Source organism: Aedes aegypti, chromosome 3, assembly GCF_002204515.2.
Source record: "Aedes aegypti strain LVP_AGWG chromosome 3, AaegL5.0 Primary Assembly, whole genome shotgun sequence".
Lineage (NCBI taxonomy): Eukaryota > Metazoa > Arthropoda > Insecta > Diptera > Culicidae > Aedes > Aedes aegypti.
Window position 1 is genome coordinate 106,811,686 of NC_035109.1, and position 556,256 is coordinate 107,367,941.

General features: G+C 38.8%; 9 protein-coding genes and 1 long non-coding RNA gene across 17 annotated transcripts; 6 read left to right on the forward strand and 4 right to left on the reverse strand.

Moving 5' to 3' along the window:
- Positions 1-2,783: 2,783 nt before the first annotated feature.
- On the reverse strand, positions 2,784-8,843 carry LOC5575009 (probable splicing factor, arginine/serine-rich 7). The gene is made up of 3 exons (XM_001661702.2): positions 8,705-8,843; positions 8,161-8,639; positions 2,784-4,201 (listed from the first exon to the last, which is right to left on the reverse strand). Exons 2-3 carry the CDS (start codon positions 8,563-8,565, stop codon positions 3,038-3,040), a joined length of 1,569 nt encoding a protein of 522 aa, XP_001661752.1. The 5' UTR covers positions 8,566-8,639; positions 8,705-8,843; the 3' UTR covers positions 2,784-3,037.
- Positions 8,844-18,053: 9,210 nt separating this feature from the next.
- Positions 18,054-64,108, forward strand: LOC5575012 (probable protein phosphatase 2C T23F11.1). 4 transcript variants are annotated; one of them, XM_021855257.1, is made up of 3 exons: positions 18,054-18,249; positions 18,505-18,889; positions 61,408-64,108. In XM_021855257.1, exon 3 carries the CDS (start codon positions 61,439-61,441, stop codon positions 62,579-62,581), a length of 1,143 nt encoding a protein of 380 aa, XP_021710949.1. In that variant the 5' UTR covers positions 18,054-18,249; positions 18,505-18,889; positions 61,408-61,438; the 3' UTR covers positions 62,582-64,108. The 4 variants fall into 4 exon arrangements, with proteins under 4 accessions (XP_021710949.1, XP_021710950.1, XP_001661751.1 ...); XM_021855258.1 differs by having other exon boundaries at positions 18,508-18,889; XM_001661701.2 differs by having other exon boundaries at positions 18,511-18,889.
- A 23,315-nt stretch (positions 64,109-87,423) lies between these two features.
- On the reverse strand, positions 87,424-96,657 carry LOC5575017 (hemicentin-1). Its single transcript, XM_021849733.1, has 10 exons — positions 94,140-96,657; positions 93,410-94,074; positions 92,398-93,353; positions 92,173-92,347; positions 91,161-92,115; positions 90,973-91,103; positions 89,674-90,873; positions 88,176-89,615; positions 87,987-88,113; positions 87,424-87,927 (listed from the first exon to the last, which is right to left on the reverse strand). Exons 1-10 carry the CDS (start codon positions 96,263-96,265, stop codon positions 87,549-87,551), a joined length of 8,154 nt encoding a protein of 2,717 aa, XP_021705425.1. The 5' UTR covers positions 96,266-96,657; the 3' UTR covers positions 87,424-87,548.
- A 1,421-nt stretch (positions 96,658-98,078) lies between these two features.
- LOC5575015 (acidic fibroblast growth factor intracellular-binding protein) lies at positions 98,079-112,156 on the forward strand. Its single transcript, XM_001661699.2, has 4 exons — positions 98,079-98,235; positions 98,300-98,823; positions 98,886-99,019; positions 111,683-112,156. The coding sequence occupies exons 1-4, from the start codon at positions 98,151-98,153 to the stop codon at positions 112,017-112,019; spliced, it is 1,080 nt and encodes a 359-aa protein (XP_001661749.2). The 5' UTR covers positions 98,079-98,150; the 3' UTR covers positions 112,020-112,156.
- A 41,082-nt stretch (positions 112,157-153,238) lies between these two features.
- Positions 153,239-414,497, forward strand: LOC5575014 (ankyrin-3). Of its 2 annotated transcripts, XM_021853993.1 has the most exons (14): positions 153,239-153,282; positions 166,629-166,958; positions 227,563-228,278; positions 361,605-361,706; positions 362,452-362,904; positions 362,968-363,732; positions 380,703-380,906; positions 381,743-382,486; positions 382,546-382,994; positions 383,107-383,124; positions 383,199-383,584; positions 396,141-396,352; positions 413,481-413,685; positions 413,752-414,497. In XM_021853993.1, exons 3-14 carry the CDS (start codon positions 227,805-227,807, stop codon positions 413,757-413,759), a joined length of 4,020 nt encoding a protein of 1,339 aa, XP_021709685.1. In that variant the 5' UTR covers positions 153,239-153,282; positions 166,629-166,958; positions 227,563-227,804; the 3' UTR covers positions 413,760-414,497. The 2 variants fall into 2 exon arrangements, with proteins under 2 accessions (XP_021709685.1, XP_021709686.1); XM_021853994.1 differs by lacking the exons at positions 413,481-413,685; positions 413,752-414,497 and having other exon boundaries at positions 396,141-397,235.
- Positions 376,871-377,771, forward strand: LOC110679433. Its single transcript, XR_002502485.1, has 2 exons — positions 376,871-377,395; positions 377,452-377,771. It is a non-coding gene; the product is annotated as an uncharacterized LOC110679433 (long non-coding RNA).
- A 16,115-nt stretch (positions 414,498-430,612) lies between the features above and the next one.
- On the forward strand, positions 430,613-461,543 carry LOC5575020 (ankyrin-2). Its single transcript, XM_021850705.1, has 7 exons — positions 430,613-430,664; positions 431,414-431,573; positions 431,643-432,523; positions 432,581-435,178; positions 435,241-435,339; positions 459,072-461,309; positions 461,407-461,543. The coding sequence occupies exons 1-7, from the start codon at positions 430,613-430,615 to the stop codon at positions 461,541-461,543; spliced, it is 6,165 nt and encodes a 2,054-aa protein (XP_021706397.1).
- A 12,049-nt stretch (positions 461,544-473,592) lies between these two features.
- On the forward strand, positions 473,593-491,261 carry LOC5575021 (serine-rich adhesin for platelets). Of its 4 annotated transcripts, none has more exons than XM_021853988.1 (6): positions 473,594-476,735; positions 480,269-480,313; positions 480,992-481,627; positions 482,273-487,240; positions 487,632-487,684; positions 491,050-491,261. In XM_021853988.1, the coding sequence occupies exons 1-6, from the start codon at positions 473,948-473,950 to the stop codon at positions 491,071-491,073; spliced, it is 8,514 nt and encodes a 2,837-aa protein (XP_021709680.1). In that variant the 5' UTR covers positions 473,594-473,947; the 3' UTR covers positions 491,074-491,261. The 4 variants fall into 4 exon arrangements, with proteins under 4 accessions (XP_021709682.1, XP_021709680.1, XP_021709683.1 ...); XM_021853991.1 differs by lacking the exon at positions 473,594-476,735 and adding an exon at positions 479,835-479,862; XM_021853990.1 differs by lacking the exon at positions 480,992-481,627 and having other exon boundaries at positions 473,593-476,735.
- An 8,019-nt stretch (positions 491,262-499,280) lies between these two features.
- On the reverse strand, positions 499,281-522,175 carry LOC5575007 (gustatory receptor for bitter taste 66a). The gene is made up of 3 exons (XM_001661691.3): positions 521,846-522,175; positions 505,427-506,556; positions 499,281-499,773 (listed from the first exon to the last, which is right to left on the reverse strand). Exons 1-3 carry the CDS (start codon positions 522,069-522,071, stop codon positions 499,606-499,608), a joined length of 1,524 nt encoding a protein of 507 aa, XP_001661741.3. The 5' UTR covers positions 522,072-522,175; the 3' UTR covers positions 499,281-499,605.
- Positions 522,176-528,923: 6,748 nt separating this feature from the next.
- LOC5575013 (selenocysteine insertion sequence-binding protein 2) lies at positions 528,924-541,181 on the reverse strand. The gene is made up of 2 exons (XM_021851326.1): positions 540,142-541,181; positions 528,924-529,778 (listed from the first exon to the last, which is right to left on the reverse strand). The coding sequence occupies exons 1-2, from the start codon at positions 540,963-540,965 to the stop codon at positions 529,337-529,339; spliced, it is 1,266 nt and encodes a 421-aa protein (XP_021707018.1). The 5' UTR covers positions 540,966-541,181; the 3' UTR covers positions 528,924-529,336.
- Between the last annotated feature and the right edge of the window lie 15,075 nt (positions 541,182-556,256).

Consider the following 556,256-nt stretch of genomic DNA (forward strand, 5'->3'; position numbering starts at 1 on the left):
TTCATCCGAATCCCTATTGAAACGTCGAATATTTATATTGGACACGAGGAACATTTAGTATTATTTCATTCAGGGAGCATGTTGTATTCTTGTATTCAATTGATCTCCTGTGAGCTTAATGACAGTGATTCAATCCTGAGATTTAATCCTGGCACAAATCCCGCACGCTGAGATTGAAAAAATCAGGATTCAAAACGATCCCGCTTATTGAGATGGATTCAAAGCATGCTTGTTTAAATCTTGGAGCAGAAGGATGATCTTAGAAGACTGCCCTATACGGGTTAATAAAAAATACACGGACACCGTCTTCAGCCATTTAGCTGCACAGACTGTAACTTAACACTAAACAACGGACAAGCATGCTCCAGTGGCGCAACCGAGAAACCCCCATGAAGTTTCAATGGCTGAAGCGGGAATCGAACCCACACCCCATGACACGGTGTGCTTAAATGCCTGACGACACTAACCGCACGGCCACGAGGCCCACAAGGTACCTGCTACCAGCCCTGTCCTTGAGAAATGACTCGAGAAGTGTTTGAAAGAACTGCGAAAGAAATCCCTGGAAGAAGTGTTGGAGAAACACATAGAGAAATTACTGAAAAAAAAACTTCATGATGAATTCCTGGTTGAGTTCGTTGAGGAATTCCTGGAAGAATTCTCGTTAGAATTCCTACAACAACTCCTGTAGGAATTTTTGGAACAATTCCTATGAGAAACTGTGTAATGGTACTTAGTTTTAAATTCATGTAAAAATCCATATAAAATGGCTGGAAAAATAGTTGAAAAACCCCGGCGTAGGGACTTATAGAGAAAATTTTGTAGGTTTTTCTGGAAAAAATCCTAAACAAATTTCCTTAAAACTCTGGAATAAACCTTTAGTGGATTTTCTTGTAAAAATTCGTGTAGGAATCTTCGGAAGATCTCCTGGAGAAATCGATGAAAAAATTAAAGGAAAAATCTGAGGAACAATTTTTTAAATGGTACCTTGGGAAATTTTCAAAATAATTCTTATGGGAATTGCTCGAAATAGCAGCGTTGGAGTGCTCAAGTATTTCCATAAGAAAATTCTGTTTGATGTCATTATCGAAGATGACGCAAAAAAAGATAGCTATTAGTAAGAAAAGTGCAAATATAAGGACGGGCCTTAAATTGAACCCACAACTTACTGCTTGGGAAGCTGAAGCGATAGCCATCTCTTACAAATTCCTTAACCCTATCTTTCCCATTGTACCTCCAAAACTCCATTGATTTTCGACGAACTTGAGACAAACAGAATCAAATTAATACTAAATGTTTCAACAGTAAAACTTATGCTAAAAACATTTTTTTTACTCTAGTAAAACAACTAAAAAACAATTTCAACGTTGTTTGTTTAAGCGCTTTTTATTGAAACGCCTTTTTCGTAAATAAATTCTCAAGTAATTTTTCAAAAGGACCTATCTAACATAGAGATGCTCTCTCTGTTAACTTTCTCTTTTATTTTTATCAATAACTGAGTCACATTAACCTCTTCTGTTGTGTTTTTTTTTATGAACGTTAGCCAAGGACATCACCATTCAATCTATAGTGAAAAACTTCCCAAAAGCTTTAGTATTGCACTGTTATAATCGAAAGAGAGCGAGAGAGGAAAGATTCTCTCATTGTTTCATATGTCCTTCAGTGAAGTATTGTGAGAATTGTCAATCAAAATTGTGAGAAATGAAGAGTTGAGGTAATAAACCGAAGCCATGCTTTGAATTTTCAAGTACACAAGTCTGGAGAATCTGACACCCGTTTGCGATGAAAATTAGATTGATTGTTTGCTGGTGGTGACCAATCGATCAAATTTTCAACGAAGAGCGCAGTTTGGTTCAGTAGATTTGTGCTCTTGAAATTTCAAGCTGTGGCTTCGTTCTATAATCACTCACAATGAAGAGATGGTGGTAGAAGATTAAAAAAAACTACGTCGACATACATGCACTACAACTATTCAAAGGTTATTTTAGTAATGATGAAGAACGAAAGGTATGTGTAAATTTAAATCATATGAAACAGGAATAAGGGTCGACACTTTTAGTGACAAGCTATCCATATTTTGTTTGAAAATTACATAATCGTAACGTTGGCATGATAAAAATGTTTTACCATTAGCATGAAACGAGCTCACCAGTGGGCAATCCACCCTTGACTGAACAAAAATATTTTTTTGCAGTCGCACGACGCCAACCGGGCATGATTAATCCTGATTCCGTCGCTTGGTACACAGGAGCATGCAACAGAATTAAAAGACCATCATACTATTCTGCCCAGCAAACTCGAGCAAGAGAAAGAAAAATCCACCCCGGCGACGCAACGATCGAACTCACTTGTTGAGCTTTGCAAAAAGTCATTATTGAAGAATAGACAAAAGGGAAAAAGACCACACACTTAACTTATTTTACAGGAATCCGTGAATTTCACCGTAATCTCAACAGCTGAAAAGTTCGGTTAAATAAATTAACGGAGTAGACACGGTAATTTTTTACAGAACTGTTCAGCTGTTGAGATTACGGCGAAATTCACGGATTACGGTAAAATAACTTAAGTGTGCAGAGATCACTTTGGTTGAATAAGAGATTTTAGAAACCTTAATTAAAAATAGAGTTTTTTTTCTGTGACAAGCATCAATATGAATTGTATATCTGTCTCGAACTAAATTTACATTCAAAACAAAAATCGTCCGAAACAGAAAAGCCATATTGTGTAGGTAGGTACTTTGTTTGGCCAAATGGCTTTCTTTCCGTTCTACAAACTGAGAACATCCCTTTTGGTAGATTTATCAAACCTAGATTCATTCCATACACTTATACAGAGATATTAGCATGTAATCGAAAGATTTAATCAGAAGTAGCGATGATCTCGCACTTTCTCAAGTTCGAAATTCGCGTTTTTGTATCACTATCAATCTTAATAAAAAGGGAAAAAGCATAAATTTCAAGTCCGGTGTGTCAGACCCAGAGCAAATACCTGCTATTATGAACGTCAGGTGCGTCACTGGTGGCTTGCAGCAGAGAAGGACCTACGGCGAGTTGGAAATGTCCATATTGTCCGACTTTTCCGTGGTTGGGCTTGCCGTCTTCTCGCGTGGAGGAATTGGAGCCGCTGGTGCTGCTGCTGTTGGAGGAGGTGAACTCTTCGCACTTGTTGGTTCTTCTTCTCCTCCTATGCGTTCTTCGGCATCGTAATCCCGGCAGACACTCTCCTCCAAAATCTTCTTCAATCGCTTATCCGGGGAACGACTACGCTTCTTCGAAGGGCGACTGGTCGTGTCCTTCGGTTTACTACCGTGGCTACGGGAACTCGAGCGCTTTCTGCTGCGAGAGCGCGAACGCGAACGACGTCTTCTTTCGTCCTTGCTGCGATGAGACTTCTTGCGATCGCGACTACGATCACGACGATCCCGCGAACGAGAACGCTTACGATCACGGGATCGCGAACGACGGCGATCACGCGAGCGGGAACGGCTTCGACGCCGAGAACGAGAACGCTTGCGACGATCACGGGACCGCGAACGTTTCGAACGAGATCGCGATCGTTTGCTGCGCGATGGGGATCGTTTCGAATGGGAACGTTTCGAGCGCGATCGGGAACGTTTCGAACGGCTTCGGGAACGTTTACGCGAACGCGATCGTTTCGAGCGGGACTTCGAACGCTTGCGAGATCGAGATCTTGAATGACGATCCTTGGAGCGAGAATGCGAACGCGATCGACGGCGGCTTGAGCTCTTATCCTTGGCCAACATTCCAATGACGGGATCGATGGCAGCCGAAATCATATGATGTGCCTCCTTCACAATCGACATGGCTTCCTCGATCTCCTTCTGGGCTGCCTCATTGCTCTTCGCTTCCGGCTTCACGATCGGTTGCGTCGAATGGTGCACGTTCAACCGATAGCCACGGAATTCGGAACCGTGCATTTTCAGGCCCGCTATAATACTCTTCTGCTCGCAAAATTCCAACAGAGCAAAGCGAGACCTCTCATTCTCGGCATAGCGAGCGTACTTAATCTCTCCACACAACTTGAAATGGTCCATCAGCTCCTCCAGACGCCAATCGGACTTGATGTCCAACACCAGGAGGGTGCGACGAGTCTCTTCGATTTTCTTCGCATCGAAATTGACCGGCAAGGGCGGGTACTCCGGAAGGTTGTTCTCATCCAACTTCGGATCGATGGTTTTCATTACCTGCAAAACAAACAAATGCTTTCGATTAGTAACGATTTCTAAATGAAGGGTAATTCGAATTCATTCTCGACTAGAGCACTGATTTCACATCGAGTTGAAAAAAAAAACTATAAAACGATCAAATGATAAATCGAATTCAAAATACCTTATCAAAAATGAAGGTCATAGGTTTAATCTATTGTGATTAATTCTTTCAATTTTGGAATAAATTTAAAAAAATAATATCGAAATAAATTAACAAAGACAGAAATTGACTCAATTTCATATTCTTCCACCTAATCTAATCTAATCTAATCTACGCGCTTGCACAGCCAATATTGAAAAGCATTCTGGAAATACCGAAATTTCTTCCAGTATTTTCTTGTCAGCATTAACCCCTCTACCGGTAGCTTCATTTTTTACCGCAAAATTCAAATTCAAATCGTTATAACTTTTTTGTTTTTCAATATTTTTGCACCATTTTTTCACAAGCTCTCAAAAAACTTTTGGGATCTGTGTCGATATTGATCATTGGTCATCTGGTTTTGTAGATATTCCAAAATTCCTTGGGGGACCGACCCGTAACTAGAACAACTTGAACGTTAATTTCTCAGGCTACAGAATTTTAATCGTATTCGGATATTCACTCTTCGGAACAATACATCAATGAGAGTATGTTGTGAAAAAATGAAGCAATTTGGTGCAGCCGTCTTGAAGTAATGGCCATTTAGGTTTCTGGAACCACGCTGGCCAAATAAAGATCTTAAAAACTTCAAAAAACATCATATCGTAATTTTCAGATATCTCCAAGAATACTGAACCGATTTATATGATTTTTTCAGAGAAGCTCCTTATTACCTGGCATTATATAGTCCACATTTTATTTTTTTGATAAATTGATCAAAAACAAAATGGCCGCCAGAGACATTTTGTATGGAAAATGTCGGTCCCCCAAGGAACATCGGAATATCTTTAAAACCAGAATACCAATAATTAATATCGACACGGATTTCGAAACTAGAAGAGTTTTTTGAGAACTTGTGAAAAAAATGGTGCAAAAATATTGAAAAACAAAAAAGTTATAACGATTTGAATTTGAATTTTGCGGTAAAAAATGAAGCTGCCGGTAGAGGAGTTAATTTTAAACGGTCACTCAGACTTGGCGGACTTAATAACGAATTTATCAATTGCTCAATATTTCGTTCCATGTTCATAAGCATAGATTTTTTTTGCTGTGTTTACCCTCACACCTAGAAGTTTTTCTCAGGGCAATTATTTCTGATAAAATATAACAGTTATAATTCTGAAGTGGATTGATTTTTATATATTATTTGTGACATTCCCAAACAAGAAGCAAATAGCACATCTATAATAAAGATCATAGGTTTAAAATTTATAAAATATTTGAAATATATTCATATGTCGATTTTTTACTATATATGTTTTTTAAAAGTTAGTTAAACTTTCCCATAAGTTGTTTCCGATAAATGATTGAAATAATATTTTCTAAGCACTTCTAACTAAGATTCATAGAAAATTGTGAATGCAATCAATTTGGCCTTAGCGGATTCCAAGCTTGCTTGCGAAATGTAATTGATATTATTCAAACATTGTAGTTTGTAACATGAAATGCTTCATAAAACTAAATGAAAAAAAAAACAATATTCGGAAGATGTTCTTAAAAAAAAAAGTTGACTAACTCGCAATTCAAGTACAGAAGCTTCAATAAAAACAACAAAAAATATATAGGGTAGATTGTCAACTATTGCACACTACCCAACTATTGAACTTGCCAATATTCGGGAAATATTACACTGATGGCAATGAATTGAACCCAAATATCTATGCTAAACACTAATCAAGATGGCTAGAAGGAAAAAAATAACCAATTCTCGTCAAAAGTCAAAAGCAAACTAATACAGACCGTACTCCTAGTGTACACCAGATGACTAAGTGCTCATTTATGAAATTCACGCTAAAAAAATGTACACAGCTAACACGGGGTTGTTCGATATTGTCAATCAGCTCTGAATGCCATAACATGTAAGGAAAAGAAGAAGATATCAGCACTGAAGCAATTTTTAGCATGTGTAAAATTAACACATAAGAGCCTGATTATGTGTAAGTTGTTCTCAATTCTGTGTGACTTTCTCTTAAGCGTGTTTGTTTTGATTTCTTCCTTGTTTTTTTTTTTATTGCACGATGATTTGTATGTAAATCGCCGAAAATAATGTTTACGCGCTTTTCTCCAACAGATGGCAGTAGTGTTACTTGAATAGTGTGTCGCCGGTAAAATATACCTATGGCAAAATAAAGAGTCGTTCATCCTTTTCCTTTTAACCATCTTTGCACTAATGAATACTTCAATCCAGCTGCCAGCAATTTGTTTCTCATTCAATGGTTTAAAATCATGCATTTAAGGCGAAATTAGACTATCGTGTGCAGCGCCATTCAATTAGCACCCATATGAAATAGCTTCTACCGAAGTCAAATATATTTTTCTAACGAAGATTTATGTTGTGGTTTCATAATGCGAGGAGAACTTATTGCAAAACATGTTTTTTTCTTTGTAAATATTAAAGTGTTGGATAATTGGCGCACCGCCAGCAACTGTAGACTAATTTATTGGCTATGGAGTAAATGCCGCGAGGTATGCCATGCCGGGTCTACCCCGTTTGGCATATTCGCCATTTGGCATAATAGCCGTTTGGCATAATTGTAAAAAACATTGAATTTGGGCAAATACATGGATAAACTGCTGGCGATCGTACATTCTGTTGCCAGTTATTGATAGAGCATGCTTCTAATTTTCATTTAAAAAAAACAATATACAATAAAGCTCTTTTGGAATTGCATCATACATAATTTTCAGAGTATAATTATGACCGGGATATTTCAGCGCATTGTTAAGGAAAATGTGTTAAACGCGCATCTTATGGTCTCGGATATAACTTTATGCCAAACGACTGTATGCCAAACGGACAATATAAACAAAACTGACAGGACAGAATGCAGTTTTGCACTCCTACTGGCTTTTTCTTTGATAAAATCATTGTTTCATCGAGTTATCTTGCAAGCTCATCATAATTCATTAAATTTCTAGTTTAGGATGTTGTATCACGCCATCTTCAATTACACTAGCGAATCAACTCCACGCAAAAAGCAAAATTCAAATTAAAGATGTGTGCAATAATTGGGCTCAAAGTGAGCAATAATAGGATGCGAATGTTTTCGAAGTGTGCAACAATTGGGTTCTGGCAAGGGTTTATGAATGTGGAGTCAATTAAAAGGGACTTGCTACCATCCCTGCAATTCATGCATGTCTTGAGAGGTTCTTGAAGTAGTACTTGAAAACGTTTTGACTGGTTTCGGTTGGATTCCTGAAAAAATGATTAGAGAATTTCAGTAGGATAACATTTACTATTCGTTGCAAGATTCTTGACAGGTTTTTAGTAAAATTATGAACATTTTTTAGATCTTTCGTTAGACAAATTTTCAATAATTCTATAAATATGTTACACAAGGAGTTTTACGTAGTTTTACTCATGGTCCTATACATGATGTAATTTATCAGATTTATACTGAAATTATTTGTTTAAATATAGTTTTGGGAGAATAGTTTCTTGATTTAAAATCCTGCCTTTCCCTGATTTAACAGGCCCGAAATAGCATTCCCTGCCGTTACATGATTATGCAGGTAGTCAACACCACGTACGGCTCTCATTATTGATATAGAAACAATATTGAGATCCGGTTACAATTGTAGGTACTTTTGATTCACTTCGGCAGTGGGATTTTCCAAAGGAATCGGACTCATATCATAAAATTTTTAAATCATCCATACTAACCAAAGTAAATCATGGAAGTGCCCAAGTAGTTCTTTACCCTATCGTTTGATATTTTTTTATCAACATGATCTGAAAACAGTGCCCAGTACGAATATGAATTGAAGTCTCTGTATTCCGTCCCCCATCACTCACCTGATTGGGTACCATCCCGTCGATACGATTGACCACTTCCGGCGGCAACTTGCTCGGGCCTTCGATGCTATGCAATCCGGGAACCAGCGTCCCATTGGCCGCCATCTCCAGCGCCTTGTACTCATCGGGAATCATTCCTCCCTGCACCGGGATCACAATCAACGCCCGGTCGATGAAAACCGTATTGGTCAAATGCTGGGCCACGGCCACGCAGCTGCTCTCAAAGTACTTGACGTAGCAAATCCGGGACACCACCGGACAGGAAACGTCCCGAATCGTCGGATAGAGACGAATTTCGTCGATCTTACCAATGTGCCCGAACAGGTTCTGCATCTGGTCCTTCGTTGCCTGCGGGGCAATATTGGTGATTTGGACCACCTTCGTTCCGGATCCTCCGCCAGCCATTTCGAAGCCGGGGGTGAAAACCTGAAGCCCACACTTCGGCTGCCACAAAACGCAAACAATCCTCTCCTGCAAAGCTGCAAATCGAAACCAATCACACGTTAGCCACTGCGGACAACAGATTTTTACAAATTAAACTCACTTTTATAGAATTTTTCGGGCTCCACTTCAAATGGAATGGAGCTGAAAACGTTTTCTGCGGTGCACAAAAATGAAGCCCGGAGAAAAATGTCAGCTTCTGTGCTGCTGTGGGTAGAAAATATGACACGCACACACTCACACGGAGGTGGCGGTAAGCAAAACATATATTCTGCCCATTTATACCCACCCGATATATACCGTCTACCCGTTATACGGATACATGGCACAAAATACACCCTTGAATGTTTATTTATCTGAAAAAATCATGACGTAGGGTGAATTATGTATTTTGGACAGGCTAAGGATAAGTCTGGAAACGGCGTTCAATTAACTGCATTAGATGTTAATATTTTTAAACGTATTACCGGGTACCCCCGTTGGTTTGACCACATTTAGTCTGAACACTTTTTAATTTGTACCCCGCTAATTTGCACATCATTCAGATTAAAAATGGTTCAAACGTCATTTAGCTCTTGGAACGGATTGAAGTGAAATGGAACGCTGCGAAACGGAACGCAGAATCAAAACAAAACAGCAAAAAGGGTAACCAGATACACGTTTCTAGGGTGACTAGATGTTCAAATTAAAAATGAACCCCGATGGTTTGCATGAGGTACCGTTCAAATTAACGGGGGTGTACGCCATGGGTGTATTACCCATAGGGGAAGCGGTGGTAAAATGAACAGGGGTGGTAAAATGAACATCTTGCTTTTTATCGAGAAAATACAAATTTTGATAAATTTTTATCACGCACGGACGATTTATAGCATAAATCAGAGTGTTTGAGTTCATACGTATGTCAATTGATGTTAAAATATGAACGAAAACTGAGATTTAAGAAAACCACGTTTGAAAATTAGAACTGACGTAACTTTTAGCTCGGAAGACTTGAAGTTTTTCAGAGAGGTGAATATCGTTATGATATGAGGTCAAATCTGATACCTTTAGAATTCTCTTTGAATGGTTTACAATCCTTAATGGATATATTTTCGGTAAGGCAATACAAATTTTCTGAAATATTTGTTTTGCTCACGTTTTTTGCATGATGTTCATTTTACCACCAACAGCTGTACATTTTACCAACATAGTGCAGATAAAATGAACATATACATCGTTTTTTGCAAGCGACAAAAATATGTGAAAATTCCAAGGGGTGGATCACTTGTTTGATGCACATCAAATGTGCATTGAATGGCATTAAATGCATTTTTTCGTGATTCACATCAACTTAGCCCTGAGGTTGAAAACTTCATTTTGTTATCATAGTAACGCGTTGTTATTTGTTATGAAAGTATATCAGTACGAAAAGCTGGCAGCTTGGGAAAAAAAGATATTCTTGATGATCTGCAAAGCATTTAGGAACGGGAACAATCGGTATTTCCTTCCCTGAAAGCATTTAAGCTGTTAAGTGACGCGATTGAGTTGATAGATATTAGCCTTTCAAATTGATCGGAGTTTCACGGTTCAATTTCAGAATTAGTGTAGACAAATTATATTTGCAGTCTGGGATGACTAATATTTTATGCTAGAAGATTGTGAAACTACAACATGGCGATGAATGTGACCTGGTACACTTCAACGGCATATGGAGGGCATATTACGTTCAAGCTGCTATGAAACCTTCCGCGGAGAGATTCTCCACTGCTCCAATGTGGACCAACCATTTTAAAGACTTCATTTGTAATATAAATCGATTGTTTAATAAAGTAGAAATCGTCTAGAAAAGCTGGAAATAAATCAACCTCCTCCCTCTCCCATAAGCTTTACTTCATAAATACAAGATTGGCAATCAAAATAAAGATTATAAATTAAGTTTGTTCCTTATCCACGGAGAGAATTCCCCAACAGTTCCTCAAAGCATTTTTCATAATTATTTTCATCTATAACAGCACCCTTCGCCAATGATGATGCCGGTGAACACGTTCTGGTTCACAATTTGAAATCTTATCATGCCCTCATAACCTTGGACATCTTCCTTACTGAATCCGCCAACCATTTCCAGCTTTGGTTAAGTGAATCAGATTTATCAGCTTTGCATTTCAAAAGAGGACAATTTAGCCATTCCGAGACAAGGCAATTTTGGTCGATGGAACATCCTGTAACAAATAAATCAATAAATATTCAAATCAATACACAGTCATTTTTTTCTGATATGCCTTCAGTCTTACTAGCCACATATAGATTCTGAAAGGATAAATTTAGATTGAGAATTCTGGATGGCCAATGCTTTCGATGATTCATATACAAATTAGCTGCCACGATAGTAAATTAAGTATGGACGAAATTGACACTTACACAACAACAATCAAACCCAGAGCCAAAAATCACAGCATACCATGAGTTTAGAAATTTTTAAAGAGAACGATCGCATTGAAATGCATTTTAATTTTCTCGATGCATCAGGAGTGATCCACCCCTTGGAAAATTCAGTTATTTTAGTCTGAATTCGTGTTGCTGCTATCCAGCTTTTTACGAGCGCTAATGGCTGCCGCGAACAACCTCGCTTTCTAATGGGGATCAGTCGATATGACGTTTGGCTTGGGTCCGTTCAATGTAAAACGACCCAAGCCAAACTTCAAATCGACTTATCCCTACCAGAAAGCGAGGCCATTCACGGAAGCCATTAGCGCTTTTAAAAAGCTGGATAGATAACATCCCTGTTTTTGTTGTTGTGGGATAGAACTATACAAATTCCTCGTTTTTCTATCAGAAACAAGATGATTTCCTTAAGGTGTTCATTTTACCACCCCTTCACCTATGCTTAATTTCTCATTAGGGAGATTTACTTAATAGCGTAGACTTCTGCGTAAATTGATTATTTAAAATATTTCATAGCGTTGTGTAAACTGACAATGAAACGTTTCGGAGCGTTGGAAATCCGCGGCTCTGGTACCCATGGCAAATGACAATCAGCTTATTATAAACAAGCGTTTTGTAATTTTGTTTCCTAAGAATATTTACGTTGAGAGCTTGAGAAAACAGCAATTATAAAACAGAAAAATAAAAATACTTGATGCTGTACAAGTGTTATCAGCAAAATTCAACTGGTCAACGACTATAATTTCAATGAATACCTATAAGCTTACAGGGGAAGTTGGCATGTGATGATTGTTATTGGTCTTAATTGGCTTGAATTCCATCAACGTGATAATGTGTAGCGTCTTCTATTGGGAATTACTCTTGGTATGGAAATTAGAGTTTCATTGACAGGAATTATAAATTTAAAACTAGGAGGAACCAATACTTGGTCGGTGAAAAATATAAGATTCATTTCAGTATTGAATAAAAATGCACTGACTTCCAAGACCCCAGACTTGCTTGTTGAAAAATAGAAAAAAAAGTCCACATAATTCATGTGCTTTCTTTTCTCAACAGATTACAAAATTTTGTCCAAAACCAGCAGCAACAGCTTACGGAACGACCGCAAACGATCGTGTAAGATACTGTTGTTTATAACTTAGCCAGAGCTCGTAATATTGTCGCTCCATTTGCATCATTTTGAATAATTGTTCCGTTGGTAATTCAAAATGTGTGTGACGTTACATGATTTGGCATTGCTAAATAAAATTCGAATAAATCCCACAACGAGCAATTTTCAGAACAAATAACAACTTTCACAATGAACGACTGACGTTTATAACCGATCACTAGATTATTATTCTCTCATATGACATTGGAAGAGAAATTTTTCATTTGAAATAATTCATTGCTGAAGATACGCAGAATTTAGCTTTACGCGAGTTTAAGTGAATACTCCTATTGTATTTTAAGTTTCTAGGGAGAAAAAGCTTACAAACTGTAGTATTAGCTTCCAAAATAGCGTTTTCTGACGGCCTGTCTGTTATACATTTCGGACACCAAATATACCCAAGTAACCATAGAGCATTATATCATTGCATATATAATGCAGCTGCATTGCCGTAAGCCTACCATTAAAGTAGTTTAAAAGTGGAAAAGGGCACTTTTACAGTTAAATTAATGCAAGAAGGACGATGAAGTAATGAAGCAACTTATAAAGTAATATTAATGCACCAGTACAATTTATTAAGTGATGTTAGTGCATTGATACATTTATAATGTAGGGTTAATGCTTTATTGCTTGACAGCTCTTGAAATTTGTTGAATAAAAGCAATGTTGCATCAATGTTGTTGATATGCAGTAGAATACGTGCAATGTTATAATGCTTGTGGTTACTTGGGTACATTTTGGACACCCTCATGTGAATATAATTTGGACAGTGCCGTTATCTCAATATCCATACAATGGTTTCTTAAAAAGACGATCATATCATAGGATTTTAAGTGTTTACATCCCACATAAATGCGAACCATACCAGAAACGGTATATGTTCCTTTCATAAGCATAATAAATATGGTTTGGTCAACCATAATTGAACAGTAGTGGAATAAAGTTTCGACCACAGTGATTATTGTTTTTCGAAATGGTACCATATCAGTAACGAATTGTTAAGAATGTTTACCGTTCCAAAATGCGATATTTATCATATATTTTCGATTGGTCTACATTAGTCAAAACATAATTCCTATGGTTCAAAATTTTCAACTGAAGTATATCACGTATGATTTGAGTGTTGTTTAATTGCCACTGAGAACAGTTTGTGGTATGCTCACTATATATTTGGATTGTACTATTTTTTATCTACATAATAATGATTCCAAATTTTATTGAATTAAATTTTATTTTATTTAGAATACATCACAATGTATATTTTACAGTTTATGTTCACAATTTACTACATTATGATAATATGATGATGAACATTGGCATGGGTCAGGAATATAGGTACTGAGGAACAAACTTTGTAATGAGTACCTGCTGCTCCCTGTTGGTTCACTGCTCCAAGTCATGCTTTCTTAAACAAACAAAAAACATTGTTAAAAATGGATTCTCCAGCCAAAGCTGGCACACAAACTTACCTTGATTTATTGCTGCGCGTCGGAAGTTCTGTACCAGATGCCGATAGATTTTTCCTTGTTGCATCATCCATTTTTTCGCGACATTTTCCGTCATCACTGCCCCTTGTTCCTGCCGAGAAACAAAATAATCATCTATCAATAAAAGGTCTGAAAAACTTCGCATTACTTACGTTTATGAGATTTTGGATCACCGTTGAAATAAATTTTAATTCCAAAGCCGTTTTTAATCGATAACACTTGAGTAATAAAATAAAGTTTATCCCGAAAAAAAAAACAAAACACATGAATGACAGTCGCTCTGGTATTCGACATGGCAACTGTAACTATTATGGTTATGGTATTTTCACGAATGGTTCGCAAATGTATTAACCGTAAAAAAAATATGTGAATAATATCCAGAATGTTAACGTTTTTTTGTAAGATTTCGTTATTGTTTTACCATAGTCGACTGACCATTTAAGTACCGTAATGATTACGGTAACTGTACCCTGAATGACCACGATGGTGTTTGAACTGTTTTGATAATGGTAAATTTCTATGCGGGATGTGAATTGTGCATTTTTTCGCTTATTGGATGTGTATATTAGTGATAATCAATCATTTTATTTAATGCAAGCAAATATAATCATATCTACGAAAAAACGCCTGCAAGTATGCATGCTTGCTACATTTATGTGTGTTTCATCAGATTGCCAAATTATATCAACTGAACAAAAACCATTACAGGTATGTTCCGTTTTTATCAACACGATCGGCAATTTTCAGTTGATAAAAACGGAACCGTGACAAAAACGGAATAATTTTCTTAGACAAAATATTTTACAAATTTCAAAACAAAATTGCAGTTAATACACAATTTCATCACATAAATGCACAGTATTGATGTTTCGGAGCTGTGATTGGTATTAAGATAGTTTATTCGTATGATATCGTAAATAAAGTTGATTGCAGACTCCAATCAATCAATATGATTATTTAATGAAATAAATCTTTAATAGTTTAAGTTTTGTTGGTTAGATATTCATTGTATTTAATATGGGATATTCAACCGCTAATCACATAAATGTGTTTTACATAATGAGATGCGTTATATTTGTAAAAATAGCTACAAGGAACTGTTAAGCTGATAATTCTCGATTACTTTTTCAAATCGACGTAAGTAACTTCCATACGGTTTTGAGAAAATTAATTGAGAAGAATCACAACCTGTCTTCTAAAACTGTTTTAAAATTAATCACCTTTTAAACATTTTTTCGACGTGTACATTGCTTAAATTTTGCATACAATGAGCTCGCGTTCAAAAACTATGGAGTTCCTATTATTTCACACAAGAATTTTATGACAAAATTATAAGCCGTTTTATTCAGTTACTTGCGACGTATTTCTATCAGTGTAAAATCGACTCAAGTAGTGTTTTGTTTTGATTCGTGGTTAAGTCACTTTGTCTCTCCATACAGCGGGGCGGCGAAAGTAGTGGTTAGGTTGCGAAAGTTGAAAATCTTACTTTCGTCGTTTTGTAAAACCGGAAATTAAACGTTCCAAAAGTAAAAAATCGAGTTGGTTCAGAGCAAAACGTGTAGAATTTCGTCTGCGAAACACGTAGGATCGATAAAGTAAGTTTGTATACTTTTTTGACTTGATTCTGTATGAATAAGTTTTCGAGAATTGTCTTTTTTTTCAAGAAAGATTTGACACGAAACATTTTTTTCTTCTGTCTATGCTCATCCTTTTGCCTTTTTGCTACAGTAATCCGAGAAAAAGGCTTTCCCTCAGTTGGGATGTAATGCCTTTTTCTCAGCTTACTGTTCTTATAAACACTTCCGCAATTATCAACTGAGAGTTTTTTTATTTTGCTAAGGTACATTTTGCACACATTTCACATCCGATTGGGGATTAAATGAGGGGATACGTTGCGATAGCTTTGCAAGCTTAAATGAATATTTACGGTTTCCTGTGCTTTTAATTGTCAAAATCAATTCTGTAGAATGGTTGGGTGATTTTTCTTCACTATCACTTCCAACTTCGACTGGAATGCACTAATCGCCATTCTAGAACAGCGTCACCTGTACCGTTTAGCTCTGCGTTAAATCACGTATTAGCTAGCACTAACCTAAAGTAAAATCCTACTATTTTGTTTGGTAAAACGATGTTGAATAGGTTTATCAAGAACTCAAAAGTGTACAAACTCCAGAACAAGCATAATCAAAATAGAACTTTTTGGTTAGAATCTCTTTTGCTAAGATTTATGGATAAGCGTAAGGTAGTTGATATAAGCTCTTTATCAAACTTTTGGTCTCCACGAAGAGGTGCGTGTCCGCTCAAAAATCAAGATCCAAACAAATTTGAAATGTGAACGTGCGTGACGTGAGTATTCGTGAGTAGACGATTCAGTATCAACAGTTTCTCAAACTGTTAGCCATCAGCCCTTTTCTATCTCCCCTGGTGCAAACTTATTGTATGAAGATTCCAAACATTTCAATAGATTGTTAAGTTTTGCTGGACCTCTTCCCCTACCCTTGAAACAGGACCTAATCAATGGCTAATGCTATAATCTGTGTAATTTATCGAGTTTGAGAGATGGAAGATAATGTATAAAATATGACGGGATCGACAGTCTTATCAAAAATAAAATGAACTCGATAATGTTCCTTGCCATTGCTTAAATATTGTTGGGTTCATTCTCAGGTACATTATTTATAACAAAGAACTGATCATTCTCATTGATATATGCCTATCACATTCACATAGAAAATTATATGTTGCCATGTCATATAAGAATAAGGAGAGGTCTCTGCAACACGAATTCCAGAAGATGCTAGCAGCACAGACAAACAGACGTAACACTTAGAACAAATCTCGATCAAAATCATGGTCACGAGGACATGTACGCCCAATGCTAAAATCAGCGTGTTTGGCTGACGGGCCAACAGATGGTGGTAGTGTGTAAACATCAAACACGAACAAAAACGAAGCAAGCGCTGCGGGTGGCGGATTGGCCACCTAACATATTTTTGAATCGACCGTTAAAAAGGTGGTCGATGGACAATGATGAGAGTGTGACGTCTGTTTGTCTGTGCTAGCAGGGTTGATTCTACTCCTGTACATCATTTGAGTTCAATAATATACTCTAGAGCAGCGAGCTGCCGTTACTTCTTTGCGTGAGACTAAAAAAATACTAAGCAGAGAGGCATCGAAAAATCAGCGAGGAAGATGCAGAACAGAGCAAAGTTCAATAACAAAAGTGCCATAATAACTCCGCGAGTGCTGTTTTGTTCGGGCGGGACACTCAAAGTGTGGGTAAATGTAACCTTAGCAACAAGAGAGAAAGAGTACCAGAAAAAAAATCCTCGTACTTTTTTGCACTCTCAATCGAATCTTTTGAGGATCTGTGTTGAAAACGTTGAGTGCAATTTTTACTCCTCAATAAAACATCAAAATCGCCTCATTTTTGGATCGCAGAGGAGTTCTGTCAAGCCTGGTTGCTAGGACGTGGCCAGATCAACTCTCGAATGTTGAAAGATGCATCATCTTGTCCATTAGCCCATGCAAAATTTGAAAACTGAAGAGTGAAGAGTATCTTCGTACCTGCCACACGATATACACATGCAAAAATGGTCATTGGCAAAGTAAGCTCTCAGTTAATAACTGTGGAAGTGCTCATAAGAACACGAAGCTGAGAAGCAGGCTCTGTCCCAGTGAGGACGTAACGCCAGAAAGAAGAAGAAGCTATTGAAAAACATTTAAACAGCTTCAAATAAGTTTTGAGTTTGTATTCCAATAATTTAAAAAAATAAAAAACAAACATTTTTGTTGTGTTGATAGAAACGGAATAATTTGTTGAAGAAATCGAAACGTGACAAAATCGGAGCGTGACTAAATCGGAACGTGATAAAAACGGAACATACCTGTATCTATTTTTGACATCATCTAATTTATGCCTCATATACTCATGTTAAGATTTTAGATGAACTTAGCTTAAATTTTAGATATATTTTATCACATTCCCACTTTTAAACTTTTTATGAATTCTGAGCGTTATTATTGCATTTGATATATGTTCTTGAAATGTACATCCTCTTGCATTCGTAGGTTTCACAGATGTTCTGTTGATAAAATTTACAATTTTGATATTTTTGAAGCCAATTTGTAATTGTTATGAAAATGGTCATCATTAATAAGTAGCATAATGTATTATTTATGCAATACACGATGTTTCGTACATATATTCCTCACCATCTCATTGAAACTGAGCATAGAACGACTAGCCTGTCCAAATTAACTACATGTCCAAGTTATATACGTTACCCTATTTTTATTTCTGAGTGTTCTTGAGCGAAACAGCATACGTAACTTAAGCGGTGTAATCAAATCTACGGCGTAACGCCAAGGTAGGCACAATCGGCTGGATCCCCCGCTGAACAAGCTGTCAAAACAAATCCGTCAAACGGTTTTCAACTTCATTCTTGTCGCCCGTTCGTTTCGTGAGATTATTCGTCGTCTTGTTACGGTACCGTTTTCGCTCATCCCCATTATATTGGCTCTGCTGATAAGCTGATGCTAATCCGAGTGTAATTTAAAACGAGTTTTCCTGTAAATCGCCCAAATCAGGTGAGTTTTAGTGGTGTTTTGCTAGTGGTTTCATGTAAAAACGCAATGAGCACTTTCCGGAAGTTTTTCCTTCGATTTGCGACTAATCAAATTGAACAATGTTTTTCTTTTCCTACCCCATCAACATCGTCATTCCGAAAAAATAAAATCCGGATTGCTCACCCGCCAAATCATGAATCCTCGGAACTTCTTGTGGCTTGAATTGCACCCATTATCGACCGCTTCGTTGGATGGTTTGCTCATTTGCGTTATCAGCAGCAGAAGCAACAAAAGAAGTTCATACAAAAACGATCGATTCCCCCCATAAAGGTTTCTTCTGCAGCGCAATCGAAATCGGGGCCTTTGGCAAGCAGGCAGAGAGATAAGGGATCGACAGTTGGAAGCTGCTTATCTACGAGAATATTGCCCGTCGTCCTTGGATTAGTCATCGCCCGGAATCCACCTGACTGACGAAATGCTATTGAAAGTCATCATCGGCTGAGAACAAAGATAAAGTTCTGCAGGGTATCTTTTTGTGCGATTTGACGACTTGAGGGCAAAGGTGAAGAAGCCGCGATTAGCTGCTAAGCAGTACCTACCTACCTAATTATTCAACGGCAAGTTGCGCAAGTGTGTCATTCGGAGAGTGTTCCCTTTTTCGGTGAGTACCAATTAAACCAAACCGAACCAATTGCCTCTATACTTACTAGTAATCGACCTAACAATGCGAAAAACTGGACGACGTTTATACGTAAATAATTGATCACGTCCTGTTTTCGCGGTTGCGTTCGTTGCGAGGGATGATAGATTAAGCGATTAGTCAGGGGGAAGTTCCCATATTTCATTAGTCAAGAGGGGATGAAACGATGATGCTCTGGAGCAGGTCAAACAGAATCGAATGCTTTGTGATGGTATTTAACTGACGTTATACGCAAAATTGTCCCATGTTGCTCTTTGTCGATTTTGACTGATTGCCACCAATTTGGGCAAAAGCTCTCTTAGTAGAGGTTGTGTGTTTTGACATGTTCCGCTCTAAAACATGACTTTTGTGATAGTTTTCTATGCTGTAGGACAGCTTAACTTGAACATTTTTCTTATTTATAAATTTACGATATTTTGTATTGTTGTGAATTTCATTGTTTTAAGTACGGAATATTTTCACAAGGATAACATCCCAATAACGTGGAGGCAGGAAGTATCACTAAAAACTTAATTTCTATATAATGGCTACCTTGCTCTCAGGCAGATTTGAAAGATTTAGAGTTGTCTTTGAACAAATTAAACAAATTAAATTTTCAATGTCGAGTTTGTTTAGAATTTTGTCTCACAAATAAAGGATGAAATGCAAAAAAAAATATATATAATCGTGAAGCTTCTGTGCTAATAAGTGAATATTCCACTTTTTAGGTGTAGATGCATCGAGGCCACACATCAAATTTTCAAGAGCACAAATTCGAAGAATTAGACATAGAGTTACGATAAAACTTGATCATTGGTCACCACCATCGAGTGAGCAATCGATCATGTTTTCTGCTTCAACGGATATCTGGTTTGTGTGGTACTGAATGAACATTGTCATAGATCTTGTCTTCCAACCCTGTTATGATGGTTGACAATCAAAAGCCTGTTGAAAGAACTTCGAGAATGTAGCATCGGATCGGACATCAAACGATCTAGTAGGCATGGCACAACTTCGACGCATCACTCCTATAGTAATGTCAGAATGGAATGCAAGGTTCTTCGTGGTGCTCCCGCTTGCCAACAACGATTCTGAGCTTCACATTTAACGAACTTGCCAGAATTTTAAATAAATTTTCGTTTTTCCTGGAGAGCCTGGATTCGTTAGCAAGCGGGAGTGTCCACTAGAAAATGTGTTTGTGTCGAGTGCTTCTTAAACCGCGTGTGAAAATATGTATTCAAAGTGATTGTGGAGTGAAGTTTGAATCTGATAAAAAAAAGGCATATAACTGTAAGTAAACTGCAATGTGCTATTTTCTATGAAAAAGAGAAAACTGATTAAAGAGGAAATATAACATGTATATGTATTAGCCGCTTCACTACTCGTTGAAGCAGCAATGTTTCTCTCTGTTCTTGTTGTTGCTCTTATTGAACACCAGCATCACCTCAACTATTTGAGTTGCGCGATGCAGGCTTTGAAGTGAATAGTTTGTTTTGCATTTGAATTCAAACAGATTGTTTCGATTGAAATATTTGAATGTTAAAGAAAGTGTTTCATCTGTTTTATCCGATTTAAAGACTATGATCATTTCGAGCTAATTAATCTAAGTTATGAAGTGCGCATTCTGCTTTTACCAGGGATCTATTTTCTAGGTTGAACGGAAAAAGAATAACGTTAGGAACTGAACTATTTTTTGCAGAAGTCAATTGAACATATCCGTACGAAACGTGTATAAAAAATATCGTATAATTAAGTATAATTTGTATAATTATGTGATTTTGCAAAAGAGAAGTGAAGTGTTGAAGTTATTACCTAGTGGTTTCCATGAATATACATCAATTTGAATAACTTATCAATTAGTAATTTCAATCGAAAAACAAACTCCCGTGACATTTATCAACTGTGCAAATTTCTATATAAATAATAATAAAACTTCGCTTTGGTTGTATGTGATCATTTCATCGTTTCTTCTGTGATGATACACACATTTCTATATCTTATCTCTCCTGCTTTCAAATAAAAACAAAATAATTTCAATGAAATAAAATAGAGTGAAAAATGAATGTTAGTGTGTGCAAATATTCCTAGCCATGGGCGATTTTGAATCGGTGTTCCAAAAGTAGATTTTTCGTTCCAATCAATCGATTTTTTTATGTTGAAACAACATAAAATCCTAATGCAAGGGATTTGTTCTTATTTTGAGTCGTTGTTCTTGTAAATTTGCTTACGAGTGAAAAAAAAAATCGAATCGATTTAAAAAAAAAAATCGATACAAAGGATTCGATTAAATAAACGAATCGATTCGACGAATCGAATTTTAATCGATTCAGTATTATCGATGTTTTGGTCAAATTTGACCAATAATGCACATGATTTTTTTCTTTCCTATTTGCTTCAGTACATTGTGTATCCCGTAATGTTTACCGAACAAGTTAAGTGTGAAGCATACTGAATCGGTGAAATTTGTGAATTTTGTGTCGATAACCGGTGAAATCCAAACTATTCAAATCTACTTAAATCATTATTATTTCTAAATAAACGCCATGTTAAAAACAAATAATAACATGTTTAAAAAAAATGTCCTTAACGCGACTGGTGGTTGTTATGGAAAAAATGTCCTTAACACAACTGGTGTATGCAATGCAAAAAAAAATGTCTTTAACGTGACTGGTGATTGCAATAAAAAAAATATTATTACCGCGATTGGTGGTTGTATTTGGTTTGGTATTTGGTTGTCTTTAACGTGACAGATAGTTGCAATGAATATGTCCTTAACGCGGCTGGTGATCGCAAACTTGTTCCTATCAATCAACTTGATATTGCTAGCGCGATTGGTGGTCACATATTTGTTCTAAGCAATGGTGGTATACACTTGCCATCGCGACTGGTGGTCGTATGCTTGTTCCTATGAAGTGCTATTGACGTTGTTAACTCGACTGGTGGTCGCATACTTGTTCCTAGCAATCAATGTTATTAATATTGCTAGCGCAACTGGTGGTCGCATACTCGTTCATAGTAACTGCTATTGATGTTGTTAACTCGACTGGTGGTCGCATACTTGTTCTTAGTAACTGGTATTGATGTTGTTAAGGTGAAGATGAATCGAAGCCAAAATTCAAATTTTCAAGAGCACGGATCTGGAGAACCAAACATCCGTTTAAGCTGAAAACCTAATCAATGTTTAGTTCTCCAGATCCGTGCTCTTGAAAATTTGAACTTTGGCTTCGATTCATCTTCACCTTAACTCGACTGGTGGTCGTATACTTGTTCCTAGCAAAGGTGGTGTGCACTTGCTACCGCGACTGGTGGTCGCATATTTGTTCATAGTAACTGCTATTGATGTTGTTAACTCGACTGGTGGTCGTATATTTGCTCTAAGTAATAGTGGTGTACACTTGCTATCGCTACTAGTGGTCACAAATTGGTTCCTAATAAAAGTGATGTTCACATGCATGCGCGACTGGCGGTCGAAAATGTATCTATAGAATAAGATATGTAAGCCCAATGATGGCTAGTAACTTAGTAGATCAAGATATGTTATATCAAAACAAGTAACAACAGTCAAACAAGTCTTTGAGTGAGTATTTCCGTGAAAGTACGGTGGATAGCATGTACAACAAGATGAAAGTCAAACACTGATGCTACTCTGTTGAACACATATATGTCAGTTTATTAATAGCAATATTTTGTCCAAAATTCGTCTTAGATATGTCATTTTATATAATTAGCTTGCCGTTTCTAATGAATAGAACGACATTCAACCGATCAATAATTTCTACGCCGTTCTGATTGTGTGGGTATCCTACAGCAGAAAAATGTTTCAAAGTCGCATGTACAAGTGAACAGGTGTGATATGAGACAGTATACATCGGTGAAGTTTTTAGCGAAGTGAAATATATACCCTGAATTCCTGAAAGCTTTCGTGATGACGGAAACGATGCGAAAACTCATCATTTCAAACTTTTTTTTTCCTGAGAAGAGGGAGGATGTGTGGTCAGGGTTGGGAAAAAATCTGAAATTCACTCTACAGTAGTCAAACAAAGCCAATCACAGTCAGCGAAGCCAGTGAAACTCACGCCCATGCTGTAGGCAAAAAGCCTTGAAAATTGCAAAACACCCGTTGCTAAGGGCAACCCAAAATTACTGTAGAAAAATGTTCTATTTCCCGCTGCATTTACCGCATTTAGAGCCTTCAATGACACTACTGATTTAGAGAAATTCATGTACCCAGGGTTGGGAAAAAATCTGAAACTCATTCTACAGTAGCCAAACAAAGCCAATCACAGTCAGCGAAGCCAGTGAAACTCACGCCCTTCGCTGCTGTAGGCAAATGCCTTGAAAATTGCAAAACACCCGTTGCTAAGGGCAACCCGAAATTACTGTAGAAAAATGTTCTATTTCCCGCTGCATTTCCCGCATTTAGAGCCTTCAATGACACTCATGATTTAGAAAATTCGTGCACCCAACAGAGGCTACTTGATGAGATTCACGTTTTTGAACTACTGTACTGGGAGAGCCACGTGATTTTCGCGAAAAGTCAAGCCTACTACTATTACCATTCCCAGCACTGCATGTACCCAATATAGGCTACTTGATGAGATTCACGATTTTGAACCACTGTAGTGAGAGAGCCACGTGATTTTCACGAAATTCAAGCCTACTACTATTACCATTCCCAGCACTGTGTGTGGTACTGAATGAACATTGTCATAGATCTTGTCTTCCAACCCTGTTATGATGGTTGACAATCAAAAGCCTGTTGAAAGAACTTCGAGAATGTAGCATCGGATCGGACATCAAACGATCTAGTAGGCATGGCACAAATTCGACGCCTCACTCCTACACTGATAGGCAAAATAAAGTGCCCACCACACCAGTTTTCGAATTTCTCTCGTTGATTTGGTTCAAATTAAAGTTAACACACTTAAATCTTTTTTGATATTCTTTTAAAGTTGCACTTACGAAATTTTGATAAAAAAAATAATTTTACTCAAAGAAAAAGAAAATCAATTTGTATTGAAAAAAATAGTGACAAAATAAAGTGCCCACTTCCTTCTTGGCCCCAGAAAAGATGATTTAAGAAAAATAAAAAGCAAATTTATAGTTAATGTGTCCTCCTTTGGCTTTAAGGACTTGCTGGAGGCGCTTCGGCTTGCTTTTCACCAGGTTTTGTAGGTGTTGTGGTTCTAGTTCTTCCCAAGCGCGCTTCAAGGCTTCAAAATAATTTTTTTTGTTTGTAACACCAGTTTTGTTAACCCTGGCATCGAGAATCGCCCACAAATTCTTGATAGGGTTGAGGTCTGGGCTTTGTGGAGGCCATTCCAGCAGTTTAATCCGACAAGACTGGAAGAAGGACTTGGTCTTCTTGGCAGTATGCTTCGGGTCGTTGTTCTAGAGAAATATGAATTTCTCTTCAAGGCCCGTCTGGATCAGCGAAACCTCTAGATTTTCCCGCAAGATGTTGATGTAGGAATCTGCCGTCATTATTCCGTCGGTTTTCACGAAGCTTCCTACTCCATTCCATTGAAAACACCCCCAGACCATCACATTTCATCACATCACACCTCCATGCGTCACTGTTCCTTGGATGTAGCGCTCCTGAAGCTCGAGCTGTTTAACCAAAAGCGGCGGGCTCGTGTGTGGTGCAGAGTGCCACATCCAAGGAACGGTGAAGCATGGAGGAGGAAATGTGATGGTCTGGGGGTGTTTTTCATGGAGTGGAGTAGGAAGCCTCGTGAAAATCGACGGAATAATGAAGGCAGATTCCTACATCAACATCTTGCGGGAAAATCTGGACGTTTCGCTGATCCAGACGGGCCTTGAAGAGAAATTCATATTTCTCTAGAACAACGACCCGAAGCATACTGCCAAGAAGACCAAGTCTTTCTTCCGGTCTTGTCGCATTAAACGGCTGGAATGGCCTCCACAAAGCCCAGACCTCAACCCCATCAAGAATTTGTGGGCGATTCTCGATGCCAGGGTTAACAAAACTGGTGTTACCAACAAAAATAATTATTTTGAAGCCTTGAAGCGCGCCTGGGAAGAACTAGAACCACAACACCTACAAAACCTGGTGAAAAGCAAGCCGAAGCGCCTCCAGCAAGTCCTTAAAGCCAAAGGAGGACACATTAACTATAAATTTGCTTTTTATTTTTCTTAAATCATCTTTTCTGGGGCCAAGAAGGAAGTGGGCACTTTATTTTGTCACTATTATTTTTTCAATACTAATTGATTTTCTTTTTCTTTGAGTAAAATTATTTTTTTTTATCAAAATTTCGTAAGTGCAACTTTAAAATAATATCAAAAATAAAATATCAAAAAAAATTTAAGTGTGTTAACTTTAATTTGAACCGAATCAATGAGAGAAATTCGAAAACTCGTGCGGTGGGCACTTTATTTTGCCTATCAGTGTATACTAATGTCAGAATGGAATGCAAGGTTCTTCGTGGTGCTCCCGCTTGCCAACAACGATTCTGAGCTTCACATGGTTCTACAGATTTGTGCTCTTTGATGTGTGGCTTCGAATAATCTTAATCAACTTTTAATTATTGCATCACAATCAATAAATAAAATTCACGTCAGTTTTATCTCCATATTTTATGTTTTTTTTTTTTTGTTTAAGAGACAATCATGTTTGCTGATTTCGGAGGCACACTGGTGCTTGAAAGCCTGAAACGAGCTTTGAAAATCATAATTTCTTATAAGCAAAAGTTAAATAAGATTCAATGAGTACGGCTTTTGAGGGGTCAGTACAGATGTCATCACATAATTTGAATGTTGTTAAGTAAACTTTCACCTGATTTATAACCTTTGAAATTGTTCAACAATTTAGAGAAATCTAAAATATTGAGTATGTATCGGTGAATCTGTTAATGAGCCTATTTTCAAGTTTCTTAGGAACATTGGTGCGGGAAGTGGGTAATACAGGTAGGACATGTACTTTTTAGCCCGCCCACGCAAACTAACACCACTATCAGAAAGATTGGTGTTAGCTCTTTCTGATAGTGGTATTGGTGAGCGTGATCGAGTTGAATTGGGCTCAACAGCGGCTTGCAAAGCCAATGTTTACCAATGTCGATGTGCCCTTTTGTAATGTTTGTCCAGGGATTGTCCTACCCACGATTGAACAAAAAAAAAACAAATTCAGCAGAAAGCTTGAGAGACAAATTAAACTATTAATCATCTTTGAATATACCTACAAACTCGAACAACGTCGGGGTATTTTCATGCCTAGTAAAGCGTGACATGGTTTGGGCATGACCTCAAAAGTGCTGGCTCACGAGAAGAAATATTGAGAATATCTACAGTAAAAATACTGGGGAACTAACTGTAATAATTACCACAAGAAACTTTAACCGTTGGAAAAACGAATGGAGCAATCCTCTATGGGATTTCTCAATGAATCAATGAATGGTTTCTTAAAAATAACTAGGGCCAACCTTGTATATATTCTGGGACAAATTGTCGTAAGCATTCCTGTAAGTGCCCCTTGACAAGTTTTTGGAACATCCATAGATAATTATCAGAAGATCATTGGAGAACGGTCGAATGAATTAATTTATACCACTCGCATCGTGTTACAGCATGAGCGTGTTAGCAGTTTTTTTTTTTACTTGGTTTCTATTTGACTCTATTATATTTTAACCGCCGTGGGCTTGGAATTATATTTTCCAGGGAGCGATGATTTTAGATATTTGATCGCTGTATTTTGCAGTATTGATTAGAGGCTGCATGAATTTAAAAACAATGGCAAAGTTTTTATAGCAATCAGATTTTTTTTGTATTCTGATTTAGTGATCCTATTCAAACTACTGCATAATATGGTTATCATTCATCGAAAACATTTATACTCCAAGAAAATATAATTTAATGCTGGTGAGAAGATTACAAACTGAGGGTGGGTTAGGAGCACAATCAGACCCTTGAATGTGCAATGTGGGTTAGTGTATGGGAAATGCCATTGACGGTTTGTAATCTTCTACGCGCTTTTCGAGATCCAACAGGGCGCGTGCACCGGGTTGTGGATAGGAGCAAAGGCATATCCACTTAAATAATAAGACAAAATGCCTTTCTTTGACTAGGTGATGTTAAGTGATCTCCTATGGTGTTGTAATACTATAAAGTATTTCACTTTCTGGGAATTCTGGCCTTGATATTAATTTTTCACTTAATAAACAGAATAAAATAATCATGCTTAATAAACACAAGACTGCAGTAATAAATCTGATACCATCAATTTTCTATATTTGACAAGGTTTTGAAGAAAATCAATGAGTGAAAGAAGTTGAAGAAGTGAAGAAAGCCACAACAGTAAGTATATACAAATGTTACGTCATAGGGTCATAGCGAGCGTTTGGTATGTATGGTAATAGTTGATTCTTATCTAATTGGAGTATTACAAGACCACGCGGACAATTTCGAAACAAATTATTTCTATACATCGGTTTTATGACCCGAAAGGCTCAGCTATGCTGTAAAACCATTCCTTAGCAAATACTCATTAGTATTATCATGTACCAAATGTAACGTAAGAGTGGGTGTGGTTTGGCTCTGCGTTACACTAATTCTTTGCTTTTGACAATGGGGGTATTAAGAAGAAGATGAAGTGATGCAGGGCTTCAGTTCCATGGTAGCACAGGTCTGGAGAGCTGAACATCCGTTCAGGCTGAGGGCTTGATCGATTTGTCAGTGTTGACTAATCCGTCAAGGTTTCGGCGTGACTGATTGGTTGGTTTTTGGATTTGTGCTCATGAAGGGTTGAGATTCGGCTTCGGTACATCTTCACCTTCAATTGACTGCAAAGACCTTGGGAGACAAAAAATCATTTCTGAGGTTCAACAATTAGTTACACAGGTAGTTTACTTGATTTTTTTTGCAGCCATTTGGACGACAGGGTGGATTTTGATTTCTGTAGCGACAATCAACAATTAGGATATAATCTGACAAGTAAACTTTTGTTTTAGGAATATCACACAAATGACATGATAGAGTTTGACAACGACATTCAACAACTGCTTTACTACTTGTTTCTCTACATGAGTAGATATTTTTAATTTAACATCTCGCATGTTGCCATTCTAAGTTTATTTCTCAAATTTCTTAGATTTTATCAGCGGATTTCATTTTTTTTTCTAAATAATGGTTTTTTCTTAAATATTTTTCATTTGTTAAAATACTTATTTATGCAACAAGGTGCAAAATGATGATTTCTTCAGCACGAGTTGTACATTTATCCAACGAGGCTTGCCGAGTACGATACGACGAGTGCTGAAAAAATCGAGTTTTGCAACGAGTTGCATACAACATTTTTTGCAATTACGAAAAATGCCGTCACAGTTGGATTAATTTTTGGAGTATAAACATATTTTGCGAAAACCTACATGAGCATCAATGCGTAGTAACAACTCAATATTCTTCAATCAGGTAGGCTGTGAAATGACTGTCACAAATTTTCACATTTCCGTTGCTGACACTATTTTCAGGATGATCAGGTTAGACGCCGCATATAATTTTCTAATAATATGAAAGGTATTCTTCATGTGTTGGATTGCCTACAAGAATCGCCGCATAAATCTCCCGACTTTCTTAAGAATAAACCAACAAGCTCTACTGCCTCCTCTATGTTTGCAAGACGATCGTGCTCCAACAAAGAATACCACACAGTCAACTGGCTTCCGATTCTATATCCGTTGCAATATCCAACCCCGGATCGTCGGTGAATCAGAACATAGTTATTGATCATTCCAGAGCAATTCGATAAGACATATAGAGGCAATCGGATGATAATTTGACTACTACAAAAACAGTGCTGAAAAGTAATACTTTTCGATACCGTTATCAGTGCTGAAAAGTAGCACTTTTCAGCACTATTTTTTCTTGGTATGAAAAGTAGGCCGTTATGTTGTCCATTCCCTTTATAAAAAGTAGCTTGATATGCAACGGAATTGCAAAAATATTATTTCAATATTAAAGTACTTTGACTGTAGGTTTTAAAATAGTCAATAGAATTGTTTGACCTACGGGTTCATTGCATTTTGCAGCATTTTTAGCATTATTGTGTCAAGTCTATCCCATTTACCTAACACCTAAGCCAATCCAATTTTCCTTCTCCCATGGCGTTTGTGTGGTCAGCATAGACTATTCAGCCATTACCCCTCTTATCATCGGCTTTGGATTGACTTGCGCTCTTATTGCCCCACCAAACGCTGCAAAATGAAAATAAAAATGAAAGTCTCTATTATATTTTAAACGTAATGGTATCTAAAGTCTATTTTTTCCTTATATTTTGCTTGCATTGAATCCTAATGCAAATTTGTACAAGCTCCAAAGAAATCTGCAGTGACTATAGCGGGTTCAATAGGCAAATTTCGTCCAGGATTTCGTCTCATATTCCCGGAGGAAAAGCTTTAGAAATTATCATAGAGATTTTTTTTTTGAATACTTTACTGCCCATAAACGCATAATTGTCCCATGTGAATAGGAAATCCCGAAAAAATGGGACTGACATGCGTTTATGGGCAGTTTAAGGGTCTACTACAAGGATCTCTCCAGAAATTCTTCTAGAGATTGCTCTTTCATTTCTCCCAGAAATTTTGACAGCGACTTTTCAAACGATGCTTAGAGGAATTTCTCTAGAATTTGCTCCAGAAAATCATTGAACACTCCAAACCTACTACTTCAAGTAATGTCCTCAGATATTGCTTTGATTTTTTTTTTACAAAACTATTCTAGAATTTCCTCCAGATATATTTTTACTGATACTTCAACCAAATTCTTCAGATGTTACTGTACGAAATCTTCCAAAGATTACTACAAAATTTCTGTTGAGGAAATCCACTTATGTTTATTCTAGAGTTTTTGAGAAAAAAGTAGGTTGAGGGTTCTGTCAATTGCTCCGCCTGTTCAGGTGGATTCTTTTAAGGTTCCTTCCTCGTTTTTTTTCTCAGAAATCCAAAATTCATTGAGGGGTTCTCCGCACAAATCTATTTTTTTTGCTAGGAATTTCTCCAGCCTTTCATGCAAGTTTTCCAGCAGTTTTTCTAAACATTTCTTAAAAATGTTTCTCAGAAATCCCATGTAATCTTCAAAAGTTTAATCAGGTTTCCACACCAGTGAATACTACAGTAATTTTTACAATAAATTCTCCGATCACTCCTATAAAAATTTCTATAGAGATTCTGTCCAATGTTGTTCGAGAAATTTCTTAAGAAAATCCTGTGGGTTATTATCCCAAGATGCGATTTTTTTCGATTATCTTAGTAAATTATTTAGGGAATCTCCAGAACTTTCTCAAGAGTCCAGAAGTTATTTCAGAGATCCTTGTTCATTAGGGGTTTCAAAACTGACACAAGGTTTATCGGTTATATCATGATTTTATTTAAAATAACTCATGGATTTAAGTGTAAAAAAAATCCTTGGCATTTCCCTGGAGACATGTCTGAAAAAATTCCTCAAAAAAAAACTTCCATTACTGACTTTAAAAAATCTGAAAGAGTAACTAAAGTTATTTCTGTAGAAATCGTAGAAACCTTTGGAGCATTTGAAGGTGGCTTCAGGAATAAACCTAGTTAAAATCTTATATAAATTCTGAATAAGATTTTTTTTGGGAAATCCCTAGAAATTTCTGGAGAATTTTTTTTTATTGTATTTTAGAAGACGTTTTGACCGCGAATCTAGGAGGAATTTAGATTATTTCTGTAATGTTCTTTGGGGAAATTTTACTTATGTGATTCTTCTTGGAAAAATCCACGTTGAATTTTTTAGGTGTCTTCAACAAAATTAGCGGAGAAATTTCCTAGAAAATTCGTGGATAAATCAATTGGGAAATAATCATTAAATGAATTCCTTTATACATTTTCGGAGTTATATCTGAACATTTTAGCAAATACCTGAATGAGTTTTTGATGAAATTCCTACACTGAAACAAGCGTTGAGGTAATAAGAACCATAACCATGTTTTTAAATTTACTATTCCAAACAAGATTGAGCTGCGACGAACGCTTTTTATTTGCGTTTCATCCCCTCTCTATCCAACCGCATCGATAGCCATGCGGTAAGCGTTCGCGCTTGACAATCGAGAGATCCTCGGTTCGATTCTAGCTTGCTGCAAGTTTTTAACCATGATATAGTAATTTTTACTGTCGAAATGGTGCCATGGTAAAATTGAAAACACAAACTGTTTGAAATAAATGCGAATTTAGTCTGCACAAATCAAGTGGCGTTGTGTATTTAATTTAACCATCTGATATAGTATTTTCAACCGCAACGCTGTTCTCAGTGTATAGAAAATCATGAAAAAACACATACAGTAATTGTTGTACTTGTTGTAATGTCACGAGGAATTCTCAAAAAAGTCTTAGTTTTTAGATAAATGTCTGATGCTATGGAGAATCAAGCTCTTATTTCCTGGCTCCTACCCAACAAATATTTTTTTCCGAATAAGAGCTGAAAAAATCACTCTTAAGTTTATTTCAGCTTAATCAACTATTGTTTAGCTACTAATGTTACTTGGGCATTAGGTTTCATTTAGTTTTCTTGTATCCTGGTAGGTCTCTTTTTGGCCTTTTTTTGACTACTTTTTGGGTCTGTGTTTGGTCTCTTATTTTTAGACAAGTAGTCTTTAGCTTCCTATTGTATGGCATTAAGTCGCAACCAGCCATGCCCATACGAAAAACTTTTTTTGTCTTGTGGTAACGACTGCATGATAATGAGAGGATTAGAAACATAGGAATGTCAGTGACGAAAACCCTTGTTTTGGGAAAATCTACGTTAAAGTTCTTCCAGCCATTTTTCATTCTATACATACAAAACATGCCCAAAAGCAAGCCAGTTTTTTAAAATTTATGTTATTTTTTTTCTGTTGAGCGGAAAAATTTTACCTGAAAATATCATTAGAACGCTTGGGGAGAGTATAATTTCCTCAAAACAATTCAACTCAAAACCGTCCAAAATGTCACTTCCACCACTTTGCGTTTGAGCCCCTCAAATATAGTAACTTTCAATTTCTAGTTTAGGATTCAATCGAGTTAGTTTTTTTCTTAGCTTCACAGTGTACAAAATATATGCCAACACTGAGAACAGCGTTGCGGTTGAAAATACTATATCAGAGGGTTAAATTAAATACACAACGCCACTTGATTTGTGCAGACTAAATTCGCATTTATTTAGAATATTTTGTGCATTCAATTTTACCATGCCACCATTTGTATAGTAAAAATTACTATATCATGGTTAAAAACTTGCAGCAAACCAGAATCGTACCAAGGATCTGGCAATTGCCAAGCGCGAACGCTAGCCGCTCGGCTATCGACGCGGTTAGAATGAGGGGGAACAAAACACAAATAAAAAGCGTTCATGATAGCTCAATCGTGGTTGGAATAGTAAATTTAAAAACACGTTCATGGTTCTTATTACTGCAACGCTTGTTTCAGTGAACGTTTGTCCTACCCATGTTTTCGAACTTGGACGCGCCTCTGGTTAGGAATCAACCCGCAGTGCCCCCGGAAAAGTTCTACGGCGCACAGTTTGGAAATTATTGATGTAGGGGGATTGAGGGTATAATGGACACATAAAGCGATTGCCTATTAAGACCATAAAATAAAAATACGACATGCTACATTCATTCATGGTCATGGTATCGAAAACTTATGTCCATTTTCAGCAGCTAGACGGATGGATTTTTTTAAATAAAATGATAAGGGAACTAGATTAGATTTTAGATAAGAAATAATATTTTCAAATTCAGATAACATTCTGTGGGTGTGAAACATAAATACACTAAGGCATGTTTTTACATAGGGGGTACGTGCCATGTAAAAAACATCCGCGCAAAAAACGTGCTCATTTCGGAATCCGTGTAAAAAAAAACGTGTTAATTTTGAAATCCGTGTAAATTAAAAAAAAATAACGTATAAATTCCGAAAGCCATTTAAAAAAAACTTTTGTGTAGTGAAAGAGAATGACATAAAACATTTGCACTTTATTACAAATGTGTTATATCTTCTGACATTGTTTCCCAAAGTTGTCGACTACCGATCTTAATGTTTGTAATCTTCGCACTTTACTATAGGCAATGACAGTTCGATGTCTGTTATACTAGATATTAGATTGGCCCAGTTCAGTATGGGAGAAAAACAAAGTTGTATAACTCCACGGGGCCTTCCCCCGAGTTATTCGTTAGGGCTAGAGGAAGACTTCCTGGAAATGTCAGCTCATTTAGTCGTTCCATGAGCTTGAAGTTAATATGGGATTTCCAGCTCAACCATATGGGAAGCCATCTAACGAAGTCGTCACTGAAAAAAAATCAGTGACTATCTCGGGCATGGGATTCGATCCCAGGTCCTCGGCGTGAGAGGCGTTTGTTCTAACCACTACACCAGGTCCGTCCCCTATCTAAAGTAGATCTGTAATATTTCTCTGTGTTTATTCAACATAGAATGCAATTTGTCTCTATTGGTGACTCCGTTAGCTCCCTCAGACCAATTACGGTAGGTGTGCCTCAAGGGAGCAACATCGGCCCATTGTTGTTCCTCTTGTACATCAATGATCTTTGTAGACTCCCATTGAAAGGTGTTCCACGCCTATTTGCTGATGATACAGCTCTCTTCTACCCACGATTTGATGTGCATATGGTTGTAAACGATATCAATGATGACTTGAAAATTTTATCAAAATACTTAGCTTTAAATCTTCTGTCCCTAAATACATCAAAAACTAAATATATGATTTTTCACTCACCCAGGAAGTGGATTCAAGATCATAACATAGTTATGCTAAACTCATGCTGCATTCAGTGCGCATCGTACCTTCGTGCTGTGCGTACACGAATTCTCTCTGCTCTTGGAAGTTTTCTTAAAAACTACCTAAAGCAATAAAACAGTACTTTTCAGTGCTACAAAAACAGTACTTTTCAGTGCTAAAATTAAAAACGGTACTTTTCAGTGCTACTAAAACAGTACTTTTCAGTACTATTTTTTCTACTATTGATCCCTTTACGATCCTTGTTTGGACCCGTGCCTTCGATTTTTCGTTGGACCCGTTGGCGAAAGCTAGCGGTGGTAATCCTACTTGGACACCGTCTTGGGAAAAAACCTTTCGAAGGTCACGTCTTCTTTCGTTTATTAATTAAACATGGTATCAACAACAAACAAAAGGAAGGGTGAATCTCTGAATTCACTACTTCCTTCCAAAAAAGTGGGTTTTAAAACTGTCACTACACGTGGCAAGAATGGAAGAAAGGACGCTTCCCCGGAATGCGAAGTTTCTTCCAAGGGTGAAATGAATAATTGTATCGAAATGAGCAATCAGTTCGATGCTCTAGACAAATTTTCCGAACACCAAATCGAAGCAGCCTCTAGCCCAGGCTCTTTGATTCAAGTGAGGAAGCAAAGAGTGCCGCCTATCGTGGTCAGTTGTTCCGAATTTGGGGGATTTAGGCAGGAGATCTTGAACTCCATTAGGGGAATCAAGGTTTCCTTCCAAATCGCAAAGAAAGGAGACTGTCGCGTTTTGCCGGAAACTCTTAAAGATCGTGAGCTTCTTCTCAAACATCTTGAAGAGAAGAAGCACAAATTTTTTACTTATGACGACAAAACTGAACGTTTGTTCAAAGTTGTCTTGAAAGGTCTCTCAAGTGACTATAAATCACCTGAAGAGATCAAAAATGGAATAAATGATTTACTTGGATTTTCCCCAGTCCAAGTAATCATTATGAAAAAGAGAACCCAATCTGGCATTGTTCGGAAAGGGCTTTCTCAAGAATTTTATTTAGTTCACTTTAACAAAAAAGAACTAAATAATATTAAAGCTTTAGAAAAAGCTAAACTTATGTTCGATGTTCGTGTGACGTGGGAACATTTCCAGAAACCTGGAGGAAATTACCAGAACCCCACTCAGTGCCGTCGGTGCCAAAAGTGGGGTCATGGTACAAAAAATTGTCGCATGGATGCTAAATGCATGATTTGCGGAGGTTCTTCTCACGCCAAAGACGTCTGTCCAGTGAAGGAAGATACCACCAAATTCATATGTTGTAATTGCGGGGCTAACCATAAGTCCAATTTTTGGAATTGTCCTTCACGCAAAAAGGTCATTGAGGCTCGTGCCAGGCAGATGAAAGATAATATCCGTTACGATAACGGTCGTTTCCGCAATTTGCCTGGTAGAGTATCGAACAATGCTCATTTTTCAGTTAACGATCGCTTGATCATGAATCATACCCATCAGGAAGATCATAATCATGCTCATTCACAAACTAATTTTAATCCGTCGGGTAGCCGTTCGAATCTTTCAATTTCGAATGTATCTACCCACGGTAAATCCTTTGCCGATATCGTAGCAGGAAATTCGAACTCCTCCCCTGTTCGATCCATGGGTACCGATTCTACTTGTTTCAAATCAAATGGAAAAAACCCTACCGCCACAGGTAACTCCGCTTCTTCGTCTACCGGAAATTCCAATGGGAAATCACATGACATGTCTGCCTCTGATTTTAATTTTCTAACTGAACAATTGAATCTAATGATTGATGCAATGTTCAAAGCCACCACTATGACTGAAGCAGTCCAAGTAGGTGTAAAATTTACAAATCAAATTGTTATTGGATTACGTTTTTCTAATGGATCCAAATAATAATTTAAATATTTTAAATTGGAATGCTCGTTCTCTGAATGGTAAAGAGGACGAGCTGTTTAATTTTCTTACGGTTAATAACGTGCATATAGCAGTTATTACCGAAACGTATTTAAAACCTGGATCTAAACTCAAAAGAGATCCTAACTTTTTTGTTTATCGTAATGATCGACTTGATGGGGCATGTGGGGGAGTTGCAATCATCATTCATAGGCGTATAAAACATCAACTGTTTTCATCATTTGAAACTAAAGTTTTTGAAACTTTAGGTGTTTCTGTTGAAACACAGTTTGGTAAATATACTTTCATAGCTGCCTATTTGCCTTTTCAATGCTCTGGGCAGCAAGTTAATTTGCTCCAAACTGACTTGCGTAAATTGACTCGCAATAAGTCAAAATTTTTTGTCATTGGTGACTTTAATGCCAAACATCGGTCATGGAATAATTCTCAAAGTAATTCCAACGGCAGAATTTTATTTGATGAGTGCTCTTCAGGATATTTCTCAATTCAATACCCTGATAGCCCCACATGTTTTTCCTCTTCAAGAAATCCATCTACGATTGATCTGGTCTTAACCGACTCTAGTCATCTTTGTAGCCAACTGATTACTCATGCTGATTTTGATTCTGATCATGTCCCTGTTACATTTCAAATATCCCAAGAAGCGATTCTCAATCCTATCAGCTCCACTTTCAATTATTTACGAGCCGACTGGAATATATATAAAACGTATGTTGACTCCAATCTTGATGTTAACTTTTCTTTAGAAACTAAACTTGATATTGACAATGCTCTTGAAACATTAACAAATTCCATTGTTGAAGCCCGGAGCATAGCAATTCCAAAATGTGAAGTAAAATTTGAATCCGTGATTATAGACGATGATCTTAAACTCTTGATCCGTCTTAAAAACGTGAGGAGAAGGCAATTTCAACGCACTCGTGATCCTGCTATGAAAATTATATGGCAGGATTTGCAGAAAGAAATCAAGAAACGTTTTGCTCAATTAAGAAACAAAAATTTTGAAAATAATATTTCTCAATTGGACCCTGGCTCTAAGCCCTTTTGGAAATTATCTAAAATCTTGAAAAAACCTCAGAAGCCAATACCGGCATTGAAAGAGGAAAACAAATTATTACTAACTAATTGCGAAAAAGCTCAAAAACTTGCTATGCAGTTTGAAAGTGCGCACAATTTTAATTTAGGGCTTACTAGTCCAATTGAAAATGAAGTTACTCAGGAGTTCGAAAATATTCTCAATCAAGAGAACGTTTTCGAAAATGCCTGGGAGACTGATTTGGAAGAAGTGAGAGCTATTATTAAAAAATTCAAAAACATGAAAGCTCCTGGCGATGATGGAATTTTCTACATCCTCATCAAGAAACTTCCAGAAAGTAGCTTATCATTTTTAGTTGATATATTTAACAAATGTTTTCAATTAGCATATTTTCCTGACAAATGGAAAAATGCTAAGGTTGTTCCAATTTTAAAACCAGACAAAAATCCTGCAGAAGCTTCTAGCTATCGTCCAATCAGTTTGCTTTCCTCCATCAGTAAACTTTTTGAAAAGGTTATTTTGAACAGAATGATGGCCCACATCAACGAAAATTCAATTTTTGCCAATGAACAGTTCGGATTCCGCCATGGACATTCGACCACTCATCAACTTTTACGTGTAACAAATTTGATCCGTTCCAACAAATCTGAAGGCTATTCTACTGGTCTTGCTCTTCTAGACATAGAAAAAGCATTCGACAGTGTTTGGCATGAAGGTTTGATTGTAAAATTAAAAAACTTTAATTTTCCAACATACATTGTTAGAATAATTCAAAGTTATCTGTCAAATCGTACACTTCAGGTTAATTATCAGAACTCCAGATCTGAAAGACTTCCTGTAAGAGCTGGTGTTCCTCAAGGCAGCATTTTGGGACCAATATTATACAATATTTTCACATCTGACTTACCTGAGCTACCTCAGGGATGTCAAAAATCTTTATTTGCGGATGACACAGGCCTCTCCGCCAAAGGACGAAGCCTGCGTGTCATCTGTAGTCGATTGCAAAAAAGTTTGGATATTTTTTCTTCATACCTGCAAAAATGGAAGATTTCACCTAATGCTTCCAAAACTCAACTAATAATATTCCCACATAAACCAAAAGCTCTTTATTTGAAACCTTCAAGTAGACATGTTGTCACGATGAGAGGGGTTCCAATAAATTGGTCAGATGAAGTTAAGTATCTAGGGCTCATGCTAGATAAGAATTTAACTTTCAAAAATCACATTGAGGGCATTCAAGCCAAATGTAATAAATATGTAAAATGTCTCTATCCCCTTATTAATAGAAAATCAAAACTTTGTCTTAAGAACAAGCTGTTGATATTCAAACAAATTTTCAGGCCAGCATACCAATATGGACTAGCTGTTGTAATACCAGGAAGAAAGCTCTGCAGAGAATTCAAAATAAAATTTTGAAAATGATTCTGAGGCTTCCTCCCTGGTATAGTACCAATGAGTTACATAGAATATCCAATGTTGAAACATTGGAACAAATGTCAAATAAAATAATTAATAATTTCAGGCAAAAATCGTTACAATCTTCTATTGCCACGATTAATGCGTTATATGTTTAGGTTAAGTTAGGTTAAGTATATTAAAAACATTTTTTTTCTCTTATAAGCAGGTGAAATCAACTCACCTGTAAAAAAACTGAACTGCTACGGCAAATGAAATGTAATATGTTGTTAACAAAATGTTGATTAAATCTTAAATTTGTTTTACCAAATTAGGATGATAGTGTTGTCAAATAACACAGAACACCTAGATATAAGAAATGAATGTAATGTTTGGAATGATACTAAAAAAAAAAAAAAAAAAAAAAAAAAAAAAAAAAAAAAAAAAAAAAAAAAAAAAAAAAAAAAAAAAAAAAAAAACTCATGCTGCATTGAAGAGGTCAAATCATTCAAGTATTTGGGAATAACTTTGGATGCCACTTTGAATTGGTCTGAGCATATAGAATATATCGAAAAGAAAACATCTTCACTGTGTGATGTTTTACGGAAAGTAAGCTGTTTTGTACCTCGCAGTATTTTACAAAAATTCTACTTTGCGCATATCCATTCAGCCTTTAACTTTTTAATAGTTGCTTTGGGCCATGCTTGTAAATCCCGTTTAAAAAAAAGCTTCAAACCATACAAAATAGGTGTCTTAAAACTATACTTAAAAAGATTGTTCTACTTTTCTCCGAATGTCGTTTCCCCGAATGTCGATTCCTCGAACGTCAGTTCCCCGAATGACTCGTTTCCCCGAATGCCATTTCCCCGAATGGCCCGTTTCCCCGAAAACAGGAGCAGTTCAAATAGACGCAATAATAGTTTTCAGTGGCAGGATGGTGAATCAGAAAGAACGATAAGCAATCAAAAGAAAGAGTTATTTGGACATTCTTGGCTATACACATGTTTCCAAAAATGCTGGGGACGGTAAAACTCGTAAGAACCGCCAATCAAATAAAGAAGGGTGCATATTAGATGACCAGTTCGTTCACCACCCTGAAATGTATGAGGATATAAAAGGTATGAGTTCAAAAAACTTTTCGGGGAAGTGGGTTATTCGGGGAACTGGCGTTCGCGGAAACGACATTCGGGGAAAATTAGCACAACCACTTATAAAAAAATAATTCTTATTTCCTTCAATCCAGCTCTATTCTGATAGCTCTCACAATATCTTACCCATCAATGGTCTTTGTGATTTACGAACTGTAATATTTTTACACGACATCTTCATAGGGTTTTTTTTTTTTTACTTATCTCGTTTATTTGGCAGGCTCGGGCGCCGTATGGCATAACAGAGCCGAAATCTTTTCTTTTTGTTTACATTATATACATTTTGAAATTTGTATTTATTTTAAAAACTATGTTAGTTTGGGAAAGTTTTAAGGTTAGGGAATACATTTGTACATCAGGAAAGGAAAGGATTTTTCGGGATATCTTAAGCTACTTAGACTACTATGCTGATGAAGCTTGAAGGGACAGGATGTCCAGATCTGTAACGAGTCTAAACAAAAACGGTTTATGGGAGACACGACGAGAAGAGGACAATTTGAAGGGGAAAAAGAAAGACAGGGAACGAACGACAATCAAACTCGGACATTGATACGCTTCAAAAACAGATAGATAAAATTCATATATTCTAAATCAAGGCCCGCCAACACTTCCCTGACAGACTTCTGCTGTTTTCCTCGGATCCGGAGAGTTTCAGTCAGTTCAGATCTGATGCCACGATGTTCACTGCATCCCCACACAACATGCTCGATATCCTGGTAAGCCACGCCGCAAACACAGAGATTGCTTTCTGAGAGCCCAATACGGTGGGTATGCGCGCTTAACGAATAGTGATTGGACATAAGCCGACACATGACACGAATGAAATCACGGCTCATGCCCAACCCCTTAAACCATGGTTTTTTCGACACCTGTGGAAATATGGAATGCAGCCATCTACCCATTTCTCCGTCTCTCCATTTCTGTTGCCAGCTGATCAAGGTCTCCCGACGGGCCAATGCAAAAAATTCATCGAAGGCGATTTGACGCTCGTAAACATCGCCTTCTTTAGCGCCTACCTTAGCCAGAGAGTCCGCTTTCTCATTGCCCGGAATGGAGCAATGGGAAGGGACCCAAGCTAGGGTAATAGTGTAAGAGCGATTTGACAAAGCACTCAATGCTTGGCGTATTTTATTCGGGAAGTACGCTGAGTGCTTCACCGGCTTCATTGACCGCAGAGCCTCCAGAGAGCTTAGACTGTCGGAAAAAATGAAGAAGTGCTCGGGTGGGAGAGAACTGATATACTCTAAGGCGTAATGTATAGCTGCTAGCTCAGCAACATATACAGAACATGGCTTTTGAAGCATGAAGGAGGCGCTATGAAAAACGTTGTAAACACCGAAACCAGTGATATCATCCATTTTTGACCCATCAGTGAAGAACTGCCGGTTCTCGCTGACATGCCCGAATTTACTTGCAAACATGGGAGGGATAAACTTTGAACGAAAGTGATCTGGTATACCATGGATATCTTGCTTCATGGACAAATCAAATACTACAGAGGAACAGTCGAAGTCTAGGAAGTTATCACGATTGGTGTTAACCGAAGATGGGCTAACCTCCAGCGTCATGTACCAGTAGTACACACTCATGAAACGAGTTTGCGGGTTATGTTCAAGCAGCTTTTCGTAGTTGTCAATAACCAATGGATTGAGAACCTCACAACGGATGAGGAACCTGAGTGTTAACTCCGCGAAACGATCTGTCAGAGGCTGTACTCCTGCAAGTACCTCTAAACTCATTGTGTGAGTCGAGTTCATGCAACCTAGCGCGATGCGAAGACAACGGTACTGAATCCGCTGTATCTTCAGCATATGTGTTTTCGCCGCGGATTGAAAACAAAAGCTACCGTACTCCAAGACCGACAAGATGGTTGTTTGGTACAGCTTGATCAGATCTTCCGGATGGGCTCCCCACCATGTTCCGGTTATAGTTCGCATGAAGTTGATTCGTTTTTGGCATTTCTGTGTCAGATACGCAATGTGTTTTCCCCAGGTGCATTTGGCGTCGAACCAGACCCCAAGATATTTAGAAGATAAGCTATGAGTGATTGTTTTACCCATGAGTGTAAGCGGAAACTTGGCAGGTTTGTGTTTCTTTGAAAAGACAACCATCTCAGTTTTCTCCGCAGAGAATTCGATACCCAGCTTTAAGGCCCAAGTAGACAAATTGTCCAGAGTATCTTGTAAGGGTCCTTGTAGTTCGGCTGCTGTTGGTCCTGTGACAGAAACAACACAGTCGTCTGCAAGCTGTCTTAACGAGCAATTTTCCATGAGACAGTCATCAATGTCTCTCACATAAAAATTATAAAGAAGGGGACTCAGACATGAGCCCTGTGGTAGACCCATGTAGCTAATTCGTGAAACTGACAAGTTGCCATGAGTAAAACTCATATGCTTCTCGGACAACAAATTGTACAAAAAATTGTTCAAAATTGATGAAAGGCCACTTGCGTGGAGTTTGTCTGAAAGAACATCAACACAAACTGAGTCAAAAGCACCCTTAATATCCAAAAACACTGAACCCATCTGTTCCTTTTGGGCAAAGGCAAGTTGAATTTCTGAAGAAAGCAGCGCAAGACAGTCGTTCGTTCCTTTGGCTCTGCGAAAACCAAACTGCGTATCTGACAGCATGCCATTCGATTCAACCCATTGATCCAGTCGAAAGAGAATCATCTTCTCTAACAACTTGCGAATACACGACAACATCGCAATTGGCCGGTACGAATTATAGTTCGACGCGGGTTTCCCGGGTTTTTGGATGGCTATTACTCTCACCTGCCTCCAGTCATCCGGAACAATGTTACACTCCAGAAAGTGATTAAACAAGTTCAATAGGCGCCTCTTTGCGACGTCAGGTAGGCTCTTAAGCAAATTGAACTTGATTCGATCCATTCCTGGAGCGGAATTGTTACATGAAAGGAGAGCAAGTGAAAATTCAATCATCGAAAAAGGTCTATCCATGGCGTCCCTATCCACCGGAATATCTCGTCGCACGCGATCAACAGGAACGGAATCCGGACAAACTTTCTTAGCGAAATCGATAATCCACCGAGGAGAGCTCTCTCGATCTTCATTAACCGACGATATATTACGCATTCTTCTTCCGACGGTCCAAAGCGTTCTTAACGAGGTCTCACGCGATAATCCTTCCACAAAATGACGCCAATAACCGCTTTTCTTCGCTTTAACCAAGCTTTTAAACTTGCGTTCAAGGGAAGAATAGCGCTCATAGTTGTCAATTGAACCACGTTTCCGAAAGTCTTTAAACGCGGCGGATTTCTCGCGATAGAGTGCCTTACACTCTTCATCCCACCACGGATTGGGAGGCTTCTTGCGAACCGACGGACCAGGCACAGGACGGCGTTGGGCTTGAAGAGCGCTGTTGAGAATCAACTCGGATAAAAAGCGATACTCTTCCAACGGAGGAAGTACTTCTACCGCTTGCTCTCCATCAATGATCGTTTCCGCGTACTTTCCCCAGTCAATGTGTTTCGTGAGGTCGTAGGCGAGATCGATGGATGGAGACTGTTGTGTTCCATTGGAAATTGAAACTACGATCGGCAAGTGATCGCTACCATGGGGATCCTGGATTACCCTCCATGAACAATCCAGCGATAACGAGCTTGAACATATTGAGAGGTCTAAACGGCTATCCCTAGGACTTCCATCTTGAGCTGGAGGTGCCACTCGTGTAACTTCCCCAGTGTTGAGAATTGTCATATTGAAGTCGTCGCAGAGGTCATAAATCAACGTTGATCGGTGGTCGTCATACAGTTCTCCCCAGCCTGTTCCGTGGGAGTTGAAATCCCCAATGAACAACCGTGGTTCAGGCATAACTGAGCAGATGTGAGAGAGATCTCTGCGAGATATCGCCGATCTCGGAGGAAGATATATGGAGGCGACACTGAGGCTTTTGCCTCGGATAGTCACCTGACATGCAACGACTTCAATGCCTGACATCGGCGGCAGATCGACTCTGTAGAACGAGTGATGCTTTTTGATCCCCAAAAGTACTCCTCCATATGAGTCGGATCGATCCAGGCGAATAATATTAAAATCATGGAAAGGAAGGGTCACATCAGGTGTTAGCCATGTTTCTGATAACGCAAAAACATCGCACTGTAAATTACTAACTAAAAATTTAAAACTATCTAATTTAGGCATAATACTACGACAGTTCCAGTGCAGAACAGAAATCATATCTTCGACCTCTGTGGATAATTTATCCATCAAAAGATATGATCGTTGCAAGGAGGGGCATTCTAGAAGCCAGTTGCTTCAAAAGAGGAGTCACACATGGAAGCAATCCTTTGACAATGTTCTTCACTGGGTCAGAAGCATTGAAGAAATTAAGGATGATATCCACAATGCCAGAAAGCGTAAACATTGGAACGCCCTGAGGTTGCCCTAGGGGCTCCGAATGCGAACTTTCTTTTGGCTGAGCAGTCTGAAATTTTGGGTTATTTGGGATTTTAGATCTTCCCGGTAGTGGCGGAAAGTCTCTTTCCTCTTGGAGTTTGAATCCAGGAGGTGAAAGCTTTGAGACTTTCGCGACAGGCTTAGTATTTTTCATGGCTGGTGGGTCATCACTGCTAGGCAGATTCCGAGGCTTTTTGGTGGGTCTCTGGAGTCTCACACGCTTCCTCGATGAACCCTTGAAAACGAAGGAAATTCCTTCACCAACCTCAGAGTCGGAGCCCTGATCATCAAGAGACAGAGAAGAGTAGATATTTTGTGATTCAGCAGACGGAGCAGCCTTTTTCAACATCTCGGCAAAACTACGCCGAGAGCGCTGCTCTAATGATCGTCGCTGATGTTGCTGCCGGCGTACGTACGTCGGGCAGTTTTCGAGGGCATGTGGTGGACTTTCGTTGCAATAAACGCATTTTGGCGGTATACTACATGCACCATCCACATGTCTCTCCCCGCAAGAAGCACAGCGAGGTTTATTGCAGCAATACTGGGCAGTATGGCCCAGCTGCTTGCAATTTGTGCAATTCATTACCTTCGGTACGTACAGCCGCACAGGTAAACGAAGTTTGCCGATTACAAGAAAATTCGGCAAAGCAGATCCGGAAAAGGTCACACAGAAGGATTCAGAATGTGAATAGATCTTCTTTTCTCCCACCAGGGATACGGAATGCAATTGCTTGCAATCCAGTATGGGGACAGATGGGAGAGAAGGGTTTTTGAAGCGACCACAACCCTGCATCAATTCTTCGCAGGTCATACTGCCTTCGGTGACCACTCCCGCAATCTCAACCCGATGGCTTGGTAGATAAGTTTGGTACTCACGAGTAAAGAGCTCACAGGCCACAATCTCATTGGCCTGTTTACGGTCACTGACGGTGACGCGCAGCTTACCAGAACCCACTGTGTCAATTGCGACAACGGAAGAGAATCGCTTAGTCAGATCCTTACTGATCTGAATAGTATTCAACCGTTTGCCTTTGGATCGAAAGAAAACAACAAAAGGCCCACCAGAGTCGGGCGGGTAGGCCTTGAGGCGGGGGGACGTAGGAGATGATAGAATATTGGTGTCCATTTGAGACACATCAGATTGAGGGGACACACATGGATTGGGCATAGAGGTGTTTGTGTTTTGTTGGTTCAACACATTCGAAGACTCAGTGAGGGGATACGACGTTCCCCCGCCATCATCATCTACACCCATTGCGGTAGCTTAACACCGCAAAGGGCGCACGAATAACTCAAACTAACACTATTCACAGAAATGGAAATTGAATCAAACTGAAAAAAAAACACACACACACATACAAAGGGGAAAGGGAAGAGGGAAAACTTTCACACGCAGTAAAAACTAATCAAAAAAGACGTGAAGAGGAGAAGAACAACGAGAGGTACTTATCTTTTACTCTATCCACGCTGGCGTCGTCGATGCTGTAACCGATGGGCGTCTACGCTTGGGGAGAGGTAGCAAATGGCGGAAGACCGTTCGCTGGCGCGTCTCCGCTGTCGCACACTACAGAGGATGATCACTGCGTTGCACTCAGGTAGCACACGGGACGAGGTACTGGCTGCCATCGACGGTACACGTGATCCGAAAAGAACAGGCCGCTCGCTGGTACTTGTGGATGTGTGGTCTCTCGCTCTCTCTGCTCTTACGCTATACACACACTATAGCCGATGATCACACTGCACTGCACACAGGTAGCACACGGGACGGGGTGCGGGCTGCTTTCGATGATGCACGTGATCGGAAAAATCCACGCGTTGGCGAAAACGTTCAACAGTTTTGCGCAAAACTCAATTTAACGGCAACACAATGGCTTCGCCGAAAGTGTTCCGCTTCCAAGCCGAACTAAGGCTCTTCACTCCAATAAACACACTTGGCACTAAGCCTCGAACAACCAAATATTCGGGAAAAACGGGTGTGAACCCGGACACACGAGAACTATCGACTGTCTCGCACGGTAGCTCAACAAGGAATGATCTTCATAGGGTTGTAAAAAAAGAAAAGATTTCGGCTCTGTTATGCCCTACGGCGCCTGAGCCTGCGAAATAAACGAGATAAGTAAAAAAAATATCTTCATAGGGTTGATTTTCATCACAATGTTCAATTGCCAGTAGTTCCTCACACTTACCCAACTAGGCGCCAGAATAATTTGCTTCAAAGTCGAGCTACAACATTTGGACGAAAAAGAATATCGATCATCGGACCTACCAAGTACAATCAACTACCGGATGAAATTAAGCAGATTTCCAATCGTCATATTTTCAAAATAAAATTGCATCTTTCTGATATCCTTCGTTAATCATACATATATATATTTATTTTGCTACTTTATTTTGCACCTACTACCAGTAACACGTTATATTTAAATTCATTTGTATAATTTAGTTTTTAGATTGCTCCCTTAAAAGGAACATTTTGTTCCACTGGGATGTCATGCCCTTCACATTCGAATTTATTATTAATTTTATTCAATATATTTTTCCTAGTTTTTTTTTTATTTGCTGCATCTCAGCTCCGTATTAAGTTTGTGTTTTTGTATTGCTGTTCAGATAGAGCTGAGATAGTTGCGTCCACTACCAGGAAGCTCTCTCTTCATGTGAGCTTTTTGGTGTGAGGGATAGTGGCGGGTAAAAAAAAATAAAAATTATATCAGATTAAATTCCTGAATTCCGTACAATAGGGCCTAGCTATGTACAAATTGTAAATATATTCTTGTACATATATATAGGAAGAGGTCCTCTATGCCCGGACACTTTTTGTTTTTTGGTGATATTTCTAAATCTACATTAGTTTCACCGTTTATTTTCGTACAGTCTTAAGAATTAACCATATTTTAAGTAAAAAATAACATGAGACACAAAATAAGCCTTTACAATTCATTTTTATGGTGGGTTACATTATGTACCAAAAATCTTATGCACTGGAATGTGTCCTCTATGGCCGGACACTATGATTTACGCCATCAAAGTTTACACCAACCTTACAGAAAGGCCGAGAGGTGCTTCGTATGTTAGCACATGCCTTGTGGGTTTAATCTTTGCATGATGTACACTAGTGTCAGTTCCATAAACTCCTTCTTGATCAGCACCATAGATCGATATCAGTCGTATGGTGCACTAGCGGTTACTCGTAATCAGGTAAAAATGTTTTCGGGAATCCAACGCTTTTGTAGTTGTTGACAATTTCTATGCCAGCTCGAAAGTTTTTTAAGCGGTCTTGAAGTGTACTCTTAGGTACAGTCAACTCTCCCGTAATCGACCTCTGTATCTCAATATCTAGTTGGAGAACCATAGTAAAATTTGGTGTTCATGGCTACCTCGATGGTCCCTTGTTCTGTAACTCGATATCTCCCTAACTCGATGGTCCTTTCATTATTGAGTTATGGAGAGATGACTGTACATCATATCTTGTAGCTGCTTCTCGTGCGCTCATTTGCCTTAAAAGCATTTACAGCACTTTCTAAGGCCTCCAAGAACCGAAACTTTTGTTAAAAAAGCAAATTATGAATTAGATCTCTCACACATTTTCACTGTACGGCCAGAGAGGACTTACAATGGTTTCACTAAAAGGTTGCTGTTCTTTGAAATTCTACATTTTCTAATAAATTTTGCATTGTGATTGATGCAAAATACAGTTTGCAATTTTCCCGGGATTCGACTTCCCGGGAAACGGGAAATGAAATTGCCATTTCCCGGGAAATCCCGGGATCCCGGGAAATTTTCAAAAACAAGAAAATAAAGCAAATTTGATGGAATTTTCTTTTGAGTTATTCATATTTCATGTATATATATTTTATACCAGTAAATTTGTATGTTTGTGAGTTGTGAGTTTGTACTTCTAAAAAAATTCTGTTGGTTTTTTTACTCATAATTCTTGGTTTGTGCTAACGTAAGAACTATCGTACATTTACAATACACGACGCGAGACTGGACACAACACCTATTGTTCTTACAAACATAAAAAGGAATTAAAATTTACCTTTTCCGTCGACCGGTTTCGGACTCGATGTTGCCCATCTACAGGACGATGTCCAACTGATTACACGAAGAAAACAACACAGCTTCGTACTTTCTCCAGTACTCGTCAGAAGGAGAAAGCATCAACGAATATTTCGTCTCGTCAAGAGGAAAAGTGGCGAAGTTATTGGAGCATCGTGGTTGTTCTGCAGTGGCGATGAACATAGATTCCCAAGCATTCAGGTGGGAAACTTTTCTGATGCTCTTTTTAAGCTTCGCGTGTTCCCAGTCTATGGTGCGGTTAAGCTCTGTAGAGTGTGCTGCCACACTTGATTCGTGGACTTTTTCGTTGTCCACGGCGTTTTTATGCTCCCTCAAACGAACTTTAAATTTCCGACGAGTTTGTCCAATGTATACCGATGGACAACTTTTGCAGGGAATCTCGTAGATTCCAGACAATTCGTCTGCTGGAATTTTATCCTTGAGGGCACATAAATATTCCTTCAACGTGTGACCGCTCTTATAAACTGCATGCCGTCCGTGTTGTTTGAGAACAGTTTGCATGGAGTTTGTGATTTTCGGATAGAACGGTAAGCTTACACAGCATAACAAAAATGACATGTTTGCGTGTCTCAAGAACCAAATTATGTGTCTCTAGTAGATTTGGGGCTGCTGAATCTGATGCCGTTCTCAGAAATGTTCCAGCACGTCACAATTTTTAGCTACAGGTCGCCAAAGTTGTACAAAACAATGCTTTTATTAATGTTTACATGAAATTTAAAGTACAATTTATCATACTTTTTTGTAATCTAATCCACCAAACATGCAAAATAGAACTTGAACTTTCATTTCAGACATAATTTGATTGAAATTGCGCGATTAAATTTCGATTAAACCGATTTTTCCAACATGCTTGCAGTCTCCATACAAAATTCTTCGTTTCTTCTATATGGCAAAATACAACAATTCTCTAAACCATCAAAAAAAAAAACTTTTCCGTATCGAAAATAATACAAACTTTGATGATAAGTATTGTTATACACATAAAGTTTGAATTCAGTGGCAAATTAAGCCAATATATTACCTTACAAGCTGGGAAACTTGCATGCAAGTTGGCTGAAATAGTCATTTTTTGCATTTTCAACAGTCAATATCTCAAAAACTGGACGTGCTATGATATTTCTGAAAACGGTAATGGATTCAGCAGCCCTTAATTAAGTGAATAGCGGTATTTTGGTGCTGGAGACAAAAACGTGTTCCGCAGTGTTATCCGAACAGCTTTTTCTTTTTGTGGTTGGAGTGTGGTTGCGTTTTGGCGATGTTTTTTCCGTTCATGTTTCCTGAGGATTCTTTTTATAAATTCTGCACTGTAACCATTCAAGGTCGCGGCTTCGTGAATTTTCTTCTTCTCCGCCACGAATTCTTGGTTCTCCATAGGAATGTTGAAAAGTCGGTGAGCCATTGAATGGAAAGCAGCTTGCTGTTGTGCGCCGAAGTGGTTGGAGTCAGACGTTATATAACGGTCGGTTGACGTGGGTTTACGATAGATACCAAATTTCAGAGTGTTGTCCTCCTTCCTTGCAATCATCAAATCCAGGAAGGGGAGTTTTCCGTCCGACTCTTTCTCTACTGTAAATTTGATGGTGCTGAATTCTGTTGGCTTCGTTTTAGTCGTCAGGCTTCAAATGAAATTCAAATCATTTTTACTAACCTCGAAGCAATCCTTTCAAGCACTAGAATAAAAACCAACTAGAGTCTTATGTTGAAAATTGTGACTGTTACATCCATGAACACTTTATAAGCCCACTCAATTCATGAAAAAAAAATCCTTTGTTTACTATAGCTTATAATCATTTAAAAAAAAACACTTCGTCAAAAACATACACATCTTATCAACAACTATTTGATTTCGGAAAACAACAAACCAACATCGAATTAGAACTAGTTATCTAGTGAACTTATTGCTTACAATGATCTTCTTCTTCTTGGCATCACATCCTGATTGGGACAGAACCTGCTTTTCGGCTTAGTGTTCAATGAGCATTTCCACTGTTATTAAATGAGAGCTTTCTTTGCCAAAGTTGCAATTTTCGCATTCGTATATCGTGTGGTAGGTACGATGAGTACGATGATATCTTCAATTACAAAAAGATCCTGGACTGACCGGAAATCGAACCCAGACACCTTTAGTATAGTTTTGCTTTGTAACCGCGGACTCTAACCACTCGGCTAACGAAGGTCCCTGGTTAGAATGATATGACAAGTAAATTGAGCGAAGGTTTTTGTTTGAAAATAGATGGTCAATCCTTTTTTTAATAGAACTACCCGGGAAATACGGAAATCCCGGGAAATACGGGAATCCCGGGAAACAGAAAATCATTTCCCAGGAAACGGGAATCCCGGGAAATGTTCCCGGGATTGCAAACTCTAATGCAAAACTTACTGAAGTCAATGTACGGAGGAGACAATTTAGCTTGAATTATAAGAAACATTTAACATTGAATTGAATTAATAAGAAACATTAAATATTAAGAAACAAGAATGTTATAGTGAAATGAATATGCTTGTATTCAAATCAACTTCTGGTTTTGAGGTTTTGATGAACTCTCTTTTCCCCATATTATTATAAAGAAATCATTGAATTTTGTTGAAACATTTGCCAACAAAGAGCTTGTTTGAAAAATATGTTACAATTTATGATTCCGTTTTTCTTGTTTGCCTGTTTCTAAGACATGCGACAGTTATGCGTAGAACGTTAGAGAACTCCCCATACGATTGCCGAATGATGGTGATGTATTCGTAGCTTGGCGCCGCGTGTGTTAATATTTTGAATATACAAACAAGATAGACTTGCTCGAACGAATCCCACGGAGTCAAATTGAAGGCTCTAATCGAATTCGCGATTTATTATCAGTTTGGTTGCACTGCGTAGATAATGGTTTGACGGAGAGAAGAGACATAATCAGCGATTTGTTTTTTTTTTCATTTCTATTGCCGAGCGAATTACAGTCAAAAAATGTAACTGCAGTGCTTATTGATAATCTGCTTTCTCAGTATACAATGAAGATAATAAGTTCAAGGAAAGTTATCGAAAACAAAAGAATTATAATGTCTTGCATCAAATAAGACACACACACACACACAATTTTTGTCGTTGTTTTCCATAGATAACAAATGAGCTTGTGGTAAATTAACGAATCAACAGCATCAACTGGCGCTTAACTATAACGCGAATGAGCAACTAATCCTCTAAACATGTTATGATAAAAAATCTCTCTTCAGAACTTATTATTATTATTAACTTTATTTGTGTGACTTTCAGCCCGTGACTGGTTCGTCTCTATTTGGAAATGTTACTCTTCAATCAGGTCGTTCAGAGGTACCTTGCGTTTTACATAATCTGAATTTATATAAATTTTTGGTCTCAGGGTTTCAAAATTGTTGGTGCTCTGGAACTAGTTTTAAAACGCGTTTGGAGTTAATATGGAAATCACTTTTGAATTACCGTAAAACGGGGTAACTTTGATAATGCGGGTAACTTTGATAGTGCGTAACCCACCGCATACTAAACGAAATATCATAATTTCTGTTAATCAGTTAAGCAAAACGAATGCAAAACTAAAGAATATTAGTATGACACTTCATGTAAGAGCGGTTTTCATTTGAATCAAGAACATTTTAGGCTTTTTATACGAATTTAAAAAATTTACACAATTTTAACATTTTCGAAACGCTTACAAACAATCTGTTCTACGATCACTATTTGATGTAGTTTTAAATAGTTGGCCACTTATCTTTGATAGCCTAGTTATCATAGAACTTGAATACGGTCTCAAATCTCTTAGCGAAAAGCATTTTCACAAACTGGGACCATTTTTGTAATCTAATTCAGAAATTTCCATATAGCGTTAAACGCCTAGAGGTATGCAATGCCCTACAAATGTTCGCTATTCATTCAATTTTGTTCGAATCATACTCCATTATCAAAGTTACCCCAAAACAGAAAACCAACTTTCGATTATATGAAAAATTATATATCCAATCAAAATAAATCTTTTGCCAATTTATCGACTGTAATCGATAGCTAGGATGCCAGTACTTGTTTTAAAAATATAAATTGTAAATCTTTGAAACAGCATGCAAAAATATTCAAGTTTTCTTCGAAAAAACTATCAAAGTTACCCCGTTTTACGGTACCCCTCGGCAAACTTTACACCGAAACGAGCTGTTTTTTTATCTAGTTCGTTTATATGAGGCTCAAATGCGTTTAACGCTTTACGGAGCCGAAATTCATTTTTTGTTTTTTCATTACATACAATTAATTGGCTTTTTCAACATTAATAGAGTGATTCCAAGCAACAGCACCAAAATTTGGTAAATTTTTTAATTCATTTTTTTCTATTGAGCTGAAACTTTGCACAGTTTTCCAGTTCCATCTAAATCGTCATTTTCCGATATCAAATCTTCAAGTTGAGTCACGACTAACTTTTCAAAAGGGTGTATGTGAAAATGGTTCAAAAATATTCAAAAAGCTTCACAGCAAAAACGATTCGTTCGATTTTTAGACAACTAAAGAAACAAAGTTAGACAACTAAATAAAAATTCCAAAAAAAAAAAATACACACAGTAAAAAAAAAATTTTTTTGCATTAAAAAACATAATTTTTGACACAAAAACTCAAATATCTCAAAACCCTATTGGAATACCAACGTAATTTTTTGAGGGAAAACGGTCCCTTATATTAGCTATCTACCATAAAAATTTGGTGATGGTAAACCAATAAACAAAAAAGTTATGACATTTCGAACATGTCACAATTTTCACATTTAGTAGAAAAAAAAATTTTTTTTCGGTGTAAATTATTACGGGAACCGCAGTTTGTTGCTGATTTTATTGTTAAGGGCCTTGCGTGAATTAAACAAGTCGTTTTCATGTATTCGTTAGTATTATGTATATCATATGTATAAATATTATGTATATGTATAAATATTATATGTATATGTATATATGTATAAATTAAAATGAATTAACAGATTACACGAAAATAAAAAAAATTTTACCAGGATATTTTTTTTTAGAGTATGATCGATGAGTTTCTAAATGTTATATATAAACTTTAAAAGTTTTGGATTTGGGTATGCGTTATGAGATCATGAAAACATTTTATTAATACTTATTTATTTATTTATTGTTATTCAATTTTTTTTACAATATCGAACACTTTTGCATCATTATCAGTACAGTTCGAGTATAGTTTTGCTTTAATTTTATTTTCTGACAATGGAATGAAACAGTGAAATTTTTGAATTCCTTGGATCGTTTTCGCGTTATTATATTGCTCGCTGAGCTCTGATGCCGTTAATTCGTACTCTTCAGTAGTAGTAAAACAAAATGATAATTTTGTTAAATCTTCTTCTTTTCTGCGATTCGCCCAATCAAATAGTTCTTTTGCAGTTTTAATTGGATGCTCACGTTCTTTGGCTAAACTTGCTCTTGTGGCCATGCGCTTTATGGTTCCTCCAATAGCATCACAAGGACCTTTGCCATGTGACGTAGCAAAGAAATGCCATTCTGCATCAATTCCGTACTTTGATTTAAATTGACATAGGCTCGAAAAATTCTTACGGTTTTTGTACTGCGATGCTGCTCCATCAGACATGAAATATATCTTTCTGATTTCTTTATCCTTATCAACGCGTAAAAAGTTAATCATTTTGGCAATGAACAAATTTACAGATACTGAGTCGTGTCTCAAATCTTCGGAAATTACAATAAAACTAAAATGTTCAATTTGCGTACTTCCATTGAAATAAATAACGAATGGATGAATTGTAGCTTGTTGTACGTTCCAGTGATGGGACTGCACTTCATCTTGCAATAAAAAGCTATAGTTTTCAGAAAAATCACAAATGACTAAAAATTCACCATCTTGTAATGTATTTTTCGTATTTTTTAAAAAGCGGGATTTCTCTGTTTTAATAAAGTCGTGAGGAATTAAACTTTCTAATTTCAAGCAAAAAAATGACACAAACTCATCTACAGGTTTTACAATAGTTTCTAGGTCACACCTATCCGTGGTCACCCATTGCTCAAATGATAACTGATCAATATAATTTTCTTCAAACTCAGCGAATAAAGTATTTTCCAATGATGAAGAATCTGGACAATCCGAACAAGATCGTAGATAGCAATTTGATGTTGTATTTTCACACAAAAGACTACCAGTTAACATTTTAATATCCTTTGATAAATTGATTCTTTTCAAACTATGTAAGATTAGGTTAATATTTTCGTGTGTTGTGCACACACAAACATTATGTGTTCCTGAATTGGATAGAAGCTTGCATTGCCTTGGACGAAGGCTTGCAAATGAGGAAAAACCTACCTTAATATTTTCGTTAATTTCCTTGAAGCGTGTATACGCTTCTTTCAAAGTAGTCATCATTAATCGTTTTTGGATTGCTTGACGCTTTCCATCTTTTTTTACAGATACATAATCTTTTTGGCCAGGCATAGCTCTACTTACTTCATCGTCTTCAAAATATTGAATTATTTTTTCTTTTGTCTCATCTGTTAATGAAGTACTCGACCTAGCATTTTTGGTTGCAAGACAGTTATTTTTGAATTGTTTAAATTTAAATTGTTTAAATTTTTATGGTAGATAGCTAATATAATGGACCGTTTTCCCTCAAAAAATTACGTTGGTATTCCGATAGGGTTTCGAGATATTTGAGTTTTTGTGACAAAAATGATGTTTTTTAATGCAAAAACAAAAATTTTTTTTTACTGTGTGTATTTTTTTGGAATCTTTATTTAGTTGTCTAACTTTGTTTCTTTAGTTGTCTAACAATCGAACGAACCGTTTTTGCTGTGCAGCTTTTTGAATATTTTTGAACCATTTTCACATACACCCTTTTGAAAAGTTAGTCGTGACTCAACTTGAAGATTTGATATCGGAAAATGACGATTTAGATGGAACTGAAAAACTGTGCAAAGTTTCAGATATTTTTGAAATGGTCGATCAGAATCGACTTGCATGCCTCCGTGGAATCCCTCAATATGGGATGGAGACACTCGTGGCAGCTCGAGGTTAGTGGTCACAATTTTTTAAGGATGAACGTGGTAGGGATTGGGATCAGAATTCTCAGCAGCTCATCCGGGAGGTATAACGCGGCATCTTGATTTTCGTTTCATGGCGTTGGTAGCGATTTCTTGCTGGTATTTGACTGCCGGATGGCCAGGATCCTCAATTCAACGCAAAGGGAACAAAACACAAAAAAACTGGGGAAGAGAAAACAAGAGAATTAAACTTTTATACAAAACGAACGAAAAAAAATCGTAAGTTGCGACCATATAATTAAGATCGCGGGTGCCAAACACATCTCTAACTGGAACATAGGGTTGTCTACCTTGGGCCGCAAGGGTATCCAAAAGTTGCGCTCTGAAGGCTTGTTATTATTTGAATTGAACTGTAACTTATTCATCACTAAACAACTCGATGTCAAGTTAATAAGCTCTAAATAACTTTGTATTCAAGTAGGTAATTCAGGTAAATATTCAAGTGATTTAGGTTTGATTCACTTCATGATTATATCAGGTCTGATTTATTTTGTTTTTCAGTTATTCAAATTTGACTCACTACATATTCAAATGATTTAGGACTGATTAACTTTATAAGTAATTCACTTTCTATTCAAGTGACTCAGGTTGAGTTCATCGCATATTGAAGCAATTTATGTCTAATTCACTTCATAATCAAAAAATTAAGGTCTAATTCACTTCATTTTCAAGTGATTTAGGGATGATTCACTTCATATATTCGGAACAGATTGACATAATATACAAGTGCTGATTCACTTTTAAGTGATACAAATCTGATTCACTTACTGATCAAGTTAATTAGATTTGATCCACTTCATATCCAAGTGAGTCAGGTCTTATTCATTTCATGTTCGAGTAATTCAGGACTTTTTTTACTTATCTCGTTTATTTGACAGGCTCCGGAGCCGTAGGGCATAACAGAGCCGAAATCTTTTTTTTTACATTTTAAAATTTTTATTTATTTTAAAAACTATGCTAGTTTGGGGAAGTTTTAAGGTTAGGGAATACATTTGTACAACAGGAAAGGATTTTCGGGATTTCTTAAGCTACTTAGACTACTAAGCTGATGAAGCTTGAAGGGACAGGGTATGTAACGAATCTAAACAAAAACGGTTTGTGGGAGACACGACGAGAAGAGGACAATTTGAAGGGAAAAAAGAAAAACGGGGAACGAACGACAAACAAACTCGGATATTGATACGTTTCAAAACAGATAGATAAAATTCATATATTCTAAATCAAGGCCCGCCAACACTTCCCTGACAGGCTTCTGCTGTTTTCCTCGGATCCGGAGAGTTTCAGTCAGCTCAGATCTGATGCCCCGATGCTCACCGCATCCCCACACAACATGCTAGATATTGTCCGCAGAGATACGTAGGATATGGCAATTTATGATTACGAAATACAATACCGACCTTCTGCACAAATGGGTAACGAGGATTTCTGCTCTAGGTTTCCTTTGGAAGTTGAAGTTCCAAGGTGTGTAGATAGTGGCAGCGTGAAAAAGTATATTTTTTTAATGATTTTCCTATTGATTATTCTTTTATTGCTAAAGAAACCAGAGTAGATGATTTTCTTTCTAAAATTGTGCTCTACGTTACCAATGGTTGGCCTCAAAGAATTGAGAACGATTGGAAGAAGGCTTATTCCTTAAGGTTCGATCTTGAGGTGGTAGAAGGTTGCCTTTTATATCAAGACCGAGTGTTTGTACCCTTTCAAACTCCATGAACCTATACTAAAGTTATTACATTCAAATCACATAGGAATGGTTAAAATGAAACATATGGCTAGACGGTGTTTATTTTGGCTGGGAATCAATGAGGTTATTGAATGGCATAGTAAATGGCTGGAAATTCGATTTCATGAAAGCAGGAACGGATGCTACCAAAGTAGTTCGTAAATTTGTGGCGTTATTTGCTAGATTTGGACTGCCAGATGTATTGGTTACCGACGGAAGTCCTCCGTTTAACGCTTTTCAATTTACGTCTTTAATGGAAAGACAAGGCATTAAAGTTTTAAAAAGTCTACCACATAATCCAAGCAGCAATGGTCAGGCAGAAAGAATGGTGAGAGTAGCTAAAGACATTTTCAAAAAATTGTTTTTAGATCCTTTCACTAAAACCCTTGATATTGAAGATCGTATTTTGTATTTTTTATCCAACTACCGTAATACTTGCTCTGGTGGGGATGAGAGGTTTCCAACCGAAAAATTTTTTTGGTTTAAACCAAAGACTTTGACTAACCTTTTACATCCAAAAAGGACGTATAAGGAGCATTTGATAATCCCTGACACCAAAGAAAAACTTGACGAAGAAGTTGACAATTCATGCAGTACGCCCTCCCAAGATCCTTTTCTCAAGCTGAAGTTGGGAGATCAAATACTTTATAAAAATTATAATAAGACGGTGCTTGAGAAGTGGATTGCTGCTCAGTATGTGGCTAGAGGTTCGACTAATGTTTTTCGAATTTATATTGGCAGAAACACCCTGAACGCACACCGATCGCAGCTAAAGATAATGGAAAAAAGACCAACTGGTTCGCAAATGAGAGTGACTATGCAGCGAGTCAAGAGGCCGAGGACGGCCAGTGATTCTGAGGAGGAGTTCCTTGGTTTTCCGGATGTGCCAATGGCACCGGGACAAATAGACGATGATCGAAGGCGATTCAAGCAGTTAAAGCGTAGTCCGATCGTCACGAGAAGTAAATCACACGCAAAACCGAATTTGAATTAATCGTGTCCGAACAGATCGAGCAATACATTGATTGTTCTACTGATTATTCAAAGGCAATTGTTTTTGCGGTCTGAATTGAAATTAGCAATCAAAATAGTGTTTTGTCGAAGTTTGAGATCTGAATTAAAATAAGCAATCAAAATTAATTTGTACTCGAAATAGTTTTAAAATCAATATTATTTATTAGAGCATGCTAAGTGTTGAATTATGGTATCATATTATAGTTTTGTTACAGGCAATTTACTGGATTCTACCCCATTACCCCGAATGCCATTTCCCCGATTGCCATCACCCCGAATTCCATTACCCCGAATGTACCATTACCCCGAATTCCATCACCCCGAATGCAATTTCCCCGAATTTACAATTATCATGACATGATGATATTGATGACATTTCCCCGCGATATTGGAATTCGGGGTAATGTCATTCGGGGTGATGGGACGTTCGGGGTTTTGGAATTCGGGGTAATGGCGTTCAGGTTAATGGCATTCGGGGTAATGGGGTAGAATCATTTACTGCCCCTCTTTGCACAACAGTCCCATGTTGGAAAACGACAAACTGAGAAAAAGACGATTGAAATGTGGAAACAATTTCGCTCCATTTTGAGTCTTTATTTGGCCTAAAATGTGTTAAACTGCTACATATCACTGTTTGTTGAGTGCACGAACAAACCTAATAAATTTCTTTTGAATTCAAGTTGAAAATTTGCCTTAAAATGCACAAAAATCGTAGCGAGACTGTTATGCGATTATATACAATATAATATACCAATGTAATTGCATACCAGTCCCATCATGTTCATCGGCTCGTTCGACAGCTACTAAAACACTCATTGTTATTAATGCACTGGTTGTTTCATTTGCCATTTTTGTTCTTTGGTCGTAAAAATTTAGTTATTATAGTACAGTCAACTCTCCGTAACTCGATATTAAGGCGACTATCGTGTTAAAGAACAAAAATCAGGATAACTTTGGTTAAAGGGACCATCGAGGTATCCATGAAAACCCACATTTACTACACATTCTATAACTCGATATCGAGATACGGAATAGCGAGTTACGGATAGTATGTCCATGGATGAATCACCAGATAAAAAACATCGTATTGAATGATTTCTCAAAACACACGTTATTATGTGGAATGCGCTTACAGTCATGAGTCCCAGCCATGAGAGACCCATATGATCATCTTTCGGATAATGCGGACATGGAATCCGATGGAAATGATTCGAGATGTTCCAAAACAACCTAGCTAATCTGTTATATGGGATATCCAGAATTAAGAAACAAATTTTTCAGGCAACTTCTGTAAGCCTTGACCGCAGATCTAAAATACAGCGGCTCGTGGGATGTTCCGAGCCAAAGTTTTTCTGTATTTTCCCAATAAGCAGATGAAGAAGACGATGTGGTTGCTGATTGTTTTTATATGGAAATCTTGCTTTCGCATTGAAAAGTTTTTATTTTGCACTCTTACAAGCAAGTACTCCTTAATTCAATTTTACCAGTTATCTAAAAACGCAAAAATAAGTTTTAGTTTGATATTCCTGAGCACCAGCAAAGAATCATTACAAAATTTAAATAAAAAATGTAGAATTAACTTTATTTTATTTTATTTTTTGTTGTTCATTTGTTTTTTCCCCCCTTACCACCAAAATGGTTACCTACGGACATAAAAGAAGATTAATATTTGTATAAGCGAAAAATTGTAATGCATCGTAATTGAAAATACATAATTATGTATGATATCCACTAATTTAAACATATTTTCGAAACAACGTGAATACATGACATTTCTAATGTCGTAAGCAAGTGTGTATTAAATACAGTCAAACCTCCATGAGTCGATATCTGAAGGAATCATAGACTCATGGAAACATCGAGTCATGGAACAGAAATGCTTTGGAAAGCTGTTTGAGCGAATCATCATAGTTACCATGAAATTTTGTTTAAGTATGGTTCCATGAGTCGATATTAAGAAATAGAACATCGACTCATGGAGGTTTCACTGTATAATTGATTTCCCTTTACTTCGCTACACATCAGTGAATAACTAGTAGTATCGAGAGTCCGAATGTAGTACTAGAAGTGGTACCCATTCTGAGCCCGATCACTATACGGACTTTGATGTGACTGTTATGCGAATATTTTCAAGATGGGACAACACAAATGGGGTTTGTTTTTGTACAAGTTAGGAACAAAGGCTACTTTTTTAGCAGTTTTTATCGATCTTCTGACGATGTTGAGTTGATTTATGCAAAAACCGCAAATCGGTCAAAAGTTGACATGGGACTGTTATGCGATTATGGGCAGTTTAGGTTTATTAAAGCATGTTCACTGATTTGAATTAGGATTAACAATCTGGTCGAATATTGTATTGAAAGATGAATTTGTAAATAGAATCAAGATTGCTTTAAGATAGAGAATAGTTTCTAAGCTAAAGGGAAAAGAATTGTAGTGTATACCTATTGGGTCGAACCCGTTCTCATGTCATTGTAGCAAATCAAATGCTAACTGTGGTAAAACACGTTCTGTATGGGATTATAGCAAAAGGGGTCGTTATAAGCAATAAAGATGAGATCACTCTCTTTTGGTTTAAACCTTCAAGCGGATAACAAATATTTTTATTACATATCAAGTAGGGGCTTGGCTTGGGTTACAAAAATCGTAATCATAATTCCAAAGTCCATGTTTAGTAACGACTCAACGCAATTTTTGTCTTTTACCGAGATTCGGCTGATGGTGCTATGCCACCTGAACATTTTTTGTGTTCCCGTTGGTCGCGATTCCGCCGATATTGGCTGGTGCAATGTTCCGGGTTGTAGTGCTTTGTGCAACGCTAAATAGCTGCAATAGAATTGGCTGATTGTGCTGTAATCAAAGTGTATGTTTTGATGGAAGATTTTGAAGATGGCTTGTGGCGTGCTAGATGTTGACATGATCCCATTGGTGCCACGCCACCCGGATAGTTTTTGTTTCGTTTGAGAAAAGTGTGATTCTGACAAATTAAGAAGAAAAATCTTATAGTTCCATGCCGTTAAGTTCTATTTACAACGAAACCATTCAGAGGATGTCAATTCAAATTCCCTATAGAATCGTTGAAGTGTTTTGAGTAAACGGTTTTCTACTCGGCGTTTAGACATATGAGTGTATTTGGTGAGTTTGTTCCGATTAGACTACATATATTAATGCAATCTGGGCATTTTCTGTATCATGGGGACAGGCCAATTTATTTTATCGTTTCAGAGAGCGACTAATGGCGCTCAAACCAAAGCTTTTTAGCTAGGGCACTAGGAGGAAATACCTGTGTCCCATCCCTGGAAGACGAACGCGCATGGAGTGACATTAACTTTCTTAATTGCGTCACTCCCAACAATGATGAAACCATTACATTCACACTTACACCCAATTACAAAAAGTATACTTAATTACATCTACACTAAATTTCAACCCAGTCGCATCACTCGCTTATGGTGAATCCTTGACCATCACCCTTTCCTTCATCCAACTCCTTGACATCTATGAGGGCGTCGGTGAGTCGCTGGCCTCTCTTCAAGTAGATGTCATATCATCATTTTCCTTTCCCTTCCTCGTAACGCAGAAGATGGGCGTGGCCGGCAATGGACATTGTCATGTCTTTTCATTTCTGACTTCCGATTGGATAGCTATTCCATCCAAAATAGTTCTTCATGAGCAATTGGAATAAGAGTGGTAAAGCAACAAACATGACAGTTTTCAGTATGCAATCTACGAAATACTCCGTTACCACGCAACGCAACGCAACGCAACGCAATTTTTGTCTTTTACCTTTCAGTTCAACTGAAAGCATTTGAAGTATGTTTCTTGGAAGGGACGAATGACCTTCGAATTAAAGTCCATTAAAACAAACAACAACAATTTGAAGTCTGTTCTTGATGTACACAAATTGCTTGCGTATAAGCGTGATCTACTATCCCTCCAGTCTCTATTTAGTAACAACTCAACACAATTTTTCGTATTTCTCTTTTCAGTTCAACTGTTACCAAAGAATCATAACCAACCATGGGCCAGACGCTTTCGGAGCCGGAAACCTCGAAGGAGTCGGCCTTCTGCCAGAACGACTACTACAAGGTGGGCTCCAGCTGTATGCAGGGCTGGCGCATCCACATGGAGGACTCGCACACGCACATCCTCTCGCTGCCGGATGATCCCGGGACGGCTTTCTTCGCCGTGTACGATGGTCACGGTGGAGCGAACATCGCCCAGTACGCCGGTAAGCACCTGCACAAGTTCGTGACGAAACGGCCGGAATACGGCGAGGACGTGAAGCAGGCCTTACAGCGTGGATTCCTAGACATTGACGAAGCGATGCTGAACGACGAATCGTTGAAGGAGCAGATGGCTGGATCTACGGCCGTTGCGGTGATGGTGAAGAACGATAGATTGTACTGTGCAAATGCCGGAGATTCAAGGGCAATTGCGTGCATCAATGGTAAGCTGGACGTTCTGTCGTTTGACCACAAACCAAATAACGCTAGCGAATTGGAGAGGATAAAGAGAGCAGGGGGTTATGTAGAGTATAACAGGGTTAATGGGTATTTGGCACTGTCTAGGGCATTGGGAGATTTTAGTTTGAAGCGGAACAGTGACAAATTGGCCGAGGAGCAGGTTGTGACGGCCTATCCAGACGTTGAGGAACGAGAGGTCACGGAAGACTTTGAGTTCATGGTTATAGCTTGCGACGGAATTTGGGACGTTCTTCCAAGTCAATCGGTGTTGGAATTTGTTATGAACGAGATTGCCCAAGGTATCTACCCGCAGAACATTTGTGAGAATCTGATGACGAGATGCCTCGCACCGGATTGTCAGATGGGTGGCATCGGAGGGGACAACATGACGGTGATCATTGTTTGCTTTCTGCACGGGCGACCCTACGAAGATTTGGTGAACCGCTGCAAGGAACACGTGGTCGAAATGAACAAAAAGGTCTCGGAGATGTTCATCGACCATGAATCGAGTTTTGTCCCACAGCAATCGAGTTCGAAGAGTTCACTGGAGGAAGGTGGGGGTAATGATTTGTCTCCACTTTCGTCACCGGAACAGTCTCCGAAGGCTTCCCCCAGCGAAAAGACCAAATCTGCCGCTACTGATGGGCAGTCCTCGCCGGATGAGGACGACACCAGCGAGGAACTGGATTTGAAGTAGGTAATTCCGGAAAATCGCTTGTGATCGTAGTAGATAGAGGTTTTTCCGTTTCTTTAATGCTCTGTTTTCTTTTCTGTGGTTCCTTCCGATTGTGAAATTCCCTTAGATTGTTATCCTGACGACTGTTTTTTTTTATCCTACGTTCAATTCTAGAAGAAGGCACTAAGTTTTAAATTTATTTGTGTAAGGCTTTTCCCCGGATGTTGTTATCCCAGTGGTAGGATCCTTTTTGGACAAGAACACTGTTACAGAACGAGTGCAAAAGAGATCAAATTATGATCGTGTTTGCTCATTTTGAACGGGCTTAGGGTCCGATTTTAAATTATTAGTATAAGCGAAATAGACAGTGGGGTGAATAGGAATAACAGGTGTGTATATCCATTTAGGTTGCCGCTTATTGTTCAGATGTTTGAACTTTTTTTGAGCGACCAACATTTGGACAATAAGTGGCATCCAATTACCAAAAGAATTGGTGTAATAATATAGGGTGACGTACGGCTTTGACACATTAGATTTTGGTTGTGACGATCTTGTTCATCAAACTCGACCATACAATTTGCTTTAAATGGGAGGATACTGCTGTCTTCACCAATAGATGTTGGAGTGTAGAATAAGAAGGCGTTCAAGACGTACATCACCCCAAATAAACCATATAAAATATTCTTCCACTTCGATAAGTGGTACCTATAGGTAATAGAGTAGTAATTTAAACCCTCTATGTGGACAGATGAGTAAAAGCACTGTGTTCACTCATTAACCCATAGATATTTGTCGCTCTGGTGTACTGCTAGAAGTACAAACCGGGAAAAACACAAAACTGCGAGCCAAAAAAAAACGAAAGCCCGAAGAGATCAAAATACAAAGGACAAGATGCAATTATTATGAGAATGATGATAATGATGAATACGCTTCTATATACCTAATAGTGAAAGGATAACCCCCTAGTAGGAAATACATTTTTACTATTCCTCACGATAAGCTACCCCTTACGTCTGAATCCTGTACGCCACTTCGGTAGACAAAACGTACGATGCAAGCAAAGCTATCTAGAAATAGGGCTGTTTAAGTTCTTTCCTTTCCTTTACACTGCTGTTAGTTGATAAGAGGTCTTCTGAAAATGTCGAACAGTTCTGCGTGGATGGAAGTGAATGCCGATGAGTGTTCGTGATGCGCAAGTTTATACCGAAAACAAGTTTAAATAAACATAATATACCTAAATAACAATAAATAACGTAGCGATAGAAAGTTTAGCGAAGTCTGTAAATTGACCGTTTCTTGGGTACCCCCTCAACACGACTATGACATTTGAAGTATGTACTTGATACTATGGCACCAAACCCGAGTCCTGCTGTATTTGGCTTCTGATTTGGATATTGTGTACATACCATACGCAGGGTTCTTCGTTTTCTCCAGAAAAAAAAAAACAGGGGTTATGTAGGTATCCTTTTCAAGCACGTGAAGCTCGTCTACAGTGCACTGTCTGAGCAACAAAATAAGCATATTTTTAAAATAAATATTTTCACAATAGGTTGTCTGTTTCGTGCCGTTCGATGTATCACAGCTGAAAAAAAAAATAACTCTGGAACATGGTTTGGGTCTACGAAATGTTAATACATATATCATCACTTAACTTGTTGAGGTTGCTATCAAAAATTCGGGTTAAAACCCTCACAGCCCCGGGACAAACCTGTTGTTTTCAACCGACTGGTGCTCAGAAACAAATAAGTTTAACGAAATGCGGTTTTCACTGTGATCAATGGGATGAGTTAGACTTCCTGCGAATGGGGGTTTCAAACCGGAAGTTCAGGTTTTTCAACCGGAAAGAGACCCTAGACACATATTTTACAACTTTAACATCGAAACCAATGTTTAACGATAAGTTTTAGCCATTTTTAGACATTATGTAACGGACCAAGGCAAGGGTACACTATTTGGTTTATCTTCTTGCATGGGACGAAAGCCGGAACCGGGTTCCGGAACTACTTTCCGGGAAAGAGCCGAGGCCAAGGAACACATGTAAATTTGACCCGAAGCAACATATGCGGCTACTTGAACGTCATGAAGTGAACTCAGAAAGCCAATACAATACATCAACTCCCAATAAAGCCTGTCCACGATAAATTTCGGACACGGATGGCGGGTGTACCACAGAAAGTTCGAGAATTTTACAGAAAGAAGGATTAACATCCTTGTCAACTGTTTATTTTGTAGATATAACTCTTTTATTCTGAAATAAACAATTGTTTTTGTTGAATTATGAGTAACTTTTTTTTGCTGCCATTATTTGGGTGTCCGAAATTTAACGTGGACAGGCTTTATTGTCAATTTTACTTTATGGCCAAGGCTGGGTTGTAGGGTCACTCCCGGTGAACCAGGAGACAAACATAAATAACAGGTAAAACTAGACATTTGACCACTCAAACTTCATGAAATAACCTCGGCATTGCTGCAAGACCATGCTTTTTGCCTGTAATGACACTTCGTCCAGATGACCAGACAATGACCGGATTTTGAGGTCACTTCCGGTGATTCAGGGAACAAACATGAATAGAATAAAGAATAAAACTAGAAATGCGACTACTCAATCTTCATAAAATAACCTCAGCGTTGCTTTATGAGCATGCATTTTACATGAATTGATACTTCGGCCATATAACCAGACAATAACCAGATTTTGAGATCACTTCCAGTGAACCAAGAGACAAACATCCCGGATCTACTTCAAGTTGTCGCGTGTCATCCAACAAAGTAATCCTGGAGATGTACTACCAAAATGTCGGCGGGATGAACACAACTTTGGCTGATTACTCTTTAGCCTGCGGCGATACTAGCTACGATATGATCGCATTGGTTGAAACATGGCTCAATGACAAAACACTCTCTCAACAAATTTTTGGTCCTAGCTATTCCGTATATCGATGTGACCGTTCATCCTCCAATAGTGTCAAACGTTCAGGAGGTGGAGTTATTCTAGCAGTTAGCTCCATGTTTAAGTCTCACATCATTTTCCCTCCTTCTGGCATCGGAGTTGAGCAACTTTGGGTTGCTATTACATTCGCAGGATGGACCTTGTACGTATGCGTAGTTTACTTTCCGCCCGACCGTATCCATGACTCCGAACTTATCGATGCTCATCTAGATTCGCTCACCTGGGTATTCAATGAAATGGGCATCAATGACAGTATCATGATGATAGGTGACTTTAATATTCCGTCAATACAGTGGAAGTTAAACAGTTCAGGCTTTTTGCATCCCGATTCTAATCGATCTGTTGTTCACAAACTTTCCTGTAAATTACTTGACGGTTACAGCACTGCCGGTTTGGCGCAAATCAACGGAGTGACAAATAGTAACGGCCGAGTGTTGGACCTCGTCTTTGTCAGTAACGAACTTTTGCATATCTCTGACGTCTAGCAGGCATCATCCTCATCTACAACTCGCTCTAAAGGCATCTATGCAGAGCTCAATTGCAACGGTGGAAGAAATCTATTACGACTATAACAGAGCCGACTATCGATCCATGAATGAATTTCTGGCCAGTATCAACTGGAACGAACTACTGTTTGATTGCGACGCAAATGCTGCGACTGTTCGTTTCTCAAATGTCGTTCTATATTCGATTGATCAATTCGTCCCTATTAAGATCGTGAAGCGATCTAATCATCCAGCTTGGTTCAATTCTGCTTTGAGGAGATTAAAAACTAAGAAACGGCATGCCCTAACGGTTTACACAAAACACCGAAATGCCCGTAACAAACGTCGCTATGTTACAATAGAGACGAACCAGCCAAGGGCTGAAAGTCTCTCAAATAAAGAAAATTCATTCATTCATTATGTTACAATCAATGGCATTTATAAACGTCTCAACAAAAGGCTTTATCTCGCTTATAAAACAGGAATCGAGGAAAAACTTAAATTTAACCCCAAAAGTTTCTGGCAGCATGTGAACAAACAACGCAAAGAAGATGGTCTTCCGTCTACCATGGTGTGTAACAACGTGGAAGCGTCCTCTGTCGGAGACATTGCAAAATTGTTTCGCCTACACTTTAAAAGCGTATTCGTCGCTGAACACCTTCCCGATCTCAATATCCTAAATGCGGCTTCCAATGTTCCTCAAGGTCCTGCATTCGAACAAATATCTCCTATTTCCACACACTAAACACACTACGGTGAATTTCACCGTAATATCAACAGCTGAACAGTTCGGTGAAATAAAACACCGTATTTCGTCGAAATTTAATGGATTACGGTGATTTTTTACCGAATACTGTAAAAATTTACCGCACTCCGTTAAATTATTTCACCGAACTTTTCAGCTGTTGAGATTTCACAGGAATCCGTAAAATAATTTAAGTGTGCACTGAAATGGTTGAGTCTACTGGAAATCATTTAAAGATATCAACGAGTCCTGGCCCAGATGGGATTCCTTCAATTGTAATCCGTAAATGCATATCATCGATATCATTACCTTTAGCAACGATTTTCAACCAATCGTTGTTAAGCGGTGTATTCCCCAAGAATTGGAAAACATCTTATGTATTTCCTGTTTTTAAAAAAGGAGACAAAAGAGTTGTATCGAACTATCGTGGAATCGCCTCCTTAAGCGCCGCCTCTAAACTGTTTGAAAAGCTGATTTTAGAATACATGATGCATCATTGCTCCAATTTGATTGCCGAAGAACAACACGGTTTTACACCGAAACGATCAACGATGAGTAACTTAGTTCTCTACACCAACTCGATTCTCCGTGAAAGCGGAAACCAAACTGATGCCATTTATACAGACTTTTCAGCCGCTTTCGATAAAGTAAACCATCAAATTGCAGTAGCTAAGCTTAATCGTCTCGGCTTCAACGGTTTCTTCCTTATATGGATCAAATCGTACACGAACGATCCATGTCTGTTAAAATAGGAACGCACCTCGCATCTTCGTTTACCGTGACATCAGGAGTCCCACAAGGAAGTCATCTTGGGCCGTTGATTTTCTTATTGTACCTCAACGACGTGAAACTTCTTCTGAGCTGTTACAAACTGTCATTCGCTGATGATTTCAAACTCTATTTAACTATTAAGACTGAAGCTGATGCAGACTTTCTTCAAGATCAACTCAACATTTTTTCGGATTGGTGTTGAAGTGCATAGAATGATTTTAAATTCATCAAAATGCTCAGTAATAACATTTACGCGCAAACAGAATCCCATTATCAGAGACTATATCTTACATGGTACCGTTTTGAACAGAGAATCTGTCGTAAAAGATCTGGGAGTTCTATTAGACTCGAAACTTTCTTTCAAAGATCATATTTCTTATGTGACCACAAAAGCTTCAGCTCAATTAGGTTTTATTTTCCGTATCACGAAACAGTTTAAAGATGTGTATTGTCTGAAAACTTTATACTATTCCTTAGTTCGCTCAATCCTTGAATATGGGTCGGTTGTTTGGTCTCCTTTTTATAAAAATGGTGTCGACAGGATTGAATCAGTTCAAAGAAAATTTTTAAGATTCGCTTAAAGATTATTGCCTTGGAATGACCCGCTGAACCTCCCGAACTACGAAGATCGCTGTAAACTAATAAACCTAGATCTCCTTGAAGTACGACGAAATGTATCGAAAGCGACATTTATCGCTGACCTGCTGACTTCTCGTATAAACTGTGCCAATTTGCTGTGCCAATTGAACATCAACATCCGTAGTCGAATTTCGCGCACCAACGACTTTCTTCGCGTACCGGGATCGAGAACTAATTACTGTTATAATTCTCCTTTAGCTAGTATGTGTCGTGTATTCAACAAGTGATATAATGTGTTTGATTTTAATTTGTCTAGATCTACTATTAAGAAAAGAATTAAGCAATTATTGTGTTATTCGTAAGATTTGAATGTTATTTAACAGATTCACCTGAATGGCGCAGAGAACACAGGCACAGAAGGTCAGGACAGCGAAGGCGATGGCTACGTCAGCACAGCGGACAGCGGAAATCAACCAGCTCCCACGATGGGGGAAGTTAAGGATGCCATTTAACAGCTCAAGAACAACAAAGCCGCTGGCAAGGATGTTATCGGAGCCGAACTCATCAAGATGGGCCGGGACAGGTTGGCCGCTTGTCTGCATCGGCTGATAGTCAGAATCTGGGAAACGGAACAGCTACCGGAGGAGTGGAAGCAAGGCGTTATATGCCCTATCTACAAAAAGGGCGACAAACTGGAGTGTGCAAATTATCGTACAATCACCATCCTAAACGCCGCCTATAAAGTGCTATCCCAGATTCTCTTGCGTCGTCTATCACCTATAGCAAACGAGTTCGTGGGAAATTATCAAGCAGGTTTCATCGACGGCCGCTCGACAACGGCCCAGATCTTTTCCGTGCGGCAAATCCTCCAGAAATGCCGTGAGTACCAGGTCCCTACGCACCATTTCTTCATCGATTTCAAGGCGGCATACGATAGTATCGACCGCATAGAGCTATGGAAAATCATGGACGAGAACAGCTTTCCCGGGAAGCTCACAAGATTGATCAGAGCAACGATGGACGGTGTGCAAAACTGCGTGACGATCTCGGGCGAACACTCCAGTTCGTTCGAGTCTCGGCGGGGACTACGACAGGGCGACGGACTTTCGTGCCTGTTGTTCAATATTGCGCTTGAAGGTGTCATGCGGAGAGCCGGACTTAACAGTCGAGGCACGATTTTCACGAGATCCGGACAATTTGTTTGCTTCGCGGACGACATGGATATTATTGGGAGAAAATTTGAAACGGTGGCAGATTTGTTCACCCGCCTGAAACGCGAAGCAACAAGAGTCGGGCTAATGGTGAATGCGTCGAAAACAAAGTACATACTGGTTGGCGGAACTGAGCGCGACAGGGCCCGCCTAGGAAGCAGTGTTACGATAGACGGGAATACCTTCGAGGTGGTGGACGAGTTCGTCTACCTCGGATCCTTGTTGACGGCTGACAACAATGTTAGTCGGGAAATACGAAGGCGCATCATCAGCGGAAGTCGTGCCTACTATGGGCTCCAGAAGAAACTGCGGTCAAGAAAGATTCACCCCCGCACCAAATGCACGATGTACAAAACGCTCATAAGACCGGTAGTCCTCTATGGGCATGAGGCGTGGACTATGCTCGAGGAGGACTTGCAAGCTCTTGGGGTTTTCGAACGCCGAGTGCTAAGGACGATCTTCGGCGGCGTGCAGGAGAACGGCGTGTGGCGGCGAAGGATGAACCACGAGCTCGCTCAACTCTACGGCGAACCCAGTATCGTGAAGGTAGCTAAAACTGGAAGGATACGCTGGGCATGGCATGTTGCAAGAATGCCGGACAACAACCCTGTAAAGATAGTGTTCGCCACGAATCCGGTCGGAACAAGAAGGCGTGGGGCGCAGCGAGCTAGGTGGATTGACCAGGTACACCAGGACCTGGAGAGCGTGGGTCACAGTCGAGGATGGAGAGAAGCGGCCATGAACCGAGGGAATTGCGAAATATTGTTGGCGAGGCTTTATCAAGATAATTGATGTAAAGCCAAATAAGTAAGTAAGTAAGTTAACAGATATTTGTTTATTAGTTTTAAGTCAATTGTATCATTTGGATTTGTTAATCTGTTGATGCGAAAAGATGAGAAGGTTTTATGCCTATTTGAGAGAGAGTTCATTTTTAAGCTCAACTCAAACGGGCTTTTCCCTACTCCTAAAATAAAATAAAATAAAATAAACACAAATAAAGTAAAACTGGACATGTGACTACTCAAACTTCATGAATTATACTCATCGTTTCTGTAAGAACATGTTCTTGCATGTAGCCAAATGTCCGGATTTTGAGATCTGTTGCTCTGTTGAATCAGGAAACAAATATGAAAAAAGAATTCGATTCTCATTTGTCAAAATAAAGAAGTACAAAATTCTTATAACTTGTGTATTTAACAATTGTAAACAGCAAAGCAGAGCTTAAACGATTTCATGAAGTTTGAATATCCGTGCACCTCTTTTTATATTTTATTCATGTGTGTCTTCTGGTTCACCAATAGTGACCTCAGAATCTGGTCATTGAGTGGTCTTTTGGTCGAAGTGTTCCTACAGGCAAGGATCATGTTCTTACAGCAATGCTGTGGTTATTTCATAAAGTTTGAGCAGTCGCAAGTCTAGTTTTGATCTTCATCCATATTTGTTTCCTAATTCACCGGGAGTGGCCTCAGAATCCGGTCTTTACCTGTCCAACTTGACGAAAAGTCAATAAAGACATGAAGCATGTTTCAGCAGTTACTCTGAGATTATTTCATGAAGTTCGAGCAGTCGCACGCCTGGTCTTAAGTATTATATATGTTTATCTCATGGTTCACCGGTAGTGAACTCAGACTCTGTTCATTGTCTGGTTCAATGGCAGAATTATTGCTGAGATTGTTTTATGAAGTTTAAGTAGCCGCATTTCTAGTTTTACCTTTTTATTCTATTCATGTTTGTTCCCTGAATCACCGGAAGTGACCTTAGAAACCAGACATTGTCTGTTCATCAGGCCGAAGTATCACTACAAACCAAACCACGTTATTATAGCAACGCTGAGGTTATTTCATGAAATTTGAGCGGTCACATGCCTACTTTTGCCTATTTTATATGTTTGCTTCTGATTCACCGGAAGTTACCTCAAAATTTGGTCATTGTCTGATTATCGGGCCGAAGTGTCCATACAGGCAAGAAGCATGTTCTTACAGTCACGCTGGGGTTATTTCAGGAAGTCTGAGGGGTTGCATGTCTAGTTTTACCTGTTGTTTATGTTTATCTCCATATTCACCGGAAGTGACCCCAGAATCCCGACAACGTTTGACAATCTGGTCGAAGTGTCTATATAGGAAAGAAGCATGGTCTTACAGCAACGCTGAGGCTATTTCATGAAGTTTGAGCAGTCGCATGCCTAGTTTTGAGCTTCATCCATATTTGTCTCATGGTTCACCGGAAGTGACCCTACAACCCAGCCTTGACCATAAAGTAAAATTAACGATATTGAGAGTTGATGTCTTCTATTGGCTCGTCTTTAGTTGATTTCATGACGTTCAAGTAACAGCATATGTTGCTTCGGGTCAAATTTACTTGTGTTCCTTGGCCTCGGCTCTTATCCGGAAAGTACTTCCGGAACCAAGTTCCGGCTTTCACCCTATGCAAACAGATAAACCAAATAGTGCACTCTTGCCTTGTTCCGTTACATAATGTCTAAAAATGGCTAAAACTTATCGTTAAACATTGGTTTCGTTGTTAAAGTTGTAAAATATGTGACTAGGGAACACTTATTTCCGATTGAAAAACATGTCCAAACCTGAACTTCCGGTTTGAAAACCCCACTCGCAGGAAGTCTTACTTATCCCATCGATCATAGTGAAACCCGCATTTCGTTAAACTTATTTGTTTCTGAGCACCAGTCGATTGAAAATAACAGGTCTGTCTCGGGGCTTTGAGGGTTAATAGGTTAATGTGTCACATGATAACATTTTTTTACGAAAGGGGCTCCAATATCAAATAACACAATGAAAAAATAACGACAAAAAGTAAGTTGTGGAGCCCTTACTCCCTTACTCGATATTCCCTATCTCGATATCGAGTTAGAGAACCATAGTAAAAGTAGGTTTTCATGGCTACCTCGATAGTCCCTTGGATCTCATTTGCACTGGTTTTGTGTTCTGTAACTCGATACCTCCCTAACTCGATGGTCCCTTCAATATCGAGTTATGAAGAGTTGACTGTAGTTTTTTTTCAAACTATCATTTGACGTAATACCGTTTGGCATAATGTCATTAGGCATAACGGTCATTTAACATGAGCATAAGCATTGATGACCTTACAATTCGTAGTTGCTACTCCGTGATTGACCAGAATAATCAAAATTGCACAGTTAACCAATAGATGCAGATTGGGAGTAGCATACCTCTTCAATGTACAATTTTGAGAACTCCAAACTTGGTCATGTCAATAACGGCGCCGGCCTCGTCCTTACGGTCATCGGGGAAGGGATGGAATGTTAGTATGACGTCCATTGCTACTAGAGACCGAGATCATCTCTGCATCTCCATGGTTTTTACAGGAAGGAGTTCCCGCATAGCAAAATACAGTTTGTCTTACTTTAAGAACAATAAACATCTTGTAACGGTTACTGCTAATGACACATTCCAGCGTAACGCGACACCACGAGGAACCGACTTTCATTATCAAATGAGGCCTGTTCTCGGAAATATGCCTTGTGACCATGTTATTAAACAGCCTTTATATTTTGCATATTAAATGTACTTGATGTTGTGACATTCATTTTGAAACATTACACTGTATATATGGTAACTAAAAGCAGTTGCATTTCGTAACGCGACACCATCGCTGAAATGCACTTTTTTAAACATCACTCTATAATCGCCTCTATCTGCTCTGCTATAATTTTTACAATCCGGGTTTGTTCTAGGCAATCCTTCTATGTATTGATAAGAATCAGAGTGTGACTTCGAACTGGAAGGAAATATTGAATAATTGCAGAAATCATTGATTTCATTTTATGAGCGCCGCGTTACGTTTATCTTCCAACAGGGTTCTGCAAATGGTGTCGCGTTACGCAAAAAGCATTTTTTGTTTTTATTGATAAAATCGGTAATATTGTTTTTAGGTTTCAGAAAAAATGTATATCTAGTATTGTTATTTGTTTAATACTTTCGACATTCTGCCTCACAGTGGGGTAATTTGATTCGACACTGGTTAAAATTAATTTTATGTTTCTGTGAAACCCTTTGAAAATGTCGTGCTTTGTAGAAGCGTAGATGTGGTCACCATATAAATTTGACTAAATTCTTTGCAATAATATTTAGATATTTCTGTAATTTTTTAAGAATGTTTCCGGTACAGTGCTTTCCGATGGCGGCGCGAATAATCTTGAGCTTTGATACATGTTAGAATGATTGAATTTGATTGTAAAATAAAATTATGTAAACCTTTCAACGATGTACTTTTAAAAGTATGCTGCTTTCGGCAAAGTCGACAAGCAGACGTTTATGGTTGTCGTTACTACCCAAAATTCAATAACACAGTGAAATTAATGGATCTGATAAATGGGTAAAATTATGAAAAAGCTTCAATAAATAATTTAAAGAAAATTGTTTCAGAAATTTGTAGACGACCATAAAAGCTTCCTAATGATCGGACGAAAAATATGTACAGCTGCTGTACAGTGGGATAATTGCACTTTTTTTGGGTTAAATTTTTTAACCGTTCCTTTGATCCTTTTTGAAGATGATGAAAATATCCGATGTACATTCGATTTTTATAATCTGCTGGTTCAGACATAGCGTGTGCAGGTGTTTATGATTTACTAATGGTGGTCTGAAGGATACAGAATATTGTGGCACAGGGGTGTAATTGAACCAGATATTGTGCCAATAAAATTTCAACGTAGCCATGTGGTATTTTGAGGATCATCTTTTAGCAAAATTGTTAAGGTCGTTTATGGTCTCAAAATAGTGATCAGAATATCATGGAATTCTGCCGCACAGAAGAGTTATTAAATCAGATTATTAGGCAAAACTGTGAGTACACTTTAAAACTCAGTTCTTAAATTATTCAACCGATTGTTTGAGCATTCATTGAAAGGAAATAGTTGTACCAGATTTAAGCGTTGGCGCAATTCTTCTGAAACCTTTCACGTTTTTGTGAGAGGTATATACCTATGTTTCTTGTTTTATTTTTTACACAAAGCTAATCAAATAGCTTTGGCTTTAGGTCTGGTTTTAAGAAGCGACTCAAATCTTATCAGAAAGGTGCCGGTCAGTGAAAAGATAGCCTCACACATGTTGGGGACTGCTTGGTTTTAATGGTAAACAACATGGATCACTGGAAAATCCGCAATATTCATAAAAATTATCAATTTATAAAATCATCCAATCAGGACTGCCCATGGACCACTACAACTCAACCAACCAACCTTGGAAAAATCCGCAAAACTGGGCGTAAAAATCATCCTAGACCATCATTTTAACACGTAAATAATCATAATTATAGAACTTATAAAATTTGTAATACACGTATAATTGGAGGCCTTTCTTAGCCGAATGGTTAGAGTCCGCGGCTACAAAGCAAAGCCATGCTGAAAATGTCTGGGTTCGATTCCCGGTCGGTCCACGATCTTTTCGTAAAGGAAATTTCCCTGACACACGATATACGAATGCGAAAATGGCAACTTTTTAAAAGAAAGCTCTCAGTTAATAACTGTGGAAGTGCTCATCAGAACACTAAGCTGAGAAGGCCCAGTGAGGACGTAACGCCAGGAAAAAGAAGTATAATTTGTATTGAAATTAAAGACCACCTTGATCACCGAAGTTTATTGCAAAATGAATCAAATTCAATATTATACAACGTAAAGGACATAGATAAATGTCATGACAAGACACCCAGAAGATTTGAAAAAAAAAACTGCGTGTCTAAGTTGATTTTTACGAGATGACCATTATTTACGATTGCTCCAGATCCTCCTAAGGGCTTTATAGTGACCACCTATATCCAAGAACAATCCTCAATCATCCGTTTTGTTTAGTAATTGATTTCTGATATGTTTTGAAAAATAGCGCAGTGATCTAGGATGATTTTCACGAAATGACCATTTTTACGGATGTTCCGGATATTCCAGAGGCCATTATTGTGACCAGCTAGGTCCATGAACAATTCAAATTACCTTTGCGTTTTATAATAAGGAGTTCTGATGAGTTTGCAAAAAAAAAACTGCCTTGGATTATTTTTATGAATTGACCATTTTTACGGATATTCCGGATTATCCGCTGGAGAACCACGTTGTTTATTCAAGTATTCAAGTATTCCACAACATGTGAGAGACTATTACTGCACTAAACGGCACCTGTCTGATAAGATTTGGGTCACTAGCCAACGAGTTCATTAAAAACCAGAGCTACTTGATCAGATTTGAGTAAGAAACAAGAGAAAACAGACATACCCACATTTTACAAAAACGGGGAGGGTTTAAGTGGGGTGGCTCCAACGCTGAAAGCTAGTATAACTATTTCCATCTACTAAAAATCAAAAATTTGGAAAATCGGTTGTAGCATTGCTGAGAACGAGCATTTTGAAATTTGTAGTTTCATCCTGAAAATTTACGGTTAAAATTAACGTAACGCGACACCAAAACTTTGCACCTAGTGTAACTTTTCGAAGAATAGTCCGATTGTAAATCTTTTTTTATGGAAACACGTATCTTGACGAGTAGGAAGAGAATCCAAAATATAAGAGTTTTATAAGAAGTATTTATTTTACAATATCAAAAATAAGGTAATTTTCGTAACGCGACACCATAATAATGTGACTATTTGAAAAAATACGTTTTCAAAGAACCAATAATTCGTTTGAAAAAAATGAACCCGCACATAACAATGTTATCTAATACCCTTCTAGTTAACGGATAAGACATTCATATTACACTTGATAAACTATGATACAGGACTTTTATAAAAAAAGTTGTTTAATGTCTCAATTTCTCACCCATAAATTATATAAACTTTATATAACTTTTCAGGTATGTTTTTCACTGTATTTTTAATCAAATTTATGTTTTTTATACAATTCGACATATTGTCTTTTATGTTCTGCACAGCTTTGGAAATATTTCAGAGTTTGAATTTTTGATATCTTGGCGTAGATGTGCGTGGAATGTGTCTAATGTAACAGAAATAGTTTCTTTTATGTATAATTATTTGGACTTCAAAGCTGTTCACCATTTCAAACAGTAAGATTAACCCATACCTATCAGTAACAATATATGATACTGCTCTGATATTGTTAAATTATATGGGAATGGATTCAAGCAAGATATGGTGGAAATATATCGCCACCATTCGGCAAATTGTTTTTGTTTAAATTTGTGCAACACACTCACACATTTTCATTTGACAATATTGAACTACATTTTAACAGTTCTACAAATAGTTACATTTTGTTTGCATTTGTAGGCGACATTTAATCTAGCGTTGATTGTAGAAAAAAAAATCGCCGTTGAAGGAAAATTGTCAGGCTATATTGTTTACTTCTTATTCTACTATTAAAACTGTTCAAAGCTGGCAATTAATTTATAAAAGTCGAGTTAGGCTAAAATTAAGTTTACAAAACTGCAATTCACATCAAAAAATGACAACTGCGATCGACCCAGTAAGTACATATCTTTCGTCAATTTGTTGGATGTTTGGTTCAAACCTAATCCCCTCCCCGTAGAAACTGCGCACCAAAATTGACAACGGTTTGCTGGTGTGGAACGGAAATGGTGCCAACGGGAAGGACAATATTCAGAAGTACTTCCAGGAACTGGAACACAGCCCAGGGCGACAAGTGGAAGATTGCGAGTAATTGCAGCGCTGCTTCCGGTTGCTGGATGCCATCTTTTAAAGGAATCGATCAATACATGGATGCTTTGGAAGGCGATATTCCGTGAGTTTCAGAAAGAATGAAAGATATTTAAGGTGATATTTAACCTTAATTGAACCATCACAGGGCTGGTAGCGGGTCTAGTTTTCTGTTTTAATTCGATTCTTTAAAAAGTGCAAAATTAAGAGGTTAATTACGTGACTATTCATTTGATTCTTCAAGAATTTCTTCTTAAATTCATTGATTCTTAAGTGCTATACTATATAACAGTATAGGATAGGAAAAAAATACAATAAAGCACCATAATTCAATAATTATGCATACGTTATTTATTTCCCTTAGAAACATATGGTTCAAATATATCAACACTATTTGACTTACATTAATTTTGCCGGAAAATGGACAGTATATCTACCTTTTGGAAAACTGTTGATGAGAAATTTTGTTCGAGAAAATCGACGTTTTCAAATGGTTACATAACTTAACCGCCTATTCCCCACATTGTGATTTTCCTATTTACTGTTTGTCGAATTGTTAAAAATGTTTCGGGTATGGTGGATATATTGTTATTTTTCATTGTAACCAAAATTATTCAGATATTGTTGCAAATTGTTGTAGACCTTTCGGGAAACTGTACTGATATAGTTCTTGTTTATGCGGGTTGTTAGTGGGAGGGTTCAAAAGCTATATGATCAGAATTCACCGTGATTAGTGATGCGATTCATGTAGCCTCAGTTTAAAAAGTTATATCTATGCGTCTACATTGTTATTTTTAGTAATTGCGATAAAATTAATACAAACACAGGTACGTGTATCTTATTTTGTTTTATAAATCACGAATAGGGTGTCGGTATCAATGGTTGTAATGTACCAGTAGATTGGACTAAGGAGTAAAACGAACATTTTTCGATTAAAACGACATGTGCTATTTTTGGTGGATAGATCGTCTCTAGTTTAGTCGATTTGCCAAATTTCAGCTTTTCATTTTATCAAAAAGTCATATAAAAATTAAGTTTATGCAAAAAATTTGCTCCCTTGCACCAGTAGTTGCCGTTGTGTTCCAGTAGTGGATCAACGGATGGAAGCAGTTTTTAAAATGGATGTAAAAAAATGAAGAAAAGCCCTAGAGATGATCTTTATGCTTCATTCGAAAGATATTAATTGCTGTTCCGAGTGAAAAATATTAAACCTATGTAAAAATTTATCATTTTGTTTAAAAATCCTTGTATCATTCCCGAACGTCTACTACTGGAGCACTAGCGCAACTACTGGAACACGTGTACCAATAGTGGCTCAAGCGATTTTATGTTAAAAAAAAAAGTTTTATCACTCTTTTTATATTTTTCCCATATAGTAGAGGTTGAAATCTTTCTGTTGACGCCAAAAGATCTATGTTAAGGCTTTTCGTTATTTTGTCATGATGTTTTATAGCTTACACTGTGGATACACTGCCTGGTTCGGGCTATCCCGTGGCGTTTTCTTGGCTTTCTTGGCCTTAGGCTTGGTGTTGGCTTCTCCTTTGTTGCCATGTACTCTTGATCGCGGAGCTTGGTTCGTGCCAGCTGTCGTATTCTTTCAAACAGTTGAAACACTTTTTTTTCGATAGCAAACGATCTCAACCGTATATTTTTCTTTCAACCGTCCGCGTCAAAATTCGTTAATAGACTGAGTATCGGCACGAGTCCAATTGCGAACGCTATGTCGAAAACATTCTCTCTCTCTCTCTTTTCTTTCTTTGCTATCATCTACTGTCATCAACACCGCCATCAACCTTTCTCCTTCCTGCTCCCATTCAGCTCAGTTGTTCGTCATCCGTTCTTGTTGGCATCATCTCCTTCATGTTCGTCTTCCATCAATTGTGCTTCGGGCCAACGCAAAACTGTCTTGTGATGTTCATTATGACACTGATAGAAATGCACTAGCAAATAATTGTTAATATATAACGATGAATTGAACTGGATTATTTTCATATATATTTGTATATATGCAAAACAGTAATTATTATTTTATTTTTTTATTCACTCTACAATACTACATTCGCTTCCTTCTGTACTCTTTCAATCTGTTATGGTATTCCATGCCACAAAAGATTTTTTTTTTATGCTTACTGTTATAATCATAAATAATGTTAAAAAATATTATCATTTTTTTTACACTCTTGATGAATATTCAACTATTAACAAAAAATACAAAATTATTATTTTTCAATGCTTATAACTCATTTCATTAAATATTTTACAAAATAAATATTATTCCAAATAATGATTTAAACAAAAACCACAAAAAATAGTCATATGAAATCAATCAAGTTGTTGAATTTCTTTATTTTATTTAACTTTCTGTCATATGTTTTAATGGATATTTACTTATTTTTTTATTGCGAATTGCTAATTGAAATGATAAAAGTTCAATATGAGTTTAAAATATATTTTCAGTTTGTAAATTAATAGATACATTCATATTTATAAACATGTTTTACGACGGTTACGACTGTAATAGACATAGCATGACATGAATGAAACATGTTTTTGATGACTCTTCTTAACCACAGAATGTACAAAGCACGGATGTAATACAGTTCATCAGTATATAATTATAAAAATTATATTAATTATAAAACATTATTTTGACATCTAATAAGGATAAATTATTTTATATTGATCAATTTATAAAATCGTACGAAACAACAACAACAAAACATCATTGACCTACAACAGAAGTTCGATAATTTAAGCGTTTTTATCATTATTAAGCTTTTAGCTAAAGTTTTAGCAAAAGATTTGGCTAAAGTTTTAGATAAATATCCAAATAATAACAGTTACTGTTATTGTATTTATAAAAAATCTGCGCTCAATTAAACTACAATTTGATCATTGTACAATGGTATATAGTATTAAAATCTATGTTTGAATTGAACTGTTTTCTAATAAATTGTACCTATTACACTTAATAGTTATTATTTTTCAAAATAACGAATGGGCATTAATAATAGTTCAGTTTGTTAGGTACGAACATAGTAATCGTATAAGCATACTTATAACAACGACGATTCATATGCCAAATTACAATAATTTAATAATATATCTTCGATTCTGTAATATCCTACTTAAGATTATTTTTCACCTTAAGTTCATTTATTTTTTCTTAAAAATGCGTTTCATACGATATTCTCAACCTCATATTCTCCAATTTCTGAAGTAACTAACTCCGTTGAGCATCAAAGTGAGAAGTGAGACCTATCTCAAATGACGAAAAAAAAACACCTTCTGTATAAACCAAATTAACCACTCAATAAGTTAAACAACAACTGCTAATTTTGATCCCAGACTTTATAAAAACTAAACATGTTTTACAAATTCCAATCGCAGATTTTGATCGACGCGCTAGATTGGAGCTACCCTGACTCCAGAAGAATCCATCGAGTAACATAAGCAGAAAACTTCTAATCAACTTCTAACAAAATGTAATTTACATGTTCCACAATTTAATATTTAAAACCTTATTCCGAGGATTTTTTTTTTTTTTGCTGACCAAACTACGTAAGTATCCGTCAAACACCAAAACCAGAAAACTTTCGACAAACTTCTAACAATGATGAAATTAACAAGCTCTACATTTAAATAATTCCAAATGCCGATTTTGACTACTTCTTTTGGATGGAGCTTACCAGGCTCCAGAAGAATTTGTCGAGCAACAACACCAGAAAATTTCTGCTACGCTTCTAACAATAACGAATCTTACATGTTTTACAGTTCAACAATTTCAAATGCTAATTTTGACTATTTTTCTTGGATGGAGCTTACCAGGCCACAGAAGTATCCGTCAAACAGTAATAATAAAAATTTCAGATCAATTTTAAATAATAACGAAATTTACATGTTTTACAGTTTAACAACTCCAATTGCTGATTTTGACTACTTATCTTGGATGGAGCTTAACAGGCTCCAGATGAATCCGTCGAGCAACAAAACCAGAAAACTTTAGACTAACTTCTTAAATAACAAAATTTACATCTTCTACAATTCAACAATTCCAACCGCTGATTTTAAGTACTTCTCTTGGATGGAGCTTACAAGACTCCAGAAGAATCCATCAAGCAGCAAAATCAAAATTCTAGATCAACTTTCAATAATAACGAAAATTACATGTTCTAAAGTTCAACAATTTTAAGTGCTGATTTTGACTACTTTTCTTGGATGGAACTTACCCCAGCTCTAGAAGAATTTATCGAGTTTCAACGCCTCTAAAACTTCCAACAATAATAAAACATCCTCTTCAACAATTCAACAAACCCTAAATGCTAGTTTTGACTATTTCTCTTAGATGAAGCTTAACAGGCTCCAGAAGAATTCGTCGAGCAACAAAACCAGAAAACATTAGTCAAGCTTCTAAAAAAAAAACAAAATTGACATCTTCTACAATTCAACAATTATAACCGCTGATTTTGACTACTTCTCTTGGATGACAGACTCCAGAAAAACTGTGAAGCAGCAAACAAACTTACAGATAAACTTTCAATAATAACGAAATTTACATGTTATACAGTTCTACGATTTCAAATATTGATTTTGACTACTTTTCTTGGATGGAGCTTACCAGGCTCCAGAAGAATCTGTCAAGCAGCAAAATCAAAATTTCAGATCAACTTTCAAAAATAACGAAATTTACATGTTCTACAGTTCAACAATTCCAAATGCTGATATTGACTATTTCACAAGGATGGAGCTTATCAGGCTCCAGAAGAATTAGTTGAGCAACAACACCAGAAAATTTCTGCTACAATACGAAACTTACATGTTCTACAATTCAACAATCCCCAAATGCTAATTCTGACTATTTCTTATGGATGGAGCTTACCAGGCTCCACAAGAATCCGTCGAGCAACAAAACCTGAAAACTTTAGACAAACTTCTAAACAAACTAAATTTACATCTTTAGCAATTCAACAAATCTATCTGCTAATTTTGATTACTTCTCTTGGATTGAGCTTACCAGGCTCAAGAAGAATCCATCAAGCAGCAAAACCAAAACTTCAGATCAGCTTTCAATAATAACGAAATTTACATGTTCTACAGATCAACAATTCCGAATGCTGATTTTGACTACTTCTCTTGAATGGAGCATACCAGGCTCCAGAAGAATCTGTCGAGCAATAAAACCAGAAAACTTTAGACAAACTTCTAAAATAACAAAAATTAACATCTTCTACAAAAAATTCTAACCGCTGATTTTGACTACTTCTTTTGGATAGAGCTTACCAGGTTCCAGAAAACCTGTCGAGCTTAAAACGTACTTTCTACAAATTTCTACCAATAACTTCTCTTGGATGAAGTTTTCAAGTCTTCATAAAATCCATCAAGCAGCAAAACCAAAAAATATTCTAACCAACTTCTAACAATAACGAAATTTAATAATTCCAAATGCAGATTTCTACAAATCAACGATTACAAATGCTTATATGACTTCTTATCTTGGATTGAACAAGGCTCTAGAACAGTCAGGCAATAAAAATCAGCAATAAAACTAAAATTTTCAATCAACCTTCAATAAGATCGAAATTTACATTTTGTACAATTCAACCAAACCGATTGCTGATTTCGATTTTTTTTTTGTATGAAGCTTAACAGGCTCCAGAAGAATCTGTCGATAATAACTTCCGTCAAACTTCTAACAATAAAAAAATTAACATGTTCTACAATTTAACAGTTGCAATTGCTGATTTTGGCTACTTCTGTTGAATGGAGCTTATAAGGCTAAAAAAACCCAGTCAAACCAGAAAACTATCGACAAACTTCTAAAATACCAAATGCGGTTTTCTATTTACTACTTCTCTTGGATAAAGCTTACTAGACTCCGGCTTAACAAGAATCAGCATCTAATCTACATCTTTAAGCAACAAAATTTTCATCTAATAGTTTCAAATGCTGTATTTGAATTTGATGGTTGCAGAAAAATCAATCAAGTACTAAAACTTGAAATCTTCTGAACGACTCACTAACGAAAATTGTATTTCGTGTTTACCCCTTGATTTATGATAAACATAAAATTTTACATGATCTGTCTCTAAATATAAGCTATTTTTGATATCCTTTATCGACGAACTTACCAAAAAACAATACAATAAAATATTACTCTCTACTCTTTTCTTATTTTGTGTTATGCAGAAATCCACTAATCTGCATAACTAATAGCCCACTAGTTCTGGTTTTGGTTTTTGTTTTAAACATAAACCTTTTCGTTACCATCATGCAGGCATAAAGTGACCAGACGTCCCGCGTTTCGCGGGACAGCGCAATTTTCAAATTAATATTACAACGTCAAATCTATTTGTTTGACTGAAAAAAGCATTTAGATCATGTTTTAGGCCTAAAATGATTGTAGAATACATACTCAATATGGAAAATGTTTGATCGGGAACGAGATCTGCCAGGGCGTCCCGCGTTTCGCGGGACATATATGGTCGCTTTACTGTTGCAGGCATCCACTCATCTGCACTGCCAGCAGTAGCCCACTCGCTCTGCTTTATTTTTTTTGCCTTCGTTAGCATCACGCAGACATCCGCTCATCTGCATTGCTAGCAGTAGCCCACTCGCTCTGCTCTTTTTATTATTTTTTTTTTCGGTAGCATCATGCAGGCATCCGCTCATCTGCAATACCAGCAGTAGCCCAGTCGCTCTGCTCTTATTTTTATCATTACGTAAGCATTATGCAGGCATCCGCTCATCTGCATTACTAGCAGTAGCCCACTCGCTCTGCTCTTATTTTTTTTTCATTTCGTTAGCAACATGCAGGCATCCGCTCATCTGCATTACCAGCAGTAGCCCACTCGCTCTGCTCTTATTTTTCTAATTTCGTAAGCATTATGCAGGCATCCGCTTAACTGCATTACTAGCAGTAGCCCACTCGCTCTGCTCTTATTTTTTTTTTTCATTTCGTTAGCATCATGCAGGCATCCGCTCATCTGCACTACCAGCAGTAGCCCACTCGCTCTGCTCTTATTTTTCTCATTTCGTTAGCATTATGCAGGCATCCGGTCATCTGCATTACTAGCAGTAGCCCAATCGCTCTGCTCTTATTATTTTTGTTTTCATTTCGTTAGCATCATGCAGGCATCCGCTCATCTGCATTACTAGCAGTAGCCCACTCGCTCTGCTTTTACTATTTTTGTTTTCATTTAGTTAGCATCATGCAGGCATCCGCTCATCTGCACTACCAGCAGTAGCCCACTCGCTCTGCTCTTATTTTTTTTTTTTTCATTTCGTAAGCATCATGCAGGCATCCGCTCATCTGCCCTACCAGCAGTAGCCCACTCGCTCTGCTCTTATTTATTTTATCATTTCGTAAGCATTATGCAGGTATCCGCTCATCTGCATAGGCCTTTTCATGTGACAGATCCATCTATGCATTTGTTTACATCGGTGGAGGACCGGTGCTAACACGGGCCTGTCATTTTCATAGAAGAAATGTCAAAGTGCTTCCAGATCAGCTGATTTGAGGCGTCATTGAATAGGCCTATAGCTACCCGGATAAAAAATACAATACAAAAACAATATAGCGTACTTTAACAGTACTATTCAATATATTGGAAATACAATACAGTATATTGTACAATGACAATACAATTACAGTACAATATATTGTTTTGAATTGTATATTCAAACAAGAATACTGTTGCTTCGACATTCAATTACAATACGCTGTATTGTATCCAATACGTTACATTGTACATTAATTGTTTATTCCATTCACTGAATGATACGTTTTTATCCGGGTAGCAGTAGCCCACTCGCTCTGCTTTGTATTTGATTCGTTTTTTCTTAGAGAAAATAGATTTTCAGTTTTATTTCATTAAAACATTTTTTTTTTCATCAGCTACATTGGTGTAAACTCCAATCTATGCAATACTCTTCCAACCATTAAATGCAGTTATTACTTTTTTTATATATATTTTTCCGACAACTACATCTACAACATCGAGCGTCATCTGTAAATTTCAACACCACATAATGAAAAGAAATAAACTGTAAAAACTCGATTGCAGCGACGAAAAATAAAACATTCAAATATAAACATCGTCAATGGTTCGTTAAGACGAAACTAATATTAATCATTCAATTTGAACAAATTCATTCTCAAATGCACAGCACACGTATCTTCGTATTTAATTTATATTATATATTAAAACAACTGGATAAATAATACCTCATGTAAAACTTGATGTTATGCTCAAAAATGTTTACTTGTCCCTTGTCAAAACTTAATGCAGGGAGTTCCATTGGAATTTCCATCTCTCTTCTCAACTGCGCACCACTGTCGAAGAAAACGATTCTCTTCCGATATGCACCTCCAACGCACCGAAATAGACAACTACACTTTTTCTCAAGGGCATACTCCCCAGCACTACCGTGTTTAATGCATTTCGCCATGCAAGCCCAAAGTTGTGCGCGATTTCTTTCATGCCCCAGTAAATGTGACTGTGAAGCTCACCTGTTTTGACTATTGTCGCCATTTTCCAATTTTTCGTGTCATGTACCACACAAAACCTTCCAATAGGAATCTTCAAAACACTCTTCACTCGCACTTAATTAATCACTTCCACATCGAATACAATATCCGTCTACCGACTGCGCCATGTCGTATTCTTTCAAACAGTTGAAACACTTTTTTTTTCGATAGCAAACGATCTCAACCGTATATTTTTCTTTCAACCGTCCGCGTCAAAATTCGTTAATAGACTGAGTATCGGCACGAGTCCAATTGCGAACGCTATGTCGAAAACATTCTCTCTCTCTCTTTTCTTTCTTTGCTATCATCTACTGTCATCAACACCGCCATCAACCTTTCTCCTTCCTGCTCCCATTCAGCTCAGTTGTTCGTCATCCGTTCTTGTTGGCATCATCTCCTTCATGTTCGTCTTCCATCAATTGTGCTTCGGGCCAACGCAAAACTGTCTTGTGATGTTCATTATGACACTGATAGAAATGCACTAGCAAATAATTGTTAATATATAACGATGAATTGAACTGGATTATTTTCATATATATTTGTATATATGCAAAACAGTAATTATTATTTTATTTTTTTATTCACTCTACAATACTACACCAGCTTTTCCCCTCTGGAGGACGGCCGCGTAGGTCACTTTTTCCTTAGCAACCGTACGTCTTTTAGCCACGTAGTCATCCTCGGAAGGTCCCATCTTTCGCATCTGATTGTCTGGGATCGGACAGATGTCAAATCTTCAACTCGTGACTAATCTGTTCGAGCAGAGCGTTATATCTAACACTTCTTCTCTTGCAGTAAAGGTTGGGCGTTTGCCAATATCAAGTAATATAAGATCTGTAAAAATTATATATTCATTCAGACTGGAGTCTCTCAAGAGGTCTTGAGCTTTTTTTTTACAAAACGTTGCTGTTGAGCCTTTTTCAGCCTGCCAACGCAAACCAACACTATACTATCAGGAAGATTAGTGTTAGCTCTTCCTGATAGTGGTATTGGTGAGCGTGATCGAGTTGAATTGGTCTCAACAGCATCTTGCAGAGCCATTGTTTACCATTATTGTCGATGTGCCCTTTTCTAATGCTTATCCAAAATTGTGCTGATATGATGATACGGTAAGCATTAGCATCACTGCCTACAGTTAGCGGATGACTTTATTGGCTTATCCACCGGTGAATTGAAGCTCAAGTGTCAAAATTCTTCGACCAAGTGAATTAAGTTCACCGGTGGATAATGTACCAGTGCACGAGTTCACTAATTTGACTTTTGAGCGGTGCCGAATTCAATCGTTGGCATGGTGACGTAAATAACACGGCACCGCTCAAGCGTCAAATAATGAACTCTTGTATCGGTCCATACCATAACGCCTTTGAAATCATCCCTAGCGGATTGTTCATCATGTAATAACTAAACCGAAAAATAGAAGTATTATTTGTTTAGGTTACTGACAGAACATACATTTCTGCTACAGTTAGTTCAGAAATGAGTGCAGCAACGATTGTGTTATTAATGAGAAAGTTTGCTTGCAAGTTTTTCCATTTCAGGTTTGCTCAAGGTAGCAAAAACTGGGTCCAAAAGGTTACCTAGATAGAAGGATTCATTACGAAAGAAAGGTTCATGAACTAGCGCCACTCGGGCAGTAGTAGTACCAGAAACGTTTGTCAACTATTTCGCTAGTTTAGTGCTTTTGAAAACGTGAGTAGGGTTCTGCCGGCCATCCTTGGATTCCAAGATTTTCCCCCTTAACTGCACCATTCCGGTCCGAAAGCGCATCGATACTTCACAGCTATCCATGCTTATCGAAAAAAAGTTTTAATATAACTTCATTCGTCACGAACAGCCATATTCACAGTGAAACTGTAAGGTTTCATTGCCAACTTATTATTTTTGTCTATGGATATCATGCGGCAAGCACCTTTGAGTTTCAAAGATGATCATACATATTAAAATAAAAACATCTAAAATAGATTTACAGTAAACGGACTATATTTATACTTTATGGCATCAGTGAAAGTACATTCCTACGCTCGTTTTTAACTCCTTACAACTACCAAAACTATAGAACGTAACCCCAAAAATCCCATTAGTTTCAATCTAAGCAGTACACATACACCACGAACCGGTGGGCGTAGTCCATGACTCCCGATTCCAGCCCGAAGGCATGAGCGATTACCTTCAGCTTGTAGATCTTACCGCGCTGGAATTTCTTATTTCCATACAGATACACCGCCCCTGGCGATTGCGGAGTCTTGTCCAAACGGAAAATGTGCGCATATGTCCGCTCTAGAAAACTAAACGAAGCCTCCGTCGAGTCGTGCTGGTAGGCGGGAATCGAAAGCACGGCAATCGGCTGTTTCGTCGAGTATTTCTTTAGTGAAATGACCTTAAATGTAAGCGTTTGTTCAATTTGGGCTCCATCCGTGCATAAACCTGGTGCCGATCCATAGCCACAGGTTTGGTAGCATTGACTGTAACGAAAGTGATGTAAGGATGAAGGGTAGGATAAATGCATGTTACGATAACTTACCCAAGTTGTTCGTCTTCATCGTATTCCTCTGGACAACTTGTCGGTAAACACAAATAAGAACCTTTCGTATTCAGACAAGATTGCTCTTCGTTACATTCATCTTCCTTCAACTGGCATTCGTCCATGTCTATAAGAATGTGAAACATATCAAGAGGTGGATAACAATGGTGGATGTCCCAAAAACCTTACCAACACATTTGCCTCCCTCCAGCTGATATCCTTCCGGGCAGATCATTTCGTAGTTCATTACACTGAACGCCGGTTCCTCTCTGGTCATTCTCCTTGTACATGTGTGCTCATCTCCTGACAGCACATAACCCGTTGGGCAGAAGCAACTATATCCACCATGGGTGTTCTCGCAAAAATGAGAACACTGATGTTCACCTTCACGACATTCGTTGATGTCAACACATCCCCCAAAGTACATTCGGTAGCCTGTGGCACACACGCATTCATAGCCACCGTTAGTGTTGACGCAGATCTGTCCGGCCAGATTACAACTGTGTTCACCCGTTCTACATTCATCCACGTCTACGCACTGACGTAAGGTTGTGTTATAAGCCAATCCTGGCACGCAGTTGAACTGTATGGAGTTGCTGATACCGCCAAAGTTCAAGCTGTACGCAGCTGTATCCTGAGTAAGATTAACTGTATTCTTCAGACTTACAGTGATCTTGTGATGGCCATCAAGATCGTCGTCAAATTCGGCCTCAACGGGACCATCAACGTACTCAACAGGGGCCGTTTCGGCAAACTCAAAATTCCGAACAATTTTGAATTTCTGCGGTTCTTCTGAACCGTTTCCTTCATCATACTCTTCGTCTTTCTCCTTGGGGTACTTCGATTCGTACGTTAACAGAGGGGAATAATTCTTCTGATATGCGGGCTTCTTCTCATAGTTCTTCAGCAGAGCATCGTTCCGGCAAGATTTGAGAGAACATTTGTCCACCTCGATATTTTCTCCTCTACACTTTTTACCTCCGTTCTTCGGTTCAGGATTGGTACAGGTTCTTATCCTATTGCGTAATCCAACTCCACATGACTTACTACATTTCGACCACGGACCCCACTCGCTCCAACCGCCATCGACAATGCACTCCGCTTCTTTGCATATTTTGATTTCACTCTCCGATCCTTGACATGGTAAACCACCGTTTCGTGGAGCTGGATTGGCGCAACTTCTCCATCGGAGCGTTCGTCCGAAACCGCAGGTCTCGCTGCAAGGAGTCCAATTTGTCCACGGAGTCCATCCGCCGTTGATGGAACAGAATTTCACGCTGCAAACCTCTTCTTCGTACTCCTCGCCAACACAAGGTTTGCCTCCAAGTGATGGTGGCGGGGAGTCACATTTTCTATTGCGGTATCGAATAGACTTCAATCCGGTGTACTCGGTAACGCAATCCAAAGAGCAGTTGCTCCACTTGCTCCAGGTGCCCCAACCGCCGTTGATTGGACAAGGCAGCATTTCACAATTTTTGACCTGTACGTTCTCTCCAACGCAGTTGTACTGTTTACCGTGAGCAGGAGATCCACTGAGAAGTAAGCATATACGGGACCGGAATTGAGTGCCTTTCCCACAGGTCGCACTGCAAGCGCTCCATTCAGCCCACGGTGACCAGCTAACGGGAACTAAAATGTAAAACAATGTTCATCACTCGATCAGAACATACGACAGCAGAAGTCTTACCATCAATCGTCACGTAGAACTCCCGGCTGACCTGCCCGTGCAAGTTTTTCCCGGTGCACTTGTACTCTCCTGCGTCCGTAGACTGCGCTCCTGAAATCCTAAGAATTTGCCCATTCGACGCGAGGAAAATTCCCTTCTGCTCGCTAGTCACGACAGAGTCATCTTTCGTCCAAACGACTTCCGCTTCTGGAGTTCCCACCACTTCACAGTTCAGGTCCAGACTATGATGGAGCGATACGGAAGGTTTGGAATCGTAGTCGATGTTCAGGAATCGCGGAGCAGATTCCACCACAATGTGGAACAGCTTTTCCTTCAGTCCAGCTGTGTTGTTCACGAAGCAAGAATACGTGGATGTTGCCTCAACGCCATACAGCTCAAGAACCGGCTCCTTATTTGGCAATTGTTCGTTGAGCTTCTCGTCCAAATATACGACTTTGGTCCAGAAAATCTCCGGCTTAGGGTAACCTATACTAGCGCAATCCAGCGTTACGTTGTCACCTTTGAGAATGCTGATCGGTTGATCAGCTGCTTCGTCTTCTTCATCAAGCAATACGCTGTTTATCATGGTTGGTGGTACGAGGATGATTACCGAGAAAGAGATTTCTTGTTTTCCAACGGAGTTTTCACCTAGACAGGAATAGTTGCCTTGATCTTTGGGGCTCGTTGATCCGATGAACAACGTTGGACCGTTGAACTTGATGGGCTTGGAGTTACGATACCAACTGAGAGTTGGTTTCGGATAGCCCGTAATTGGACAGTACAGATACAAAGGTAAACCTTCCAAAATGGAGAAGTTCGGTCCAATCTTCAGTCTATTCATCTGGATGTACGGAGGAACGAGAACATCCACCTTGGAAATTCGCTCATCATGGCCTACGGCATTTTGTGCTAGGCATAGATATTTTCCAGCATTATTTGCGGCTGCGTTGGGTTGAACGAGCGTGAACTGTATCTCGTACGGCGACAACTTAGTAGCTACAAATTGCTGTGATTGAACCGCATACGATTTTGGCTTAACTCTGTAGGAGTGCTCAAAGGTTAGGGCATTGTAGTCAAGATCGGACGTTGTGGCTAAAATATCTCCTTTGTAGATGATGCTTATGATCGGCAAAGGGCTACCGATGGCTTCACAGTTCAGATCAATCGAATTCCCCGCAGTCGCCGTTAGATTTTCCGGGAAGAAAGTAATCTCCGAGGGCTCTGAAAAAGTAACGAATATTTGGAAACATCGATGAAGTAGGCAAATGTCATGTCTCATACGCTAAAAAACCTCGCAAATAACACATGTTAACAACTTACGATACACGGTGACGCGGAATTTCTTCTCATCTGCGCCAAAAATGTTCTCTGCTTCGCAAGTGTAGACCCCCGAATCTTGCGGCTGGATCTCAACGAATTCCAACTCATCTTCGAATTCATCTAGGATAATACTGAAATAGAGCTACTCAGTATGACTTCCCCAAACTCTTTATCGTCAATACACGTACTCATCCTTTGTCCATCGAAAACTGGCAGGAGGGTTGGCTTCCATCGCGCATTCCAGCGTCAGATCTTCGTCTTTGAACACCTCGATGTGGTTGTTAGTCTCTCCCCAATGTCTCGGTGAAGTCATCACGTCCAGACGATAGACCTTACGGGCACTTCCAAGATCGTTCTCTGCGACGCAAGTGTAAAGACCGTTGTGATGCGTGTCGACGCTCTTGATGGTTAATTCGCTTCCTTTGGTAATCACGGTATCGTCCTTGGTCCAAGAAATGGTCGGTTGAGGTGATCCACTTGCATGACAAACCAGCCGAAGTTGCTCCCCGCTAAGGAGACTGACTTCGGCGTCAATCTCTGAGTCTTCCTCACTATCATCCAAATCGTCACCATCTTCGTCGGCGTAGTTATCTACGGATTGAATCACAGGAGGGGAGAGGATTCCTACTACGAAGGAATGGTTATTACGACCAGCTGGATTCTCCACGAAGCAGGTGTATGTTCCCTCGTGATCTTGACGGAGTTTATCGATTTGAAGAATATTCTGCAGCAAACGAACATCCGTCAGATCTAGGTAAGTGTCCAGATTGCGGTGGTTCAACTGCCACAGTAGACTCTCATAGTTATCGAACGGGCAGACAAGAGTCAGTGGAGCATTAAGTTTGCCTTCTACGGACGGATCGGTAGATGAAGCGTTATCTGACCTTTTCGGAGGATTGAGAACAGTGATTTGAGTTGAACGAGAATCCGAACCTTCTTCATTTCGTAGAGTGCATGTGTAGATTCCTGCTGAATCATCACCGTGGACGATCGTCAAGCTGGGCGATTCTTGTAGAGTAATGTTATTTTTTGTCCAAACTAGTTGAGGAGTGGGATTTCCAGAACCTTTGCAAACAAGATGAATCTCTTGCTCAGGTAGAATTTGCATTTGCTTGGGAATATCCGACGTAATTTTTGGTGAGTCTGAAAACAGTATACATTGCTTTATTTTGAAGATGATGCAGAAGTGAAACTACAAACCTTTTACCGATACGTAATAGACTTTCTGAAGGTTTCCTTGGGAATTCTCAGCGTTACAGACATAGGAACCTTGATTGGCAGATGACACATTTAAGATCTGGAGACCCGTATCCAACGATATGAGATTTGTTAGCTCATCAAGTGTGTCAACCTCAAATGTCCAACTGATTATGGGCTAAAATTTTATGTTATTCAAACCGCCAATCCATTTTAATTGAAACTTACCTCAGGGAAACCAGTGGCGGTGCAGTCCAGAACAACGTCCTCTTCCTTAGAAACGGTAATCACTTCATCGTCAGCAGAATGGAATAGAAATTCAGGTTTACCGTACACAATAACTGTTGAACTTGCTGACACAAGTCCAAACTCATTACTGGCCCTACATTCGTATATACCCGAGTCCGCCAGGGTCACGTTGTATGGCGGATCTTTATCCAGCAATTTTTCATTAAAATACCAAGACATTTTTGGTTCAGGGATGCCTTCGGCTAGACAGTCGATCCAAAGCTGCTGACCAGCTTCAACCAAGACACTTTCCATTGGAACATTTAAGAAAACTGGAACGCTGCCGTACCGTAATGAAACTTCTCCGGTAGACATTCCTAAAGGATTGGTAGCGATACATTTGTAATGACCTGCGTAGATCTCACCAAAATTCTCAACCAAGTGAACGGTTTTGTTCTCGTTCAATAGCTTGAAGCGACTTTCTCCATCCAAAGGTTGCTCATTGAATGTCCACTGGATCGATGGTTCGGGTAATCCCACCACTTCGCATGAAAGCTGCTGTACAGAGTCCTTTAGTCCTAGAAACTCAGAATCATGTACCTGTTCATCGATCAGTATGCCGTCGACGTGCGGAGCTGCCATTAGCCTAGCTTGAATGATAAAGCTATCTGCTCCGTGTGCATTGGTCAGAATACAGCTGTAGCTTCCTTGATCCGCCGGACCAAAGTTGTCGATCGTTAACTGGTACTGAACTGCATTACGAGTTTGGTCGACGTTCAAATTCACCCGAGCATTACCTTGAACTTCGTACGGGCTGCTTTCAAAAGTTAATTTACCACTTGTCCATATGTATTCCTTCAGTGGTTGACAAAGATCACAGGAGCAGTTCAACGATACACGTGATCCAGGTTGGACGTAGATAACTTTCTCATTCGGTTTGGAGATCTTTGGTGGTTCTGCAAAAGAACTCTCGTGAAACCCAACTGCAAATCATGCCGCCATTTGAACTTACCATTCGCTTCACCTTGCACCAGTATTGTTCGTCTAGCCGTTCCGTGGCGGTTTCTACCTTCACAAATGTAGAATCCTTCGACTTCGGGAAGCACTTCCGTTATCAGTAGGCTAGCACTAGCCTCTGTGAGACGACGTTCATTAGATTCATCGAGCGGTCGATAGCTCCACGAAATCGAAGGTTCCGGATTTCCTTTTAGACCGCATCCAAGACTCAAAGGTTGCCCGTACGCTGCCGATATAGTATCTTTCAGAGTTTTGGGCGCTTTCGGAGCGTATTCAACACTGAGATGTGTAGAATCGCGTAAAACTCTTCCGTCAATTTCTACTCTACATTCGTATGTGCCGTCGTCAGCAGTTGAGATGTTTTGTAGTTCCAAGTATTTCTGCCTTAGAGCTCGATCAATCTGTTGACCATTATGACTCCAAACTATTTGCGCCTGAGGATTGACGTGCTTCGTAATACAACGAAGAGCTATCAGCTTTTCGGATTCGTAAGCTACAATGTCCTTTGGGTAGACCCCGATTTCTGGTTGTGGACGTACTTTGACCCTAACTGCGGCCAGTATTTCCTGCTCACCAACACTGTTCATAGCACGACAAGCATACCGGCCTGAATGCTTGGTCGTCACGTTTGTCATCTGTAGTCGTAGAGTATCTGTATTGCTAATTTCAAAGAGTTCGTACATTCAATTGAAGATCGTTGAATTAACGCATTCGTGAATACTTACTCAAAATTCTGCTCAATTAAAACTCGATTGAACTTCTTCCACTGCATCAGCATAGGCACTAACGATTCACCACGGCAGTTTATTTCGAAATCGTCGCCTTCCAGCAGATCAACATCGGTGAAATCCAGCGAAAGCTCTGGAGCGCTCAGCCCCACGGCTTGGATCGCAGTAGAGATCAACCTCTCCAAAGGATTCCCTTCGGCATCTTTCCCCGAGACGGAAAGCTTGAACTTTTGTCTAGGCGCTTGAAAGGTCGACGTGACGTAGACTGTTGTCCTATCGTTCAGAGTTGTTCTGCTAAGAGGCAGTTTGAAATTGAATGAAGTTCCGTCGGAGTTGTCTGGATCGTGGGAAGTAACGGTAACATGGGTAAGGTTGGCTACCAAATCTGGCTGGGATGGTTGAATGGTGAGAATGGTTTCGGAATTCAGAACCGGCTGTCGAGAGAGGGCGTCTACGGTGTTGGGCTTCGCTTTCGTGAAGCCGAAATTGAATTTGACATCGCTGTTTCCAGAAAGACGGACGGAATGAGATGAGTTTGAACCGGCTTTAATGTTCCATTTGCCGGGAGACGGGTCGGCTACGTTGACCACTTTAATGTTTTCGAGATCTAACACGGATTTGGTGTTGTTATAAGGGATGTGATGAGGATCCGAGATTTCGATAGTTGGACGATGGCCAGCTACACTTACGCTAAACTCCTTCAAAGTGCTATCTACGTTCAGATCAATGTTGTGTGATTCGGGTGTCTTTGAATCCACGGATTTGAGAGGAACGTGATCGATGTTCATCATCCCTTTGATGCCGAGCAGGACATGTTCGATTTGATCCTTTTTCAGATCGTAAATTTGACCATTGCTTGCGGCTGCAATGTCGTTCATAACTCTGTGACCAGGAGTGTCTTTGCCTTCGCAGAACCCAGTTAGCAGAAATGTGATTGGTGTCTGCTTCTGTTGGACCAAGCGTAGAACTCGTTGATCGAGCTTGTAATCCTTGGCTGTAGCATCAGTGAAGACGTAAACAAAGGAATTCGGCAAGGCAGCCTCGATGGCGTCCGATATGGCGGCAAGTGCGGCTTCTGGGCAATCGCCACCTCCATAAATCTGAAGTTTTTCAAGAGATTGTAGCAACTCATCCTTGCTGCGGGTCACTAGACGAGGCCCTACTTGCGGGTCACGGAATGGTACAAATATGTAATTGTAGATGGGGTTGCTGTCCAGCTGAGTAATTTCATCGATGATGAGCTTTGCACCATCTCTGAGTTGCTTAAGATCGTCTAACATGGACCCTGTAGCGTCGAAAACTATGACTAAGCTACGCTGACCTTCAGCTGGAGCTTCGTAACCACGACGAATGGCAGGGAGAGATTTCCCAAGATTTGGTATAAGGATACTGTTGACAGGTGGATTGTGAATACCATCCGACACCAATGATTCCGCTTCAATTGGGTCAACGGAAACGGCTTCCTCGGTTGGAGTAGTAATTGTCGTCGTTTCCTCCAATATGTTAGGCAATCCCGATGATAAGCGTTCAGAAATCGGCCGAAGCATTTGCTTCAGCTTCGTTTTCATTTCCTCCGTTTCGTTCTTCTCCTTCAATAGCCCGAGCAACCCCAACATCTCACGTGACGCCGGCTTCCTTCGCAAAACATCAATTATTTCATCGTCTAGCTCTGAAGCATCCGCCTGCATTCCTTCGTTATCATCAAACATTTCACCGCTACCGGTTACAGCAGTGTCGTTATCGTTTTCCCGAACTGTCTCAATGGAGCTTTCCCAATCACCACCAAACAAGTCGGCCATCGTAGCATTATCGTCGTCAGTCAGCGTGATCGTCCCCTCGTTTAGCGTCTCGATCGAGTCTCCCGCGTCGAACAGCTGTTCGCCGTCTTCCGCATCATTATCACTGCTGGCGTAATTGATATTGCCGTTAATGGCCACTTCTGAATGAGTAACTGCTGCCTCTGTCGGCGTGACCTCCGGTGACTCTTTTGTTTTGATCTGGTTGAGTTTCCCATTGATCAGAAGCGTCCAGAGTTCACCGTTATCAGCGGCGTTACTGCTCGCAATGCTAATTATTGCAAAATGCGCGACTGAAAGCACTGGAATAAGCCAATCTACTCGCATGATTGAATTTAAAACGTTCTTATTTATATGCAGAATTTGAAGATTTTCACGGTTTAAACGGCCTAAGCTGGATAGAATACGGGTACACGTTGTCTACGAAGTTCACAATTCAAGATGGCGACATGATGGACCAAAAATGGCGGATGAAATCGAACTAGTTCACAGTTGAACAGGGTAATCTTCACTTAAACTTGCACATAAGTATGTAAGAAAACAACCACTAGATCAAGCTTGTTTCCTCGAACACTTCCAATCACTAATTCATGAGAAATCCCTAGATATCACTGTATCACGCACGGATCTTGTGTTAACACGACGGCGCACCGCGGAGCGAGTCTTCCAAACGTCCAACGTTATCAGCCGCGAGTAATAGAATGACGAGAAGGCTGATCTTCACTTCTGGTGGATGAACTGGTCGGTTTAAAATGGGCATGCGATCGCGGCAGATGGCACTGGGATCGTTTGGGAGTGAAGAAAGCGTAAGCGTAAAGTGAGAGCTCGAGCTCTCAACCACGTGCTTTCGGTTCGCTCATTCTCTTCTACTGCGTGCAGTCACGTGGTCGACTCTCTGTTTACATCGTCTGGGAGGTGTGCGGTTCTTGAAATTAGCTAATTTATTAGGAACAGAGTCACGAACGCATATTTTTGAGTAATTTCTCAATCCACGAGTTCACAAGTAATGATGGTAAGTGGTCGAGTCAAGTGTGACAAGCCTTACTAAATTTTCGGAGGACTCATACACTGAGCCAGAAATTGCGTACGAATTTCATAAGAGAACGCTTGTGGATTGATTTCTTGACTGGTTTTCTCTCTTTCATAAGACTCTTATGAAACACAAAATGTCCGATATTCACAAGAATTTCTTGTCGTTATCATTAGAGATCTTATGAATATCTTTATTTTCCTAAATTCAAAGAGCGATTCTCTAAATACATAATGGTCCTAAAGAATTCCATAATTGATATCTATGATCCTTCATAAGAGTATCTTATGATATTATACCTATTTGTATTATGAAAGCAATGATCGAAGGAAGTTCACAAGTTTTTCTTATGAGTCCCATTAGATGCTTCTTATGTCTTTATTCCAAAAGAATTTCGTATGAAATTCTTACGAGGTTTTTGATAGGAAGTCGACTGTTTTTCACAAGTGTTACTAATCATTGTCATACACGCGCTTATGAATCTCAATCGTGAATATTTTGTTATTAGCATCTCTCCACGTAATCCATAAGATTTTCGTATGAAATTGTTAAGAAAATCGTACTCCATTAGATTGTCTTATGAATGTCAATGCGTTTGATATTCAAAAAGAGTTTCTTATGGAATTATATCTGTCTATGTAATGAGTGTTTTTTCATAAGTCTGTTGTGGAATGTTATAAGATTCTCGAATGAAGAACAAAATACTTCTTATGTCGTTATTCCATAAGAAATTCTTATGTACCTCATACGTTCCGTTTCCTCAGTGTACAAAAAGTGTGACAAAGGGGGGGGGGGGAGGTGGTCGAAAAAATTGAAATTTAGCGTGACATAATTTGTGTACCATCCCTGTTGATAGTTGAACAAAAGTAAACTGAATTTGATTTGCCGATAAGTATAGTAAGTTAAATCGGTATTCCCAAAATTCCCAAATAGTATAAGATTGGAAAATTATACAAAACCACTTTTTTTGTATTCATGCTTAGCAACAGTAATAAAACCCAGATTCCCAAAGATATTTTAAGGGTCATGCACATTTAAGGTGCAACCGGTTGTTCTATCTGCGCATACGCAAACATTTTCGCTCTTTCTCCGCTCTCTCCTGCTTTGTTTGTAAATACTATCGCCCTTTTGACGTTCCACCAAACTGTCACGTCGAAGAAAGAAAGCCCTTCGTAGGTGAAAATGTTCGCAGAAGTAGATGTTTTCATCAGTAATTACACTTTGGTCGATCCGGAAATCTACCAACTATGGATCGAAGGCTACTCCTGTAGGTATTCCGTCGGATTCGATTGAAGTGCGGTCAAATCTCATCTGTTTCTACTAATCCGTAGCTACCGAAGCGGTGACCTTATTGAAACAAAAGGGCAACCTGATGGCAGGCATTCCACTGGACCTGATCACTTCAGATGTCCTTGATCACTATCGTACCTACTCGCTGTTGGAACGTCTACTGCACACTCCATCGAAGCTCTCGGAGCAACCAACATTCCAGCTGGAGCCGCAGATTCGTTCCTTGCTGATAGAGAAATACTACTCGCTGGATGACTCCGTGGCGCGGGAACTGTTCGGCAAGAAACTCAACGCCCGTAACCGCAAGGACCTTGACGAGGTTGCGGAGAAGACGGGCGTACGGTTGAAGTCCTGTCGCCGACAGTTCGACAATGTGAAGCGTATCTTTAAAGCCGTCGAAGAGATGCCGGGAAATACGGCCATCAACATCAAACAGCAGTTCATACTGTCGGACGAGTTGGCCCAGAAGTATGCCGCGGTGGTGTTCATTGCGTGTTTGCGCTTCGAGACGACGAAGCGCAAGCTGCAGTATCTTAATTTTAAGGATTTTTACGAGTGTTCACAAGTAAGGGCTTGGGTGAGATTTGAAGTGAGTGTTGAACTTACAGGGTTGTATTTATTTCTCAGGCAATCATGACAAATTGGACCTACACCTATCAACATGCCGGACCGGAGTATTATGATACCGAAATGGATAAAGAGTTTCTTTTAGACTTGAGAGAAATACGATACCTTCTGGACAAGGAGAAGGAAATAAAATGGTAAGTTCTGAACGAATATTGTTGAACATGTTAGAATCTATGTCGTACCTATTACTTTAAACATGTCAATTTTAACAATGCATGTTTTTGTGAGGAAGTAATAAATTGTAATTGAATTGATTAACAGGCTTAGAGAAATAAGGAATAATCAGGCTTAGAAAAATAAGAAACAAACATACTGTCAGTTATTGGTCTAATCTTGGTTCGAAAAGAAGCTTTGAGGTAAACGTGAGGTAAAACTACAATGATGCAGCCGGTAGAGATAAGATTAACGAATCCCTGGTAATGTTTCTGTAAGATAGAAATATAGGTGAATAACAAAAAAGTAGTCTCCGATGGACATGGGCGAAGATGAAAGACAAATGTTTTCTGATGGCAGAAACCCGAGAAAAAATATAGTCTCTGATGAACAAAAGCAGAACAACTGGAAAAAGGATTTTGACTAAAATGAGCAGAATTCTAGAGCTGGTTACAGATGAACATTGAGTACATTAATGAGTGTGAAATAAAAACTATGGTTTTTGTTTTAGAAACTACTATAATATTTATTGTATACTATAAAACAACAGCATGAAGATCCAAAAAGCACGACAGAAAGAGCTCCAAGATAGAGCAAGAGGAATAGAGGGCGGAATATTCAACAATTAGAGTTCATTTGAAACTGCACATAATCTTGTTGCATCTTTGGTGTTGAAATTCGATGAGCATTCTCCGAAGGCACTCAAGTAACCGTACAGCCAGTGGTGGAAAGCATCATGCTGTTTACGCAAAATGAACCAATGTTAAGCAGGATCCACGCTCACGCGCGCATGAACCAACAGCGACCGATTTGCTCACATACTCTTGCATCGGAGAACCAAAATAAAACAAATGTAAAAACAGCGTGATTGCTGGATCTGGATTAGCAAAGTATGCCGTTCATTGCTGGTTTTTTTAATAACTGGTTTGATTATGATTATATAATAGACAGATTACAAACTAATGTACTACCGGCAACTACCGGAAATTTGTCATGCAGAGTGGGGAGATCCTGTCAAAGTCGAGAGCAGAACAATGGCGTTGGACATCTACAAAAAAGAACATTGCAGATGAGGCGACCAAGTGGGGAAAGGGTCCCTGTCTGTCTAACAATAGTCGATGGTTTCGTGGAGAGGAAGACTTGTATCTGCCGGCAGAACAGTGGATAACTAAAGAGCTTCCTGCCAACCAAACGACGGATGAAGAGCTGAGATCGTGTATGGTACACCGCGGAGCATTTGCGCCACAACTTGTTAAATGGGATACATACTCAAAGCGGACGCGATTGCAGCGATCAGTAGCGTACATTATTCGTTATGTGCAGAATTTGCGGCATGCTGCGAACAAAATGCAACGTATGAAAGGATTGCTTACGCAGGAAGAACTAAGTAACGCTGAAGCCACAATATTCCGCTGGACTCAAAGCGAAATGTACTCGGATGAAGTGACGGCTCTTTTAAGTGCAAGAAACGAGCGTACAAATCAACAGGTGCGGCTTGAAAATACCAGCTTAATCCGTAAGCTGTCGCCGTTCATGGATGAATCGGGAGTAATTCGTTTAGATAGTAGAATAGCTACCACCACGTATATTTCGTATGACACGAGGTTTCCCATCATTCTCCTCAAGTTACACCGAGTTACACATTTACTGGTTGAATGGTTCCACCAGAATAATCTGCACGCCAAAGGAGAAACAGTGGTGAACGAGATAAGGCAGTGCTTCCACATCTCCCAGCTCAGATCATTAGTCCGCATTGCAGCTAGGAAGTGTACTATGTGCAAAGTGAAGAAGCCTATTCCAGCGATTCCACGAATGGCCCCACTAGCCTACGTGCGTCCATTTTCTTTCGTCGGTGTAGATTACTTTGGATCAATAAACATCAGAGTAAATCGCGCCATCGCCAAACGGTGGGTCGGATTGTTCACTTGTATGACCACTCGAGCAGTTCATCTGGAGGTTGTCCATATGCTATCAGCAGAGTCCTGTAAGATAGCTTTATCGGACGCCGAGGAGCACCAGTTGAGATTCGCAGTGATAGGGGCACGAATTTCGTTGGATCGAGTAACGAATTAAAGCAAGAAATGGGCAAAATCAACCACCAGCTGGCCGAAACATTCACTAATGCAAATACAAAGTGTGTATTCAACCCACCAGGCGCACCGCATATGGGTGGGACGTGGGAGAACGTACTTCACGAACACCAAATGAGGAGACATTGGCAACAATACTGATAGAGGCTGACAGTGTAGTGAATTCCAGGCCGCTTACATATATCCCTCTGGAGACGGCGCAACAAGAAGCTCTCACACCGAACCATTTTATGCTTCTTAGGTCGAATGGAGTGGCGCAGACTCCACGGAATTTGACAGACCCGAAACAAGCTTGCAGGAATGACTGGAACCTGTGCAGAACGATGGTTGATCAACTCTTCCGACCATCGCACGTCAGTCGAAGTGGTTTGAGGAGGTTAAGCCAATCGAAGTCGGGGACTTGGTGTTTATAGTTGATCTCCGTAAGGCGTGATGGACGAGTACGTGAAGCTAGACTGCGGACGGCATGGTTCATCGACCGGTAGCGAAGCTAGCGAAGTTGGATGTAGCAGAGAGTAAAGTCGAACCGGAGACACCGGACTAGCCTTACGGGTCGGGGAACTGTTACGGATTATCGCACCGTTCGAGTATTATTACCCATAGATAGGGTACCCCTTGGGAGAAGTCGACAGATGACTGCTCAGGTTGTCCTCGAGCGCCTAATACGAGAGATGTCAAGGAGAAGAAGAAAATAGGATAAAGTCAAATTGGTGGAAGGCTCTGAAATGCTAAACATTTTTTGTCTTGAAATTGAATTGAAGCTAAATAAGTGATTCATTTTGTTTATTTCGTACAATATGATATTTGCTATAGGACAACCCTTCTGAAGTTGTTGTTTGAGCTTAGAGTGCTAGGTTGAGGTTAGACAACCCCAATTTGGCTCATCGTTTAATCGTTGGGACACTAGAAAATTGATTGTTGGGACATTAGGAGCTTAGGAAGAGAGACCGATCTTTTAGCTCACGCAAGTCAAACGCAAAACTGTGTTTGCTTAAAGGACCTTTGGAAACTCCACCGCCCAACAACAGCATTGAGCATGGTGTTATCGTAGAAATATCACGGAGAATCTGATGCGGGATTGCATGTCAAAATAAAATGATGCGATGCTCTCTACAGTTTTCGTGTTCGGGAGATCTTGAGCAAAAAAAAATCAAGAACACAATCGCACAAAAGAAACTACCGTTGCCGTAACATTTTTCTGAAGTGCATGAACAGACTCTGTTCACCATTTTACACCTCTGCGGACAGCTGTATATAGTTGAATTATTGCTACTATACAATATGGCATAAAAAGTCATACTGCATTACATGTCTCATTAATGCAGTATTTAAGTGGAATTACAGTTACGCTATTACAGTTTAAATACGACTACATTTTCTAGCTCTATGTTGGCAATTGCTGAAGTATAGTTACTGCCTGTACCGTATAAAAGCATTTGCCAAAGTGTGTTTAATGCATGAAGGAAACCATTATTTTAGGGGTCTATTTTGTAAATCGAGCATATGCACGTGACTCGTCTGTAATCATTGTTGATCGAAGTAAGCATGAATATTTCAGGTGTCACCCGTCGACTCCCATAGTAATCCAGTCACATAGAGTGACAACTGTCGAGAAATTCGAATGACAGAACCGTGTCGAGTGAAATTTTTGGTCGACAGTGACTCCAGTCGAATAATTTTGATCGACTTGACTTATAAAGTAGGCCCCTTAATTACCGTTGGATTTCGAATCATCTTAGGGGCAGTCCAATGATTACGTAATGAATGGAGGGAGGTGGGGTTTGAGTTTTCTTCTTCCTATCATAGGCCAGGAAAACTGGATGAATTTGTCATTCATTTTCCTGTCAATTTTCATCTCTGCTATAAATTCATTCTGGGTGAACCACTTCCCCTGGCCTATGGGGAAGGGGGGTTCAAAACCGCACGCTCAAAAAAGAGTTCTGGAAAACGTGAACTGTCAAAAATACACCGGGAACTACCATCATGTTTACATGAACGTTCTCGGAACTAGGTAAAACATGAGACGAGACTCGCGAAGACGGTCTTCTTTTTCTGTGATTGCTTAGTTTTTTCTTATTCCACTCTGTGTTTATATCAATCATGCGCAAGCCGTTCAAACCCTCACATGGACATCTCAGCAGAAAAATATTGCGTTTGCATCACACCGAAGCATAAATCTCGCATAACTTCTGATCTCGCCCTAAAAGCCATTGGTAACCATGTGTGTAGCTCGTTGTTTCTGAGCATTTGAAAGGATTTTCATGTTATTTAACAACGCTGTGGGAAAGAAAGGATCATTAACTACCTGCCCGTAATGTTGGTTTGGATGCTTATTCTTTCTTTTGCTCAGAAACAACGATTACACATGTGGCTACCAATGGCTTTTAGGGCGTTATCTCAGAGTATGCGAGAAATAGCATTTTGAGTGCAATTCCATGCCAGCAAACTTATCAGACACTAGAAATAACTAATCTTGTGTTTAGAATGATCAACATCTTTGAAGAAACGACTCCGCTGACGTTTTCAATAATATTTTATATTGAATACAATACTTTTCACTTTTTCAGCCATAAACGACCGGCTGCATTTGAAGTTTCGTGACAGCGAAATCTGGGCTGCATATGAAGTTGGGGAATCGCGAAGAGGGAAATCGCGAGTCTCTCTCAGGGCAAAACGCGTCCATATAAACATGATCTAGATCACAGTGTATTTTTTCTTGTTGACGAGTTCACGACAGGCTTGGGAACTGTGACCACAATTTATCACAGTCCATCGATTCTGCCACTCAATTTAATCGCTAATATTTCGCTTGTGTTTTCAACTAATTGAAATCTATTAGCGTTAACAGCAAGAGCATAATCATTCCGTTGTGCATATAAAAAGTTCAATTTTATGCTGCCTTTATCGAGCAAAAATGCAAACCCCCGAAAACCGAAAAAATCGTGTCACCACTGTGCTCGAGTCATTTCGCATTCGGGTTTGAATAAAAGTTGGGAAGAAGATAATTACAGTTTTGAAGAGCCGTAACATTTTTTTCTTTTGAACGGTCATGGTTTGCTTTGGATTTTGATGGTCGTGTAGAAACATGTGAATGTAGAGGTGCTAAGGTCTGCGCCGCAGCCATCTTTTCGATTCCAACATGTTCTTAGCAACCGTTGGATACTCAAATGCATTTCAATGTGGATACTCAATTGATCCTGGCTGCTGTCAAATGGGGTTGTGGGGTTGGGGTGATTAAATGTTTGCTACAGTACTTTTTCCCATCCCTGGTTCATGACTGCTGTTTACGGATTCGGGCACGGATTTTTTTCTGTGCGACAAAATTGTCTTACTTAATTAATGGACGACCCCTTAAAAACCTAACTCCGCACAGTAGGCCTGGTCGTTTTAATATTCATGCTGATATGCTGCAAATATTAATGTTGACAAGAAATTTTGATTGTCGATTCTACCGTTTTACGGGATTCTAGATTTGAGTATTGCACCTATTAATTCCTTCCTAATTGCTCATATTTGGACAGATACGCGTAATTCGACTACTACTTGCACTCTGCTTCGGTGTCAGTTACTCGTTATTCTGGGAACATTATATTAACACCTGTATTCCCAACCCCCCTCAGAGAGTCGGAAGTGCAACTTTGACCATGCATATCTTTCTAGTTTTCGAAGCGATTTTCAAACAACTTCCAGCAATGGAACCGGATACTATTCAAAATTGATGCTGTAAAAACTTGAATTATTATTATTGCCAAAAATCAGTAACTAGAAGAGGTTTCTAGAAAAAAATGAAAAAGGATAGGGATGTTCAAAAATAAAAATTATAAAAATCTAAAACCAAAATTCTTAGATTTGCGAATAAAAATATATCATTGCACAAAATGTGTGTAGAACAATTTTAGCATAGCATAGCATAGCATAGCATAGACTGACTATACATGTCAATGGTTGCTACTCCGTGATTGATCGGAACTGGTAAGAATTGCACTACGATCCAAATGAATAAGGGATGGGAGTTTCCGCTTACTCTCGAAGTGCAATTTTAGCAGATCTAATATTATTGATCAATAACGGCGCCGGCCAAGCCCTTGCAGTCAGTTGGGATGGGGAAGGAATGTTAGGGTGTAATGATTGTTGCTTCTAGAGACCGAGAATACCTCTGCATCTCCACAATCACCACGGGAAGGGTGTTTATTAGTGAGGGAGGAAAAGATCTGGGAGTCATCTCTGGTCGATGATGCGATCCATGGACAAGGGGGAAATATGCGACTTATATTTAAAGCTAGTTTTGTATTTTTGTCTCGAGAAGTTTTTGGTAGAAGCTTTAAATACGTCAACATCTATAATGCCGAACAATTCAAAAGATGTTTTTATTGATGACGAAAACTGAATATTACATGTATATATTTTAAATTATATGAAACAGGGATAATGCAGACACTTGTAGTGACGAACTATACATAGTTTGTTTGAAAATTACATATGAGTAATACTGTGCATTTTGTCTCGATATGGTAGAAGTTTTAAAAAATACGCCAACATTCACAATGTCGAACAATTCAAAAGATAATTTTTATTAATGTCAAAATGAGAAAAATATAGGTATATTGAAATTGTATAAGAAAAAAGCATAATACCGGCACTTATAGTGACGAATCATACAATGTCTGTTTTAATATTACTTAAAAGTTAAGCTTTCAAGAAAAAATGTGTTATCACAAGCATGAAACGAACTCACCAGTTGGTAATCCATCCTCGACTGAACACAAAACTGACACTGACAGCAAAACTTCTTGGCGTCCCGAAAACAAACCGTCTTGCTTGTGCCTTCCCAAATACCTACCCAGAAAGACGCTCCAAATCAGAAAAAAAAATCTTGAGCGGCGAAAACACGCGCGAAACCGTGAGCAAAACCTATCTGACGACGCAAAATTGAACCGTCCTGCATGGGCTTCACGAAGAACTACCTAGCAAGACGCTCCAAAACAGGAAAAAAAATCTCCGGCAACGAAAACACGCGCGAAACCGTTAGCAAAATCTATCCGACGACGCAAAACCGAACCGTCCTGCTTGGGCTTCACGAAGCACTACCCAGCAAGACGCTCCGAAACAGAAAAAAAATCTCCGGCGACGAAAACACGCGCGAAACCGTGAGCAAAATCTTTCGGATAAGCTCATTGTTGAATATAATAAACACTTTTTACACCGATCCATCACTTTATCCCACCCTCTCACTTCTCACTTCTCTTCATTCTCATATCATCACAACCACATCTGAGACGATCTGAGGATGAACAGCTTCGAAGTAGTGCGATGGAGAGGCAGCATGAGCAGGGTTGCCAGTAGACTTTGGAAAATGTCTGGCGAGTTCAAATTAAAATTCTTGCAAAATCTGGCAGACACTGGTGTGCACGGGGTATACGTACCGTGCAAAAAAGTTTAAAATTTAAAAAACCGTGCAAAAAGAGTAACACCATTTCTCGACGTTTTATGCAGAAATAAGGTTTTGGCGAAAAAAATGTATGGAAACTAGTTTTGCACGACCGCGTAAAAAAATTCGTGCAAAAACAGAGTCGGGTGTATAAAACTCCATTTGCTGTCATTTGTTCTTACTCAATTCATGAAAAAATATATGGGCTAAGCAATATCAGACATTGAGGAGTTCCTCTCTAATAATCATAAAGATCCGTTGAATTATCTTGAAGAAAACTGAAAATTACGGTCAACTCGTATTACCATAACTAGATATTGAAGGAACCATTGAGTTAGCGAGGTATCGAGTTACAGAACACAAAACCAGTGCAATTGCGATGCAAGGGACCATCGAGTTAGCCATGAAAACCAACATTTATTATGGTTCTCTAACTCAATATCGAGATATGGAATATCGAGTAAGGGAGTATCAAGACGAAGTAGGCCGTCATTGAAATTTGTACGGATCGTTGATGATTGTTGCTAATTCATCTCACGATTTCGGCTCAAAGAAAATCAGTTGGTTTTGCACTGACACAGATGAAAAAGTATCAGCTTACTTTATGCTTGTTAGCGCGTACACTGATACTTTTTTAAGTCAATATAAACTATCAAGACTGAGTTTTATCACTTTGAAATGCAAGCTGAAAAGTCATCATTTTTGCCAAAACGAATGACGGGCTACTTAGCCTTAAATAAGTAAGGGAACCAAATACAGTGGGGTTTCGCTCGTTCGGCCTCCACTACATGGAATGACTCGATGGTTGGGTGTTCTCTGGTTGGAACAAATCCAACTTAAAAGCAATCCAATGTCAAAAGAAGAGGTAAAATTGTCTGAGAACCGTCGCATTGTAGTCTCCATTAATAGAAAAAATAAGTAGATGAAAAAACCGAATTTAGTACTATACCATTTAATTCCACTAGAGTTTGTATCCTTCGACAGATACGCGTATTTCGACCTCAACTGTAAGGCCGTCTTCAGTGTCGTGTACTAGACTCGACGAGTACACGACACTGAAGCCGGCCTTACAGTTGAGGTCGTAATACGCGTATCTGTCAAAGTATACAAACTCTAGTGGAATTAAATGGTATAGTACTAAATTCGGTTTTTTCATCTACTTATAGGTATTCTACTAAATAGCTCGAAGATTTATTACCATCAAGAAAAAATAAGTTTCAACACGATTTGCACTCCATATACGTGGATCTGGAGCATTTTCATCTTCTGTTAAGCTTCCAACTGGTTGTAGGACATTTCCCAGAAAGTCAAACCCCAGAACGACATTGCCCAGAATGACGTTCCCCAGAATGGGACATTTCCCAGAAATCCATTCCCCAGAATAGGACATTCCCCAGAATGGGTTTTATACGTTTGTAAAGAGTGGGAAAAAATTGGTAGTTTAGTTTTTTTTGTCGGTAAGAAATGTACCTACTGAATTGATTCGAAATCCCAGAAGCTTCGAATTCCGGACACAGACGTCAATTCACCCAAAATATTATTTTGTCAAATTCATTATTATGGATCTCAAGCGAATAAAATCGGGATTGAGTTAAAAAATCTTTTGAACGGCGAGTGTTTGCTTCCTTTTTCTCAGGCAAACCATCTAAGCTGCCGTCCATAAATCACTTGGTCTTCTATGGAAGGGGGGGGGGGGTTTGTACAGTCAAAAAAACACTAAGGGGGAAACAGCTGGTTTTGTGGCTAAGTGGTTCATCGGCAGACCCAACCATAACGTTAGGAGGAAAATGCTGTTTATAAATTTTCTTAATTGTGTCTTAATTAATTTCATAATTGTGCTACTGTCGTTTCCCTGAATATCATTTCCCTGAATGCCACCTCTCCGAATGAACCGTTTCCCGAATAGTGATGCAGTTCAAACAGGTGCAAGAATAGTCTTTAAGGACTGGGTGCTGAACTAGAATGAATGATTAGCAATCAAAAGAAGAAGATAATATAGATTTGAACCCCAGTGAACCACGTATCGTATAAGGATGAGTGCCAAAAATCTTATATTCATACATCAAAAATCAGAATCGCACAATATGCCAAATCAAAACGAATAAACGTTAACACAAATTGTATATAATTCTCCACTACGGTTCATTGTCGACAAACTTTGTTGGCAATAATTCATACCGTAATTAGTATAATCTAGAATCGCGTCAAGTTGTATAAACTAACAGATTATATATCAATGCAGACTAGCATCACATGAAATCGCAATAACTTAGCAAAATTTGCCACCCGAGGTTGGTATCTTCTGGTGGTGGGCTTCAAAGAACAACAAAGCGTGTGTGTTGTAGAGCAAACTTCCTTTCATATTGGCAAATAATCACTCCTCATTCATGAAGCAGTCTGTGGTGTAGTGGTATGGTACTGAGTGAGGGATCCAAAGGTCTGGTGTTCGAGTCTAGCTGGAAACTTTTTTTTTTATTTTTATCGGAATTTTGTGGCATCGTATTGCTGACCATAGAAAGTCTGAAAAAGTCGTGGGAAGTGCGTATATGGCCTCCACTTTGGTGTGTATATAGCGTTTTCATGCATTTTATACGAGTGATTTGATTCATATATAATGATGTATAACAAAAAATATACCAGCCAAAATGTTGACTGGGACGTCATCCTCGACTAAATATATCTTGCCAAAAATGCCAATGATGGTGAAACTCGAAAGAACCGCCAATCAAGTGAAGAAGGGTGCATATTAGATGACCGGTTCGTTATCACCTCAAAACACAAAAGTTATGATAATTATAAGAGCTAAAAACTTTTCGGAAACTAGGCTATTCGGGGAAACGGGTTGTTCAGGGCACTGGCATTCTGGGAACTGGCGTTCGGGGAAATGACATTTGGGAAACCGACATTCGAGGAAAAGTAGCTCAACCGTTTAACATAAGCTATTCCTACATATGCCATACTGTGTTTTATGATCAAACTTGATCCAAGCTATTGTTTTTTTGTTTTCATAGTTATTCTTCCTTCTTTTGAAATTGGCTGTTCTTTCTAATTGTACCTTCAAAGGGAGATTGGTGTAGTGTAATATGTCACAAAGTAAATTAATGGAATTTGTTTGTCGGCTTCCATGGCATATTCTCCCTTCTTTTGAACATATGCTGTTCTTCCTAGGTACATTTTTTAAATAATTAGGGATGGTACACATATTATGTCACGCTAAATTTTAACTTTTTCGACGAGAAAATCGTCAAAAAATATAAAAATCGTCCAAATGGTTCGAATTACTTTTCCGACCATAGGTGGTTAATTTTAAAGAATTTTTGATTTAAAGATTCTCCATTCAATAACTGAAAGACTGCAACAAACCGAAAGTCCTACCGTTAAAAAAAAAAAAAAAAAACAATACGAAAATGTTTTACCTATGAAAATTATGGTTTTCCTCGAATTTTCCAGTTAGATGCATTTACTATTTACCATTTTCCTGGATTTGAACACCTCAAAGATCTTTTGTTTATTTTTTTTTTTTCTGGGGAGTGTCCCATTCTGAGGAATGGTTTTCTGGGGAATGTCCAATTCTGGGGAATGGCGTTCTGGGGAATGTCGTTCTGGGGAACGTCATTCTGGGAAATGTCGTACAATCCTTCCAACTAACAGGAAGGATTCGCTAGTTAGAAGACAGTTGTGGTTGCACCAGCGAAACCCCGTTGTACATAAAAACTTGTTACTCAAAAACGGTTGCATCAATTTGCTTCATTTTTTCATCAAATTATTGTTTAGAAAAGCGCGTAAATGAACATGACAACAACGGCTACACGTCGGTCTGTAAAGTCTGGCTGAATTTTAAAATGTCTTGCAAAATGAGTAGTTTGTCTTTTCCTTGATAAAAAAGTCTTGCAGTGCCAGATTTATCTGGCATAGTGGCAACCCTGAGCATGAGTAATGAAATGTTTCACCCGGCATCCATCTTCTCTTGCCGTGATGCCACACGATACCACCACCACCACCACTAACACATGCTTGGGTATGTCACGTATAGGGACCACCAAATAGACACTCGCGGTGTATATAAAATAAAATCACTTTATTCCCTAAAAAACGCGTTTTTCCGCCGAACCCGATATTATGCGTCACCACCGGTCAATACTTTCACGGTCCAGATATCGAACACTATTTATTGTACTGAATACTAACTAAAACGGGTAGAATTATTCGCACGCGAACAGAGGCTTTTTGTTTCCCGGCAGTGCTGCCAAAACTCCCCAACAAATGTCTGCTCAAAAATGTATGTAGAACGGTTTTAACTAAAAACTTTATTTGGATCATAAATAAAAATTTGGGTATTAGAGGGATAATCTGAAAACGGAATGTACGTTCGCGAAGCAGTTTATCAACTCCCCTTTGCTTAATTGAAGGAATTTGATCAAACTCAATGTTTTTATGATAAACGGCAATTATGCCAAATGGCAATTATGCTAAACGAGCGTTATCCCAAATGAAATTATGCCAAACAGCTATTATACAAAACGAGTGTTTGAAAAACGGCATGCCTAACCGGGTAGATCCATTATGTAAATGTGGTGATGATGATTTTATTCGTGAATAGAGTATAATCCACTATGGCTCAAACGAAGGCTACAACTAGCGAAATAGCCAAAACTGATACTTATTTCATAGTGATTCTGAAGTATTTTTTATGGTTTCGGAGAAAACAGATTTTGAGGCAATCCCTTCTCTGTATTATAAGCACAATTTCTGGTAATTTTTAAAGATATCCCAGCCTTAAATGTCGGAAAATTGTTGGTGTAACTCCTGGAGGAATTGGAGACATAATACTTGGAGAAATATCTGAAAAGGAACTTCTAAACCAAATCCATTTTAGTTTTCCAGAACTTTTGGGCAAATTCTTTGAAACTTTTGAAACAGTTTGACCGGAATATGAAGCAAAAATGAGGAGGCTCCGGAATAAGAATCATGGCAAGGCTACAAACTTCTATTTATTTAAAACTATTTAAGTAGCGTAAGCAAAATCTTTACCTACTTTCGATACATTATTTTTAATACATTTTTTCAGACCTAATCAAACAAAGTGAAAAAAATCGCCTTCCATTGGCTTTCTCAATGTCTTTCAGTCTTGTAACGATCCGCTTGAAACCGACCATGCTGGACCGGACCTACCAGGAAATGGACACCAGTTTCCGATCCTATTGGCGCTCAATCATCACCATCGCAACCAGCCTGCATCGGACGCGTGAAATGCGGCAGCTGTTTCTGGAGCTTACCGAACGCCTCATCGAACCGTGGAAGATGAATAACTGGCCCAAGGATCAAGTCGCACAGTTTATGCAGTGTCTCACGCAGAGTGTCCTGGATCTGGAGGTGCCCCGCGACAATCAGGACATTCGCTGCCTGTGGGATCGCTACATGCAGGTCGTAACCATTTGCTTGATGAAGATGTATCACAACTGAGGGTGGACCGGCAACAGAGACTTAACATAAAACACATTCTTCCGATTGCATACATATATTGGCCACGAAATTGATTTAATGAATCCAGAGTTGAGAAGAAAAAAAAACGACGTCGATATCGTCCTATGAGTACACAATTCCTCTGTTTGTGAGATCAGTATCACTTCCCTTGGCGTCAGCATTCTTCCATTAGTTTGGTCCATATCTAGCGAAGGAAAGAAAATCGACTACGAAATGCTCCTTGATGTGCGTTTCCTCATTTAAAACGGTCGTCTACCTCCGTTCACATTCAGCCCTGTCGCCACCCACTTGAGTGCGATAAAATGGGGGAAAACGGGAGGGGTGGGTGGCTTGGAAAGGAACGAGCACAATATTCATTTCATTCAACTTTGGAGTTAGGGAGGAAGTCACAATATGTAACATTGGCGCTTTTGTGGAAATTGTTTAGCTCTCTAACCTATATTATTGTGGATAACCAATGGCGCACCCAGAGCATTTTTTTGGAAATTGGGGTGGGTCTAGAAATCCCGAAAAACGATGGACGTCCCTTTCAGCTTGCTGAACAATTCTACTTCAGGGATCTAACCTGCTAATTCATTTTGCAACATTCTCCCCTATAGAGCACTGCGAGTATTTTAGCTCACCGTCGAGCATCCGCATCGGAGGAAGCCGGTGGCGAATGTCGAGAAACTGAAATCAGTCCAAGTTTTGCAACAAAGAAAAACGACCTTTTTGCAGAGAGCTTCAATTTGTGCCATCTTGCAGCTTCCAGAAGCTAGTATTGGATGTTGGAATTGAATTGCATGTATGGAAACCGGATAGATGGTTTTACAAAATGGCAGAATAAACGATGGCACTTCTTTCTACTTGTTTTATCGGAGGTGAATGGAACGGTGGAGTAGAGTGCTTCTAGGGCCACGCAAACAAAATGCAATTTTAAGATAAATCGAAGCCACAGCTTACATTTTTAAGGGTACAAATGTAGAGAAGTTGGCAGCCGATCAAACTAAAAACTTGATCGATTGGTCACTCGCTAGTGGGTGACCAATAGATCAAAATCTCAGCTTGAAGCGCTATGCTTTCAAAGATTTGAGGTATGGTTTCGAATCATCTTCACCTGAAATGTGGGATAAAATGGATATATGTGTCAAATAAGGCTTTTCAAAAAGATATGCCCACTTCGAGAAAAGACATATTACTTATATCTATCTATCTTCTATATAAATAAAAATGGAATGGTGTTTGTATGTCACGAAATGGCTCACGAACGGGTCAACGGATTTAAATGATTCATTCTCCGTTTTGTTCGTCAAGGGTTCCGACGTGTTTGTGTGTATAACAATCCCAGAATATTTACCGGGAAAGTTGAAAAAAAACGAGCGTGAACGAAACTGTAATTTTGTATGGGACGATCAATAGCGTTTTTCAACAGCCTACTTGATGGCAACACGAAGTTTGCCGGGACCACTAGTAATATATAATAAAAGATGCTCTATCAATGTAGTTTCATTGATAACATAGTTGAGCATAACACAAACTTCAATGGCCCATTGTTTTTTTTTATAACAGTGCAGTGTTGCCAGAAAAATTGAAGACTCCGAATGGGAATTGTTGGTTAATCAATGGAATTGTAGTAATTTATATAAACATACCTGTGGGAATTCCTAAATCACTCTCTGTAAGAATTTATTGAAAAATGTTTGAAGGAATCTCTGGAAAAAAAAATGAAAAAAAAATGGATGGTTTGAATATGTAAAGGTGATACCGGAGGTAATCCTGAACAATGTTTTGTTAAAACTGCCTGAGGAAGAATCTAAGACTATTGTTTTTCGAAATTGTTGGAGAACCTTTACATAAATTGTTGTGAAAATTCCTGCAAATGTTATAAAGATTTTCCATATAACTTATTGCAATAGATATTAGTGTTAGGTAAAATTGCAGCGAAAGCTCTCAGTCAATAACTGTTGGAGTGCTTATAAGAACACTAAGCTGAGAAGCAGGAATAAGAAGAAATTGTTGTTTTATCAGAGATGGATGGAATTCATATCACCAATTCCAAGGCAAACTTTACCAAGCCTCGCAAGCACATAGGACGAAGAAACGCAGTTTGCTTTTATTGTTTTTTACTCCACTGCTTTGTTTAAATAAGGCTGGAGCATAAGAAAATCCGCTGAAAATTCCGTTCCAACAGCAATATCGTTCTGTGTCGCTTCCGCTGTCCTGCCTTTGCATCAACACCTTCGTATCGGTTTGATGTCTTCAATATTTAATGGTCCTGCCGTTTTCACTGCGCAGACAAGGGACAGTGGTGTAGAATGGACAGTTCAGTCATTTGCGGTATATTCTACATTAAGGATGTGCAAGGTTGTTAAAGATAAATTCAGATAGATTTTTTCTTAGGTTCACCTCACCCATAATAGTTTGTTTTCCCCTACATAAAGAAAACTAAATACAAAAACGGGCCCGTGATTTGATTGCTGCACAGAGAAAGGCATATGAAGTAAAAACGAATAATGGTTTTTATTTTACGCTGAATTAGAACGGATAACTGAGTCCTTGCGCATCCCAGTTAAGAGAAAACTCAAGCGTTGTGCCGTGCATTGCCGGAAACTCTTTAAGATCGCGAACTTCTTCTCAAACATCTTTAAGAGAAGAAGCCCATTTTTTCACTTACGACAACAAAACTGAACGTTTGTTCAAGGTCGACTTGAAAGGTCTCTCAAGTGACTATAAGTCACCTGAAGCGATCAAAAATGGAATACATGTGGTAATAAAAATTGAACATGCCTAATAAAGTGTGCAATAAAAATTGGGGAATAAAAATTGAATAAAAATAAAAATTGAACATGCCTAATGAAGTGTGCATCGATTGGTTCTGTGTAGTAAATAGAATTTGAACTAGTGCAGTAGTTGTTGAATAGTCTAGCTGCGAGTCAGCTGCTGGCTGTGAGAATAAAGTGGATTCGTTTCGATCGCGTAATCCAGTTTTATTGGTTGAAAGTTCCGAAGACCTATATACATGATTTACTTGGATTTTCCCTAGTCCAAGTAATCATTATGAAAAAGAAAACCCAATCTGGCATTCTTCGGAAAGGGCTTCTCAAGAATATTATTTAGTTCAATTTAACAAAAGAGATCTTAATAATATTGAAATTTTAGAAAAAGTAAGACTTATGTTCGATGTCCGTGTGACATGGAAACAATTCCAGACTCCTTGAGGATATTTTCAGAATCCCAATCAGTGCCGTCGGTGCCAAAAGTGGGGTCACGGTACAAAGCATTGCCGAATGCATGCTAAATGCATGATATACAGAGGATATTCTCACGATAAGACGTCTGTCCTGTGAAGGAAGGTATCAAAAAGTTCGTATGCGCAAATTGCGGGGGCAACCATAAGTCTAACGCGTAAACGAATCATCGAGGCTCGTACCAGGTAGATGAACGGTAACGTTCCCGATGTTACCCTAGCAGAATCTCCAACAATGCTCATTTTTCAGTTAACGATCGCTTGCTTAATAATCATACCCATCTGGTAAATTATAATCATGCTCTTTCACAAACTAAATTTCTTCCGTTGAGTGGCCGTTAGATTTTTTTCAATTTGAAGGGAAATACCAGCAATAGCTCCTATGCGTAACGTAACTTCAGTACCGTAATTTCAGGTGAAATTGAACATTTTTCACGGTTTTTCTAGTCTGTTTTCTAAAATGTTATCAATACCATACAACTAAATGCAGGAAAATAAGTACGACGGTGAACCTCATTGACTCATGTATCGAAATTTTCTAACAAATATGATATTAGTACTAAAAATCATCTCTAAAATAGAAAAATCGGAGGATCCAATTTCGGGTGAAATTGATCACTTGTCAGTGCGATTATTGTTAGTTTTGAAATAAACTCTATATACTTAATTTGGGCCTTCTGAATCCGAATATGCTTCCCAAATCCTTAACAAGACAATATTTATGGAAATAATCAATAATTAAATTTCAAGAATACCGCGGAAAACGCCTTAATGTAGGCAATTTCCAAAGGATTTTCGTAACATTCAATAGAAATTCAATTATTTCAACAAAACTAGCAAATTGGTACAAATTTTGATGGTAAAATCGGTTTTGGGGATACATTTTATACATTCTCACAAACTTTCAGGCTGACACCATGTCCAAATCCTTCTCTAGAACTAGAAGTTTTTAGATGTCTATCAATACCGCACCAAACATGATTCTGAAATATTACATTATTTTCATAGAAATAAACATTCTTTGACACAAAAAACTTCATTACACATGACTCGTCAATATTTAAGACAAACAACGTCCATTTACTACAGATTGCATTGATGGTGGTGTACTATTAGAAAGAAATAAAATCGCATGACACTGTGATCAATTTTATCCTACTGATCAATTTCACCCGAATTTACGGTACCTCCCCTTTTCTTCCAATGGTCAACCGCTCGAATCGTTTCAAATCTAATAGATATACTTATATCCTGCTTATGCCGCCGCAGCTAACTCCTCATCAGCCAAAAATTCCAACGGAAAATCTTCAGGAAATGTACTCACTTTTAGTGATATGTCTCCCTCTGATTTTCATTTTGAATCAAATGATTGATGCAATGTTCAAAACCACCACTATGGCTGAAGCAGTCCAAGTTGGTGTCAAGTTTACTAATCAAATTGTTATTCATTACGTTTCTCTAATAATTCCAAATAATTTTATAAATAATTTAAATTGGAATGCTCGTTCTTTGAATGGTGAAGAGGACGAGCTGTTTTAATTCCTTACACCTAATAGCATACATATATAGCAGTTTTTATATCTGAAAAATCTGGATCCAAACTCAAAAAAGCCAAACTTCTTTGTTTATCGTAATGATCGACTGAATGGAGCAAATTCAATTATTTTCGAGCCGATTGGATGAAACATACATTGACCTTGATGTTTGCATTTCTTTGCAAACAAAACTTGATATTGACAATGCTCTCGAAACTTTAACTAATTCTATTGTTAAAGAAAGAGGCATTGCAATACCAAAAAGTGAAATAAACTTCGAATCAGTGATTGTAGACGATGATCTTTAACTCTTGATCCGTCTTAAGAACGTGGGAAGAAGGCAATTTCAACGCACTCGCGATCCTGCTATGAAAATTATATGACAGGATCTGCATAAAGAAATTAAAAATCGATTTTCTCAATTAGGAAACAAAAATTTTGAAAATAAAATTTCTCAATTGGACCCCTTTAAAAAAAATTGCGTCAAGTAAATTATTTGATAATGTCTTGCAAAAAAAAAAAACAGTTCTTACGCGATTAAATACATCATAAACTATATCATCAACAATGAACATACAAACCACAAGGCCAGACACGGGCATTCGATAGCAGTTTCATCGTCTTGCTCTAAATTTCATTAAGCATTTAAACTAAATAAGCTGCCAGCTCCTCACCTTCAACGGATTTGCGTTTGCTCATCCACAGCGAAACGGATGCTGTTTGATGCTAATACGCGATTCACTTTAAGAGTCCCAGCAAGAAGCGAGAGCTGGCTGCTTAAGGTTTTGGGATGAATCATCCAACGGCAACCGGGCGCCAGCTGGTCCAGGGCTCGGAAAATTTTGCACTAAAAGATGGGGAGGAAAGGAGAGGGGCAAGAAGCTACCAGTCAGCAAACCAAAACAAACGCACCAGAGCGCACTTTTCCACATTTTTTTCCATTCCAAGGAATCAAGTGTTGGTTCATTCGTTACTGCCGTTCGTTCGCTGTTGCTTGCTGCTCATATCGACGTCCGTATCGTGTTTTGAGGACGAAATAGGCGTAGCAAGGATTGCTGTGAGGGGGGGTTGGTGAATGATCGTTACACTTCTTCTTCTTCTTTTTCTTGACATTACGTCCTCACTGGGCCAGGAGCCTGCTTCTCACCTTAGTGTTCTTATGAGCACTTTCACAGTTATTAACTGAGAGCTTCCTTTGCCAAAGTTGCCATTTTCGCATTCGTATATCGTGTGGCTGGTACGATGATACTCTATGCTCAGGGAAGTCAAGGAAATTTCCATTACGAAAAGATTCTGGACCATCCGGGGATCGAACCCAGACACGTTCAGCATGGCTTGAAGAAATACAATGGAGTAACAGAAAATTTTGAAGAATTGAATAAGTCAAAAAATGAAGTGAAAAATATTGAAAAGAAAAGAATAAAACAGAAAAAAGAAATCAGTTCGAGAAGAAAATAGAACAATGTGAGATAAAATGCTAAAATGATTATCTTTAATATCAGCAAACAGGAAAAAAAAAATGCTGAGTGAAAGTAAATAAAAAGCAGTGCGATCGACTGGGAATGGCTGCGACGCAGAATATCAGAAGCAGAATGCAGATAAGTTATTTAAATAATAAGTTAAAAAACGCAAATAAAAAAAACTACGCGAAAACAATCATTATACACAACCTCATCACGCTTTTTTCAAGAAACGTTCAACTATGAAGGACGTTTATCCCCTTTTTTCAATCACTCTGGGCAAAGGTAAGTCCAAAAACACATCATGGCACAATTTGTTTCTGAGTTACAGGTCCATAACGAGATGGAAAATTCCAGACTGAAAAAAGTTCAAGAATTTGATTGATGAAGATTCTAATGATTAGTTATTTTACCCTGGCAAGTTCATACAGTTCCTTCAAGGATTTCTTAGATACATTCCTCCAACATTTCTCACTCAAATTACTCCCAAATTTCTTCAAAGGTCCCTGATACAGTTTTTCTAAGGAATCCGTCAGAAATTCTCACAGAAAATGTCGCTGTATTCCTGTTTAGATTTCTCTTTTAAGTACTTCTTCCGGATAGTGTATTCTATCAAATGTAAAACTTCAATAAACACAAGTTCATGAGTTGAGCTTGAGCTTGAGCTTGATTGGTCACCCGTGGTTGCTACTCCAGTATCGCCAGATCAGCTGCACTTACACAAGGAACCAACCAGATGACTGCTTGGGACTAACAGACACCTTCAGTGTATAAGTGCTGGTGATCTTTCATTTTTAGGCGATAATGGTGCCTGCCACGTCAGAATGCTGACCAGTGAGGGGAAGGGGGAGGAATTGATGATGCATTAAACTGACTCCCACGGTAGACCGTATATACCACTTCGTCTACGCCAGTTCATGCGGGAATGGTGAAGGGGTGGGGTATTTTTTATGGCAGAGAGGCTTTGCTGGTTTGGTTAGCAAACTGCCTATATATCAGGCGTACGGAAAGGCGTGCTATAATGAAAGTATGGAAGTTTAGGGAAACGGTTTATTTCTGTCCGTCTCGGGTTCTAGCAATTTCTATGTGATATATTAAAAGTGGTAGATAGAAACTACAAAGTACGAGAAAAGGGACGGGCCTGGGATTGCTTTTGAAGCAGAAGCGGTAGCCATTAGACCACCAACCCCGTCACATTGAACAAACACAAGTTCATGAATTTCATACCAACATTTGTTGCAAAGGTTCCACCGTAAACTACACCAACGATTTCTAAACTATGTTTTCCCTGGATTCCTTCAAATATTTTTCTAAGAGGTTCACCAATGATGCATTATATTTCTCAGCGGATTCCTTCGAATATTGTCTCTCGATTTCCTTCAGGAATTACACTCAAAATTACTCTAGGGATTGTTTAATAAATGTTCTAGAGATCCATCAAGCATTCTTCCATCGATCTCTTTGAAGAAATGCCTTAAAACATTCCTAGTGAAATACATCCAAGGGTTTCTCCAAAAGGGCTTTCAGGGATATCCTTGAGATAAAATGAAAAATTCTTTTATATTTTTTTCAGAAATTGTTTGTTGCATACTTTCTAAAATTCTTTTAGAACCAATTACAATAACTAGTCCAAAAATCAAGAAGTATTATTAGATCATCAAGAATCCTGCATAGTTTCATTTAAGAGCATCTCTGCGCATATCTTTAGAAACTCTTAACTGTTATTTTCTCAGGGCTATTCTTAGTATTCGTTTGAGCATATTTTGAAAGATTTTATCCAGAGATTTCTTCATAAATTTCCCCAAGGATTTATGGAAAATTCATATAGTAGTCTCTAAAGGATTTGTTTCTAAAATTACTTTAGAAATTCCTACAAGAGATCCTCGAAGAATGGATTTTTCTAAAAATATTCGTTGCAGAAATCGTTCATCCAAGAAGTATTAGCTTGAAAAATTTTCTTTTAATACTGCAGATTAATTTTTGGTAGTTTTTTTTTAGAGATATCCATGGATAAATTATAACTAATCCGAAGGAAAAAGGGATGAAGTCCTGAAAATTTTTTTGAACAATTTGTCCTTCCTAATGCATTTAGAAAAAGATATATGAAAGTTGACTGGGATAATAATTCCGATAATTTCTTCCAGTATTCCTCCAGGATCTGTTTTAGGAACTCTTCCAGGAATATTCCGAAATTTCTCCAAAGATTTCTCCAGGGGGTTTTCAAGCGTTTTCTTCTGGTATTCATACAGAGATTCCGCTAGAAAATCTCCCAGTAACTTCTCTGTATAAATGCGTTCGTTCAAGGCTTTTTCCAGGATTTACGCCAAGATAATCTCTGCAAGAATTACTCAAGTTGGGAAGGTTAAGCCACTGCGTCCATTGGATTGAGCTTTTGTGGCATGTCCCCTTTTACTATTCGCATCATTGAAGGAACTAAAACTGTCCACCATGAATCAAGTGAACAGCTTAAGTACTTTGACACGTCTTTTCCCAGTCACGCAAAATAGAGTTAATAAAAAATCAAGATATATCTTTTGTATTTTTTTCAGAATTTCCTTCGATGATATCACCACGGATACATACAAAGATATCCCCAAGTTGTTCTCCCGAGATTCGTCCAGGAATTATTTCGGAGATTTCTTCCGGGATTCCTCCACGGAACGCTTAAGAGATTCACCAGAAATTCCTCTAGAGTTTCCATCACGAATTCCTCCATGTTTTAGGCTACTCACGAATTCCTCAAGGGATTTCTTAAGAATTTCTTGCAGGAATTCTCACGGTGTTACCACCAGGAAAATCGCTAACTGACTTACTACAAGGATTTCTCCAGATAATCCTCCAGGGATTCGTTCTTGGCCTCCAAAAAATCCTTCGGAGATTCCTACAAGTTCTTCTTCTTTCTGGCGTTACGTCCCCACTGGAACAGAGCCTGCTTCTCAGCTTAGTGTTCTTATGAGCACTTCCACAGTTATTAACTGAGAGCTTACTATGCCAATGACCATTTTTGCATGTGTATATCGTGTGGCAGGTACGAAGATACTCTATGCCCTGGGAAATCAAGAAAATTTCCAACCCGAAAATATCCTTGACCGGTGGGATTCGAACCCACGACCCTCAGCTTGGTCTTGTTGAATAGCTGCCCGTTTACCGCTACGGCTATCTGGTCCTACAAGTGTTCCTCTTGAAATTCGTCCTGAGATTTTCCTATGAATTCCTGAAAAAATTTTATTAGAAATTATCCTAAAAATTTCTCCACAGATTACAGGAAAATTTCCACAAAAATTCCTACAGTAAAATCTCTACATATATGTTTTTGGAAAATGTTTTCAGTGATTCCTCCAAAGATTTCTGCTAAAATTTCTCTATGGATTACTCCAAGAATTATTCCAGGAATTTTGCCAGAAAAATGTACAGGGTTTTCCAAACATTTCTCTAGGGATTCCACCAGTAAAATCTCTACAGTGATTCTTTCTGAGTATACAGGAGTCTCTTCAGAGATTTTACTAGGAAAATCTCTATATGATTGCTCTAGAAAAATCTTTATATGGTTCCTAGAAATTGTACCAGGGCTGTATATTTTAATGAAATATGCATTTCGTCTATGCAGTCTTTATTATAAAAAAAACGTTAAAAAAATCCATAGCCGAAAAGCATATTTGATGTTGCAGGGATTTCTTCAGTTTCTTCAGAGATTTCCTCAGGAATCCCTCCATAGGCTCCTGTAAGAGTTTATCCCGGAATTCTAACAGGAACTTACCCGGGAACTCCTCTAGAGATTGCTTTAGGAATCCTCCCAGGAACTTACCTAGCGATTTCTCAAAACACGTCTTCAGGAAAGGAGCTCCTATAAAAATATCTAAAAAAAACATCGTGGAGAAAACCCTACAGCAATTCTTATTCCTCTTGCTGAAATCTCTGGAGGAATCTATGGGCTAATCTCTGTAGGAATTGCTAGAGGAGTTCTTGAAGGAATCCCCGGAGGATGTTTTGGAGGCCCAGAACGAATCACTGGAGAAATCCATGAGTCCATGGAGGATTACCTGGAAAAATCTTTCGAATAATTCATGTAGCGCATTTCTTGAACGTATCCCTGGGAGAATTCCCAAGAAACTATTGAGAAATCTCCATAGGAATTCGTGAAGCTATTTCTCGTAGAATCCCTAGATGAATTCCTGGTGGAATCTTCGGAACAATTCCTGGAGTGATTCCCAGAGAAAATCTGAGGAATAATTCCTAGAGGAATCTCGTGAGGGTTACCTGAGGAATTTCTGGAGAAATATCAGAAATAATCCTTTAAGAAATGGTCGTAGTGTAACCGGGACAAAGTCTTGAAGCCATCTCTGTAAAAATCCCTGTGGAGATTTGAAAATTGAGTAAACATGTGTTTCTGGCCTAAACTTAAGCGTTTGGTACTAAAATCGGGACAAGGCTTTGTAGTGTTCGGAAGGGGGAACCGGCATGTACAAAGTTAGTGGCTTAATCAGCCGAATTGCCACAGGAGCAATTCTAGCGCAACTTCATCGCTCGAAACACTTTACAAGACTGACGTGTCATTCGTCTCTTCCCGTTTGCTTACGTTTTCCTTGTTACTCAAACTATATGCCCTTCTGCTTAGTTTTTATCTTCTCTAGTACCTCTCTCAATCCCTACAGGCTTTAGGACTCTATTCCTGAAAAAGTTACCTGAAGAATCCATGAAGAAAATGCTGGAGCAATCCCAAGAATCTATTGAGAAATCACTGAAGGTATTCTGACAGAAACTCCTTCAAAAACTTCTTATGAAATCCCGATAAATACATACCTTGCAATAAACCTGTAATACCCTTGGAGAAATTCCTAGAGAAAGTCCTGGCAAAATTCCTGAACGGATTGCTGAATGTGTTTCTGGAGCTCTATAGGAGCCGATCTAGAACCAAAATGCTACCATCTCGAAGACTTATTACCATCATGGCTACCAAGCGGACGGAGCATGGTATTTTCATCGATATGAAGAGATCCATCGTAAACACACAGCAGGACGTGGAATTTCTGAAGACGTGTCCTAAAGCAAAGCTGGACCCCCACATTTTACAACGTATTGCGAGGAGAAAGCAGGGAAGGAAATTATGACTATACAGTCACCCCACAGTTATGGATCAACTAAGGGTAATTTTTCAGAACAACATATGATTAAAAATCATGGTGACGCTGTACAATACAAAATTACCTCCCTGGCACTGCAGAATATAGTTGTTTTTGAGAATACACATAAAAACTCCCGGTTATTTACGAAAAAGTATCGATTTTGATAGACATTTCGAACGATGTCCACCCCACAGATGTGGATCAGTGGGAGAGGAGGGTCCATATTATGGATCAAATTGACTCATGTTATGGATCAGAACACTATAAAAGCAATTTATCTGCGAGGTAAACGAATGGTGTGTTAGTGAAAGCATACGTTTTGGCGTTTGTTTCGGAATCGTCTTATCATTGATTCATAACCGTGGTATGGTTTTCAATGCCCCACAGTTATGAATCAACGCTTCTGGGAACACGGTTGACATTTTATTTCCTACGGATGGATAAAATATGTTTAAGAATATTATAATTGATTGCGAAGCTGTACAGATATATGGTTCACATAGGTAAAATGTGCTCTACATAATTGCAACTCTGTTAAATGAGATATTCCTGTTTTAATCCAACTCTGATCCATATCTGTGTGATATCCATAACTGTGGGGTGATTGTACCTAGTTTAAATATATAATGTGTCCATACGATAGATTTCTTCTAGGTCGAAATACGCGTATCTGTGAAAGGGTGCAAGCTCTAGTGGAATTAAGTGGTATGCACAGATAAAAATATTCAAATTTCAATAGCGTAAACAGGAATGAATAGTAAAAGTAAATCAAAATCATCTATTGTTACAGCATCACGTTTAATTTTCAGCTGAAGATGCTTGAATGTTACATAATCGTGTAAATTTAAAGTGCATTCAACTGAAAAATAAGCGATTCCTCGTTGACATTTCAGTTTATTTTGGTGCTTCAAATATGTGCATGGAAATAAACTGAAATTTACAACATAAATGTTTAGCTGTGTAGTACTAAGTTTGGGTTTTCATTTATTTATAGGTATTCTTATAACACTGAACAGCTCGAAGATTTATTAGCATTTGAACAATTTCCTAATATATCGTTGAAAGAAGTTCTGTTACAATATTTGTAGGAAATCTGTGGACAAATATTCACAGTCACAGGATTGATTCCTGCAGAAATCAATGCGAGATGTTTTTGATAAACTTTGTTATAATATCTGGAGGAAATCAAAGTATAATACTTTAGGTAATTCTGGTCACATTTTTAGAATTCTTGGAAATATCAAAAATTAAAAAAAAAACTATGCATTCTAAGAACTGCTGAAGAAATCTTCAAATAACTCCAGGGAGAATTTATAGATAAAACACTAGGACTCCAAGAGAAATAGACAAGACACTATAGGAATCTCAGAGAAATTCTTATATTATTGTGTGATACTTGTAGTGTTTCCTAGAATAATTCAAGAAGGAATACTTGGAAAAATATACAGGGAACATTCCGAAACTGATTCCAATTATCTGAAGAATTCTGTAAACTTACTTGAAGGATAATATCATAAGGCGAATTTCTGGAAAAATACTTAGAGTAATTGATTGGCTCTACCTAAGGCATTGCTTGAAGAAGTGCTCTGTGAAATTGTAGGTGTAAGTTAATGTAAATGCTATATCAATTCCAGGAAGAAAATTTAATTTCTGGAAGAATTTCTAAACGAATTTTTGGAGTTTTTATTGTCAGTTAGAAGAAAATAGAATTTAGAAGGGATCTTTTAGGGACTCTTTAGAGCTACAGTCGCCTGTCCAAATCTTGATATAGAAGGGACCATCGAAATAGGGAGAGATCGAGACAAAGAACAAATTTTTAATGAATACTAGATTGAAAAACACTTCGTTACCAAGAAATCAATTAACAATCAGACGTCATTGCGCGTTCCTAATTAGTTTTGAATCCCAAAAATTTGGTCTAGTAACCTTTGATATTACCCATATTGACTTACAGAGAGAAAATTGGGAACGAAAAATTAACAGGAAACCATCGATACATGGAGATATCGAGATAAGGAGGATATCGAGACGTGGAGAGAGAAATTGTATGCAGAATGAAGGGACCTAAGAAATCATCGACATAGGGAGAGATATCAAGATATAAAACATCGATATGTGGAGAGTCGAGGATTAATTTTCAAAAGAAAATAAGAGGACAAATTGTACAGGGAACAATAAAAAATTCTTCTTGAAGTGAGTCAAAAACTATATAATTCCTAAAGCGAAATAATGTATGGAATCTCCTATTCAATTCTAGGGGGAACGCACAAAGAAATATTTTCTAAAATATGTAGAAGAATTTCCAAAGGTGCTATCTTAGCCTAATACTTGGAGCAATCCTTACAAATATTCGCAGTATGCTCTTAGAATTGCTGAAGCAATTCTTACTGCAATTCCTTTTATATTGAAAAATGCAGAGACTGTCGAGATTCCATAGATGAATTTGCCGAGGTGTCTTGAGATAAAATCTTAGTGATTTTTTTTGTGGAGATTTATCAGCAATTCTCGGATAAAGCCAAGATTAAACGTATGGACTTAATTTGAGAAACGGAAAAATATCTTGAGATATTGCTGAAGAAGTGATGAAGAAATTCTACTATTACTGACAGGAATGATTTCTGGAATAAGTTATTGGAATGTTTATTGAAGAATTTCCTTGAAGAGTGTAAAGAGAAATATATAGTGTAGCCCTGGGAGGGAGGCACAGATACTACACACGAAATATGGAACAAAACTTTTCCAAACTGCAAGATAACTTCAGTTCACCAACGACAATCAATGCAGGCTTGAAGAAAATCGTTAGTTTTCTTTTGCAATTTATATTCATTTTTATTTGAAAAAAGTAAAAAAGCGTGTTTCAATACTTATATTCAATCGAAATAAAAGGTGCTATGATGATATTGCTTTTTGGACGTGCAGGAATTGATTTTAAACCGATTGTTTTCAACTTGGATGAAATGCAAAAATATGTTTTGATCAATTACGCGCTTTTTTCATGTTTGTCCACTCTTAAGATCCGGGCTCACAGTGACAGTTCGTGACAGCAGAAATCTCGGCTCACCTTGACGTACTGGAATTTTGTATCGGTTTCTCCCTCCCAGGTGAAGCCTGATTCGCTGCTGACAACTAATTTTTCGGCCTATCTTGATACATGGAAAATTTCTGCAAGGAATCGATCAAGAATGCGCTTTTTTCTGATCGCAGTACGCAGTTGAAAAGAAATGTCAGTTCAAATGGGAGTCGCTGTAGAAAATTTCTGCAAGGAATCGGCAATTCCTTTTCAGTAGCAAATCAGGCTTGAAGAATAAATAGAATTCCCAAAAGGAATTCCTGTCGAATATGTGGAGGTATTTCTTGTTGGATTTCTTTGCCAATTCCTCGAAGAATTCATGGGTTTATTTATTTCTATTTGGAATTTACTTCAAGATTATGAATCGAAATTCGAATGATTGCTATAATATTTTCAGCAGAAGCCTTATTGAAGTTTGACTCTGGAGTCCATCGCAAGCTTTTATAAGCATGAATACTGAAGACCATCTTTTGAAAATACAAACAAAGTATATGCCTTTTTAGAAAACCAGTTGATTTAAAATATGAATGGAGGGGTGATCAACGATCCTCTCTGCCCTCCTCTGGCTTCGCCCAAGGTTTCTATAGTGACAGGTTTACTGATCTAAGCAGTCAGTGGGTGCGCGGTGTGGTTAGCTGCGGGGAAGGTGGAAGTGACAGCTGACGAGTTGGCTAGCTGGCGGGTTTGTGTACACTGTTGTCACGTTGCCGTTTCTATGGGGTTGTTAAGGAATGTTTACTCCAACAAACATAAATACAGTGAAGTGAAAATTTTCTCTAGATTTAATAAGCTGTTTTGTCGCGAATCAAATTTTCGTCGTTCATGTAGTATTCCGCGGAATTCCGGTGTTTTGAGTCGCTGAAAAATTGATTATAAACTTGAATAGTTGGTTAACAACTGCATACAATGCATGCAAATGTGGAAATTTCGAGTTCTGCGGGTGAGAGCCACCCACCACCGACGGTCCACCGATGAACAAGAGGATGTGCCACGGTGTTGCCGTCTGACGGTGACGGTTGTATTCTTGTAACTATAACTCGTAAGTCATAAACATTTTACTATCAGTGCAGAAATTCAGATACTTTGCCGCGTATACCACACAAATATGGGTGTAGAAGAAACATTCAATACCTACTTTGTCACGCCATGCACCTGATATCCAAACAACAGAAACAAATTCGCCAGCTGTCACTTGGCATTTCAAAATGGCGGAATGGGAAATCTGACACATTGGACTACCTCCCTTCTAGATACCTTGGCTTCGCCCATGGCGGTCGAGGATGAGAAACAGCAAAAAGAGGTTGATAGCTTGGCCGCATAACCTCCAAGCGACCTTCAAGTGTACGCGGTGCGTTAGCATTACTGGCTGCTGTTACTCTTCGGTGTACTCCAATGTGGTTGACTGGCAAAACGTGGTCTTATCTACTTAGCACCAAGACTGACTGGTGCTATCAGGAACCATAATTTAGGACACACTTTGGTGCGTTTCACCCATCTCCCGAGGCGGTAGTTTGGCAGACAGTTTACAGTCGCTTCGTTAATGATTCCGATTCCCCAAGGACAATTTTTGCTGTGAGCTGAAGATGTCATAAATATTTCATCCGCGGCAGCACATCTCGATTGGTTCGGATGAAGGGAAAAGTATAAGTGGTTTATGAATATAAGATTAAGACAATCGTTTCTTCGGAACGTCAATGGATTAGATTTGAATTGTATTGGGATAAGATTTGCATTAGGATTTAATTTAGATCGGATTTGGCTTGTATTTGGATTTTGATTCAATATCGTTTTAAAATGAAGCATAATTATCATTTTTTTAAATTCTTATACTAGCTATGGATTATACTTAAATCTATCGGTACATTATTGACTTATAAGCTACCGCCTTCCTATTAGCAAACGTGATTCGTTAGCAAAATTCGGCAGAAGTCACGCAACGATTCCCAGCGCTATCAACTAGGTAGGTACCTTTTCACATTGTTCAGTCTTTTGCTTGTGTTTGTCCACGTATAAAGCACGAAACAACCTGTCCCATGGGTTTAAAGCGGAAAATTGGATTTACAACGGCTATTGCCGTGTAGTTTACCACCGTCATCGTTGTACTCGACAGTGGGATATGATTTAGCACTACCATTAAGGGTACCTTTGAAATATTTGATTCCGTCAAGAAGTGTTCGAAACGAAATCCTGTGAAATTCCACGGAATCCAATGAAACGAATTCCTTATCAAAATTAAATTTAAAACTTTGTTTTAATTTTCGGTATATATCCAAAACATTTATTATCGAAATATTTAAAAAAATACTTAATTTTTGTACATTTCTAAAAAGTTGTATAGAAAAATGACCTTTTATAGATTACGGGGTGATTACTATATCATGTCAGTAAAATAAGTAATCATACAAAATAGATGGATTTTAATTACCAGTGCCTATCCAGTTTTGGACATCTATAACATTTGTCTTCGCTATACATAGATAACATATACATTTTTTTACCTCAATTTCCAGCCACAAGCGTTGTTTCAGAAGCATTACAGTTAACAGGCACGTTATTTAGAAGCATATATTTTAACCAAAAAAGACATATTTTTTACGCTAAAATTTTCCATAATCAGTCTTATGCTATTCCCTAGTAAATATAGAAGATTGTGATAACATGCTGTTTCAATCAGGCATTTTTTTCAGCGGAGTTTAGTCTAAAATACATATCTGTGGAAAACGTGCGTGCCAGGTGCAATGCCTTTAAAACAACACAAATGAGTAAATGAAAAAAAGATTTAATCTTTCCTTTGTCAAAACAAACTTTATAGATGTGCAAAACAGGATGTACACCGGAAATTAAAATTCATACATACATCTTTTATCTACGATCATTTACTTTACTGGCAGGAATTAGTAATCACCCTGTATATTTGTTTTAGCATCTAGGAGAGTCTAAGTTTTCATTTACTAGTTTTTCTGATGAAACTTATATTTGGGATAATGTTCTTCTACCATATACACGTTTTAGTATAAGAGCAGTGGTTCTCAACCTTTTAGAAGCTGCAACCCTCCTTTGTACTTCTACAAACCTCTCGTACACCCCTACCCGAGCAAAAGAAAATAATTACTGAATACCAAATTGAGGTACCGTCAAGCTACCATTCACCGTGCATTTAAGAAAAATTTGCACTTCAAAAAATTATAGAACTTTTACAAATAATTTAAAGCGTGCTAGAATATCACTACGTAGCGTGCAATTATATTATAATTCAGAGAAAAATCAAAAACTAGTGATGCATAACAAAAAAATACTCAAAAATTATGTTTGAAAATGACATGTCGCCTCGTACCGTTCTATGTCACCATTTACCGTGCACACTAGTGCACCATACACCGTGCGTATAGTTTTCGTCATGATTTAATTTTGTATCTTGAAGAATCGTTGTTGATGGAGCAACTATGTTGCTGGTAATGTGCGCACTCATTTTTAAGAGTATCAAATCTTCATTTACAATAAAAACCATAAAAAATAAAAATGTGTAAAAAAATATTTTTTCATTAAAATCGTTATAGGAGGTTTGACTGTATTGTCCGAACCATTCCATATTCACTCAAAAACTAAATATGAAGTAGTTTAATGACAACATAACAATAAATCTAATATTACCGAATAGTTCCATGCCTTTTACACTAATGCACGGCAATAGGAACCATGTACCGTAAATTCGGGTGAAATTGATCAGTAGGGTGAAATTGATCACTGTGTCACTCGATTTTATTTCTTCCTAATGCAGCACAAGTATCAATGTAACCTGCAGTGAATGAACGTTGTTTGTCGTAAGTATGTCCAAATTGTGCGTTGTGAAGTTTTTTGCGTTCAAATATGTTCATTTCTATGAAAATAATGCAAAATTTCAAAACCATGTACGGTGCAGTATTGACAAACGTCAATAAACTTCTAATTCTAGACAAGGATTTGGACATGGTTTAATTATGAAAGTTTGTGAGTATACCTAAGAAATATCCCCAAACTAGATTGCATAACCAAAACTCGTACCAATTCGCTGATTTGGTTGAAATAAATGAATTTCTATTAGATATCAGGAAATTCCTTAGGAAATTGCATACTTTTAGGCGCTTTCTGCGTTATTCTTGAAACTTAAATATTCATTATTTCTATAAATATTGTATTGTTAAGAATTTAGCAAGCGGATTCAGCTAACATTTGTTATGTAGAGGTGTTTTGAAAACTAATAACAATCGCATTGATAAGTGATCAATTTCACCCCGAAATGAGATCTCTTGATTTTTTATTTTAGAGATATTTCTTAGCGCTAAAATTATATGTGTTAGGAAATTTCGGTACTTGAGTCAATGAGGCTCACCTTCATACTTGTTTTCCTGCATTCAGTTGTTTGACATTGTCAACATTATAGAAATCAGAAACGAAAAACCGTGAAAAGTGATCAACTTCACCCGAAATTACGGTATATTGAAAAGGGTCCATTCACCGTGCATTTGTGTTTCGACTGAAACAAAATAAAAAATTCTAATTTGCATGAAATCTCATTGCTTATACGATGAAATACATCTTACTTATAGTATCCACAGTGAAAACCTGTTGAAATTTTGAAAAATTTCATACTCAATCTTAAAATTAAAAATGTGATTTTTTGGCGTTTCTACTAAGAGCGTTGAAAAATCTCATTATAAAACAGAATTCACATGATTTTGACTGCATAAACTAGGATTTTCAAAATGCTTTGTGACAAAAACTACTTCATTACATCAGTTTTATCTTATTTTGCTGACAAAAGAATAATTTGTGAAAATTGTATGAATATTCTGTAGGAATTTGTACATGTGCACGGTGAATGGAGGCCGCACGGTGACTGGTGACTTAACGGTATTCCATACCAGATAATTTCTAATACTTACAAACTGAATGAGGTATGAATGAGCCTTGCATAAGAGGTAAAATACCTCAAATAATACCTAATGCATATTCTACAATTACCAAGCTGATAACTAGATCAGATATTGCAATACCTAAATAATACTTGATGGATTTTCATATAAAAGTGAAATTTTTCAATACCTCCAGCAGTCCTCAATAGCTATCGAATACCAAAATGAAGTATTTTTAATTGTTTAAAACATTTTTTTTTTTCAAATACCATTATAATACCAAAATGAAGTATTGACAACTGAACAATACCTAATTATGGTATGATACCAAAATATGGTATGCATAAGTTATTGCGAGTTATTCTTTCCTCCTCGGGTACAAACAGTGTTGATAGACTCACACTCAAATCTCAATCAATACGCACTCCCGTGAGAGCAAATCCATTAGAGATCTGCTCCACAAATCTCACGCTTGAAATTTTGATGCAAAATCACTCAATTAACTCAAAACATAAAAAAAAAATTCAGGCGCAAAACCCGTCAAAAACTCGTGAAACCCGAATGTTGTTGTTTGCGTTAGAAAGGATTACTATAATTTTAACAGACTAACAATAATTTCTTGCCGTGTGTGAGAAACCTGTGGGAATACGATACAATAGTCAAAAAAGTGAGCCAACTCATCCATGCTCTTTTGACTGCTGAGTTACATGATTGACAACTCACGCATGAAAAATCTCAAGCGTGAGTTATGAGAATATGAGTTTTTCACAACACTGCCTACAAATGAATGTTCTTGGAATAAAAATTTTTGGAAGATTTTGAAAGATGTAATTATGAATCATCAAGTATCCTTGGCATCCAGAAGACACGTCAATTATTCGCTACAGATAATGCAAGTTTATTTGAAGTCCTCTGAGAAAGTTGTCAGTAATCTACCAAACATCTTTCCAAGCATATGATGAGGAATATCTAAAAAAGATCTTTCCAAAATCCACCATAAACCAGTTAGTTGAAAAGATTGCAACAAAAGCTATCGCTAGCAATTTGTCAAAGCTATTCTTTACAGTTCGATGAAGATTTCTCCAAGAATCATCCCAAATAGTTTACACAAGACTTGAAAAGTTTATTTGGATATACCTTTTTTAGTGAGTAAAATGCCAACGTGAGCGCGGCCTACCACAAAGCCAATGGCCGTGTATCGGTATCTACTAAATTACTTCCGACATTCGTACAACGTGACCAACCCAGCACAGCCTGCAGTGTTTTATGAGTTCGACAATTTCCACATCTTTATATACCTTGTACAACTCATGATTCATGCAACGCCGCCATATGTCATTTTCTTGTTTACCGCTGAGTATTGTTCTCGTCCCAGATCTTAGAAATGAGCTTCTTAAATTAGTCCATAGTGCTCACTTGATTTTCGTTCTGCTTGGCCAACATGCACGACCATACATAAAAGTCCAGGGCATTAAGGTCCGTGGAGCTAGGAGGCTGTTGCAAGACAAAGAATTTCTCATCAGAGAACACGAACTCCTGACCAATTTGGCTCTGTCACGCCTCTTTTTCGTTGTAGCCTCTGTTACTCCTGAACCTTGCGTTTCTTGTATGGCTTGTATCCCAGATCCTTTGCTATGGTGGTTCGAGCAGTCCCGAACGACAAATCCAGGTCAGCAGCGGGCTTCCGGATCGAGCGGATAATTTTTCGGCGAACCCGCTCCCTCACCACCTTGAGGCCTGCTGGCATTCTCGTCGAACGCGGCCGCCCGGATCTTACACGGTCCTTGGCCGAGCCCATCTCCCGGTACCGACGGATGGTGGTATAAATGAAATTCCGCTTCACTCCCTGGGATTTCAACCGCTGGAATATGTTATTGGAGCACTCAGCTCTCGCAAACAACTTCACTACGATGTCGCGGTTTCATCGTGCGCAGTACCGTGGTGAATCAAAACCCGGACGGTACCAATATCCGGACACTCGAATATTATTCATTAAATAAAAGTCAATTAAAAAAGTATAAAAAAGTATAATTCGTGGGCTTCGTAGCCGTGCGGTTAGTGTCACCGAGGCATTTAGCCGCATCGTGCTATGAAGTGTGGGTTCGATTCCCGCCTCAGGCCGAAAAACTTTTCGAGAGGAATGTTTTCCGACTGTGCCACTGGGCGTTGCATGCTAGTCCGTTGTCTAGTGTGGTGCTTCCTTCAAAGGGCAAATAGCCAACTGGAAGCATTAACGTGTAGTGTCTTTTTTTAAAAAAATAATTGAGTATTAAACTGTTTAGAATTGTGCACAATTTCAACTTATAACAATGCTGATTATTTTACAATAATTTATAATCTAGTTACCATTGCTAAATAAATAAGAAAAATAAATACAAAAATGTTCCTCCAGTTGAACGTCATCCTTCTACAGTGCAAGTTTAAGTGCTTATCACTAACGCAAAAGTACCATAACATGTAATTGATAATAACTAGTTTAAACTATATTTTTTGGCAACTTTTCCATCATAAAAATGAACGAAGTGATAGTTTAACAGTCACAACACAACTGCCGTGAAATATTGAGTGAACATACATTAATTGGCGTTAAAAACTGCTGTTCGGAATTATGTGCAATTGACATCAAATCCGGACATCGTACTAAAACCTTGTGTTCTGCCTGCGTGTGTGAATATTTGTGAAATGGCTTTATGTGGATACGTGAAAAATAGTTATTTAAAGTGTTATGAATTATCAGAATGCTGAACAAGCCACCCATAATAGGATGCCAGCATTTTAATGAGAAGTAATTACGACATTTAACTCGCTTACAAATAGCTCTGTAAAATATTCTGGAGCCCATTAATAGTAGAAAATCGTACGACTGTTATATTCAATTTAGTTGGGACATGTTTTATGAATCGATTAACGAGTTTTCAATGTTAAAATGCTGCGGTCCGGATTTTGAATCAGTAGTGTCCAGATTTAAAGCCAAAGCTTGCATCAGATGACCGGATTTAAGGACAAAGCATACTACATTGTTAAACTGAATTTCATTACATTATAGTAGTTTTTACTATGAAATTCATCACTACTCTCAAGATCTGATGTAAGACTGTTAGTAGCATCATTGAACTTCAACTAAATCTGAAGAAAACTTAGTGAAAATAGTGTTTGAACATTTGGTCTCGCTTAAGTTTCCGGGTATTGATGCATCACGGTAAACAAACAACAAATGACAGCAAGTCGACATTATGCGCGCCGGTTACAAGGATGGAGGCGACTGCCAAATGGGAGTAAAATTGAAAATCCGCCAACCTACGTCCAGAATCAATTTTAAGGCTTAAAGCTGAATAGTAAAAATATTATTCGCCAGATTACAGGTAATCAATGCGCTTGAAAGATATTGTTTGCAAGCAATTATTTGCTACGTGTTACTGCTGTGCGCTGTTAGCAATTTAATCAGCAAATTCTGCTGAATTCCCAAAAGGAATGTTTTCGCGAAAATTGATTACGCCTTCACCATTGTTTGGTCGTAATTTTGTATGGTTGTTTACATTTTAGAACCAGTGGCACGTTGGGGTAGCAGTAAAGAGCCTTCAGTACCTCCCTTTGTCGGTTAGCGCATATACGAGGCTAAAGCTGACACCAATGCCAATACACAGAATGCACATGGTGCGCATTTACACAACGATGAAAAGTTGTATTCGAACTTATTGAACATCCTGTATTCTTCATACTGCTTTTTCTTTCTGAGGTGAATTCTTTTCTCAACTGCTCTCGCTATTATGCCGGGTACCAGACACATCCACCAACAGCCGGCTTCTGGAAACATTCTACTCATCCGTCTCATTCTGACACTCCTCTTCAAACTCACCATTTCTTGGTCGTCTCTGAGCAATACACTCGCAGTGCTGTGCTCATCGCACCGTGAATACACTCCCACAGATTGTTGAGGTGATCGTCTTCATGTTCGATATACATCCAGAATGTTTGCAGAAATCTTTCAAAGATTAGTCGAAAGTCTCATCAGAATTCCTGATGATACATTCAAGAAGAATTTTGATCGTTTGGAATCCCGTTAATAGTCTGCAAAGAATTAATACGAAAACATTGAAGTAGTATTTCATATACACGATGTTTCATTTACAACCTCGCACGCAAAGCCTGTGAGGAAAAATTAGGCTTGTTATATCTTATTGACAGAATGGCATTAAAAGTATTTTATCAGTTATTGTGTAGATAGAAAAAAAAAAACAAAAACAGTTCAAATCAAAAAATTATTTGAAATATCAAAAATTTGGACTTTGCTAATAGTGATCTCTTGCAAAACGAGTGAGGTAAGATATTTTTCAAATTAATTTATTTATTATTTTTTTTACAAATACGCTTATACAGCCATTGCATTTCACGGAGCCCTTGAGAAGTCGTCATGGACCCCTAGGGTCCCGTGGACTACCGGTTGGGAAGCCCTGTATTAGAGGATTTTGTATAAAAAGTGTAGGAACTCAAATCGTTCCTCCAGAAACATTCACGTAGTTAATAAGCAGATTAGGTTAAGACAATTCAAATAGTGAATTGAGAAGTAATGACACGGTTTGATAAAGACGAATTTTTGACAAAAAATTGCAGTTGGCTTAACCTACAATGTGAAAAAAAAAAATCTAGGGAAAATTGTAATTTTTCAGGAGAGTTCACTAAAAAAAACTTTTTGTGTAGATCTTTCAAATTCCAAGACTAATCATTTATAATTTTCCAAACATTCACTTTCAAATCCGTGGAAGAAAAAAAGTAAGTAAAATATTAAATTATGTTTGAAACGCCGAGAAAAAATAATTTCAATCGACACATATAGAACTGAGATCTAGCCTTTCAAAGTCATTTTTTTACGAAAAATCAAATGAGTCGAAAACGTATGTTTCACCGAGTCTTTTTCCAATAGTAATCGAATAACGCGAATGTCGTTTCGTTTCGGAAAATTCCGTGCCATATCGCATATCATATCGAGAATCACGAAACATTCTCATATTTCGTTTAGTTTCATCATTATCAGTACCGTAATCCGGGGGCCAATTGATCACTGGAGCAAGTTTGACCAGTTCGGAATCTATTTACAGTTCCTCTCAAGGTAACAAATATTTCGTTCGCATCACACATTTCCAGTTTTGAGATGTCGTATGATGATTTTTTGCAATTTCTCATTGTAATAGACAGTTTTTCATCACGCCAATCTGTCATGAAACGGCCTACTTTTCTGCACTGAAGTATGCAGAGCGGAAACCAGTGCTGTAATGATTAATTACCCAACAACTGTTTTGAGTTGCGTAATGAATTATATAACAATTTTTCAGAATTTAAAAAAAAAAAACAATTTTTCCCTACCTCGAAAATTCTACATTTTCGAAAAAGACAATGGATTCAACTACCCAACAAGCTACTAGCAATATTGTGGTGCCCGAGGAAAAAATGTTCCGCAGTGTTACTGATCTATGCCCCGGTTCACGGTACTAAGAATTTCGTGTATCGTTTCATTCTGAATCGACATGAAAAAATTACATATCACATACCCTTGACTACCATTGCGTACCCGAAAACGTCTCTACTGTTGGTAGAGTCCATTGCTGAGTCCATATGATCGTAGCGTGTCGCCACCTCGTGCTTGTCCAGGCGAGCGAATCGCTTGGTTTGCAAAATTATAAATGTTTCAATCTTTCTTCGTATTACCACCACCAACACTCCACTTGCTTACCTTTGTACTGCATTAGGGCGATGCAAAACACACGATAGCTTAGAAACCTTATCTTCAACATTTTCCTTACAATTTTTATTGTGAAAATAGAAGCATTCGGTGAGGATTTGAAAAGCGCCCAAGACGTTAATGGTTTATACGAAAATTAATATGTAAAAACTAAAATGATAGTTTCACGTTGATGCTAAAATACACCACAAAAGATTATCATCACTATAAATAGATTAGTACTTATAAATAGATAAGTATACTCTGACTTTTTTTCATATTGATCTTAAGATTGGCACAGACATTTATGAATGACTCTTCTCCTATCTATTGTATTGTTTTACAATTATAAGTAACTTTCTTCTCCAGGGTTCTATGACACATGATAAGATTGTACTTATTTATATAAAATACTACCGTCTTCATAACACTTTTCAAAGTTTCTCTATATAGTGGTTTCCTTATAAACTTCACCACCAAAATGCCTGAAAATTCGACAGAAATCTATTTTCACCATAAAATTTGTAAAGAAGATAAGAAAGATTGAATTTTAAACCTTTTTTGTAATTTGAAACCGCCCTAGTACTGCAAGGAGGTAGCTACACCATTCAGCACAGTCATGTGGTTAGACAAGACGATTTGATTCGATGAATGCTTCGCTCAACCGCAGGATGGTGGCGGAAAACGACGGTTGCAAAAGCGATAGCCTTATTTCACGCACTAGGTTTGTTGTCGTGGGGGTTTGTTGCTGCCTTCTGTTGTTGTTGGAGTTACCCTTTTGGGGGTAGGTAAGAGCAACTGGAGAGTGAATGCCGATTGAGAGCATTGGAGAGCTCCCACATAGTGGGTGAGAGAGAATCTAAAGGAGAATGACCTATGGGGGTTGGGCTTGTGTCGTTGACTTTTGTTGCGTTACATCCCTAGGATGTCGCATTATTTTGCAAAAACATACCGTGCGTCTCCATTTATCGTGCCTTATAATTGTTTAGAACGATATTTTCAAAGTCTCATTATTTTCCTACTAGGAATTTAATTTCCAGGGCTAGTTAGTGTTCTACAGCACTTCTATAATTGTTCATGGGAAGGTTTCCTTAGAAAAGATTGCATGTTTGCATTCGAGACGAGATTTGAGGTGATTGTGCTAATAGGGGACGGTGTAATGTTATTGATCGTGGGGAGTTGCTAATCGTCAAGCCAAGGTAAAGTTCTATGAAGCTTAATAGCCATGAAAATAGTAAGACGCTTAATGACGGATTTGCATGATGAATGACAGCCTAGGGTTAGCGCATTATTTTACGATCCATCATCACTAGTTTTTGCGAAATTCTTTCAACGAAACGAAAAAAGACCATCAATTCAGCATGCATCACATGCAAGATACGATATCCTAGAATACTCATCGTGAATTCTCTTATGACCGGTTATACGAGATCGGTAAACTGCGGTGTTCCACTCATTTGAGCAATCTCTGAAAAATTGAAAATATTTTATTTGAAGAAAATAAACCCACCGTGATTTGATGTTTTGGACCCATGGAGTTGAAATCAAATTCAACTTAACTTCTGCGTCCATGGATCCTCTCGTGGTGTAGGGGTTACGCGCCCTATCTAGTCCCGAGTTCGATTTTTACCGAGAAGACGTGTAACTTTTTCGCAAATTTCACACCAATTTGTTCATTTAATCAAATTGCGAAGTATATGCGATGTTTAGTTTTACAGTAATTGTTCAAACTTCCACTCGGCTGGTTAGCCGTTAACGATAAATCATAATTAAAATGTGCACATGATCGTTTAGTTATTTGTCATTAGGATAAAACTTTAGTTAAAACAGATAACTAGGTCGAGGGCAAAGCTCAGCATATATGATACTACCGCTAGTAAGCGCTAAAGGGCATCAAATATTTCAAACTCATATACCTACCTCAAGATTGAGTGAAGTTAGAAGTGTCTCCGGCAAAGTTGTGTTTTACTACGTAAAAGTCTCCGGGCGAAGAAAAATGAATCACTCTCTGCTGTTCGTTATCTTTTGCAAGAAACAGTTGTGGAATACATTGACACAAGGTCGCAAAACCACATATACTACAATTCGAAAATCGTGATAATTATCATCGAGACAGGCAAAGTTTCATTGTAAACTGACAATATTAGTAACCGTCGTAACATTGATGCTTGATAAAGCTTTTAGCACGGTGCTCCCCTGACCGTTATTATCAGAAAATCTCCATCAAATCTGTGCCCACCAGTCGTTTTCTATAGCTAAGCTGCATGTCTGCGCGAAATTTTAAAAAAATCGTGGGGCCCTTATGATTGTATAAATCCACAAATTCGAAGGAAATCTGAGATATTTAAACGGATTTTTATTGACCGTGGTAATTGGAAAAAAATAAAACATCAAAATTTGATTAAAAGTATGTGTTTTTAGTTATTTGTAACCTCTGGGCGGAGTTTTGAATGAGAAGATCGTCGAAATTTTGAGATAAGCACTTTTTGAAGCTTAAGTTATCATTTTTGAAGCTTAACTTACCATTCATTTTAAATAGATTAATTAGGTATTCTAATACCGGTAAGCATGTTCAGATGTTAACAATTGACTGATTTTTCATAGGCTCAAGCGATATAAGGCATTACGGAGCCAATTTTGTTTTGTAATTCTAAGTCATAATATATTGTTATAACCCAACTAGCTGCCCCTGGCTGTTCTGGCTAACTTTGTAGAACCCTAGAACTTAAATCTCAATTGATTAGTAACGCATTATTGGCCAAACTATGACACTCTAGACCACTATCAATACTTTTGTGGTCATTTGCAGCATGCATTACAACATTCAGATTTTTCACAAATCTATAATTTTACCTTAGAGGGGCCCAAATAGCCGTAGCGGTAAACGCGCAGCTATTCAGCAAGACCAAGCTGAGGGTCGTGGGTTCGAATCCCACCGGTAGAGGATCTTTTCGGGTTGGAAATTTTCTCGACCTCCCAGGGCATAGAGAGTATCTTCGTACCTGCCACACGATATACGCATGCAAAAATGGTCATTGGCATAGTAAGCTCTCAGTTAATAACTGTGGAAGTGCTCAAAGAACACTAAGCTGAGAAGTAGGCTCTGTCCCAGTGGGGACGTAACGCCAGAAAAGAAGAAGAAGAATAATTTTACCTGAGGCTTTTCCGGTCTTTTCGATCTCAAAAACATGTAAGAGTCCTGGATAAATACAATAGTGACAACTCGTGAAGAGGAAACCTAAATACTTGAGATACGTTAATTCAAAAAGGGCGTAACTCAAAATTTCGACGATTTTTTCATTCAAAACTCTGCCCTGAGGTTACAAATAACTAAAAACACCTACTTTGAATCAAATTTTGATGTTTTTTTCTTCTAATTAGGGCATTTTTTTAAATTATCGGACAGGTTTGGGCCGGAGGTTCTCCGATTTGCATGAAATTTTCACCAGAGGTAGAGCTCGTGGATACATGACCAAAAGTGAAATTCAAAAAAAATTATAGTGGCCTATTTTCCCGGAAAACTCTAGATGAATTTTCACGATTTCTCTATATACCTCAAACTTTGAAAATTCATATCTCCTAAACTATGCATCGTAGAACAAAAGTTTTTTAGTGAAATCGAAAGGAAATTTTCTCAGCAATCTATTAAAAATATAAAAAGAAAAACATTTCTCGGAAAAAATTTTACCATGGAGAAAATTGTCGGAAAAATAGCGAAAAAACTATCGTCTGTATCATGAAAAATTTTCAAAAAAATATTTTTTGTTTCATCAATCCATACTCTAACTTTTGTCCATAGACGCCAAAGTGGTATCTTTTACCGTTTAGGCGACAGAACTGAATAACCGATGACCACCCGCACGCTTCCCATAGGAAAATGTGTTCTATTGTGGGCATCATAACCGTGCGCTAACGGCGGCAGTAATTTACACGCATTGTAAGTGTAACACAGTAAACCATGCTTTCCTTTCCAGTCAGAAGAAGCTTTTCGTCAATCGGACCACTCTCCATTGGTCAGTTGGGTGTTTTGTGTGCCCTTCATTAGCAACGTTATTTAGGGTAGATGTACCAATAGTGGAGGTACTAAGCACGATTGAACTTCATCTAACCGCCTAAATTCAAAAAGCGCAATTAATGTACATGTCAATGTCGTAACGGGAAGTAACAACCAATGGCTTTATGAGAAAAATGATTTCATCGCAGTAATCTACGGCATGTCATTGAAAAATAATACCTCCAATATTGGTACACTGTTCCTTTAGTTGCGGTAAATTTTTAATTTGTGCTCCTATAGTTGCGGTATCCGTTGTTTTCTTATGGGACCCTCCACTATAGGAACACTTTACCGCAACTATTGGTACAAGAAAGGAAAGTTTTAGCAATTTTAGTGATATTTCATCAGTTTTGAAGCAATTTGAACGCTCTTTTCAACTATTCCGTGAATCAACAAGCCAATACGGCGATTGCCAGTGTCAGTTCGGTGGCTAATACAATAAAATCAGTGAAAACGGCCCTACCGCAACTATAGGAACACCCACAACTAAGGGAACATTTACCCTAGTATTAAAGCTAACAGCCTCTATGAAAGCCGCACGGGAAGTTCTTGTAACAATCAATCATTATGGTAACGTTTGAAGGATCAAATCTCAAGATCCACTTTCTTTGAAAACTTATGAATAGTTAATATGTTATTTCGGTCAGGACGTCTTTCCTACGTTGTGTCTTTTACGATACAACGGACGGCAAATCAAGCGAACGGCTTCACTTTAACAGATTGATTACCACTGAGAGGCAGCATGCCTACTCGGTGGAGAAACGAAAGAAACTACATTCTTACAAATTCAATGGGTGCGCCTTATATAGGCGCACGATACGGCCAGACAAAACATACAATAATTGTTCATTACGCGCGTATGCTTCTCAATACAGTTTGGCGCGCTGTTGGGTTGGCGCTAACTGTAGAGTCTGCACGCTGACTGGCAGTGGAATATTCCACAGCAGCCATCAATGGAATTCAAATATATCACTTTGTATAGAAAACAAAACTGAAAATTTATTCGCGCGCTTTTAGTTAATTATCTAATCAGTTGATAAATTGAACAAAATTTGAAAAAAGCAAGAAAATTATAAATAGCACTTTATGTATGCATAAATATCCATAGTTGCGGTATCCGTTGTTTTCTTATGGGACCCTCCACTATAGGAACACTTTACCGCAACTATTGGTACAAGAAAGGAAAGTTTTAGCAATTTTAATGATATTTCATCAGTTTTGAAGCAATTTGAACGCTGTTTTCAACTATTCCGTGAATCAACAAGCCAATACGGCGATTGCCAGTGTCAGTTCGGTGGCTAATACAATAAAATCAGTGAAAACGGCCCTACCGCAACTATAGGAACACCCACAACTAAGGGAACATTTACCCTAGTATTAAAGCTAACAGCCTCTATGAAAGCCGCACGGGAAGTTCTTGTAACAATCAATCATTATGGTAACGTTTGAAGGATCAAATCTCAAGATCCACTTTCTTTGAAAACTTATGAATAGTTAATATGTTATTTCGGTCAGGACGTCTTTCCTACGTTGTGTCTTTTACGATACAACGGACGGCAAATCAAGCGAACGGCTTCACTTTAACAGATTGATTACCACTGAGAGGCAGCATGCCTACTCGGTGGAGAAACGAAAGAAACTACATTCTTACAAATTCAATGGGTGCGCCTTATATAGGCGCACGATACGGCCAGACAAAACATACAATAATTGTTCATTACGCGCGTATGCTTCTCAATACAGTTTGGCGCGCTGTTGGGTTGGCGCTAACTGTAGAGTCTGCACGCTGACTGGCAGTGGAATATTCCACAGCAGCCATCAATGGAATTCAAATATATCACTTTGTATAGAAAACAAAACTGAAAATTTATTCGCGCGCTTTTAGTTAATTATCTAATCAGTTGATAAATTGAACAAAATTTGAAAAAAGCAAGAAAATTATAAATAGCACTTTATGTATGCATAAATATCCATTTTGCCTGGCAATTATATGATACTGAGGGTCAAGTATGGGAAACACTCACTCAGTTATTGTGTTTCCCTCACTCGCTTCCACGCACAGTCGGGAGCGAGAAAGCCGTTTTTTAACCAAGCCGAACGTTTCAATTTCCAGTGTCCATTCTGCTTCTTCGGCGAGCACTAAGCGAAACAAAAAACGGCATCTGATCAGTCGAATGCAATACCAAAATTCGGACAAAGGACAAACATTTGACAATGGCCCAAGAGGTTTTGAGCCTTTTTTCAGAAACGTTGCTGTTGAGCCCTTTTTAGCCCGCCCATCCTGATAGTGGTATTGGTGAGCGTGATCGAGTTGAATTGGGTTCAACAGCGGCTTGCCAAGCCAATGTTTACCAATGCCGATGTGCCCTTTTGAAATGTTTGTCCAGGAATGATTGTTTACATTCTGATTCCGTTCGAATAGCATTCGGGTTTGAGTGCTAATGAGCGTTTACTGACTGGCATCCACACCACGGAATGATTCAGTGAGTAGGAATCCTCTCAGTCAGTTCAATGCATTCGGCGAATGGATGCTAAGTGCATTAACTCGTGCCTCGCAGATACAAGTGTATTGGTATTCACTTCTCTTCGCGTTCCTTCCGATTGTCGCTTTTACACAATCGGTTTCGACGCTTTCATGCTACACTCCGCCTAGGACGGTTCAGCTATCACTGAATGTTCGATAGCAGCAGATGGTTTACTGCGTTACACTTACAATGCGTGTAAATTACTGCCGCCGATAGCGCACGGTTATGAGGCCCACAATAGAACACATTTTTCTATGGGAAGCGTGCGGGTGGTCATCGGTTTTTCAGTTCTGTCGCCTAAACGGTAAAATATACCACTTTGGCGTCTATGGACGAAAGTTAGAGTATGGATTGATGAATCAAAAAATATTTTTTTGAAAATTTTTCATGATACAGACGATAGTTTTTTCGCTATTTTTCCGACAATATTCTCCATGGTGAAAAATTTTCCGAGAAATGTTTTTCTTTTTATATTTTTAATAGATTGCTGAGAAAATTTCCTTTCGATTTCACTAAAAAACTTTTGTTCTACGATGCATAGTTTAGGAGATATGAATTTTCAAAGTTTGAGGTATATAGAAAAATTGTGAAAATTCGTCTAGAGTTTTCCGGGAAAATAGGCCACTATAATTTTTTTGAATTTCACTTTTGGTCATGTATCCACGAGCTCTACCTCTGGTGAAAATTTCATGCAAATCGGAGAACATCCAGCCCAAATTGTCCGATAATAAAAAAAATCCCCATTAGGCTGATACAAATATTAAATTTCTTTTATGTCCGAGACCACTTGGAAGGTACGAGGGGGGGGATAAAAATATATAAGGAACAAAAAAATAAAAATGAAAAAAAAAGTTATTTTTTCGAATTTTTATTTTTGATGATAGTTGTGAAACTGTTTTTAATCGTCCTCTGTATCAGCCTTATCACGGTCAATAAAAATCCGTTTAAATATCTCAGATTTTCTTCGAATTTGTGGACTTCTACAATCAAAAGGGCGTAACTTCAAAACGGGTTCTACGATTTTTTTAATTTTTTTCCCGGTGTGCAGCTTACCTACAGAAAACGACTTGTGAGCACAGTTTTGATGAAGATTTTTTTCTGATAATAATGGTCAACAATGGTTTAATGTTTTTATGCTCACTAGCGCCTCCTGGTGGCAGAATATCGAAATAATAGAGCATACCGCACATATTTCGCATTTATACCTTAATCCTAAAGATACGCGTTCGAAATATTTAGTGCTCACTAGCGCCACCTTGCGGAAGAATGTTGAACATATCAGACATGCAGCGCATAGCTATCCCTTGGTCTAACGAACAACTTCACCGTAAAAATCAGCCTTCCATCTGATCTGCATGGTCCTATATTAATGTTTGAAATTTCAAAGCTCACTAACGCCTCACCAAGTCCTCGATTTTTCATGTTGGACACATATTTGATGTAATTAAATGTGTCAATCATAAAATACGTGACGTTTTTAGAAGAAAATCTTTGTTGGATGGATTACATCATGCTTAAGATTTCATAGAATTTCTTCATGAAAAGCGGTAATTCGACTATGAGATAGCTAAACTGTTTCCTTATAATAGCTACATATTATGAATTACATTTAAACAGTTTTAATTACAGCCGCAATTAAAAAAATGCCCTGAGGGGTAATTTAGATCAATTAAATTTTCATATGAACTGAAATCAATGTGTGTTTTAAGCAGCTTCCAATGATATCCAAATTTTCCGCTTCCTTGCAATAATCCGATTTTTATCACAATTATTTCATTTCGAGATAACGCAAGATATTAATTGTACCGCAATTTTTATTTATTTATTTTATTTATTTTTTTTATTTCTTCTTTTTTTGGAGCAGGGAAAAGCCCATTGGAGGTGAGCTTCTTTTAAGCATCTTCCTCCAATAGGCATAAAACCTCCTCATCTTTTCGTTTATATAGTTCACATTTTCATTTTTCATACAATATGATACACTTTCCAGTGAGCATAGTCGCTCTTTTAAGGAAGTGAAATTTGATGGTTAATGTTAACCTAGGTTTACAAATTTCTGATTTTCTTGGCAAGACATTAAATGTTGGCGATGGTGGAGTTGGGCTGATGTGGGCGGTTGCTGATGGAGGGCAATGGCGGTTGGTGGCGAGGCTGGCGGTGGCTGGCGGTGGCTGGCGGAGATATAAGAAAAATTATGGCAGGTGAATACTTATATATAAACACATATAAGGGAAGGAGGGTGGAGGCGCATTAACGGAGGTAAGAATTAACGTTTTCTTTCAAATGATTTCTCAATGAAAATTTGAACTTATTGAGAGTTGCTGAAGTTTTACAAACAGTTGGTAGTTCGTTGAACAGTTTGCTTCCTGCATATTCAAATCTTGTACGGCCGAATTCTGTATACGGTCTTCCCAATGATAGGTTTCCTTCGTATCTTGACTCTCTGTTACGAGCAATTCTCCTGAGATGCGTGTTATGATGCGTTGAGGGGTCGCTGAGTATTTTCCGTACATGCAACAACATTTGGAACGATTGAAGAGCTTTCACTGGAAGAATCGAGTCCGTGTTCCGTGTGTAGAGTGCGATAGTCGGGTACAGTACTGGAAATCCGTGTATTATTTTCAAGCATCGATTTTGAAGTACTTGAACCTCTTTCAAAGTAGATTTGCTGGCCGACCCCCAGCAGGTCACCAGATATTGCAGTCTGGAGTGGAACAATGCGTGATACAACTTCATCAACCATTTTTTTGGGATACACTCGGCGATTCTTCGGAATATTCCACAAATAGAGCTTAGTTTGTTTTTCAGCATGTTTACATGGGCATTCCATTTCATTGTACTATCCAACAAAAGACCAAGAAACGAATATTCTGCTACTTCTTCTATCACACATCCCCGAACTTCCAAGATATTGCGAGCTGGAAGCCGTTTACGAGGAGAGTGAAAGATCATATACTTGGTTTTGCTGAGGTTCAGAGACAGCAGATTTGCGCTGAAAAAATCTTGCAGTAGAATGATGTCTTCCTTGATCTGCCTTTGCAGATTCTCGATGGAGTTGGCTTCATACAGCAAAGACGTATCATCGGCAAAAAGCCTCAGTTTACCATTCAGTGGAAGTTTAGAAAGATCATTGATAAATAGCAAGAAAAGAATGGGGCCTAAATTGCTACCCTGTGGCACACCCGTTTTCATTAATCCAGGAGGACTTTTATATCCTGCTATAGCGACAAACTGACGACGATTTGTTAGGTAGCTGCTCAATAATGATTTTGTAACTCCTCTGAATCCCATAATTTCTAATTTTTCAATTAGTAAGTGATGATCGATTGTATCAAATGCTTTTTTAAGATCAATAAAAAGCGCGGCAGAGAGTCGTCTGCGATCTAGTGAATCGTAAATGTTATCAACGAGATCACTACAGGCTGTAAGTGTGCTGGATCCACTCCGGAAACCATATTGATGATCGAAGATTAGATTGAAGCGTTGTGCAAAGCTGATGATCCTTGTAGCCAGCAGTTTCTCCAATATTTTATCCATTATGGATAAACAAGATACTGGGTGATAGTTGTTAAGATCTTTGTTATTGCCTGATTTGAATATGGGCACCACCCGAGCAATTTTAAGACAATCAGGATACTGACCAGTAGATATTATTTCGTTAAACACATCCGTTAGCAAACGAGCGAAGAACGAATGGTGGGTTTTGATAAAGTTGGCTGGTATATTGTCAGGGCCAGCTGATTTTTTTGAGTCCAAGTTATGAATCATGATTGTAATTTCACTGATCGTCGTGGGATTTATGTATAGAGAATTTCTTTGGGGAACGAGCGTACCAAACTTGCTGATGTTTCGATCACTATTGATTTTGGCTGCCAAGGAGGATCCTACGCTACAGAAAAAATCGTTGAAAGCACTGCAGATGTGGCTGTTATCGGAAACTAATCGATCGTTCACAGATATCGCAGATATTTTGTTGATATTTGGCTGCTTTCCTAAATTTGAGTTGACGAATCTCCACGCAGTCCTGGCGTCAGCACGTTCCAGTTGCTTGTAGTAGTAGTCACTTTTACATTGAGCTTTCTTCCGCTGAACTAGTTTCGATGCATGCTGAAGCATTTCTTTTATTGCAACATCATCAGGGTTACGGTGATATCTGCCTAACGCATTTTCTTTTATACGAATCAGTCTTATCAGATCGTAAGTCATCCAAGGACAGTGGCCTTTTAGTTTTGTCTTCAAAGTCACTTTCTTAGTGCATTGAGTTAACAGAGAATTATATGTTCTAATCACGTGCTCTAGTTTACCGTTTGCATCACAGTCGGGCGGAATTTGTGTACTGTTTTGAGCAAACAACTCATTCAAACGTGCGTGGTCTATAACATTTTTCGTGAAAATTTGTTTACTGACTTCATGCCGGAGTTCTACGTTTGTTACAATGAAGCAATGATCGCTCAAATCATTGTAAACTGTCTCGTTTATTATGTTATCTACAATCTGGCCTGAACATACAACATGGTCCAGAATGTTGCCACTTGCCTTTCTGGTAACCATGGTGTTCGTCAAAAATGCATGGTATGATTCCAAAAGCCGGATGTATTCTAACGCAATGTTATTTGTGACAATGTTTACAGGAACGTTCATATCACCAAGTATCAAACGGTCATGATTACTACTACCTGACGATAACATAGTTTCTATTTCCGAGAAGAAGCGCCTTGCATCAAAACTTGGTGGTCTGTATACTGCGTGTATTTGAAGATGTCTTCCCTTGGTTTGAAGTTGCAGATGGATGTGATGAAAGCCATCCACATTTCTGTTCGAACAAAGATCATAGTGCATATCTTGTCGAACAAATAACGCCAATCCCCCATGCGAACTATCTCTGCATGAAAAATAGCCTTTATAACCCTTTATTGAGTATAATACAGCCTTGTCATCTTTCAACCATGTTTCGCCAAGAACGATTATATCCACCCGTTCCCCATAACGATCTAACAATTCTCTTACATTGTCAAACTTGGACAATTCATTCATCCCTCTGATGTTTAACTGAATGATTTTCAAAGACGTATTTGATACTGCACAGTATTTATTTTTCAACCACGATTCAGAACAATCATAAAAATAATTTGAAAACATTGAAATAAATCTTCATAGTGTGTCCGCAGTGGGCCTGCTTAACGTCGCTTCGCCGCCGGTTCCGACACAGGCGATGACTGTGTAGATGAGTTGGTCGTGGATGTATCCAAATTGCGTTTCGCACCAGTCCGCTGTAATCCCGCAACGTCTGAGCGAGAGCGAATGAACTCTGTTTTTGAGTTTTCGGATTTTTTTGCCAATATTACACCGTTTCTGCCGGGCCACACAAACTTGTAGTTTAAACAGTCTTGTATCTCACGTACTTGTTTGTAGAGTTCCATTCCACGTGGTGTGAGTTCGTCGCGTAAAACGATTTTACGTGAACCATCAGGCAACGGTAGAATTTGACATGTAAGTAGGAAATTTCGCTGAAATTACAACTCATACACATATGATTGAAAACCACTATTTTTTGTGTTTAATACATCCTGACCAGTGGATTACAACAAAATCGTATCACAATTATATCCAGTTTTGTTACGAATAACAAATTTTGTTTAATTTGTGTTAGCAGCACTTTGAGTTGATGGAGGAAATTGTTACACAATTGAAATAAAATTAGTTATAATAACAAAGTCTGTTACAAATTTGTTTCAATTAACACCATAATTGTAACACAATTTGTTATGAAAAACCTGAGAGCAATTGCTTATACATGTACGCTTATGGTCATGTAAAGAAAATAATAAACTGTGTTAAAATTCAGTAATGGAAAAGAACAAAATAAGAATTATTTTCGTTAAATTTTGAACATAATGAGTATCAATTTTGTTTATTTTATAACATATTTTATTTTACTTTTGTTTAGTGTAGAGGAAATTGTGTTATAATTTTTGTTATTTTAAGCACTAATCAGCCAAAATTATAACACATTTTGCTAGAAAAAAACACGTTAACTACATAACACAATCTGCTATAACTCTGTAGGTCGGGATCCTTTGCCTTTATGGCTCCAACTTGCAAGAAGAATAGTTCTTTGAAAATCTTACCACAAATGAGCTACTCAGTAAAAAGTAAGCACGATCATATCAATATTTCTGCTATTGGATTTGTACTACTATAAAGACACAGTTTTTTATTTCAATGTTGCATGTTTTGATTTGTAATAAAAAAGAGGTAAAAAGAGCTGGCAATGACTGCTTTTCATGCAAGAGCAATAATGTTCAAAATCAACGTTAATTTACTTCAACTATATGGAAGAGATAGTAGAGCTAATCCATAGTCAGAACTTTATAAATCATGATGATTGATGTTTTGAACTGAGTCAAGAGAACAATCCATTCAATCGAACGTGCTCATTACACGACTAATGGAAACTCTCTATGGCTCATTCGAAAGGCAATGAGTTATTCTTACTTCGTAGGTGTTTTGTATTTTGGTCAGTGAATCAAATTGTTATCGAAACAGGCGCAAATCAAACAACAGAACAAGCGTCCCAGCTTTTGCGGATTGAGATTCAATCTCAAGAAAATTTGTCATGACAAAAACAAGTGGCAACATTGTCAACTCGCGATCAATCGGTTATTTGAAAAACAAGATCAAATTTGTTAGATAGTTGTTAGATAGTTGATAGATTTTTATTTAATAATACTGCAATGTTTACCAACACGGAGAAATTTCTCGAAAATTGCAATGAAAAGCCTAGAAAATCGTTAGGAGCGCGGTGAGCGATTATTGTTACATTCTGTTCAAGTTGTGATGATAAACTGTTGTTGTTGAATGACATTGTTGCAACAATAATATAAGAAGACATTGTCTTTGTTACTGCGTGTTAATTGACAATAGATTCACTGTGGTTACTATTTTTTTCATTTTTCAATAACTAGGGTGCCGGTGACATTAGTGGACTACCTAAGCTATAAAAAATCATAACATAATAACGAAAAGCCTTAACAGGCATCTTTTGGCGTCAACAGAAAGATTTCATCCTCTACTATATGGGAAAAATATAAAAAGAGTGATAAAATTATTTTTTGGGCATAAAATCGCTTGAGCCACTATTGGTACACGTGTTCCAGTAGTTGCGCTAGTGCTCCAATAGTAGACGTTTGGGAATGCTCCAGGGAATTTAAACAAAATAGTTATTTTTTACATAGGTTTAACATTTTTCCTTCAGAACAGCAACAAATATCTTTCAAATGAACCATTAAGATCATCTCTGTGACTTTTATTTTTATACATCCATTTTAAAAACTGCTCCCATCCGTTGCTCCACTACTGGAACACGACGGTGAATACTGGTGCAAGGGAGCAATTTTTTTGCATTAAGGCTAAGTAGCCCGTCATTCGTTTTGGCAACAATGATGACTTTTCAGCTTGCTTTTCAAAGTGATAAAACTCAGTCTTGATAGTTTATATTGACTTGAAAAAGTATCACTGTACGCGCTAACATGCAAAATATGCTGATACTTTTTCAGCTGTGTCAGTGCAAAACCAACTGATTTTCTTCAATTCGAAATCGTGAGATGAACTAGCAACAATCATCAACGACGCGTACAAATTTCAATGACGGCCTACTTCGCCTTAACTTAATTATTTATATGACTTTTTGATAAGCCTTAAAGCTGAGATTTGGCAAAACGACTAAACTAGAGGCGATCTATTCACCAAAAATAGCGCATGTCATGTTTAACCAAAATGTACGTATTATTCCATAGTGCAATCTACTGGTTCATTACAACCATTGGTACCGGCACCCTACACTGAAAAACATAGCTAAGGGCTTGTTCATATATTTCATAACGCTAAAATTGGCCATTTTGGACACCCACCCACCCCCTCGTGACGCTTTTTGTATTGATACTTTACAATTTTTGTACGAGCCGTAACAACGTTAGGACACCCACCCTCCCCCTAAAGCGTTATGAAATTTGTGAATGGGCCCTAATTGTCCCAGCATTGGATCGATCAAAATTTTTAACCGATATGTTATTAGAACCGTAAGAGCACTTGCACTTGGCCAAAGAGGGAACCACTATAGTCATAACTGGTACACTTTCCCTAGTTGTAAAATTTTGAACATGCAATGTATAGCAAAGTTTTGAAGACATCAATTTTCCAAATTATCAGAATATACAACCATTATAAGATCCAGTTAAGAACGTCATAAAACATTATTTTCTGAGCTAGCGTCGCCATGAGATGGAATTTCCAACTAACCAATGCGCTATGGGCCAGGGACGCAATCTGGCGGGACAAAATTGATAATTCGGCAAAGTTTTTTGTAACAACGTGGAGCATCCACTGACATAAATGCAACTGACAGAACTCTCTCGAAGACGTGAAAGTCCCACAACCATATCAAATAATATTTTTTGCTGATTAAAATATAACAAACACATATTCTAGTAGAGACATTTTTTTGAATACGACGCCTAGAAATTGAGTTTTTCCGTTATAAACTTGCAAAATAGTGCAATTTTGTAGCTTTAACATCTCCAAAAGTGCAAAAAACGCAAGCTCAGTTTTTCCGGTAACATAAAACAATACTAGATGAAAATAATTTTGAAATTTCAGAGCGGTTGAGTAATTCGGGGGCAAATTGATCACTATTTTACAACTTTATGTTATGGTACCCTTTGGAATTTAATCAATTGATTTTGGTAAGATCAGTACTTGATTGATCTTTATCAGTTTATGTAATCGTTTTTAACGGAATAACATATAACATTCTATAAAATTAATTTTAATATCAAAAATTGACAATGGCGCAATGGGGCGTAATTGATCATCATATGAAAAACAGGTTACACACTTAAATCATTTTACGGATTCCTGTAAAATCTCAACAGCTGAACAGTTCGGTGAAATAAATTAACGGAGTACGCTAAATTTTAACAGTATTCGGTGAAAAATCACCGGAATCTGTTGACAATAGACCATTTTTTAGAGAATTGCATGAAAATTGTGACCAAATCTCTAAAATGAGACCCTTTACCAGCCCTGCTTTAAATAAAACAACCCATCCAGCGATAGACTGCATGTCTGTAGGTATCTAACAAATATTGTGATGATTCCGGATTTTGGAAATCAGTAACCGCTCTGAATTTGTAAACTCATTTCGTCTTCAAAATGTTGATGGAAACAAAGCAGATAGAATTCAAAGGAAATAATAGTAACGGATGCAACAACCTTCCCAACTAGTGACATCGCGCGGCCCACTCCCACCCACTTTTTCGCATGTGACAAAACAAAGAAAACATGTATCTACCGTTGCAATATTTGCAGCCACTGGCCACCCACCGACCGGGCGGAGGTCCTTCCAAAACCACTCTCGTGTGTAGTATTTCTCTCGCTCACCAACCAGGCAAGCTATAAGCAGGAGCCCGCCAATAATCTGCCTTCCGGGGGAGACAACAACGACATTGAATCCCACACGAACCGAGGTGGGTGCCAGGCCAAGAACCAGAGACCAGATCGCCAAACCAGCCAGGGAGCTCTCTTCATTCCTTCGTCAAACGTTCGCCAAGTTGGACGCGTTATCCGGTTTCGCGTGACGCTCGTAGGTGTGATCAGCAGAAGTTTTTTTTCTAGCTATTCTCCCCTCCCCCAATTAGTGTGTCCTTTTCGTGTGGTACTTTTTGGAGCTGCTCCCTTGTGCGTTAAAGAGGGGGAGGCATTAAAGTCTATCGGGACTCAACCCAGTCCCGATACTGGGTTACACAGAAATCCTCCAGAGGTAGTGAATGTTAAGTGGATGACACTCGGCAAAGTGGTCATCAATCCTGGATATTAACCTTCGCGCTCCCGTTCCATTCCACGAGTGCTTTTCCAACCCAGCGCAGACACGAGCTAGATGGTATCGCCATCGTCTAGTCATCTGACCCTCGAAAAATTTTCCCGTTCATCATCAAGTGATACTTTAGAGGAAAATCGTTACCAACAGTAAACGGCTGCTTAGCTTATCGTGGGGACAGTTTTTCCTTCACGCTCTGTCGCGATTGGTCTCCTGAAAGTTAAACCTTTCACGTTTATGTCGGCCGTATATCTTAATTAGGAATGATACGGTTTCTCGAGCGTTTTTTATTATTTAGTGTGAATTTTTGAAACGTAATATTCAAGCGCTATGTTCTAGCAGTTGATTCATTATTAAGTAGAGAAGGGGTGACTGGTTGAGGCGGTTAACGTATTTGGTGCGATTTTTCTGGATACAACACGAATATCGGAACGAAAAGAAAAAAAAAATAGCTGCTTATGGAAGTCAGTGTGGCGAAGATGTTGAACTGAGCAAAATCAAAGCGCACCCTTGGAGTGATTTACGGTCAAATTGTAGAAGGCCGCGTGCCGTTTTTTTGTTACAGTTATGATGGGTGAACTACCGAAACAGAAAGTGTGAAGTGACAGAGGTAGTTGACGAAATGTGGCGTGCCATGGAGGATAAAAATATACCTTTCTTTGGATGATTGGGGAGACTTAAGTCGACTTGAGGAAGAACGAGTAATGTGCTGCGTATTTGAAAATGTGTTTTGAAACAACAACGAAAACTTGAAAATGAAGTTTGAAGCACTCGTAAAACATGAAATTTGCAAATATATCTACCATAGGGTGTCCCAAATAGTATGGATACGACTATGGCTATACTGCCATTTTAAAACCAATGCAAATAGATGTTTTTTTTTAGTTTTATGTGATATATGAAAAAATAAAATTAAAAGATTTAATTAAAAATTGTTCATAATATGAGAAGCAGAGTTTGATTTTTAGAGCAAAACTAAATTTAAATTTTTAGTGATAGTTATATTTGGAAGTTTGACGATTTCAAGGGCCCAGATAGCCGTAGCTTTAAACGCGCAGCTATTCAGCAAGACCATGCTGAGGGTCGTGGGTTCGAATCCCGCTGGTCGAGGATCTTTCCGTAAAGGAAATCTTCTCGATTCCCAGGGCATAGAGTATCTTCGTACCTGCCACACGATATACACATGCAAAAATGGTCAATCGGCAAAGAAAGCTCTCAGTTAATAACTGTGGAAGTGCTCATGAGAACACTAATTTGAGAAGCAGGCTTTGTCCCAGTTGGGACGTACCGCCAGAAAGAAGAAGAGGATTTCATATTTTATTTGCAACATCTCATATTTTTGTGGGACTGGATTCGAGGAATATCCCAATATTTTTTAAAACTCGACATTAAAAAAGAAATTCGCTTTGAGATTTTGAAGATAACTTCGATTCTATCAAAATGAGCTGAGAAAAGCTTGCCAATCATCACACAAAATTTTTGTTTGCAGGGATACTTCTTGGCTATTGGCATCTTGTACCTGTAATCAAATTTTCAAATTTAACTTTTACGAATCTAAAAAAACAATATTTTTAAAAATATGTGAGTCAAGTAGCAAATAAGTAGGAGGTTTCAATTTCTGTCAGTGCGAAAAAAAAACATTGTCTGTGTTTTGGGGTCATATTACCCCAAAATTTGAATCACGAAATTTGAACGAATTTCCGATTTTTCTGCAGTTTTAGAAAGTAAATTTTATTGAATTTTAGTAAAAATAGAAGAAAATTCAAAAGGAGGATGGTTTATTGCAGGAAGGGGTATAATGTAAAACATTTAAAAAATAGTTAATTTTTGAAACTTTGGACGCTTATTACTCAGAAACAGTTGTAAATAAAATTATAGTTTCTTGGGTAAAGATTTGCAGCAGGAAAAGGTCTACTATATTACGCATGAATTAGTTGAGAATTTTAGGATGGTTCTGAATTCTGATGATTTGAAATATTGATTTCTTCGGGAAAGTTGCTTATTGATCAAAACGCTATGCACGACATATATGCTTAGTTCAACATTTTACAACTAGGAGGCGCTAATATATCAACATTTTATATCTGGAAGGCGCAAATATTTCAAACTCATCATATATCTCACAATGCAGGACAGCTAGAAAATCGGTGTTTTCGGCAAAGTTGTTCATTAGATTTAGAACTATGTGTTGTATGCTTGATTAGTTCAATTTTCTACCACTATGAGGCGCTAGTGAGCATTGAACATTTAAAACTTTTATATCTGCTAATGATGTTTAGTGAGAAGGTTGGTGTTTTCGGTAAATTTGTTTGATAGGCTGCCTTCGCGGTACATATATGACTATATCGATATTTAGCAACTAAATTTTGTGGCTACCAACTACTTCAGCACAGATAATGTTATATCAATCATTGAAAATAAACAAAATGTATGCAGGTTGCGAATCATGCAAGCTTGAGTCGTGACTATTCAGTTGGGAATCATTAAATTTTATGTTTCCGGTTTTAGAAACCTGTTTTACCATATTTTCGCATTGCCTGATTCTGGAGAAACCATTTTGGAACTCGATTTAAAGCGATAGGGACGAACGAAAGTACAACTTTTCCAAAAGCACCAGTTTTTTATATCTATTTTTATACTCATATTTCAATCAATTATTTTCACAAATCTCATTCTTGTGATTTCGATGCAAAATCACTCAATCACACTCAAGCCGTCATGAATCATTCAGTCATAAAACCCATCAAAAACTTGTGAAAACTGAATGTTGTTGTTTACGTTAGAAAGGATTACTATTTTTCTACCAGACAAATAATCAATCATTTCTTCGTGCCAGAAAATTGTGGAAATACGAGGCAATGAGTCACTTAGATGAGCCAAATCATCCATGATTTTTGGACTGCTGAGTTGCAAGATTGACAACCCGTGCATGAAAAATCTCAAGCGTGAGTTATGAGAATTCGAGTTTCTCACAACACTGTTCAAGATTGAGTTTAAAATCTGGAGGCATATGGGATTGAAATATTTGATGCTCATCAGTGCCTCCAAGTGGCTCTATTCCGTACTAATCAAGTATGTTAATCATTGCTCGTGGCCTAACCAGCAGCTTTACTGAAAACAACAGCCTGATATTGAATCTGCATCCCGAAATATTATGTTTTATTTTTAATGCTTTCTAGTGCTTCATACTGACAAAATATGGAAACAACTTAAAATGCAATTTATAGCCTTCGAACAAATGAACAACTAAGTCTAAAACATTACACAGTTCGAACGAAACGTGTAAATTTCTGAGACATATAATGCACATAATTGGAGCGTGGAATATCATTGATATTTACATGATATGTCATGTAAACTTCAATTATATGTTATGTAATCCAGCTCGAATCTGTGCGGTTACATGACATATAACACATTTTTTTTTATATCAGACTTAAATTTACTTGAAGTCATGTATACATCGCATAAATGAAGTTTACATGACGTTTAATCTTCATTATTTTTAACAGTGTAGTCTTCTATAACTCAAACTTGAGACTATGTTTAAAATATGTGATGGCCACCCGCGGCTACTAGTGACAATTTGTTGAATTAAGTAGACATGTAGCGTAGAACACTTGATTCAATGAGCAACTTTGCTGAAGTAAATCATTATTCCAAATCTTCAGTATTCTGAGATATAGAACTTCATAACTAATATATGAGCTCTATATAGTAACATTACTGAGCTGATGGTGCATTAGGGTGATTCTAATTTTAAAAATGTTTGAAAATCAAATCTGCCATATGCTCCGTACCATCCTTGCCATAAAAATAGTGTTCTGTGCAATTTTCAGCTCTCTAAGTGGTGATTTAAAGGTGGCCCGAAGACGATGTAGGTTTATATGGAAATTACTATGGAGAAATTTTGAGAAATGCTCCCAACACGCTAGTACTGTTATGTAAGTAGGAACTTATCATCCCATAGTGGAAATTCATTTTTCAAACCTTCATGAAGGATGTTGCTGAAGAAACAACTCCCTTTTGAGCTAATTTTGTTTGGGATTTTTGTACATGCTTGCAGGGCTATAATGCCATATGAAGCTAAATAAAATCAAACTAACTCATGGATAACTCTTTTGCTATCCGTCGGATTGAATATCTCTCTTCAGCTAATTTCTTTATTATGGTTCGAAGAATGAATTTTTACTATGGGATTATAAGTTTGTACAGTCATCTCTCCCTTACTCGGCATTGAAGGGACCATCGAGTTAGGGAGGTATCGAGTTACAGAACACAAAACCAATGCAACTGCGATGCAAGGGACCATCGAGTTAGCCATGAAAACCAACTTCTACTATGGTTCTCTAACTCGATATCGAGATACGGAGTATCGAGTAAGGGAGAGTTAACTGTACTTACATTACAGCACAAGCGTGTTTGGATCATTTCTCAAATTTTCTCCATGGTAATTTCCATATAAACCTACATCGTCTTTGAACCACCTTTAAATCACCACATAGAAAGCTGAAAATTGCACAGAACATTTTTTTATGGTAAGGATGGTAGGGAGCATATGGGCGATTGGATTCTGAAACATTTTTTTTAAATTTGAAACCGCCCTAGAGCCCATCACAGTATCAAACATCATGGTACCCATTGATGTATTGATTCAAAATATCGATTTGATCATTGATATATTGAATAGGAAATATCGATGCAAAATATCGAATATTGAAAGAAAAATAATGATATTCCGATATATCAGAAATATCAGAACGTCCCTAGTCATGGGAGTATCCAGAGGGGCAGAAAAGGTTCGTTGTCCCCCTTAACCTGCGAAAAAAAAATGCTACGAAGGATAATATATTGTTTCAACTTTCCGAAGATTGTTTTCATCATTCATATCTCAAAATAAGACTGTCAAAGATCTTTCCAGAAATCATTTAGTGAATTTGGCTCTGCCTTGCCCCTCCATGGCCGATGGAAGAAAATTTTGCCAAAGAAATTGAGCTTATGTTTGAATTTCTTAGAAGCTGCCTTAAGCATTCATGTTTCAAAAATAATTGCGTTCTGATTGACTTATTTAAGATTCCTTCAACTTCACCAAATAATGAAAATTCTGCTCAAGATCTCACCATATATCATTTGACGATTTTATTCACAGACTTGAGTGTAATCTGTTAACAGTATTTTACGGAATTCAAAAAGGTCTGCCAAGTTCCATTAAAACAATATTTTTTTTCTAGGAATTCATCAAAGAATGTTTCAAAAATTGGATAAGAGATAGCTCCACATACTTCTAAGGAATTCCTCCTCAAATTTTTCTAGATGTTTTTCTTCAAAGATTTCATAAATAATCACACCATAATTTATTCCAGAAACCGTTTGTTAGAATACCTCGAATTTCTCCAATGAGTCTCCTGCAATAACTCAAGGTTTTTGTTTGGAATTGTATCTTTGCAAAATATCAGAACTTTCTTCAAGGATTCCTGAATTGTTTCAGCAGTTCTAACAAAGAACTTACAAGGAAGTTAATAGGGATTTTTCAATAATTCGCTCAAGGGTTTTTTTCTGATCTGACAGTTTTTTCTCGTTTCAGGAGAGAAATTTTTCGAGGGTATCAAGAATCGAGTTTGGATCATTTAATGTTTGTTGAAAAGTGGCTGTGCAAGTTTAAGGCGCTTGATGTTTTCGTTAATTGCGTTGTGTGAAGATTTGTTCAAGATTCCTAAAAACTACGTTTCTGAGACGATTTTCTGCAGATTTCAATTTGGTGGATTTGCTGTCAGCGTCGATTACAAACTTGAATAACGAGGTGAATTCGTTTCATGCTTGTGAAAACACTAATTTGAATCGTGGCAATGTTTCATTAATTTGTTAATCAAACTATGGATGGTTCGTCATTGCACTGTAAGTGTCGGCATAAGCCCTTATTCCTGTTTTATAAAAAAGTTCATATTTTTATTTTTTTGGCGCAATCACTCAACCATAGCCTTTGAATAGTTCGACAATGAAAGTGTCGACGCTATGATAGATACTTTATTCTAATTTGAGGCTACATGTATCGCATCACTTATCAAGGTGAGTCCTGATCATGTAGCTTTTGATCCTTCCCCACTAACAAAACTCCTTCCTGTGAAAACCATGGAAATGCAGAGGTGATCTCGGTCTCTAGTATCAATGGTTGTCACACTAACACTCCTTCCCTTCCCCGATGACCGTAAGGACGTGGCCGGCGCCGCTATTGACATTACTGAGTTTGAAGTCCTCGAAATTGTACATTGAAGATGGTATGCTACTCCCAAGCTACATCTCTTGGTTCCCTGTACAATTTTGATTATTCCGGTCAATCATGGAGTAGCAACTACGAATTGTATGGTCATCAATGCTTATGCTTATGCTTATTTTTCAATAATTCGCTTAAAATGGCAGCTTCGGAAATTATTGTGTATATTTTTTAAGACATTTTTCATGCGTTTCCTCTCGAACTCCGTCTGAAGATAAATCCGAAGCTTCGCTTTAGGAATTGAAATTCCTTTTGAAATTGCTTGATTATCTTCATGAACCCGTTCAAGGATTTCTCAAAAAGTTTCATTTCTTAAAACTTTTATATATTATTGATGAAAATCAATCTTAGACCCAAACATTTGTCCAGGAATACCTCTTAGAACATCTCCAAGAATTATTTCTAAGATTCTTTCAGAAAGTTTACTAAGTTTCTTCTGGATTTATTGCAGAACTCATACCAAACTGAGCAATTCAACCAGAAACTGCAATGATTTCAAAAGGATTCCTACAGGAATTATTCCTGAAACTTTTCAAAGAGTCGATCAGGAATTTTACTAGGAACATTTCCAAATATTGCATTACTCTAGTAAGGAATTTCCCGAGAAATTGATAATGGGATTCTTCATAGCAGCTTATTTTAAATAGTTTGGATACAACCATTGAAATTTCTCCAGGAATACCCTTTAAGTTTGAAGAGTACCTCCTACATTTGGAAGTTGTGTAGGAATTTCTGCTGTATATATTTTCGAGCATTCTTAAACAAGGATTGCTGCACAAAGTTCTGTAGGCATTTTTTTTGTAATTTTCTCAGATATTTATATAATCCTTCCTGCAGCTCTCTTACAAGTTCTTCGATGATTCCAAATAAGATTTCAGAATCTCTCAAGATTCACTTCGGAAAAATAATTTCGGAATTGATTCGACCAAGTATTAAACCTGTTGTTTCCCTAAAAAAAATCTAATGATTTTTCCAAGGATTTCTCAAAATATTCATGCATTAGAAATTGTTTCAGAGATTTTTCAGGACTTCATCTTATGCTTACTTAAGGGTTTATAACTCTGAAGAATTCGTAGAATTCTTTCTCAGAATTTTGCTTCTTGGCTTCAACAAGTTTCTGCAAGGAATATTCTTAGAAAAAAATTTGGACAGGTTCTTGGAGGAGTTCCAGAAACAATCTTTCGAATATATATAGAAGCAGTGCCATATGAAATACCTAGATTAATTTTTGGAACATTCTTGGAAATATTTATTTAGAAATCTGTATATGGAATTCTGGGAGGAATTTTTAGAGAAAACTCGAGTGTAATTCCCGAATGAGTTTGAGAGGAATTATTTGAAGCGTTTTGGAAAATTAGGTGCATTGTATGTTGATCTCTCATAAACTATTAGGGACCGTCCATAAATGACGTAACATTAATTTGGCCAATTTTTGACAACCCCCTCCCCCATCGTAGTCCATTTTCCCATACCTAATACATGGTTCGTAGCTAAGCCGTAGACTCCCCCTACCCCCTAAAATGCGTCATTTATGGACGGTCCCTTAGGTGGAATTAAGAAAAAATCATTGGAATAGTTTTGGAGGAATTTCTTAATAAATGTTGGTATGGAACTTATTAACTCATGCCTTCTATTTTTAAAGCAATCAATTCTATAAAATACCTTGAGGAGTTTCTAAAAAAAAATTCTTGGAGACTACAATTTGCCTAAGGAGAAAATCAAAACCAAATCCTGGAAAAATCTCTACGTGAATCCGTAGACAATATCTGTGGGAATTAATCATTGGGGGAAGAATCCTGTACTGAATTCTCGCAAAACTCAGGACCACAAGACAGGATTATCAAACAATACAAGATGAGGTTTTGACAAAATCCCTTGAAATCTCCTAGTAGATATCTGAGAATGATTTTTATAAATTTCTGGAAAACATTCTCACAGTGTTTACAGCAGATTTTTTCAAAAATCCCTGGAAGTTACTGTGGATGTGATTCACAGTACGACTGAATGGCACATGGCGTTAATGATAAAACGACACAAAAACGTGTTCTTGGAGTTGTATTGAACAAAATATGCAATTTTACATGTTAAAGGAAACGAAAAAATACCACTATAAACCAGACGCTATGGTATTTGATCAAAGTTACACAAATTTACGTCATTTGACTCGCTTCTTTTAGAGACGTAAAATCACATAATTTTTAATTTCTCAAAAATAAACACTTTTATTTGTTTTTATCAAAAATTATTGAATTACTGCGTAAACAATAATTACCCCTGTCGCACAATTTTGGTCCGCAACTCAAGAAGGTTAGGCAGACCTGGTTTACATTTTTCACAATAACCCTATTGCGAACCATTCTATTCCACTATAGCAAATAGTGGTTTTTAATTGGTTTTATATGTGGTTTTACATGCTAACCTAAGCAGATGCAGAAAGCTGGACAAGAAGATAATGTGTTATTCTAAAGCAACTACTGTCGATCCTAATCAGCATTGGTTTATTGGAGATAAGAGATAAAAGGTCAAACACAAAATCAAAAATTAGTATGGAGAAGTATTGAACCATATCTTGTTAAGATAAAATAAGATCAAAACAATATCTGGCAATTTTATTGATTGACCAACAAAACAATATCTGAATATAATCTGACGAATGGCAAAGAATAAATTTGTCTGTTTCATGTTCTTCGCTGTCGGAGACTACTTGTTGCTCGTAAATGTTGTACTGACGACACGCTGTTCAGTCCGGCTATTTTGATGCTGTGTACCTTTGTTTCCATATGCTGAGCTTCAATTTTTTGAATATTTTATCAATAGCAGATTGAGATATGAGAGCAACATTTTTTCGTTTCGAGATATGATTTCAAAATTCTTGTCTGCCCGGGAACTTCTCTTATCTTTAAAAATAGGAAATCATTAATAGTTTTAAGAAGAAATAGGATAAACAGATGACCATGAATTAAAATTTATCAAAATTTATAAAACTTAAAAAAAATAATAAAATATAAAAAACTGTGAACTCTCTCTAACTTGATATTCAAGGGACCATCGAGTTAGGGAGGTATCGAGTTACAGAACACAAAACCAGTTCAAATGCGATCCAAGGGACCATCGAGGTAGCCATGAAAACCAACTTTTACTATGGTTCTGTAACTCGATATCGAGATACCGAATATCGAGTAAGGGAGAATTGACTGTAGATATACTTTGATTAAAAACAAAAAACGGCTATTAAAGGATTAAAATGTATCATGCATCTTACTGAAATTCATACACGGTAAAAAATCAGAACGTTAGTATCAATTGTTCTGCTCTTGAATTTGCACTACTGAATTCAACATTGCATGTAATGGTTTGAAAAAAGCAAAATAAACGTTTCCACCCGACCCAAATTTAAACCTACATCTTCGATCACTTTTTCACATGTTCAGGCACATTTCACCAAATTTGAAAATAATATGTGAATGTGAATAATGTGAACTCTATAGTGAGGTAAAAGTTCGATCGATATATTATCTCGTGGAAAAGCTTTGCAAAAACTTTCATGAAAATTTAGTGTTAGTGTATTTTTCTTTAAACATAAGTTCATGGCTGGTATAAAGTAAGCCTGCCACAAAAGTATCGATATTTTGTGTTTCCGCCAGCGAACTTTTGCCCCACACTAAATTCGAACTCTTGTTCAAATTCGTTTATGACAATCAATTTCAAAACTGTTGTAACTGAAAACTGGTAAATATATTGATCCAAGTTTGTTCAGCAAAATTGTAGCCAATATGTTTAAGGTTCACTGTGTGGTATCTGCTTCTTATCAACTGTTTTATTTCTTTCTGAAAATAGAGTAAGATGGGCCAAAGGTTCGACCTTAGAGGAATAATCGAAATTTCCAGAAAAACTAGAACAGTTGAAAATACACAATTACCCAAGCAAAAACCGCACAGTTAACCTTCAACATATTGGCTACAATTTTGCTGTACAAATTTGTATCGGAATATTTACCCATTTCTAGTTATAACAGTTTATTGTTTCTAACGAACTTTTGCCCCACCGAAGAGGCAAAGGTTCGAATCCAGTGTGGGGCAAACGTTCGCTGGCTGAAACACAAAATATCGATACTGTTATGACAGGCACACTTTAGACCTTACGGCTGGTGGACTTATAGTTGCAGAAAAATAGGCACTAAATTTTCATCCAAAAAATCCCCAAACTTTATTAGTTGTAAAATACCCAAAAGTAGCAGTTTAAAAACGTGAATTTTGGGTGACTTTTTTTTCGCACGTTCAGTCATATTTTGCTTAAATTAGAGGTGATATAAGGATTTCAGACAAATCCGAAATATTTTCACGAGATAATACTGGAGCTTTTGTCCCGCGGATTCGAACTTTTGCTCCACTATGGGCTTCCTTATGGTCAAAAAATGCCCTTAAAAATAACGAACAAATTTTATTTTTATTTTGTTTATGCAATGAAGCTCGATCGAAAATTATAATTTTCGCATCTAAAAACCACAAATAGGCATAGCTTTTCCAAATCTCAATCGATTTCTTAGTACTTGGAGTGAAAATCTATTACTTAAATAGCATTCGAAACACCATGCCATTGAAAATATTTGTTTTTAAGTGAGCTCAAAATCTTGAAAAGAAACTCTTACCCCACTCAGACTTTTGTCCCACCTTACACTGTCACTGTTTAACTCATATCAGTCATTACTGATCGAGAATGCTACAAACGTTTTTTCCTGCCAGTTACATTGGTCAGACACATTTCACTTCTCCGCAGTTTTTTTTTTGCCGCATCACGCATCCCACTTCCTGCGGTTATGTTTACTCTTGTCCGTGAAAAGTTGTTTATGCTAGGGCGAAGAAATAGGCAAACATTCGTCTTCTCTATTTTGATTGCAACTCTACGCGCGCGCCACTGGGGGTAGCTCGCTTGAACATGGATGGCCATCCGTCAGGAGACGTTGAACAATTGCACTGAATACAATATTTCCACGTAGTGACCATTGGAAGCGTAGGAGGGGAGGTGTTTATCGCCACCGTGCCCAGAATGGAAAATGTATTCCACTCATAAGAAGTGATATTAATTAGTGAGCGGGCTGTGAAATGAATGCCAAGACGAATTCCACCCAGAATGAGTCGCAATTATCAGAAATCGTGCCAGACAATCTTGGATTTGGATTTAATTTTACTCATACTTTCGGCGTGAAGTGATCATTTTGATTAAAGGTCAACTTCTTGACAGGGCCTATGAATTTTTCATGTGATTTATTTAAGTAATTCTGGTTTTAAAAATATTGGTTTTAGAAAAAAAGTTGTAGGTAATCATTTGGAATGCTTAAAACAATTTAAAATTATGTTTTGAAAAGGAAAAAAAAACAATGTTTCATAAAAATGGCCTATTTAATTTTTTAAACATTTTTTTTGCGTTTAATTCAACATAAATCTATCACAGTCACTTCTCGAGAGGTTGTCATTTAAATCATTATAATTTAGAATAATATCAATCATCATTAAACCATTTTTTTTTGACAAAAACTAATATAAAGCACTAATTTTTGACCTACAAGAATTCTGTGAAAATTTTTGGATTTCCATACAACGTAAGCCTAAATCGTATGAATGGGTCGAAAATTAGTGCTAGGTCGAAAATTGGTGCTTTTCCCCTATGAAAATCTTTTGACAAGTGGGTCTTGGTCTTCTTCTTCTTGGCATTAACGTCCCCACTGGGACAGAACCGGCTACTCAGTGTAGTGTTCTAAGAGCACTTCTACAGTTATTAACTAAGAACTTTCTTTGCCAAACCTGCCATTTTCGCATTCGTATACCCAGGCAACCAGAAGTCGCATGAAAGTACACGTAATAACTCGTTAATTTATACAAAATACATCAAAGCCGCAAAACGCGATGGATAAAATCGTCAGATTGATGAGTTTCTTCGCATAAAACGCTTTTTTCTGAGTTCATTTGTACATTTTGTTTCGTCCCGTACACTCGTACAAAGTAAGTCGAATCAATTCGTAGCAGCTGCCAAATCAACATTTGTTATCATAAGTTGCGTCGCATAAGAACACAGGTCAATTCGGTAGAAATTTATACTGTCGCATTAAATGCTATTATTCATCACTTAATATATGCACGTATATTGCCTCCACTTTTATACGTAGAAGGCCTTTTCGCGACATCTTATTAGTGACATTTTACACATACAAAGCCATGATTTCGTTACACGTACATTTTGGTTGTCTGGGTTCGTGTGACAGGTACGATGATACTCTATGGACAGGGAAGTCAAGAAAATTTCCCTTACGAAATGATTTCTAGGGTGAAAATAAACAAAAAAAAATATTTCAAACAGGCTTTTAGTGTAGTTTAATACTTAAGGTTTATTTTTAATTTATATTCATAAGAAAATATTTCAGTGTAGCCCAAATGGTAACCTACAACTCCTTCATAGAACGTTTTTCTCTAAAAAATATTTTCGAAGCTAGAATTTGTCAAAAAAATCGCATGCGAAAACTCATAGGTCCTTTTAAGAAGTTACTCTTGAGTCAAAATGGTTCCATTATCCATGGAAAACATTTATTCTACCATACCGAAAACATGTGTTAATTTTATTCCAAATTAAAGATGGTCGAGTTCGGTGACTGGCCGATTTGACATGGAATTCGTCCGTTGCGTACCGAAAATGCCAGGCGTGTATTTCCGCCATCGTGTCGGGTGGGATGGGTGGAAAGGACGTGAATCGAATCGCCGCCCGCCTTGGAAGCAACTTGTTTGACCGAACGCGTCCAAATATTTTCCATTTTCCGGCGTGGATTGGTGGTAATCCGAAAATTTAATTTCTAGCTCGACTGATGTTTCAATCTATCGCAGAAGAAGAACCATAATGTGTTAATGTGTCGATGCGATTGGAACGCTTTTCGTGAGGGAAATATCTACTAGACGCCGCCAAGAAGAAGACGGGAGGAAGTGATTTCGATGGAGCTCCTGTTGCCAGTGCATTTGAAGGCGTGTGTGAAGAAGTGAAGGTCGATTTAGAATTAGGTTATGTGTATTTAAATTGTTTAGTGTAGTAGAACTCAATGTGGTAGAATATAAAGTGTTGTTTGTTGAAGCATTTAGGATAGTGCGTATGCCGAGAAGCTAGTAGCCGTTATAGTGCGAGGCGCAGTTTTGGTGAGTTTTTGTTTGTTGCGTATTTTCTATGTATAGCGTATTTCGGCTAATGAAGTCTGAGAAACTTAAAGTAAATCCTAATGCCAACTCCTTCTCTCGTTTAGTATCCTAATGGCGTAACTGCATGGATTGATTTCTCTTTACCGATTTAACTAAAAATGGGTGAACCATCGTGCGAAGTTCGATTTTTTACCAACTTCACCGTGTCGCGAGTCACTTCGCAATAGTGCGCATCTTTGCCCTCCGCCGTGTGCATTACGCGCACTATTGAGAATCGAGTTGCGACGCGACGAAGTTGGTCAAAAATAAAACTGCACGATGGTTGACCCACTTTCTAACGCGAAGCAGTATAACTTGTGCAAGCGAATCTTTTCGACTAATCTTCTTCTTCTTCTTCTTTCTGGCGTTACGTCCCCACTGGGACAGAGCCTGCTTCTCAGCTTAGTGTTCTTATGAGCACTTCCACAGTTATTAACTGAGAGCTTACTATGCCAATGACCATTTTTGCATGCGTATATCGTGTGGCAGGTACGAAGATACTCTATGCCCTGGGAGGTCGAGAAAATTTCCAACCCGAAAAGATCCTCGACCGGTGGGATTCGAACCCATGACCCTCAGCTTGGTCTTGCTGAATAGCTGCGCGTTTACCGCTACGGCTATCTGGGCCCGACTAATATGGTTGATGTTCAGACAGACCGGTAATAACTGGTGTTCAATAAAAAATGAGAACATATATTTATTCCTCTAAACATGTCAAAGGATATTGGAGAACGGACTTTAATCAGCCGTACGACGCAACTTAGTCACGATGCTCTCACAAGAGCACTGGACGGCACTGACGTCCATTTTTCGGAAACAATTCTAGATCCTCGTGGTCAACTCATTCGTAGCCTTGGCCCGCCAATTATTTTTGTATACTAGTACACTGAGGGACAGCGTTGTCAACCTTTCAGATTTGTCTGGAATATTCCAGATTTTTGAGGCCCCATATTACAAAAATCTGGAAGATCCAGATAAAATTTGAAATGAATTTGTAAGGTTTTGTAAATAGTTTGTAAGGTTCTCCAAGGACGACATAAGCGATCCAGACTTTTCCAGACAAATTTTCAAAATCTTTCAGAATTTTTCAAAAATTGACTTGGCATCCCTGCTGAGGGAGCCAAATCCTCAATGGGATGGCACTGGAGCAAGTTGGTCGGGTTCCTTTCTTTAAGCACGTATGGTTTTTCGTAAAATTGCCAGCATCGATTGAACTGACAGCACCCGAGCAAAAAGAAACATGCCACCCATTTTAGGTAGCCCAGAGAGCAGTTATCCTGGAAAGAAAAAAATACGCTCTTAAGTGAATTACAGAAAGGTATTAAAACCATTTTCATTTTTTGCTGAACACCCGTTAAGAAAGATTCATCTTCATTTATCCGCCAAAAATTAAAAAAGCGCAATAAATGTACATAGTGTTGTTGTAACGAAAAGTAACGACCATTTGCTTAACGAGAAAAAAATATTTCATCTTAGTAATTTGGTACACTGTTCCTTTAGTTGCGGGTTATTCGTAATTTGTGTTCCTATAGTTGTGGTATCCGTTATTTTATTATGGGATCCTACAATATAGGAACGCCTTGTTTTACCTGTTTTGGTGGTATTTCATCAATATTTAAGCAAATTTAAGGATGTTTTCAACTATTTCGTCTATCAACAAGCCAATACGTTGACTGGCAGTGTCGGTTATGTGACTAATTCAATGAAATCAGTATAAATGGCACAAGCACAACTATAGGAACACCCTCAGCTAATGCTAGATGATTTTACGGTTCTGTGAAGATAAGCGAAGAACTCTACCAATTCTGGTCTTGCAGGTGTTTTAGATAATGATAATATATCAGACAGATAGGCAAATAATGTAAATATGTTTTTAGAGTGGACATAGAGTAATTTGGGGCCAAAGTTCACTCCGGGCAAAACTTCGCAGTGGGTCTTTTTCAGCACACGAGACATAAACACTGGTAACACTGTGTGGGTTTAACATCTTATCAAGTCAACTGTTCACATATATAAACACAAACAATTTCATCAAAGTACTACGTGCTAAGTTACAAATAAAATACAAATAATATTAAAGAAGTGTCTGATAAGGGTTTTTTGAAGGTAAAAATTTGAAAAACTAGTAACTTTTTGAGTTTTATATTATAATTTATTAGGGGATGCATTTGAATTTTAAAAACTAATTAAGTAGGATACGTTTTTCGGTGTAGGGGCCCTCCTTAGCCGAATGGTAGAGTCCGCAGCTACAACGCAAAGCCATGCTGAAGGTGTCTGGGTTTGATTCCCGGTCGGTATAGGATCTTTTCGTAATGGAAATTTCCTTGACTTCCCTGGACATATTTGGAGTATCTCGTACCTGCCACACGATATACGAATGCGAAAAATGGCAACTTTGGCAAAGAAAGCTCTCAGTTAATAACTGTGGAAGTGCTCATAAGAATACTAAGCTGAGAAGCTGGCTCTGTCTCAGTGAGGACGTTAATGCCAAGAAGAAGACGTTTCAGTTGATAACTCGGCTTTGTGGCAAAAGTTCGCAGACGCCGTAGAACAAATGTTCGCACTAGATTTTCAAAGCATAACAATCAGAATACCTTCAACTACGTCAATTTGACACATTAAATAGACTTAAATAGAAATAGAAATTAAATAGATTACTGGAAATAGACTGAATGTACAAAACTGAGAGAAAAAACATTAACATAAACAGGGTTTTTATGACAGGGAAGTGAAGGGGCCGAAAAACAGCTCGTGTCTTTTTAGGGAAGTAATGTCACGATTTTTGTTCTTGACGTTCTTTGATTCATTTCATTTATTTAGTTAACATCTTGACAGATAACACTGAATCAACAATTTCACGCTACAATACTCGGTTCGTGGCCGCATCTCTCCATCCTCGGTTGTGCCCCACGCTCGCCAAATCGCACTTGATCCCACCTAGCTCGCTGCGCCCCACCCCTTCTTGTACCAACCGGTTCCGAAACGAGCACCATCATTGCAGGGTTGCTGTCCGGCATTCTTGTAACATGCCCTGCCCATCGTATCCTTCCAGCTTTGACCACCTTCCGTAGAGTTGGGCGATCTCGTGGTTCATCCTTTGCCGCCACACACCGTTTTCCTGCACACCGCCAAAGATCGTCCTAAGCACCCAACGTTCGAAAACTCCAAGTGCTTGCAAGTCCTCCTAGAGCATCGTCCACATTTCATGCCCGTAGAGGACTACCGGCCTTATGAGCGTTTTGTACATGATTCCTTTTGTTGCGGGTGTTTTTGAGGCTGCTTGGGCACGTCAGGAGTTAATCATCAATATTAACCTCCTTTTCCCGAGCAGCCTAGATAGCCGCGTAGTGTCGGTAGCGGTTGTTTCAACTGGCTAAGAATTAACACTACGGACTGCCTGTTCCGGTGGTAAAAGTCCACCTCACAGGTGACCCCTAATTTATGGTGTGATGCGTACCGTGCCTAGGAATGAATGGTTAGGGGGGTCTAAATAAAACCTAACCGCATACGGAGCCTGTGGGGTACCAGGGCGCCCTCCACAGTATTGAGTCCTTCCTGTGCTACCCGGAGCAATGGTGCAGGTGACCTTGTGTTTCTCCGAGATAATCGGCTGCCCTTCTTCAGTCTCTATCCTGAGGCTTAATAAGGGTGGGATTATGAATATGTTGACATTTAATTTAAATTATCACCTATATGGATTCGCATTATGCGTTTTACACAGTGTATTCTGTGCTCTTTCGCCTTTGGCGACTTTATATAGATACCGATCTGGTTTTTTCGTTGCTGGTCTTTTTCGTGCTGAGATTGCAAAAAGCTTAATCCTGCCTAGTTTGGGTAGTGGCTACGGTTAGGTTAGCTCAGATTAATCTTCAGCATAAAAGAACAACAACGATCAATCTTTGCAGACTCATGCAAAATGGTGCAGCCCAAGTGGCGCTAGTTCAAGAACCTTACTTTCGTAGAGGGAACTTCTATCTAGGTAACCTTGTGGACCCAGTTTTTGCTACTTTCAGCAAACTTGAAAAGGCAAACTCGCGCTCCATGCCCCGCGCATGCGTGCTCGTAAATAAAGCAATCGTTGCTACACTCATTTCTGAGTTGACGACCAGAGATGTATGTGCTGTCACAATTGATGTTTCTGTTGGTGACCTCAACAGGAAATACGTCTATTGTTCGGTATATTTATCACATGATGAACCATCCCCAACGGATGACTTCAAACGAGTTGTCGTACACTGCGTAACAAAAGGCCTTCCGCTGATTGTGGGCAGTGATGCCAATGCTCATCACATCATCTGGGGCAGCTCAGATATCAATTTGAGAGGCTCCAGTCTGATGGAATACTTAAGTAGTACAGACCTTGGATTACTTAACATAGGCAATCGCCCAACCTTCATGGTTTCTAATAGAGAAGAAGTGTTAGACATAACGCTCTGCTCGAATAGAATCAGTCACGAGTTGACGAATTGGCATGTATCAGATGAGGAATCATTATCTGATCATCGCTACATCTTCTTTGAACATTCAAATGTAACTGCGCAGACTTTGCGTTTTAGGAATCCCCGATCAACAAACTGGGAACTCTATATTGAATTGGTTGCGACCAAATTTCATGGATATTCTCCGTCCATTGAAAATCCAAGTGATCTGGATGATGCCGTTGATACTACAACATCCTACATTATGGAAGCTTTTGAAGAAGCATGTCCTCTGCGGTCTGTAAAGACTACAAGAGGGACCCCATGGTGGAATTCCGATCTGTCTAGACTCAGGAAACAATGTAGAAGGAGTTGGAACAGACGCCGTTCAGCTGGATCAGAGTCGTTCAAGTCGGCTCGCAAGGCTTACAAGAAGGCTCTTCGTTCTGCTGAACGATCCGGCTGGAAAAACCTTTGTACAAATGTTTCCAGTTTGAGTAAAGTCAGTCGGCTGAACAAAATCCTTGCAAAATCTAAGGATTTCCAAGTGAACGAAATTCGCTTACCTAATGGTGACTTTACTTCTTCCGATGAAGAAGTTTTAGAATGTTTATTCAATACACACTTCCCCGGATGTGTGGACATAGCATCTACGGATGAACCAAATGTCTTTTCATGTAGTTACGAGTCTCTGGCCTCGGCTCGCAGTATCGTAACTACTGAATCGATTCAATGGGCACTTAATAGTTTTGCTCCTTTCAAATCTCCAGGAGCGGATGGGATTTATCCTGTTCTGCTCCAAAAGGGGTTTGAGTTTATCAAACATGTTTTGAAAAAGCTACTTGTAAGCAGTTTTGCTACCGGGTACATTCCCAGATCCTGGCATGATATTACTGTAAAGTTTATCCCGAAAGGAGGACGTGCGTCTTACGAAGAAGCGAAGAGTTTTAGACCAATCAGTCTGACCTCTTTTCTTCTGAAATGTCTGGAACGCATAATCGATCATCACATCCGTGATGTTTATTTGGCAAACATGCCTCTTCATGTGAATCAACATGCTTACCAATCTGGAAAGTCCACTGTGACTCTTTTACACAAAGTTGTATACGATATCGAGAAAGCATTCGCTCAGAAGCAATCCTGCTTGGGTGTTTTCTTGGATATTGAGGGTGCCTTTGATAACGTGTCTTTCGATGCCATATTGGAAGCAGCACGAAACCATGGGCTACCTACAATGATCACCAATTGGATTCATCAAATGCTCAAAAACCGACATCTCTTCTCGACATTGCGTCAAGCAGTGATTCGAAAATTGAGTGTTTGCGGATGCCCCCAAGGGGGAGTCTTATCACCACTTTTGTGGAATCTCGTAGCAGATACGCTATTGAGGCAACTCAATAATAGCGGTTTTCCAACATATGGATTTGCCGACGACTATCTAGCTCTGATAGTTGGTATGTGCATAAGCACCCTATTCGACCTGATGCAAAGTGCACTTCAGGTAGTCGAGAGTTGGTGTCGCCAATATGGCCTTTCGGTTAACCCGAATAAAACATCTATTGTTCTGTTTACAGAAAGACGAAACCGCGATGGAATTCGACCTTTACGTCTTTTTGGCACTGAGATTAATGTGACTGATCAAGTAAAGTATGTCGGAGTCATTCTAGATTCCAAACTTTCACATTGATTTCAGAGTCAAAAAAGCTTGCATGGCCTTCGGTCAATGCCGGCGAACCTTTGGTAAAACTTGGGGCCTCAAACCCAAATATATCAAATGGATTTACACAACAGTTGTTCGACCAATATTGGCATATGGATGTCTTGTGTGGTGGCAAAAGGGCGAAGTGAGAACAATCCAATCAAAATTGGGCCATCTCCAAAGGATGTGCTTGATGGCGATGTCTGGTGCGTTCTCTACAACTCCCACAGCAGCGCTCGAGGCCCTTTTCGACGTTGCGCCACTACACATATATCTTAAACAAGAAGCACTTTCTTGCTCTTACCGTTTATGGGTATCCAGTGAATCGTAGATCTACACACACTTCGTTGTTTCCACTTTTAGTTAATTGGGACAAAATTGTCCTTGCTCCAAGTGATCTCACAATTGCTTGTCACTTTCCTTACAGGACATTTATCACACAATTCCCTTCACGGGAAGAGTGGACGTCTGGCTATTTGGAAAGAAGTATATCAAACAATATAGTATGTTACACTGATGGCTCCCTTCTTGAAGGTAGAGCTGGTGCAGGAGTATATTCTCGTGAGCTAAGGCTGAATCAGTTTTACTCACTTGGTAGAAACTGCACCGTTTTTCAGGCGGAAATATTTGCTCTTATGTGTGGAGTGCAATCAGCACTTCAACAGCGCGTAATGGGTAAAGTCATATACTTCTGTTCAGATAGTCAGGCTGCTATAAAAGCTCTTGCTTCGGCCAACTCAAGGTCGAAGCTTGTTATCGCATGTCGAACTCAAATTGAGGAACTGAATTCAGTCAACTCTGTAAACCTTGTATGGGTACCTGGCCATTCTTCCATCGTTGGAAATGAATTGGCTGATGAGCTAGCTCGCGATGGAGCATCGCATGACTTCATTGGCCCTGAGACGGCTATTCCAATTTCGAAGTGCTGGGTGAAGCTTCAGATAAACTCTTGGGCGGCAACTCAGCACAAGCAATATTGGAATAGTTTTGAGTCATGTCGTCAAACAAAATTGTACATTACTGAGCCATCTCCAAGGGTGGCGAAGTATTTAACAAATCTGTCAAAGCAGAATTTCAGTCTCTTGGTCAGAGCGTTGACAGGACACAGCCGACTCAACTATCACATGGCAAATATTCAGCGTGCTGACTCATTTGTGTGTGATAGTTGTGACTCCGATTATGGAACTTCGTATCACCTGATATGTAACTGTCCAGTTTTTGCGCAAATGCGATTCCAATTACTTGGTAAACACTTATTAAGTGAAACTGAATTCAGAAGCTTGAATCTTCAGGACATTCTGTTATTCTTAACCCGCTGTGGTAATGAGCTATAGGCTCTCTACGCTCATGCGTTTTGCAGTGCCCTTTTTAGGGCGCTGTTCGAACCCATTGTGGTATGGAGCTACATGCTCTCATTTCGCTTATGCGATCTTCCCTCTTCAAGGGACCCCACTCCTATTTCCTCCCATCTTTCCCTTCCCTTTCCTCTCCCATCGGGTAGATGATGAAATAGGCTCAAATATGGCGATGGCACAAATCTCCCAACTGGTGGGGAACGTGCCTTTGGAGCCGGCCTTCTGATACCTGATACCTTCCGTAGAGTTGGGCGATCTCGTGGTTCATCCTTCGCCGCCACACACCGTTTTCCTGCACACCGCCAAAGATCGTCCTAAGCACCCAACGTTCGATGACTCCAAGTGCTTGCAAGTCCTCCTAGAGCATCGTCCATATTTCATGCCCGTAGAGGACTACCGGCCTTATGAGCGTTTTGTACATGATTCCTTTTGTTGCGGGTGTGAATCTTTTTTGACTACAGCTTCTTGTAGAGGCTATAGTAGGTCCGACTTCCACTGATGCGCCTCCGTGTTTCACGGCTAACGTTATTGTCAGCCATCAGCAAGGATCCAAGGTAGACGAACTCGTCGACCACCTCGAACGTATCCCGTCGTAACACTGCTACCTAGGCGAGCCCTGTCGCGCTCGGCCCCACCAGCTAGCATGTACTTTGTCTTGGCCGCATTCACCACCAGTCCAACTTTTGCTGCCTCGCCTGTGCCTGTCCATATCATCCGCGAAGCAAACAAATTGACTGGATCTTGTAAAAATCGTACCCCGGCTGTTAAGCCCGGCTTTCCGCATAACACCTTCTAGCGCAATATTGAACAACAGCCACGAAAGTCCATCACCTTGTCGTAGTCCCCGGCGGGATCCAAACGAACTGGAGTGTTCGCCTGAAACCTCCACATAATTTTGCACACCTTTCATCGTCGCTCTTATCAGACTCGTGAGCTTCCCGAGAAAGCTGTTCTCGTCCATGATTTTCCATAGCTCTACGCGGTCGATACTATCGTATGCCGCCTTGAAATCTATTAAAAGGTGATGCGTTGGGACCTGGTATTCACGACATTTTTGGAGGATTTGCCGTGCAGTAAAGATCTGGTCTGTTGTTAAACGTCCGTTAACGCAGCCGGCTTGATAACTTTCCACGAACACGCTTACTATACACACTCAATCTGTTCGATAAAAATAACTGGGTTTTGGAACTACCGAAAAAGTCAGTAAACTAAAAAAAAATGTCAGAAATCGAAAAACAGAACTTTTTTTACTGAAATTTTGCAGAGAGCTTTCTTTTTATATCATATATCGATAAAAAATATAACATGGTGAAATTTGCTTTTCAATTACGCGTGGCGACAGTTTTCATTTTACTGACTTTTTCGGTAGTTCCAAAACCCAGTAAAATTTTACCGACCTCAGTAATATAATCTAAGTGTGTAGGTGAGAGACGACGGAAGATGATCTGGGATAATACTTTGTAGCCCGCATTCAGAATGGTGATCGCTCGAAAGTTCTCACAATCTAACTTGTCACCTTTCTTGTAGAAGGGGCATATCACCCCTTCCTTCCACTCCTCCGGTAGCTGTTCTGTTTCCCAGATTGTGCCTATCAGCTGGTGCAAACAAATGGCCAGCCTCTCCGGGCTCATCTTTATGAGTTCAGCTCCGATACCATCCTTACCAGCAGATTTATTGTTCTTGAGCTGGTGAATTGCATCTTTAACCTCCCTCAAAATGAGGGCTGGTTGGTTTCCATCCTCCGCAGTACCGACGAAGGCATTTCCTCCGTTGTCCTGACCTTCATTGCCTGTGCTCTCAGCGCCATTCAGGTGTTCGTTGAAGCTGCTCAATCAAGGATGGATGATCAATTTGGTGAGCCCGTTTCATGCTTTTATTTTAAATGTACAACACATTATTAAATGAATTTTTAATGACAACGGTGGGAATGTTACTTGAATGAATTGATTTAAAAAAATATGAACAGTTCATCACTGTAAGTATCGACATAGACTCTTGTACATTAACATTAAAATCCTAATACCTTTCCTTCTCCCTGATTTTTATCATTATAAAATAACCTTTGAATGGTTCGGCGCTAAAAGTGTCCACTTACCGTATGTTCACGTTGTCTTTAGAGTACTTACCAAGGTGGATCCTGATCAAGCAGTTATGATCCCTCCCCACTAACAAAACTCCTTCCCGTGACAACCATGGAGATGCAGAGGTGATCCCGGTCTCTAGTTGCAATGGGCGTCACACTTACATTCCGTAACTCTGACAAGTTTTACCGATGACCGTTAGGACGTGGCCGGCGTCATTATTGGCTTTTTAATGTTTGGATTTCTCGAGAGTGTACATTGAAGATGGAAAGTTTCTCACAACACTGGATATGAGAATATGAGATTTCCATAGACCAATCTCAGTGGTTTTGCCATTGGGCGTACATCGTCCCCTTAATGCTACAACTAGATAACTCGAAAATCAAAATTTTGAGATGTGCAACTTTGTAAATATGACCGTTTTACAAGGTGATGGTTATTTGCAGAGAATATGATTGGAAAATAAACTTCAAGTTATGTATATTGAATCACTCGCTTATGAGCTGTAGATATTTTTCAGATCTAATTGAGAATAATATTTTGACATAATGAAGTCAAAAATTTCAAATTTCGAGTTATCTAGTTGTAGCATCAAGGGGACGACATGTGCTCGCATCGTGATGATCTCAATTATGATTTGTTCTGAGTATTACGGCTGTTTGTGTGAATAGAATGGCCATCACATGGAAGTTGATGAATAAGGTTCAACAAATTTCAAAGTTATATGTTCCTATATCATGGCAATATATAGGTTGAAAATAGTAGTATTTTCTGTTGATGAATTGATGACTGATAAACTTCATGATCCACTTTAGGTTTGTTTTTCCTATATCAACATTTTTAGAATTCTCAGGTATTTATCAGATACCATAAAGTCGGAAGAATGTTCCTCGTTAATTGGGAAATTTAGTTATCGTCATATTTGAGCCTATTCCATCATTTAGCCCATGCCTGCCCAACTTTTCTCAACCACGGGCCGAATCCTAGAAACAGTATGGTGATGCGGGTCAGGAATTTTTGAGGCACGGGTAATTCAAACACATACGTAAAATTAACAAAAAACTAGTTAGGCGAAGAGGTCACTCTTGAAAAAAAAAGAATTGCTGCTGAGCATCTTTATAAGGATTCTATAAAATCTTGTTCTATCGCCTGGAAACGCTCGTTGGCCTCTGTGATAGTACCCATAGTGCTGGTCAAATTGTACCCAGAATTCTTTGAAAAAGGGAAGAACAAAGTTCGCATAAAATTCTATGTGAATACTACCTCATATCATTTGAAAATCCAAAATTTTATGAACATTTTATTCCAGATTTTGTGAGAATCCTGTCTTGGATTATGCGAGAGCCTTAGACAGGACTCTGTTAGATTTGTGCCTAGGACTCCGTCTGAATGTGTGATAATGCTGTCCGGGATTTAATGAGAAACTTACAAGGAATTTTAGTAGAATTCCACCAATCTTACCTAAAATACGATTGTGAGAACTTATCCAACATTCCATGAGAGTTTTGCTGAAGGTTTCTGTAATTATTATTGTATTTTTTATTTTATTTATTTTTTAATTTCTTTATTAGTATCATTCCAAACATTACATTCATTTCTTATATCTAGGTGTTCTGTGTTATTAGACAACACTATCATCCTAATTTGGTAAAACAAATTTAAGATTTTATTTACATTTTGTTAACAACATATTACATTTCATTTGCCGTAGCAGTTCAGATTTTTTACAGGTGAGTTGATTTCACCTTTGAATATACTTAACCTAACTTAACCTAAACGTATAACGCATTAATCGTGGCAATAGAAGATTGTAACGATTTTTGCCTGAAATTATTGATTATTTTATTTGACATTTGTTCCAATGTTTCAACATTGGATATTCTTTGTAACTCATTGGTACTATACCAGGGAGGAAGCTTAAGAATCATTTTCAAGATTTTATTTTGAATTCTCTGCAGAGCTTTCTTCCTGGTATTACAACAGCTAGTCCATATTGGTACAGCATACAACATGGCTGGCCTGAAAATTTGTTTGAATATCAAAAGCTTGTTCTTAAGACAAAGTTTTGATTTTCTATTAATAAGTGGATAGAGACATTTTACATATTTGTTACATTTGGCTTGAATGCCCTCAATGTGATTTTTGAAAGTTAAATTCTTATCTAGCATGAGCCCTAGATACTTAATTTGATCTGGCCAATTTATTGGAACCCCTCTCATCGTGGCAACATGTCTACTTGAAGGTTTCAAATAAAGAGCTTTTGGTTTATGTGAGAATATTATTAGTTGAGTTTTGGAAGCATTAGGAGAAATCTTCCATTGATTATTATGTTAATAATTTCTTGGGAACTCTGACTATGATTTTGTGAGAAATTTGTCCAGGCTTCTGTGCGAATCCTACTCATGATTCAATGTTATTGTGCGAATTCTGCTTATAGCCAATATTACTCATCAAATTTGTCTTTGTAGAACAACTTTTTAGTACAGCTATAGTTTCTTACCACAACGGATTAAGAATAACAGAATGTGCTCGGTTTCACTAAATAAGTGTTTACTATTAATTGGAATCGCTGCTGTGCAAAAATTGGTCACATATCAGATGATACCAAATTCCACAATTTCACGACAATCACGCACGAATGAATAAGAGCGCTGAAATTTTGCCATGTGATAGTTGAGTCGACACCGTATAGTCAAAGTTCTGAACAGAAAACCGTAACTCGGCTTTGACAGGTTTGTTAAAACGTATCCGCCCAGCAAATGGAAAAAGTTGCAATTGTTACCATTTCGACAATTCTTGACGGATTGCCTTCGTTTTGGATCGAATGGAAATGCCCAGCGTTTCGGAATCATTTCTATGGGTTACTGGCTCAAGTCATGCAAAAATGACGCCAACTTCCTGTTCAATCAGCTTTTACCCAATTAATTAGTAGGTATAAATCTGACTCGAACTAAACTTGTTTTTATAGCTTCGACTACAGACGTTATGTTAGAACTGACCAGGATTGACCATGAGTATGGGACCTCCTTAGAACCGACCGAAGATAGCTCAATTTTATTTTTCTTCTGAACTGTTGAATATTGGATGTTTAACCCATTAACACCCAGAGATATATTTTGAAATCAGAAACCTCCAACGGCCAGTGAACTATTTTGAGATCAGTTACTGTTATGAATACAGTGAATTTTTTAAACAAAAAGCATCTTTGGCAAAAGTTGTGAAAGTGGATCCTGGAAGCCAGTGCACAGTGGGACGGATTGGGGTTTTAGGAGGAAAGATGGAACTCACGCCTTCAATTGCGAATTTACGTAAAAATGATCCTCTACAAAGTTGGTTGGTTTGACTTTATTAACGAGATTTTTAGCCCTGGGCTAGTTCATCTCGGGACCAACGGCTTTACTTCCCTTCCGAAGGAAGTCGTCACTATAACTTTTTACGTCATAAGTGACTATGTCGGGGATGGGATTCGATCCCAGGTCCTCGGCGTGAGAGGCGAGTGTTCTAACCACTACACCAGGTCCGTCCCCTATCTTCTACAAAGTTGTTCTTATTATAGAAATTTTTTTTTTGGTCGGAACGAAAATTAGGGTGGCCATACGCAAAAAAAATAATCATCAAAATTTGTTGTTTCTAGAAATATTGGTATGGTATGTTCTTCAAAGTTGAAGATCAGAAAATTTTAAGCTGATTTGTCAAAAAAAGTTTTTTTCTAGCTCAAAAAATAACCGTTTTAGAGCTCTTTTCGCTAATTGATGTAGGGTGGCGCACAAAAAAAGGTTTTTATATTTTTTTTTATTTCAAGTTTCTCAGCAAGTTCTTATTAGATCTAATTTAAATGTAAACATACAAGAAAAAGCTAACTGCAACGGATAGATACAAGAATATTTTCCTAATAATTTCATTTACTTTTACTTTAAGTTTCTTTTTGAAGGATGTGAATCATGTTCCGTAGATGCTCGAATCTTGTGAATTACGGTCCTCTATGTATACGGTTTAACCTACATCAGACCAACGTAGTTAGAAACCACACTTTACATGAGGAATTGTGTTCAATTTATCAGACCGATTCCCAATAGCCCCTCCACGTAATTTTCATCTACCCGGTATCAACTAGCGTCTCACATGTAGGCGTATTTAAGATTCGAACAGTTTTAATCGAAGACAGACAAAAATGAGAGATAAACATTCGACTCAGCAACATTAAGCAAATTCAGCTGTAGGGCTTAATGGTGCATTTTTCTGTAAATAACTTTTGTAGAATCTCTCAAAGAATGTTGTTGAAACATATTGGTCTAACAACATTCTAACCTTCACATACCGTTTTGACTCATATTCCGAACACTTAAGGCCAACTGTGACTTCAAATGCATCTGATTGGCATAAATTGACTGATATTTGTGTAAATTTTAATTTCTTCGCAAAGTCTAACTGTTAGCTGTTGGGTGTACCAATAATAATGTTGATTTAATTAGTTTTAGTATTGTTTTTACGTAAAAGTATGGAGCAACATTTTGATTCAAATGCCGAACACTGTGCTTATTCTGTCTCATATTCCGAACACCTTGATTCAAATTCCGAACAGCACGAATAAATCGTATTCAAATGAATAATTTCGCAAATAAATTTATCTGAGCTTGTTCTACTGGTCTCAAACTCGAGAGTCATCACTAGTCCCGCGATAAAAATAATATTGGAAAGGTAAAAATTGAATTGCAATTGACTGCCATTTCCTTGTTATTTGGTGACATATTTCAGCGAAACATTTCAACCAAATCGCCATACAAAAACCGAGTGTTCGGAATATGAGTCTGTTCGGAATTTGAGACAAAACGGTACAGTTTGGTGCAAATTGTCAATGAGTTGAATTGTGCTTCAAACCGCAATGCTTACTTTGGTTCATTTCCTCTATGCGGGGATTGCTCACTGCGCGTTATTTCCGCGAAGCAATCCAAATTTTTAAATTTTCCCACAAAAACATTTTTTTCAAAGCATCTTGCAAATTCACCACAAGTTTCAATTTTCTGGCTATTTCATGACTATCTCTAAACTATAACCTCAATTAATCAAAACATTGATACGTGAATAAATAATACATTTAGTTATTTTACTTAATATAGACTGGACAACCAGCATCATAATCAGAAGACATACCCTAATGATCGACCGTTTCAGATATGCTATATCTCCTACGGTGCAAAAATTACTTGCGGTATTATGATATGCTATATCTCCTACGGTGCAAACGGATTTGCGGTAATTAAGCATTCGTTTCTTCTAACCAGACTGTTTTGAAGAGGCTGGCGAATCCTAAAACAAAAGTGCTCAGAAGTTCAGGAAGAGCCATGCCAGGAAATTCAAACGTGAGGTAAATTTAGAAGATGATTTAAAAAGACTTTTCCTTATTTTTATTGCTGAACTCCTTTGACTCTAATCAGAAGTATTTATATAAGAATATAAATCAAATTTTTTTTTAATTCACATTCAAAGCCGAAAGAAATTTATTGTCATGCAAAAAAAAAAAAATTGTTTGCTCCAACTACATCTACCTGTGAAAAAATGTTTGTTTTTAATAAAAAAACGTTCATAACTATTAACCAGAACAATTTACAGGCCTCAAAATATGCCTTTAAATCGGCTCTAAAGGTGATGGGTAGACAACTTTGCTGAGAAAATTGAAATAAAAAAAAAATAAACACAAAAACCTATTTTTGATGGCCCACCCCACATAAATAACAAAATATTAGAGCATATTTTCAATTATTGAGCTAGAAAAAAAACTTTTTTTACATATCAACTTCAAATTTTCTGATCTTTAACTTTGCAAAACATACTACCGTTTTGATTCATATTACGGACAGCTTTTAATTCCGGTAACTCTACTTTGTATGGGAAACATTTCACACGAAATGTTTCAACTTTTGCCGTTCGAAAGTTCACAATTTCGAGGCTCGTTTTAATAAGCTATTTTGATAAATATCTATGCAAATTTATAATGCACAACTGCCTTAGACGTTTCTTTAATGGTTTAATAATTTCATTTGATGATTTGACTTTTCTATTAATGATTTTCATTAGATGTCCGGAATTCGAATCAAAGTGTCCGGAATATGAGGCAAAAGTGAGGACTCGTCCGGAATAAGAATCATCAAAAGGCTATACATTTCGATTTATTTCAAATTATTTAAGTTGCGGAAGCGTATTCTTTACCCACGATTTGAAAGTTAAGGGCTTCCGGCGCTCGATAACGCTGAGGAATCATACAGAATGATTTATTTTGAATGTTCTATGCTGTGCCTTAAGTGTCCGTAATATGAATCAAAACGGTATACCATTATTCCTAGAAATAAAACAGTTTTGATGATTATCTTTTTCTACAAAGGGCCACCCTAATTTTCGTTCCGACCAAAAAAAAATGTTTTTATTGTAGGAACAATTTTGTACAACATCATTTTTACCTAAAATCGCAATTAAAGTAGCTTCCTTGTCTCTTAATTAAATACAGGAGCAGTGGAGGATAGATATATACCGTTTTGATTCATAAGCTTCAAATTCCGGACACTCTCGTTTGTATGGGAAACATTTCACACGAAATGTTTCAATGTTCGCCGTCCAAAAGTTCTCATTTTCGAGGCTCGTTTTATTAGGTTTTTTTCATAAATATCATTGCAAATTTGTAATGCCCAACTACCTTAGACGTCTCTTAAGTGGTTGGACGATTTCAATTGATGATTTGACCGTTCCATTAATGATTATCATGAGCTGTCCGTAATTCGAATCAAAGCGTCCGGAATATGAGGCAAAAGTGAGGGAGCGTCCGAAATAAGAATCATGAAAAGGCCACACATTTTGATTTATTTAAAATTATTTAAGTTGCGGACGCGTATTCTTTACCCACCATCCGAAAGTTGAAGGCTTCCGACGCTCGATAACGCTAAAAAATCATACAGAATGATTTATTTTGTATGTTCCAAGCTGGGTTATTCTTCACTGAGGCCTTAAGTGTCCGTAATATGAATCAAAACGGTATTACTGAGCAGTTGAAAAAGCTGTTAAATATTGCGTTTCCTAAAGAATCGATGACTTTGCGTTATCAAAATGATGTTATCTTAATGAACATCGAATATCCTGCAAAACATTAAAGAATAGTGCTCTGCACGCAAGAATTTCTTTACAAAACATTCTAGCTCAACAAAAGCGTTCCAAAGAAGACTATTCAACGAGAGCAGAAAAATGTCTGCCATCCCCATATCATCGCTAAAACCTTCATTTTCTGGCTGGCTGAATTATGCTGCTCAGCTATATTGGTTGGATTTAGCTTCCACACCAACGATCGGGAACCGGATGGGATGTAAGTACACACAAGAGTTTTTTTTTACAGGACGTAAATCCGTCCCGCGTGATGATGTAAAAGAGCACAGGTATCCCTTCGTATATGAACCGAGTCCCTAGACGAGTCAGCACAAAAAAAAATGAACAGGCACCGGCGGGAAGCTTTGTTGTGCAGTCAACCGCCATCAAGGTAGAGATTTATTTTCCGCTTTGCATGCTTTCTCGTCATATCATCCAAACCGTCAGTGTCTGTCGTCCCTGTCCTTGCAAAGTTGTTGTCACCAGAAGAGCCTACACCGTAAACAGAGCGGATGTTTGAATAGCACAACAATATCGGAATCCTAAGTAATATAATTATACGGAATTTCCGGCGTCGTCGTCGCAAATACCACGGTTTGTCACAAAATGTGCTGCCCGAAAGCCGTTTTGATAAAGGATCTGCACAAACGCTGATAGCAACAAGAATGCCAGCGTAAATTGGGTTAATCCACCCGCAAAAATAGCTTCCGTTGCTCAGAAAGCTTACAGAGCAGAGTTTCAATCTGCGAAACATCAACCCTTAATGGCCCATCTTCGTCCATTTCCCACGGAACGAGTATCCCATAAATTAAACATCTGTTGTTTATAAGATTTTGAAAGCCTTCACCGAGATCTCCACAACCACATCCAGTCATCACATCACAACCACTCAGAGACAATAGGAAACGAACGTAGCACACTAAAACAGTGGGATTCCCCACTTGCACCTCCAACGAGGCCCCGAAATGGGACTGTTGTGATGGCGCTCCACATTTCTCACACACTCTGGAGGAGCAAAATAGAATTGCTCCCCTCTCGGGTGTCTCCACTGTGCCCCATCTACTGCTACAGCGCGGTTTCCATTTTACCCTCTGAACGACCTCTACGCTCTACGCGATGTGTAGATCTTGCGCTGCCGTTCTGCCTCTGGTAAACGTTGAGGAACGTGATGCCAAGTGCACGCAGGTTGAACTTTCGCGCCTGTTTTCCTAATTGAAATGAGAATTTTTTAATGCTAGACTATGCACTATTGTAAGGGTTATCACTTTCTTTAGTAATGTGTGCAACCATGTGCTTTTGTATCATGATGGAGATGCAGGGTTGATTACAAAATTGCATGATAAACCGTGACACTTACAACTGGTGCACAGAGGCGCGCCTTCATTCAATGATTGGACAAAACTAAAATGTGACCTAAAGTCAACCGATAATTGTACTTATAGACAAGGGAAGTTCGCGGCAATTTTTTTGACGTTTCGTGCGTGACCATGGCGATAAAACCAAAAAAAAAAATCACTTCCGTCGTTGGGGGTGAGAATGGGTCAAAAAGGAATATGTACGATTTGTTTATTGAACAGGGTCGATGCACCAATAGCCGCATAGCTAAGAACAAAAATTCGTATAAAATCGAAAAATAATGCTAGCGTCATTATTTTTACATCATCTGATAACTTTTTATCTTGGTTTTGTGGGAAAAATATAAAACCTACGAAAACTCAAATGTTTGTATTTATTATCGCGTGTGCCACTATAGGAATACATGTGCCTATAATAGCACTATTTCTAATTTCTGTTCCTATAGTAGCACTAGCATCACGGCGTCGGCAAAATACTTATCAAAACCGTATTTTTACAAAACTTTTATATTTTTCCTACAAAGTGTGGATCTTAAGCTTTCGTTTGATGTAAAAAAAGTTATTAATTCATCAATTATTACGTATAATAAAAAATAGTTTCTCTCAGTAGTGCTACTATAGGAACAATAGGTTTACTATAGGCGCAAGGGAGCTCAAATTTTAAGCAAAAATATTTTTTTCGATCATTTTTTGAGCAAAATCAAGATGTAAATCAATAGTACTTAGATAAATAGGTCCTGACCTTCATGCCAAAAAATGTTTTGAAAAGATTTATAGCAAAAGGGCCGTGAAAAGTCACTAGTGCGACTATAGGGGACTGTCCACTAAGGGAACACCGACCCTAACTATCGCAATTTAATTCCTAACTTCAAATTTGGTGTGTATGTACTTTGATGGTACATTAAAAACTGTTCAAAATATTAAAGAAAAATATTCATTCACAGCGGCACCACAAGTGAATGAAAAATGACCCAATCTCACTTCATAGAGGGGGTGACATTGGGTCACTGTAATTGAAATAACTTGTTTTTGAGAATGTGATTGCAAAACCATTCATAGCTGAAAAATATTGATAAAATAAGATGCAAACAAGACGAAAAGATATCTAAGATGTTTCACAAGTATGATAAACCCACTTAAAAGAACGATTATATCAAAAAATTGAAGAGCTATGAGAAAAAATATGTAAACCCAACATGTATCGTCAAGTTTACATAAATTTTCTTGTTTTTTTTTTCCAACAAATTGTCTTCAAAGTCTCATCCCCATTGCCTTAAAGCTTATTCAGTTTACCCAAAGGAGTACTGAAACAGTGATTATTTTAAACCTTCGCAAATTTCGGTGCGACATTCCACGATCAATACATTTCAGGCAGATCTTGACGTCATAAACCCGGTATTTCAACGATACAACTCATTCGAACTTCCGTGAGATGTTTCTATAATATAAAAACACTGATTAATAATTAAATTTAAAAAAATCCATTTGATAAAATTTAACGATGTTGCTGCGCACGAAAAACAGTTACTGGTTTGAGAAGTTGTCAAAATGCGTTGCATTGTTATTCAATGCACGGAATCCACTTGTTTGATGTTTCAGCGATGCTGTATTTAGAAAGAATAAACACATCTTAACCCGTATAGGCCTGAGTGGAAGCAAAAATTCTAAATCCCTCACCGCTCAGCGAATTCTTGATGGATTCAAATGATTTTTTGTCAGTTTACTGGCACACATATCTAGTTTCTAGAAGTGGACAGAGGAACACGAAAATATGCTTGAGGCCGGAGTTATTCCGGTGGATCACTGGGTCAGGTCGGGTGAGAAGGGTACTGTGCGTTCGTGCCCCTCAAGGTAGTCATATTTCAAGTCACACATAATTTCCGGAATCGGCTATAATGTGGCCACTACATGACGGAATTTTAAGAAAATTGCATCAGTGTAAACCTTTTGAGAATCGATTGAATTGGATAATTATGTGTTTTGCATTTAATTAATCCTACAAATCATCATTTTCGAGTCCCGGGACGGCTCAAACTTATGATAAAGTGGCTAATTTGTATCTGAACATCTGTGCCAAGCTTGTGGGAACGCATTTTAGGGCAAAATTATGTTTGATTTCTATTTTTCGAGAATTGAAACGGTTTAGTATCCAACAAATCTATAGCCGGTGCTTCCGGGCATTATGTCCGAATGGCCACATCCGGTATATTTTAAACGGTGCAAAACACTTCATCTATAATGTTGAATATCAGATCTTAATGATTTATGCAAATTAAAATTATTGCCATTGCAAATAAATAAAGGTAACTTGGCATGTCCCAAAAAATAGCCCTTTTTTACCCGACTTGACCCAGTAACCCGCCGGAATAACTCCGGCCACAAGAATATTTTCGAGTTCCTCTGGCCACTTCTAGAAACTAGATATGTGGGCCAATGAACTGACAAAAAATCATTTGAATCCGTTAAGTAATCGCTGAGCGGTGAGGGTTTCAGTATTTTTGCTTCCACTCAGGCCTATACGGGTTAATGAAAAAAAGAGAATACCCGGCACCGTAAAATGTCAAAAAAGTGGACTTGCAATTTCATTTACTATCGTTCTTGCTTGATCCAATCTCACTCCCATTTTTTATGTTTTAGACACTGTATAGAAAAAATGTATTTTTTGTAGAAAAATCAAATAGATTCTGGAAAATACGTAAGTATAAACTGTAATGAAAAGAATTTCAACCTTCTGCTAATATAACGATAGAGGTTAAAGTACATGCGTGTTACTTTGGACAGGAGAAATTTAATGTTGTAAATTTTATCTAGGTTTAACATACAAGTTTATTGATATAGTAAACAAAAACTAATATTTCTAAAAATGTATATTGTGATGAATTACGTGTAATAATATGTTCCCTAACATATGAAAAATTAATTATAGTAATATCAGCGTTATTAGCTGAACTATTTCATAAAACATATTTTTCCGTTTTGACCCAATCTCACCCCCTAGACTCATTGTCACCCCCATCGACGGTTCCACAGTTATTAACTGAGAGCTTTTTTTTTGACAAAGTTGCCATTTTCGCATTTGTATATCGTGTGGTACGATGATACTCTTTGCCCAGGGAAGTCAAGAAAATTTCCATTACGAAAAGATCCTGGACCGACTGGGAATCGAACCCCTTCAGCATGACATTGCTTTGTAGCCGAATGAAAATGTATGTTTACAGTGAAATATCCTTTATAAGATGATGTAATAGCTTTCATCGTATTAAGATTTGATCAGTGTGAACTTGCAATTTTCCCAGTTTTGCAGTGAATGATGTTGATACAAACCGATGTCAAACAATTCTTTCCTAAGACGGCTTTCACATTGTGCAATAAGATTTCGATAATTATTGAACGTTTATTTGATATAATACAATGAATTAACTATTTACCGTTGCCTTTATCCGTCAAATTCATTTTTATTTCGGTCACAATCAGAGCTAACGGTTCACTGTTATATAGTGAGTAGTCAAAATACAACACTTTACCGTTATGATATAATGTTTCACTAGATTATTTAGGTCTAAGGGCATTTCCCTCCATTCGTGAAGCATGATGATATGAGCAATTCTCGCTGAAACCAGGCCGCCATCGGCCCCCATCGATTAAATTACAATTTTATCTCACTGATCGTTAGTTTTCGATAAAACTTAAGGGTGGTCCTTTCGGTTTTCTCAAAATGGTGGACCCCTCGTACGCCAACTGGCTAAACAGTTTGCGAAAAAGCCCATTTTTTGATAAATCTTGGGTATTTCTTCACGTGATATGTCTCATATTAACCTTGGAACATATAGCAAACTTAGTGGCATCGTATAGAGAAAGGATATAGCTTTCATTTAAAGTTAAAAAAATTTCACCATTAGTGCACCGCTCGTTTTGAATTCTGAGATCACCACCAGGAAGCTGAGGAAAAATTGCGTAAGATAGGCTACAAAAACTAGGTGAGCAATGGTATTTACGCTATGAAATGAACGATTTTCTAAATCATGTTCCACGATTTTGACGTATATGGCGAGTGCAATCAATGCAAACATTAATTTTTGTACAACAAAGAAACAAGTTTTCAATCTTTGGTGTTTTATTCGATTTAGATGAAGAATAGTAGTACTATTTTGAGTGAAAAAATCTGGCGGCCATCTTGGATTTTGACGCTATCTTGGTTTTAAGTAGTACAATGAGTTTTCACCTTGTTAGCACTCAACATGTTGAATTTTAATGCTACCGTTACACTCACTCGTCTTCTTGTTTTCTGTTTCCTGACGTTACGTCCCTACTGGAACAGAGCCAGCCCCTTAGCTAAATTAGCTTTAGCAACAAATTTTCAAATAGGATTTATTAACGCTTATTTGTTACCTGAATGATCCTTCTGCATATCTTCGAGTTGAAAAATAGCATTAATTCTTTCATTTATTTTATTTAAAACTATTGATAAAAACGAACAATCAGTTGAACAGCTGAGATAAGATAAGAAAGAAAGAATCTGATTGTTTTTTTTACCGGAGGCCTAATAATTCAACATGATGAGCGCTGCGATGGATAAAAATCATTCAACTGCTAAAAAGCAAGATGGCGTCGAAATCCAAGATGGCCGCTGGATTTTCCAACCTCAAAATTATACACCTGCGTTTCGGCATGACCTCCACATCCGAACGAAGCCAGTTTCTCATCTTAATTTCGCTACTTTTCACGTGTATGTGGAACGGTAGTAAAAACGATACTATATGGCTCAGAATATCAAACTACAAATATTACCACAAGACTTACTAATGCCCCAACGTGCAATCTATAAACTTCATTCAATGAACAACAATGCAAATGGTTAAAAAAAGTTTGTTTATTTCAACCAATGTTTTCATTTATTGAATTTGTGCAATCATTATTCCTGAATTAAAAGATATGTCGAAGAATTATTCTATTATCAAAAATTGCATTATAAAAGAAAATTCCTATTCAATAACCTGTATTTATAACTATTTACAACTATTATAATAAAGCTGAGTATCAGGCTCGGTTCCGGTAGGGAAGTAACGTCAGGAAAATGAAGAATAATAATAAGAAGAGTATACGTAACCTAGTTTTTTTTATAGTCTCTAAATTCGAAATGTTGAGTGCTATCAAGGTGAAAAATTAATTCTACTACTTAAAACCAAGATGGCGACAAAAAGATTTTTCACTCAAAATAATTCTCTTATTCTTCATTCGACTCGACGACTCGAACATCAACGATTGAAAACTTGTTTTTTGTTGTATAAATAATAATGCTTGCATTGATTGCACTCGCCATATACTTCAAAATCGTATTTAGCTTCATGAGAATTTTTAGCATTTCGATCACTTCCTCTTTACTTCGAATGTTACGCGCCATGGTCTGGTATTAGTTGGGCACTTTGCGAATCTTTTCTTAAAACCGCAGACCACCAAATAAGTTGCGCGCCGATCGATTATGCGCCGAGTTGTGGGTCGGTCAAAACGATTTCAATCGCTAGCAACTTGAACACAAGAAGGTATGAACAATTTTATTCCATATGTTTCGAATCGATAAAACAATTATGATCGCTCTCCAGTTTAGGACTCGAACCCTAAAAGTGATTCACTTCCTCAGCGAGATATTTTGACATTTCTTTATTTACTTTTTGGCTGGCGCACAACTCGGCGCATGGGCCACCGGCGCGCAACTTGTTGGACAGTTTAAGTTAAGATTCGCAATAGAACATGATTCAGAAAATCGTTCATTTCATAGGGTAGATACCATTTCTCACCTAGTTTCTGTAACCTATTCTGATGGTGATCTCAGATTTCAAAACAAGTGGTGCGTTAATGGTGAAAAATCGATTTTTTTAACAAAATTCAAGATGGTGGCCAAATTCAAAATGACCGCCAATTTTTTTTAACTTCAAATGAAAGCTATATCTTTTCTCTATATGATGTCACTAAGTTTGCTATGTGTTAAAAGGCAAATATGAGACAAATCACGTGAAGAAATACCCAAGATTTATCAAAAAATGGGCTTTTTTGCAAACTATTTAGCTAGCTGGAGTACGAGGGGTCTACCAATTTGAGAAAACCGAAAGGACCACCCTTAAGTTTTATCGAAAACTAGCGATCAATGACATATAATTGGAATTTCAACGATGGGTGCCGATGGCGGCCTGGTTAATTGGCGCCATCAGAATACAGCCCAAAAATAAAAGCATATTTCCTTTTGACCGAACATATCTTGACAGTTGCCCACAGTACATCGAAAACAATCTTTCACAGGACAATAAAAGAAAGCGTTTCCTACGCCAAAAATCACGTACACATTGATGCATCAAAGTTTTTTTTTAAGTCCGGACGATGGAAAATTTTGTTTACGTTTTTAATTATTTTCGGTCATTAAGGTGAAGATGAATCGAAGCCAAAGTTCAAATTTTCAAAAGCACGGATCTGGAGAACAAAAAATCCGTTTGAGCTGAAAATCTAATCGATTGGTCACCATCAGCTAGTAACCAACCAATTAAGTTTTCAGCTTATAAATCGTAATAACTCGTTTATTCATACAAATTATATCAAACTTGCAGAACATGGTGGATAAAATCGTCAGATTGATGAGTTTCCTCGCATAAAACTCTTTTTTCTGAGTTCATTTGTACATTTTGTTTCGTCCCGTACACTCGTACAAAGTAAATCGAATCAATCCGTAGCAGCTGTCAAATCAACATTTGTTATCATACATTAAGTTGCATAAGATAACAGGTTAGTTCGGTAGAATATCGTAACACTCGCATTGTATGGTATTATTCATCACATAATATATGCACATATATCGCCTTCACTTATGTACGTAGAAGGCCTTATCGCGACATCTGATAAGTGAAAATTTGCACATGCAAAGCCTCCAGGTGATGTTGATATTCATACATTTTGGTTGTCTGGGCGGCGGCCTCGTCCGGTTTCTTTGTTGAATATTATCTTTGCTTGTCGTTCTTCCGGCACACTGGCAACGTGACCAGCCCAACGCAGCCTGCCGTGTTTTATGCGCTTGACAATATTCATTTCTTTATACACTTGGTACAACTCGTGATTCATGCAACGCCGCCAGATGCCGTTTTCTAGTTTACCGCCGAGTATTGTTCGCAGCACTTTACGTTCAAACACTCCGAAAGCTCTCCGGTCGACTTCCTTCAATGTTCATGAGTCAGGGCCATATAGGACAACCGGAAACATCAGTGTCTTGTATAACGCGAGTTTTGTTTTTGTTTTCGCTACGGCTTCAGCTGGTTACGGAGCCCGTAAAAAGCCCGACTCGCAGCTACAATTCGTCTTTTCACCTCGCTGGTAACATCATTAACGCATATTACTTGTGTTCCAAGATACATATATTTTTCCACCACTTCAAACTTTTTACCGCCTAGCACCATTTCGCCACCACTAACACGTCCGGACCCACGTTGACCACCAGCTATCATGTACTTCGTTTGTGTGGTGTTGATCGTGAGTTCGATCCTCGCTGTCTCCCTCTTGTAAGACATAAACGCCTCTTCCACTGCCCGACAGTCAATCTCGATGATGTCGATATCGTCCGCAAAGCCAAGGAGCATATGAGAACGTGTGATAATAGTACCGCTTCTCTGCACACCGGCTCTCCTGATAGCGCCTTCGAGCACTATGTTAAACAGCAAGTTAGAAAGAGCATCACCCTGTTTCAATCCATCTAAGGTTACGAACAATGACGAAGTCTCGTCCACCACCCGCACACTTGATTTCGATCCATCAAGCGTTGCACGAATCAGTCTAATCAGCTTCGCCGGAAAGTCATATTTGGACATAATTTGCCACAACTCGTGTCTCTTCACTGAATCGTACGCTGCTTTGAAATCTACAAAAAGATGATGAGTCTGCAAGTTGTGCAACCCGGAATTTATTCAGGATTCGACGCAGGGTAAACATTTGATCTGTCGTCGATCGGAAATGATACGGTGAAAGAGTTCGTGCAGCTGCTCACTTCCGTGTTTGAGAAGTTCGGCCGGGAGCTCGTCCTTCCCAGCAGCCTTGTTGTTCTTCAGCCCATTGATAAATTTCTTTATCTCATCTAGCGTTGGAGGTTCCACAGCCTGTCCAACGTCATCGATTTGGATTCTGCTACCAGATCCACTTCCGTTCAACAATGACTCAAAGTACTCTTTCCACCTGGAGGCCACCATTGATTTATCCGTCAGCAAGTTTTCTTCACGGTCGTTGCACATGGCGGGAGACGGCGCTGTTTTTCTCCGCATACCTTTGACGGATTCGTAGAACCATCGCATATCGTTCTGTTCCATAGCTTCTTGCGCCTGAGCAATTACTACCGCTTCATGCTTCTTTTTCTTTCTGCGATGGATCCGTTTTTCGACTGCCCTTGCTTCCTTGTACCGCTCTCTGCTCTGACGGGTACCAGACACCAGTATCCGGCTTCTAGCCAAGTTCTTCTCGTTCGTCATTTTCTGGCACTCCTCGTCGAATCAACCGTTCCTTGGTCTTCATTGACCAGTACCTACCCCTTCTCGCGCTACTGTGCTCACCGCTCCCACAGATCGCTGAGGTTGATGCTTTCGTTGATTTCGTCGAGCTTTGATGGTAGTCCGCTGCTACACCATCTGCTGGCAGGCGTTGGATATTGAAACGCAACGATTGTCGATTCCTAAAACTCGAAACGGTTGACAATCGCACTCGAATTTTGCTTACAACGAGATAGTGGTCTGAGTCGATATTAGGACCCCTGAAAGTTCTAACATCGATGACATCGGAAAAATGTCGGCCGTCTACCAGAACATGATCGATTTGGTTACAAAGTTCGCCATTTGGGTGTTGCCAGGTGTGCTTGTGGATATCCTTGCGTACAAAGTAGGTGATACTGATTGCCATCCACCTGGTGGCAGCAAAGTTCACTAAACGTAGGCCGTTGTCGTTGGTAACAGAGTGAATGCTCTCTTTAGCAATGATAGGGTGGAAGAAGTCCTCTTTTCCGACCTGCGCATTAGCGTCACCGATGACAATTTTCAGGTCGTGTTTTGGGCATTCTCCATAGGTCTTGTCGAGACATTCGTAAAACGCGTCCTTCACGTCATCGTGTTTGTCTTTGGTCGGTGCATAGACGTTGATCAGGCTGTAGTTGAAGAACTTGCCCCGAATCCTCAATACACAGATTCGCTCTTTGATCGGCCTCCACCTAATAACGCACTTTATCTGCTTCCCGATCACAATGAAACTGACTCCGTGTTCAGCTTTATCGCCACCGCTGTGGTAGATGTTGTATTTGAATGCGGTGTTAGCGACGAGGTCTACCGCTCTGAATTCACGTTCTCCAGATCTTCTTATTATTATTATCATCTTTAGTATTGAGACTTGCTCTTCTAGACATAGAAAAAGCATTCGACAGTGTTTGGCATGAAGGCTTGATTTTGAAATTAAAAAACCTCAAATCACCATTCTAACAATGAATAGAATAATCCAAAGCTATCTGACAAATCGTACACTTCAGGTCAATTATCAGATTTCGAGGCCGAAAGACTTTCTGTAAAAGCTGGTGTTGCTCCAGGCAGCATTTTGGGACCAATATTATAAAGTATTTTCACATCTGACTTACCTGAGTTACCTTAAGGATGCCAAATTTCTTGGTTTGCGAGTGACACAGGCATCTCCGCCAAAGGAAAAAGCCTGCATGTCATCTGCAGTAAATTGCCAAACAGTTTGGATATTTTTCTTCATACTTGCAAAAATGGACGATTTCTCCTAGTGCTTCCAAAACTCAACTTATAATATTCCCACATAAACCAAAAGTTTTTCATTTGAAACCTTCACGTAGACATGTTGTCACGATGAGAGGAGTTTCAATAAATTGGTCTGAAGTTAAATATTTAGGGCTCATGCTAGATAAAAACTTATTTTCCAAAAATCTCATTGAGGAAATTCAAGTCAAATGTTAACAAATGATTTCGATACCAAACCAAAAAGTATACGCCACTGTGCGGTGCAAACTGCAATTTTAAGGCAAAATTCATTTAAAATCATTTGCAAGTCAAAGTTATTTCAGAATAAATTTGGCCCATCCTCGGAACATTTTGATCCGCACTCCCCCGATATCTATCGTGGTGTGGTGAGACGCCAAGGCTGAAGAATCGCCAAAGATGGTTCCGTAAGTCGACTGGCGAAGGAGCACTAGCGAAGAGATGTAATCCTATTAGCTGGATATATGGTGTCCGGGAGAGGAAAGAAAAAAAAATCGTCAGCTTAGCCAGAACGCAACTGTCGTGGGGTGGGTTGGAAAATACTTAAACTAGGGCTGAGGAATGGATGAGCGATGTGCGACTAGACAAATGTTTGCCCAAAGGTTTGTGATAATACGTAGCAAACGGGAATGTTTTAGTTGGGATTTGGGTGGAGGTAGGTACCGTAGATAGACATTTGTGAAAATGAAAAGACAATCGTATTTTCAACTGTCTTTGCTATTGTGGCGTGAGATATAAATGTTCATATGATGGAAAACTATTGCGAATGTAAAAAGGTATATGAAAGCAGAGATTGATGATTGAAAAACATTTCCCCATTGCAATAAATTTAAGTAGATAAGAAGATATTTGAAAAACATTACAGAATTTGTAGAAACATTTGGAAAAAAATCGACTGCCTTTTATCAAATAAAATATGCACATATAACGTACCCCTTTTTGTATGTATATCTTGTTGTCTGTTAAAGAGGACTATCTGTTTAGTGAAAGACCGTCTTCAGTGTCGAGTCTAGTACACGACAATGAAGATGGCCTTACAGTTGAGGTCGAAATACACGCATTTGTCAAATGATACAAACTCTAGTGGATTTAAATAGTACAGTACCAAATTCGGTTTTTCATTTACTTACAAATAATCTGAAATTTTATCTGCAGTGAATTTATTACATTGCAGTCATTTTTAAGGAGTTTCAGAGAGCTGTCTGAATACCGTTAAGTCACCAGTCACCGTGGGGCCTCCATTCTCCGTGCACATATTCAAATTCCTACAGAATATTTATACAATTTTCAAAAATTATTCTTTTGTCAGCAAAATAAGATAAAACTGATGAAATGAAGTAGTTTTTGTCACAAAGCATTTTGAACAACCTAGTTTATGTAGTCGAAATCATATGATTTCTGTTTGATAATTAGATTTTTCAACACTCTTAGTAAAAACACCAAAATTTCCCATTTTTCATTTTAATGATAGAGTATGAAATTTTTCAAAATTTCAACTAGTTTCCGCTGTGGATACTATTAGTAAGATGTATTTCGTCGTATGAGTAATGCGATTTTTTGCAAATTAGAATTTTTTATTGTGTTCCAGTCGAAACCCCAATTGCACAAGTTTTACGCATAAACGATCATTATACGCAATCACTGCACCCATTTTGCATGACACGTTGAACTATGGAGGACATCCAAGCTCCATTTCCATTAACAGATAGCACAGTGGAGTACAAAACACTTCCTGGTTCATATTGATTTCTGAGTAAAAAAATCATTAACGATTTAGCAACTTCCAGATTAGAAAAAGTTTGAAAATTCGATGGGTAAAAATCGTAACGATCAGCAATATTACGCTGGTCAGTTAATTTTGCGAGTTATAACAAGGATACCCAAGATAGAATCCACCAGAATTTCTTCCAAAAATAACTCCCGGGTTTCTGCAGGTATCGCTGCATTCCTTCTGTATTTTACCAAGGCATCCGTCAGAAATTCCCCCTGAAAATGATTCGAGAGTCCCGTAGAGATTTATTCAGGTTTTAATTTTTCCTGTATTCTAGTATTCTATCAAATGTCAAACTTTGAGAACACAAGGCCAATGTTCATGATTGTTTTTCATACTAACATTTATTGCAAAGATTCCTCCGTAAACAACTCCAAAGTTTTCGGAACAAATTTTTACTGGATTCCTCTAATTATACATTAAATATCTCAACAGATTCAATTTCTCTAGGAATTACACTTGGGACTTCTCTAGCGATTGTCTTATGGCAAACTATTAATGCACATTTCAACAACGATTTAAAATAATCTCAAGAATTTTTCCAATTCTTTGTTTCTTGGGATATTGTCAAGATATGTCTCTGGACATAACTTCTACTAATTTACTTTGCCATTTTTCAATGTTCTGTTATGAATTCCATTAAAGCGGAGGAAATTCTATAGAGATTTTAAATGAAATACATCGGAGGATTTCTTACAAAAGAACTAAAAAAAAAAACTTTTGGAATTCCTTGAAAATTGTTCAGATTTTCTCTTTGGTATACTTTTTAGGTTCTTAGAGAATTAGCTGATCAAAAATTACTTATAGATCACCAAAATTCTAGGATTTCTTTAGAAACTTATAACAGTTATTTTCTCAGGAGTTCGTCTTAGCATTTCTGTAAGCATAGTTTCTCGAGATTTTTCAGAGATATCTACATAAATATTTCCACTAATTCCTAAAAAACCCATTTCGGAGACTTTTTCAGGAATGACTTCTAATGAGGGACCTGGTGTAGTGGTTAGAACACTCGCCTCTCACTCCGATGACCTGGGATCGAATCCCATCCCCGACATAGTCACTAAAAATTTTAGTGACGACTTCCATCGGAAGGGAATTAAAGCCGTTGGTCCCGAGATGAACTAGCTCAGGGCTAAAAATCTCGTTAATAAAGATAGAAAAAGTTCTAAAAATACCAGGATTTTTTCTCAAAATTTCTTTAGCATATATTTATGGAACCTATAAAGTTATATCTTGAGAAATTTCCTTTGAATTCTGCAGAACAAATTTTGGTACGGTTCTTAAAGACATTCACAGATAAATTATAGTAAAAACCAAAAAAAAAAAAATAAAAAAAAGGAATTAAAGGAAGTCATGAAAAGTCGCTAAAGTATTGTTATAGTATCAATGGAAGACTTTTTTTTCTGTTCGGAACATAAACCACTGCGACCAATAGTTGATCTATTGTAGTATATCCAGTGTCCTTTGTGTAGTGCATGTCGTTTTACTTTGTCACTATCGAGAAGTGATAAAGCATTCGGTTTTATTACAGTTGTAATTCCTAACTTGATCACAGGAAAGGATTCTAACTGAAAGGTTCCTACCCTTCGAAGAGTGTGGAGCATGCACTCTCCACAGGCGCGCCCCTTTATCAGGCAAAATCGGATCCCTCGATAAAGCCAAGAAATTACACCGATATTGTCCATGCATCAGAATCCTAGTCCTTACTTCTTCAAACTAGAGAACGAAATAAATAAAAGATTAGAAAACATATTGTTGAATTCGACTCATTTTTTTCCTTGTCTCAAGATCATTCTCGGCAACTGGGAAATCCGAGACTTGTCATTTTCAACAAGGTTTAAAATGTAACAAGGACTGAAAGTGTTCCTTTGATTACTATAACATTCTGTTCTCTTCGTTTGAAGCAGTCAGGACTAGGGTTCACTAGTAGATCTTTACCCCATAACGCACCACGAAAAGGTGATCTACCCGCGTTATGGGTCATGGAAGACTTCCTGGAGGCATTCTGAGAAAAAAATATTCTAGGGAAGTCACAGGATTAATTTCTGGAAAATTTAATGAGAAATATTTAGGATACAATTTATTACGATACCTGAAAGCCTGTGTATTATTAGGAATTTGGAAAAATTTAGATATGAATTTTTCAGAAACTTTCCCAAAAATCCCTTAAAGAATTGCAGGGAAAATTTATAGTTCAAATTATTCGGAAAATCTCATGAGTCTTGCCTGGAGAAATTATTGTAGGAATAATTCTGATATCTTTTTTGGGAACTGCTCTCAGATTAATCATTGCATCAAGAATTTGCATAGATTATTTGAAGAAAATTGATTTTTGATAGAACTTTTAAAGGAATTAAAAATTAAATTAATTGAAGTCTGAGAAAGTTATCAGGATCTTGAGGGATTATTAAAGATACTTGAAGAAAAAACTAACAAGGGAAGGTCACGATGGTGTTACACGGGGTTTTCAACCGGACTATTTTTGTTAAATTCTACATGTCGAAATATGAAAAACCCCAAAGCCTTACGGGTGATGGATCAGTGGTGTAGCCAGGAGGGGCTCTGAAAGGGGCAATTTTGTACGTATATCATATTATTAAGCTAATTGGAAATTTGACAAAAATATTTTTTTAGTATCTATTGTGATGGTAGAGAACAGAATTGACATTAATGTATGTTTTAAATGTATTTTCCATGCCATTGGGGTAACTAACAAGGAATGTGGACACCAAAACAAATTTGGTTTTATTAGAATAGTATACCAATACTAAACCCATCCCGATTGCGCCTATGGCATGGAAAATACATTTTAAAATACATTAATGTAAATTCTGTTCTCTACCATCACAATAGATACTAAAAAAATATTTTTGTTAAATTTCCAATTAGCTTAATAATATAATATACGTACAAAATTGCCCCTTTCAGAGCCCCTCCTGGCTACACCACTGGTCCATCACCCGAAAGGCTTTGGGGTTTTTCATATTTCGACATGTAGAATCTAACAAAAATAATCCGGTTGAAAACCCCGTGTAACACCATCGTGACCTTCCCTTGTAAGCAAATTGTACAAGGTACACAAACTACATAATTATGGGTGTATTTTTTTTTTAACAATTCATGTTGCAGTTCTATGCGTTTGAGCAAAAGCAAAAATGCGTAGTATTGGAGTGATTCTGGTTGCGAACTTTCAGACAATTGTACCGAAAAACATCCCTCAATTTTTTAAATTAATATTTGTGAAATGCCTTGAAGAATATGTAGGACCTATGTGAAGAGGAATGCAAAAAACAAAATTCTTAGCATACATTTGGAGTTATTCCTTATCAGATCTCAGCAAAAAATCTTTGAAATCCTGGATGAATTATTTTCAAGATAACTTAACAGATGCTTGTCATAAACCTTTTGGGTATCAAAACAGATTCCTTACAAAATCCATTGCGAACTGTTGGTAAAACCTTTGAATGACCTTTGGCAACAGTCTGATTTTTTGTACGGCTCCAGAAAAAAATCCGGCGGGATTTTAATAAACATGAATGCTGAAGACCATCTTTTAAAAATTAGAATAAAATATTCCCCTTTGTAGCAATCCAGTCGATTGCTTTTAATTATTTTTTTCATCGGCACGGGTTGAGGGGGGCAACGGCTTGCTTAAAGCAAGTAACACGTCAACATTTTCTTCCCATCCTAAAATTAACCTGCATTCTGACGCAGCCACCGTTCTCAGACCGTTCTTCTCCTTTCTGGCCTTACCACTCAACTGAGTCAGAACGTGCTTCTCAGTGTAATACGAGCACTTCGACAGCTATTAACTGAGAGCTTTTCTTTGCCAATTGACCATTTTTGCATGTGTATAGCGTGTGGCAGGTACGGAAAGACTCTATGTCCTGGGAAGTTGAGAACGTTTCCTCTGCGAAAAGATCCTCGACCGGTGGGATTCGAACTCATGACCCTCAAGTTGGTCTTGCTGAATAGCTGCATGTTTACCGCTACGGCAATCTACCCCTCCACCCTATTACAGTGGGCAAAATCGACTCCAAAATGCGACTAAATTCAATTTCTTGACTGATTTGCGGGATCAGTAATCTCCTTAGGACAGTTTCGAAAAATGTCTGAAGATGTTTATTGGTGGTAAAAGATGCCCGTTTCATCCACTATATAATAATTCCATTATTACTGTAGGTATCCTTCAGAGTTATTAGAAACTTTTCATCAAAAAATTCGTCCGGACAAGTTCAAATATTTTTTTTTTAAATTGCTGCTGATGAGAAATCCCAAATGGGATTTCTTGAGAAATCAATCAGATATTTCTTTGGGAATCTGAGACTTTATATGGAACTTTCCAGGAAAATTGGCAAAGATCCCTACCTACTGAGTACTTTCAGGGTTTATTCTGGAATTTTTCAAGGATTTCACTAGGATCGTCTTAAAATTTCACTAATGATTCCAGTAGCTTTCTCATAAGCTCGTTTTACGATTATTTTTAGCATATTTTCAAAAACGGATAAGTTTTGTTATCAATCCTAGAGGAAATCGATACGTGGAAAAAATATCTGAAATAGAACTTCTCCACGTATTACTGGATCGTTAGCCCCAGAAAGTCTCAAAAGACATGACATAAATAAACCAAATTAATATTCGCTGCTTGTATTAGGCTGATACAAATATTAATTTTCTTTTATGTCCGAGACCACTTGGAAGTTACGGGGGGCTGGTAAAAATAAATAAGGAACAAAAACTATAAATAAAAATTAAACTTTTTCCAATCGTCATCTGGATCATTATTTTACCTGGTTTTTACTCTAAAACTTAAAAAAAAAAACTAAAAAAATCTAAATCTAGAGACATTTTTTGGGGGTATTCTTGGCAAAAGTCCAGATCGAGACCTTATGAAATTCCTGTATGATTTCATCAAAAACTTTCAAAAGAACTGCTGATATTATTTTCTAACATGTTTTTGGAATTTTTATAGATTTTTTACATTACATTTTGTGCTTTTTACCCTATGCCGTTGGTTACTACCATGAAATCATTTTATCTCATTAAATAAATGGTCGTTACATCCCGTTGCAATAATAAAATGTACATTTATTGAGCTTTTTGAATTTTTAGCGATTTAATGAAGTTGAATCGTGCTAAGTGCTTTTTTTGCTTTGCTAAGATTTTTTTTTAATTTGTCGAGAATGGAATCATATGGATCATTTAGGAAGTATTCATGGAGCTATTTAAGGAAGAACCCAAAAAGAATTATAAAGCCATTTTTTGAATCGCCTGGGGAAACAATTCAAGATGTCGATGGGAAAAATTGATGTATTTTTCGAGAAATTATTGAAAATATGATCTATCTATTTAGTGTTCCTGTTGTAATTCCAGGTCGAGTTCAGTAAGGAACGCTTGAAGAAAATACCTTAAAATATGAATGGCATGGGGGTGCCAATATTGAAAATCTAAAAGAAGTTCATAGACACCGTACTAAATTGGTCAATTTAAGAGTTATATAATAACTTTTTCTTGACAAAATAACATATATGTCTATGTAATGTAAACCAAAAAGTTAAAAGGTCTAACTAACACCAAGGGCTTTATAGAAAACTGTGTTTGCTGCAGTGCTGTAAACATTCGGCATTTCTCTCGACGTTCGTTTTGCTTCTATGGTCAACAGTCAATTGATTTTTCTACACTAATCTGCTACCGTCACCTCTCACACACAGCATGAACATCGAGAAAATCAAAACTGTTAAATTAATATCATTTGACATGATGGCATTCTCATAATTCATAAATTATGCATATAATTCAGAAATGTTTGATAATAATCACCAAGAGTAGTTTAGTCGTGCTTGTTATGCAGTATGTAATACACATATAGTGAAAGCAGTTCTCATTAAGAAAAACGACAGAAATAAACGAAACGGTACCGTTTTCTGGCGACGCCATCCTGGTCAGCTGTACTCAATTGACATTTTCTTTCTTATATTCGTTTGACCGGTCGCTCAAACATGTCGCGCGTCGTTCGCGTAGTGAAATGAAGAATCACCGCGGATCGTTAGTAGTGTTTGATCTAATGATCGCGTCGCTTGCCCTTGCGTGGGCAAATGATGAACACTTGTTCGGTGTACAATGCGACTACTGAATTATATCGCAAATCCGGTCAGGCGTGATTATATGCCACCCAGATCTCTATCTTATCTCACTAACCCAATATCCTTTCCATGACAACTGTGGAGATGCAGAGCTATATTCGGTCTCTAGTAACAACAGTTGTCTAACTAACATTCCTTCCCTTCCCCGATGACCGTAAGGACGTGGCCGGCGTCGTAATTGACTTTCAAATTTTGAGCTCTCGATTTGTGCTTTGAGAATGGTATGCTAATCCCAAGCCCCATTCATTAAATCTCTGTGCAACTTCGATTGTTCTGGTCAATCACGGAGTAGCAACTATGAATTGTACGGTCATCTATGCTCATGCTCATGATCGTATGCTCGTTTGACTGGTCATGTTGTGAATGCTGAAGGTGAATTCTGTTGAATGTCAACGAAAACGTTTCAACTAGCCTTCATTGACAACACCGGTATGGCTTCAAATAATTTTCAATTCGAGTCTAGCACATCACACTGAAGACGGCCTTACAGTTGAGGTCGAAATACGCCTATCTGTCAAAGGATACAGACTCTAGTGGAAATAAATGGTATAGTACTAAATTCGGGTTTTCGTCTACTTAGAGCTTCATTTAAAGCTCCAAATGCATCCTTCCTCACATATCTGCTATCGAGCTCAAACTATCGCTGCTTCTTTTTTTGGAACGAATTCAGTATTCTACTGTTCTCGTAACCTCACACTACTACATGTTTATTCAGGGACCATCTTAATAATATTATCAACATCTCTCTGACACTCTTCATCGACTCAATAATTTTATCTTAGTAGTCACAGCTTCATGGATAGGATCCAAGAAGCTGTTGATCCAAAAAAAATGTAGAATCTTCCCAACTATCTTTCTCTAATTTTCATGTGATCTAAGATTTTTCATATAATTGATTGAAAACAATTTGATTGCATATCATTTGAAACACTAGGATGTAAACTTTCCTTGAAAAACAAATAATCGCTGCCAATATCATTATACATTGCGAATCGTCCGATATGCTCAACAACTCTATAAGAATCTACATCCATGGCTAATAATCCTAACGAAATACGGGTACGATTGAGCGACCTGTGCACATTTTTCGAACAGTATCATACCTAGAATGTCCAGGAAAGCCCACGTAATATCTATTACGAAAAGATCCTGGAACGACTGGGAATCGAGCCCAGACACCTTAAGAATGGCTTTGCTTTGTACCCGCGGACATTACCACTGAGCTAAGGAAGGCCTCTGTTGACATATAAGCTTCCAAATATTCTGGGACTCAATGCCCGAAATTTAAACTACTCTCTGAGCAAGAGCCTTCCTCTCATGAATCAATTAGTACGATGGGTTAGTTATTTCATTGTTTTATCGGACAGATTCTGAATGTTAATTATCATCGGCTATCATCGTATCAAACAGAACAATCTAATGTTGCAACAGAGCCCATTTCTCTGTCCGGAGATGTTGTATCACATTTTAGTCTCTGCTGAGAGAACGTTGCGTGACATATTCAGCTCTCTGAGACAGCAAGAGATATTGTAGCTGAAGCAACACACTCATGCCAAGGATAAGCCCTAGCCAATCGTTATCACCAGTCCCAAAATTAGTGTTGCTTTAGTCGGACGTGGGTGCACTCAGCTTTTCCTCCCGCATCGTAGGTACATGATTTTCCGCTTTCAAAATCCGTTTCACGCTGAACATCATCATCCATGTTTCCCATCATCACGGGACCACAAAAAAAAATTGAAGCAAATGTTCTCCGTTGGCACCATGCCATGAGATAATAAATTTGGCTGCTTTTGTTAAAAAGCGTCGAGCTGACAGGGCAGCCTTCCGTTACCAGGGAAGAAATACATCCAAAACTAGCTACACGCAAACGGCAACGCGGCACTTTGGGTGATCAGGTGGCCTAAAATCGAAAAAAAAAACTTTTTCTGATAATATTTATTTCAATTTCTTTACAGAAAACACTTTTTTTAAAGATATTCTTGGAATATCAGAACAAGATCTGTTATATTTTTATTGATACAGCATGCCAAAGTTATACATTGTAAGAACAATTCAGAATTCGATGCATTTCACCCAATGAAGATTTCATTGGGTGGAAATGCAATCAATCTTCAATTTTTATGTATACCTTTGAGGTTTGCTCACCTTCAATTGTCTTCTGAATTCTAAGAAGCTATTTCAAGAAAAAAATTAAAAAAAAAAACAATAAAATAATTTTAATACTATAGTGTTCAAGTTATTTTACACGAGAATCTTCATCACAAAGTAAAATGAAGGAAAATGAAACTTTATGAAAACACAATTTAAAAACAATAAATTCAATTGTTTTGCGTGAAAAATGTCTCGAAAACCCTCTAATAGAAAAATCATAAATTCTATTACTTTGCTCTGAACTTCATATATTTTTTTTGTTTCTTGTAAGGGAATCAAAAAATGAAATTTGTATCATAAATCTCATTAGTATCGCCTAAGACGGTAAGAATATTTTTGGCCATCAATCTATGTATAATCTGCCCATAGTGCGCAGAATGGAAAGCTGCGCTCGGAAAATGCCTTTTGACAGTTTAGCTCGGCAGGATTGGAAAAGTCCTCCCCCTCTCGGGGGGTGTGGTTTCAGGTTTCTTTTTACTCCTCCAATTCATTGTTGCCATAGATGGGTGGCTTCTCGTCAGCCAACTTTGGGAGCACTTGAGCTTGTTGTGTCTAAAGTGGGAATAAAAGAGTTGCCTCAGGCGGCTGGAAAAGCTCTTGTGGCTGGGGCCCCCCAATACCAAAAGAGGCGCATTTACTTTGGTGGAATGTTCTTGTTTGAACAACGATGCTTGATATGGTGAAGATGGCTGAGAAGAGTAAGCGTTGTTGTATGGAACTGTTGATGTTTAGCCCTCTCCAAAGCTCGGCAATATTTATGATGTTTGCTCTGGTGGAGTGAGTTGGCAAAAAAAGGAGAGATTTATGTAGAAGGGAGCTTATTTGACAATTGTGTGAGTTCTTTGGAATTTGTCGCAAATATGTTCTTCAATAGTGAAGATGTGTGTATGTGAATTGCATGACATTTATATCATTTTGGATTTGTCAAACTGCAAGGAAGATAGGAAGATAGGAAGATAGGAAGATAGGAAGATAGGAAGATAGAAAGATAGGAAGATAGGAAGACATGCAAAGAATAGAAGATAGAAGCTTGTTTGGAGATTTTATAATTTTCATATGCTTCTGCCGATTAAAATAACATGTTGAACATAAACTAAATCCATGATTAATGAAAAGCTCTGTTTTTATTTAATAGTGTGGTAGATAACTGAAAAATTATAGTGATCTAGAAATATGGACTTTATAGTTCTGCAGAACAAACCAATTTAGTTGATGAGCCTGGTGCCTCACCGATCAAACAGTTTGTAGATCATTACTAGAAAATATACCAAGCCTCAACCAATAAATCATCCTTATCAATGACTGGCCAACAAGACGCTGCAGAGCGACTTCTAACAAAACTATCCAGGAAACTATTGAAACCATTCCGACTGTACACTGTTGCAAATATTGCGTACAATATTATTCCAGACTCTCACAAACAGGCCATAAAACCGGCAAGGATTATTCCAATCAAGCACTAATGGGCCCATAAATCGTGCAATTTATTCCTTCGCCTATCAGCTGGCGCGGAAAAGGATATCAATTTTCATGGTGCGATCGAACCGTATTATGTATCTGTCTCGGCTTGACGCCGCCGCCTAGAAACGGCAACTCCGGGGGAGTGATTTTATGGTGGCGGTAGAATAACCGGTGCCAGCTACCCGACTAGAACTACATAACACGAATATAAAATATTTCGATCAAAAGCAGTTAAAAGCAACATCAGTTGTTATAATCCTGTTATCAATAGGGATTAGTTAAGTTAAGAACACTTGTTTGAGTTTATAGCAAACAATTTAAAAAAAATTGTCATTGCCTTTAGATTCTTCTTTCTTTCTGGCGTTACGTCCCAACTGGGACAAAGCCTGCTTCTCAGATAAGTGTGCTTATGAGCACTTCCACAGTTATTAACTGAGAGCATTTTTTGCCGATTGACCATTTTTGCATGTGTATATCGTGTGGCAGGTACGAAGATACTCTATGCCCTGGGAATCGAGAAAATTTCCTTTACGAAAAGACCCTCGACCAGCGGGATTCGAACCCACGACCCTCAGCATGGTCATGCTCAGTGAATCAATTGTCACCCAACACGCAGCAACAAAGATATTATTCCGCAACATGAGTTTATCATCATTTGAACATAATATGACAAAGATCGATCACCACGTGTGCAGCGGTAAACATTGACATATTATCAAACAGCATCCGTAAAATAAATTTGTTTTTGTGTTTAAAATAACTGATTAATCGCGAGTTGAAAAGGTTGCAACAATATTACACTCGTGATTGTCATGACAATTTTGCTTTTGATTGTGTCCTTATCCGCAACGGTTGCAACAAACGGTTGTGAGCGAGCTTGCTTTGTTGTTTGTTTTTCATCTATTTTGATGATAATTTGTTTCACTGGTCATGCTGCATAGCTGCGCGTTTACCGCTACGGCTATCTGCCTTTAGATGCTCGTTGCAAAAAACTTCCGAAGTAATATGCCGAAACTAAGTTTAAAATAATTGTATTATTTTCGAAAATACATATAGAATTTGTAATATTTTCGAAGAAATTTTGATATATTTTTTGTTAGATAGTACATATTTCATAACAATTGGCAATATAATAAATTCTTGTCAGAGAAATATATTCTGTCATAATATTGTATCTTCCGTCTAGTCGGGTAACCTATCGATGACGACAAACTACGGCGACTCAATCAAATCCGAAACACTACTGCACTGACACCGGATGAATCCTCTGGCGACTTGCCGACCGATTCCGGCTGCCAGGTTGATCACATTACATCATCGTTGATGGCTGACAGTGCAGTCTGGAAATAATGCAGATGATTTTGTTTGTAGTTTGGAATTTTGCCAGAAACCGTCGGAAGCTTACATTGTTTAGTTTTGAGAGATACGTGCTTTATTTTGATGATCAGGGGCCAATTAGGCTATATAAATTGTTGAGCAATTATGGAGAAATTTGGGAAAAATTAAAATAATATTATGTGATCTGTCTTCTGAACATTTGATTTAAGTGCGTCGAGTAGTATTTAAAAGAGTCACAATTTCAGTAGAAACCTTTTGTTTAACCCCTGTATATTACCAAAATATTAAATCAATGCGGCATTAGAATAGCAATCACGACATGACGATGACACACAGGCTTCGTCCTTTGGTGGAGTAGCATATGTCATCCACAAACTAAGATTTTTGACATCCCTGAGGTAACTCAGGTAAGTCAGATATTAAAATATTGTAAAATATTGGTCCCAAAATGCTGCCTTGTAAAAAAGCTCTTACAAGGATTCTTTCAGACTTGGAATTATGATAATGAACCTGAAATGTACGATTTGACAGATAACTTTGGATTATTCTAACAATGTATGTTGTACAATTAAAGTTTTTATACAATCAAGCCTTCATGCCAAACACTGTCAAATGCTTTTTCTATGTCTAGAAGACAAACCTGTAGAACCAAATGTTTTACACGTAAAAATTGATGAGTGGTCGAATGTCCATAGCGGAATCCGAACCATTTGCCAGGAAAATATGCTAACTGAAATCATTTGTTAAATATATCAACTAAGAATGATAAGCTTCTTTCTAGATGTTTCTTGATGAAGATGTAGAAAATTCCATCATTATTTAAAAACGTTTTCTTAATTGAGAATATTTTCGAAATCCTGCGTAACTTGATTTTCTATTGGACTAGTAAGTCATAAATTAAAATTGTGCGCGCTTCAAAACTGCATGGCACGTTTTTGAGCTTTTTCGCAATTAGTTAGTAATAATTTGTTTTCCTCCTTCAATGCCGGAATTGGCTTCTGAGGTTTTTTCAAAATGTTAGATAATTTACAAAAGGTGGCTCTAAGCCCTCAAAAGTCAAATTGAGAAATTTTATTTTAAAAATTTTTATTTCTCAATTGTGAAAATAATGTCTTTCTGCAGATCCTGCTACATAATTTTCATAGCTGGATCACGAGTGCGCTGAAATTGCCTGAAATCACGGATTCAAATTTTACTTCACATTTTGGTACTGCAATGCCCCTGGCTTCAACAATGGATATTTTGGAAGTTTCAAGGGCATCGTCAATATCCAGTTTTGTTTTAGAGAAATGTTATCATCAAGATTCCAACCGATATTCCAATCTGCTCGAAAATAATTTGAAATGGAGCTGATAGGATTGAGAATCGCTTCATCTTCTTCTTCTTCTTCTTGGCATTACGTCCCCACTGAGATAGAGCCAGCCTCTCAGCTTAGTGTTCCTATGAGCACTTCCATCAGTATTAACTGAGAACTTTTTTTTGCCAAAGTTGTCATTTTCGCATTCGTATATCGTGTGGCCACGGTGCCCCGACAGACTGTTATTATGAAAAAAAAAGAATGTCCATCAAAGCTGAGCACAGTGCTCGATTCCTGAGGTCATTCTGCACCTCTGGATCAATTTAAAAAAATCCCTAGGAGGAATCTTGAGAAATCCTGATTTGAAGTTTTTGACTAAAAATTCAAATATATTATTATTATTATGCTTTATTAGAGACACTTTACCACATATCTGAGTGGCATTCGTGTCTGTTTAATACTAATTTCGTACAAATTTTATCAGATTAACCTTTGTTAAATTTTATCAAACAATTCACAATCTTTGAGAAATTGTATCACTGCTTTTTCATTTTCAGCGTTATACGCGAGTATTTCAGCCATCGATCCATTTATACCACATTTTTTCCTACTTCCTTCGAGTCCTCTGCATTCCGTTATTATGTGCTGCACTGTAACTCGATCTCCACAATACGTGCATACAGGAGGATTGCTGTTGTTCATCAGGTGTGCATGGGTGAGGCGAGTGTGCCCTATTCGTATGCGAGTTAGCACGCGTTGTTCGGATGGGCATTTACGATCCAAGTATTTTCCAGCTGTGGGTTTGATGGCTCTTAGGTGACATCGGCTCTGGTTCCATTCTGCTTCCCAATATGACCAAATTTTTTCTTTTACCGCTCGTACAGCATCCTGGGCAGGTGTTGGTATATCCACCGATGGTTGATTACAACCTTGTTTCGCCAGCTCATCAGCTTTCTCATTCCCGACTATGCCAGAATGCCCAGGTATCCAGCAGAATGTCACATTTCGTCCCTCTATATTCTTTTCGATGGATTGTATCCAGGGGTGTTTAGATCGTCCTTCGCGTAGCGCGTCAAGACAGCTGGCAGAATCTGTTAGGATGATAACATTTGTGTGTCCTTGTGACATTGAAAGGCGAAAGCTTCGGCGGAGAATACGCTGCATATGCCGGGTAAACGAAAACTATAGTTTCTATCACCAATTGTTAGTCCAGCTCCAATTTGGTCGCGATCTTTTGAGCCATCCGTGTATATTTGATCGTGGATTTTGTAGCGACTTGTGATAAGTTCCTTAAACCTTGGTACCACGATGGCCCGGTTTGTACCTGCTTTGATGTTGTTCCTCAGTGCATTTTCAAATATTGGGACTGGCGCATACCACTCTCTGTTTGACAACCTTAACACATTACACACATTTGGCAACGTCCATCCCGTCGTTTCCAACATAAGTGTTTTAGCTCTCTGGACAACTGGATAGGCAACTGCATCCTCATTTTTCTCAATGAGGCCAACAACCAGTATACACAGACGCTGAATCAAAGCTAAGCGAAAGTTCAGCCAACCACTTTCCGCCATTATAGAAATTGTTGGGCTAGTTTTGAATGCTCCTGATGCTTGACGAACGACATCGTTGTAGATAGGTTCCAGAGTTTGTTGCAATGCTTCAAAATTTATGCTGGTGAGTCCGATTCCAAAATAGACTTTCGAAAGAATAAGAGCTGATCCTATCCTTAACAAACTAGTTCTGCTACTTCTTTTCAGACGATATCCTAGTATACGTAGAATATGCATTCTTTGACGACAGTCTTGCTTGACGGACGCTAGGTGTTTTGAAAGTTTGAGTTTAGAATCGATTATGATTCCGAGAACTTTTAAATGCCTTATTTGAGGGATTGGAATGCTGTCAATCTTGATCGCTCTACCTCTTTTACGGTGTGTTAGGTTACAGACATGCAGTAGCTTAGATTTCGTAGGGGCTATAGTGAACCCAACACTAGCGGCCCAATCGACTGCAGCTTTAACCGCTCTTCTAAGCTTTCTACGTATTGTGACGTGGTTCTTACCCTTCACTATTAGAATGACGTCATCTGCATATATTAGGATTTCTGCATCACTAGGTATAATATCGAACATGGGTTGAATTGCTACAAGGAACAATGTGACAGATAGGATTGATCCTTGTGGAACTCCATTATCTGCTCTTCTAAGGGTTGAGAGGGCTCCATTAACTGCCACTTGAAAGAATCTGTCACACAGAAAACTAGATAGCATGTTCATCATCCTCCCTGTTATTCTCCAATTCATCAGAGTACGAAGGATACCAGGTCTGTATGTAGTATCGTAGGCTCTTGATATGTCAAGAGATACGATTTCTGCATGTTCGTCCTCATGGAGGGTGATAAGCGATTCTAATTTGGCAAGGTGAGAGTCAACTCCCTTTCCTGACCGGAAAGCGTACTGTCGTGGGTCTAATTTTCTCGTGGACTCTAATTCTGTTACAAGCCGACGGTTGATTATTCTTTCGAACAACTTTCCTAAGCAACTCAATAAAGTTATTGGCCGGTATCCTTCTGGTTGGCTGCGATCAGCTTCAGGCTTAGGAATTGGAATTACTATTCCTATTTTCCATTCTTCAGGAAAAGTGCCACTGTGCCATATTTGATTGAATAACTCCAAAAGAGCAACCTTCCCAGAAAATGGTAACCTTTGAAGCAATTGATAGTTTACGTTATCCGCTCCCGTTGAAGAACCCGTCCGTCTATCAAGAGCCCACATCAGTTCGCTCATGGTAAGGTCTAGGTTGTATCGCTTATGTAGGTTGGGACGTTGGTTTTTTCGTATTGACCGTTGCTCGGTTTTGTGTTTCCGACGGAATTTTTCGGGATAGTTTGCGTCCGAAGATTTCAATTGGTACTCATCAGCTAGGGCGTTTGCTACTTCTTCCCCATTGTTCGTATGCCCTGTTGGAAGGTTTAGGGTTATTACATTCCGTTGTCGCTTTCCCTGGAGCCTATTGATGTTGTTCCAAACTTGACTAGCAGGTGAATCAGGGTTTATGCCCTCAACAAATGTATCCCAGCTTTTTTGTTTAGCATCGGCTATAGTTTTGCGGCAGTGTGATCGTGCTTCTTGAAATAATTTAAGAGCTTCGACTTTTCTAGAGTCACCTTCTTTCAAGCGACGAAGAGCTCGTAGTCGTTTTCGTCTGGCCTTTACTGCTAATTCTACATCTTGATTCCACCATACAACAGATTTTGGTCCTACCCTCCCTGAAGTTTTGGGGATGCTTGCCTCTGCAGCAGCGATTATTCTGTTTGTAAATTCGTCTACCGTAAACTGAAAACCTGGTTTGATCGAATTGTTTGTTAGCTGCTCGTAGAGTGGCCAATCTGCATTTTCAAAAATCCATCGGGTTCGGCGTGTGGGTTGGTTCTGCTTGCAAAGTGTGTCAACCAATATCGGTAGATGGTCGCTACCTGAAAAATCGAGTAACGTTTTCCAGGAAAATTTTGCTGCATGTGAGGTGCTGCACATCGTTACGTCTAAGGCTTGAGAGGTCCCTGTTGCTGGGTCGATGCGGGTGTGAGATCCATTATTAAGAACAATCATATAATTTTGCACAACTAGTTCTAATATTGCTTCACCTCTCTGTTTGGCTCCAGATGATGATTGAACTGTTCTACTACCCCATGCGTCGTGATGCGCATTCAAGTCACCTAACACGATGATAGGTTTTGGAAGTTCTTCCAAAAGCTCACCCAAATGTTTCGCGGCTTCCTTGTCTTTAGGTGGAAGATAAACCGAAACTGCTGTTATTGCGATTGGAGCGCCTAATTGAACTGCAACGGCCTGTATTTTGGTTTGAAACCATATTCTTTGGAAGGGGGTGCCGTTTTTAATTGCAATTCCAGTACCTTGCCTTCCATGAGCAGAGCACTGGCCAAGTAGAAGCTGGTAATCCTTCCCCAGACAGCTAGGGCTTAGCTTTCGGTAGTCTCCATTGGTTTCCTGTAAGCACACTATTACAGGCTGGTATTTTGCTAAAAGGATCTGTAGTTCGCTTAGATGGGAGCGGAGCCCACATATGTTCCACTGAATTGCGAACGTTGGGCTGTTTTCGTTCGTTTCGGTAACACAGGAATCCGAATCGGTTGATGTTTGTAACGGTGACTGCAAGTCGGCGATGTAGTTGTTGAATTCGGTCCCGATTGGATTCCAGTACGATGAGTAGTCCAATTCCGCTGGAGAATCTTCAACCGATGTTTGCAGGGGAACGGTTGTGGCTGTAGTGACCTCCCTTGAATTTACTTCTATGTTGAGGTCTGTGTTGGTAGGAAGAGAAGTGGCAGTTGCCTGATCTTTGGGCGAAAAAGAAGCTATACTTGCCGAGAGTTGCAGGCAGGGGCTCTTCGGATGGATCCGGCACCTCCCTGGTCAGGGTCGACGTGGAAGGCCTCGCGCTTGGCGAATCAAAGATGGCTGCAGGTTGATGAACATTGCCGTGGCTATGTTGAAGTACGCTGGTAGGTGATGTACTGTTGCTCTCCATTGATCTCGATCTAGCATCAAAGCCTGGGATAATTGGAACAGATGCAGTATTGGGTTCTTCGAATATAAAATTTGAAGTAATACTTGCCCATGGGTGTGGGCAGACCACGCTGACTGCCGCCGGAGGCTCTTCGGATTGCTCCGGAACATCCCCGGTCAGGGTCAGCGTGGTAGGCCTCGCGCTTGGCGAATCGATTGTTGCTGTGAGTCTTGTGCATCTAGCTGGTAGGTCTGTCTTGTGTTGATGAATGGAGCCATGGTGGAAATTTGAGTTCGAAGAGGATCGGAATATGCCGCTATTTCGTTTAGTTCCATACGATATCTTTCGAGAGTCCACTTTCGCTGATGACTCGGAGCTTTTTGCGTGTAATGGCGTAGGCCATACACTGTACGTTGTCGAATTGAGTGTAGTATCGAAGCCTGTGTTGATTGGGATAAAAGTGGGATTGGGCTGTTTCACAGATATAGGATGATTGGGATAAAAGTGGGATTGGGCTGTTTCACAGATATAGGATGTATAGGAATACTTGCCCTGAGATGTGGGCAAACCACGCCAACTGCCGCCGAGGGCTCTTCGGAATACTCCGGGACTTCCTCGGTCAGGGTTGGCGTGGTGAGCCTCGCACTTGGCGAATCAATTGTTGTAATATAGCTGCTCGTTCTGCTCGTTGATGGTACGACGATGAGATTATGCATTCTGTCGTATTCTTCAGACGTGATGGTTTGAAATTTCAACTTGGTAACGACGGTATTAGAAGATGTGTTCGTAGTAGTTGTGGGTCGTTTATCGGAGTCCATGGAATTGCGGGAGTCATCAAACGTGTTTGGTCGGTTTCGTTCTTCCTTCTTCATGTCCATAATCGTAGCGGAGTCGTAATCATAAGGGACGGTGCGTATTTTGTTATGAAGGCCCTGGTCCATTGTTCATCTCGATATCAACAAATGTAGTATTGGTATCGAGTTGCGAAGGCATTCGTTTACCCCGGCTGTGGGCGGCTTCAGTAGGCGAAACTTCCATATGCCTTTTACCACTTCTGCTACGTGTTTGAATTCCACCACTAGATTTGTTGGTCTTGCGATCTTCTTGTCGAGGCGCTTTCGGTGATGTGGTGGGCTGATCTTTTCGGGACGGGCGGTCAGTGGAGTGTTGGGTAGAGTTTTGTGTAGGTGGTGCCATTAGCGAAGACGATTTTTGGTTGGATAATGACGGTCGCCGATCGCGTGGAGCTGGTGATTGACTTTGTGTGGCAGGTCTTAGCATTTTCTTCAAGTTAATACCGCAACTTGTTTTTGTAGAGTAGCGATTAGTTGATCCTTAGCTGCCAGCTCTTGTTGAATTTGCTCTTGAACAATACCAGAGAACGTTTGACTTTTTGCCTCTTGGGCACACAGGCGCCTTGCTTCGGAGAAAGAGATCCCTTTATCGGTTTTGAGGCGAACAATTTTTTCTTCCTCTCTGTACTTGGGGCACTCCCGTGACGTGACCTGGTGTTCTGTTCTGCAGTGAAGACAATTAGGTGGGTTAGTGCACTGCTCTCCCTCGGATACGTGGTGCGGTGCCGAGCATCGCAGACAGATAGCAGATTGTTGGCAGAACTTTCTCGAATGCCCATAGCAGCCACAGTTGAAACAGAGCATGGGTGTGGGGTAATAAATTCGCACTTGAATTCGCAGCAACCCGAAATATACGTGCTCTGGGAGAATTGTGCCACGGAATGATAGGACCAGTAGAGGGGTATTTTTTAATGTGCCATTAATACGTTTTTGGATCCTCCGCACAGCATGTACGCCTTGGGAATCCAAGTACTCCAAAATGGACTTCTCGTCTTTGTTAATGATGTCAGGGTCGTACACGATCCCTTGGACCGTATTAAGTGTGGGGTGGGGCACTATTTCAATTTTTGTACCATCAGTTAGCTCGGTCATCTTTGTCAGCTTTTCAATGATTTCAGTAGAGCTGGTACGAAGCAGATAGCGCGTCCCACGACCCTCACGGGTTGCTTTGAGTGCCCTTGCTGCCTTCTTACCGATGATGATCTCAATCGATGTTCCTACTATGATCGAATCAGGTAGGGATTCATCTTGTACTCGTTGCCCGTCAGCTGCGTCCGTTTTTCGACGGAGGATTAACACCATCACTTGTCCGAGGTCGTTTGGATCCATCATCCAATCTGGTTTGTTCCTTCTCAGTCCTGCTGCACCCCCGAAGGGGCCAGCGGAACTATCCGTCATTGGTCCTAGACTACTGTTCACCACTTAGAATTCAGATCCAGGATTCCAAAAAAATATCCACTACCGATTTTGTTTTTGCTTTAACACAACCTACCGATCGGGACAAGTCTTTCGGTACCTACTATCGCGACGATCTATGTGTGGGTATAGCCACAAGCGGTGGCTGCACCGCGTGATATTTACGCTATCGGTAAGTTGTCTAATTTATCACTTTTATGGTAAATTTCCCAACGAATTCACTTTACCGACGGACAATCCGCGTGAAACCACCATGTAACGGCCAAAACGAAGGATTTCGCACAGTATGTATTCGGAAATTGGTAGATTTGGAGAGAGCAAATGCGCGCTTGATAATGTAATACAGTATCCCGAGCACGATCTCAAATATATGTAATCCTTATTTGCAATAGCAGCTACTGAAAAAAAAAAAAAAAAAAAAAAAAAAAAAAAAAAAAAAAAAAAAAAAAAAAAAAAAAAAAAAAAACTAGAAAATTTGCCAAAACGTTGGCCAAACTGTTCTCAACTAGTATAAAATTGTTACCTTCGTTATAATTAGTAATATTTACAATTGACTTAGCGGAGTGGCTTAAGTATGTTTTTTTCTTGATTGACTGGTTTAAATTTAATTGATATTTGTTTTTTATATTAGATTAGAGCTAATATCAACTGTTTGTCTGGAATGATTTGGTTGCTCTGGTACGCTCACGTCAATATTAGAATGAACATACGCGAATGTCTTCCACGGGGCCGCTGAATAAGCGTTTTATACAAGACAAATTGACAATGATGTTTCATTTGCATTCACCGTTGCTCTTTTTGTATTATTATTGAAAATTGATTTAGTTTTCGTAACACTTTTAAGTGTTGTACGATAAAGGATCGTGTGGTGTTTCGGCAAAGTTGTTAACGAAAAAATGGACCTATGAAGTCAGATAAGCCTTTAGAAAGCAACAGTGTAGAAATGTCGTTTCTCTCTGCAAGTTGCGGGTCCTGAGCTGGTTACGTAATCCGTAAATGGAGATATTCGCAGCCAGAACACGTGTTTTTTTACTACCGCCGTGCGGGGTGACATTGATCCTAGGGGGTGACTTTGACCGCCCTTTTCGATGCATCTCTTGACTAGCACGGGAGGCAAAAAACTAATCCATGACCATCCAGTGGCTATTTATAACGTATTCTTGAAGCTTGCCACATTGTTTTCATTACTCTGGTTTTAGTTTGCTGTAAAAATCTTGGCCCAAAGTCACCCTTATGGACCAATGTCACCCCGCACGACGGTACTCGGGAAACATTATTATCATACGTCACAAGTTCAAATTAATCTACCTCTCCATCAAGCACTGTTACAACACCAACACGTCTGAACCTGCTTCTTTCTCTACATGCAACCATATACGTTTGGGTAGAGTAAATGGTGTTACAAGCTTATATTAGTTGTATACACTTAGAGTTTTTTCACGAGCTCGGCTGTGCGAATCTCGGTTTTCCAGCTAATAAATTGTCCGGTTGCTTAGCAAGGAAGCACGATTTCCTGAGATCCCAGAAAAATTGTTTGCCGATTAAAATTAACCGAGACTCGGCATTTAAACAGTTATATACTAGTTAAGAACAGTCTGGCCAACTTTTTAAGCGTTTTTGTAGTTTTTTTCAGCGCTATTGCAAAATTGTAATATGGATTATTGAATTTTTATCTCAAAAACTTCAAATCATGATTTCTCGAGATTCCTCCTAGGGATTTTTTTAAAATTGGCCCAGAGATGCAGAATGGCCTCAGGAATCGAGCACTATGTTCAGATTTGATGGACATTTTTTTATCATAACGGTCTGTCGGGGCACCGTGATGGCAGGTACGATGATACTCTATGCCCAGGGAAGTCAAGGAAATTTCCTTTACGAAAAGATCCTGGACCGACCGGGATTCGAACCCAGACACCTTCAGCATGACTTACTTTATAGCCGCGGACTCTAACCACTCGGCTAAGGAAGACTCCATCGCTTCATGGAATATTTGAAATGTAACAGGGACATGATTAGAATCGAAATCAGCGTGAGTAACCAGTTGGCTACAAAGGTGACTAGAGTTGGTTAAGACCAAATCTATTGTAGAAGGATTTCTAGAAGAGGAAAAACAAGTGGGGCTATCCGGGTATTGAATTGAGCAATATCCTGAAGAGCCACCGATCATCAGTCGACCCGGCTCTGTGTCTGGGACTGGAGGAAGGCTCTTCCGAGCCGTTAGCAAAGTTCATTCTTGATCCGTTCACCAGTTTCAGCATGCCATGCTTCACAACGGTCTTCAGCTTCAATCGGCCGTATACTGGGACGCACAACATCCAGTAACATGGAAGCCCCAGAACCCCCCACAGCAGTCCAACTATTCCAGCCAACGACCGACAGTCGTCCCAGTCCTGTACGGGGGTATGGTGAAGGGGTCTTCCAACTCACAGTTAATGGCAAATACGCTCCCTCATCGATCAATTCACTCGCTTATGTTGTTGCCACTTCTAGCTTTTCGTCATCCGAACAGCGTCGGCCCTTAACATGCCGTGGTCGGTTTCAAGCAACCTCACGCGAAACGATCGCGCCTGGGCCAGTCCTAGTAACGAATCCATCCCAGATAGTGAAGCTTCCTACGTCAGGCAACTATCAAAACATCAGGGGTCTACGCACCAAGACTGCTAAGCTACGTTTGGCACTATAAAGCTGTAACTACGATATCCTCGCCTTTACCGTGACATGGCTTAGACCGGATATCGGTAACGCTAGGTTTTCATCTGGTCACACCATATTCCGTTGCGACCACAGTGCATTATCCAGTAATTTTCTTCGAGGTGGAGGAGTTCTTATCGCCGTCAAGAAATCCTTTCAGTGTGAGCTAGTAATATGCACTGGATGCGAGCATATCGAGCAGGTTACTGTTCGCATAAAGCTGCAAGGTTGTTGGCTGATCATCTGCACAACATACCGTCCGCCAAATTCTGGACCTGATCTGTACTTTGCTTGCTCATCAGTCATACAGCAAATTAAGGAGTCCATGTCGGAGTAAGACATTTTTCTATTGCTAGGCGATTTCAATCTTCCAAATCTCCGCTAGCAATTGGACGAAGATTTCAACGGCTACCTTCCGCTGAGCAAGAGCTGGCACTCGTCGAGGCCACTATTGCAAACGGTCTCCAGCAGACGAACAAGTCGAGCCAACAGTGGACACACATTATGTGCCATTCGTTCTGCTCCTCAGCACAAGCTTTCCCGATGTACTTTGACGACCAATCTAAAGAAATTAGCTTTAACTTCCAGCTCTGCAACTTCGACGTTTTGTATTCTGCTCTATCCTCTATCAGCTGGGAGGTCCATCCATACAGTTCGGTGGATTACGCTCTCACGATATTATACAATAAATTAAGGCAATTAATCCTAGAATATGTTCCTCGTAAGCATCGCGCATCTAACTCCGTCTACAACAAGCCGTGGTGGACCACAGAGCTACGAAACCTTCGCAATGTCCTCCGAACGAGCAGGATCAGATACTCCTCGTCTAGAACTGCTGCCAACAAAAGTCATCTTTGTGATGTAGAGATTCGTTAAAACACGCTGCTTCTTTTTACCTACAATGACTATATCGCCCGAATCCAATCCTACGCAAAACATAGCCCCTCGTCCTTCTGGAACTTCATCAAACGCCAGCGGTCTAACAACTGCTTTCCTGCAAACGTAGAGTCTTCAGGACATTCAGCCAGTACAAAATTATGAAGCAGCTTACTCGAGTCTCTCCGGTGCCCCGCCATGACAGATTCCAGAATATACTCTCGTTCGACATTAGCATCCCATTACCATAATTTTCAATAGAAGAAGTTTCGCAGGCCTTGAACGACCTCGACATCAAGAAAGGTCCTGGAAACGACAATCTTCCCCCGTTGATGTTTAAACCATGCGCGTCCACACTCGCGCAGGTCCAATCACGGATGTCTTCAATTGATCTCGAGAAGTAATTTCCTTGCGCGTGGAAAATGCTATTAGCGTACCAATCCATAAATCTGCCAGTCGTAACCGTGTTGAAAACTACCGAGGCATCACGCTGTTATGCTGCTTGAGTAAGGTGCTCGAGAAGCTCACGTACAACATCCTGTACAACGCCACATTGCACAGTGGTACCGCCCATAGGTCATAAATCGAAAAACAAAATGTCTTGTTTGTCACTGCTTTACCTTTCCATGGATCAATTATGATCTCAAGAATGTAAAAACATAAACATTATAGACGTTCCTGTATGTTATGCATAGTAGGGCTATGAATGATTGAGTGCATTTTTCATGTTTTAAAAATACGTTAAAAACTAAGCGATTTCAGCACTTTGTTTATTGTCTTCGGAAACCAGAATCAATTGATTTTCCAAACAGTTTAGAATCCATAATCCTAGTACAGGTGTATATCTATCACTTCCGATATATTTTAGAGTATTATTTGACATCTAGGAGTCAGTATTGAGGTGAGTAATGAGGATAGAAATATACTCACTTTGTAACTACATCACTTTATTTGAAATACGTTTTTGAACATGTTCTTAATCACATTTAATCAAACTTCTGCCACCAAATGATCATGTTTGAGTAGAAAAAAGAACCTGTGAAGTTTTTAGCTGCAAATATTTGCAAATAAGTTAGCAGCGTGCCTTCAAAGTTGTTAGTTTTTACCGATATAGGCAATGATAGAAATATTCATAGTATTGATTGCATGCCAGTATATTTGTAGCTAGCTGGAATTAATATGCAAAATAATGAGATTTTAACTACTAATACTTCAACTCGATATGAATACACTTGCAGCATTGTATATTGATTTTAAAAGTCGTTTTAGTGAGGGTGCTAAGAAAATGAAATCCTATAAAATTAGTAATGGTACAACAGCCGTTATAATATGTATGACATGGCTTCTAAAAGTCTGGGAGGTACGACATGAAAATGTTTTTGCTCTTATTTTGAGCATCAAAACAATATATTCAACAACATTCCAGTATCTAAAGATCCCACGCTTTAAAAAATAAAATTGTGGGAATAACAAAAAAAAAAGAAAATATTGACAAATAATTCATTACTTATTTCTTAGTATTTTAAACATAACTTAAGTTACATTAAGTGACATGTTCGTTATTTGGTTTTGGTAGAGATTTGATGTGAAATTGGCATTATCAATTAATAAGTATTTCTAGTATTTATTTGATACTAGTGGCCCCAGCAAACTTCGTCTTGCCATCAAGTAGGCTGTTGAGAAATATTATGGAACTTTCCATACAAAATGACATATTAGTACTCTCCCATTTTACCAAATTTTCCGAGAACTTCCCTGAACTTTTTCGTCACACGAACACGTCGGAACCCTTCAAGAATACAACAGTGAAAGAATTATGCAAATCGGATGTCCCGTTCTCAAGCCATTTCGTGACATACAAACACCACTCCATTTTTATTCATATAGATGTACAGTGAGAGGCAAAATAAAGTGCCCACCTTACCAGTTTTCGAATTTCTCTCATTGATTTGGTTCAAATTAAAGTTAACACACCTAAATCTTTTGTGATATTTTATTTTTGATGTTCTTTTAAAGTTGCACTTACGAAATTTTGATTAAAAAAAGAATTTTACTTAAAGAAAAAGAAAATCAATTTGTATTGAAAAAAAAGTAGTGACAAAAATAAGTGCCCACTTCCTTCTTGGCCCCAGAAAAGATGATTTAAGAAAAATAAAAAGCAATTTAATAGTTAATGTGTCCTCCTTTGGCCTTAAGGACTTGCTGGAGGCTCTTCGGCATGCTTTTCACCAGGTTTTGTAGGTGTTGTGGATCTAGTTCTTCCCAGGCGCGCTCCAAGGCTTCAAAATAATTATTTTTGTTGGTAACACCAGTTTTTTCAACCCTAGCATCGAGAATCGCCCACAAATTCTCGATGGGGTTGAGGTCTGGGCTTTGTGGAGGCCATTCCAGCGGTTTAATCCGACAAGACCGGAAGAAAGACTTGGTCTTCTTTCCAGTATGCTTCGGGTCGTTGTTCTAGAGAAATATGAATTTCTCTTCAAGGCCCGTCTGGATCAGCGAAACCTCCAGATTTTCCAGCAAGATGTTAATGTAGGAATCTGCCGTCATTATTCCGTCGATTTTCACGACGCTTCCTACTCCACTCCATGAAAAACACCCCCAGACCATCACATTTCATCACATCACACTTCCATGCGTCACCGTTCCTTGGATGTGGCGCTCCTGAAGCTCGAGCTGTCTAACCGAGAGCGGCGGGCTCGTGTGTGATGCAGAGCACCACATCCAAGGAACGGTGAAGCATGGAGGAGGAAATGTGATGGTCTGGGGGTGTTTTTCATGGAGTGGAGTAGAAAACCTCGTGAAAATCGACGGAATAATGATGGCAGATTCCTACATTAACATCTTGCTGGAAAATCTGGAGGTTTCGCTGATCCAGACGGGCCTTGAAGAGAAATTCATATTTCTCTAGAACAACGACCCGAAGCATACTGGAAAGAAGACCAAGTCTTTTTTCCGGTCTTGTCGGATTAAACCGCTGGAATGGCCTCCACAAAGCCCAGACCTCAACCCCATCGAGAATTTGTGGGCGATTCTCGATGCCAGGGTTGAAAAAACTGGTGTTACCAACAAAAATAATTATTTTGAAGCCTTGGAGCGCGCCTGGGAAGAACTAGATCCACAACACCTACAAAACCTGGTGAAAAGCATGCCGAAGAGCCTCCAGCAAGTCCTTAAGGCCAAAGGAGGACACATTAACTATTAAATTGCTTTTTATTTTTCTTAAATCATCTTTTCTGGGGCCAAGAAGGAAGTGGGCACTTATTTTTGTCACTACTTTTTTTTCAATACAAATTGATTTTCTTTTTCTTTAAGTAAAATTCTTTTTTTTATCAAAATTTCGTAAGTGCAACTTTAAAAGAACATCAAAAATAAAATATCACAAAAGATTTAGGTGTGTTAACTTTAATTTGAACCAAATCAATGAGAGAAATTCGAAAACTGGTAAGGTGGGCACTTTATTTTGCCTCTCACTGTACATCTTCAGCACTTAGAAAAGTGTTCAACATTTTTTTTAGATCCACATGCCATAAGTAGGCTTATGAGCATGTGAAGCAACTCTGAGCGAGGAATCTTCTCAAGTTGTAGAATGATAATCATGATATATTGCTTTAAATGTATAGATTTCATGGTCCTTTCAATAAAATATTAAATACTTTAGTCAATCTTGGACACGGAAAGAGAGATAATCGCAAAGTCGGTTTAATACACATATAATGAATCATATAACAGAGCCTTAACAATATGATCTCCACATCCTAATTCGAATTTTTGAAGTGGTATCAATAACGATATCAACCCCGACTGAGTTTTAACAGTCAAAAATAATGAATTTGTCAATTTCTGATGGTATTTGTCATCGGCAATTGAGTAAAATGATTTATGACCGCTTCGTAGAACAAATGGAACCACTGTGCATTGCCAATCACATCGAATAGTCAGCGCGGGTTCATGAGGAATAGATCGACTACAACGAATCTCATGTGTTATGCCATCGCATAATTTCGCAAGGTGGAATCGAAACAGCAGGTAGATATTGCGAAGGCTTTTGACACTGTACCGCATCTCTTGACCGTCGAAAAGGTGTCGCACCTCGGATTTCCAGGACAACGCAATGGCTGTTTTCGTATCTCTCCAATCGAACGGAATACGTGACCATCAACTCCGCAAGCTCCAGCGCATTCGAAATAACTTCGGGAGTACCTCATGGAAGCGTCCTCGGCCCGCTGATCTTCATAATTTTCGTAAATGATCTGTATCAGCTGCTCTCGTCTTGCAATTTATCCTTCGCAGGCGATCCTAATCGCAGGATTCCTAAGCTATATTGGGTAATTCGCTCTACTTTTGACTGTATAGCCATGCAAGCAGACGTCGTTGCCATTACTGTGTGGTGCAGTGACAACGGAATGCGAATCAATAGCAACAAATGCAAGGTGATATCTTTTACTCGCCGTAATAATCAATGCGTACATGAATATACTGCAGGGTCTGCCGTAATTTAACGCGTTCAATCAATCTGCGCACCGGTAGAAATCAGAATCCAAAAACAAGATTATGACTCATGACATCATGATTCCAGTGTGTTTTCATCTTATGAAAATACACCATGATTAGGACTCATGATATCATGAGTCAGATTGTCGTAACGCAACACACGCGTTAGGTTTTTGTTGTTGATTGCTCGGTATCATGATTCAAATGCCAAAAATGCTGAGTCCGTTTATGATCGACAAAATAAAAAAAAAAATAATAAAAAAAGCATACACTGAGATTTGAGCCAAGGACCTTTCGATTGAAAGCCACGTACTCTACCACTCAACTATTTCGTTATCTTAAATTAAGAGTGATCCAAAGGAATGAGTTGAAGCAAAATGCACCGCTTAGTGTTTGCACACTGGATGTTACGCTTATCATCGCTTAGAATCATGATTATGACTCCAGGAACCATGATTTGTGATCCTGATATTATGACCTAACCAATTTATGAATTTCATGATTTGTAAATTATGATTTGGGGGTCAGATTTTTATCCGTGCGATCTCGGAGTTACAATCGATTCAAAAATCAGATTCAACAAACACGTCGCAATTTTCACTGCTAAGGCTTGGTCAGCGTTGGCGTTGGGATTTGTTCGACGACACGCCTCCGACTTCACCGCCATCTACGCGCTGAAATCCCTATTTTGTGTACTAGTCCGCAGCATACTAGAGTACGAAACTCCCGTGTTGTCACCATACCATGTGACGCAAACGTTGAGGATTGAACAAGTTCAGAGGAAATTTGTGCGTTTTGCATTTCGCCACCTACCGTGGATTGATCCTACCAATCTTCCTCATTACCCAGATTGCTGCCGGCTCATCAATTTAGAAACTCTGTCTAGCCTTCCTCCATCTATAGTACACTTCCCCAATACAGTTGTTGTGGAAGCGATGTGGGTATGATAGGCAAACACAAAATAAATCGCACTCGCTCTGCGCGGGTTTGTAGTATACATGAGATTGATGGATATGGGTTATGAAAAGGCTCCACGTGATCTGTGGCGATTTGAATTCGAAACTTGTAACCAGCTATGTTATTGGGTCACCAAGTGGCTTGGTAGCTTAGTTGGTAAAGCGCTCGTCTAGCATTCAAGAGTCCTGGGTTCAAATCCCAGCCAAGCGCGTAGATTTTTTTCATAATTTCACCCATAATTTATCCATATTTACCACGCGTTATGAGTTAATTAATTTAACAACCATGCGGACTGGATTACCGAACATCTCAATATATGTGTCAATACATTTTTTTTATAATTAGCAGTTTTCTAGGCAAATCCTTGGCAAAAACCAGAGGAAATTCATGACAAATTTTCTACAAGATTTGTGGTGAGCTTTATGTGAGATCTTTGACAGAGATTTTGTGGACTCCAAAGATTTTTCTACACGCAAATTTTATAGGCTAAAGGCTGCGATTTAAATGTCTAAAGCTATGAGGCATCAAATTAAATGCTAATTTAGTTACAGTAACTTGATATATATCCTCCCCATTGATAAGTGTAGGAATTTGACGTCAAGATTGTCATTGAAACTGTTTCCAAATATTTTTCTTCTGCTTTTCGGCATCATGTGTCAACTGGGACTGCCTGTTTATCAGCTTATAAGCAGTTTCTTCACCATCTCTTAGGGCTTAAGCTTAGTTTAACTGTATGGGTAAACGTGGATTATGGCCTAAGCGAAGGTGAAGAAATCGGCCCTGGGTGTTATTAACTAGGAGCTTTTTTTTGACAAAGTTCTCATTTTAGCACTCGTGTATTCGATTCCACTTTATTGGTATTTTTCGGTTACGGGTAATGATTTCCGATATAGAAATTTTACGTTTCAACCTACTTTATTAAGGTCATCTTCAGAAAACTGTTGCACAAACATAGAATAAAACAAAATAATAAAAATTTACAAAGAAAGCACTTACAATTCTGCCGATCGTTCATCCGTCTCGGCGGTATACTTAATTCTAATTTTCTACGTCGTTTCTCTATGTTCTCGTCCCTGTCGTCGTTGTTCTGTTCGTCGTTGTTCGTCTTTAAGTTTGTTCATCAAGTTGTTGTATGTGTTAGAGAACCCGTCTACGTCACGTTGTAAGTTTACTGTTGTCTCTCTGTTTATCTTAATGTGAACTATTTCTGCTGTTCATCGGCTTGTGTCATGGTCAGGGTGGACGGATAAAATCGCAAGGTAGCTGATCGCTGAAAATTGCTGTGAGGGATAAATCCATTATCGTGAGAGTGAGTGAGAATTCGGAAGCCTGAGTCATGGTTGATCCTCTCTAAGATTCGTGTTCGAGAAAAGTCAAATTGATGTCCGTTTTCTATCGCGTGTTGCGTGAGTCCCGTGGCTGAAGCGTTAGTGCGTATGGAGTTTCTGTGTTGCGCGATGCGCTTGTCCAGTGTTTGTGATGTTTGTCCTATGTATTCTTTTCTTTCGCAAGCTCCACAAGGGATGCTGTATACCACGTTAGTTTGTTTCATTGGTGGTATAGCATCCTTAAGTTTGGTGAAAACGGTAGTTTTCACCTTATCGCACGGTTTGAAGGAAGCAGTGGTGTTGTGTTTTTTCAAAACTTTGCTCACCTTCTCGCTTGAACTAGGGATGTATGGGATAGACACGTATTTTTCATTTCTTCGTTTTCCCTCTCATTCTCCAGTGTGTTGTACAGCAGATGAACCCGCTCTCTTATAGTTCGCTGTACCACATTATTCGAATAGTTGTTGTTCCGGAAAATGTTTTTGACAATTCTAAGGCCTTCCTCCCTTCTTTCGGCGTCCGTTAGCTTGAGTGCTCGGTCGATCAGCGCGATCATGGTGTTCACTTTGTGAGTGTGAGGGCTTTGCGACGTATAATCCAAATATCGACCGTCTCGTTGTTTCGGGAACCATATTTCAAGCGTGTGCTAGAATAAGGGCGTAAGTCGCAAGATCGATTTCTCTTCATCGATCCTCTCTTCTGTGAATAAAGGTGACAAGATGCGGGTTTGTCACAATTTTTGCACTTTAGGACGCAAGATTGCATCACAGCCTAGCGCCTTGAAGTGAAAAAATGTTAACAAATCCGCTTCTTGTCATCTTTATTCACAGAAGAGAGGATTGACGAAGAGAAATCGATCATGCGACTTACGCCCTTATTCTAGCACACGCTTGATTTTTTGTATTTTCTCTCCAACTCTCGTGAGAGTGAGATCCAGAAATCGAAGTGACTCTTCGGTTTCCTCTTCGACGGTAAATTTCAGCTTCTCATCAATGGCGTTGAATTGTTCCACCACTTTCTCCATGTCCTCTCTCCTACCAGCTACGAAGCAGTCATCGACGTACCTTCTGTATGTGCATAGCGAGATGTTGTTCTCCTCTAACTGCGTTATGGCCTCCTGTTCCACTTTCTCCATTATCAAGTTTGCTACTACTGGTGAAAGGGAGGAGCCCATTGGGACCCCCGCTGTTTGGCTGTAGAATTTCACCGAAAAATACCAATAAAGTGGAAACGATTATGAGAACGGTGATCAAAACCACAGCAAGATCACTCGTGTGTGGCAGGTTCGACGATACTTTATGCACTGAGTAATCAGCGAATATTTCACCGTTATTTCACCGGATGTTACCACTAGGCTAAAGAAGGCCCCACAATAATTTCTGTAACCTGCAAATATGCTGGATGCGTTCTAATATCTGTTACATTTCTCTTTTCTATTTTCAGTTACTCGACGCTTGGAAAGTTGTTATTCGTCGCTTTTGGCAAAGCCTTGGAATATAGTATTTACTCCTACCTTACCCTACCCGTAATCTTCGTTAGTGAATATTCAATTTCTCCCATGTTTACATAAGTGTGAAGTTATTGTTGAAAAAGCAGTTCCTTACTGAGAAAATAAGTGCTAGTGAAAAAAATCTTAAGTAACGTGTCACCTCTGGTGATCAACGGTCCCTAACAGAGCTCTCATAATGGCTCAATTTGTAACTCACATCCAGCCAACGCTGCTGGAGGCAGCCCAGGGCCACCTTCCCCATCATCATGGCCACCAGGTGGGCATGCAGCACTCGTCCCATCTGCCCCACAGTGGCCACAATATGCCGTCACCTCCGACGGTTCACCATGGCCATGGTCACGGACATCATGGTCATCACCATTCGCCGTCGCATGCAAATCTTGCCCATAGTGCCAGTCGGGAAATCAGCAATGGTAAATCTTCTAAGCACCACTCGTCGTCGTCACATCACCAGCCGATGTCTCCCAAATCGGCGACGGATCACCATCATCAGCATCATCACACAGGAAGTGCAGAATTGCAACATCAGTACCACCAGCAGTACCACCAACAGATGGCACAGATCCAACAGCAGCATACGCATCACACGTCATCGGCCGGGGCGACGAGCGGAAGCCATCATGGCCACAGCCATCACCATTCGGTCTCGGTAAGTTTTGAACCTCAGATTTTATTAGATATGGGAGGGGAGAAAGGTGGACCATTTTTATATAGAAAAACACTCAGAAACTTTAAGGACTTCAATGCCATCCATGACTTCTAGTGGAAAAAATCTTTTATTTTCGAGCAGAGAACTACAATTTTATTTGCCAAATAATCAGTTTGATAATGGGATTGAAAATGACTAATTATGAGTTTTATCGAAACTTGTTCTAGTTGAAAAAGTCTTTCTTCATAAGACGGTTTCTTTTTGTCTACCGATTATTCCTTACATGTTTTTGGCTAAATTAAGATAGATTTGAAATAGTGAATACATTTGTACACAAAATTCATCTTAAGGGTCTGAAACCATATTTTATTATGAAATGAAGTAATCATATGTAAATGAAAACCGAATATACAATCAACTCTTCCTAACTCGATATTGAAGGGACCATCGAGTTAGGGAGGTGTCGATTTATAGAATATGTTGGTCCCTAGGCCTGATGATTCCTTCGGTAGTGAACGTTTTCCAGGGTCCAACACGAATTAAAATGGGATGCCAAACGGACTGGTAGATATCCATCCATCATTGCCTTGTTCGGTAATTTCGATTATCTTCCATATTATAATCCACACACAGTTTGGTTAATCCATATATTATCCACAGTTTTACACTAACAGTCAATCCACTTTACTGTACAATAATACTACACATTTATTTACAATATTAAATACTATATACAAACAATTACAACACGTAAAAAACATAGTCGTGCTAGTCCATCTGGACTCCGTCTTTCTACGCACTGAGAAGTGTTCGCATGCTAAGAATGTTGCAGCCTAAAATCCTTTACCTCGGCTATCTTCGGGGAGGAGAAATTTACTACCCCTTTTGGGGGATCTTGGGGTGCTATAGGATCGGATTAATTTTTATAATGTTTGTATGGTTTTTTGCCTGCCGTACTCCTAAACAGAATACAAAACCAGTGCAAATGCCAAAATCAACTTCTAGTATGGTTTTCTAACTCGATATCGAGATACGAAATATCGAGTTAGGAAGAGGTCACTGTAATACTAAACAATTTAATTTTTCTACGGTTCGTATCCTTTGACAGATACGTATAATTCGACCTCAACTGAAAGGCCGTCTTCAGTGTCGTTGAGTAGACGTGTACTAGAAGTCAAGTCTAGTACATAACACTGAAGACAGCCTTACATTTGAGGTCGAAATACGTGTATCTGTTGAAGGTTACAAACCATAGTGGAATTAAATAATAGAGTGCTAAATTTAATTTTCATTTACTTGTAGGTATTACACTAAACAGGCTCGAAGGCTGAAAGGCTCGGTAGTAAAGATAATAATAATAGTAACTTCTACATAGAAGAACTGACTTGAAATTATATTTAAGTGGAGATCAAAACCAAATTTCAGTTAATCTAGATATTCCCTTTTTTATTTCTTAACAAAAAGACTTCCGGTTTCTTGTAGTTTCCTCTATTCATAGATTTATTAATACAGATTGATTGAAGAATCTTTTAATCAGCAATGGAAGAAAATCATCAATTACAGTCCTACCTATTTGGTAAGTTTTCTCCATACAAACTTCAAGCTCGCTTAGCCCTCCTTAGAGTTAAAATATTCCGCTCAAATATTGACAGTAGCTTCTAGGGGTCCAAATGAATAAATTTGGGGCGCGTTACGTACTTCGATCATCATGGGCCACCCTATTGGAGAGCCAACCGATTTCATCCAACGAAGGCTCAAAACTGTAATCAAACATTCAAGGTAATAGACTTTTAAATTCAAATTACTACACCGTAACCATGGGAATCGTAAATTATTCAGGATATATCTAGGTGAAAACAACTGGAAGTAAAACTAAAGTTCGCACACACCGAGCAACGGAGGGTTGACCCACTTTCTACGGTTATTAACTACCATCAAACGGCTCCCAATGGGAATCGTTAGTAGAAAACTTCCCAAAATGTGTAGGAACATGCACCTATCACGTATACGCAATCCGTTTTGTGCTCAGTTGATTGCTGGTGTAGCTTTGAAACATTGTTAGGGCTGGGACTGTATTTTCCCTGTTGTTTAGCAATACAAATGACGGTCCTTCCTGGCTGTGGGATACTCTAGCTTGGTATCGTTGGCGCGATGGTCGTGATCTATACGGTCATAAATCTAGAAAAGTTTTAATAGTATTTTCATCGCACAATTCCACAGGGTTGGGTATGAAGAACTGAATCGATAATAAACTGAAACATTCAAACAGCGATGGTTCTCCCAAACAGGAATTTTTAGGCGAATAAGGTTAAAAACACATATTTATGGAACATTTGGACTAGCTCACCACGATCAATGTATTACAGCAGAATTCATTTCTCCCAGACCTGCAAATTACAACAGAATTGTAGCAAATTATTGTCCAGATTTATGTTATAATTTTGGCTGATTTAGTAGTTGAGCAATTCTCGCTGAAACCAGGCCGCCATCGGCACCCATCGTTAGAATTCCAATTTTATGTCACTGTTCGCTAGTTTTCGATAAAACTTAAGGGTGGTCCTTTCGGTTTTCTCAAATTGGTGGACCCGATTGTACTCCGTTTGGCATAAGGTCGTTTGGCATAATATTCTAATATTCTAGAGCACAATATTTTTCGTTTAAAATGTTTAAGGCTCTAACACAACAAAATTTTTTTCACAGCATAGCTCAAATGAACAACACATCTTTAAAAGAAAATATTTGTGGCAAAACTTTTGAACGGTTCAATATAAATTCTAATTTTGGAAGTGTATATCAAAAACATCGTCTACTATCGAGAGAAGGAGAAAATTTGTGATTGAAATAATATTTTTTTCAGCATATCTCGGAAGGAGATCACGCGTTTCTTTCAAAAAAAGTTGATCGAGCGAGTGGTAGGAATTAAGGCTCGAAAACTCCGTACAGTGTAAATACTCGAACTACATTTTATTGATAAAATAACGATCACAATAGATGTACATCTAGCTTATCCTACGTTGTGTCTAATACTAAAGTGATGATGATTGAGATGGTGATGATGATGTATAGGATAGGGTAGGGCACTCCGCCGGTAGCACAATAGTGTTTGTCCAAACAAAAGTATATGTTAAATATTGTCAGGTTCTAAAGTAATTATCGTTCTAACAACACATCTGACAAGAATTGATAAAACAGCAAAATATAAAATTTATTAAATGTTATCCTTTAGCTTTACTAAATAATAAAATTTAAAACAGTATATATTTTTAAAAGAAGGCTAAATTAATAATTAAACCAATAGAAGAATGGACGCCAAAAATTATTGCGGCATAATAAAACGAAAAGACGTAAATAAGTGCGTTCAAAATCATCGAAGTGATTGTGCTACTTTTCCCCGAATGCCTTTTTCCCGAATGACTGGTTTCCCCGAAAACTGGTGACGATGAAGAACGATAAACAGTCAAAAGAAGGAAGTATTCTGTCATTCTCGGCTATACACATGTTGGCAAAAATGCTGAGGACGGTAAAACTCGAAAGAACCGCCAATTAAATAAAGAAGGGTGCATAAAAGATGGTCAGTTCGTTCACCACCCTGAAATGTATGAAGTTACGACAATTATGAGTGCTTAAAACTTTTCGGGGAAGTGGGCTAGACGGGGCAACGAGATATTCGGGGAACTAGCATTCGGGGAACTGGCGTTCGGGGAAACGACATTTGGAGAAAAGTAGCACAACCCATCGAAGTAACTGCAGTAATCGATTTTTCTTTTCGCTGATAATTTGAGCAGATCAATGTTAACGATTGCCGCCCCTTTGTCAGTTGAAAACAAAAAAATACTTAAAAACTGTAGCTCCAAAGAACAGTCTATGCATGAAAGAAGGAGAAATTTAATGAAATTTTAAATCAACAGTTTTCATACCTATAATTATGGTTACATAATATATAGAAAACAAAATAACAACTAAAAGAAGGGTAAATTTGTGGTATATATTTAAACATCTTCAGTGCAAAAATTTGTTCCAATAGCGAAACTGAAAAGAAAAATTAATATTTGAAAGAAGGGTAATTTCTGGATAAATAATAAAATACTATTGGCAATAGCTTTCCTAATATGCTTAAATTTATTCAAGAGCGAATGATTGTCGAATAAAGTGTCATTTTGTATCAATTGACTCCAAAACAAGCCTGATGTCGTCAGAAAGATTTAATAGAAACGTAAAAACGAAAAATTGAGAAATTCTTGGTTTCAGACTCATTATGCCAAAAGACCATTACGCTAAACGACCATTATGCCAAACGACTTTATGCCAAATGACCTACCACCGGTGGACCCCTCGTATACCAGCTAGCTAAACAGTTTGCGAAAAAGACTATTTTTTATAAATCTTGGGTACCGTAAATTCGGGTGTAATTGATCAGTAGGGTGAAATTGATCACCGTGTCACGCGATTTTATTTCTTACTAATAGTGCACCAAGCTCATCGCAACCTATAGTAAATGAACGTTGTTTGTCTTAAATTATATCTAATTGTGTATAGTGAAGTTTTTTGTGCCACAGAATGTTTATTTCTATGAAAATAATGTAAAATTCTAGAATCAATTTTAGTGTGAAATTGATCATCATCTTTAAACTTCTAGTTCTAAACAAGGATTTGGACATGGTGTAAACCTGAAAGTTTGTGAGGATGCTAACAATATATCTCCAAAACAAATTTTACTATCAAAACTCTTACCAATTTGCTCGTTTTGTCGAAAAATTCAATTTTCTGCAACAAAGTTGGGAAATCCTTTGGAAATTGCCTACATTTAGGCGTTTTTCGCGGTATTCTTGAAAATTAATTGTTGATTATTTCCATAAATATTGTCTCGTTAAGAATTTGGCAAGCATAATTGGATTCAGGAGGCCCAAATTAAGGATGTAAAGTTGATTTTGAAACTAACAATAATAACAATGATAAGTGATCAATTTCACCCCGAAATGGGATTCCCCGATTTTTAATTTTAGACCAGATTTTTGGCACTAACATCACATTTGTTAAAAAATTTCGATGCATGAGCCAATGAGGTTCACCGTCGTACTTGTTTTACTGCATTTAGTTGTATGATATTGATAACATTTTAGAAAGCATACCAAGAAAACAGTGAAAAATGATCAATTTCACCCGAAATTACGGTATTTCTTCACATGATATGTCTCATATTTCCCTTGGAACACATAGCAAACTTAGTGGAATCGTATAGAGGAAGGATAATGTTTTCATTTGAAGTTAATAAAATTTGGCGGCCACTTAAATTTGGCCGCCATCTTGAATTTTAGCAGTTGAAATATTTTTTACCATCTCAGCGCTCATCATGTTGAATTATGAGGCCTCTGTTAAAAACAAAACAATCAGATTCTTTCTTTCTTATCTTATCTCAGCTGTTCAACTGATTGTTTATTTTTATTCTTCTCGAAGCTAGAAGCTTTTCCAAGCTTCTCCGGGATGGTTTTGCAAGCATCTTATGAAATCTTCTTCAAATTTCTTCTAAAGGCTTTTCCAAGCTCCTTATGGGAGCTTTTAAAACTATTTGCGGGAGCACTTTTTAGCTTCTTCTGGACGCTTTTTCAGCTTCTTCTGAAAAATTTTCCAAGATTCTTCTGGAAGCATTGCTAAGCTTCTGCTTGGATGCTTCTTCCGGAAGCTTCTACATGCTTCGTCTGATAACTTTTTCATGCTTTTCTTCAAAAGCTTTACCAACCCTTTTATGGAAGCTTTCTAAGCTTCTTCTGGAAGCTTTTCCAAACTTCTTCAGGAAGCATTTTAAAGCTTCTCCAAGCTTCTGATGGAAGATTCATCAAGCTTTTGCGGAACGTTATTTTGATTCTGCTGATTTTTGCTTGAAGGTTTCTGAAGCTTCTGTAAGATGTATTCCCAAACTTATTCTGGAACCATATCAAGCGTTTGCTGGAAGCTTTTCCATGTTACCAGTGAAATATCAGAAAAGCTTTACTTAAGTGCACTAGCTTATAAGCTTTTGTAGGAAGCTTTTTCAAGCTTCTGTTTGTATGGAGTATTTTGAAGCTTTACCATGCTCTTTCTAGAAGCTCTTCCTAGCTTTTAAAAGTATTTTCGGAAGCATTTTAGCTTTTTCTGGAAGCTTTACAAAGCTTCTTCTGCAAGCTTTTCCAAGCTACTTCTGGAAGCTTGTTTGAACTTTAGGAATCTTTTTCAAGCTTCTTCTGGAAGCTCTGGAGAGTGCTAGAATCAAGACGAAAGAAAAGTTCGATACATTTTTTAAATTTTGAAGGAAGGCAAATATGTGGTAATAAAATCGGACAGGATTTTGCAATGGTAGAAAGTTGAATTCAACCTTTTTTATAACATTATTAGTAAGTTTGAACAAAAACTTTTCGAAAGAAAATTTATTCTAAATTCATATACCTTTTTTAAACAGTTTCAAGAACAAAACATTGCCTACAGATCTAACACCCACATTTCTTGCAAGTCAATCGTTTTGAAAGATACACCCAAGTAACACCGAAAACATAAATCCAAATTTAAAAATACACAGTTTGTCCTACAATGATTGCTAGAAAGTTTTTGAAACATGTCATGTCTCACATAAGTCGCTATTTTGTTTTGTTAAACCTTTCAATATTGAACTTGAATGGAGATGTTCTACTAAGGCATATAATTTGTTTTGCAATACAAATCTACCATTTTGCTGAAAATGTTCTAATTATGTCTACTATGTTTCAACCATATTATGTTTTATATTTGTCTTCTTATGTTTATCAAAACATGTGTTTGGTTATATGTCTTATTTCGGTTGTTTTAGACATGTACGACAACTAAACAGTCTCAATATGTCATATTCATGTTACATATATGTCATAATATATACTCTTTTCAGACATGTTTTGAATAAACAAATAATGTTTATTTTCAGTCAAATATAAGTTTTTCTAGTTGTCTATAAAACAAATGCAACAAAAGTGACATTTAATACTTTTGATAGCATGGATGATACACTGCCGACTAAGAAATTCGCCATATGGTGTTCACTGAATACTTTTAAGCAAATGTTTTGAGTAAATTATTATTTTCAAGGTATGCTCTAAATGCCGATTTATCAATTTATATGAATGAATAGAGTGTGGTGGTTGTTTGCAACTGTTTAGTACGAAAAAGGTTCAATGGTACAATGGAATTGTAGGAAAAAATATAAATACTTAGAAAACACTTCAAAGTCATTTGGTATAGAAGTTTTCCGTCAACAAAATTGTAACATAAAGTTTGCCGGAATTGTTTTTGGTAATAACCTGATTAGACTATTTTATTTCGGGTACAAATCAACAACGGTTTGTGAGATTTGAGAAGCAACTTCCATGCTACAACTTCCATTTATGCTGTCATAGTCAAGTGATTTGTCAAACTTATATCACACTGTAAATTTATGATCATACTAATTGTCCCTGAAAACTTTTCACTGCCTTGAATGAAACAATGGAAAATCATTGGCAATGAAATTTTTGCCTTTTCCCAAGCACTCGTCATGCAGTGTGCCTAAGGGGACCATCTTAAATTTTTGAATTTAATTTTGAATATTTACCATAACGATGAGATTTTTGTTCTGAAGCTTTGAAAAAAGTAATAATAGTTCAGTAAAAGTTCAGTGTATTAGTAGAAAACATGATAATGAACTAATTTGCAAAATGTGATGATTCCTTTTTGGAAATATTTACTTGGCTTGATGTCGAAAAATGTAAATTGAACGATTTATAAGGGCGAATTGATTTTTTCGAGGCAAAAGTGCATATTTCACGGTAATTTTTGATTCGCATATTAATTTAGTGTTAAATAACAGTTGTGCAATCAAAAATAAAGGCTTGTCAATGTTTTCACTTTTACATTTTTCATTGTCGACCATCCACTACCAAATGTTCTCAGTATTTTGTTGCGTTAATGGTTCGTTGGACAAAGTATAATATATAATTATGTATACCTAAACCCATATGATACATAATTTTGACAACAACAATATGTTGCACAAGCTCCACCTTCTGCGCTTTTCCAGTCGTATATAAGTATGAATTCCAGTTTTTTCGCTATGAAACAGAACATTCTCATTAGTCATATTGAAGTCATTGTGATTTATATGAGACATGTTGTGTTACTTGGGCACTTCCACGCTTCTACACATTTTTCACATTCAATCCTAAAATTAAATTTGTGTATGTTTGAGTATACAGTAGAAGCTCGTTATAACGACAACTTTAATAGCGACAAAAGCTCTCTATAGCGACATTTTCCAGTCTCTTGAAATCTATTTTAATATTAAAACCATTCTCTATAACGATTATTCCTTATTACGACGGTCCCATGCGATGTCGTTATAACAAGCTTCGACTGTATTTATTTTGAATTTCTGATTGATTTCAAGCAATCTAAAGATGCATGCATTAGAATTAGAGTAAGGTGGGGCAAAAGTTCGACCTTAGTGGTATAATCAAAGTTTCCAGGAAAACAATAGCAGTTAAAACAAAACAAATACTATACAGTGAATCTTCAACATATTGGCTATAATTTTGCTGAACAAACTTGTGTCAAAATATTTACCCATTTTTAGTTATAACAGTTTCAAAATTGATTGTCTTATTCGAACTTTTGCCCCACCGGTGGGGCAAGAGTTTGAATCTAGTGTGGGGCAAAAGTTCGCTGGCTAAAACATAAAATATCGATCCTTTTATGACAGGCATACTTTACACCAGCCGTAAACTTAAGTTTGACGAAAAATACACACTAAATTTTCATCAAAAAATTGCCCAAAATCGGGTTAATTGCAATATACTAAAAAATAGCAGTTTTTCGCAAAACTAAGTGGAAATGTAAAATTTTGGTGACAGTTTTAACACGATCAGACAAATTTAACTAAATTTGAAGATAATATGTGGATTTTAGGCAATTTGCAAATTTTTTCCGTGATTTTATACATGGGTCGAACTTTTGCCCCGCTGATTCGAACTTTTGCCCCACTATGGGCCAAAAATTGTTTTCAAGCATTTATGCAAAAACTAATACACCTCAAAGCAACCTTATGATAGGTCTAGAAACGCCCTTACATAAAATATTGAAAAAGATTTTATCTTCAATTGGTTCCATGCTACGAAAGTTTGACCAAAAATTACAATATTCACGTCGAAAAACAACAAATAGCCATAACTTTTCCAAATCTCAATCATTTTTTATGATATTTGGATTGAAAGTCCCTTACTTCAATAGCATTCAAACCACCATGACATTTATAAGATTTGTTTAGAATTGAGCTAGAAATCTTAAAAAGAAACTCTTACCCCACTCGAACTTTTGCCCCACTTTACTCTATGTAACGTTATTCATGCATTAAAGTTATGGATTTTCAAAAGTATGTACCTTTAACCATATGAAAATAGAAGTTGATCAATAATGCGAAACAATTTATTGATTTTGCATTAATTTGTGTGCGTAGTACGTCGGTAGTGCCCAGATAATACAGAAGTAACGTGAATTGTTGTATTTTCATCATCACATTTAGCATGAAGGCGCATCATACTATCGAATTTCAGAAGATTTGGCCGAAAAATACCACCCATGACAAACAGAACAAAACGGCCGAAAAATACATAAATTACCCTATATACAGACTCACAAAAACAAGTTTAACGTTTAATTTAATTTTCATGCACGAAATTTTGTCGATAGTTAAATAATCTACAGACAATGCGAAGAAAATGCTGTCAGCAATATATCAATTCCAAACAATAGCCAAACTAGCTAATTATGTAATTACTAGTGCCTCTCAGGCTAGTGTTCAAACGAAGCGAAGAACACCCAGCTGATGTTGCCAAAAAACTTCGAAAGTAGCACGGGGCTGCACTAAAATTTGCCAATAAAAATTCAGACCTGAGTAAAGCACATCAGAATCCCTTTTGACCCAACACATCTTGCACAGTGTATGAAACTTGCAACGAAATGGTTAAAGCGCATTTAGTATGCTGACGATTGACACTCAGCGAAATCAAAATAGTACCTCCCTGTTTACCTTTTTTATAATTTCTTCATCAGTATCATTCCAAACATTACATTAATTTCTTATATCTAGGTGTTGGGTGTTATAACACAACACTATTATCCTAATATGGTATAACAAATTTAAGATTTTATTAACATTTTGTTAACAACATATTGCATTTCATTTGCCGTAGCAGTTCAGATTTTTTACAGGTGAGTTGATTTCACCTGCTCATAAAAGAAAAACAAACACGTTTTTAATCTACTTTACCTAACTTAACCTAAACATATAACGCATTAATCGTTTCAATAGATTTTTTTTTCTATCTTTATTAACGAGATTTTTAGCCCTGGGCTAGTTCATCTCGGGACCAACGGCTTTACTTCCCTTCCGAAGGAAGTCGTCACTGAAATTTTTAGTGACTATCTCGGGGATGGGATTCGATCCCAGGTCCTCGGCGTGAGAGGCGTGTGTTCGTTTCAATAGAAGATTGTAACGATTTTTTTGACTGAAATTATCAATGATTTCATTTGACATTTGTTCCAATGTTTCAACATTGGATATTTTATGTAACTCATTGGTACTATACCAGAGAGAAAGCTTCAGAATCATTTTCAAAATTTTATTTTAAATTCTCTGCAGAGCTTTCTTTCTGGTATTACAACAGCTAGTCCATATTGGTACAGCATACAACATGGCTGGCCTGAAAATTTGTTTGAATATCAAAAGCTTGTTCTTAAGACAAAGTTTTGATTTTCTATTAATAAGTGGATAGAGACATTTTACATATTTGTTACATTTGGCTTGAATGTCCTCAATGTGATCTTTTAAAGTTAAATTCTTATCTAGCATGAGCCCTAGATACTTAACTTCATCTGACCAATTTATTGGAATCCCTCTCATCATGACAACATGTCTACTTGATGGTTTCAAATAAAGAGCTTTTGGTTTATGTGGGAATATTACTAGTTGAGTTTTGGAAGCATTAGGAGCAATCTTACATTTTTGCAAGTATGAAGAAAAAATATCCAAACTTTTTTGCAATCGACTACAGATGACACGTAGACTTCGTCCATTGGCCGTGAGGCCTGTGTCATCCACAAACAAGGATTTTCGACATCCCAGAGGTGTGAAAATATTGTATAATATTGGTCCCAAAATGCTGCCTTGAGGAACACCAGCTCTTACAGGAAGTCTTTCAGACCTGAATTAACCTGAAGTGTACGATTTGGCAGATAACTTTGAATTATTCAAACACTGTCGAATGCTTTTTCTATGTCTAGAAAAGCAAGACCAGTAGAATAGCCTTCAAATTTGTAAGAACGGATCAAATTTGTTACACGTAAAAGTTGATGAGTGGTCGAATGTCCATGGCGGAATCCGAGCTGTTCATTGGCAAAAATTGAATTTTTGTTGATGTGGGCCATCATTCTGTTCAAAATGACCTTTTCCAGAAGTTTACTGATGGAGGAAAGCAAAATAATTCGACGATAGCTAGAAGCTTCTGCGGGATTTTTTTCTGGTTTTTAAATTGGAACAATCTTAGCATTTTTCCATTTGTCAGGAAAATATGCCAATTGAAAACATTTGTTGAATATATCAACTGAGAATGATAAGCTACTTTCTGTAAGTTTCTTTATGAGGATGTAGAAAATTCCATCATCGCCAGGAGCTCTCATATTTTTGATTTTTTTAACAATAGATCTCACTTCTTCCAAATCAGTCTCCCATGAATTTTAGAAAACGTTCTCTTGATTGAGAATATTTTCGAACTCCTGAGTAACTTGATTTTCAATTGGACTAGTAAGTCCTAAATTAATATTATGCGCGCTTTCAAACTGCATAGCAAGTTTTTGAGCCTTTTCGCAATTTGTTAGTTATAATTTGTTTTCCTCTTTCAAAACCGGTATTGGCTTCTAAGGGTTTTTCAAAACTTTAGATAATTTCCAAAAGGGCATAGAACCAGGGTCCAATTGAGAAATTTACCTCTTTACCATTCAAAGAACGAGCATTCCAATCTAAAATATTTAAATTATTTTTTATTGGATCCATTAGAAAAAACGTAATCCAATAACAATTTGATTAGTAAATTTTGCACCGACTTAGACTGCTTTAGTCATAGTGGTGGCTTTGAACATTGCATCAATTAATAGATTCAATTGTTCAGTTAGAAAATTAAAATCAGAGGCAGACAAATCACTTGAAGTGGGTACACCTGATGATTTCCCATTAGGATGTTCGGTAGTTGAAGAGGCGGAGTAGATGTTACCTGTGGCGGCAGGGTTTTTCCATTTGATTTGAAACAATTAGAATGGGTACTCATAGTACGAATAGGGGAGGAGTTCAAATTACTTGCTACGATATCGGCAAAGAATTTTCCTTGGGTAGATACATTCGAATTTTAAAGATTCGAACGTCTACCCGAAGGATTGAAATTAGTTTGTGAATGAGCATGATTATGATATACCTGATGGGTATGATTCCTAATTAACTGAATTAACTGAAAAATGAGCATTGTTCGATACTCTACCAGGGAAATTCCGGAAACGACTGTTATCGTAACGGATAATATCTTTCATCTGCCTGGCACGAGCCTCGACGACTCGCCTACGCGAAGGGCAAGCCCAAAAATTTGACTTATGATTGCAATTCGCAATTAGAGCATATGAACTTGGTGGTATCTTTCTTCACTGGACAGACGTCCTTAGCGTGAGAAGAACCTCCGCAAATCACGCATTTAGCATCCATGCGGCAATTTTTTGTACCATGACCCCATTTTTGGCACCGACGGTACTGTGTGGGGTTCTGGTAATTTCCAACATTTCTGAAAATGTTCTCATGTCACACGGACATCGAACATAAGGCCAGGTTTTTCTAAAGCTTTATTATTATTTAGATTTTTTTGTTAAAATGAACTAAATAATATTCTTGAGAAAGCCCTTTCCGAACAATGCCAGATTGGGTTCTCTTTTTCATAATGATTACTTGGACTGGGGAAACGCGATAGTCTCCTTTCTTTGCGATTTGGAAGGAAACCTTGATTCCCCTAATGGAGTTCAAGATCTTCTGCCTAAATCCCACTAATTCGGAACAACTGACCACGATGGGCGGCACTCTTTGCTTTCTCACTTGAATAAAAGAGCCTGGGCTAGAGACTGCTTCGATTTGGTGTTCGGAAAATTTGTCTAGAGCATTGAACTGATTGCTCATTTCGATGCAATTATCAACATTATCCATTTCTCTCTTAGAAGAAAGCGTGCATTCCGAAGAAACGTCCTTTCTACCATTCTTGCCACGTTTAGTGACAGTTTTAAATCTCACTTTTTTAGAAGAAAGTTGTGAATTCAGAGATTCCTCTTCCTTTTGTTTGTAGTTGCATCCATGTTTAGTGAACAAACGAAATAAAACGAGACCTCCTAAGAGGTTATCCAAGACGGTGTCCAAGTAGGATTGCCACGGCTAGCTTTCGCCAACGGCTCTAACGAAAAATCGAAGGCACGAGTTCAAACAAGGATCGCAAAGGGATCAACAGTAGAAAAAATAGTACTGAAAAGTACTGTTTTAGTAGCATTGAAAAGTACCGTTTTTAATTTTAGCACTGAAAAGTACTGTTTTATTGCTTTAGGTAGTTTTTAAAGAAAAACTTCCAAGAGCAGAGAGAATTCGTGTACGTACAGCACGAAGGTACGATGCGCACTGCACTCTAACTAGTAATTAACATCAACAAGTCATGCTTACGTTTTTGAAACTAAAATAGAAGTCCAACATTTGATATTTATCTATACTGTTGATATATTGCTTCCATAATTGGTACACCTGCCCTAGAATCGATTGACTGAATTTTACTTTGTGTCATTTTATTTCATATCATATCATAGCTCAACTGGAAAACGCGCAACAACAAAAAAATACGAGTTCGAACACCGATTAGATAGATGATCTTATGCATTGGGTATGATTTTTTTATGTCTAGGTCTAGAGTATTATGGTGTCTGACATAAGATATATGAATGCAAATATGACCCATTTTATGAAATTTTCATAAAAACAGATAATTTCTTGAAATATGGGAAATTGAAGCCTAACCCACTGTGCAGCAGTCTTCGTCATCGCCTAGGGGAGCCACGTATTAGGTTCTCTATAATTTTTGGACCACTAGCAACGTAGCCAGGCTAAAGTATGGAAAGGTGCGATAAGCTTTTAGTGGATCATCAGCAAATGCTCTTAGTCGCTGTTTGTTGGCAAGAAATGACGTCGTTGGGGGGGCGGGAAGACAAGCAAGACACGGTACAAGATCCCACACAGCAAAGAGTTTTATGGCACCAGTTCCGCCCGAATGGGGTGAAAAATTCTACTGGCATGTCCGCGGAGATCTTCGTCTTCGTCGGTGTTCTTGCTCGACGGACGTTTTATAGTCTGCTTCATCCCGTGTCTTGGATGATTATTTTCTGGCAAGCATAACCGGAGCCATTAGGAAATTGGCACCGAACAGGCCAACGAAAAACTGTTGGAAAAACTGCCCGAAAAAAGTGATTGTCGCATGCTACGTCGGTAGTTCCTTATTTGACTTCACTTCCCAATTTTCCCAATATCCTGACGATAATGTTTACTCTATAAAATCGCTGCTTTGCTGGCATCGTAATATGTGTTGAAAACATGCCAGAACGTAATCCAAGGTCCCTAAATCAGCTCGTTCATTTAAAATTCGTCTCACAACCTCTCGTACAATGCAGAACATGGTTGGTTACGTCAATCATGGCCTATCTCAGCCCGTAAATATTGTGCAATGGCATTCAGTTTTCAACAACGAACACATTGTAGGCGGGAGTAGGAAATGAACTAATTTGCATATTCACTGGAACAACTAATGTTACAATAGTTTTCTGGGTTTCTTCTGACTGCTTCCACGTGGATATGATAGTCCAACTTTTATGATAGTGGCGAGTATAACATGCTTCGGATGTGGCTGATTGATAGACTCAGTAAATCACAGCTGTTTGATACCCATTAGAAATGGATATGCAAATGAATATCCGATAGAACGGATTCGATTAGATGAGAGTGTCTATCTCGAGACATCTCGGGACAAAAAATCTCGGGATTTGAGAAAAATCGGGATCCCGTATCTTGGGATATAATTTCTGAAATTTTTCAGTATTTCAGTATTCTGTATTACCGGGATTTTCATGATGAGTGGAAAGTTCATTGAAATGCAAAGCATTTGAATGCTAAAACCATGTTTTGCCAGAATCAAACTTTATTCAATAAGTTGAAACAGCTAGGGTAAGAAGAAATAGCAAATTAACATAGTATTTTTAAATGATGAGAAACTTAACTACAGAAACATAAAATTAACAGATGAAACCAACTTTTAGTGAAAACGAAATAGATTCATTGGCATAATATTTAAAGCATTGTCGAATGTCCACGGCTTTAATTGAAAGCAATGCTGAAGTTATCTGAACTGCGTAGAACGGTCAAGGATCAATATCAATATATCAGGGATCAATATAACATATGGGAATTTTCACAATCATGTAACAAGTATTCTCGTATTGATATTTCTCAGACTGTAAATAGTAAAAATAAACATTTTGAATCAAATTATTATGTGTTTTAATAAATGTCCACCATTCTTTCATTTTATTATATATTAAAAAAAATCATGCATATGTGCAACTTATCGGGATAATCGATTATTTTTGTTCAATAAATTTATATACGCATAATGTAAACAACATAAAACAAATATTTTTCATAATATTTTGATAAAATGAGGATTTTTTAATTCAAAACTATCAAAACAGTAACATTGCACTAATAACAAGAATGAGAATAATATCATACATACTATATAGTATGTATGATATTATTCTCGTATATACGTAATTACGTTTTAAGAGTAGATTATTTAGTTTTGGCAGGAAAAATAAAAAAAACGATTTGAAGTACAGTTGTGTTCAGAATAATAGTAGTGAAAGCCGATTTTCATAAAATGCTCAACTTTGGCATGCTGCAACTTGGTTTCCTTATGAGCAATCGGCATGAAGTTTTGGCAGTGAACTACAAATATACTCAATTTCATTATCACAAAATTTGAAAAAAAAAATCACACTACCGGCTAAAAAATTAAGCACCAGGTGAAATCACTCAAAATAATAGTAGTTTTAATAATTTAAATATCTGCTGTATTTTGAGTTTTTGAATTTTTCTTTATTCATCGTTTCAACCATTTCCACCCAAGGTATAAATGTATAAACAAGCCAATTTTTTATAAAATTGTTGCTGAACAAAAACTACAATTATTTTGAACAAAAACTACTATTATTTTGAGCGATTTCACCTGGTGCTTAACTTTTCAGCCGGTAGTGTGAAATTCAAATTTTGTGATAATGAAATTGAGTATATTAGTAGTTCACTGCCAAAATTTCATGTCGATTGCTCATTTCCAAAGTTACAGCATGCCAAAGTTGAGCATTTTGTATGAAAATCGGCCTTCCCTACTATTATTCTGAATACAACTGTACATTAGTCTCTCATTTTTTATCCACAGAAAAAAGATAGGATTACATCAGAGGGATTCCACGGAGGCATGCAAGTCGATTCTGATCGACCATTTCAAAAATATCTGAAACTTTGCACAGTTTTTCAGTTCCATCTAAATCGTCATTTTCCGATATCAAATCTTCAAGTTGAGTCACGACTAACTTTTCAAAAGGGTGTATGTGAAAATGGTTCAAAAATATTCAAAAAGCTGCACAGCAAAAACGGTTCGTTCGATTGTTAGACAACTAAAGAAACAAAGTTAGACAACTAAATAAAGATTCCAAAAAAAATACACACAGTAAAAAAAATTTTTTTTTGCATTAAAAAACATCATTTTTGTCACAAAAACTCAAATATCTCAAAACCCTATCGGAATACCAACGTAATTTTTTGAGGGAAAACGGTCCATTATATTAGTTATCTACCATAAAAATTTGGTGATGGTAAGCCAATAAACAAAAAAGTTATGACATTTCAAATATTTCACAAATTTGACGCTTAGTGAAAAAAATTTTTTTTTTTCATTGTTAATTTTTTTTACGACCGCAGTTTGTTGCTGAATTTTTTGTTAAGGGTACCACATAAGGCCCAAACGCAATGATAGCGGAACGGCAACGGAATGCGGTACTGGTTCGCCAGGATGAACCACACCATCTCGACTGAGCTGACAACGAATGAAATTGAACTAACACTGAGTCGACAAGATTGTTGTAGTCCATGCTGGTGAACCGGTTCCGCTTTCCGTTGCCGTTCCGCTATCATTGCGTTTGGGCCTATAAGGTTAACAAGTTGTTTTCATGATATTTTATTTAATTATTCATAACTATTATAGCATCTATTAGAAAGTTAGACGCGATCCAGTGTTGTGATCTAAAGTCTTGATAGTGTTGTATTTTTTATTGTACGTAACTGAAGAAAAATTCTCTCAATAGTGTTGAAACCTTTTGATAAAAGAAACCTATAAGAAATCTAATATTGAAGACAAAAGATACAAAAAAAGTTTTCTATACAGGTATACGACTAGTTTACCTGTAAAAAATTTACCTCGTAGAGAACAAGGCGGGTCTATACCCAGGTGATCTAGTATTCGTAAAGCAGGTCGGTTTTCTCGGCGCTGGTTTTCTCCACAAAGTTAAAATCTGATTACACCTGGGTATAGACCCGCCTTGGTAGAGAATAGACTTTGTTAATCATATTTGGGAGAAAGCGAGTAACTTCAACAACATCAAAAACATGATAGGTACATACCTTGAACATACTCACGTTCTTCAGTCAAGCAAACGACACCAAACTAGTCAGTAAAAACTTAAAAGTGATTTTGTTTATTAAAATCTAACGAGCAACATGAGTAGTCGCTTTCTCAACTGTTGCAGGCCGTTTGCAGAAAAAAGTGTTCGAAAGAGCTACGAAATCTCACCGAAAGCACCATAGATAAACTGAAAGCGGCTGGTTATGCTCCAATGTCTACATTGAATACAAATTTACGCATTTGTACGTCCTGCCGTTTAAACGTTGACAAACGGGCAATCTGTACATCATCGGTGGATCAGGTTGCAGGAAGTTCGAAAACAACAACAACTGAGGAATTACCAGATGCACCGACAACAACTGAGGAGTTACCAGAAGTACCAAGTGCAGATAGTCTTGCCACGGTACCATCAGCGACATCTGTTTCAACAAATCAATCAGAAGATGAGTGCATCCAGAAGGTCAACATCGAACGCTTCAACGAAGGGATAGCTGGAATAAAAGTGACTCCGATTAAATGGACGAAGATGGGTTACGTCAATTATCCCGAGAAAAAATACCGTGAAATCAACGAAGCTGTACGAAGAAACCTCTTCAAATTAGGACCTGAGGATGTGGAAAATACAGACTACGATGAGGTAATTATGAATATGAAGGAAAGGTTCTCGAATCCACGACAAGGAAAGAAAAATTATTGATTTTGTCGATGCTGCCAAGCTCGTGGTCTATTCAAGACGCCATTGATGAGTTCAAAACCAATAGAAATACAGCAAAAGAGGCAAAACAATTCAAAAATAACTGTCTTGCAACCAAAAATTCTAGGTCGAGTACTTCATTAACAGATGAGACAAAAGAAAAAATAATTCAATATTTTGAAGACGATGAAGTAAGTAGAGCTATGCCTGGCCAAAAAGATTATGTATCTGTAAAAAAAGATGGAAAGCGTAAAGCAATCCAAAAACGATTAATGATGAAATTAACGAAAATATTAAGGTAGGTTTTTCCTCATTTGCAAGCCTTCGTCCAAGGCAATGCAAGCTTCTATCCAATTCAGGAACACATAATGTTTGTGTGTGCACAACACACGAAAATATTAACCTAATCTTACATAGTTTGAAAAGAATCAATTTATCAAAGGATATTAAAATGTTAACTGGTAGTCTTTTGTGTGAAAATACAACATCAAATTGCTATCTACGATCTTGTTCGGATTGTTCAGATTCTTCATCATTGGAAAATACTTTATTCGCTGAGTTTGAAGAAAATTGTATTGATCAGTTATCATTTGAGCAATGGGTGACCACGGATAGGTGTGACCTAGAAACTATTGTAAAACCTGTAGATGAGTTTGTGTCATTTTTTTGCTTGAAATTAGAAGGTTTAATTCCTCACGACTTTATTAAAACAGAGCAATCCCGCTTTTTAAAAAATACGAAAAATACATTACAAGATGGTGAATTTTTAGTCATTTGTGATTTTTCTGAAAACTATAGCTTTGTATTGCAAGATGAAGTGCAGTCCCATCACTGGAACGTACAACAAGCTACAATTCATCCATTCGTTATTTATTTCAATGGAAGTATGCAAATTGAACATTTTAGTTTTATTGTAATTTCCGAAGATTTAAGACACGACTCAGTATCTGTAAATTTGTTCATTGCCAAAATGATTAACTTTTTACGCGTTGATAAGGATAAAGAAATCAGAAAGATATATTTCATGTCTGGTGGAGCAGCATCGCAGTACAAAAACCGTAAGAATTTTTCGAGCCTATGTCAATTTAAATCAAAGTACGGAATTGATGCAGAATGGCATTTGTTTGCTACGTCACATGGCAAAGGTCCTTGTGATGCTATTGGAGGAACCATAAAGCGCATGGCCACAAGAGCAAGGTTAGCCAAAGAACGTGAGCATCCAATTAAAACTGCAAAAGAACTATTTGATTGGGCGAATCGCAGAAAAGAAGAAGATTTAACTAAATTATCATTTTGTTTTACTACTACTGAAGAGTACGAATTAACGCGAAAACGATCCAAGGAACCCAAAAATTTCACTGTTTCATTCCATTGTCAGAAAATAAAATTAAAGCAAAACTATACTCGAACTGTACTGATAATGATGCAAAAGTGTTCGATATTGTAAAAAAAATTGAATAACAATAAATAAATAAATAAGTATTAATAAAATGTTTTCATGATCTCATAACGCATACCCAAATCCAAAACTTTTAAAGTTTATATATAACATTTAGAAACTCATCGATCATACTCTAAAAAAAATATCCTGGTAAAAAAAAAAATATTTTCGTGTAATCTGTTAATTCATTTTAATTTATACATATATACATATACATATAATATTTATACATATACATAATATTTATACATATAATATACATAATACTAATGAATACATGAAAACGACTTGTTTAATTCACGCAAGGCCCCAATTTACACCGAAAAAATTTTTTTTTTTCTACTAAATGTGAAAATTGTGACATGTTTGAAATGTCATAACTTGTTTGTTTATTGGTTTACCATCACCAAATTTTTATGGTAGATAGCTAATATAATGGACCGTTTTCCCTCAAAAAAATACGTTGGTATTCCGATAGGGTTTTGAGATATTTGAGTTTTTGTGTCAAAAATTATGTTTTTTAATGCAAAAAAAAATTTTTTTTTACTGTGTGTATTTTTTTGGAATCTTTATTTAGTTATCTAACTTTGTTTCTTTAGTTGTCTAACAATCGAACGAACCGTTTTTGCTGTGCAGCTTTTTGAATATTTTTGAACCATTTTCACATACACCCTTTTGAAAAGTTAGTCGTGACTCAACTTGAAGATTTGATATCGGAAAATGACGATTTAGATGGAACTGGAAAACTGTGCAAAGTTTCAGCTCAATAGAAAAAAAATGAATTAAAAAATTTACCAAATTTTGGTGCTGTTGCTTGGAATCACTCATCATTCACGCTAGCTGAACATATAAATAAAGTTAACAATTGATTTTCCTCTACCCACTTACCCCACCGTACCCTACTTTTTTTTTTAAATTCGTCCTGGCATTACGACAAGTGTTACTGTATGTTTTATGCATGATTTTCTGCAGGAATTGTAACAGAAAACAATTCAGGTCTTTCCCAAAGTTTCCTTAAGATATTACACCGAAAATTTAATCAGATCCATACGATGATTCAATATTTCAACCTGGAATTTTACACAGGACAAGTATGGAAATTACCTCAGAGAATTCACTATGAAGATTTCCAAATATTAGAGCCTTTCTTAGTCTAGTGGTTAGAGTCCTCGGCTTCAAAGCAAAGTCATACTGAAAGTATCAATATATTTTCAACTCAAGAAGATTTGAAAAATTAATTCACGACAAGTTGTGGCAAATTTCCCAGATATGGATAAACTTGCTGCATGTCCTGACCCTTTTATTTCTCAGCATTAGATGTCGCAATTACTCAATTTTACCATCCATATCGATGATGCCCGTGAAGATTTGCACATTCATATGCTAGCCCAAAACCCTTCACCCTGAATGTCTTTGAAAGATGAGACTGCCGGAGATTCCGAATGTCGAAGCATAATGCATTTGCAATAGTAGCAATGTTTCAGAGGTAAGCTATTTTGCTTTTTTTTTTAGAGGATCGCTAGGCCACATTCCTATATGTGGCTCTACAACATATCGCACCAGAAGGTATTCTGAAAAAATCTTCATCTCAAGTAAGAATATTTGCATAATCTTCATCTTAAGTAAGAAAATTGATATGATTCCATTTTCTAATATGATGAAGAATGCGATACAAAATTACAGAAATCATAAGAGGAGTAGATTTGCTCGAATTTCGACGAAATCTATTGATGGGACTGTTATGCGGGTACTTTTAATATGGGTCGCACATGGTTTGGTATGTTTTTCGCATTTCGTTTAGGCGGCATCCACAAATTACGTAACGCTCTAGGGGGAGGGGGGGGAGTAGGCTTAAGCGTTACGGCTCATACAAAAATTTGAAATTTTTCATACAAAAAGCGTTACGGAGGGGGGGGGGGGAGGGGGTCAAAAATTTCCAATTTTAGCGTTACGTAATAAATGGATGCCGCCTTATACAAAAGTAAGTTTTATGAATGATTTCGAAAAAATACACTAATAATTGAAGCTATTCATGAAGTTAACTAGAAAGTATAACTGTTATGCGGGGGGTAGGTATGGGCAGTATACGATGCCACAAAATTTGGATGAAAATAAAAAAGAAAGTTTCTAGTAAGTCTCGAACACGGTACCTCTGGATCAGGAATCGGACACCTTACCACTGTACCACCAAGGGTTGCATATGAGATCTTTTGCCAATATTAATACATGTTTCAGGTACAGTGACACATGCTTTGTTGTGCTTTGAGGCCCATCGTCAGCAGAGAGTGCTTTGTGAAGCCCAAGCAGGACAGTTCGGTTTTGCGTCGTCTGATTGATTTTGCTGACGGATTCGCACGTGTTTTCGTTGCCGGAGATTTTTTTCCCCCTGTTTTGGAGCGTCTTGCTGGGTAGTGCTTCATGAAGCCCAAGCAGGACAGTTCAGTTTTGCGTCGTCCGATAGATTTTGCTGACGGTTTCGCGCGTGTTTTCGTCGCCGGAGAATTTTTTTTCTCCCTGTTTTGGAGCGTCTTGCTGGGTACGTATTTGGGAAGGCCCAAGCAAGACGGTTTGTTTTCGGGACGCCAAGAAGTTTTGCTGTCAGTGTGTTCAGTCGAGAATGGATTACCAACTGGTGAGTTCGTTTCATGCTTGTGATAACACATTTTTTCTTGAAAGCGTAACTTTTATGTAATATTAAAACAAACTTTGTATGGTTTGTCACTATAAGTGTCGGCATTATGCTTTTTTCTTATACAATTTCAATATACATATATTTTTCTCTTTTTGACATTATTAAAAATTATCTTTTGAATTGTTCGACATTGTGAATGTTGTATTTTCTAAAACTTCTACCATATCGAGACAAAATGCACAGTAATACTCATATGTAATTTTCAAACAAACTATGTATGGTTCGTCACTACAAGTGTCGGCATTATTCGTGTTTCATATAAGTTAAAATATATATATACATGCAATTTTCAGTTTTCGTCATTATTAAAAACATCTTTTGAATTGTTCGACATTATAGATGTTGACGTATTTTTTCCAAAAACTTCACGAGACAAAAATACAAAACTAGCTTTAAATACAAGTCGTATATTTCCCCCTTGTCCATGGATCGCATCACCGACCAGAGGTGATTCCCAGATCTCTTCCTCCCTCACTAATAAACACCCTTCCCGTGGTGATTGTGGAGATGCAGAGGTATTCTCGGTCTCTAGAAGCAACAATCATTACACTCTAACATTCCTTCCCCATCCCAACTGACTGTAAGGACTTGGCCGGCGCCGTTATTGATCATTAATATTAGATCTGCTAAAATTGCACTTCGAGAGTAAGCGGAAACTCCCATCGCTTATTCATTTGGATCGTAGTGCAATTCTTACCAGTTCCGATCAATCACGGAGTAGCAACCATTGCCATGTACAGTCAGTCTATGCTATGCTATGCTTTGAGGCCCATCGTCAGCAGATACCAAGATTGGGTAGCAATTTTTGCTAAGTTATTGCGATTTCATACGATGCTTTCTGGATTGATATATGATCTGTCAGTATACAACTTAACGCGATTTTATGTTGCACTATTCACGACATGTTTTGTTGTCAACACAGATTGTCGTTTATGAATCGTATTGGGGATTTATGTACAACTTGACATTGATAACGCTTAATTTGGCATCTTGTGCGATTCTGATTTTGGACGTATGAATATGTGATTTGGGATGCACATTCCAATACGATACGTGGTTCACTGGGCATTCGGCCAAACGGCTTTCGGACAAATGGCCGGGCACCCTGAGTTCGATATACGAATACGAAAATGACAACTTTTGCAATGAAAGCACTGTGGATGTGCTCATTGAACACTTAGCTGAGAAGCAGGCTCTGTCCCAGTAGGAATGTAAATGTCAAGAAGAAGAAGAAGAACTTCCAAAGATTAGTACGAGAGCACTTCAAGAAAGTCTTAATCCTCCTGAAATAAATCCAGTGTTTTTAAATGGATTTCCCTAGGACTTTCTCCAAGATTCTCGCTTATGACATCTTCAAGAATTCAATCAGTTATTTATCCAGAGATGCCTACAGGGATTTCTTAGGATTTTCTCCAAAATTTTCATTCAGGACTTATCTAAGATTTCAATCATGAATTACGTACTCTACACACTTAATCCAGAATGCCGAATCTCGGCTAATTTTAACCGAGATCCGCACAGCCGAGTAGTCAGCAAACACATTTCCTGGGATCTCAGCAAATAAGAGCCGAGTATCAGTAAATCGTGCTTCGTTGCTAAGCAACAAGAAAATTTGTTAGCTGAGTCTCGGTTAAAATCGGAAAACCGAGATTCGCACAGCCGAGCTCGTGAAAAAAATCTAAGTGTGTACAGATTCCTAACAAGATTCATTCGAAAATTCCTCAAGAAATTCTTTGGGAAATTTCTCAGAGCTGTCTTCTTACATTCTTTTCAGACATTTTTCTAAGAATGTGTCCGGAGAAATGTAAAGGAAAGTTTTCAGAAATTTTTGAACAAATCTTGATGCTATTTTTGAAGGAAATCCTTAATCTGATCAAATTTCTGCAAATTCTAAAGTAAACATTGATGCCAACGTGCAAAGATTTCCAAAGAACTTTTAGACTCTTGTGGAAGTCTTGTAGGCATTCATAGATAAAAAGCTAAGATAAATATTGAAAAAAAAAAATAGATAAACATCATGCATGAGTTTCAGATGAAATTTCTTGATTGTTGTCAAAAAGAAGCCCGGAAGAAATTTGTGTATTGATTGGTCGGTGTTCAGACAGACCGGACTACATGCTATGTTGGCCTTTTAAGGATTAGTCAAGCGATAGGTTAAATATATCGACAAATAATTCAAATATTTTGTTATTTCGAAAGCTTGGAGTACAATTTACTTGAATCATCAAAAAGCACTTGGTCCAGTCTGACTAAGCACCGACCAATAATCGAAGAAATTACCAAAATAATTTCTGTGATGATTTCTGGTGTAAAACCTAAAATTAACTGTTGAATAACACAGAACATTTTTTTTTGTCTCAAGCACCAAAATACCGCTATTTACTCAATTTAGAGTTATTGAATCCATTGCCTTTATCAAAAATATCATAGCACGTCTAGTTTATGAGATATTGGCTATTGAAAATGCAGAATTTGACTATTTCAGCCAACTTTCATGCAAGTTTACCAGCTTGTATGGCAATTTATGTGCTTAATTTGCCACGGAATTCAAACTTCATACGTTAATCAGTACCTATCAACAAAGTTTATAAAATTATCGATGCTCAAAACTTGTTTGTGATTATTTCGAAAAGTATTGTATTTTATCATATAAGAGAAATTAATTTTGTACAAAGCGTATTGAAAAAACTGATTTTTTTTTTAATTTAATCGTAAAACTTAAACCAAAATACATCTTAAATGAAATTTTAAGTGCATGCCTAGTGGATAAGATCATTTGAAAGTTTGAGAAATCATACTTCAAATTTGATTTAAACATTATTGAAACCAGTAATTTATACCAATTTGGCGTCATGTGGCCCACAATTGTGACATGCTTGAACATTTCTGAGAGCGGCATCGGATGCAGCAACCCATAATTTACTACTAGACACATAGTTTGATCTATCTTTTTCTTCTTTCTGGCGTTACGTCCCAACTGGGACAAAGCCTGCTTCTCAGATTAGTGTTCTTATGAGCACTTCAACAGTTATTAACTGAGAGCTTTCTTTGCCGATTGACTATTTTTGAAGAATATACTATATGCCCTGGGAATCGAGAAAATTTTTTTACGAAAAGTCCCTCGACCAGCGGGATTCGAACCCACGACCCTCAGCATGGTCATACTGAATAGCTGCGCGTTTACCGCTACGGCTATCTGGGCCCCATGATCCATGAGACATATAAAAATGTCATTTTTGTAACACTGTGTAATCTATGAAGATTTTTTCTTGAGGTATTACTCAAGAAATGTTTGAAGAGTTACAGAAGTCATATTTGGATGAAATGCTTGTGGAATTCCAAGAGAAATTTGTGGTGGAATTTCATGATGATTTCCAGGTCTAATTAATTAAGAAATTTCTGCAAAACCTCTTCATAGATTACCTCCTCCATTGAGGAATTTTTAAAGCTATCTCTGGGAAAAAACCGTGGACGGATCCTTGACAATTCCTGGATGAATAAATGGAAAAATCGGAATGAGAACTTTTATAAGGTTTCCTAGAAAAAAATCTAAACGATTTTCTTTAATAACTCTGGAATCAGCCTTTGTGAGTTTTCTTGGAAGATCTGCTATTTGAATTTTTGAAAGATCTCCCAGAGTAACAACTGGAAAAATCGAACAACAAAAAATATCTGTAGAAAATACTGGGATAGGGGCCTCCTATTGAAAAACCCAGGATTATTTTTTATAAGAATTGGTGACAGAATCTCTAAAAAATTTCAGGAGGAATTCCAGAAAGAGCCCCTGAAAGGGTTTCAGAAAGAATCTGCTATAATTATTTACGTAAAGTGGTCACACAATTATGAGTACTATGGGTAACATTCTTTTGAATTGCATGTGGAAAAGAGAGACTAATAATTGTTGCTCGGTGACCCAAATTTAGCTTGTATAGCCATCTTGCTCAGAATGCAGCCAATTAGATCCTTTTTTTCCTTTATTAGTATCATTAAAAACATTACATTCATTCATTATATCTAGGTGTTCTGTGTTATCAGACAACACTATCATCCTAATTTGGTAAAACAAATTTAAGATTCTATTAACATTTTGTTAATAACATATTACATTTCATTTGCTGTAGCAGTTCAGATATTTTACAGGTGAGTTGATTTCACCTGCTTATAAGAGAGAGCAATTAAAATGTGTTTGATCAATGTAGGTTCATATAAGTTCTACTGATATAGTTCTTTTTAAATACACTGCTATTAGTTTCTCGAATTGAAAGTAAAGGGGGAGATCCCCCAGTGCCGGACAGCACCTAATACCGGACAAAGTCGAAACATTGAGAAATCATGGTCCAATCAAGATGGTGTATTAGTAGAAAAGAAAGCTTTTATGTAGACTAATGTTTGCGTAGAATAACACATCCTTAAAATATGCAAGCCTTTTTTAAAAAGTAGAAAAGTTTGAAAATCTTTAAAAAATTGACGTACCGTCGGACGGGGCTACTTTTGATTCCAGGGGCTACTTTGGACACTCACCTTTTGTATTTATTAGCAGCGTAAATACTAATCTGAACAATTTTGTGTCCAGTCCTTTTATTAACCAATGTATGCTCTACCACTAGGCAAGATTTTTTGTTGGAACAACATCAACAACAACAGGATAAACAAGAAAACATTTAAAAAAAGTCCAAATAAATATTCACAAGGTATAAAACATTGGCTATGCAAACATTGTTTGAATTTTATCCATGTCGTGGAAACTTGTTGGCAGCATCACAAAACTATCGAATCGTCATGTTTCATAAAAATCTTGTGTTTGTTTTGCTTAAAATTGTTATTTTATTAAAATAATTGATCAAAGGTCTTATTTTTACGACTTTCATTGTATTATAATGTTTTGGTTTGTAAAATATTACAACATAAAAAATTAAATAAATGTTTGTAAAAGTGAATAGACATAAATTACACATATTTCAATACGTACCAAAAACAAGTTCACAACATAATCCCTAAAAAAAATTTTACATGAATTTGCAGTAGAAAACAATTGCATCCTAAAAAAAACTTACAATAAACTACTTTTAAGCCAGCTCTAAACTACTAAGAAGCTAAAATCATTTTACAAAAGCAAACTTACTTCTTCATGATCTTGCAAAGCTTTACTTCATAGATTGCGTTTTTAATGAAAATTACTTACTGGTATTAAATTTGTTACTGGTAATAATGTGATCCTTCTACATATCGTTTATATAACAGTAAGAATAGAAAAAAGACAGTTTTTTCACATAACTCATTAATTATCGCAGTACCTACTAATTACATCGTTCGTTTATGTCAATTTAAAAATCAAGCATTCGTAACTGATAGTTTCATTTAAGATGAAGTTGAAAGTTCAAGTTTCATACTGCATACTGAGAATAGTAAATAGCATGTTTCGTTGAAATTTGTTATGTATGTGTAATTGTTTTTAGCTTTTCCATTTTATTAATTATGTTTATCAATGAAAAATGTTCAATAACATCACAACGCACGATAATCTTTATGATCAGTTTGAAAGTTATAAGGAAATATCATTTCATTATTAAATTGTGAAAATGTCCAAAGTAGCCCCTTTTTTGTCTTGAAGAACACACTTTTTCGCTATTCAAGCATTTTTGATATTTCTTGATGGATTTGCCTCATATTTTGCACATTTGTTACGTACATATACAACTTAAATATAGGCAAGAATTATCAATATCTATCCATAATTCTAAGAGTTACAAATCCTCAAAGCTAAAGAAAGTGAAAATAATGTCAAAAGAAGCCCCGTTTGACGGTATCCACTTAATTTTGAGCCTATTTTGTAAATATTTTGAATATGAAAAAATACTTTTGATCCCGTAAGCATGATCGAACAAAATCCTAATTTGATAATATGAATGTATTTTGTACCATAATTGAACTAAATATGGACAGATTACAATTTTGATTAAGCACCTCCTGTCCCTCAGTTTCGGACAGCATGGTTTGTTATATGATATCTTTGTAATTATTGCATCAGTGTCTCAGAATACCTTCATTTTTCATGGGTTCCGTCGATCATGGTATCAAACATGCAATAAAACTAAGAAGAATGAACATTCAGAACATCATCGTAAAATGTGCTATTTTTCATCATATATGAAAGAGGTTTTTGATGGGCATCTTGCAAACAAAGAAAAAACTCAAATTATTCTTGTAAATGTTGCAAATGCATTGAATTGGTAATTATAAACTATTCCTATTGTGTACACATTCAATGATGTTCAAATTTACAGAATTCGAGGCATTTCCAGATCGTGTCCGGTATTGGGTGCCACCTTTCGAGATCGATCAATTTGGTACTAAAATTCATCATCAAAATGCAGTGTCAAAATTCATATTTATATTTTCAAATTTATTTTTGTACACTATAAAAATGATAATATTTATCATAAATGGGTAACACGAGCCCATAAAATCAATATTTTTCGAATTATGAATTTAGTGGCTTAAGTGTCCGGTACTGGGGGATCTCCCCCTAAGTTAAGTGTTCTTTGGTCGATAGTCGAAGTTCATAGAGAACTAGCCCAGCTCGCTGTGTATATTTTATCCTTTGCTTAGTGATAGCTATGACATTTATCACAGCTTCTTGCAACAACTTTTGTTCAAGTTCAATATAAATTCTGTTTTTATACCAAACAGTGAAGATCCATAGAGCAGAAATTCTTCTTGTGATTCGAATAAATTTAAACTTTTTTTTTTAAATCCTGTTGTTTCTCATGAATTAACTTTCAGACTCACCTTCTGTGTATTGATTTCAAGGCGGCGTACGACTCAGTGAGCTGTGGCAGATAATGTCTGAACATGGTCTTCCGGCGAAACCAATTAGGCTGATACGTGCTACGCTGGATGGTTCGAAATCAAGTGTTCGGATCGCATACGAAGTGTCAATCTCATTCGTGACGTTAGACGGGTTGAAGCAGGGAGACGTACTTTCGAATTTACTGTTCAACATTTCCCTCGAGGATGCTATTAGGAGATCTGGATTGCAGAGAAATGGCACTATTATTACAAAGCCGCACATGCTCCTTGGCTTTGCGGACGATATAGACCTAATTGGAATCGATCGCAGGTCAGTGCAAAAGGCCCTCGTGCCTCTGAAGAGGGAGACAGCGAAGATAGGCCTGACCATTAATTCTACCAAAACGAAGTACATCATTGCAGGTAGAGATAGAGTCAGGCATGGTGGTGTAGGTGCTGAGCTAGTGTTTGATGGGGATGTGTTTGAAATTGTTGAAGAATTTGTAAACCTTGGAACACTTGTGACATGTGACAACGATGTTTCCCGCGAAGTGAAAAGACGTGTTGCGGCTGCAAATAGGGCCTTTTACGAACTACGTAACCAGCTTAGGTCACGCAGCTTGCAAACGGAAACAAAATTCGCCCTGTATAAAACATTGATTTTTCCGGTGACGGGTACGAAACGTGGATGTTGAAAGAGGCAGACCGGAAAGCTCTCGGTGTTTTCGAGCGTAAAGTGCTGCGGATAATTCTCGGTGGGAGACTCGAAAATGGTATGTGGCGCAGACACATGGATCACGAGTTGTATCAAGTGTACAAAGATGCGAATATTATCAAGCGTATAAAATACGGCGGACTTCAGTGGACTGGTCACTAAGTGCGTATGTCGGAAGAAATAATTGCGAAAATAATATTCAGCAAGGAACCAGGTAGAGGTCGGCGGCTTCGGGGAAAACCACGAATACGCTGGCTCTGCGCAGTGCAAGAGGACCTGGAGACCCTAAACGTTCGGGGCAACTGGAGAAGTTTCGCCCAAGACTGACGAAGATGGAGCTCAACAATACGCCCGGCAATGGCGTGACGCTACGCTGTAGCTATCAAGGTATCGAGGTTGGTGTTTCTCATGAACCTTAAGTTCATTACTACCGAATTTCTTCGTCTTCAGAGTAATATGTGGTAGCTCTGTTATAGAATTTCCGGGAACGTTGACGTTATATTTGGTAACACAATTTTATAATACATTACAAACAGAATGTCCAGAACCATATGCTAAAGTTTATAGGGATAGTTTTGTAATAACACTTATGCGAAAACCTGGCGTAAAAACTTTCTTGCAACATTCCTACAAATCCCATTCCTTCGAGTAAAAGGATTCTTGCAACATTCCTTACAAATTCAAGAATATTCTCGGTTTCGTTTTACTCTAAGGCATCTGAATCTTATACTATATAGACTATATGGCGTTCGAGATTAGAAGAAAGAAGTGTATCTAACTTTACTTGATAGTAATTATTCTATCATCAATTCAAGCTCGTAGTTATGCAGTATTTGTTAGGTAATAGGAACCGTTCCCACCCATGGCTCCTCTGCAAGCACTAAAACTTACCGTGCACTTCCACCTTTCTTATCGAAAGGCATAAGCGTAAATCTGACTCGAAATTTGTGGCTTCTCGTTGCAAGATATATAGTTTCCAGTACATTTCTATCCGTCTGCCATAACACTACTGATGCAGTGGTGCCCTTTCTTGGCTATTTTCATAAAGTCGGAAGTGGATCACCATTTACTACCGCACACATATCCTCCCACTGGCATGGCCCTTCCATGGCCATCATTAGTGATGATATGTGAGATGGAGTAGTCAAGGCTTGGACTGGATATGAGGCAGCTAGAAACGTACCAGCAAACGACGACGACGCCGACTATAAAACGCTTCCTTTCCGCACCTTCGCTTAGCCGCGTTTTATATTACGGTTGCAAATGTCGACCGGGAACAGAGAGGTCATGTGGGAAAATTTATCTGAACATGCATCAAAGCCAGGGCCGGATTTGTACGGTGGATAGCATTCAAAAAGCAGTGAGTTAATTTTACTTCGTATATATTTCGACGAAAACATTTTTAAATTTTTAATTCAAGTTGTAACTGAAAAACATGGCTATTTTTTTAATCGACCAAATCTTCGAATCAGTATGGCTTAGATTCGTAATCTCTTAATCATCGAAGAGCACTTGCAAAGTTTTGGCAGAAAAATCTTAAAACAATTTAAAATCATTATAACAGATCAGAACTTTACAAAATCAATTCTTATGTGTGTTATTTGATTTAATTTATGATTGATCCACAACGCAAAAAAAATTGTCGGGATTCGAACCCACAACCCTCAGCATGGTAATGCTGAATAGCTGCGCGTTTACCGCTACGGCATCTGGGCCCCTCACAGTTCAGCTGTTTAGTCTTAATTTTCTCTAATTTGTTCAACTTTGGATTGAAATAATTGGGTAAGTAACGACTGATGACAAAATTTTGACTTTCAATCACGTTTCATGTTCGGTTGCCCAAGTTTGACCCTGACCAAACCGCAATGCACTGGCGAAGCAATCCGATGGGTGGCCACGGCGGAGAGGTTTGTTGGTTCTTGGTTTGATGGCGAGAGACTAGCTAGCACAGAGCCGGTGTTGCAATTTAATTGATTTTACAGCCCGGTGGTTCTGCGCCATCATTTTTCATGCCCCGTGCTTTATGTGCCATCGTGAGTCATGGGGCGATGTGTATATGCTTAGTGCAGTATTAGGTCAGTTTGTCGATGGAAACGTCTTAAGATGGCTTGTGGTGCCGGGGTCCTGCTGGCGCCACAAAGCGATAAAACTTAAACCTTTTTGCTCATATCCTTGAAGAGTGGAAGAGAGTGGATCGAATCGAATGCGGCTAAATTAAAATTAGCTGTATTCTAAATCATCATGCGGTGCGGTTGATAAGAACATAATTCGAAAAAGTTTTACGACAAATATTAGGCAGAACAAAAAAATAATGAATATAGTATTTGAAATGTTACTGTAATCCAGGTCAAATTGATCACTATTTTACAGCTTTTTGTTATGATATCTTTGGAATTAGGTTTTGGTGTAAGCTTCGATGAAAATTTGTTATAAAATTCACGTGTAATAAATAACTGAAATAAAGTCATGACATAAATCCAGAATAAAAATGCCCATACCTCCTAAGAGCATACATTTCAAAGTTGATTTAAATAAAATTGAAAAGTTCCGTCCGTTCCCATTTCGGAAACGGGTTAGCCGAAACTCACAGCATCACTCATCGTCGTAATTCAATGCACACAGGCCGGCTGAGGGATATAATTCACCTGCTTCTTCGGCTCTGATGTAAGCGTAAATCAATCAACTATAACACAGCTTCAGTGCCGTCCCACCGGCTCTCCGGAACCAGTAGAGGGTATCGGATACACCGAGAAAAGATACCGATAAATCGATAGCACACCGGTGTGCCCGAATAAAAATTTAATTCAACAGATGATCCTATCAAAAAACCCTACAACCTATAGTGTATAATATATATTTCTAGAATGCTAGAAATCCCGACAAACAATGGACGTCATATTTGAATTTTCTTTCTATGGTAAACCTGTTGGAAAACAATATTCTTTATCTGGGTAGTGCTCGGTATCGGGGCACACGTGCTTCAATGATCGGTTTACTTAACAAGCATCAATACCTGCGACGATGCCCATCATTGTCAACTCAGGGAAGTTAAAATTAACTTGGTGCTTGGTCTGTAGCGTACAGTGTTCATTACGACGGTCTGTTAGGTGTTGGGATACTAATATTAGAACATTGTTGCGAATTTCCTCGGGGATGCAGGGTGGTGTAGGGAGCATTAAAAAAACAGTTCAGTGGTTCTCAACATTTCAAGTTCGGAACAGGCCATAATTCAGAGCTGGGATTTTTCAATATCGAATAGGTTGGGCCGAATATTCTTCAATTTGTATGAAATAAGTTTTATTTTACTGATAACTCTACTGGAAGGAAACCCGTTTTAGCAATATTTTAATGTAACATTGTTCAATAACATTCCATGGAGAAATTAACAGAAACAATTCGGTAGGAATTCCTGAAGGGGTACCCTAATAAATCCATGAAATTTCTTCTGCGATTGCATATTGAAGAAAAAATTGTTTAACAATTAAAAAAAATCCAGGCAACAAGGTAGTAGAATCTAATGATCACGAAACAAATGGATGTAAATAAATGAAAACCATTCTAGAGGAACTAAATGGTATATTATTATTATGGCAATTCATTTATTTGTAGGTATTCCACTAACAGGTCGGTGATTTATTATCAAAATGAAATTATGTGAAAAGATCGACAAAAAAGTATAAGATTCTACAGATACTTCTTAAAAAATTCTTCGATGAATTTTAGGTATATTGTATAAAGAAACCTTTGCAACAATTCCTGCTAAAAAAGGCAAATTGGCTTGCCATTATAATATCAAAATGTAACCTTGATTTCCTGCACCACCAATGCCAATAGCAGACCATGTGAGAAAAGTCAGCTGTTTTCGCTCGTTTTTCGGGGCGAAATTTTTATGCTTTATCGTACACTATTTGACTGTTTGCTTTCACGTACGCAGTCAAACAGTTGATAGTACAGTTCTTGGTATCCTATTCAACTTTTTTGGCTTTTTCGTCTTTATTACGACAGTTGCAACATTTTGATACATGTCATACGGTGATGAAAATTCCTCATAGGCGTCTCGAACTTGCAATACTTGAGCTCTTGAAAATTGAAATCTTACTCCTCTGCTCCTTCGGCCACAGAAATGAATATTATTGTAAAGAAAAACGACCAATATAAAGCACCAATGTGGCAGTAAGAAATTGAAATATATTAATTGACGCTTATATTGAGCTGATCGGTAATCCAATCCGCATGGTTATTAAATTAATTAACTCATTACGCGTGGTAAAGATGGACAAATTATGGGTGAAATTATGAAAAAATCCACGTGCTCGGCTGGGATTTGAACAAAGGACGCTAGACGAGCGCTTTACCAACTAAGCTACCGAGCCACTTGGTGACTCATTAACTGAGTTGGTTACAAGTTCAGAATTCATTGTAACCAACTCAGTTATTGGGTCACCAAGTAGCTCGTTAGCTTAGTTGGTAAAGCGCTCGTCTAGGATTCTTTCGATTTTGTTCGAAATGTACCTGTTTATACAAACGATTGATTTAAGGTAAATTAATTGTCAACACTGAGCGGTTCCACGCCAAATCGGTAAACGATGAAACTCGACTACCTTGGATTCAAATGGAATTTTACACATAGTTTCGATATAATAGAATAAGTTTTTTCCACTGGTGGAGAGACCATTTAAAATCAAGAGTAACTTCTGATAAGGGCGTAAGTATTTTTAGCATCACCATTTAAAAAAAATTGTACCTCGGAAACCGTTTGTTATAGAGAAAAAGTGTCTGAGGAGGGATGGTAAACAATCAAATAGGCTTTGTAAAAAAATATACACTGAAAAAAAACTTTTATTTTCATGAAAAAAATCGAAATTAAACCTTAAAACACAAATTGCAAAAAATAGGTATCTTCGATTTTTGTCAATTTTTTTCTGTAAAATTTCAATGTAAAACCAGATGTTTTAAGCACAGTTTCACCATGTTGAAACTGTACTTAAAACATCTGGTTTTACATTGAAATTTTACAGAAAAAAATATTTTTATTTTCATGAAAAAATCAAAATTAAACCTTAAAACACAAATTGCAAAAAATAGGTATCTTCGTTTTTTTTTCAAATTTTTTCTGTAAAATTTCAATGTAAAACCAGATGTTTTAAGCACAGTTTCAACATTCTTCTTCTTCTTCTTTCTGTTTCAGTTTCAACATAATGCAATCTAAAATAAAAAAGTTTTTCTAAGAGCAACTTTTGGTGCATTTCTGAAAATTCAATTTTTGGCCGTAGAAAAGACGATTTGATGCTGTAATATGATTCTTCACCCAACACAATTCAAAATGCTAATAACAATGATCTTCCTAAAACTAGCCGTTTTCAAGGTATTTAGGATTCAATTATATTAATATCATAAAACTTAAGAAAATACGCCCGTTTCATAAGTTACTCTAGATGCTCCACCAACAATGTTACGTTTATCTCTTTCCACATTAATATCCCATGTTTTAAGGGCAGTTTCAACATGGTGCAATTTAAAATAAAAAAGTTTTTCTAAGGGCAACTTTTGGTGTATTTCTGAAAATTCAATTTCTGGTTATAGAAAAGGCGTTTTGATGCTGCAATATGATTCTTTATCCAAAAACAATTCAAATTTCTTATATTAATGATCTTCCTATAAGTAACCGCTTCAAGATATTTGGGATTGAATTATATTAATATCATAAAACTTAAGAAAATACGCCCGTTTTTTGCATGATGCTCCATCAACAATGTTACGTTAATCTCTTCCCACATTATTGGGTATTTCGTTCACCGCTGAACTGCGCAGTCAGTTTTCATAAGTGCGAAATATAAGTGTAAATAAGTAGTAAATAAAAGTGCGATCCTGCATCAAATCTTGTTGGTGTCTTCAGCGCACTTATTCTACGATTTATGAGTGCGCTGAAGACATCAACAAGATTGGATGCAGAATCGCACTTTTATTTTCATTCTTTCACTTATAAAAACTAACTGCGGAGTCCAGTGGTGAATGAAATGCGCAATAATATCCCATCAACTTTATCTTTGACACTTACTAAAATAAACGAATTGTTGAGAAGTAACAATAACAATATGTAACAATATTATTAGCCGCCTCCAATCCCTCCAAAATGATCCGTCAAACAAACCAAGACAAATACGGAGGCAATGAAAACTCGCTCGGGGCACATTCGCTCGAAACACGGGTACATAGCGATACATACATACTTCAACGAATTCTTTGTTCTCTTAGTGCTTGAACTAGATTTTTATATGCGTTTCCTATCTAGGTGTCCGTACGTCACATCTCGACCACAATCTACACAAGAATGCCCAGAGCCTGATCGTTCCCTGCCTTTTATAGCGGATTCTATCGAACTTTTCTATCTACCCACTCTCAATTTTCTCTTACTCGAAGTACCTCCCATTTTGCTTACCCGTACAAGCGTATACCTGGCCATGCTGGCAAATCATGACCGTACAAATTTACAAATATTCCCTACACTAGGTACCTAGTTATAGCATATAGAAGCGATTAACAGTTAAACAGATAAACAGTTAACGTTCAATATTAGAGCAAAATGACTCTCACAAAAGTGTACAAGTGCTGTAGACCGTTCCCGAAGAGTAACAAAAAATGTTCATCATCGAAACGTTTTTTAACCGAAGAAATGATTCAAAAACTAGTTGCCATGCAATGTGAAGTTCCTCTTAATACGTCGTTGAAGATTTGCGGCTCATGCCGTGTGTCTGTGTATCGTTTTAATCCGCAAATCAACAATCGTGAGGACCAACCTGCAACGTCGAGTGCGAATCAACCGTTACCATCACATGATGGTTCAGAGGAGATACCATCAGCAAGCTCGATAGTGTCAGCATCATCTAAAAACACAATCAAATAAGTTGACATTTAAAATCTGTTCTATGCCAATATATATTAAAACAAATAAGAATATTAAAATTATGTACAATAATCGTGAGAATAAATAAATAAGGTTAAGAAGTTTAAAGGCGTTTTTCCTTCTTCCCCTCCTTAACATCATTCATATTATCATCTTCCATCGTGATACCACAGACAAACAGAAGTAACACCTAGAACATTTTTCACAAAATTCTCTCGACCACAAATACTACCACCATCTAGTGAGCTTATTGAACGAAATAACTTTTTGTGCCACATGTCCAACAGGTGGCGGTAGTGTGAAATGTCAAACACGAAGGACCGCGCGCCTCTGGTTGTGAACTTGACAACTGTTGTATTTTAAACTGATCGTTAAATTCGTTTGCGATGGAAATTTATCCAGTGTTACGTCTGTTTGTCTGTGGTAATACTTATATTAATTCTCAACAATATTCCAACAATCATCCTGTATCTTTGAAACAGTTCATCCAACCGTCTAAATGTCAAAGAAAAAGTAGATGGGATATTAATGTGGGAAGAGATTAACGTAACATTGTTGATGGAGCATCTGGAATAATGTAAGAAACGGGCGTATTTTCTTAAGTTTTATGATATTAATATAATTCAATCCCAAATATCTTGAAGCGGTAACTTATAGGAAGATCATTGATATTAGAATTTTGAATTGTTTTTGGATAAAAATCATATTGCACCATCAAAACGCCTTTTCTATAACCAGAAATTGAATTTTCAGAAATTCAGAAAAAAAAATATTTTAAATTGCACTATGTTGAAACTGCCCTTAAAACATGGGATATTAATGTGGAAAGAGATAAACGTAACATTGTTGGTGGAGCATCTAGAGTAACTTATGAAACGGGCGTATTTTCTTAAGTTTTATGATATTAATATAATTGAATCCTAAATATCTTGAAAACGGCTAGTTTAAGGAAAATCATTGTTATTAGCATTTTGAATTGTTTTTGGATGAAGAATCATATTACAGCATCAAAACGTCTTTTCTACGGCCAGAAATTGAATTTTCAGAAATGCACCAAAAGTTGCTCTTAGAAAAACTTTTTTATTTTAGATTGCATTATGTTGAAACTGTGCTTAAAACATCTGGTTTTACATTGAAATTTTACAGAAAAAATTTGAAAAAAATCGAAGATACCTATTTTTTGCAATTTGTGTTTTAAGGTTTAATTTTGATTTTTTCATAAAAATAAAAATATTTTTTTTTCAGTGTATTTTTTTTACAAAGCCTATTTGATTGTCTACCATCCCTCCTCAGACACTATTTCTCTATAACAAACGGTTTCCGAGGTACATTTTTTTTAAATGGTGGTGCCAAAAATACATACGCCCTTATCAGAAGTTACTCTCGATTCAAAACGATCCCCAATTATATGAGATAATTTTCGTCTCATATACTTAATAATTCTGCGCAGTTTCATCCAAATCGGAATGGTACATGTCAGATTTCAGCATTTTATGGACGATTTAGCGTGGAACCGCTCACACTTGATTTTCAGTCGATATCAATTTGAAGATATAATTTTATACATATTATTATGTTAGTCCTGTTTGTTTTGACTGAAAATAACGTTTTAATGTGATTTTTTTTTCATATATTATGTAGTTCTATAATTAAACTCTAAGTCACGTACTCTATTAAGATGCCCCAAACCGGTTTTAACTGTAATTATGTCAAACAATACATTATACATTCTTTCAACTGCAGTCGATTACTAAGATATCGGTACTCAGATTTTCTGCCAAAAAACTTTCAAAGCTACCCAGTACTTCAATGGTGATCCAAAATAAATATCTTACATCAGATTCGAGATTTTAAATTTTCTTTAGTTTTACATGAGAGGTGTTGCCATCTTTTGGCTCATATAAAACACTAGATACAGGGGATAGGCAAAATTTTGCCCAAATTCAAATGCTTATAACTTTATGAAAAATGGATGAAATTGGATGCATCTGGAAGCAGTCGACGGCAAATTTGGTCCAGTTTTAGGAACTTACTTGGCCATGCATATTGGCCACTGGACACCGGAGATGTTCCGGATTTTCTGAGGTCATGTCCAAATGTCATTTTTTCTGTCGCTTGTATTTTTGTGTGGTGTAAAGTTAGATAGATGTTTGCAATTTTCCTAGAAACTAGAACTAATAGGAAGTTGAATGCCACCGGACGCATTAAGATTGGTTGGAAATCTTCAGAAATATGACCATTTCCGTAAAACTGGTTCCGGAAAGCATGGTCAGTCATGTTTGTATTCCAATCATGTAAATATTATCCGGAGCCATAGCCAAGCGGACAGCAACCTTATAAATGATGTTTCCTGCAGCGTATTCAGAACCATTAGATGCACAGACCACTCTATAGAAGGTTCCAGGTGCCCTGGGGGAAGTGGTCAATTAGGAACATATCCGGAACCATATCAATATGGGCATCAAACTTCATTATTTTCAAAGGTTATGCTTTCCGAAGCATTTCCAGCATCACCGGCTGCCATAACCACTTTATAGTAGGTTCCAGGTGCCCCGGGGGATGTGGCCAATTCGGAACATGTCCGTTCATCTGTTTAGAACCACATTCTACCATAAACAGTAAGATCCATGTGACTTGGAAAATGGCGAGCATTTTCAGAACCACAAGATATAATAATCACTCTACAGTATATTCCAGGGGCTCCTAGAGATGTGACCAACTCGAAACATGACCTCATCCCCCAGGGCCCATGGAACCTAATATACAGTGGTCATATAAATAAGTTGCGCTGTAAATACTTCTATTAGCATCACCTTCAAAAATCTTGATGTTTTTACCCATATTGATGTGTTTTCGGGCATGTTTTGAATTGGCCACATCCCCGGGGCACCTGGAATCTACTATAAAGTGGTCATGGCAGCCGGTGGTGCTGGAAATGCTTCGGAAAGCATAACCTTTGAAAATCATGAAGTTTGATGCCCATATTGATATGGCCAGATATGTTCCTAATTGACCACTTCCCCCAGGGCACCTGGAACCTTCTATAGAGTGGTCTGTGCATCGAATGGTTCTGAATACGCTGCAGGAAACATAATTTTTAAGGTTGGTGTCCGCTTGGATATAGCTCCGGATAATATTTACATGATTGGAATACAAACATGACTGACCATGCTTTCCGGAACCAGTTTTACGGAAATGGTCATATTTCTGAAGATTTCCAACCAATCTTTATTCGTCCGGTGGCATTCAACTTCCTATTAGTTCTAGTTTCTAGGAAAATTGCAAACATCTATCTAACTTTACACCGCACAAAAATACAAGCGACAGAAAAAATGACATTTGGACATGACCTCAGAAAATCCGGAACATCTCCGGTGTCCAGTGGCCAATATGCATGGCCAAGGAAGTTCCTAAAACTGGACCAAATTTGCCGTCGACTGCTTCCAGATGCATCCAATTTCATCCATTTTTCATAAAGTTATAAGCATTTGAATTTGGGCAAAATTTTGCCTATCCCCTGTAATTACTGGGGTCTACTCTACTTTTGTTGGAAAAAAGCTATTTTGCTATGGTGTCATGAATTAGAGCGATTCATAATTCGTTCCGTTAGACCAATTTTGCTAGCATATAAACCGATTGTGTTTCATTTCCCCGAAGACACTTGATAACACAAAACGCAAACTTTTACTTTACACAAGATTTGTCTTCAATAACTCGCAGCAAATTTTAAATTTTATTGCTACTTCGGTAAACGTGGAGATTCAATTTTGCTAAATTACTATGAATGTAGGATTTTGCACTTTCTTGCATTCATTTTAAGCAGTGTTACCAGCTACATAAACATTAATACATCGGTATACTGTATAGTAGACTGTATAGTATTGAACACTGACATCAACTTTGGTAAACGTTCGATATAGTTGTCTTCAAAATTCAATGGTACGTTATCGCGACACCTCATATTATTGGCTCCAGGCTGAGGAAAATCCAACGATCATTGCTACCCTAGCCATAACTGTATCTCATTTATCCGCCTGAATTCACACAACACACATGACATTTGTCGTTCGAGCCAGGAAAGAAAACAAGAGAGACGCACAGCACCCACCGTTTGGTGCCGATCACTGCGTGTCAACACTTGTAAAACTCTCATTGTGATCAAGAAATCTCGCGAAACATTACTAAAGGACCTATGTACAAATGAGAGATTCTCTCCTCTCTCGCTCTCTTTCGATTATAATTATAACAGTGGAATACTAAAGATTTTGGGAAGTTTTTCACTACAGATCGAAAGACAGTTTCCATGACTAGCGTTTCATACAAAAAACGCAACAGAAGAGGTTAATGTGACTCAGTTATTGATCAAAGAGAAAGTAAACAAAGAGAGCCTCTCATTTGTACATAGGACCTTTAGTAATGTTTCGCGAGAAATACAGGCGAATGTTTTCCATTTTCTGTGCCTACAATCAAAGGGGTGTTTGATGATTCAATAGATCATAATCAAGTTCTTTATAGCTGCATTACCAGAAAATATGAAAACTATTACCAATTTTATGCAAAACATAAATCGCCCAAATGGATCTATACTGTTGTAATCTGTGAGAAATGCTGCTCTTGAACGCTATTTTGTCACGTACCAAACGAGAGAGTGAATATTAAAATTCATAGGACTCTCCGATTGCGATGTTCCTCGAACTGTTATGGTTCTCGAACTGTTACAATCTTTGAATATGGTTCGATCGGCTTATTAGGATCAAAATCCAAACACTGATTGGCTCATATGACGACAATCGAACATTTTTGCCATCAAATGCCAAAATTTGAAACCATGATTTGATACGTGAAATGACTATTCATTTTGTGGAATGCTGAATGAACTACTTGACTACCCGAGGAGGAACAAATAACTCCCCAATAACTTATGCATACCATATGTTGGTATCATACCAAAATTTGATATTGTTCAGTTGTCAATACCTCAATTTGGTATTATAATGGTATTGAAAAAAATCTTTAAAACAATTAAAAATACTTCATTGAAGTATTTAACAGCTATTTAGGTCTGCTGGAGGTATTGAACTAGTATTGAAAAATATCACTTTTATATGAAAAACTATGAAGTATTATTGAGGTATTACAATACCTGATCTAGTTATTAGTTTGGTGTTCATAGAATATGCTTGAGATATTATTTGAGGTATTATTCCTCTTATGCAGGGCTCATTCATACCTCATTCAGGTTGTAAGTATTGGAAATTATCTGGTATGGAATACCTTAGTTTGGTATTTAGAAGTTATTTTCTTCTGCTCGGTTATGGGTACATAAAATAAATATAGATCAGCGTATGTTATACAGCCATTCCATGAAACACCGATCTAGTGGGTCACCGAATTCCGTGAAAATTTGCTATTTTGTTTCTTATCCGAAATAAGGATACACGTGTTTTTGGATCTTTTGATTAGGGTGATCATTTCCTAAATAGGGTGACCAGAAAAATCGCGATTTTGCAAAATATTTATTTTTAAAAATATTATAAATTTTGAACCGTTTGACCGATTTTCATTTTTTTTGGACGAAATGAGAGCTAAAGATTTAGACTTTTCAGGAAAAATGTAAAATTCAACAAAAATTGTTTTTTAACATGAAAAAATATCAATGGTTTCCGTTTTTTCGTGTTTTGAAGGCCTCGGAACCAAAAGGGGCTGTTGCTGTTCTCATTTTTTCTTGAAAGTTCAAAAATTTTTAGTTTACTGTCAAATTTTCAACGATGTATGTTTTTTAGTTTTTTAGATATATTTTTTTGAAAATAAAAAATAGTCATTTTTCATCGGCAAACACTGTAGGTCTCAGCGCATTAGATTTTTCATTAAAAAAAAAATCATAACTTTCATGGAATTGCTGTATAATGATATAAAAATTTTATCGAACATAGGTTGTAATAAACTTGACGCAGGATGATGTTAAAATAACTAAAACATAACAAAAAGTTGTATGAATTGTAACATAAATATAACAAAATATATTGTTGTCTATCAAAAATATATTAAACCTTGTTATAATGTTTGATACAAAGTATCAAAAAGATAGTACTGTCTGATATACGGGATAATGCATTCAGTTACGAGTTTTTCATCAATTATATGAAAATTCTAACAAAACTTTATATTTGGAGCAACAGACAGAAAATATATGTTTTTTATATAGAACAAGTAATTTGAAATTGGGATTATGTATCAACAAGTCAATTTTCAATCGCCTGTTATTAGGCAATAATTAATTTAAGATAATAACATTTTGTTTGCGCTTGGATGGTTTAACAAACCCAAGATACTTTTCTTTTATACCTCTCAAATAATATATAGTTCGCTTTTAAAGTCAAAAACTCAAATTGATTGAAATGATCTGGATCTGATAGTCAGCACATAAAAAACCAATAATCGTAAGGCTAGAAAAAAGAATATTTCCAAATATTATAAATTATTTCAATGCACAGATATGTAGGTAATTTAATTTTATTATAAAATTGTTAAAAATAAACACATATAAATATATTCAATAAATATAACACATTATGTTATATTTTTGTTATAATATTTTTTTTTGATAACGGTGCCTAACAAAATTATATCATAATAAGATATACATATCATATTCTGATAAAAGTTTATTATATTTTTGTTATACGTGCCTCTAGTCGGGTTTGCTTACACTTCTCTGAATATCTTAGATCGGTTTTTTGACATCTAGTCGTTAAATTTAAAATAAACATAATTCAACTTCAATTTCTTGTTATGATCGAGTTTTTTTACAACCCTCCAATATCGGTCTTGAATAGTGTTCGAAATCTTGCGTAATATAGTATAACCTCTCTACAAGCAGCATCATATTATTACCACAAAAAATCGCAATAACTTTTTTTGGTTTTCGATGTTTTTGTACCATTTTTTCATGAATTCTCTTCTATTTTAGAAGATGTGACGATCTCAAACATTTGTCACATAGATCCAGAGATATTCCGAAACTCCTTCGAGGACTGACACGTAGCTATAACCAGGTAGTGAAATTATCGGTCACGACGATAATCATAAGCCTACCACTCAAGCCGATTTTTCAGAGGAAAGAGACAAGCGATAATATCAAACCCGTCCAACACTGCAAGAGTGTGTCATTCTCACGAGATCTACATGTTGCTTCTATATACCGAATTACTCTCTCATTACGTTCAGCTAGCATGGTCGAGTGGTTATGGTGCAAGCACTTTGAAATCGTTTTTGGCCATGGACATGGGTTCGAATCCCGTCGGTGGTTACAATTATTGTTATTTACTTTGTGATAATTATCGCTATATGTTTAGACTGGATAAAATCGAGTTTTTTGTTTCTTTTCAAATGAGTAAAATATAATAACACATGCTTTCGTCCTGACAGCTGTAGGAATGTTACATTTAGGTAATTGTTCAACAAACTTTGAATGGTTCGTCACCTCAAGTGTCGGCATAATTTTCCTCTACAAAGAAATTGTTCATATCAAATGAAAATATTACATTTACGTATAAGCATGTATATATCTCACAAATCATTGTTTATCATGGTCTAATCGCTTATCAAAGTGAATCCTATGACCCAACGATCCTCCCCATTAACAAACATCCCTCCCAGTAACCTTTGTGGAGATGCAGAGGCAAACACGGTCTCCAAAAAGCAAAGGTTACACACTAACATTCCTTCCCCCAATCCCACCTGACTGCAAGGACGTGGCCGGCGCCGTTATTGACCCTGTATAAATAGAGGCACTGAATTATGCACACTGAAGAAGATTATGGCCAATCCCAGCCGAACTTCTAGTTGATTCTTTGTGCATTTTCACTGACTTCGGTCAATCACGGAATAGCAACCATTGATATGTGTAGTCAGTCTAAGCTAAGCTAAGCTAATTATCGCTATATGTTTAGAGTCGATAAAGTTGGATCAGATGAATGATCGGAACGATCAGAAAATGATCGGATCGATCTTGACTTATCTTATCGACTATGAATGAAGAGTTGCACGAAGAGTGAACACTTATTGAACTGTCAAACCTATCCAGCAAACCAGCAAAACAGATAGGGGCTGTTTTTGAAGACGAAGAAGAACAATCATTCAAAGAAGTCTCTTCGGGCAACTCTCTGTATATGTATTAGCGTTGGGCGATTTTGAATCGATTTTCCGAAAATCGATGTTTTTATTTCAATTAATCGATTTTTTGAATCGATGTTTGGGGTATCTGAAATCGGGTGAATCGATTTTCTCCATTCGATTTTTTGATTCGATTTATTTTGTTGAACTTGATGAATGTTTCTCAATGAACTGATGGAAATGAATCCATATTTTGATCTATCTTGAAGTAGTAAAACTGTTCAATTGAAATTCAAGACTGATTTAATTTATGGGTGTTCGAATCAAATAAAAATGCATTTAATATCATTTCAAACTAAAAAAATCAATTCGAGTTCGATTCGAATCGATTCAAAAACATCGATTCAAAGGATTCGATTAAATCGGTGAATCGATTCGACAGTTCAAATGTGAATCGATTCAGTAACATCGATGTTGTAGACGAATTCGCCCAACGCTAATCCGGACAGTTATGTAATTATTTGAAATATTCGTAAAAATGATTGAGGCATGTCTTTATTGGAAAGATAATTAAATTTATAAGATTTTAATACTCACATGCGATGTATTCTGCTAGACAGAATGAAAAATATGCTCATGAACGCATAGTTTACCTCAACTGCAGCCCAGACATATCCAACCAATTACTCGTTGTTCAAACTGAAGCAATAACGTGCAGCTTTTCTTGCATTTAAGGCATTCTGAACACTTTAAACACTTCTTTTGATAATATTATCAAGTTTCTCCAGTATTACAATCCAAATATTCACTTACATAAATCAAGAATGAGGCTTTAGTATGATGTCCGGGTTTAGAGACACTTGCACGGTTTTCCGGACAGCCTTTGTTTGCGTTGTAAAATGCATTTTTGCACCATATTCCACTACTGCCGTTGTTTCGTGTTGTTAAACTGAAATTCTGTTCACATTTTCGTTGAAAACGCTTCTCTAATATTGTATTTTTCACGCATTTTTGCAAACTAAAACTTGTGCTAGACTCGGTGGTACTATCACGAAAATAACTTGCACTGTAAGAAAATGACGTCCAACTGAAGCAGCTTTTTGTTTTTACTTCCAGGCAATGGTTACTAGATTACAAATGTTGATAACATGTTCGGAGCTATTGGAAGTAGAAGTTATGAACAATTTTAAAAATAATTTTATAATATTTTTCTTTAATTCCAAGAATTTCATCAGATTGTCTGGATATTGGTACTGTCCGGATTTTGAATCACCACGGTACACTATTTATATGCATAATTGTAGCTTGAACATCATGATTCCTTAAGAAGTTGGAAGTGTAATAAAATATGTTTGGCTTCCTCTGTACCCAATTAACAAAAATGTAAGTAAAAAGGCCAAGAACCGCTCTGGCCGCGATTTGGAACATCGAGAGAATTTCGAAAACTCGTTTAATGGTCGTCCAAGGTCCATTTGTTTTAACATCAAATTATCTGTATAATTCATAACTCATTAAGGGGCTGTCCATTAATTACGTAAGACAATTTTAGCGGTTTTTCAACCCCCCTTCCTCCCATGGTAAGATTTTTTGTATAAAAACCAAAAATAATTTGTATGGCGCGTAAGAAATCTTCAATCCCCCCTTCCCCCATAATCCCTTACGTAATTAATGGACCCCTAACGTGGTTCAGATCTTTAAATGACTCATTATCGAGAATTAAGACTAAGTAACCCGTCACTCGTTTTGGCAACAATGATGACTTTTTCAGCTGCGTCAGTGCAAAACCAAATGATTTTCTTTGATTCGCAATCGTGAGATGAATTAGCAACAATCATCAACGACGTGTACAAATTTCAACGGCATACTTCGCCTTAACAGGAACCAGTGATGACCAGGTATTGAAAATGCTCAGCTCATGAGCAAAGATCACTTTATTTTAGGCACACTTGATGATCAGCTAAGAGGTAGGCCGTGATTTTCCAAGCTCGCTGAGCGTTGACGATCATTGATCAAACCCTTTGTGATCTGCGCAGATCAGCAACAGAAATCAACTGAACATGGCAGTTATTTGACCAAATTGGAGTGTATTGAGGAAACATGTTTTTCTAGAATAACAGTGCTATAAAATTGTACAAGCAGAAAAAATGTTTTCGATTAAGAGTATGTTTTTTTTGAGGGCTCATTATATCAGTTTATTGTCCTGAACGCGGCGGATAAATTTGGTTAGTTCGGTTAAACAATGTTGCTGGATGGTTTACCAGTGCCTGAAATTCATTTCAGTTTTTTTTCTTGATCTAATGTTGCAATAGAGGACATGTGTTAAATTAGCGAATACTGCAGTCCATTTGAGTAAAGAAGTACTTGGGCCCCTTCTTGGCCCTTCCTTTCCGAAAAACCTCCCAGCCGAAGTAAATCAACAGTGTCATTAGTCCGACTCGCTATGTTGTGCGTGTAAATTTGCATCGCGCAGTAGGAGATGGGGTGCAACTGCAATGAAGGCACTGAGTAATATCGATTAATAACCCCTGCTTATTCTAATATTGGTAAGATTGTTCGCATTATGTACTGTACAAGGAGTCTGGGGAAAAACATGCTTGCCGCAGCACCTGGTTCTGCTGATGGCGGCAGAGGACACGACTGCTCAATAGTTGAGATTAACAAGCCACTTTCGTTTCCTTACTGATATGGTTTACAAGTCTTTATCATCAAACAGATGGAAATGGATAGGCCAAATATTGGGTTTTTCCAAACGTTGAAGATTGAAGATTTTAAAATTGATTCTTACTGCGACATTTGCTTTGTTTACACCGTACAGTAGTAGTGATACTGATACGCTTTGGTGTTGGATTACTGTTGCTACGTTGCCAAGCTCATTGTTTATTTCAACATGGATCTCTCATGATCATTAACTAGATTCTGATTGAGTGGCACAGTTCGCTCACAGAAAATGGTGTCTTCGATTGCTTGAAGTTCATGCTCATCAAGCTCGCTCACGTCTCCAATGCCTGCGCAAGAATATCCGCAAATACTCCTGGCGACACCCGAGTGGCGATGCCTGCTCCCAGATAGATCACGTGCTGGTTGATAAGTGACATTTTTCAGATGTCATGGATGTAAGAACCAGCCTATGGAACCCAATCCATGAACTGACCACAACGGCGCGGGAAGTGATTGGCACTGATCAACGAAGAAGACGAAGCGACAGGTTCGATAAAGAGAGAGACAGACGTGAAGAATGTCGCCAGAGACCGTATGCTTGTGGCCGGTACCTGACAAAACAGAAAGCGGTACAGGGCAGCGAGAGCCGAAGAAAAGCTAATCCTCTTGCAGCGATGGGTTTGCTTTCCTTCGGTTCTCGCTGGCAGCACGGAAAAAAAGTGTCTTAGCTGAAGCTCGAGGTAGCATGAACCGGAACGATATGCGAAGATCAAGCACGGAAAAATTCACTCACTCACCCGAACGCTACCGATAAAATATCTGTAAAGTATCTGCTGTTCAGTGACTGGCGAACTCTACTAGGATGAGCGCAATCCCGACGTATCGCAAATAATTAAGATAAACCGAAAATCAGAAGATTGACGGAGCAGAGAGAGCCCCAATCCGCTCTTAAATGGGAGACACGAAAGAACGCGTTCGCCATTCAATCACTGAATGCTGTCTGCGGAATGTACGAATTTCGCGCTCACTGAATCATTTCGCCGAGTGGATTTCCAGTCAGTGAGCGCTCATCAGCCCTCAAACACGAATGCCACTCGTGCCCAAGTAACACAATTTGTCATAAATAAAGTCAAAATACATCTTTCATACATCGGCGCTGTTCTAGGTCGAATGTACAATACTAAATTTCATACACCTTTAGAACCGAAAAAGCGCAGAAACAGAAGGTTTTATAACATCTCTCATAGTTCAATTGGATGTTTTTCAATACCTATTCCGTACTTCTCATAGCAGTATGATTTGTTATATCTAAGTTATACCATACATCATTATGACCAATAAGTTATAATCATGTTATCGAGACGTAATTTGTTGTTTAGAATACAAGCCCACAATGTGTATTGTATGGAATGATTTGACAGCTCAAAAAAGTAAAAACAAATAAGATTAATCATTGATTGCAAGTAGTACAAGTAGATAGCGTTATGGAAAACTAATATCTTGCTGCATGGAATTGTGCCGGGATTTTTTTTTATCAAGTTACGAGTTGCGATATATTAAGAAACCTTTGTGAATGTATGGTATATGTTTTTTATGTGCCGTGTTAGATTTTTGGTGAAACTGAAGGCTGTGCTTCTTGTTTTTTCATGCGCCTTTTATAAGATGCGTAATTTCAATTTGTGCTCCGTGAAATTTACCGATCGTGTATAATTTTCGACTGAATGAACCAGCGAGAAAAATGGTGGATTCTACCAGATGCGTACAGGGAAGGTAAAAACTCTTTGTAATGGTTGTCGGTTTAAGTTCCTACGATAATTTAACTGGTTTGCATTTTTTTTATTCAAGAGTGCGCAATTTATGATTAATATTAAATAAATCAAACTTTTTGCCTGGTTGGAATACATTCCAGACCTGCCGTGCTGATAATCGTTATTTAGCAATGTGTTAATTGCTTGCAACAGAAGTTCTACATATATAAATACTTCTGATCGGTGATGTAGCATGGCAGGGACAGAAGGTACAGGTTTTGTGTTTGAATGAAGTTAATACGTATTAAGCACGCTGTTTTTAGATGAAAAGCTCGTTGTCATTGAAAAAATCACATTAACAATTTTTTATTTGCGCATTATTTTCGTGAATATGTCAATCATTTTTCTCCCCCGCTTGCATTAATCACCATTTCGCTTAATTATTCGCTACATATTTTGTTTTGCTACACATCTCTGCATCCATCTTCGAATAGAAACTGAGAGTCAAAAAAAAAACAAAAACAAATGCAAAATATGTATTCCATTTGACAGGAGAAAGCATTATTATAACATCCTCATCAAAACAATCATACAGATATGTACGAAATATGTTTTCAGAAGCAACTTTATAACTTAATTTACATCGACTAAAGTTTAGTCATGAGGAGTGCTTTAATTTAGTAATATATACATTTATCGATCAGGAATATGACACAAATGCAGTTACTGCGTTTGCCGGATTGATATGTTTTTCTAAAACATCGCCTATACGTTTTTAAAACAGAAGATGTATTGGATTTTATCTTTAACGCCTAAATATAACATCATTTTCAGATAGTTGACCAAGAAGATGTTTTCTGTGTTACTTGGGTGCGGAATCGGAAAGGATTCTTTACTTCGGATCGGATGCCTTCGGCACACGGAGTCGGTAGTGAATCATTCTGTTATCATATTTGTCTAACTTGTCGTTAGACGAACAAGTAGAAAGCGCATTGGAAAATAAAACACTCGGCTTAGTTGGAGTAACGGCAACATCGCTCTTGAATGCGTGTGGAAGTGAGCGAGAGGAACGCAATAATCGAGTGAATGTTTCCCATGCTTGGCGGAGATTTTAAGCATGGTTGCACGTAGCGATGGGCGATTTTGAATCGATGTTCCGAAAATCGATGTTTTCATTCCGATTAATCGATTTTTTGCAATCGATGTTTGGGGCATCTGAAATCGAGTGAATCGATTCTCTTTATTCAATTTTTTGATTCGATTCATTTTGTTGAAAATTATGAATATTTCTTAATGGCATGATGAAAAATAAATCAAGTTTTTAATAAGCATTTTGCAATAGTAAATCTGTTCTATTGAGTTTCAGAACTGATTTGATTGAGGTATATTAAAATTGAATGTAATTGAATTTGGTCTCATTTCAAACTATATTTTAAATTTGAATTCTATTCGAATCGATTCAAAAACATCGATTCAAGAGATTCGATTAAATCGGTGAATCGATTCAGCAGTTCAAATGTGAATCGATTCAGTAACATCGATGTTATAGACAATTTTGCCCAACGCTAATATGTATAGACTCTTATAGACACAGGGTGTCCATTCAAAATCAGTTTTCCAATTCCCGGATTTTTCCCGGGTGCCCATGGAATTGAAAAAAATTATCTTGCGAGTTGTTGATTTTTTTTCACACAATATGAACAAATTTGAAGGACCTGATAAAACTTATTTATGAATTACATTTAATAAGGGAGATTAGGAGCAAAATGAACACACGGGGCTAAATCGAGACCCCCTTATTCTCTGAGCATATGCATATTTCATCAATTTTTCATGCACTGTGTGAAATCTGTATTGTATTTGAACTGTTTAACGGTACAAAAGTGTATGTTTTGCTTCAATTGTTCTCTGATATTTGATTTCAATTTTGTCTCAGCTTCAAATTGGCTTATAAGCAAGGCGGTGAAAGAATTCAATATTTGAGAAAAGTAACTAACCTAGAACAGTTTTTTCTTGCTAATGGCTCCTCTTCTGCATACCATACTGTTTGACATCCATGAGTAATATAATTTTCTCTAAATTCCACGAAAGTGTTTATTTTGGCTGGATAACTTTTTAACAGCCTTGTTTTTGATCCAATCTTCAATTCCGTTTCTGACATTTGAAATGTTTTTTTACCATGAATGAATGCAGGACATTGTACTAACTACGAACTTGCTAAACGTGTACATTATGTCCCTAATCCCACTGAATTTATAAGAAACTTTGAGCTAAAATCGGTTTGGTTTTGGAGAGAGTTTTGGCTAAAAATATATAAAATTTTTGTTGAAATATCTAAAAGATCGTTCACACCCTAGAATTTATAAGAAATTCAGAGAGATTTTGCAATTATATAAACTAATTTCGGCTCTGGGTATCTAAACTTCCACAAAAGCGCAAAGTTCAATAGCCAAAAAGAATGCCTTCGGAATTATGCGTTAGCCATGGCCCATGGCTGGTTCCTGGAGAAATCCTTGATCTGGTCAACCTTATGTTTGACTCAAGAAAAGATCTCCATCGATATCTCCAAATACATTTTACCTCCTATGTAGCTGGCTAAAACTTTTGACATATATCTATGATTGTATCTCCCAAGCAATCTTCAAAAGATTTGATCAAGAATCTCGTCGGAAACTTAACAATAATGTGGCCAAGAATACCTAAAGGACCACGCTATTTATTATTTCATCAAAGATCTTGAAATGGAAGTTTTTGGGGATGATTGGAAGAATTCCCTGTGAATCTGCAGAAATCCGTATAAAATCCAGGGCTTTCATAAGAATTTTGTCAAAGATCAAGGACTATTCAAACTATAGTAATGCAGGCAGAGCTTCATCATGAACCAGAATCATCAACAACCCCAGAAACCCGCCGGACGGAACATTCAATTAGTAGATCTCCCAAGAAATATACCAAACATTTTATTGGCTTAGCTTTTCCTCAACCTCTATAAATATACTAACAATTTCAAGCAAAATCAGCCAAGATTCTTTACCAGTAAAAATCTTATTAGCAATCTACTAATAATCATTTCAGTAATCGCCCAGAAAGAACTTCCAAGAAACTGGTCAATTATCGGTTCGATTCCCTATAGGATTCTAGCAAATATCTTATTGAAACTTTGTCATGAATTTAAATGGAGATCTAACACACATCTAGCCAAGAACCTTACCAGGAATCCCTAAGGACCCTTCTAGAAATGTTTCAAAGATTTTAATTATTAACTATCTTATCTTTGTCTTATGTTTGAAATATAGATATTTTCCCGGGTTGTTCTCCAAATTCCCGGGTATTTCCCGTATTTTCCCGGTCATTCATTATTCCCGGGTTTTTTCCCGCTTGTACCAGATTTCCCGGATGGTTGGACACCCTGTAGACAGTACCATGATCACCAATTATAGCAGTTCACGAAATCTGTTTCTCGCAAACATCGTCGGGTTGCTTGAAAAATGCCCATTTTTGTTTCCACGATAATTTCATTCACGTAAATATCTCATGTTCCTGTTCCAAAATGAAGCAATTTGGCGCAACCGTTTTTGAGTTATGAACATTCATGTATCTGATACCACCCTGGCCGTATAAAGATCTTGAAATCTCAAAAAAACATCATTTTGTAATTTTTACATTTCTCGGACGAAACTCAACCGATCTGTATGTTTTTTTTTAGAAAAGCCTGCTTTTACCTGGCAATGTAGCAATGTAGAGCCCTTATTTGATTTTGTTCATATATTGACTAAAACCAACTACCAACGTCTTCCTGAAGTCACAAGCGATTCTTTCAAGATATACATGTGTTAAGTACAAACATTATTAGTTTGATATTTGGCTCCTTCTGAGCATCCCTAGACGGTAGCATAATTTCTCCCAACCAAATTCACTCTCTCGAAAAGCTTAACGCTATCAGTTGTGGTGCGTATATACGCCTAGGTAATAATAAATTTTTGGTTTTGTTGCTATCGCTCTGTTCGCCATATGATCAGTACGCAATAAAGATCGATCACGAACGGCCGCCGGTTTTTCTCTAGCTCGTCGAATTAATTACGTATTTCTATACGCCGGTCCTAGAAGAATAAAGTGCACAGTAGTAACTGTTGAATAAATATTTACCTGTTTTCCCTTTACATCGATTGTGTTCTGTGTGACCTGAAAAGAAGATAGATACCTCGTGAACTTACCTGATCCTTGGTGAACCTAGAAGAGAAGAATACTTACCAGAATGCTACAAACGTACGAAGAAATAAGTGCATAACTCTTTGAAAACCAACCGTCAAGTGTATAGCGTCAAGAAATTAAACGGAATAGAAAAGAAAGGAATTTATTTGGCGCATAAAGTGAGCTAAGTGTCCAAAAGCAGTTAAGGGTCCGAACATGGTGCCGTGACCAGGATATGTGCCGCGGGAAGTGATTTTGGACCCCATCTTGCCGCCATCGTTTGTGCGCCAAGTCTCGGTAGCGTAGGACTATTGTAGTTCCGTGAGTGACCTCGCTTTGTTGGACGGCTTCTATCTACGGTCATCGACTCTACGAAGAGGTCAGGAACCTTAACGATATTCGTTATTCGGCTGTGTTATTACGTAAGCGCTGTGATAATTAGAAAACCATCGGGGTGCGATATTGCCGTAGAGTGAGCGAAGTCTGTGCTATACGTTTCATGTGGGAATAGACTCACGCGGTGTGTTTTTTTTCTCGTTTCGTTGTTGCCTGCGGTTGATGAGGGTGCGGATTGGTCGTGCCTAAATCTGTACGCCTTGATATTTCAAACCAATTGAAGATACGACGACCGGACAGAACCAAAGCGGTGGTTCTGGTGGATCAGTATAAGTGGATGCTAGTAACCGGGGGCGCGTATTCTATATACGGTTGCAATACAAGGCCTGTACTGCCAGGCTCACACGGTGAGTACTTGGCTGAAGCGCTTTTTCAACGGATCAAATTGCAACCAATTTTTTGATTCTCGGTCCTGCGCTGCTACTGATGTACGAGTTTTGACAATTAATTGCTGCATACTGGTGACCTGTTCGCTGTGGATAGTAGACTTGGCTGACATTCTACGAACCTTTAGAAGGTTCCTATTGGTTCCTGTTGGCAGAAAGATAAATACAAGGCCTAATTCATTAGGCTCTCAGGTGAGCCTCATTCCAAATTTATCACTTTCTGTCTCGTGGTGCTGTGCTTCGTACTATTTCACAGTCGACGAAAAGGAATCCTACGGCTTTGGAGAATCGTTGGATAGCTCGCTGGTGACGTCATCGCTGCGCGTCGCATTGGTGATAGGTTGAGAGGAACATTTCGGACGATTGCTGTTAGTTTCCAGTTGGCTGATAAATAAATACAAGGCCTATTTTAATAGGCTCTCAGGTGAGCCTCATTCCAATCCATTTATTGTTTTCTTTGTGGTGCTGTGCTTCGTAATTCTTCACAGTTGATTGCCGACGTCGACTGCTATACCATGGTGAAGAAACTGAAGCCGAAACTACACGTTCGGGAGAATATCATAGACTTTCTTCAACGGACAGCCCGGTTTCTGAAGAACTACGACCCAGCCACCCACGATCTCCAAGTACAAGCGCGCATTGAAAAGCTGGACGAGAAATGGGACGAATTCGAGGATATCCAGACGCAGATAGAGGAGATGGAGGAACACGAGGAGAAAGCGGACGATCACAAGAAAATCAGGGCCGACTTCGAGGAGTTGTACTTCCAGGTAAGGGCAGGGTTGAAATCGAAGTTGCCACCTACCACCCCATCCTTCTCCTCCACCTCCGCTACTCCACCTGTGGGGGCAGGTGCAAGCGTACAATTGCCAAAGATAAATTTGCCAGAATTTAAAGGGGATTTTGACGAATGGTTGCCGTTTTACGACACCTTCAAATCGCTGATCCACAGCAATGCTGATCTCAGTGCGATACAACGTTTTCACTACTTGCGAGCGTCATTAAAGGGAGACGCGCTCAAGGTTGTCGATGCTTTTCCCATGTGCGAGGCTAGCTACGGGCCTGCCTGGGCTGCTTTAACCAAACGTTATTCGAACGTGTATCTGCAGAAGAAACGCCACGTAAATGCACTTCTGCAATATCCAAAATTAAAGAAGATGTCAGCAAGTGGGATTCATGACGTCATCGACTGTTTCGACCGGCATACAAAGATTTTGGATCAATTGGGGGAAGTATCTGCGGGCTGGGGGGCGATGCTGACGCAGCTGTTGGTGTCGAAACTCGATGATTCTACTCAGAAGGATTGGGAAGAATACGCGCTGAAGAAACTGGATCCTACTTTCCGGCACGTAATGGAGTTCCTGGAAGGTCAAACCCGGATTCTGGATGCTGTGGCGGTCGATCAACGTCCTGATATTCAACGTTTTCAACCTACAGCTCCTGGTACGTCCTTCAAGAAGTTCAACCCAAAGTTAACGGTGAATACAGCGTCGGATAATTCGTCGATGAAGTGCGTATCCTGCAACGGGCCACACTATATCACCAACTGCCCGGCTTTTGCAAAGCTGGCTCTGGATAAGCGGTTCCAGATCGTCAATTCCAAGAAGCTGTGCAGTAACTGTCTCCGTCGTGATCACTACAGTCGGGATTGCAAGTCATCGTACCGTTGCCGTACGTGCAACAAGAAGCACCACAGTCTACTCCATCCTGGCGTGTCAGCAATGGGCTCTGGTTCATCGGCAGGCGCTCAGGACTCAGCACAATCGCAAGCGGGCGGTTCTGGTGTTTCATCGGCAACGGAAGTTCCTCGGCAGGCAGTACAGAGCTCTGTCGCTACCATCTACGCGGCGAACGTAGCTGTTGGGTCTCGAGAGGTGCATATTTTCCTATCAACGGTTCTCGTATCGGTGAAGGATCGCAATGGGCGATTACATACGGCGAGGGCGCTTCTGGACAGCGGGTCACAGGCGAATATCATCTCGGAAAGGTTGTGTCAGATTTTAAGACTGCCGCGGAAAGGAGCTAGCGTACCTATTTCCGGAATCGGCAGCGCGCAGATTCAAACAAGCAGTTCTGTGTCTGCAACTATAGTTTCGCGTATCACGGATTATTCTGTTCCAATGGAGTTCTTGGTCCTCAAGAAGGTGACAGAAGATCAACCGGCAACGACAATTCCTATCGATGCATGGAACCTACCCTCGGATATGGTTCTGGCGGATCCAGGCTTCAACGAGCGTGCTCCTATCGATCTTCTGCTGGGGTTGGAGTATTTTTACGAGTTCTTGTTGTTAAATGACGGTCGAGTTCAAATACAACGCGTGGGTGATGGACTTCCACTCTTCGTCAATACCGTTTTCGGATGGATCGCTGCTGGTAAAGCAGATCTGGGCAAACTCAATCCAGTTCCTTGCTGCCACGTGACGGTTGACACCTCGCTGGATGAGAAAATCGAGCGTTTTTGGAAGATCGAGGAATTGCAAGATGTACCCCGTCAAACCCAGGAAGAGCAGGACTGCGAGCAATATTTTCGAAATACATTTTCCCGTGACTCAACGGGGAGATACGTAGTGCGCCTGCCGAAGCGAATGGGTTTCGAGCGGATGATCGGCGAATCGAAGGATATGGCAGTGCGGAGACTTGTACAGTTGGAACGGCGGCTGGACAAGGACGAAAAGTTACGGAAGGGCTACAATGAAGCGATGAGGGCGTATTTGGACCAAAATCACATGGAGATTGTTCCAGAAGATGCCTTGAAGGACGATAAGCGGCTCGTTTGCTATTTGCCTCACCATCCGGTCATAAAAGAGGCGAGTTCGACGACGAAGGTTCGGCCGGTATTCGATGGATCGGCCAAGACGACATCTAACCATTCCTTGAACGAGGCGCTGATGGTAGGACCAGTCCTTCAAGATCCACTTTTCGATCTGGTTCTACGCTTTCGGAAACATTCCGTCGCCCTTGTTGGTGACATCGAAAAAATGTACCTGCAGGTGAAGGTGCACCCTGATGACACTCCTCTACAGCGGATTCTATGGAGATTCTCGCCGTCAGAGCCGATTACAACATACGAGATGAACCGGGTCACGTTCGGCTTGGCTCCATCCTCGTTTCTGGCAACTCGGTGTTTGCATCAATTAGCGGAAGACGAAGGTGATCAGCATCCCCGAGCGAAAGCGGCGCTCACAAACGACTTCTACGTCGACGATTACATCGGTGGCGAAAATTCCGAGGAAGAAGCTCTTGCATTACGGCAGGAATTGGAGCAGTTGATGCCTAAAGGAGGTTTCCGACTGCGCAAATGGGTTTCCAATGCAAAACGTGTGTTGGAAGGACTGGCTGTGGAAGATTTGGGAACGCAGTCAACGCTGAACTTCGACCAAGAACAGGTAAAGACGCTTGGGATTCATTGGCAACCAGGGCCGGATTTGTTGGGCATCGACGTTTCGAATCTCACTGTAAACGGGCAGTGGACTAGGCGAAAGGTGTACTCTGTCATCGCTCAACTATGGGATCCCAGCGGCATTACGGCTCCAGTAATCTCTTGGGCCAAAATACGCATGCAGGTGTTATGGATAGCTGTACAAGGCTGGGATGATCCATTGTCCAAGGAAATATCAGATCAGTGGACAAAGTTCTACGAACAACTACCAGCTCTTGTAAACATCAAGGTGGAACGACGTGCTTTCACCAACCATCCCATGTTGGTCCAGTTCCACGTCTTTTCAGATGCTTCCGAGGCTGCTTACGGGGCGTGTATCTACGCCAGATCTATCGATCAATCTGGGCAAATCAAAGTCGAACTCTTGGCAGCCAAATCTCGACCTGCCGCATTGAAGAAGACGACTCTTGCGAAGTTGGAACTATGCGGTGCCCACATTGCTGCAAAACTCTACCGTGCAACTGTCAAAGCCTTAAAAATGGAGGATACCGAGACCTGGTTTTGGTCAGATTCAACGGTTGTGCTGTCCTGGTTGAAGCTGCCTCCATATGTCTGGCCTACATTTGTCGCTAATCGAGTTGCGCACATTCAGGAGCTCACAAAGGGACATCGATGGAATCATGTGAAGGGGACCGAAAATCCCGCCGATCTTCCGTCAAGAGGAGTAATGCCGAAGGACCTCGTCGATATGCAGAGTTGGTTTCACGGTCCACACTGGTTATCACTGCTTGACCAACACTGGAACAATGAGCAGCACTTAGCGTACGAGGCACCAGCGGCGGAACTCTTGGAGAAGAAGAAAGACGTTCTAGTAGCAACAGAATCAATTCAACTCCATCCACTTCTAGACCGTTACTCTTGCTACTGGAAACTCCTGCGGATTACAGCGTATTGCCTCAAGTTCATCCGGAATTGTCAGCATCGCGGATTGCCCCCAGCATCCCCGAATCTGACTGCCGCAGATTTACAAGAAGCCAAATACGCACTAATACGATGTGTTCAACGGGAACCCTTCGCCGCAGAAATAAAAGCGCTCGCCAGCCATCGACTCGTACCTGCCCACTCATCGCTAAAGCTGCTCCATCCCTTTCTCGATCATCACGGCATACTTCGCGTTGGTGGCCGGCTACGCCTGGCCGGTGAATCATACACTGTTCGGCACCCCATGATCCTTCCAAGCAACCATTCTTTCACACGGCAAATGGCAATCGCCTACCACAATATGTCACTCCATTCTGGCCCCCGTATGACGCTGGCCCAAATCCGTCAAGAATTCTGGCCCCTTCGTGGTAAGGCACTGGCAACCTTTACTTTTCGGAACTGCATCCGATGCTTTCGAAGCAACCCTGTCCCTATAACTCAACCCCCTGGTCAACTCCCAAAACCTCGTACAACCCCTGCCCGAGCATTCACCGTCACGGGCGTAGACTACTGTGGCCCTGTCTACCTCAAACCTGTCCACCGAAGAGCAGCAGCGCAGAAGGCTTACATAGCCGTTTTCGTGTGCTTCGCTACGAAGGCGGTCCATCTTGAGCTGGTAGGGGACCTCACCACTGCCGCTTTCCTTGCTGCACTGCGCCGATTCGTGGCCCGTCGGGGCCTGCCATCTGAAATCCACTCGGACAACGGTCTGAACTTCAAGGGTGCCAGCAACTATCTTCGAGAGCTTTACGACCTGTTGCACGACCCAGATGCGAAGACTGCGATTTCCAACGAAACTTCACGGCAAGGAATCGTCTGGAAATTCATACCACCCAGAGCACCTAACTTCGGCGGTCTATGGGAGGCTGCCGTGAAGTCCGCTAAGACATCTCTAGTTCGAGTACTGGGCCAGCAGAAGTTATCGTTCGAGGACATGACGACCATACTCACCCAAATCGAGGCGGTGATGAATTCTCGACCGCTTACACCCTTATCGGAGGATCCAGATGAGTTCAACGTCCTTACACCTGGACATTTTTTGACCGGGTCGTCGCTGCTGGCCATCCCCGATCCAGACTACACGGACATCCCTGTGAATCGGCTCCAACACTACCAAGGGTTGCAACAAATGGTACAGCAACATTGGAAGCGGTGGAGACAGGAGTACATCTCGCAGCTCCACAATCAAAATCAACGTTTTCCACAAGCAACTAAACTGAAAGTGGGTCAAATGGTGGTCCTGAAGGAGGAAGGAGATGCGGCTATCGAGTGGCCGCTTGCACGCATCGTCGAAGTCTACCCTGGCCCGGACGGAGTGGTTAGGGTAGTGAAGGTACGAACCCCGAATGGTGCAGACTATAAGCGACAGTCATCGAGGATCTGCTTGCTACCGTTCGAGAAGATTTCAACGGATCAACCATCACGATTCGCTTCTAGTTCAATCAACACAACGTAGTTCGTATGATCAAATAATTGTAAAATGTGCTAATCAATATGTGTTAGAATAAGTAGATCAAGTCAGTATAATTTTTAAATTGCTCTAGAGAATTTAGGTGGCCGGCATGTTAAGTACAAACATTATTAGTTTGATATTTGGCTCCTTCTGAGCATCCCTAGACGGTAGCATAATTTCTCCCAACCAAATTCACTCTCTCGAAAAGCTTAACGCTATCAGTTGTGGTGCGTATATACGCCTAGGTAATAATAAATTTTTGGTTTTGTTGCTATCGCTCTGTTCGCCATATGATCAGTACGCAATAAAGATCGATCACGAACGGTCGCCGGTTTTTCTCTAGCTCGTCGAATTAATTACGTATTTCTATACGCCGGTCCTAGAAGAATAAAGTGCACAGTAGTAACTGTTGAATAAATATTTACCTGTTTTCCCTTTACATCGATTGTGTTCTGTGTGACCTGAAAAGAAGATAGATACCTCGTGAACTTACCTGATCCTTGGTGAACCTAGAAGAGAAGAATACTTACCAGAATGCTACAAACGTACGAAGAAATAAGTGCATAACTCTTTGAAAACCAACCGTCAAGTGTATAGCGTCAAGAAATTAAACGGAATAGAAAAGAAAGGAATTTATTTGGCGCATAAAGTGAGCTAAGTGTCCAAAAGCAGTTAAGGGTCCGAACAACATGTATAGTGAATATTGTTACGCAATTAGCTATCTTTTTTCACGAGTAAAGCTGTGACCGTGATTGTTGATGTCATAAATTCTAATCTTTCCATGACAGATTTTATCTTCTTCAATAAAAAAAAACGTGGTACACACGTGGTTATCAATGGATTTTAGGACGATAACATAAGTTAAGCGAGAAGTGTACATCATTCCAAAAGTTCCGTTCACAAATTATGTAACGCTTCGCTCAAGCGTTACGAATCGTAACTTACGATTCCTACACTGAGGAAAATGGACTATCGAAATACATAGGATGTATTTGATGGGGTTTAAATTTAAATAATACAAATTGTTGGAAACCTTTGTTAAAATTAATTGTATCAAAATAGTACAGATAAGGGGGGTCTGTAGCCTTGAGGTTACGCTTTCGCTTCATAAGCGGAAGGTCATGGGTTCGATTCCCAGCCCCTCCACAAAAAAACCGTCCAGCCACCAGAATACGCCTCACGGAGGACCGTGCTTTGGGGAGCACATCCATCCTCCGTCAGTTTCAGATCGTGACTGAGACAAACTGACCCTCTTCGCAGGCAGCTAGCCTCACTAATAGCTGAGCTCTCTCCTACCTGCTCGGTGTGAGAGTAAAAGAGTAGGAGAGAGTGAAGAAGTAAATATATAGATAAGTTAAAAATAGATCTGTATCGGTTAAGAAGCTACAGATCAACTGATTCCGGCACAGTAGTGGCCACGAGCACAGAGTGCCTTAAAAAAAAAATAGTGCAGCTTATAGAATAAAGTAGTTTACGTTGGGCATTGCGGCAGATGATAAGTGAATTCTGCTCCGCATAATTCAAGTCGAGATGTGTTTTCGCGTGCTATAGTCCGAAAAGATGTTTAGCTGGTGCAATACAAATGGGATCCCAACATTCATGCACTCCTAAGGGCCAATAAGCTGATCTCGCTAATTGGAAATTCAAGCTTGGAATATTTTGGAGTACATGATTGAGAACCTCTGGCACATTTGAAACCTTCATATTCCAACGTGCTTAACTCAGCTGATCTAGGTTTACCAGCTGTAGTTCAGGATGTAACACTAGACGACTATTGACCACTGGTGCGTGCGTTCCCAGTTCGGTATTGTACTGCTCGTTCACTATAGCTCGTCTAATCGACTCGGTCAACTAATGAACTGTTGCGTATGGCGTCAGATGATCCGTTGGTCAACAAACAGCACACTCACTGACTTGTAGTAGTCGGTGGTAGTCGGTTTCCACCGTCTAGACGTGATTCGTGTGCTCGGATCTAAGAATAGCACGAATCACGCTCGACCGGCGAGCTCACAGCCGAAATTCAGTACGACCTGTACCGCGAACGATTTGTGACACGAAAATCCCCCTCGGAACGGTAATACGCGTGATTTTTTTTTTTTTGCTGGTTGCTTTTCATCGTTGTATGGGAATCGATCGAATTGGTGACGGTTGGTGAAATGTGTGAAAGTGAATTAAAAATGCCATTAGAAGGGAAATTGCTGGCATACGGAATGTGACCCAAGGGCCGTGACCAACTACGCGAAGTATTTTTGCGATCATCTTGAACGGATAATGTGGCCATACAAGCGCTGCAAGAATTTGACTAGATGAAACATCTAGCTGTGAAATGTAGAAGTCTTGAACGCTTTTTAACCCTGCTGTTGATAAATTTGATCAATTGTGCAGGATGTCAGTATATTATCCGAAAAACATAATATGGAAAATAATAATTCTCGTCGAAAACAATAATAATCAATGCATATATTACAGGAAATACAGTTTAAAAAAACTGCTTCGAAGCAGATAAAATTTTTCAAGGACTTTATACCCGAATACCGCTAGCCGGATTAAGACTTTTAACTTTCCATACACCGGAAGAGATGAATCCAAACGTCCTTTTAATATTTGAAGTGATCTCCATGTTTTCCTCATAATATAAGCTGCAATTGAAATTCCAGCGACACATATCTTTCGCCATAAAGCTCACAAAACGGTGTTCGGCATGGTTTTACAAATAGTTGAGATCAAATCTTTCTAACTTACCGCTTAAGAATATAATAAGTCAAGATGAAAATCTAAATAGGAATGCTGTATTTAAAGTTTTATGGATATTTTGCGGACATCCTGTATTGAACATCATGTCAGAATCTCAATTTCACTCCTATCAACTATTTACGAGTCGACTGGAATTCATTTAAAACATATATCGATAGTAATCTTGATTTAAACATTTTTGCAAACAAAACTTGATATTGTTAATGTTCTCGAAACTTAAACAAATTCCATTGCAACACCAAAATGTGGAGTAAAATTCGAATCCATGGTTATAGACGATAAAAACGTGAAAAGAAGACACACTCGCGATTCTCGATTTAGAAACTTAAATAAAATTTCTCAATTGGACTCTAAGCGCATCTAGAAGTTATCTGGCATTGTGAAAATACATCAAAAGTCAGAAAGAGGAAATCAAATTATTACTAAAAAATACTAAAAAGTTACTATGTAGTTGAAAGCGGACTTAAAAACCATTCTCCAAGACTGATATGGAAGAAGTGAAAACTATCATTTAAAAATTCAAAAATATGAAAGCTCCTGGCGATGATGGGATTGTTTGCACCCTCATCATGAAACTTCCAGAGAGTTGCTTATTATTCTTAATTTATATATTTAACAAATGTGGTCAGTTGGTATAGTTTCCTGACAAATGGAAGAATATAAAGGTTGTACCAAATTTAAAACCAGACAAATATCCTACAAAAGCTTCTAGCTATCGCCCAATAAGCTAACGCAGAACATAAAAAATAAAACAAACCCTTAGCAAGTCTCGTCTTAACAGGCTAACTCTATGAAAAATAATATGAACAACAACCGTTTAGCATTACATTGAAATGAAAAATGTATGTTTTGTTATAACTTGGAACTTTTATATCATCTTCTTCTTCTTCTTTCTGACGTTACGTCCAGTCTGCTTCTCAGCTTAGTGTTCTTATGAGCACTTCCACAGTTATTAACTGAGAGCTTACTATGCCAATGACCATTTTTGCATGCGTATATCGAAGATACTCTATGCCCTGGGATGTCGAGTAAATTTCCAATCCGTAAAGATCCTCGACCGGTGGGATTCAAACCCACGACCTTTTTATATCAGTACTAGATATGTATTTGCATTACGAACGCATTCGGGTAGAAACAACATGTGGGTAGTAAATGTCAATACTATTCAAAGGTAGGAATATACTTTCCGGGTATAATCTACCTACGTCCTGACGACCCCTTTCGTTGTAAAATGATCAAAGAATTGTACTTTTATATTGATCGAAAACATAAATTTGGGTATTCAATAAAAAATCCTACTACTAGCAAACTGGAAAACTCTTTTTTTTTTTAATATTTTCAAAAATCGTTAACCAGAAGAGGCTTTTATGGGGTGTCCCAGAAAGTATGGGCACTACTTTGCCATTCTGTCATTCCAAGACTAGTGCAGATAAAAATCTGATTTTCAAACATTTAATTCTTACACTTAACAAGAGCAGATTCTGAATTTTGAGTAATATTTTTCGCTACCTGTGTGTTGATGGTGTTCAATTTCTAGAAGCTTCTCTTATCAGTTCTGCACAAATTGCGTTATATCTGAGCGACTTTTTGCACGAAATTTAAAGTCACAGTTACGAAAGTCATAAAGTACGTACAATAAAAATTAGAAAAAATATGTTCATCATTGTCAATACGATAAGTGATCAGACTATCACTTATTTTAATGGAAATTTTAAACTTAAGTCTTTTAAATTTGAATAGAAACTGAAATTTTGATTTCAGCTGTGATCGATTTAGGAAAAGGTCAAACCTAAGTCCTTATATTTACGTTAAAATATGTATAAGTTTGAAATTTATGCTGCCTATCCAAAAGTATAGATATAAGACGAAAGTAAATCTGAAATGATTTATTTTCATTTACATTGAAAACACCCGAAAAGCTAAGGCTTCGTAAAGTTATCTTACGTGGAGAGAAAAACTAATGATTTTTTAGAATTTTACTATTTTGTGAAATGTTTTCTAGCAAAGTTAAATAAAAATTTTAAACAATATTTAATATATAAAATATTTTAATAACAATATTTCATATTTTAACAAAATATTCATTGGCACATGAATGACGACTTGAAGAAAATTATCATCACGAGTAATCTTCTTCTTCTTTCTGGCGTTGTGGACTGGGACAGAGCCTGCTTCTCAGCTTAGTGTTCTTATGAGCACTTCCACAGTTATTAACTGAGAGCTTACTATGCTCTAAGAAAATTATTCCGTTTTTGTCAACTGAAAGTTGTCGATCCCCAAGTAACACAGCTAGTTATATAAGAGTTAAAAATTCCAGTTTTTAACAAATTCTGTTGTATTTTTCTAGTGATATTTACTTTATATCTAACACTTGTATAGCTAAAACAGCGCAAAAAATGGCGGCTTATATAACATCTCATAGGTCTGACAACCACTTATAATCACATACCATTGACGATTTATAAACATACTCTCAACATAATAAAGATGAGAATATAAGCTATAATGAACAGTTGTTATAATTGGGTTATTTTTCAGCATTAAATACTCACAATTCAAGTGTATATAACGACATACTTCATGTGCTGTAATTGAGCTATTTTAAAGTACAAACCACATATATATGGCAAAAGATGACTAGATTATAATACAGGCAAATGTTCTGGTTATTGTGACGTTATTTGAAAGCTATATAACTTGCAAAACACAATCATATTACATACTATCTGCTTGAAATGTCCAATCTCCAAAACGAAGAAACTTACAGAAAAAAAAACACAAAATTGCCTCCAAAAATACATGGCAACCATAACCTGACAAATGTTTCCAAACTAAAAAATCTAAGATTGTTTTTCATCACGGAGATGAATAAAATTAAAAAAAGGATGGTGTTCAACGAAATTTGAGAAGTTTATTATGCGGATCAAAATTAATGGTGAAATTTTCAATTTCACTTTTCAATAATTCATGGGCCATTATAATAATTCCTAAATGTATAACGAAGCCACCCAAAATTGTGCTGTTTTGTATAATTTTCTTCAATTCTCACGAAAAAATAAGATGGCAGATTTTTAATATGGCTTACTGCGCCGTCCAAAATTATTGGAACGGTTCAATTATTTTATTAAATTTTTCATACTCAATTGTCAATGACGCAACTTATCAAATTGATTCTGATTTCTAATCAATTTATTTAATTTAATGTAATCGATATGCAAATTAAATAGATTCGAAGTAAGGTGATTCAAGCTTTCAACCGGTACTGTAAGCTTGATTATTTATTTAGCAAAATGTGAAATGTTTGTGTATGTTGATTCAGATATGAGTTGAAATTACGTTGTAATAACGTCTCCAGAGCATCTTAACTAGAGGATTTAGATTGACTTATAATAACGTTCATAATACATCATAAGAACATATTTTCAACATATTATCTAAAAAATCATTTAATTGTTTTCTTAATAATGTTTATAACACCCACATAACTTAAATATAGCTTCTTGCTTAGTGGATAGATTTTAATCTGTCAAACGTCAAACATTACTCTACAAATGTCAACAATGTGAAAATTGCAGTAATGTTGACAGACCTCACGCAGTAGCTATTTGTTATTTTCGACGATATTCATCAATTTGAGAGCCTATTCGACTACAATAATTTTGGCCCGCACAGAAGAAACCTGCTTTATTTTAACACTAGTGAAATATACATCATTTGGATTATGTGTCTGGTAGCAGAACAAATTTGAAATTATGGTGCCGATATACACAAAACACTCTGGACTACGTGATGTGCCAACCACGGTGTTAAAACCGTGCGTTTATTTTCCAATGTGAATATATCAAAATTCGTTATGTGCATGTGTAAAACACCGAATTCTAGTTGAAGAAGCAAAAGTAGTTGGCAGAAGTTTTGATCACCTAAAACAATATTTATTTTGTCAATTCGCAGTACACTCTGAAACCACTCTTTCAGAAGTTTATAGTATCAAACCGATTGTTTTTTTTGTGATAATGAAAAGCAACCGAACATAGAAAACCACCCGCTAACGATTTCATTACGTTTAATTTTTCTCCACAAGGTTTAATTATGGAATTTTTGTCCCAACTTCAATAGTCGATGTTAGAATGACACACAACATGTATCGACGATGATGATGGGTTTATTGATGTTTGAATCTTGTAAAAAAATCGTTTAAAATGCATTATTACAACATACGTTTTATTATGTACGTTTCTAATCAACCAAGTCAGGTTGTCATTTTTGCATTTAATATTTTGGGATGACTTGTTTTCTGATAGCTATTTTATAACATTTATATAACACAAGATGTTATGGTATTCATCATTATAACTTGTATATGACAAGATCTGCTATCTGCTATCTGAAAAGATGTTTTCGGTGTTACTTGGGTCGTGCTGATAAAAACGGAACATACCTGTATTTAACTTATTTAGTTTTTTTTGTGCCATAAAATATGTTTTTTTTTTCCTAAAACATGAATTTAATTTTCCGGACCCAAATGCCGGAGCTACTGAACAAAACTCAAAATGGATCCTATACGTTCAGAATAATCTAGCTTTACAAGTTCAAATTTGCTGAAACATTGTTATTTGATGTTTCGCATAAAGGCTGTTTTCTAATGATGTTACCTGTATTCAAAATGACCAGAAAGGCTTCCTATTGTTTCATTTTGTCGAATAAATATGATTATATATGACACAGTATGGAAATCAACATTTGATTTGGATTGCTTACCATCACATACCAAGACATCCGGCCTCCTGTATCTGGACATGTCTAATGGCCAATTGATTATAGAGATTATTCAAAAATGATCCACATGAGCTCATAAAATGTGATAAATACTATTTTCATATACATTCACATAAATACATTCGCAATTAAAATTTTACCAAGAATCATTGCTGGAATAGGAGATGTACACTACATTTCCGGTCGTGTATACGGATTGGCCACCGGTATCCAAATTTTTGTGGATGTATTTCGAGGTGTAACAAATCTCCTACACGAAACTGTTACTATTTTGAGAATTGATCAATTGAGTCGAAAGATATGAGAAAAAAGAGTCCGTAAAAGTCGTCCACATCTTTCCATGGTTAGGGCCTCTTAACTATATAGTTAGCTCACAATGTTTGAAAGCAATCAGATTGCCTTCTAAAGTATGTAAAGAGATTTTAATTCGGTTGAGTATTCAAGTAGTTATGATCAAACAAAATTCATATTTTATTAATATGAGGAAAAATTTCGAGAAAAAAATTATTTAGTTTTAGAAAATTTATCAATAATTCAATTTTGAAGAGAATGGTGCTTGAAGATTCTAATTGGTTGAAAAATAACAACGTTATGTAAATTTCACTGAAATTCATATTTTGTAACTTGAAAATTCATCTTTTACCCGCTTGCGCCACCTCTTAATCCTAATATTTTTGGTTCAAACTTTAAGGTTCCTCCTTTATGTGATTGAAATTTAATAAAGCTTACAAATAGAGTTTCCAATCCCGAGAACATTTCCCGGGAAATGAGATTTCCCGGGATTCCCGTTTCCCGGGAAATGATTTTCTGTTTCCCGGGATTTCTGTAGTTCCCGGGAATCTCTATTTAAATACAGAATTGACCATTTATTTTTAAATAAAAACATCACACAATTTACTTTTCATATAATATCAAACAATGTCCTCACTATCCGAGCAGAAGAAAATAACTACTGAATACCAAATTGAGGTATTCAATACCAGATAATTTTCAATACCTACAACCTGAATGAGGTATGAATGAGCCCTATATAAGAGATAAAATACCTCAAATAATACCTTCTGCATATTCTACAAATACCAAGCTGATAATAAGATCAGATATTGTAATACCTAAATAATACATGATGGATTTTCATATAAAAGTTAAATTTTTCAATAGTAGTTCAATACGTCCAGCAGTCCTGAATAGCTACTGAATACCAAAATGAAGTATTTCTAATTGTTTTAAACATTTTTTTTCAAATACCATTATAATACTGAAATGAGGTATTGACAACTGAACAATACCTAATTATGGTATGATACCAAAATATCGTATGCATTAGTAATTGCGAGTTATTCTTTCCTCCTCGGGTAGAGATGCGACGTGTTTGTGAATTAAAATTTTGGGTAAAATCAACCGAAAAAAGGGAACAAATCGGGATGCATTTCACTGACATTTTGTAGGTGATTTTTGCATGGCTTATTTCACAGCCTACTGCTTGGCAGTACAAGTTTGCAATACAATATAAAGAAACTTTTGAGGAATCTATTTCATGATTTGAGTGGGGTTATAAAGCTTTCAAGGTTTCTATTTGTTTGTTTTTTATTCTAGTGTTGAAAAGATGTATTAAATGTTTGCAAATATTATAACTTCATACGTTTGGGTTAAAATGACCTCCACATATAATTTTACTTAATTTTATTATTTTTCAAGCCAACATTCTTTAGGAGAAACATACAGTATTGGACAAAACATTTGCAACTTTTTCGATTTTCCATACAAAATGGCCAACTTTGGTAAGCTATATCTCAGTTATTCATGGACCGATTTAAATCAAATTTTCACAAGACATTAGGCAAATTTCGAAATATATATATTTCAATGATTTTTTCAATAACGAGTTTAATAGTAATAACAATTTTGCTAAAGAGTAATTTTCGTCGAAAAATTCGAAACTGTTTATCTAAAAATCCAATGGCCCTACAAAAAACTGTTTTCAGAAAATTTTAGGTCTCGTCAAAATCTACAACTTTACTGTAGATAAAGGTATTTCTTCAATTTGCTTAGTTATGTCAATTATAAAAAATCGTCATTAAAATCACTTCAGATAAACCATTATTGCTTTTAAACCCGTGGTTGGCAAAATCACTCAAAAATGTATGTTAAATTCAAGTTATTTCTGAAGCAGTGTAAAAATTTCATTCAAATCGGTCCATAAATGACTCAGATCCAATACTCTGAAATTGACCATTTTGTATGGAAAATCGAAAAAACAAATGTTTTGTTCAATTCTGGTAATAAATTACTCACAAAAAAGAGAAAAACAATTGTACAAATACAATGGGCTAAAATATAATATACATAAAATATAAATTATTTGAAAAAAATCAATCAAATAAGCAGTTTATACGTTTTAAGAATTTCCCGGGATGCCGGGAATTCCCAGGAAAATTGGAAACTCTAACAAACTTTTGGTTCTGAGAACTTTCGAAAAATAAGCCTCACTCTTTCTAAAAAATGCAAACCGATCTTGCCAACATACTTTTCAGGATATTTTGGACGTTATTTATTTATCCTCAAGGATGTTCTGGAAAAATATTATGTCGCGATTAAAACTATTCAAGATGCATTAACAAAATTTACCCGAAGACCGGAAACCTTAAATCGTTCAAACACCAACAATCAAATAGGTTATGCAAACGAACTGTTTACAATTTCCGTTTAAAAATTAAACAATCGTTCGAAAGCAGACGCACCAAATGTCAACATTTACTCTGGGGAATCACATGATTCCCAACAGCACATTTGATCATTATGATAGAGTTTCCGACCGAGAGCATATGGATGATGCAGTCCTCGTTGGCAGACGCCGAAAATAGTACAAACTGCGCGCGCCCGATCGAACTTAGTGGGACTAGAATGCGCAGAGAGTTGTAGGGCAGATGTGCCAATCATGGCATGATTTTCGTCCTATAAAACTACTTCAACCAATGAATGTGTGTTGTCCAGAGAGAGCAAATGATCAATGTGCCCGCTAAATCGCATTTTGGGTCTTATTGGGTCAATATAGGGCATGTCAGCTAGTTAATAGCGCTATATAGGCACGCAGGGCGAATTAAAGTACTATTTGGTTACTTGGGTAGTCCATACTTGGTACACTTTTGTGGTGAATGCCAGGCACAATATTGCCATAATTGGTACAAAGGCAACAATTTTGACATCCAATTTCGTATATTTCGTCTGTTTCACATGGCTTCAAATAGTAATTAACATCAAAAAGTCATGTTTACGATTCAGAAACGCGGTTACAATCTATTTTTAATTCATACTGTTGATATATTGATAATTGGAACACCTACCCTATCACTGGGGAAAACACTGGGAAACTGTTTGGGGTTTGCTGATGATGGCAGAAGCGTTGATGGCTGTCGTCACTTGTACTACACTTACTCACCACCACTAGCCAGAAAGTGAGGCGTGGCGAGCATCGAATGAAATGTTGATCGTGAAAACCTCGGGAAAAGCGTTTAGACGTTGGACCATTCGGTTTCGGTGTGGACGCCAAAAGTGACACGACTTGCCATCAACTTGGGTTCTACAGGTGCTAGAGATGAGTTTGTGAAATGTGAAAGGCATATGTTTGCAAAATTTCTTCGAGCATGTGTTTGTGACAAAATTAGAAGAGAGAAGAATTCAACAAGATCATTTTCCTTATAATCTTACCTTGTGCGTCAAGAAATAATCAGCGGTGGAAAATGTGTCCCCAGGGAAGATAATTGATATTGCACGGAAAAATCGCCTGAAAAGAAGAGAAGAAAGAGTGCGAAAGTGATTTATTCACTGTACAACGAAAGAAGAATAGAGCATTTAGTGTTGATTAGATACGAAAAGGGTCACCAAGAGCAAAAGAAAAGAGTGACGAAGATAAAGTGGAAAAGTGTTTTCTTTTAACGTCTGAAAAGGAAGAAAAGTCCACCGTCTGACCGAGGGTGAGACGGGAGGAAGCAACGAAAGCAGAAGAAGCAGTCAAGACGACATCGCATACGAGTAGTGTCGAAAAATGCTAACCTTGAAGAAGAGATTTCCATCACTGCAGAGTCTTGGCGTAAGTTACACTTTGATGGGAGGGATTTTCATTTGGGCGAAATACTGGTGTTGACGATAGCCATGTGGTATGACGTAATTAGGATGTTGCCGAAATTCTAATTAGTCGCAGTATTACTAATACTTTCAAAACTATAACCCTTTTTCTCAATTTTCGATCAGAAGGTGTCGATCTCTACAATTTTCAAGTAGAAATATAAAACAGGTACCTCGAATGCCTGATTCGCCGTACATATTCCAAGAATAATACAAAAACACCATATGCTGCACGCAATCCATGAGTTCAAAATTCCACAGCAAATGGAATATGTGAGTTACGATACTCTTGCCACGAAAGCGTCATAAATATTAAGACGTTTCTGACTGAGAAGATTCAACCTTCTTTTCAACGCACACCTGTAGGTGTGATTTCATTCTTTTGCTGCCTTTTAGTCAGTCTTAAGCAGTTACTGCTCAAAGTGACTGGATTCTGGGAAAGCGGTTCAAAATGTACTCATAGGGTGAAAACGCTTAGTTTAAATTTTAATAAAATTATTTGTATTTACAGTACTTACTTGGAGTCAAGTCAAACAAAATTGACAGAAATAATAATAATGGGTAAGAGATCTCAGAATATTTTGAACTTTTTTAAAGTTTGGCCATTGTCGATATTCAAGGAACGTGCGAGAATCCATATTACTAAAAGAACTTCCTCCTTTGTTTTTATTTAATAACAAACCTTTGGTTTTTCGTAGTCTTTATTTTCATCATTTATTTAGTTAACATCTAAACAGAAAAACTGAATCAACAATTTTACTCCAACTCCACAACACTAAATCACTGCGCACTTGAGTCGCCCACCTAGCTCGCTGCGCTCCATGCCTTTTTGTACCAACCGGACTGAAAGCGAACACCATTTTTGAAGGGTTTGCCGTCGGGCATTCTAGCTACATGTCCTGCCCATCATATCCTTTTAGTTTTGGCCACCTTCTGGATACTGGGTTCGCCGCAGAGTTGGGCGAGCTCGTGGTTCATCCTACGCCGCCACACAACGTTTTCCCGCACGTCACCGAAGATCGTCCTAAGCACCCGGCCTTTGAAGACTCCAAGTGCTTGCAGGTCCTCCTCGATTATAGTCCACGTTTTATACCCATAAAGGCCTACTAGTCTTATAAACGTATTGTACATGGTAAATTTGGTGCGGGGATGAATCTTTTTTGCCGCAGCTTCTGGTGGAGGCCATAGTAGGCTCGAATTCTACTGATGATATGCCTCTGTATTTCACGGCTAACGTTATAATCAGCCGTCAGCAAGGATCCAAGATATACACACTCGAACGTATCCCCGTCTATCGTGACACTGCTACCTAGGCGAACCCTGTCGTGCATCTACTAGCATGCACTTTGTCTTGGACGCATTCACCACCAGTCCAACTTTTGCTGCCTCGTGTTTCAGGCGGGTGTACAGGTCTGCCAGCTTTTCAAATGTTCGGCTGATAATGTCCATATCATCCGCGAAGCAAACAAATTGACTGGATCTCGTAAAAATTGTACCCCGGCTGTTGTGCCCGGCTCTCCGCATAACGCCTTCTAGCGTTATATTGAAAAACAGGCACGAGAGTTCATCACCTTGTCGTAGCCGCCGGCGGGGTCCAAACGAACTGGAATGTTTGCCTGAAACCTTCACACAATTTTGCACACCTTCCATCGTCGCTCTTATCAGTCTCGTGAGCTTCCCGGGAAAGCTGTTCTCGTGCATGATTTTCCACAGCTCTACGCGGTCAATACTATCCTATGCCGCCTTGAAATCGATGAAAAGGTGGCATACGATAGTATCGATGCGTTGGGACTTGGTATTCACGACATTTTTGGAGGATTTGCCGTACAGTAAAGATCTGGTCCGTTGTCGATCGGCCGTCAACGAAGCCGGCTTGATAACTTCCCACGAACTCGTTTACTACAGGTGACAGATGACGGAAGATGATCTGGGATAATTCTTTGTAGGCCGCATTTAGAATGGTGATCGCTCGAAAGTTCTCACAATCTAACTTGTCGCCTTTCTTGTATATGGGGCATATTACCCCTTCCTTCCACTCCTCCGGTAGCTGTTCTGTTTCCCAGATTGTGCCTATCAGCCGGTGCAAACAAATGGCCAGCCTCTCCGGGCCCATCTTTATGAGTTCATCTCCAATACCATTCTTACCAGCAGCTCTATTGTTCTTGAGTTGGTGAATGGCATCCTTAATCTCCCTCAACATGGGGGCTGGTTGATTTCCATCCTCCGCAGTACTGACGAAGGCATTTCCTTCGTTGTCCCGCCCTTCATTGCCTGTACTTTCAGCGCCATTCAGGTGCTCGTCGAAGTGCTGCTTCCACCTTTCGATCACCTCACGCTCGTCCGTCAAAATGCTCCCATCCTTATCCCTGCACATCTCGGCTCGCGGCACGAAGCCGTTGCGGGATGCGTTGAGCTTTTGATAGAACTTGCGTGTTTCTTGAGACCGGCACAGCTGTTCCATCTCCTCGCACTCCGTCTCCTCCAGGCTGCGTTTTTTTCTCCCGAAAGATGCGGGTCTGCTGTTGCCGTTTCCGTCTATAACGCTCCACGTTCTGCCGGGTTCCTTGCTGCAGCATGACCGCCCGCGCTGCGTTCTTCTCCTCCAAAATCTGCCTACATTCCTCGTCGAACCAATCATTCCGTCGACTCCGTCCCACGTATCCAACGTTGCTTTCAGCTGCATCGTTGATGGCTGCTTTCACTGTTCTCCAGCAGTCCTCAACAGGGGCTTCATCCAGCTCACCGTCTTCCGGTAATGCAGCCTTGAGGTGCAGCGCGTATGCATCTGCGACATCCGATTGCTTGAGCCGCTCTTTGGGTCATATCGGGGCGGTCGTCGGTACCGTACGTTGTTAACGACGGAGAGTTTTGGGCGCAGTTTAACTATCACCAGATAGTGATCAGAGTTGATGTTGTTGATGCCACGATAGGTCCTGACGTCGATAATGTCGGAGAAGTGCCGTCCATCAATCAGAACGTGGTCGATCTGTGATTTTGTCTGCTGTAGTGATCTCCATGTGTATCGCTATGGTAGGCTGTGCTGGAAGTAGGTACTGCGAATGGCCATATTCTTGGAGGCGGTGAAATCAGTTAGTCGTTGCCGTTTTCGTTCGTCAGCCGGTGGGCGCTGAATTTTCCAATAGTCGGTCTGGACTCATCCTCCTGGCCAATTCAAGCTGCGCGTCAGTGCTTCTGGACTGAGGGCTGTGCACATTTATTATGCTGAAGTTGAAGAACCGACCTTTGATCATCAACTTGCACATTCTCTCATTGATCGACAGGGACAGGGGGAGCCAGAGGGGCCTGGCACCCTCCAGAATCATCCCCCCCCCAGATTTTTTGACAATAATAAAACAAAAATAACGTAAAGCAAAATCTTCTGAATCAATGTACATTACTCTTGTTATTGTCAAAAATCTCTTCAGTGGTTACGTTATTTTATGTTGTACAACTATAATGAGAAAACCTCGCTATATTACACAGCATCAGCATGGTGGTTCTGACTTCGGTGAATCACGCGATAAGCGAATGCTTAACCGTCCGTCTGTCGATCGATTGGTTACTGTTAGAACTAGCTTCTTGTTGTGTTATTATTATGTTGTGTTAATTAGCGCAATTTTTCGACATTCCGTTGCAAAAATACCGTGGTACAAAAAGCGTCAATAATCCTGTGCGATTCTCACACTCACTCTCTCTTTTTTTTTTCTAATAATCCAAATAATGCTGTTTTAGCATAAAATTGCATATTTACTGTACATGAGGAAACACTCATGTTTTTTTTTAGAAAACCCGAGTTGTCCGGTGATGATGATTTACCATACAAAAATATTAAAAAGTAAGGCTCAACTACCAAGGAACTTTGGCATGGCCAAGTTTTCTTCAGATGAAAGGCAAAAACTTAACCTGGTGTGAAAAAAAATAACAAAATCGACCATGATGTATTATTCCGGCAATAAATTCTCTTTTTTTATTTTTTATTTCCAACCGATATATAGCAATTTTATTTTTCGATAACGATTAACTTTTCGATATTCTTTTTAGAATTTTAGTATAATCAAATTCCTCAAGGAATATTGAAGGTTGGCTTCAGAACTTTGTCAAATGTCCAGGAAATAAGGTAAATAATCTTGTGGGACTTGTTCATACTTTCAGAGCGAATTCCTTTTGGTAGACATCCATTCCTTCTATGTCTACTTTTTATTAACAAATTTATTTCGGAAAATGTTTTCGGATTTACCTAAAAAATGTTTCTTAACACTTGTCCGCCTAAGATATTCGTCACTTACACGGACGACTGAGCCTCAAAATCAGTTGGAACGCTAAATTCAACCCACTATATCTCGGCTGTCCTAAGCCCGATTTACAAAATTTTGGCACCTACAGAAATGTATGGGCTTCTAGATTCATGTAAGATTTTTGAAATATTTTTAGGAACTATTGTTTGATTTGTAGTACTTAAAACACCGGAGCAAGTCCTTGAAAAAAACGAAATTTTGCCAATGCCTGTACACAACTTGAAATTAATCGCGATAACCTCTAGATTTTTTTTATTGTATGATGATTGTATTAGTGTAACCAAACAATTGGCATTGAATTTTTGATTGTCAGCCGTCCAAAGAACTACAGTATATTCACAAAACTGCGTAGAATACAGAAAAAAATACATTTTCAACTATAACTTGAAATTTATCAAGATGACCCAAACGTTTTATGATCTTAAAATATACTCATATTTAAGGCCATCAAATTTGCAGAACACTGAAAATAAATTTCTGTTGGAAAAACTACAATATTTTCACAAAATACTGAAAAATACAGGAAAATACAGGTTTTCTTCAGTAATTTCATATTTATCGCAATGACTCATCAGTTTTATAATTTTAAACTATTTGTATGTTCATGAGAAACAAATATCCTGAACATCGTTGATCGCTGTTTGTTCAAAGAACTACAATATATTCACAAAACTGCGTAGAATACAGAAAAAATACATTTTCAACTATAACTTGAAATATATCGCGATGACCCAAACATTTTATGATCTTAAAATATACTCATATTTAAGGCCATCCAATTTGCAGAACACTGATAATGAATTTCTGATGGAAAAACTACAATATTTTCACAAAATACTGAAAAATTCAGGAAAATACAGGTTTTCTACAGTAATTTCTTATTTATCGCAATGACTCGTCAGTTTTATAATTTTAAACTATTTGTATGTTCATGAGAAACAAATTTCCTGAACATCGTTGATCGCTGTTTGTTTAAAGAACTACAATATATTCACAAAACTGCGTAGAATACAGAAAAAAACATTTTCAACTATAACTTGAAATTTATCGCGATGACCCAAACATTTTATGATCTTACAATATACTCATATTTAAGGCCATCATATTTGCAGAACGCTGATAATAAATTTCTGTACGGAAAACTACAATATTTTCACAAAATACTGAAAAATACAGGAAAATACCGGTTTTCTACAGTAATTTCTTATATATCGCAATGACTCATCAGTTTTATAATTTTAAACTTTTTGTATGCTCATGAGAAACAAATTTGCTGAACATCGTTGATCGCTGTTTGTTCAAAGAACTACAATACTTTCACAAAATCTTGTATAATACAGAAAATTCTTAAATTTCTTCTGCAATTTATTGATTGCCTCTAGACCAATCAAAAGATTTGAAGTAATTTTAGTTATAAAAATAAATATATTTACAGAACATTTTTGATGTTTTTTAAATAACTACAACAGTTTCACAAAACTATGAATAATTCAGGGAAATTACGATCCTAACAACAGTTTGAAATTTATTGCAATGATACATGGACTTTGTGATTTTAAAACATTGTCATATTTAGGGTTATCAAGTTTTCACAATATAATCGATGAAATTTTATTGAAAGAACTGCAATATTTTCACTAATTACCATATAATACAAAAATATTATGTTGCTACAGAAGTTTGAAAATTTTATCATCTTTATAATTTTCTAAATCGTTGTGTATTTTCAATAAAAATAAGTGTGCTCAAAATTATTAGAAGCTATTTATTCCAAAAACTACATTATTTCCACAAAATCATGTATAAGAACTTTTCGTTCGCTGTCAATTCTCACCTTTCGACGTTTCGTCACCCAACCACAAAAAAACAATGATGAATCCAACCAGTTTTTGCTGTTTTGTTATAATTTTTTTATTAGCATCATTTCAAACATTACATTCATTTCTTATATCTAGGTGTTCTGTGTTATTAGACAACACCAGAGTTGCACAATATCGGTCATATCAGCTGATGGCTGATAGACTAAAACTATCAATATCAGTTGCGAACTATCAATATCACTTGGATCTGACAACCAACAGCTGTGATGCGACATCACACTCTAGATCACAATCACTGCAGAATGAGTGATCACGTGGTAATTACCCACACTATTAATGTTTTTCAGTGACCAACACACAGTTTCAATACGTCTGCAGCACTATCAAGAATATCGTACTGATAAATTGCAATTTTATTTGCTTAATTTAAGGCTAAACTTGAGCTATCAGTGATATCCATAGTCTATCGCCATCAATGCACTGGTGATGGAGTAGAGAGCATGATGTTGACGTGATATGGAATGATCCGAATTGTATCGCAGTCGGCCTGTACAAATCAGCAAATTTCAAGCGTTTATAGTGACAGCAAGCAGCTCTGGACAACACTATCATCCTAATTTGGTAAAACAAATTTGAGATTTTATTAACAGTTTTCTAACAACATATTACATTGCATTTGCCGTAGCAGTTCGGATATTTTACAGGTGAGTTGATTTCACCTGCTTATAAGAGAAAAAAAATTTTTGCTGAATTAAAAATTTCAGTTGTTCGCCTAAGTAATTCGCTCAGGAGAAAATTGATGAGAAGAAATTAATCATTCCAGTAACGCCATTTTAAAACAAACAGCGAGATGTATTCTTTTGCTTTATAAATTAAATTGTTTACAGGGAATATTTTGTAGTGAAAACTAGATATATACATTACGTTCCAAAGTGTATTAACACCCGAGCAGAAGAAAATAACTACTGAATACCAAATTGAGGTATTCAATTCCAGATAATTTCCAATACTTACAACCTGAATGAGGTATGAATGAGCCCTGCATAAGAGGTAAAATACCTCAAATAATACCTTATGTATATTCTACAAATACCAAGCTGATAACTAGATCAGGTATTATAATACCTAAATAATACATGATGGATTTTCATATAAAAGTGAAATTTTTCAATACCTCCAGCAGTCCTCAATAGCTATCGGATACCAAAATGAAGTATTTTTAATTGTTTTTCAAATACTATTATAATACCAAATTGAGGTATTGACAACTGAACAATACCTAATTTTGGTATGATACCAAAATATGGTATGCATAAGTTATTGGGGAGTTATTTGTTCCTCCTCGGGCATCTATACATGTTTACATATCTTTGCTTGGATATACATGCTATGTCTAAAACAGCACATTATAAAGATCGAATGTACCTCGGATTTTTTCCCTCTAGATATCAGTATTTGGGCTATAGTTTCATAATCGGAAGGTTTCAAAATATTCTATCGGTGAAATTTTTCCCATACATCCTGTATGGGCTGAAATGTGTAAGAAATGTGATTTTCGTTTCATAGGCTGTATATGAAAAAAAATAGCTAAAATATGGAAAAATCAAAACTTCACCAATATTGTAAAACTTTCTAATTATGAAAACATAACCCAATTACTGAACTGTAGCGGAAATAAATCCGAGGTACATTCGATTTGCATAATCTGCTGATTTAGGTGATATATACTAGCAATATTAACAACTTCAAATGAAGTCGACTGACTTTATTTTTATGTGATAAAATTATTCTTTATATTAAAAACACAAGACGTCGTGAGCGGCTTTTGGATCAGTAGGTATTTTGTATGTTTCAATAATCGATCATTCAAAAGATTAATTATTATGTATATTAATTCTTTTTGCTGAAGTAGGTATTATTTGACCATTATGTAATGCTTTTTATCCAGTATGTTCGTCACGAAATCGGTTTACCGTGAGCGGAATAGGAACACTTAGATACTGCATCACAATTCCAATTAAATATTTTTTATGAAAGTTTTCCAAATTATTTCTATATTAACGCTGATCATCTATACTTGGAGCTACATTGTGACATAAAAAAGTATTGATCGTTAAATAGTTATTTGAAAATGATCCTTCGAACACCTTACTTCCCTTAAATGAGGGGAATATGGTGCAATGATGGTACTCTATTTCTTTTCCCTGCGAAATAGGAAAACTACGGTGATAGTGAACAGTACGATGTGGTTAAACATTTAAATATCTGTAAGTTTTCCATAGCAATAGAAAAAGAAAGTTTTTTACTGCATTAAACATTCTATTGTGATTGTAGTTCTTTTAAGAATAAAATGATAGTAAGTATTTTGAAGCAGATATTTTAAGATGTGTCATGTTCAAATATTATTAAAGTAAAGCTGGTTTAATCGATTCTTACTGTTTAACTTACTACATGGTAGTTAAAAGTATATGCTATTAGTACAAAATAAAAATGGATTTGAAAAAGTGGCATGAAAATGGTTTTTCAATCAAGTCCTAGCTGAGACAGTGATTAGGGAAACTGCATATTTGAAATATTTACCTTTATATTTTTATTCTTAATTCTTATTATAGATTATAAGATAGATGGCATCAAAAATGTTCTTGTTTTTAAGAGAAAGTTTTGAACCATGAAATATAAGTCATTCTCGTGAACATGAAAATGGTTTGAATGAATACACTAGATATGAGAAAATTTATGAATTGTAAAATGCATGGGTAATAGCGATTATTTTAAACTATAGCTGAAACTATTTTTTTTCTGCCATATGCTACGCAGTTTAATATATATGTGGTAATTCGTTAAATGTACAAATTACAATGAAAATGTTTGGTAATATAAATTCGAACTTCATTGTTAGATAAGTTTCAAGTTGTGTACAAACAAACGCTATTTTTTTTAGACTAGCTTCAGTGTTTGTAGTACTACAAATCAAACAATAGATTCCAAGCACATTTCTATAACCGCACATGAATCTACAAATAAGGACAAACTAGGGTTGAAGCGATCCACTTATTTTTTAACACCGTAATCAATGTAAGTAAATATCATTAATTGCGTTATTACTAGCAAATTAAAAAATGATGTCATTGCGACAATAATGGATTAGCTACAACTTGTAGTTGTAAGTCTCAAATATGAGAATAGTTTAAAACCACAAAATCTATGGATAGTTGCGGTAAAAATGAAGTAAGATTGTTGAAGGTATTTTTTCTGTATTATTTACATTTTTTTGAGAATTAAAGCATTAATAACTCTTTGCCACAATTAGTTCTTTAGAAATCACCAAAAATGTTCTGTAGATATATTTACCTTTATATATAAGTATGCTCCAAAACCTTTAAATGATATGGTCTGGAGGCAATCAGTGATTTGCAGTTGGCTGACAAAACGTCGAAGGGACAAAACGTTGAAAGGTGGGAATTGGAACAGAACGAAATGATCTTGGAACAATAATTCTCTCCCGAAAGAATATATAATTCGATTTTTTTTTCTTTTCGATGTGTTATTCCTTTCAACGTTTTGTCATTCAACGTTGATGTTCAGGAAATTTGTTTCTCATGAACATACAAAGAGTTTAAAATTATAAAACTGATGAGTCGTTGCGATAAATATGAAATTACTGTAGAAAACCTGTATTTTCCTGAATTTTTCAGTATTTTGTGAAAATATTGTAGTTTTTCCATCAGAAATTCATTATCAGTGTTCTGCAAATTTGATGGCCTTAAATATGAGTATATTTTAAGATCATAAAATGTTCAAGTCATCGCGATAAATTTCAAGTTATAGTTGAAAATGTATTTTTTCTGTATTCTACGCAGTTTTGTGAATATATTGTAGTTCTTTGAACAAACAACGATCAACGATGTTCAGGAAATTTGTTTCTCATGAACATACAAATAGTTTAAAATTATAAAACAGATGAGTCATTGCGATGTATAAGAAATCACTGTAGAAAACCTGTATTTTCCTGAATTTTACAGTATTTTGTGAAAATATTGTAGTTTTTCCATCAGAAATTCATTATCAGTGTTCTGCAAATTGGATGGCCTTAAATATGAGTATATTTTAAGATCATAAAATGTTTGGGTCATCGCGATAAATTTCAAGTTATAGTTGAAAATGTATTTTTTCTGTATTCTACGCAGTTTTGTGAATGTATTGTAGTTCTTTGAACAAACAGCGATCAACGATGTTCAGGAAATTTGTTTCTCATAAACATACAAATAGTTTAAAATTATAAAACTGATGAGTCATTGCGATATATAAGAAATTACTGTAGAAAACCTGTATTTTCCTGAATTTTACAGTATTTTGTGAAAATATTGTAGTTTTTCCATCAGAAATTCATTATCAGTGTTCTGCAAATTTGATAGCCTTTAATATGAGTATATTTTAAGATCATAAAATGTTTGGGTCATCGCGATAAATTTCAAGTTATAGTTGAAAATATATTTTTTCTGTATTCTACGCAGTTTTGTGAATATATTGTAGTTCTTTGAACGGCTGACAATCACAAATTCAATGCCAATTGTTTGGTTACACTAATACGATCATCATACAATAAAAAAAATTATAGGTTATCGCGATAAATTCTAAGTTATCTACAAATTACTGCCGGTTAGAATTTTTTTAGGACTTGCTCCGGTGTTTTAAGTACTACAAATCAAACAGTAGTTCCCAAAAATATTTCAAAAATCTGGCATGAATCTAGAAGCCCATACATTTTTGTAGGTGCCAAAATTTTACAAATCGGACTCAGGACAGCTGAGATATAGTGGGTTGAATTTAGCGTTCCAACTGATTTTGAGGCTTCGTCCTCGGTGTGTTAATCAATCAAGAATTCAGGTTTCCCTCGCAATTCCTCCAAAAAAACATTGATTTTGTCAAATCTAATACTGAGATGTTTCGCTGAAACTTGCATTAGAAATTCTTCTGTGAATTTCTTTAAATAGTTTTCAACGATGAAGGAATTCAAGGATCAACAAACGAAATATAAAAATCTTTCCAAAATATTTCACAAATTGCAGTATGGCCAGTTATTGACAGTATCCATATTCTTAGTTTGAATATTTGTGCGGAATTTTTAAACGCTTTCTGGCAGAGTTCTGAAAAACCAGAAGTCAAGGCAGGAAAATAAGTTTCAAACAAATTATAATAGCTCGAACAATAATCTGGAAGTATTTTTCATTGGAAGAATTTTTGTAGTCAGATGATATTTGTGACCAAAATCTATTCAGATATACGTTATCTTTTGATAAAATCTTAGTATCTGACTCATGTTTCAAAAATACAAGTGTTTGACAAACATCAAGTATTGTCTGTCAGGATTTAACAATGAGCATTAGCCTGGGACACGGTTATATGAAAAATTTAGATTCTCGCTCCAGTTCACTTTTTGGATTGCATTTGGGTCCCATAACAACTGTGCTTTTTCAGCTCGATCGGTGAAACTATATTTTAGCGCCAGCCGTTCAAAGTTTTTATGGGATTTACTATGGGAAAACTTACTTTTGCAAAGAAAAATCGCCAGAGGTCGCCCATTGCCCTCTATAAAAATTCCGAACACAGAGCACGATAGGTATTTTTACGATGAACAACATTGTCGAAGACCGCAAATTTGCAAAATAATCCGTTCTGGAATTCGTCATCTTTCAGTCACGATATCCAGAACAGACCAGAACACCGTATACGAATATACACCATGAACTAAAATCATGGAATTCGCAACTTTTTTCCGCAAATTATTCGTAACGCCTGCGAAACTGACTATACACTCAGTATATACACAGCATAGAATCATGGATCCATGATTTTTGTTCTGGTTTCCGAGAACACTGCTCATGAGGATGTTTCAGAAACCGTGATTTTTTTATCACAAACAATGACGGCCCGCTTTCAATGGATGAATAATACTTGTTTATACTGCTCCTAAGAAGGACAATTTGCAGCGTCCGGCTGCAGTTTATTTTAATCTCCGTAAACTGTCAATCCGAAAAAAACAAGGCAAGTCAACCACACAGTCCACCATGTAAAAGGCTAATGAAAGCTACGCTCTCACGGGGTATGAAAATTTTCTGCAGCGCATCCAACAGATACCATTTTTGATGCAATGGTAATGGAAATAACTAATTTTATGGTAATCCGCATAGAAAACGGTGTTATAAACTACTAATAATTTGCTGGAAAGCAAGCAGAAACAGAACTGCAGCTCACATTCTAGGTTCCTCTGTTTACTATCTTTTTGTTGCTCTGCGTTATTATTTTTGACAGCGCGCATGAACTGAGTTGTGATTAACAGGAATCAAATCACGATTTTTATTTTATTGGTTCTTGATATCGTGATCTCAGAGTCATGGTATTGAAGGCGTTACTGAAGAAGCATGTCAGTAGAACAGCCAAGAACTTTGTTCTTGGATTAGAAATTGCGTTCATGAAAACGGTATGCGACAAATCACGCTGTTGGCAACAAAGTCATGAAAAAGAGCAAGCAATGCGTTCCGTTTAATATGACTTTTTGTTCACATATATGAGAACGGATTATTTTGCGTGAAGAAATCCGATGCTTGTGAAAAAAGTTATCAAGCATCTACTATTCGGAAATTTTGCCCAATTTTGTTATTATTGTTATTCCTTTACGTGTTAATCAACGTCGCCTTGCCAAAAGGTTTTCATTGAATAACTTTCTTCACAAGTGTCGGATTGATTCGCGGTCTTCGGCAATATTCTTTATGGTAAAATTACCTATCGAAGTCTGCGTTCGGAATTTTTATAGATGTCAATGGGCGACCTCTGGCGATTTTTCATTGCAAAAGTAAGTTTTCCCATAGTAAATCCCATACAAACTTTGAACGGCTGGCGCTAAAATATAGTTTCACCGATTGAGCTGAAATTTTGCACAGTTGTTATGGGACCCAAATGCAATCCAAAAAGTGGACTGGAGCGAGAATTTAAATTTTGTCCCACGCTAATGAGCATACTCAAAACTACAAACAAATAGAGCTAGAATAGTTAGGTCTCCCATAATTCTTTAATATCGCCCCTTCCTATGGGGATTCGCCCCCCAAAATCAGTTTTACCAATTTTCGTTCAGGGGACTGTGGGGTATGCTTCCCTTAAAACGATAGGTTGCAATTGCAACGTCGAGTATTAGTTATACACACAAACATATGTACTATTGTTGAGCTTTTTGTGAAGCTGCGAGCAGAGGCTCGATCTCTTTTACTGTTAACCTACATACGAGTAATATCTAGTTCCCTTATTTATACCATCCGACAGTTGATCTTTGTTAAAATACTTTCATTAAAAACTTAAATAACGGATATTAAAGGGCCGAATTCGTCCACTTTGGGAATCACTGGTGTGAAGTAACTTTAGGAAGAACTTAAAAAGCAAAGTTGAAAAAAACTGTTGGCAAACTCTTTGAAGAATTCTTAAAATGAAACCTTGCCCTGTGATCTTGAAGACATTTTTGGTAAGACTCCTAGAATTTTTTGTACTATTTTCTGGAGAAATCCTTAGTCATTCCATAAAATCTTAAACAAATTATTAACGCGAACAGTAGATTGTTTTTTAAACTTACAATTGGAATTTACATGTAATAAGTACGTAGAGGACCTTCCTGGAGAAATGATTGAAAGGATTTGTAATGCATTCTCTAGAGAATGAGATATTTTAAGCAATTCGTTGTATATTCTTCAAGAAATTTTCTGGTGAGATCAGAAAGTCTGGGAATAATTTTCCGAGGAATCCTAAGGACGAACTCAGTGAAAACTAGTAAAAGAGTTCTTGGAGAAAGCACTGAAAAGTACGAAAATAATTAATGAAGAAATTCTCAGAGGAATCTTTTCAAAGCACATGGTTGAATACCTGAAAAGTTTGTGGAAGAATTACAAAGGACATTCCTTGTGTTTTGTTTATAGAATTAATGAAGGATTTTTGACTGGCAGCGAAAATCGAAATTTACAAATATCACTGATGCGCTGCAAAATGAGACACAATAACAAATACATAAAATCAATACAAATCTGTTAAAACTACGAAATTTGTGTAAATCGTGATTATTGCGACCGATATTACTTCTGTAAAACATATATTCGCTAGGCCCCTCTTAGCCCCCCTCTAGAAAAAAATCCTAGCTACGCCAATGCTCTGCTCATCATCCATCACTGTAAAAGATGTTACCAGCTCGTGTGTTTTGCCGCAACACCAACCAACCAACCAACAATTCCATCCAACACACTTCCTACAACGCTACGATGCCGAATCCGCGGTCCTTCAGCACGAATCTATGACAAAAGGTCGAAAGACAAAAGGTCGAAAGGACAAAAGGTCGAAAGACAAAAGGTCGAAAGGACAAAAGGTCGAAGAACAAAAAAGAAGGGACAAAAGGTCGAAAATCTTTTTTCAAAGAAGGAAAAATTTCCCACCATGAAAATCATTTTCGACCTTTTGTCCTTTCGACCATTTGTCTTTCGACCTTTTGTCCTTTCGACCTTTTGTCTTTCGACCTTTTGTCCATAAACCCTTCAGCACATCGGCGAGTATGAAGTTGAGAGATTAACAGTTCCACGTACCGAGCTTCCAATCGCTAGTCCCTTTACGTCGCTGTGGTTTTCGCCGATTGTCCCGGTTCGTATTCTCTCGTTGATTATTCGTTGCTTGTTTTTTATACGGCTGGCTTGCAGGCCCTGACACCAACCCCCTAGATTTCCGGACCCAGACAACCAAAAGTACGTATGTATAACGAAATCACCTGGAGGCTTTGTATGTGCAAAATTTCATTTATAAGATGTCGCGAAAACGCCTTCTACATGCAAAAGTGAAGGCGATATACGTGCATATATTATGTGATGAATCATAGCATACAATGCGAGTGTACATATGTTCTACCGAACTAACCTGTGATCCTATGGGGCTGTCCATTAATTACGTAAGGGTTTATGGGGGGAGGGGGGTCGAAGAATTCTTACGCGCCATACAATTTATTTTTGATTTTCATACAAAAAATCTTACCATGGAGGGAGGGGGGTTGAAAAACCCCGAAATTTGTCTTACGTAATTAATGGACCGCCCCTATGCGACTTAACTTATGATAACAAATGTTGATTTGACAGCTGCTACGGATTGATGCGACTTACTTTGTGCGAGTGTACGGAACGAAACAAAATGTATAAACGAAGTCAGAAAAAAAGCATTTTATGCGAGGAAACTCATCAATCTGACGATTTTATCAACCGTGTTTTGCGGGTTTGATGTAATTTGTATGCATTATCGAGTTATTACGTGAACTTTGATGCGACTTCTGGTTGTCTGGGGAGGACCATTCTCCCTTAATTCTTGGAGAGCTATAGTACACAATTTAGCTTAGGGGCGATCCATTAATTACGTAAGACAATTTTCGGGGTTTTTCAACCCCCCATGGTAAGATTTATTGTATGAAAATTAAAAATAAATTGTATGGCGCGTAAGAAATCTCAAACCCCCCCTCCCCCCATAAACCCTTACATAATTAATGGACAGCCCCTTAGAGTCCCTCTCTGGCATTCGGACGATGATCAGCCGCCCCTGACATGGAGAACAGACGCTGTTGTGAGCTGCTCCTAACATGGAGTACAGACGCTCCAGGTTTGCTCTTCCCTATCAGCATACGCATGGTACTCCTCCGCTCCGGTGGGAAGGAGTTGGTTACCCGAACATTCATAATGTTTCTCGTACCCTGTCCAGTACCATGACGAGCTATGGATAGAAGTTGCTGGGCAGAATGCCACATAGAGGGGTCTATTTTGTTCCTTAATGTACGTGAGGTACGCAATGCCCAGCAACAATTAGTATTCTCTTGACGTAATTTAACAGTTGGGTGAATATAAGTCTAGGCATCCGATGCATGTCCAAATGTCAGTACTAATATTTTATTTCTTTCTAAAAATGAATCAATTTTGATAAATATGGGTCCTATCATTTGAATTGTACAGGGTGTCCGCAAATTATCCGAACAGCAAAAAATTGGAAAGATGATCTCGCGTTGAAAACAATAAAAAATCAATGTTCATGTACTTTTTATAATACTTCTATATGTTAACACAAAATACAACTTCAAATAATTTCGAAACGATTGCTTGTTACTGAGACAGGCAAATTTAAATTTTTCGGAAACGTTTTTCCTGAGGGCCGCTAGTCATACTGGAGATGTGCTATCCCTAAAATTTAAAAGAGATGAATCCAAATGTCCTATTATTATTTGAAGTTACCTGCAGTTTATTGGCTTTAAGTTAGACTGGAAATAGAAAATTATACGGTTCAAATCAAATGAGTTCTATGGACATTTATCTTCCGTCATAAAGCTTGAAAAACAGTTCCCTTTAAGACAGCTCAATACATTTGGCTTGGTTTTGCAAATATTTGAAATCAGAAATGTATCAAATTTATTTCTATAGCATATAATAAGCCAATGTTTAAAACCATACGAGAATGTTGAATTTATTATACCTGATTGTATAGAGCCTTGTCTTCAAAGTTTGTACGGATAATTTGCGGACACCCTGTATCTTGCCTTATATGCATTTTTTAGCCCAGAATGATAAAACTTCATATAAAACTCATTTGTTTACAAAAATCTCACAAAAACGCCAATAACAATGATAATAATAATAGACAAAAGATAAGAAGACAAGAAAACTAGAAGACAAGAAGCAATATAATATTTTATGCAAACAAAATTTATTCAAACAATAAGAAAATAAAACTTCCCATTCAAACAAAATCGCCAACGTTCATCGCTTGTTTTGAATCCGAATGTTAAATGAGACAAAAACAATGACCGACTTTCGTTGAATTAATTAACTTCTATCATGGTTATTGTCCATCGTTTCATCCAGCTGAATAGCTCTGGTGATTATATCAAAATATTGCATCTGCCGTCCTTCTAAGCAGCGGAAGTCCCCAAACGGGTAATAATTTCCCATAGCCAGCGTAGATGCCAGATAGAAGCAATAAAATCATCACCCTTCGGTCGAACGTCCTTTGCCGACACTGTAAGTCCACCAGTTTCCCCCTCGCCACCCGCACCGAATTTCAATTTCGGAGAACGGTATAGTCGTGCCGTTTTCCCACTTTTGAAAGTTTAATTTCCTCGGCAATTCTGGAGGGGGCGGCCATCTGTAAGTGACCTTGTGAGAAGGATGTCATCGTCGTCGTCGTCGTCGTCGTCGCAATGAGCGTCAGCTCAGATGCAGAAATTAGGACGAATCAATCAAATGGGGATTATAGTGCTTTGGTCGTCTCTAGAATTCTTGGAACGGCATTATGTCGTCGTCGTTGTATCTAATGGATTTCATACTTTTGTGATTTGCAACATTGTTTATGATGGGTTTTAATTTGGACATAAGAGCAATGACTGATCGTTGTATGTGTGGAATTATTAGGGTATATTTCGTTAAACTATGCCACATTGTTTCTTCTTTCTTTCGTCTTTATCTTTTTAATGTTCATATTTTCCATCTTTATATTACATCTTCACTGAGTACTGTTTTGTTCTTTCATTGCGTTGCTCGTTCCAGTCGGGCTTGTGTTAAAGGATCAAACTTTATTGAATGATGTGTTGAAACAAAAAATATGTGTCTATTTTTGATTGTTTATTTAAACCACTCCCTGACAATGGTCGTTTCAAACAGTGATATGGCATACTAAAACGAACCTACACATACATAATCGAGTACGCTTCACACAAAATCAAGCTCTTCTGGACCAATACATGTGTAATTTCAACACATGCTAAAAAAAAAACTGCTCCTTAGAAAGCGGATAAGGTTTGCAGGTTTTGGACTGGTTGTACCGTCAAGCTGCCATTCACCGTGCATTTAAGAAAAATTTGCACTTCAAAATATTATATAACTTTTCCAAATAATTTGAAACGTACTAGAATACCACTACGTAGCGTGCATTTATAGAATAATTCAGGGAAAAATCTAAAACTTGTGATGCATGACAAAAAATTAATCAAAAATTATGTTTGAAAATGTCATGTTAAGGTGAAACAGTTTGAAAATAACTTCTAAGATTGCACTAAAACTTCAAAGGCACAAACCTCGCGAAGAAAGCATCCCACAACAGTGCACTTTTTATTTTGGCTTTGTGCACTAGCAGAAAGCTTAAAATAAGAAGATCAGGAACATTTGCAAACTATTCCTCCAGTTTTGTGCCTTTGAAAACGTGAGTAGATGGAGAAGTCGGCCATTGTGCCGGCCATCTTTACATTAAGAAATGTTTCACCTTAAGGTCGCCTCGTACCGTTCTATGTCACCATTTACCGTGCACACTAGTGCACCATTCACCGTGCGTATAGTTTTCGTCATTATATAATTTTGCATTTTGTAGAAACGTTGTTGATGGAGCAACTATGTTGCTAGTAGTGTGCGCACTCATTTTTAAGAGTATTCAAATCTTCATTTACAATATAAACCATAAAAAAAATAAAAATTGACTAAATAATTATTTTTCTATTAAAATCGTTATAGAAGGTTTGACTGTATTGTCCAAACCATTCAATATTCACTCAAACACTAAATATAAAGTAGTTTAATGGCGACATAATAATGAATCTAATATTACCGAAAAATTTCATGAATTTTACACTGATGCACGGTAATAGGAACCATATATATTGAAAAGGATCCATTCACCGTGCATTTGGGTTTCGACTGAAACACAATAAAAAATCCAATTTGCATAGAATCTTATTGCTCATACGTTGAAATACATCTTACTAATAGTATCCACAGTGAAAACTTGTTGAAATTGTAAAAAAATTCATACTATATCGTTAATATGAAAAATGTGAATTTTTGGCGTTTCTACTAAGAGTGTTGAAAAATCTCATTATCAAAAAGAATTCACATGATTTTGATTATATGTACAAGGTTTTACAAAATGCTTTGCATAGAAAAGCATAGCCAGTGTCGTAAAAATTCAGCCGAATGATACCCGATCAGTGCGAAAACGAACAAAAACAAACTCTGCTAGCAAGAAGCCAATCTGACTTCGAGTGCGAATGCGACGAGAAAGAGAGTGGGTGCAACACACGCACACATTCAGTTTCACCCACTGTTGGTGTCATTTCAAAATTCAGTTTCACCTAGAGGCACTGAAATTGAAAATTGAATATAAAAAATTACAAATGAATTTTAAATTACTGGTGTAAGAAAACGGCAATGTGATGCCTCCAGTTGATGAATCATGATTGTCTTTTAATAAAAAAATACAACTTTTGCAATTTGCGGATGTTTTGTGGGGTATTCTGACGGAAATGATTTTTTTCACTAGTGAAATTGAATTTGAATGTCAGTAGTGGATGAGAATTAGTGTAGCAAAAGTAATTGAAAAACTGAATGCACGTTCTACCAGATTCGTGCATGTATTGTCAAACAAACATTCACACAAAGAAGAATTCAACGATGACGGAGCCTACTGAGGATCGGCGTTGTTGACTGTATATTGAAATATGCAGACACTGAGCATAGCATAGCATAGACTGCCTGTACATGTCAATGGTTGCTACTCCGTGATTGATCGGAGCTGGTAAGAATTGCACTACGATCCAAATGAATAAGGGATGGGAGTTTCCGCTTACTCTCGAAGTGCAATTTTAACAGATCTAATATTATTGATCACTAACGGCGCCGGCCAAGTCCTTACAGTCAGTTGGGATGGGGAAGGAATGTTAGGGTGTAATGATTGTTGCTTCTAGAGACCGAGAATACCTCTGCATCTCCACAATCACCACGGGAAGGGTGTTTATTAGTGAGGGAGGAAAAGATCTGGGAGTCACCTCTGGTCGGTGATGCGATCCATGGACAAGGGGGAAATATACGACTTATATTTAAAGCTAGTTTTGTATTTTTGTCTCGAGAAGTTTTTGGTAGAAGCTTTAAAAAATACGTCAGCATCTATAATGTCGAACAATTCAAAAGACGTTTTTATTAATGACGAAAAATGAAAATTTCATGTATATATTTTAAATTATATGAAACAGGAATAATGCCGACACTTGTGGGGACGAACCATACATAGTTTGTTTGAAAATTACATATGAGTATTACTGTGCATTTTGTCTCGATATGGTAGAAGTTTTAGAAAATACGTCAACATTCACAATGTCGAGCAATTCAAAAGATAATTTTTAATAATGTCAAAAAGAGAAAAAGATATGTATATTGAAATTGTATAAGAAAAAAGCATAATGCCGACACTTATAGTGACGAACCATACAAAGTTTGATTTAATATTACATAAAAGTTACGCTTTCAAGAAAAAATGTGTTATCATTAGCATGAAACGAACTCACCAGTTGGTAATCCATTCTCAACTGAACACAAAACTGACACTGACAGCAAAACTTCTTGGCGTCCCGAAAACAAACCGTCTTGCTTGGGCCTTCCCAAATACCTACACGGGGACGGAATTGAACTCAATTTTGGGTTGTTTCAACGCAATTCCATAGTTGAGCCCAATAACTCAATTTTGGCTAAATTTCCAAGGTCCCCACTAGGTAGTTTGGCTTTAATTCCATTAGAAAAGTATACTCAATTTTGCGTTGATTGAACGCAAAATTGAGTTCTTTCGACCCAAACATAAGAAAAATTGCATTTACCCAAATTTGGCTTATTCGGCCAGAGTACCCACATTGGGTAGATGCAGCTCTCTCTATTTTTGACAACATTCGTGTGGGAGAAAGAGAAAACCGAGAGATTTTGGGTTGAAACTCTAATCGATACACTTAATTTTGGGTAAAGTAAACTCAAAAATTAGGTAAAAATATTTCTCCGTGTACCCAGCAAGACAGGAAAAAAAAAATTCTCCGGCGACGAAAACACGCGCGAAACCGTGAGCAAAATCTATCGGACGATGCAAAACCGTACTGTCCTGCTTGGGCTTCACGAAGCACTACCCAGCAAGACGCTCCAAAACAGGAAAAAAAATTACAATGAACAAGGTTTTACAAAATGCTTTGTGACAAAAACTACTTCATTTCATCAGTTTTATCTTATTTTGCTGACAAAAGAATAATTTGAGAAAATTGTATGAATATTCTGTAGAAATTTGTATATGTGCACGGTGAATGGAGGCCGCACGGTGACTGGTAACTTAACGGTACATTGAAGTTCGAATTGAATCGTAGAGTATTATTATTATTATTTTTTTTTCATTTATTAACAAATATTCCACAAAACTGCTCGAAGATTTATTATCATCATGAAATGCGTGTCGGTCATCGAATACTTGTCCAGAAACTTTGAAAATGCGGAGTTTCCACCGGTTTTAGCAATTGGTTCGATTCTTATCTTACACTGAGGAAACGGAACGTATGAGGTACATAAGAATTTCTTATGGAATAACGACATAAGAAGTATTTTGTTCTTCATTCTAGAATCTTATAACATTCCACAACAGACTTGTGAAATAACACTCATTACATAGACAGATATAATTCCATAAGAAACTCTTTTTGATATCAAACGCATTGATCATTGGCATTCATAAGACAATCTAATGGAGTACGATTTTATTAACAATTTCATATGAAAATCTTATGGATTACGTGGAGAGATGCTAATAACAAAATATTCACGATTGAGATTCATAAGCGCGCGTATGACAATGATTAGTAACACGTGTGAAAAACAGTCGACTTCCTATCAAAAACCACGTAAGAATTTCATACGAAATTCTTTTGGAATAAAGACATAAGAAGCATCTAATGAGACTCATAAGAAAAACTTGTGAACTTCCATCGATCATTGCGTTCATAATACAAATAGGTTTAATATCATAAGATACTCTTATGAAGGATCATAGATATCAATTATGGAATTCTTTAGGATAATTATGTATTTAGAGAATCGCTCTTTGAATTTAGGAAAATAAAGATCTCTAATGATAACGACAATAATTTCTTGTGAATATCGGACGTTTTGTGTTTCATAAGAATCTTATGAAAGAGAGAAAACCAGTCATGAAATCAATTCACAAGTGTTCTCTTATGAAATTCGTACGCAATTTCTGGCTCAGTGTACAGATCGATCGCTCTGTGTAAAGATAGGCTCATGCGAATCAGTATCGTTTACGAATATCTCTGGAGTACCACAAGGCAGCAACCTTGGACCCTTGTTGTTCTCTTTGTTCATCAATGATGCATCACTGATTTTGCCACCTGGAACCAGGCTTTTCTATGCGGACGATGCTAAAGTCTATATGATCGTGAAAGGCTTAAATGACTGTATTAGACTGCATAGTTTGTTGGACTCATTCGAAGCATGGTGTGTTAGAAACTTCCTAACGCTGAGCATTGAGAAGTGTCGGGTCATTTCGTACGGTAGAAAGCGTAACCCAATCAGATTTCCATACAAGCTTTCAGGAACGACACTTGAACGTGTGCAACGGATTCGTGACTTAGGTGTCGTTCTAGACGAGGAACTAACCTTTAACTACCACTATGACGATGCCATCACCAGAGCAAATAGACAACTCGGTTTTGTGTTGAAAGTGTCTGATGGGTTCAGGGACCCACTCAGCCTAAAATCGTTATACTGTGCTCTAGTACGTCCAATTTTGGAATTTGCTGCAGTTGTGTGGTGTCGTTTTCACGCTAGCTGGATCACGCGAATTGAATCTGTTCAAAGGAAATTTGTACGCCGAGCTCTCAGAACCTGCCATGGCGCGATACTAGAAACTTGCCACTGTACCACGACCGTTGCCGCCTAATTGGAATCCAGACCTTGGAGAACAGGCGATATGTTGCTAAAACAGCTTTTGTTTCCAAACTGCTGAAAGGTGAAATAGATTCTCCTTCCCTGTTGGTTGATGTAAATGTGTATGCACCAGAACGAACATTGCGTAGGCGTCACATCATTATTCTTGGAAGTCGGAGTACTCTTTATGAACAGCATGATCCTGTAAGATTCATGACTGCAAAGTTCAACGAAGTCTACCATTTATTCGATTTTAACGTGTCGATTACAACCCTTCGAAATCGTTTTGTGGAGTACTTTGGTAGAAATTGACTGTTCATGTTTGTGTTATGTATAATTTGTTTATGTTAGTTTATTCATTAAGACAACATTATGTCAGATGGATTATTTGAAATACAATGAATACAATGAATACAATGCAATGTACTTACTTACTTATTTGGCTTTACATCAATTATCTTGATAAAGCCTCGCCAACAATATTTCGCCAATTCCTTCGGTTCATAGCCGCTTCTCTCCATCCTCGACTGTGACCCACGCTCTCCAGGTCCTGGTGTACCTGGTCAATCCACCTAGCTCGCTGCGCCCCACGCCTTCTTGTTCCGACCGGATTCGTGGCGAACACCATCTTTACAGGGTTGTTGTCCGGCATTCTTGCAACATGCCCTGCCCAGCGTATCCTTCCAGCTTTAGCTACCTTCACGATACTGGGTTCGCCGTAGAGTTGAGCGAGCTCGTGGTTCATCCTTCGCCGCCACACGCCGTTCTCCTGCACGCCGCCGAAGATCGTCCTTAGCACTCGGCGTTCGAAAACCCCAAGAGCTTGCAAGTCCTCCTCGAGCATAGTCCACGCCTCATGCCCATAGAGGACTACCGGTCTTATGAGCGTTTTGTACATCGTGCAGTTTCTTCTGGAGCCCATAGTAGGCACGACTTCCGCTGATGATGCGCCTTCGTATTTCCCGACTAACATTGTTGTCAGCCGTCAACAAGGATCCGAGGTAGACGAACTCGTCCACCACCTCGAAGGTATCCCCGTCTATCGTAACACTGCTTCCTAGGCGGGCCCTGTCGCGCTCAGTTCCGCCAACCAGCATGTACTTTGTTTTCGACGCATTCACCATTAGCCCGATTCTTGTTGCTTCGCGTTTCAGGCGGGTGAACGAATCTGCCACCGTTTCAAATTTTCTCCCAATAATATCCATGTCGTCCGCGAAGCAAACAAATTGGATCTCGTGAAAATCGTGCCTCGACTGTTAAGTCCGGCTCTCCGCATGACACCTTCAAGCGCAATATTGAACAACAGGCACGAAAGTCCGTCGCCCTGTCGTAGTCCCCGCCGAGACTCGAACGAACTGGAGTGTTCGCCCGAGATCTTCACGCAGTTTTGCACACCGTCCATCGTTGCTCTGATCAATCTTGTGAGCTTCCCGGGAAAGCTGTTCTCGTCCAATGCAATGTATAGAACTTAATTTATTTTAGTAGGTTTGTTCTTCTCTCAAAGTTTATTTTCTTTGTTAACTTGATGTTTCGGTAGTTTAATTTGTCATCATTATGGAATTTCACTTTGAAACCTTGCCATTTCATCTTAGCCAGCCGTTTCAACTTGCTCAGTTTATTCTAAATTAATGATGAAATAATAATGAATAACAATTTATCCTGAGGTCCAATCAAAAAGTGGTCTCCGGCAAAGTTGTAGCTGGGAGGATTTCGCATTAGAAGAATTTGTTCACTTTTCCATAAAATATAATGACGACAAGATAGAGGCCTTAACACAAAAGATTGGCGTTTCCCATAGTAATCTCCATATAAACTTCACCGAGATGAACTAGCCTAGGGCTAAAAATCTCGTTAATAAAGATAAAAAAATATATATATATAAACTTCAAATGGCGTGTGCAGTCAAATTTCTTCCGAATCACTTCAAACTTTGGGAGGATGCTATTTACCATAATTAAAATCGATTAAGCATAGGGGAGCAAACAATTCAAAATTTGCATCACTCTAAAGGTCATGTATAGTCTAAAATACGTCGAAAATAATTCAATAATTGTATAGCACTGTTTTTCATAATTTTGGACACCCCAATACAATTTGGACCCACAGGCATTTACATCCGATTGAAGACAAAGCCTAAGACTATGTTTGTTTAATATTTTTGTGCTTGGTCCAACCAATCGGCTTACACCGACACCGAAGAAATTTAACACTTTTAGCCAAGAAATTTGAAAAAAGTTATTGTTTACATTCGAAAAAATGATAAATAAACGTATATCAGTCACATCATGAGTTTCAGATGTTTCTTAATTAGTTAAGACATTTGAGTTTATTCAACGACTGACGTGAGGTGAGAATTGTTGGTCTCCTATAGCGAGGTGAAGTGACTCTCCATTTCATTTACACGGCGAATCACTTCACTCGAGTGAAGTATTGTCACCTCGTTATACAAGACCGCCAATTTTCGCCTCACGCCACACGTAGAATAACCCCAATAATTGAAATTATTAATGCCAAAGTAAAATTGGAGCAAATGTTAGCACAATTTTCTTGTTAAGATATTTTCTATCAAACCATCTATCGTCATATTTTGACCATTGTATTATGGACTATAAGGGAACATATTGTTAACCTCAAATAAAAAATAAAGTTTGTAGTTTTTACAAAAATCAGGGGTGGCACACTTGCCCCTATGGCACACTTGCCCCAAATTCCGCTATATCGACATCATAATTTGAAAATATGTATGTATTTTTATTTTGTATCACGTTTTGAACTAAATGTGGTCAAACTACTTTTTTGGTCTAGCACCTTCTGTCTCCCAATGTTGGAAAGCTTGGTTTGTTGCATGATTTGTGATTTTTACACCAGTGTTTCAAAATACATTTATTGTTTATAGATCTCATCTATCATGGTACAGAATATTCAATAAAAATAAGAAGAATGAATATTCAGAACAACAAGCATAATTTGTTTTTTTTATCATATGCGAAAGAGGTTTTTTGATGGGCCTTTTGCAGACTAAGTAAAAATCAAATTACTCTCGTAAATGTTGCAAATGTATTGAATTGGCAATGAAATACTATTCCTGGAGTAAGTACAATCAATGATGTGCAAATTTACAGAATTCGACACATTTACATATTGTGTCCGCTATTAGTGTTCACCTTATAAGATTGGTCAGTTTGGTACTAAAATACATCATAAAAATGCAATGTTAAAATTCGTATTTATATTTTCTCATTTATTGCTCTATTTTTCACGTATTTACATAGACTTTTGTGAAAACCATAATATTTCAGTGATTTTTTATAAGATTTCGTTGTTTCTAAATAGCATGGTGAGAGGTAAATTAATAACGAATTTTTCAAACGTACTGTACATTGTGAAGCTATACAAATGTGTAAGTAATTGTGGCATTTGAACGAAAAAAATATTTAGTTTTACATACAAAATCTATTTTGGTTGAAATCTATACTTTTTGGGGCAAGTGTGCCACCTTTTTGGTAAACAAAAATGGTTGGGTGAAATTCATAAAAATGTAAACATCATCAACAAAATCATGATAATGAACCAAAATGAGGCACCAGTAGTGGTTTTTGAAGTGTAGAAAAGGAATAGCGAACATTTTTGCTCCCACAGTGATTTTTTTCTCCAAATATTCGATAATAACATGGTTTTAGGCGTTTTAAGGACTATTTTACTTATTTTCATCAATATTTTACCTTTATTTAGTGCTGATCAAGTGTAATATTATACAGATCCTCCATAATGGAAGAGTAATTCATATATCGCATTGAATGGAGACAAAAAAAAAACGATTTTAGTTATTCGAATTGACTAGTAGAGAGTTCCACATGTGATGAACCTTGTTATAAGGGGATGACGGTAAACCTTAAAAATATTTTTAAACTTGTCAATTAGGCTCTGCTTTGTTAGCAATATTAACAGGAAATAATGAAAATTTCATTACAAGTATAATTACATGAATGTTCATTCGATAGCCGTCTTGCCCCATAAGGGTGGCACACTTGCCCCATAGTGTTGAAAATCAGGGTATTTTGGATGATATTTGAGGAGCTCCAAAACTAATACTTTTTGAAATTTTTTTTTTTTTTTCAAATGGCACAGTGCTTATGAAAAGATGAACTAACATCGTGAGGCTGAATTGGCGGGTTTTTTAAGCTTTAGACAAAGTTAGAGAACAATTTGCTTAAGGTGGCACACTTGCCCCAAATCCCGCTACGATATGAAGGATCTCCCTCTACTTGTTTTCATCCAACAACAGTTGATAAGACAGCGTCCATTTATTACGTAACGGCAAAATTGGAAATTTTTGACCCCCTCCCCTCCGCTTTTTGTATGAAATCTTTCAAATTTTTGTATGAGCCGTAACGCTTGAGCATACTGCCCCCTCCCCCTAGAGTGTTCGTAATTTGTGGATGTTCTTCTTCTTTCTGGCTTTACGTCCCCACTGGGACAGAGCCTGCTTCTCAGATTAGTGTTCTTATGAGCACTTCCACAGTTATTCACTGAGAGCTTACTATGCCAATGACCATTTTTGCATGTGTATATCGTGTGGCAGGTACGAAGATACTCTATGCCCTGGAATGTCGAGAAAATGTCCAACCCGAAAAAATCCTCGACCAGTGGGATTCGAACCCACGACCCTCAGCTTGGTCATGCTGAATAGCTGCGCATTTACCGCTACGGCTATCTGGGCCCCTTCAGATGCCCTTGTAAATCTCCGCTCTCGGTGATCGTACGGCTTTAATGAACCACAGCATAACAAAACAACATCGATTTGATCTGAAAAAGCTAAAATAATAGATGAGAACGAAAACACACACACACTTCAATTTCTTGAGATGTGTCGTATAGCGAACAACACGAATTATATAAACAGAAAAACAGACACCGAAGGATAAGACGCATTTTACGCAGGAATATTGTACGAAGTAAGGAATATAAACAAAACACAAAATAGAAATGATACACAACAACAACACACACAATAACAGATACCCCATAATGTTGTACTACTAACACAAACACAAATAATAGTCAGCGTAAATCAGCAAAGAAGCTGTCACGTATTAAAAGCGTAGGCGAAAAGCAGTGCGATTATAGCATAAAGCGAAAATTTAAAAGCGTCCTAGTTTATAGCAAAAGCCTCCCACAGCCTGAAACACAAAATTATTGCGACACATGCAGTGAGTAGATTTATGTAAATAAGTTGATTAATTTTGAAATGTCATATTTCCCCAATAGCCAAAGCGGGCGCCATTACAATATTATGTAAGTAACAGGGTGGGTCAAAATAATGTAAACGTAACTAATTTCAATTTTTTTTTAGATTCCTTGAAAAAGGTTAAATAAATTACCGAAACCGTCGGATAGTGAAGCAATACTGTTCTTGCTGCTCTCTAAGACTGAAACGACCGAAAACATCTTGTTTACCAGCTATAATATCCAGTCGTTAAGCAACTTTTCCCTTATTCGTATTTGTAACCGTTCAGTTACAGAATTTCTAGATTTATTTTAATTTTGTGCATTTTGTAGGGTGAACTGTAGTGTTTTTTTGGTTTGTGTTTGGTAAAATTCGTAATTGTTTGTGACAAGCATAAATTGTAATTTAAATAAACTGTGGATAAAATGGGCGTTGGGTGGAAATCAACTGTGGTAGGAAATGTAGGCAACATGCAAGGTAATGGACGATGTTTATGCTACCAAGGATGGAAATATGGAGTAAGGATAAGGAACACAAGGAAATTATGGACTGGAGGGAATCATAAGGCTTGAGCTAGATCGCCATGATCACTTTTTGATCGGCGTTCGTGTGAGACACAAGTGAGTGAGAGTTAGGTGGCAAAATTTGTGAAGTTCGGTGAACCGTAGGAGAGGACATTGAACCCGTTCATTCAGGTATGCCACATTATTCGGCCACCATAATACCAGTGCCCTAATTCCTGTATGCCTTCAACAGGACCTTTTATTAGTGCCTTTTGGTACTGAGCGATAATACGCCATCCTCACAGTCCACACGATTCGGCCTAGATCGGGTATCCGATCTACGCCTAACCGCAAAAGACTACTCTCAGGTCTCATTCTTACCGACCGTATGAGAGATCATCCTCGGGCCGTTGAGCCCTAAACATAAAGGAGGACCCTTCTCGGCGTGGCCAATACGGTCCCGTCCGTGGTCCGTCGATTCCGACAAATAAGGAAGACGCCGTTAGCCAAGCCTAGGTCACGTAAGTGGCCGATTCACAGTGGAAACGCCATTCCACTTGTCCACCGTCACCAGACCCGATCCTCAGCAACCGACGCCATCAACCGCCATTGCCATCAGCAGTCATCAGCGAGCGCTCGCCATCGCAACGGTACGTACCCAACGATCCTGAACCGCCTTAAAACCACAATAGCCCAATAAACACAATAGACACTCCACAGTAGTTTTTTCAATAAATTAGATCTTTTTCCTCCAAACACACACACTTCTCAATAGCCAAAGAAAGACCATAGTTCCCGCACACTTAGATCCGCGTAGCCCCTCCGAATTACCCAGTAGCATGCCGGCCCTGCGACACAGTTCAGGGGTCTCATGCTACTGAGCTAGATATCCGGGAGTCTTGGTTCTGCCGTGAGCCTATAGAGCTACATCAGTGTAAGTCTCAAACAGTCTCATATTGCTCGGGAAGAAGTAATATGAGATGTATAAAATTTGACATCAAACAGTGAGCTCGCTTCAATCAATCTTATACTGTTCTCTGAACGTCTATCTTCACTTATTTGTGATAATGCTGTAGCTCAATCTTAGACCGTGGCTTGGGTACCACGATTTTTTCATAGCTGGAAGCATAGTTATATACAACCGTCTAGCCTAGCCTTAAAATTATATTGATTGTTTTTATTTACGAGAACGCAGAAATTAAATATGAATAACAGCCAATATTTTAAGAAAGTGAAGTCTCAAAAGAGATGGTTTGTCCTAAAGTACCACAAAAATCAAGTGATATACGGGCAATAATGCTGTAGGATAATTCTACTATTGTTGAAGAGCTAAAAACCTTGCCTATTGTTGAACAGTACGTGTATTCTTTATGACGTGGTCTACAATTAGCGAGCATTTTAGGAACTCATCAATCGGCAAATTACTCTATTAGAAATTCTACCTTCTTTCTAACATAAGCTGTTCTTTTTAGTTTGCAACGTAACGAATCATAGACACACAAAGATTGAAGTTTATTTGCATCCGATTGCCATGATGCCGTGTTGATTCGAATTGCCCGGACGCTTCGAATCCCGGACACCGGCCTTATTTGACCCAAAAATCGTTATTTCGGTTAGTTTTATGCATGGAGAATGTAGGAGACGTCGCAATTGTGGACTCTAGATGAAACAAGATTTCTTTCTTTTTTTGGCGAACTAGCACCGTTTGGCATTAATTGTTTGTTTAACGTCGGCTGGGTCAAGGATCGAAGCCTGAAAATCCCGACGCTCAGAGATACAGCCACACACACCTGAGACCCTATATATTGGACCCATCAAGACATGGACCGGAACCAATGGTTTTACTTCCCTTACGAAGAACAAGTAATCAGCGATTTTATGTTTCTGAAAATCTTGACGGGAATCGATACCCGACCGACTGGAGTGAGAGGCATCCACGCTTACCTCTATGACGCCACGAAAAAAAAAGTCGAAATTAAGTCTAATAACACCATGAACCAGCCCACTGTCCGGTTTTTGAAGCAACCAGCAATTCGATGCAGCACGGTATAAAAATCAAGATTCGCTAAACTACAAACTCAAAAAAAAACAGCTCATGTTTGAAAAAAGGTGAAATTTACTAATCTAAATTAATTACATTGTTACATTAAATCATTATTTTTTAATTTTTGATAATTGGAACAATAGGGCTGCGCAATTTTGATGATAAAGTACGAAGACAGGAGACTTACTTCTGCCACTTCAACTTTTTCTATAGATCATATAACGTATACGATCAAAAGATTTCGATTAAGTACACAGGCGCCCATGAAAATTCGTAGCTTGAGCCCATTCTTTCGTTTGGTCAAATTGTACGCAACGATCCGATTCGGTGTTTGTGTTTTACTACACTCACTTGCTTAAGATGCTGTAGTGAAATCGCATATTCTATATGGTTGGCTCTCCATCTAAATGATACATCATCAGCGATATGCTCAACTCCAGATGTGACTTTGCGTTGCTAATATTTTTGTCATCAGCCTCAAGTGCACATTTAGTGACTATTCAATGCGAGAATAGCTCTATTTAAAATGTCCTCGTAATCTACTTTTAAAATAAGCAAGGAGTCTCTCTTGAAGTGTTTTCTTGAACTTCACATTAACTTCTTTGGACTAAAAATCATGGTAAATATTTTTTCCTTTTTGTAGTACACTTAACCCTCTAATACCCAACCCCGCCTTTAGACGGGGTACACTTTGGAATTTTGTGTATTTTTTCGTAGCTCGGAAATCAAAATGATTTTATTTTTGGCTTATACCTTGACTCATAACACGCATATAAGAAAAGTTTTTTATGACTTTTGAAACTTTTTTGTATTTTTCGAAATTGTTTGAAAAATTGCATTCTTACATAATCTACAAATGCCTGGGCTTCATTTAACGTGTAATATAAAAAATCGTACCTTTTATATTTTTCTACGTTTAACCTATCACAAACGAAGAGCCTGGTGGTATTAAAATCATTTCAAACCTGTTTTTCCGTTAGTTACACGGAAAATAAAATATGCTCCGAAAAAAAATTAAAAATTTAATATTTTTAAAAATACCGTAACAATTAAAATTTTTAAAAAATTGTTGATTATGCCAAATGGCCGTTATGCCATATTGGCTATTATGCCAAATGGCTTTATGCCAAATGGGGTAGAGCTTTGTAGGCGGCGTTTAGGATAGTGATTGCAAGACAATTTTCCCATTCCATTTTATCGCCCTTTTTGTAGATAGGATATAAAACCCCTTACTTCAACTCCTGTTCCGTTTCCCAGATTTTAACTATCAGCCACAAGCGGCGAATCTCTCCAGGCCCATCTTGATGAATTCGATACCATCCTTGAGCAGCGGCCTTGTTGTTCTTGAGCTATTGAATGGCATCCTTAGCTTCCCCCATCGTGGGAGCAGGTTGGTTTCTACTGTCCGCTGTGCTGACGTAGCCATCGCTTTCGCTGCCCTGACCTTCTGTACATGTGTTCTTTGCGCCATTCAGGTATTCATCGTAGTGCTGCTTCCACCTTCCAATCACCTCGCTTGCGTCCGTACAGATGCTCCCATCTTTATCCCTGCACATTTCAGCTCGCGGCACGAAGCCTATGCGGGATGCGTTGACTTTCTGATAGAATTCCCGCGTTTCTTGAGAACGGAAGAAAAATAAAAGAGGAAAAATAATAAATGAATTTTATTTTTGACTCAAGCATTGAAAATTTTCAACTCGGTGATGGTTTTGTAGTTTTAGTCCAAATTTGTTGGGGTACCTAGGTCATTTCTATTCGGAACTGATGTGGAATTTCAAGACACTTTTTTTATAAAATAAATGTAAAATTGGAAGAATGTATCAACTGTTTTAGTTTCTAGAATATTGCATACAAATACGGCAAATGATGAATTTGTAACGAAAGCTCTAAGGTCATTAAGAGCTAGTAAAACACCATGTTGAGAAGAAGGCTCTATTCCGATTGGGTCGTAAGGCCAAACAGAAAAGGAAACATATGAGAAGATTATTGTTCAGATCTGTGCGAAAAATAATGTTATTCAAGCCGTCACATGATAACTGTTATTAGAAGATTATAATTCAGTTCTGTGTGAAAAATAATGTTATTCAAGCTGTCACATGATAACTGCACAAGAGGTCCCAAAAGTGGCCATTTGAAGCCCTCTCGCTGAAGCTACCCCTTCCGACGGGTGTTAAAATTGTTGGCTTCCGGAGTCCGCAACGCGTGCAAAGAGACAACGCCCAGAGGTTGGCGCAGGAATGGGATAACTCCACTAATGGTAGATGGACCTATCGGCTAATAACAAATGGGTATAAAATAAACCATGGGGAAGTGAACTTCCTCCTGACGCAGCTTCTGACAGGACATGGTTGCTATAGGCAGTACATTCATAGGTTCGGGCACTCTGAATCTTCTGCGTGCCCCAATTGTGCTGGTGTGGAAGAAACAGCAGAGTATGTCGTGTTCGATTGCCCGGTTTCATTATTATATTATATTTCTTTGAATTTATTGATCTCGAGTGAACTAAGGTAGTATAGATTTGTATGAACTAGAATTCGACCTATAACTAAATATTTATTCAACTTAGAAACAAAATTATTTAATAGTAAGGAGAAGACAGTCGTTTATAAATTGATATATTATATGTAGAACTTTTATTTCTCATACTCATTAACCGTAAATACATGGGACTCTTGTTAAAGCTACAGTTCAGCAGGCTAGGTCAGACAAAACCGAGGAAAAGTCACTAAATGCACTTAAAAAAATATACACCTTAAAACGGCCCTGAACTTTGAACGAAAAAGGTCGTTAAGGATTTGGAACGCTTCTATTGTATTTTTCTTGTTATAGCGGTAGGCAAGTAACACCCAAGTAATAGTCTCCAAACTAAAACAGGTCATTCATTATGTCAAGTGAATCAATGTCACATTGTTTTTTTTTTAAGTTTCTTGCATTTCCGTCATAATATTCATCATGAAATACCCCAACAGGTAGCCAAGATCCAAGTCCAAAACTATTGGCGCATTCAAAATCATCAATGGATGAATCAAAAACATAACCCATTTATGATTTTTTTCTGAGAATTTAATCGAAATCGATGGAACGATTGCGAAGTTACAGAATTTTGAAACTTCGATGTGCTGTAAAGGATAACGGCTTAGGTGTGCGATATTTAGGAATCTCCCCCTACGTCGAAAACTGCAAAAAAAAAAGTCTTTAATTATCATCCTAGCAAAATGCATGCGACACTTTTGTGTGCACTATTGAAGAATGCATGATTCCCCCTCGATGCTAACGAAAAGACAACCAAAGACATCCCAATGCTGCCTTTTCACGCTTGACTGTATCTCATGTGAAGGTTGCATTACTTCCTGTGTACGAATATTATGCACAGCATAGGAAGTAAAAGGATATTACCCACACAGGCGTACTCCCGACTAACTAGTGACACAGTCATGTCAAAAACTAGGACCAATGCTGTCGTTGAAGCTGCCTTCCCTTCAGTGTGTTGGTGACACACTAACAAAACAGCTTGCATTTATGAATCAGAGGAAGCACGTGCTCTCTGTTTTGGCACCCTTCTCCAGCAGTCGTCGTTCAATAACAAAGCAAGGGGGTGGGTGGGCGCTGGCTGAGGGTTGTTTTCCTCGTGAGGGGGAGGGGAAAGTTTATGTTTATACCGGCACTTGTCGTATCTTCGAAAGCACTGTTTACATCGCTCCTTCGGGTTCCATTCGGCCGGTCCTGTCACATCCTGGCCAGTTCGTATTTCGAATTATTGGCGCTTGCGCCCCGGGGAAAGTATCGAATGTTCGAATTTTCTTCCTGCCTTCGGGTGGGATATATCCTGGCTGCAAGGATCCATTCTCGTTCAGTCTTAGTACAGCTCTCGAACGGATTAGAAGAAGAAAAACCCGGAAATCTCCCCAGGGGAAGGAATCCCCTTCAAATATATAGCTATCTTTTACCCAATTCCTCTCTCTAGCTAGTGTTCAATCCTAGTGCTAATAGTAAGGAAAAAAGTGAGCAGCAAAAGTTTGTTCTGCACCAATCCACAACGTTATGCAATCAGAAATCATTTAAGTGTGAAGATATTCAGTTTTAAACAGTTACCAAATTTGTTAAAAGTTGAAATTCAGCTAAAAGCGAAGCCAGAGGAAAAAAAATCACGCCCTCTGAACAAGAAAAAGAGCAGCACATTTTTTCTACAACTTAGTGAATCAATCAAGAAAGCGTTCGCTTTCCGCCATCATAAGCTGCCTCGCCCGTTAATTTTATGGGATTTAGTGAATAGAACCAGCTCAAATCCGCTAGCAGGGCCTGCCGGAGCGTAATGGTCACCGAGAATGGCACACAGGTAACTTTTCGGCGAAAATTCCAGTCTGTCCACCATCTTTTTTTCACCACTTTCAAGGTTCTGCAGGACTCAGCGGCGAGAGCGGGGCGGGAAAAATCGATTTCACTCGGATGGAAAAAGATGGCTCCCTTCTGTCTGGAAAGTCTGCCAAACTCGGCCGGAGCGTCGAGTTTCCGCAATTGGTGTGGAAAAAGTTTGGTTTTCGATTAAAACTCAATCTCTCACATCAATTAGAGCGAGTAATTTCCAAAAGAAATTCACTGAAAACTGATCCTTTTCGTCGAAGGCTGCCGCAAAGGTGCCGCATAGCGATCGATATTTTCCCTTCTTAAGTTCGAGCCTTGAAAAAGAGGGCGCTTCAGTGCTGGCGCTACTGCAGCAGTAGCGACAGGAATTCCACCTGTGCCCCCCTGTGGGCTATGATAGCGTGAACGATGGCTTTTTTCCTCTCTGGCTTCAGTGCCTCTGGCACTACCAGACTTTAACGGGGCTGATTTAGTGATAATCGATTAAGCAAGCGGCTATTGCATTCGAGTAACGGTGTTTGAATGTCATCCCCGTATAGCAGTATAAACCGATCCGTTTCGGTTTCCTTCTATGTGCAGTAACGGAAAACCAAAATGGCTGACTGTTTCCTTCCTTGAGGGGATGTTATAGCAAACTAACTGACGGACAAGGGGAGGATAGTGAACGATGAGATAACGGAAATCAGTGGAACAAAGGCAGATTGAACATCTTGGAAAAATGTGGCATTGTGACTTCTATATAACTGAAGTTTACTCATACTTCTCACTGTAATGAAATCCACTTTTCAGAGTTTCAGAGGTTACTTTTAAGTTGAAAATGAATAGAAGCCGAATGTTTTCAAACCTAGATTTTTTGATAGCAAACTAGTTAAGGTGAAGATTTTCAAGAGCACAAATCTGGAGAACCGAACAGCCATTTGAGCTGAAAACTTAATCGATTGGTCAGCACCAGCTAATGACCAATTGATTAAGTTTTCAGCTTTAACGAATTGGTTCTTCAGATTTGTGCTCTTGAAAATTTGAAGTTTGGCTTCGATTCATTTTCACCTTAAATTGCTTCAAAGAGACGGCACCCATCATTAATTATAGCCGTTTTTATAAGCCTATGCTGAGATAACAAATTTGAAAGTATACCAAAACTGCCACAAATCGCAAGTCAGTAACATCTGTAAAAAGTAGGCATTGAGAAAATGGACTGAGAAGTTTTCAATCTCGTTTTCTATACAAATATTAAAAAAAATCCAGGAGATTGGAACATGTTTCGATCTCAATGAAACTTTCATAAGAAAGATATAAAGATTACCAAATAACGATTCATTTTTGAGTTACACGCTGCAAAAATCTACAGTGGTACTGACATGCGTTTACTTTTCATTATGGGACAATTCGACTTGGTGATTTTTTTCCTAATTTGAACAAAAAGTGATTTCTCATTAGTGCAGCTGAAAGATCATTAGAAGATATAGCGGAATTTGGGGCAAGTGTGATTTTTATAAAAACAACTATAACTATAACTATATTTTTTTTATTTGAACAAAACAATATGTTCCCTTATAGTTCATAATACAATGGTCAAAATATGACGATATGAAATATATGAAAATTGCTTTATTTTTCACGTATTTACATCGACTTTTGTGAAAATCATCAATCTTCAGTGATTTTTTATAAGGTTTCGTTGTTTCTAAATAGCATGGAGAGAGGTAAATTAATAACGAATTTTTCAAATGCACTGTACATCATGAAGCTATATAAATGTGTAAGTAATTGTGGCATTTGAACGAAAAAAATATTTAGTTTTACACACGAAAACCATTTTGGTTGAAATCTATACTTTTTAGGGCAAGTATGCCACCTATTTGATAAACAAAAATGGTTGGAATGAGATTCATAAAAATGTAAACATCATCAAAAAATCATAATAATGAAACAAAATGTGGCACCAGTCCACTACTTTCTGAAGTGTAAAAGGGGAACAGCGAACATTTTTGCTCCCACAGTGATTTTTTTCTCCAAATATTCGATAATAACATGGTTTTGGGCCTTTTAAGAAATATTTTACTTATTTTCATCAATATTTTACCGTCATTCAGCGCTGATCTAGTGTAATACTATACAGATCTCCCGTAATGAAAGTGTAATTCATATATCGTATTAAATGGAGGGCAAAAATAATGCTTTTAGTTATTCGAATCGACTAGTAGAGAGTTTCGCATGTGATTACCATGTTATAAAGCATCCCCTCATGGCGGTAAACTTAGAAATATTTTTAAAATTATCAATAAGGCTCTGCTTTGTTAGCAATATTAACAGGAAATAAAGAAAATTTAATTACAAGTAGAATTAAACATTCATGTAATTTCGGTGGCCATCTTGCCCCATAAGGGTGGCACACTTGCCCCATAGTGTTGAAAATCAGGTTATTTTGGATGATATTTGAGAAGCTCCAAAACTAATACTTTTTAGATTATTTTCTTTTTAAATGGCACAGTGCTTATGAAAAGATGTGAAACTAACATCATGAGGCTGAAACGGTGGGTTTTTTAAGTTTTAGACAAAGTTAGAGAACAATGTGGTTAAGGTGGCACACTTGCCCCAAATCCCGATAATAAAAACTGACATCAACTCAATTGCGATTCACGGTAGTAAACATTCTGTCAATAATGTTCAGTAATTAACTTTTAGCATGATCTACAATACCGAATTTGAAAAAATCCATATCAAACCCGTAATTGGTCAAACTAAGTTTTGATTTTTGTTAGGTCACTTCATAAAAATAAGAAAGTGTTATCTTATATGTTTCAACCGAAATGCTAGTTTTATTGGAAATTTGATAAATTCAGGGATTCCGGGATTTCCCGGGACAAGCATAGATTTTTGTCCCAAATCCCGGGACGAGCAAAATGGCCGGGAAATGGAAATTCTATTAAGCATTCATTCAAATGGAAACAGAGATAGATTTTTTTTTTCCCTAACATCGTTCCAGGATATCCTCCGAATCTTACTCTTATATGCACATAATGTGTGTAATTGAAACCCATCTTAAAAAATCGATTTTGTGCTGATTTCTGCTTTATTTCATAAAAATTAACGACAAACATATATGCTTCGGATTGCGGTTTATGTGTCATATACCTTGCGGAACAGAAAAAGAAATTAATTCAGGAGCAGTTATTAATAATTTATAAAAATTACACACATGCTCACGGTGTGCTGAAACGCACATATTATCGAACTTGCACGAACCTCCGATCTTTTTTCACTAAAAATTAGCCTTGGTAGCAAAAAAACATGTGACATATTAAAACAATTTTCATCGGCAAAAATTTGAAAAAATTCTATTTTTTTTATTTTTGCCCTTTCTTATATATGGGTTCATAAGAGTAACTCTAATATTAGTTACACTAGTTTTGATCAATTTGAACAGCTTAATGACCAATTTGACATATCTTCAACAAGGATGAATTATCAGACGTTCCAAATTAAGCATAATTTCTATCTGCACTCGCACAATATGAATAGCCCATGGTGGTGTGTCGTTTTTAACGACTTCACTTATTGGCATAACCTTATATATCAAAAATTTAGAGTAAACATACTACAACTCATCAATCTAATCAATCTAACCAAGATTCCCTCTAACCACCCTAAAAATTTCAAGCCGCCTCTAGAAAATTAAAACTTACACGCAAGACAATCATTATGCTAGAGGAAATTATTGATAATCAGGGTTCCAAGCACCCTCTAGCATTAAGCTGAAGTTACGCTAATGAACAATATTATGCAATATTCGTAAAGCTTTTATGCAGAATTGTATTGAAATCTTGCAGCCGCTGATTGGGTGCATTTTTGTAGAACCTCATTTCTTAACGTATCCTTAGTTCATTCACCTACCTAAAATTAATACTAAAATTAATGTTTTCATGTTAGTTATTGAAATTGTTGTGTCTGTTTTGCAAACTCTGCTCACTATAAGTGCGAAATGGTAATTAAAAGTGTGGATTACGTGTGATCGATTTGCTATCGTCACCGCATTTTTTCTTCATGTTATGACAAATGATTGTAATGAATCATTTATCATAACATGAAGAATAAATGCGGTGACGATAGCAAATCGACACCATGTTGATCCGACGTAATCCCGCTCTTTTATTCGCAATCAAGCATTTCAAACCCCACATATATGTACACATAGGGGCCCAGATAGCCGTAGCGGTAAACGCGCAGCTATTCAGCAAGACCAAGCAGAGGGTCGTGGGTTCGAATCCCACCGGTCGAGGATCTTTTCGGGTTGCAAATTTTCTCGACTTCCCAGGGCATAGAGTATCTTCGTACCTGCCACACGATATACGCATGCAAAAATGGTCATTGGCATAGTAAGCTCTCAGTTAATAACTGTGGTAGTGCTCATAAGAACACTAAGCTGAGAAGCAGGCTCTGTCCCAGTGGGGACGTAACGCCAGAAAGAAGAAGAAGAATATATGTACACAATGCGAAAAATTTGAGTAGATTAGTGATATCATGATGAGCTTGAAACCGATTGAGACTATGTATGCCATTCACTGTTAATCATGTTATATTGAATCCTCATTCTAGACTTTTAAGTATAAGCAAATGAATAAAGCCTATACAGCTGTGTGTAGCCCGTGAGTTTCCATATCTGGGATTTGCTATTCTGATTGGAAAACTCTGTCGTATACGTCAAAATAAAAGCACTGATTTAAGTCAGGTATTATGATCAGTTCCATAGGTATTGAAACTATGTAGACACCTGATAAAAAAAAAACTTTCATTATTTGTGACTACGACAGAAAACATCGTTGTATCTGTAACTTCATCGCATTTAACGATTCAATCATCTTTTCACTCATGTCAAGCTTATCCATTAAAACAATTTTTGTTGCGTGAATCAAAGCTTTCATCAAAACAGCATATCAAAGACTTCTTAAAGAAACAGAATAATAATTAATTGTTTTAGAAAATAAGTCTTCAAAATAGCTAGTTCTTACGATATGCTGAATGATTGTGGCAGTGCCCATGGAACACTAAGTTGGAACACGCAGTATCTGTCAATGTTGGAACGTTTTACCATATAGAAGAATACAAAGCGTTTGTATGAATAGCTAGCTATTCTGAAGTTAAAAGTGAGTTTTTTATCATATAAAAAGGGGCATACCGTCATGGGCTGGTCATATTGTGTGAGTGTACGTAGAAAATTGTGCTCAATTCATTCGTGTGAAAGATGTGTCAAATTGGTGTTTAAGCTGTTGAAATTCATTATGAAGAAAGCGCAAAAATACAAAAATCGACATTTTTTAATTTTTTTCCGATGAAACATTTATTAATATGTCGCAAGCTTCTTCTGACTACCAAGGCTAACTTTCAATGAAAAAAGATCGGATGTTCACAATAATAACTATAGTTTTCAGATTTCCTTGTATTATTTGTACTGGTCCGTACCCCGTTTGGCATAAGGTCGTTTGGTATTAAGCCGTTTTGCATAATGGTCGTTTAGCATAATGGCCGTTTGGCATAATGATTGATTTAGAATGAATATCGGCATTTTTGAAGCTTTTACGGAGATCAACACCATCGAGCCCATAGCATTTTTTTTCGTAGGTTCTCGATAAGCGTGGTGGTCGTTCAGAGATATCCCAAGCTATGAATGTCAAAAATTGTAGAAGATCCTTTCGGAATAATAATATTCTCCACATTCCAGAACATAGAGTATAGTTGAGCTTGTTGCGATACACTTATTTGAAAGTAGTAAATTGGCAAAGAAAGTTCGCAGTTATTAATTGAGGATGCAGATCAAGCTCTGTCCCAGTTTGGACGTGCCACTTGATGAAAATCACTTGGTAAAAAAGTGAAAATTTATTTGCAAAATATTAAAAGCTGTCATCCAAAGATCTATTATTGCAGTATAATGCAAAAATAGCCTATATACGAGAGCATATTATTTTTCGTTTAAAATGTCTAAAGCTCTAACGCAAACTATCTTCTCACAACATAACTCAAATGACCAACACATTTTTGAAAGGAAATATCTGTGGCAAAACTGAACGTTTCAATATAAATTTTAATTTTGAAAGTGTACACCAAAAACACTGTCTATTATTGAAAATTTGAAATTGAAGTAATGATTTTTCCAGCATATCTCGAAAGGAGATCTTGTGTTTGCAAAAAAATATGTTGACTATTGGCAGGTTCTAATGTAATTGAATTTAACAGCACGTCTTGCAATAGCAGAATATAAAAATGGTTAACACTTAGCTTAACTAAATTATTAAATTTAAAACAGTATTTATTGCGGCATAATAAAACGAAAAAACACGAAAAATTGCGTTCAGAATCACCGCATTGTGCTGCTTTTCCCCGAAGGTCGTTTCTCCCAATGCCGGTTCCCCGAATACCAGTTCCCCGAATAACCCGTTTCCCCGAAGAGTGGTGCAGTTTAAATAGATGCTATAATAGTCTTCAGTGGCTGGATGGTGAACGAAAAAGAACGATGAGCAATCAAAAGAAGGAAGTATTCTCGAACTAGAACTCGAAATAACCGCCAATTAGAGTAAGGTGGGGCAATTCGACCTTAGTGGTATAATCAAAGTTTCCAGGAAATCAATAACAAATGAAACAAAACAAATACCATACAGTGAACCTTTAACATATTGGTTATAATTTTGCTGAAAAAGCTTATGTCAAAATATTTATCTAATTTTAGATATAACAGTTTATATCTATGATTGCCTTAAACGAATTTTTGCCCCACCGGTAGTGTCCAAATATCGATTCTTTATGACAGGCATATTTTATACCAGCCGTAATCTCATGTTTGCCGAAAAATACACTCTAAATTTTCATCAAAAAATTGCCCAAAATAGGGTTAATTGTAATATACAGAAAAATAGCAGTTTATAACAAAACTAAGTGGAAATGTAAAATTTTGGTGACATTTTTCGCACGATCAGGCAAATTTTGCTTAATTTAATGATAATATGAGGATTTAAGGCAATTTGCAATTTTTTCCGTGAGTTTATACATGGGTCGCAATTTTGCTCCACAGATTCGAACTTTTGCCCCACTATGGGTCAAAAATTGTTTCCAAGCATTTATGCAAAAACCAATACACCTTAAAGCATCCTTATGATAGGCCTAGGAACGCCCTTACATAAAATATTGAAAAATATTCTATCTTTGTTTAGTTCCATGCAACGAAATTTTGACAAAAAATTACAATATTCACGTCAAAAAACAACAAATAGCCAGAACTTTTCCAAATCTCAATCGATTTTTATGATATTTGAAGTGAAAGTCTCTTACTTGAATAGCATTCGAACAACCATGACATTTATAATTTTTTGTTTGAATTGAGCTAGAAATCTTAAAAAGAAACTCTTGCCCCACTCGAACTTTTGCCCCACTTTATTCTAAATAAAGAAGGGTGCATATCAGATGGCCAGTTCGTTCACCACCCTGAAATGTATAATGTATAAATGTATCAGCTACGACAATTATGAGTGCCACAAACTTGTCGGGGAAGTGGGCTATTCGGGGAAGCGGGATATTCAGAGAACTGGCGTTCAGGGTAACGACAATAGGGGATCCGATGTTCGGGTAAATGGGTTGTGCTACCATCAAATTAACTGCAGTAATCGATAAAGTGACATTTTGTATCAATCTACTCCGCAACAAGCCTGATGTCATCAGAGAGATTCAATAGAAACGTAAAAACGATTGTCATCTTAAGCAATTCTTGGTTTCTTTCTCATTATGCCAAACGACTTTTATGCCAAACGACCAAACTTTATGCCTTGTATTGGATTTCATTAACCCTTGAAATGATTACGAAGTGTTTTCTATATTTAGGGTTTTTTTTTGCGACATGCGCTATTTTTGGTGGATAGATCGTCTCTAGTTTAGTCGATGAGGATCGCAGTAGGCTTTGCCGCGAACGGTCGTGTTTTATTTTGCTCCACGTGCTTTTTTTTCGTGCTCCCGTTTTTCGTGATTCGCTGATATTGGTTAGCGCTACGCCAGCAGAATTTTAGTTTGAGAGTGAATCACCGAAAGCCCCAGTAGTTAAACGTTATAATTCGTGTTTGGTTGTAACGGTTCACCTGCAATTGCAACTGGCTAGTAGGTTTATCCTTGGAAAAAATTGTCTCCGAAATTTCGATTTGGGTTCTACCGCCACCCAGAATGTTGATACGTGATAAAAAAAAAGTCGCAGAGAGCCTCTTTCTGACAAAAAAAAAAACAAATTAGAAGCAACAAATATCGCGTTCTGTAATTCGGTTTGATAGAGAAAAGTGCTTTAATGTGAATGAAACGTCGTGCAATTAAATACATTGAAGAAATGGTTTTTGTGCGGTGAAATGATGAACGAATGCGCGGCAAAGGCGAAAGAGGAAGAAAAATATATCCCAAGGCTGGTTGAGTCGTAGGTTTCCATGGCGATGGCAATGCCACCTTAGATGGTTTTCGGTGAGATTGTTCTGATTATGATTTTTACTAAAAAAAACTAAATACGTGCCAGTTTAAAAGAAAACATCTTTTAAACAGGAAGTGTGTTTTCATTACCTTTATCCATATGATAACGGTAATTCATGCATGCGGGGCTTATTGTTAGTGAAGGTAACTTCTGAATGGACGTGTCTCTCCAGCCATTCTGAAATGGGTCACTGGATCTACAATAGAGCTATCACCTTCTAACTCCTGGACTAAAGCTTGCTGCAAGAGCATCAAAAAGCATTGCAGAAAGATTTCTTCCGTAATATCACTGCCGGACAGTGGGTGTTAGTTGGATTACACACACATACACATATAGATCGTCTCTAGTTTAGTCGATTTGCCAAATTACAGCTTTTTCTTTTATCGAAAAGTAATTAGGTTTTCACAAAAAGATTGCTTCTAGTAGTTGTTCAACTGACGGAACCAGTGTTTCAAATAGATATATTAAAATAAATAAATGTCACAGAGATGACCTGTATTAGAGTGTCCAACCCGGTAGAAAAAATGAGAAATTTCGGGATTTCCCGTTTCGCGGGATATAGGTGCAGAGCTATATGGGCACTTCCATGATTCACTTTCGCATGGGGGGTTTTTCTCACCTGAATCGTCAGAAATTTTGCAATTACAGTGAAACATCCATGAGTCGATATTGAAGGGACCATCGACTCATGGAAATATCGAGTCATGGAACAGCAATTCTTTGGAAAGCTGCTTCTAGGGACCATCATAGTAACCATGAAATTATGTTTTTAGTATGGTTCCATGAGTCGATATCGAGTCATGGAACATCGACTCATGGAGGTATCACTGTAGAAGCATTTCGATACGACGCATATTGTGGCCAAATATGAGCTCAGTAGCATTCGAAAAACCCCACTGCCGAAGTGAATCAAAAGTGCCAAGAATAGGATCCGGAACCTACGCTATGCCGCACAGTAGGACGAAATAAAAAAAAAGTGGGACATGTGTGTTTGTGCTGAAACTATTGGGTTTAGCCTTTCGACATGTTCTAAAAAGTTTCATCATTTGTTGAGTACTTGATTTAGACACTGAAAAAAATTTCACTAAGGGGATATACACTGAGAAACAAATAACTTTTTTATTTATTGTCAGAATTGAAGACTGTCTACAATACTTAGGCGACATCTTCATGAAAATTTGTCGAAGACGGAAAAGCTCTACCTCTTACACTAACGAAGTTAAGGGGTAATAATGATGGGTACCCCCTTAAAAATCAAATTTTGTCCATGACTTCTAAATTTGAAGAATACATTTTTACAATGTTCTACAATGTTTAAGGTGTTGTAAAAATACACATTTTTGCCGAAGACACTAGCGCTAGCTCTTCATTTTGAAGATTTATGAACGATTTTCTGATTTTTTTCACATCAAATTGAAGTGTACATACATATATTGTAAAGTTGCAAGTAGTAGCAGCTAATTTTAGCATCATGCTGTTCCTCAACCTATATCCTTTTAATATATGCACAAATAGTTGCGGGGTCCAGCGGGGTCCATAGCAGTTAATTCAATTGAAAATTTTCTTATCTTATTTGGTATTAGGGAATTATGACTGTAACTAGTTTAAATATATAATGTATGCTTACGATGGTTTTCTTCAAGTCGAGTATAGTACACGACACTGAAGACGGTCTTACAGTTGAGGTCGAAATATGCGTATCTGTCAAAAGATACAAACTCTAGTGAAATTAAATGGTATAGTACTAAATTCGGTTTTGCATCTACTTATAGGTATTCCACTAAACGCATCGAAGATCTATTACCTTCAAAATTTGGGCAATGCTAGTATTCAAAGAATTCTTATTACTAAACGAACCGCCTAGTTTATAATGTTTTTGTACGAGGTTTTCTGTAGTTTACTGTGGATAACTAACCAGTTGAGAGAGAATGAGGGTAGGATTGCAAAGAATAGCCAAATAACATTACTAAAGTTTAATTTGCTCAGATAATGAGTCAATTATGATTAATTAAAAGCACACCTTTGCTTTTAATGTATTAACTCTCTGTGATAACTTTATTGCCCTTCAATGGTGTTTGAGTAATACGACATTGCGACATGCAATGCAATAAGGATACGGGAGATGCTGCAATTGATATAATACCTGATCGTAGTGGCGAATCCGAACAGGAATAAAAAGGGTTCACTTTCATTTGACTCTTCTATTACAACATCTTCAAAATCATAGCATAGGGAATTGAATAAGTTATTGATGTCACGTGGCATTATTTCTCTCGATAATTATGACTCACAGTCTCGTTAAAAAAAAGCATTTGCTTCCGCAGCAAAACCTGTACCCTGTTCTGTATATTTCCTAATGAGCCTAAATTATTTCACGGTACGTGATTGCATTCGACATTTTCAACGCCCGTGCATGATTGTTATGTCATGTAAATTTATTCCATTCAAACTGCACTAGAACACCCCAAAAAGGGCGAATGAAGGAACAGTAATAAACCACACCCTTTTGTTCAAACAATTCTTGCCGCGCCGTAAATGCCATAATAGGGCGGTTCAAATTACAAGAAAATCGAAAATTACCCATATTTTCCTTACAATCCTTATTTGAAAGTCGAATCATTTTCGGTGATGTTTTAAAGGTGGCTCAAACATGAATTAGGTTTACATGGAAAATACTATGGAGAAATGTTGAAAAATGTTCTAAACATACTAGTACTAAATTGTAATTGTAAGTAAAAATTGTTCACCAAGAAAAGAAAATTCATTTTTTAAACCTTAGAAATAAAGAGATATTAATTTGTTTGCTTGTTTTGAAACTCGATAATCTTACGACTATAACCTTACTAGTCCAATAAATTTCTGCAAAAACTCTAAACAAAATCACCTTTAAATTAATTTGATTTTTCTAAAACATTCTTCATTGATAAATAATTTCGATAATTCATACTAGCATCAGCATGAATAAGGTAGTTTACCGGTTTACAAGTGCCAATTTGATTGTTTTTCATATATTTTTTTGTTTTTAATCAATCTTTATCGTATTTAAGCAACTCTTACACCTTCACTTAAAAGCTCAAATTTTGATCGATTTCTTTTTATATCATAAGGACTTTAAAAAACGTATGAAAGAAGTAATTTCCAAGTTTTTTTTTTTAATTTGAATCGCCCTAAAGCCACACTCTGGATCTACACACATGCAACCCCTCCATCAATTTATGCAGGTTTTGTTTTCGACCTACAACTGCATCATAATCCGTCCTGCATGCAGCAAGTGCCGAACTGTCGCCAGCCAGCAGTAGCTCTCTAATGTGCGCTAGTCCTCCGATATGTCTCGCCTGGACGGTGCTAATTACGTCACAATACTCATACTAGCAGCCTTGTGGCCACATGAATTGGCGAATAGCCACGAAAAGCTTATAAGCCGCTGCTTGATAGCATGGAAGCATGAAAGGACAACGACTGAAATAAAATGAAAAAGAAACTCCAGCGTGATTGATGTCCTCCTCGGAAATTATCGCTGCCAGTGCTGACAGCAGGCGACTTTATTGGGGAACTGAAAATCGATATCACCAGCAAGTGTTTTTGTCGTTTTCTCTAAGGCAAAAATGGTGATGAACTGGTGACACTTCTGAGACTGTCTTTGAATGTTTCTAGTGAATTTACATAAAGTAATTTATTCATCCATTTGTACAGAGTTTCAAAATCAGGCATTACTACTACTGTTAAACAGATTTTCTTCAAAAATTTGAATCAGGAATTTCTCTAAAAGTACCTCTAGAAAGAGTTACCTCCATGAATTTCTCCCAGATATTCACAATTGATTTTCAGTGATTAATTCAGCCACTCTCCATGGATTTTCTAAGGGTTTTCTCCAAGGTTTTCATTGAGGACCTCAAAAATTCAATTCCAGTAATATATCTAAGGAAGTGAGTAATCACTTCAGGGATTTCCTCTATAGATTCTTTCAAAAATATCACAGTAATGACTGGAACTCGCAAAAATTGGTCAACTTCAAATTGATGTTTTTCTATTAAAATACATTAAAATAAACCTGAACTGCTGCATTTGAAAGTTGAGTGTATATACAATGTATGCTATGATGAGTTTTCACCTTTTGCTCTCCAGTGACGTTCAAGTAAGAGGAACAACGTATTAAAATGTTGCAAGAGAATCCGACAATCTCGCACGAAACTTAAGTTGCCGATATTTTCAAAACCACCAAACTATCGAAATCCACGAAACAATTTACCTCGTCCGGCAAGCCATATGCTCGTGTGGTCTAAAAAGTGACATTTTCATCACTACGGGAACCATCAATCATGAGATCTAGTTGGTCTGTTCCACAAAGTTGTTCAATTTCAGAAGTCACACAAATTTGCAGAACACACCAACTTTCCACAACTTACCGTTTTCGAATTAAATTAAAAAGTCTCTCGGTTACTTACTTTTGTCTTTGACCAACCCTCTGAAACTCTATGTAAAATAACTGCAATGTAATAATTCCCTTACAGGCAAAATTTCAAGTTACTTGTAGCACGTCATCCAAATTTCAGCCAATTCGGACTACCAGAAGCTGAGATACAGCACCCCAAACTTGGGCATTTTGTATGGAAAAACAGCATTTGGTTACTAACTTATGTCACTGACTGTATTACATACAAATTCTTCCAGTTGTTTATTGATAATTTGTTTGGCGTTTTCAAAAATTGCTGATAATTGCTCCAAAAATTAGTACAAAAAATTCTAAAAATCTCACCAAAAATGTCTTCAAGATCACCAAGCAGCGAGTTGGCCAACAGTTTTTCCAACTTCGCTTTTGAAGTTCTTCCTAAGGTATCTCTACAGGATTGTTTGAAAAAATCGCAGCTATCTAATTATTTTATTATTTTTTAGATTTCTCAAAAGCCGAAAATATATTTATTTTTAAATGGTTAACTAAAAACTGTTTAAAGAATTCTAACATTCTTATAAAGTTCCTAGGGGAACACGTTCAGCTGTTCTTCCAAAAACTCTTCCGCGAAAATAATCAAAAATTTCCTGGGTAATTTGTTCAGAGATTACTTAGAGAATTATATTATTGTTTACCTACGATCCTCCCGAAAAATTTACCAGAAATTCATGTAAGTATTTTCCAGAGATTATTATCTTTGAATCGCATAACGATTCATTTGGGAATTTCTTGAAGAAATTGTATATCAGATTTACTAAGTTTGGGGGGGGGGGGGTGGTTCAGATAGCCGTAGCGGTAAACGCGCAGCTATTCAGCATGACCATGCTGAGGTTCGTGGGTTCGAATCCCGCTGGTCGAGGATCATTTCGTAAAGGAAATTTTCTAGATTCCCAGGGCATAGAGTATCATCGTACCTGCCACACGATATACACATGCAAAAAGGGTCAATCGGCAAAGAAAGCTCTCAGTTAATAACTGTGGAATTGCTCATAAGAACACTAATCTGAGAAGCAGGCTTTGTCCCAGTTGGGACGTAACGCCAGAAAGAAGAAGAAGATTTTGCAATTAATTCTTGAACATCTTGAAAAAAATCACCAGGAGATCCCTCAAGTATTCTTTCCAGCTCTAGAAATAACTCCACTTTTTTCGGAATGGTAATCCCAGGATTCTTCCATAAATAACATTTAAAAATTTCTCCACTCTCTATTTTCTGGTTCAAAAACTACTACTGGAATATCTCAATATTTATAGGGATTGCTTTACAAATTCCGCTACGAATCACTTCAGATTTCTAGAAAAACATCAGATTTCTAGAAAAACACATATAAAAAAGGTTTGAAAGAAATTTGTTTGCTTTTTTTTTGAATAATTGCAGCTTTAATATTATTCGGAAAAAATACTAAATTCTGTTGTGAAATTCAAGAGTTAAACCGTAGAATTTCTTAAACTCGTTGACAATGTACCTCACAGAATAGCTTAAGTGGTCCTTGTAGGATTAACTACAAAAATAATAGAAAATGATTGGTGTTAAAACAGATGGAATTTTTACTGAAAGTATTCGTCACTAAAATCTTAGATAATATTTTGTTTGAACTTTGAATTTACATGATTCTATGGTTAACATTTCGATGTAGAAAGAACCCATTTTTTCCTACCTTTAAATATTCCATACATACTTTTTTGAGGGATCTATTATCGATTATTTTGTTGTACTGTAGAAGTTGGAAGCGAAAATGTTGCCAGTATGTTTCAGTATTTTGATAAATTTAAATCTTGGGGGAAACATTTGCATTACTTTGAAATATTGTTGAGGAATTCCTGATGGACTTTCAGGAATCAGGAACCATGCGTATAAGAATTCTGTATTTTTTTAAAACTCCTATGATTTACCTTTTGAAGATTCTTCAAAATTTTGCTTTTTGAAGCTTGGAAAGATTTGTGTACGAAGTCCAATAAAGCTTCATGCGAAGGAAGGAAAAACAAAAAAATGTTGAAGCAGGTAGAACAATAAATAGGCAATGGTACAATGAAAGATAATTTATAATCTTTTCTCTAGAGGTTAATCACAGGATAGTCAAAAATTCTCTAATTAATTAACAAATAAAACAAATTTTTAAATGAGTTCAGAACTTCTTTTGAAATTATCCTTGAAGTATATCATTCCATGACTTCTGTTTTTCAAGAATTCCACCAGAACACCTCTAGAAAAATTTAAACTAATATTTCCGGAAAAAAGTACTTCAAGTATTTGGAATAACCAAATAGTTGCCTTGTTTGCTGTAATGTAGGAACTTATTAATTTCATAACACATCTGTATCAAAATCTTACCGAAAAGATCAAAATTTTAAAGTCCATGACTTATCTTTAGAAGGCCAAAATATCATCTAATTCAGACTGTCTGAAGTGTTTTAAAGAAGTTCAATATAAATTTGTTTATGAATATCTTAATAAATTCATTCCCTTTTCCCAGTTATTTAACTACATGTTTATCTAAAGATTTCTTCACCGCTATTCTAATTTCGGAAGCTGAAGATTTCCTGGTTTTTTTTAAACAAATTTCCTCGAAAGTTCCGAAGATTTTCAAAAACAATTTTCTTTCCAATTCAAGAATAATTCGGGGGTTTGAAACAAAATGTCTAAAAAAAAACACAGAAGAATTTTAGACCCAATTTCTGATGTATTGATTCATTGAAAAAAAAGAAATATTTTTTTTGGGAAAATTATTTAAAGAATTTCACAGAAGAATTTTCTGTAGAGCTTTCAGTCAAATATCTTAGTTTTAGATATGACATTTTTTTTTGGATGAATGACGAGGGAAAACTGAACTTTTGAAAGATTGAGTAACATTTTTTTAGGTAAATCTGGGAACATGTTCCGGAATCAATTTGCTAACAAAAAATAGACATAGAAGTAGAGTTACTGCGCACGTGCTGTAGCCTTAGGTGCAGGAGCCTCATTGCTTGCAAGCGCACGGGAGCGCTGTACATTGTGAGACCTTTTTTGGTGCGCCTCATTTTTATTGAGATGTGTCTCACTGCGGTCTTATGCGCTCCGTCACATGAGCTGTTTAAAATTCAGCACAATAATTGAAGTGATTACAAAAGTTATCAACGAGGATCGAAATTGTAACTTTTGGATCGCGAGTCTTTAACCATATCATGTAAGCCATCTAGACACCTGCATAACGAGGCGAAAATAGCTGTAGAGGCTATTCGTTACTAAGCAGTTGTTTCACAACTTGGATACCGATGGCGAGCCGTAGCGCCGAACAGCACATGAGACGAGTCTCCCCGAGAGCACATTACCTAGCGCGCGCTTTTGAAATTTTCGTGAGCCTCCTTCTAGCGCAACACACTAGGATTCCGATGAGCTGAGAGACGGTTTGGTTGGAGGCTCGTCAGTACATTTCTGTGCTCCTGAGAAATATGTAACTCTACATAGAAGGAATGGATTTCCACCAGTAGGAATTCGCTTTAAAAGTATGAATAAGTCCCTCAATATTATATGTCTAATTTCTAAGAAATTTGGAAAAGTTCTGAAATCACCCTTCAATATTTCTTGAGGAATATAATTATACTTAAATTCTATAAAAATATCGTTTAGTTTTAATTAAAAAAATTGCTTCAAATCTATTGGAAATTAATCAAATTAATCAATAAATTTATATATGCAAAAATACTTTAAAAATTGAATCAAAATCAGAAAGAGATTTTATTGCTGGATTTCGTAACATTTTTTTCACACCAGGTTATATTTCTGAAATGTAAACATTTTTTTCTGACATTACCATTGACAGTTGTAATACCAGGAAGAAAGCTCTTCAGAGGATTCAAAATAACATTTTGAAAATAATTCTAAAGCTCTCTTCCTAGGTATAGTACTTATGAGTTACATAGAATGACCAATGTTGAAACATTGGAACAAATGTCGAATAAAATTATCAACAATTTGAGACAAAAATCGTTGCAATCTTCTATTGCCACAATAAATGCGATATATATCTAGGTTGAATTAAGTTAAGTTAATTGAAAGCGTTTTTTTTTTCTCTTATAAGCAGGTGGAATCAAATCACCTGTAAAAATTTTGAACTGTTACGGCAAATGAAATGTAAAAATGTTGTTTATAAAATGTTAAGCTTCTATTATTTAGTTTTGACGTACCATTTTTTGGCCAATTCTTGACACCCCCTCACTCATCGTAGCCTATTTTCCTGAACCTAATAGATGGTATGTCTCAAATTTGTTAGACTAGGGGGGTCCCCCCTAAAATGCAACGTCATTTATGGACTGGCGAATGAGTCGAGTGATAAAAAAGCAAATCCGATTAGGCGTTAAAAATCATGGATCTCATCATCAACCATAGGTGACTCCCATATCTTTTCCTTATCCCACTAACTGAATCTCCTTTCTATGACAACTGTAAAGATGCAGGGGTATACCCGGTCTCTAGTAACAATTATTACCTAACTAAAATGCATTTCCTTTCCCGATGACCGTTAATGGCTTTCAATTTTTGAGCTCTCCGTGCATATTGAGAATGGTAAGCTGATCCGAAGCCCCATCCATTAGATCTCTATGCAACTTTGATTGTTCTGATCAATCAAGGAGTAGCAACTAGGGATTGTACGCTTGTCTATACTCATGCTCATAAAGTAAATTGTGATTGCTCTCTTCAATAAATTTTTAGGAAATGTAAGTAAGGAAAACTTTCCTAAAAACACCTTTGATTCAATTCTTCATGTGAGCTTAGTAAATCGATTCTGAACGTGATACAATAAATTCTGAAAACTCAGGGTGGCACTAAAAATCAGTGTAGTGTGCTATTTCCATACATAAAAAAACAATGCGCTCTCGGGCTAGGCATTGGATATATATAGAAAGCGTTGTGTTTGGATGGGCATCTAATTCTTCCGAAAGAGGTGTACTTTGCGAAAGAGGACCACGTGATTATTGAGCTGAAATCGAATTCAGGTTAACTTCTGCGTTCATAGGTCCTCTCATGGCGTAGTGGTAACGCGCCCTAACTAGAGATCAGGGAGTCGTGAGTTCGATTCTCACTGAGAAGACGTGTAATTTTTTCGCAAAACTTCACATCAATTTGTCCATTTAATCCAATTGCAAAATATATGTAATGTTTAGCTTTCGGTAGTTACTAAAAATCAGTTTTTGTCTATTTTTTTGTTTCAGTTTTAAGTCTTCAGAAGTCCTATACCTAAAAGAAGAAATTATGAATATTTTTACTGAACATTATTAATTGATAGTTCTAGTCATTGAAAAGTTATGAGAAAATTTAAGTCTATCAAATATTATTTTTCTTCTTGCGATATTTGGAAGACCATGCATAAGGAAACTTTTTCTGTAAAAAATGCGAGACCTCACATCCACATAATACTTACTTACTTATTTGGCTTTACATCAATTATCTTGATAAAGCCTCGCCAACAATATTTCGCCAATTCCCTCGGTTCATGGCCGCTTCTCTCCATCCTCGACTGTGACCCACGCTCTCCAGGTCCTGGTGTACCTGATCAATCCACCTAGCTCGCTGCGCCCCACGCCTTCTTGTTCCGACCGGATTCGTGGCGAACACCATCTTTACAGGGTTGTTGTCCGGCATTCTTGCAACATGCCCTGCCCAGCGTATCCTTCCAGCTTTAGCTACCTTCACGATACTGGGTTCGCCGTAGAGTTGAGCGAGCTCGTGGTTCATCCTTCGCCGCCACACGCCGTTCTCCTGCACGCCGCCGAAGATCGTCCTTAGCACTCGGCGTTCGAAAACCCCAAGAGCTTGCAAGTCCTCCTCGAGCATAGTCCACGCCTCATGCCCATAGAGGACTACCGGTCTTATGAGCGTTTTGTACATCGTGCATTTGGTGCGGGGGTGAATCTTTCTTGACCGCAGTTTCTTCTGGAGCCCATAGTAGGCACGACTTCCGCTGATGATGCGCCTTCGTATTTCCCGACTAACATTGTTGTCAGCCGTCAACAAGGATCCGAGGTAGACGAACTCGTCCACCACCTCGAAGGTATCCCCGTCTATCGTAACACTGCTTCCTAGGCGGGTCCTGTCGCGCTCAGTTCCGCCAACCAGCATGTACTTTGTTTTCGACGCATTCACCATTATCCCGACTCTTGTTGCTTCGCGTTTCAGGCGGGTGAACAAATCTGCCACCGTTTCAAATTTTCTCCCAATAATATCCATGTCGTCCGCGAAGCAAACAAATTGTCCGGATCTCGTGAAAATCGTGCCTCGACTGTTAAGTCCGGCTCTCCGCATGACACCTTCAAGCGCAATATTGAACAACAGGCACGAAAGTCCATCGCCCTGTCGTAGTCCCCGCCGAGACTCGAACGAACTGGAGTGTTCGCCCGAGATCTTCACGCAGTTTTGCACACCGTCCATCGTTGCTCTGATCAATCTTGTGAGCTTCCCGGGAAAGCTGTTCTCGTCCATGATTTTCCATAGCTCTATGCGGTCGATACTATCGTATGCCGCCTTGAAATCGATGAACAAATGGTGCGTAGGGACCTGGTACTCACGGCATTTCTGGAGGATTTGCCGCACGGAAAAGATCTGGTCCGTTGTCGAGCGGCCGTCGATGAAACCTGCTTGATAACTTCCCACGAACTCGTTTGCTATAGGTGATAGACGACGGAAGAGAATCTGGGATAGCACTTTATAGGCGGCGTTTAGGATGGTGATTGCACGATAATTTTCACACTCCAGTTTGTCGCCCTTTTTATAGATAGGGCATATAACGCCTTGCTTCCACTCCTCCGGTAGCTGTTCCGTTTCCCAGATTCTGACTATCAGCCGATGCAGACAAGCGGCCAACCTGTCCGGGCCCATCTTGATGAGTTCGGCTCCGATACCATCCTTGCCAGCGGCTTTGTTGTTCTTGAGCTGTTGAATGGCATCCTTAACTTCCCCCATCGTGGGAGCTGGTTGATTTCCGCTATCCGCTGTGCTGACGTAGCCATCGCCTTCGCTGTCCTGACCTTCTGTGCCTGTGTTCTCTGCGCCATTCAGGTGTTCATCGTAGTGCTGCTTCCACCTTTCGATCACCTCGCGTCCGTCCGTCAAGATGCTCCCATCCTTATCCCGGCACATCTCAGCTCGCGGCACGAAGCCTTTGCGGGATGTGTTGAGCTTCTGATAGAACTTCCGCGTTTCTTGAGAACGGTACAGCAACTCCATCTCTTGGCATTCCACCTCTTCCAGGCGGCGCTTTTTGTCCCGGAATAGGCGGGTTTGCTGTTTCCGCTTCAGTCTGTATCGTTCCACGTTTTGCCGCGTACCATGCTGCAGCATTGCAGCCCGCGCTGCATTCTTCTCCTCTAAAACCTCTTGGCACTCCTCGTCGAACCAATCGTTTCTTGAGCTCCGTTCCACATATCCGACAACGCTTTCGGCAGCGTCGTTAATGGCTGCTTTGACTGTCCTCCAGCAGTCCTCAAGAGGGGCCCTATCGAGCTCGCCCTCATCCGGCAACGCTGCCTCAAGATGCTGCGCGTACGCATTGGCGACATCCGGTTGTTTCAGCCGCTCGAGATTGTACCGGGGCGGGCGTCGGTACCGTACATTGTTGATGACGGATAGTTTTGGGCGCAGTTTCACCATCACCAGGTAGTGGTCGGAGTCAATGTTGGCGCCACGATAGGTTCTGACGTCGGTTATGTCGGAGAAGTGCCGTCCATCGATCAAAACGTGGTCGATTTGCGATTCTGTCTGCTGAGGTGATCTCCAGGTGTACCGATACGGGAGGCTGTGCTGGAAATAGGTGCTACGAATGGCCATGTTCTTGGAGGCGGCAAAATCTATCAGTCGTAGGCCGTTCTCGTTCGTCAGCCGGTGGGCGCTGAACTTTCCAATCGTCGGTCTGAACTCCTCCTCCTGGCCAACCTGAGCATTCAAATCTCCTATGATGATCTTGACGTCGTGGCTTGGGCAGCGGTCGTACTCGCGTTCGAGCTGCGCGTAAAATGCGTCCTTGTCATCATCAGTGCTTCCGGAGTGTGGGCTATGCACGTTGATTATGCTGAAGTTAAAGAATCGGCCTTTGATTCTTAACTTGCACATTCGTTCATTAATCGGCCACCACCCGATCACGCGCCTTTGCATGTCACCCATCACTATAAAAGCTGTTCCCAGCTCGCGTGTGTTGCCGCAGCTCTGGTAGATGGTATGATTACCTCTAAACGTTCGCACCAATGCTCCTGTCCAGCACACCTCCTGCAGCGCTACGATGTCGAAACCGCGGGTCTTCAGTACATCGGAGAGTATGCGAGTACTTCCAATGAAGTTGAGAGATTTGCAGTTCCACGTACCGAGTTTCCAATCGCTAGTCCATTTTCGTCGCTGTGGTCTTTGCCGATTGTTCCGGTCCGTATTCTCTCGTTGACGTTCCTGTGCTGATGTGTTTTTACGGCTGGCTCGCAGGGCCTGACACCAACCCCCTAGATTTCCGGAGGACCATTCCCCCTAAATGTTCGGAGGGCCATAGTGCGCAGTTTAGCTTAGAGTCCTTCTCTGGCACTCGGACGATGATCAGCCGCCCCTGACATGGGGAACAGACGCTGTTGTGAGCCGCTCCTAACGTGGAGTACAGACGCTCAAGGTTTGCAGAAGCAAAAGCAAAAGCAAACCCCCCCTTCCCTGTCAGCATACGACCAAAGTTCCCACCGGGGGTTGGTTACCCGATCTTCCCCAAGGTTACTCGTACCCCGGCCAGTACCACGAGGAGGTAGGGATAGGAGTTGCTGGGCAAGAGGCTAAGGACCGCACAAAGGGGTCTATTTTATTCCTGCAGGTACGCGAGGTACCAATGGTACGCCATGCCCAGCCATTTACCGCGCCCACATAATATAAAATGCAAAAAAATGGATCAATTGGCAAACAAGCTTTCAGTTAATTAGGGGGACTGAGGGTAGTTTATCCGCGTTAAGGAAAACAGCGACTTTAGATGCGAATAACATTATTTTATGCTCTTTTTTAGTATGGTCAGATAAACAAACATGTTTTCTATCAAATAACTATTCATTTTAGCTTTTCTGGGGCTTATAAATTAATTAAAAAAAAAATGCTTTCTTATCTGCATACGTATTGTTTTGTGGGGTAAAACGCCCCACTTATTAGCATATAATTTTAGTAATAAATCTTTGAGCTGTTAAGTAGATTATCTATAAATAGATGAGAAAAAACGAATTTAGTACTATACCATTTAATTCCACTAGAGTTTGTATCTTTTGACACGCATATTACGACCTCAACTGTAAGGTCGTCTTCAGTGTCGTGTACTAGACTCTAGTGGAATTAAATGGTATAGTACTAAATTCGGGTTTTCCTACTTATATAATTTTAAGCTTTTGTAGCAGCGAGCTATTCATTATATTTTTTTCTATCTTTATTAACGAGATTTTTAGCTCTGGGCCATCTCGGGACTAAAGGCTTAACTCCCTTCCGTAGGAAGTCGTCACTATAAACTTTACGTCATAAGTGACTATCTCGGAGATGGAATTCGATCCCAGGTTCTCGGCGTGAGAGGCGTGTGTTCTAACTACTACACCAGGCCCGTTTCCACCATTAGATATGCAAAAAAAAAAATTCCTGAAAGAAATTTCATGTTTATAGAAATGTAATTGATAATACACAAATATTGTATTTTGTAGCGTGAAATGCTCCTTGAAACTCTTTGAAAAAGACTATTCACATATTTTCATAAAAATTTTACTGTTTGGCAAATCAATTAAGGTAAAAAGGTGTAATACGCCCCCGTTAAGGAAATACTGCTCCATCGCAGTAGCAAATGCATCACTTCTAAAGTTTTTATGTCAAAGTGTTCCTTATTTAGTTGATCATGCTTTGCACGCAACTTTCTCTTTCCAGGTTGTTTCAAAAAAGTGTACGAGATGTTTTTTAAGACACCGACACGTTTTTGTAAACGGTCCCAATATCAGATGATCACAATTTGATTATTTTGTTTATTACCTACACCAATCTGGAATGGGAATAATATGCTATTACTTTTTATTATGGGACTATCTGACTTAGTGTTTTTCCTAATTGTTCAGATATTGTGACCATTCAAAAAAATTCTTAGAAGAAGCTGAAGATTCTTGGTAAATGATTAACATGCAGGAAAAAAAATGAAAATAGGGTAAGTGTTCCCTTAGTTGTGGGTGTTCCTATAGTTGCGGTAGTGCCGTTTTCACTGATTCTATTACATTAGCCACAAAACCGGCACTGCCAATCGACGCATGATACACGGAATAGTTGAAGAGAGCATTCAAATTGCTTTAAAACTGATGAAATATCACTTAAATTGCTAAAACTTTTCTTACTTGTACCAATAGTTGCGGTAAAGTGTTCCTTTAGTGGAGGATCCCATAAGGAAACAATGGATACCGCAACTATAGGAACACAAATTAAAAATATACCACAACTAAAGGAACAGTGTACCAATAGTGGAGGTATTATTATTCACTGACATGCCGTGGGTTACTGCGATTAAATCATTTTTCTCATTAAGTTCATGGTTGTTACTTCCCGTTACAACATTAACATGTACATTAATTGAGCTTCTTGAATTTAGGTGGTTAAATGAAGTTCTACCGTGCTTAGTACCTCCACTATTGGTACATCTACCCTATTCCGCTTCCGAATTTTTATTGTTTCTGGCAAGAATGTTTTAATTAGGGATGGGCGATGTGCTGATAATCGATTTTTTTGTTCCGATTAATCGATTTTTTGAATCGATGTTAGGAGCACTCAAAATCGAAGGAATCGTTTTTTTTATTCTATTTTTTGTTTCGATTCAAAATGATGTACCGTTTTGATTCATATTACGGACAGCTTCAAATTCCGGACACTCTACTTTGTATGGGAAACATTTCACACGAAATGTTTCAATTTTTGCCGTTTAAAAGTTCTCGATTTCAAGACTCATTTTAGTAAGCATTTTCCATAAATATCTTTGAAAATTTATAAAGCCCAACTACTTTAGATGTCTCTTTAGTGGTTTGACGATTTCAAATAATGATTTGACTGTTCCATTAATGATTATCATGACCTGTCCGGAATTCGAATCAAAGTGTCCGGAATATGAGGCAAAAATGAGGAAGCGTCCGGAATAAGAATCATGAAAAGGCCACACATTTTGATTTATTAAAAATTATTCAAGTTGCGGAAGCGAATTCTTTATCCACCATTCGAAAGTTAAGGGCTTCCAACGCTTGATAATGCTAAAGAATCATACAGAATGATTTATTTTGTATGCTCTCTGCTGGGTTATACTTCACTGAGGCCTTAAGTGTCCGTAATATGAATCAAAACGGTAATTAATTAAAAATTTTCAATGAGTTTACATTGTTTTAAATCCACCTTAAAGTGTTTATTATATGATTTATAATTTAAAATGTTATTAAATCGGAGAAATTTAACAACCATATACAATATCATTTGTTCTTATTTTTAAAGATTGTAAGATTCGATTTAATTGGTGCATCGATTCAACACTCCTAATTTGAATCGATGTTCTGGTCAAATTTGCACAACGCTAGTCTCAATATAGCAGGGAAAAGTTGATCCAATAATTTTCCAGGAATTTATCAAGGTAATATTATAGAAATTCCAAGAACTTCTACAGAGTATGCTTCGGTAGTTTTGTAGGAATTGCTCAAAAAACGTCAACATATTCTCTCAGAAATAGCTGGAGGGATCAAGAGCATCCTCGGCCATCGCCAGCAGCACCGCGACCGATCATGGTTTAATACATGAATTGTTTCAACGATTGTTCAGAGATCTACAGAGTTGGCTCCTGTTGGAATGATGTCGCTTGTTTATGAATTATGTATAGGACAATCCTTCGAGGAGTGCGCTTGGTGTTATTACTAAAAATGGATAAATGTTCCCACACAAATCTGTTTAGCAAAAGTGTAGCCAACATGTCAAAGGTTCACTGTGTGGTATTTATTTCCTTTCAACTATTACAGTTTTCCTGAAAATATTTATCATTCCACTAAGGTCGAACTTTTGCCCCACCACAACTCTTGGTCGGCATGCCATAGGCGCTGCAATTCTACCATAATATGAGTGACAGTCATAGTTACTGCATTTCAAGAGCCAGCAATTCACACATATTGTCCAGGGACCTGTTCCCAACGCATGTAGCGAATGTACGATCTCGCACAACAATAAATCGCGAGCAATCGAACACGACATGCTCTGCTATTTCCTCAACACTAGCACAATTAGGGCACGCAGGAGATTCTGACTGCCTGAATCTATGAAGGTACTGCCTATATGCAACTATGTCCTGACAAAAACTGCACCAGGTGGAAGTTCACTTCCCCATGGTTTCATTTATACCAATCTGACACATTTGGTATTAGCCGATGGGTCCATCTACCTTGAATGAAGTTATCTAATTCCTGCTGCCAAACTCCGAAAGTTGTCTCTTTACACGTGTTGCGGACTCTTCTGGTTTCTCTTTAGTTACGCCATAAGGGCTTATCTAGGCCTATCATCTAAAAAAAACTATGAATCGCCTAAAACCTACATAGTAGCTTTAAATCAAGCTAAATATACCTGATCATGTGAAACAAGAAACAAAAATCACTTTAGTTTTACGAACAACTGCTTTTTTATCATATTACAATTTACTATGTTTTTGGCAAATTTCTGACCAGAATTCAGCGTGTATTTTTACACCGGTGGGGCAAAAGTTCGTTTAAGACAATCAATTTTAAACTGTTATAAATAAAAATGTGTAAATATTTTTCACAAGCTTGCTAAGCAACATTGAAGCGAATATGTTGAAAAGTCAATGAACAGTATTCATTTCTTTTCAAGCCTTATAGTTTTATTGGCAATATTGATTATACCACTAAGGTCGAATTTTTGCCTCACTTTACTTTACTAGATCTAATGACCTATTGACTAAAATGCTCAACAAGAAAAAGGAAACAGTAACGGTGTTCAATATTCAAATAGTATGAGGAGACGGCCCAGTGATTGAACCTATGCTTTGTAAGTTAAAAACGGTAGTCATTAGACCGCCAACACCTTCTGAAGCCAGATTTCCAACACATTTGTATAAATACAGATGATGTTCAATGATCACTGCAGTATGCCGCATGAAATCCGCATTCTCAAGCCGAATACCCAGAAGGCGAGATAATGCCCGGCCTGCAGAGTCTATATCGTACGACTTGATGCCGAACAAAATTCCGACAGCTTTTAAGATCATTAAACATTCACTTTGAACCGTATCCTTCCTTTCTACCACTTTTACTAACTTCAGTCTTATATACGTTTCTCTCCTTTACAGTCTGACGGAAACACCTCGTTTCTGCGCGCAGCTAGAGCAGGCAATCTAGAAAAGGTTTTAGAACATCTTAAAAATAACATCGACATCAATACTAGCAATGCGGTAAGTAAGACTTCAGTTTTTTTTTTTCGCTAGCGCGCTGCCGAAACATGATCCTGGATGTATTTGCCCACGGCAAATATTTGTCCAGTTGGGTATACCACCGCGCTCCTTCCTGTTGCATCTTCTCCTCGTAAGCAGAGTTTAATGTTTCACTCATCGCAAACGATGACGTCAGCCTGTCGATACTTTTCTCGATATTTGTAATGTAGCGAGTATAACGAAGAAGGATTCTACAGAGATGCTTTCAAAGGACGATGACTTCACCGTGATGAATGACTTACATGGACAAAGATATGTTAATTATTGCTCTCCGTTGAGGAATGTTTGCGTTTGGCAAACTTCACCAGAATCCATGAATAATAAATCGGAATCCGTCTGACAGTTCATGGTTCAGAGATTTGTCCAGCTAAAGAATCCTGTCGGTAGATGCAAATCACTGCGCATGTCGCATCCTTAGACAGACTTCGGGCTGCACTTGCGCGGTAGTATCTTGTTCGAAAACACGAAGTCGTACCACCGATTGCTTCCCCGACGTACAACCGGTTATAGGTTATGGTCGCCGTACCAAGGAAATGAAAGTGAAAACAATGCTCGACGGCGTCAATCAACTCTGCGTTCGAAGAGAGGGGGCAGGAGGAGCGGTACCGGCAACGTGGATAGTAGAAAGCGGAAGGAAATTGATTTATGCACCCGTGGCGTAGATACGTACAACAGCTTGTGACCTGATTTTCTTGCTTTCTTTCAGAATGGCTTGAACGCGCTACATCTCGCATCGAAGGATGGTCACGTGGCCGTGGTATCGGAGCTGTTGGCTCGCGGTGCCACCGTTGATGCGGCCACCAAGAAGGGCAATACCGCGCTGCACATCGCTTCGCTGGCCGGTCAGGAGGAAGTGGTCAAATTGTTGATCCAGAACAATGCTTCGGTTAACGTGCAGTCGCAGAATGGCTTCACGCCGCTCTACATGGCCGCACAGGAAAACCATGACTCGGTAGTGCGCCTATTGCTTTCGAATGGAGCTAACCAGAGTTTGGCCACTGAGGACGGATTCACTCCGTTGGCTGTTGCTATGCAGCAAGGACACGACAAGGTGGTTGCCGTATTGCTGGAGAGCGACACTCGCGGTAAAGTTCGCTTGCCGGCTCTGCACATCGCAGCGAAGAAGGACGATGTTAAAGCGGCCACGCTTCTATTGGAGGTCGGTTTCATGCAACCTTAAATAACGTTATTGGATTTAATGTACGTTTGTTTTTTATTCTAGAACGATCATAATCCGGATGTTACATCGAAGTCCGGATTTACGCCACTGCACATCGCGTCGCACTACGGCAACGAAGCTATGGCCAACTTGCTGATCCAGAAGGGAGCGGATGTGAACTACGCTGCTAAGCATAACATCAGTCCGCTGCACGTGGCCGCCAAGTGGGGCAAAACCAATATGGTTGCTCTGCTGCTGGAGAAAGGCGCCAACATTGAAAGCAAGACCCGGGATGGTCTAACGCCATTGCACTGCGCTGCACGCTCCGGTCATGAACAGGTCGTCGATATGCTGTTGGAGCGTGGAGCTCCCATCAGCGCTAAGACGAAGAACGGACTGGCGCCGCTGCACATGGCGGCCCAGGGCGAACACGTAGACGCAGCCCGCATTCTTCTGTATCATCGTGCACCGGTCGATGAAGTGACCGTAGATTACCTGACGGCACTGCACGTAGCCGCTCATTGTGGTCATGTCCGCGTCGCTAAGCTTCTGTTGGATCGCAATGCCGATGCGAATGCCCGGGCTCTGAATGGGTTTACTCCGTTGCACATTGCGTGCAAGAAGAACCGCATCAAGGTCGTCGAATTGCTGTTGAAGCATGGCGCCAGCATTAGCGCTACCACGGAGAGTGGTCTGACTCCGTTGCACGTGGCTGCCTTCATGGGATGCATGAACATTGTCATCTACTTGCTGCAGCACGATGCCAGTCCGGATGTGCCGACGGTTCGCGGAGAAACTCCGCTCCATCTGGCGGCTAGAGCTAATCAGGTGAGTTTAATGCCAAAACGGCGCCTTTCTGTGCTGATGTGTTAGGAAAAGAAAGCAAAATTTTGCTGAAAATGCGAAAATCCAACATAATAGGACGTTTCCGAAAGAATTCAATGTGAATTTTTGAACATATAGTCGAAGCTCGTTATAACGACAACTTTTATAACGACAAAAGTTCTCTATAGCGACATTTTTCGGTCCCATGAAAAATATTTCAATGTTATATCTATTCTCTATAACGATTTTTTTCTATTGCGACAGTCCCTTGCAATGTCGTTATAACGCGCTTCGACTGTATTAAAAAAGTTCAACACTGTTATACAAAAGTCCTGCAACAGATATGTTCCAATGTCTGGAAAAAAAGTAGAAAATTCGCTGATATATTCGTATAGGAATTCTCGCAGAAGTGTTTGAAATAAAATGCACGATTGACTATTTTTGCATTCGTATATCATGAGGAAAGCACAGAGATACTCTAATAGTATTACTCTTTGCCCTGAGAAGTCAAGAAAATTGTCTTTACGAAAAGATCCTTGACCGGTAGGATTCTAACCTACGATCCTTAGCTTGGCCTCGCTGAATAGCTGCGCGTTTACTACTACGGCGTACGCTATGTCTGAACCAGACGATTATAAAAATCGAATGTACATCGGATTTTTTCTCGCTATATTTTAGTATTTGGGTTATATTTTAATAATCTGAAAGTTTTAAAATAATCCATCGGTGAAATTTTGATTTTTTTTTTCAACTTTTTAGCCATTTTCCATACTAAATCCCATGAAAATCACGATTTCGACGCATTTCAGCCCATACAAAAGTATTTTAAAACCTTCCGATTAAGAAAATATAGTCCAAATACTGATCTCTAGCGAGAAAAATGCGATGTGCATTCGATTTTTATAATCGTCTGGTTCAGACATAGCGTGCCGCAATGTAGGCACCTAAGGGTCAAGATAAAATTCCAGCATATCAGAATAAGTTGAATTCAACTGAGGATTAGGTTTTGACGAAATTAGTTAGTTCTTATCTTGCGAATTCCATGAAATTCTATGAATCATTTTACGTGTGATAAGGATTAGCTATTATTATATCATATTATCAGAGAAAATCTTACTGTGGATGAGCTATTTGTGTGGACTACTATCTCAATCATGTAGTTTGTTCCTGATTTTGTTATTAAAAACCTACTCAATGGAACATTCAGCCCTTTCAAATGTTTTTTCCCGACATATTGTTGTGCATTAGAAATAAAAAATACTTCAGTTTGATGATAAATCTTCGATCTTTTTAGCGAAATACCTATAAGTTAATGAAAGCTGAATTTACTTCTACACTTTAATTCTACTCTAATTTGTATCCTTTGACAAATACACGTATTTCAATCTCAATCGTATGTAAGGCCGGCGGCTTCAGTGTCGTGTACAAGAATATGTCGATTTTCATTTACTTCATCTGTTTTTCAATTATTTATACAATTTTATAATACTGCTTTTTGATATTTTGCATCTTATTGCAATCTCTTGAGAAGCATACCAAAACATATTGGTATTCAAATGCAAAACCAAGATATGGCATTCGTATGCCATTTCCTCCTGGTCGGGTAGAAATTTAGACCTGAGCTGGTTCAAAACCTACCTGTAGAAAACTCCAGGTGAAAGCTCTAAAGCGTTTCTTGGAGGAATAACTACTGAATTCCCTATAAAAACTTTCCTGGAAGAATTGTCCAAAGGATTTGTCTGGAATTCCTTAGAATTTTATACCGAAGTTCATGTAGATCCGTGGTCACCAAAGTGCGGCCTATATATCTTAAATCTTATTAATTTCATAATTTTTTCTTCGTGAAACTGTTTTACTCCCAAAGTTATCAAAAACATCAAACCAAGGGGAGTGCTTTGTGAAGCCCAAGCAGGACAGTTCGGTTTTGCGTCGTCCGATTGATTTTGCTGACGGGTTCGCGCGTTTTCGTTGCCGGAGAATTTTGTTTCCCCCTGTTTTGGAGCGTCTTGCTGGGTAGTGCTTCGTGAAGCCCAAGCAGGACAGTTCGGTTTTGCGTCGTCTGATAGATTTTGCTGACGGTTTCGCGCGTGTTTTCGTCGCCGGAGAATTTTTTTCCCGTGCTTTGGAGCGTCTTGCTGGGTACGTATTTGGGAAGGCCCAAGCAAGACGGTTTATTTTCGGGACGTCAAGAAGTTTTGCTGTCAGTGTCAGTTTTGTGTTCAGTCGAGAATGGATTACCAACTGGTGAGTTCGTTTCATGCTTATGATAACACATATTTTCTTTTTTTGACATTATTAAAAATTTTCTTTTGAATTGTTCGACATTGTGAATGTTGACGTATTTTCTAAAACTTCTACCATATCGAGACAAAATGCACAGTAATACTCATATGTAATTTTCAAACAAACTATGTATGGTTCGTCACTACAAGTGTCGGCATTATTCCTGTTTCATATAAGTTAAAATATATACATGTAATTTTCAGTTTTCGTCATTAATAAAAACGTTTTTTGAATTGTTCGACATTATAGATGTTGACGTATTTTTTCCAAAAACTTCTCGAGACAAAAATACAAAACTAGCTTTAAATACAAGTCGTATATTTCCCCCTTGTCCATGGATCGCATCACCGACCAGAGGTGACTCCCAGATCTTTTCCTCTCTCTCTAATAAACACCCTTCCCGTGGTGATTGTGGAGATGCAGAGGTATTCTCTAGAGACCGAGAAGCAACAATCATTACACCCTAACATTCCTTCCCCATCCCAACTGACTGTAAGGACTTGGCCGGCGCCGTTATTGATCAATAATATTAGATCTGCTAAAATTGCACTTCGAGAGTAAGCGGAAACTCCCATCACTTATTCATTTGGATCGTAGTGCAATTCTTACCAGTTCCGATCAATCACGGAGTAGCAACCATTGACATGTACAGTCATTCTATGCTATGCTATGCTATGCAAAGTTATCAAAAACATCAAACCAAGGGGTATATTTTCTAAATCGAGCAGATTTATGTTACTCGTTTGTAGTCACTGTCGATCAAAGTGAGCGTACATATATCAGATGTCACCCGTCACCTGCCATGGATCAATGCACGAGTTCACGAATTTGACGTTTGAGCAGTGCTGAATTCACTCGTTTCCATGGTCACGTAAATAACACGGCACCGCTCAAACGTCAAATTCGTGAAATTGTGCATCGATCCATAGTAATCCTGTCACCAAGAGTGGCAGCTGTCAATAAATTTGGGTGACAGAGTCGTGTCGAGTGGATTTTTTGGTCGACAGTGACAGTGATGAGTCACTTTTGATCGACACGACTTATAAAATTTCTCCAGTAGTCAATTTAGATTCTTCTTCCTTATTTGACGTCTCAACTGAAACAGAGCTTGCTTTTCAGCTTACTGTTCTTACTTATGAGTACCTCTACAATTCAGAATTGAGAACTTTCTTTGCCATTTAACTATTTTTGAATGTATACATCGTGAGGCAAATACAAAAAACTCTATGCCATGGGAAGTCGAGAAAATTTCCAATCAGAAAAGGCAAAGATATTTAAAAAATAGAGACTTTTCTAGGAAAACATAGAATGTATTAATAAATTCATACAACTTTAGGCTTGAGATACCCTCAGAACATACCTTGAGATATTACTCCTAACAATTTTTCTGATCATGAATCAGTCCTTGGATTTCTCTTTATTGATCGGGCGCAGCGGTTTGATTTGTTAGTATCTGAAGGGTGCGCTCTCGAATATTTTGATCATTCAATTTGAACACATTTTTTTCCAACAGTGCTAACCATTGTTCATTTCCTTGTCTCACAGGATACCATTTTCAAGGTTCACACTTAAAATACTTCACACAAAGCTTCAGCAGTTTAATGCAGGCAATAAGTCCAATATATCAGCAGAAACAGATAGTTTTCAACCGTATTTTAATTAAACATATATTTCACAAAAGTTCTAAAAAATATACGCACCAATAAGACTAAGTAAAACGTTTCCTCAACAGCTTCAACAGTTGATAGTTTTTGTGTCACATAAAATGTGTAACATTTTTTAGCGTTGCGAAATGATGACCGTACACTCCTAGGCATACTCGGATCATTTTGATGAAAATTTGGGCTTGACAGCATTGTTGACTGCTTGTTGATATCCTATTCGCACCCTCTAAGTTAATATATGTCGTATATGTTTATATATACAGGTCGGACTCGATTATCCGGAGTATCGATTTTTTGTTCACTCCGGATAATCGAATCCTCCGGATAACCGAATCACTAAGAAAAAAATTAAAATCTTTGACAAAAGAACTTAAATATTATTTTTTTGTTATTTTATTTAAATGATGCGTTGGCGTAGCCAGAATTTTTTTTTTTCTAGGAACAGTAAGGGTCTTTACAAGAAAAACAAAATTTGATTTTTCAAACCCCCCTTTTCTTAAATATGTTCTAAACTGCAAAACCATTCGTATTGTATATTGCAAATCCAAATTATCTCAGATTTATGCATAAAAATTGAAAATCAAGAACATCAAAAAACAAAATCGAGTCTCCGGATAATCGAGTCCGACCTGTATAAACGAGCAGCCAGGCTGCTGTCAAACTAAAATTTTCTTCAAAATGATCCGAGTATGCCTAGGAATGTTCGGCCATTACTTCGTCTTTTAGCGTGACTATACATTTTATGTGACACAAAACTATCAACTGTTTAAAAAACGATTACTTGGTCTTATTGATGCGTAAGTTTTTCAGAAGTTTTGTGAAATATATTTATAACTAACATACGGTCAGAAAATATCTGATTCAGCTAATTTATTAAATTTGTTGCCTGCATCAAACTGCAGAAGCTTTGTGTGAAGTATTTTAAGTGTGTATCTTGAAAACGGTTTCCTGCGAGACAAGCAAACAAACAACGGTTAGCACTGTAAGAAAAAAATGTGTTCAAATTGAATGACCAAAATGTTGGAGGCCGCTCCCCACAGGAATAACAATGAAATAAAAAAGAAGATGTCACTTCCTCTATGGGTGCTTCGATCCTGAAGATGGACTTCCGGTTGCTGAGAAGATGTGCAGATGGTCCTGCAGGTAGGCCCTTGGTGAATATACCAGCAACTTGTTCTTTTGTAGATACATAAACTGGCCGAATAATTTTGTTCTGGATGCAAATGGAATCCACATGCTTCATTCTTCGATTATCCTGAGGTTCCTCAGCAATTCATATGCACGATTGGTTGTCCTCAAATATTCTCGTCGATTCGGAAATATCAACGCCGAATTCTTGTAGCACATTTCTTAGCCAAAATACTTCACTGCTTGACTCAATGAAACGTACTCTGCTACTGTCGATGAGAGAGCTATAGTGTTCTGTTTTCTTGTGGTCCACGAAACGATTGCATCATGGATTTGGAATCACCATCATTTCCCCAATCTGCATCTGCGTATCCTATCAGCAGACTGGAGTCAGCTCTACAGCGATACATAAATCCATAATCTCTGGTCCCTTTTAGGAAACGAAAAATTATTTTTAGGTGGTTCCAGTGCTCATCTGTAGGAGCTGCTTTATGTTTCAATTCTATGTTTCCATTCTGTTCAAACTGCGGCTTTGGTTCCATCGGGGTTGCTGTTGGTCGACATTTTTCTATCTCGAAACTTTGTATGTAATCAATGTATTTGGGCTGACTAATCTTGATTTGATTCTCATCTCGTTCAACTTTCATTCCAAGAAAAGCTGCTTGATTTCTCCGATATTAGTCATTTCTAATCTTTCGAAAAGTAGGCCCTTGATGAGTTCAATATCTTCAAGGTTGTTTGTCATCAGTAAAATATCGTCTACATACAGCAATACGACCACTCCTCTACTTCGCTTCCAATATAAACAGCAGTCGTAGTTGGATCGTTTGAATCCCAAGCTCAACATAATCGAATTGAACGCCTCATTCCAGCTTCGTGGTGCTTGCTTGAGTTCATAAAGTGATTTTTGCAAACAGCACATCATGTTGATCGCCTTCCTCAAATTCATATGGCTGGTACATGTAAATTTCTTTCTTCAAATTTGCTTTTACGAATGCAGTTTTCACATCCATTTGATGTACGGTGTACAGGTATACCTCGATTTAGTGGACATTTTGATTTCAAAATTGTCCACAAAATCGAATTGTACATAAAATCGAAGCAAATTTATTATCTCACTTTTTTTTTCTATTAAGTTTAAAGCTCATTAGAATGAATTATTATCGCAGAAAAACTAATCTTCGATACAGTCAAACCTCCATGAGTCGATATCTGAAGGGACCATATACTCATGAAAATATCGAGTAATAGAACAGAAATGCTTTGGAAAGCTGTTTAAGGGGACCATCACAGTAACCTTGAAATTTTGTCGTAAGCCAATATCGATATTATGGAGGTTTCACTGTACAAGGTTCAGTGTTTCAAGGCTGGCTTAAGTTAACAAATTCTTGAGGAAAGCAGGCCGTCATTGAAGTATTGCATTCTAATTAAAATTAAACATTTTTTATTAGTATACCTTAAAAAATACGAGACAAAAGCTGCTTCTATTCTGTTTTACTTAGTCGTTTATTTGAAGGCTCCGGCGTCATAAGGCATGACGGAGCCAAACTGATTTAAAATATTATAATTTCGTATAATTCCTTACATCGAAAAGTTTGCTTAAGGGAACCCTAGATAATCGCGGTTTGACCGAGGTTAGGGATAACCCCAAGTTCCACAAGCATTATAACATTGCACGTATTCTACTGCATATCAACAACATTGATGTAACATTGCCTTTATTCGACATATTTAAAGAGCTGTCAAGCAATATAGCATTAACTGTATCAATGCACTAATATTACTTTATAAATTGCACTGCTGCACTAATGTTACTTTATAAATTGCTTCATTGCTTTATCGTCCTTTTTGCATTAGTGCAACTGTAAAAGGGCCCTTTTCCACTTTTAAACTACTTTAATGGTAGGCTTACGGCAATGCAGCTACATTATATATGCAATGATATAATGCTCCATGGTTACTTGGGACAAATATTTTGAGCATTGGCTGAAATAAAGTAAAGAAAAAGAAATAAAGAAAAAACTAAAGGATATGGTCTGGAGGTACTCCCCTCGTTATAAAAGTGTATGTATGAATGACTTCGGAAGGAAATTTATGGTTTTGAGCTAAGTGGGCAATTTGCTGCAGGAATCTTTTTGATCCAAAAAAAATCCATGATATTTTCCTAAAGAATCGTAGATGATCATTCATAAACAACAAAGACCATGTTTTCAGCATTTCAAACAGGAGGGGGCCTTCCTACGTAACTTTGATGATTCGGAATTTTTGAGGCTATGCTAGGTTATTCTCTGCATCCTCACAAAAATGGGTACCTGCTTCATTGACATGCTTTGAAGGAACCTCTACTCCTTAGATCGATATGGCTAAATGCTTGGTGGCACTAACCGCACGGCCACGAAGCCCACAAAATGAAAATCTACTTAAGACTCAAGAATCCACTAAAACTAAAACCCAGTATTTTGATCAATTTCAAAGAAAACTCTACCAATAGGGGGAGATCCCCCAGTGCCGGACAGCACCCAATACCGGACAAAGTTGAAACATTGAGAAATCATGGTCCAATTAAGATGGTGTATTAGTAGAAAAGAAAGCTATTATGGAGACTAATGTTTGCGTAGAATAACACATCCTTGAAATATGCATCCCTTTTTAAAAAAGTAGAAAAGTTTGAAAATCTTTAAAAAATTGACGTATCTTCTTAATTTTGAGCCTATTTAGTAATTATTTTGAATATGAAAAAATACTTTGGATCCCGCAAGCATGATCGAACATAATCCTAATTTGATAGTATGAATGTATTTTGTACCGTAATTGAAGTAAATATGGACAAATCACAATTTTGGTCAAGCACCTCCTGTCCCTCAGTTTCGGACAGCTTGATTTGTTATATGATATCTTTGTAATTATTGCATCAGTGTCTCATAATACTTTCATTTTTCATGGGTTCCGTCGACCATGGTATCAAACATGCAATAAAATTAAGAAGAATGAACATTCATAACAACATCGTAAAATGTGCTATTTTTCATCATATATGAAAGAGGTTTTTGATAGGCATCTTGCAAACTAAGAAAAACTCAAATTATTTTTGTAAATGTTGCAATTGCATTGAATTGGTAATTATAAACTATTTCTAAAGTGTACACATTCAATGATGTTCAAATTTACAGAATTCGAGGCATTTCCAGATCGTGTCCGGTATTGGGTGCCACCTTTCAAGATCGATCAATTTGGTACTAAAAAACATCATCAGAACACCATGTCAAAACTCATATTTATATTTTCAAATTTATTTTTGTACACTATAAAAATGATAATATTTATCATAAATGGGTAACACGAGCCCATAAAATCAATATTTTTCGAATTATGAATTTAGTGGCTTAAGTGTCCGGTACTGGGGGATCTCCCCCTATCATTTCACTGCATGACAGAGAGCAAACGCAGTGCAATGACAGATTTTGATGATCATTGCTTCGATTTGAAGTGAAATAGTTATTCTACAACAAGATGAAAAATGATGATTTTTTCAGCACGAGTTACATTTATCCAACAAGGCTCGCTGAGTTGAATCGCAGAAGTAGAATCTGTTGCAATGGTATGGAGAGACTAAGATATTTAGTTGACGCTTACCAAAACAGTTCTGGAAAGTGCTACTTTTCAGCATCGAAAAGATGTGGTTTAGTTGATAGGAAAAGCAGGCTATTATGTTGCCTATTTGCTTTATAAAAAGTTGATTGATATGCAAAGGAATTGCAAAAAAAAATGTTTTAGATTATTTGTAAAACGATAATCGTTATTTATATAACTGTTTTTTTTATAGCGATCAAATTCACCAATTCAAGATATATCCGCGAGATAATCGTCTATGAAAACAGATCTGATTTTCAAATTTTACATACAGCTCTTAGTGATTTGCTAGAAAAAATCATCTCATGGAGAATCGGGTGATTGCTGCGATGACACATGGTTTACGTATGGCCAGTTGATTTAGAACATTTTCGTCAATCTTAAACAATTATCAAAATAATTGGATAACTCATAAAATGCACAATGCATTTAAATCATTCTTATTCTTAAAAATAATGAAATAATATGCTCTTATAATAATGAGCTTTTATGAAATTCATAATATTTTCTTATGGAACAAGAATGAGAAAGAATTAACATTTTAACAAGCTTTCAATGAAGAAGATTTGTGGAATGCCGTTTCGTAGTTTCTCATTATGTTCCTGTGTGACCAGTTCCGTCAGTATACGTCTTGTAACGCACGTATCTGAGAACAAATATTTTGAGTAAAGTTTTGTTTAAGTTTTCAAGATAAATTACTTTGAAAATATCTTTAAAAAAAGTTTGAGGAATTTCGAATTTGTGTCAGGGAAAACTCTCGAAGGCACCTGGAAAATTTAGTTGAAACATTCATCTGGACTAATTTGTTCACGAATCATTGGAAATAATGTTCTGTCCTCTGGAAGAATCCGCAGAAAGACTAATGGTAGAGCTCATAGAGGTACTTACAGTAATAAAAAATACCATAATAATTTCAATGGATTTGTTTAAAAAAATCCTGATATATGATAAACGATTATCAAAATAATCTGCTAAGCAATCCTTGGTGAATCTAATTAAATAACTTTTAAAGGAATTCTTCTAGAAAACTCTGGAAAAGCGCATGGAAAATCTGTAAATGCTATAAATTCGACGAATGAGAAATTCGAAATTGTGGAAAATGGAGTTCGTTTATATAAATCGCAACATATCAAAAATAACCCTTTATTTACATTACGCAGAGAGTATTCGCTGGTTAGAACAAAATTTGAATAGAAAGCCCTTGAATGTACAAAAAGGACTAAAGAAGTCTCACTGCAGCCGTCATGTTTTAAAACAAGGTTACTGATACTCGCCTCGATCGACTCGAAATCGCTTGCCGCTTCTGAACGCGTTCGGAAAAACGAGAGCAAAGCATTATTCCCGAATGAGTGATCCGGTAGCATCGTCGGGAGGCTTGTGAGAGCCTTCTGCGGGAAGAGTGTTTGCGCGATTTGCGGCTCAGTCTGGCTCGATTCTAACAACTCTTCGGGGAATGTTGCGATCGGGGAAGAGTGCAAGCAGCAATGATGGCTCACTGCGAGTTTTGGCTAACGCTCGCCGCGAGTCGTTGGGGACCGGCTCGTAAGAGCTTGGAAAGGAAAATTGTTGCTGCCGTGGAATGAAGGATGTGTAACAAATTGATCAAAACCATTTAGCGTTGCTGGTGCGAATGCTGGTTTGTGAATAAACGTGCGGGATTACGCCTAGTCGGATTTGGTGTCTTCACCGCACTTGTTCAACATGAGATGACAATTAAGTACGGTGAGGAAACCAAACCGATCCGATTCTGCAATTTTATCAACTCCGCACGCTTTGTCTGAGCCGTTAAATTATAAAAAAAAATCGAACGAACATCGGGTTTTTTTCTCGCTAGCGCACAGTGTTTAAGTTGTATTTTTATAATCGGAAGGTTTTAAAATATTCCAACGGTGAAATTTTGTTTTTTTTTTTACTTTTTAGCGATTTTTCATACTAAAACCCATGGTAATCCCGTTTTTAGACGCATTTCAGCCCATATAAAATTTATGGAAAAAAATTCACCGATTGTTGGGAATCAAATGAAGGGTCCATAATAGGAAACGTCAAATTTTTAAACATTCCTATTATGGACCCCGGGAGGGTCCATAATAGGCATTCGGACAACAGTTTTTCAAATGCATATTTCGCTGGAAAAGTATGAAGTAAAAACATTGAACTTGTTGTTAGACTCCACAAAACGTATATGCGTCTGAGATATCATTCCAGAAAAGCGTCAAGAATGAATTTCAGCTACTAAGAGGTCCATTACTAGCATTGAAACCCTATTATATGCGTCAAAAATGGTATTTCCTTGATTATTATAATATGTATTATAATTATTATATTTATTATAATTATTATAAAATAAACTAGTGTGAAAATAAAATAATTGGGGGATAGGAGAGGGAACCAATGTAAACCAAGCACCGTAGCAACCTCGATAGCAATCATGATTAACCAGCGTTTTTGAGACTCCTACACTGCACTTTGGTATTTGTTACAAATTTTAATTTCAATTTCGGCTATATTTTTCATTTCACAATATACGCTCACTCATTGTTTTACACTTAGGATAAACCGTAGCGCAGCCAGGATTTTATTGCAAGCCGTTCTATTTGAAGATTGAAAAGGACAGCAAGTTTTGAAGATTATATCTCGCTTCACATTGAATCGTTCGGCATACGACCGTCTGGCATAAGCTAGTTTGGCATAATGGTCGTTTTCCATAATGAGTTATTAAATCACCATCAGATCAAAATTTTTAAATAATTTTTAAATAAGTAAAATATTTACTTATTTAAAAATTATTTGGTCGATGTTCAGACAGACTGGACCAAGTGTTTTTTTTAATGTTTCAGGGAAACGTACCCCAGGCAAGTGAAATATCTAAATATTTGCATCATTTGCAGTGATAATGGAACTTTATTATTTGATGCAACATATTTATTGAAAGAACGCCGTAAACATCAGAATTGATGAAGTCCTGAACGTATCTTTAAAAGGCCAAAATATCATCTAGTCGGGTTTGTCTGAACACCGACCATTTCTGCTGCAATTTCAATAATTAACACACTTTTTCAATGCGTTTTACCGATATTGCACCCAGTGCTACGCAAACATTTCTGACGAGATTTCAAGCGATGTGTATTTTCGGAGATTTGTCGAGCACAAGTCAGTACCAACAAATGCTGAGCTCCTCATAGGTAATGATTTAACTACACCAAATTGAAAATAAAACACACTTAGAAACAACCAATGTTTAAAACTGTTCACTTTAAACGCAAATTTTTATGAAATCTTTGACGGTTTCAAATACCGGTCTGGTCGAGGATTTTCCGGGTTGTTTTTTTTTTGCTTTGAATGAAATTTTAGTCTAGCAATATCAAAAAATGAAATTTAACAACAAAACTTACCTAAATATTTTACAACAAAGAATAGTCTGTGTTTGACAGAAAGCAAAGTACATAATTGAACAGTGAAAGACGGACCGCCAAAATTATTGCAACATAAAGAAATTTTAAACAGTGAATGTGTTGTTAAAAATCATTGGAGTAGCTGAAGTTATCGGTTTCTTTCATTTACTTTGTTTTGCTAATATGCTGGACAGGTAAATTTGTTAGACTTTTCAGAATTCAGATTCAGGATAATTCAGATTAAAACATAACTATAATTACGAGGACAGTTTACACGTAGAAAAATAGTTTACCTAAATGTTGAGTCTACTTTACCCAAAATTAAGTATATCGATGATACTTTCAACCCAAAATCTCTCGGTATTCTCTTTCTTCCATACGTACGTTGTAAAATAGAGAGAGCTGCATCTACCCAATGGGAATACTTTGGCCCAATAACCCAAATTTGAGTAAAACAAACTTTTCTCAAGCTTGGATTGTAAAAACTCAATTTTGCAATTTTAACACATTTTTCTAATGGAATTAAAGGCAAACTACCTAGTGGGGATCTTGGAAAGTTACTACACTTTTTTTATTAAATTAATGGAAGGGATTATTAGAGTATGTTTAAGAGAAAAAAAACTACTAATTTAACTTTAACACACTAGTTTTTTTTCTATTGGAAAGTTAGCCATAACTGAGTAATTGGGCTCAACTACGGAATTGCGTTGAAACAACCCAAAATTAAGTTGAATCCCGTCCCCTTGTACTTTGCTACAACAGCGCTGCTTGAAGGAATAGTTGATTTTTGAAAGAAGTGTGATCTATGGTCAAATAATGAAAAACTTATTGTAATATTTTCCTAATTTTCGGTAATCGCGATACATACTAAATAATCCATAGCATACCTTAGATAATCCAAGAGAATAGAATTGAGAGATAATGTATATTTTTTGCATCAATTCATTCCAAAACAATCCTGAAATCGTCAGTGAAGTTCAAGAGAAACGTGGATATGAATACCACCTAAAAAAACCCTTTTTTAGACTCTTCATGCCAAACGACTGTTACGCCAAATGACCTGTATTCCAATCGGCTTCATGCCATTTGGCCATATGCCAAACGACATCAGGCCAAATGACTCACCACCAATTTTGAGAATGTACACGCAGAGAATTCACAACGATTCAAAACAATAATTGTTCTTGTTGTTTGCAATAAGCTTTTTCAATTTGTTGTAAATCAACAAATTGTACTGATTTAACAATGACTTTTATCAGAACAAAACAAAAATATTGTTGAATTTACTGGCAGCATTTCCAATTTAATTTTTTTTGAAACAACAAAATAAAATATTTATTTCAAAATATAGACTGATTTGTTTCCGCCACTTTTATTTTTAATTTAAATGAAAATTTTATTCAGTGTGTATGGCAGCTTACGACCCGCCATTTTATTTGACAGAAACAGAGTTGAAGTAAAAATGTCCGTCAAGAGTTATTGAAGAACTGTCTGTGGAGGAAATATTCCATGTAATAAAACTGCGCAACTGATTCGGAATGACCGAAATCGTTATTGGAACTTTTCTTGGTAAGCTATAGACATTTTTGTAGAATTTGGATTCTCATCAGCTTTTGTAATTGCAGTCAACTCCTACAGCAATACAGCCGCGAGAAATCGAGCTGCCGATTCCACCCCGTCGCTTGCGGAGCGAACCAAGTTTATTCATTAAGAAGACATTGAGATAGTCGCGCAAGTACTAATGCCATTTTTAATCTCCAATCATTTTGGTAAAATATAAGGGTCTACCAAAAGTCCAAGAAATTCCAGCAAATAGCGGCAGCTCTGAATCACGTGGGATTCATGAACGGCCTCCTATTTTTTGTAATGTTCTGCAGGCAGATTAAATTCTTACGTAAATTGTTGGATATATGATGAAAACGAAAATATAAGGTATTCAAAGTTGTATCTGTTTTCTTTATTTTAAAATAAGAGCAAAATAAAATTCGGCGGGAGGGGCAGGAGGAAAAAGTTGGTCTGGGATCAATAAAATCTTTTTTCATTTCAAATATAAGCATTTTAAAATTAAAAACCCAGTAAGATTTATTTTAAAAATATAAATTTTTATTTTAAAGCAAACATATTGTTATTTCAAAAGAAAAAAATATTGAATCAAAAATTAATGTTGTTGAACCCTATTGGACCCAGCTGTCAAATTCAACAATTAATAACTAAACTAAACTACTAGTCGTTATTAAAACAATGAAAGGCTATTATAAGCCGGCAAATAATACAGGAAAATGATTGTAATGATACAGAATATTTTTGATATTAAAAATGTTTTCTTTGCGTGTACTCTATAGCTATGGGAATAGCCCAATTTGCGAGATGTTTTTGAACAGCTGATCGCTTATTTTATGAATGAAATTTTGACAGAAGGCGGTGTCGTAACGTTTGAAAGTAACAGCAATATCATTAGTGTTGTCGTTTTGTAAAATGGACTATACAGTGAACCGATTGGTTTCGAAGAAAAACGGCGCTAACGAATTTCCATTACATTCGACGGTACCGGTTGTTCAAATCAATATAAGGGCCAATTTGTGAATTTCACAACGCTGAAAGAAATGGGAATATCCCAGGTCGTTGGCGTGAGAGGCTTGTTTTCTAACCATTACATCAGGTCCGTCGCCTTACCACCCCCAATTGTCACTGCTATAAGTGTATAAATAAACCAATTTTTGTGGAACTGTTGCTGATTAAAATATTTCAAAACAAAAACGATCTCACCTGGCGCTTTATTTCCCGGTCGTTGCGTGGTTTGATACAACTGTATTGCATAAAGTACAACAGCGCGACTACTGATCCGTTAAATGTCGAAGAAATTGTTCGAAAAATCTATCTTCAAGATATAGCAAAATTTACCATAAAATGTGTTGTTCTGTTATGAAAATTTCATCCCAATTTTACACTAACAAATTTACAGCATATCATACAGACATCATGGTTGACTTCTTATTTAACGCCTCAAATCTATCACCATTTGAACGCCCAGCTCAATGTGCCGCATCGCAGTGAACGCTCGTCGCGAGTGGTAAATTGCACTCCTGACAAACGGAACTCTTACATAAGGAGTCATCGGATAGATCGGGCACAGTAAAAATCGAGCAATAACGAGCAGCACGCTGAGTGACGCATGTTCGGTTCGCAAACGGCGGTAGCTCAAAGAACAGCGAGAGAATGTGGAAGATGCAAAAAACAGAATGATGGTTTCCCTTTCGCGAGAGAGAAGCTCTTGCGTACGAAAAGAGAACCGGTATCTTGTGGTACTTCTCCATCTACGACGATGGAGCAACACAGCGATTTTCGCTTCGTTGTGATGATACGCAACCTTGTTTTAAAACTCCTCTCATTTTGTAAAGGCTCTGTTGTACATTAATGGAATTTTTTTGACAGGCTGGACCCCACCACTCTATAAGCATAGCGCACTTAATGGAAACACCCTAGAAACTGTTTAGTTTACAAAACGCATGTTTAGAAATGGTAAAACGACATAAAACAAATCATGAAAATTTAATGTCCTTAAAATCGAGGTAAAATGTACATAAAATCGAAGTACATAAAATCGAGGGTCCATATAATCGAGGGTCCACTAAATCGAGGTATACCTGTATTTGAATTGGTTCGCTATACTCAGCATAATCCGGAATGTTGTTATTCGTGCCACTGGTGCGTATGTTTCCGTATTCTTCTGTGAATATCCTTTGGCAACAACCGTGCTTTATACCTTTCAATGTTGCCGTTGTCATCACGTTTGATCCGGAATACCCTTTTTTTTTTGAACCAACGATGTTTTTCTCTTTTGGCTTCGGATGCATAGGGGAGCAAAAATTTCAAAATTTGCATCACTCTAATGTGACATAATTTCTATAGTAGCATAGGTATACCACCTGACCATTTTTTTCACAAATTTGTTCGAGGTGGATAAGAATGACGTAGTTACCCTAACAACACACATGTTATAATTGAGTATTATCAACACATATATAGCCAAATTTAGTTATATATAAGTTGATAATACTCAATTATAACATGTGTGTTGCTCGGGTAAGTAGTTGTCTGTTTTCGGCATATATCACCTTCCTAATATTGCACTCCGTGGTATTGATTAGGTGAAACAAAAAGCTTTTGGTTTATGCGAGAATATTCTTAGCGGAGTTTTGGAAGCATTAGGATAAATCTTCCATTTTTGGAAGTATAAAGAGAGAATATCCCAATTTTTTTGCAACATACTACAGATGACACGCAGGTTTCGTCCTTTGGCGGAGAGGACTGTGTCAACAACAAACAAAGATTTTTGACATCGCTGAGGTAACTCAGATAAGTCAGATGTGAAATTATTGTAAAATAGTCCCAAATGCTGCCTTGAAGAATACCAGCTCTTACAGGACGTCTTTCAGACTTGGAGTTCTGATAATTAACCTTAAGTGTACGATTTGACAGATATCTTTGTATTATTCGAACAATATATGTTGGGAAATTAAAGTTTATTTAATATTACAATCAAGCCATCATGCCAATCACTGTCGAATGCTTTTTCTACGTCTAGAAGAGCAAGAACAGTAGAATAGCTTTCAGATTTGTTGGAACGAATTATTTTGTTAGTTGATAGTACCAATTTGTGTCTAAGTCATATCAAGAGAAATTATTTGTCACTCATAAATCTTATGTACTGAAGGATGTCCAAACAATTTTAAAATTAAGTCCTTCAAGAGTAACATGATCTATATCTGTTTAAATTAAAATCTTTTCTAATTACATGCACATCAAAGTTTTGCTGTCTTATACATGCCGTTTACCGAGAACTAACAACAATGGTAACTCCTTATTTTCCCTACAGACCGACATCATCCGCATACTGCTGCGCAACGGTGCCCAGGTGGATGCCCGCGCCCGCGAACAGCAAACGCCACTGCACATCGCCTCCCGGCTCGGCAACGTGGACATCGTGATGTTGCTGCTGCAGCACGGCGCCCAGGTCGACGCCGTCACCAAGGACATGTACACGGCGCTGCACATCGCCGCCAAGGAGGGCCAGGACGAGGTAAAGAATCTGGTAGCTAAGAAGCTTATGGACCACATAGATACCGTCTATCTGATGCAATTGTTCTGGATACGGCATCAGGAGTACTTTATCTAAAAACCGTTCCGAGGCGGGGTTCTAAATATGCACAGTTCAGGGCGCTATTTATTTTCGTTCATGTATGTCACTCATAAGGTCGTGTAAATGTTAAGATTTTTAAAGCAGGGACGAGGAGTAGTAACGACCTGCTTGGCAGGAAACGCACAATAGGGTTTAAGCTAGACGAAGAGCAGGGTAGCTTGTAAACTATACCGGATTGTTGATGTTGTGGTGTCTGATGAGCTGAAATCTTCTATCGCTCTAAAATTCATCCAGTATGATTTTTCCTTTGGTTGTTTATGTTACCTATTTTTAGTGTATTTGAATAAATTTACAATAAAACCAAAACATTTCCGTTTATTTTATTTTGTTCATTGCCTTAATGATGCTTATTAGTTCGTTTCGTTCATTAAATCGTCCATCTCATCATTTCAGTAGGGTTGTACAGTTTCGCTAGACAAAATTGTTCGGAGTCAAAACTTTCAGGTAGCTATATTTTATTATCTTCATTTTACGTTTTGTTTTGCTTGCAAGCATGTTAGATCTATCGAGGGGATTAAAACAACTAATACTAGAATTAACCAGACAGTATGAAGGTACTAAACTGCTAAACAATCTGAGTGAATTACCGAAGGCACGATTTGTATACGGACCATATTGTCGATCGTCTCGCTATAGTCCAGTCCAGTTTTCTTGTTTTGAATCCATCAATTCTGTTGAATACACGAGAGCCATGATTTTTCATTGTCTCGTTCTAGGTCGCCGGAACATTGCTAGAGAACGGAGCCCAGATTGATGCCGCAACAAAGAAGGGTTTCACGCCGCTGCATTTAACTGCCAAGTACGGCCACATCAAAGTTGCTGAACTGCTACTCACAAAGGACGCTCCTGTCGATGCCCAAGGCAAGAACGGCGTAACTCCATTGCACGTGGCCAGCCATTACGATAATCAGAATGTTGCGCTACTGCTGCTAGAGAAGGGCGCTAGCCCACACGCAACGGCCAAAAACGGTCATACGCCGTTGCATATTGCCGCTCGCAAGAACCAGATGAGCATTGCCACAACTCTGTTGCAATACGGCGCCAACGCCAACGCTGAAAGCAAGGCTGGATTTACTCCACTTCATCTAAGCTCGCAAGAAGGTCATCACGAAATGTCGGCTCTGCTGCTGGAGCAGAAGGCCAATCCAGATCATCAGGCACGCAATGGGCTTACGCCACTTCATCTCTGCGCACAGGAAGACCGTGTCAACGTTGCACAAGTGTTGGTCAAACATGGCGCAGATACTCAGGCCGCTACCAAGGCCGGTTACACTCCACTGCATGTCGCATCGCATTTTGGCCAGGCCAACATGGTACGCTACTTGATCCAACAAGGAGTTGACATCAACGCTTCGACTGGCATCGGTTACACGCCGCTACATCAAGCTGCCCAGCAAGGTCATTGCCATATTGTTAACATCTTACTCGAGAACAAAGCGGATCCTAACGCAATTACAAATGTAGGTGTAACGTGAAACCATTTCAAATTAGATGCTCAATACTCATATTTCTATTCCAGAATGGACAAACATCACTCAAGATCGCCCAGAAGCTGGGCTACATCAGCGTACTGGATTCTCTGAAGTCAGTAACCGATACTGAGACCACTCAGGATCAGCACCCAACCGAGGAGAAGTACCGTGTCGTCGCACCGGAAGCCATGCACGAAACGTTTATGTCGGATTCCGAGGAAGAAGGTGGCGAAGATACGGTCCTCTCGGATCAACCATACCGTTATCTAACTGTCGACGAAATGAAGTCTCTTGGAGACGATTCGCTTCCGATTGACGTAACTCGCGACGAGCGACACGATTCAAATAAGATGACCCAAAGTACGGATTCGCACCAGTTTCCGCCGACGGCTATGGAAGACTCTATCAGTCCACAGCACATGTCTATGGTACAGTCCGGCATCTCGGTAACTGATTTTGCCGACAACATCAACATCGAGCGGCAGTCCCATATCGGGTAAGTAGCAATTCGGCTTCAACTTCCCAACGGTATCCCATTTTCCCGGTTGAGGTTTAACACTCTAACAATTCTAACCTTACGCTGCTGGATCTACGCTGTGAACTAACAGAAAACTACACTGGAAGAAGTGAGTATCCTAAGGGCATTTCCTCAACGATGACTCATAACTTCCATTTCATAATGTTCCTCTATTCCGCACAGCTTCCTGGTCTCTTTCCTGGTGGATGCCCGTGGAGGAGCGATGCGCGGCTGTCGCCACAGTGGAGTTCGTATCATCGTTCCACCGCGTTCGGCTGCGCAACCTACCCGAATTACGTGCCGCTACGTGAAACCCCAGCGTACGCTGCATCCGCCACCGCTAATGGAAGGCGAAGCGCTGGCCAGTCGAGTGCTGGAGCTTGGCCCGGTTGGGGCTAAGTTCCTCGGGCCGGTCATCATGGAGGTGCCCCACTTTGCGTCGCTCCGTGGCAAAGAACGCGAGATTGTGATTCTCCGCTCGGACAACGGCGAAACGTGGCGGGAGCATAACATCGACATGTCCGACGAGATAATCCACGATGTACTGAACGATTGCTTCGAGGCGGAAGGTGGGTACATGTTTAAATCTACTAAATAATTTCTGGGATAAGCCTAAATCAATTCCAGTGCATTTTATGTTATTTATTTTTACAATATGAAACTCTGACAAAAGTTGCAACAGAAAATTCTCTTAGAGTTTAGATACACTTATCTCCAGTACTAATTATGTGAGTAAAATGTTTGTTCCAAAACTTTCTCCTATAAATTTTTGTCAATTAAATCCAGGTGAATCTTCTTCAGAAGTTCCCTAGAAAAACAATGACAATAAAATTTCATATTGAAGTTTACCGGTAATTGCATAAAAATCACTCTAGCATTGTCGTTAGACATATCTGAAGAGAGTTCGCTAAGAACTCATAAATTTTACACACACAAAAAACCTAACAGAAACTTTGTCCTAAGTTCATGAATCACAATGCCCCAAAAATTGCCAAACGAATTGAACAAACAATTACAATTTTAACACAATTTTTTCACTAAGAACTCTATTGTTTTATAAAGTTTTTTCAAAAATCTTAAGATTGTATGACATTTGCCAGGAAACCATTTGCCAGAAAATCGTTTGCCAGATCAATTTGCCAGAATGGACCATTCCCCAGAAATTGATTCCCCAGAAAAAAAATACTTCATAACTTTGCAATACTTAGGCATGTAAAATCCTTCGAATTATTATGCTTTTCAGCGTACGATATATATGGAAATTATTGTTATATATGTTATCGTATATAGAAAATATTTGTTTTGTGAGATTTTTAGATTTTTGTTTGATAAAATGTTTTCAACTAATGGTATTACAGACTAAGGGGAGCAGATAGCTGTAGCGGTAAATGGGCAGCTATTCAACAAGACCAAGCTGAGGGACGTGGGTTCAAATCCCACCGGTCGAGGATCTTTTCGGATTAGAAATTTTCTGGATTCCTCAGGGCATTGAGTATAATATTTGTACCTGCAATACGATAAGCACATGAAAAATGGTCAATTGGCAATAAAAGCTCTCAGTTAATAAATGTGGAAGTGCTCGTAAGAACACATAGCTGAAAAGTAAGCTCTATCCTAGTTGAGACGTAACGCCAGATAAGAAGTTGAAGGTATTATAAACTTCCGAAGTTTTCATAGTTTATAAGAAATTACTATTTTTTCAATGTTATTGTGATCATCTTCCAGTCTATTTTATTAAAGCTATTATAGGTAACTGTATTTTTAACATTGCCATAATGATTTTTCCTACTTTAAATGTTATGTTGTTCTTCACGGCTAACAAATACAAGGACTTGGTTCATATGAGATTTATCCTTCTTTACATCATTGATTGTTCTTCATATTTGTGCTGAAAAGATGTTTTGCTGGCTGCAGCTAACAGAAGCAATGAAAGTTACATAAACAATATTATGTCATCTCAATTTTCAATAATTAGAGTAATTAGAAAAAAAATCAAAGAAAGACTGCTAGCAATAAAATGTCTGCAAAGAGGATTTTGGGGCAAAAAATAAAAAATGTGAAAATCGGAAAATAGGAAGTCACTGACAATCCCAAAAAAAGAAGCTGTATTGAAAGTGAGTTAATCATGAAATGTTAACCATGACGTTTATTTAATATTATCCAAATATTTGTAATCTTCAATGGCTCAAGTGATTCCTAAAACATAAATTTTCATAACTGACTTGTTTCTTACAGCAAGTGGCTGAATATGAAATAAAAAAATCTGTGAGGCCACGTGGCAGTCCTCCAAGGGATTTCTGAATATCTCAGATACTAGATAGCAGAAGCTAATAATCAGGGTAAATACTGAAGATTGGAGAGTTTTTCGGTAGCATGTAGCAAATTGTGTAAAATAATTTTAAAGCAAAAAAAAAAAATACGTGGTTCAAATTATTTATAAGATTAAAAAAGTTTAACGTTTTATTCAATGAGTGAATAATTTATATAAATTTATGACTTCCTGGAATGCAACATTGTTCCGGATGATTGGAGACAAGTGAGGGTGATAGCTATACAAAAACCCGGAAAACCCGCGTCAGATCATAATTCATACCGTCCAATCGCGATGTTGTCGTGTCTTCGCAAGTTGTTAGAAAAGATGATTCTCTTCCGACTGGATAAATGGATTGAATCGAATGGCATGCTGTCAGATACACAGTTTGGTTTTCGCAGAGGCAAAGGAACGAACGATTGTCTTGCGCTTCAGAAATTCAACTTGCCTTTGCTCAAAAAGAGCAGATGGGTTCAGTGTTTTTGGATATCAAGGGTGCTTTTGACTCAGTTTGTGTTGATGTCCTTTCAGACAAACTCCACGCAAGTGGCCTTTCGTCAAATATGAACAATTTTTTGCACAATTTGTTGTCAGAGAAGCATATGAGTTTTTCTCAAGGCGATTTGACAGTTTCACGAATAAGCTACATGGGTCTCCCCCAGGGCTCATGTCTGAGTCCCCTTCTTTATAATTTTTACGTGAGAGACATCGATGATTGCCTCATGGAAAATTGTTCGTTAAGACAGCTTGCAGACGACTGTGTGGTTTCTGTCACAGGACCAACCGCAGCCGAATTGCAAGGACCTTTACAGGATACTCTGGACAATTTGTCTACTTGGGCCTTAGAGCTGGGTATCGAATTCTCTACGGAGAAACTGAGATGGTTGTCTTTTCAAAGAAACACAAACCTGCCAAGTTTCCGCTTACACTAATGGGTAAGACAATCACTCATAGCATGTCTTCTAAATATCTCGGGGTCTGGTTTGATTCCAAATGCACCTGGGGAAAGCACATTGTGTATCTGATACAGAAATGCCATAAAAGAATCAACTTCATGCGAACTATAACCGGAACATGGTGGGGAGCCCATCCGGAAGATCTGATCAAGCTATACCGAACCACCATCTTGTCAGTTTTAGAATACGGTAGCTTTTGTTTTCAATCCGCGGCGAAAACACATAAGCTGAAGATCCAACGGATTCAGTACCGTTGTCTTCGCATCGCGTTAGGCTGCATGAACTCGACTCATACAATGAGTTTAGAGGTACTTGCAGGAGTACAGCCTCTGACAGATCGTTTCGCGGAGTTAACACTCAGGTTCCTCATCCGTTGTAAGATTCTCAATCCATTGGTCATTGGAAACTTCGAAAAGCTGCTCGAACATAATCCTCAAACTCGTTTCATGAGTGTGTACTACTGGTACATGACGCTGGAGGTCAGCCCATCTTCAGGTAACACCAATCGTGGTAACTTCCTAGACTTCAACTGTTCCTCTGTAGTTTTCGATCTATCCATGAAGCAAGATATCCATGGAATACCAGATCATTTACGTTCAAAATTTATCCCTCCCATGTTTGCAAGTAAATTCGGGCATATCAGCGAGGACCGACAGTTCTTCACAGATGGATCAAAAACGGATGATATCACTGGTTTCGGTGTTTACAACACTTATCATAGCGCCTCCTTCATGCTTCAAAAGCCATGTTCTGTATATGTTGCTGAACTAGCAGCTATACATTACACCTTAGAGTACATCAGTTCTCTTCCACCCGAGCACTTCTTCATTTTTACCGACAGTCTAAGCTCTCTGGAGGCTGTTCGGTCAATGAAACCAGTAAAGCACTCAGCGTACTTCCTAAATGGAATACGCCAAGCATTGAGTGCTTTGTTAAATCGCTCATACACTATTACCCTGGCTTGGGTCCCTTCTCATTGCTCCATTCCGGGCAATGAGAAAGCGGACTCACTGGCTAAGGTAGGCGCCAAAGAAGGTGATGTTTACGAGCGTCAAATCGCCTTCGATGAATTTTTTGCATTGGCCCGTCAGGAGACCTTGACCAGCTGGCAACAGAAATGGAGCGACGGAGAAATGGGTAGATGGCTGCATTCCATATTTCCACAGGTGTCGACAAAACCATGGTTCAAGGGGTTGAACATGAGTCGCGATTTCATTCGTGTCATGTGTCGACTTATGTCCAATCACTATTCGTTGAACGCGCATACATACCGTATTGGACTCTCGGAAAGCAATCTCTGTGTTTGCGGAGAGGCTTACCAGGATATCGAACATGTCGTATGGGGATGTGGTGAGCATAGTGACATCAGATCTGAATCGAATGAAATACTACGGGTCCGAGGAGAACAACAGAAACCTGTTTGGCTAAATCTTGGCAGGCCTTGATTTAGAATATATTAATCTGATCTACATATTTTTGAAACGTATCGATGTTCGAGTTTGATGGTCGTGCATTCCCTGTCTTTCGCTTTCCCCTCTAGTTTGTCCTCTTCTCGTCGTTGTCTCTCGTTAAATATTTATGTTTAGTTTCATTACAGTTCTGGACAACCTGTCCCATCAAGCTTCATCAACTTATAAGTCTAAGTAGCTTAAGTATCATTATAAGAAAACGTTAAAACTCCAAAAAAACCTTTCCTTTTCTATTGTATAAATGTAGTCCCTAATCTCGAATCAACCGCGAGTACTTCGGTTCCCCAAACTCACATAGTTTTAAGGCAGGTAATTACAAATTCGAAAATGTAAAAACAAAAACAAAAGAAATGATTTCGGCTCTGTTATGCCCAATGGCGTCCGAGCCTACCAAATAAACGAGATATTTAAAAAAAAAATGACTGAAAGAACGTTGGGCTGAGTCATTAGATTTATACTGTTGAAATAGTTATTGGCGCTAAACTTGTCATATTTCAAACATCATTTTCACTTCTTTCAATGAAAGCTCAGCTTTTTTTTCCTCAGGTCAGCTATATAACAAAAAAATGTAGTCTTACGTCAGTTCTGCCAAACACCTTTCACGTTGTGAAAATTGCATAAAATTGTATGCGAAGGCTTGTAATAAAATTGACTAAATTACATGGATCGATCAATCGCGTTGTTTTATATTTGTTACAATTTGTTACATTACAATGATATGAATATTATTTGGCGCAACATTCACGACGCGATTGCAGAAGTGACGCTAAATTTCAATTCATTTTTAGCTGTAGCTGTGCTAATAGTCCAATTCTCTGGATGAAATTATCTGAATGTTTGCTATACAATGTTTCATGATCTAAGTACAAATAATATGAATAAACTCAAGATACCAAAATAGCAAGCATCGAAAAATTTGGTAGTTTTAAATTTTCTATAAATTTGTCTATCAATAGATATCAATGTTGAAAATTAATTACAAAAAATAGTTCTAGGGAATGGCTTTCTGGCGAATGGAACATTCTAGCAAATGGTTTTCTGGCAAAAACCATTCTGGCGAATTGATTCTGACAAATGGTTTTCTGGCAAATGTTGTACTATCATGTGTATAAATGCTTGAAGTAACCTGGAACCCCTGGTAACTTGCAGGATCTCAGAAAAAATGGAGAATTTCAAGAGTGATATCCTGCAAAAAGTGAATAGAGAAAGTTCTGTTAAACAAAGAACTGTAATATTTTTTGAAAGTGCACTTATTTTTCGACCTACAAGAAATCTGCGTCAATGTTCAGATTTTCATACAAAGTAGGCCAAAATCGTTCGAATGGGTCGAAAATTAGTGCTTTTCTCCGAGCAGTCTTAACTTCTGTGGAGAATTTCTGCAAAAAAAAACATCCTGCACGAGTGAGTGGGGGAAAATTTAAAAAATTCGTACAAAGTATCCAAATAAATAATGAAGGAGATTCTGACTATAGGCAAAATCACTTATGAATGTTTTTGTACAATTTCTTGGAGGTATCCTTGAAGAAATTACAATAGTACTTACAGAAAATTCTTGGAACATCCTCAGTAGGGTATCCCAATATTTCGCTTTGTCATAAATACTTAGGGGCTCAACCTTCAAATGGTAACTACGGTTATTACAATCATTTTTTTATGGAGGGAACTCTAAGAAATGACCTTTGGAGGTTGCCCCGTCAAGATTTTTGAATAAAGTCTATAAAATATTGTAAAATATTTCTAGTTCAGCTAAGTTTTGTAAAACACGTAGGAATTGAATTTTTTGCTGATCCATTGGAATCCAAGCTACCTGAAAAAAAAATCATATATTTGTATGTTTTGAACCAAAATTATTCACACTAATTTTTTGAACGTTCGAAAACCATATTTTGTTCAAAATATTTTTATTTTATACCGTCAAAGTGGGTATCAAACTCTTGTATTATTCTTTATTTGCGATGGAATTTTTGTAAGCAAGAACTTTGCTAAAGACTTAATTAAGATTTACTGAGGGCAGAAATTTGAATTTTTTGGTCTTTTCTGCAGAATATAATAAAAATGCGTTCCAATTTCCAACACATGTTATCCGAAAAAAAAAATCCAATGGTGCATCGTATTTCACATATATTTGTTATTAAGTAAGAATGGGTTTATAATTTGGTTGACAGGTTTTAGCTATTTAGTTTCGTACAAGAACTGACTATTGACATAAACTAACAGTGATCTATTTCACTTCCATCATGTCATACTCATTTAAAATGTGTTTTGGACACAAATTTGGGTCATCCTTGCACTGTTCCCATTGTTCCGAATTATTCGAAACGATTTGAGAAAATAAAATTAAAATTAAATGTAGTAAATGCAGTTTTCTTGCGAAGCAAAACAAAATTTTGACCATAAATAAAGTTATGAGGTTATGTGCCAACAGCATTACAACACTTTTGAAACAAATTCGAGCATGTAGTGAGTACAATGAGGAAGACAATATAATTTAAATTGCTCAAAACCGTTTACCAAATAATAAATAATGCCTTAACAACAATTATATGTGAAATATGATGCGCCATTAATGTTCCTTCGGTTTGTGGGAACATTTATTGAAAATTATATCACACTTGTATGATATTCTGCAAAAAATGCCAAAAAATCGCAACTATGCTCGTAGTAAAACTCGGCAAATATAAAAATAAAAAAATAATTGTTTTCAAACATTTCAAAAATCAGTTTACAAAATTTACGTGAAAAGCATACAGTTTAATGATTTTTCTCAGATGGCTTGAAAATCTGCAAAAGATATAAAAACTATGAATCCTACAAAATTTTTCGCAGGATTTCCCCTCATAAAAATGATTGATTTAAGAGCCAGTTCGCGAGAACCGCAACCCCCTTTCCAAGGGAAGTTGTATTGATGTTCTCCGATCAGGCTGAAATTTTCAGGGATTGTTCTTCTATATAAAAGATGATGTTTTGCAAAATTTTAGATTTTTATATTAGGGGGAAGTGGGACAAAATGACCCCCAATGATTCCATGTCACTAAACATGCAAAATCACAAAAACTGATATAACTATAGTAAAACTGCACGGATTATGTTGAAATTTGGCATGATTACTCCACATTATATAAACTTTGAGATTGGCATGGTATATGGATTTTAAAAGTACTTCAAATCGAGAAAAATGAGTTTTTCATAAAAAATTTAGTGATTTTCAAATCGATTTTTTTCTTACCAACCGAACTAGGTCAAAAAACTAAATATGACGTTTTGTAGGGCAACTCATGGGCTTTCATTTGAGGTGTAATCCAAATATGCCGTTTCAAAAAATTTCGAAAAATTTTTTTTTTCGGGGTAGTGTTTGAACTTGAGCCATTTTGCGAGTACCGCAACCACCTTGTCTAGAGAGGTTGTATTGATGTTCTCCGATCGAGCTGAAATTTACAGGAGTTGTTTTCCTATGTAAAAGAAGATATTTCGCAAAATTTCAGATTTTTATATTAGGGAGAAGTGGTACAAAATAACCACTGATGATATATAAAATAATATATAAAAATATATAAATATAAAAATGTATAAAAAATATATGTGCCGCTGCCATATCTGAAAGAAATGTCACTTTCTTGCAAAAGTGATGATGTGGATAGCAATAAGTCATTGCACCAACGTATCAATGTTTTCGTTAGCAGCTTCGGCGGTTCAGTAGTAAGCGTTGTTTCTTCTCACGCTGTTTGGATGGGAATCAACTGCCGCATTTTTTTAATTTGTATAATGTTTGATGGGTTTGATTAGGAGAGTCTCATGTATGTGTGTATGATGGTATGTTTTCTAGAGATCAATTTGTAAATAATTGAGTTTAGCTTAGTTTAGACTGACTGCACATATGGCTGCTATGAGACACTGTACTGTTTATATCTTGAATGCAATTTTGACTTTTACTAGTCTTGATGTTTGCAAATTTCTCGAAAGAGTAAAAGAGAGACGAAGATTGTTAAAAATTGCCTTTTTTTCACGGAAAATTGTGTATTTTTCAAAAAAAAAAAACATATTTTTCAGTACAATCCGTTTAAACGTTACAGTAGTTCTTGTGATTTTGTGTGTTTCCGACACAAAAATATTGGGGGTCATTTTGACCCACTTTTCCCTTATAAAAAGTGTAGTTCTGCCAAATGGGTTTCGTTTTGAATAGTGATGAACAAATATTGTGTAAGCAATGTTTGTGATTTAGTTGTTTGGACAGACATGTTGATGGTTTAAACTGCAATCATCACTGATTGGTTCAATGAACGATGCACAGTATTGTTCTTATTACATATTACTCATGTGTTGATGATGTTCAAAGTATTATTCCAGTTTTATTTGAAAATTGTGTACTTACGGCAACGAAACAATGTCCAATACAATGTCCGGATTCAAAAACATTGGGCTCCAATTCCGGACAGCCTCTTTTTACTATTTTAAACTATATTTACAGCATATTTTTTCAATGTGGTGTCACTAAACTTTTAAACTATAACTTTGTGTATTATTATGTTACAATCACTACTGCTGCGACGATTGCTTTCATCTAAGCACCCCTCGAACGCATATTTACCATTCATGCCAATGAGTGGGTGAAATGCCAAGTGGGGGAATGAGATAATTATAATTTATATATTATTACTATATGCTTATTAAAATTGAATAATTACAAATAGCGCCCTGAATCACCCTATATTAAATTTTAAAATTTGAATTTGTTTGCCTAGTAAGAGACCAAATGTAAGAAATAAAAATATGCTATACGATTATCTCTAACCAATCAATTTATACCTTTGAACTGCGGAAATTTTGCGGAATATATTCTTTTATATAGGAAAACAACTCCTGTAAATTTCAGCTCGATCGGAGAACATCAATACAACCTCTCTAGATAAGGCGGTTGCGGTACTCGCAAAATGGCTCAAGTTCAAACACTACCCCGAAAAAAAAAAATTTTCCGAAAATTTTTGAAACGGCATATTTGGATTACTCAAATGAAAGCCCATGAGTTGCCCTACAAAACGTCATATTTAGTTTTTTGACCTAGTTCGGTTGGTAAGAAAAAAATCGATTTGAAAATCACTAAATTTTTTATGAAAAATTTGTTTTTCTCGATTTGAAGTACCTTTAAGGTTCATATACCATGCCAATGTCAAAGTTTATATAACGTAGAGTAATCATGCCAAATTTTAACGTAATCCGTGCAGTTTTACTATAGTTATATCAGTTTTTGTGATTTTGCATGTTTAGTGACATGGAATCATTGGGGGTAATTTTGTCCCACTTCCCCCTAATATAAAAATCTAAAATTTTGCAAAACATAATCTTTTATATAGTAGAACAATCCCTGAAAATTTCAGCCTGATCGAAGAACATCAATACAAGAAGGGGTTGCGGCTCTCGCGAACTGGCTCTTAATACCCTTAGCAAAGCAATATTTTGGAACACCCTAATCCTTAGGAAACCGGCTGAAAAAATGATTGAAATTAACAATTGTATATGGTATGTGATATAAACTGCCCCTACTTGCATAACAGTTCCATTTCATATGGGATATCCTATGAAAATGGGACTTTTTGGCGAATACGGGCAAAAAACATGAGAGAGATGATCGCAGCAAGCCGTGCGCGCGGGCAGTTTTTTACTATCACGTTTTTTCGGCTCCGCGTATAATTTAGATTCGGCTGATGCAATCGCAAATCGGCTGGAGTTAGTAAAATATTTTAATGGTTAATTATTTAAAAAAAAAACAGTGCGATTGTTCCTACTGTTTGAAATTTCCCGAATTCGTATACGAAAAGGTTCCTCTTCCACGTTCTATCTGTTATTCGGTTTCACGTTTAAAGTGTAGTAAGAAGCCCGGAATTTGTTTTAGATTTGATTATCATGTAAGCTTTTGCATAGACGAAAAGTTCTGTTTTTTTCGCTTATTGGAGGTGCGGCGACCTGATCGCTTGCTGCGGAGTTGGGCATTTTTTTCGGTTTGCACGTCTCGGTCGGTCGTCAGCCAAATGTTTTTTTTCTATTAATAGTGTGGATTTTTTTATTTTGTTTATCAATGTTTGCAACAGTTCGATGACCTTGGAGGGATCGATTCTGCATTTTACTGGTTATCAAGCAGGAAATTATTACCATTCGACGGGAAACAACATTCTACATACTTTAAATAAAAGATATTTTCTCTCTTGATTGCCGGCAAATCAAAATATTAAATAAAAACCAATAAAATAACAAATGCTCTGGGTCCATCGCTAGCGTATTGAATAATTTCGCAAATAAATTTATCTGAGCTAGTTCTACTGGTCTAAAACTAGAGAATCATCACTACTCCCGAGGTGTAGAATAGATTGGAAGATGATTAAGGGGACACGGGAGACCGTGTTATTTTCCCTATCTTTCGTCTCACTCTAACAATTATCATCAAAACTTTGTGGAAGCAAATCTCAAGTTTAAGTGAACCGATGAAGCTGAAAATGTATTGGGTTGTGTACTACATATATAGAATCATAGTGATACATTTTTCGCATCGATATATGGAGTGGTTCTTGAGATTTGCTTCTTGAAATGGATAGGGTGATTATGATGACGTCCCGTGCGGCCTTAAATTGAATTGCAATTGACTGCCATTTCCTGAAAATTTGATGATATATTTCAACGAAACATTTCAACCTCATCGCCATACAAAAATCGAGTGTTCGGAATATGAGTGTGTTCGGAATTTGAGACAAAACGGTAGTTTGCAAAGGATTTCACAATTTATACTCCTTGGATCGATGTGGCTCAATGTTTGGTAACACTAACCGCACATCGCGACTTCATATTAATGAATTTTAAAATCAACTCGTAGGAAAAATATTCAAATATTTAACTTTTCGTCATAAGGATTTTTGTCCACCAAATCTTCTGTAAATTTGGCAGTAAGATTCACTTCTTCTTCTTCTTTCTGGCGTTACGTCCCTATTGGGACAGAGCCTGCTTCTCAGCTTAGTGTTCTTATGAGCACTTCCACAGTTATTAACTAAGAGCTTACTATGCCAATGACCATTTTTGCATGTGTATATCGTGTGGCAGGTACGAATATACTTTATGCCCTGGGAAGTCGAAAGAATTTACAACTCGAAAAGATCCTCGACCGGTGGGATTCGAACCCACGACCCAGATTCACTTATATGCTGAAATTATTGATGCAAATTTTTAGCCCAATAACATTTAAAAACATTCATGCAAAAATAGAACAATGCTGCAGAAAAAACAACTAACCCTACTTTGTGGTTCTGAACTTTTTAAAAGTTTTCTGAAAAAAAACCCAAACGTTTTAAAGATGATCCAAAAATGTATAGAAAAAAAGTAAGTAAAATAGAAATCCCTTTTCAAACGCTTTATTTTGAAATGTAGGACTTTTTTTAAATGTCACTGAAAATGCTTTTGTGGGACTTCCAACATTTTTCAGTAATTATTGCTAGGAACAACAGTTTTTCAACAAATAGTTAACAGGGATTGAATCCTGAGAGAATTTACTCTAACTTGCACACACTCCCTGTAACAATCATGATCAGCAATACATCATAAGAGCTTGTTTATCATCTTCTGCTACAGCTCTGATTAAATCGGGAAGATAACAGTACATGATAGAATCCATCTAAACAAGCGCTAAACCTGGGGGACACTATTGCTATCAGATGTTCGGGATTGTTTACCATACCGGTAGAGAAAAACACCTACCCTCAATGGTAAATAAGCGTAAAAAATTGGTTTTATCATCGCTCTCTCTTTGGCGCTCTCGTTCGTTGCTGTCATTTATCAAGTTTGTTACAACGTGCCGTTCACGAATTGACACAAATGGGATGCTTTTCTTCACTTGCTTTGATCGTGCTTCAATGTCAAATGAGAACGAAATATGTAAAACCTTATATTTAATAGATTCTAAGTTTAATAGAAACATATGCCTTATCATTATGCTTTTTGAGACTTTTTGTAACGAATTCCTACAGATATCGTCATTGAATTCCAGTAATGATTTTTTTCTAGCAAATTTAACCTTAGATGGTCTATATAATCTTCAAAAGAAAATCCGTGGCTGAGGGGCGCATAAATGGGAGTTCGTCAAGGACACCATAAGTTCACGCTACGACTTTACACAGGCCGTACAAATTTTAAAAATCTATGGTCAAAAGATTATGAGGCAAAAAAGAAGGTCCTAGAAACCATAAAAAGATACCACGTGGTTTATGGACAGTATGACTCAAAATGATTATAGTTAAGTGGTCGAATTTCGATCCTGTTGAGCAACATTTTGGATTTTTTTTTGGACATTTATTCAAATGCATAAACGCAAAAATGGTAAACTGATCAATTTCCTGCCTCGTTTCTCTTGCAGATCTCGCTCAACTGGACGAACTGGGCGGCGGGCGCATCTGCCGCTTCGTCACCTACGACTTCCCGCAGTACTTTGCGGTCATCTCGCGCATCCGCCAGGAAGTGCACGCCATCGGACCGGAAGGTGGCATGGTGTCCAGCACCGTCGTCCCACAGGTGCAGGCTGTCTTCCCACAAGGTGCCCTCACCAAGAAGATCAAAGTCGGTCTACAGGTAAATTTGTTCAAACCACGCAAAGGGGTGGCGCCGGAAAAGCTGCGCAAGATCAGCGTCAACCACGTTCCGAAGAAGAAGCGCTTCTCGCTAATTTGGTAGACTGTTGACAGGGTCGAATTAGGTCGCGAGTAGATTGTAGAGAGATGGGTAGGAAACAAGGCGCTGGGAGGAAAGAAGGGAGATTTGCAAAGAAAATTGAAGGTTCAGGAATGCTTCCAGGGATTTTGAAGGTGTTCATTTTATGTCGACAATTAAGTTTTAAGCTGCGTACGCGTCCGAATTGCATGCCCTCGTCGTCGTTGTCGTCATTATTGTAAAAGAACAGTATATCAAATCAAAATTTGCTTCTTACGAACTATTTTTGTAGTATTATTTTGCTCATTACAATAAGCGCTGAATTTTCGGCAACATGAAAGTATTTAGCATGTTTTCTCCAGAACGGAACACTGAGCATGAGATGCAATGACATTTTGGTTCGTGCTTGTAGACCACAATCAGGAGTTTTGAAAATGTTGCATTTATATACGAAGATCTCATATTACTGCTTATACCAATTACATGAAGCAACCACAGTACTCATCCAATATATTATACACACAAACGTAATACACAGTAGAGAAAATGAACACACCAACAACGACAAGCTCTGTCATCTATCGCTAACGTAGAATAGAATCAAAACAAAATGGCCGGAGCGGTTGAATGTTTTGTTAGATTTGAGCCTACAAATCTAACGGCAAACGTCGGCTTGATCTCATCGGTTCATTACGCAACACACGTGCAATCGATCTAGTACATTAATCATTGATTAGAGCATCGAATCGTCGAAGACACATACAGACACACATCAATAACACATCTCTATTGCAACTTACACCATGCATAATCAAATACACATTGAACTGTTGAATTAACATACCTTACTAGAACTCACCATTTAAAATTTCTATTACATATTGGGGTGCGATTAGTTTAAGAAATGTTCGTGAAAAGTGAGCCATGACCGGCGGTGTTTGTTGATTTGAAGAAAATACAGTGATATTCTGAATAATAGTAGCGCATGTCGAGTTTCATACAAAATGTTCAACTCTGGAATGCTCTATTATGGTTCCTTTTCAAGCAATCGAGCTGATTTTTTTTCTACAGAACTACATATATGTTCAATTTAGAAACCACTAAAGTTTTCTAAGCCCTTTTCGGAAAGTTAGATATTAGGTGAAAATGCTCGCAATAAACTAAACTCTTTCTTACTCGATATTTCTTATCTCGATATGGAGTCAGAGAACCATAATAAAAGTTGGTTTTCATGCCTACCTTGGATCGCATTTGTACTGGTTTGGTGGTCTACAACTCATGACCTCCCTAACTCGATGGCCCTTTCCAGGGGTTGAGTTATGAGAAAATTGAGAGCATCTCTCAGTTTTCTCTGTGACAATCATGATCCGCAGCATATAATGAGAGAATGTTTATCGTCTACTGCTACAGCTCTGGTTGTATCGGAGGGATAACAGTGCATGGTAAAATCCATCTAACAAGCTCCCAACCAGGGGCGCACTATTGCTATAGGATGATCGGGGATTGATAATTATGCCAGTAAGGTAAACACCTACCCCAATGGTAAATAATAAAAAAAAAATGAGTTTCATAATCGCTCTCTCTTTCTTTGGGACCTTCTTTCCGGACCTTCACCGATACAGATGCGGTGTTTTTCTTAGCTTGTTTTGATCGTGCTTCGAAATCATTTATAAATATTTAAGAATAAATTCTGCATAGCCTGATCCCTTCAATATCGAGCTATGAAGAGTTGACTGTAATACCATAATACAATAGTATACATTCGAGGCTCGTATTACTCCCGATTCAAGACTACCGTAGAATTCAGCCTGGCCAAAAGGCCGAATTTATTACAACTTTTCCGTAAATTTTCTGTAGAAAAATCCACGAATTCTTCAAGCGTTTTTTTTTCTGGAATAACTCTAGAGTAGTGTTGGTAGACACACACTTAAATCTCAATCATTGAGTTCTCCCACGAGAGCAAATTCATTTGAGATCTGCTTCGCAAAACTCACGCATGAAATATTGAGGCAAAATCTCTTGCTACGATCATGCCGTCAAAAATTATTCAATCATAAACCCATCGGAAATCTGTCAAAAACCCAATATTTAGTTTTGTTAGATTGATTTGTTATATTTGATGATTCAAACGGATGAGTCCACTCATGCATGATTTTTTGGGTACTGAGCTGCGTAAGATACAACTCAAGCATGAGATTTGAGAACGCTGCTCTAAAGATCATCAATAAGTATTTCGAATATTTTGGAGAAATTTTCCAAGCTGAAGTCTTTAGTCAAATAAAAGCACATTTTGCTGATTTTCGGCAAATCAATGCTGATTTTCAGCAGAATTTTCAAAAAGTGTAGCAAAAAATGCTGAAAAATTCAGCAAAAAAATATAAAATGCGCCATGCTAAACTCCTTCAAGAATTCATGGAGAATAATCTAAAATCAGGCATCTGCCAAATATAAGCCAGATATCTAACCACAAATCGTTGACATCGTTGACGATCTGCGTCGGATTTATCTTGGATTCCACAAAGAATTGTTATTGTTAAAATCTCTTAATAAATACATTATTCTTAATAAATACATTATTCCAGAGATATCTAAGGAACGCACTAAGTATTTGTCATCGGATCCCATAAGAGTTATTTCAAGAATGAAAGGAGAAATTCCAAAACAATTCCTCAAGGAACCTCTAGAGAATTTCAATAATATTTTGGGAAACTTACTCCAAGAGTAGTATATGAGACCATTACTGTTAGTAATTTGGAATAGTTTTCAAAGTAATTATCAGTAAGTTAAGTGCGAAAGTTTGAGTTAAACTTTGAGCGGAATTTTAAGAAGTGTTTCAACGAGCTATGACGATGGTGTTTTCCATAGATAAATCGATCATTTTGCCTCACGAATAACTTTTCAAACGACCCTATGAGTGTTTGCACGAAATTTATTCGGAAAAATTCTAGTTCCGAAACTGTTGATTTCATAGAAAATTGTCCTATGGAGAAGTTTAAATGAACGGTTTGAGCTACAAGAAAGCTATATTAGAGCTATATTCACTAAAAATATATCTTTTTTATGACACAAATTTAAAAATACTTCTACTTCAAATTACTCAAAAACCCCATTTTGATATTTTTTTAACTTTTACTATAAAATCTTCATTGAAAATAGATGTTTGGGACAAAGTAACAAAGAAATTTTTTATTTAAAAAAAATGTAAGAATTACTTTTAATCGATTTTTAAAATTTTGATTTTTGGTAAAATAAATTCGTTTTGATTATACAATAAGAATCTTAAAATTATTCTTAACCATGATGATAATCATGTTCATATCTCTAGAAGTAGTAATTTTCGAGTTATATCAAGTTTAATACACAAATTTATTAATTAAATATTAAAATAGGTCATTTTCATTAGTTATTCGCGATTCTCCATAAAAAAACGTATGTTTTCGAGAGTATCGGCCATGATTCTTGAATTTAATTTGAAATAATTCGAAAATGGCTACTTATAGAAAAGTGATCATGATAATTATTATGGTTTAGAACAATGTCAATATATTTATTGTATCATCAAAACGTATTCTTATTGACAAAAAAAAAAAACAAAAATTTGAAAACCTTAGAAAATTTTTTTGAATAATTCTCTTTCTTGAAACTTTGTCCTAAACAAGATTCTATGGAAGCAATTCTCGCTGACACCAGGCCGCCATCGGCACCCATCGTTAGAATTCCAATTTCATGTCACTGATCGCCAGTTTTCGATAAATCTTATGGGTGGTCCTTTCGGTTTCCAAATTGGTGGACCCTTCGAACGCCAGTTAAACCAACCTCCTGGCACCGCCTAAACAACCCCATTGAAAAATAACAAGCAAACATCTCTGGGTTGAACTGGGAAGTGGTTCCCACTATCAGCTCAATGTTTGTAAACAAATAACCGTTTGCGGAATAACAATCGATGATGACGAAATGTTTTTCTCCGAAAAATTTCTTTTCTCGCATAACAACAGTTATTCGAACAAACACTCGGTTGCAAACTATTGTATTGCAGTACAGCAAGTCAATTTGGGTTGATGTGATAAGCAAAAACACATTTTAGTATTGGAGGAAAAATTCCCTAATATGATTAGGCCAATGTACGTTGTTTCTCTTGAGTTTGATGCTGACCACGAAAACATGGCTGCCTAGCACCGGGTTGAGTTAAACAGTTTGCGAAAAAGCCCATTTTTTATCAATCTTGGGTATTTAGAAAGTATATAGCCTTCATTTGAAGTTAAAAAAAATGGCGGCCATTTTGAATTTGGACGTCAATTTGAATTTTGTTAGAAAAGTTAATTTTTCACCGGTCGTTTTGAATTCTGAGATCACCATCAGAAAGTTACACTTTGACAGCTGCGGTAGAACTCTGCGGTTACCGTGAACCGGAAATTTTTCTTAACATCCGTAATACTTTAACTTAGAATGGAAATCTTAAGTTTTAGGGCAAACAAAATTCTTAATTTTCTGAGTCATAAAGTATCGTTTTTACTACCGCCCAACATACATGTGAAAAATAGCAATATTGAAAGATGAGAAGCAGGCTTTGTTCTAATGTGAACGTAATCCGAAATGTGGGCTTCGTAGCCGTGCGGTTAGTGTCACCAAGGCATTTAGCCGCATCGTGCTAAGGAGTGTGGGTTCGATCCCCGCCTCAGGCCGTAAAACTTTTCGACAGGAATGTTTTCCGACTGTGCCACTGGGCGTTGCATGCTAGTCCGTTGTCTAGTGTGATGCTTCCTTCAAAGGGCAAATAGTCCACTGGGAGTATTTAAGGTGAAGATGAATCGAAGCCAAGTTAAAATTTTCAAGAGCACGGATCTGGAGAAACAAACATCCGTTTAAGCTGAAAACTTAATCGATTGGTCACTAGCTGGTGGTGACCAATCGATTAGGTTTTCAGCTCAAAAAGGTGTTTGGTTTTCCAGATCCGTGCTCTTGAAAATTTGAACATTGGCTTCGATTCATCTTCACGTTAACGTGTAGTGTCTTTAAAAAAAAAAAAAGGAAGGTGTATCATTTTGAGGTTGAGAAATCTGGCGGCCATCTTGGTTTTTAGCAGTTGAATGATTTTTTACCATCTCAGCGCTCATCATGTTGAATTATGAAGCCTCCGTTAAAAATAAAACATTTAGATTATTTCTTTCTTAGGGATCGTGCACAAATTATGTCACGCTCCAGAGGGGGTGAGGGGGTCAACCCAAGCGTGTCAAGCCTTACAAAAGTTTCAGAAGACTTATATAAAAACCGTGACAAAGGGGAGTGTTCAAAAAGTTGAAATTTAGCGTGATATAATTTGTGTACCATCCCTTATCATATCTTAGCTGTTCACCTGATTTATTTTCTATCAATGGTTTTAGACCAAATAAGTGAAAGAATTAATGCTATGCCTCAACTCAAAGATATGCAGAAGAATCATTCAGGTAGTAAATAAGCGTTTAAAAATCCTATTCGATAATTTGTTTTTAAAGCTAGTTTAAAGCTGAGGGGCTGGCTCTGTTCCAGTAGGGATGTAACGTCAGGAAAAAATAGAAGAAGAAGAAGAGTAAGTGTAATTGTAGCAATAAAATTCAACATATTGAGTGCTACCAAGGTGAAAATTCATTTTACTACTTAAAACCAAGATGGCGTCAAAATCCAAAATGGCCGCCATCGTAGAACATGATTTAGAAAATCTTTCATTTCATAGGGTAAATACAATTGCTCATTTAGCTTTCTGATGGTGATCTTACAATTCAAAACGATGGTGAAAAAACGATTTTGCTAACAAAATTCAAGATGGCAGCCAAATTCAAAAAGGCCGCCAATATTTTTTTAACTTCAAATGAAAGCTTTATTATTACTCTATACGATGCCACTAAGTTTGCAATGGGTTCCAAGGAAAATATGAGACATATCACTGAAAAATTACTTAAGATGTATCAAAAAATGGACTTTTTCGCAAACTATTTAGCTAGCTGGCGTACGAGGGATCCACCAATTTGAGAAAACCGAAAGGGCCACCATTAAATTTTATCAAAAACTTGCGATCAGTGACATGAAATTGGAATTCTAACGATGGGTGCCGATGGCGGCCTGGTGTCAGCGAAAATTGCTCATGGTGAAAATTTTGGAAAATATTAAATGAGGGGTTTGTGTAATTTAACATATTATTTTTTTTTCTTGAAACAAAATAACAAAATTTTAATCGTATTTTTTTCTTGTAGTCAGAACGGTGCACTACAGTTTCTCCAAAGAACATTTTTCCTTAAAATCAACAGCTTTGGAAATAGAATTTTTCAAATAAATTTCATGTAAAATCTCATAAACTATTTTCAAAAGTCATTTCTTATTCAAAATAATCGATTTATCTATCTAAAACACTCTATCATACTGGAAACATGTGTAAATCCTTCAAGGTATTTTGTAACAACCGTTAGATGAAAATATCCTGTCAGGTTTCTCCAGGACCTATTAAATCCTAGCCTTTGGAGGATTCGATCGTCCATGTAATTCCTGACTGAATCCTTGAAAAAAAGTTTTAGGAATGATCCTAGAAGAAACCTACAAGTTGTTTCAGTCAAAAAGAAATTCCTGAAATCTCAAGATGTATTCAGGAGTAATAATTTAAAAATAATCGAAGTTTACCATTAATTGTCATATTTCAGTCGATTAGCATTCTAAGTGAATCCACTCAAAATATATTTCTTCAGGAATTCTTTTTGTAAATTGTATGATATTACTCAACAAGCTCTAACTGGTAGCACTAGTTCCTTATGAAATATTTCAAGGAATTACCGAAGAGTACCAAAATAATTGGGATGAATTTTGAGGAATTCTCCAATTAATTCTTGAAGTGACTTCTCAAACAGAAAATAGAAGAAGTTTTGGAACAATTCTTGGAGTAATCTCCAAATGAATTTCTAAAAGTAAACCTGGAATCTCTGGAGTATTAACTGAATTATGCTTTGATGTATTCAAGAATTATTCCTGGATCCCTTGGAAAAAAACTTCTGAACTTTGATATTATCATCCAAGATTTGAATTTGGAAAAGTCGCTGAAGTAATTGCTGGTATATGTTGTGAAAAAATTTCAGTCAGCTATTCTCCAGAAAATTCGGGGAAATCCCTAAAATATTTTTTTAAGATATTCTCAAAGGTACCTCTGAACAACCATTTGGAGGAATACCCGATTATATCATCAAAAATTCGTTGTGGCATTGATGTAAGAATCACAGTAGTATTTTCCTAATAAATTTCTCGAGGAATTACTGGAACGAATTCTGAATAAATATATTTAAAATTATAAATATATTGAAAAAAAAAACCCTTGTCAGAAACATGGGGAGAATCAGAACTTATTTTCGATAGCAAAAAAACTTTCTGATGAAACTCGTCGCATCGGCCAGCTTTCATTCACGAACATCTTAAACAAATAAACTATTCGCACCCGACCACATACCCACTTTAAAGTTAAAACTCAAAACAAAAAACTTAGTATTACAAACTATGCCAAAGATATTACAATGAAAAACAAACCGTTCGATCTCGACGCGAATCACCTCGTTGAAAATGTCATTGATCTCATATACTTATATCGAGTTTCAACTTGTTCTAGTACACTTTTCCTCATTACAAGCTTGTTTATATTGAAACAAATATTTAGATTGTAAACCACTCTACCTGCGAACACGCAGTAACGATAGTAATCATTACCATTCTTCAATTTGACAGTTGTAAACATTGAACCGTATTAATATATTGCCATAAGTCAAAAAAGTACATCACGCGATGATAAAACTAAACGATAACATTTCAAAAGTCAAACAACAAAGATTGCTACTACTATAAACTACTATAACTACTCATGAGAGTGCCCAATAAATTTAGTTCTTTTGATGAAAACTACCCCAACCAGTTGGTTTGTTTCATTTCTTGCGCCGTAAATTTTCCGTTCTGATTCGATTCCCGTGAGAAAAAAAACGAAACGCAGCTCTGAAAGTGGTCCTTTTACTTCTTTGTTTCCTTCCCATTTTTGCGCTAGAATCAAGCAATCAAAACAAAAACAAATCCACGAGGCAGGGTTGTGCGAAATAGTTAAAAATACAACCAAAAGAGTCCAAAGGAAGACGCGGTTTTTGTTCAGTAAATTCAAGTTGATGTACCGTTTTGATTCATATTACGGACACTTAAGGCCACAGTGAAGTATAACGCATCGAAAAGCAAGTAAAATAAATCATTCTGTTTTATTCATCCACGTTATCAAACCTTCAAAACACTTGGCTTTCGAATGGTGGGTTAATATTTTGATTTCTCAACATGAATAATTTTAAATAAATAGAAATGTGCGGACTTTTCATGATTCTTATTCCGGACGCATCCTTACTTTTGCATCATATTCCGGACACTTTGATTCGATTTCCGGACAGCGCAAAAAAATCACGAATAGAAAAGTTAAATCATCAATTTAAATCGTTAAACCACTAAAGAGACGTCTGAGGTAGTTGAGAATTATAAATTTGCATGAATATCTATGGAAAATTATTTGAAAGTGAAGCTTTGAAAGTGAGAACTTCTGAACGGCAAAAATTGAAACATTTCGTGTGAAATGTTTCCCATACAAAGTGGAGTGTCCGGAATTTGAAGCTGTCCGTTATATGAATCAAAACGGTATTTCAAATTTAGACAAATCGCGAAAAATTGCTACACAGAACCACATTCAAGAGTGCTAAATTTATTGGGCATTAATGGAATGCTCATGTTCACCCAACCGAAAGGTGCTCAAGCAAGAAAACGATGAAGCAATAAATAGTTGACCAACAAGCGAAGAAAAAATACTAAATACTTATAGCCATATACGCTGCCGTTCGTTGCCCGATCATTTTGTGTTCTGATTTATCAACCTATCGTTTTTTCACATTTCGTTTGCGCCCTTTCTCTATAAATCAGCTTTCAGTTTCGCTTTCACGATTTCAGTCATTGCTGACATGCTTCTTCTCTAGAATATCAAATGATAATTGTTTTTACTTCATTTGCTCTATCATTGCAACTGACTATTTGTACTGTACCATTAAATTCACTTTCGAGACATTGAATGTTAAAAACGAGAACCAATTAAGTATGCATAAGACATAGGATTTCATTCGGTTAGGGTATCATTGATAGGGACACAGGAATACGCCTTGCTTCTGACATTTGTTTATGTTTTGATGGTTGTTGGTTCGATGATTGAAAGAAACTTTATTCCAGCTCCAATGTGTATATGATGACAGATATTCTAAGGTAACCTTTCTCAAACGATCTAAAAAGTAAAAAAATAAAATGTGATTCCATTATTATTCTTAAAAATAATTGATACAACCCTACAACTCCATTTTTTCAGCTATTTTCAGTAACATTCGAGGAATCGTTGGAATCTAATAGTTTATTGTTGTTGTCTCATTTCTCGAATTGATGGGATTTTGAGCATTTACCGATATTTCAGAAATTTTTTTCACAACTTGGATGTTGGGAAACCTGAATCTGAAATATGTTTTCTTAGGAAGGAGAATCAGTATTGTATTTTTATTCCACCCTGGATGCTTTCCGAGAAATACGCAAGCTTCTCTTTGTATCCAGTGAATACGATTACACATTCTTCATAAAGGAATCAAAGAGGGTTTGTTTAGCTCTTTTTAAAAGAATCTATTATGACTTTTTTCACTGCCTTGAGCGGTCTATATATTTTGATACGGTGTGAGAAAATCTGATGAAAAAAAAAACATTGTAAAATGTCTGTACTTAAAAGACAGAGAAAAGAAAGAGAATGGCAGTTTTGATGCCGTAAGGCGTAACCAAGGGCGTAACTAACATAAAAACGGAGCGAAATACAAATCTGGATCATAATTTGATAATAATGCAAATCTCATAATGATTTTGTCAAGAGGCTGTGATATTCGTTAAAATTTGTCAAAAAGTTATTATTCATTGCATTCATTATTAGATTTGATCTACGAAAGTATACCGGAAGAAGAATCTGAAATAATTATTTTTATCAGATGGTACGTAAACTATCTCTAACATCTGTTTTCTCTATTAGGGCAACCTCAACGGTGGTCTAAATCACAAATTTATGGACATTATAAAAATTGGAGCTTGCACCGGTGTTGCAAATGATGTTCCAATCTTATTTTATACCACTTTACTGGTGCATTTTTTTTTAACAGGCTGAAAGACCAGTTTTTGGTCGCATTTGGGCTAAGATTTGGGCTGTTCGAATCTGGTTTGACACATTCGTGTTTGTTTACCAATTCGGATTTTTCTCTCTGAAACAGCCACCGTCTCTGGTTCCTACTCATTAAAGAAGTGAAAACAAATATTTCATCGCAGCGGTTTTTATTATTATGATTATTCCTGTGCAAAGCTTGGTAGTCTAGGGAATGAAGGTGCAAAAGGTGAGAGTGATTTAATAAGGAAAGCAGGAAAGCAAAGGATGCCGGTAGAAAGCTAACGATTTACAGAAATCCTTCAAAAATTCCTTCATTATGAATTATTTCAGCAATTTCACCAGGAAATTTATTGGGCAATTTCTTCGGAGAGTCCTCCAGGAATCTATTCAGAAACACCTCCAGGAACCATAATATTATTTCTCCGGAAATCCTTTGGGAATTTCTACGGGAATACATCTGAATATTCTTCAACTAAGTCCTACAGTAAGCTCTTCCAGAAATTATACCGAAGTTACATCGATGTGTCTAACAGAATTTCCACCAGGATTTCCTTTTTGGATTTCCACTAGGAATTCCTCCTTAGGTTTCTTTCAAAAAATTCTCTGGGAATTTCTTCCAGTAATACTTCCGTGGATTTGCTGCAGGAGTTCCTCAAATCCTCTAGCAATCCTTCCAGGAATCCCTTCGGATATTTGCTTTAAAATATTTCTCAGGGGATTTCGTCCAGAATTTACTCCAGAAATTCTTCTTGGTATTTCCTCCTCCTTTAGGATTTCCACCAGAAATCCCTCCGTGGAGTTACCTCAGGAAATCCTTCGAAGATTTCCTCCAGGAATCCCTCCCAGGATTTGCTTCAGGGATTTACTACAGGAATTCTTCTGGGAATTTCATTATGAAATTTCTCCACGCATTTTCTCTAGAAATTCCTTCGAGTTTGATTTTTTCGAAGAATTTGTCTAGGAACTTCTCTATGAATTTTTCTGGGGATTTCCAATAGCAATTCCTCAAAGTGTTTCCTCCAGACACACCTCTGGGGATTTGCTCCATAAACTCATCCGAGGATTTCCTTCCGAAATTCTTCCGGTTGTTTGCTCTAAGAATTTCTCCGGGGATGTCATCCAGGAATTCCACCGAGAATTTCCTCCAGAAACTACTTTGGCGATTTGTTCCAGGAATTCCTCCGGGGATTTTCTCCGAAAATTCCTTCGGTGATTTTCTCCAAAAATTCATCCGGATATGGTTTCCAACAATTCCTCTATTCCTCCGAAGATTTTGTTCAGAAATTTATTAGGAAATTCCTCTGATGATTTTTCCAGAGTTCCACCGAATCCTCCGAAGTTCTTCTAGGATTTTTCCAAAGTTCCTCCACCGAATCCTCCGAAGTTCTTCTTGGATTTTTTAAGATATCCTCCAGGAATTCCTTAACAGTTCCTCGAGGAAGCCCGTCGGAGCTCCAATGGTGATTCCCTCAGATTTTCTTCGTGATTCCTCAAACAGTTTCGCAGGAGTTCCTCGAGCAATTTCTCGGGAGCTTCTCTTGTAATTCCTTCTGAGTTTCTCAAGGAGTTTTTTCTGGGTTCCTACAGGAATTCCTTAGGAGTTCCTCTCAGAATTCCTTCAGACTTCATCAGGTAAATACACCAGAAATGCTCTGGGAAATCCTCTAGAGTATTTTCAGGATTTCCCTAGAGTTGATCAAGAAATTCCTCAAGGTTCCTCTAGGAATTTCTCTATACATTCCTTCGGAGTTCCTCCAGCAATACCTCCGAAGGTCATCTGGAGCTCTAATGGGAATTTCTCAGCAGTTCTTTCGGAAAATTTACCGGGGCTTCAACGAGAATTCCTTCGCATGCTCCGCCGGGAATTCTTTCGGAGCTCCACCGCAGATTCCCTCGGCATTCATCAGGGAACAAATTCCTCGAGAGTTCCATAAAAAAAATCCGGAGTTCCTCCAGGAATTCCACCGTAGTTCCTTCAGCAATTTTTCCACGAGTTGCACCAATACTCCAGCTGACAGTTCCACCAGGAATTCTACCAGATATTTTCTAGGAATCCCGTCAGATGTTATACCAGGAATGCTTCGGGGAATTCTTCAGGAATTCTCAAGGGAGTTCTGCAAGAATTCAAAAAATCCTTCAAAAGTTCATCAAAAAATTCCTTTAGGAGATACTCCAAGAATTTCTTAGGATTCCATTCCCTGGAGTTCTACCAAAATGTTCATCAGGAGTTCTTTCAAAAATATACTAAGACTTCCTCCAAGAATTCCTGAATCAGTCCCCTAAGCTGAAATTCCCCCGGGAAATTTACGATAAGTTCCACCCATCAGAAGTTCCACTACGCAAGACGCCAGATATTCCTCCAGGAATTCATTCATCTGTTTCGCCAGGAGCTCCTTCATAAATATCACGATATGTTTTATAGGCATTCCTTCGGTAGTTCTTACGTGAATTTCTACAAAAAAAAAACACCCAGGGATTCGTCTTAAATTTCGCTTGTTCCAAGATCCATTAACATTTTCTCGAAATAAGGACTGTAATGAACTAAACTTGAAAAAATGCAATGCCCTGTATCTTAATTTTTAGCTTCATTTCCATCCTTCAGATGTTATTGAAGTTTGAGTACCTGCCTCAAAACTATTGTACCATGAGTGAAAGTTATTTGCACTTACTATTCCATTTTTGACTAAACATCGTAAAAACCTCTGCCATGAGATTCACAACATGATTGAAATTCAATTTGCAACAACAATAAAAGAAAATCTACTAAACTAGATGGTGGATGTACGATACTTTCGCTTTCTGTAATCTATGCCAATGTGCAAACAATGTGTATTAATAGAGATATGTTGTTTTTATAACAAATAAAAAATATCAAAATTTTTTCAACAAAAAAATCAAGTCCCGATATCTGTCCAATAAAAACAAACTTTCAGTGTACTTCAAATTTTCAAGAGCACAAATCTTGAGAAATAAAATAAAATACTACCTATCAGTAAATATCAGGTGAAAAATTCTGCCTTCTGGCAATAAAATTCAGATTTTTTTCTGCGACAATCCACTGTTTGTTTGTTTTTGTTGATCACATTCGAAATGGATGAAAAATTACAACATCTGGTGCTGGCATTGCTAATTATGGACCCTCTTGTGTGGTTTCATTTACAAAACTGATAAAATATCTGTATTTCGGCACCTATGTCTAAATATTTTGCCTGGAATTTTTGTATTACAATGCAAACGAAATTCCCCGGTGAATTTTACACAAAATATAAAACTCGTTATACGATTTATAACATTGGTGTAGATACTTTTAGATTAAGATTACCAATTCTGTACATGTAGGGTAGAATCTAAACTCGAACAAATGAATAAAGGGTGTACGGAATCAAATTGCGACACACACACAAATATTTGACAAAATTCGCACGTTTGACCAATCATCTTCAAACTTTCAGGGGGTAAAATATAACATGTTATGAATATTTTCTCATGTTTGTTTTATTCAATTTCAATTCCATATCCAAATTTACGAACTTTTCTTTTCACATTACTCAAAAGGTCTTGTACAATATTTGGACCAACTTTTTTTTTGCGTGCTGGGCCATTTTTTTTTCTGGGTATAGAGCTTCCGTGCACGTGTTTCACCTATTCTGCCGTTCATCGTGATTACGCGCCTTTCAGACATTGTACGTATGTAGTCCTTTACGTTTTTTTCGCATCTTGCACAAAAGTTTTGGATAGATTTAGTTTCTTCGCCACATCTCGAACTGAACTGGGATTCCTCTTGAAAGTTTGAACTACCCGTTTGTGATCCTTACAGCCTTTGAAAGTGGTGCAATTTGATTCCGTGCACCCTTTATCAGAAGTGTATAAAATCTACCCATTGTAAAAATCAAAATTTCACAAGCCGGCATTATGGTGCGATATTGTTATTGGAGAACACATTTAACATGCATGCAATTTCCAAACGTTGATTGCCGTGGTTGATAGTCAAGTGCTGACTGATCTCGACGTTCTTGACCCGATTCCAATCTATATCATTTTGCAATCTTATGTGCATATTTCATTATGAAACCTTATAAGATTGTTTCCCTCGTCTGTAGAGCCTTTTTATCACTGCTTACATTATTTAGGAATATTGTGGTATGATCTATATGAGTAATTCTCGCTGAGACCGGCCCACTATTTACACTTGGTATTTCATTCAAATTTATGCTCTTGTCGAGTAACTTCCGTTAGTCAAATTAATTGACCCCTCGGTAATTATAATCAAAACAGTTTTTGAGAACCCCTCAATTTTGGCAATTGAGTTTGAGTGAGCCATAACTCGAAAATTTCTTCAACAACTCCTTACCATTAACATGGTTTTGGAAAAAGAATACGTAGGAGCTTCGTTGGCAAAAAAATATTTTTCGGCCGTATTGAATTTGGCCTCCATATTAGATTTTATCAGAAAAAACTGAATTTTCATGATGTTCGCAATCACCGATTTTAAAAGTTTTTGCATCATTAGAAATTGGGCTAGCCAACTTTTTGTGTAAAGCATTGTAAAGATAAATATTTTTTCACAATTCCAATACATCACAGCAGGCGTAAATCGCTATCGGACCATTATATGGCAACAAATTGCACCAGCGCGATATGAAATGTCTTACAAAATCTCACACAACTTTTGATTTAAAAAAAAACATACATCTCTGATTTGTTTCATGTATTGTGTGAAACCTCAGTTGTTCTTTTTTAATTTTGTGTCAAACTTTTAGAATCGGTGGTTGCAAACATCATGAAAATTCAGTTTTTCTGATAAGCTCCAATATGACCGCCAAAAATTATTATTATTCAAATAAAACTCCTATGTTTTCTCTATCCAAAACCATGTTATTGTGGAGGAGCTTGGAGCAATTTTGTGAGGAACCTTTGTTTAAAGTAATGCTTTGAGATGTAACTGGTCGAATTCCTGATCGAATCCTTGATTAAATCCTGAAACAATAACTGTAAGAATCCTTCGATAATTTATGTTTTTGGTGAAATTATTCTTAATAATCTTACAAAATCCTTAAAAACAGAAGAAAATTAATCAAAATTTATGTAAGAATTTCTAAAAGAGTTTTCAGAGGCGTGCTCTGAACATTTTTTTTGTTTGATTTGTCGAAGATTGCATTTCATCAAGGATTTCCAGAGAAAATGTTAGGAAAAAGTATTTTTCGACCGTTCCTCGAAGAAGTTTATGGAGATAGTTATAAATCCCAAGAGAGTTATCAGGAGCAGTTTCTAAAGGAATAACTGAAGACATCTAAAAAATGGACGAATTTGGCAAGGAATATAAAAACGCCTTATGGGGTTTCATGACAATACATTTTTGGTAAATCTAAATTCCAGGTGTAACGCCTGAACAAGTTTAAGAACCCATGAAAAAAATCTTGATGTAGAAAATATCTCGGAGATGTTATTTTCATCAACGAATACTATGAGAAATACGTACAAACAGCTCAGTTAGTTCTTTGCAAGAACTCATAAAGCCATTTTTCATTAATCGAAGAAATATCTGCCATATTCCATACATACATTTTTAAAAATACCTTGAGGTATTGATGGCGACTCATTAGCGAAATTCGAGACACTCTGAGGAACGAATTCTGAAATTAAACCGTGGAGTGCTTATTGGAGAAATTCCTATGAGAATGGAAAGAAAAACATCTAAGGGAATTCCACGTGAAATTCATAGAAAATATTTGAAACTAAGTCTTATCAAAATTTTTGTCGTATTCGACGAGAAAGTTAAAAATTTATTTTAAGCTAATTTGGCAGATACTTCACATAAATCTTTTGGGTTCCATTTTAGTTCTTTTTTTAAGGTCCCTTACGAGATGTATTGTACACTATTTATGAAACCTTCGAATGGTTCTGATAAGATGTTTGGCAGAAAAATAAACTTTGAAGAGCATTGAAAATTCTTCAAGGAATCAATAAACCAACAAATCAATGAACAAAAATACTGAAGACAATTTTTGAGAAATTCAAACACAGAATAATTTTCGTGATGTTTCCGCCAATAAGGGAGGTATGACGCAATGTAATATTGTCTGAATGATTTCTGGAAAGATCTTTGGAAGAAATCTGATTTTAGCATGGACTTCGACTTCAAGAATTAACCACAAAGATTATCATGACGCAATTCTCAAGAATGCTGAAAATAATCTTTGGAAAATGTTAAAATTAACTTTCGTAGCATATTAGTTGATTTTGTTCTTTTTTTTTGCTCATCAGCCAAGGAGTTGGGTGGGGGACCTGCCTTCCTCTAACTATACCAACCCAAGTAACCATATAGCTCTCTAATTCGCCTTGCGTGCTAATATAGTGCTATTATACAGCAGACATGCTCTATATTAGCCGCATAATAGCCTTATAAGGCCAAAAAGGCAAATTAGCTGGCTAGTGGTTACTTTGGAATGATCAATGTTGTGTACAAATTTTAATGCCAGCCTTTCACCTTAGAAATCATTTACATTTATTAGAGCAAGCTAACTTCAACTGAGTTAAGGTCATATCTTTGTTTTATGTCTTTTTTGAAGAGACTCTTGGCCCAATGCCGATTCGTCTCTGCGGTCTAATCTTTTTATCAAAGGTTATTATATTGAAATTATCTGCAAATATCAATCCATCATCGCTCTTTTGTCCTTTGAAGCTTTTACTTTCAACCTTTCTAAGAAAAAATAGGCCATTTCGTCGTCCCAGCTGTCAAAACATAAACAATGGTCAATCGCTCTATAATCACGGTATAAAATCGGACAAACAGCAATGAAGCTCGGTGTTCTAGAACTCACTAATGCCCAACCTCCTCAATAGGCTCAGCCAATCGATCCGGACCTGACGGCCAAAATGCTGGGCCGGGGCGTTGCCGTCTCACCGGTAGTGACCGTGGAGCCCCGGCGCCGAAAGTTCCACAAAGCCATCACGCTCAGCATGCCGGCACCTAGGGCCCACAGCCAGGGCATGATCAACCAGTACTCGGGCAATGCCCCAACCCTGCGACTTCTGTGCTCCATCACCGGTACGTACTAAGCAAGACATTCTCGCTATGTTTGTTTCAATCATACTCTGTAATTTTGTACTTCAGTTTTGTGATTCAATGCTCTCTCTCTCTTTCTTAACCCCCTTAACCATCAACTGTCACTCGTTGTTCCACTCTCTCTCTATTTCTCATTAACTATTTGTCTTTTGAGAAAAATAATCTGTAACCCGTGAATCTAACTCTACGAATCCTCATTTCCAATTACATAATCTATCCAAACGAATAAGTTTCTCCCGAATACTATGTCCGTCCATGCGTTCAAACAATATTCAAAAGCTTACGTAATTATAGGAGAGAGAAATTAGTGTTGCCAGATAAGCAGATCTTTTGTTCGGACAATGGCAGCACTGCCACAGTTTTTTCGTGTGTATGCATATCGTCGTTTACCGAATGTCATTATTTTAGTTTGTCTTCAATAAAAAGCCCATTTTTTTACTTTTTCTTTCAAGTCGGCCATATTCGATCAATTTTCGTCAGAACTTTAGATACATCTATACGAACGGTTTTTTGAATTCATGTTTTGGTTAACCATATAGTATGTTTTTCGGTTTCATTTCGTACAAACACACATACACCCTTCACCACCCGCAAAATTTTCGGTTCGTCTGATTTTCAGCGAGGTAGTTTCCCATAAACATATTGTCGAATGTGCATTCGTTTCAACTCCAATCGTATTTTTTGCGTTGTTTGGTAGAGCATTTCGTTCGATAGAATCCCGCCCTTCAACCTCGATCCTATACTTTTTTTTCGATAGAAATGCAAATGTTTTCCCACATTTAGTTGAATATAACCTACAAAGTATACATTTTCGTACTAATACTTCGACAATATGCCTGTTACCGCACGCATTCCATTAACCCACTTGAAGGTGTGTTTCGGAAAAGATCTCTGAAAGGTAACTAACAAAGAACAAAACTACCAAACAAAATGCTAGAAATTATTCTAAAAAAAATCCTGAAAAGCAATCTGCAAAAGCAAAATTTTGTTTATATTTTGTGATTATTTCGTTTTCAGTAAAATACATTTAAGTTTTCCAATTTCGTTTTCTTTGATATTCGAACTTCTCTGCTAAAGATTCGACTGCCTTGGTTGTTTGTTTCGTTGGTGAATAAAAAGCGATATCTCTTCGGTTTGTAATCGTTTCTTATAATGTGAAAGTTGTTCGGACAATGACACGTTTCTCGGATTTTCGGTCGAAACGTGACTTTTGAAACACAACTAGTAAATGCTACCCTTATGCCTATCTTACAACGATATAATGTTACTCCCCTTCCACACTAGCACCTAAGATATATTCAAGAACACACCAACGCACGGTTCAATATTGTCCTATATCGCATAGATATATGATACTAAAGTTATTTATCTACCAATAACATAATTGTATAATCAGTTTAACAAAGCCTGAATACCTGTATCTTACTAAATCACTAACCCAAAGTCTACCGTTGAATCGATATTAATCGTTCCAAGTTTTTGCTACCGCGCGAGCTATGCTTACTTTCGTTAAGTTTTTCGAAAACAACTGGTTCGATGATTGTTATCTTTTCCGCCGCTCATCGAGCTCAAATGAGACTAAAGCCCTTCAGTAACTTGAGTGAACAAACCGCGCATAGTTCAGTTAAATTACCGTTTATATCAATTACTTTCCAAGAAACACTAACTATAGCAATTTGGCAACACTGCCACGATAACAAACTGTAGCTGCCAGTTCCACGGAATTTTATTCATGTTGTTACCGACGGGCTTAATTCCGTTTGATCTAATATTACGCCTCGGGAAAAACTCAGCAAAAGCGAGGGAACACTCGGTTTCGGTTGTGCAAATCGATCCTTTTTAGGTTGCCATTTGTGTTTTCAATATTCTCCGTATGATTTTCGCTTTTTCTTCAAGCAATGTTTAAATCACTAACAAAGATTTAAGCGATGAAGCGCGCCTGTGTCGAATTGATTCCGATTCCCAGATCTGAAATTCTTTATTTTTCAATCGAACAAATTCATGTTTTTGTGAATGAAAAATTATTCCCTTTATCTATTTAAATACTTTGCTACGCAAATTTATCAGCAGCATAACTAACACTTCTTCTTCTTTTTCGATCAATCGTTCTACGAGTCTTTGGTTCAATTTCTTTTGGATAAAAAAAAAACGAAAAATCATTTTCTCATACTGGAAGAACACAAAAACTTGATTATTTTCGTTTTCATATGAATGAGTTTTACTGTTTCGTTTATGTTTCTTAATTATTCCTGTTTTTAGTTCTGTATATTTGAAAGTGGAAAAAGCAACAGCCGAAAAAGCAAACTCAAAAGTTAGTTGCCCAAAAGGGGACTTTTCTGAAACCGTTGCTAAAAGCCATGCAAAATCCTTCAACAAAACTTATTACTCCCACAAGTGTGTAAACAGACTTTTGAAATAATGTAAACCGTAACAGTAAATGTAAACATTGAAGAATCTTCTACAAAAATCAACCGGTTTCCTCAATTTTGTATAGTACGAAATTTGTGTCTTGACGAAAAAAAGCAATCCAACAATAGATTCCAGTGCATGAGACTTCATCAGTCAGAATCCTCGCGGAAACACACTCACACCACTGTACGTACGTACCCTGGGTATATCCACAAGATACACTTTCATATGTACACACACATTGCACGCACACTCATTATGGTTTCGATGATTTAGTTTTTGGTTCCCTACATTGCCACTAGTGTTTTTCATACATTCTAGATCATCCGTTTTGTTTCAGTTACCGGATCCACCTGAGCGATGAAGTAGATTTATCCGCCATTGTGTAACACTTGATTAAGCCCCCTCCCCAAAGACGGTCCCTATCCCAGTTCCTCGTCACATAGCCTTCCCCGTTGGTGTTGATCAGAAGACTGGCAGCTTAAGAAAAATGGTTCAAACTTTCTAATTTCTTTACATATCAGCGTACCCATAGACATGAAAAAGTATTGATGGGCTGTCCAACTCATGCCAGATTTGGAAAACCGAACTACGGTGAATTGATAGTCTGCTCAACTGCAAATTTTCCTGGATCTCATCTACGAAACTGCAATTTGTTGTTCCGGTTCAGTTTCACCTTAAGATATCGACTCAAATGTAGAACATACACTGAATAAATCAAACAAGTAACTGATAACTCTGGTCCGGTTTTAAGTCACAGTACATTTGGAGACGCATCATATTCTGGGCGTTTTCGATTCGCCATATTGGGCTTAAACTCGGTATGAAGATTCATGAATTCATTCAGATTCTGTATAAAGATTTTTAAAAACCGACCTTGGTAAGTGGATTATCAAGAATCAAATAGCAAGAATATCGATAACTTTTTTCGATATTTCGATTAATTTTTACCAAATTTCAGAAACATGTGTCAAGATTTCGGCTTTGATTTGGATTTTCGACAACTCAGTAAAATAAATGCCGCGATTTTTTTTTTTGAAAATCATCGAGTTTTCAGCAATTGGATTCTTAGCAATCCGTTTTGCTGAGGTCGGTGTAGAAATTTGAGAGTGTACCCTGTTTGGTATTGCAGTCTTTGTCAGATACTTGAATACCTTTCGCTTGTAATAGCTTTAATAGATAATACGTGAAAATGTTACGATTTTGGTAAATTAAATTATAGAATTTACTTACGATTTTTAACTGCAATTATTTTCAAGTATTTCTTTAGCATTTTGTGTAGACAAAACCGCAGCTTTCAACTTTTCAATTAATATTGTCATTCTGGCACCAAACCAAATAGCGCTTATTGCTTTTTTTTTACTGGCCTGCCTTTCCTGTGCGTTAAATCTGATGTCGAAAGTAATGCGCTGTATTCTTTATCATATGCTCTATACAGCGCACTACTTCCGACATTAGGTTTAACGTAAGAAAAAGCAGCGCTAGTAAAAAAAAAGCAAAAAGCGCTAATCGGTTTGGTGCCAGAATGATTCTATCTATTATATGATTCATCCAAATAGACTCTTCTATTCAAGTTTATGATAAGCCAAATAATGTCAGCAAAACGTTTCAATTCTTTAATAAGAGACTTTGGATACGTGATTTTTATTATGCTTGCATGGCCATTACGCTCAATTGAAAGGATCGAACTTTTACCTCAATTTTTAAACACCAATCACCATGATTCTAACTTTGGATTAGTTTCACTTTCTCTACCACTAAACTTTGAAGAGAAAAGTCATTGATTTTGATCATCATGCCTCTTGCATGGAAGCAATCTTTGACAGTTCGTTGTAGAAAGTTATTAAGATCTATTCAATCCCTCTTAGCAGATGCGAGTTAGTGTCAAGGTAGGATACAAGATTTGCACTCTAAGGATTGAAGGTTCAAATCTGGGTCGGGCGGAAAAGTTTACTTGATCATTTTTTTTTTAATTCAAATCCAAACGCTGAATTGAAGAGTTGTTCCTTTGATATTTTCAAGATTCAACAGTAGTGCGAATCCAAGAGTAGAATTATTGATATCATTGTGCTTGTTATTTAGCGTGTAGAGGTCAAATAGACAAAAGGTCGAAAAGACAAGAAGTCAACAATGATTTGCTTGGTGGAAAATCTTGTTTTCTTTGAAAAAAAAAAGAGTTTCTACCTTTCATTTTTGCCTTCGATATATTATGTTCTCAACCTTTTATTTGTCATCTTTTTTTGATGTTTTTTCATTCGACCTTTTGTCATAGATTCCAGCCATTGCGATAAACGGGGTTCGTATCCTACTGGTTGGATATCATTTCGGACTGTAAATTCTCTCGACTTTCTAGGACACAGAGTATCTTTGTGCTGGTCACACGATACAGTAGAAGCATTAACCTAAGAATGCTAATGTCGCTGCTGTTCGTGTTACCAACATCTAGTTTGCCACGAACTGACAGCTTGAGTAGCGGGCCTCAAAGTGTCAGATTAATTTTAGAAACCAAAACAACGACATGGTATTGAACAAACAATGGAAATCCATAATTTAAGGTAATAATAATTAAAATCAGTTTTGTGACAACAACGCCATTAGAGTTCTACTACTAATATTTCTATTCACGATACATAAAAAATGCAGAATAATAAGTTGGTGGAGCTCTTAGTTCCTAACTGTGGTAATACTACATTTAACTCCCCCTCACTTGATATCGAGTTAGAGAACCATAGTAAAAGTTGGTATCCATGACTAACTTGATGGTTCCTTGGATCGCAGTTGCACTGGTTTTGTGTTCTGTAACTCAATACATCCCTAACTCGATGGTCCCTTTAACATCGTGTTATGGAGAGTTGACTGTAATAAGAAAACTACACGGAAAAAATATTTTACCTAATTTTTGAGTTGACTTCACCCAAAATTAAGTATATCGATTATTCTCTCAACCCAAAATTTCTCCATATTCTGTCTCTTCCCCACCAATGTTGTCAAAAATAGAGAGAGCTGCACCTACCCAATGGGCGTAGTTTGGCCCAATAAGCCAAATTTGGGTAGCTTATTTACAAGCTTGGGTTGGATGAACTCAATTTTGCGTTGAATCAAACCAAATTTAAGTAATTTTTTCTTATGGCTTCAAAGACAAAGTACCTAATGGAGACCTTGGAAATTTAGAAAAATTTGGGTTATTGGGCTCATCCGTGTTATCGTGTAAGTTGAGAGGCAGGCTCTGTATTAAATGGACGTTACGCCTTTATGAAGAAGAAGAAGATGCTTCGAAAGACAAGAAACAATAGAAATTGATCATTCGGGACTTCAAGCAAAGGAACTCATTAGGAACATTATCAAAAGATTAATTGATATGGTTTACGGACAACAGATCGAAAGACAGAACGCCGAAAGGACGAAGAGTCGAATATAATTTGCTTGTTGAAAAATTCTTCCGTTTTCGAACAAAGATGCTCGACCCTTTTTTCTATTATCTTTTCCTCTTCTATCTTTCGTATTCGTATCTTCTGTCTTTTCAACGTTTGTCTGTGACTCTTCTGATACAGGTTCCTGGCAGCAGGCTTGACAGAAACTCCTCTACGATGCCAAAATGAGACATTTTTATTGGGATTGAAAATTGAACTCAAAATTCTCAACACAGATTCTCAAACGATTTGAGTGAGAGTGCAAGAAAATGCGTAGATTTTTTCTGATACTGTTTCTCTCTTGTTGCTATGCTCACCTTTACTCATACTTTAAAAGAGCTCTTGAGTGACCCACCCGAACAAAACAGGCCTCGCAGAGTAGTGATGGCACTCATTTTTAATGGAATTTTGCTGTTGTGTTTTGTGCTGCATCTTTCTTGCTATTTTTTTGCTGCCTCTCTAATTGGTATTTTTTGTTCTCTGTGCTGGCAAAGGCAGCACATTCTATGTCAAAACTGAAACACAAGCAGCTGTGCTCTTTAGCAAATTTGCATTATCAATTGCTAAAAACGATGTTTTTAATAGAACCTATAGATAGTTCACAACATAAACACGACATCGGAGTATATGTCAAATTTGACAGCAACTGTAGACCAAAACGAAGAGAATTTTAGAAAAGTCGTTGGCGTAGTGGTAAGCGTAATTGCCTCTACTTCCAGTCGATCGCGTGTCAATTCCCGTCGACGTCGTCAAGATTTTTGAGACATGAAATTGCTGATCACGTCTTTTTTTTCGGAACGGAACAAAAGTCGTTGGTCCGGCCCATGTGACGATGGGTTCCTCCGTTTTTTTTTGAGCGGACTTGATTAGAAAACAAGCTTCCAAACAACTGACTTACCTACGATCAAATCAGTGCAGCCAGTTTTTTGGACCAACAATCCCCACCTCTGCTTGTGTAACTGAGCCATTCAAATTCATCCAGCTTAACCGAAATTCATCCCGTTCCTTCGTGCATGCACCAATCATCTCTCATAGCATTCGTTTTCTCATCTTATATTTTCGTTACCCACCTCCCCCCTTAAAACATACATCAGGTGGATAGTAATGGTTTCAAACGAAGATAGTTTACCAAAATCAATAGTTAAATCAGTGACATCCGCGAGTTGTAGCTCAAACGTTCTCGATCAACTCGTTGAACAGCAGTTTCCGTTGCGTTGTAATCAGTATCATTTCACTCTCAGTTCCGTTCCGTTACCGAAATTGGCCCACCTTGAGTTCCAACGTTCTTGTTGACTTCATTTTCTTACTTTGCTTTAGATCTCCATTTAGTACTTAAGCAGCGCTGCCGTGAAAGTGGCTCCCAGCTGGTAGCGAACACCCACCCAACTTGTTAGAGATTCTATAGGTTGGGAACCTCTGTTGTTCCCAACCGCGCTTTTGTCCTGGGCCTCAGGGTCGTCTATATTGCTCCAAGAGGAAATTGGGGTGGAGTGGAAAAACTTCCCTTAAAAACCAGAACGTAGACGTAGTCCTACGTCAAAATCTTAGCAAACAAGGTGGACTATTCCTTAAATGAGATAGGGTGGAATATAGGGAAATGCGCAAGAATAAATTATGTTCAAAAGCAGAGGTAGTTTAACTATACATTATATATATTCATGGTTCTGATATTCCAAAGAGAATGAAGGAATTGTAATGGGATAGGAGAACGTGCACCACATACCGGATTACCATTCTTCTATGGTTTTCGACGATGAGCGGGTCCCGTACGAGGCAGTCAGTCAGCAGCAAGCCCAGTCAGACAGCCGGGTATGACCACCCGTTAACTCCAACATCCTTCAAAACTGGGCGGTTCGATGGACGACGAAACAGGGGAAGGCCAACAGAGCCAGAACGTGGCCCCCAGCGACTCTTGATGGCTTCTTGGCTCCCCGGCGACTCTTGATGGCTTCTCTTCGACGATCGGTCCGACTAGGTCACAGCGTAGCTCCTCCGGTTATTCAATGGCGAACCGGTCCCGGGCCGGCTGGGTAAATACGGGACACACCAGCGACTCCTTTCCACAATCACTGCGGTTGGCACTACGGTTGGGCCAAAGCGTGGCACTCCAACAACCTCCGTCAAAACCACTATGGCGGATCGAAATCAGCCACCAAATTGCACTTCCGAACTAACCGTTCACTGTACGGGAAGAGAACGAATCAAGATTAAAATCGCGGCACAACAACTTGTGGTGATGTCCGTTCACCTATTAGAGACCGTTTTTTGTGGACAAACGGTTTTATTGGATCGCTGCTGTCGATTCGCTACCAACGTCATGACAGCTGACGCTGGTAACGGTGGTGTGTAGTACAAACGTTATGGGAATAGGGATGGGGATGTTCAAGGTGGAGTGCATTCGATATTTTTTTTTTGTAATTCATTTTTTTTCAATTTCTATTTGTATAAGGTATAGGCATTTCAATTTTAAATTCATAATATTTTTAAGCAGCCGTAATTATAATAAAAGTGATAATAGTAATAAGGGTAGTAATAAGAAAAATAATAATGATAAGGATAATAATAAGAGTAATAATTGGAATAATAATAAGAATAATAAGAATAATAATGAACAAAAAAACTATTTACAGGGAATATTTACAAAAAGACAAATGTAACCATTTTGAGAGGTTACATTCATCCCCCACTCCAGAATAAAAAAAACGTCGTTTTTTTTTTTCAAGAGAAGTCGGGAATGGGAATTTAGGTATAAGGACTTTTGTGGCCCTCCTCTTGTTAAGTGTTAGATTGATTTTGTGCAATGATTTGTCCATGGAGAGGAGCTCTTTTCCACAAAATCACGTAACACTTAATAATAGAGACTGTCCACTTGAAGGAAATCGGTCAGGGAAAAAGGTCAGTGTGGCCCTCCTCTTGTTAAGTGTTAGATTGATTTTGTGCAATGATTTGTCCATGAAGAGGAGCTCTTTTCCACAAAATCACTTAACACTTAACAATAGAGACTGTCCACTAGAAGGAGAAGGTCAAGTAAGGAGTTCTTATTTTGGCAGCTCTCTTTTAGCTGAAGGTTATTTTGATTTAGTGGAATGATTTTTCCGTGCAGAGAGGAGCTCTTTTCCACCAAATCACCTAACATTCAGCCATAGAGTCTGGCTGCCGAACTACGAATCTTATTTCCTCTTAGGGTAATTAGTTCGCAGTAAACCTTTTTCTCTTGTTGGTGACTTCCAATCTGGAAAAGTGATTGTTTCCTCGGTGGGAGCTCTTCTTTTCGAGATTAGTAGTCACTGTTTAAGATCAAAGGAATTACCGGGAGAGGCGAACTTCCACGATCCACGATCGAATTGGGGAAGCAGGAGTCCTACTTCCCGAATTCGTGATAGATTCACTGAAAGCTAGTTCTCCTACAGTGGCTCTCTCCCCTGCAATTTAAGTGATAATTTGAAGCAATGATTGATCACAAAAGGAGGCTCTTTTCCTTCAAATTACATAAAATTGCAGAGCGAGCCTGGCCACTGTACTCTCTAATTACCATAAGCTGAAATAAGAGGACAATGATTGAGTTGTATCGAAACAATAAGTGAATCTGGAAAATACAGCCTTCCAGAATACAGGTTCGTCAGAATAAAAGCGTTCTTATCCATCCTCTCATCATCAAATCTTTATAAATTAAACTTTTATTTTAAATTAACTCAATTATAACCTATTTTAAAACTAATCTATTATTAGGAGAGAAAATAAACTTTTCGGAAATCTCTTCCTTATAATCATCACCGAGATTTTCTCGGGATTAAAAGTACGCATTCATTCACACATTCATTCCCCCCACCTTTCATACAAATTCATTCATACATTCATCTCATTCATACGGTTGTCTGGGATAAAACTTTATTTCCCAAGACAACATACAATTCATTCACACGCTATATATGCTAAACTAAGATTCTAGGGTACCCTATTCTAAATAATTTTGAGGAAGCCTTGCGATATTGCTGCAGACCCCTCGGTTGGACCGACGAACTAATCGATCGAAGCCGCCACCGGGGAGGCGTTATGCAAATGGTAAACATTCCCCTTAGTTCGACCCTTGTTAAAAGGGTAAACATGGGGAACGGGAGCAAGAGGAAAAAGAAGTGGATGATGCGAACTATGTCGATGAGGAGGACAATCAAAATATTATGGTTCTGACGACGACGACGGACAGGCATGAATGAAACAGAAACAAAACAAAGCAAACAGGTGAGTATTCGGATATTTTCACCGATTTATTGAATCCTTGTAGGGGATTTGAGATTGGAGGTCAGGGAAGAAAGGCGATGCAGATGTTCACCCGGGTTTGAGATGGACGGCTGGCCAAACCCCCAGATTTTTTTCACTGAGGTCTTCCAGCTCGTAGGAAGACGAGCCAATCTTGGCCTTGATTTTACAGGGTAAATACTGCCGCCCTAATTTGGCATTATAGTTTTCAGCAGCCGAAGACTGCTTCATGTTTTTACGGTAAACCAACTGACCTACCGTGAACGACTTGGCGAAAGTACGGTTTCGCAGGTTATAGCGATCCCTGGAAACCTCATGAGATTTTTCAAGGTTCTTGCGAACAATCTCATGGATTTTAGTGAACATCTGCTTGCGTCTTTCCTCCCTGTCTTCCGCAGAAAGTTCCTCACCGTGTCGAGAAAGACGATGGTCGGATCCCTGTTCCGCTAGCTCTTGTCCGTGGGTAATGAAATACGGTGTGAATCCCGTGGAGGAGTGAACACTTGTGTTGAGCATCAGCTCCACCTCCGGGATCTTGGTGTCCCATATTCGCTGGTCCTCTTGGACGTAACTGCGGACGGCCGCGTTTATACTACGGTTCACGCGCTCCACGGGATTCGACTGGGAATGATAGCGGGAGTTCAGCCAGTGTGTGATCTTGAAGTGGTCTATAAGTTCCTTGAACTCTTTCGAAACGAAAGAGCTGCCGTTGTCTGTGATTATGATTTCAGGGACAGAATTTCTATAGAACCACTGATTTTTCAAAATCACACACATGGCTGAACTATCCAGCTTCTTCACCGGCTGAATCATTACCCACTTTGAGAAGTAGTCACAGATGACTAAGATGTGCTGATTCCCCTTACGACTACGTGGCAGAGGACCAATGAAGTCCATGGAAATAATCTGCCACGGTCGGGAAGCACAGCGCATTTTACCCATTTCCGGGGTAGTTTGTACGTAAGAGGGCTTGACCTCCTTACAGGTTGAACAGGCCTGTATATAGGCTCTAATATCTTTGGCCATTTTGGGCCAGTAATAGCGCTGTTGGACAAGAGCTAGCGTTTTATCGAAACCGGGATGAAACTTATCATCATGAGCCTGTTTAAGCACTCCGGAAACTTCCTCGGTTGGCAGAACTTGCTTCCACTCAAACCGAGAGTCGTATGGCACATTTTTGACGGCGATAAACTTGTAAAGTTTGCCGTCTTCGACCTTGAAATCGACATAGTCGTCAGGCCGGCGGGTAACCTTCTCCATCAGAGAAGTGTACCATACTGAAGTTGGTGAATCTTGAACTACAGCAATGCTACGCGACAGGGCATCCGGAACGACATTCTCCTTTCCTTTCCGGTGTACCACTGTCATGTCAAACTGCTGAAAGTCCAAGCTCCACCGACTACATCGAGAACCGACCTTCCACTTCGTTTTAAGAATGTGGGTGAGGGCGGACGAATCCGTCACCAAGGTGAAGTGGTAGCCCTCGATGTAGCCCCGGAATGCTTCGATGGAGAGGAGAGCGGCCAGAGCCTCTTTTTCAGCAGCGTGGTAGTTCTTCTGCGGGGTGGTGAGCTTCCGGGAGAAGTAGGATATCACCCTCTCACCATCCTCCTGCTGCTGAGTGAGAACTCCGGCGACAGCTACATCGCTAGCATCCGTCTGGATAGTAAACTCCCGGGAGAAGTCCGGGCTACCCAGAATCGGTGCACTGATGAGCTGCTCCTTGATGCGACAGAACGCCCCCTCTGCGGCTTCATTCCAGCCGATGATTTTGGTTTTCGACTTCAGGAGATCCGACAAAGGCCCACAAGTCTCGCTGAAGTTTGGGATGAACCGCCGGTAATAATTCGCCATCCCTAAGAATCTTCTGAGTTTTGTGATCGTGGTGGGCCTTTCATACTCGACAATGGGTCGAATCTTGTCAGGATTCCCACGAAGACCCTCAGAACTCAAAAGATACCCAAGGAAGGGAATTTCCGGCACCCCAAACTGAGACTTCTCCAGGTTTATCATTAGGTTGGCTCTGTTTAATCTGCGTGCAATTTCCTGAAGTAGCTGGACGTGATGCTCAAATGTCTCCGTTACCACGACGATATCGTCGAGGTAAACGAAAACATAAGGCTCCAATACACCGTGGCCCAGAACCCGGTCCATCAGTCTAGCCAATGTGGCCGGACTATTGACAAGGCCAAAGGGCATTCTGGTGTATTGAAACAACCCCTTACCTTGCACGCTAAAGGCCGTATACTTCCGCGAAGCCTTTTCAAGTGGAACTTGAAGGAAAGCTTCCGACAAATCAATCGTAGATAAATACTTCGCTTTTGGAAGTTGGCCTAAGATTCGACAGGGGTGCGGCAAGGGGTAAGCATCACGAACAGTTCTTTCGTTAATCTTGCGCGCATCCAAACAGAGCCGAACCTTATGAGGTTTGACGACTGGTACACAGTTTAGTGACCAATCAGAGTTACTGGGTTCGATGATACCCGCGTCGAGCAATCTTTGCAGTTCTACGGACACCAAACCTTGTGTTTTTGGAGACATGACGTACGGGAACTGTCTAACCGGAGGCTTCTTCCGCCATTCTTCGGCGAGCTCAATTTTGTGCTCCGCCAGTGGAGTGGTAGACAGTTTCCCCGGATGAGCAGGAATGAAAAGAGATTTGATGTGATCGATTATCTTCTGCTCGGAAGCAGAGAGGACAGATGGTGTAGGCAATGGAGACGGAGTGGTTTCTGCCCCGGTATATTCAACCGTAGCGCACCCTACAACGGTTGGTTGGATCCGGAAGGTCTTCCAGAAATCCATTCCGCAAATGCAATTGGTGGCTAGGTTTGGAATAACGAGAGTCGGCACAACCCGGACCACACCGTTCCATGAAAATGGTAGATAGACCTTCCCACGGACCGTGAGCGCTTCTCCGCTCGCCGTTCGCAGGTTGGGTGGGTCTCGCAGTGGAAACAGTTTCTTGGGTTTGACTGTATTGTACACTGCATCATTTATGAGTGTGAGATTACTTCCACTGTCTAGAAGGGCTGAAACCGTAATCCCATAAATATCAACCGATATGTAAGGACGGTTGTCGTTCGCACGTGGATAAGTAATGGTGTACGACGCCGGAGTCTCCGGATAAAAATTCTCCGAAGCCGGTTGAAAATACGAAGAAGAGTTTACGCTTAGTAGTTTGGGTTCAGCGGGCGGCGGTTTTGGCTCGCTACCAACGCGTTTTTTACGCAGTATGGACAATTGTTTGACGGATAGCCTCGAAAACCGCAGTTTTCGCACAGTACCCCTCTCGGGAGCCTGCATTGAGTCATCCGATGCCCAAACTTGCCGCAATTGAAGCAATGTCGGCTTGATAATGGTTGGTGCGACTCGATCATGTCTTCCAAAGTGGTTGGTGCCCGTGCTGGTCCGCGAGGAATTTCGGTTCCGGTTTGGGAACCCTTCCGACTCTGATTGGTCTGTGTAGGAGGAGTGTGGGCCTTCGAATTTCTCGACGAGGCTTGTTGATGTGGAGTGGGTGGCTTGTTGGGATTATCCTGAGATGAGCCCTTTTTCGGTTCAGAAAACTCAACCGCATTAACCGACTTCTCAGGTCCAAACACTTTGTTGTAGACTGAGAAGTTTACGGCATCTATTTTCTGGCCTGCGGACACAAGTGTCGGAAGGTCAGCAATAGGGATGAAATTGAGCTGCTTTTTATAATCAATCCTCATATTCTGAAGAAGGATTTGGACTTTTTCGTGTTCCGGTAAGGGAACACTCATTGTCCCAAAAAGCTCCTCCATTCCGTGGTAAAATTGAAGGAAGGTTTCATTGCGCGCTTGCTGACGCTGATAAACCTTCATTTTTATTAAGGTGTCTAGGTCGGGATGCATAAACGTCCGCCTGAGCTCTAGCACCAAATGCTGCCAGTTGACTAGCCGGCCTGTAGCGCGCATGGTCATGTACCATTGCAGTGCTGGACCTTTGAAAAGGTGAATCGCTGAATCAAACAATTCAGCTTCCGACGCATGTTCAGCAACAGCCATCGCATGAACCATTCCAAGAAACTGGTTCAACTTCAGCCCTTGATCTTCACCGTCATATTTGGCGATTGTCCACTTGGACACCGGCAAGGTGTGACGCACCTGATTACCAGACGGAACTGGATTAAAAGAAACGAAATTGGATGAAGGAAAGGCAGTTGAAGTTGAAGCCGAAGTCCCTATAGGATTGTTCCATGGATAAGCTGGCTGACTGACGCTTGGAATCGGATTCTCTAGCCACGGATTCGAAAACTGCCCACTATTCAAGACCGAAGTCCCGAGGCTCGGATTTGAAAATGGTACTGAACTTGCAGCTGGATATCCTAACCACGGATTGGTGACTTGCGGATGAATGGAAGGATTGTTCTGCAGATAGCTATGCCAGCTTGAAGGAGGCTGTGGCTGTGTAGAGAGATGGCTTTGTGGTAACGAGAAGGTTACACTAGTGATCGGCCTAGAAGGATCGACCGCCCCCGAAGAACTCTGACCCTGTGAAAGGTTCGAGTATATCGGAAGAGAGGGGAAAGAGGAATGTAGAGTTGGAGGAGCTTGACTAGCAAGCGGCGCACTCACTACAGGCTGCCGACTTCCACTAGGAAGCTCGGATTGTCTGCGTTGAGACTCTTCCTCGCACTGTCTTCCCATTTTAGCCATCTCCGCTTCTAACTCTTTAATGCGAGCTAGTAAAGAGCGCACACAGTCACTGCCTTCAAAACGAGAAGCCACCGAAGTATTTTCTGAAGTAGTATTCACACCAGAAACTACTGTACCTGAATCTGCAATCGATCGGGGATGGGCATCAGGAACAAGCTCAGAACGGAACAAGTCCATTAAGGTTTGATCCTCCAGTCCCTCTCGATTATGAGATTCAGGTTCAGTTGTTTCAGTGTGGAAATACTGCTTCAGGAGGTTCACCACATCAACAAGCATTCCCTTGAGGAAGCTTTCTGTTTCCCCCGAATCCCTAACCTGATTCAAAAGAAGGACTATCCGATGACCGAAATGCAAAAGCTTTGCTTGTCCCCTCACCCTTAAGTTTTTGTCATTCTGCTGTAGGCCTGCCGATAATTCGTCGAAATTTTGTCGACAGAACTGGATTGTCTCCTCCCAGTTCACCTGTAATTCTACTTCAATTTGATTTTTGTCCTCTTTCTCTATTTTCATCAGATCCCGAAGGCTCCTGCGTCTTCGAGAGTAGGTGGGATCATCCCGAATAACGATCGAGCGAATTTTTAATTCAAAGTCCAACTCCTCAGGTGACAAGTGGTCCACCCTTAAGCTGTGGTACCACTCCCGAATCTTTTCCACAGCGTGTGTGAATTGGATTTCAAGTGATTCAGCCATTTCTCACTTGAGAATAAACAACAAAATCGAAAAAAAAGACTTAAAAATAAAAATTCAATCAAAAAATATTTACAAAAATTCTAAACCTATCATAAACTAAATCAAAAGCTACTTTTTGCTTAAAAAAGCAAAAAAAAAAGTAACAATAATTCAAAGCTTATTCCTAAAAAATTAAAAAAATATACAAAAAGCAAAAAATATCAAATAAATTAAGCATATATTTATGCTTTATCATTAAACTAGACACTAATAAATTAAAAAAAAAAATAAAATAAAAATTTAAAAAAATATAATTTTGGACCACTGTGTAAGAAGACACAACAAAATTTTAAAAATAAAAATAAATTATAAAATAAAAATTAAAAAATAATAATTTTGAACCACTGTGTAATAGAAATTTCACTAACTATTTATTAAACTCTACTATTCAGATTAATTTATATTTCAGCTATTATGAGATAAAAAGGCTAATTTATAAGGATGAAATGAAAGAAAAAGAACGATTCACAGCCTTTGTTATCATCATCCGAACAATTCTAGGAAAAGAAAACACCTTCACTAGTCGCTTCCTTATCCCGATACAACTCAATACAATAAATCCTGTATAAAAGAACAATTGGAATAAAGGATTCCAATTCCTCCCGGAGCTTATCTGAAAAGGGTTCCACTTCAATAGTGAAGTGGAAACCTTTTCTTATTATTTCTGTTGGGCGCCAATTGTTAGAGATTCTATAGGTTGGGAACCTCTGTTGTTCCCAACCGCGCTTTTGTCCTGGGCCTCAGGGTCGTCTATATTGCTCCAAGAGGAAATTGGGGTGGAGTGGAAAAACTTCCCTTAAAAACCAGAACGTAGACGTAGTCCTACGTCAAAATCTTAGCAAACAAGGTGGACTATTCCTTAAATGAGATAGGGTGGAATATAGGGAAATGCGCAAGAATAAATTATGTTCAAAAGCAGAGGTAGTTTAACTATACATTATATATATTCATGGTTCTGATATTCCAAAGAGAATGAAGGAATTGTAATGGGATAGGAGAACGTGCACCACATACCGGATTACCATTCTTCTATGGTTTTCGACGATGAGCGGGTCCCGTACGAGGCAGTCAGTCAGCAGCAAGCCCAGTCAGACAGCCGGGTATGACCACCCGTTAACTCCAACATCCTTCAAAACTGGGCGGTTCGATGGACGACGAAACAGGGGAAGGCCAACAGAGCCAGAACGTGGCCCCCAGCGACTCTTGATGGCTTCTTGGCTCCCCGGCGACTCTTGATGGCTTCTCTTCGACGATCGGTCCGACTAGGTCACAGCGTAGCTCCTCCGGTTATTCAATGGCGAACCGGTCCCGGGCCGGCTGGGTAAATACGGGACACACCAGCGACTCCTTTCCACAATCACTGCGGTTGGCACTACGGTTGGGCCAAAGCGTGGCACTCCAACAACCTCCGTCAAAACCACTATGGCGGATCGAAATCAGCCACCAAATTGCACTTCCGAACTAACCGTTCACTGTACGGGAAGAGAACGAATCAAGATTAAAATCGCGGCACAACAACTTGTGGTGATGTCCGTTCACCTATTAGAGACCGTTTTTTGTGGACAAACGGTTTTATTGGATCGCTGCTGTCGATTCGCTACCAACGTCATGACAGCTGACGCTGGTAACGGTGGTGTGTAGTACAAACGTTATGGGAATAGGGATGGGGATGTTCAAGGTGGAGTGCATTCGATATTTTTTTTTTGTAATTCATTTTTTTTTCAATTTCTATTTGTATAAGGTATAGGCATTTCAATTTTAAATTCATAATATTTTTAAGCAGCCGTAATTATAATAAAAGTGATAATAGTAATAAGGGTAGTAATAAGAAAAATAATAATGATAAGGATAATAATAAGAGTAATAATTGGAATAATAATAAGAATAATAAGAATAATAATGAACAAAAAAACTATTTACAGGGAATATTTACAAAAAGACAAATGTAACCATTTTGAGAGGTTACAAACTCGGAACCACTTTCACCTTAATTGCTTTCAAAGTTGAGCTGATACGGTCCTGCCCGGGATGGTCAGTTCAGCCGCGCGTACGCTTTCGATATTGTAAACTCATTGTTGTACTACTATCACCAATAACTACAGCAGTTTACTGACCGCTAACTAGCTAGATTTGCCAAATTATATCTAAGCCTATAGAACTCGTACCAACCATTCCCGTGTTACGCTTAACCAAATGCTTCTGCCCCCTGCTCGCTACGTTTAGGTGGTACAACTCGCGCCCAGTGGGAAGACGTCACCGGTTCCACTCCGCTGACCTTCGTCAACGACTGCGTGTCCTTCACCACCACTGTTTCCGCTCGCTTCTGGCTTATGGACTGCCGAAACATAGCCGATGCCACCAAGATGGCGACCGAACTGTACAAGTAGGTGCCCCGCAAACACTTTCCATCCATCCAAAACTATATCTGAATTCTCCATCTTCCCCAAAACAGAGAAGCCATACACGTTCCGTTTATGGCCAAATTTGTCGTTTTCGCCAAACGCACCGATCCACTGGAGGCGCGGCTCCGCGTCTTCTGCATGACAGACGACCGCGAAGACAAGACCCTAGAACATCAGGAGCACTTTACCGAAGTCGCCAAAAGCCGTGACGTCGAAGTGCTGGAAGACAAACCGCAGTTCATCGAGCTGGCCGGCAACCTGATACCGATCACCAAATCCGGCGAACAGCTCAGTCTAGCGTTCAAGGCCTTCCGAGAAAACAGACTGCCCTTCGCGGTTCGCGTTAAAGACCAGCATGCCGACATCGTTGGCCGAACGCTCTTTATGCGCGAACCTAAGATCGCCAAGGGTGAACCACCCCAGCAACCGATTTGCATCCTCAACATCGTACTGCCGGAAACCATCATTCCCGATCATACAACTACGATAGAAGACTCCCAAGAAATCCTCGTTCGCGTCGGAAGAACGTCTCGCGCTTCACCACGCGATCAGAACTATCTTGGCGAACTGCGCGTTGTCGACATCTCCAACCTACTTGGCGAAGATTGGGTCAAGCTGGCGCCGGAAATCGGAATAAGCGAAACCGACGTCGAAAACATCATCGCTCAAAACCCGACGAGTAGCGCCCAGCAGGCCCAAGCCATGCTCAAACAGTTCCAATCCAAAGCCAAGAACGACTTCAACATCCTGGAAAATGGACTGCGAACGATCCATCGAGACGACATCGTCGATCGGTGTTTAAGAACCTCAACTACCACAACCACAACCGTCACCATGCGAAACAAAACTGCCTTCTCGATTAGCAAACGAAGTCACGACGTAGACATCATTGCAGAATCCGACTCCATTGCGAAGTTGGTACAAAAAGATGGTAAGTTATTCAATAGCACAGCTCTATATAGATCTAACCACACCCTTCTACCCGCAGATAACCAATACGCCAAAGAGGAGTCGAGCAAGTACTCCGTCGAAGAGAAACGCGTCGAGGAATCGGAAGAATCCGAAGAGGAAACCATCAAGAAAACGGTGGCCGAGCGAAGGAAACAGATCGAAAAACGCCTGTCGGCTGACCGGTCGATCCCCGCATCAATGCAGAAGAAGGAGATCGTCGAAGAAATCATCACCATAAAACGATCCAGCATGATTGACGATACCCGGGCGAAGCACGAGGAAGAAATTCTTATGCAAAAACCAATCGACAACTCGTACAAATCAACCGTGATACCAGAACCGGTGGTGAAGCTGAAAACCACTCATCTCAAAGACGGTTCCAGCGTACCGAAAGACGAATTCGACAAAGAACTTCAGGACAAGTTCAAATCAACCCTCAAGAACGTTGAGGAGTTCGAGCACAAGTCACAGATCCTCGCAGCGGAAAAAGTAGACACCTCCGCCAAGATAGTAGACGAAATCGCGAAGAAAGACGCACCTGAATTCACACCCAAACACGACGAACCAAAACCAAGCGACGACGTTCCGAAGCCTAAGCCAGCGCCAGAGGAACCCAAACCAAAAGAAGACCAAAAGAAACCCGACGATGGCGATGACGGTGATGACCATCAAGACAAACCACCCGTCCCGAAGGAGCGGGCTCCAGTCCCAACAAAACGGATCAGCATCACACAGGAAGACGACACCTCGGATTCCAGCGGAGTGGTGAGCGAATCCATCAAAAACGTTCAAGAGAAGATCAGCTCGTTCGTAACCAAGTCCAGCGATTCAAGCAAACGCACTTCATGGGCCGCTAAAGAGTCCTCTTCAAGCGGATCGAAACAATGGTCCGAAGAGCAAGAAATTCTGTCGCAAAAAGCACAATTTGAAGCCACGGAAGCCGCCCTTGGTCAATGGACAGAAGAGGACGAGATTCTCGCGCAGCAGAAGCAGTTCGAACGATTGGCCGAACAGCAACCGACTGAAACACTGGAGAAGAAAATCGAGGAAGCGGCTGAAAAGAAAGAACTGTGGTCAGAGGAGCAACAGATCCTCGCTCAGAAAGTTCAGCTGGAGAAAATGGAAGAAGCTGTCGAAGCTAAGCTTGGCAGGTGGGCTGAAGAAGAAATCCACGAAATGGAAGCCTATAAGCACGAAATTGAACATGTAGCGGAAGAACAAATTAAACACCAGAAAGAGTTGATCGAAGAAAAATTCGAGAAACTGGAGGAGGAATTCCTGACAAAGGTAGCAGAGGAGAAGAAGGGTTTGTTCCAGCAGTTTGAGCAGACAATAGTTGGTTTGAAAGACATAAAGAGCGAAGGACATACCACAGTAGAACAGGTGGAACAACAGTTCCAGGAGAAGAAATCTGAAGTGTTCAGTAAGGTTGAGGAGAAAGTCACCAGTGTTACATCGAAAGCGGAATCATTTGCGGAGAGCTTCAAAACTGACGCTAAGCGGATTGAAGGACTGTCCGATGGTATCCGCCAGGAAGTCCAAGAGTTTTCAGCACAAAGCTCCGAAACAAAGAGCTTCGTAGATCAGAAGATCGATACAACAAGGAAAGAGATCCGTGATTCCGAAGTGGTTTCAGAAACTAAGGAATCAACTCAGCAGAGCAACGCAGCGGTCGACAGAGTAGCAGAAGCTGTAGCTAAAGAAACTGTGTTCAGCTCTAAACAAGAACTTCCCAGCGTTCAAGAAGCATTTACCAAGGAAAGCTTTGCTAGCGTGCGTGAAGAAGTGATCAGTAAAGATTTGACCGGCACGTTGAAAGAAAGTGCAGAGAAAACAACAACTGAAGTCGAAACCGGCCTTCGCCTGGGTGCTGAAGTTATAGCGGAGAAGGTTTCCGAAATTGGAGAAGAATTCCGAAGAACGGAGGAAACTCCCGCTGTCAAGCCGGACGAGAAACCATCAATCGTAGAAACCGTTAAGAAAACAGTTACTCAGGAGGTAACTTCGAAAATTCCTGTGCTAGCAAAGCGTGCATCACCTGACGAGCCAGCAAAGCCGAAAGAAGAACCTAAAGCAGAGAAAGCTCCAGAACCGACCAAGGAAGGAGTTAGGGAATCAGTTGTTGAAGCTGCTCAGGCTGTCGTTAAGCAGGTAGAGGCAGCAGTTTCAAAAATCCCTCGGTTCCATGAGAGCACAAAGCCTGCCGCACATCACGCAGAAGCAACGACCATCAAATCACCAGAACCCGAGGTGACCACCTCCAAAATCCCTATTCTGAGTAACCGCAGGGTTTCGGAACAGTTTTCGAGCGACTCCTGCGAGACCGTAATCGCGCAAAAGACACTCTACGATCAGGACTCATTTATGAAATCGGACAGCGATGAAAAACCATCAAAATCCAGCCTCGTTGCAGAGGAACCATGTGAGGAGATAACCAGTCGGGAAGTGAAAGAGGTACTCAGCTTTACGACAATCGACGAGACGGTGCTCAACGAATTAATCACCGAAAACGAACGGGCCGTTACGCCGGATGATTTCATCGATGAAATTATCGAAGAAGCCGAGGATAAGGTCCAACGGATGCAAGACATCGAAATCGCAGCCTACACGTTGGATCTAAGCAAATCCGAAGACGGTAAATTAGGTTTTGAGGCTGGCAATTTTAGATTGGTTTTAAAAATTGTTTTTATTTCACAGATATTCAGGAAAAATCTCCTCACCCGATTCCGGAGTACGTCACTGGGCGATACGAACACGAATATGAAGATCAAGATGAAGAGCACGAAAAGTGGCAAGGTAAGTGCGAACTTCGTTGACCCCATCTCTCGTAAACTCACATTGAAGAAACATTAAATAGCATCCGACTCATTCCAAACCACTATCATCCGATATTTGTTCTCCTTAATATATATATATATATTTACATTTGATACTGTAAATTCATCACCTTCAAATCAGTCAGTAATTTTCTAAACGAAACAACGAAACCTGTTAAAAGTCTAGAGACAGATTTGATCCCTTGTTTCACGTAAACTTTTTATAATAGTGTGTAACTTTTGAATTTTTGTTTTCGTCCTTCGAAGCCCCTCTCGTTATCAAACACTGCTTTATGGGTTTAGTTGATTTTCGTTATTTCGATTTGATATGCGTATTGATATTAACCAGTTTGATAGATTCCCTTGGACAGTTTTTTCGTAATTTTTCCATTCGTAACCAACCAAGACTAATACTTTTTTTTCTCAATTACGCTTGGCTATTTTTAAGTATATTTACAAGTGTCATACTAACATCCGTAATTTTTCCGTTTATGTTCACGTATCGGTGCAATTGTAATATCTTTCGTACGTTTCAACATGTGATTTATCTTAAGTTTTCTTCACCTTATATTGCGATGGACACCAACAAAATATGTGCAATGGCAAATGAAAAATCATGTATCTAAATGAATCGAAAATTTAATCCCAAAAATATCAAATCGTAAACTTGGCAACACTGTCAAACACCTAACTATCCACTCCATATGGAAGGTAAGTTAGTGTGCGTCGCAATCGGTTTTCTTTTCGATTGAGAACCTAAGTTGCTGTAACGAATTGGAGGTTTTCTGTTATCGAAAAAGCTAAAATTTAAATTAGGAAGTATTTCCTGTCGAATCGTATGACATCGCGGTTAGTGTTGATTTTGCGTTTTTTTTTCTAGCAAATCCATTGAACCATTCCGCGCATTTCTAGTTAGCCACCACCAGATGTCACCTACGCGTGCCGGCTAGATAGTTTTTAAGTTTCCGTTAATTTATCCCACTCATTCCACCAATCACCATCATCGCATTATACGCCTTCAGCGATTGAACGGCCATCACCTCGCGAAATCGCTGTGCAAATCTAGACGTTACAGAAAAAACAGCAAACTGTCAAACGAAATTAGCATTTCTAGAGAACTTTGTCGGTAGGATTTTCCAGTACTTTGAATCTAATTTTACTCCTTCCCTAGAGGCTTCGCAAACATATTAGTGCATTTGTTTCCAACAGATGGAGCCACACGAACGGTTTGTGTCACTGTTGCTGCCTGTCAAAATGTTTCAACCATACGACTCTCCTCCTTCAAGGGTTTTCTTACAAATCTCCCACCCCCCTCCAAAGTAATACGCTTCATTTAGAGTGTGACAAAAAGGCCGAAAGAATCACCGTCATAATAATTACCGCGCCTTCAAAACCGAACTCGAATTTAAGGTGTCATCTATACTTTTGCTCTCAAATGATAAGAAAGCGCTCCGTTCCAAACATTACCCCTTCAACGATGCACCCACACATACACATGTCCACACACACACATACCATCATTCGCGGTGACATACAGGTTAGAATTAGGCGCAAGTAGTTTAGAAAGGCACATTTCGAGCATGGTGCTGCCATCTTGATGAGTGGTTATTCCAAAGAAGAGTGACAATACACATTAAGGTGGGTCATTGATGTACGGAAATATACGAACTTGAATCGTTTGAGTGAGTTAAGAACTATTATGATTCTATCCGAAGTTTTTCGTTGGACAGGTTTTTTTGTCAAAACAGTTTGTATGGAAATCAGTATGGGAGAACAACTGTTACATCATACAATACATATTCGTTAATTCTCGATTACTTTTTCAAATCGACGTAAGTAACTTTCACACGGTTTGGAGAAAAAATATGAGAAGAATTAAAACCTTATTTCTAGATATATTTTTAAATCTACATTTCTTAATTTTTTTTTCAAGGTTTTTTCCTGCATATCCTCAAAACTTTACATGCAAGCAGCAGGCGTCTAAAAATTCTGATTTTCTTACAAAAACTTAATGATAGACCGTTTTGTTCAATTACTTTCTACCCTTTTGTACTAGTGAAAGATTTACTTAAGTAGTATTTTGTTTTTATTCGTAGTTAAATCACTTTGTCTTTCCATATAACAGAGCGCTGAAAGTAATGGTAAAAGTAATTCCGAAAATATAACGATATAAAAGTGAAAATTGAGCTGGTTCAGAACGTTATGTGTAGAATTTCGTCTGCGCAACACGTAGGACCGACCAACTAAGTTCATTTACTTTAAGACTTATGAATGTTTGAGATTTGTTAACTTAACTAAGACTTAAGATCCAGATTTGAATTCACGCTTTTAGTATCACACGATCTTTTTGCATAAATATGGATACTACAATCATTAGCCAAATTATTACAGTGCAGCAAGACGAAAAATGATTACAATTTCCGAAACAACTATACTAGGGTCGATGTACCAATAGCCGCATAGCTAAGAACAAATATTCGTATAAAATCGAAAAATAACGCTAGCGTCATTATTTTTACATCATCTGAAAGCTGTTTATCTTGGTTTTGTGGGAAAAATATGAAAACTGCGAAAACTCATATGTTTGCATTTATTATCGCTTGTGCCACTATAGGAATACATGTGCCTATAGTAGCACTATTTCTAATTTCTGTTCCTATGGTAGCACTAGCATCACTAATCAGAACCGTATTTTTACAAAGCTTTTATATTTTTCCTTGAAAGTGTGGATCAAATTAAAATAAGGGGTATAAGGGGCCGTCCATTAATTACGTAAAAGTTTATGGAAGGAGGCGGGGGTTTGAGATTTCTTACACGCACTACAATTTTTTTTTTCATATAAAAAATTTAACGGGAAGGAAATGGGGGTAAAAATTTCTAAAATTGTCTTCATAAAAATCATATTTCTGAAAGTACTGCTAAAACTCAAATTTCTATTATTGTTAAACACTGGTAACCGGAAGAGGCTGCAAAATAAAACAGAACAGAGATGCTCATAAATAAAAAAAATACAAAAATCAAGAACTGAAAATGAAAGGTCAAAAAGTAAGTTAAGTTAAGAATCTCTTGAAATATTACTTAGTAAAAGTATTCGAGAAGGAATTGAAGCATTTTGCGCCTACTCGAACAGTTGTTGGCAACACCCTCTCAGATTTTTATGAAACTTATTTGGTGTGTACACTCAGAAACACGAGTAGTCACAGAATTACTAAATTTTAGTAAATAATTACTATTTTCTACCGAAAAGCTAAACATTACATACAGTTTGCAATTGGATTAAATGGACATATTGATGTGAAGTTTTGCGAAAAAGTTACACGTCTTCTCAGTGAGAATCGAACTCACGACTCCCTGATCTCTAGTTAGGGCGCGTTACCCCTACGCCATGAGAGGACTCATGAACGCAGAAGTTAACCTGAATTCGATTTCAGCTCAATAATCACGTGGTCCTTTTTCGCAAAGTGCACCTCTTTCGGAAGAATTAGATGCCCATCCAAACACAACGCTTTCTATTTATATCCAATGCCTAGCCCGAGAGCGCATTATTTTTTAGGTATTGAAATAGCACACTACACTGGCCAGCAACTGCGCTTGCAAGTATTTATCGAGCAACGGACTCATGTTCCGTAACCGGTCGTTTGAGAACGTCGCGACCCATTGGAAGCCCACACAATAGAAACCTCAGCCAGCGCAGTTGCTGGCTAATGTAATGTGCTATTTCAATACCTAAAAAATAATGCGCTCTCGGGCTAGGCATTGAATATATATAGAAAGCGTTGTGTTTGGATGGGCATCTAATTCTTCCGAAAGAGGTGCACTTTGCGAAAAACGACCACGTGATTATTGAGCTGAAATCGAATTCAGGTTAACTTCTGCGTTAGTCCTCTCATGACGTAGGGGTAACGCGCCCTAACTAGAGATCAGGGAGTCGTGAGTTCGATTCTCACTGAGAAGACGTGTAACATTTTCGCAAAACTTCACATCAATTTATCCATTTAATCCAATTGCAAACTATATGTAATGTTTAGCTTTTCGGTAGTTGTCAAACTTCCACTCGGCTGGTTAGCCGTAAACCACGTTTCATAATAAAAAACAAGTACTATTTTCTATCTGCCTCTCTTTCATTCTGTATGGAATTTTATTCCTGTTTGTCATTTCGCCTGGGATGAAGCATCGCTGAGCTTCAACCCAGTCGAAATGACAGTTAGTGTAAATACTCACAGCAGAATGAAAAAGAGGCAGATAGAAAATAGTCATTAATGCTAAAACTTTAGTAATGTTGTGACTATTTTTATTTCTGAGTGTAGGCCTTGACTAAGTGAGCCACTTTGCACACTTAGTTTTTCCTAAATTCATCTGAACTATCCTTTGGAAAGAACCAAAGTTAAACACGATTTTTTTTTTTTTTCAAAATAACAGTGAGAGTAGATAATTGTCCTATTTTTTAATAAAAATACTGAATAGAATCTTATTTATGGCCTACACCTTAAAAATATATTTTAAAAATTTTATGACGACGTAGAAAGTGTTGTCATTTTTATTTTAATTGAATGTTATCTTAAAATAGGTAATTACACAGCGTAACAAAAATGACATTTTTGCGTGTCTCAAGGATCAAATTATGTGTCTCTAGTAGATTTTGGGTCGCTGAATTTGATGCCGTTTTCAGAAATGTTCTAGCACGTCACAATTTTTAGCTACAGGTCGCCAAAGTTGTACAAAACACAGGTTTTATCAATGTTTACATGAAATTTAATGTATAATTTATCAAACTTTTTTGTGATTGAATCCATCAATCATGCAAAATAGAACTTGAACTTTCAGTTTAGATATAATTTGATTGTAAATTTTGCCATTAAATTCAGTTTAAATCGTTTTTTTAACATGCTTGCAGTCTCCATATAAAATTCTTCGTTTCTCTTATGTGGCATAAGACAATACTTTTCAGAACCACCAAAAAATAACATTTTACCAGCGGAAGAATTATGAACTTCGTTGAAAAGTATTGTTCAACACATGAAGTTTGAATTTTGTGACAAATTAAGCAAATAAATTGCTATACAAGTTGGAAAACTTGTATGCAAGTTGGCTGAAATCGTAAAATTTAGCATTTTCAACAGTCAATATCTCAAAAACTAGACGTGCTATGATATTTTTGAAAATGGCAATGGATTCAGCAGCCCCTAATTGAGTAAATAGTGGTATTTTGGTGCTTGAGACAAAAACGTGTTCCGCAGTGTTATATTTACTACCAACCGTCCAAACAACTAACTTTTTTTTTTTTAATTCTCTTTTTTTAATATTTTTAGCGTGTCGTTTTTAAACAAAACTAAACAAGTGCAAGTCACATTTTTTACAGAATTCACTCAAGCTCAATAATTGTATAATCAGTTTACCTTAAATCATCGAGAATTTTGTGTAAGAACTGTCTTATTTCTGACCCTCACTGAAAAAAATGATTTTCAAAATTTAAAGTCATTTAGCCATTTTTATTTGGACGTTTTTTTTTTCGACATAGATAATTGTGACCGTCCATACATCGCGAGATGAGAAGAGAAGAAAAAAGGGTTTCTAACAAAAACTTTTTCTTGTCTTGAATAAAATGTTTTGGCGTGTCATTTTCAATCAAAACTAAGCTAGTGAAAGTCACAATAATTTCAGTATTCAAATCAAGCTTAATAGGCGAGTCAATGTGGTCTAATCAGTTTACTTTAAATCATCGTGAATTCCATATAAAAATGCATATGATTCGTTTTTTATTTTGTATTTTAAGAGAGTGTTGCAAACTCCGAAAATTTAATTTAACACAAGACAAAGTTTTTGCTAGAAAAACTTTTTTTCCTTGAAAGTGTCCATCTCGCAAAGTTGGTATTAAACAAAATTGTTTATCTGAGAAAAAATTTCATCCAAATAAAAAAATGCCATTTTTGTAACAAAAGAAACAATTTTTACATGAAATTCTTCGATAACTTAAAGTAAACTGATTATACCAAATTGACTCGGTTATTGAGCTTAATTGAATTCTGAAAAATATGTGACTTTTACTTGTTTTTTCTTTGTTTGAAAGCGAAACACTAAGAAATGAAACGTTTTTGTTAGAAAAACGGGTTTTCCTTAAAAGAGAGGAATTCCTTAAAATCTTGAGATAAAATTTAAATTAAATAAAAAATGTCTTTTTTCAATCGACTTTAAATTTTGAAAACCTTGAAAAACTTTTTTTTTCCAGTGTAGGCCACAGATGAGATTTATGTTTAGGTTTATTTTTAGTATTTTTATTCGTAAATTTAGACAATTATCGACAACTCATCCAACACGTTTTTGTAGGAGTCGTAATTTTTTTGATTATATTATTAAAAAAATGTCGGGTAAAAAGTTTGGCCCCATCCAAAAAAAAAATAGTCCAGATAAATTTTGGGAAAAAACTAAGTATGCAAGTGCACAGTACACAGAATGAAAAATCCATGTAAATTGCCAAATTTGTCCCAAATCGTGTAAAATTACATTAACATCGTGTTAATATCTGCTACTCATTGTGTAATCAAGCATAAACCTTGTAACGCTCCGTTCCGTTTCCAAGTAATCGGCTTAAGCGCCACCTTCGAAGAAGGACCGTTACTCCGTTAATTAGCCCGGAATGAGACTGCCTTCTCAGGGCAGGTCAATCAAAGTCATAAGAACTGATGTCGCAATTTGATACCAAACGTCGTACGGCAAATCAAACAAATATAGCTCCTTCAATTTAAAATATAAGAAAGGAAAATTAACAAAAATACCTCAATAATCCACCAAAGGAGAATCGCTTAGCTCTAATTAGACAAACACAATTAACAATTAAATTCAAATTGATTGCGTGACGCGGAAAGAAAAGTAGAGTACTTAAACTAAACTTGAAGTAGGTTTTATTAAATTCAAATTCAATCTCGATCGCGAAACAAATTCAACTAAATCTATCGAGAAAGCTAGTTTTTATTTAGTTACTAAAACTTTTAATTCAAAGGCCAAATTCAAATAAACCTTATGACCTATCGTGACGTCACGCTTTCCTAGCTTTTGATTGCAATCTTATTTTCGCTCCGTGAGCAATTCAAATTATTGTGACCGGTCAACGACGAACGTCCCCCGACGTGATTCGTCCCAAATAAACGGGATGCAATTTCAACTTGGACACAAATTCACCAACACGTTGTCGGCTTCGGGCTCTAATTTTGCTTCGTCTTACTTACGTGCCCCGCGCGCCGGCTTATCATTCGGGGTATAGGCGTCCCCTTGTAGCGTGGAGTGATCGGCCGTGGGTTGTAGCGTGGCCAGCCGTGCGACTTATTGGCTTGCGGTGACACGGAACGATGTCGCACAATCGACGAAAGACGAGCGGGACGATTGCTTGAGCCGCCGACAGCAAGACGTTAGATCGCCGAACGGTGGATGTCCCCACTGCACGTGCTCGAAATAGTCCTCTTCAACGCCGTGCCCAGAGTTCGGGATAGTAGATCGTAGCTGGACTAAGTTTCACTTCCAGACTAACCGCCCACGTTGCTTGGGCACGCTAATCCTAATCAACGTGGAATTAATTCACAGTTATGCACACTATTCGTTATGTAAGGCTTACCTGAATTTGTTTTGTAATAAATTCACTAAAAAAATCTTTTTCGACTGCACTATACTCGACAATTTAGTTGCTAATTAAAAAGAGAAATATCACAAATTGAATAAACTAAAGAATTATGCACGCGCGAAAACTTACTTCGAGTTTAATTATTCACCCGCACAATTTAACTTTGGTTCAATTATATTGAAATTCGAAAATCACTCTGAAAGTACGTCTTCTTTCAACAAAGCACTCCACTGAATTGAAAGGACCGTCGCGCTGCTAATTGTATCGAGCCTAAAAATTGCTGCGCAATATCCCACTATTGGAGGATTAAAGAGAGTTTAGTTACAATAGTCTTTTGTACTAGTTGGCCTTTTCCTAGCTACACCTGTCTGACTCTCTCTCTACGACGCAATTTATGAGACTCGACGCTATGGATTTAAATTTTGAAATATATCATTTTATTACCTAGGCCAACTCCTAGGCGGCGCTTAGAGTGATTGTTGTCTAGACTCTCGCATAAAACTGACAGCATGTTTGTATTCGAGCTAGCTGACAGCAAGACGTATGAATGTGTAAACACGAATTCACAATGTGTTTATTTTAGAGTGAATTTAAATTATCGTTACATTTCGCCCATGCTAAGAAATAAAAATTTTGAAATTTTAAAAATTTCAAAATTTTTATGTTAAATTTTTTTTTTTTAAGAAAATATTAACACAACATTTATAAAATTGAAAAATAAGTTTTTAAATTTATTATCGGAATACCTAATCAAACTAACTAAACGGAATTTACGGAAACTAATGAAACACTGTATTGTCTAACGGATTTACTATGTTGATCTGTCCCGACGAAATTATTCATTACATTTACTCACAAACTGAATCATTCCTCAAACGCATTCGTTATTCTATATTCCAATTACTTCAGAAATATCTGAAAATTTCTCCTTAACCTAAACCGATTTACTCCTGACATATCAGGAAATTTCAAATACCGACCCGAATTACTCCAATTAACGAATTGGAAAACATAATTACCTACCGAACTAATACACGAAACGCATACCGAAACATCGAAACCATTCACGCCCTATTCTAATCCTCCCAGTCAACATAGCTACCCTATTCAGACGTTACAAGACGTTTCACGGAATGTCAAAAACTTTACTGTGAGAAAGTGCTGTCAAATTCTGTCAACACTCAGAAGGATGGAAACTATGAAAACAAATCAAGCTGAGGTAAGAAAAATGAAATATTTAACTAAATTTTCAGGTAATTTAATGAAAATACGGACTCTACGATGGAAATTCGAGAACAAACTATTGTAATCTACGGAAGGAAAATGAAAAATCAACGAGAACCAAAAGTTATAGTGAAAAAAGTGATAAAAACTGAATTGTGAATTACGCTTTTGGGATGATCTCTGCTGTTCCAATAAGAACACAGATAATCCCATTATATGCGCATGAGAGTGGCTTCGACTTCACGGTCAAGGTCAGAGTCTAATTGAACAGACTGGACTGATCGATCTCGGAAGCACAAATTGGTCAACAACGTGAGGCAACCAAATGGACTTCTCAACGTTGGACTGTTTGCCGTAGCACCTGCATTCAGTTTTTTCTTTGAGCGAGCTTGAGCTTGAGCTTGAGCTTGATTGGCCGCCCGTGGATGCACTCCAGTATCGCCAGATCAGCTGCACTTACACAAGGAACCAACCGAATGACTGCTTGGGACTAACAGGCATCCTCAGTGTATAAGTGCTGGTGATCTTCTATTTTTAGGCAACAATGGCACCTGCCACGTCAGAATGCAGACCAATGAGGGGAAGGGGGAGGAATTGATGATGCATTGAACTGACTCCCACGTAGACCGTATATTCCACTGCATCCACGTCAGTTCATGCGGGAGTGTATGGATTGGGAGAAAGGCATGGCAGAGAGGTTTGCTTTTGTGGTTAGCAGACTGCCTATGTATCAGGCGTAAGAAAGGCGTGCGCGTGGAAGTAGGAAGCGTTAGGGAAACGGTTTCTTGTCCGTCTCTGGTTCTAGCGTTTGCTATGAACGAATAGTTTGAGTGTGATATATTTAGAATGGAAGATAGAAGCAAGTGAGAGATATACAACTACAAAGTACGAGGAAAGGAAAGGGACGGGCCTGGGATTGAACCCAAGACCTTCTGCATACGAAGCAGAAGCGGTAGCCATCAGACCACCAACCCCGTCCCTATTCAGTTTTTTCTTTGAGCGAGTGGCTTTATTGTTTTTGTGCATCAGGCGGATGCACCGTCATAGCTTTCTTGTTTTGCTCTAGTTTGTGTCGACGATCGAGGAAACCTATGGACATCTCGGATCGGACTGCATCGTTGCACCACCTATATGTGTGTTTGTTTTGAAAGTTGTGTATGCACTACGCGACCGTAGTGCAGTCATAGCTTGTGCTTTTTTGAGCATTATTTATGGCTGAACCCTGTTCTATTTTTAGGCCTTCTTCAGGAAAGACCCATGAAAGGTTCCAGGGATTCTTTGACCTTCTTCGTTCTCTAGAACATAGGTGTTGGTCCCAAGCACCGATGAACTCGAGCCCGAGTGTATTTTGTACCGAATTTCCCGACGAAGTGTTTTGCTTTATCCGACAAATGTACATCACGTTTATACCACAGATAAACAGACGTAACACTTAGAACAAATTGCGATCAAAATCATAGTCGCGAAAACATATACGCCCAATGCTAAAAACACTGTAGTTGGCCGATGAACCAACAGGTGGCGGTAGTGTGTAAACGTCAAACACGAACAAAAAACGACGCGAGCGCTGCGGGTGGTCGATTGACCACCTACCAGATATTCGAATCGATCGTTAAAAAGTTGGTCGATGGACAGCGATGAGAGTGTGACGTCTGTTTGTCTGTGTTTATACACAACATCGCCGGGTTTGAAGACATGGTTTTCATTCGATCTCAAATTGTAAGGTCGAGAATAACGTTTGTACGCTTCTTGGAGATTCTGACGAACAAGTTCATACAATTTTCGAGTTTCTTCACTCCTATGCACCGAAGCGTAGGCGGTTTCTGACTCAAATTCTCTGAGATGTTCGTACTCGCTGCCCATACTGATCATGTTTCGGCCAAAATTTATAAAGTACGGTGTGAAACCCGTACTTTCATGTACGCTTGTACGAATAGCAGCAACAATCTTTTGTATGGACTCATCCCAGTTTCTGTGGTCTGCCTGTTTATTCAGAGCACATCGTATGGCCGTTACAATGACACGGTTGACCCTTTCAGCTGGATTTGGACTTGGGTGATACACGGCAAGATTCCATTGTGTCACCCCATAGTTCTTCAGCAGATTTTTGAACAGGTCACTTTGGAAAACTTTGGCATTGTCTGTTATACAGATCGAAGGTGCCCCAAATAAGTTGAACACAAGGTTCTCCATAACGGCACAGACTCCTGGAGCCGTTGCTGCTTTCATGCATTGGGCCAGCACGAATTTAGAGAAAAAGTCACAGATCACAAGTATCCAGACGTTCCCTTTACGTGATTTAGGATAGGGCCCTAAGAAGTCGATGGAGATTAGTTCCCACGGTCGACTACAAAGTTTGGGCTTTCCACATGGTGGACGGACGTTCATATTTGGAACCTTAGATTCTTTACAAACGGGACAACTACTACAGAAACGTTTAATTTCACTCGCCATACGAGGCCAGTAGTAGCGTTCACGTACTTTCTCCAGGGTTTTAAGGAACCCGAGGTGAGCTACCTTGTGGATATCATCAATTGTAGACTTCCTCTCCGCTAAAGGCACAACTTCTTTCCAGCGGAACGCTGGGTCTTCTGGCAAGGTCGAGTTCGTTAAGAACTTGAAAAGTTTTCCATTGACGATCTTGAAATCAGAATACTGGTCAGGATTCTGTAGAACTTGTTGTTTAAGGCCTTCAATATATGGATCAGTCGGTTGACAATCCAAAACGTACAGGCTGCGGCTCAGAGCATCAGCGGGAATGTTCTCTGAACCCCTTTTGTATTGGAGCTCTACGTCGTATTTCGAAAGTTTTAGAGCCCATCGCGCGATTCGCGGACTTTTGGATTCAATACTCATCGTTTGAAGAAACGTCAGGCTCATCGCATCGGTTTGAACCACGAAACGATTGCCTTCAACGAAGTGTCTAAAATTCTCAATACTCAAAAGTACCGCCAAACATTCTCTCTCGGTGGCGCTATATTTCCGTTGGGTACTCGATAATTTTTTTGAATAATATGCTATGCACATTCGTTCCCCGTTCTGGATTTGGACTAGGACAGATCCGATGGCCAAATCTGAACTGTCGGTTTCTATTATAAAGGGTAGTGAGAAGTCGGGGTTCGCTAAAATCGGTGCGGACACTAAGGCGTCTTTCAACTTCCTCAGAGCGTTATCAGCCTCCATGGTCCACTCAAATTTCCGATGCCCTTTCTTGAGGAGATCGGTAATAGGGACAGTAATTTCTGAGTAGTTTTTAATAAACTTTTGATAAAAGCCGGCAAGACCGAGCAATCGCCTGATATCTTTGACCGTTCGAGGTATGGGATAGTCTAAAACGGGCTGGATTTTAGCTACATCCATTGACAACCCTTCTTCGGACAAAACATATCCCAGATATTTAATACTCGTTTGGCAGAACTTCGATTTTAGGATATTGATGGTCAAGCCTGCTCGTGTTAAACGTTCTCCCACACACTCAATTAAACGTAAATGTTCCTCAAACGATTCCGATACTATTATAATATCGTCTAAGTAGACGAATACGAACGGCTCTAGGTCATGTCCCAAGACCTTCACCATCAGACGGGCCATTGTAGCCGGAGCATTCGTAAGGCCGAAAGGCATTACCTTGAAGCGGTACAAGCCCTTGTTGGTCCGAAAAGCAGTCTTGTTTTTAGCCTCATCGTCAAGCTCGACCTGATAGTATGATTCTGTCAAATCTATCACGGAAAAGTACCGAGCACGTTTGATTCGCTGCAAGATTACGGTCATATTCGGAATTGGGAAGTCGTCCTTTTTGGTCAAGGAGTTCAATCGCCGAGAATCTAAGCAAATACGCCATTTCCCGGTGGGCTTCTTAATCGGTAATAGGGGATTGACGAAATCTGCCGACCCTTCACATTCTTCAATGACATCTAGATTTAAGAGTCTGTCCATTTCAGCATCAATCACTGTTTCAACTGCTGGAGACCATCTGTAAGACGGAATCCGTCGTGGTGTCGCTCCAGGAAGAAGTTCTATGGAGTGTTTCAATAAAGGGGTTCTACCCAATCGTCCTTCCTGAGTTACAGGAAGGTATTGAATGGCTTTAAAAAGTTGATTTTTCTCTTGAAGAGACAATTGATGTTCGGTTTCAATCTCCATCGGGTTTTCGATTCGCTTTGTGGGAATTTCTACTGTCGGCATTTCAAGACTTTGATCTTCTTCTTGAGGTTCGTCAACAGGTCCACGATTTACCTCAGGGATCAATTGAAAGCAAATATGACCATCTTCCTCACCAAAATAGTTCTCGATATAATTCAGACATAGATCTCTCTTAGAAGTTGGACTATTCGACTCCTCCTGAACAGGCGTAACGACCAATTGGAAGTTGAAGGCAGTTAAGAAATCGATTCCTAAGATTAGCGTTTTAGCTATTTCAGGGACTACTAGAGTCGGGATAACTTTCGTAACGTCTTGGTACCGGTACGGGATATTCACATATCCCAGACAGGTGTACGGAGTTCGATCTGCGGTAAATATTCTTAAATCGCATTTCTGAACCTTCAAGCCAAGGCGAGTGAGGAGCCTGGTCGAACTGATTATTGAGACACTAGCTCCGGTGTCTGCAAGTCCTTCGACCTGAATATCGAAAATGGAAACGATAAGGTGAGGGCATCTCCGGAAATTGGTCTGTATTAAAAAGGTCTGATTAAATCGAGAAAACTGTGACTTGGGAACCTGTTCTTTAAAGTTGGAAGGAGCTCGGTTCCCGAGAATCTCCTCCTTCACTCGTTTTTTGGTTTGGCCTCCGAAGCTGCTCGGAGGTCATGTTGCTGTGGACAACGAAAGGCCGTTGTTTCTGGGTGTCCACACATGTGACAGAATATGCCTTTCTTTTGATCACATTCCCTCCAAAGGTGACCCGATTTGCGGCAATTCCAGCATAGTGGTTTAGCTCGATCGTTGGTTTCTCTGAATTTAACCGTGGATTGATCTTTTTGTGGACCATTTAGTCCCTTTCGTGCCTGAAGAGCCGCGATCTCGAGATCTTCGTTTAGGTCCTCTGAGTAGACTACTTCTTCCTCAGTGTAGACTTCGTTAATTAATTGAGTTTTTGTTGGGCCTCTTGGGTGATATAAATTTCCTTCCAGGGCATCGAATCGATAGCACAATTGGGCTAAGTGCTCCAGAGATGAAATTTCTTCCAAGGCCAGTCGTCGTTTGTAGGACATTTTCATGTTCTCGACGACGATATCAAATTTTTCCTCATCCGAAATTTTTTTATTCATCCTTTGGGACAGATTTTCAATGTCTGTGAGGAAGGCGCTAAACAGTTCGTTAGGGCGCTGTTTTCGATTTCGAAGATCTTCCCGTATAAAACGATCCCTATTGGGATTGTCATACCTCATACGCAAATAATACAATAAGGTATCCCACGAGCAGAATTTTGGCTCGTATGCAGAATACCAGACATAGGCGTCTTCTTTGAAAAGGAGATGCGCATGGGTTCTCAACTCTTCCTTGGAGATTTGGTAGGAACGACTCAGAAGTTCGATCTGCCGCAGGAAGTCAATAACGGGAGTAGGATTGGCATCACCAGCAAACTTGGGCCATTTCTCCATAATATTACAAGTTTGATGTGGCAATCTACCACGCCTGATCTGAAAATTAGTCCCCTCCTCACTTGTTCGAGCGTTCGAATCATCGTTCACCGGATAATTCGTGCTAATTTGGGGTTCGTTGGCTGTATCTCGAACAGTTGGCCTTACTGGAGATCTGGGATAACCAGGGGTAACAAAACTGGGCCAAGAATTCCGTAGAACCTCCCTAAACACTTGGGGAGTAGGAGCAGTAATTGGATTGGTTCTATTTCCAGGTTGAAAACTTGACCTATCCGAGCACTGCAGCTGCAAGGGCGCTGGCAGTTTCAACGGATCATGAGAAGCAGACCTATTTTCCCTGATTCTATCAGACGCCCGAAGACCATCTGAATCTTGTAAACCCACACCTGCCATTTGCCGAGCCAAATTGCTGGTAATCGGATCGGAGAAAGCTGTACGATGGTGCTGATCTTTCAACAACTGTTGAACGTAAGTTTGAACATAATTTTGAATTTCGGAAACGTGTACGTAATTGTTCAACGTTTCACTTTCAGTCGCAGGACCGCCAGTTGGGAGGTTTCCTGGGTTTGGCACCGAAGCAGACTGGCTCGCCGCGAAGCTCTCACCATACGACATACGGAAATCTTCATTCCTGGATTCTGGAATCATTGGTTGCGTTGTCTCAAACATTCGTCGATCTACATTTGCAGAGGACGGTTGAGAAAAGTATGCTGATCTCTGAGCGGTAGGATGTCCTGGTGATTCAGGATGCACCGTCCCCACCGGCTGCGGTATTGTAGTCGATACCATCGGCTGAGCCGTAGAATTTAGCAGCGGAGCGGCGTCATCTCTGGGCATCAGGAAAGAAGCATTCAACCGATTCAGCGAGTCATTCCTGTTGGAATCGATTCCGGGTTCACTGTCCCAGAATGGGTTCGTCCACCCGTATGTGATGCTGTCCCTGCCGGGTCGGAAAACCCCGACAAGCCCATATGGAACCCCTGCGATGTCATGGATTGATTCTCCGCCCTTCTTTCCACTCTTGTGCTAGATTGCACCCCACGGAAAGGAAGCTGAAATCCCTCCGCTGAAAGTTGGAGGCGCGCAGCATGTTCCAACTCAGCCTGCAAGTTATTTGGAGCCGGAAAGCGACTGTCTAGCGAAAATCGATCTCTCCTAAGCCTATTAGTGGAATCATCCACCATCATTTGATCTGCCCAGACGATACGAGGCGTGCGAGCAGGATTACCACCCACGGCTCCTTCGAGAGAGTCGGCAAAATCTGAACCTGGTGGTGTAACCAGAGTTCTTTGAGAATTCACGGTACGATTCGTGTTCAACAGATCATCGTAACTATAGTTAGGGTTCGCCATATTTGGTAATTCACAATTCAATATCAAATTCAATACAAAAATTACGAAAAAGCTTGGATAGAAATAATATTATTGAGAAAAAAGAAAAATGAGATTAGGATATTTACTACGCTAGTTAATTTTGTTCAAAACCGAATTCAAGATACAAACTGATCAAAATTCTAACGAATGCTGAAATTTTCTTAACCGATTAGCCTATTTACTATCTTACTTGCCTACCGAATCTAAATTCTACTAATGCAAACTCTAAGATTAAATTCCGATTTTGTTAATTCAATTCACAAATATTTACAAAATTCATCAAAACTCAACTAAATTCAAACCAATTATCTTATTTACAAAAACGCCGAGGCACCGCTTTCGGGCCCCACGTTGGGCGCCAAAATGTAACGCTCCGTTCCGTTTCCAAGTAATCGGCTTAAGCGCCACCTTCGAAGAAGGACCGTTACTCCGTTAATTAGCCCGGAATGAGACTGCCTTCTCAGGGCAGGTCAATCAAAGTCATAAGAACTGATGTCGCAATTTGATACCAAACGTCGTACGGCAAATCAAACAAATATAGCTCCTTCAATTTAAAATATAAGAAAGGAAAATTAACAAAAATACCTCAATAATCCACCAAAGGAGAATCGCTTAGCTCTAATTAGACAAACACAATTAACAATTAAATTCAAATTGATTGCGTGACGCGGAAAGAAAAGTAGAGTACTTAAACTAAACTTGAAGTAGGTTTTATTAAATTCAAATTCAATCTCGATCGCGAAACAAATTCAACTAAATCTATCGAGAAAGCTAGTTTTTATTTAGTTACTAAAACTTTTAATTCAAAGGCCAAATTCAAATAAACCTTATGACCTATCGTGACGTCACGCTTTCCTAGCTTTTGATTGCAATCTTATTTTCGCTCCGTGAGCAATTCAAATTATTGTGACCGGTCAACGACGAACGTCCCCCGACGTGATTCGTCCCAAATAAACGGGATGCAATTTCAACTTGGACACAAATTCACCAACACGTTGTCGGCTTCGGGCTCTAATTTTGCTTCGTCTTACTTACGTGCCCCGCGCGCCGGCTTATCATTCGGGGTATAGGCGTCCCCTTGTAGCGTGGAGTGATCGGCCGTGGGTTGTAGCGTGGCCAGCCGTGCGACTTATTGGCTTGCGGTGACACGGAACGATGTCGCACAATCGACGAAAGACGAGCGGGACGATTGCTTGAGCCGCCGACAGCAAGACGTTAGATCGCCGAACGGTGGATGTCCCCACTGCACGTGCTCGAAATAGTCCTCTTCAACGCCGTGCCCAGAGTTCGGGATAGTAGATCGTAGCTGGACTAAGTTTCACTTCCAGACTAACCGCCCACGTTGCTTGGGCACGCTAATCCTAATCAACGTGGAATTAATTCACAGTTATGCACACTATTCGTTATGTAAGGCTTACCTGAATTTGTTTTGTAATAAATTCACTAAAAAAATCTTTTTCGACTGCACTATACTCGACAATTTAGTTGCTAATTAAAAAGAGAAATATCACAAATTGAATAAACTAAAGAATTATGCACGCGCGAAAACTTACTTCGAGTTTAATTATTCACCCGCACAATTTAACTTTGGTTCAATTATATTGAAATTCGAAAATCACTCTGAAAGTACGTCTTCTTTCAACAAAGCACTCCACTGAATTGAAAGGACCGTCGCGCTGCTAATTGTATCGAGCCTAAAAATTGCTGCGCAATATCCCACTATTGGAGGATTAAAGAGAGTTTAGTTACAATAGTCTTTTGTACTAGTTGGCCTTTTCCTAGCTACACCTGTCTGACTCTCTCTCTACGACGCAATTTATGAGACTCGACGCTATGGATTTAAATTTTGAAATATATCATTTTATTACCTAGGCCAACTCCTAGGCGGCGCTTAGAGTGATTGTTGTCTAGACTCTCGCATAAAACTGACAGCATGTTTGTATTCGAGCTAGTGACAGCAAGACGTATGAATGTGTAAACACGAATTCACAATGTGTTTATTTTAGAGTGAATTTAAATTATCGTTACAACCTTAACCGATTACACGACCATTCGCATAAATTACATGATATTGATGTAGTTTTACACATTGAGTAATGTAAATGTGTGACAATTATGGCATTCCCTTTATGTGCATGGTTTAACGCTGATTTTTAAATGGAATGTTTTTTTCATTGTTGTCAAGGTCAAACATCCACAAAATTTAAAAAAAAAACTTGAAATACGATTTGGAGCGAAATGGGTTGATTCATATAGTTGACAGAATTTCCTAGGATCCTAGTGTTTGTTCTTTGAAGGAATTTAAGACAAAATACTTACAGGTGCTTGTTGAAAATTGCTGAAGGGATCCCGAGTAGAGTTTTTAAGGGAATTTCTCGGAATTCCATTGAAGATTCTAGAAAAACACATTAAAAAGCTGTGACAAAATGATTGATATTCTTTGGAGAAGAATCTCAAATCCCCGGAGGAAATTCTGAAGGAATCTCGAGATAATATCTTATAATGCATGAAATTTCTACTACTCTTTGGAATGATTTTTGAAAGGGTTCACTTTTCCACCTAATATGATTTTTTACCAACCTTACACTATTTAAACCATCAGGAAAAGTATTTTTACGATGTTTTGGTATGACAGTGAGTTATCCATACTGATTTTAGTACGAATTTCTAATACCAAGGGTTTATCTGAAACAATAACCAATCATAATGACCCACCCCAAAAGACAAGTTTTATTTTATTGGAATTTTGATTTGCAAAATAACGTAAAGCAGCAACGACAATTTTGGTAGCTGTTCGAGTAATGAATGCTGGAGGCAGGATCATATAGAATTATAATTTTACTTTGATTTGAAATAATTGAATAGCAGTTTGCGCAACAAGGTAAATAATGATTACTTTCACAGCACAAGTCGTAAATTTATCCAACGAGACTTGCCGAGTTGGAAAATAACGACGACTGCTGTAAAAATCGAGTTCTGCAACGAGTTGCATACAAGATTTTTAACAATTTCATAAAAGACCACATGAGGGTATCAGATATCGTTTGGTACGTTCTTTAAATTGTTGTGTAATGATTCATTATGCAACTCAAGACAGTTGACATTTAGTAATAGTCATTACGCGACTGATTTCAGTTGCGTAATGACTGTTAAGTCCCTGCATAATTCAGTGCAAGAAAGTAGGCCATTTCCGCGATGAAAAACAGCCTATTATGTTGTAAAATTAAGAATCATTACGTGACTGAAATCAGTTGCGTATTGAACCTTACGATACATTTGATTCGGTTCAGGAAAGTAGGCTGTTTAATGTTGGATTCCGTGATTAAAATAGCCCATGCCTGATAAAAACTCCTCTGCGATGCAAAGAGGAGGCGATTTTGCCGTTTTTCTGAGGAGAAAAAACTGAATTTTCAACACAGATCATCAAGCGATTTGAGTGAGAATGCAAAAAATATGAAGATTTTTTTTAGGTACTCTCTCTCTCTTGTTGCGATGCTCACATTTACTCACACTTCAAAAGAACTCTTTAGTCTGCCGCCCGAACAAGACTGTCCTCGGGGAGTTGTGAGACCACTCTTTTTTGATGGAATTTTACTCTGTTGTGTTTTGTGCTGCATTTTCCTCGCTCATTTTTCGTTGCCTCTCTGCCTAGCATTTTTTTCGCTCCCTCACAAAGAGGCAAAGGCAGCACACTGCTCTAGAGTATTTCACCGAACTCTAATGATGTTGAGGAGTATTATCAAGCCTGAAATATAGCATATTACAATAAGAATTCAGTTACGTAATAATACATTACATTAATAACTAGTTCATAACGTAAGTTATTTGAGTTGCGTTAGTACTCATTACACAACGATTTTCTAAAATTGCAATAGTAGTTTACGCAACAAGTTGCAGAATGATGATTTATATAGCACGAGTTGTACATTTATCCAACGAGGCTTGCCGAGTTGGAAAATTACGATGAGTGCTATAGAAACCGAGTTCTGCAACGAGTTACGAACAGTTGCGTTAAAACAGGTGCGTAATAGTCATTACGCAACTGATTTCACACTACACTGCATAATTCAGTGCAAGAAAGTAGGCCGTTCATTGACAGATTGACGTGATGAAAAACAGCCTATTACGATAAGAAATTGCAAAAAATATGTTTTATGCGACATGATTTCTCATATTCTCGAGTAAGAAATTACGAATAAAATTGTAGACAATCCGATGCAGAAATTCTTTTTTTCGCAACACTCTTCGTAATTATCCAACTGGCAAGCCTCGTTGGATGATTTCACGACTCGTGCTGTACAATCATCATTGTTGCGTGAATTACTGTTACTGTACAAATCGTACACATTGTATAGGAAATTCCTCAATTCTGCAACATATCCACCGCATTTATCCCAAATCAATAGAGCAACATTCAACTCCGTACCGTAATGTCCCCTTATTCCAACCAGTAGCTGACTTCGTTCATGCCGTTCAGTTAAAATGTTAAAATGTGAACGGTTTTTAAACGTAGCCACAGGGTAATTGGAATGAAAACACATTACGATACTTCTGCTCATATGAGCACAGGCAAACAGACGTAACACTCGTATTGTTTTCATCGTTGTTGTAACTCTCAGTTCCAATATTTGTTATTTTACTGACGGCTGACTCGTGGCGCTCGCATCGCTTTTGCTCGAGTTTGACGTTTGCGCACTACCGCCACCTATTTCTCAGTTGGCGAGACACAGTATTTTTAGCAGTGGGCGTGAATGTTCGCGTGACTATGTTTTAAGTTGATAATTGTTCTAACTGTTACGTCTGTTCGTCTGTGATACAATTCCAGAAAGTCACCATCGTTATAACGTGTCGTCCTTCGAAGCAAAACGTCACAGGTGATAGCAATGGATAGCACTTACAGTTGCACAACAGGTCGCGATGTTCTAGGGCTTCCTTTGAATAGAACAAGACTATGTTTCATTTTGCTGGAACAGCAAAACCTTCGATTTTTTTTCGATATTTGTCAGAAAGGTACTACTTTCCTCATAACTGCGCTGCACCTAGTGTCCATCGCGGAAGGAATGCTAATCCTGTTACGCCAATGGCGTTGTCAGCCATGCTCGCAACTGTGGACAACTTGTTTTTTCTCACGAGGACAAGCAATCCACTGCCGGCCAGTTCAGTGTCGAAAGTCACCCGCAAAGCTACACACAATTCCGGTGCCCGTTGGTCGTAATCATCGGGATTTTTTTCTGGTGGATAGTTGGTTGACAATTTTGTAGTGCTTATTTGGTGAATGTTGATCGGTTCAAATTCTGAGACGGAAGATTTGTGGTTCTTTGAGCATACTGGGAAGTGAGATTTAAGTGGATCGGGAGTAATCGAAGGTGGTGGTAAGCATCGTTTGTTATTGTTCGAAATGAGTCATTGCAATGCAAATTATGTGAAAATTATCTTTTGTAGCTTAAGTTTTAGAAATAGTTTTGCTGTTTAAAACCTTTTAAATATAACTTTGTTGCCAAGTTTTCAAAGAGATATGAAATATACAGAATATGGATTTTTCATACAAAATGGCTGAATTTCGAGAGCTCGAAAGGAGCAAAACTATTAAGTGTCCATTGAAACGATTCAGTTGTTATGATACTGCGAGTTGAAATCAGAGACTCGTAAATACCTGAGAAGACATTTGGTTCATCGGAAGATGCTATGTTTATACATCCGTGGAAGTGTGTATTCAACAAACGTTCTATTCAATACACATTTCATTTACTTGGAATTGCTTATGTTTCGCAAAGGTTTTATTCAACCGAGAATCCGCACTTTAGTTGGTAACATTCATGCAATGTGATTTCTTGTAAGCCTTAAGCGACTTGTTAACTAAACGACCTAAAGTTGAACGGTGTCTGTTCCATTTCATTCAACATTGTTTCCGGAATCTAGCCAGATCGTAATTTACCCATGAGGCCACTTGTGGTCTTCACAGATCTCAAAAACGAGCTTCAAATCATGCTGCTTGCAGTATCAACGGCATTATCAAAACCACTTTGAGGTTCCATGAACGGGGAGAATCCATGAAATTTACCCGTGGTCATTAAAGAGTTCCAAATTTATTGATCGAGCATTCTTGAACTACATAGTCCGCTAGGGATTTGATAAAATTAATAAACTGGCCTAATGTTAAAAGTTTTTCAGAAATAACAACTTCGTACTCATGGCCATTAATCTTCAACTCAGAACCCATTTTATAAGGCATACAGCTGTTTCTATCTGCAATCAGGTAGAGCTTATGTTAATTCTAATCCAATGCATTCTTCTGTTCTGTGATCGATTTCATTCTCTCGGTATTCTAAGAATAAAAGACTGGATATCAGTAATAAATTTAGATTATGCAATGCAAATTCCACAGCGGCTTTTGAAGAGATAGATTCAACGGTAATCATTTGTAATCCATGTTAAGCCCAATCATACATACAAAATAATTACTTTCAAATCACAGTAATTGAATCAAGTATGTCCCATAGAGTAAATCGATAACCTTATATAAATATATTCTCCGTGTCATTATGGTCGTAACCACATCTCGAACAGCTACCTTATTGCGAACAAATGTGCCAATATTGCTCTTCATCACTATCCGTTCTGTTACTGGGTTTTTCGCTTTGAATGTTCCAGTGCTCTATGGTTACAAATTCTTATCACCAAATCACACTCAACATGCCATATCACACCGCTCACTCATTGTACTAATTCCCTCACACATATCCTGCATAATATATGAGGTCGTGTAATGGCAGTTCACGCAACGCAAAACACCACAAGCATCCAATTTCGCACCACAAAAAATAACCGCCTTTGGTTAAGAATTTCATTTAACGTTCCATTTTTTGAGTTTACGCGTGTGCATGATCCAATTTGGTCCAAGAACCGTTCCGGTGTGTTTCGTTCTGGAAGGCTACCCGAAAAATCACCTCCCAAGACCAATGCAGCACACCACCAGCAACCTTCATTGGCTTCTTTTCGCGTATTTTTACTCTTCAGTTCGAATGACGTTTTAGTTCTTTTATCATTTTGTTGGTATTTGGTATTGATTTGATGGAAGAACCAATTCCACTGTAGTTTGTGGTTAGTTTGCTGAGTAATTTAGTCGAGATGGTACTAATAACAGGAATCGTTTCGTAGTGAACAGCGAACCTTGAAAGAGGCCGTAGAGTACCGGTACTAATAATATGCACGAAATTCTAAGTGTGCTCCTAGAGAACATAATCAGAGATAGCGCGCGGTAGATTGTGACGGACATAAATGCGGTTTAGTTGTTTTTTGAACATCCCTCACGACGTCATATATTATCATCCTCAACATAGAATGTGAAACACACTCATAAACTACAAATTTCATGATCATTTTACATGTAACCGCATAGTCGGTGGATCTGGTAGCCGAACACATTCATCCAGAATCGTCCACTGAGAGATGCTCCTTTCCATTATCTCGCCGACATAAGTGTTTTAGGTTATTCAACTCAATGATGTATGGCCTAACGCACATGTACATTTATGTCATACCAATGGAAGCCATTAAGTCATACTCTCTATCCAATCGAAATCACATCCACCATCTTATATATTTCCTCCATTTAAAAATGACTTATTATAATTAATTACACGCTGCGGCCACTCAATCATTTCGGTGGATAAACTTAACCAAACACTTGAACTAACTTGAACGAATGGCAATTCAAACTATCGACCCTCAAAAACTCCACCGAAACCTCCGAAACGTACTGCTCTGACGTCTACGTTGCGCGTTCTGTTCACAATCCCAAAACTAAATGTAAACCAAACACTCACTGCTACCCTCACTCCCAAACAAACCTACTCACAAAACAATCCTACGCCATCACGGGGAACGACCACCATCGCAGACGACGCCCACTCGCTGGTACCGGACAATGCCTCCACGACGGATTTTGAGGCATTCCGAGAGTACCACTGGCTGGACACTCCGGATTCGACGACCGCAGCGCAAACCAAGCTAACCAAGAGCGCTGCCCATACACAACCGTCCACTGCTCAGGGCATAGTATTAGCATCGACCGAAGACTTGGACACACTGAGCCTTCAATCACCCGAAGTCGTCGGTGAACGCCAACAACAATCACAAAAGACCGAACAAGCTCATGACAGTGACGATTCGACACGGGCCACCAAGGCCCGAAAAGACTTCAACCTAGACCTGGACTCGACCACGACTACTCGTAGTAAACCAGAACGTAAGGCACACTTTGAGACGCACTCGAACCGTGGCACTTCTCCGATGACGGACATTGTTGAATCACCGGACAGTGTTCATCACTACGCTCGTGGTGAATCACCGGCAATCAAACTTGTCATCGGACGGAAGGAAATCAAAACCTCCGATACGTCGGCCATCACGGAAAGTCGATTAACCGTCTACGGGCACAAAGATGTTGAAATATCAATAAGCTCGCAATCAACCATCAGTCTGACCACGACGACCACCTCGAAAGACGGTCGGGAAGTCAGCTCTGAAGTGATCAGCACTGGAAGCACTGGACGGGACTCCACTACAACTAAACGCTACAAGCAATTCAAATTGATAGACGATGAACAGGACTCGGAACGAATGGAACGCAAACGGGACGATACAGTTTCGTTCTCAAAGAAGAAAAGCGTCTATCTCTTCGGTAGCTTCGACTCAAGCAGCGAGTCGCCTATAACCGAAGCCAGTGGATCAGGTCACGTAACGGACACAGGCATTTCCCTAACAAGAGGCTTCACCGAAACCATGACATCTCCAGGCATTGTGTCTTCTTCCGAAGAGAAGAACAAGAAAATTAGCATCGTGACCGACACCGCCGTCGATGTGGAGATCGAAGAGCTCGAACTCACCGACGCTGGCCTTAGCCCAATACAACCAGATGAAACTGACATCACAGCCGACTTCCAAATAGCGGAAGAAGACGTACAGTATGCACACACCGGAACTAGCCCCGTAGACTTCGAAGAACAATCCGTATCCGCTGCTCTAGACACATCCGAGGCTGCAACCCTCACCGATCGTGTAGAAACCAAAGACGCGTCCAATAGTCCGCTGGATGCACACATCACTTCCATTCTTAAGCGGGATCTTACTAAAATGACCGACGAAGAGCTACTAACAGGACGCCGCGGATCAGGCGACGTCAAGGCGAAGATCAAAATCTTAGAGCAAAACCAAAAAATTCACAGCGCCCAAAGCTCCCCCAAGAAGAAGGTCGAATTTGAAGACCACCAAATCAAGCAGGGTGATATCCAAGACTCACCGAAAAAGCAAAAATTTGCATCCGCAAAAATCAGCGAACTGAAGAAAATATTCGGCGAAGAACAACAACCTGAGGAGTCCAACATTATGTCTGAATCAATACCGCCGATCCACGAAGTAATCAAACAGCTGGAACAACGCATTGCCGTTGAGCAAATCGACAAAAAGGTTTTGGACCAAGTGGACGCCTCGGCCATCCGCACTCTTCCCCCTCCCGCCCCTAAAAAAGAAACACTAACCGACCGAGACATAGTAGACCTGGAAGCACAAATAATTCCTGCCGAAAAGGTCACACCAACCAAAGCCAGCCTTCTCGATCAAACCGAAGAAGACATCAAAATAACCAAACTGGTGCATGGAGTTCAACAGCTTGGCCTACATGAAAAGCACCAGCGAGACTTGCTCGAACAACAGAAACAAATCGAGATCGCTACGCAGCTTGAAGAACCAGTTTGTGAAAAGATCGTTTGCAAGAAATACGTTCCCGGATTGACCGAGGACATAATCGAAGAATTCGAACAAAAACGAGCCAACGATTTGATCAAGATGTTCGAAAGTAAACAGACCGGATCGACGGAATCTCCTCCCAGAAGTCCAAAACTTACACGGACCAGAACAGAAGATGGTCTCAAAGCGGCCGTTCTTTCTGCAGTCGAAGTCGAGAAAACCATTCACAGCCATGCCATTGTGACCAAATCGGAAGAAACGCAGCAAGAGCGTCAGGTCATCGAATTGGAGAAATTAGAATCGGAAACTCGATCGGTTGGAAAATTGTACATCAAGTCGCAAAAACTATCCATCGAGGAACAGTCCTACGAAGAAGCAGAAAGTGAACAACGTATAGAGTCGAAAATTGTTGCGCAATATGAAGAAAAACTAAAACACGGTGAAATTTCGAAGCTTGACCGAAGTCTTCTCCAAATGTTTGATACCAGTGAACGGATTCAATCCACAGGAAAACGAATGGTCGTACAACAAGAAGAAAAACACAAACAAGACGCAGATAGATCTGACAAAATACACATTAGAAGAAAACGACAAGCACAAAAGATATCACCAGAAGACGAATTAGTACAAAAGACAGTCGCTGATATTAGGGCACAATTCGACAGACTAGCAAAAGAAGATATCACAGAAGAGAAAATAATGGGAAAAATGAAACATGAACAAATTCACATTGAACAGATACGTTTACGAGAAGATGACAAAGTAAAACAATCCGAAAACATAGAGAAAACCAAACAAGACAAAATTGTAACACAAATTGAATCAACAAGAACTGACCGTCAGAGTCAAGAACAAATTAAACTTAAACAAAGGGAAGTGGAGATTTCTAAGCAAGAAGAGACGCACTAGACAAACGTATGTAGGTAGCTTTCCCAGAGGGGTAGAAGAAACCTTTTGTTAGTAACAAGAAAAGCAATACTCACGCCCCCCCCCCCCAAAGGTAAGCCTAACGTACTCACAGTAAGAACACACATCCCACACAGAATCCGACCACACACCACAAACCCGCGGAGGGAGCCTTCTTCTTCTTTGTCTCAGAACTGTTTCTGCTTGCCCTTTATTGTCTGAACGCCACCAACACTCTAACTGATTTATTGTCGAATTATTTCTCAATACAACCACAGAAACTTGCAGCCCCTCCCACATCTACTGCGTTGAAACACACAAGCGAACTAAAACCAGCATCGCAGCTCGGGGTGACACACACATCGATAGCTGAAATGTAAAAGGGGGGGTAAAGAGATAATTCAAGCAAAAAAACAGTCGAGAAGCACAGTTCGCCGGTGAACCAAGTGCAAAAAAAACTGAAAACAACCACCCAGCACCTGACACCAGAAGAGAAACCTCTTGTCGACAAGGCAGTTTCGCCGGTTGAAGCCAAGGTTGTCGAAACTGAGAAACCAGCATCGCCAGTCGCTGAAGCCGAGTCAATCGAAACTGAAATTGTCGAGAAGGTAGAAGACATCTTCTGTTGTCGAGAAGGCAGTTTCGCCGGTTGAAGCCAAGATTGTCGAAGCCGAGCCAATGGAAGCTGAAATTGTCGAAAATGTAGAAGAGATTTCTGAAGTCAATCCAGAAGAGAAACCTGTTGTCGAGAAAGGCAATTTCGCCGGTTGAAGCCAAGATTGTCGAAGCTGAGAAACCAGCATCGCCAGTCGCTGAAGCCGAGCCAATCGAAGCTGAAATTGTCGAAAAGGTAAAAGAGATTTCTGAAGTCAAGCCAGAAGAGAAACCTGTTGTCGAGAAGGCAGTTTCGCCGGTTGAAGCCAAGGTTGTCGAAGCTGAGAAACCAGCATCGCCAGTCGCTGAAGCCGAGCCAATCGAAACTGAAATTGTCGAAAAGGTAGAAGACATCTCTGAAGTCAAGGCAGAAGAGAAACCTGTTGTCGAGAAGGCAGTTTCGCCGGTTGAAGCCAAGGTTGTCGAAGCTGAGAAACCAGCATCGCCAGTCGCTGAAGCCGAGCCAATCGAAGAAGAAATTGTCGAAAAGGTAGAAGACATCTCTGAAGTCAAGGCAGAAGAGAAACCTGTTGTCGAGAAGGCAGTTTCGCCGGTTGAAGCCAAGGTTGTCGAAGCTGAGAAACCAGCATCGCCAGTCGCTGAAGCCGAGCCAATCGAAGAAGAAATTGTCGAAAAGGTAGAAGAGATTTCTGAAGTCAAGCCAGAAGAGAAACCTGTTGTCGAGAAGGCAGTTTCGCCGGTTGAAGCCAAGGTTGTCGAAGCTGAGAAACCAGCATCGCCAGTCGCTGAAGCCGAGCCAATCGAAGAAGAAATTGTCGAAAAGGTAGAAGACATCTCTGAAGTCAAGGCAGAAGAGAAACCTGTTGTCGAGAAGGCAGTTTCGCCGGTTGAAGCCAAGGTTGTCGAAGCTGAGAAACCAGCATCGCCAGTCGCTGAAGCCGAGCCAATCGAAGAAGAAATTGTCGAAAAGGTAGAAGACATCTCTGAAGTCAAGGCAGAAGAGAAACCTGTTGTCGAGAAGGCAGTTTCGCCGGTTGAAGCCAAGGTTGTCGAAGCTGAGAAACCAGCATCGCCAGTCGCTGAAGCCGAGCCAATCGAAGAAGAAATTGTCGAAAAGGTAGAAGACATCTCTGAAGTCAAGGCAGAAGAGAAACCTGTTGTCGAGAAGGCAGTTTCGCCGGTTGAAGCCAAGGTTGTCGAAGCTGAGAAACCAGCATCGCCAGTCGCTGAAGCCGAGCCAATCGAAGAAGAAATTGTCGAAAAGGTAGAAGACATCTCTGAAGTCAAGGCAGAAGAGAAACCTGTTGTCGAGAAGGCAGTTTCGCCGGTTGAAGCCAAGGTTGTCGAAGCTGAGAAACCAGCATCGCCAGTCGCTGAAGCCGAGCCAATCGAAGATGAAATTGTCGAAAAGGTAGAAGAGATTTCTGAAGTCAAGCCAGAAGAGAAACCTGTTGTCGAGAAGGCAGTTTCGCCGGTTGAAGCCAAGGTTGTCGAAGCTGAGAAACCAGCATCGCCAGTCGCTGAAGCCGAGCCAATCGAAGATGAAATTGTCGAAAAGGTAGAAGACATCTCTGAAGTCAAGGCAGAAGAGAAACCTGTTGTCGAGAAGGCAGTTTCGCCGGTTGAAGCCAAGGTTGTCGAAGCTGAGAAACCAGCATCGCCAGTCGCTGAAGCCGAGCCAATCGAAGATGAAATTGTCGAAAAGGTAGAAGAGATTTCTGAAGTCAAGCCAGAAGAGAAACCTGTTGTCGAGAAGGCAGTTTCGCCGGTTGAAGCCAAGGTTGTCGAAGCTGAGAAACCAGCATCGCCAGTCGCTGAAGCCGAGCCAATCGAAGAAGAAATTGTCGAAAAGGTAGAAGACATCTCTGAAGTCAAGGCAGAAGAGAAACCTGTTGTCGAGAAGGCAGTTTCGCCGGTTGAAGCCAAGGTTGTCGAAGCTGAGAAACCAGCATCGCCAGTCGCTGAAGCCGAGCCAATCGAAGAAGAAATTGTCGAAAAGGTAGAAGACATCTCTGAAGTCAAGGCAGAAGAGAAACCTGTTGTCGAGAAGGCAGTTTCGCCGGTTGAAGCCAAGGTTGTCGAAGCTGAGAAACCAGCATCGCCAGTCGCTGAAGCCGAGCCAATCGAAGAAGAAATTGTCGAAAAGGTAGAAGACATCTCTGAAGTCAAGGCAGAAGAGAAACCTGTTGTCGAGAAGGCAGTTTCGCCGGTTGAAGCCAAGGTTGTCGAAGCTGAGAAACCAGCATCGCCAGTCGCTGAAGCCGAGCCAATCGAAGACTGAAATTGTCGAAAAGGTAGAAGAGATTTCTGAAGTCAAGCCAGAAGAGAAACCTGTTGTCGAGAAGGCAGTTTCGCCGGTTGAAGCCAAGGTTGTCGAAGCTGAGAAACCAGCATCGCCAGTCGCTGAAGCCGAGCCAATCGAAGCTGAAATTGTCGAAAAGGTAGAAGACATTTCTGAAGTCAAGGCAGAAGAGAAACCTGTTGTCGAGAAGGCAGTTTCGCCGGTTGAAGCCAAGGTTGTCGAAGCTGAGAAACCAGCATCGCCAGTCGCTGAAGCCGAGCCAATCGAAGAAGAAATTGTCGAAAAGGTAGAAGACATCTCTGAAGTCAAGGCAGAAGAGAAACCTGTTGTCGAGAAGGCAGTTTCGCCGGTTGAAGCCAAGGTTGTCGAAGCTGAGAAACCAGCATCGCCAGTCGCTGAAGCCGAGCCAATCGAAGATGAAATTGTCGAAAAGGTAGAAGAGATTTCTGAAGTCAAGGCAGAAGAGAAACCTGTTGTCGAGAAGGCAGTTTCGCCGGTTGAAGCCAAGGTTGTCGAAGCTGAGAAACCAGCATCGCCAGTCGCTGAAGCCGAGCCAATCGAAGAAGAAATTGTCGAAAAGGTAGAAGAGATTTCTGAAGTCAAGCCAGAAGAGAAACCTGTTGTCGAGAAGGCAGTTTCGCCGGTTGAAGCCAAGGTTGTCGAAGCTGAGAAACCAGCATCGCCAGTCGCTGAAGCCGAGCCAATCGAAGAAGAAATTGTCGAAAAGGTAGAAGACATTTCTGAAGTCAAGGCAGAAGAGAAACCTGTTGTCGAGAAGGCAGTTTCGCCGGTTGAAGCCAAGGTTGTCGAAGCTGAGAAACCAGCATCGCCAGTCGCTGAAGCCGAGCCAATCGAAGAAGAAATTGTCGAAAAGGTAGAAGACATCTCTGAAGTCAAGGCAGAAGAGAAACCTGTTGTCGAGAAGGCAGTTTCGCCGGTTGAAGCCAAGGTTGTCGAAGCTGAGAAACCAGCATCGCCAGTCGCTGAAGCCGAGCCAATCGAAGATGAAATTGTCGAAAAGGTAGAAGAGATTTCTGAAGTCAAGGCAGAAGAGAAACCTGTTGTCGAGAAGGCAGTTTCGCCGGTTGAAGCCAAGGTTGTCGAAGCTGAGAAACCAGCATCGCCAGTCGCTGAAGCCGAGCCAATCGAAGAAGAAATTGTCGAAAAGGTAGAAGACATTTCTGAAGTCAAGGCAGAAGAGAAACCTGTTGTCGAGAAGGCAGTTTCGCCGGTTGAAGCCAAGGTTGTCGAAGCTGAGAAACCAGCATCGCCAGTCGCTGAAGCCGAGCCAATCGAAGATGAAATTGTCGAAAAGGTAGAAGACATTTCTGAAGTCAAGGCAGAAGAGAAACCTGTTGTCGAGAAGGCAGTTTCGCCGGTTGAAGCCAAGGTTGTCGAAGCTGAGAAACCAGCATCGCCAGTCGCTGAAGCCGAGCCAATCGAAGAAGAAATTGTCGAAAAGGTAGAAGACATTTCTGAAGTCAAGGCAGAAGAGAAACCTGTTGTCGAGAAGGCAGTTTCGCCGGTTGAAGCCAAGGTTGTCGAAGCTGAGAAACCAGCATCGCCAGTCGCTGAAGCCGAGCCAATCGAAGATGAAATTGTCGAAAAGGTAGAAGACATCTCTGAAGTCAAGGCAGAAGAGAAACCTGTTGTCGAGAAGGCAGTTTCGCCGGTTGAAGCCAAGGTTGTCGAAGCTGAGAAACCAGCATCGCCAGTCGCTGAAGCCGAGCCAATCGAAGAAGAAATTGTCGAAAAGGTAGAAGACATCTCTGAAGTCAAGGCAGAAGAGAAACCTGTTGTCGAGAAGGCAGTTTCGCCGGTTGAAGCCAAGGTTGTCGAAGCTGAGAAACCAGCATCGCCAGTCGCTGAAGCCGAGCCAATCGAAGAAGAAATTGTCGAAAAGGTAGAAGAGATTTCTGAAGTCAAGCCAGAAGAGAAACCTGTTGTCGAGAAGGCAGTTTCGCCGGTTGAAGCCAAGGTTGTCGAAGCTGAGAAACCAGCATCGCCAGTCGCTGAAGCCGAGCCAATCGAAGAAGAAATTGTCGAAAAGGTAGAAGACATTTCTGAAGTCAAGCAGAAGAGAAACCTGTTGTCGAGAAGGCAGTTTCGCCGGTTGAAGCCAAGGTTGTCGAAGCTGAGAAACCAGCATCGCCAGTCGCTGAAGCCGAGCCAATCGAAGAAGAAATTGTCGAAAAGGTAGAAGACATTTCTGAAGTCAAGGCAGAAGAGAAACCTGTTGTCGAGAAGGCAGTTTCGCCGGTTGAAGCCAAGGTTGTCGAAGCTGAGAAACCAGCATCGCCAGTCGCTGAAGCCGAGCCAATCGAAGAAGAAATTGTCGAAAAGGTAGAAGAGATTTCTGAAGTCAAGCCAGAAGAGAAACCTGTTGTCGAGAAGGCAGTTTCGCCGGTTGAAGCCAAGGTTGTCGAAGCTGAGAAACCAGCATCGCCAGTCGCTGAAGCCGAGCCAATCGAAGAAGAAATTGTCGAAAAGGTAGAAGACATCTCTGAAGTCAAGGCAGAAGAGAAACCTGTTGTCGAGAAGGCAGTTTCGCCGGTTGAAGCCAAGGTTGTCGAAGCTGAGAAACCAGCATCGCCAGTCGCTGAAGCCGAGCCAATCGAAGAAGAAATTGTCGAAAAGGTAGAAGAGATTTCTGAAGTCAAGGCAGAAGAGAAACCTGTTGTCGAGAAGGCAGTTTCGCCGGTTGAAGCCAAGGTTGTCGAAGCTGAGAAACCAGCATCGCCAGTCGCTGAAGCCGAGCCAATCGAAGAAGAAATTGTCGAAAAGGTAGAAGAGATTTCTGAAGTCAAGCCAGAAGAGAAACCTGTTGTCGAGAAGGCAGTTTCGCCGGTTGAAGCCAAGGTTGTCGAAGCTGAGAAACCAGCATCGCCAGTCGCTGAAGCCGAGCCAATCGAAGAAGAAATTGTCGAAAAGGTAGAAGACATTTCTGAAGTCAAGGCAGAAGAGAAACCTGTTGTCGAGAAGGCAGTTTCGCCGGTTGAAGCCAAGGTTGTCGAAGCTGAGAAACCAGCATCGCCAGTCGCTGAAGCCGAGCCAATCGAAGAAGAAATTGTCGAAAAGGTAGAAGACATTTCTGAAGTCAAGCAGAAGAGAAACCTGTTGTCGAGAAGGCAGTTTCGCCGGTTGAAGCCAAGGTTGTCGAAGCTGAGAAACCAGCATCGCCAGTCGCTGAAGCCGAGCCAATCGAAGATGAAATTGTCGAAAAGGTAGAAGACATCTCTGAAGTCAAGGCAGAAGAGAAACCTGTTGTCGAGAAGGCAGTTTCGCCGGTTGAAGCCAAGGTTGTCGAAGCTGAGAAACCAGCATCGCCAGTCGCTGAAGCCGAGCCAATCGAAGAAGAAATTGTCGAAAAGGTAGAAGACATCTCTGAAGTCAAGGCAGAAGAGAAACCTGTTGTCGAGAAGGCAGTTTCGCCGGTTGAAGCCAAGGTTGTCGAAGCTGAGAAACCAGCATCGCCAGTCGCTGAAGCCGAGCCAATCGAAGAAGAAATTGTCGAAAAGGTAGAAGAGATTTCTGAAGTCAAGCCAGAAGAGAAACCTGTTGTCGAGAAGGCAGTTTCGCCGGTTGAAGCCAAGGTTGTCGAAGCTGAGAAACCAGCATCGCCAGTCGCTGAAGCCGAGCCAATCGAAGATGAAATTGTCGAAAAGGTAGAAGACATTTCTGAAGTCAAGGCAGAAGAGAAACCTGTTGTCGAGAAGGCAGTTTCGCCGGTTGAAGCCAAGGTTGTCGAAGCTGAGAAACCAGCATCGCCAGTCGCTGAAGCCGAGCCAATCGAAGAAGAAATTGTCGAAAAGGTAGAAGACATTTCTGAAGTCAAGCCAGAAGAGAAACCTGTTGTCGAGAAGGCAGTTTCGCCGGTTGAAGCCAAGGTTGTCGAAGCTGAGAAACCAGCATCGCCAGTCGCTGAAGCCGAGCCAATCGAAGCTGAAATTGTCGAAAAGGTAGAAGAATTTCTGAAGTCAAGGCAGAAGAGAAACCTGTTGTCGAGAAGGCAGTTTCGCCGGTTGAAGCCAAGGTTGTCGAAGCTGAGAAACCAGCATCGCCAGTCGCTGAAGCCGAGCCAATCGAAGAAGAAATTGTCGAAAAGGTAGAAGAGATTTCTGAAGTCAAGCCAGAAGAGAAACCTGTTGTCGAGAAGGCAGTTTCGCCGGTTGAAGCCAAGGTTGTCGAAGCTGAGAAACCAGCATCGCCAGTCGCTGAAGCCGAGCCAATCGAAGCTGAAATTGTCGAAAAGGTAGAAGACATTTCTGAAGTCAAGGCAGAAGAGAAACCTGTTGTCGAGAAGGCAGTTTCGCCGGTTGAAGCCAAGGTTGTCGAAGCTGAGAAACCAGCATCGCCAGTCGCTGAAGCCGAGCCAATCGAAGAAGAAATTGTCGAAAAGGTAGAAGACATCTCTGAAGTCAAGCCAGAAGAGAAACCTGTTGTCGAGAAGGCAGTTTCGCCGGTTGAAGCCAAGGTTGTCGAAGCTGAGAAACCAGCATCGCCAGTCGCTGAAGCCGAGCCAATCGAAGCTGAAATTGTCGAAAAGGTAGAAGAGATTTCTGAAGTCAAGCCAGAAGAGAAACCTGTTGTCGAGAAGGCAGTTTCGCCGGTTGAAGCCAAGGTTGTCGAAGCTGAGAAACCAGCATCGCCAGTCGCTGAAGCCGAGCCAATCGAAGAAGAAATTGTCGAAAAGGTAGAAGAGATTTCTGAAGTCAAGCCAGAAGAGAAACCTGTTGTCGAGAAGGCAGTTTCGCCGGTTGAAGCCAAGGTTGTCGAAGCTGAGAAACCAGCATCGCCAGTCGCTGAAGCCGAGCCAATCGAAGAAGAAATTGTCGAAAAGGTAGAAGAGATTTCTGAAGTCAAGCCAGAAGAGAAACCTGTTGTCGAGAAGGCAGTTTCGCCGGTTGAAGCCAAGGTTGTCGAAGCTGAGAAACCAGCATCGCCAGTCGCTGAAGCCGAGCCAATCGAAGAAGAAATTGTCGAAAAGGTAGAAGAGATTTCTGAAGTCAAGCCAGAAGAGAAACCTGTTGTCGAGAAGGCAGTTTCGCCGGTTGAAGCCAAGGTTGTCGAAGCTGAGAAACCAGCATCGCCAGTCGCTGAAGCCGAGCCAATCGAAGACTGAAATTGTCGAAAAGGTAGAAGAGATTTCTGAAGTCAAGCCAGAAGAGAAACCTGTTGTCGAGAAGGCAGTTTCGCCGGTTGAAGCCAAGGTTGTCGAAGCTGAGAAACCAGCATCGCCAGTCGCTGAAGCCGAGCCAATCGAAGCTGAAATTGTCGAAAAGGTAGAAGAGATTTCTGAAGTCAAGCCAGAAGAGAAACCTGTTGTCGAGAAGGCAGTTTCGCCGGTTGAAGCCAAGGTTGTCGAAGCTGAGAAACCAGCATCGCCAGTCGCTGAAGCCGAGCCAATCGAAGAAGAAATTGTCGAAAAGGTAGAAGACATCTCTGAAGTCAAGGCAGAAGAGAAACCTGTTGTCGAGAAGGCAGTTTCGCCGGTTGAAGCCAAGGTTGTCGAAGCTGAGAAACCAGCATCGCCAGTCGCTGAAGCCGAGCCAATCGAAGACTGAAATTGTCGAAAAGGTAGAAGAGATTTCTGAAGTCAAGGCAGAAGAGAAACCTGTTGTCGAGAAGGCAGTTTCGCCGGTTGAAGCCAAGGTTGTCGAAGCTGAGAAACCAGCATCGCCAGTCGCTGAAGCCGAGCCAATCGAAGACTGAAATTGTCGAAAAGGTAGAAGAGATTTCTGAAGTCAAGCCAGAAGAGAAACCTGTTGTCGAGAAGGCAGTTTCGCCGGTTGAAGCCAAGGTTGTCGAAGCTGAGAAACCAGCATCGCCAGTCGCTGAAGCCGAGCCAATCGAAGAAGAAATTGTCGAAAAGGTAGAAGAGATTTCTGAAGTCAAGGCAGAAGAGAAACCTGTTGTCGAGAAGGCAGTTTCGCCGGTTGAAGCCAAGGTTGTCGAAGCTGAGAAACCAGCATCGCCAGTCGCTGAAGCCGAGCCAATCGAAGAAGAAATTGTCGAAAAGGTAGAAGAGATTTCTGAAGTCAAGCCAGAAGAGAAACCTGTTGTCGAGAAGGCAGTTTCGCCGGTTGAAGCCAAGGTTGTCGAAGCTGAGAAACCAGCATCGCCAGTCGCTGAAGCCGAGCCAATCGAAGAAGAAATTGTCGAAAAGGTAGAAGAGATTTCTGAAGTCAAGCCAGAAGAGAAACCTGTTGTCGAGAAGGCAGTTTCGCCGGTTGAAGCCAAGGTTGTCGAAGCTGAGAAACCAGCATCGCCAGTCGCTGAAGCCGAGCCAATCGAAGAAGAAATTGTCGAAAAGGTAGAAGAGATTTCTGAAGTCAAGCCAGAAGAGAAACCTGTTGTCGAGAAGGCAGTTTCGCCGGTTGAAGCCAAGGTTGTCGAAGCTGAGAAACCAGCATCGCCAGTCGCTGAAGCCGAGCCAATCGAAGACTGAAATTGTCGAAAAGGTAGAAGACATCTCTGAAGTCAAGCCAGAAGAGAAACCTGTTGTCGAGAAGGCAGTTTCGCCGGTTGAAGCCAAGGTTGTCGAAGCTGAGAAACCAGCATCGCCAGTCGCTGAAGCCGAGCCAATCGAAGAAGAAATTGTCGAAAAGGTAGAAGAGATTTCTGAAGTCAAGCCAGAAGAGAAACCTGTTGTCGAGAAGGCAGTTTCGCCGGTTGAAGCCAAGGTTGTCGAAGCTGAGAAACCAGCATCGCCAGTCGCTGAAGCCGAGCCAATCGAAGAAGAAATTGTCGAAAAGGTAGAAGAGATTTCTGAAGTCAAGCCAGAAGAGAAACCTGTTGTCGAGAAGGCAGTTTCGCCGGTTGAAGCCAAGGTTGTCGAAGCTGAGAAACCAGCATCGCCAGTCGCTGAAGCCGAGCCAATCGAAGATGAAATTGTCGAAAAGGTAGAAGAGATTTCTGAAGTCAAGGCAGAAGAGAAACCTGTTGTCGAGAAGGCAGTTTCGCCGGTTGAAGCCAAGGTTGTCGAAGCTGAGAAACCAGCATCGCCAGTCGCTGAAGCCGAGCCAATCGAAGAAGAAATTGTCGAAAAGGTAGAAGAGATTTCTGAAGTCAAGCCAGAAGAGAAACCTGTTGTCGAGAAGGCAGTTTCGCCGGTTGAAGCCAAGGTTGTCGAAGCTGAGAAACCAGCATCGCCAGTCGCTGAAGCCGAGCCAATCGAAGCTGAAATTGTCGAAAAGGTAGAAGAGATTTCTGAAGTCAAGGCAGAAGAGAAACCTGTTGTCGAGAAGGCAGTTTCGCCGGTTGAAGCCAAGGTTGTCGAAGCTGAGAAACCAGCATCGCCAGTCGCTGAAGCCGAGCCAATCGAAGAAGAAATTGTCGAAAAGGTAGAAGAGATTTCTGAAGTCAAGCCAGAAGAGAAACCTGTTGTCGAGAAGGCAGTTTCGCCGGTTGAAGCCAAGGTTGTCGAAGCTGAGAAACCAGCATCGCCAGTCGCTGAAGCCGAGCCAATCGAAGAAGAAATTGTCGAAAAGGTAGAAGAGATTTCTGAAGTCAAGCCAGAAGAGAAACCTGTTGTCGAGAAGGCAGTTTCGCCGGTTGAAGCCAAGGTTGTCGAAGCTGAGAAACCAGCATCGCCAGTCGCTGAAGCCGAGCCAATCGAAGCTGAAATTGTCGAAAAGGTAGAAGAGATTTCTGAAGTCAAGGCAGAAGAGAAACCTGTTGTCGAGAAGGCAGTTTCGCCGGTTGAAGCCAAGGTTGTCGAAGCTGAGAAACCAGCATCGCCAGTCGCTGAAGCCGAGCCAATCGAAGAAGAAATTGTCGAAAAGGTAGAAGAGATTTCTGAAGTCAAGGCAGAAGAGAAACCTGTTGTCGAGAAGGCAGTTTCGCCGGTTGAAGCCAAGGTTGTCGAAGCTGAGAAACCAGCATCGCCAGTCGCTGAAGCCGAGCCAATCGAAGAAGAAATTGTCGAAAAGGTAGAAGAGATTTCTGAAGTCAAGCCAGAAGAGAAACCTGTTGTCGAGAAGGCAGTTTCGCCGGTTGAAGCCAAGGTTGTCGAAGCTGAGAAACCAGCATCGCCAGTCGCTGAAGCCGAGCCAATCGAAGAAGAAATTGTCGAAAAGGTAGAAGAGATTTCTGAAGTCAAGCCAGAAGAGAAACCTGTTGTCGAGAAGGCAGTTTCGCCGGTTGAAGCCAAGGTTGTCGAAGCTGAGAAACCAGCATCGCCAGTCGCTGAAGCCGAGCCAATCGAAGAAGAAATTGTCGAAAAGGTAGAAGAGATTTCTGAAGTCAAGGCAGAAGAGAAACCTGTTGTCGAGAAGGCAGTTTCGCCGGTTGAAGCCAAGGTTGTCGAAGCTGAGAAACCAGCATCGCCAGTCGCTGAAGCCGAGCCAATCGAAGATGAAATTGTCGAAAAGGTAGAAGAGATTTCTGAAGTCAAGCCAGAAGAGAAACCTGTTGTCGAGAAGGCAGTTTCGCCGGTTGAAGCCAAGGTTGTCGAAGCTGAGAAACCAGCATCGCCAGTCGCTGAAGCCGAGCCAATCGAAGCTGAAATTGTCGAAAAGGTAGAAGAGATTTCTGAAGTCAAGGCAGAAGAGAAACCTGATGTTGAGAAACCAGATTCGCCGGTTGAAGCCAAGGTTGTCGAAGCTGAGAAACCAGCATCGCCAGTCGCTGAAGCCGAGCCAATCGAAGAAGAAATTGTCGAAAAGGTAGAAGAGATTTCTGAAGTCAAGCCAGAAGAGAAACCTGTTGTCGAGAAGGCAGTTTCGCCGGTTGAAGCCAAGGTTGTCGAAGCTGAGAAACCAGCATCGCCAGTCGCTGAAGCCCAGCCAATCGAAACTGAAATTGTCGAAAAGGTAGAAGAAATTTCTGAAGTCAAGCCAGAAGAGAAACCAGTTGTCGAGAAGGCAATTTCGCCGGTTGAAGCCAAGATTTTTGAAGCTGAGAAACCAGCAAAGGTGGAACTTTTAAAATCAGAAAAAATCTCTACTCTCACTGATTCTGCATCTAAAGCAGAACAGTCAGAAGAAGTAGAGGAATCGGTCAAAATTATTGAAAAATCTGTCACAACTGTTGAACAACGGATCGAAGAGATCTCCACTTCTCGTGACTTAGATCAAACTTCTTTAGAACGGACACAATTACATGCTAATCTAGCTCAATCAGACATAGAAAACAGAGAGATTCTAAAAACAGTAGAACAACATGAAACAGAACTCAAAGATAGGACTGAAGTTGAACTAGACACTATGTTTTCCATTGCGTCAACAGTTACACAAGTTGATGCCAAAGTAAAACGATCATCTGGCATCGATGGCTCTACTGAACTAGAACATGACGATATAATTGTTACAACCGAAACATCAACTCAAAGAAAAGTATTGGATTTAACAGATAAGGTTAAAACTTCTCTAGAATTAAGACTTCAAGCAAATCAAGTGGAGAAATCCTATGTTGCGCAAGAGTCTGATCACTTTTCTGCTATTGATGAAAAGTGTGATTCAGATGCGGAACGTATTGGCAAGAAAGAGATTTCCGCACCATCTGAACGTTCAGATATTCTGGAAGATCTAAGAAGAGATGAGTCACGTTTAGCAGATACGAGAAAGAGTTCACTTTCTGCTGTTGAAGGCTCGAATTATGATGACGATTCACCACTACTCACTGACTTTACTACGTCTTCGATAACTTATGTGAGCGAACGAATTGATTCGTCTTCGCTGGAGTTAATGGCGGGAGATAGCTTTGGAGATTTTCTAAAGATCACACCAGCGATCGAGAAGAAACCTGACGTTTTATCACCCAGCTCATGTATTTCTTATGCAACGACTACTAGTGAGACGATTGAATCTTACACCCACGATACAGATCGATTGCAATACGCTGGCGGATCAATCCAGCAGGATATACCAACAGAATATGAACGATCAGTTTCCTTGAGTGACAAGGCTGCCTCGGACTTTTCTACCGAGTCAGCTACCAAATATAACCTGCCTTATGACACAGAATCTGACAGCCATGAGGCTGTGACGAGCGTACAAAAATCCCGAGATGAGTCACAGGAGATGAAGATGGTAAAGCCCGCCAAGTTAATGTCAATAGATCCACGGCACGAATCAGCTTCACCTCAAAGTGACGTTACTGAATACACGGAAAGTGTATCCTATGTAGAGTCAATTATTGACAGTACAAACTATGATAGCGCCTTAAAGCAGAGAGAAAAGCTGCAACTGGAGCAACTCCAGAAACAAGAAGAAAAGAAAGATGCTCAGGAGAAGTTGTTCCTTGAGAAGACTCAACTCATTAAGGAAGAGAAAGAGAAGTCGATCTCGAAGAAACAAATACTTGAAAAGAAAGAAACAAGTCAGACAAAGAAAAAGTCCAAACCAAAGGCTACGATAACAAAGATAAACCTACAAAACCAAGCGCCTATCGAGATTTCGAAACAATCCACTAAAACCGTTGATATTAAGTCTGGTTCAAAAAGTGTTGAATACATGACCAGCACTAGTCGTACCACCACGGTATCACGCACATACTCAACAACTAGAACTCACGGATACATGCAATCTACGCTTTCACGAGACCAAAAGGTATTGAAGCCATTGACCCTTAGTGAATCTACACATTCTTCTCCGGTGAAGTCTTCCCATCGCTCGACAACCTCTACAACGGTGGTACAATCATCAACAGAGAGGCGAGCTAAATCTTCCAGGGATACCTCTAGCGGCCGAACCGACATGGCCGCTACTAAGTCCCTAAGTAAATCTGAACCCATAAGTTCAAGCGCTGTGAAGAAACAAGAGCCTAAGCCATTGGTGCATAGCACTAAGCCTTCAAAACCTTCCACTGACCGTTTCGAACGAACCGGAAGATCATCTTCCTCGTCTGTAACTAGCAGCACTACTCGATCGCAGCGTGGCAGAAAAGTTACAACAGAAACGGTTGACAAGCAAGAACCAGTGAAGAAGGCTGATAAAGAACAAGCCAACCTAGTAACAAAGACAACAGTGAGTACATCTAAGAGCACGAAAGAACGCACCAACAAAAGTTTGATACCAGTAAAGGTTTCCAGCAGTAAGGGTACTCCAAAGAAAGAAGCTCTTACAAAAACCATTGCTGAGAAATCGCCGGTGAAAAAACCTGCCAAAACCATAATTGAGGTGCAGCCTCAGGAAACTGTGATAGTGAAGACATCTAAGTCCACCACCATTGATACAGCGCCGATGGCACCTGCTGCAAAAATTGGATTCGTCAAAACTGCGCCACGGGTAACCAGAACTGTGCACACGTCCGGTGATTCGAAACGAGACGACACCTATCGCTGCAAATCCGCTATGCACTATTCGTACAAAGATGCCGTCACGTTCGATCACGCTGAAATTCCGTCATCGTTACCGTCTAGTCCGAGCCGTCTCAATAAAAGTTCCTCCAATAGTACAAATGTGTTGACCAGCGAAGTCTTTACACGTACCATTGACTCGTCAAAGTCGATCGAAGTGATCTACCGACAACCGTCGACCTCAAACGAACTCATACGTAAAATTAACGAATACCGTTACAATGACATTGACCTGACGACCGACTCTAGCTTATCCGACTCCATAGCACTGCCTTCGTCGTCTTCCGAGCACGAAAGCGACGTCCTTGGTAAACGTAAACGCTCCGGCAGTCCAGCTTCACCTAAGCCATACACTACGACTTCTTCTGCGTCATCATCTACGGCGGTAACTACTCGTAAGCAAGCCGCTGCTACCGTCACCAGCTCGACTAGTCAACAGATCATAAGCGAGCAAAAATACCGCAAGTCGGACATATGGATGCGTACCGGTCCTCAACCATCGGACGTCATCCCCGTGCCCCTCGACAGTGGTGACGACGAGATCTATCAGGCGTTGCATGGCGCCGATCGCCGAACGGTGGCCTCTCTCGACGGAATTGTGATGGAAAGTCGCATCTCACCGATACTCGACTTCCGGGCATCCACACCACCACGTCTGAAGTATAAGTTTGATTACGATAGTTCCTTGTTTACAGGTAAATGTTCCTACTCTCCTGCTCGCAATCTCTATGCCAAAAAATAAATCCAAAATATATAGACACTCAAATTTTGCTGACATAATACTATTATAGAGATCTCCGCAGCCGTGACTTGTTATCTTTGGATATTCTCGCTACATACGATGCATCCCGTTCTCTTTCTCTTCCGCCAACTTATTTCGACTTTGTTTGATTTGGGAGCTCAGTATTATTAAATTTTATAAAAAAAGCCAAATTTTTAAGATATAAAAAGCTTGTTTAGTTCTTTTCCAAATTGTTTGCATATATGTACTACACATACACACACGATTCGCTACCATGTGTTTGTGAACTTGCCTATAGCAGTATTATGTCCAATGTCATCGGCGTCCAACAACAAACAAAAAACTGTATGTGTAACTGTTATCTGATTAATAGCACTTGATCACTCCTTCGCAGTCATAGGCAGACGTTTCGCATAAGTATGAAGACATGCAAAGATTATGCGAAGCGTCATACAGTGGGTACAGTGGCATAACCTCTCAGGAGAAGAGTCTAGTAGTCAGATAATCCCGTCGAATACACGTTAGCAGCCACAATATTCTACCCAAACAAGCAAACTACTCATATCAGTCGATGTTTTATTAATCGAACGTTAATTTTTTATCGATACATGCATAATTTGCCTTGCAATGCCATTGTTTAAGAATATTTACTATTTTATTTGGAATTTAAGTTTTGTTTAATTTAATTTGCAAATCTTTTCCTTTTTCTTTTGGGATTATACAAAAACTGGTCCTCTCAACGCAGGTTAAAGTTCAAAAAGACCATCAAACACGAGCAAACCTCCAACCGCTGCCAACATGTCAGAAATACCGGTAATCTCCATCACCCAAGAATGCTCCGATGATGAAATCGACGTCGATGAAATATCTAAATTAAACATAAACGAGGCACTCACCGATACGGAAGATCTCTTCATGGATCAGGACACGGTACGGTACCGCAAGGGTTCAGCATCGCCCAAAATCACTGGAAACAGTTTGATAGATGCCATCGTGCCGACTACGAACGGTTCGGTTACGGACGTGGAAGACTGTACCGATTCCGAAGACGAGATTGAATCTGAACAACCAAAGTCCGCACAGGAAGCGGATATTGCCCTAGATAGCTTCTTAGACCAAGGGTATGTAGATGAGATGACCAAATCGAGCAACAAAGGAGATAAACCGAAAACTTTAACTCGATGCTTCTCGAAAGCAAGCGAATCAAATTCATTGAAAGTGTTTGCCGATTCTACCAACGCACTAACTGACTGCGAAGACTGCGCCCTCTCAGATGACGACGATTCGCTGGGTGACGTATCAATACCGGACTGTCCAGAAGACATCTTGATGAAAGACACTGAAAAAGAGGCAGTTGACATTCACAACTCTATGAAGCGGAAACAGGAGAAACACGTGCACCACAAGCAGGAAGCTATCGATGAGAGTTCGTCCGAGTCGGACAATGATTGCAAGGTGCGTCACAGGAGAGGTCATCGCAAGCCAGAAGAGCGCCCTCGTTCGGACTATGAAAATTTCTCGCTCTCGGATGATGATATGGAAGGTGCTTGTGCAGCCAAACCTTCCAATCGACGATCGGCACTATTCGAGGCGGAAGAACTCGTCATGGAAGAAAGCGATGTCGAAGATGAAAAAACGCAGACTTTCCCAGAGATCAACATAACATTCGTTTCCGAAATGCCAGATACACCAACGGAGACAACCAGATCGATTAACAAGAGACCAACGAGCTTATCTGTCGCCGCTCCCAATGCGGACGAAGCCTTAACAGATGTAGAAAACTTGGATTCTTCCGACAGTGAAGATGAAAAGGCTACCGTCAAGCGTTTGATGCCACGTGCCGTAGTAAGGCCGGGAAGATTCGGAGGTGGAGGAACTACCGACGTAGAAGACTTCAACGACAGTGACGACAATGCTCAAGATGATCTAGACATAAAAAGGGAAGTTGGGCAAGAATTTCTCCCATCACCAGTTCGAGAAATTGCTATTCTAAGCCAAGCTGACTCTGGTGAACAAAAGCAGAATGTGATGCCACTGAACCAAGGGCTGCTAATGGTTCGCACTCCTGATATCGAACAAGCACTCACTGATGTGGAGGATATGTCAGACGCAGAAGAAACAGGTGAGATGTACGACAGTTCAAAATATACTATCGAATCGTTGCCTGAAATGGAGAATGGTGACGTTTACTCCAGTGATAACACCTGTGTCAAAACGGCAAAGTTACAAGTGATGAGTCCGGCGCAAGAGCCGAAAACCGACACAGAGGATCTGTTTTTTGAGCGAAGCACTTCCAACAGCGGCACTGGAAGTGAACTAAGACGGCGCCGCAAACCAAAGCATAGCATGGCGGCTGGAAACTCTTGCCAGCAATACAAGGGCAAGAAGTTTCTGGAAATGAAGGTAGAAACAGCTGCCACTGCTACCACGGATGTCGAAGATATGTATATGAGTGACGATGCAAAAGACTGTGGATTTGCGCCTTCAAAACAGCGTCGGGCCACAATCCAATTCAGTGGACTGACAGCTCCGTCGAACGATTGCGACGCAAAAACCGATGTAGAATTTCTATCGGGGGATGAATTGGTGAATGATCACCGCGGAGCATATTCGCCACAACTGTGCTTTGATGGATACGCATCGGTTATCAAAGCACGAGAGCGTAACGGTCTAACCAAATCCGATGGTCTACTGGACGGGTACGCAATACCACTGATACGGAAAGTATCACCAAGCCCCGATACGCATAACTGCAATACCGACAGCGAAGACATGCAAGGCGTGTCCGATGAGGAGGAACATTTGAACGGAAGCTACTCTCGGGCGCAGACGGCAACTCCATATGAGTTGACACGGGCTCTGGACGAAAGTGCAGGATGCGAAATCCACGAGTCAAGTGCTCGCGTCAAAGGAGTGTTGTTGGACGTAAAGGGCATGACCGGCGGCGATCAACAGGATATGCATACTGACGTGGAGTACCTGGATGAGGACGCCGGGAACGGCGTGGATCAATAAGTTCGTAGAGCAGTTCTGGAGAGAGGGGGTTTCGTGTTTTTATGGCTATGATATGGTATGGTATGGTAAAGTACGTTACGTTTTTTTAGGCCAAGCAGTGTTGATTTTTTTTATTTCTGGTTGTTTTGTGAGTCGAGTGATAGGGGAACCCGTAGAAGCTGGAGGAAACAAAATGTGGCATCACTCGACTCGCAGAATAAGCCTCATTTATTGTGTCTTCTCTGTTGGTATGCGTGACTTTAGAGGCTTGCTGTTAACATAGGCTATGACTTTTATTTTACTAAGTTATTACAAATATTGTTCAATTACTTTAACCATCTACCCAAGTATTATATTATACTCGTTGAAACGCTAATTAAGTTCCTATTTAGGCAGAAAACAAAATACTCAGAACCCCTTAGTCGACCGTTGATCCACTGTTGAAGACATACTTTTATCGTTGTGCTTTTGTTCCTCTAATTTGTATTCCAGATGACAAGCAAGAAGAAGAGACACAAGCATCCACAAGACTCGAAGGTTAGTATGACGGTTCGTCGTCCCCATCTTTTGTTCGTGTTCGTTTCTTCGAATTGTTAATATTTTTGGTCTTCTTCACTCCTTTTGTTTTGAATCGTGTATCACCTCAAAATCTCTTTTTCGTATAAGCACACCAACACTTCAGCACACAGACCCAAGCGCACGAATACTCACAAACACATGTGGAAGAAATCCCACAGTCACACATCAAACACAATCGAAGCGCTGAGAGCCAAATTTCTATGAGTTCAAACTGATTCTGGTTGCAAAAACTCGTTGCTCGTTTTTCTTAGCGAAATAGTTTCTTCTAAACAGGTTGCTAAAGCTAATGCGTCCACTTCATAGGTGCTACTTAGTGTCGATCATTATATTTGGGTATCTAGAAATGCTAATTTTGAAGCTCCGAAGAAAAAAGCGAAATATAATAGCAAGCAAATGCTGATAATTCTCATCAAACGCGATCATCCACTCATCATCTCATCTCATTGCCTCATTCTTCCGCTCTTACTCTCGCTGATGGTCATGATCGCAGCGGGCGAAGGGTGATCATGAATGCCCCTTCATCTCTTTTAATCAAGGCCGACAAAATTTGCTCTAGTCCGCGAGTGCTAGAGTTCAGCCAATACAATGATGCGTTCAATGATAACTATTTTCTCCTAAATCCCTTTTTCATTTCAGGCCAAGAGTATCTTAATTTTGTACAGTCGGAAGCTAGTAACTTAGTCGATAGCATATTGGAGCAGAGTGTATCGATCGTAAACAACTCCCAAACGCAACAGGACGTTGCGATCGAAACGCAGGCTCAGTCGGAAAGCGAACAATACGCAATCCGCAGCGATATCCTATCGTCTAACGAAGCCGATCATGTCGTTAAGTCGCCCACCATAGAGTCTATGTCAGGCAAGTCTTTCGATGATAATATTAGCAATCCCGACTATGACAGTAGCGAAGCCAACCACCAGCATCTAGCGAATCTAGCTGGTGGTCTGCCCCCATCCTATTCTGGTGAAGCTATCGACGGTTCCACAAAGCCAACAGGAACAACCGCTAACGAACCTGTTGGCGTTGATGGGGCCGTCCGCGATGATCAAGAGCGCCGAGCGAACAAAATAGAACGACGCTTCGAGCGATTGTCGTCCGAAATCGAACCGGAAGCGATGCTGGACAAAAATCACGAATATGACGAAGCCATTGCCCAAATCAAAGATGAAGTTTCAATGCTGCAGAGTGAATTTTCGAAAATGAGCTGGGACGAGAGCATGTCTGCTACGACTGGTGATTTCGGTTCCAGTACACCCGATCACGATCTACAAGGTAGCGACTAGTTGAACACGCGATTTTACTAAAATTGTACAAAACTAGAAAATCAAAGGTGTAAATACAATGATAATCACAAAACGATACAAAACAGTAAGCTGAACAATGTATTGATATCTGTAAAGTGTTGAATACTAACTGATCAGATATCAGATCCATCTTTTGTGCAGTTTGTTGCTTCTGTTCCTTATTCGTTATCATTGTACTTGGATCTCAACTATTCAAATCTAACATTTTCTTTCTATAAAAGCATGTCAGTATCTACGTTCTTTCGGTTCAGTTTCATCATATTGTTTTGCCCCACAGTAAAACAAAATAGTAACAAAAGCATTGGAGCTCCATTTTCGAAAACCTCACCGAATTGGCATTTGAACACAAGATACGTTTCGCTTTTTTCTCTGACTAAATCAATATAACTAACGCAACTAACGGTTCTTAACAACGTCCGTTTCACCGGAAACCCCTAAGCCATTAATCAACCAGAATCAGAACTCATCGGTCTGTTTTGTACGTCTTCTTTTTGTCATATGATTTAAGTTCCTTTCGACTACCACCAAACCTCGTAAAACAATCAACGATATCAACGCATTCTCTTCCGTCCATAACCTTAACACGCTTTTTTCACCGCTTTTATTCTTATAGAAACAGATACGCAACCACAAACAGAAATTACCATTCCAAAGCCAACGCCGCGATCGCAATCTAATCTTACTGCTGAAGCTGATGCCTCTGCTGCAACCACTAGTGTCACTACTACCACCACCACTACAGCTGCTACTAGCTCTGCTGCTGCTGTTGCCTCCTCACTAACAACATCCGCTCTTGCTATCAAGCCCACGGAAGAAGCTTCCATCGTGGAAACAGCTCCCGACCACGACAAACCAATCGGCGGTTTATCCGGAGACGCAAGTGAATTCTCCAGCAGTCAGGAACCTCTTCCGGTTCCACGGCCTCGTACCAGCATCTCATCGCGTACCGATACTCAGACACGATCCAGTATCATCGAGTCCTTCGATCAACCGGAAGACTCAATCGAGCAGTACCCCGAACCATCCAGTCAACGACAGGAATCCATAGCCTCCGAAGACTTCTCCGGTGCCGCTCAGAAAGACTCCGGAGAGTTCGAAACCAGCGATGATGACCTGTCTGCAACCAAATTTTACATTGGCGAACGGAGTTCTGACGTAATCACTCGAACTTCGTCCGATAAACGCGCAGACTACGCATTTGATAACATTGGTTACGAATACTCTCAAGACTCGGGTGCAGATGATGAACTACATCCGGACCAATTTAAAACCTATCGCGAAAAAGTTGTCCAAGAAGATTCATTCACGCTTAAGCATCTTCAGGAGGTGGAAAGCGGTACAGCTTTGGATGAAGAAATCAAAGCCGAAGTCATCGAAATTATCGAAGGTATCGCCGAATCCAAAACCTTCGAACTAGATCTCGAGAGACCTATTGATGCTCCTCGGCAGCCCGTGGTACACTCACCAATCAAACCACAGGTTGCTAAACTTGTCGAAAGCGCAAAACCCCCTACGCAAACATCAGCCGATACCGAAGAACATTCTCAGCAAGAGGATCTTACGTCGTCCGAAGCAATCAAACGCACAATCGATGAATTAACTATCGAGAAGACCCTCGAGGAGGTCAAGGAATCTCTGGATGCTTTACACGAAGAACTAATTGAATCCGTGGTCGATGGCAAGCTTATCAAACAATCACCATCCGAATTTGAATTCAAAGTTCTGCCCTCTGCCAAGTATTCCCAAGATCCAATCTTCGAGGCACAACAGGAGGAAATTATCGCAACCACAACTGCCGCCACTGTAGTCCTAGCCGAAACCGTCACTACGACTACCATAATTTCCGAACCGATTATCCTTACCGAAACCAAAGCCGAATCCTTCGAGCAAAAAATATCCGACCCGGAATCCAAAGAAACATCGTTTGAATCAGCCCGACCAGACGCTCCAACTCCGATTTCGTCGGATAGTTCATTCGCCAAGCTAGATGTTTCACCGCGGATGCGCAAGTCGCCACATCATCCAAAAGGCACTCGGTGGTCAGCAACCGACATTGACAGCTCCGGCGAAAGCCACTACCAAAGCTTCGAGCAAACGACGGACAGCAGTCGGCCGCAATCGTCCGATGTTGAGAACCTGATGCAGCAATACGCGTCATCAGAATACGAAACAGCTCTGGATGCGTCGATCATTCCACCATCGACCGAGTATCACAGTGCGGCCAGCACGCTAAATTCCTTCAACGTGACCTCTCATGATAGCATGAAAAGCTTTGACTCGGAGAGTTCCGGAAATTTGGCAAGTATCGAGTCCGAAGCTACCGAGACCCTAGTCCCATCTACAATGGACATTGATTTTGACTCGTCGGACGCAGCCGCACTGATGCACGATGATTCCGAGGACGATCTCCGCGATAAACTTCTGCTGGACGACAAGGAAGACCTCTCGTCTGTATCCGGTACCACCCCTGCTGCGATGAAGCGATCGCAAGAAATGCACTTCACAGTCGACTTGAAAGATGAACAGTTACAAGATTCGCAAGAAGTGTTCCAGCTACAAGAAGACGTCGAGCGTCTAGCACAAGAGCAATCAGAACGACTCAGTTCAAGCATTGGCCACGCGCTGGACCTGATGGAATCCATGAAGGCCTCCTCTTTGGAAGACGTCAAAACAGAGTGCATTGACGATATCAAGCTTGGCACGAGCCTGGAAGATGGAAGCATTTTATCGGTCAGTTTGTCTAGCGCTTCAAACCTAGAAACAATCATGGAAAATCTACCGGAAAAGGGAGCCGAAAGCCTTCCGACTCACATGGAAATAGGGTTGGATGCCATAACACCAATTGTGGGCACGGATATGATCGGCGACATCACCTTAACATCGACCGTCGTTCGAGAAGGTGACGTGAACTTTCTGAATACACAAGCTACGACGGAAACGGTGGTGGCCAAGGAAGTGACAGAGGAAACTTCGAAGAAACGCGGCCATAAGCGCACCGAAAGTACCATCTCCGGGCAGCTGATGTCGGAGATTGCAGCAGAAGCGCGAGAATCATTGGATTCTCAAGAAGAATCAGTTTCGCAGGAACCATCTAAGCAGTCGAGCTTGGAACGTGACGACACTAGAGAAGAGTCTTCCGACTCAGATTACGATCGATATGAATCAGAGTACTCGCGTTCGTTCCGAGCACCATTGATCCAATCGCAGAAAAAGAAAAAGGACAAACTCAATGAAGGATATGAAATGGAGGTCGAACATGACAGACGTAATTCGTTCTCGCCTTCTAGTTCGGTTATCGAAACGATCGTCGAAGATGTTCACGCAGAGATCGAACAGGAGGATGAAGCTCAGCAGTTGATGGAAATCAAGAAGGAGAAGCTACAGGAGTATCAGCAAGCTTCCGCAATAAGCATTCCGGATATTCAGGTAACGGACGATGTCCAAGTGGATGAACCAGAAGAAGAAGAAGAAGAAGTCGCATCTTACTCTACGAAACAGATGGTACGAGAGGGTAGCGACCATAAGATTCAGTACGCTACGCAAGAGGAATTCAAGATAAGTGAGGAGCAATATCAAGAGATGATCGAGCAAAAGTACAAGTCAAAGATGGCTGACATCACGACCAAGTTTGATTTTGAAGGAGATGACAAGGATGATTCAGCTGGGTCGGATTCTTTTGAAATGTTGGAACAACCGGATATTTCGGATGAGTTTGTGATTGTTGAAGAAGTTGCTCGTGAAGCACACGAGTGCGACATGGAGGGAAAGAGCGTATCTATCAAAAAGGTTAAGTTGGAGAAAAAACATGACGAAGATGTGGAAAAGATACTGGTGAAATCGGCTCCAGCACACACGAATGCCGGTTCGATGTATGCAAATATGCGGGAGGATATGATGTATGCATTCGAGGACAGTCCACCAACGGGCAGTGAAGAAGTTGACCCCAATGGAGTGACAATGGATCTGTTGAATAATGGTTTCCCACTGGAGGAAAGTAAGCGATGGGTAGAGATGCAGTTGGCTGAAACACAGAATTATCGCTATCCGTACGACGAACGCTTGGAAGACATCAAAGAAGAAGATACGGACTTTGAAGTCGGTAGTAGCCGAATTGGAAGTATCAAGGACTCATTCTCTAGCACACCGGATTATGATATGTTGGCGAAGAGGTTAGCTTCAAGAGGAGGAGAACATGACGACATTTCAATGAGCAGTTTGCAAGAATTTGAAAATTTAGAGCACGTTATCTCTTTGGAAAACCGAAAGATGCAGCAAGGTTCTCAGGATTCGTTGAGCAATGGAAGTTTCACACGGCGTTTCCTGGCCCGTGGCGGTCATGGAGACGACATTAGCCTATCCAGTTTGAAAGAGTTTGAAGGACTGGAAACAGCATGCTTGGAAGCACATCTGATAGAAATCAAGGCCAAAGAAGAAGCAGCTCTGTTGTTGTCACGATCGGATGAATCGAACAAGTCGGACAGATCGAATGGCGCCAAGAAAAGCCCACCCACCAATGGAACTGTGGTGAGGGCAACTACAAGCAGCACAACTGTTACAACTGGACCGGAAACAACCGCGAAAGTCGAGGTAAAAACCGTGACTACGGAAATGAGTAAGGATTCATTGTCTACTACAACTACTGCAACAACTGTTACAACAATTTCCCATGAAAGTCAAATTAGACATGCTATGGAAGAGGAAGATACATCGCATCTGTTGACGGTGTCCAGCGACAGCCTTGACGGCAACCGTCTACAGAAACAAACAATCAGCAAGGACACTCTTCCTTCGGCACATTCCAGCAGCGATAGCTTGGAGATTAACAACAGGAACAATGTTGACGTTATGACCAGCAGTATTGATTCGATCGAATTTTCCCGAGCAGGAGCGTTGACAACCCGCTCGTCAAGATCAGATTCGATTGAACAGATGGCGTTGCAACAACCTCAGCGCAGTGACAGTACAGACTCAATCGAGATGCACCATGCCGTCATGTCCAGAGCTAGCGAAACCAAACGTGACTCGCTAGATTCTCTACCATACAGTATCGAGAACAAAAGCGCTTCCAGTAGCCCAACAAAACCGGCATCCGGACAACGTATTGCCACGGAGAGCGTGCAGATCGCAGGTACAAGCACAATGAGCTATCACATGGGAGGTATGAGCAAAGACATTTCCGTGGATTCGTTAACCGGGCAGGATGCTTTTCTAACCAGCACAGAGAGCCTGGAGACCAGCTCAACGGCAACGAATGCCACCTACCAGAACGAAACCGACTCGCAAATGTCGTCCAGTGTGACGAGCTGCGGTTCAATAACAATGGTCGATACGCTAGATAACATCGGTGACCTGGAAGGCTTCGGGCTGCAGGAAAGTGTAACCTTCAAGAGCAGCAGTAGCAGTAGCAGCACCATGGTCACAGCAAGCTCTAGCAGTACTCAACAACAGCAGCAGCAGCAACAACAATATCAACAGCAAACGACAACCCTTCGAAGCAGCACTACATCGACCTCGTCGACCGGCGCCAGGAGCGAATTTCCACTTTCGGAAATCGAACTGTTAAGTAGACGAATGTACCCAGGTTAGATCTCGCAAACTTAATACTATTCGCCTTCAAGCCTATGTATAACTCTATCTATATAAACAAGTTATCTCTTTAGTTCAGCGCCTGTTAGGGCAGGGAAAGAACCATAAACTCGAAGCCCCATTGTTTGTTTTCGCTCAGCGTTGTTAATGCAACTTGTTTCCGAGTCGAAATGGAGCTCACCAGAAAGTTTAGTTTCCTTGATTTGTGTTTCCTTATGGTTTGATCGACACTAGCTTTTACCGAAGTCATGCATGCCGAGTTTTTTTCTTCTTAGAGAGTGCTAGGTTGATAATTTTATTTAACGTTCTATGAACTTACAAGTACGCGCGTGTAGACCGCATAGAGCAATAGTAAAGTGCTGAACCATTTCCGTTCTTGCTTACAGGGGACTTAACATTCGATGACGCAAAGGAGTCCGCCAAGGAGAAGCTACAAAGCGTAAGTCAGATAAAACTGGTATGATGACGTTGTCAATTTCATTCATGTTTATGTTCAACGAACAATATTCAAATGATTGTCTATTCGCTATTGTTTTATCTAATTAGAAGAACAATTAACGCTTGCGATATTTAGCAGGCAATAAACCAAGTGTCTACCGGACAGTCCTTCACCTTTTAATCAACTATTTAAACAGAATCTTTGGATACATTACGCTCATTACCGTCATCTTGCGGGTCACTACAGAATGAACCGGATGTCTACCAGACAGCTCTCGATTTTTCTTCTTTTTGACATTACATTCTCACTAGGACATAACCTGCTTTCCAGCTTAGTGTTCTTTGCCGAAGTTGCCATTTTTCATGTGTATATTGTGTTTTTTTATTTTTTATAGTAAAGACTGGATTCGGAAAAAATAAGACACACAAAAATGATCGTTAGAAATTTATTCAAAATCGGGTACTTCTCAAATTTTCAGGGATGAAATAACTATATATTAGCTATGTTTCGGCATAATTGATTTATTGAATTTTATCCCTCAAGCTAAATGCTCGTACATTTCTGTTAATACTGCTCATGAGATCTTGGGCAAGGCTTTGCCCATCTTTCTTACACAATTTCTCCCAGTTTTTCTTCAAAGCTTCATCGGTTTTGAATGTTACCAGTCATCATGGTAATCGATCTGGTGTTTATCGAACAGTCCTGGGTCGTCTATTTGAGAATTCATATGGAGATTTCTCTTAAACATGCTTCACGTATTTCATCTAGTATTCCGTCTTGAATGCCACCTTACACCGTGGATTCTCCTAAGAAGTTGCTTTAAGTTAGTCCTGGTTATTCTGCAAGGATTCATCCAGCGATTTTTTATTAATTCCATCAAGAATTGAACTAGGAATGACTAGGATATTTTGGACTGTAACTTACACGTCGTGGTGAAACCCGTCTCTAAGCTCTACAGTCTGCGCTACAACATTGGACAACGCTATCTACTTCCTTAAGTTTATGTTTACCTTTCTCTCGCAGTCTTCACTTTATTTGGGGCTCCACCAACTGCAGCATCTGCTATAACGCTACTTCGCTTTCCACTGGCTTTTTCTTCTACTGCAGCTTCTTGCAGAACTACTTCTATCTGTTCCGTTCGTCCATTAAGTGCGATTCGGAACTTCAGAGATTCATGGATTCACTTTGGGTATTTACGCACACTTGGGGCACGGATCGTCAAGAAAACAATACTGAACTTGTGAATAAAGTCAACGCTGGTTTACGAACTGATTGAATTCTACAATCGCGATGCCTTGAATGTCCAACTCCTTCATTTTGGGTGCTTCAACATCCATCGCCTTGAACTTCTTTCTACCTTATTGAACAATGGGTAAACGAGCTACTAGGGCCCCACCATGACTCACTTTGACATGTTTTTTTTTTTTTTTTTTTAACTTTGTAATAAGAAGCACTTCAATACGGAGCATTTTTTGCCCAAATATGAGCCTAGTAGTTTTAAAAAAAACTGCCGTAGTGAATCTAATGTGCCAAAAATAGGATACGGTGCCCAACGAGTGTTTCAAACGTAAAACTAAGGATCACCAGGCTAATGATGAATCATCTTCATGGATCATCTTCTTTGACTCCTTTGTTCCTTCGCCAAATCGTTGTAAACTTGATCTGCCCGCCTGGTTCTCCACGCTTCACTACTTTTTGATCAACTGGATCCAAAGCGAACACCATCTTTGCACACCGAAGCCTTTCATCTTTTACTACCTTCAGAAACTGGATTCGTCGTAGATTTGGCTAACCTGCGAATCATTTTGCGCCGCCATACGTCATTCCCCTGTACATCATCGAAGGTTATCCTAATCACACAACTTCAAACTCCACAAATGCAATGTTTCTTGATTGCAGCGTCTTGTGGAGTCCGTAGAAGCCCGACTTTACAAAAGGATGCGTCTCTGTGTTTCAAGCTTAACGTTGTTTTTATAAGTGATCAAGATTCCCCGGTTGACGAACTCGTCCACCATCTCGGAGATATTCTGCTTATCGTAAAACTGTTTTTAGGGGAAACCCGACGCGCTCGACCCTGCAACACCAGTCCGTCTTTAGCTGCCTCACGTATTAGGAAAGCGCATAGGTTTCTAATGTTTAGCCGACAATGCTCATATCTCACGCGAAGCAAACAATATGACTGGATCTCTTAAAAATCCGTTCTACTCCCTCGTTTGCAGTACTGACGTAGACATTTCCTTCGTTGTCTTGACTCTCATTGCCTGCGTTCTCAGCACCATTCGAATGTTCATCGAAATGCTTCGTTCGTCCCTCAATATGCGCCCTTCCGTAACTCAACACATCTCGAACCTGAGGCACCTAATGAATCTACCTAGCTCGCTGCACCCTACGCCTGTTTTCCCACATTCTTGCAACATGAACCGTCCAGCGTATTCTTCCAGCTTTTGCTACCTTCATGATACTGAGTTTGCCATAGAGTTGAGCTAGCTCGTGGTTCATTCTTCGCCGCCACACACTGTTCTCCTACACGCTGCCCAAAATCGTCCTTAGTACTCGGCGTTCGAAAACCCCAAAAGCTTGCAAGTCCTCCTTGAGAGCAGTCAACGTCTCATGCCCGTAGAGGACTTTCGGTCTTATGAGCGTTTTGTACATCGTGCATTTGGTGCGAGGGCGAATCATTCTTGACCACAGGAACCCCGTGGTAGGCACGACTTCCACTGATGATGCGCCTTCGTATTTCCTGACTAACATTGTTGTCAGCCGTCAGCAAGGATCCGATGTAGACTAACTCGTCCACCACCTCGAAGGTATCCCCGTCTATCGTGACACTGCTTCCAAGGCGGGTCCTGTCGCGCTCAGTTCCGCCTACGAACATGTACTTTGTTTTCGACGCATTTACCACCAGTCCGATACTTGTTGCTTCGCGTTTCAGGCGGGTGAACAAATCTGCCACCGTTTCAAATTTTCTCCCTATATAATATCCATGTCGTCCGCAAAGGAAACACATTGTTCGGATCTCGTAAAAATCGTGCCTCCACTATTAAGTCCGGCTCTCCACATGACACCTTCAAGCGCAATATTATATTGAACAACAGGCACGAAGCTTTCTACGTATTTCTTTATATTTCCATTTCCATCGTCGAAAGCGATTTGACGCTCGTAAATATCACTTACTTATATGTCCTCTGCCAAGGAGTACGCTTTTTCATTGCTCGTGATGGAGCAATGAGAAGGTACACACGCCAGAAGAAAGATTATTATTAACCAAATCCGCTCATGAAAGAAATTGACAACTATTAACAATACAAAAAAGCATTAAATAGCAAATAATACTTTACATTTTATTTTATCTTTATTTCAAACAGAAAACGACTGAGAAGGAGGACTAAGCGACAACACTTCGATCGAACAGCGTACGTGGAGATCAGCTGATATGATTTCCATCCGCTTTATATACAAACTTACACACAGAGAGAAAGCAACCAAAGGCATCCTTTTTCCAGATATTTAATAATACTTTTACTAACAAAACAAGCAAAATTGCAGTAAATCATACTGAATCTATTCACTTACTTATCGTATTAAAGACAAAAAAAAAAGAAAACAAAGCAAAAACCGCTGCGGAATAATCAAGACGTATATTGTAAAGCTTAGCTCAATTTTTGTTGACTCTATAAATCACTAACAGAAACTAATTAGAAAACAAATCACATATACAACATCCAGGAAGCAACTAATCTCTAGCTAAACAAATAACCAGCAAAAAAGAAAACATAAAGAACACGAAAATAATCGTAATGGTAAATCACCAACTTCAACAAAAAAAAACACTAGTCGAGGAATGAGAGGAAAACAGATTAATCAGCTCTTACGAAGTCATCGGACAAGGCAGAGGACGCAATTCCGAATCCAACAGAAAAAAAAGAAATGATGGGAAAAACTCAAATGTTTTCACAAAAAAAAAACTTATTTCAGATGTTTATCGACCTTATCGCATATATTGCTTCTTGTGACACAGTCAAAGAACGAGTTAAAAAGGAAACATAACACCTTGGAAGTTATTTTATGTTTTGCATCGATGTTTGATTTTTGAATAATAAACTGAATTCCATGTAATGTGATTGAAATTTTATCTAAATCGATTGAAGAACAAAATATTGCGAATTAATCAAGGAAAAAAACTCGTTAACGTTATCATTTTTTTTTTCGATATTGATCAACCAAATTGATATCTAGTGTATCGCAAGTGAAATAACAACAACATATGATAAACAGTGGAGAATAAAAAATAAGAACACGAAAAAATGTGAAAGAACAACACCTCTAGCAAACCAAGTATTTTACATGATATTTAAGGTAAACAAACCTAAATGAAAAGAAAGAAAAAAAATAACAAAAAAAAACAACAAGGTAAATATTATATTGACTCGATGTAAAATTTGCGAAACTATCAAATAAATGCTTAATAAAAAAATTAAAAAATTATTGTTTTATTTTCCCTATTTTTTTATGTTTTATTTTTGACCAATTGTAGTGTGTTCTGCCAATATTTGAACTTGACAAAATCATGTTGATTAACTTCGAAACATTTTTTTATTATCTTTATTAACAAGATTTTTAACCATGGGTTACTTCACCTCTGGACCAGCGGCTTAACTTCCCTTCCAAAGGAAGTCGTCACTATAATTTTCGAAGTCATAAGTGACTATCTCGGGGATGGGATTTGATTCCAGGTCCTCGGAGTGAGAGGCGTGTGTTGAAAGCACATTTATATTGATAGTTATTTCAGCTTTGATGATAGTCTAACCACAACTATGATTTATAGTCATAGTGATTCATGCGAAGCTCGACCGGGATCTCGTCTTTCCCAGCAGCCTTACAGTTCTTCAGCTCGCTGATAGCCTTTTTAACCTCTCCTATGTTCGGTGAGTCCACAGCTTGATCGTCATCATCAATGTTCATCCTGTTCCTCGCTACATTTCCATTTCCACCGTTCAACAATTGCTCAAAGTGCTCCTTCCACCTGGTAGCCACCGCCGTTTTATCGGTCAGCAAATTCCCTTCTCGATCATTGCACATGGCGGGCACTGGTACGGTATTGTGCCGCGCAGCATTGACCGTTGCATAGAATCTCCGCATATCATTCCGGTTCATGCTTTCTTGAGCGTCAGCTACCACACTTTCTTCGTGCTGCCTTTTCTTTCTGCGGTGGATTCGCTTTTTTCGGCTCTCGCTGCCCTGTACCGCTCTCTGTTCTGTCGGGTACCGGCCACAAGCATACGGCTTCTGGCGACATTCTTCATGTATGTCACTCTCTGGCACTCTTCATCGAACCAGTCGTTTCGTCTTCGTCGTTGACCAGTGCCGATCACTTCTCGCGCCGTTGTTGTCACAGCTTCGTGGATAGGGTCCCACAGGCTGTCGACGTCTCCAGCAACGTTGATTCTTCCCAACTGCTCGTCTAGTTGCTGACGGTACTGCGCAGCTATCCCATCAGTCGACAAGCGTTGTATATTGAAGCGCAGCGTTCTGTTTTTTGTGGAACTCGTGATGCTGGATAACCTACATTTTAGCTGCAATGAGATAATGATCCGAGTCAATATTAGGGCCTCGGAAGGTCCTGACATCCATGACTTCTGAGAAATGTCGCCTATCAACCAGCACGTGGTCTATTTGGGAGCAAGCATCGCCACTCGGGTGTCGCCAGGTGTGTTTGCGGATATTCTTTCGTGCCAAGTAGGTACTGCTGATTACCATCCCTCTAGCAGCAGCGAAGGTTACTAGTCGCAGGCCATTATCATTGGTAACGGAATGAAGGCTTTCCGTTCCAATGACGGGTCGGAAGAAATCTTCTTTCCCGATCTGCGCATTTGCGTCGTCGATGACTACCTTGACGTCTTGTTTTGGGCACTCTCCGTAGGCCTTATCCAGGCTCTCATAGAACTCATCCTTCATGTCATCAGGCTTATCGTTCGTTGCCGCATATATGCTGATCAAGCTGTAGTTGAAGAACTTGCCCTTCATTCTCAACACACAGATTCGGTCGCTTACAGGTTTTTACCGAATAATTCGCATCATCTGCTTCCCAATCACTATGAGAGTGCGTCCGATCGATTTTGCTCTCGGTTTCGCGAGTGTTTTCGTTGCCGGAGAATTTTTTTTTTCCTGTTTTGGAGCGTCTTGCTGGGTAGTGCTTCGTAAAGCCCAAGCAGGACAGTTCGGTTTTGCGTCGTCCGATAGATTTTGCTCACGGTTTCACGCGTGTTTTCGTCGCCGGAGAATTTTTTTTCCATGTTTTGGAGCGTCTTGCTGGGTAGGTATTTGGGAAGGCCCAAGCAAGACGATTTGTTTTCGGGACGCCAAGAAGTTTTGCTGTCAGTGTCAGTTTTGTGTTCAGTCGAGAATGGATTACCAACTGGTGAGTTCGTTTCATGCTTATGATAACACATTTTTTCTTGAAAGCGTAACTTTTATGTAATATTAAAACAAACTTTGTATGGTTCGTCACTATAAGTGTCGGCATCATGCTTCTTTCTTATACAATTTCAATATACATATATTTTTCTCTTTTTGACATTATTAAAAATTATCTTTTGAATTGTTCGACATTGTGAATGTTGACGTATTTTCTAAAACTTCTACCACATCGAGACAAAATGCACAATAATACTCATATGTAATTTTCAAACAAACTATGTATGGTTCGTCACTACAAGTGTCGGCATTATTCCTGTTTCATATAATTTAACCCTCTAATACCCAACCCCGCCTTTAGACGGGGTACACTTTTGAATTTTGTGTATTTTTTCGTAGCTCGGAAATCAAAAATATTTTATTTTTGGCTTAAACCTTGACTCATAACACGCATGTAAGAAAAGTTTTTTATGACTTTTGAAACTTTTTTGTATTTTTGAAAATTATTTGAAAAATTGTATTCTTATATAACCTATAAATGCCCAGGGTTAATTTAACGTGTAATATAAAAAATCATACCTTTTATATTTTTCTACGATCGACCTATCACAAAAGAAGAGCCTGGTGGTATCAAAATAATTTCAAACCTGTTTTTCCGTTAGTTACACGGAAAATAAAATACGCTCCGAAAAAAAATTGAAAATTTAATATTTTTAAAAGTACCGCAACATTTTAAATTTTTATTATTGCCAAAAATCAACAACCAGCTTCAAGAAAAAATGAAAAAGCTAGGGATGTTCAAAAATAAAAATTATAAAAATCAAAAACCAAAATTCAAAAATTCACGAATAAAAAAAAAATTGCCCAGAACGTGTTTGGAACGATTTTAGATAACGAAAAACACTATTAAAATCGAAAATAAAAATTTGGGTATTAGAGGGTTAAAATATATACATGTAATTTTCAGTTTTCGTCATTAATAAAAACGTCTTTTAAATTGTTCGACATTATAGATGTTGACGTATTTTTTAAAGCTTCTACCAAAAACTTCTCGAGACAAAAATACAAAACTAGCTTTAAATATAAGTCGTATATTTCCCCCTTGTCCATGGATCGCATCACTGACCAGAAGTGACTCCCAGATCTTTTCCTCACTCACTAATAAACACCCTTCCCGTGGTGATTGTGGAGATGCAGAGGTATTCTCGGTCTCTAGAAGCAACTATCATTACACCCTAACATTCCTTCCCGATCCCAACTGACTGTAAGGACTTGGCCGGCGCCGTTATTGATCGATAATATTAGATCTGCTAAAATTGTACTTCGAGAGTAAGCGGAAACTCCCATCCCTTATTCATTTGGATCGTAGTGCAATTCTTACCAGTTCCGATCAATCACGGAGTAGCAACCATTGACATGTATAGTCAGTCTATGCTATGCTATGCATGCTATCTGCTTCCCAATCACTATGAAGCCAACTCCACGTTCTGCTCTGTCGCCACCGCTGTAGTAGATGTGGTACTTGAATGAAGTGTTAATAAGTATTCTTAGCGAAAGCTCCCAGCGTCGGTAATGTAGTGGTAAAACCTTTGCCAGTACCTACAGGCTCGCATAATTCGTCGACGGCATACACCCTAAGGCGATACGCAAACAACGATATTGAACTCATTCCTATCTAAAAAGATGGCTGTATGCTGCTGAGAGAAAACAGCCATCGTACATTTGTTTTTCTATAACTGAAAGAATTGTTGTAAAATTTGATATGTTAGAAGCTATCACAATTATGAGTGTTCCGAGCAATTATTACAAACTATTACATGTTTCGGAGAAATGGACTATTCGGGGGAATGGGGTATTCGGGGAAAAGCGGGAAAAGGCATTCAGGGATACGACATTCGGGGAAAAGTAGCATAACCCAAACTCAATGATTGCTACGATGTAAATTTCAGTTCACTGTGATGTTTATAGCAACCTACTATAAAAAAAAATGTGCCAGTCAGTGCGCCGAAATGTGCCATAGCTGCGCAAGACACACTGCGTAGAGTGACTACCCCCTTGGCATAACCAGGAATTTTGTAGAAATCATCAATGGTTTTCATTGATGAATTTCTGGGCAAGAAAATACCTGGAGACGCCGCTGAAAAAAAAATCCAACTAGGGAGCCGGATCCTATTTTTGGCACTTTTGATTCACTTCGGCAATGGATTTTTTTGAAAACCTAAGATCTCATATGTGGCTAAAATACGCGTCGTACTGAAGCGCTTATTTTTGTAAAGTTTCAGACATTTCGACCGAGAAAAACATCCCATGCCAAAGTGAATCATGGAATTGCCCAAGTGTTTCTGCACCCTACCACGGCCAAAAAATCTGTGGTAATATTTTAGCTGACTACGCCCATTCTTAAAACTACCATAAAAATTTCAGAACAAATTACTATGTTTATGGCACATCCCACCACATTACTGTACATTTGACAGAAATCATTTTCATCAGTGTTACCAAGCATTTATCCGCATCGATCTAAAGAGTGTGGGTTCGATTCCCGCTTCAGTCAGGAAAAATTTTCGTCAGGGAAGAATTTCAACTGTGACACTGGTCGTTGCATGCTAGTGCTTTGTCTAGTAAGGTGCTTTCTTCAAAAGGCAAATCGTCCACTGGAAGCGTTAACGTGTTGGCGTTAACGTGTTTGATTTCTACTACAGACATGATAAAGGCGCATTTCTGATGTGCTGAAAATTACCGGTGCAAGCGCTTAAGCTACCCCTTAACATGGTAGTTAATACCGGACAATTTTATGGGTATATGTTCAAGAACAATTTCGGAAAGAATACCTTGAAAAAATTTCTGGAAGAATTTCCAAAGAAATATCTGAAAAAAATATATGAATTTATCCTGGGGTATGTGTGGAGGTGAAGCAGAAGAGACTGTTTAATGAATTCTTCGAAGAATTCCCGAATTCATTTTTTTTAAATTACTAGTAATTCTGCTGGTGAGAACCTTGGCAGAAACCTGTTGAGTTTTAGAACAGTCTTTTGACAGATTCCTCGCAATGTCCGTAGCGAACTATTCATGAAACATCCGAATGATTTCTGGTAAGATATTTGGCAGAAGCGTGGGGCTCCAAGAATTCTCTTAACGTTTATCACCACTTCTTTTGTTAAATCTTAGTTTTCTTATGGTTGGTACTTCAATTAGAGTCGTTTCAACTTAGAGTCTCAAAAAGTTTTCCCACACTTGGTTCGAACGTTTGTTTCACCGATGGGGCAAGAAGAGACCAAACAGTTTGGTCTCCTAATAATAAAAGTTTGATTCCTCAGAAAATGTATCCGTTGATTGCTGTAAGAATTGTTCATTTTTTTTCAAATTTCTCCTGACATTACGACGATTTTCTCCAGGAATTGCAATAGATTGATTCAAGTCTTTCGCATAGTTTATTTCAGATATAACAACAAAGATTTCCGCATATGATGATTCTTATTAGGCCTTCCTAAGGCCTTCCAAGAGTTTTGTTTCAGTTACCTTCAAGAATTCAACCTTGAATTTTCCAAAGGACAAGAACAGAAATTACCTCATAGATTTCAGCAAGAAATCTCTTCCCAAGATTATTACAAAAACCTTTCAAGAAAGTCCTTAACCTTCACAAATAAAACCAGTATTTTCCCCCATCGATTTCCCTATGACTTTCTACAGTATTCCCGTAAAACATCTTCAAGAAGATTTCAACCAGGAATTCCATACTCTACAGATTACTCCCAAGATTCATTCCTCCTGAAATTCTTTGAAAAATTTCCCAAGCATATCTTCTGATATTATTTTCAGGCATTTTTACAATTACAATTGTCAAGGAAATTTATCAACAAGTTTTGTAGAAAAAATGAGAAGATATCCGAAAACTATTTATTTTGAGAAATCCTAAATCTGATGAAATATCTATAAATTCTAAAGTAAACCTTGATGCGAGGATCTCTGAAAGAGCTATAAGACTGTATTATGGTATCTAACAAAACTGAACAGTCAATCTCTGGATGATGTTCTGATAGATTTCTTTGGTAAATGTCAAATGGAACCCCGGAAGAAATATGTGTACTAGGTAATTGTGCTTTTTTGCGCAGCGTGTGTTCTCACCTCGAGTGACGTGAGACGACTAATTTTAGTCCAATGGAAGCGAGTCGACAATTGTCACCCCACACGCCGCGCATAATAAGCACAAATGATCGGTAATTCTACTGGCATAACTATCGGTGTAAAACCTGAAATTAATCGTTGAAGAACCTATAAACATTTTTCTTAAGAAATTACTCGATAAATGTTTAAAGAATTGAATTCAAGAAGTAATACTTGAATGAAATGCAGGAGGAATTTCATGAGAAATTTCTGGTGGAACTTCATGAGGAATTCCAGGTCAAATTTATTGAAGAATTCCTGAAATAATAGATTTCCTTCTCAATAGCGGCATTTTTAAAGCCATCTCTTAGAGAAACTATGGATCCTTGAAAATTCCTGGATAAATAAATGGGAAAATAGGCGTGAGAATTTTTGGTTTCCTAGAAAATTTCCTAAATGACTTCCTTCCATTACTCTGAAATAAACCTTTGTGAGTTTTCTTAGAAGATTTGCTATATGCATTTAGGAAAGATCTCTCAGACTAACAACTGGAGAAATCGACGAAAAAAATAGTGGAAAATGTCTGGAGAAAATCCATAAATAGAAATAAGAAAATATTCAGAGTATTTCCTGTGTAAATTACGTTTCATTCGCTCACGACTCCCTGTTCTCTAGATAGGGCGCGTTACCCCTACGCCACGAGAGGACTCATCTGCATCCATGACCTAACCTGAGTTAACCTGAATTCGATTTCAGCTCAATAATCACGTGGCCCTCTTTTGCAAAGCGCACCTCTTTCGGAAGAATTAGATGCCCATCGATACACAGCGCTTTCTATTTATATCCAATGCCTAGCCCGAGAGCGCATTATTTTTTAGGTATTGAAATACCACACACCACTCGCCAACGACGTTTATAAACTTCCACTCGGCTGGTTAGCCGTAAACCACGAATCATAATTAATTAAAAACAAGTATTAAATAGTAACCAAGCCTCTAATAGAACCCTTCTATCAGCACTGCAATCAAGTACAAAAATCGAGGTAAAAAGGTACTTCAAAAAGTGTACTCACCTTCAATTCGTTGTAATATATGCTCAGATCCAGAAAAGTCCGCTTCTTTCCAATAGTATTTCTTCAGCTTTTATCACTTCTCGCACATTTCGATTGGTGATATGAAAATAAATCAACAAATCAATTGTAGCATATCAAACAGGTAACATTATTTGCACAACTGGTTCTTCACGCTCAAATCGACACTAAACACTTGATCACATGTAATCACTGTAAGCATATGTTGAAGATAACATGGCACTGGACAACGAAATTATACCAAAGCGTGCTGCCAACCTGTTGCACTTCACTACTGTTCGGGACCCAATGGTCCACCACATGTTCATGTCCTTTAGGGATTAGCCACGTAGGTGCTGAGAGCAGTCGTGCTCAAATTCAGCAACGGTGCCACCGTGGCCGCCGTCACGTTGACTGCTTCCGTTGCGTTTCCAGCTTTCTGCAGTGCAGCCAGATTAAACTGAATCAAAATGATCAAATAGCTCGTGATGGCACCGGTGATCTGAAAATGTGATGAATGAAAAGAATTGATTATTTATTTGATGTTCATTATCGCCGTGCTTTCCAGATCGCTATAATTATTAATCAATTTCCATCAAATCTGTAATCATCAGTCGTTTTCTATGGCTAAGCTGCATGTCTGGGCACAATTTCAAGATACCGTAATTTCGGGTGAAATTGATCATTTTTCACGGTTTTTCTAGTCTGTTTTCTATAATGTTAACAATCCCAAACAATTAAATGCAGGAAAACAAGTACGAAGGTGAGCCTCATCGACTTATGTACCGAAATTTTCTAACAAATGTCATTTTAGTATTAACAAATACCTCTAAAATAAAAAATCAGAGGATCTCGTTTCGGGGTGAAATTGATCACTTGTCAATGCCATTATTGTTAGTTTCCAAAACAACTCTACAGTGAGAGGCAAAATAAAGTGCCCACCTTACCAGTTTTCGAATTTCTCTCATTGATTTGGTTCAAATTAAAGTTAACACACCTAAATCTTTTGTGATATTTTATTTTTGATGTTCATTTAAAGTTGCACTTACGAAATTTTGATAAAAAAAAGAATTTTACTTAAAGAAAAAGAAAATCAATTTGTATTGAAAAAAAAGTAGTGACAAAAATAAGTGCCCACTTCCTTCTTGGCCCCAGAAAAGATGATTTAAGAAAAATAAAAAGCAATTTAATAGTTAATGTGTCCTCCTTTGGCCTTAAGGACTTGCTGGAGGCTCTTCGGCATGCTTTTCACCAGGTTTTGTAGGTGTTGTGGATCTAGTTCTTCCCAGGCGCGCTCCAAGGCTTCAAAATAATTATTTTTGTTGGTAACACCAGTTTTTTCAACCCTGGCATCGAGAATCGCCCACAAATTCTCGATGGGGTTGAGGTCTGGGCTTTGTGGAGGCCATTCCAGCGGTTTAATCCGACAAGACCGGAAAAAAGACTTGGTCTTCTTTCCAGTATGCTTCGGGTCGTTGTTCTAGAGAAATATGAATTTCTCTTCAAGGCCCGTCTGGATCAGCGAAACCTCCAGATTTTCCAGCAAGATGTTAATGTAGGAATCTGCCATCATTATTCCGTCGATTTTCACGAGGTTTTCTACTCCACTCCATGAAAAACACCCCCAGACCATCACATTTCCTCCTCCATGCTTCACCGTTCCTTGGATGTGGTGCTCTGCATCACACACGAGCCCGCCGCTCTCGGTTAGACAGCTCGAGCTTCAGGAGCGCCACATCCAAGGAACGGTGACGCATGGAAGTGTGATGTGATGAAATGTGATGGTCTGGGGGTGTTTTTCATGGAGTGGAGTAGGAAGCGTCGTGAAAATCGACGGAATAATGACGGCAGATTCCTACATTAACATCTTGCTGGAAAATCTGGAGGTTTCGCTGATCCAGACGGGCCTTGAAGAGAAATTCATATTTCTCTAGAACAACGACCCGAAGCATACTGGAAAGAAGACCAAGTCTTTCTTCCGGTCTTGTCGGATTAAACCGCTGGAATGGCATCCACAAAGCCCAGACCTCAACCCCATCGAGAATTTGTGGGCGATTCTCGATGCTAGGGTTGAAAAAACTGGTGTTACCAACAAAAATAATTATTTTGAAGCCTTGGAGCGCGCCTGGGAAGAACTAGATCCACAACACCTACAAAACCAGGTGAAAAGCATGCCGAAGAGCCTCCAGCAAGTCCTTAAGGCCAAAGGAGGACACATTAACTATTAAATTGCTTTTTATTTTTCTTAAATCATCTTTTCTGGGGCCAAGAAGGAAGTGGGCACTTATTTTTGTCACTACTTTTTTTTCAATACAAATTGATTTTCTTTTTCTTTAAGTAAAATTCTTTTTTTAATCAAAATTTCGTAAGTGCAACTTTAAAAGAACATCAAAAATAAAATATCACAAAAGATTTAGGTGTGTTAACTTTAATTTGAACCAAATCAATGAGAGAAATTCGAAAACTGGTAAGGTGGGCACTTTATTTTGCCTCTCACTGTATATGATACATTTGAGCACCCTGAATCCGAATATGCTTGTAAAATTCTTAACAATGCAATATTTATATAAATAACGAATAGTTAAATTTCAAGAATTACGCTGAAAACGCCTAAATGTATGCAATTTCCTGAGGAATTCAATGATATCTAACAGAAATTCAATTATTTCAACCATATGAGCCAATTGGTACGAGTTTTGGTGATGAAATCTGGTTTGCGGATATATCTCAAGCATCCTCACAAACTTTCAGGTTTATACCATGTTCAAATCCTTGCTTATAAAAAAAAGTTCATATGTGTTTGTCAATACTGCACCGTGCATGATTTTGAAATTTTACGTTATTTCCATAGTAATAAACATTCTTTAACGCAAAAAACTTCACAACACACAATTCGACAATAGTTTCGACAAGCAACGTTCATTTACTGCAGCTTACATCAATATTTGTGCTCCATTACGAGTACATAAAATCGTGTGATACTATGATCAATTTCACCCTTCTGATCAATTACACCCGATTTTACGGTACGCCCATTTGATAAATCCGCAAATTCAAAGGAAATCATACATGTAAACAAGTTTTTGTTGATCATGATTATCAAAAGAAATATAGGTACCTTGAAAACTTTATGCAAAGTTGTTTTTTAGTTATTGGTAACTTCTGGGCGGAGTTTTGAATGAAAACATCGACAAAACTTTTAGTTACGCCCTGTTTTAGGCTTAACCATTAAAAGCATTAATTTTCAACATATAAATGGACCATTTTAATTCGGTTAAGGTGAAGATGCATCGAAGCCAAACCTCACATTTTCAAGAGCACAAATCGACAGATCCAGACAGCGGTTTGAGCTGAAAACTTTATCGATTGGTCACACGCTGGTGGTGACCAATCGATCAAATTTTCTGCTTGAACGACTGTTTAGTTCTTTTTAGATTTGTGCTCTTCAAGATTTGTGGTTTGGCTTCGATGCATCTTCACCTTAATCATGTTCAAATGTTTTCAATGCCGTCGTCATGCCATAAAAGTGTTTCACAATTAATTTTTCACGCGCTCAAGCGCTATAAGGCATTACGGAGCCAATTTCATCATGTAATTAAATTAGATTTTATAGCACAATATTCTTCATAGTTTAATGAACCTATGTACTTAACCCTCTAATACCCAACCCCGTCTTTAGACGGGGTACACTTCGGAATTTTATGTATTTTTTCGTAGCTCGGAAATCAAAATGATTTTATTTTGGCTTAAACCTTGACTTTTCAAGCTTTTTTGTATTTTTGAAAATTGTTTGAAACAATGTATTCTTATATAGCCTTCAAATGCCCGGGGTTCATTGACCGTGTAATATAAAAATCGTACCTTTTATATTTTTCTACGATCAACATATCACAAAAGAAGAGCCTGGTGGTATTAAAATAATTTCAAACCTGTTTTTCCGTAAGTTACACGGAAAATAAACTATGCTCCGAAGAAAAAAATTGAAAAATTAATATTTTTAAAAGTACCGAAAAAATTTAATTTTTTATTATTGCCAAAAATCAACTACCGTGAGGGCCCCTAACTCTGCGCAGCTCCTAACTCTGCGCACTTTTACCAAAATCCACCAAAATCTAGTAAATTATTTGATTTTTTGTTTAAAATTTGTTATCTATATATTGATACAATAGTAATAAAAAAGTACGCGAAGAATTTTCTTGACAAATTTACGTTTATTACTTTAATAAAAAATGAAATAGCTTTAAAAATATTGAAAAACGTCCAAATTGACTGCCCGTTAGCAAAAATGCTAAGGGGGGACCTCATCACTTAAGTCATTTGAATCAAGTTAAAGAAAATATATTTCAGATTTTTAGTATGTAGGCACTAGTTTATTTATCGAGCAATCATCACTGGTAAAGTGCACCTAATTTTCTCTTCATTTTCTTATTCTTCTCAAGTGCGCATAGTAAGGAACCATTTTTCAACTATGTCCCTTACTATGCGCAGCAGTTATAAAACGTTATTTTCAACATACAATCAACCCTCCAGAGGTCGATATTGAAGGGAACCATCGACTTGTCGACACCATCGAGATATGGAATGGAAATGCTTTGGTAAATTGTTTAAGGGTATCATCATAGTAAGGGAAGATTAAAAAATGACGTCCAACATATTTTAAGGATTTCTACACTCCGTACCCTCAATCCCCTGTCGCGATTTTAACTGTACCTAATGGATGCATTGTCACATTTTCGTAGACTCCTCCTTCCCTGAACGATGGACGTAATTTTTGAATGCTCCCTAACCATGCAATAGAATAATTTTGATTTTTTGTATAGTTTCATGAGTCAATATCGAGTAATGGAACATCGAGGTTTAATCGTATTTGCTATATAGAAACGCCAATAAAGTACTGTTATTGATCTGAAATATGAATCGTTAATAACGTCACGCTTATACAGGGCGGCGATACTTCTCGATTGAGGGATGAACAATACATTAAGCATGGATATACCCTTTCGCTTAAACTATTCTTCGTATTTAGTAGGAATGTTCGGGTTTCACATATAACAAACCAGAACCAGGTTCTTATTAATTTTCTTCAAACCCGTACCCGAACCGAATAAAAGAAAATTTGGTTTTTATATTTTCTAGTGAAAATACATAAACAGTCAAAGCTAATTTTCCTTTACACGCCAAGGGAGAATGCAAAAAAGACGTAGTTTGTACTCTTTTTGTATGTTGCTTTGGATTTTAGAAAACTAAGTTAATTACATGTTTTGGAAATCATATGATGATTTCGATTATTTTGAGAGTTGCACTTAATGGCATTCAGTAACAGTAATTATCATGGATTGAATTGAAGATAAAATTCACTCCACTTAATAAACTTCTATGTTAGACACATTCCACGCTCCACTGGGGACGTAAAGCCGTATAAAGCAAGAAAATTAAGATTAATTCATAGTTTGAATGCTAGTAATGCTTTTAGCAAAATACTTCAACTGTTATAAATAATGTATCGAGTGCGCAGAGTTAGGAACCTGAATGCGCAGAATAAGGAGCATCGCAAAAATGAGTGCGCAGAGTTAGGAACACGGACAACCTTGTGAAAAATTAAAAATTTGCAATAAAAATCATTACTTAGCGAAGCTTTTATATTTTTTCCTTATACATGAAATCAATAAGTATTTGCTCCCAAAATTTCAGAGGATTGTGTTTTGTTTTCAATTAATTACAGCTGTTTGAAATTTGAAAATCCTTAAGTGCGCAGAGTATGGGGCCTTCACGGTACCAGAAAAGGCTTCAAGAAAAAATGAAAAAAGCTAGGGATGCTCAAAAATAAAAATTATAAAAATCAAAACCAAAATTCAAAAATTTGCGAATTAAAATAAGTAATTACCACCATGCACAAATTACGTCACGCTTCGAAGGGGGGGGAGGGGGTCAAGCCAAGCGTAACAATTCTTACAAAAAATTTGGAGGACTCATACAAAAAACGTGACAAAGGGGAGGAGGGGTCAAAAAAGTTGAAATTTAGCGTGACATAATTTGTGTACCATCCCTTAGTTTTTCAAGACATGCAGCTTGGTCATAGAAATGGAGATGGACATTTTTTTGTATATTAATAACGATCTGGTGAGCACCGTGCTCTAAATGAAGCCCAAACTTACTGCATACAGCGTGGTCATGTCCAGATCGAAGAATCCGCACGCGCTGAAGTTCAACTGGTGATTCAGCAGTTTCAACGACAGATGGTTCACAATCTGATAGAAGTGCGTCTCGTCGACCATGTTCGCCAAATGGTGCATGAAGACCCCGGTCCGTTGCGATTCGGTTTTGGTTTTCCAGCAAACGTAGATGCAAATGACGCACTTGACCGCAATGTAGAAGATCTGGATGATCGAAATCTGCAGCACCGTAGCGGAGCGGAATAGGATCGGAACTTCCTGCTTCGACAAGGCGCAGTACAGGAAATAGAACTGTGCCGTAATGGCCATGAAACCGTGTGCCATCGAGACTAACATCTGAAAGCTGAACATGTAGTTCACGGATTTGCCAATCTCGCATAGCTCGTCGTGGGTGCGGCAGATGAGAATCATCTTCTTATCCAGCTTCTCGTCGATCTTCATATATTTGTCGAACGCGAGGAATTCAAACACTGCTCGCTTCTGTGCCAAGACTTTCTCCTCGGTCAGTCGTTTTTCGAACGGTTTCACGCTAATGATCTTCCCTTGCTGATTGCCGTAAGGTTTCATCGGCATTATCGGTTGAACAGCATTTCCTCTTTTGTGGCTGCGAATGGTGAAGATCTCCTTTTCCAAATAATTCATTGGAATGTCGTTCTTCTCGATCTCCAAGTCATCTTCCCAGCGGTCATTGTGTTCTTCCAACAACGCAGCCAGTTCATCCATGTGATGGTTCATCACGTGGAACCGATGTCGAATGGATTGAACCAGCACTACGAACCAAATCCGGCTGACGGAGTTGATGGCCGTAGGGAATGTCGTAATGAACCACATCAAGGACAACAAGGTATACGCTTCGGAGAATTCGACAAAATTGTACGTCGTGAGGATAGCCTCGAAGACGAACACCAGTACCAGCAGAATGACGACGTACCGCCGGAGCCGTCCATTATCCACCGGGATGTTCTCGCCAGCCAGCTTCAGGTCCACCTTGTCCAGCCGCTCGACGCACTCAATCAAGCGCTTCTGGTTGAGCATGGCGGCCAGCATGTCGATACACATCATCAGCGGTTCCATGTAGATGATGAAGATGCCGATCGCATTGGTGAGGGTCCCTGGGGGAAGGCAGAGAAGGAAACGATTGGGAAATAATTGTATTTTGAGGGGCATTCTGAAATTATAATGTATTATCAAAGCTTGTAAGAAACTTCTAAACAAAAATTGTAGTTTGTGCAACAAGGTGCAAAATGATGAGTTCTACAGCACGAGTCGAATATTTTCATACAAATACCTAAAAAGTACCCAATGCAGGGCTGGTAGCAGTTTGACAGCAAAATAATAGTGACTTTAGTGAACAAAATTATCAAAATAGTGACCTAATAGTGGCCAAAAAATGACCTAAAAGTTACTTCAAAACAACAAGTATTAGTCATAAAAATAACTAGAAATAAAAATACGTTATATTTTGTTCTATGAGCCTTGTAATGTAATAGGAATGAAACTCCTATCAGAATTATATTCTGACTATTTACCCAATATTGGGAATAAGCTGCATAAAATTTCATCCTCCAATAAGCACTTTTGAGTATCTGGTAATTTTAGTTTCTTCTCATACTCCCATAAAATGCACACTTGGCATTCTATTTACTCAATACTCTTGTCGAATGTTACAAATATGCAGTTATGGACAGTATATATATATATATATATATTGATAAAATTTAGAATGTAAAGAACCGCATTAATTTTAAATCATTAATAATTATCTGTCCGGGATGAGACAAAAAGATGGCGCACTGGAAATTTTTTTTACGAGATGAACATTAGCTTGATATAGGTTACTACTCTAAATTTTTGATTTCAAATTCATGAACTACGAGAAAAACGTGATAGAATTTTTAGCAAAATTACTGTTCATGAGGAACTTACTGGGAAAAATTCATTGAAAATTTTGAAGTAGAGATGCAAAACGATTCGAGGGAAAATTTTTAGTTGTAGACAAAATTTAGGCGACAATCGTAAATGAATTTCAGAAAAGTCTGAAAAAAAAACCTGTTAGAATTCAAAGTTTAAAAGCTAAATTTGTGGCAGTATTTCTGTAATGTTAAACCATTTCTTCCAAATAAGCAATAATACAGTGAAACCTCCATGAGTCGATATTGAAGGGACCATCGACTCATGGAAATATCGAAAACACAACTGATTATTGACGAATTCGAGATAAACCGAATTATATGAATGTCGTGCATAAGGCATTAGAAAATGATTTCATGCATACTTAAAATATCTATATTGCAGCTGATCGTTTCATTATATGAATTAGGTTTTGAAAACAACCATATCACTAGGGAATAGCCACTGATATTACTAGTGATTAATTATGTTTGTCCAACAATGTTCAAGCATTCACTATAGCAACGTGTTTTTTTTATAGAAATAATTGACCGAAGACAAATGAAAAACAGTGTCAAGAGTTAATAAATGGATATAGTATGTTTTTTATTGTAATTTCTAGTATAATTTCAGAAATGATTTCTAGTGAAATTAGTTCTCTCTTCAGAAGTTCTGTACGAGTTTCTGACAAACTCTCTGATTTTTTTGGTTGTTATTTCGAATCGTCTCTGGCTTATTCGCCGGATGAGTTTTGATGATGATAATGATTCTAGCCAAGATTAAGATTCTTTCTATAGCCGTAGATTACTGCAGAAAGATCACTGGTAATTTATTCAGCACGTCTGTCAGATATTGGTCCTAGTTTTTGTCAAAATCTATCAAAATATTTCGGTCAAGAAATTCATCCCAAAGTCGCTTTCTAAGTTTTACCAGAATTTTTACCTAGAAAATTTTAAGTTTTTCCGTTGGAAATGTCTACGGAATATTCACCTGAATTCTTACAAAAAGTTAGCCGTGAGCCTTTTATTTTTTTGAGTTAAGTATCTTGACACATTGATTTCAAAATTACACTATAGTTGTTTTTATAATAACAAATATCTATTTCTTTCTGTTAATGTTTGAAAAGCTAACCTGCCTTTAATTTCGTAATCATCAGACTACGGAAAAAGTGACTTTAGTTACCATTTTCCTGAAAAAAGTGACTTTTTGTTGGAAATAGTGACTTTTTAGTGACTTGCTACCAGCCCTGCCAATGGGTCTAGCCGAGTTCGGAGCTGGTATCGAATAAACAGGAATTTTAGAGACCTTATGGCTCAAAACAGAGAGAAAGAGACTTTAAAGGGACCAACAACAAAAATCAAATAGGGAATACGAAATACTATCAAGATTAAATAACGATTCTCCAGAGATTCCGACCTCTAAGAGTAGGTACTTTGTATTTTTCATGATACTCTCCAGAACATTCAAGAAAATGTAATTCAGCTATTTGCTTAATGTTTCCTTCAGATATCACTCCTAAGTTTTCGTCAAAAGTTGATCCAGTCATTTTTACACGGGCTTCCAATATTATTTTTCCAAGGTTCAGTTCAAGGCACTTTTAAGAATTCAACCAGGAACTTTTCCCAGGATACCTCCAAAATTACTACACATATTTGTAAATATATTTGTTCAGGAATTCTTTTAAAAATTCTACCACAATATTCTTAAGTCAGTCCTCAGCCTTCTTGAATTTCTTCAAGGACACCTTAAGAAATTACTCCCATAAAAAACATTAGGAAATTCTCAATAGATTCTTCCAAAATGTTTCCAAACAAGAAATTGTTCAGGAACTTCTCCAGGATATTGTGAATGATATTATTAGAGGATTGTGATCCAGCTCAGAGGTTTTCCTAAAGAAAATCTGAAAGCAATTACTGATGAAACTCCAGATAAAATACAGGATGCAATCCTTGGGTGAATCTACAGAAAATAAATAGAATAATTATTGGAAAACCTACCAACCCAAACACGGGACAATATCCTGCACGATTCTCTGGAGAAATCCATGGAAGCTTTCGGGAGGAATGCTTGAAAAAAATATGTGGCCATAAAAGGGCGATTTACAGGAAACGCCAAATGAAGTTGAAAAGAATCCATGATCAATTTACTTGGAAAATTATTCGGGTAATCTTTGGAAGCTTCTTTCTATCTTCAATATGCTTCGGACCAGGTTGGTTTGGACCAACTTGATGGCTTTGGCTACAATTTTCTCTCGTACGTAGTGATGCCTGATGTCGATATGCTTGCTACGTGCCGAGTACCCTACTTCACGCTCCGCCAGGTTGATATGACTCTTGTTGCCACAATGGATTACCAGAGCACCGTTCGTCCCGTGAAACTCGCGCAGAAATCCTCTCCATCGCATGGCCTCTTGTGCCGTTGTAGACAGAGCCATGTACTCCGCTTCGGTTGTCGAAAGTGCAATTGTAGATTGCCTCTTCGAATTCTAACTAAAAGCGCTGCCACTCTTCAGGAACGCGTACCCGCTCACAGATCGTCGTGTATCGGACTCGTTGCCCTAATCTGCGTCGCTGTAGCCGTAGAAGCTCGTTTCTTCGGTCCGCGTGTACGTTAGCTATTCGTGCTTCGCACCCCTCAAGTACCGTAGTATCCTTTTGACTGCTGTCCAATGCGTTGGTCCAGGGTTGCTGGAAAAACTGCTGACTAGACTTACCGCATGACTGATATCCGGCCTGGTACACTGCACAACATACTATAATCCGCCAACGAGTTCTCTGTACGGAATGTTCTTCATACTCTTCTTCTCTTTTTTCAGTTACAGGACACATTTTCTTGGTGAGCCGCTGATTCAGATCCATAGCAGTTGCGAGCAGCATTGCAGTCGGGCATATTGGACTTCGCCAACAGTCGACGTACTGTTCTTGGTCGATTACCACAACGCCGTCCGATGACCAGATCGGAGATCCCAATACCTGTTTGACCGGTCCCAGATCCTTCATCATGAATTCCGCACAAAGCTGCTGCTTGATGTGGATTACCAATCGGTGATCATTTGTAAGGATCAGGAAATCATCCACGTATATTGCGACGGTCGTCTTTTCTTCCACCAGTCGTTAGTAGATGCACGTGTTATACTTGGATCACTTGAAACCCATTTGCTTGATCTTCATGTCCAGCTTCCGGTTCCATACTCTAGTGGCATGCTTCAGACCGTACATCGCCTTCTGAAGCCTGCAAACCTGCCTAGGTGCTCTATCGTCAGGGAACTCTTCCGGCTGTTCTATGAAGATCTCTTCATCATCCAAATCGCCCTGCAGGAAAGCGGTCACCGCGTCCATTTGATGCACCACCAGATCTAACTTTACCGCTAACGCAAGGATTTAACGCAGCGTTGCTCAGCGAACGACAGACGAGTAGGTGTCCTTATAGTCCACGCATTTTACTTGCGAACAACCTTTGATCACAAGTCGCGCCTTGTACTGTCCAATAGGACCATCCGCGTTCGTTTTGATCTTGAAGACCCATTTACTTTTCAACGCTTTCCGCCCTGGTGGCAGGTCGTCCAAACGCCATGTGTCGTTCTCGCTCAACGCACTCATCTTGCTATCCGTCGCTTCGATCTAACGATCTCGATCGGACCGCTACAACGCTTTATCTTGGCTCTGTCGACAATTCGACTCCGAAGATTTGCTGTTCCTGATGGATGCTGAGATATATTTGACTCCGACTGAGTGCTCCCAGTCACTGTGCTCAGAAATCTGTTTCTGAGGCAGGGCACTGTATGTGACCCTAAAGATTGAATACTTGCCTGGTGCATAGCGCTCCCTCTCGCTGCGCCTCGGAGTAGGATCAAAACTCTCGAATAAGTTGCAAAGGGAACGCGGACGGTTGAACTGCCTCTGCCTCAGGTGGTCGGCTTCTTGTTCTTCCTCTGCTTCCGGTTCCAACGCCGCATTCGGATCATTGTCTTCCTCCGTGTCAACTGCAACATTCAGCTCTGACTCGTCCTATTCGTTGCTGCTAATAACTACAATATTGTCGTTTTTATACAGCCCTTCTTCAACTTCAACGTCTTGGTCCTGGCTGGCCTCCGACAGTACGATGATATCCCGACTGACGAAACCCCCTCCTGTCGCCGGATTGAAGACTCTGCCCCTGAGCGCAAGGGCGCCGCCTACAAAAGTTTGGCGGAAGAGGTCCTTGGCGAGGGTGTCGAAGTGAGGGCTCTGACGCAGTCAGTGACTCTGAAGGTGATGAACCTTGACGAGATCACCAACGCAGAAGAGCTCGTCACAGCACTGCGGCAACAGTGCGAGATTCAGGTGCCCACCGCTGCCGTTCAGCTACGGAAAGGTCCGGCAGGTACTCAGGTGGCCTTAGTACACCTACCTGTGGCGGACGCAAATAAGTCCGCTAAGGTAGGCAAGATCAAGGTTGGTTGGTCAGTATGCTCACTGAACATACATGAGCAACCGGTGATCTGCTTTAGGTGTAGGGAACCAGGACACAAGTCCTGGGGCTGTAAAGGCCCTGATAGGACCAAGTTGTGTAGGCGTTGTGGTGAGGAAGGTCATAAGGCACTAGGCTGCAAGAACCCTCCCAAGTGCTTGATTTGTTCCGGCAAGTCCGTGAACAACAATCATCCAACGGGAGGCTCAAGGTGCCCGACCTTCAAACGAGCCATTAACGAAAAGTCACAGTGCAGGTAACGCAGCTGAACCTGAACCACTGTGACGCAGCTCAGCAACTGCTGTACCAGGCAGTTGCTGAGTGGGGGACGGACATCGCCATCATATCGGACCCATACCGAGTACCCGCCGGCAACGGCAACTGGGTCGTGGATGGATCCGGAAAAATGGCGGCGATATGGACGACGGGTAAATACCCCGTCCAGGAGTTGGTGTCTACTACCTACGAGGGCTTCGTGATCGCCAAGGTAAACGGGGTCCTCTTCTGTAGCTGCTATGCGCCTCCGAGTTGGTCGACCGAGCGGTTCACGCAGATGCTGGACTGCATGACGACCGTGTTGACAGGGCGAAGGCCAGTAGTAATAGCGGGTGACTTCAATGCCTGGGCCGTGGAATGGGGAAGCCGCATCACGAACCAGCGAGGTCAAATCCTGCTAGAGGCACTGGCCGTGCTAGATGTCGATCTGGCTAATGTTGGTACCAAAAGTACCTTCAGCCGAAACGGAGCGGAGTCGATTATCGACGTTACTTTTTGTAGTCCTGGCCTAACGAGTAGTTCGAACTGGAGGGTAGACAATGCCTACACTCACAGCGACCACCTGGCGGTTCGCTACAGTATCGACTACAACAACAGCAGGCAGCGCGTAGAGGAAGCGGCTAGGTCACGGCCAAGCCCTCGTAGGTGGAAGACATCGTACTTCAATGACGAAGTACTTAGGGAGGCGCTCCGTCGTGAGCGTAACCTACTCGGCCTAAGCGGGGACGAACTGGTAGCGGTGCTTTCGCGTGCGTGCGATGCGACCATGCCTAGGAAAGTCCACCCTAGAAATGGGAGACCACCGACGTACTGGTGGACTCAAGCAATTGCGAACCTGCGCCGTGCCTGCCTACGGGCCAGGAGGCGGATGCAGCGAGCACGTACCGAGCAGGAGCGTGAAGAACGACGGGCGGTGTTCACCGCTGCCAAAGTCGCGCTGAAGTCCGAGATAAGGGCAAGCAAAAAGGCCTGTTTTGAGAGACTCTGTCAGAGTGCCAACGTGAACCCGTGGGGTGATGCCTACAGGATCGTTATGGCGAAGACAAGAGGTGCAATTGCTCCTACGGAGCAATCTCCACAGATGCTGGAGGGGATCATCGAGGGGCTCTTTCCGCGCCACAACCCTAGCCCATTAGAGTGGTTCAAAAAATCGTTTTTGCTCCACACCGCTCATTCCATCCTAGATCAAATTCTGAGTGTCCTCCCAAAATTTGAGCTCATTCGGATGAAAACTGAGACTGCACAAGCCCTTTCAAGTTTATATGGGAATTACTATGGGAAAAGCAAGCAGTTCATTCAATCGGTCATAGTGGTTGCCCATGTGCTCTTGGGGATTAGAACTACGTTGATACTGTGAGATACAATAGTCAGCTACAACTTTGCCGAAGACCGTTTTTAAATCGGACGCCCCAGTAATTAGTTATTGATTTTTGAATGAGTTGTAAAACTTTGTCTATAATTATTGGGCTGTTCTGCGGGCATCACTGCATATGTGCAGTAAAACATAGTAGCCATGATTTGTGCGTGCTATCTTTCGCGCCAGGTGCAGCAATGTTGCCTGTTCAGAAGTTAAATGAGCACTGCTGAAGAATTTGTGACTGGATATAAATCAATAACTAATTACTGAGGCGCCCGATTTGAAAACGGTCTTCAGCAAAGTTGTAGCTGATGAATGTATCTCACAGTATCAATGTAGCTCTAATCCCCAAGAGCACATGGGTAAAAACTATGACCGATTGAATGAATTGCTTGCTTTTCCCATAGTAATTCCCATATAAACTTCAAAGGACTTGTGCAGTCTCAGTTTTCATCCAAATGAGTTCAAATTTTGGGAGGACACTCAGAATTCGATTTAGAATCGGATGAGCGGTGTGGAGCAAAAACGATTTTTTGAACCACTCTACTAGCCCATGGCCTCCTTTTGTAGGACAGCCGGGGATTGGGGCTGGCGATGAGGATAGAGTAACCGATGAGGAACTTGTAGGGATTGCAAAATCCCTAAGCATGGGGAAGGCACCAGGTCCGGACGGAGTTCCAAACCTGGCCCTCAAAGTCGCAATCTTGGAGGCTCCCGGTATGTTCAGATCTGCTATGCAGATATGCCTGGACGAGGGAGTATTTCCAGATGCGTGGAAGAGGCAGAGCCTGGTACTATTGCCAAAGGCGGGGAAACCACCTGGTGACCCGTCGGCGTATAGACCAATATGCTTGATTGACACGGCGGGGAAGGTGCTCGAGAAGATCATCCTCAACAGACTGTTGAGGTACACTGAGAGTGTAAATGGTCTCTCAAGCAACCAGTTCGGCTTCCGGAAAGGGAAGTCCACCGTAGACGCTATTCTGACGGTTAAGAATAGCACTCCAGCGTAAGAGGAGGGGGATTCGCTACTGCGCAGTAGTGACTCTGGATGTAAGGAACGCATTTAATAGTGCCAGTTGGGCGGCTATTGCCGATGCGCTCCTGCGTCTGGGGATACCCGAGTACCTGTACAAGATTCTCGGAAGTTACTTCCAGAATCGGGTATTAGTCTATGACACAGAGGTGGGTCGGAAGTGCTTTCACATAACCTCAGGAGTCCCGCAAGGTTCCATCCTGGGCCCGGTGTTATGGAATGTCATGTACGACGAGGTGTTGAGATTAAAATTCCCGGCGGGTGTGGTCATCGTTGGCTTTGCCGACGATATTACGCTGGAGGTCTACGGTGAATCGATCGAAGAAGTGGAATTGACTGCAGCCCACTCGATCGCAATTGTGGAGGAGTGGATGAGCTCCAGGAAACTGGAATTGGCTCACCACAAAACTGAGGCGGTTGTTGTCAACAACCGAAAGTCGGTGCAGCAAGCGGTGATCAGTGTAGGCGACTGCACGATCACTTCGAAGCGCTCCGTCAAACACTTGGGGGTGATGATCGACGATAAGCTTACCTTCGGTAGCCACGTCGATTATGCCTGCAAGAGAGCCTCCACAGCTATTGTGGCACTGTCCCGGATGATGTCCAATAGCTCTGCGGTGTACGCCAGCAAGCGAAAGCTTCTGGCCAGTGTCGCTTCGTCCATACTGAGGTATGGTGGCCCGGCTTGGGGCACGGCCTTAAGTACCAAGAGCTACCGTAGCAAGCTAGAGAGTACTTATAGGCTAATGTGCCTGAGGGTTGCGAGCGCGTACCGTACCGTGTCACACGATGCACTCTGCGTCATCACCGGTATGGTGCCTATTGGTATCCTTATCATGGAAGACATAGAGTGCTTCGAAATGCGCGGCACAAGAGGCATACGCAGGACTGCCAGACTGGCCTCCATGGTCAAATGGCAGCGTGCGTGGGACAGTTCCACCAAGGGAGTGTGGACTCACAGGTTGATTCCGAGGTTAGCTATCTGGGTCAATAGGCGCCATGGGGAACTAACATTCCACCTGACACAGGTCCTTTCGGGCCATGGTTGCTTTAGACAGTATCTACACCGTTTCGGTCATGCGGGTTCTCCCGAATGTCCAGTTTGTGCGGGTTTAGAGGAAACGGCGGAACACGTTTTGTTCGTGTGCCCGCGTTTCCGCACAATGCGTGACCGCATGTTAGCCACATGCGGTCGGGACACGACTCCGGACAATTTGGTCCAGAGGATGTGTGAAGACGAGTTTGGCTGGAATGCCGTTTCATCGGCTATCACCCACATCGTCTCGGAACTGCAAAGGAGGTGGCGAGTGGACTCGAGGAGTGGCTAGTGCAGACGCTAAACAACAGGTGGTCCAAGGGTTCGCAGTCGGCTACGTAGGTCATACCGGCGCCCTACGGTCGAAATCGACCCTTACAGCGATTAAGTGGCCGCGGGGAGAACATCCTGGTAGCGCTGCTGTCGTGGCGCCGGCCTACTGGGTGGATACGAGCCTCTGGTTGTTCGGGGCAGGTGGAGGCCCCTTCGTCAGCAATCCCAGCTGGTGCTAGCTGATAGGGCCTGAGCCTTCAGTAGGTCAAATTGCGAAGCCCGCAGTATCAGTTCTTGATACCTGCGGTGCAGCTGGGCGCTGGCGTAGTGGTCGACCCTGCCCGCTTTCAGCGGACAACGGGAGGTGAGGACCGCCTGGGAAGCTGGCAAAGCGCCAGCATGCTACCTTGGTGGACCCCCCTAAGCGTGTCATCGATGTTCGTTGCTGCATGGCTACGCAGCTAACCTGGAGGATGCGATGTGCAATAGCCCCTCTCCGAAGCAATGCCTTCTTGGTGGTCCCGGAGAGACGAAGGGTTTGGCGGCAATGGAAATGGTTTAGTGGGTCGGGGGTGTAGTCCTGTTTACTGCTTGCATGTAGTAAATGGTCCCTAACCCCACACGGCGTCTGTTGAGCAGATTATCCCCCCATTGCTTAGAAAAAAAAAAAAAAAAAAAAAAAAAAAAAAAAAAAAGACTCTGCCCCTTGGTGCACTCCGGATAGCCAACCAAAACCCACGGAATGGACTTCATGTTCCACTTTTTCCTCTTGGCCTTGGGTACACACGCCATCACTTTGCAACTAAACACTCGAAGTTAGGATAGATCTGACTTCTTGTCGGAAAACATTTCCAGCGGTGTTGCTGGACTGTCCTTCGTCGGAGATAGATTCGCTAGGTACACTGCCGTTGGTGCCATCTCTGCCCAAAAGCGTTTATCGAGCCTCGAATCCGCCAGTAAACAACGTTCCTTCTGCTCAATTGTACGATTTATCCTTTTCGATGATCCGTTCTACAGCAGGTTGTACGGTACCGGCTTTTAACTATTCTTCGAGAAATCTTGAAACTGTTTACCCAGATACTCCTGTACATTATCTGTTCTCTGACATTCGATCTTCTTCTCCGTTTGGGTTTCCATATAGGCCTTGAATTCTTCAAATGCACTGAACGCGTCCGCCTTGGATTTCAGAACATACGCAAACGTCATCCTAAGAGCATCGTCGATGAACGTGCCTTACCCATAGGTCCACACAGGTCCGAGTGCATTAGCTCCAGTACTTCCTTCGCTCGAACAACACTTAACTTGAACGGAAGCTTTCGGTGCTTGCAGATTTCGTTCACGGACAGCAGATTAATCGCAAGGTCTGGAACGCAAGTTAGAGATATCGAGATCGGTGTACGTACCTTCCACGTCGGCTTGCAGCTTCACGCTTTCAATAGCCCTCACGGTAATCTCTTGAGCATTGGCCACGTAAAATGATTCGGATGTCTTCTTGGGAGCCACGAGAGCTGCTGCCCCGATCCAGTATTCCGTCTGATGCACCGGCTTGTGCAACGCCGCCTGCTTATGACGACCAGATCCTCCGACTGCCTTGGATTGCTGCTGACATTCTGATGCGAAATGCCCTAGCTTCTCGCACATGAAGCACCGCACACAGAACTTGTCCTTTTTGCCGATGTTCTTCTTCTTGTTGCGTACCAGCAAAACTCCGCTCGAATCCTGCGTATTGATCGCGGGTCACATCTTGAGGAATTTTCGAGTTTGCCTCGTCTGCTGTGACATTGACTCCTGACGCGTCGAGCCCCATGATCATGGGTTCATACCGCCTTGGCAACTCCATCAGAGAAAGCCACTCGTCGTCCAGCTGGAATCCGATTTCGTTGAGTTTATGTCCACTATTATCTCGTCCACGTACCGTTTTGTCTCAAATTCCGAACAGACTCATATTCCGAACACTCGGTTTTTGTATGGCGATGTGGCTGAAATGTTTCGCTGAAATATGTCTTCAACTTACAAGGAAATGGCAGTCAATTGCAATTCAATTTAAACGTCTTCCAATCTATTTTATACCTCTGGAGTAGTGATGATTCTCTAGTTTGAGACCAGTAGAAGTAGTTCAGATGAATTTATTTGCGAAATTATTCATTTGAATACGATTTATTTGTGCTGTTCGGAATTTGAATCAAGGTGTTCGGAATATGAGACAGAATGAACACAGTGTTCGGCATTTGAATCAAAATGGTGTTCCATACTTTAACGTAAAAACAATACTAAATAAGCTAAAATAAACAATTGTATCGACACACCCAACAGCTAACAGTTAGACTTAGAGAAGAAATTGAAATTTTCACGAATATCAGCTAATATATGCCTATCAGATGCATTTGAAGTCACTGTTGGTCTCAAGTGTTCGGAATATGAGTCAAAACGGTACTCCTCCACCGACGAACAATCTTCAAGCTCCAAGCAAGTCAGCTTGCGAAGCAAATAAATCTTTCTAGTTCTTTGGAACTCCTGGAAAGCTGTCTTCAGACTTGCCCACGCTTCTTCCGCTGGCTTCGCCTTTTGAGCCAAGCTGTAGTTGTAGGGTTCAATGCTGAGGCAAATCGTAGCGAGGGCTCGCTCCGATCCACTTGGGTTCCCTTCGGAGGATCCACTGTTCGCCACGTTCCTTCGCGAATCATCATCATACGCATGGCGAACGCCCACGAAACGCAATCATCAAATTAATTCGGAATCGAGTGGAATGACATACCACCACCTGGAAATCTCGGAACTCAATCCGCTTGTCCGCCTCCGGGTTGAATGTCTCCACCTCCACCGGTTTTTTTTGGGGGATCGCTTCTACCTGCTACATCACCAATAGTTCCGTTTCCAGGTGGAATTCCTTTTCCGCTTTCGGCTTGATCGACTGTTTCTATGGATACTTATGCTAGCGGCCAAAAATTTGAAAACTTGACTGGCCAGGAATGAATTTATTACAAACTAGTGGTCCCGGCAAACTTCGTCTTGCCATCAAGTAGGCTGTTGGAAAATGTCATGAAATCTTCCATATAAAATGACAGATTAGTTTTCTCCCGTTTTTCTGACTATCCCGACAACTTTCCTAAACTTTTTCCCCGCACGAACACGGCGCATCCCCTGTCGAATACAACAGTGAAAGAATTATGCAATTCCATTCACCCGTTCTCACGCCATTTCGTGACATACAAACACCATTCCATTTTTATTTATATAGATTATAAAACGCAACGCTTACTATGCTAACAGAATCAGTTAATAAATTCCTGTAGATACTGGAAAGAAGTCTCAATGGAATGTTTAGAGCTCAGGAATATACACAAAGATCCACCCTAAATGAAAATGATTCTATAGATCATTTTACTTGAAGAAAAGGTTTCAGAGACCGTCCATTATTATTAGAGACTTTTTAGAGCCTTGCATTACAATATTAGGAAAACAGAGCATTAGGAAAAAAGTGGCTTCAGAAACCCTTTGAACATAATTAGACATTAGAGACCTCCCATCCGAACATAAAGACTTTTTAGAGACTTGAATAAAAATAGAACAGTTTTTAACCAGGAAATCTATCAGAAACTAAATCAAGTATTGTCCAGGAATTATTCCGAAGGTTTCTTCAGAATTCAATTACACTACGGAACAAGTTTGTGTCTTAAGCACCAACACATCTTTATTTATTTGACTTGATGTTACTGAATATACTGCCGTTTTCGAAAATGTCATAACACGTCAGGTTTATAGGCCTTTTCATGTGACAGGTCCGTCTATGCATTTGTTTACATCGGTGGAGGACCGGTGCTAACACGGGCCTGTCATTTTCATAGAAGAACTGTCAAAGAGCTTCCCGATCAGCTGATTTGAAACGTCTTGTGAATAGGCCTATGGGACTTTGATTGTTGGAAATGCATTATTTGGGATCGTTCAAATATTACGTAACGCAACTGGGGGAGGGAGGGGGCTAGCATAGTGTTACGGCCCATACAAAAATTTAAAATTTTCCATACAAAAGCTGTTACGTGGGGGAGGGAGGGGGTCTAAAATTGGCAATTTTTGCGTTACGTAATATTTGAATGAACCCTTTATCGATTTCAATTAACTTGTATGCAAGTTTATCAGCTTGTGTATTGATTTATGCGCCTAATTTACTGCTTCCAGGTACTCAATAACACGAATCAACGAAGTTTGTAATATTTTTGTTACTAAAAAGAAACTTTTTTTATTTGAAAAATAGTGTATTTAGCCATATAAAAGAAACGACTACAAGCATGTTTAAAAACTTGCTTAAACCGATATTCAATCGGGAAATTTTAATCAAACTATATCTTTTACAAAAATTTAATTCCTATTTAATTACCGTAAACATTCATAAATCATACTTTAAATTTCAGATAAAACGTCATAAAGACCAGTATTTTGTATAACTTTGAAGACCTGTAGTTAAAAATTGTAACGTGCTGGAGGTTTTCTGAGAGCGGCCACGGATTTATCAACCATGAATGCACTGGAGACACAAAAGTTGATCTTAGAGACACGTAAAAGGTCATTTTTGTTCCGCTGTGTTATTGCTTCTTGTTATCACGCCCTTGTTCCGGAATTCATACAAAGATTATTTCAAAAACTTCTTATGAAATGTCTGAGTACTATGAGAATTCATCTAGTAAATCTTTCATAAATTTCGCTAAGATTTCATCCAAGATTAATATTAAGGACATTTTTACGAATTCAAGCAGAACTGCCTTCATTGATTTCTTGGAATTTGCTCCAAAATTGCCGTTAAAGATTCCTTTAAGATTAAACCCTGGATTGCCTTCAAGGATACTTCAGAGATTCTTCCTAAAATTCAGAAATATTGCAAAAAAATTATCCAAGACATTTTTCCAGAGATGTCTGCAGGGTATTCTCAAGGCTGTTTTTATAAATGATTGAAAAAAATTATGACAAAATCTGGTAGGTGCTTCAGAAATAAATCCTATAGTAATCTTCGTTTAAACTTCTGTAATATACTATTTCGTCGTTATTTCGTCGTGCAGTTTTTTCAAACATTTCTCGAATATTTTCTCAAATCTCGAAAGAAGAATTCATGGAAAACTTCATCCTGCATATACTACAACAATCATTTCAGTAATTTCTTCTGTCATTCATTTTAAGGATTTCTTTAGAAAGTTCTACTGGAAATCAATTCAGGGATTCGTTTATTATTTTTCAATAATTATCTAGAAAATCCTCCAATCCTTAAACATTCAGGATTTGTTTCAAAAATCTAAGTAACTCCCGTAGGGTATTTTTAAGGATTGGAGGATTTTCTAGATAACTATTATTAAATAACAAACGTATCCCTGAATTGGTTTCCGGCAGAACTTTCTTGAGAATTCCTTAAATGAATGATCGAAGAAATTACTAGAATAATTCTCGCGGAACATTACTAAAGGACCTATGTACAAATGAGAGATTCTCTCCTCTCTCGTTCTCTTGCGATTATAACAGTGGAATACTAAAGATTTTGGGAAGTTTTTCACTATAGATCGAAAGTCAATTTCCTTGACTAGCGTTTCATACAAAAAAAGCAACAGAAGAGATTAATGTGACTCAGTTATTAATGAAAGAGAAAGTAAACAAAGAGAGCCTCTCAATGTTAGATAGGTCCTTTAGTAATGTTACGCGAGAATTGTTTTAATATTTGCAGGATAAAGTTTCCATGGAGATTTGAGAAAATACTTGAGAAATGTTTGGAAAAAACTGCCGGAGTAGTGCAACTAACTATGAAAATCGGTGTAGAAATTCTTGTACGGTTTCCCTAAACAAATTTCCTCAAATCATGTTTTGAGGATTTTATTGGAAGAACTCCTTAACTCCTGATAATTAATGAAAACCGCTGGATGAAATACTGGGACAGTAATAAAAAATCAGATTAATCACGTGCAATTTACTAGAGGTTGCGTCCAAGAGTTAATTCTACAAACATTTCTCTAAGCACCCACTGAAAAACAAGTTTCTGGACCAGTTCCTGGGAGCTCAATAAAAAGTAAACTTTTATCAAGAAACGATTTCCACAATCCAACCGACCTTGTCCTCCGCCTCCCACTCCGACGTAGGCATCCGTCACCATGTGGTAGCTGACCGAGTAGCTGACGACACTCAGCAGGACCCAAATGTTTCCCACGACGGAAACGCGCAGCACGGTGCGGGAGTAGAAATCTCGCAGCGAGTACGGGATGATCCCCAGGATGGAGGAACTGTAGAACAGCACCTTGATGGACTCGAGCAAACTTGATCCCACTTTTGCTGCCATTTTGACCAACGATATTGCAAGCAATGTGGCCGATATGCGTGTAACTCAACGATGCAATGGATGGTGTTAATTGATTAGGATGCGGTCGAGGAAAGCTTGTCAAATAGAAAGGCATTCATCAATAATTTAGGTAGCCATTAACAAAATTGGTTTATGTAGTGCTTCATTGAATTATCAGTTGGTGCTATGTGTTAAATGGTCAATGTTGGAGAAGCGTCTACAATAATTTGCACTGTGCTGTGTAGAAAACGCAATTAGAATACAAATTATGATTGAACTACAGCGATAGCAAATTAGAACATCAGTAAATTTGAAAAACAGAAAGGATTGCAATAAATGATTTTTATTTTTAACAGGATGGTTCGAGGTGATTATGATGCATCAAGTGCTCATAGTCACGGTCTTCTTCTTTTTCTTGGTATTGAGTCCCAGCTGGGGCAGAGCTGGCTTCTCAGCTTAGCGAAATAAGCTTCTATTTTAGGGTGTTTTCCAAACTCCAATTGTTTCTCGCGTATAGTTTTGTAACAAAACGCTCATCATAAAATGGATTTTTGAATGAAATGTTAGTTTTGCAATTGGAGGACGTGGTCATCAAAAAACCGGTCCCGGATTATGGTTCTGTGTGGTCGTATTTAATATTAATATTACTTAGTATCCATATCATGCGACACATCAGTTCACATCTATACGCAATAAAATATGGTGTTTGGTAGTAATGCCCCTTTTATTGATATACGGCCAGGTATTCTGTGCTTCCCTACGGGCCTATTTACAAATTTCATAACGCTGAAGGAGGTGGGTGGATGTCTTCATAATATTACAACTCATATAAATTTTGAAGAAAATTCACCAGATGTTCCGGAATATCGTTTTAGTATGAAATATTTGATAATGATTTGAAATACATAGAATTTTAAGCACGTTACAACGCATCTGTGAAATTAAATATGTGAAATAGAATGAAAAATAATCGATTTTGACTCACGCAGGCATTATGTAATATATAACGAATATTAGTTTTCTACCCATGTTTTTCTTGATTTTTTCATAAAGTTCCTCGACTTTACTTCAAAAACCTTTTTAAATCCTTACAATTCAAACCTTTTTTATATTCTACAAATAAAAAATAAAATAATATTATGTTAATCCGGGGGCGGGGGTGGGGGGGCGGTGTGTTTTCCTTAGCCGAGTAGTTGGAGTCCGCGGCTACAAAACAAAGTAATGCTGAAGGTGTCTGGATTCGATTCCCGGTCGGTCCAGGATCTTTTCGTAATGGAAATTTCCTTCTATTCCCTGGGCATAGAGTATCATCGTACCTGCCACACGATAAACGAATGCGAAAATGGCAACTTTGTCAAAGAAAGCTCTCAGTTAATAACTGTGGAAGTGCTCATGAGAACACTAAGCTGAGAAAGAAGCAGACTCTGTCCCAGTGAGGACGTTAATGTCAAGAAGAAGAAGAAGAAGATGATGTTAATCCGTCCGGAAAGTCCCTTTTCAGCGGTTTTCAGGTTATTCTGCTGTAGTTATTAGTAAAGCTTGTTCTTCAAGTGAAACTTGGCCATTGACACAAATTAGAGTGCGTTGATTGGGGGTATTTGGCAGGTCAAATTGGTCAAGGACAATGGAAAGTTGTGATTTTTGACAGGGCAGTATTTCTGCTTCAACTCGGCGTTTCAGTTTACTGATGTGAGAACGAATTAATTGCTTGCCTTGGTTCAGTAATACGTAATACGCTGTAGTTGACCTTTCCAATACGTTCGGGCATTCAGGCATCCAGGCCCATGAATTGGTTAGGTATACTTGGGCATCCACCGTATCACTTCGGTCTAAGTTCCTATGTTCTCGTTCGATAGCATTCTGACGTTCTGTTTATTCGGCTGAAGGCTTCAATAGAGCTGCCACCGTCCGCATTGGTCGTCCTAGCATCTTCTGTGCTGGTGACTGACCTCTGAGATCATGTGTTGGAGTGGAACGGTATACGGTGAGAAAAGCGTGCAGTGAATCTGCTATGAACTCCCGAATGAATTTTCTTAACGCTTCTCTTAATGGTGTCCACAAAACGTTACGCCAACCCGTTTGACTGGAGGTGGTACGGAGCCGTGCGGATGTGACCGGTGAATTGTGTTCCGTTGTCACCTACCACGGTCTCTGGAATTCCAAACGTGGAGAACATCTGCTTGAGGAGCTTGATCATCTTTTTTGCCGTTATTGATTTGTTCAGCCCTACTTCAGGTCATCTAGTGAAACGATCAACAACCACCAGAGAGTAGTTGCCGTCTACTGGTCTATAGTCAATGTGAATGCGGGAACACGGTTATTCAGGAATTGGCCATGGTTCGTCTTGAGCCTTGGCAGCAGTAGTTCAACGAACGCAACGTCGGATATAATCTTCGATTTCACCATCTACTCCGGTCTAGTACACATACAGTCAACTTTCGTTCGTTGCACTAAACCCGTGGCCCACCTAGTGAAAGACTTTCACTAATCGGGCTAAGTTTTGCGCTGTCAAATAACCGATTACAATAGAAATTCAGCGCTACCAACATTGACCAATTACGGTTTATGTCAGAAAGTGACATTTGCCTTCGTTTTAAGTGGGCTATGGCCCACTTAACGGGAGCCCAATTAAAACGAAGTGCAATTAAACGTAGTGCAAGGAACGAAATTCGACTGTAGTTGTGGACGATTAAATTCATACGCACCACGCCAGGAAGACCACGCACAGTGGCGGCCTTTCATACAAAGGTCGGACAAAACCTCACATACGTCCCAAATCACTTGATAATGATAATTTATTAACTATCTTGGATACCTGACATCATCCCGTTGGAAATAATTGTAAAATTAAAAATTCGATTTTCTAATGGAATTTGTCAAAGTTAAGATCTTTCATCCAATCGAAAGAAAAGGCTTTTATTACAAAAACTTTGTTATTATGCAGAAACTTGTGTATAAACCTAAACTAGAGATACATATTTAAATTCCTTGTAGTAATTTCAATGATGTTTTAAACGAGTTATAACACATTATACAGATTTGAATGATGAAATAGATAAATTATAATAAAAAATGAAAATGGAATTTTCACCTCTAAGGGCAAAGAGGGGCAAGAAAAACTATAGCACGTTAGAAAGTATGGATGATTTGCTACTTCATAGTGAGTGACTCATTTTCTCGAAACAGTTCACATAAAACGAACGAAATTTTGAAAATTTATCAAAATTTTGAAGAAAGATTGCAAAAAACATTTTTTGATACTAATAACAATCTAATGTGTTGGAATTTATGTTATTATAGCCAAGTCTAAGGCTTAAGACTACGCCTTCAAATGAAGCCAAATAAGCTTAAATCGATTATGATTGCGTTGAGATACAGCTGTTTGAAGTTTGTTAGGTGAACCATAGTTGATGAATTTTAAGGAGGCCAATTTTGCTGACTTTCCCGCACTTACGATGCTGCCAAAAATCGAAAACAAAACAGATCAAACTTAAATTTTGAAAAATCATCACTCAATGATATAGAAGTCTACAGAAAATATTAACAAGGGATTTTGAGATCATGAATTTTTGAGGTTTTGTCCGGCCATGCGCCACTGTGCCACGGTGGAATTGATTGAGTCTCCGGAACAATCACTCTTTCCTTGAATATTACGCATTCGCTGATTATACTGAGAGATTCACTGCCCATACTCGCATAACAGTCCCATTTGAATTTTCATCATTTTTTAGTTTTCTTCATGAATCGTACTTATTATTAGAATACTTCTTGGTAGCATACCTAAAATTGTATCTTTTTATGGACAAAATGAGAAAAAAATACCAAACTATGCGCGTCCCATGTTGAAAGTACCCGCATAACAGTCCCACTAGTAGACTACGATGAAATTCAAACCAACCCTTTCCTGTTATGATTCCTGTAATCTTGCATCGTAGTTTTCATTTCAAAAGAAAAAGAAATACTACTAATTTGAGTATTTTAAGTCACTTTTATTCCTGAAGAATGTAGTTTTTGCTTGACATGACTTCATTGTTTCCAGAATGCTTCTGGTGATATTAATGGTTGAAACATAATAAGTTTTTAAGTCTTGCGAAAGTCTAAACAAAAAATAATATAAATAGCTTTCCTCCAAGTCAAAGCTATACTTGTCACATCTCTTGTCCTGTGGCCAATTAGTAACGAAGTCTCCGCTTCCGGTAGGTTCATTTTCCAACGACATGGAGGGGAAAGCTTTTTGGGCCAACATGGGCATACGCACATCACCACTGGTATCGTCGACTGGTCAAACTTGTTTTAGCGATAACTAATGTTGAGAAAAAAGAAGGCATATCTTAGAATTTTTTAACAGCATTGTAGAAATCAGGCTTACCAAAGCTTGCCCGATTCTATGCCTTGATAGCTATTACCTATGTTTCCAACCGAGCATAGACGTACTGCTGATGAATTCAGGGAACTATTCATATTGGTTGGCCGCAACCCTATCATCTAGCCCAGGAATGTCTTGAACACTGTCACTATTACCACCGTATAGTTGATTATTTTAATGAAACTATTGCAATTAAAAGATGATAGCACTAACTTTAGCAAAAGGAAAAGTGCTTTGGAAGATGTAGTAAACTTGCCAACAAATGTGTCAAGGTGCGCGATAACAAAGTAAGCGAGTCCCAACTAATGGGACTGGTATGCGGGTATATTTGCATTTGATGAGAAAAATACTTGGATAACGAGTCCCACCTGCTGTTATTTTGGATTTGTACAGTAAAATCAACTGCATTAACAATATTTTATTTGTTGAGTATTTTCTTACACTGTAATGATAATGTGTTGAGTAATTCCACCAGAATTTTATGTTGCCACCAGCGACGTTACGAAAAATTTTGCAATAATGTTCAGGTGCGTTTTTCTCGACATGATGATTTTCCTAATGGGACTGTATTGCGAGTATGGGCAGTTCACGTTGATTGTAGTACTGTTAAACCACGAAATAAAAATAAATTCAAATTAAAATAAAATTCGTTTCTGGTTGAACTTCTTGGGCTACTTGCTTGGGATCAGCTGGCCATCCGTTATACCGTTTTACTTGCTGAAGGATCTTACACTTTTTCGTGGCGTCTTGAAGTTCTGAGAACTTTCTCGCTAGATAGCGATACTGAAGCGATGATGCATGCTTCGGATGATGATACGAGAAAGTCAGTCAGCATGTCAGCGCATCCAAATTCGTTGGTCGAAACATACTCGAAATCATAATTTAGCATGATGAGTACCCAGCGCTGAAGTGGGTTGGTCGTGTGCACTAGTATGCCTTTCTTCGACCCAAAAATCGATGAAAGTGGCTTGTGATCCGTCCGGAACGTTAATCTTCTTCCCAGCAGAAACTTGTGGAACTTGGCCAAACCGTACACAAGGGCTAAGACTTCTTTTTCCGGCTGTCAATATACTAGCTTTGTAGGGGTGAAAGAGCGCGAAGCGTGTTCAATGGCTTTCATGATTCCGTACGGGAATTTATGGAAGACTACGGCTCCAATTCCAGTTTTCGATGCGTCTGCAGGAACGACGATCGGTAGCTTTGAAGTCGGATTTCAGCCCTTGCTTGAAATTTTCGAAAGATCGCTAACAATCGGCACTCCAATACCACTGGACGTCCTTCCGCAGTAGTTGTTCCCAAGGGTGACGCACATCGTGAATGCTTGGAACAAACTTGCAGTAGTAGTTCACGGCTCCAAGAAACGATCGCAATTCGGAAACGTTCGGCGATGGAGGAATTCTCGAAATTTGGTTGGTGCAATTCATGGTTGATTTGCCTTATCCACGTTCCGTCTTCCATCTTCACTTTGCCATAGGTGGTCTGCAGCACCTTCCGTTCGAAAACACCGAGTGCACGTTGATCTTTTGAACATAGGGTTCATGTTTCGTGCCCATAGAGGAGTATCGATCAAATCAGCGTCTTGTAGATAGTTAACTTCGTGCGATGACGAACTTTGCTCGATCGAAGACTTCTACGGAGTCCACAGTAGGAACGATTCGCAACGATGCGTGTCTGGATTTCTCTGTCGTTGTTGGCCGTCACCAGTGCGTCCAAGTACACGATTTCTTCGACCTCCTCGATTTCATCACCGTCAATATGATCTCGAGGTGGGGGCCGTGTTTTGCTCTCCCTTCGCAAGTACCTAAATACTTCGTCTTCGACACATTGATGATCAGTTCGATTCGCCTAGCGATAATTGGCTCCCTTTTTGTAGATGCGACAAAACCTTTCATCCACTCCTCCAGTAGTACTTCTTCCTCCCAAATCTTGGTAATAATCCAATGCGGCTTGCTCAGTAGTTTGTTGTTTTTATTTTTTTTTTACAAGGGGGAAATCTGCAAACAGATCCCCTGAGAAGGTAACTCAGGGAATGCGGGGATGACGCACCAACGACGACCCGCTAAAACCAGCCTATGCACTGTGCTTGAGCAATTCTTTTAGCTCAGTAGTTGGTCCACTCCAATGGCTCAACCGTCTAATCTCCGTTTCTATCTTTTGGAGATTTGGAGTCGGAAGTCTTTCGGTGTGTCCATTGTAATTAAAGATTATAAGGTATTTTATATGGAAACCGTTCTTTTTTGTTTTTTTGTTATTCAAGCTTATAATTTGATTGAAAACATGACTCAAATTTTGGCTAAAGTGTGTTTTAAAATGTATCAAACAACTTTTCCAAAAATGTAAGGTGCCCAGAAAGATTTTGACTGTACTCTTACCTACATGCCAGGTGTTATCATTATAGTTGTGATCTGGGGGGTGCTTGTGATTATGAATGACTGAGAGATCGAATCGGAACGGCGGTCATCGAAAATGCATTAGAACGACTACACTTATTGATACTATTTGATATTATTTATTTAAGTATGCCTCTTTCCTTTTATGATTTCTTCAACCGTCTTGCTATTTTGTACCAAACGGATACAACATCTAAAACACAGATTTCGTCACTAGCGATACCCTTCACATCTTCGATGCCAGCTTCGGGAAAACACCGATGGAATTCAAAAAGGACATTACACAACATTTGCCAGACTTAGTGCCTAATCCATGTGTCGTCGATATTACCGCAATTGAGGTTGCCGGGGAATGTCACACTTTATTGCACACACACTTTAATAACTATGACTAGAGGGACTTACTAACGTATGGTAGACAGCTTCTAAGTGGAATGTGGAGTGGAAGTTTGATTAATGAGATTCAATTTTTGGCATTTGAGAACATCGCGCCCCCCCACTGACGAAGACTACTTTCCCGCAGAGACATTGCGATAGCTGACCCGTTCATGGTCGGCAATTTCCAGCATCCGTTTGACCGGATTATCAACGCCGTCGTAACTGATGATGCCCAAACAACTTACCGGAACTTTCTTCATCAGATGGAAACCCATCTTGCGACGTTTGATGGCGAACACATAGGGTACCCGTGCCTGACGACAGATGGTCTTGACACGTTCCACCAACTGGTCGATGCTGTCGTTCGGCTCCAAGTCCGGTGCAATCAGAACCAGCTTGATCTTGCGCGTCTCCAAATGTTTGAGCACCTCGTTGAAACCCACGCAGTAGCGCTTGTTGCTAACGGCTTTGATCGGGTTCTTGCCGTACGCGTTCGACTGGAACTGGAACAGTTTCGTCACGACATTCTCCGCCAGGTCGCGCAACTCATCCGTGATAAGATGATCACAGTACCTGAAACGATATCATAAATTTAATAAAAGTCCAGTGGGCATTCGAAACTGTCGCTAAACGTGGCAAAATTCGATAAAAGGACTTTTCTCCGAAATGCGCACTTTCTTCCAATGTAGAAAATTACATTGAAAGAAGCAATCAGCTCAATGCTTTAGACAAATTAACCGAGCAGCAAGTCGAAGCAGCTTCTAACCCAGCCTTTTCGATTCAAGTAAGGAAGCAGTATTTCCGATTTTGTATAGGATTAAGGCAGCAGATCTTGAATTCCATAGGGGAAATCGAGGTGAAAGGAGACTACCGCGTTTTACTTGAAATCTTTAAAGATCGCAAGCAACGTATCACACATCTTGAAGAAAAGTGGCACAAAGCAGTATTATAATAGGTAATTTATTAAGGTTTATTTTTTAGTATTCCGATATAATTTATTACAAGGTTTTCTTCATCGATTTTTTTAGGGACTCTCCAGTGATTGAAAAATGCGCCTAGGATTTGTCGTGCCCTCAGCAATGTTCTGCGAAACCATTTCACGAAATTTTTCTATGGATGTCTCAAATACAGCTCACAGAACATCAATAGACTCTCAAGAATATTCCTTCAAGTTTAGAAAATCTTGAACGAATTCTTAATAATTTCAGTAAGGACTGTTCTTTTATAAAGTGGAAACCTTGCTATATCTTTTGAATTTATCAATGCAATCGCAAACGGTTTTCTGTACAGCGTTCGACTAATATTGTGATAATAAAAAAAGCCACTAAAATAATTTAATTTCATGCGAATATGGAATAACGTTCAGAACAATCGATTTTTGAAGGTTATCAAAACCAATTGTTAGAAATTGGCAAGAAAATATGACATTTGTATTGGCAAATGACAAATGACCACGATTCCCCTCGAGGTTTCTGTAAATTAAAAAAAAATGAGCATGTGGTTAATGGATAACCCCCTAAGAAGCCTGCAGGATGGCTACCAAATCTTTATTTTGAAATTCCTGCTTTTTGCCTGCTTTTCCTGGTTTTTAATTGTGAGAATTTCTTTAGTCATATAGGGAAAAAATTAATTCAACAAATTCAGTATTTTTAATAAAAAAAATAATGTTTATTCTTCAAAAAATAAACGTCAATGATTACACTAGTTTACAAATAAAAATGAAAGTCATGAACTTTAATAGCTGAGCTTCATTTTCAATGTAAAATCGTACGCTGAATCCAACAATAATGTCAAAAAAATTCACAGTAGAACCGTTTTTGAGATACGCTCAATATTTGATTTTTTTGGTTTTTCAAAAAAGTACATTTGCTAAAATTGATGTATCTCCGGATTTAGAGCACCAAATCTAAACTTTTTTTAGCAAAATAAAGCTAATTAAATGTGCTTTCTACCGTCTGAACATCACTTTGTTGTGCAAATTACGGTTTTCTAGATATTTATGGCATAATCAATTTTTTTCGATATCTTTGAGTAAAATTTAACCAAATTTTCAACTTTTAGCTAAGTTTTAAGCACGATGCTGATGTTTTAAAATTTGTTTATCATGTTGAACTCAAGGTATGTAAAAAACCAAAAGAAAAAAGTACCTAATGACTGAAATCGGTTGAAAATTGAAGATGTTATGGCATTTTTTGTAGAACACTTGAATTTTGAAGTTTTGACCTTTTAAAACAACAAGACGAAATCCATATAAATTTCACTAAATCCTTTCACTTTGAATGACTCTTAGTACAGATTCCATGCTTTGTTAACCGTTTTATCAATTATTAATTTTGGATCACGACTAATTAATGAAAAGGGCGTATGTAAAAGCAGAATTTATGTGTTTGCGTATATATTAAAAAAGGCCAGTTTTACTAACATGGAGTCTTGATATATTTCAAGCTAATAATGATGATGATGAACTTTTTATGATTCAATATTAAATCCAGCAAACAAACTACAATGAATACGTGTATAAAATAAGGCCATGGGCTCATTTGAGAACGTGAAAGATGTATCCGCCTTGGCTACATACTGCATGCAACTTAAAAGAAAAATTTCCGAAGCCATCCGTGTTCAATTATGGCATACGACAGTTCAGGCTACTGCGATGTCAAGCTTTCTTCAGTGTTGCTGGCTCAACGGCTGAATGATCATGGCGATTAATGTGATACAAGAAATATAAATTCCTGACTGACTCCTGAAATGTTTGGTCCTTTAACTGTTTTGATGTGGTTATAACTATTTTTGATGTGGTTTCAAGTTTAATGATAAGTTTATGCTGCTTGTCTGTTTGGCGTTTGAACGTTATAACTTTGTTATGACAAAATGATTTTGGCAGCACTTTCGTCGCAGGGAAAACATTGTTGACAGGTAGTACTGTTTGTTGAACATAGTGAAACAATGTGTGCGGCAAAGCGTGAATTTAAGTGCAAAAATGATCCGCAAAAATTTTGTTTCGTCTGCGGAAACTACATTTTTACGACACCGGCAAATTTTACTAGTTCATTGCAAACTGCATATCGGCTTTATTTCAAAACTGATCCCAAAAACCTCGACAAAACGTGGACTCCAAACGTTGTGTGTAGTTCGTGCAAAACATGCTTGGCTAGATGGATGTCTGGAGAAAGGTAATTATTTAATTTTCTACATTCAAATGACTAACAAGTGCTATTTACTAACTAACTAACTAACAAATCTTGTACCAGCCGCCATTTGTCCTTTGTTGTACCGACAATATGGCGCCAACCATTTTGTCATGCAGCGGATTGTTATTTCTGCTTAACCAAAGTCATGCAACACGGACGTCACAAAGCAGTTGAATATCCACAAGTTCAATCAATGACAAAACCGATTCCACATGAAGATTCATCTCCTTATCCTGTTTGTCCAAAGCGAAAACGAGAGCCTTCAGTGGATGACAGTGACGAACCACCCTTTGATGAAAGCGACGTGGAATATGAAAGAAAGCCGATGCTGTTTACACAAGCGGAACTCAATGACTTGATAAGGGACTTGGACTTATCAAAAGAAAAATCAGAATTGTTGGCATCGCGCTTGATGGAACGAAACTTTCTTTCTGCTGATACAAAAGTTACTTCCTACAGAAAGCGTCATGAAAAATTTGGAAAATATTTTTCCAAAAAAGACAGTGCTTGCTTTTGCCATGACATAAGAGGCTTGTTTGAAGAATTTGGTGAACCATATGATCCTTCTGAATGGCGTTTGTTTATCGACAGTAGTAAATTAAGTTTAAAAGCTGTTCTGCTGCATCAAGGGAACAATAAGCCTTCGATTCCGCTAGTTCATGCCGTGAACATGAAGGAATGATACGAATCGATGGCTTTTATACTTGACCTGATATGCTACAACCAACATAATTGGAAAATATGCTCAGATCTCAAAGTTGTTGCAATGTTGACTGGCTTGCAACAGGGATATACTAAGTTCATGTGTTTTCTTTGCAAATGGGATAGCCGAGCACGTAAACAACATTACGTTCGGGAAAATTGGCCCGAACGAAAGTCTTTTACAATTGGTCAAGAGAATGTAAGGTGCCATCCTCTCGTAGCGAAGGAACAGATAATACTCCCACCACTGCACATAAAGCTTGGGTTGTCCAAGAATTTTGTAAAGGCGCTTAACAAGGAAGGACCAGCTTTCGGATACCTGAAATCCATTTTTCCAAACTTGTCGGATGCCAAGATTAAGGAAGGTGTGTTCGTTGGTCCTCAAATTAAAAAAATGTTAAACGATGAAGATTTCTACACCGTATTGAACAATCATGAAGCCGAAGCATGGAAATCGTTCCAGCGTGTAGTTGTGGAGTATTTGGGGAACTTTTTCCCTGAAAACCTCGGCGACGAAAGCGATGAGCACGGGGAACGTTTTCATCAGCAAATGAAAATAATGGAACGTCGTTATCAAAGATTTTGGGATGAAGCGATGATGGGCGATTATTGTTGGTTTCTCTTTCGAGAAACAAAGTGCAAGCATAACAGACGGAGTGATTCAAACAACCATTTTTAAACATATATTTTTTACATGTGAATTTATAGCTTAATTTAAGGAAGCTTTGAAATATATGAAATGAACTGATTGTTGTAGAGATAATAAGTAGAGATAAAACTTATGTTCTGAGTGAAGTAGAAGCTCTGTTAATACACACGCCCTTTTTACAGATTAGTCGTGATCTAAAATTATGGATTGATAACACAACATTAAATCTTAACTAAGACTTATTAACTGTTGAAAGTTTAAGCAAATCTAAATGAAAATGCATTAAATTTTCTTCATGTTGTTGAGATCGCTTGAAAATCGTAAAAACTTCAAAATTCAAGTGTTCTACAAAAAATGCCATAACATCTTCAATTTTCAACCAATTTCAGTCATTAGGTACTTTTTTCTTTTGGTTTTTTACATACCTTGAGTTCAACATGATAAATGAATTTTAAAACATTAGCATCGTGCTTAGCTAAAAGTTGAAAATTTGGTTAAATTTTACTCAAAAATATCGAAAAAAATTGATTATGCCATAAATATCTAGAAAACCGTAATTTGCACAACAAAGTGATGTTCAGACGGTAAAAAGCACATTTAATTAGCTTTATTTTGCTAAAAAAAGTTTAGATTTGGTGCTCTAAATCCGGAGATACATCAATTTTAGCAAATGTACTTTTTTGAAAAACCAAAAAAAAAATCAAATATTGAGCGTATCTCAAAAACGGTTCTACTGTGAATTTTTTTGACATTTTTTTTGGATTCAGCGTACGATTTTACATTGAAAATGGAGCTCAGCTTACTAAGTTCAGAAATGTTGTAAACTAGTGTTATTGGAGAAGGGGCCCTGATCAGCCATACGACGCAACTTAGTCGCTATGCTCTCACAAGAGCGTTGGACGGTACTGACATCCATCTTCCGGATACAATTTACGAAGCATCAAAACAAACTAATTAAAAATGATATAAGTACGAAATATTAGCTCATCATCTTACATTGGAATTTGTCTAATGGCAACATATGTACCAGAATTTAATATTTAATTAGGGAATAAGTGTTGATCCAGGCGTCACAGTACTATTTTCCCCTGGTATTCTTACATATATTATACCAGGAATTCCGAATATAATTTCACCAGGATTTTTCACAACCACCAGGAACATGTCCAAAGAATCCATTGTTCCATGGATTCTGCCTCGGGAATTCCTCCAGAGATTCTGCCAGTGAAATCTCTCCACAAAAAATATTCCACCTTCAAGAGTTCTTCAAAAGATTCCATCAAGAAATCTTCCAGAGACTCCTCCATGGATTACACTAGAAATTATTTCAGAAATTACACTAGTTTTGCCTCATGGGATTCAACTAGCAAATTCATCAGAACTTCCACGAAAACATCTTTCAGGGATTCCGTAAGTAATCACGGTAGTTGAAATGGCGTTTACGTCGCTCTGTTTTCATTAGTATATTCACCCCTATTCTTGTTTACGTTCGAATGCGCTTTCGATCGAAAACCGTTCGCATTCTCGTTTACGCCAGCAAAATCAAATGGGCCATCGATTCGAACGAATAGGATTCGATCGAAAATTGGATCCGCCGTAAACAAGAATGAGGGTGATTGAGTTTATTATAAAATTTGCCACAAATTTTGTAGTAAAAGTAACAAAATTTGTAGTAAATATCTTTATGATGAAATCCATGAAATACTTAATCGATACAAAAGAAAAAAAAAACAAATCAAAATTTTTGGCGCTTACGTCACATTGTGCAAATTACGACACTACCCAAGTTTGACATACCGCAGTACACATTTCACAGCATTCCGGATATTGCTTTATAGCCTCAGCCATACATTTTGGGCATCTGCAAGGGGCATGAACGTCTTTATTTCACCTTTGATATCACCAGCGTTTCCAATTCTACCAAGGATTTTACAATTTCTTTGACGTTGGATAACGTCTTACGGAAACATACTGGGGTACAATTTCGAAAAACTTAAATCGCTCGCGTCACGAAACGTGGTTAGATTATGACTGTTAATAACTTACTCACGCCCGGATAAATTTTCAAGATTCTTGCGCCAATCGATTAGAAATCTTCCTACGAATCGACTCCATAAATGGAAACTATTGATTTTCCAGACTAAACTATTGAAAAATTGGTAAATATCAAGGCGTGTCTTATTTGCAAAGCACATTTTTCTTGTGTATTTCTAACACAGACGATATCTTAGCCACTTTCGTCATTCAAAGGGAAACGTCCCTTTCGGTCTTCATCTTACTCGTATGTTCAGTCGAAGCCAGCCAAACTCCAATCAGCCATACGCGCATCAGCTGCGGGTTCCGTGAAATCGCTCATCATGGCCATGGACATCCAGCTAGCCCATCGAATTCATGGAGAACGCGTCCAGAAACCTTGATAATTGCCGTCGGAGGAGTGAGCAAACCATCGAAAACAAGGATGGACAAGGAAACAATGAAGCAAAAAATTACCGACCGGTATTTTTTTTGGTGTCTTTCTGTCAAAAAATACAATGCACATTGGGCCAGACCGCAAAATTAGGAGGAAGCTAAAATCATGAACTTTCAGTATAAAATGTTCGTTTTCACATCAAAATTATACTGTTGTAGGCACGGCTCGTTACGTAGACCAAAAAACCACGGTTCTTATAGCAATTCATTTTATTTATGGAAAAGCTTTAAAGCTAAAACAATAATATAATTATAATACTTGGATTGCTTGATAAATAGATAACAATACTCACAATTCTGTGACTCCTAGTCAACCTTTTCTACGTCCTTACAACCGTCCTGTGATATTTTATAGTCAATCTATCTGTTTTGAAAGTAGTTTCCTCAGTTATAAGTCATAGTCGTAGGTATAGTCATTAGTTTACTCACAGTCCGTACTTGTTGCATGTAGTTTAGGTTTAAGTTCAATTAATTAAATAGAGTTTATCTGTGCATGGAATCTAACCTGAAATTGTGTATGTGGATTTGATTTAGTAATAATTCATTTTTAAGGCTCATTTTCAGTATCCGACTCACAACCTGATAACATCCTAATTTCAATGCACAAATTATGAATTTCATTTGGAAGCTTTTTATAATTAAACTAATAAATTCAGCGATTTTAATGACAAATTCAACTGCATGCCTTTCAGATCACACGTATAGTTCATCAACAATCTTCTACTTTACTCATACTAGCAGAACTAAGAGTTGACAGACTAGACGTCAGATTTGCAGCTTCCCTGTGGATATTTCTGCCACATCTCCAACGGGTGTAACGCCGCCCGGTACAACTGTAAATCCTCCAATATCCTCCAGAGATACAATATATCATATGAGCCTATAAGTTATACCTTTTAGATCCTGTGCAAATTGCATCCCCGTTTCTCACCCTTTTTGAGATTAAAGCAACCAATCTTAATGGATCATGCGTGGACCTAACGTTCAACCGGACTATTTGTTGGAGAGTAAGAGTTAACGCTAATGCTTCGTCTTCCACCGGTACTATCGGTATTGAAGTGTTAACCGAACCAACCGAATAATACCACACAATGTCCATAATAGGTCAGAATTGATATAGTGTGAAAATTGATTAGATTTTTAGCAGTAATAGTTTCATAAGCCAGGAAAAAGAAAAAGCTAATGTTATCCAACGTCAACTTGGCGGTCGTATCTAGGAATCAACCTATTACTTTTTTTAGGTGACCCTCAATTCCACGTTTCTCATGAATTCCACCGACGAATTCAGGCTTATTTTGGAACGAACTGGTACAAAAAGATACTATATCTCACAATCCTATTCTCTTGAATTATCTTAGGTATGCTACGGGCTTATTTAGTATGTAGCGCGATTACCGAAAATTAGGAAAATATTGCAATAAGTATTTCATTATTTCATCATACATTACCCTTATTCGAAAATTAATTATTCCTTTAAGCAGCACTGTTGTAGTAAAGGGTTTCAACTAAATTTTGGGTTGTTTCAATGCAATCCCGTAGTTGAACCCAATTACTCAATTTTGGCTTCATTAGGAAAATGTACTCAATTTTGGGTCAATTTAACGCTAAATTGAGTTATATTAACCCAAGCATGAGAAAAGTTTCTTTTACCCTTGTCCTCATAATTATAGCTATGGAAGCTGTTAAAGTTTCAATTTAAAATTTTCATTTCATTCAACGTATTTTTTTTCTCTGAAGTTAATTTGCTGCAAAAATTATGGTAGGATTTTTGTTCAACATTTTAATGATGTACATTCCTTCTTTTATGCAAATCTCGCATTTAGTATTGCAATCGTATATCGTAACTGTAGTGATCGGATAAGACTTACCGTCAAACGGGGTGACTTGCAACACTTTTCAACTTCAATCAACCAAAACCATGATCTAAACGTCATTTAAAAATTTAAATTCCCTGTAGAACTTTTAATGGCTGATCCGCCTACAGAATGGGATGACAGAAGATTGAGTCGAATTATTTTGTCATATCAAAAGTCATCAAAAAGGTGAAATTTTTTAAACGTCCTTGTGCGGAGTGACTTGCAACACTCAATGCTAATATTGTTTTTGCCAACAAAATGTTGATATTTTTTATTAGTCACACATGTTAAGTATTGTTATTCATGTTTTTAAAGCATTAGAAGCAGTACAAGAGCATTTTGAATACGTTTTTGTAAGAAAATAATTGAGCTATTTTTGTATGGGAATAAGAGGCGTTAAATCATCAAAGTCCAATATCTTAACTGAACAATATTTTTAACAAGTGTTTGTAGTTGATTGATGAATTATTACTCTTTTGATTGTAAAGTGGACCTAACACAATAGTTTTTCACTTTTATAAAACTCTAAATTGCTTAGAAACAAAGTGTTGCAAGTTACCCCACATTGGTACATTTGAATAAAAATGATTTTTATTCAAAAGTTGTTGCTACAATTTCGTAAAATAAAATTCGTCATATTATCAATTATTAGTTATAGAAATACCATGCAGAGTATTACTTTTGTAAATTAAATCTTTTTCATGTTGTCAGGTCACGATTTTGAACCTCCATCAAATATCAGTTTTCAAGACATTCAAAAGAATTATGTTTAATGTATAAACATATTTATAATAACAGCTTTTTTCGTGGCCCCTACTTGAATTGTAAGTCACACGTATTCAAGCACCGATTTGAAACAAATTTTGTTTTGAATTTTGTGTTTTATAGTGAAATTTAGTTGTAAATTGCAATGTGTTGCAAGTCACCCCGTTTGACGGTACCCTATTTTCTTTTTGGATTATCACTTGAAGCACAGTCGATTGTGTTAGATTTTCCAATGCATTATGAATAAAGACTACAAGAAATGCCTACACAACACATTCACTGTTTTAAGTTTCATTATGTTGCAATAATTTTTGGTGGTCAATCATTTACTGTTCAAATAATAAAATTTGCCTTCTGTCGAACATAGACTGTTCTTTGTTGTAAAATAATGTTGAGTGTAGTCGAAACACTTGTTTTCTTCTCTACAGTATTCAGTTTACTTCTACAAGTAAAGTCATGCTGAAAAAACTACATGTCATTGTCTTCAATTTTAATTTATAGACAATATAATTTGGAAAACAACACGCAGCGAACTGGACTATCGAAATTCATACATTTTGCCTTATGAAAGGTGGAACGATTATTGCAATGCGAGCGCTTTATGTACCGTTCTAGCATCAATCCACATCAAGGCGTGGATAGGCGCGTGGTATACGCACGGGCCTACCGGTCGCAAGGTTCCTGGTTCGATTCCAGGTTGCCGCGTAAACATATTTTGTTTTCAAATTTTGGTTTCATAAGGCAAATTTATGAATGTCAACCCGATTCCTTGTGGCGAATTTTCATAAGGGATTCTTATGTATTTCCATACTCCATTTGCCTGAGTGTAGGAAGTGCCTTTTGCTTAAGGGACCGTCCATAAATCACATAGCATTTTTTGGACAAATTTTGACACCCCCTCCCTCATCATAGCCTATTTTACCATACCTAATACATGGTTAGTAGCAAAGTAATAGACTCCCCCTCCCCCCTAAAATGTTAGATCATTTATGGAGCGTCCATAATAACTTTTCGTAGACGCGTCTATTACAAAAACCTAAAAATGAACATAAATTTTAAAGTGTCCGGTTACAATGCTGAAAAAAAAATGAAAATCGCTTCGAAAACGACAGAGACACATATCGGTACCTACATAATGCATTGTCAAAGTTGCATTTCCGACTTTCTGAGATAGTCGACGCCTTGAATAACTGTGGAAGTGCTCATAAGAACACTAAGCTGCGACTCTGTCCCAGTGGGGACGTAACGCCAGAAAAAGTATTAAGAAGGACTAAGGAGAACTGATAGAAAAAAAAACTACTCACGTTCTGAAGGCTCGACAGTGGAGGCTCTTCTCCTCGCTGACTTTCACGGTAGTATCGTTTAGAGCCGGAAATCCGTTCTGGTACTCCTCTGATCCAATTGCAGGGGGCACAACCATTTCTTCAGTCGAACAGCACCGTTCGATGGCCTTCAAAAAGGGCGAAACGCCACCCACAGCAGGCGGCATTCCTTCGGCGTGATTCCCGTTAAGGATTACTCCCCCTTCGGTCACTTGACTACCCGATCCAGGGGTAATATCTTCCGTTTCCCCATCCACTGGCTGCTGCTGACCATCCTGCTTTGATTTCCGATTATTGATAATCTCCTTCTTCAACTTGGAGAGCTTCTTCTCCTTGGGGGTTTCTCGCTGTTTGCCTTTGTGCAGGACGATTGCAGGCTGGATGATGGCAATCGGTGGAACGACCGGTTTAACCAGCGCCTTCAGTTCCCCTCCGCTTCCGATTTCACCCTTATCCACCAGCGACAACCGATCCCGAATGCAATCGGACAGATTAATCTGAACGACATCGCTCGGGGTTTTCTTGGAACGTTTCTTCGTTTTGAGGGTCGGTCCCGGGGGAAGTGCCTGAGCCGTGTGGTACTTCTCCAGGAAGCTCTCGTCGATCATCTGGATCTTCTGACTTTTGGGTCCGCGGATCTTTTTGAGCTGCTCTTCGTACCGCTTGGCTTGTTTCTTTTGCTTTTCCGCCTCCTTGCGGGCCTTCCGGGCCGATGATCTTTCCATGTCGGACAATGGCAAATGGGCGGAAGAACCAGAACCCGCCCCCAAGGCTGGGAATTCACCGTCCATGTGGCTGCTGTTCATGGTGCTGTTGTTCAAAGCGTGCGCACTTACCAAAGGACACTACGGAACCTGGGACTAGGTCATTCTGGGCCGGTTTCAGTCAGAATTGCGGCCATTCGCAGGTTGAAGAATTTGGGGATCCGAAAAAAATTTCCTACTAGACACTCCACTTCTGTACTGTGCAGAAAAATCGTCAAACTGTCAGTGGTTGTGCGCGATGCGAAAACAAATCGATCGATTTTTTACACTGTGCTGTCAACTTTGGGTGTCGTTTACAAATTACGTGATTTGTATTGTGTTCGTTTTCTTTTCACTCAAATTTGGGTAGAACTAAGGCTGTGAACCGTTTCACCAGTTCGTTTAACTATTCTAGCGTAACATTTGAAAAGGGCCTAACTGCAAAATGTAAACAAACTTGATTATTCATTATTCGTATCATTTTTTACGTAAATTACTCCTACATACTCTTACGGGCATGCAAAATGCATTATTAATGGTAATTTTATTCAAATTTAAAAGGGCCTATCTGAAAATGATAAAACTAAAAGGGCCTAACTGGTCATAAAAGGGCCTAACTGAAAATTTCCATCAAAATCAGATTGGCCCTTCCGTGCATTTTTAATTTTCCTTCATATTGTTCAATATTTAGCCATTGTATAGTGTTTTTCTCACATAATGGAACCTTGTGAAATATTTGAAAAGGGTCTATCAGCATAACGTAAAAATTGAGAAATTCCCGATTGAAGATTCTGTAACATATTGATTGTTACTATTTTAAACTCATTGCTATCTAATAGTTTTAAACTTTTGTTCGACACTCGTAGTCTATTACTGGGCCACGTAACGTTTTAAATCTAATATAACATAAAAACTAGTAAAAAATGGTTGAATTCAAACATCATCGGCAGATAGGCCCTTTTACGAGTCTTCAAACCAGTTAGGCCCTTTAATTGAACATGGTTTCAGTTAGGCCCCTCCAGTTAGGCCCTTTTATTAAACTTAGTTCCAGTTAGGCCCTTTTGGAATTTGTTAATTTTATTGATTATTGAAGTGATTTTCAAAGTTTTAGAACAAAATCAATCGATTATGTGAGAAAATCAACACTGAATATTGAAAATTCTTTATTGAAGATTCAGTACTATATTGATTATTCATATTTCAACCCCTTTCTCCTATTCACTAGTTTTATGCTTGTGTTCGACACTCATAATACTCTACTAGGTGGCCCATAACGTTTTAAATTTTAAATAACAAAACAACTCGTGAAAATGGTTGAATTCAAACATCATCGGCAGATAGGCCCTTTTACGAGTCTGCAAACCAGTTAGGCCCTTTGATTGGACATGGTGCCAGTTAGGCCCCTCCAGTTAGGCCCTTTTATTAAACTTAGTTCCAGCTAGGCCCTTTTGGAATTTGTTAATTTTATTGATTATTGAAGTGATTTTCAAAGTTTTAGATCAAAATCAATCGACTAGGTATGTGAGAAAATCAACATTGATTAATAAAAATTCTTTATTGAATATTCAGTACTATATTGATTCCTATTTCAAGCCCATTCTCTTTTTTACTAGTTTTATCATAATCTTAATGCGAAGTTAGTTGGAAAACTGATTTTTTATCCTGAAAAAAAAAAATTAATTACATTAAAAATTTTGAATAATTTTTATTTGTTAATTTTTATTTGTTGCCTCTAGTTGTGGATCGAGTTCCAAAAGTCGCGATTTTCACAAAAACAAATTCGTTTGTTTTTGTAACAGCCCTGCAAGAATTCTTCTTATACTTCTTCTTGGCATTACGTCCCCACTGGGACAGAGCCTGCTTTTAAGCTTTGTGTTCAATGAGTACTTCCACAGTTATAAACTGAGAGCTTTTTTTGACAAGTTGCCATTTTCGCATTCGTATATCGTGTGACAAATACGAAGGTACTCTATATTCAGGAAAGTAAAGGAAATTTCCATTACGAAAAAACCTGGACCGACCGGGAATGGAACTCAGATACCTTCAGAATGGCTCTGCTTTGTAGCCGCGGACTTAAACTGCTCGGCTAAGGAAGGCTCTCAAGTATAAAACAAGTAAAAAAGTGAATGGGTTTGAAATAGATATAATAAATAAGGTACTGAACCTTCAACCGAGAATATCCAACATTTAGCTATTAAATTGTTTTCTCTCGCTTTATTTTATTTAAAAACTATGAAAATCACTTCAATAAGCAATAAAATCAACAAATTCCAAAAGGGCCTAACTGGAACTATGTTTAATAAAAAGGCCTAACTGGAGGGGCTTAACTGAAACCATGTCCAATCGAAGGGCCTAACTGAAAGGGCCTAACTGGTTTGAAGATTCATTGAAGGGCCTAACTGCTGATGATATTTGAATGCAACCATTTTCACGAGTCGTTATGCTATTTGAGATTACTAGCGTTCTGGGCCACGTAATAAACCATAATGAGTGTCTAACACAAGTATAAAACTAGTAAAAAAAAAGTGAATGGGTTTGAAATATCAATAATCAATATGTTGCTGATTTTGTATAGAATAGTTTCCAATACTTAGCTTGTATGATATTGTGTTGTTTTCTCACATAATCATTAAATGTTGTCGAAGAATTATGCAAATCACTTCAATAATCAATAAAATTAGCAAATTCAAAAAGGGCCTAACTGGTTTGAAAATTCGTAAAAGGGCCTATCTGTGGATGATGTTTGAATTGAACTATTTTTACAAGTTGTTGTGCTATTTCAAATTCAAATCGTTGTGAGTCACGTAATAGACCATTATAAGTGTCGAACACAAGGGGTTATCCGAAAATGACGTCCATCAATTGGGGCCTCCTCCAATGGGGGGATGTACGAATATGTGACAGTGCATGGATTGGGTATTAGAAAAAGCGTGACAGAGGGGGTAGAAGGGTTCTAGAAATCCCGAAAAACCATGGACGTCATTTTTGGATCTTCCCCAAGTATGAAACTAGTAAAAAGCGAATGGGTTTGAAATAGGAATAATCAATATGGTACTGAATCTTCAACCAAAAATTTCCAATATTAAGCTATTATATATTTTTTCACATAATCGCTAAATTTTGTTCAAGATTTATGCAAACCAATTCAAAAATAAATAAAATTAGCAAATTATAAAAGGGCCTAACTGAAACCATGTTCAATCAAAGGGCCTAACTGAAAGGGCCTAACTGGTTTGAAGATTCATAAAAGGGCCTATCTGCCGATGATGTTCAAATTCAACAATTTTTACGAGTTGTTGTGTTATTTGACATTTGAAACATGATGGGCCACGCAACAGTCTTTAATGGGTGTCGAACACAGGTATGAAACTAGTAAAAATGCGAATGGGTTTAAAATAGGAATTATAAATATGGTACGGAATCTTCAATTGAGAATTTCTCAATGTTTACGTTTTGCAGATAGGCCCTTTTAAAATGTTACGCTAGTATTAGTTAAAATTTGACATTTCAATAGTTATTTTCCCCTCAAATGGTTAAATTGAACATCGCAGTCGACCAATTTGAGCTTTGACAGTCGAGTAGTTATTTCAGAACAAAGTTGACAGATGGTTAGTTATTCTCAAATTCACGGGAGCGAAAAATAACTTTCGAACTGTCAAGTTTAACCATGCTCCAGAGCAGGTGAACTGGTGAAACGGTTCACAGCCTAAATTACCCAAAATCAAGGTATCTAGGTGCCCAAAATAATAAAACTGGATGGAACACAGCAAAAAAAGTTGCATCGAAGCCGCTGTAACCTGCACGGAGAAATCAGACTACCCAAAAAATAAGTTCTTTTTACTCAAATTTGGGTAAACTGCCTTTAGTTTTTACCCACGGTTGGGTTGTTTTGCCTCTCTCGCAACAGCAATGACAGAGAGAGACGCACCGACCCAGCGTCGAAGTTCAATGGAATAAGCCAAATTTGGGTTCTTTCGAGTTTACCTAACGTTAAGTTGTTTTAACCCATCACGGAGACTTCGAAAGCTACCGCTGGGTAGATTTTTTTTTTTGCACTGCGTTGTTTGTTTTGCCGCTGTCAAATGGAAACAACCTAATGATAGGTACAGTCAACTTTCGTTCGTTGCACTAAACCCGTGGCCCACCTAGTGAAAGACTTTCACTAATCGGGCTAAGTTTTGCGCTGTCAAATAACCGATTACAATAGAAATTCAGCGCTACCAACATTGACCAATAACGGTTTATGTCAGAAAGTGACATTTGCCTTCGTTTTAAGTGGGCTATGGCCCACTTAACGGGAGCCCAATTAAAACGAAGTGCAATTAAACGTAGTGCAAGGAACGAAATTCGACTGTATATATCAGTTAACCCAAATTTGGGTTATCCCACGGAAGAGCCGAATTGCGTCAAAAGAAGTCAAAGTTGGGTTGATTTGTGGCTCCGTGTGAGAGAGAGGAGACCAACACGCTAACTCTGAAGTACCCATTAATGAGTACTTTCGTACCCATTTCCTACTAAAGTGGTTTAACTCATTAAATGAGTAAGGTACACTTACCCATTAAAGAGTATCGAACACGAACTTCAAAACATGGGTATTTTTACTCCTGGTTAATTTTGAAAAAATGGGTAAAAATGCCTCATGATTTTGCTGATTTTGCTCTGGATTCAGGTTAAGAATTGAGACATTGGAAAATCAAGTTGAAAAACAAGTCTCAGTACAATATAAATGAATTACGTATTTATTATGCCATTTGTTGCGTTCACATATCACAATGCTTTTTTCTTTGTTTTTTAATTTGTAGGATACTCCCGATACTCTTTCTCGGTTTTCCATCTTTGCACATTGGATATCGGCTCCTCGAACTGTTGTGCCGCATCAGTATCCGGGTTCTGTTGAATAAATAAAGAACACAATAGTCCTCTAAGCAAACAAAAACCATCTCAGAAACTACTTACCTTTAAAGATATTTCCTGAATATGATTTTTAGCCAGCTATTACAATAATTCCGATCAGTGAAGCGTATAATACATTTTTTATGCTATTGTCGCTTCGCTGTTACATTCACATGCAGGAGGTATCAAAACATTCATGTGTGACATTCAGGTTGCTGCTGATACATTCCTACTGCAGCCATGAATGTATTACTTGACATGGATAAGAGTAGCGTGCCATTCTTCTCAGCCTACCTTGAACGTTATGCTGTCGTGGATAACGGGAATGCAAAGTTTTTTAATTTTCCGTACAAAAGCTATTGCGTGGGGGAGGTTGGATGTTTAAAATTGGCAATTTTTGCGTTGCATAATATTGAATCATTCCTTATGACGTTTTCTTGCAGTGTTCTCTTGTTGTTGTTTGACAGGGATTTTAACCCGAAGGTCATTCGTCCCTTAAAAGTGTTCTCTTCAGCATGCGGTTTCACTGCTGCGTTAGGTAGCGTCCATAAATGACGTAGAAATTTCGACACCCGCTCCCCCATCGCAGCCTATTTTCTCATATCTAATATATCCTTTCTCCCCCTAAAATGCTACGTCATTTAGAGATGATCCGGTATTGGAATTATGGACCAATGCAATTTTCTAGTTTGACGTTTGAGCGGTGCCGAATTCACTCGTTGCCATGGTATAACACGGCACCGCCCAAACGTCAAATAGTGATCTCATACATCGGTCCATAGAGAGTGTTCATTGGAAGCAACAAAAAAGAGGCACAAATGGTTGGTTGATTTTTTGACGTTTGCTCCTACTCTTTTTTTCGTAGGTTTCTGTTTCGTACCGATCTCGCCGATCTGCCAATAAACCACGTGGCTATTAATGGTGGAGAAAGAGAAAGGGATTTGTCTGGCAAAAGATCATGATTGACACCTCAAGCTAGTGTGGCTGGTTGACACAAGGATCAAAAGAAACAAACATTTCAATCGGTGCTCATTGTGAGTGGCATATTATGAAAATACAGGTTAACGTCTACTACAGTAATTCAATGCAACCATGAAACATTTATAGCTAAGCAAAAAAGTCACAGTCGCGCGTGACTTTTATTTTCAGTATCGCTTGAATGTTTTTGATGCATGAAGGTAGTGGTAGTCAATGCGTGATTGTCACGCTCACTACAGTTTTTGACGGTACATTCTCGTTCACTGATTCCGACATCGACAATAGATTTTTTTATCACCGACGAAAACATGACTGCGAATTCTATTTCAAAATGGAGGTGCTGCTCGTTAAACTATCCCGCGTATTATTTACCCATCATTGTAAAACGAATAGGAACTTCCTCATGGGGAATAAGTACCCTTTTTGTGACATTTAAAAATACCCTTTTTCTGACAACTCAGTACTGGTAATAAAAATGGGTATTTGGAACTCATTTAATTGCAGAGGCGTCGCGTGGCCTTATTATCAACCTGTGCACTTCTTAAATAGTGTTATTTTATTTATGCTATTATTATGTATACCTTTTTATGTTGAAAGAAATGTGTAACCAGTGGTTACTAAACTTCGTGTTAAAATATAATTTGCTTCTAGTCTTCCAATTGATTGAGCTTTTGAGATTACACATGGAAATCGGGTTGTTTAGTTTAATTTTTCAATTCAAGCAATTTTAAATATGTATATTGTAAATATGAATATGAAATTATTTCTAATCATGCGGGTCATCAGTGACAATTTAAATAGCACTGGATTCTAGCTAATTATTGAAATACAGGACTATGATCATACCCCATATATTGTTAAATGAGGCGAATAAAAACACTATTCAGTAAATATCAGTCCTTTTTTTCATTTCAATGCAAAAATAAACACTTTTAAGTGCATCTCGAAGAAAAAATCAAATATGTTCACTTGATAATAAAAGTAAAATTCTTAAAAATAATATCAACTTTAAATCATTTTCGTATTCGGAAAAATGGCGGATATCAAAAATGTTTGAGATTTTATTATTTAATTTTTATTTTTTATTGAGAGATGTAGCCATTTTCAATTTAAAATAGTCTATCAATACTGTATTAGTATTGAACTAATGAAACAAAAAATACTTCAGTGGTTTATTTTTAAGATTATCATTACATAATAGTAGCATTTCTAACTATAGGTCACTTTATTTCTATTCGCCCACTTTTTCTGTTCAACAGTTTTTACGACATCATTACATAAAATTAATAGAGGATCGGTTTCATCGTGTAACTTATGTCGTTTTTCTTTATTTGCACCGCCTGCACCGTTTTCCCACCGGTGTAGCAAAAGAATAGAGATATAAAACTATAGAGGACGAATGTCGCTGCTGTTCCCTTTGTTCTTGCTCAGAAACATACCGGGTACATAAGTGTCAAACTGCATACTTTTTCGCGTTGACATTTATAGCCCCGCCGAATCCCACCGGTCGAGGATCTTTTCGGGTTGGAAATTTTCTCGACTTCCCAGGGCATAGAGTATCTTCGTACCTGCCACACGATATACGCATGCAAAAATGGTCATTGGCAAAGTAAGCTCTCAGTTAAAAACTGTGGAAGTGCTCATAAGAACACTAAGCTGAGATGCAGGCTCTGTCCCAGTGGGGACGTAACGCCAGAAAGAAGAAGAAGAAGAAGAAGTATGCCAGTAAGTACTACATTAAAAACATTTTATTTAAGTCAAATTTTCCGAAATTTGCGCATAGTCACCAACAAAAAACATGAGTCCCAACAAAATAGAATCAGCAGCGGCTGGAGTTTTTAGATCTCATAATTTAAACTGGGATCACAGAATCTCTAGTACTATATTTAAAAAAAAAGTCGATTGACAAGAATCCACATTGATTTTTCATTAGGATTGTAATGCAATGATCGATTTAAGTTGCTCTTTTCGTATTATTACAATAAAAAACTGATTCATCTGTTGCACCGTGAGCTAGAAACATTGCGGAAGTATAAGTTTTGGCGAAGTTATTACCCAGAGAGAGAGGATCGATGAAGTCAAATAAGTCTTCGCAGTATTGAAATGAGAAAATTCTGAATTTTATGTTGTACGTTGATCCAAATCACGTGCAACGAAGCAACCTAGAATAAATTCAAATTAATCAAAGCAATCATGTTAAACTATCCAAATAAAATTTTCTTCAGTCTCTGTTCATTAGTCATCCAAACCAGTCGGTTTTTAATTATTACTGCCACCTGCAACAGGTTATGGGCCTGAGCGAGTAATTTTTTTTTTCCACGAGCCGAATATTCTGGAAGCAAAATGGACGGAAGCCGATTCAGCCTGCAAAAGCTGAACAACGCCAATTATTCAAGCTGGCGCTTCAAGGTGGAACTTCTGCTGGTCCGGGAAGAACTTTGGCGTTACGTGACACCAGGTGAGAAACCGGAAGCGGAAGCAGAAGCGGTTTGGGCCGCTGGAGATGCCAAGGCCAGAGCTACCATCGGGTTGCTGATCGAGGACAATCAACACGCATTGATCCGGTCGTCGAAAACCGCGAAGGAAGCTTGGACGGCGCTTCAAAACCACCACCAGAAGGCCAGTCTAACGTCGAAGGTCTCGATGTTGAAGCGAATCTGCGACAAGCGCTATTCGGAGGGAGAGGATATGGCGGAGCATATTTTCGGCATGGAGGAGCTGTTCAGTAGCCTGGCGAATGCCGGACAGCAGCTGGAGGGAAATCTCATGGTCGCGATGATCCTGAGAAGCCTGCCAAGCACGTTCGACACCCTGACTACCGCCCTCGAGAGCCGTTCGGACGACGAACTCACCTTGGAGCTTGTCAAGCGGAAACTTCTGGATGAAGCAGCGAAGAAAAACGTGTGCGGTTCGGATTCCGCGATGAAAGTTGGACAAGGTAAGAAGAAGAAGCCTCTGGCCTGCCACTACTGCAAGAAAGTGGGCCACATTCAAAAGGAATGCCGTCAGTATCTACGGGACACCGAGAGGGAAACGAAATCAGGTAAACCAGTGATGCCCACATCAAGACAGGATAGCACCGTGTCGTTTGCGTTTCTGGCCTGCGGAAGCGAAACTGAAAACGGAGTCAAGCCTTGGATCGTGGACTCGGGCGCGACAAGCCACACCGTCGCGAGCCGAGAATTTTTCGTGGAGCTGCAAGAGAGCGATGTGAAGCACGTTACGCTGGCCGACGGGAAGAAGGCGATTGTGGAAGGAGAAGGTCCCGGCGTGATCCAGTGCTACGACGACAAGGGTAAGCAGACCGAAATCAAGCTGTCCAAAGCGTTGTACACACCCACGTTAGCGATGAACCTTTTGTCTGTTCCGTCGTTGGCGCAGAAAAACGCAACTGTTATTTTCGACGTCAACGGTTGCCGGGTGATGCATGGCAACCGAACCGCTGCCATAGCAACGCTCAAGCAAGGTTTGTACTACTTGAAGCAACCAAGCGAAGTCATCCTCCTGGCGGACGGGAATCATCCGAAGGGCTGCATGCACGAATGGCATAGGAAGTTTGGGCATCGTGACCCCAATACCATCGTTCAAATGGAGAAGAAGCACCTGGTCGACGGTTTGCGTATTCGCAAATGTGAAGCAAACGAAATCTGCGAGTGCTGCTGTAAGGGTAAAAGCACCCGTACGCCTTTTCCCAAGGAATCGAAATCCCGTTCAAAGGCGCCCCTGGATCTCGTGCACACAGACGTGTGTGGTCCGGTGGAAGTACCGTCGGTAAGTGGAAAACGATATTTCATGACCATTATCGACGATTTTTCGAGGTTCTGCGTGCTGTACTTGCTGAAGGAGAAATCAGAAGTGGCAGACAAGATCATCGAATTCGTGGAGGCGTCCAAGACCCAATTTGGCCGCAAACCAAAGGTGGTACGCTCCGATCAAGGAGGAGAATACAGCAGCGAGCGACTCCATTCGTTCTACCGACGGGAAGGTATCAAGGTACAATACACGGCGGCATACAGTCCGCAACAAAACGGTGTTGCTGAACGACGAAACCGCTACCTCATCGAGATGAGTAGGTGCCTCCTATTCGACGCCGAGCTGGAACAGTGCTACTGGGCGGAAGCGTTGAACACGGCGGTTTACCTACAAAACATTTCGCTGTCAAGACCGGTTGCAGTCACGCCGTACGAGTTGTGGCACAACCGAAAACCGGATGTTAGTCACCTGCAAGTGTTCGGTTCCCGTGCATGGGTGCACATACCAAAGCAGAAGAGGAAGAAGCTCAATCCAACGGCGGAAAAGATGATCTTTATTGGGTATTCGCAAGAACACAAGGCGTACAGGTTCCTGCATAAGGCAACGCGGAAGGTCTACATCAGTCGAGATGCGAGGTTTGTCGGGGGCGAACCAGGACAGCCCACCGAAAACGTTCAGGAGGAGAATACCGTCGAGTACCAATCGACACTCAAGCCTACCATAGTGAGCGCACCGTCGAACGAGATTATCGATGACGACCGAAATGAAGATGACGACGGCGAAGGGTATGATACGGCTGCTGGCGAGTCGAATGAAGAATTCACCGATAGCGATGACGAGGTCAGTGTTAGAATTGAATCTCCAATTGAACCCAGACGATCCATGAGGACAACGAAAGGAGTCCCACCAGAGCGGTACCGGCAAGTAACTGGTTTGACCAGCGATTCTACGAGCGAACCCCGGAGCTACATCGAAGCAATCCAGTGTCCGGAAAAGGAAGAATGGCAGAAAGCGATGAAGGAAGAAATCCTGTCATTGCAGGAACACCAAACGTGGGAGTTGGTACCCCTGCCACCCGGAAAGAAGACCGTTGGATGTAAGTGGACGTACAAGAAGAAGCAGGACGAAAGCGGCAATACAGTGCGATACAAGGCCAGGTTGGTCGCACAAGGTTTCACCCAACAATATGGTACAGACTACGATGAGGTGTTTGCACCTGTTGCGCGGCAAACCACCCTTCGTACGCTTCTGACCATCGCCAGCCGAGACGATATGGTAGTGCAACACATGGACATCAAGACTGCCTACCTATATGCCGATCTGAAAGAAGAAGTCTACATGCGACCGCCTCCAGGTGTGAAGACGAATGACAAGGTTTGCCGGTTGAAACGCAGCATCTACGGACTGAAGCAGTCAGCACGTGTCTGGAACCGGAAGATAGACGACACCTTCAAGAAAATGGGATTCCATTCTTCGTCGTCCGATCCCTGTCTGTATGTGAGAGAAGAAAATGGTAAGCGAAGTTACATTTTAATTTATGTTGACGACATGGTCGTGTGCTGCCACTCGAAACGTGAGTTCGAAGCAATATCGAAGGCGCTGGCGAAGCAATTCAAATTTTCCAGCCTGGGAGAAATTCGAACGTTTCTTGGAATCCGCATCGAGAAGCAAGACGGCCACTACACCCTGAATCAAGCCGGGTACATCGACAAGATCGTGGAGCGGTTTGGGCACGAAAACGCGAAGCCATCCAAAATTCCGCTTGACCCTGCTTACGTAAAGCAAAAGGAGGAGGAAGAACTGCCCACCAATGAATCGTACCGCAGTTTAGTGGGAAGTTTGCTGTACGTTGCGGTCAACACGCGACCGGACATCTGCCTTAGCACTTCGTTACTCGGCAGAAAGGTTTCGAAGCCAACCAACCGTGACTGGACCGAGGCAAAGCGGGTACTGAGGTACCTCAAATCGACGAAGCAGTTATATCTCCATCTGGGATCCAAAAATGAAGATTTGGAATGTTTCGTCGATGCTGATTGGGCCGGAGACGAAGGAGACCGAAAATCCAACTCCGGGTTTCTTATCAAGTTTGGCGGTGGTCTGGTAAGTTGGGGCACTCGCAAGCAAACCTGCGTTGCGCTTTCTTCTACAGAAGCTGAGTTCGTGGCCCTGGCAGAGGGATGCCAGGAACTGCTGTGGATGCGAAAGCTTTTGGAAGAACTCGACGAGCAACCAGGTTCTCCAATCGTTGTGTGGGAGGACAACCAATCCTGCATCAAGATGGTCGAATCCGATCGTTTGCAGAAAAGGTCCAAGCATATCGACACCAAACATGCCTTCACCCGGGATCTCCAGCAACAAGGCATCATCGGCCTACGTTATCTACCGACCGACAAAATGGAAGCCGATCTGATGACGAAGCCGTTGGAACGTGTGAAGTTGGAGCGACACCGGGATGCAATCGGAGTCCGAGGCAATCTGGACGCCGATCGTTAACCGTTGACTTCGTTGAGGAGGAGTGTTGTACGTTGATCCAAATCACGTGCAACGAAGCAACCTAGAATAAATTCAAATTAATCAAAGCAATCATGTTAAACTATCCAAATAAAATTTTCTTCAGTCTCTGTTCATTAGTCATCCAAACCAGTCGGTTTTTAATTATTACTGCCACCTGCAACATTTTAAACATGTTTTATTGAATTACGAAACATGTATTATGGTATCAATTCCCAGGAAAAATGAATTTATTTTCATATACCGAACATTTATTTTCGTCCACGGCATAGTCAAGTAAACTACACAAAACACAAACGAATCTGATATTTTCGAATCCCAAACAGAAAATCATGAATAACAGCAACAGCTGTTCTATCTGGTTGAAAAATGTCATTTTGTTTTGATTGACGTCGTCACAAACACCATCATACGCTATCAAAACATTGCACCGAAACCGTTCTATTTTCCGGTGACAATTGTTACACTCGCGTGGTGCACCGTCGGGAATAATCGAAAACGACATTAGTGCACGCATTATGAACAATGCTCGCTTTCAAAACACTTTACAAGCGTGAAGATGCTGGCGATGACGGAGGGCGCTCTCCATTCAATTTTCTGGTTGTCATCTAATTGACCATCACAAGTACCACCGCGGTAATGCTGTATGTGAAAAGCGAGATTTTGACCCAGGAAACAACAAAAAACAACAGCGTGAGTGCCAACTTGAAAAAACTTCCTACCGTCAGCCGTCTGAAAAATCACGCTTGCACTTCACACCACAAGCGCGGTGATACTAAAAGCGCGAATGCCAAAAGAGAGCAAGCAAAATGAATCTCTCTCGTGGACTTATTTCTCTCTTGTCTTTCCATCCGCACGCTCGCACGTATCGAATTTGTTGATGTAGCAAAACTGTGCACCGGTCAAAGTTGACGCTTTGGCTACTTACACACTGGCATTTGTAGTTCAAAAAGCATTCTACCACATATACAGGATTGCGTGTACGATACAAGGCTACACGTTGCCCGAGGAGAGTGCACGCGTTGGGATTCATCGTCACAGCAGAAACGAGTAGCGTGGAACAAAGTGTTACGCTTGCGCAGCATGCATCGCGCTGAGCGCGCGTCGCATGAAACTTTTGCATTTTTTGCATAGCAAACATTTAGCAGTTGATATGTAAAAATTGCGTCGCAAGCTATTGGCAATAAAGGTAATTGAAACAGGCTAAATTTTGTTAAAATAATTATTAAAAAGAACTGTAAAAGCAGTGTATATTGTATGTGGTCAGGATGAACAAGTTGCCACCTGTGCAGTGCACATGTTGCACATGCGGACGCGACGCCTCTGTTTAATGGGTACTTCAGAGTTAAGCCTGATTTGCTGCTGAACAGGAATCGCTAAAGAATTTTCTCTCCGATTCCTTGCAGAAATTTTCTACAGCGACTCCCGTTTGAACTGACATCTCTTTTCAACTGCGTACTGCGATCAGAAAAAAAGCGCATTCTTGATCGATTCCTTGCAGAAATTTCCCATGCATCAAGATAGGCCGAGAAATTACTTGTCAGCAGCGAATCGGGCTTTAGCGTGAAGATTGATTGAAGGGAGGTTCAGTGATCTAAGCAGTCAGTGGGTGCAAAGTAAGTGTTGCAGGCGGCAGTAATGGACCGATACACGAGTTCACGAATTTGACGTTTGAGCGGTGCCGAATTCACTGGTTTCCATGGTTACGTAAATAACACGGCATCGCTAAACCGTCAAAATGTGCACCCGTGCATAGGTCCATAATTAAAAACCGACTGGTTTGGATGACTAATGAACAGAGCCTGAAGAAAATTTTATTTGGATAATTTAACATGAATGCTTTGATTAATTTGAATTTATTCTAGGTTGCTTCGTTGCACGTGATTTGGATCAACGTACAACACTCCTCCTCAACGAAGTCAACGGTTAACGATCGGCGTCCAGATTGCCTCGGACTCCGATTGTATCCCGGTGTCGCTCCAACTTCACACGTTCCAACGGCTTCGTCATCAGATCGGCTTCCATTTTGTCGGTCGGTAGATAACGTAGGCCGATGATGCCTTGTTGCTGGAGATCCCGGGTGAAGGCATGTTTGGTTTCGATATGCTTGGACCTTTTCTGCAAACGATCTAATTCGACCATCTTGATGCAGGATTGGTTGTCCTCCCACACAACGATTGGAGAACCTGGTTGCTCGTCGAGTTCTTCCAAAAGCTTTCGCATCCACAGCAGTTCCTGGCATCCCTCTGCCAGGGCCACGAACTCAGCTTCTGTAGAAGAAAGCGCAACGCAGGTTTGCTTGCGAGTGCCCAACTTACCAGATCACCGCCAAACATGATAAGAAACCCGGAGTTGGATTTTCGGTCTCCTTCGTCTCCGGCCCAATCAGCATCGACGAAACATTCCAAATCTTCATTTTCGGATCCCAGATGGAGACATAACTGCTTCGTCGATTTGAGGTACCTCAGTACCCGCTTTGCCTCGGTCCAGTCACGGTTGGTTGGCTTCGATACCTTTCTACCGAGTAACGAAGTGCTAAGGCAGATGTCCGGTCGCGTGTTGACCGCAACGTACAGCAAACTTCCCACCAAACTGCGGTACGATTCATTGGTGGGCAGTTCTTCCTCCTCCTTTTGCTTTACGTAAGATGGGGTCAAGCGGAATTTTGGATGGCTTCGCGTTTTCGTGCCCAAACCGCTCCACGATCTTGTCGATGTATCCGGCTTCAGGGTGTAGTGGCCGTCTTGCTTCTCGATGCGGATTCCAAGAAACGTTCGAATTTCTCCCAGGCTGGAAAATTTGAATTGCTTCGCCAGCGCCTTCGATATTGCTTCGAACTCACGTTTCGAGTGGCAGCACACGACCATGTCGTCAACATAAATTAAAATGTAACTTCGCGTTACCATTTTTTTCTCTCACATACAGACAGGGATCGGACGACGAAGAATGGAATCCCATCTTCTTGAAGGTGTCGTCTATCTTCCGGTTCCAGACACGTGCTGACTACCTCAGTCCGTAGATGCTGCGTTTCAACCGGCAAACCTTGTCATTCGTCTTCACACCTGGAGGCGGTCGCATGTAGATTTCTTCCTTCAGATCGGCATATAGGTAGGCAGTCTTGATGTCCATATGTTGCACTACCATGTCGTCTCGGCTGGCGATGGTCAGAAGCGTACGAAGGGTGGTTTGCCGCGCAACAGGCGCAAACACCTCATCGTA

Excerpts from the sequence above, each read along its gene's own strand:
- LOC5575009 (XM_001661702.2), bottom strand. The coding sequence starts at position 8,565 with ATGGCTGGCGGAGGATCCGGAACGAAGGTGGTCCAAATCACCAATATT. Across the intron at positions 4,202-8,160 it reads ACGGGATGGTACCCAATCAG|GTAATGAAAACCATCGATCC; the intron begins GTGAGTGATGGG and ends TTTGTTTTGCAG.
- LOC5575012 (XM_021855257.1), top strand. The coding sequence starts at position 61,439 with ATGGGCCAGACGCTTTCGGAGCCGGAAACCTCGAAGGAGTCGGCCTTC.
- LOC5575017 (XM_021849733.1), bottom strand. The coding sequence starts at position 96,265 with ATGCGAGTAGATTGGCTTATTCCAGTGCTTTCAGTCGCGCATTTTGCA. Across the intron at positions 93,354-93,409 it reads GGTGCAAGGTGAAGCGAATG|AACCACCAAAGATCTCCAAA; the intron begins GTAAGTTCAAAT and ends GTTCTTTTGCAG. Across the intron at positions 92,116-92,172 it reads CTATTACGTATCGGTAAAAG|ACTCACCAAAAATTACGTCG; the intron begins GTTTGTAGTTTC and ends TACTGTTTTCAG.
- LOC5575015 (XM_001661699.2), top strand. The coding sequence starts at position 98,151 with ATGTTCGCAGAAGTAGATGTTTTCATCAGTAATTACACTTTGGTCGAT. Across the intron at positions 98,236-98,299 it reads ATGGATCGAAGGCTACTCCT|CTACCGAAGCGGTGACCTTA; the intron begins GTAGGTATTCCG and ends ACTAATCCGTAG. Across the intron at positions 98,824-98,885 it reads ATTTTTACGAGTGTTCACAA|GCAATCATGACAAATTGGAC; the intron begins GTAAGGGCTTGG and ends TTTATTTCTCAG.
- LOC5575014 (XM_021853993.1), top strand. The coding sequence starts at position 227,805 with ATGGCTCAATTTGTAACTCACATCCAGCCAACGCTGCTGGAGGCAGCC. Across the intron at positions 361,707-362,451 it reads ACATCAATACTAGCAATGCG|AATGGCTTGAACGCGCTACA; the intron begins GTAAGTAAGACT and ends GCTTTCTTTCAG. Across the intron at positions 396,353-413,480 it reads AGATCAAAGTCGGTCTACAG|GCTCAGCCAATCGATCCGGA; the intron begins GTAAATTTGTTC and ends CCTCCTCAATAG.
- LOC5575020 (XM_021850705.1), top strand. The coding sequence starts at position 430,613 with ATGGCGGATCGAAATCAGCCACCAAATTGCACTTCCGAACTAACCGTT. Across the intron at positions 430,665-431,413 it reads TTCCGAACTAACCGTTCACT|GTGGTACAACTCGCGCCCAG; the intron begins GTACGGGAAGAG and ends CGCTACGTTTAG. Across the intron at positions 435,179-435,240 it reads TCTAAGCAAATCCGAAGACG|ATATTCAGGAAAAATCTCCT; the intron begins GTAAATTAGGTT and ends TTTATTTCACAG.
- LOC5575021 (XM_021853988.1), top strand. The coding sequence starts at position 473,948 with ATGTTTTCCATTGCGTCAACAGTTACACAAGTTGATGCCAAAGTAAAA. Across the intron at positions 476,736-480,268 it reads CGATAGTTCCTTGTTTACAG|ATGACAAGCAAGAAGAAGAG; the intron begins GTAAATGTTCCT and ends TTTGTATTCCAG. Across the intron at positions 487,685-491,049 it reads CCAAGGAGAAGCTACAAAGC|AAAACGACTGAGAAGGAGGA; the intron begins GTAAGTCAGATA and ends TATTTCAAACAG.
- LOC5575007 (XM_001661691.3), bottom strand. The coding sequence starts at position 522,071 with ATGGCAGCAAAAGTGGGATCAAGTTTGCTCGAGTCCATCAAGGTGCTG. Across the intron at positions 506,557-521,845 it reads AGTGGGAGGCGGAGGACAAG|GGACCCTCACCAATGCGATC; the intron begins GTCGGTTGGATT and ends GCCTTCCCCCAG. Across the intron at positions 499,774-505,426 it reads ACATGACCACGCTGTATGCA|ATCACCGGTGCCATCACGAG; the intron begins GTAAGTTTGGGC and ends TCACATTTTCAG.
- LOC5575013 (XM_021851326.1), bottom strand. The coding sequence starts at position 540,965 with ATGAACAGCAGCCACATGGACGGTGAATTCCCAGCCTTGGGGGCGGGT. Across the intron at positions 529,779-540,141 it reads CACTGTCGAGCCTTCAGAAC|GTACTGTGATCATCTTATCA; the intron begins GTGAGTAGTTTT and ends ATATCGTTTCAG.